Source organism: Globicephala melas, chromosome 8, assembly GCF_963455315.2.
Source record: "Globicephala melas chromosome 8, mGloMel1.2, whole genome shotgun sequence".
In the NCBI taxonomy this organism is placed as follows: Eukaryota; Metazoa; Chordata; class Mammalia; order Artiodactyla; family Delphinidae; genus Globicephala; species Globicephala melas.
Genome location: NC_083321.1, coordinates 87,429,657 through 88,006,372, shown reverse-complemented (window position 1 = coordinate 88,006,372; position 576,716 = coordinate 87,429,657). Strand labels below are relative to the sequence as shown.

The 576,716-nt window shown below is 40.3% G+C and overlaps 17 protein-coding genes and 1 pseudogene across 41 annotated transcripts; 6 read left to right on the top strand and 12 right to left on the bottom strand.

Annotated features, from left to right (window-relative positions):
- Window positions 1-34,248: 34,248 nt before the first annotated feature.
- Window positions 34,249-45,620, bottom strand: SDHD (succinate dehydrogenase complex subunit D). 4 transcript variants are annotated; one of them, XM_030836978.2, is made up of 4 exons: window positions 45,453-45,603; window positions 42,706-42,822; window positions 39,855-39,999; window positions 34,249-35,247 (listed from the first exon to the last, which is right to left on the bottom strand). In XM_030836978.2, the coding sequence occupies exons 1-4, from the start codon at window positions 45,502-45,504 to the stop codon at window positions 35,082-35,084; spliced, it is 480 nt and encodes a 159-aa protein (XP_030692838.1). In that variant the 5' UTR covers window positions 45,505-45,603; the 3' UTR covers window positions 34,249-35,081. The 4 variants fall into 4 exon arrangements, with proteins under 4 accessions (XP_030692838.1, XP_030692849.1, XP_060160021.1 ...); XM_030836989.3 differs by having other exon boundaries at window positions 45,462-45,580; XM_060304038.2 differs by having other exon boundaries at window positions 45,408-45,542.
- TIMM8B (translocase of inner mitochondrial membrane 8 homolog B) lies at window positions 45,618-47,658 on the top strand. The gene is made up of 2 exons (XM_030837013.2): window positions 45,618-45,771; window positions 47,260-47,658. Exons 1-2 carry the CDS (start codon window positions 45,688-45,690, stop codon window positions 47,425-47,427), a joined length of 252 nt encoding a protein of 83 aa, XP_030692873.1. The 5' UTR covers window positions 45,618-45,687; the 3' UTR covers window positions 47,428-47,658.
- On the bottom strand, window positions 45,749-57,265 carry NKAPD1 (NKAP domain containing 1). Of its 3 annotated transcripts, none has more exons than XM_030836948.3 (6): window positions 57,019-57,265; window positions 55,767-55,843; window positions 53,620-53,720; window positions 51,929-52,078; window positions 51,001-51,054; window positions 45,749-50,255 (listed from the first exon to the last, which is right to left on the bottom strand). In XM_030836948.3, exons 2-6 carry the CDS (start codon window positions 55,833-55,835, stop codon window positions 49,748-49,750), a joined length of 882 nt encoding a protein of 293 aa, XP_030692808.1. In that variant the 5' UTR covers window positions 55,836-55,843; window positions 57,019-57,265; the 3' UTR covers window positions 45,749-49,747. The 3 variants fall into 3 exon arrangements, with proteins under 3 accessions (XP_030692808.1, XP_030692801.1, XP_030692818.1); XM_030836941.3 differs by lacking the exon at window positions 57,019-57,265 and adding an exon at window positions 56,472-57,012; XM_030836958.3 differs by lacking the exon at window positions 57,019-57,265 and adding an exon at window positions 56,472-57,012 and having other exon boundaries at window positions 45,749-50,252.
- Window positions 57,203-63,960, top strand: PIH1D2 (PIH1 domain containing 2). Its single transcript, XM_030836920.2, has 6 exons — window positions 57,203-57,390; window positions 58,165-58,367; window positions 58,991-59,114; window positions 59,492-59,737; window positions 60,739-61,004; window positions 62,843-63,960. Exons 2-6 carry the CDS (start codon window positions 58,191-58,193, stop codon window positions 62,972-62,974), a joined length of 945 nt encoding a protein of 314 aa, XP_030692780.1. The 5' UTR covers window positions 57,203-57,390; window positions 58,165-58,190; the 3' UTR covers window positions 62,975-63,960.
- A 1,080-nt stretch (window positions 63,961-65,040) lies between these two features.
- Window positions 65,041-89,867, bottom strand: DLAT (dihydrolipoamide S-acetyltransferase). Its single transcript, XM_030836907.3, has 14 exons — window positions 89,504-89,867; window positions 88,966-89,067; window positions 88,139-88,263; window positions 87,840-87,993; window positions 85,021-85,147; window positions 82,775-82,962; window positions 81,515-81,668; window positions 75,636-75,703; window positions 74,131-74,223; window positions 73,661-73,768; window positions 72,981-73,096; window positions 68,634-68,796; window positions 67,503-67,639; window positions 65,041-66,940 (listed from the first exon to the last, which is right to left on the bottom strand). Exons 1-14 carry the CDS (start codon window positions 89,780-89,782, stop codon window positions 66,811-66,813), a joined length of 1,944 nt encoding a protein of 647 aa, XP_030692767.1. The 5' UTR covers window positions 89,783-89,867; the 3' UTR covers window positions 65,041-66,810.
- A 3,609-nt stretch (window positions 89,868-93,476) lies between these two features.
- On the bottom strand, window positions 93,477-166,719 carry DIXDC1 (DIX domain containing 1). Of its 5 annotated transcripts, XM_060304036.1 has the most exons (22): window positions 166,614-166,719; window positions 165,786-165,915; window positions 164,910-165,000; window positions 136,636-136,765; window positions 130,891-131,016; window positions 128,729-128,960; window positions 127,734-127,841; window positions 122,256-122,368; window positions 120,717-120,865; window positions 117,955-118,044; window positions 116,159-116,212; window positions 114,436-114,486; window positions 112,215-112,319; window positions 111,791-111,844; window positions 111,222-111,314; window positions 111,082-111,141; window positions 110,353-110,442; window positions 109,845-110,006; window positions 109,280-109,346; window positions 98,262-98,367; window positions 97,218-97,326; window positions 93,477-95,684 (listed from the first exon to the last, which is right to left on the bottom strand). In XM_060304036.1, the coding sequence occupies exons 3-22, from the start codon at window positions 164,964-164,966 to the stop codon at window positions 95,604-95,606; spliced, it is 2,037 nt and encodes a 678-aa protein (XP_060160019.1). In that variant the 5' UTR covers window positions 164,967-165,000; window positions 165,786-165,915; window positions 166,614-166,719; the 3' UTR covers window positions 93,477-95,603. The 5 variants fall into 5 exon arrangements, with proteins under 5 accessions (XP_060160019.1, XP_060160020.1, XP_030692711.1 ...); XM_060304037.1 differs by lacking the exon at window positions 164,910-165,000; XM_030836851.3 differs by lacking the exons at window positions 164,910-165,000; window positions 165,786-165,915; window positions 166,614-166,719 and adding an exon at window positions 156,651-156,892.
- Window positions 132,968-134,116, bottom strand: LOC115842202 (Krueppel-like factor 17; annotated as a pseudogene).
- Window positions 166,720-167,901: 1,182 nt separating the features above from the next.
- On the bottom strand, window positions 167,902-174,260 carry C8H11orf52 (chromosome 8 C11orf52 homolog). The gene is made up of 4 exons (XM_030836845.2): window positions 174,229-174,260; window positions 169,456-169,493; window positions 168,383-168,435; window positions 167,902-168,150 (listed from the first exon to the last, which is right to left on the bottom strand). Exons 1-4 carry the CDS (start codon window positions 174,258-174,260, stop codon window positions 167,902-167,904), a joined length of 372 nt encoding a protein of 123 aa, XP_030692705.1.
- Window positions 174,261-176,592: 2,332 nt separating this feature from the next.
- On the bottom strand, window positions 176,593-179,370 carry HSPB2 (heat shock protein family B (small) member 2). Its single transcript, XM_030835114.2, has 2 exons — window positions 178,714-179,370; window positions 176,593-178,222 (listed from the first exon to the last, which is right to left on the bottom strand). Exons 1-2 carry the CDS (start codon window positions 178,805-178,807, stop codon window positions 177,771-177,773), a joined length of 546 nt encoding a protein of 181 aa, XP_030690974.1. The 5' UTR covers window positions 178,808-179,370; the 3' UTR covers window positions 176,593-177,770.
- Window positions 179,371-179,584: 214 nt separating this feature from the next.
- Window positions 179,585-183,210, top strand: CRYAB (crystallin alpha B). The gene is made up of 3 exons (XM_030836837.3): window positions 179,585-180,076; window positions 181,210-181,332; window positions 182,864-183,210. The coding sequence occupies exons 1-3, from the start codon at window positions 179,876-179,878 to the stop codon at window positions 183,065-183,067; spliced, it is 528 nt and encodes a 175-aa protein (XP_030692697.1). The 5' UTR covers window positions 179,585-179,875; the 3' UTR covers window positions 183,068-183,210.
- Window positions 183,211-192,888: 9,678 nt separating this feature from the next.
- Window positions 192,889-198,217, bottom strand: CFAP68 (cilia and flagella associated protein 68). 2 transcript variants are annotated; one of them, XM_030836817.2, is made up of 4 exons: window positions 197,647-198,217; window positions 195,371-195,601; window positions 194,765-194,831; window positions 192,889-194,335 (listed from the first exon to the last, which is right to left on the bottom strand). In XM_030836817.2, the coding sequence occupies exons 1-4, from the start codon at window positions 197,686-197,688 to the stop codon at window positions 194,166-194,168; spliced, it is 510 nt and encodes a 169-aa protein (XP_030692677.1). In that variant the 5' UTR covers window positions 197,689-198,217; the 3' UTR covers window positions 192,889-194,165. The 2 variants fall into 2 exon arrangements, with proteins under 2 accessions (XP_030692677.1, XP_030692686.1); XM_030836826.2 differs by lacking the exon at window positions 194,765-194,831.
- Window positions 198,218-198,317: 100 nt separating this feature from the next.
- FDXACB1 (ferredoxin-fold anticodon binding domain containing 1) lies at window positions 198,318-203,088 on the top strand. Its single transcript, XM_030836746.3, has 5 exons — window positions 198,318-198,517; window positions 198,753-198,909; window positions 199,770-199,973; window positions 200,135-200,293; window positions 201,041-203,088. The coding sequence occupies exons 1-5, from the start codon at window positions 198,346-198,348 to the stop codon at window positions 202,221-202,223; spliced, it is 1,875 nt and encodes a 624-aa protein (XP_030692606.1). The 5' UTR covers window positions 198,318-198,345; the 3' UTR covers window positions 202,224-203,088.
- A 2,533-nt stretch (window positions 203,089-205,621) lies between these two features.
- On the top strand, window positions 205,622-313,267 carry ALG9 (ALG9 alpha-1,2-mannosyltransferase). 7 transcript variants are annotated; one of them, XM_030836760.2, is made up of 16 exons: window positions 205,622-205,873; window positions 206,764-206,902; window positions 207,735-207,869; window positions 212,662-212,732; window positions 218,349-218,437; window positions 220,606-220,741; window positions 228,900-228,987; window positions 229,171-229,276; window positions 236,640-236,762; window positions 239,468-239,622; window positions 241,991-242,120; window positions 243,107-243,254; window positions 244,412-244,541; window positions 287,999-288,129; window positions 309,348-309,466; window positions 309,756-313,267. In XM_030836760.2, exons 1-16 carry the CDS (start codon window positions 205,743-205,745, stop codon window positions 309,791-309,793), a joined length of 1,869 nt encoding a protein of 622 aa, XP_030692620.1. In that variant the 5' UTR covers window positions 205,622-205,742; the 3' UTR covers window positions 309,794-313,267. The 7 variants fall into 7 exon arrangements, with proteins under 7 accessions (XP_030692620.1, XP_030692630.1, XP_030692664.1 ...); XM_030836770.2 differs by having other exon boundaries at window positions 309,348-309,513; XM_030836804.3 differs by having other exon boundaries at window positions 205,799-205,877.
- Window positions 313,268-325,052: 11,785 nt separating this feature from the next.
- Window positions 325,053-361,187, top strand: PPP2R1B (protein phosphatase 2 scaffold subunit Abeta). 2 transcript variants are annotated; one of them, XM_060304031.1, is made up of 16 exons: window positions 325,053-325,214; window positions 326,381-326,471; window positions 326,874-326,974; window positions 330,347-330,579; window positions 330,869-331,016; window positions 334,995-335,150; window positions 335,811-335,925; window positions 336,361-336,431; window positions 336,791-336,925; window positions 337,692-337,865; window positions 341,501-341,561; window positions 345,423-345,577; window positions 345,945-346,087; window positions 346,483-346,574; window positions 350,843-350,955; window positions 361,043-361,187. In XM_060304031.1, the coding sequence occupies exons 1-16, from the start codon at window positions 325,101-325,103 to the stop codon at window positions 361,133-361,135; spliced, it is 1,995 nt and encodes a 664-aa protein (XP_060160014.1). In that variant the 5' UTR covers window positions 325,053-325,100; the 3' UTR covers window positions 361,136-361,187. The 2 variants fall into 2 exon arrangements, with proteins under 2 accessions (XP_060160014.1, XP_030692596.1); XM_030836736.2 differs by lacking the exons at window positions 350,843-350,955; window positions 361,043-361,187 and adding an exon at window positions 346,980-349,353 and having other exon boundaries at window positions 325,055-325,214.
- Window positions 361,188-363,412: 2,225 nt separating this feature from the next.
- On the bottom strand, window positions 363,413-490,136 carry SIK2 (salt inducible kinase 2). 3 transcript variants are annotated; one of them, XM_030836685.2, is made up of 15 exons: window positions 489,865-490,136; window positions 477,549-477,665; window positions 474,811-474,874; window positions 406,068-406,229; window positions 391,565-391,689; window positions 391,008-391,131; window positions 388,448-388,668; window positions 386,697-386,849; window positions 375,084-375,248; window positions 367,856-368,096; window positions 367,097-367,381; window positions 366,788-366,951; window positions 365,930-366,040; window positions 365,108-365,199; window positions 363,413-364,395 (listed from the first exon to the last, which is right to left on the bottom strand). In XM_030836685.2, the coding sequence occupies exons 1-15, from the start codon at window positions 489,997-489,999 to the stop codon at window positions 363,822-363,824; spliced, it is 2,733 nt and encodes a 910-aa protein (XP_030692545.1). In that variant the 5' UTR covers window positions 490,000-490,136; the 3' UTR covers window positions 363,413-363,821. The 3 variants fall into 3 exon arrangements, with proteins under 3 accessions (XP_030692545.1, XP_030692551.1, XP_030692578.1); XM_030836691.2 differs by having other exon boundaries at window positions 367,868-368,096; XM_030836718.2 differs by having other exon boundaries at window positions 364,255-364,499.
- Window positions 490,137-503,397: 13,261 nt separating this feature from the next.
- LOC115841328 (diphthamide biosynthesis protein 3-like) lies at window positions 503,398-503,646 on the bottom strand. 2 transcript variants are annotated; one of them, XM_060304483.1, is made up of 2 exons: window positions 503,538-503,646; window positions 503,398-503,462 (listed from the first exon to the last, which is right to left on the bottom strand). In XM_060304483.1, exons 1-2 carry the CDS (start codon window positions 503,644-503,646, stop codon window positions 503,398-503,400), a joined length of 174 nt encoding a protein of 57 aa, XP_060160466.1. The 2 variants fall into 2 exon arrangements, with proteins under 2 accessions (XP_060160466.1, XP_069902356.1); XM_070046255.1 differs by having other exon boundaries at window positions 503,398-503,646.
- Window positions 503,647-526,091: 22,445 nt separating this feature from the next.
- LAYN (layilin) lies at window positions 526,092-548,428 on the bottom strand. 5 transcript variants are annotated; one of them, XM_070046192.1, is made up of 8 exons: window positions 548,183-548,428; window positions 547,527-547,550; window positions 544,937-545,234; window positions 537,138-537,295; window positions 532,095-532,127; window positions 531,390-531,473; window positions 529,038-529,134; window positions 526,092-527,252 (listed from the first exon to the last, which is right to left on the bottom strand). In XM_070046192.1, exons 1-8 carry the CDS (start codon window positions 548,265-548,267, stop codon window positions 526,889-526,891), a joined length of 1,143 nt encoding a protein of 380 aa, XP_069902293.1. In that variant the 5' UTR covers window positions 548,268-548,428; the 3' UTR covers window positions 526,092-526,888. The 5 variants fall into 5 exon arrangements, with proteins under 5 accessions (XP_069902293.1, XP_060160011.1, XP_060160012.1 ...); XM_060304028.2 differs by having other exon boundaries at window positions 526,584-527,252; window positions 529,038-529,137; XM_060304029.2 differs by lacking the exon at window positions 532,095-532,127 and having other exon boundaries at window positions 526,584-527,252; window positions 529,038-529,137.
- Window positions 548,429-553,245: 4,817 nt separating this feature from the next.
- Window positions 553,246-576,282, bottom strand: HOATZ (HOATZ cilia and flagella associated protein). Its single transcript, XM_070046233.1, has 5 exons — window positions 576,042-576,282; window positions 574,965-575,035; window positions 556,144-556,203; window positions 555,509-555,561; window positions 553,246-553,303 (listed from the first exon to the last, which is right to left on the bottom strand). Exons 1-5 carry the CDS (start codon window positions 576,265-576,267, stop codon window positions 553,246-553,248), a joined length of 468 nt encoding a protein of 155 aa, XP_069902334.1. The 5' UTR covers window positions 576,268-576,282.
- Between the last annotated feature and the right edge of the window lie 434 nt (window positions 576,283-576,716).

Sequence of the window (576,716 nt, the reverse complement as noted above, 5' to 3'; positions counted from 1 at the left end):
CCCAAAAGGCATTCTCAAAGTGGGTGCAAAGTTCCTACCTTCCCAAGATCCAGAGTCACCCCCAAAGGTAACCAAAAGAAAGAACTGACAACTTGCATGTCCCGAGCAGGCAAGAAAGCCAAGCCAAGCTTTTATTTTTAAAAAAAGTAACTGTTTAATAGTCTCTTCAAAGTGGAAAGGCAATTTACACAGAGGATTACTAAAATGAATACTCAAATACAGGAAGCTAGTGGGGAGAAGTAGGAATTACATCAGTCCTATAGTCTTTTGTTTTGGGTAGCTTTTATATCTATAATTTTTCATTAGTCTTTTGCAGCAAAATTTTCAAAGAAATTATTTTGGAATTTTGAAGCCCTGTGGCAGCTTCTGCATGTCAATTAAAATAGGTATCTCTTCTTTTAAGTGCACTTCTTAAATGATGTTATCTAATTAGAGTGTTCCTCATAATGGCCATTGTAATTCTAGTTTGTAATTTTCAAGTGCTGGCAGCAGTTTGGTAGGATCCTAGTTGTAAATGGAGCTTAATCCTGTCAACAAAAAATTAATCAATCTAAGAAAGAAATGGAAATTTTTATTCAAGCCAAACTTGAGGGTTATATGCCAGGAAGAGCATCTCGGAAAGCTCTGAGAACAGTTCCACCTGTTAGAAGTCAAGGCAGGGATGGGGGGGTGGGGTGGGGGGAAGATGAATTGGGAGACTGGGATTGATATATATACACTAATATGTATAAAATAGATAACTAATAAGAACCTGCTGTATAGCACAGGGAACTAGACTTCACTGTACGGTAGAAACTAACACAACATTGTAAAACAACTATACCCCAATAAATAAATAAATTTTAAAAAAGAAATCAAGGTACAGGGACTTCCCTGGTGGTCCAGTGGCTAAGACTCTGTGCTCCCAATGCAGGGGGCCCGGGTTTGATCCCTGGTGAGAGAACTAGATCCCATATGCCGCAACTAAGAGTTCGCATGCCACACCTAAATATCCCACATGCCGCAACAAAGATCCGGCACGCAGCAACAGAGATCCCGTGTGCCACAACTAAAGACCTGGCATAGTCAAATAAATAAACAAACAAACAAACAAAAGAAGTCAAAGCACAGTTATATAAGTTTTTTGAGACAGGGGACTGTACATCAAATGATGTATTATTGACAGTTTACACAATCCAGATCTAAGTACCATATGACTCCTTACAAGATCAAGAAGGAATGTTATCTTTAAGGAGTTGTCTTGTTGATGCTAGGAGAATGTTTCTCCTCATGAATGAGCAGGTATTTCTGCCAATGGGGGAGATTTGGTGGATGCATAATGCAGGTACACAGTGCACGGAGAGGGGAGAGAGGAGATCAAAGGGGAGAGAAAGATTTTGTTTAAATTTTTCTTGTCTTGCTATAAGATATGAATTTTATTTCACAATCCACATTTATGTCCAGCTATGTTTAGCCACAAATGGGATATAACCCACATTTCTGTCCAGCCATATCTTAGGATCCCCGACCTGGAGGCTACCAGGCCAAGCACTCAGGGCAGATTTTTGTCAATTTTGTAAGTATTCATAACTTTCAGGACCACAGATATTAGACATAAAATTAGCAGATGTGCAGGAAGATGGTATGCTTAACTCTTTGGATTTAAAGAATCCCATATTTTACTTAAAACAAAATTTTATTCACCTAAGACATCATGCACTAGACCCAGTCCACTCAAATCAACAAAGTCTGGGGTTTTGGTTTTTGTTTTGTTTTGTTTTTGTTTTTGTTTTTGCGGTACGCGGGCCTCTCACTGTTGTGGCCTCTCCCGTAGTGGAGCACAGGCTCCGGACGCGCAGGCTCAGCGGCCATGGCTCACGGGCCCAGCCTCTCCGCGGCACATGGGATCTTCCCGGACCGGGGCACGAACCCATGTCCCCTGCATCGGCAGGCGGACTCTCAACCACTGCGCCACCAGGGAAGCCCCAAAGTCTGGTTTTTAAGTAGAATCCAGTCCAACTCCGGCTGGTAACCACCACCAATTCCCATGGAACTCTGGACTGAGGAAAAGGATTGAACCAGTAGACCTCAACAAATGAGGACTGCAAACTGGGGGCTCCACATTGATGGGGAACTGCACACTGACATTAACTATTCCCACATGGATCTTTGGGCAGAATCAAGCACTGGGAATTGCAGTCTAAAAGGCTTGGGACTGGGCTTTTGGCAGAACTACCAGCTCAGTGGGGCTCCTGGCAGAACCGTCTGCCAGCTCAAGCTGACCTACACGGTAAAGAAAAGCCAGTTAGATCAGGAGCTCAATGCAAAGAGAGCAGAACTCATAACTGAGAGGGACTTACACACAGCCCTCAAAAATGGCAAGAAAGTGAACTCAAAGGGTTTGAGGGCTACCATACCTGTGTTTCTCATTGTCCCCAAATGCTGTCAAGTTCGCTTCAGATCCCACCACTGCCACCAAATCTGTTAAATAAAAATTCAACCAGGTAAATTTGAAGATCTAATTGACTTTATTAAATGACTCGTGAATCAGGCAACATCTCACCTAGCAAACAGAAAGAAGCTCCGTCAAGCTGCAGAAAACGAAAGATTTTAAAGGCAGAGAGGGAGCAGCAAAAAGGAAATTATTAGTAAAGAATGCATTCCTTAGGCAAGGTCACCCTCCTAAGGGGAAAAAGAAGGGGTCTATTGGGTGTACTATCTGATTAGTGCTGACTAGGTAATTCCAGATTGACTGGTTAAAGGTTAATTTCCTGGGAGAGGCTGTAACTGCAATTAGTTTAGGTATTAAGTTTGTTTTGCTGACATAGGGCCTTAACACAGTGACTCTATTTGGGGCCTGCTGTTTCTTTTTAATAAAGTGTGCAACATAATGATTCGACATTTATTTATATTGTGAAATGATCACCACAATGTCTAGTTAACATCTATCACCACACATAGTTGCAAAAATTTTTTCTTGTGATGTTAACTTTTAAGATCTAGTCTCTTAGCAACTTTCAAGTATGTCCTTTTGTTTTCTAAGCTCCTTTGGTATAGCTTCCTTATACTTGACTCCTGAAAATATGGATATTTAATGAGGCAGCATGAAGTGATGAAATGAGGAGATTGGGTCTTGGAGACATGAAATCTTGTTTTGAATCTTGTTCCATTATCAAAGTACACAAGAGATGTGTGCTTTGGACACATCTCCCTGAGGCTCAGTTTCCTCACATATAAAATGAGAATGAAAAGAAACACCTACTTCAAAAGGTAGTTTACAGATTAAATGAGATAATATAAAGCTCTCAGTAGTATCTGGCACTGGAACATAATGGCTAATAAATTTTATTTCCCTTCTTACATTTCTTCATGTACTAACCACCCACTTCCACCTGAGCTCACACGCACACACACACACAATCACCTATCAGAGAGAAACAGAGCCTTTCCTTCCTATAAGAAATAAACCCATCCTGCTTTAGGTCACTTATTTTCCTACAGTGTATAAACTCGTTGCTCACTCTGAAGGAATAAAAACATCACTGCCTTTCTTACCATTCTTTCTGGCTCTTAGACATATGTTGCATTTTCCCTATCTTCTTTCAACACATGTACTTTATAATTGAAAGAGAAAATGCCAGGACATGGCAGACTGTTTTTTGCTTGTTTGTCTTCCAAATCTTAAACCCTTGATTTTGTTGCACAAAAGAAATCCGATCTAAACTAGAATACAGAAAATGGCAATGCACAGTTTGGAATTTTGCTAACTCTACTTATGATTGTCTCTGGACACACAAAACCCATATAATAGAACTAAATTTTATATCCACATCTGAAGGCATGCTCAAAATTTTGCCTTTGATTTTTCCTAAAATGGTAATAGGTTTGCTCATGAATGGTCCCCATGAGTGGTCCACATCTTTTGTTTCACAGAGTTATTATATCTCACAGAGCTCAGTTGATGAAATGAGAACATTAAAACAGTCAAAGGTATAGGCATTGAAAATCATAAAATTGGGGGCAAGATGACATGAAACTCTACCTGTCCCAAAAGAGATCCTCAATTGACCTACAAAGGAAGCATTTTCTCTTTCTGGCTCTTAGACTACAAAATGGTCTATAAGATATTTTTAGAGTCATTAACTCACATTTTTTGCAGCCATTTGATAAAAACAAAAATAGCAGGTGGAGATATTTTCAGAAAGCTCTCAGATACTATATTCTGAACACGATGCCTTTTAAGATCAGAGGTACATATCAGGAAGAGCCTTTGGGGCTTCCAAAGATGTCCTGCAACAAAAGGGACAAAAATAAAGTGCAGAGGACGACTTCTGGTTGGCTGGGTGGGGAAGCCTTCACAGAAAAGGTCTCATTTAAGCTAAGCCTTGAAGGACAAGAAGAATCTCAATAGACAATGTGAGGAAGGACTCTTTCATGCCAAACATGTGAACCTGGATTTGTTAGAAGTTGTCTCTGCAGGTCAGAGTGCTAATTGACATAGCAGGTATGAGTCTTAGTCCTTAAACTCTGATGGGTAAGAAATGGAACCTTATTTTCTACTTTTTTTTTTTTTTTTTTTTTTTGGCCACAGCTAATGGCTTGCAGGATCTTAGTTCTCTGACCAGGGATTGAACCCCAGGCCCTGGCAGCGAAAGCACCAAGTCCTAACCACTGGACAGCCAGGGAACTCCCGGAACCTTACTTTCTATATTTTAATTTCTACTCCAAGTTCTCACTATGCTGAGGTAGTAGAGACTTAATTTTAGTAACTGCTGAGAGCCCCTCTTTTTCCATAGTTGTATCTAAGTTCCATAAAGTAAATAGTATTAATACCAAGGCGTTGGGGATAGGATAGGTAAGGAATCTAGTCCTCGGTCATTATCAACAGATTCTGACATCTGCTGAGATGTCCATCATCCCCTTTTTGTCCCCAACCAACTGTCCACAAAGTTGCTACTGAGCAGATCCTTACTACTACCCACAAAGCCCTTTTAGGAGTAAGGCTCTCTCCATCTACATGGTGTACATTTTTGGTTGCTGTTGAAGGATCCATGTGATCCCTCCCCATTATGTAGTAGCCAGGTGAGTGGGGTGGGATTGACATAAGCCACCACCCCTCCCAACAAGTTCCACTGGCAGATCTTGACTGGCTCAGGTATAATCCCATCCTTCTTGCCCTGATGGCAATTCGATAGCCGCAGTGCTTTTTTTTTTCTTTCTTTCTTTCCTTTTTTTTTTTGTTTTTTCTTTGGCAGCGCCCGACAGCTTGTGGGATCTTCGTTCCCCAACCAGATTGAACCCGGGCCCTCGGCAGTGAAAGCACCGAGTCCTAACCGCTGGACCACCAGTGAATTCCCCATAGTGGTTTTTTAGGGATGAGTATGTCACTGAGGTTGGTCCAGGAGTATTTTTCCATGGCTGGGAAAAGTTCTCTTTCTGAACAGGCAGATATGTAAGGCCTGGAACTGATACAGACATTTTGCTGGTAGGAGGGAAGCCAGCCTGAGGACAAAGCCAATACCCATAAGGAACAGAAATGGAGCCAGTGCCTGATCAAATCACCCTGTTTCTGAGCTTTATTACTGAGCTAATAAAACCCATTTATTGTATAAATCAGTTTGACTTGGATTTTTTATTACTTCCATACAGAGGCATTCTAAATACTCCAGTCTACATCAGGGGCACTCCTGGACGCATTGAAAACATTCTGTTTTTTCTGGAGTCACTGGGGCTCGGAGAACTCTGAGAGGCTGTTCAAATCTTATCTATTACATATACCACATAACCATTTCTTTTATACTGTCATGCTGCCTCTGACAGCTATACCCAGAAGAGGGGGTATAGTTCTCCCCTTTTCTTATATCTCACAAAGCTATTTACTGGGGAGGTGGGGTGTCAACTTATACCTCATCCCTAGAACTCAGTCTGGTGGGAAATCAGGTCTCCATGACCTACTTAACAAGAAAGTTCTCATTGGTTCCACTCCCATCTTTACCTCTTTCCCTGCCCTGAGGCTTCCTTTCCTACCTGGGGAGGGAGAGTGTGTAGTAGTGTGTAGCCTGCTCATCCTGTACCTCCAAATCATTTGTCTCTCCTTTGGGTCCTTTTCCTTTCCTTGGCTGAATTGTTGGAGGCATGGGGAAGTAAAGGCCAAAGCATAACATATGACAGTAAAAAACAGAAAGGAAAGGGAGAATCATCACAGGGCAGTGCTCATTGTTCAGAGCAAGGTCTGGATCAGAAATAAATACCATACAAAGGTTGACTCCAAAATTTATATTTGAAGTCCTATCTTTCCCCTGAACTAGGCAATATATTCAACCCTCTACTCAACGTTTCTACTCTGATGCCTAACAGACATCTCACACTTCACCTGCCTAAAATGGAAACCATCCTAGCAGTTTCCTCCGTCCATATGTGCTGCCATAGCCCTGAAGGCCCCCCAGACCATGCTTTGTGGTTAAAGCCCTTGAGAGGCACCTTCTGTGGCATGTCCAAGGAAGGCTCCTCCTAGAAATAGATGTAGTATGGCATCAAACAACAGGCATCTCCGCTGTTCTGTCACCACTAAACCCAGTCCTTTTGCCTAAGCTCTCATTGCATGTCCCAGCCTGTTGTGTCCTAGTGTCTAAGAGTATACCCTAAATCCACCTTCTGCACCCACAGTCATTGACAGTGAACCTGACTGATAAAAGTACAGCCCCTAGCAGAGAAATACAAGCCAATAACGAACCTCTTACTGCACAAGGTCTCCAGTCTGATGTCTGTTTCAACACCACAGGGATAGATGATGGTTTTGGGGAGCCTGAGGCCTACCTAATTAAACAACCACTTTAAGAAAAAAAATACAAATATTATGAACAAAAATCAGGTGCAAAAATGAATACTTCAAATAAGAAATCAAATTATAATTTTTAAAAGCTGAAAAATTCCACAAATATTACTACATACAGATAACTAATATAAATTTCTGAAACACCTACATAATATTTGTAAAAGTTTTAATATTTGTTTGTCTTTAAATTGACATACTATAAAATTAACTTTGCTTTGACGTGCAGCTTATGAACTTTAACAGATATTAATTCATGAAACTACTAACGCAATCAAGATAAAGAACAGTTAATCACAACCAAATTCCCTCACACTGCCTCTTTGTAGTCAAACCAACCCTTCAACCCGAACCACTGGAAAATACTGATTTGTTTGTCTTTCACATAGTTTTATGTTTTCCAGAGTGTCATAAAAATCATACATTATGGAAATTTTTTGGACTAGCTTTTTCCATTCAACAAAATACCTCTGTGATTCATCCAAGTTATTGTGTGTATATATAGTTCAGTCCTATTTACTATTGAATCCACTCCCCCCACCCCACCCCGGAAAAGCCTGCTTTTCCCATCGTTGTTGATGGCAACTTTATCCTTCTAGTTGTTCAAGCCAAAAAGGAAATCAGGTTAGGGACTTCCCTGGTGGGCCAGCGATTAAGAATCCATGCTTCCACTAGAGGGTACAAGGGTTTGATCCCTGGTCGGGGAATTAAGATCACACATGCTGCGTGGCACGGCCAAGAAAAGAAAGAAAGAAAGAAAGAAAGAAAGAAAGAAAGAAAGAAAGAAAGAAAGAAAGAAAGAAAGAAAGAAAGAAAGAAAGAAAGAAAGAAAGAAAGAAAGAAAGAAAGAAAGAAAGAAAGAAAATTTAAATTTAAAAAAAAAAAGAAAGGCAATCAGGTTAGCTTTACCTTTATTTTTTATTTATTTATTTTTATTTTTTTGCTACATCGTGCAGCTTGCAGGATCTTAGTTCCCCTACAAGGGATTGAATGCCAGCCCCAGCGGTGAAAACGCTGAGTCCTAACAACTGGACCGTCAACGAATTCCCTAGTTCTACCTTTAAAGTATATTGAGAATCCAATCATCTCTCAGCACCTCCGCTGCTACCACCCTGATCAGACACACATCATCTCTCACCTGGGATACTAAAACAACTTCCAACCTGCTCCCTGGACTCCTTCCCTTGGCTTCCCTACCGTTTATTCTCAGTATAGCAGCTGCAGTGGTCCTTTTGAAAACATAAGTCAAATCATGAGATGTTTCTGCTCAAAATTCTTCACAGGCTCCCCATTCCATCCGAGTCAAAGTCAAAGTCCATCTAATGGCTTACAAAAGCCCTACACAATCTGGTCCCCTCTTACCTCTCAACTCTGTCTCCTACTTCTCCCCTCCTCATTCATTCTGCTCCAGCCACACTGGCATTCTGCTCCTCAAACACACCAAGAATGATTCCACCATAGAGTCTACCTGTTTTCTCTACCTGGAATTCTCTCCATGCCCCCAAATGTCCACTGTCTAATTATCCACCTCCTTTAAGACTTTGATGAAATCTCCCTTTTTCAATGAGGCTAACCCTGACTACTCTATTTAATACCATAACCTTCCCTATTCCACCTCCAGGTGCTACTGATCCCTCTTAAACTACATTAGTTTTCATCATAGGCCCATTACCTTCTAATATACTATGTAATTAACTTATACACTATGCTACTGTTTACTGTGAGATTCCCCAATAGAATACTGGCTCCATGAGGGCAGGGACTTCTGTCTATTTTATTCACTGATGTATCCCAAGCACCTAGTGCAGAACCTGGAACACAGGAAGCACTCAATATATGAGTGAATTAAGAAGGGAAAATATAAATTCTGGGGCTTAATGGTTTCTTTCAGACAGAGCGAGTCAGTCAATAAAGTGCACAAACTTCCAAGTTCTCTTAAGTCTTGAGGACTCCCGTCAATAGCCTCAGCTCTCTGAGCTGAGAAACAGAGGGCAGCATCTGTGGCTTTTTATTTTGCCCTTCACTTAGCAGTGGCTTGTAGCCTCAGGATCTTGCATGGTTAAATATGTACTAGAGAAGAGAGAACACCAACACCTGCTGAGGGGCCAAGGCCCACTGAGGAAAACAGTACAGGTGGTGCATGACATACAAAACTAACACAGTGGCCCTGGCTGGTCAGTATTCCTTCTCCACCTTGTTGACACCTCACACCCTCACCTTCCAGTATCCAGAAAGGCTCCACCCTTTTCTCCTGGTACCCTGAGAGGGATGGTTATACCCGAGCAATGGGGTAATGAAATTCCCCCTTATTTAATGCCTGTTATGTGCTAGACATTATTTCACTTAACTACACAGGTATGTATGAGCAAATTTAATCTGAGAAGTAAGAAAATGCAGAAACAAAGGAAAGCAGTCAAGCAAGACTAAGTTCCTAATCCAGGGGCTCCAAAGGCTAATGTAGTCTATGACAGGTGCTCACAAATTGTTTAAGGAAGCAATAACAACCTGAAGTGTTAGAGCATAGGGCAGTGTCTCCCTACTCCTTTATGTAGTGATTAAGCCTGGGCTGCCTGCCAAAGTCACAAACTTCATCAGTTGGTGGTTCCATAAATATATGAGCCTGGTTTCCCGGTCCCTTCCCATCTTCTGACTATCTATCTTTGATCTGCCACCTTACCTCCTCACCTCATTGTTCTCCAGCCAGCTCATCAAGGTTGGAAGCTACGTTTTGCATCCCCAAAGCTCACATGTTAGTTTCACCCACATATTGAGGAAGACCAGCTTAAAAATTATTTGAGTAACTTTCATGCATCTAACAAATATTTATTGAGCACCTACTATAAGCCAAGCTCTTCTATAGGTATTAATGATTCAGCAAATAGGAGACACAGATCCCTGTTCCCAAGGAGCTTACATTCTAGTAGAGGAGAAATGAGACTAGACAATTTTTTTAAAGATCAAAAATATTAGGTAGTGAAAAATGCATTGTGGACAGTTAAGAACATCTATGAAGAAGTGACAGTTAAACTAAGATCTGAAGGCCAAGACAGAAGTTCTCATGCCAAGATTATGAGGAAGTACATTCTAGGCAAAGAAAACAGCTAGTGTAAATGTCTTGAGGTTGGAGCAAGCTTGGGGTGTGTGAGGCAGGGAAAAAGGCTATTGTGGCTGAAGGAGAGTTGGCAGAAGGGAGAATGTCCATGGATACAGGAGGGGAGGTGATTGGGGCTTGGTCAGAGCTTATGTGGACTCGAATAAAGAGTGTAGATTTAATCTAAGTGCTAATGAAACCGAGCAGGTCTCAGGCTGTCCCTGGGAGAGATTCCCTCTGACCCCCACCTCTTGTGTATAGAAAAGCTTTAGCCTCCCAGGCCTTCCTAAGGTCCAAAGAGCAAATTGAATCAGAGAAGTAAGAAAATGCAGAAACAAAGGAAAGCAGTCAAGCAAGACAAAATAATAATAGTTTAGCCATAAAACAAAGTCAAGGACTTTTAGTTCCTCCTCAGGGGCTATAGATTAGATCCTGAGCCATATCTTTGAGTTGTTTGGCAGATACTAAAACCTCCACCAGGTGAAAGAAGTTAACTGCATGCTGACCATCAGCACGTAGACCCCAGATCGGTTGGAACCAGAAGGTTAATGAATGAGATTCCAGAATCATCACCCTGTGACCTCAACATCAACTAATCAGAGAACTGTGCACAAGCTGATCAGGCACTCTGCAACACACATCCCTAATGTTACCTTTAAAAACTTTTCCCTAAAGGCCATTGGGGAGTTTGTGTATTTTGAGCACAAATTGCCCATTCTCATTGCTTAGCAACCTACAATAAACTCTGTACTTCCCTCCACCACAACCTGGTGTCAGTACATTGGCTTTGCTGTGCATCAGGCAAACAGGCCCAAGTTCAGTTAGGTAAAACGTTGGGCAACCACGAAGGGACTCCCAACCTAAGTGAGTGTCTGGCCAGTGGCAGCTCTCAGATCCTGTCCAGCAGCTGCCTGAGCACCTTTGTCTCATGGATAACAATGAGCACTTGCTTCTCAATAGGCATTACTGGCTCACAGCACTTTCAATTTTGGGTTGAAGGAAACAAGGTTCTGGTCTTGTTTTGTAAGACATCTCTGGTAAGTGGTGGAACCTCACATGTGATGATACCAGGATATTCTTCTCTCCTGGGTTGCCTTGACTGGAATTTTTCCTTTTGAGGGGGAGAAGGCATAGGACTTGGTCATCTGGTTCTGGTCCCCAGGTGGAGCACCATTTTAATTTGATTTTCCTCTCTGGGCCAAGGAGTTTCTCGGTCATCCAGCACCATCCAGTGAAACTCCCTGTTAGACCTAGGCTTGTCTGCACCCTCATCTGGAATAGTAGGTAGGAAATCCTCCATTCTCATACTAGGTAAATGTGACCCTGAGAAGCTGCTGAGCACTGGGTTGCCTGGTTCTGGTCTGTCTATTTCTTGTAATACAAGCCATATGAAAGAAAAAATGGGAAATTAGATCTCTATTCCATCTTGTAGTCCCCTAGGCTGTAGTTTACAAAATTGGGAAATTTTCAGCTATGCTTCTATGAAAAGAAAGAAGATGATTTCTTTTTAATAGCATGTAGCCACAGTATTCTTTAGACTTCAGAGGAAAATGACTTGATAAAATATTTTTTCAAAACTCTGACCCTGGGCTTCCCTAGTGGTGCAGTGGTTAAGAATCCACCTACTAATGCAGGGGACATGGGTTCAAGCCCTGGTCCAGGAAGATCCCACATGCTGCACAGCAGCTAAGCCCTTTTGCCACAACTACTGAGCCTGTGCTCTAAAACCCGCGAGCCACAACTACTGAGCCTATGTGCCACAACTACTGAAGCCCGTGTACTTAGAGCCCGTGCTCCACAACAAGAGAAGCGACCACAATGAGAAGAAGCCCACGCACTGCAACGAAAAGTAGCCCCTGCTCGCTGCAACTAGAGAAAGCCCACATGCAGCAACAAAGACCCAATGCAGCCAAAAAAACCCAAAAAACAAAAAAACCTCTGACTCCAAGAGCACAAAAGTATTCCTAAGAGAAAGGTTGTAACTGTTATCACGTCCTTGAAATGCAAACACAACCCACGTTGCCTGAGACTATGGCCTTGGGTTAATTAGTAGAATTTAAAACTGAATTTAAAAAAAAAAACAGGAGGGGGAAGAAGCTTTTTAAACTCAAGTGAGTAAATTTAATTTATTCCAACTGTTATTTATAAACTAATAAGTTTTATGTTGAAATAGCTGATTCATAACTAAGTTGCAAAATGAAGTTATGAGGGAGTGGCCTAGTGGTTAAGATTCCGGGCTTTCACTGCCACGACCTGGGTTCCCTGGTCAGGGAACTGAGATCCTGCAAGCCACACAGTGCAGCCAAAAAGAAAAAAAAAAAAGCTATGAGATCTCTAGTTCTGTCTTTATTTAAAAATCAATCTGTAAATGAGCTCTATTTAATTGGCTTAAAGGAAATTAAGCACTTATATAAATTCTCAGAAATATAAAAGAAACTAAGCCAAATGAATTTCAGATTCACATGATCTGGGGAATATTCAGCATTAAATTAATGTCTGGTATTAAAGTTAGTTTAAGCTTGTTGATTTAATTAATATAGACATGTCTTTAGAGTCATCAACATTATGTATAACACTTTTAATATAGCTAGGTTTACTAGAAGTCAAATAAGATCTTATAACAGTTGCAATTTGTCAGCAAGATAAATGACTCAGTATGACGAAAAATTAAATGTAAATGGGATAGAAGCTTTTAGGTGAACTCTAGAAATAATTATGTTTTAGTTTTTCCAGTTTTTTTGTAACCTGAAACTTTACAGTTTTGCTAAATTAAGTTAAATAATGAGAATTCATTGAAGGTATATACCATTTTAAATTAAGATAAAATACTGGAACAGTGATTGCTAGGCAAGTCTAAGTTTACTTACTTTTGTCTTCTTGTTAGGGAAATACTAAAGATGTTTAGGTTTATTAGACACATGTCTTGTACCACACTGAGGGGGAAAAAATGTATGTTTGTAGAAGTTATAGAATATGTTCATAAATTTGTCAATCAGGAAATTCTGTTATAGCAAAGAGTTCATAATTACTTGCTTCTTGGTTTTTGCTAGAGATTAAGGTTTTTAGGAGTTAAAGATTGTAATATATATTCAATTAAAGCTATTTGAAATAATAAGGAAAAAACTTCACTATACAAAGAAAGTAAGATATTTTGCTGGTAAGAGATGGCATGATGAATGGAGATATTTTTGTTAAGGGAAAAGAAAATAATCTTGTCATGAAGCTGGTTGTTTCTAAATGGGAAAGAAAATAAGGGACAAACTAATATGGATACAGAAAGTTGTGGAAGGTTAGTATAGAAAACCTATACCTGAGAAAAGTTTTGTGCATGGTCAAGACTGTTAAGATTTGGGACTTCCATGGTGGTCCAGTGGTTGCGAATCTACCTTCCAGTGCAGGGTACACGGGTTTGATCCCTGGTCGGGGAACTAAGATCTCACATGCTGTGGGGCAACTAAGCCCTTGCAACTAGAGAGAAGCCTGCACACTGCAACTAGACGAGTCTGCACTGCAGCAAAAGATCTCACATGCCACAACGAAGATCCCGCATGCCGCAACGAGGATCCCACATGCCACAACTGAGACCCGACGCAGCCAAATAAATAAATATTAAAACAAAAAAAACTTGATCCTCCTCCTGGATCCCACATATTCCCTTTCCCTCATCCCTCATATTCTGAAAATTATTTTTAAAAAGAGACTGTTAAGATTTGATTAAATTTAATTAAGTAAATGAATTTTATTATTAAAAGTAAGCTTGTGTAAGACTGAAGTTCTCTCTCTGTTAAGAAAACAAAGTTTTTGGGCTTCTCTGGTGGCGCAGTGGTTGAGAGTCCGCCTGCCGATGCAGGGGACATGGGTTCGTGCCCTGCTCCAGGAAGATCCCACATGCCGCGGAGTGGCTGGGCCCGTGAGCCATGGCCGCTAAGCCTGCGCATCCGGAGCCTGCGCATCCGGAGCCTGTGCTCCACAACGGGAGAGGCCACAACAGTGAGAGACCCACATAACGCAAAAAAAAAAGAAAACAAAGTTTTCTTGAAATGTCAAGATGCTTTTGATAAGACACTGTAAGTTTCTTTACTTTTTAAGTGATCTACAGTAATCTATTGTAACTTTCTGTATTTACCTTTAAAATCTTTTACTGTCGCTTTGGTTAAGTGATTAAGTATTGTTTCACAGTGACCTATGTGATCCTATTTGACCAGGTGTTTTGAAATTTTTTGATATGTTTTACAAACTTCCTCAAATCAAATTCTTAAGTTCTTTTGACCTCTAGCTAACTCTGGGATACTTCAGAGGGCCCCTGAAGTATCTGAGAGAGAGAGAAAAATATTAAGCTAATTGGGATTATTTAGTATGTTAAATTACATGAGAAGCATTGTCAAATGAGTGGTGATAAAATTTCTTAGGTCATAGTGTATGGGTAAATGTCATCAATATAAAAGTTCTAGAAATTATATGAAATTTCTAAAATTTGGTTATGTCCTGGTATAATGTTATCAGTCATAATTCTAGTTATCTCAAAATGTTGCATGTCACAACAACGTGGTTAAACTTCTTTGTCAATTGAACTGTAATCAAATCTTTAACCATGCCTTTTAAGTCTTTTGTCATTCATAGCCAGTTTTTGTTTCACTCTGATGATTTGCAAAAAAATGTTTCATCTTCAAGATTCATAGAAAGGACTTTTTGACAAGTATAGGGTTCTGATAACTTTCAAATCATACTACTGAACTGGGTAAGAAATTAAAGAATCCTAAAGGAAACCCTGATGGTTTTATAAAACTGTTAACAAAAGATTAAGATCAGGACTTCATTGGTGGCTAAGTGGTTAAGAATATGCCTGCCAATGCAGGGGACACGGGTTTGATCCCTGGTCTGGGAAGATCCCACATGCTGTGGAGCAAGTAAGCCCATGCACCACAACTACTGAGCCTACACTCTACAGCCCGCAAGCTACAACTACTGAGCCTGCACACCACAACTACTGAATCCTGTGCGCCTAGATCCCATGCTCCCCAACAAGAGAAGCCACTGCAATGAGAGGCCTGCACACTGCAATGAAGAGTAGTCCCCCCACTCACCGCAACTAGAGAAACCCCACACCCAGCAACAAAAACCCAACGTAGCCAAAAAAAAGGTTAACATCAAAGATCAGTTACATAAGACTGAGTGAACTGATTAATATAGTTATAATTTTTACGGTTTTTGTCTGAAATATTATGTTTTTATTGTGTTTTCCAGATATAAGGAAACCTTTTCCCTCAAGCTAATTATGACTTACAGCAACTTGATAAATTATACCTTTGTAAGTAGAATTGAAATATCTATCTTTTCTCTCTACCTGATCCCTCCAGAAATTGGAAACTCTTAGGTTCCCAGAAGCCTTATCAAGCCAAGTTTATTGCAACCAGACTTATTTTGCAAACAAATTAGTCTTAATTTGGCTAGACTTGTTAGAAATGAGGATAATTCAGACAGAAAATTACGTTTCAATAATATACCTTTGTTGATATTTCATATATATTAAGATTTTGTATCTATTACCTATGTCAAAGATGATTCTTTGTTGCTATACTAGATTATTGTAAAGTTTAACTGAATTACTAAAAGGATGTTCTAAGCTTGTTTCTGAAACTGATCACAGTAATCTGTCTTTGGATGAAGATCAGATGGTCCATGATCTGCAACCAGGGGATCATGAATACTAGGGGAAAAAAATAATAATTTTAAAGACTCTCTCTCTAATCTAGATGAAAAGACTCTTATCAGGTACTCTTAAAACTCATGCACAATGAAACTGAAGGAAGTTGACTCTTGAATTCATATTTCCCAATTAAGAAGGGTCTCTAAACCAGATTGGTCTATTGAAAGGACTACTGACCTCAAACAATACCCAAACCAGGACGAGAAGAAGATGACAGCAGTGGTAGGCAACTGACCCAAGAATCCAGACCAGGCCTGTAAGATCTATCTTACTAATTCAATTGAACTGTTTACCAAATGTTTGTCTCCCTATCAAAATGGGAAGTTATTGTATTACTTCTAACCATACTTTTGACCCCGATGTTCAGGATGGAAAGAAACTTCTCTAGTGAAGTTTTCAGAGTATAACTATTCATGACATGTATCACTACTTGCTTTAAGTCTACTGCTAAAATCATATGCACAATGTTTGTGTCATGATTTGGTATAACTGATAAAATATATAGCCTATAAAATGTTTCCCCATTAGCATACCTCTGTGTTCACTGTGTCTGGATTAGTTTTCCCCCAACATAGGTAAGTAGGCAAATATTTATAAATGAAAAAGAGGCTTAACACCAAGGGACATGATGGACCCAGAGCAGGCAACAACCACCCCAGCATTGAGGGACAAATATTTTGATCATTAGTGCTTTCTATCAAAAACTTTCCAATCAAAAGGGGAAACAGTAGAGGAAATTTTCACATATTGAAGCACGGAGAAGTCATTCTGACTAATACATTATTTAACTTAACTTTTATGCTAACCAGAACAGCATGTTTTGTGGCCTATTAAACATGCATTGTACATCTGTTTTAACCACTGAAGAAAATAATGCATTTTAAGAAATCAAAATGGAGTAACTGTGGTTCAGGCATCCAAAATGGAGCTGAGTAGCCATTATGGACGTGATTTGAGACACTGTCCTGTATTACTGAGAACCTGAATTTTCTGAACTATATCAGACTCAAGGACACCACCAGACATTCTCAAACCAATATCTGCTAACAGCTGCCAATTGCATCCTTATGATCTCAAGGTCTTCTCTTATAACTATGAAACCTTTCTCTTAATTTAGGAATAGTAATAACAAATGAGATAGTTCAAGCAGTAGCCTCCAAGCAGAAGGCACTAGATTTTTTTTTTTTTTTTTTTTTTTTTTGCGGTACACGGGGCTCTCACTGCTGTGGCCTCTCCCATTGCGGAGCACAGGCTCCGGACGCGCAGGCTCAGTGGCCATGGCTCACGGGCCCAGCTGCTCTGTGGCATGTGGGATCTTCCCAGACCGGGACACGAACCCGTGTCACCTGCATTGGCAGGTGGACTCCCAACCACTGCGCCACCAGGGAAGCCCCAGGCACTAGATTTTTTAGCCAGAATAATACTAGACAATAAAATTGCTTTAAATTATATTTTAGAAAAACAAACAAACAAACAAAAAGACATATGTATAGTGGCCAATAGCTTCTGTTATTAATATATTAACACCCCTGCAGAAACTCAAATAAATAGAATAATTCAAAAGGCTACTAGGCTACAGAATGTACATAAAGAGGACTCTAGAACTTATTTTCCTGGATGCCATCTGGAATAGGAGAACTCTTTCAGGGAATACTACAGTGGTAAATTTTGATCATTATCCTCATTGTAATATGTCTATTAATTTTCAAATGTTTGTCCAAGTGCTGTGACAAAGCAATCAAAGAGAGAGGTAATGTTTTCATAATACAAAATACTGATGCTAAGTCTGGACTCAAGAATTCTTTAAAATGAAAATCAATGACATTCTCTCCTCTAATCCTAAAAAACTGACTTTGCTCCCATTCAGCAGGAAATAGCCAGAGAGGTCATCACCCCCATTCCCCTTAAGATTGAGGAGTACCAAAGAAAAGGAGGGATTGAAACTGAGCAGGACCCTGTGGAGCCTTCTCAGAGACAGATCCTCCCATGTCCCCACCTCTTGTTTGTAGAAAACCTTTAGCCTCCTAGGCCTTCCCTGAGTTCCAAAAAGCAAATTTAATCAGAGAAGTGAGAAAATGCAGAAACAAAAATAGCAACCAAGCAAGAAAAATAATAATAGTTTAGCAATAAAACAAAGTCAAAGGTTTTAGTTCCTCCTCAAGGGCTATAGATGATACCTTGAGCCATATCCTTGAGTTGTTTTGCAGATACTAAAACCCCCACCAGATGACCAAAATTAAATTGAAGCCCATATTTTTCCAGGTCCTTTAATTGCTTCCATAGAATTCAACAGAATAGGTCTTACTTATAATCACAATACCCCAATTTAAAAAAAAAGTTAGAAGCTCTTCCATTGCACGGAAGAGTAAACTGAGGTGCAGAGAAAATAAAAGATGAAAGCTTAGGAAGTAAACTATTTTGCCCCAAGATCACCTACTAGTCCCTCATAGTGCCAAACTTCCCAGCCCCATAGTCAATCCCATGCTCTTTTCACAATGCCACAAGGTTTTCCCATAAACCACTATACTATTTATTGTACATCCCAGGGCCCCAAGGAGAGAAGAGAAAGAGATTAATTGAGATTAGTAGAGGAATGCTAGCCAACATCCACTGAGTGTGCCAGAGAGACAGCAGGCGAGACCTCTGCCCTCAAGAAATTTAGTCAGGGAGTTAGTCATTTGGCAGATATTAATAAGAACCAACAATGTGCCAGGTGTTGTAGGTGCTTGGTATACAAAGATGAACTAGGCTCAGAACCTGCTTTTAAGAAATATATCTCTAAGAGAACCTATCTCTAATAGAAATATATATATTTGAAAAATGTTAAAAGCAAAGAAATAAGACATTGTAGACTGGATCTATATAAGCCAAAATCATTAATCAATTTAGAACATTTAGTTTTTAAAACTTGTATTTTTGCTTGTTTTAATTAGTCAGGCAGGTTATTTGCCATCTTGAAATTGAAGGAAAGCAATTGTTTCACTTTTTTTTTTACCTTTACCAGTAATCTTAATAAGTGTTGCAGTTATTCATGGCCTTACAGAGCTACAATTATTTATTCTGACAATAAGCATCAGATACAGAAATAGTACATTAAACACACACACATATAAATGTTTACTAATGATGATGGCAATAACAGGGAAGCCACGTTTGGTAAGATTAATCAGTGAACTCTTCCTAGGTTAGATGATTTTTAATCAGACTTAAAGTAAAAGACTTGTTTTGGTAGAGAAAAAGAGGAAACAATTACTACATACTGTCAACTTCTCAAAAGTGTCGTCATGTGTGTTTTGTTTTATTTTCTTACAATGAGAAGAATAAGACCATAGAGAAAAATTTGTGTTCAGTGGAAAACTGCATTGTCTTTTTTTATTGAGGCTTAATTGATATACATTATATTAGTTTCAGATGTACAACACAATGATTCAATACTTGTATATATTGTGAAGTGATCACCACAGTAGAGCTAGTTAACATCTGTCACCACACATAGTTACAGAATTTTTTTCTTGTGGTGAGAACTTTTAAGATCTCTCTTCAACTTTCAAATATGCAATACAGTATTATTAACTATAGTTGCTGTGCTCTCATTACAACCCCCTGACTTATTTAGTTTATAACTGGAAGTTTGTACTTTTTGACTCCCTTCACCCATTTTGCCCACCCCATCCCCATCTCTGGCAGCCACCAATCTGTTCTCTGTATCTATGAGCTTGGATTTTCTTTTTGCTTTTCTTTTAGATTCCACATATAAATGAGATCATACAGTATTTGCCTTCCCCTGTCTGACTTATTTGACTTAGCATAATGCCATCAAGGTACATCCATATTGTCTCAGATGGCAAGATATTCATTCTTTTTATGGCCAAATAATATTCCACTATAATATATACACCACATCTTCTTTATCCATTCATCCATTGATGGACACTTAGGTTGTTTTCATATCAAATTGCATTGTCTTAAGGAGACACCTCCAGTTATCTGGTTCCGATTCTATGGGAGCTATTTTACCACTATGTAAGTTGTACATAACCGATAGCAACACAAAATAATTCTTGTCTTTGAACATGCAAGTTCTGGTTTATCTAGTGGAAGGGCAATTGACTTCCCTTCTCCCTTCAGGAAAACCAGTTTTGCTACAATTTGCACATTTATTTCAATAGTCTTGATCTAAAAACGGCCTGTTCTTTGGATTCTCATTTGAACCTGTTGCTGCCTCTTCCTGGTTCCCTCACTGATTAATGAATAGAATTAAATCTTTAACATGTGTTCAATTTTATATTTGTATGAGTCAAGACTTTACCTTATTTTGACAGTTATCTTTTAACAGGATAAAAGAGAGACAGGCAATATAAGAAAGTGGGAAAAACTGAGGGGAAGAGTAAGAGACAAAGGGAAAAAAGATAAGGCAGCAGCTCTCTTGTAAAGTCAGAGATTAATAAATTAGAAGTCAGGTCTTCTGAAGCAGGGAGTCAATTAGACGTAAATTTTCCTTTCTTCACACCTGTTGTTCTTTTGGGTTGTGGCATTAGTGTGTGTTGGCAAATTATAATTAAAAACAAAATCTTCTCCCAACCCAGAAAATCTCTCCACAAAGGAAGAGAAAGAAAACATTTTTATTATTGAATAAGCATTAAACAAGGATGCAATGCACATCGCAGGCAATCTGTTAAAAGATTACAAAGACAAAAAGAAATCTCACCCACTTATACAACATAAGTACATGTTCTCAAGACAAGCAATAACAAGTTTTTGAGTAAGAAGACATGATAACACCATTTATTACACATAGCTCGTCTTCAGTTCACCTGGTAATTGGGGTGACCATCTGTATTAATTAAATTTCTATCTCTATGACAGGAGGTATTTAGTTCAGGTGCCCACAGAAGTTTGGCTCTTACCGCCCACAGAGAATGAGATAGGGAAACATCTTCCTTGGATGTTTCAAAGGGATGGCCCCCAAGCCCTTGAGAGAGACACTCCTGGGTCATAAATCTAACAAAAGGCTTATTTAACTTTTAAAAGTGTTTACATATATTTCAGAGAGACAGAAAAAACTTACAAGTTTTCTAAAGTAAATGCTCTAAGAAAAGGGAGGGGGGACATCTTCCCTTATTTTTCACATGGAGAATTAAGCCTTATTTAAAATGTTTATTTGTACTTATATGTGTAAACCATTACTTCTTTAACTGTGGTATCCAACTGCACAGCTGGAGTGCACAATGCCCTCCCCCTAAAATGCAATTCTCAGCCTCCCAAGTGCAAGTCTAGTTCAGTCTCCTCAAGGCCTTCTGCTTCCCCTTAAGGGTTCATGAACTCTGTGCAAGGATAGTGCACAAAGAGAGGGAAAGAGAGACTCAAGCTCTCTTGACACTAGTAGCTGAAGGATGCCTCTGTCGCCACCAGATCAGCGTTTCTGGAAGGGTCACTCTGGGAGCTAGTTGCACAGATGCCCTGAGGAAAGTCTTAGGGACTTTCCATTTGCTGCTACAGTCTAGACTGGAGTTCCTCGAGAGAAGTCAAGCTCATGCCTCAGTGTGAAGTTCAGTTAAATGTTCTCAAGATGACAGCTCTTTTGATGCAGCTACTTCCCAGGAGGCAAGTCTGCCCCATAAAAGCTGGATGAGGTCAGTTTCCAGCACTGTGCCCTTCACCTCCTCATGCCACCAGCACCAAGGCCAGCTCACTCGTTCCATCTCCAGCCATCCTGGTTATTTTATAGCAGGGAACTGGAACTCCTGGCATTACCTGTCATGAAGTCTTCAAGTCAGCCATGGAGTTTCCCTCCCACTACACTCCCTAACCTTGAACGTTAGGGCAAAGATTGGACTCTTAGAGATGTATCCTTTCAAGAGGTTCCCTGAGTTCTTCATATAAGTTTTCCACCTCTCACTCAGAGCCATGCACACTAAGGAAACTGGAAGAGGGGAGGGAAGATGTACGCTCTCCCTTGGGCAATGGAGAAAGGAGTCACAATTCCACAGTCAGGAAAAGCCAATCAAGTGATTCCTTTGGGTAATTTCTGCTGTAAGTGATTGACTGCCTCCACTTCAAGTCAAAAAGCAGCATAATCTTAAAGTTCTGCCCCACCAGGCATCAAACTACACTTAGAATCAATTATCTTAGAACTTGAGAAATAAGATTTCTGTATCCCCAGTGTAAAAATTCAGGTTTGGAATTAAAGGTTACTTTTCATTGCAATGAGGAAAAGAAATGAGGTAACTTTCAGATATAGATTTTGAGACCTTGAGATAGGTAATCAGATTACTAACTAGTCCTACCAAAACAGTCACACTGCATCCCACGATGCCCTCCTTTTTTTTTTTGAGAACACAGGACTGCTTCATTCTGAAGCATCCCCAAATTAGAATGAAACAGCATTTAGTTTTTGCTACAGTTCTGAGTCCTTTTCTTAATCATCTTTCCTTATAGTTGGATATTACAATATTCCTAATAATTCATACATTTTAAAGCACATAAAGGAAAGGTCAAATTAAAATGGATTAACTACTGTGATTATTCAAATAGCTACAGCTACCACTGCAGTATTGCCAGAGTACTACTGCCTTAGCTCACCCTTGCAGCTGCCAAATTGAGCAAGAGTTTTGGGGATTTCCACCCAATTTCAAGGGAAATGATCTGAAGAGAAAGTTATATTCAGATTAAGCAGCTCTACTACCCATGTGACTAATCTTGGTTCATCAGTTTCATGTGCTCTGCTGACTCACTTCTCTATTTAAGATGTTTATTGCCCAGGAAATAACACTTACGCCATCAGAATCCATTTCCACTTTGAATGATGCCAGAGTTACAAAGCAGCACGGGAAAAGGCTTAGATCCTTATGTGTGAGTTACAACACAGATGCCAGCAAAGGAGAAAAAAAGTTTTACCTTTTACAGGAATCCTTTGTATATTTGGCATTATTGGCCAATGTTGAGAAGTAAAGCAGGAATAGGGGACTGACCAGACTGGGCTCCCCTGTTTGTGTGAGCCTTGGTGGGATCACCAAGGGTCATGGATTACAGGCTTCAAGTTCAAGGATCAGGTCCTTACATTTGTCCTGTTACCTAGTAGAGGTTAAGTTTTGGCTGTGCTCTTAAGAGACTAATCTATAAGCCAAAATGCTAATTTATTCAGTTTTTATGCACACGCACACACATAATAAAACTGTCAAATGGAAAAAAATGCCAGTGTCCATTAGTCAATATATTCACTTCCCAGTTTTAAAGAGATCTATTTAAAATCCAAACCATGATCAGAAGTTTACTTTTGAGTATAGTATCCTGTCTATTGCCTTATGTGCCTCCCTGTTGAGCCTGTGAGCTCCTGGAGATCAGGAGCTGTGTCTCTTTGGTCTTTATATTCCCAGGGCCCAGCACAGTGCCTGGTATATAGTAGACACTGAAATATTTTTTAATATATGAGTAAATGAATAATAATGATTTGTGTGAAATCTCTTTGCAAATTGTAAGGCACTATATGAACAAAGAATTACGACTATGAATAAAGACTTACATCATTAAGCTACAACAGACTAATGTACCTATCTTCACAGTAGGAGCAATGAAGTGTGAAAGCAAACACTAGGAAGTAAGTGAAGATGCACATGTATAAAAGCAAAATTAATGTCATAATATCAATGTTTTTAGATAACATTGTAAGAGATATAAAGTACAGAAAATGAGGTTTTAAAATCATTTTAGGTGACAAAAATATAAGAATGAATTGATGTGAAGAGAGAGAAGGGGAACCCCAAAACTAAAACTTCAAACCTCTGCATCACATGTCTACCAACTCAGAAAACTTGGTTCTCTGCCTAACAGGAAACTGGGCAATGTCTCCAAAGGAGATTGTTTAAATTTTTCTGTTTGCATTTCTTTTACCTTGAAAACTGGGAATGAGGAAAAACAAAAATACGGGTCAGTCAGTGAGTGTAAAATTTTCAGAGAATATTGTCAGGATCACCTTACCTTAGAAAAAGATAGAGGTCATACTGATTGTGTTTACGTGAGATGTTGAGTATAATTGGGTTAAAATGTACACCTAGTCAGAGATAGTCGCTAGTGGTTAGACCCTGATCTGGTCAGAAGAATACTTTGATTTTTTTAATGTATTAGGTAAGACAAAAAAGCTAAATAAAAAGTTATTGAATTCCCCAAGCCTCTAAGTCACAGGAAGAAATAAATCAATGACAAATAAGCCCCTAATGTGCTGCAACAGCCTTGAGAGAGAAGAATGAGTGATGGTCATAGTTTGGGAATGAGGAGGAGGCGCCCTGGCCATAAACGTGGCAGAGCCACTGCATGGTTGAGTCATGGTTCAGGAAGCGCCATTAATTCAATATCAGCCATCAGTCCCATCCATCTGCTTCGGGGAAGAATATTTAGACCAGAAGCAGGAGGGCTGGTGGACAATAGAAAGTGCTATTTCTTTCTTTATTCACATCTTAGTTTCTTTTTAAGTGTAGGGCTGTTTTTTTCTTTTTTTAATCTTAGTAAAATATTGAGATAGGCCAGGAAAGATTTGGATAAGCTAATCTTAAGTCCTTTCGCAAAAATATCCCTTTCTTTCCACTAGAAGGAGCAGTTTTCTTGCTTCTTGTCCAGTTTCTCTCTCTCAAAAGTCACCACTCTCCACCCCTACCCCCCTTCAAGAAAAGGAAAAAAAATCATATCTGTAGCTGGGATTTTTTGTTTTGTTGTGTGTGATTTAGAGTTAGAGTAGGAAGCAGGGAAAATCTTACTAGGGCAGCATTTTTTAGAAACCACAATTCCTCATATACTAGATTAGCTGGGACTAATAGAGAAGCAGGCAGTAGGAGTAAGGGAGAGATGCAACTTCAACAGAGCTGAAGTATTCTAAGTAAAAAGTTGCTAGAAACTGGGAAAGAGGCTGGGACCCATGCATATCGGTCTGCCCTCCAGTTACAGATTTTAAAGAAAGAATCACTTACCATGCCACTGGACAGAAATCAGAACAAAAGGAAACCTTCACTCACACTGCCTTGTAACAAACACTGAATTTAAATAGCTATCAATATGTTCAAAGTTGAGAACAGAGAAAAAAAATCAGCATGGTAGCTATTAAAAAACAAAACAGGGCTTCCCTGGTGGCGCAGTGGTTGAGAGTCTGCCTGCCGATGCAGGGGACACGGGTTCGTGCCCCGATCCGGGAGGATCCCACATGCCGCGGGGCGGCTGGGCCCGTGAGCCATGGCCGCTGAGCCTGAGCGTCCGGAGCCTGTGCTCCGCAACGGGAGAGGCCGCAGCGGTTAGAGGCCCGCGTACCGCAAAAAAAACCAAAACAAACAGGGCTTCCCTGGTGACGCAGTGGTTGAGAGTCCGCCTGCTGATACGGGGGACACGGGTTCGTGCCCCGGATCCCACATGCCGCGGAGAGGCTGGGCCCGTGAGCCATGGCCACTGAGCCTGCGCGTCCAGAGCCTGTGCTCCACAATGGGAGAGGTCACAGTAGCGAGGGGCCCGCGTACCGCAAAAAAAAAAAAAAAAAAAAAAAAAAAACACACTAAAAACTAAAGATCTACTAGAGATAATAAGTTAAATCGGCAAAATTGCAAGATATTACAATACATAAAGCCACAAAAAATAATTTCATTTCAATATATGAGTGATATGAGTAAGAAAACACGATTTTTAAAATCCCATTTATAATAGTAAGAGAGGCATATTGGGGATAATCTAATTTAGGTAATAAAAGCTACTCAGAGAAAAATGATAAAACTTATTAAGAGAAATAAAGGAACCCTAAAACAGATAGAGAAATACTCAAGTACAAGAAGACTAACTGTAGTGAAGAGGACAATGCTTTTCAAGTTAATATACAGACTTAATACAATACCTAAAGCAATATCACATTAATGGGTATAGGTTAAAATTTCTTATTCATATGCTTCTTTGTCATAACATTTCTTTTGAGCTCTAGGGTCTTATGTATTAACCATATTTTTTATTGTCTATGTTTTATGATGTTTTGACATCTCTGGGGGCCTTGCTGGCTGGGGAAGGGACTGCCCTTCAAGGCTAGCTAATTCCTGAGACAGTTGGCTGATGAGCCCACTTTTCCTATACAAACCAACCAATTCCAAGCCCATACCCCCAACCACCTCCTTTATCTAGAGCTCACACACATAGCCAATATTTCCCCTGTCCTAAATCAACCCAGGGCCAGATACCAGACAACAGAGACAGACCTATCCCCCAAAGCCCACTGGAATTACTCAACCAATCCTAAAATATTTTCCTTTCCCTGCCTTGTCTTTCCCACAGAAAACATAACAAAGGCTGTGGTCTGTGCTTTTCCTTCCCTCCTCTCTGCCTCCGACACTGGTGCATCCCCTGTGGCCCTGAATGGCATGACATGCCTTTCATTTCTAGGGCAACTTTTCTTACAATGGCATTGACCTCTCCGTGTTTTTACTCAGTCATTTTTATAAATTAAGAGCTGGGCACAAATGATCTTACTTTTCTGCATTCTCTGGCCTCATGCCTAGCTTGTTTTTATGTCTAGTTCTTTTTTCAGAAGCAGCTGCTACTGTAAAAAATATTTATTTACAATGTTATGGTATTGTTGAGCATCTGTTGATCATTCACTAACTGCACAATGCATGAGTTCTGTTTATAACCTCCTTCCACACAGGCGTGCACTAATCATTTGCTGATTAAAAAAAAAAAAAAAAAGAGAGAGGCTACAGAAGCCACAGCTTGTTCATACATCCTACAACTTTTTCCTGACTACTTAGCATGTGTTGGACAGGGTGCTGAGTGCAGGAATGGAATACAAAAGTATCTGAGACATGATCCAAGCCCTTAAAATATCAAAATTCAGCTGGGTACGAAAAACATGAACAGAAAATTTCTAAATTATAATAAAATGTAAATTTAACTTAGAGACAGCTCTTTTGCTTTCACATCCTTTTTAAGGTTCTCCCAGAGAGCTGTTTCACAGACATAATGCTGATACTAAAGTCCAAATTATAAAAGTGCTTACTTATTTTTCCAGAGGAAGGAAAGTGGTTAGTAGGTACTTTCTGAGAGTGAATGAGAGAAAACTATACAAGATTCAGAGTCAAATCTCAAGACTTGTGGAGATTGTTCTGTTTTGCTACTGTTGAAGGGGAAATATGGTTCTGCTGCGTTTCACTTGGCTTCTAAGAATAGTTGCATTTTTTTCTTTTTAAACTGGGAAGCATGGCTGGAAACCCAGAGGGAAAATACAACACACACACACACACACACACACACATTTTTGTCAGGAAAGCTTCACATTATATGACAATAGCAAAACTTTTGCCCATCAAGGAAGTATATAAATACAATTAAATTCCTATAGCAACAACTTTAATTTTAAAACTGGGTTAACGTCCTGAGAATAATATGTAACCAAATTAATTCAAAAGGGAATCTAAAACTCTCTAGTCAATTAAACAAATTAGTTGGGGATAGAAAAAGGCAAAAAAAAAAAAAAAGATGAAGAGACACTGATGGAAACCACGTACACACACACAGTTCTGGAGGATGAGAGACATGAATAAAAAATGAGGCAGAGGTGGCACAGAAGATGGGGAAGGTCATTCCAGGCAGAGGGTACAGGAGATGCAAAAGTATGATAACGTTTTTACTTCAGCTTCTGATTGCTTCCACACCTGTGACCAGGCACCCTTGCTCAGTTTTCCTCTTAGGCAGCACCTTAACTTCAGTTCATTATAGCAGATGTTTTATGGTACCCACCAGAAGCCTCTCTTCACTTTCACTACAACTATTAGGGCACCTTTCAATGGGCTGGCCTGGGAGCTTTACTGTTGCTCAATCCTTTCCCACACTGTAATTTTAAAATGCTATGTGGGGAAATTAAAAGCTGTGGGAATCTCATTCTCTATTCTTTCTCCTCGGACTTACCTTGTGAACTTATTCACATTATAGCCCTTTACAGTCTGTATCATAAACTTCCACTTACTCCTCTGTGTCCCCCACTAGACTATGAGCTCCTGGGGTGAAGGAACTCTCTTTTTTTCTGTGAATATTAACATATATGTTGAACAGAACCTGACAGGGCATCGAACGACTCTACCTCCCTCTTTCTCACAAGATCCATCAAGCTGATTTGTTGTCTTCACCTTTTCTGCTTTTCTGCCTGTTTTACTATAATATATAACCTCCCCAATTGTGTTATTAAGCCTTATCATCTTTGGTAACCACATAAGTGCTTTGGTATCTAATTATGGTTTTAGTTATTAAGTAAAGTTATTGCTCCTTTCATGTATTTAAAAGCCACTTGTCTATCTTTAACCATTGCTCAGTTTTCTATAGAGTTGTTTGTCTTTCTCACTGATTTATTCTCTAAAACACCAGTTAATTAATCTGTAAGTCAATCCATTAAAATGATATTTAACCCATTAAAAGGATAGGTTTGGAGTCAGATAAATCTGTGTTCAATCCTTGTCTCTGGGTATATATTGTCATTTCTAAAATGGGAATGAAGATAATACCTCCTGTCTCATAGAGACACTCATAGAAATGTCATGAGTACTAAATGAGAAAATTCACAGTGTACCTGCTATATAATTATAGGTACCATTTAATGTTTACTATCATTGTTATTATTAGAAATAAAAACACTAACACAGTAATGAATGTTTATATTGGTATAGCATTTTTAAATGTTCTAAGTATTTTAACATCTTTTAAAATCTTTAGAACAATCCTGTAAAGTAGGTAGGACTTTGCTGAAATAACGCCTCACTTGTGCTCTCTAGGCTCAAAGAGTGAATAGAGTTGCAGGTAAGGTTTTTTGGTCAGAGAGGAGAGAAGACAAAGTCCAGGTAAGCTAGGTCTAGGAGCTAATTTAAATCACACCTTGTACGTAATGAGAAAATGCAATGCACAAGGCTGATCCTGAGTTTGACAAATATAAAGAAACACTGGACAGGGGTTTTGCATAGTGTAACCTAGATGTCACCTAAAGTTTTCCACATTGCATGGGATATTAGATCCCCACCCCAACCCCCAAGATTTCTGCGAATTCCTAGGAGGCTTACATTCTCATATTCATTTCTGGCTCCAAACTCCTTCTTCCAGTGAATTGGTAGAGTTTGTGGATCATCTTGGCATCTAACATGTGCTCTGTAATAAGGATATTGCTTTGACCCTGATAGAAATTCACTCCTGATATAAAATATCCAAAGTAAAATAAAACAAAAACATTCATACTCTTTCAAGACATAGTAGATATTACCAAAAATATGTGAGGGACAAAAGAATGAATCATGTTGTCAAAACGGAAAAAAAAATTCAAATTGCACACAGACAATCTTGTCCGTCTTTTGGTCACTCCACGACCAGGAATTTTTTTCCCTGGCTACTGTTTCCCCATTGTCCCCCAGATCCCAGCCTCACCCCCTCTTGCCACCTCTTTCCTTATCTGTCCCTCTGATCTCTCCTCTTTCCCAAGTTCCTTCCTGGATTAGTTCTAGGAACTTCAAATTCTCATTCTATTTTGCAAAACAATTTTTCATACCCCTCAATCTTTGCTCTAAAAGTTGGGCTCACATTTGCCTTTCCCAATCATTACATGCTCAGCAGAACAGAAGGGATTTTCATGTAACTAATGTTTTTAGAAGACTTTCTTTGTGTGTTGGCCCCATTCTCTCAGTTATGATTATACAACACATTTTTTTCCTCCATTACCTCATCACTTAAAATTTCATACAGTAGCAACATATTTGTCTCCATGTCTGTCCCCAGTGCTCAAATGCTAACAATAAGTGAACACACTTTCTGGAGAGTAAGGATGAAGGAGGCTCCAGATACCAACATGCTTTAGTCTAAAAACAAAGATTAAGATAACCAGTCTACGTCCGCTCACTACCGAAACCCACCCAGCTAATTTCATCAAAGAATACAGAGCAGGAAGAGGCCAACCCTAGCAGGATGATAAAATACGCACTACCTGTGTGTGCAGTTTTATTTTTTTAATTTATTTTTAAAATAAATTTATTTATTTTATTTATTTATTTTTGGCTGCGCTGGGTCTTCGTTGCTGCGCGTGGGCTTTCTCTAATTGCAGCTAGCAAGGGTTACTCTTCGTTGCGGTACACAGGCTTCTCATTGCGGTGGCTTCTCTTTGTTTCAGAGCACGGGCTCTAGGCGCGCAGGCTTCAGTAGTTGTGGCACGCGGGCTCTAGAGCGCAGTGTTTTATTTTGTTAATCTATTTTTCTAATTGGAATATATATTCATTGCCAAAAAATAAACATTACAAAAAGATATAATTAACCATTGTTAATAGTATATGTATATATATATATATGCACTATATATACACACAAATTTTCAAAACAAAATTGGAATCAAATTATAACTGCCACACTGTTTTTAATTAAAATATAGGAACATAACTTACACATCTTAATTTTAAAGGTTAAATGTTTTTATGATGTGTGCACTTTGGGAGGAAGACAAACTATGAGGAAACTTCTACTAAAATTATTCCTTTAAGTCACATTGCTTGGAATGTTAGATTATATCAAAACAGAACCCGACTATATCATCTTCATCAAGCAATGGACACTTCTTTAATAAGCTATGGTAACCCAAAAAACAATCTGAACCATTAAGGCATGGTAGAAGATCTCAGTGTGTTGCCATCTCTCTGAATGTGTTAAATGGATCACATTTGCTGCAATGAAATAAACTGTTGAGACTAAAATCTGCAATGAAGTGAAATGTGAACCTTATGAAGAAATACTAAGATTAGTAGGCAAAAAAGGCTTATAATTCTTTTTTTTTTTTTTGCGGGGGGGGCGGGTATGCAGGCCTCTCACTGTTGTGGCCTCTCCCGTTGCAGAGCACAGGCTCCGGACACGCAGGCCCAGCGGCCATGGCTCACGGGGCCAGCCGCTCCGCGGCATGTGGGATCATGTGGCATCTTCCCGGACCGGGGCACGAACCCGTGTTCCCTGCATCGGCAGGCGGACTCTCAACCACTGCGCCACCAGGGAAGTCCCAGTCATTTTTAAAGAGAAAATTGGTAGTACAGAATAAGATTGATCTTTAAATATAGTTTTTGTGCCTTTATCATTCTCTTGAATCAGTCTTAGCAAAAGTTCCTCACTTCTGAAAGTTTCCTGTTGTGCATATTGTTACTCTAAAGCAAGATGTTTTATGTATTTTGGTATCTTTGACTTAAGCCTATATTTAATAACCAATATTCTCCGACAGGTTTTTTTTGTTGTTGCTGTTGTTCATTTCCTAAACTCAAGGCTTAAATTCAGAATAATAAAATTGTTAAGAGGACTTTTACATCCAAACTTTCTTTGGGGTGTCCTAGATGACTATAGTATTTTCTTACCTCATGAAAGGAGAGATACTAAAAATATAAGTTACGTTTTGTATTCTTCATACTTTGGTTAGCTAAAACACTATATGAGCTGACTTTATTTTTTTTTAATTAATTATTTTTGCCTGCATTGGGTCTTTATTGCTGTGCACGGGCTTTCTCTAGTTGTGGCGAGCTGGGTTTACTCTTCGTTGCGGTGCAGAGTCTTCTCATTGCGGTGGCTTCTCTTGTTGTGGAGCAAGGGCTCTAGGTGTGCGGGCTTCAGTAGTTGTGGCACTCAGGCTCAGTAGTTGTGGCTCGCGGGCTCTAGAGCATAGGTTTAGTTGTGGTGCATGGGCTTAGTTGCTCCGCGGCATGTGGGATCTTCCCGGACCAGGGATTGAACCCATGTACCCTGCACTGGCAGGCAGATTCTTAACCACTGAGCCACCAGGGAAGTCCCATGAACTGACTTTAAAATATCCAAGAGCTCTGCTATGGGCTACAGATGTTCAACGGAACTTTTCTTTCTTTAATAACCTATATTCCATTAACCTCTTAATTTTGGACATTCCTAACTATGATAAACCATTCTTGTTGACATGAAAGACAGACTTGTGTTTTAGTGATACCTTACTCAAAAGTAGGAACCACATAAGCTACCTTTTATAATATTATTTCATTGTCTGCTTCCTTTATAACTATGGAGTGCCACTCCAATCTAAATCTAGTTGCCATACTTCCCCTTCATGATAAAGAGTAAGTTCAGTATTGTTCAACAGCTGCTAAACTCTAAGCAAGCTCAGCCACGTTTTAAAAGTTATTCTTGTTGTTTAGCATTCTTAGGTGCGTCATAGCAAAGTAATTCCTAAAATTTAGTCTGTCATACTGACAAAAAATGCAAGTCTACAAATTCTCTCTCTTCCTGGATATCTCACAAATCCAAAACTTTTGTAGTGACCTATCCCTCCACTACCATATCTAATTTTCCTTCAAAAATTAATGACATGACTTCCCATTTTTCATTTTTTACAACAAAAAAATTGGGCTAGGCTCGCTCCTCTCTCGATCTTTCATACCCCAGTATAACTTATTGATTCTAAGTTCTAGATAACTCTTGAATTTATTTTCATCCTCACTACTACTACCTTCAGAATTCATAATTGCTTTCTGGATCACTGAATTAACCTGTTTCCTCCTTCAAATCCACACTGTGCACAGCTGCCAGCACAACCTATTTAAAATAAACATCTGGGGCTTCCCTGGTAGCGCAGTGGTTGAGAATCCGCCTGCCAATGCAGGGGACACGGGTTCGAGCCCTAGTCCGGGAAGATCCCATATGCCACGGATCAACTAAGCCCGTGTGCCACAACTACTGAGCCTGTGCTCTAGAGCCTGCAAGCCACAGCTACTGAAGCCCGCGTACCTAGAGCCCGTACTCCACAACAAGAGAAGCCACCGCAACGAGAAGCCCGTGCACCGCAACGAAGAGTAGCCCTCGCTTGCCACAACTAGAGAAAAGCCTGTGTGCAGCAACGAAGACCCAACGCAGCCAAGAATAAATAAATAAATTTATTAAAAAAATATATATACATCTGACCATGTCATTTGCATAATTAACAATCTTCAGTGACTCAGTTCTCTCAATTACTTACCATGGCATAGAAGGTCCTCTACAATCAGTCCCTCTCTACGTTGCAATCGTACCGAATCACGTGCAATCTTCTGCCTGGTCTATCTACCATCCTCTAGCCTCCTCACACCTCACCCCAGCTTCCTTGGCCTCGTATCAGCTCCTTATCTTTCAGAATCCAGGTCAAGACTCTTGTCTCCCATGAAACTTGCAAGCAAATTCTTCCTGTACCCTTTGTTACATCACTGCTCAATGTGCTTAACTATTCTTGCACTTATTACACTGTACTGCAATCATTTATCTGTTGCCCCAATTAGACTATGAATTCTTTCTAAGGGGAGAGAAATTCCTACCTCTTTAGCCACAGTACCTGGCACAGTGCCAATTACACAAGATACTTAATACCTACCAAATGAATGTTGACTTCTACAATATGTTTTGAAATTGACTCCTACTTTCCACTGTCACTGTCTTCTACTTCTATCTTCTTATACATCCTTCTGCCTCTAGTTCATCAACCTTCCTAATGCTGCCTAAATTCCTTCTGAAGCACAATTCTGATCATGTCCTGCCTAACCTCAGAAACGTCTTATTGCTGTTAGACCCTGCCTCATCTTCACTGCCGCTCCAGCAACTCACAGCAACCCACTGATTTTCCAAAGTGACAGCTCAGCTCCAACCTAATTACAAAACTGACCAGGACGTGGGGCAGGTCCACTCTAACCAGCCTCCACTCTAACATTCAATCATGATCTAATGAAGCTTATTAGCATTAGACACCGTTCCAAAGCCAAACTACGATCTGATGGTATTGGTGATAGCTACTCTATGGAAAAATCCATTTCCCCACTCCATTTGACAGCAGTGGTGTACTGGGGGCTGGAGGGATGGGGGAGCAGTGGGGGGGTGGTGAGGAATGACTCTAAGGGGGATCACTATAGAGAATTTTAAAACAATAACAAAACTGACTAAAGGTCAGTCCGCTTTTTTATCATCATAATAAACCACCAATTCTAAATCAAGTCAGTAATAAAATACTCCTCCCTGCCAAGGCGGACTGGCCCACCACCATGACTCCTTGGTGAACTACTGCTACTCAGGCATCACCCCCTTCTGAAACCTTTAACCTGCCCCAAAACAGAATTAACCACCTCTTCCTAAACCCTTAATAAATATCCTACAAGGTTGTAGGCACATTAAGGGGACCTTATCTTTAACCTCCAGCATGAACACTTACCCTTCTAGCCAGCTCCCCTTCGATAGTTTGCCTCAGTTATCCAGTAAGGTCCTCAGTGAGTGAAATGCACCAACTCCCATTTCATCTACATTGCTAGATGAAACCATCATGCATTACACTCATCCCTTAAGACCAGATTAACTGCATACAGTATAAAATTTGAATATAAAGGCTGGCAACCACAGAACACCATAATCTGGACCTAATTCTGATTCCTACTACTTAATCTTATTACTTTCCTCATACCAAACTACTTATACTCAGTATATTTCTGCCTATTACATGTAAGTCTTTTCTGTATTACAGCACTTTGTATCTGATTTACCTAACTGCTAAACTCAGAAGGAAATTTAAACACTCAGTCCTGTTTCCGTGCTATAGATGCAATAGACACTCAGTTCTACTGAATAAAACTATGGACAATTAAGACATAAAAGAGTAGAATAAATTTTTATTATACAGCATTTTTATTTTTAAAAAAACTTTACCTTCATAGAATACATTTTCACATTAGAGATTCCCACGGTGGGAAAACAACAACTTATTACTTACAATTTTATATCTGTGAACAGATTATTTTAGGACCAGTAAAATAAACACATTTGAGGATTAGGTCTCCATTTAGAACCTGTAACAATTTGAAACATCTATAAAGGGACCTCCTCCCTACATGAAACTTCTCTATATTCAGAAACTCTCCAGGTTCTTCTTCCTAGGATCTAGAAATCAGTAATGTGAAATATCAGCATTTCTAATTTTCAAATCTCCCTAGGACACGTAACCATCAGTAACTGGTATCGACTGAAAAGAGGGGGCGGATGTTTACAAAAACAAAACACTGCCTAATTTTCTGCAAAGTCTTTACTTATGAATTAACAGTCGTTCCCTTTCTCCATCATCCTAGGGCAAATATAGAAGTTTGATCAAATATTGAGAGTAATAAAACTGAATTCCCTTTAAATGTCTGATAAATTAACAGGCAAAGGCTCATATATAATGTTTAGTTATACTGTGAGTCTTCTGAGAAGCTGTGAGACACCCCATTAACTCTCCAGAATACAAAACTCAGTCTCACAACTTCTTGGATACAATTTCTCTCAAATCTTTCTTCAAAGATTAAACTCTAAACATAACTGGCTGATTAGGAGAAGAGGTTTACCAGCAGACTAATCTGTTATTTCCTTCTTATTGTGAGTTGAAATGGCATGACATAGCAGAGGCAAGCAGGTGTACAATCAATTCTCAAGGTGTTAAGTCTAAAGGGTCAGAGCTTCCACAGCATAGCCACAGCTTTGCAGATGCCCACATCATGATAGTTGAAATAACAAAGCCCAGCAAAGGTGAACGCCGAGAGCACCAAAAAGCCTGCCTTGGCAGCTTTCTGCAACGCAGCCCCTCGAACATAGTCAGTAACAACTTGTCCAATGCCCCTAAAGAAAAAAAAAATCACAGTACAAATGAAAAACCACAAGTGATGTTAGAAGGCTATTCGGTTAACTTGGCTGCAAAAAAAATAATCAGTCAAGTCAAAATGCAACTCATGGTAACAAAAATCATAAACCAAAATGAAGGAATCAAGTGTACCCTAACAATAAAGACACCTTCCTATCCTTCAGATTCAATTTTCGAGTCGTTTATATCAAAGACAGTAACTAATTCCTACTCTATTTATAAAATTTTGTTTTTTATTTTTAAACCCAAACAAATGGCCTACAGACTTTTTCATTAATTGAAAAAGAATTTATTAAGCAGATATGTGCCAGAATCTGTTACAGATGTTGAGAGTACAGCAAATAAGACAGCATTCCTGCCCTTATGGAACAAACATTTTAGTGAAGAGAAAGAAAAAGTACATACGTGCTATGAAGAAATATTTTAGAAAGGATGGCTTGAATGAAAAGAACACCCCAAACAAAAGTAACAATGACCTTGGCATCTCTGAGGAATCGTAGAAAGGTTATGTGGCTGGAGAAGAGAGAGACCAGAAGGCAGGGGCAGATCGCATAGGGGCTTGAAGGTCATAACAAGGAGTTTGAATTTTACTCGAAATACAACGGGAAACCACAGCTGTGCTTTAAGTAGGCAGTGACCAAAGTAAGCAGTGACCTAATTTTACTTTTTAAGTAACAGTTCTATTGAGATATAATTCATGTACCATAAAATTAACAATTCTGTGGCTTTTAGTGTACTCACACAGAGTTGTGCAACACCATCACTGTTTAATCCCAGAACATTTTCATCAGAAACAAACTCTGTACCCTTTAGCCCATTAAGCAATCACTAATTTGTTTTCTGTCTCTACATATTTGCTAATTCGGGACACTTTTCATAAATGAAATCATACAATATACGGCCTTTTGTGTTGAGTTTCTTTCACTCAGCATTAACATTTTCAAGGTTCAGCCATGTTGCACCACGGATCAGCACTTTAGTCTTTGTATGGCCAAATAATCTTCCTTTGTAAAAACATATCACATTTTGTTTAGCTATTCATCAATTAAGACACATCTGGACTGTTTCGCCTCTTTGGCTATTATATAATAACACTGCTATGAACATTATTGTACAAGTTTTTGTGTGCGTGGGGACATATGTTTTCAATTTTGGTAGGTATACACCTAAAAGCGAAATTGTCAAGTCATATAGCAACTCTCTGTTGTTAACTCATATTATAACTCTGTTATAATAACTTTTGTTAGACCTGCCAAACTGTCTTCCAAGGTAGCCACAACGTTTTACATTCCCAGCAGAGGTATATGAGGACTCCCACTTCTCAACACTCATTATTGTCCATCTTTTTGATTACAGCCATCCTGGTAAAGTGTACAGTGGTGTAAAGTGGTATCTCAATGATGTGTAAAGTCGGTGTAAAGCGTAAAGTGGTATAAAGTGTAAGGTGTGAAGTGGTATCTCAATGAGGTTTTGATTTGCATTTCTCTAATAACAAACAATGTTGAGCATTTTTTCATGTGCTTATTTTCCATTTGCATATCTTCTTTGGATAAATGTAATTTTACCTTTTAAAAAGGTCACTTTGGCTATATGTGGTGAAAGGACAGTGCGGGCAGAAGGGTGGCAAGAACAGAAATAAAAAACTAGTTAGGAAGCAGCCGGAGTAGCCTAGGCAAGGCTGCTGGCTTAACTTGGCTCAGACTACGTTCTGAGGAGAGAACTAACGCAAGCTGATGGACTGGTTGTGGGGTTAAGACAAAAAGTAATACCTAGAATGACTCCCAGGATTTTTGGCTTGAACAACAAGATTTAATTGAATTAGGGAAGAACGGGAGAGAAGGAGGTTTTGAGGGGAAATCAAAAGAGATTTCGGGGGGGGCGGAAAGAGTGATTTTTGGCAATATTAAATTTGGGATGACTATTAGACATCCAAGTGGATAAGTCGGTCAGACAACTGGAAATACAAGTCTGCAGTTCAGGAAAAGAAGTCTGATCTGAGCTCACCTTGGAAAAGTGTGTAAACAGAGAAATTTTAAAAAGCCTAGAATGAGCCTGGAGGTCAGACCTTTATTATTCAGAGGTCAGACAGGAGGAAAAGGAGCTGACAGAGGAGACTGAGAAAGTACAGCTGGTAAGGTAGAAGAAAACAAGGTGAGTATAGCATCTAGGAAGCCAAAGAAAATTTACTTAAGGAGAGAATGGTCGATTAAGTTGAATGCTGCTGAGTTTCAAGTGGAGGACAGAGAATGGACAACTGGATTTGGAAAAAATGAAGGTCTTTAGTGATTTTGATAAGAATGACTTCAGTTACACAGTTGGGATAAAAAGCCCAATTAATGTGGGTTAAAAAAGATGGGATGCTGGGCTTCCCTGGTGGCGCAGTGGTTGAGAGTCCGCCTGCTGACGCAGGGGACACGGGTTTGTGCCCCGGTCCGGGAAGATCCCACATGCTGCGGAGCGGCTGGGCCCGTGAGCCATGGCCACTGAGCCTGCGCGTCCGGAGCCTGTGCTCCACAACGGGAAAGGCCACAACAGTGAGAGGCCTTCGTACCGCCAAAAAAAAACCAGCAGATTGGATGCTAAGGAACTAGTGCACAATTATAGACAATTCTTTCAAGTCTTTTCTGTGTATGTTTGAAAAAGGAAGAGAGAATCAGTAAGGTAATTGGAGAAGTCAATCGTAATTTTTAGAATGTATGACTTTAGGGCTTCCCTGGCGGTCCAGTGGTTAAGACTCCACACTTCCACTTCAGGGGGCACGGGTTCAATCCCTGGTTGGGGAACTAAGATCCCATATGCCACACAGCACGGCCAAAAAAGAAAATGTATGACTTTAGATTTATCTCTTTTTTTTTTTTTTAGATTTATCTCTTATTCTGATTTTTCACCGATTTAGATGGATCTCCTTTCAAGAAACACACATCAGAGAAATCCTACTGTAGCTGTGAGCTAGTATTTCCATATGCAACTGGAATCTTTTATTGTGAGAGGTCTATCTGGTTAAAGGGTAATTCTAACCAACCCTAGAAAACTAGGTAAGCAAAATCACCTTTAATACTAGCTAGAAAATGATTCTGACAAGTTACTTAACTTCCCTGGGGTTTAGTTTCTACAACTGTAAAACAATAGGGTTGGTTAAGATACTCCCCCAAGTGCTTTCAGTTCTAACAATCCAAAAAAAACCTCCCCCACCCATGACAGCATATTGTCCTTGCAAAACAACATAAAAGGGACAACTTAAGGAACCCAATTGTTATTAACAAACTTTCTAGAAGGTTCATTAACTTAGAAAGTCTAACAAACTACACTGGGTAAAATAAATAAAAACTGGAAATTCATCCATTCGACAAATATTTACTTAGTGCTATGTGTGAGATACTGCCCTAGGCACTAAAGATACAACAACAAATAAAAACAGTCAAAACTCCTATTACATTTCTTTTTTTAAAAAGAGCAAAACTGAACTATAGTGTCTAGTGATGCACATTTGGGTAATAAAACTATGATGAAATGTAAGAAAACGATTGCTATAAAAATCAGGATAAAATTTTTTCTGGTGGGGGGATGTTGAACCATTATGACTGAGATACAACACAAGGAAGAGGCTCCTGCAGTAGGTGGCAAAGGTCTATTTCTTGACCTGGGGGGTATTACTGTTATAATAATTCACTAAGTCATAGATTTGATTCTTATGATTTTCTGTATCTGTGCTTTCATTCTCGTGAGGGGAGACAAGAAATATACAAGATAAACAGATTATAAAGTATATTAGAATGAAATAAGTGCTACTGAGACAATAAAGACAGGGGAGAGGGATAAGGAATGTTGGGAGAGACACTGCAATTTTGAGTAAGTCGTTAGAGACGGCTTCATTGAGAAGGTAGCATTTAAGATGTGAAGGAAATGAGGCAACAAGCCAAGTACATAACTAGGAAAAGTTTCAAGTAGAAGGAACTGTAAGAGTAAAGCCCTGAGGCCTGGAGTGACCCAGGTGTGTTCAAGAATTAGCAAGGAAGCCAGTGTGAATGTGACAGAAAATCGTTGCAAATGTGACAGAAAGAAAGAGGGGGCAAGACCATATAGAGTCTGTAGATCACTGTAAGAACTCTGCCTTTTAGTTTAAGTAAGATTAGGAGACAATGAAGGGTTTCAAGGAGTGTCTGGACCTGTCTTAATATTTTAACAGGATCACAGGGGCTGCTGTGTTGAGAACAGACAGGAGACCAGTTAGGAGACTACTTCTGGAATCAAGCATGATGACCAGGTTTGGGGCTTGAACAAACAGAAGAATGGAAACGTCATTAATTCAAATGGGCAAGAATACTGGAGGAAGAGATCTGGGGAAGATCAGGAACTCAGTTTTATGACATGCTGTGTTCAAAATGTGTACAGATATGAAAGCGAAGACATCAAATAGGCATGTGGATACATAAATCTGGGCATATAAATAGTTTACATATGTTTTAAGGTTCTCTTCAGATCTTCAGTATCTCAACCAACTTCTCCCTCATATGCAATAGTGAGACGAGCTCACAGCAAACAAATTGAGCAGACAATGTAATACTGAAAGGACTGCTGTACTTGCCAGTGACTATGAAGAGTGAGGGTTGCAGCCAGAGAGTAGTCCACCGCAGAGCAAGGATTCAAATAAGCAGCTGGAATTAGGCCCAGGAGCAAAACACTGACAACCCTCTCACCAGTCCAGTGGAGAGACGCAGCCTTGGAACCAGCTGTAGAAAGGAAGGACGAGATTCATAAGAGTTGCAGGGGGAAACACACATCTCAGTATTTGCCACAAAATAACCCACTGACATAATGGCAAACAGAATGCATGGAAGACTTAACTCTGAGCATAAACAGGGTAAGATAAAGGTAAGTGAGAGATGCAATCTCCTTTCTTTGAAGTCTTTCAGCACAGGGTGTCTCAACACCTACATATGTTAATCAGAAGACAGATCCACTTTGCTTATAGGCAAGAAGATGGACAAAATATCTTTGCAGAATTACCAATCTTGGACTTCAGTGTAATAGATACCTTATGAATGTAAGTTGGTGACACCTATGGAATTCCTTTAAAACATCACTCTTTTGTTTACACCTAATCAAAAGTAAAGTAATATTAAAGTAAGTAAAGTAATATTAAAAATCCTCCCAAAAGAAAATTAAACCAGCCAACTCAAAGAGAAGCAAAGTTCTCGGGCTTCCCTGGTGGCGCAGTGGTTAAAAATCTGCCTGCCAGGGGCTTCCCTGGTGGTTCAATGGTTGAGAGTCCGCCTGCCGATGCAGGGGACACGGGTTCATGCCCCGGTCCGGGAGGATCCCACATGCTGCGGAGCCGCTGAGCCTGCGCTCCGCAACGGGAGAGGCCACAACAATGAGAGGCCCACGTACCAGGGGGGAAAAAAAAAAAAATCTGCCTGCCAATGCAGGAGACACAGGCTCGAGCCCTGGTCCGGGAAGATCCCACATGCCGAGGAGCAACAAAGCCCATGTGCCACAACTACTGAGCCTTCACTCTAGAGTCCGTGAGCCACAACTACTGAAGCCCGCGTGCCTAGAGCCTGTGCTCCGCAACAAAAGCCACCGTGATGAGAAGCCCGCACACCGCAACGAAGAGTAGCCCCTGCTCGCCGCAACTAGAGAAAGTCCGCCCACAGCAACGAAGACCCAACAGAGCCAAAAATAAATAAATAGATAGATAGAAGCAAAGTTCTACTGTCAACTTTTAGGGTCATGGTTCTTCTTCTGTTCCGTTACTTATAAATAGCCAAAAATAGATATGGAATGTGAAAACTTCTTTTATTTATTTTTTTATACACTTATTTATTTTTATTTATTTATTTTTGGCTACACTGGGTTTTCATTGATGTGCACGGGCCCTCTCATCCAAGCTGCGGTGAGCGGGGACCACTCTTCGTTGCGGTGCGCAGGCTTCACACTGGGGTGGTTTCTCTTCTTGCGGAGCACGGGCTCTAGATGCACAGGCTTCAGCAGTTGTGGCTCACAGGCTCAGCTGTTCCGCGGCATATGGGATCTTCCTGGACCAGGGCTCAAACCTGTATCCCCTGCACTGGCAGGTGGATTGCTAACCACTGGACCACCAGGGAAGTCCCTGAAAACTTCTTTTAAACAAGTGAAAATAAAATGGGCTTTAAACATCTCTTTGAGAGCCTCTACCTTTTTTTGGTTACACACCCCATTGGGAATCTAATAAAAGGATGGAGCTACTTCCTGGAAAAGTGCACATAGATACACACATTAAAAACTGTGTAGGGGGACTTCCCTGGCAGTCCAGTGCTTAAGACTCTGTGCTCCCAATGCAGGGGGCGCAGGTTTGATCCCTGGTCAGGGAAATAAGATCCCACATGTTGCGCAGCATGGCCAAAAAATTTTTAAAAAAAATTTTTTTTTTTTTTGGTGGCGCAGTGGTTAAGAATCTGCCTGCCAATGCAGGGGACACGGGTTTGAGCCCTGGTCCGGGAAGATCCCACATGCCGCAGAGCAACTAAGCCCGGGCATCACAACTACTGAGCATGCGCTCTAGAGCCACGAGCCACAACTACTGAGCCCATGTGCCTAGAGCCCGTGCTCCACAAGAGAAACCACCGCAATGAGAAGACCGCACACCACAATGAAGACTAGCCCCTGCTCGCCACAACTAGAGAAAGCCTGTGTGCAGCAATGAAGACCCAATGCAGCCATAAATAAATAAATAAATAAATAAATTTAAAAAATAAAGACTGTGTATACAACTTTGGGGGAACTTCCTTTAGTCCCATGCACCCCAAGTTAAAACCACTCTGCTAAATCTAACTGAACAAAGTTCAGAAACAAAAACTTTTCAAAGATAACATAATTCTAAAAAGCAGGAAAACTATACTTGCCTAAATACTCATAACTCAGATGCAATTATAACTGGTAGACTTAAGAATCAAAAGAAGTCTTCTCTGTAAAATACTGATCTTTCTAGACTTTAAAAATGAAAATACAGTTAACTTGTTATTCACCTACAGATTTTCTAAGATTTAATACCTAAACAGTATTCATCCAAGAAATGCCATGATTTTAATATCAACCTAAATAAAAATAAGCATGTCAATTACAGCTATAAATATGCATGATTTTTTAAACTGTCTACTATGCCAAATTATTTGGATCTGGCTCCTCTCCATTAGCTACATAAATAAAAGTAACTAAACTATATTGAACAGATTCTTCCCACGGAACTATTTTCTTTTCAAAAAATTAAAAAATTTAAAAAGACTTAGACCAGAAGTTTCTGTATGAGTGTAAATGGCATGATTCAACCATGCTAGCATTGTGTGCCCAGGTGTAGCCTAGGTCTTCATTTGACAGAGTTGGACACAAGAGTTCCTCTCAGAGACAGCAAGTCCTGCCAAAGGCATGATAATCAGCCCAGATGAAGATGGACATACAATGGTGGCTGGGTGACAGGTGAATGTGCTGTATTCCACACCATCCTGGGGTTGATCGGTCCTGGAGAAATGCTGAGACATGAGCCGGTCTGACCACTGGGGTTCGGAGGAAGAGAGCTAAGGAAAGAGACATAAGGGGGATCATAAGCACCTCTCCTTTAACAGGATTGACAGACTTTCTAAATGACCATAGGCAAGCGATTTAACCCCAAACAGGGAATGACCAACTCATCTGTACAATGAGGATGGCGTCTATTTCACTGGGTTGCTATGAGATTAGACTAAGTAGCCATGGAAATATTGAAAAATCAATGAACACTTACATAAAAGGGCTTCACTTTGACTAATTAAAAAAAATAACTTACAGCTCCTTTCTTCTCCCATTTATTCATCTATTCATCCAACAAACATTTAATACATGCAAGATTATGCTCTGCACTATAGCAAGAGAGATAAAAGACAAAGTCTTTGTCTTCAGGGAATTCAGTCTAGTTTGGGAAATACCATCTTCCTTTTCAAGATCAATTTCTCTGCTTGCACTCTTGAACCCATCCCTTTCTGTCCTCTTTTAGATCTTGTCTCTTGGTTTAAAAATAGGCAGACCTAGGTACACCCAACCCTACCAATGCTGCAGACCTAGGTACACCCAACCCTACCAATGCAGACCTAGGTACACCCAACCCTACCAATGCTGACGATGAGCAATTAAGTTAAATAGGCTCTCCAAGAGTCAATGTCCTCTCTTTCGTAAAATGAAAATACTGGTATTTACTTCATAATACTCCGTTGAAAATTTTAAAATATATGTAAAATGTTCAGCATAATTCCCAGAATGTTATAAGCACTCGATAAAACGTAATTTTTCTCCTGTATCTTTAACCTCTCCTTCCTTCCTACTGACCATTTTCCCTCAACTGATGTAATATAATTAACCCTTCCCTTGATCCTATGTCCTCTAATGCCCATGCGCTCTTCCCCTGCTCCCTTTCTTCACTTTCCAAACATGCTTCTTTAAAGTGTTGTCTAAATCACCTCAACTTCCTCATTTCCTTATCATTCTTCAACTCTGAAACTCGTCTTTATCCCCACCAAAGCTGCTTTAGTAAGTCACCAATGGTCTCCTGTAGCCACATCCAATAGACACTGTTTAGTCTTCATCTTATTGGGCTTTCTGCATCACGTGGCACTGGTGGCCTCTCCTCCCTTCTCTTCTCTGAAAGAACTCTCTTCTGCTTCTCCTTTTGATTCTCTCCTCTGCAGCCGCTCTTAAATGTTTGCCCAGGATTCCATCATCTGCCCATTGCTCTCCTTGCTTCCTATGCCCACCCCTAGACATTTTGTCCACTCAACTTCTAGTGCCTTTAAGCTGATGAAACCCAACTCTGTATCCCCAGGCCTGATATCTCCCCAGAGTTTCAGAAGTTTAAGTGCCTGGAAGGCCTCTCCCCTGAGATACCCCACATGGTCCTCAAACTTACCATGGCAAAAACTAAAATCACCCTTCAACTCACTTTCTCATTTAAACTTGCCCCCCATCTACATGCTTACCACTTTATTTAATGACATCCCAGCCACTCTTTCACTTTACCCAGAAATCTGGAAGTCATGTAGGACATTCTCTCTAAATTCAGTCAAATGCCAAATCATACTGATGTATCTCCTAACATTTCCTGAGACAATCTTCTCTTATGTACAACTTTCCAAGTTCAGGACCTCACTATCCTTGCCAACACGGCTACAACAGTGTCTCAACTCGTCTCCCTGACTTATGTCTCAGCCTGCCCCATTTCCCATGATGGCCATCTACCACATTGTTACCAAAGTGGTCAATGTAAACTGCAAATCTGTGTCAAATCTTTCAAGGGCTCCCCTTCACACGAAGTAAAATGCATACTCCAAATCAAGACAAGTTCTTCTGTGATTTGACTTCAGTTCACCTTTCCAGAACCATCTCACTCCTCATCTTGCGCTTCACACTCTAATATCTGATTTGTTTTTTCTCTCATAACAAGCAGTTTCTACACCTTCATCATTCTTTTGCTCATCCCAGTAGCCCTAACTGTAATGCCCTTCTTCCTGTGGCCTTCCTTACCCTCAACACTCAAATCAGGCACACCTCCTTCAAGAACCCAGACAGGGTGATCCTTCCAAAACACACAGCTAATATATTCTTCCTCTGGACTGGCATACAATTTACTTACTGCACAGTTTTCTCTTTATGTTACATTATGCTTATATGTGTTTTCTCTACAAAAACGAAAACTCTTTGAGGGCTGGAACTATGTTTTTTCACATTTGTAACCCAACCATACTACAGTGCCTGGTATAACACACATGCCCACTTCTATAATTATCGAACTCAACTCCAAGGGAAATAGGCAAGACGTGGATTGGGACTTTGACCCTGATACTCTTTTGCGATTCAGGGAGGGAGCACTCTAAAAACAGCCAATGGGGAGAAAAACAGAACTCATGTGAATAGCCTCTGCAAGACTATAACTTTCAAATTACCCCATCACCACGTCAGCCCAGAGCAGGGGAGATATGCTCTCGGGTAAACATCTGGGCCCGCAGGCAACGCTGGTGATGCCGTGGTTTCGGCAGGAGCCAGAGCTGCCAAAGGGAAGGAGGAGGGACACCCCCGCCCCGCCCCACCCCACCCCCGCTCAAAAGGTCTCACCGCCCAGCAGACGAATCCTCACCGCATTCCCTTCCCCCTAAGCACCTCCGGCTGCCAGGACCCTCACCTCGCCCACCTCCGGCACCGAAGAGGACACTCAGCCTCCAGAGAGTCGCCATGTCGCTCGGGAAGGCTCAAGGTCATCCAGCAACCCGGAAGCAGTCATATGACAACATCCACCCGCAACGACGAAAGAAAACGAGGAAACGGAAAACGCCGGGTGAACCGGAAGTCGGTATTGGCTCGGTCCCGCCGCACATGCGCACACAGCTCGTCGGAAGGTCCCGAGCTCGACGCAGGCAATGGCGGAGCTGGGTGAGGCGGATGAAGCGGAGTTGCAGCGCCTGGTGGCGGCGGAACAGCAGAAGGCGCAGTTCACTGCACAGGTGCGGGGACAGGGACCAGTGTGAAGAGAAAAGAGGGTGAAGTACAGGTTCCGGGTACCCGCGGAGCTCTGAACGGTGGCGGGGCGGTGCGGCCGCCCTATGCTCCGTGCCTGCTGCGCCCGGTTCTGCTCACGAAAGAAACGAGTCTCTCCTGCCGCTGGTGATCCGTAGTGCTCAGGTACCCTCTAAGCAAGGCTGTAGTGGGGGGAAAGAGAAGGTGTAAAGCGAAGAAAGGCGCGGGCGACACAAAGGCACGGGAGCCTAGCTTGGCGGTGAGCTCTCTGGGCTGGCATTCGGAAGATTCCGGTTCTAAGCTTGCCTCTGCCCCTTACAGGTCACGTGCCCATAGACAAAACGCCCGTCCACTGTAAGTCTTGGTTTCGCAGTCGCCCGCTGCCTCACTGGATATCGAGGATCATATGCAATAATGTATTGGAAAACGATAGAGCAGTAGAGCATTATTGGATCAAGGTGGGCTCTGAAGTAGTCGGTCTAGACTGTTAGTTTAGAATAAGAGTTTTGGAGCATGGTTCCAACCGCGGCGTTGCCCCTTTCTAGCTGCATGACTAACCCTAAACCTAGTTACTTAACCGTGCCTCTTAAACGGAGGTGATAGTCATCTTTTAGGACCGCAGAAAGGATTGACTGCTTAGTACCCAGCCTCCCAGAGTAGTTAAGCCCTTGGTAAATGGTTATTCCCCCGTGTTGGGAGGAGGGGGGGAGGGGGTGGGAAGGGGAGAGTTCGCTGAATATAAGTAGCAAGAACCCTGGTTAGAAATCTTTGGGTGCTGAACATTATGAAAGTGCACACATTTTCTGTGCCTGTGTGTGCATTTTTCTGTAGATTGGGCCCGTAACCTTCATCGGATTCTCAGATATGTCCATGACCCCGAAAAGGTTAAGAACTACTTAAGAATAGGTTTAGAATGAGATGAGTGCAGTGGTTTGGGGGAATTAATTGGTACCATAGCCTCCCAGCTTACGCTGGTGCTAGTTTGGAAATATAAAAGAAGGTATTAATCCTGCCTGAGATTTTCTATCTGACTAAGGAAGTGACACAATTAGAAAATAATAGGCAGTGCTCTCAAGGAGGTAATAATTTAAACTGTGGAAAAATCTTTAGGGAGGAGTATTGAGAGTCAAGTTGAGTATGCTGTGTGTGGACCTCATTGAAACAGATGGGTTGGGTGTTAAATAAGGGAGTGCCCTCAGTGGCTAACAGAGAAACTGATGCATTAGGGTGACTTGATGGAAAGTACATATTTTTTAATTACTAAGAAAAATAGAAAAGGAGAGAATAAAAGGATTGTTTCAATGTAGGGATGAGGAGTTGGTCCATATTGGTGACAAATTAGAAGTGAGGAGAGAGTCAAAGAATAGTTTAGTCAGGTGACAGAAAATGAGAAAAATGGGAAGGAAATAAGAAAATTCATAGAGTTAGGCCTGTCTGCAGACCCCAAGTTGTTACTATTTTTCTTTTCTTCTTAGGTGCATCACTTCATGGAGTTATGTTGGGATAAATGTGTGGAGAAGCCAGGGAATCGCCTAGACTCTCGCACAGAAAATTGTCTCTCTAGCTGTGTGGACCGCTTCATTGACACTACTCTTGCTATCACCAGTCGGTTTGCCCAGATTGTACAGAAAGGAGGGCAGTAGGCCACCCCGTGGGAGAATGACTGAAGAAGCAAAAGACTTATTATTAAGCAGGTTGAAGGGCCAGCAGGGGAATGTTGTCAACCCATTGTCAGGTTAACTTCAGGCTGTTACCAAGCCTGTTGGTGCTAAAAAGTAAGAGATCAAATGTTCAAAAAGTGAAATTTATTTATTGGGAATTCAGAAATTCCATCTTGTATCACAACAATTATTCAATAAATGTGAATTCTCCAACTCTCTTTTTTTAAATCCCATTTTAGGGTTTAATATATAGATCTCTGATTGGCAGGAACATTAGAAACAACTATGTTCCAAGGCCAATAGTGCAAATGAGAGATCTTAGGTTTTGAAGAGCCACCCTAAGCCATATTTAAGGGGGCTGGAAGAACCATCAAAGCCTTACCCTAAGGCATAGAAGAGAATTTGGGGTTGAGAAAGGTGAAGAACAGAAAACAGCTTTATTGCTTACACAGGACCAAGAAAAGGTAAACATGGCAAAAAACAGAACAGGCAAAATGTGTATTCACTGGGAAGAGGCCTGCTAGTATGAGAGGAAGGGAAGGTCAAGACCCAAACAGAACCAACTTCCTGGAGAAGCCTTGTTCCAATGGCCCATCTTCCTGAGTCTGTGCTTAGAATCAGTACTTTAATAGCACAGAAACTATGCTAAAAAAAAAAAAAAAAACTCCTTCCCACGAAGATTTCACTTGCTCCAAGAACAAAAGAATTGCATTAGGTTAAGAGGTAGTAATTATATAGACTATTCATCCCTGCTTGGGCCACTAATAATCCCAAAGGTAAAAATATGCACCATGGGACATCAACAATTGAGTACCAAAGTATTAATATTTCAAATAAATATCCCAAAAAGTAGCACCTGCTTATAATCAAGGGATAGGGAACCTCTGGCCAACCATGTATTTTATGACTAAGCATTTTATTAGAAATCTGTTCTGTAAAGAGAACAAATTTAATAGTTAAGAACTACAAAATATTATCACCTCATGGAATGTTGTCATAGTCTATTGCTGGTGTCATACAGTCATGCTACCATGAAGTATTTCTGTATTACACATAGGGAAAGTAAGGCCAGGGAGGTTGACTTACCTGCTCCGGACCTCATAACCAATGAATGGCAGACCAAGACCAAAAGTCTGCGCCTTCAAGCTTTACTTCACCCATGAAGTGACGACCAAGAAAAAACAATGTCACTTGATCTGCCGTAATGAAAATAATTCATGTGTTCTGCCAGCCTTCTTCCAGTGATATTTTGGTTTCTTAAGAATTAACATAGTAGGGATCACAGTATATAGCAAAGGGAAATAACAAGGTCTCTGCTTGGTGCTTTAATCCAAAGGCAGACTAGGAAGAAACGGATATGTCCCTGAGAAGCCTATTTCATTTTGGAACTGATTCAATCTAGTTTCAGGAAAAATCTAAAGTTCATTAACAGATTAAGAAATGAACAAGGAAGACAACACTTAAATAGCTGTTGCTGCCCTGAATCCTGTTCAGAGCACCATTAGCACAACTAATGCCTAATTCTTCCTCATTTGGTTGAGGACTTACCTAAGAGAACTGAAGAAATAATTCTGAACACAAGTGCATTTAAGCAATAAACAATGGAACTAGAAAACCTTTTACTATCCAATTACCATGTTTAGGGGTATACTGAGTGTAGCCACAGACCCTGTCCAACAGGGAAATTTGTCAAAAACTCCTAGTCTCCCAATAACAGCTGTCTATGGATGTTATCATGAATGGAAAATGTTTGTTCTTATGTTCATTTCCTCATCAAGTAAACTGGACCACACCTGTGGGGTCAAAAAAGAGAAAGATCAAAGCACCAAGGCTAAAGACAAAGTCAAGTTGTGGCACCTACTATGTAAACAGACAAGAGCAACATGATGTTCCCTTATCATACCATTGTATACAGCACTAGTTCCAATCCATCTCTTGACCCCCAGCCCTTGCTTTCCCCAAATTCAACATTCCAATTGGTATACCCAGGTCATTACTGGATTCAGCTTTCCGGGTCCTTTAATTTGCTGCATATGCACTCTACGCTAAATGTGATTAATCACAAAAAATAATCTCTTCAAGAAACCTTCATAACAAAATAACCGACTCCCTATTAACAATAAGAGGATCAAGTTTAACAGGCCAAAATAGAAGACAAGAAGTCTGTCAGAATGTATATAGATGGCACAGGACAGCTCTGACCTCAGGCCCCCTGTGCTGAGCAATAGAGTCACTGGCAAATCCCCAAGGTGTAAGAGCTGTAAATATCCAGAGTCATGCAGGAAACATGTTTCTTTCTCATTTAGTCATCCTCTGAACTCTCGGCAGACCTTTCATCTGTAGCCACTTTCCAATTTGTGCGTTTGTTTGTCCTCTCCTGTATTTCACTGTTAACTACAGGGATGTGGGCTTTTTTGTCTCTCTTTTTCCTTTTGGTTTTCTTAGTGTCTCTTTCCTCACTTTCCTCAGAACTGCTGGATGCAGAATCATCTGACTGGGAAGTGTTACACTCTGCCTCTAAGAATAAAGCAGATTTCTTGAGAGATTTTTTCCTGGATTTTTTCTTGCACTTATGTGGTTGTTTCCTTTTCCTGGTACTAGAAGCCCCAGTTTCTTCTGAGAACTCACTTGAGGAATCTGCTGTTATATCTGTGGCTTCCTTTTTGCTTTTCTTCTGTTTTTTGTGTGACTTTTTTTTCTGCTTTTTTTTGTGGGATTTCTTTGACTTCTTGTGTTTGTGAGATTCATGGGTAGATGATTTTACCTGGGGAGATGTTTTCTTCCCATTGGTAATATCCTGCTGATCACTACTAATAAAAAAGAAAAATTGCTTTACTATAGAAAATAAGTGTATTTATATAATTTTTATATTCTGCTTTCTAGATGGGAAGTTGGGGTTAACATCTGAATTTTAAATCAAAACTGATATAGTGTTACTATGAGACTTTATCACTGAGTTTTTGTTTTCTCATCTTTAAAATGAAGACAAAAATTCTAATCTGCCATACTGAGTTACTGTATGGAACACTATATATAAAAAAAACCTACATGCTGTAGATAATGCCAAATATCAGGGAAAGGCAAAATACCAGTCATCTCCCAACTAAATCTATTATTTCTCTGGTTACATTTTTAATGGCAAATGTTGTATACTTTATAAAAATTACTAACTCGGGACTTCCCTGGTGGTCCAGTGGGTAAGACTCTGAGCTCCCAATGCAGGGGGACCGGGTTTAATCCCTGGTCGGGGAACTGGATCCCATGTGCATGCTGCAAATAAGAAGTTCGCATGCCGCAACTAAGAAGTTCGCATGCCGCAACTAAGAAGTCCACAAGCTTGCTGCAACTAAACATGCCGCAACGAAGATCCCACCTGCCTCAACTAAGACCCAGTGCAGCCAAAATAAATAAATAAATACTAAAGTAAGTCTGTAAATCATTTATACATATACATATATCCACTCTTTCAAAAAAAAATTAAGAACTCAATTTATAATTCAGACTGTGTACTAATCTTACTTTCTAACTTTTTTTCAGTAAGTGTACTTGCCTTACCTGTCTGTTTCAAATTCTTCAGGGTATAACTCTTTATATCCACTGTGACCCCATCTGTAAAATAACATTTTAGTACATGTATTGTTAAAGCAATACATACATTTCTTAAAAATTAAAGACAAATTAGACTTAGGAGTGTACATTTACAGAGACACACAGAACCAAGAAAAAAGAGATATGGTAGAGCCAACACCACATTTATAGCTCGGTAACTTGGTTACATTTTCTGTACTGAATGCTCATTTCAGACACAAAGAATTCCTTTGTCCATTGGTAAGAGAACTTGACATTTTCTTCCTTAAGAAACACTAAGGGGCTTTTATATTCTACTCTTCAGCTGTGAAGTACTTCTCCAAAAACACTTCATAACATAATGCTGTCTACCTTAGGACAACTTTTTTTAAGTAACAACTTTATTGAGATATAATTCATATACCATAAAATTCACCCTTTTAAAGTGTACATTTCAGTGGCTTTTAGTATTTTCAGAGTTGTGCTACCATCACCACTAATTTCAGAACATTTTCATCACCCCCAAAAGAAACAATCCATTAGCAGTCACTCCATTCCTTCATCTCCCGTAGCCCACGGCAATCACTAATCTACTTTGTATCTCTATAGAATCATCATGAGTGGCCTTTTGTGTCTGCTTTTCTCACCTAGCATAATGTTTTCAAGGTTCATACATGTTGTAGCATGTATCAGTACTTTATTTATACTGCCAAATAACATTCTATTACCATCCCATATACCACATTTTTTAATCCATTTATCAGTTGATAGACATTTGGGTTTCCACTTTTCTGGCCATTATGAATAAATATGCTATGAACATTTCTGTATAAGCTTTTGCAGAGATAATTAATTTTTAAAAGTACACATTCTCAGGCCAAATACCATTAATGGTCACAGGAATTTAGTCACAAACCTGTCTGGCATGTTAGCTTCATAATCATGTAACTTCTTGTTCCAGGATTTAGCCTTAAGAAAATCATCATCCAGTGCCCCAGAAATTTCATTCTTTGGCCTCCAATAGTCTCTTTGACTTTCTTCATCAAAACCATCACTACGCATTCGGCTGTAAGAGAAAACAGAAGAACTTTTAGATAGAGAAGCAATCTGTGAGGTTATTTTATGGAATATCATGAACAAAACTCACTGAACAGGCTAAGGGGAGACAAAAACAACCTGATACTTAATGTTAAAAAAATACTTTTTTTTAACATGATCTGTTCCTCTCTATTAATTTGTACAGTTAGGTGTTCAATGAAAATATGATCATCACTACCCGTCCTATTGCAGAGTATAGCCGAAATGACTTTTCGACTGTGGCATGCTGTACCTCACTCACTGATCCTCAAAGAAGGAAGCAGAGCATAATCACAGCTGGGGACATTTCAAACTGCCCTAGAGATTCTGAAATACACTCCCTTCCCTGAACATCAGCAACCTGCTGTAGTTAAGTCAGAGTAACAGTGGGAGCAAGGTGTAACCCATGAGTAAGTTGGGGTGGATAAACAGTTGAGAACCACTGACTTAGCCTGTACTTACAATATCCACTAACCAGTCACTAAGCCAGTTAATTGGTTATCAAAAATATTTGAGGACCTCCTATGTGCCTGCCAGGCACTGTTCTAGCTGCTGGGACTATAATGGCAAGTGAGACAATCAGAAACCTGCCCCTAAAGAGATTATGTTTTAAAGACTTATTCATTATGACAGGCATTAATAGTCCACTCCAAAAGAACAATATTTTGTTCCTGGAAATGCTGCTTGTAACTGAATAACCAATACAAAACAAATCATCATCTGCACTAAGTACTTCCAAATTCTCAAAGAACCATCTTCAGAGAGAAAACAGACTGACAAGGTATTTATTTTTATGTTGAGGCTCTGCCTTCTTTACCATGGATACCCTGAATACTTTCTTGTCAAAAGCCATTACACACAGCCAATCACACTCCACAAAGTCCACACACTGCACAGGCACACTCTACTTAAATATCTCACTATTAACTATTTCCCTGTGTGGTTTTAGAAATCAGCATTATTACTTTATAATCATTTTTCATACAGATCTATACTAACAGGCATATGAGACCCAGGAGATGTTCCCAATACTCAGATATTCCTATACCTCCACAGGTAAGACAACTAAGCCTGCATGATCCTTCATATCCACACTCAAATTATTAAGAAGGTAATGTGAAAGGTTGTGTGACTAAGATAGTAAGAAGATGGGGCAAAGAAAAGGCTGAGAGAGAATGAAAGACTAATAGGGGAAAGGTGTGAATGATCAGCTAAGTGACCATAAGATACCTATAGAAAATCTTAATTTAAAATCCATCAGGTAAGGTCAGAATCCACAGAATCCTTAACGTTTACAATTGTTCAAGGCAAAATTTTTAAGTTCTCCATTGCAAATAAATGCAAAAAGTGGGGCCACATGCATCATAGCCATTACCTTTATGATTGGGTCTAGATTTATTGAAGAGGAAAGGCTTAAGGACTCACAGAACTGAATTCATCTATCTTTAGCATACCATAATGTTTTTAAACAAAAGTTGATGATTCTGAATGAGATGAGAATTATTTTGGTTCTCAGAGTCGCAACTTCACCTTGAACTGCTGGGTAACATTTTCCTTTTCGCCCCCCGGTACGCATCTTCCATCTGTTTCTCCAGTTCTCTTATTTTCCACATATCTGATTCCTCCTGAATCTGGATTTTTTTTTTAAAGGAAAGAAATAAAAATAAGTTACTAAAAATAACACATTACATCACCAAAAAGTAACTGAAAATACAGTCTGCACTAATTACTGGATTACAAACTGAGTTTTGATGAGGAACCTGGGAAACAAATTCTGGTTTCTCTAGAGTGATTAAACAATCCAATCTAGTAAATCTCAAATATGTAGAATTCTGCAGCAACAAAAGAGCTTTTTCACCCCTGCATAGACAAACTTATCACCTTGTTAACTAAGCAATTATGCTGCAATTAGCAAATGATAATCCCTTATGTTTCTAAAATGCTTTATGATTTTAACTATATCATCTCTCTATTGAACTTTAAGCAATCTTATGAGGAAAGCAAAGCAGGTACCATTATTATATTTTACTGAGAAGAAACAAAAGCTCAGAGATTTTTATCAAAGTCAAAAAGCTAGTAAGGACAGGTCTTGAAACTTTCTAGGCTAAGTCTCTTTTCACAACATAATAATTTTTGTTAAAAACAAAGCAAAACAAAACAAACAGCATGGGAACTGTTAGAGAATTTCCTGAAAGGCAGAGTATAGCTGCACAAAGAACAATAATAAATTTTATTTCTAAGTCCTCCTGTAATATTTTGTTAAATCTGTCCTAGATTTATCTTTTTTAGCCACTGCTTTCAAATCTAAGCTCACCATCCAACTGGGGTGGTTTATGCAATTGCAGAGGCTGCTTAGGTAACAGTTATACCCTCACTCACAATGAGAATATCACGTGATATGATAATAATAACATTTGTGGTCAAACTAGTTGTACGGTTCACCAAAGAAAACCAAACAAGGGTGCTTGACCTTGTTTCATTATATGTGCTTTCGTAGGTGACCTCACCTACACTCATGACTTCTATCATTTCCTATATCAGTAATCCCCAAATCTTTATATCCAGCCTCAACTCTTCTCTAAGACTGAATTGCGAACTATTTGGACATCCTATAAGCATTTCACCATCAAGATGTTCAAAACCAAACTAATTACCTTTCCCATCACACTTGTCTCTTTTCTTTAGTTCCCTAACTCAATTAATGGCACCATCATCATTCACCCAGTCACACAAGGTGGTTATATTTGATTCCGTAATTATCACTATTATCCAATCAATCATCAAGTTCTTTGAACTTTATTGCCTAAATTCCTCATCTTCATCCCTGTCACTGTTTTCAAGTGAACCACTCATCATCTCTCACCTGGAACATTGCAATTGCCTCCTAACTGGTCCCTCTGCTGTTTCAACCCATCTGATCTATCCCCTACCCAGCTAACAAGTCATCTTTCTAAAATACAAATACAATCATGTCAAACCCTGCTTAAAAATATCTGATGGCGGGCTTCCCTGGTGGCGCAGTGGTTGGGAGTCCGCCTGCCGTTGCAGGGGACACAGGTTTGTGCCCCGGTCCGGGAAGATCCTACATGCTGTGGAGCGGCTAGGCCCGTAAGCCATGGCCGCTAAGCCTGCGCATCCAGAGCCTGTGCTCCGCAACGGGAGAGGCCACAACAGTGAGAGGCCCGCATACCACCAAAAAAAAAAAAAAAGTTGATGGTTTCTTTCTTGCCTACAGGAAAAAGTCTAATCTCCAAGCATCACAATCCAACTCAATTTACCATTTGGGCCTCATCCTCTGCCACTACCTCCCACATTCTCTACTTTCTGAATGCATACAATTTCTTGCCCCAAATGCTTCATGTTCCTTGCCATACACTAGTACATGACGTTCCCTCTGTCCTGAATGATCTTTTATACCTGGTAAACTTGATCCTGTTCATCAAGAACTAGTTCAAATAACACCCATTGTGTGAAGCCTTTCCTAATTCCCCAAGGCAGATTTCATTATTCCTTCCTCAGTGCATAAAAGGACTTTGTGTACGTCCGCATTACAATACTTATCAAACTATATTCTAATTATTTTATTGATCTTTGTCTCTTCTAACTGTATCAAAATAATTCCTAGCACACTGTATGCCCTCATTAAGCATGTGGAATAACTAAGTTGTACCTCTCACCTTATTGTGAGCATCTGTGTGCCGGATGACGTTCCTCAGGAGGACTTTCCCCAAGGGAACTCGGGACATTCTTCAATCTGAAATGAATCAATAAGTAACATTTAATAATAATTTATTTTATTACCTTATCTTTTATTACTATGTTATAATGAAGCATGAGATAAAGGAAAGATCACTGAACCAGAAGTCAGAGGTCCTAAGGAATAGTTTTTCCTTCACCATTAAAAGGGGAAAACACCTGACCACACTACTGTGAGGATAAAAGGAGATAATGTTCATTAGAGTTCTTTGAAACTGCACCAAATTAAGTGCTTTCAAGAGACCCATTTTATTTAATCCTCAAAATAACTATGTTTTATGAGGCAAGTATCTTCATTCCTATTTTGTAGATGAAATTCCATTAAAGCCATAACTTGCCCCAGGCCACATAGTCCAAGGCAAACATGGTTCCGACTAGAAATCAACTCCCGAATCCCAAAATTAGTTTGCAATTAAACACCTAGATTTGAGAGTGTCAGGACCACAAATGTCAACAGTAAAAAAAACTGACGCCTAAAAACATTAAATGCAGAGATGCCCTAAATCTCTTCATTCAAGACAATTTTATGTTCTATTTTGTACAGAAGCCTCCAAAAAAATAGATGACAGGGATATTCACGTGTGTAGCCAGCAGGGGCTTTGTGCACCACTCCAACGCTCACTCACCCCTCGATCCTGGGGAAATCAGGCATCTTGCTAGTGTGAGACGAAGAACCACTCCATTACAAGATCTCCTCCGACCCAGAAGCCAAGCAAAGGCAGCTCTGCAGCTTCACCCGAGTCCTTCGTGAAAACGCAGCCTTCCCACCGGTTATTCCGCCCTCACCCGTGGCCCAGGCCACGGCCGCCTTTCCCTCAGCCCAGGCCGACAGGCAAATATCTCTCCGGACTGAGGCCGGAGGCTGCTCCGGCGCGGAATCCGGACGGCCTGGTTGGCTGGGGCATTCCCCGCTCACGCTCCTCTGGGATGGACCCGGGGGTTGGGTTTCGCTCCCCAAAACGGATGGGGGCACTTTGGACGGGTACGACCCTCGACTGGGCCCCAAGATGTATCTAGAGTGGCTGACGGGGGGGTTGGGGCTTCCAAGTGGAAGACAGAGAAAATACCCCCATCTTCGTCACCGGGACCCCTGCCCCCCAGCGGCCACGGAGCTCCCGGTAACCTTCCCTCCAAACGCCCTCCCCACACAAACACACACAAACACACCCATACCGTGCGCCGCAGCCTCGCGTGGCGGGGGTGGGGGAGGAAGCGGTCTGAGAGAAGAGGGTGCCGACTTCCCTTCCAGGCCGGAAGTCGTGCTCTTGAGAAATTCTTCCCACCAACAGGAGTCCCAGAGACTCCCACAGGAGGGTTTCCAGGACACTCTAGAAGTCGACAGGTGTAGAAAGGGAGGCGGGCGCCTTTCTGGAAAAGAAGTGGGTCGGGATCAGCCGAAAAGCAAGCCCAGCACCAGCAGAAGCTTCCGGAACTGGATGTAAAAAGACCTTTCTTCCTGGAGCTTTCCGGACTCAATTAGATGTTGTACCAGTCTGGTTACCCTGGTAACAGGCGTCGCCGTTTGTCAAGAAACCGAGAGAAGAGGTGGGTTCGCCGGCCTCTGGAAAGATGATTAAATTTCCCGTTTAGTCTAACCCTAATGTAGTATTTGGAGAACCCAAACTTCTTTTCCTCACTCTGTGGATGCTGTGGGACACTTCTTCATTGAGGGAGGGAGGTTATTCAAGTGGTAGAATATTATTATTCTCATATAATGTTTACCAAGTGTTCCAGCCTCTCTGTATTACCTTACTTAATCCTCGCGATAACCCTATGAGATAGGTATTATCGTCTTCATTTCGAGGAGAATAAACTGAGGCACATATGTAAATTAATTTCTCAAGATCACACAACTAGTAAGTGATAGAGCTAAGACTGGAATCGAGGCATTCTGGCTGCAGAGTCCATGCTTTTAACTCCTAAACTATGCTGAGGATTGAGGAAGTCTCATGTGGCCCTCGACCCACACAAAATCAGGAACTGGATAGGCCCCAGTCAGCCAATACCCAGGTGTTGGAACAAGAAAATCCCAGGAAATACAGACTTTAAATGACTGTTCTGTCCTCTCAGGGCTTGTGAGGGTCTAGGCAGAGGTAAGGCCTTATTATCTGAGAGAACATCTTGAGAATGTAGGGAAAGGTATTAGATAATTAGAGAATAAGGAAAAGATAAAGTGGTGCTGGTCCACAATCTTTTACACACAGGGGTTAAGGATAGCTGCTAACTCCAACAAAACAGTTCCTGAACTGTTCCTCCTCCCCCAAAAGAAGAAATGAATCAATAGACTTTTTTTCTTCCTTAAGTCATGTCTTTCCACAGACTTAAGAGGCCTATTCATCTCAATCATGGAGTCATCCTCAAAGGGTCTGCTCACCCAAGTTACTCAATTCTGGAACCTCCTAGATGATCTGGCTGAAAGTAACCCTGAGAGCTATGAGAAGTTCATTCAACAGCAGATGAAAGAGGGGAAACAGCTCTGTGCTGCCCCAGAACCACAGCTCTGTCTACAAACCAGGATCCTGGTATGTAGAGTTGGTGCCCAGGGAAAGGGAAGTCCTGAATGAAATGGTCCTGGAATAATGAGAGAATGGCTTACCCTTAGCTATTACTACCTTAACACAAGAACACTTGAGGGAAACTGCCACTCTGAATGGAAAATTGAACATAGTGTGGAAGATTGTGTTGAAGGAGTAAGAATGGGAATTTCATATTTATACATTTTGGAGATCTTGAAATGAGCCATTTTTCTGCTAGGATGAAAATTAAAAGTCACGTAATTATGTAAAGGAGAATAATAGAGTTGGAGATTTTCCAAATAAAGAAAACTGATTTGATTGAGGAGGTAAGGAAGTGGTGAAATAGGGTCAAATTCAAATTCATCTGGAATAGCTTAGATCAATTCCCCCACCCTCCTCCCACTTCCTGTGGGAGCAGCAACTGGATGCTTAATGAAAAGCCAGCAGCTTTAGGGAAATCAGGTAACAGTAATTTCTTACAGTTTTTCAAATGCAGTTTAAATCCATGGAATGACTTATTTGGAGCCTAAAGTTCTCACTCTTCAAATTCTGTGATGAGTTACCTTTAGGATATTATTTTAAAATTTAAAAACTAGGTTTTGAGATATGCAAAATTATTTGCTTTCTAGAAACCAAAAGAAAAAATACTTTTTATCAACCTATGTCAGTGGAAAAGGATCCCAGCTCCCCAGTCAGCCACTCATCCAGTACCTCTACGTGTTGGCAGACCAGAAGATATGTCTGAGACATCAGGTACATAGAATTATGGGAGAGAAAGCACATTTTAAAAATTTGGGGGGAAATAAGCAAGAACCAGATTTTCCTTGGTAAAAGGCATTACATATTTTATTTGGTCATAATATACTTAATGACTAATAAGTATACCTTTTTGAAAATTGAATACTGTTTACTTTTCTAATAATATGAGCTATTTTTAACCCATATAAAATATCAAGAAATGCTCTAATTGGAATTTTATGTATATAGCACCATTGTGATTGTCTCTGAAAATATAGAAATAGAATTTATACTTTTCCAGCTTTATCAGGATATGGCTTAATATATTACCTGATGATATCATTAGTGAAACAAATCGTTTTCATTTCACACCCTCTGAATTACACACACAGATGTTTACACAGTCATTGATGTTGCCTACCATCCTGATGTTCTCCAGGCAGCAGAAAAAGACCAAGTGAAAAAAGATCAACTAATACAGATGGCCATGAAATGCATTGAGGAAAAACTCCAATTCACTCTCTCAAACTCTTACCATGTTACCAAATTTAGAATAAAAGGAAGTGTTCACAGAATGAAACAAAATCTGATGGGAATCCAAACTGATTCCACAGATTTAAGAGAGAAAATGAGAAAGGGTAAGTTAATGAATGTAATGGAAAATTAAACTGATTTAAAATGTTTTTTTGCCTCTGGTGTACATTTTGCAGATTAGAAGTCTCAATTGCAAAAGATGAGAAATTTAAGATAGAAAAATATAAATGTTAGATATTAGAAATATTAACATGTCCTAACATGGATGGACCTAGAGATTATCATACAAGGTGAAGTCAGTCAGAAGGAGAAAGACAAATACCATATGATATCACTTATATATGTAATCTAAAATATAACACAAATGAACTTATCTACGAAACAAAAACAGACTCATAGATATATAAGAACAGACCTGTGGTTGCCAAGGGGGAGGGGGGACAGGGAGAGAGAGATTGGGAGTTTGGGATTAGCAGATGCAAAACTATTATATATAGGATGGATAAACAACAAGGTCCTACTGTATAGCACAGTGAACTATATTCAATATCCTGTAATAAACCATAATGGAAAAGAATATGAAAATAATATATATGTATAACTGAGTCACTGCTGTACAGCAGAAATGAAACTAGACATTGTATATCAACTATACTTCAATAAATTTGTTTTTTAATTAGCATGTCCTTAAAGATGTTTAAATCCTGCAAACTTTTAAACCAGATTCTTTGGTTTAAGAGTCTTTTAAGGGCTTCCCTGGTGGTGCAGTGGTTGAGAGTCTGCCTGCTGATGCAGGGGACACGGGTTCCTGCCCCAGCCCGGGAAGATCCCACATGCTGCAGAGCAGCTAGGCCCGTGAGCCATGGCTGCTGAGCCTGCGCGTCCGGAGCCTGTGCTCCGCAATGGGAGAGGCCACAACAGTGAGAGGCCTGCGTACCACCAAAAAAAAAAAAAAAAAAAAAAAGTCTTTAAAGATTTCCCAAACCGATTTAGCTGCAGCTTTATCTGCCATCTTGGCTAACACTACACCTATTACAGCTCATCGCCTGATAGTACTTCATGTTGTTGATTGATTTTGTGATTTCATCTTTTTTTTTTCATAAAGAACTAACCCTTGAACAGATAAGAAGCAGTACTGTGAGCAATTCAGATCAGTTTCCTCAACTTTTACTGCCAAAAGACGAAGTTTCAAGTAAAACAAGGTGTCTGATAGAAGAGATTTCTAGTACAGAGATTGAAGTGGAGATGAAGAGACCAGCCTATGAATTAAAAATTGTGGCAGATCAGAATGAGAAACCTCTGAAAATTGAATTAAAAGTTGAACTACCTGGTATTAATTCAGTATCTCACTGTGACCTTAGTGTTTCTGAGGTAAGTTGAATGGATAATACTGTAAATTTGTATCAGTCGATAGTCACTATATTATGCTTTAGTAACAAACTCCATAATCTCAGTGGCTTACAATAATTTTCTCAGGTTACATGTCAGCTCAGCCTGCTTTGCTTCATGAGTGTTGCACATTTTAAGATACAGGTGAAGAAACAATTCCTAATTTAGGTAAGTCATTCTCATGGAAGAGGGAAAAATAGAAATAGCCAAACCATGCAATAGATCCTAAAACTTCCTCTCAGATATGGACTATATTACTTTTACTCACACTGTACTGATCAAAGTAAGTCACAAGGCCAAGTCCTACATCAACAGGGCTGGGAAGAACATTCTTCTCACAGGTAGTCACTGGAAGTTACATGGCAAGGATATATAATCCTCTTATATAAGAAGAGTAACAATCCTACAGTCTACCACAGTCCACCCTCTTGGTCACAAATATTTGCTTCTTTCCCCAGAACGACACATCCAATCCCAGTATCAGGCGCCAAAGTACAGGATTTTGCCATCATAATCTGCGTTAGACAAAGTTTGCATAAACTGCAAAGACAAGTTATCTATTCCCGTAACCCCATGCACCATACAATGTGGAATGGGGAGACGATTACCACAATTAACAGTCTCAATTCAGAAATTGGAAAAAATATGAGGCACACAGTAGTTGCTGATGCACGGCAATTCTGAAATCCTGGTAGGCAGATATTGCGAGGGTCCCTTTCCTGGAGGTAGAGGATGTTCTTGCTTAGGTCCCTTGACAAGGTTCCTTGATTACCTAGCCTCCTAGTTCCATTGTTTTCCATGACTTTCAGCTCCATTCTTTGGGATGTTTTTCCTTTTTCATAATCTACCTTAGCCACATCTGAAAAGAGCGTTGAAGAATATGCTGTCATTAGGTGCTGAGCAGCTTACTCAGCCTGTTTGCTGCCCATGGAATGCTGGGGTCAAAAGATTATTTTAAATTAGTTTTAGTCCAGACTGGTAGCACTTTCTTTCTTTGATTCCAGTCAGTGCTACACCTCTCAATTCTTTTTTAGACATGTCCATTTTTCAATAGCCTCTTTTGACTTAATTGCTGTCATCTGGGCCAAATGTAAGGCTTTAATGAGGTCCATCTTAATCCAGTTAGAGGTTTTAGCAAAGGGTATAAAGACTTATGATTTAGTATTTGCCTCTAGGCAGCTTTAATCAGCCTTTGTTGATAAAGAAATAATTTCTCAACTTCATTGTTTACTGGTTGAAAATAAAAATTAGTTCCATTTTTCATTCCTCAAGTCTTAGAATTTCTGGGCTTTGTATATTCCCTTTCAATTCTGTATTTTCCCTTGCAAACTGAGAAATTCTTTTCTAAGCTCATCTTTTTGTAGTACCTTGTTAAATGTGGCCAATAGAACCAATGTATGCAAATAACATTCTATTTTCCCACTTCTGTACCTAAAGCCACAAATTAACCGGGTACATTATGTCTTCCAAATTATTGTGAAAAGGGCTTTGTCACCATAAAACATAGATCACCATCTTTCCAGTCTCCAATAATTTTCCTTGCTGTTTGCTGGTCAGCCCCAAAGTCAATGCTACATAATTTAGGATGGCAACACCCATCTTCTGGTACTGTATCAGTTAACTTTTGATATACTGAGCAGCAATAACCACCTCAAAATCTCAGGGATTTACAACAGCAACTTTATTGCTTTTAAGTGGGATCCTCTTCTTATGCGAAAGGAGTGAATAACTGGGAACAATAAACAAATAACACAAATTTTAACCAGGAAATATTTTTCTATTTTCATCTTTAAAATTTTCTCTTGGTTTATTATTCTTAGGATGACTTATTGATCGAGGTTTCTGAGTACAGATTACATCTGAATCTTCCAGAATCTGTGGATACTGAAATGACTACAGCAAAATTTATCAAAGAGAAAGCTACATTAATTGTCACAATGCCATTGGTGTAAGTTAAGAGCATCGTGTATTTGGAGTTTTTGGAGTTTTCAGTGATAAAGTCATGTGAACTAGAGGGCCTTCACTATGGGTGAAGAGGTTTATCTTAAACACTAGTTTCATTTTCTAAGAGTTCCTTTTGATGGAATGAGATTTTCTCATCAGCCGTTTTTTTTGTTTTGTTTTGTTTTAATTCTTTCTCCTTCTCAAGTAAACTTAGCATCAAGCAGAAACTACTGAAAACAGTACTGCCATGATATACTTGTTTCAAAGATATTTGTAATGGTCTTAAGTAACTTAAATATCATTTGGGAAAAGTCTATTTGTCTCCAAGTATTCAATAATATGTGAGAATTCTTGCTTTACCAGTTGAAAAAAAAATTTTTGTCTCTAGTAAATTTCTGCATCAGGAATAAATCCCACACTGTGAAAGAAGTTTTTTATTACCAAGATGTGCCTTAGCAGTGACAGTTTCCTCCAGCAATAAAGATGTAGGGCCAATGTAATAGTATGCAAACCTTTGCTTCTATTAACCTCTGTACTTCTGTAAAACAGCTCTGGCAGGAGTCCAAGCCTACCTACCTTTTAATATCAGATATGGACTTATCTGTGGATTAGATACAACGATGCAGTAACAGTAATTGGATGTTATTACACATAAGACACAAAATACATCCAACTCTAATTTAAGAAAAAGGAGCTGACTTTGGGACCAGTGCCTTTCTCCTAAGAAAATAATTTTTAAAATACAGAAGTGATGTACTTTTTAAACTCCCATTCATCTGTCAGTTCGTTCAATACAAAAGTATCAACTTTCCAATTTATATCCTAAGTAAGGAACATTCACATCAAACTTTAAACATCTCTTGGTCTTTTCTAGATATAAAACAACTTCCTTGTAATTATTACTTTCTAATTCAACATAAGGTCTTTAAAGTTCTCATTAACTTTAAAACTTTTTAACTTTAGAAACTAATGTATGTGTAATAGAAATAATTGAAATGTGACAATTAAAAACAAATATAATTTTCTTAAACCTGGCCTGGACTTGAATTTTTCTAGCAATAGGATAATTTATTGTCTGAAAGTTTTCTAGAACTATATGATGTCCTAAAATTAACAAACCTATTATATTCTCCTTATCCCTCAAAAATACCTGGAATGCTTTGACCTTATCTTTGCTTCTACAAAATCACTGTGGAAACTTATTTCCTATAAACTCCCATACCTAACTATATTGAACTGGCTGACTCTACTCTTGCACTCTCGCACTTAGGTGTTACTTATGTCAGCAGCTATATAATTGGATACTTACTAATAAAATGAGTACAAGATCTAACATGCTTAATGTTAAAATGGTAAATTTACATCCTAGTTATTTTCCAAAATACTTTCACTTATATTCTAACATCTCCACCTCACCCTCCCTACAAAAAGCAAAACTTTGTCCAGGAAGAGCATTAACTAGTGATGAACTGTGGAGTAGTTTAAATTGGAATCTTACCAAGATTTTTCTTCTTCAAAACTGAAAACTTTGAGATGGACATGAATTAGCCTTGATTTAGATACCAGATTTTTCTGTAAACTTGGTGTTAGAGATCGGTAATCAGCAGTGATTATTTTCCCATGTATTCCAGAGTTCACGCGTTACTGGGGGATGAGTATTCCTTACAGCACATTCCTATTATCTCTTGCACTGGTCAACTCCTCTTGTAGACCATGCCTTGGGATATTTTAACTTCACTCACAAACCTCAGGAATGGAGTAAAGTACCTAACAGAGCCAGACCACACTTCCATCTTGCTATGTGCCACCCCCCAACAAGAGAGCTCCTTAAGCCTAAAGCGTTAGGTTATATGCTCCTAAACTCAGTCCTTATTTTACCAATTCTATAAACTCAAAATGTTTCTGTGTACAGCTTACCATGTACACAGCTGTTCCTGGTCTTAAATAATCTAATGTGAGAAATAATTACCCACAGATCAAAAATATTAGACCAGAAACATTGAAATCATATAGTTTAATTTTTAAACAATCTAATTTGAACCAAAGCACTATTTCTAACTTTTGTTCATTCAGTTCTGGTAAGCAAACTAGACTGAATCCAGATTTAGATTATAGCTCAGATTAATTTTTAACTCAGAACAATTTTTATTAGAATGCAACTTTTTATTTTTCTCTCAAGGGAACAATAGAGCCATAAACATTAGCAAAGAATGAGTTATCTTTGAAGTTTCATGTATTTGAACCAGATATGGCTCATACTGGTGATGGTCCCTTGTCATAAGTTTGTTCCTGCTGCATAATCTTCAGTTCAAGCTAAAATTACTAATTACTGAAAAATCAGATTAATGTATTGAATTGTTTTCATAGTAATACAGCAAGGAAAATATTTCTGGAATATTTGGAGTGTCACTTGTGCACCATAAAATAACGAACATTTAGAAATAGATTCAACATTGAAAGACCTAAATTTCAGGGAACAGCTCCACATATTACAATTCCAAGTATTTATCAAAACACATCAATTCAGTAGAAAGTCTAGAATTGTGATGTTTCTAATTCAATTTTATTATCCTGAATATCAACACCATCCACCCCCCACAAAGAAAGGCAAATCGTAACAAAATGGAAAAAACAAATTCAGGTTGATAAGGTAGCAAACAACCTAAATAATTTTTTTCTCTCCGATAGGATTTTAGGGCTTTCTTATTTTACACGAGACAACACTGGGGTGGAAAAACACAGAACACTTTTTTTGTACACATTTAACATTTTTCACTTTATCCAAGTAGAACTAACCACTTCGTTTTGGTCATCATCTTTTATCACTCCAAACTGTTCACCAGCGTATCTCTCCCCTCTTCTTTTCAGATAGAACCTGGTGATAAATGGACTTTGGCACATATCTCACTAGGAAACATAGTTTACATATGCACACTTAATTCCATAGTTACTTGATACAGCTTTTCAAAGTTATTTAAGTAATAAATCCTGGTAATTAAGTTCACTTGCAAGTAACCACCAGTTAATTTTGGAGGAAAAATTCTACTTTCACAACTTTACTCTGTTAAATTCTATAAGCATATTCTTTTATTTGGAGGTAATTATAGAATTCTGCTCTCAGAATGACACATTTCAATTGTTTAAACAGATACCCACACAAATTCTCACTTATACCAAGTAGCTGGCTCATATTTATATCTTCATCTCAAGAGGGGAAAACAACCATTTCTGAATTCATAGAAAAATAAACAAAGAACAGCTGGTGGAACAGTTCTAAGAAAATGTTGACTTTTAAAATTTCACTTATTTTCCTTGAAGTTCTCTATGCTTCCCATCCATGATAAACTGAGATTATGTAACAGAAAATTTTAAATTAGGTTTATGTTCCAAAATCAAGCTTCAATTCAAACCGTTTCTCCAAGAGAACTAATTTTCCCGACTTCTCCTCTTTTTCTCAAATCTAAACAAAACATTTGAGGTAATTAAATTTCAAAACCTCAAGATCTCATCAAGGTTACTTTTATGTGCCTGTCTCGATAGGGAACCACAATTCTACCTCTACATTTCCCAGTGGAAGTCCTTATGACCAAAGGGCTAAGCCACATGCCCCCTGACTAGGAGTATACAGCTTAAAATTTGGTATTGATTAAATGTGCACAATATTTGGATGTAATTGGCATTTTAAAAAATTCAGTAATGCCCATTACAAATAACTTATCTGGACAGACTCAAAAGTAACTGGTCAACCTTAAAATAAAAAGAGAACCACCGTTTAATAACATATTTATATCTTGGTAAGAATGAACCAGTGTGACCTGGGAAAGTCTAGAAATTCTTGGGTTAATTATAACAACATGGTGATAGGTTTTTCAAGGAACTTTCTAAACTCAGCAAGCCACTGGGCTCCAACTGCTCCATCCACAACCCGATGATCGCAACTGAGTGTAACAGACATCATGCTAGCCACATCAAATCTAGAAAAAGATAAAAACATTATTAGGAATTCTGAAAGCAATCACTAGATTTTAGCTAGTAACCAGCCCAAATGACAACACCTAACTTATAATCCCAACCAGGTAACATTATTTTCCACCTATTCTTCATGGGCTGTACACCTCTAGCTCAAATTAACAGTTTGAAGAAACAGACCAAACAGCCATCTAGAGGATACAGGTCCGCAAACAACAGCCCTCAGACCAAATCCCACAGGTTTACTGGAATACATTTATGTATTGCCTATGCCTGCTTTTACACCACAATGGCAGAGTATTTGCAATAGCCACCGTATGACCCAGAAAGCATAAAATAATTTACTAACTGGCTCTTTAAGAAAAAAGTATGCTGACCCCTGACCTAGAGTAAACAAGACTTCCCATCTCAAACAGTAAAACAAGAAGAGTTGTTGACTGAAGCTACAATATGCCATGGCAATAATTATAAAAACTGAGACTCAAAAACAGGTATATTAAAAAAAAAAAAAACAGGTATATTGTAATGAAAGTGAGTTTACAACTCCCTCTCCATTTTGGCACTTACCCTTTTTCATTATCTGCTGGAACCAGTCTATCCTCTGAAGCACCAATTGCCAAAATACATGCTTGAGGTGGGTTAATAATAGCAGAAAAGTTCTTAATTCCAAACATTCCTAAATTTGAGATCGTAAAAGTGCCACCCTAAAGAAAAAAAGATTAAAAACAGATCATGGTAACTGCTTGTCAACATAAATTAGAAAAAAATGACAACTGTTTTGTGAAAAGACCTTAAGATAATATTTTACTTTAAGGACTCTCAGCAACATGGATTGGACCTAGAGATTATCATACCAAGTGAAGTAAGTTAGAGAAAGACAAATACCATATGATATCACTTACATGCGGAATCTAAAATATGACACAAATGAACTTCTCTACGAAACATAAGCAAGACTCACAGACAGGGAGAACATACTTGTGGTTGTCAAGTGGGGAGAGAGGGTGGGGGAGGGATGGATTGGGAGTTTGGGATTAGTAGATGCAAACTATTATATATAGAATGGATAAACAACAAGGTCCTACTGTATAGCACAGGGAACTATATTCAATATCCTGTGATAAACCATAATGGAAAAGGATATGAAAAAGAATGTATACACATGTATAACTGAATCACTCTGCTGTACAGTAGAAATTCACACAACACTGTAAATCAACTATACTTCAATAAAATGAATTTTAAAAAAGGATTCAACTACCATAAAAAAGAAAAGGAAAATGGTAAATATATGAGGGGATGGATAATTAGCTTGTCATGATCACTTCACAGTGTATACATATATCAAAACATCAAGTTGTACACCTTAACTATTACAATTCCTATTTGCTAATTATACATAAATAAAGCCGAAAGGAAAAAAGGAATGAATGGAATACACTTTACTGAAAACATACAACTATAGCAATATGAACGAAAGTCAGTTGCGTGGCTTTTGCACACTACTTGAAAATGTGTTATTTTCAGCTTTTGATAGGTTACTCAATTTTTCTTTATTTTCAAGACCTTGTGTCAGTGAGACACAAGGCAGAATCAAAAGGCAGAAAATGCAATAGAAACATAATACCAAATTTTAAAATAACATAATTCATTAAAATAACATAATAACATTCAGAAGATAAATAATTATTACCTTACCTGGAACTCATGTGGTTGTAGTTTACCCTCTCGTGCTTTGGTTGCTAAAGAAACAACATCATTAGCAATGGTTTCCAGTCCTTTTATGTGTGCGTTAAATACAATAGGTGTGATGAGTCCTGCAGGGGTACTGACTGCAACACTGATATCAACAACGTGATTTCTATTTAAAAAGAAAAAGAAAAGTAAACCTCAATAATCATCAACAATGTTTAATTAAGAGTTTGTTTTAGGTTACCCAAGAATAGTGGTATTTACTTCAGTTTGTGCTACTTTTCAGCCAGGGAGAGCTCTTTCCTGGTTTTTAAATTTTGCTGTGGCCTCCCTTAGACCTGCACTTTTAAAAAATGAATGAGAGATATGTCAGTAGGTTGGTTTCACACGTACTCACTAACTACCCCTCATCTTCCTTGACTAACACCATGGGTACAGGTGGGGAAAAAAAGGTTCAGCATCGGTGAGAATTAAAAAGAACTCCTTAGATTTTGAAACGAAATGGACTGGCTGGAGCTGAGTCTGCAAGCAGAACTTGAGCAGATGAACGAAAGAGTGAAGGGAGAGGACTCCATGGCGGGAGAAACAGAAGTACTCATGTGGTAGGGTGGTGGTGTTGTCTCAAAACATAAAAGTAGGATTCTTAATCCTTTCTACGCCATGGGGCACATTTGCATTTGGGTCCCTTCTCAGAATATATATATTTTTTAAACACAGAAAACAAAATACACAAATTACCAGAAAAACTTTCCCCAAAACAAACTATATTGAAATTCAGTTATCAAACTATTCAAAAAACAAAATTGTGATATATGCACTTCTGTATTAACTCAATAATCTTGCAGCAGGTCTAATTATGGCTATACTTTTGAAGTAGTGATAAGAAAAAAATATATTTTAAGATATCCGCAATAACTACAATGTGATACGAAAGTAACTTGATTTTTATTTGGTCATCAGCACAAGTACTATTAATACCTCTTTGATTTGTTCTTTATATTTATAATGGGAGGAAATGCTAAATTTCAGTTAAAGGTTAGTAGAAAAGAATGACTTTCCCCCCCCAACCAAGTTCCCAAACTCCTGAATTGTATCAGAGTCTCCTTAGGGGTCGTCTATGTAAGGGCCCCTGCTAAAGTGATCTGCAATAAAGAAAAAGTTAACAAATGCTGGTGAGGATATGGAGAAAAGGGAACCCTTGTATACTGTTGGTGAGAATGTATCAACAAATTGGTGCAACCACTGTGGAAAAAGAGTATGGAAGTTCCTTAGAAAACTAAAAATAGAACTACTATATGATCCAGTAATTCCAATCCTGGGAATATATCTGGAAAAAATGAACATACTAATTAAAGACATGGAAGAAGGGACTTCCCTAGCAGTCCAGTGGTTAAGACTCCAAGCTTCCACTGCAGGGTGCTCAGGGTGGCTCCCTGGTTGGGGAAGATCCTGCATGCATGGCCAAAAAAGAAGACATGGAAGCAACCCAAGTACCCACACACACACATGAATATTACTCATCCATAAAAAAGAAAGAAATTCTGCTATCTGCAGCCATGTGGACAGACTTAGAGAATATTATGCTTAGTGAAATAAATCAAAAAAAGACAAATACTGTGTATCTTTTTTTTTTTTTTTTTGCGTTACGCGGGCCTCTCACTGTTGTGGCCTCTCCCGTTGCAGAGCACAGGCTCCGGACATGCAGGCCCAGCAGCCATGGCTCACGGGTCCAGCCGCTCCGCGGCATGTGGGATCCTCCCAGACCGGGGCACGAACCCATGTCCCCTGCATCGGCAGGCAGACTCTCAACCACTGCGCCACCAGGGAAGCCCAATACTGTGTATCTTATATGCGGAATGTAAAAAATAATACAAATGGATGCACATGCAAAACAGAAACAAACTCACAGATACAATACAGAAAACAAACTAGTGGTTACCAAAGGACAGAGGGAAGGGGGGAGTGACAAATTAGGGGTATGGCATTAACAGATACAAACTACCATGTATAAAATAGACAATCAACAAAGATATATTGTATAGCACAGGGAATTATAGCCATTATCTTGTAATAACTTATAATGGAGTATAATCTGCAAAAATACTGAATCACTATGCCATACACCTAAAACTAATATAATATTGTAAATCAACTATACTTCAATTAAAAAAAAAAAAAAGAAAAAGTTAAAACTTCACATGAAGGAAGAACTCCAGCTCTTTGGAGATTATGGGGACCATACCCCCCAGTGTGCCCAAGCTCGCCAGAGGCAGCAGGCTTTTATCACTTGCAAACACAGGGACCTGCTCTAATAATACAGTGTGTGACACTTAGCAACTACCGTAGCTGGGCTCTGGCCAAGGTATCAGACAGCAAACACTTCTTTCTTAATTAAATTACCTTGTCATTACAATATTATTTTTTCAATAATCTTCCTCCTAAGACAGTAGGGATGGTGTTTCCTATCTTGTTCACCACTAAATCCAGCAAACAGTATATGTTCAATAAATATTTGTTGAATAGCTGGACGAACAAATTGAAGGGCATTTGGTAAGGATTAATAAATAATTTATAGAACTTGCCCTGCAATGTCCATCCTTTCATCTACGTAGTGTTTCCTTCAGATATTCCTAAAAGATTAAACATAAATTTACCCTATGACCCAGTAATTCCACTCCAAGGAGTCTACCCAAGAGAAGTGAAAACATATGTCAACACAAAGAACTGTCCTCAAATGTTCATAACCATGCTCTAAAAGATATGTCTATGTCTTAATCCCAGAATCTACTAATGTGACCTTATTTAGTAAAAAGGTCTTCGCAGATGTAATTAAGTTCTTGAGATGAGACCACCCTAGATTATCTGGGTGGGCCCTAAATCCAATGCCAAGTGTCCTTGTAAGAGACAGAAGAGAAGACATAGACACATGAAGGCCATGTGAAGTTGGAGCTGTGCAGCCACAAGCCAAGGTATGCCTGGAGCCGCCAGAACTGGAGAATGCAAGCAAGAGTCCACCCGAGAGCCTGTGGAGGGAGCACAGTCCTGCCGACACCTTGATTGCACACTTCTGACCTTCAGAACTAGGAGAGAATAAATTTTTGTTAAGCCACAAATTTTGTGGTAATTTGTCATGGCAGCCCCAGAAAGCTAATATAGTCTCTAAAAATATAGTAAGACCCTCAGATGTTCTCTAAGAGTGGGGTGACCAAGGAAAAAATTAGAATCAGTAAACCATTTTTCAGTCCTGTGAAACACGTTTAGAGTTCTCTTGGGGAGTTTCAGAAAGATTTCATGATGAGTAAGTTAAAAATTAGCCCCTCTTAGGCAATCATTAAAATCAGGTCAGTATTCATGGTATACTATACTTCCTTAGTCATAAACAATTTTTCATAGTCATAAAGATATTAACACTGAATACTGATTTGTCCAAAATTTGTGCTACAATCAATTTGGTAGGATGATGGGTTGTGTGTGTGTGTGTGTTTGTAGAGAGGGTAGAACAAAGCTAAATCTTAACCTTCTTTAATAGGACGTCAGTTGATAAAGTAAATGAAATGAAAAATTTATGAAAGGCAACAGAAAAATGTTTAGAAATAGGAAAGTAAATAACAAAAGAAATAACAATTTAAAGGCTGTGTTTGCCTCTTGGGAGTGGACCTCAGATTAAAGGTTGAGCAGGTCACCATAGCCATGAATTAATATTCTAATGTACATACTATTATTGTAAAAAATTTTAAATTAATAATATAAAAGCATCTACATAGTAGAAAAAACCTAGGCTGAGTCAGAATCCTGGTTCCAATCACAGTTCTGCTACCTACTAACATATTAACTCAGCGAGTAACTCAACTTACTGAGCCTCAGTTTCTTCATCTAGAAAATGTGTAAAACCACCTAACTCATAACGTGGTCATAAGGATTAAATGAGACAACATGTGAAAGACACCAAGAGCACCATGCCAGTCACATGCTACCATAATATTAACAAATACTGTTTTTTTGGTTTTGTTTTCAATTTTGCCCCCACTAAAGTTTAGCAGAACTCATTGGTGAACAAAACCATTTCAATCCTGCTTTGTGAGAGTCATTATCAACTTAATTATACATATTTGTACACTTATCTCCCTTTTCTGAACTCAAAGAACCTGTAGTCTTTACTAACTAAATTTGGCATTATCTCAGAAATAGCTTTATGTTGTTTTCAAATTGTCTTGCCTGTGGAAGCCATCTCCCCTCCATCTTCTGCTTCTCCTTACTCCCTATACTCCTAGTTATACGTGAGACAGCCCACAAAACACTGCTGATGGATATATATGAATATATATATACCTTCCCCAGAAGTGTTATACTTACTGTCTTATAACTGTGTCCAGCCAAGAAGAATTTGCTTCAGGAACTTTTAAACATGCCAAAGCTGAAGCTTTTATAATGAAGTCATTGACAGAAACTTTGCTTCTCCCTTCTAACATCTGCAAAGACAAGAAACCATAGTAGTTTCTTAAATTCTCTTCTCAAAGACTGAAACCATATAATCTTGAGAAGGTGGGAGGGGGTGGATATACCTATGTCCTGAGGTGGAAAGGATGAAAAGAAACCAAAAGTTGGTTTTCTTCATCTATTTTAATGTAGACCATTACACCTGTACGTTTCCTGCTAAGCACTGCTTTAGCTGCATCCCATAAGTTACTAAGTAACTAAACACTAAGTAGGTGCTTGGTACTAACTATAAACACAAAGTAAACATACTATTTCCTACCAGAAGAGACTCAAGTAGTCTCATAGGATCATAGTGACTATGTTAGGCTAAAATGGATCCATAGCAAAGTCGACTTTAATCATAAACTTTAATCAAGGGTTAGAAAATGAAAATTCTCCAGGATACTCTCTGTCAGTTAAAATTAAGATGACATCCATTTTTCCATTATCAATTGGCGTTTGTAACAAAATACAATATATGAGCAAAAATGTAAATATTCAGTGAGGGAAAACAAGATTTTTAGAATTTATGAAGGTAGAATTTCCAGACCTTTTACCTTATTAAGTTCTTTCCGTACCAATAAAACTTCTCCCATATTTACATCAACAGAAAGGTAATAATGAGGTATGGTTTGCTTAGATTGCATTAACCGCTGTGCAATAACCTAAAATCAAAGAGATTCAAAAATCAATTATCTAGAGTTGAAATGAGACCTCATCTCATTCAGGGCTCTGTTTGCCCCTTTACCTTGCTCCCTGGTAATGCTTACCTCAAGCATTATTAGAACTGGAAGATGGAGGACTGCACCATAACTTAGCCCCTTCCAATAGTATTTAATCAGAACACAGTGTTTGTGTATCCCAAGAATTCTATTGGCCAAATCAAACACCTATTAAATGAATCATCTAAGGTTCCCAATTTTAAAAAAGTCTCTTCTTAGTGTTTCAAACTGTGGATGCAACTGAACAATCAGAGTAAAGATGTCCCCAACAGCTTTGGGTCGAAAAGTTATGGTAATACTCTTACTCGGCGAATGTTGCTGATTGGGATATCTGTGAAGACACCTGTAGGAACCGGCGCCACTCCTGGACTCGGGGGAGACACAGCAGCTGCTGGAGTCTAGAAGGAGGTAAAAAAGTTCTTAGTCTTAGCATAAGCAACTGTGAACAACTGTTAGTGACTCTTTTACAGATGGCAAAGTGAAAATTAAATGGTTTATAGGAAAACAGCTATTTCTATCCCAAGGGAGCAAAAGGGACTCCGATTTGGACTGTGCTTGTTTAAGAGTTTTGTTTCTAATTTTCATACTTAGAATTGGGTAATCATGTTTTAAATGTTTCTATGACTAGTTTATATCAAAATAATTTTGTTTTCACAAAACTTTCTTCAAGAAAAGCAATCAAAGCATTCCTAAATTGAAAAGATTAAGAGATAAATACAAAGAAAGTAATGTATTTTCCTGAATACTGTTAAGAAAAAACAATGACAGGGGCTTCCCTGGTGGCACAGTGGTTAAGAATCCTCCTGTCAATGCAGGGGACACGGGTTCGAGCCCTGGTCTAGGAAGATCCCACATGCCGTGGAGCAACTAAGCCTGTGCGCCACAACTACTGAGCCTGTGCTCTAGAGCCCGTGAGCCACAAATACTGAGCCCACGAGCCACAGCTACTGAAGCCCGCACGCCTAGAGCCCGTGCTCCACAGCAAGAGAAGCCCATGCACTGCAACGAAGAGTAGTCCCTGCTCACAACAACTAGAGAAACGCCACACGCAGCAACAAAAACCCAACGCAACCAAAAATAAATAAATAAATTTATTTTAAAAAAAGAAAGACAAATCTTTTATTTTAAAGCAAACATCTAAATAACTAAATCATTTTCCTTACTTATAGTTGATTATTTTAGCACCTTTACTGATCAAACGGAGTTGGCTATGTGGATTTAATCCCCCTGTGAACTAATTAACTACATAAAACTCAAACACTAGCCAACCAACTTGCAAGCATGCTTTAAAAAATAGGGCCTGGGGCTTCCCTGGTGGCGCAGTGGTTGAGAGTCCGCCTGCTGATGCGGGGGACACGGGTTCGTGCCCCAGTCTGGGAAGATACCACATGCCGCGGAGCGGCTAGGCTCGTGAGCCATGGCCGCTGAGCCTGCGCGTCCGGATCCTGTGCTCCGCAACGGGAGAGGCCACAACAGTGAGAGGCTCGCGTACCGCCAAAAAAAAAAAAAAAAATTAAAAAATAGGGCCTGAATAAGATGATAAGTTAGGAAAAATTTAGTATCACTACTCAAAAAAGAACAAAAACAACTTGGAGTGGATTTCAATGTGGTATATCATCTTTGCTTTTGTGTATGAATAACAGCACATTCATATGTACTTATTACTAGCCAGTGAAATTAGACAAAAGAAACACAGTTCTGATTAAGCTATTTCACTCATAAATAATGTATGCAAGGGTCTAACAGGCTGGACAAAGCACTCTGCAGGGACAAACTGCAACCAAAATTTAGGAAGCGAAATATAACTCACAGGAGCAGTTTTAGTAGGCACAAAGGAGTCGACGTCCTTCTTGATGATTCTGCCGTCTGGTCCTGTCCCTGGAAGAGACACAGGAATACCACACACATGACAGCGTACCGCTAATTCCTCAAGGAGATCAGCACTGTGATCCTGAAGTGCAAGTTCCTAAAGGTTCTCTAACAAAGACCCTCTAAAGGGGCCACTGCCTTAATCATGCCCCTTAAACTTTTCCCTAAAAATAACACCTTTTGTTGCCCTCCTCTCCGTTAGCTCCAAAACACCCTTTTTGAAATCCTGGAATATATCTCATTTGGGTTCTACATTCATTTGCTCATAAACAATTCCCTTGCTACAGAGTCGACAGATATGATAACAATTATTTTGGACAAATCAGGCAAGTCAACTGTTTTTACCCTGACATAGCATGAATAACTCTCAAATGCAATGATCTCATCTTTAGAACCATTCGTTCTATATGTGGTCTCCATTATTCACAGCTTTCTCACAGTAGCCAAGGCGCTATATTGGCTTGTGTTAGAGATTATGAAGGAAAAAGGTGCCATGTTACACATGAAGAAAGATCTTCAAAGTTCCCTCAACAGGCTTAATTTTACTTTCATTCAATTTCTTTCCTCCTCCCATCCACAACCTCTTAGGTTTAACATTACACCTAAGTAGATAATCCTGAACCTTAATTCTAAGGAGATTCAGAATTTAGTTATTAAAATACCTTTTACACTGGCCCACTTCTAGAAAATATTTGGTCAAATTGATTCATCTTCCCCCAAGGCAGACTTTTAAAAGGATTCTCGTTGTGTGCAGTTCGTCCCAACTCCTTTCCTTCATTATGAAAACTGAGTTGGCTAGGATTGTGTTTATCCTCACCAGGAGCTCTAGAACAGAGGCAGCAGTATGCCTATTAGATTCCCTTCCTTATAAAAGACAGAAACCATAACCTCCCCTTACAATCAAGGCTGATCTGGACACTGCAGCCCCTCAAGATGAGGAAACTGCAGTACCACCTGCCTTATACTAAGCTTCATCCACCTATAAGAATTTCCTATTAGGAGTTAGCTGAAATCTTTGAAATTGTTTTGTCTCTCTCCCTAAGAAGGCACAACAGACCATCATAAAGCAATATGGTATAAAGGGAAGAACACTAGACTAGGAGTGAAAAACGTAGGGTTGTTGTCAAACATAAACTAGACAGATGACTGTGGTCACTTAATCTTATCTGGTCTTTAGTCTCATCTGTAGGACAGATTATCATACCAGCCCCTACTCATGGGAATGCTGTGAGGATAAAATGGGACAGTGATGTGAAAATGCTCTGCATCAAAGAAATATAAACCATAATATGGGTAGCTCTGAGACAAATCAAACTCTGAATATCAGGGTTTAGGCTTTCAGAACAGTTTCTCCCCAAATGATTACATTTTGGTCAAATTTGGTAAGCAATCTGTCCCTGGGGGAAAGGGGTAGGGGTGGGACTGGAGATTGAGTTCAATAACCAATGGCCAATGATACAATCAACGATGCCTATAAAAATAATAATTGACCCCTATAAAAATAAAACTCTTGAACAACAAGATTTGGAGAGCTTCTGGGTTGGTGAACACATTAATGTGCCGGGGGCGGGGGGGTGCTCCCAGAGAGGCACAGAAGCTCAGCACCAACCCCCACTCCCCATACTTTGTCTCATGCATCTCTTCTATTTGACTGTTCTGAGTTGTATCCTTTATAATAAACAGGCAATAGTAAATAATGTGCTTTCCTGAGTTCTGTGAGTCATTCTAGTGAATTATCAAACCCGAAGAGGGGGTCTTGGGAATTCCTGGTTTATAGCCAGTGTGTCAGAAGTATGGGTGATCCTCAGGACTGGCATCTCAAGTGGGGGCAGACTTGTGGGACTGAGCCTTTAAACCTGTGGCGTCTCGGAACTTCCCTGGTGGCGCAGCAGTTAAGAATCCGCCTGCCAATGCAGGGGACACGGGTTCGAGCCCTGGTCCAGGAAGATCCCACATGCCATGGAGCAACTAAGCCTGTGCGCCACAACTACTGAGCCTGCGCTCTACAGCCCGCGAGCCACAACTACTGAAGCCCACGTGCCTAGAGCCTGTGCTCTGCAACAAGAGAAGCCGCCGCAATGAGAAGCCTGCACACCACAACGAAGAGTAACCCCCGCTCACCACAACTAGGGAAAGCCTGTACGCAGCAACGAAGACCCAACGCGGCCAAAAATAAATAATTTAAAACAAAAACAAAAACAAAAACGTGTGGAGTCTGATGCTAACTCTGCAGAGTGTCAGAATAGGATTGAATTGTTGGATGCTCACGTGGTGTAGAGAACTGATTGCTGGTGTGGAAAGAAAATTACATTTAGTATCAGAGGTGGTGTCATAAAACACCAACCACTGATCCTCTCAGCTCACTTATTTCAGGCCACTTACTCCCCCTAATGCAAAATTTCTTCCACTCCACTAATTCCTCTGCTCTCATCATGTTGTCAAGCCTCCTGTCTTCACTTCCTCCTTACCCAGCCTACACTCTATGGATCACTGTTATAATCACTCCCTGGTCAAACTCTAAAACATATGCCTTCTCAGTGCCAGCACCAGAGTAGCTTAATATTGCTGGGGGGAAAAGTACACACCTAAATTCAGAGGCACAAAACTAAAATAGACACACAAAACTATCCAGAAATTAAATTGTTTCCCTTGAATTCACTTTCCCTGTCTCTGAGAACACTATTTCACAATCTCTCTAATCTCAGACCTTCCCACACTAACTCTCCAGCAGATCCCCTCACCTTATACTTTTTTAATTTTTTTGGCTGCGTGTGGGATCTCAGTTCCCTAACCCGGACTGAACCCAGGCCACAGCAGTGAAAGCACCGAATCCTAACCGCCAGACCACCAGGGAACTACCCCCTCCCTTTATATGTTACTGATCAAATAGCAGGAACCAGAGAGGTACTCTCCTCATCTGCTACCAACAAACCTATAAACCTACCCCATATTCTCCTCTCTCCTATAAAGGTAGACAAAGTGTCCTAATTCCTACCCCAAACCAATCCCATCCCCTCTTACATTATCAAAAACTTTGTACCTTGCCAAATTATTCTGCTCTTTCTCCTTTTCTACATCACCAATTTATCCCTTTCTATTAGACCACTGGTTCTCAGCCAGGGCAATTTTGCCCCCAAGGGGGCATCTGGCAATGTTTGAAAATATTTTTGGTTGTCCCAAGTGGGGTATGCTACTACCATGTAGCAGGTAAAAGCCAAGGATGTTGCTAAACATGCTACAATGCACAGGACACCAGCTGTCACCCTGCCAACAAAGAATTACCTGGTCAAAAATGTCAACAGTGCCACAGCTGAGAAACTCTACACTAGACCTGTTCTACTATCACTCATTTTCAAAAGCTCTCTCTTGAGCCCAAATGCTCCCAAAAGCTACATTTCTATTTCTATGCCTTCCTTCACAGCAAATGTTCCTGAATAAGTTGTCCACAATGTTATCTCCACTTCTTCATCCACTTTTCATTTTTCAAGCTGTCCAGACCAGCGTCCACTGCGCATTTCTTTTGAAGTTGCTGTTGTCGAGTCCCCATATCCAATCCCTGACTAAGTTCTGTTGATTCTATGGCAGAAGTGCATGTTGAAGCTGTCCATTTCTTTTCATTTCTACTCTCACCACCCTTGTGTAAGCCACCATCATCAGCTCCAGCAACAGCATCTTAACAGGTGCCTTGGCTTTCATTTAATCCATTTGCACAGAGCAGCCAAAATGATCTTTTAAAAATATAAATCATTTTATGCCACTTCCTCATATTAATCTTTCAATGGCTTCCTACTGTACTTTAAATAAAATTCAAATACTATCATAACCTGTAAAATCCTTTATGTTCTCGCCCCCGAGTTTCTTTCTGACCTCATCTCCTACCACTAGATCATTTGCTCACTATGCTCCATTAACACTGGCCTCCTTTCTGTTCCTCAAACATGCCAAGCTCTTTCCACTTCAAGCTGGTCTTTGCCCAAAATGGTTTTCCTCCAGTTTTTCACATGGTTGGCTCATAGCTGACTCATCTTTCAGGTCAGATCAAATGTCATCTCATCAAAAAGACCTTCTCCAACCACCCCGTCCAAAAGCAGTCATGACTACACCTATATTCACCCTGTTACTCACTAGTATATCACTTGGTTTATTTCTTTCTTAGCATTCAAATCATCTTATTTAATAAGTTATTATCATCATAGCTAATGCTATCATCATAGCTAATGCTTTCTATGTACGGGCACTGTTTATTAACTTATTTAATCCCAACAAGCTATAAGTTATTATTTTTATATACAAATGAAGAAACTGAGACACAAAAGGTAACACACCTAGTGTTCGACAGAGCTGGGTTTTAAATCCAAGCACTCCAGCTCCAAAGCCAATACTCTTAACTACTATGCTATAACTCCCTGTCCATTTAATTCTTTATTGTTGGTAATATGAGCATCTGAAACTGGAATCTTGTCTGTCTTATGAACAAGTGTTGGATACATAAACAATACTCAATGAATATTTGTCTAAATAAATGAATCACTTAACTCTAACTGCATGATAAGAATATTGAGATTTTTCCACTCAAATCTCTCCTAAGGCAGTCAGTATTGCTAAATATCTAATAAATGGTCCTTGTTTACTTGTCTAAATTCTTCAGATATAATAATTAACCTAGTCCCTCCTCCCCTTAAAATGTATTCCAATTTAAATTGCTGTCCCTGATTCTAATCACATGTACATAAAGAATGGCAATACACTAGTGAAATAATATTAAGGTGAAAAAAGGGTCTTCCAATATTACAAGAATCCTCTGAAGTAAAACAGCGATAACATTCTATTCTTGTGCCTTTGGGGATTGGCTTGCTTTCTAACCATAAAAACAACAGATTGCAGACAGATGATAACCACTGATGAGTGCTCATAGCTGGACAATAAAAAAATGGGAAATGATAATTCTTACTTCAATAAATGTTATGCAAATTAAATCTGGTAATTAAAAGACTAGCACATAGTATCAACCATCAAACCATGTTCCAGGAATAGTAATTTCCCCCCTTTTCCAAAGTATATTAATTACCTTACATTAAATTTTAGCTTAAAACATTTAAATGCCAGCCAATAATAGTAATAATGTGAACAAAACTAATATGTACTGAGTACTTATTACATTCTAGATACTGTTCTAAGCACTTCACCTGTTTTAATGTAAACTATTATCTAGTTTTACAGATGGAAAAACAGATGGATTAAAGTAATTCATCAAAAGACATATTACACAGAAAATGATAAAGCCAGGATTAAACCCTAGATGGTCTGATTCAAGACCCCATGCTCTTATCACTAAGCTACACTATCTCTCTGGGGAGGAAAAGATAGGTAAGACATTTTCCTTTGCCCTCAAGGGGCATTAGTTCAGTTTTGTATGAACTTTATTATTTTAAGTCACTTCAAATCACCCCAACTTCATGTTTTGTTCTGTGTATTACTACATTCAATCAGCCTGGCACTAATACATATTTCTTATTATACAATCAAGTACCATAACCCAACTCTGCTGAACAAACACATCATACTTTCACCAACAATTAAGCAGTTCCCGTTAACAGGGAAGGAAAAAAAGATATAAATTATATAGGTAGATCTTAGACAGACTAAACAAAGCACAGTAAATTTTCCTACTCTGTGGTGGCACCAAAGGAGATATTTCCCTCCCTCATCCTTCCCCCGACTATCGCAGATAAGATGACTATATACAGTTGTACCCTCTGGTCCTAAGGAAGAAACTCTACTAAATTTTAGTAAAACCCCACTCCATAGAAACAGACTTACCTTTTACTTGTGTAAGGTCAATCCCTTTCTCTGTTGCCAGCTTCTTTGCAAGAGGGCTAACAAACAACCTTCCCTTTGGTCCAGCAGGAGTAGCTGGGCGGGTGGCTGAAGGTGTAGGGGCTACAGGTTGGGGAGTTGGAGGAACAGGGGCTGCCTTTTGAAAAAAGTTACAGATTGTTAATTCACCACTGCAAAGATTGGTCTGAAAGATTTAAGAGTTTATAGTTTATTTAGTCAAACCTATTTTAATTAAATAACTTTCATCTTTTTTTCCAAATATCAAATGCACATTTTTCCTGCTTAACCAACATAATACAGCAATATGAATAGAATAACATTATTTTATGTCAAAGACAGAACAAAGTCAAATTCTCTAACTCCATGATTAACAAAGAGAGGCATGGAATTTAATTTTGGTAACCAGTATATAACATCCTTATAGCCTTTCTTCACTTTAATCACTTGTCCCTTCTTTATTCTCATTCTCTTATATCACCTACATGGCTTTTGTTTTTACTTAACCTAATTCCAAAATAATAAATTATTCTGGAAGGTTCCATGTTGAAACACATTAAAAAATAAAACACTACAACTACTTGCCAGCTCCCCATATATGTACGGCAGTCAGAAATCAAGTTTTCTCTGACAGAACTGTGTACCTCATCTAAACTCACATGATTCTACACCTGCAGAAGCTTCATTATAGCGTTACTGATGCCTGGAATTCATACAAGTTCATGTTACAGGTATATAGTATACAGTGCATAGAGACAGACTAAATTCTATGCAAAATAAGCCATTTTCGTGAAGGTTCCAATGTATTACAAATATAAGCTTGACCTACTATATGTTAATACCAAGAGGATTGACAATGACAAAAACTACAAATTCTACAGAAAATGGGTGACAAAGCATTACCTTCCATGTATGTATGTATGTATGTGTATATATATATATATATATATGTGTATATATATATCTATCTACACCTAAAGCAGAAAAAGAACATGCCACCTCAGCTTTGTTCTCAGCAGGACTCAAGACACCAGGAAAAAAAAAAGCTATACAAATCAAACTATTGACCATTATGTGAATGGTGCAGTGCCACACCCTGTGTAGGTCTCCACAAATGTTAACTATCTCCTTCCTTATTCATAGAATCTTAGAGCTGGAAGGAACCTAGAATATCATCTACTTTAATCCCTTAATTTAGAGATGAATAAGGTTTAAGTGTTCCCTCAATTCTAGAAGCATACCTACCGGGGATGGGGTAGGTGGTGGTGCTGGTGGTTTTAAATCAGTTACTTCAGTTGGCTGATAGTCAGCAAATGCTGGTATATCTGCCTCTTTTTCTACAATGATACAGAGTGGGGTTCCTAGAGGGACGTCTCTTGTACCTTCAGGGATCAGGATTTTTGCTAGGTAACCTTCTTCCTGTACTTCAAAACCTTAAATAGAAAGAAAAAACCATTATGGAACTTAAAGGACTCCACTATTCTACCAAACTCAAAGCACAGTTTTAAGTAAAAAGTTCTTCTTCAAAGTAGCTATATAACCTTTTGCAAGCTATTTAGCCTCTCTGTGTCTCAGCCTCTTTACCTACAAAATGGGAATGACAATAGTACCTACCTCACGGGGATATTACAAAAATTAAGTGAACATTTTCCAAGTATTTAGAAACAGTACCTGGCACAAAGTAAATACTAAATAAATATCTGTTAAATAAAACTATAAGAGATTACACAGGGGTTAGTTCTGAACGTTTTCTTTAAAACATCCCCAGGGGCAGCCCCTTGCAGACCCACAAGACTCCAAGATGGCATCAGTTGTACTGCTAAAGATCAGAACCACATGGTTAAATTAAAAGACCTACTACAGTTGATAGTGACATGGGATTACACCCCTAAAAGCATCTTTGGAACTTTTTGAGAGGTCATGCTTGGTATTACACCAACTATTTCATTATGAAGAAATACAGCATAACTAGAGATTCTGTGGTGTTGACTTTATTCAGTTACTGCTTTTCTTTTCTTTTTCTGGCCACACGCCTTGCGGGATCTTAGTTCCCCCACCAGGGATTGAACTCAGGCCCTCGGGAGTGAAGCATGGAGTCCTAACCACTGGACCGCCAGGGAATTCCCAGCTATGCTCTTCTTACAAGGAACTCAAATATGAAGAGTTCCGAAAGTAAAACTAAAAGAACCCATTGGAGAGGACAACTTTGCCTTCCAGATCTTGGCTTTCTGTGGCGTTGTGCCTCTCCCTGACAAACACATCTTTGATGAATCCTTCCATATCCCAGTTGAGAATTAATATACAAGACATGTATAAAAAAAAAAGACTCCAAGACCACAATAGAGTTTAAAGAGTTTGACCAAGGTAATACTTCTCTAGTGACCAGAGTCTTTAGAATACTAGTCTCTACAGCAACATTGGTATTCAAGTTAAAATGCAAAGCAGATCTATTTTTGCCAGGGTTTTTTGGTTTGTTTCTCTCTTTTCAACAAACAGAATCCTTTCTTCTAATAAAATCTTATGGGAGGAACCGCAATATGCAGAAAGATAAAAAGGAGGTGTCCTGGTGGAAGTGGGGCAGCGGGCACGGAACAGTAGAGTGCTGCTCCTTAAGTTCTCCTTTGCCTCAACGTGCCATCAAGGGTTTGAATAACAAAATCTGAAAACAACCACTGCAGAGGATGCCCAGAATCTCCTACTGCATCTCTGAGAACTGGACAGGAAATACATTTATCTACAAATATCTAGGGCTTCCCTGGTGTCGCAGTGGTTGAGAGTCCGCCTGCCGATGCAGGGGACGTGGGTTCATGCCCCGGTCTGGGAAGATCCCACATGCCACAGAGCGGCTGGGCCCGTGAGCCATGGCCGCTGAGCCTGCGCGTGCGGAGCCTGTGCTCCGCAACTGGAGAGGCCACAACAGCGAGAGGCCTGCGTACCACAAAAAAAAAAAAAAGAGAATACAAATATCTATACATGGTATGACAAATATGATTATCTATATGGGTTTTGTTCTAAGCATAAAAATAAATCAGAGAGGGAATAAAAGGAAATGTGATATGATATCTGAACAGGTAATACATACATTCCATCACTCATTCTCAAACTATGAAAACAATCTAAGCCCTGCTTTCAAGTCTTCCCTCAAAGTCATCTGAAATTTTTTGGTATTTTCCTGCCTTTGATGTTATTTTCTCCTGTTTCTTCTTTTTCCCCCTTGCCCAGTTTAGACAATGATAAGGCTAATAAATAAGCAAACTCTGGCCTAAAAATAATCTCTAAGCTGACATATCCTTGATCCAATGAGACTACAGTATGGTACTGACAAATCCAACTATGCACACTTTTGTTATGAAATATTCTGTTCCAGGAAATGAATCCCAAGAATTAAAATTTTTCATGTTATCACTCACTCATTATAGGATAGGACGGCAATCCTCTTCCCTCATTGGAAAACTCAGTGCCTCAACCATTAAGAGCTGAAGAAATCTCACCTATAGTGGCCTTGTCAGTCTCTATCTCTGCCAATAAATCTCCTTCACTTAGCTTCTCACCCACTTTTTTTTCCCATCTCTGAACTGTGCCCATGGTCATGGTGGGAGAGAGGGCAGGAAGAAGCACCTGTAGAAACAAACACATTTTATTACTGTGTAATACTAGGAAGCTGTGGACACAGTGGAACTAAGGCCAGCGAACAGTTTTATGGAATGATAGTGACTGTGACCATCCAAATTCCCATGCCCCCACAGCAGTAAAAGCCCACTGCCTCAAGTGTCCCTACACGTGAATCTTTCAAATCTCAAGCTTTTATAGTACCAGCGATACTCTGACCCACCTTCGAAATACTTTTCCACCCTCCGAACGTAAAAACAATGGGCAGATGGGAAGGAGTTCTTACTAAAAATTAATTCCTCAATAAATATCTAAGCACAGAACATCTTTTTGTCTTTCTTAACACTTAGATTAAGCTACAGTTTTTCATTTTCACAGAATGACCTTAGTCCAGACTTTCCACTAAAATTTTACTGTGTGCTGTATTGGCATCTATCTCTTCACTCAGGGGAAACTGAATTTCTCCCAAACTTCCCAGATACTTTTTCAAGATAAAAAAAACTCTTATTAAGAACTGTTTGGGACTTCCCTGGCGGTCCAGTGGTTAAGATCCTGCACTCCCGATGCAGGGGCACGGGTTCGATCCCCTGGTCGGGAAACTAAGATCCCACATGTCACACGGTGCAGCAAAAAAAAAATGAATGAATGAATGAACAAATGAACAAACTGCTCTTACAATAGTCACTTCCACCCCAGTAAAATCTAAACATCAGATTGGCTGATCTAAATTTAAAATTGCTTTCTTATTTATACAGCTTGTATGTCCACTGAATTTGGATGCTTACTCATTATGGGTTTTCTTTGCTATCTTTTAGGTTTTTTTTGTTTTGTTTTGTTTTGTTTTTTTGCGGCACGCAGGCCTCTCACCACTGTGGCCTCTCCCGTTGCGGAGCACAGGCTCCGGATGCGCAGGCTCAGCAGCCATGACTCACAGGCCCAGCCGCTCCGCAGCATGTGGGATCTTCCCAGACCGGGGCACGAACCTGAGTCCCCTGCATCAGCAGGCAGACTCTCAACCACTGCACCACCAGGAAAGCCCTCTAATTAACAACAGGATTATGCTGAGAGAAAAATCATTTCAATTGATGATGTCTCAGGAAGGTGAGGGGGGGAGTAAAACAAAACTTAGAACTCTAATTAGAAAATTTTTAAAATGCTTTTCTTGGTCAGAATCATCTATCTTATCTATCTACCTACCTACCTACCAACACCGGGACTTAGTTGTGGCACTCGGGACCTTCGTAGCTGCGTGCAGGATCTTCATTACAACCTGCAGAATCTTTTTTTAGTTCCCTGACCAGAGATCGAACCCGGGCCCCCTGCATTGGGAGCGTGGAGTCTTAACCACTGGACCACTAGGGAAGTCCCTCATCTTCATCTACTTCTTAAAAATTAGTGGATCCAATAATCTCTATACTGTATCTTAAAGGATAATTAAGACAGAACCCTAAAACGTTCACAAAAAGCCAAAGACATAAATTATAGAGAAATGTACTGTCTTGTGTAGTGAGACAGAATTTGCAGAACAGGATGAGATAAATGCGTGAACTGACCACCAGGCAAAACTTTATAATGAGTGAATGTTAATAAAAGACCATGGAGGACTTCCCTGGTGGCGCAGTGGTTAAGAATCCGCCTGCCAATGCAGGAGACACGGGTTCGAGCCCTGGTCTGGGAAGATCCCACATGCCGCGAAGCAACTAAGCCCGTGAGCCACAACTACTGAGTCTGTGCTCTAGACCCCCGCGAGCCACAACTACTGAGTCCATGTGTCACAACTACTGAAGCCCACGCACTCCAGGGCCCGCAACAAGAGAAGCCAACACAATGAGAAACCTGCACACCTCAACGAAGAGTAGCCTCCCCTCGCCGCAACTAGAGAAAGCCCGTGCACAGCAACAAAGACCCAATGCAGCCATAAATAAATAAATAAATAAATTTATAGAAAAAAAAAAAAGACCATGGAATAGAACATGATGTCCAAAGGAGAAAATTATTCCTATACAAAAATTTCTACAAATAAACTAAGTAAAGGAAAGTTCTAGTCTTAATCCTTTAGAAAAAGTGCAGCTGGCTTTTATCCATTTCCAGTATCTGAAACACAAATATAGATGGGATAATCTTAATATCTAATAAACTAATTAGCTTCTTATAAACTGATTTAGTTAATAGAATCAACAGTGACTATATTTACCACCTTCAGCTTTGTTGCAATGTTATTATATATGTCTATTTGACACTTATTCTTTATTTTAGTTCAGTCTTTTATTAATACTACTGGACTACTTCACTTACTCTTAGAAAATAGAATACCACATGTCAAGGAAAAACACCAATTGGGAACTTTCATTCAACAGACAGTACTTGGGGCCTACTAAAAACTCTTGTTTATACAGGGAGTAGTATAAGTACAAATCATCCTCAAAATCTAACAAGATGTTCTTGAATGAGAAGTACCAAACATTATCCTATCTGCTACACTGAGGCTGTGAAAGGTTAAAAGAACTAGCCAAGTTCACACACCTGGAAATAACCACCAGGAATAAAAGTTGTCAATTTGCATGTTTAAACCTCTATTTACTTTCAAATGACAAAAACTAGCCATATTTAATGCCAGTTCCCAGGATGTGAGAGCCACCTATGAAAAATAATAAATGAATAATAAATTTTCTAGAGCAAACACCCAGAGGCTGAGCCTCACCTGCATGTGAGGAGGATATGAGCTACCAGGAGCCTGAGCGGGAGGCGCAGGTGACGGAGCAGTGGCAGCAGGGGTTGGTGCTGGGGCTGCTTGTGGGGTAGGTGCTGCTGAAGAGTCCAGTGTATAATTTTTAAAGGCCTCAATATCTTCAGGTCTAAGGAAGAGAAAGAATGCATAAGTATAAGGGGGTTATAAAGTGGATTCAGTAGTCTTAGAAGCCTTTAACTAACTTCTCAATTCTGGGTTAAAATACTCCACTTGAGCATCTAAGTTCCACAGATTGCCATGGTACTACTCACTTTTCAACTGTGATACAGATGATTGCTCCAATTGGAACATCTCTGGTACCTTCAGCAACAAGTATCTTTGCCATGTAACACTCCTCCAGGCTCTCAAATCCAACAGTAGCTTTATCAGTTTCAACCTTTTAACACAAAAGCAGGAGCTTAGACTTCTGCTGCCAGTATGAAGTTTATTAGCTTGTGTCTAAAATCATACAGTTCAAAGTGCAGTAAGTCAGAAAGAAAAAGAAAAATACCACACGCTATCACTTATATGTGGAATCTAAAATATGACACAAATGAACTTATCTACAGAACGGAAATGGACTCACAGACACAGAGAACAGACTTGTGGTTATGGGGCGGGAGGGGAATGGAGTGGGAGTTCGGGGTTAGCAGATGCAAACTATTACATAGAATGGATAACAACAAGGTCCAACAAGGGAACTTTATTCAGTTTCCCGTGACAAACCATAATGGAAAAGAATATTTTTTAAAAATGTATATATATGTATAACGGAATCATTTTGCTGTACAGAAGTTAACACAACATTGTAAATCAACTATACTTCAATTTAAAAAAAATCATACAGTTCAACAGTCACAAGAAAATAAAGCCTCTATCACAGGTTTGAAAGAATTACTATTAAAAATATCTTAGCTAAAAATCAGTTTGGCTAGCTGCTGCTAACTTATTTAGCTAACCAACCTTCTCTAATATCAAGTTGTAAAAAACATCTAAAAGTTTCTTAAGCAAAAGGGATAACTACTCACTCAGGAAGTTAATGCTCAGTTTAGCTAAGCCGGTCCCTTCTAACTCATTTCCATATTTTAAAACAACTTACCTCTGCAATTAATTCACCCTCACTGATTTTTTCCCCTTCCTTTTTCTCCCAGCGGGCTATGGTGCCTGCCTGCATTGTGGGGGAAAGAGAGGGCAATGGAACCTGGAGAAGACAAAGGAGAAATACAAAATTTACAAAGAGCTACCTAACTCTCATTCTGGTTTAACGCTTCACTCAAGTCACTACAATTTAACACAAAGAGTTTGAGTCCCAACACACAGTGGGCACTGGGGATATAAAGGGGGTTCCTGCCACCAGAAGCTCTCCACCAGAAGGACAGGCTTCCCGCTCCACAGGCCTGCGTGGGTCTCACAGCTTGTACTCAGCAGACGTTCCACATACCGCCCCAGGCTTGGCGCTCTTCAATGGAATAGGTCAGGAGAAGGAAGCTCAAGAGCTACAGCAAAGCTGGGTAATGGAGAAGGGACACTGACACGCAGTATACTTGGAGGGGGATGGAGGATCACTGACTGAGGCCTCTGAGGAAGGATCCCACGAAGGACAACGGGGTCCCGCGAAGGACAGGTATGGGGCTCACCTTCTGATGCGGGGGGAGGCTATACCAGCGGCGCCCAGGAGGTCCCCAAAGCTGCAGCAAGACGCGATTCCGCGGTGTGGCCCAGGAGCTGGGGCTCCAGCCGCAGAGTGCCCGGAGCCTGCCATACCCTGTGGTCCTGCTGCAGCAACGAGCCGGAGCCGAGCCAGCCTGCGGGGTCACGCACCGAGCTCCCGGCTCCTCCCGCAAGGCCGTCCACCGAGCCCCAAATCCTGCCCTTGGGGCTGCATTCTGGGCCTGTCGCGCACAGACGCGCCACATACTGCCGCTGACCCCCACACCCCAAAGCCAGCGCCGTCTCCGAAGTGACCTCTCCAAGAGCAGCGCGTCGTTGCCGTCAGCCGCACCGCGCGGCCGCAAGTTGTCGTAAAACGGGCTCCAAAGATTCGCCTTACACCCTCCGTGGACCAGAAACGTGTAGAACGTACGGTCTTTCTCCCGGGTGTCGGGAAGAGGGTGGCCCAGGGCGGGTACTGTGGAGCCACGAGTGGCAGGGGCGTTCCAGCGGAGCTTCCGCACGCCGAGTCTGGAAGAATTAGACGTGGAGAGGAGTGGCAGGTGGTGGGCTCGCAGTGGTGGCCGCATCTCAGAGGAGGACTTCACCTAAGCGCTGTGTAGGGCACGGCCGAAAGGGAGGGGCCTAAAAAGGTGGCGAGAGCGGGGCTGATACAGGCAGAGTGGTCAGAGGTGGGCTGAGGGGCGTGGCCCCGTTTTGAGTAAAGAATGGGAAGGGTCTCGAGGACCGGCCGGGCGCGGAGAGCCTGCGGCCGAGGGGCGGGTCTAGGCGCTCCGGCAGAGAACTGCCAGAGGGCGCGTCACTGTGCTCGGCGGATGCGCTCGCAGCCTCAACGGACCCAACCGCCACCAGGTTTGGGGCTTCGCTCCGCGCAGGCTGTACTGGGTTACAAAGATTTAATTTCAGGTTTGTAGCCCAACAGGAAACCGGGGTGAACAGGTTTTCCAGCCAAATGATGTGAAGGGCAGCCGAATGGAAGATATATTCCCACATTCTAGAGTACTGTAGCAGGATTAAGCATATTCTATGTATGAAGCTACAAGTTTACAAAACAGATTTCTGTTTCTAATTTGCCATGTAATCCCGTCTACCTACATTTGTTAGGTACCCTTCTGTGTAGGGTTATCTTATAATTAGAAAATGTCTCATTTCTCAGCTGAGAGTGACATTAAACTAGAAGGAAGCACGTGTTATATTTATATCCCTAAATCCGCAGTGTACATCAAGAACACAAGAAGTAAGAAAAACCAACATTTGAAAACATGTTCACCTTTGCTGGTAATTAAACATTTGGAAAAATAAGGCAGCCAGAAGGCACTATATCATACCTACTTAAATTGGAAACTTTAAAAAGTCTAACATCTCAGTACTAATGAGATTGAAGAGAAGGAGATGCATTCGTCGGGAGGTTGTTTTTAGAGATGGTAGGATAGTAAGGAAAAAGAACCAGGGAAAAAATGTTTGCACATTTCCCCAAAATCCTATTCTAGTATCCTTAAGGCATCCAAAATAAGGTTAAAAAAAAAGTTTTAATATCTTCATGACAGAAAAAGAATTGGAAAAACGTTAACTATCCAAAAATGAGGAAAAGATTAAGCAGGCACGGCTGTCTGGCAGAATAATATGCAGGGAGTACAACTGAGAAACAAAATTCCCAGATTAAATGGAAAGGCACATTTGAAATACTGAGAGTAGAGAGACTTCCCTGGCGGTCCAGTGGTTAAGACTCTGCATTTCCACTGCAGGCGGCACAGGTTCAATCCCTGGTTAGGGAACTAAGATCCTGCATGCCCCACGGTGTGGCCAAAACATTAATAAAATAAAATAAAAATAGGAGTAGAGCAATTATATTGTTACCATAATGTAAAACTACTTATGAGTAACAACTGGAAGAAGCAACGTAAGAATAATTGTGATTAGTGAAAGGGCTTATACTGTAACTAAATTATTATAAAAATGTTAACGATTTTGAATTGGCTAAGATATCTTACTACAGTACTTCCACTGCATTTGAATAACTGGATCTAAATTACTTTAAATTAGTCTTTGTACGAGATGATCTTCAGTTTGCTGTTCAGTTACTTAGGTAGCCTTGCTTAAACCTGTTTTGCATCTTTCAGTGCATAGCGAGTTTGCATTTTGAATATACTTTTTACAGGTGTAGCTAAATCATGAGAGGGCACAGGTCAAACAGTCTAGGAGTGGTAAGTTTACCCCAGAGGTAAGCTAGGAATAATTAGGTTTGTCAAATCAGTCCTGAGACTTGTAGAATGATATTACTGATACAGAATGGGTTAGATGTAAAGAGGAATTAGTTGGTAGTGAAAGTTCTTTACATGTTTAATTTTAACATAATAATGGAATAACCCAGTTAAAATGGCTTGTAATTAATAGTTGAAAATATGTAATTGGAAGGCAAGTGAAAGCACCCAGGGCTAAAGATTTAGCGATATAAAACATTTAAAGTGATAAATGAAGGCTAAGTTTTAGGAAGGCATCTTTCAAATTAATTTGAAAGTTCTGGTTCTTTTAAATACACATTCCTGAAAGCCTCTTGTTAATGTTTCTTGCTTTTGCATTAGAGACTGTTTTGTCATACGGTTTAGAGTCTTGGGTTCTTACTTGTTTGCACATTTATATATAATGTCAAAAGAAGTGCTACGTAAATGAATTTTCTTTGATAATATAACCTATTGATATTTTGCACTTACATTAGAAATACCAATAGTAATATCTGTAGCAATAAAGTAATCCTTATCTCTCCAAGTAATCCTATTACTCCCCAAGTAATGAGTAAACATGCAACCAGGGAGATCACTTGAGGAAATTTACTTTCACTAAATGTAAATGGCTTTCTTGATTAATTTCAGTCAGTAAACACAAGTGAAAATTATTAATGGTATTTAGTTTGCAAACTCCATTTTATTCGTAGTTTGTTTCTGGGTTTTTTTAAAATTAGGTCACAAATCTGGTACAGACAGTTAAAACTGTTTATCACTTTGATAATCAGAAGCCTCTGGTATAACACAATCTTCATGAAAACGTAAAACAGAATACATGGTAATAATCTCTTTGAAAGCAATGGTTGCAAACATCCATGTTTCTAAGAAAATATAACTTTACATATATATTTTAAGCAAGCTGTACCTCTTACATAAATTCAGACAATAGAAGGAGTGTGCAATCATAAAGCTTATTTTATGGAAAAAAATGAAAATTATTATTATTATGACCTAAATGATTTTAAGTAATTAGAGTCCTCTTGGATTGAATACAGAGTATAAAGATATTTTCCTTAATTTACAACCTTCCTGGTCAAAAAGAGCTGGAAAGTTGGTCAGTAAGCAGCATTGATACTACCAAGTAAGTTTAACCTAAATTCTTTAGGTAGAAATTGTAAAGTGTTCCAATTCCAGCTACCTTAGTTAACTGAGTGAGAACAGTCTTCAGTTTTTAAATGAAGACTGTTTAAGGAATTGAGCTTTTTACTTAGTTTTTGTGTGAGGGTCATTTTTTAAATCAGGTTTAGAGATTATTTCATGAACTCTAAACATTCTAGTTCCTTAGTTTTCTCAAAGAAAGAGAACTTCAGCAGTAGCAGGATGGACTGTCCCACACAAATGCCAGTAGGGGGTAATGCTCTGAATAAGTCAAAAGGCCTCCTAGTGTATCAAATAGGAGACAATTCAAACCAGAATGAATCAATGCACACTCCTCCTAGAAGGCTCCTCTGTTTAGAAACTGGAATGAGGATTACCAACACATTTTATACAAACACTCTGGTGTGCCATCCTGTAATGGGGGTGCTTAGTTATCACCCGTGGCATGAGATTAATGAGCTATTAATTCAACTTCAGCTTTCTGTGGAGCCACTAAGGCCATGCAGCTCCTTTTCCAAAAGACATAGAGATAAAAGACAAAGAAGGTAGAGGACTCTGAAAATTTTCTCTGATTTAATTTTCTCTGAAAAGTTAAATTCTACATAATAGTGAGAATGTTTGCTGAAAGAAAACTGACAAGTAAAACTGAGTTAAGCGACAGATGTTCAAGATAAATTGTACTGAAAATACAATAACAAATTTTGGCCTGATAACCCTCATGCTGTCTTATAGCAAAACACTAAAATACATGCAACAGAGAAACTGGTGACATGAGGACTTCTTCTCCAGATTTCCTGGGGGGGCTGGCTGGTGGGGGGAATGGAGAATATACTGTTTTCTTCTGTTTGCTTTCATAATGAATTATTCTTGCTTATAAATGACTTTCCCAAATTTTCCCAGTCATTTCTGATGAGAAATCATTCTTCAGTAGGAGGAGACCAGGTAAACTTACATGAAGGACATCAGGTGTCTTTTGAGTTCCTTCTGTCAGCTAGAGGAGCCATCAAATAGGTTCCGTAAAATTAACTCCATAACTAAAAAGGCTGGTAGAATTGGAACAGGAGTAATCTGTCATTAGTATACTTGTAATAAAATAAAGCTTGTTCCGAAACCACAAGGGCTGGTGAGAAGAGCAGAGCCTGTATAAAAGCAACTGGGTTCTCTAGAAAATGGATCTAGTATACAGAATGTGAGAATATACAGAACTCTCACTCAAGTTATAAAAATAGACATGGTTCTTGGACAAAAAGCAAATGAGTAGAAAAGAATTCTCCAAACATGAACTTAAAGACACATCTATATAAAACAACAAAACGTCATCTCAGAGCTCCGATCAGTCGTCTGTTGAAATGGCTGAAAAGGGGAGATGAACTAGAGACAGACAGGTCAAGAACCCACAGCTGATCTGTCTGACTCTTCTGGTTGGCAGTGTACACTGGTGATCACAGGCAGAGAGACTGATATATCTGATTGGTTGATGGTGCTTGGTGAATGAATGAGAAAACTCAAGATACAAAGTAATCTCTGAAAGTTTAAATCTTAGCTTCTACACTTGACAGTGTTGAACATGAGAAAGGATTCTAGGTGTTATCACCCAGAATCAACCCTGCCATTCACAACTCATGCTCCATGCCCCCATGGTTTCTTTTGTGGCCAAAGGATCAGCCTAGACTAAATATATAATAGAAAATAACTCTGGCCTTGAAATGAAGAGGGGTAGACCAGTAACTCATGCTCAGTACTTATAAATCACAAATACTGAAGCTAATGGTCTGTTTCCTTTTGACTGCAAAGGAGATGCCATGAGCTAAAGAAAGTCATGAGAGAAAGAAAGTCAAGAAGACATGGGTAGCAGCACCTTTCCATACCCGCCTGGATTTGAAAGGAGACTTTCACTCCTTATTCCTTTCAAACACAAAGTTCATCAGCTGGAAGGGGAAAAAATGGCTCTAAAGTTAAAGAGTCCCCAGAGAAAATGAGCAGTACATGAAATATGCCCTCTGTGGGCTAAAGGACAAGTTGCAAAACCAGTTAAGACACAAGAGGCAGCCCAAGGTCTTACTTAATTATGGTTTTAGCGTAGTATATAGCACAATATGGGCAGCCCTTTTTCAATCCATTCAACAATTCAGCACCATCCATGTCCAGTCCAAAAAATTCCTGAAGAGTGGGCTTTCATCTTTGGTACCACCTTACGAGTTATTCTTGGTTTGCAATAGCTGCAAAGAAGCAAAAAAGCTGGTACCTTCACCTTGTCTGTGAGTACAAATGCTGGTACTCTGCTGCAACCACTGAGGCCAATTAAAATAATACTGTAACACACAGGAGTGATACATCCAGTTCCCAGGTTCCAGATAATAGCAGCCATGCCCATAAAGGAGTGGGATCATCCATCCCCATTGGTTAAGGCCTTCGGTTTGTTGTCCTCAGAGTAGAATAAAACACTGTGTTCCCACGGACAAGGAACTCCACAAGAACCCATGGTCTACTTTTGGACAGGGACTTTAAGTACCACACGTGCCAGGCACAGAAATAGGACTGGCCTATAGCTGTCACACTTGGAGAAGCTTCTGTTTTGGCAGCACAAACTAAAAACTTCTTAGTGTATTCTGGTTTTAGTCTTCTCTCCTGAGTGAAGCAGCCAGGGACTGCCAAGTTCCACAAGCCCTCGATCTAATAGTCAGCATTAATTCTCTCCATGGTCTTCTTCCACCCAGGCTACAATTTTCCCTTCCCATCCAGGGATGGCATCGTCATCATGGAAAACCTGGAGAAAGAAAAAAAGCCACCATGAAAAAATTGTAAGACAGGGAGTCTCACTAAACATCTGTGGTTGAAAAAGAAGATCTCAGACATAAAGGATAAAAAAGTATAGAGGAAAGCCTTGAGTTAGAGCCTATGTCCCTTTGGTTTTGTCCCTAAAGTTATAACTGGTTAAAAAATATATATACAGTTGACCCTTGAACAACACAGCGGTTAGAGACACTGCCCACCCCCCTCCCTGCCCTGGCCCTGTGCAGTCAGAAATCCACATATAACTTCACGGTTGGCCCTCCATATCCACAGTTCTGCATCCTCAGATTCAACCAGCTGCTGATTGTGTAATACTGTAGTAGGTATTTATTGAAAAGCATCTGTATATAAGTGGATCCATGCAGTTCAACCTCATACTGTTCAAAGGTCAACACTGTATGTGTGTATATATACATATGCCTTATATATCCTTAGTTCCGCATCTATGAAATGGTAAACGCATCCCTCTAGTACTGCTTTGCTCATAGAGATTTATAAGAATTAATAAATTACTAACCATAGAGCACTCTGGGCTTCTCAAAAGAAAGCAGTACTATAAGCATTTAAAAAATGAGAAAGGGGAAAATTTTGGCCCGAAGCATTGTAAAGAAAGGGTTAGAACGAAGACAAATCTTAACATGTGTGCATGCAGTTCTTTTCACTCATTTGTTCAATTCATTTCCTAAGCCACTAATAAATAGAAAGGGTTATTAAAACATTTCAGTGAGAAAATCTTTTTTTTTTTTTCGGCTGCACCACGCAGCGTGCAGGATTTTAGTTCCCCGACCAGGGATTGAACCTGTGGCCCCTGCAGTGGAAGTGAGGAGTCTTAACAACTGGACCGCCAAGAAAATCCAGGAAATCTTTACAAAACAAAGTATTGGCTTTTCCAACCTTTTTCATTCTGTAACCACTATGAGAGCATTCGTAATACGTCATGACTCAGAACTCTCTTTCAAAAAAAAAAAAAAAGAAAAGGTCTGTTTTTGGCAGATATATTACAAAGAGAAGTATAAGCTAAGAAAATAGCCAAGGAGTTGAGAATAAGCATAGATGACTTTGCAGAATTTCCTCATTTTCATTATATGAGAAACTACCACCACAATATACAGTTTCATATATTCATGCCAGGTTGTTTATTTTGCTCTACATAGGAAGCAGAAAGTTTTCTAAGGTTTGGTTACAGATAGAAAAGAGACTCGAAAGCCAAGCATTTGTTCAATGTAGGTTCTTTATTTTCCCTAACAAAACTTTTTCCTTTTTAAAATAAAAATTCTATCCAAGTTTGATTAGAGTGATTAAGACCTTGAACTAAAGAAGCTATCAGCTTCTTGGGCCATTCCCTGAACCTTCTCAGTCTAGAGTAATCAACTGGTCGGAGGCACTGGGAAACTCCTCTGACCTGGTTAGGGAACTGAGGTACTTCTGGGTACTAGTCCTTGAGTAGAAGTCTTTGAGGTTCAAGAACAACCAGCAATACCACCCAGACTCCCTGTGGATTCTGTACCTCCTCCTTGACAGTGCCAAACTCAGGATCCAGTGCTTTGAAGTGATACCGATGATTTCCCTCCCGGTCAATAGCTGCTTTAAAATCCTTCAGTGTCACCTCCCCCAACCTGCAACAAAAAGAGAGAACACTAAAATAGACTCTTTATCAGTAGGTTGGAAAGATAAGATGTCAGCTTTAAATCCAGGCCCCTGCCAAAGTCTCTGGAGGCAGAAACAATGTGGCCTTGTTAGGTCACCACCCTTGATAACCCAGATGATTCTGAAACAGCAGAAGTTAGGGAGCCAGTCACTATTAGGGAATGAAAATGGCATTACAAATGGGTTGATCTGAGAATTTAAAATAGATTTATTGCTTTGGCAGCAGCCAAATTACTTTTTTTCTGTTTTACTCTGAAAATAAGACACAAAGTCTCTGAAATCTAATTTGTTAAACTATCAATATGTCTAAGTTCTCTTGATTTCCTTATTTGCAACAATTCCATTTCTATAGGCTGGTAGAATTAAATCAAGTATCACCATCTTTACTTCAGAAAACTCCCCTCTAACAAAAACCAAACAGACTCTTTAGGAAAGGGAAATCTTATCACCTCTCTCAGCAGTTGGTTCCAGAGTTTAAAAATCTTTATTTCAAAGCCATTTACCTTAGAAGGGAGTATATTAATTGAGTGTTTAAAGGTTTTTAACATGAATTCTCTATAGGTTAGCTGCAGTCATCAAATAGTAACAAAGATCAATGAGTAATAAGTAGCCCTGGAATGCCAGGCTGTAATCCAAAGCTATCAGCAGAAGCTATTTTGAACACTTAAAAAATTGCTTTCCTAACTTGGAGCATCTTTGCATATCAGGATTGGAAGCACTATTATTGTGTCTGTACCTTGTAATGCCACTGGTTAGTGGTGAAACTAGAACTTGAATCTCTATCTCCTGTGCCCTTCTCACTACACTGCTTCTCAAACACCTTACAGCTGGTTAGATGGGCAGTAACTAATGATTCTGCCTTCCTGTCCTTTTTAAAGGAGAAATAATGATCCCAGAATCTCACCTCTTTGGTATATTGACCATGAAGGGCGTAAGTGACCGGTCAGTGAAATAGAGCACCTTCGTGCAGGCGCTGCTGACAGTTGGAGAGCTCTGTGAGTGAGACAACTCTGCAATCAGAGAGAGACTTTGTGGTCAGAACATTCAATTTGCTTCCAACAACCCATCATTTCTAGTTAGTCAAAATGTCCCAGGAGAATGAAGCTGCCTGAGGTCATAGCACAGTTCACACTCTTGCCAAACACCTTGTCCACAGGGTGTGTGACCCACAGGAAGTCACCACTGGGGCCACTAAGACAAGAGGTGCTTCGGACATGGATGCTATCACAAGGACCATCATTTCTCACCCGTCACAGGTGATTCTAACAGGGGAACAGCAACTGTTCTGACAGGCACTGTTGCCAAGAGTCAAAAGAGGTCAGAGAAGCCAGGCGAGATTTCAGCTAGGGCAGAATAGACACACAGCAGGAGCTGCAGACACTGCCAGCATTTAGACTGCGGAGGTCAGTGGTAGAGAATGCACATGAACTTCATGAAAAGACAAATGATTAGGAACAAGAAACACAGAAGCAAAGTAACCGTAGAAACTCAGATTCCAAGGGGCCTTATATTTCCAGTCTAAAAGGCAAAAAGTCTACTTTTATCCCTTAGCTACATAGGATCTATATGTGTTGGTCCCCGTGGTTTTTTTTTTTTTAATAAATTTATTTATTTTTGGCTGCGTTGGGTCTTCATTGCTGCGTGCAGGCTTTCTCTAGTTGCGGTGAGCGGGGGCTACTCTGTGTTGCCACGCGTAGGCATCTCATTGGAATGGCTTCTCTTGTTGCGGAGCACGGGCTCTAGGCTCGCGGGCTCAGTAGTTGTGGTTCACAGGCTCTAGAGCACAGTCTCAGTAGTTGTGGCGCCCGGGCTTAGTTGCTCTGCAGCATCCGGGATCTTCCCCAACCAGGACTCAAACCCGTGTCCCCTGCACTGGCAGGCGGATTCTTCACCACTGCGCTACCAAGGAAGCCCGGTCCCCGGGGTTTTTAACTTAAATTTCTTAATCCATATCTTGTCTCTATTCTTTGTATAGGTACTTATGGAAAAATTTAATCAATGAGTTATTTGTGATTATGACTTTAAGAGAATAGAAGAAAAGACCAATTAAAAACTTTTATCACAAGGACCAAAAATAATTAAACTTTTATTAAAATAACTCCTGCAATTCCAGCTACACGTTTTCTTCATTTATTCTAGGCATTTATCCCAATCAAACAGGCAGCCACCAGAGAGCAGTTCTAGGAAGGGGTTTTTTGGTTTTTGTTTTTGATTTTTTGGCCGCACAGTGCGGCTTGTGGGATCTTAGTTCCCCAACCAGGGATCAAAACAGGGCCCTCGGCATTGAAAGCATGGAGTCTTAACCACTGGACCACGAGAGAACTCCCTAGGAAGGGGTTTAAAATAAGGAAGTAGGAGGGATGAATAATACACGAGAGAAAGACAAGGGAACATTCTCTCTTTGCACAGCAATCAGTTTTCAGAATTTTTTTCAAAGAATGCCAATTATTGAAACCTACATGCCACGATGTTCCTTTGTCTCCATCACCTAGAACAGGGCCTGGCACACACTGGCTTTTTAATAAAATAAAATATTCACTCTTATCATTAAATTTATGATGGATCCTTTCACTCATTCATTCAACAAACATTTATTGAGCACTTACCATGCACTAGATTTTGAGAATATAAAATTAATTATATGCCTCTGACCTCAAAGATTTCACAGTCCAATATAGATGACAGGTATGATAATAAATAATTACAATACACTAAAATCAGATTGGTACAAACTGCACAAGAAGACTGAAGATGAAGTAGTTAATTCTACCTGGAAGAGGTCAGAAAGGTCCCATAGTTGGAGAATTGTTAAGCAAAGCACCTAAAAAATATATCAGATATAGAAGTTGGAAAGGGCATTCCCAGAATGAAGGATACTTGTAAAGGCATGAAAAGGGATGGATCATGTATTTATAAAACTGAAACTCAACTAGGAAGGCTGGAGTGTAAGTAATACATTGGGAAGTAATGGAAGATGAGGATAATAAAGCGGGGCCCAGATCACAAAGGACTCTGCCAGGCTAAGATGTTTAGATATTAGTCTTAAGCTCTGGGGAGATATTCAAAGGAAGTGATACGATCAGACTGGCATTTTAGAAAGGTCAGTCTAGCAGCAAGTATGGGTCTAGTATGGGTTGGATGGGAGAAATTCTGGAAACAGTGATCCCATTAAGAGGCAATTAAAATAATCTGAAAGATGAGGAAGGGTAAGATATAGCCCTGGAGCTAGAGAAGGGATGGATTTAAGAGAACTTTAGAAGGTAAAAGTCTTAGTACTTTGGATATAGTTGAACATCAAGGATAAAAGGGAAAGGGAAAAATAACTAAGATTTATAATCTAGGAAAACAGATGCATGGTAGTTACCAGTACCTAAGCTAGGGGAACAGAAGTATCATACATTTAAAATGTTTACTGGGTGCCTATTATGTATCAAGTACTAGAGATACAAAGATAAACTAGGTACAATTCCCACCCATTAAGGAGCTCAAAGTCTAGTGGGGTAAAATAGCAAAACAGTTATAATATAATAAAATAAAACATGAAAATAATATTGCTATGGACTCAGTTGTGTCCTCCCCACATTCATATGTTGAAGCCCTAGACTCCCATGTGACTGTATTACAGATAGGGCCTTTAAAGAGGGATTAAAGTTAAATGAGGTTATAAGAGTGGAGCCCTGATCCCATAGAACTGGCGCCCTTGTAAGAAGAGGAAGAGACACCAGAGCACTCTCTCTCCACCACGTGAAGACACAGCAGGTAGGCAGCCATCTGCAAGCCAAGAAGAAAGCCCTCCTTCAGCAGAACCTGACCACACTGGCATCCTGATCTTGGGACTTCCAGCCTCCAGAACTGTGAGAAAATAAATTTCTGTTGTTTAAGTCACTCAGTCTATGGTATTTTGTTATGGCAGCCCAAGCTGACCGATAAAATGTTACGTACACATTTTAGGTGAATTTGAAGGTAAGAGTATGTCAAATGCCACACAGAGGTCTAGTAGATAAAGACAGGTTTGGTAAACATGTCACTGATGACACTAGTGAGAGGAGTTTCAGGTTACTAATGAAGAAGGCTGAGTTGGATTGCACAGGCTTTTCGAGTAAAACAGAAAAAGATTAATGAGGGAAAAATAGTCTTACTCAACATTAACTCATGTGATAAAATGATAATTGCTGTTTCAGGGTGACAATACTATAAAAATCATATACAAAAACCTCAGCGAATAAACAACCCAGAAACATAGCCTTGCGTATACATGTGTGTGTAAATTTAATACATGATTTTAAAAGGCATCACAAATCAGTTTTAGCTTTTAAGTTTAGGTTTATGATCCATTTGGAGTTGATTTTTTATATAGGGTATGAGGTATGGGTCAATGCTCTTTTTCTGAATAATTTGTTGAAAAGCCTATCCTTTTGCCATCAAATAGTTTTTGCACTGTTGTTAAAAATCAACTGGCCAAATGTAAGTAAGTCTATTTCTGAACTTTCTACTCTGTTCCAATGACCTATGTGTCTATCCATTCACCTATACTGCACTGTCTTGATTACTCTAACTTTATAGTTAGTTTTGAAATCAGGTAGTGCAGCACTTCAACTACTTTATTTTTTCTTAACTTTTTTTTTTGAACTATTCTAGTTTCATCCATATAAATTTTAGTATCGGCTTGTTTATATCTACGAAAAGTCTGATAGGATTTTTATTGGAATTGCATGAAGCTATAGATCATTTGGGGAGAATGAACCATCTTCACAATGTTGAGCTATGTTTTCCCCATCAAACAAGGCTGCTTCTCAATTAATATGATGCTGATAAACAATAATTTTGTAAGTGGTAAAAAACTATGTAATAAAAACCAGATTATTTTTAAAATCTATCATCTCCCTTGTTTCTATTTGTTCCATGTTTTTTGTTCCTTTTCTCTTTTATCCTCTTTTTCTCCCCGCTTTTGGAGTGTGTATGTGTGTATGTGTATATATGTATATATATGTATATATGTATGTGTACATGTATATATTTTGGTATTGTCTTCAAAGCCCAGTGTGTTTAGATTCTCAGTTTGAATACACCATTTCAACATGGAAACTATATTTTAAATAGTGAGATATTTTACTTCTTTTGCTATTGGATTGGGTATTTTTACAATTCCTTTTTATCTCCCCTATTAATTTTGTTATTTAATTCTTTAAAAATTTAGTGGTCGCTCTTGGATTTAAATACACATCTTTAATTAGTCAGTCAGCTTTCAAATGATATTTACTGCATCACATGTAATGTAAGAACTACAGAAGTGACAACAGTAGAGTCCTAATTCCTCCGTCCCAATCTCTGTATTATTGTCATACATTTTACTTTTACATATGGCATAAACCAGTAATACATCAATACATTTTTTGCTTTAAACAGCCTGTTATCTCTTAGAGCAATTAAAAATAAGTGGGGGAAGGTCTTTTATATTTACTTTCATTTTAACCACTTTTTTTGCATCTCCCAGTTTCTTTCATATCATACTCTTCCTGTCTGATGAAATTACTTTAACATTTCCTGCCGTGCAAGTCTGCTTGTTATGAATTCTCTTGGTTTTGTGTAAAAATATATATATATACTCTCTACCTACAGAATTCTAGCTTTTTATAGAATTCTAGATTTTTTTCTTTCAGTGCTTTAAAAATATCCCCCCACTATCCTATAACCTGCAAGGTCTAATAAGAAATCTGTAATTCTCATCTTTGTTCTGTATGTAGTAATTTTCCCCCTCTTCAAGGGGGAAAAGATTTTCTCTTTTCTTTGATTTTCAGCAATTTGACTCTTTTGTTGTTTTTGCTATTCATACTTCTTGGAATGCTCAGCACTTCTTGGATCTGTAGTGTGATGTTTTTAAAGCATTTCTGGAAAAATAATTGGCCTTTATCTCTTCAAATACTTCTTCTGCCCTGTTCTATCTCTTCTTGTTCAGGGATTCTAATTACTTGTATCTTAGTCCATTTGATATCGTCCCACAGCTACTGGATGCTCTAGGTTGTTTGTTTTTTCCTCTCTCCTACTCTTTTTCTTTTTGTATTGCAGTTTGGGTAATTTCTATTGACCTATCTTCAAGTTCACTGATTCTTTCCTTAGCTGTGTTGAGTCTTCTGATGACCCTGATGAACTTGCTGAAGGCATACTTTTTTTTTTAAGTTAATTAATTTATTTATTTTTGGCTGCACTGGGTCTTCGTTGCTGCACGCAGGCTTTCTCTAGTTGTGGTGAGCGGGCGCTACTCTTCATTGCAGTGCACAAGCTTCTCATTGTGGCGGCTTCTGTTGTTGCAGAGCACAGGTTCTAGGCGAGTGGGCTTCAATAGTTGTGGCACACGGGCTCAGTTGTTGTGGCTCAGGGGCTCTAGAGCGCAGGCTCAGTAGTTGTGGCACATGGGCTTAGCTCCGCAGCATGCGGGATCTTCCCAGAGCAGGGCTCGAACCCGTGTCCCCTGCATTGGTAGGCATATTCTTAACCACTGCACCACCAGGGAAGTCCCTGAAGGCACTCTTCATCTTCGTAATATTTATTTTTATTTCTAACATTCCATTTGACTCCTTTTCATAATTTCCATATCTTTGCTAAAATTCCTCACCTGTACATGCATTATATTAACATTTTTACTTCAGCCATTAACACAGTTTTTAAAAATTCCTTTTCTGATGGTTTCAACATCCTAGTCATATCTGAGTCTACTCTTGAATAGACGCTTATTGACTCTTGACAGTAGCTTATATTTTTCTTGCTTCTGTGGATGCCTCATAATTTTTTATTGACTATCAGACATCATGTGTAAGACAGTAGAGACTAAGGTAAAAAAGGTTTATGTCTAGAAATGGGCACACTGCTTGTACTTCCCAGCCATTGGTGGGGACAGCTGAGCCAATCTAGTCAGGAATTGAGCTGGGATTGGGATTTTTGTTAAGGTTACTTTCAGCACACCATCACCTTCAAATTTCTCTAGGGTTATGTTTAGGAAGGTAGCTGGATTGCTGGAGGGTTTTTCCTCAATATTCCTGCTCCACCCTCAACTTTAGACTTTACTTGTGTGCCTGTGCATCAGAGTCAGTCTCTTCACACGTGTGCCCCTCCCACAGAGGCAGACTGCTATTGCTTCTTACACGGTACTTGCTCATCTGGTGGTGAGGGATAAGGGGGGCTTCTCTGTTGTCATGATCCAACCTCAGTCTTGAGGGTGGGGCTTTCTCAGTGATCCTACTCTTTCCCCAGTGGTAGGCAACCTCTAGTGATCTGAGCCCAATACAGTTTCCTGCCACTCCCCTGGGATAGAGAGTGCTTTCATCCTTTTTTCTTCCCCCTAGCTGAAATAGGTCTTCACCTTTACCTGGGAAAGTGAGGGAGGGGCAACAGAATTTGCTGCCCTTTCTTAGTGGCTTAAGACTTTTGTTCTTTAAGGGACAAAGGTCCAGATGGGGCTTCACATTTTTCCAGCAGTGACAGGTGCTCCCCTGCTCTGGGCCTCCACCACCAAAACAGGTTTTCTCTAGACTCTCTTCCCACAACAAATCTTTGTCATAAGCACCCAAATGGAAGTCGATGGAAGAGTCAGCAAGGAGGTGCAAACTATTCTTGCATTCATGGCCCCCAGGGTTCCTATAATCTCTGCAAAGCCTTTCACAATTCATTAAAATCTTAGCTGTGTGTATGGTGGTCCCATTTTCCTCCCATGCTCTGCCACAAGTGAACAAGTGCTGTAACCTATCTGTCCACTAAGGGACCTGTTTACATTTCTGGCTAGTTAGCTACCCTCTGATTTCATCTCTCTGATGGATTCAAGAAAGTTATGGTATTTTGGACTATTCAACCTTTTCTTTCTGTTAGCATAGGAACAAGGCTCCTTCCAGGTCTTTTTTAAAATTCACATTTTAAAAATTGAGGTAAAATTCACATAACACAAAACTCACCATTTAAAGTGTACAATTCAGTGGCATTTAGTACATTCACAGTGTGGTGTAATCACCACTATCTAGTTCCAGAACATTTTCATTATCCTTAAAAGAAATCTTGTACCCATTAAACAGTCACTCCCTTCCTAATCCTGACATCTGTCTAATCTACTCTACTTTCTGTCTCTATGGATTTGCCTGTTCTGGACATTTCATATAAAAGGATCCATCCAAATTGTGCCCTTTTGTGTCTGGCATCTTTCACTTAACATTTTCAAGGTTCATCCACGTTGTAGCAGGTATCAGTACTTCACTCCTTTTTATGGCTGAATAGTATTCCATTGTCTGCATATATAAGAAATTGTTTATCCACTCATCAACTGATGGACATTTGGCTTGCTTCCACCTTTTAGCTATTGTGAATAATTCTGCTATGAACATATATGTACAAGTTGTTTTTTTGAACACTTGCTTTTAATTCTTTTGGGTATATACATAGGAATGGAACTGCTAGGTCATATAGTAAATTCTATGTTTAACTCTTTGAAGAGCCACCAAAGTGTTTTCTATAGTGGCTGTACCATTTTACATCCCCACCAGCAATGTATAAGGGCTCCAATTTCTCCACATCCTTACCAACAATTGTTATTTTCCATTTTTTTGGAACCACCTAGTAGGCATGAAATGGTATCTCACTCTAGTTTTGGTTTGCATTTCCCTAATAACTAATGATTTTAAGCATATTTTCATGTGCTTATTGGTCAATTATTTATCTTCTTTAGGGAAATGTCTATTCAAGTCCTTTGCCCATTTGTTATCAGATTTTTCTGTCTTTTGTTATTAAGCTGTAAGAGTTCTTTATACATTGTTCATCCCAGGCCCTTATCAGATATTTGATTTTCAAATATTTTCTCCTATTCTGGTTGTCTTTTCACTTTCTTGTTAATGTCCTTTGATGCAAAATAGTTTTCAGTTTTGATGAAGTCCAATTTTTCTATTTTTTTCATGCTTTTGATGTCTAAGAATCCAAGGTCATGAATATTCCCCCCTGTGTTTTCTTCTGAGACTTTCATAGTTTTAACTCTTGTATTTAGGTCAATAATGCACTTTGAGTTAATTTTTGTACATGGTGTGAGGTAGGGGTCCAGCTCTATTCTTTTGCATGTGGATATCAGTTGTCCTGACACCATTTATTGAAGATACTATTTGCTGGTCAAATGATCATAGATATATGGGTTTTATCTGAACTCTCAATTCTATTCCACTAGTCTACTGTATTACTTTTAAAATAATTATTGTTGTTGTTTTTCCTTAAGAGTAAATGGCAAGACAGGAAGTGGGTTCAGAGAGAAGATTACTCTTTTAGGAGATCTGACTGTAGTGAAAAGGAGAAAGAGCATAGCCTTGCATATCTCACATGCCACACGCAACACCAGATTATTTGCATATAATATTGTACTTAATGCTCATAATCCTTTACGATTATCTCCATTACATAAATGTGAAAACTAAAATACAACATTAATTAATACTCTTGCCCATGATATACTCTGCTGATAGCTACAAGTGCATCGCAGATCTGTTTGATTCTATACTCCATCTTTTTTCCACTCTATTGTTTTGTGTCCAGTTTTGCACATGAGTTTGAAGTGCCTTTCAACCTACAGAGATACCCAGTTGGCATTCAAAAATATAGCCCTGAAGCTCAGAAAAGGTTTGGAGTTAGAGATGAAAGTTTAAGAATAATTGGCACATGAGGTGGATGGACCTAGAGCCTGTCATACAGAGTGAAGTAAGTCAGAAAGAGAAAGACAAATACCGTATGCTAACGCATATATATGGAATTTAAGAAAAAAAATGTCATGAAGAACCTAGGGGTAAGACAGGAATAAAGACACAGACCTACTAGAGAATGGACTTGAGGATATGGGGAGGGGGAAGGGTAAGCTGTGACAAAGCGAGAGAGAGGCATGAACATATATACACTACCAAACGTAAGCTAGATAGCTAGTGGGAAGCACACGCATAGCACAGGGAGATCAGCTCGGTGCTTTGTGACCGCCTGGAGGGGTGGGATAGGGAGGGTGGGAGGGAGGGAGACGCAAGAGGGAAGAGATATGGAAACATATGTATATGTATAACTGATTCACTTTGTTATAAAGCAGAAACTAACACACCATTGTAAAGCAATTATACTACAATAAAGATGTTAAAATAAAAAAAGAATAATTGGCACACAAGAGTAGCTGAAGCCATGGAAGTAGAAGGGATCACCTATAAAGAATATGAGACCTAAGTCTAGACCTTAGTGGAATCTCAGGGCACATTCAAGGGTTAGACAGAGAAGGAGAAGAAGAGGAGGTTGTATCTACTTCATGAGACTACAATCCAGTGAGGGCAAGTACCAAGTCCATCTTGTCCATCTCTATACCTCCAGTGCCTAACAAGGGTGTTACATAATGGATGCTCAGTAAATATCTGTTGAATGAATAACTGTTTGGTAGTGAAGTTAAAGGAGAAAAATGTTTCCAGAAGAAGACTATTCAAGAATAGTAAATGCTTTTGAAAAGTCTATGGAAGATAAGGTAACCACTTTGATTAGGCAACGAGAAAGTCAACAGTGATCCAAAAAAAAGAACACTAAGTGGAGTAACTGAGTCCAACTAGTCCAACTAGTGGTTTAAGAATTGAATGGGAGGTAAGGATGAAAAAAGAGCAATTGCAGACTACTCTTTCAAGAAGTTTGACATAGGGGAATAAGAGAAGTAAGCCAGTAGCTAGAGGGCTAGCAAGTTACACAAGTGTTTGTATTTCTAGATGAGAGACATTTCAGCTTATCTGTAAATATAGATATTAGATTAACACCCTAGTTTATAAGAAGCTCTGAATTTATTTGTAGTATTTTAAATAAGTAATTCATATACACAAGAGAATTATTCCAGGGAGGGAGAAATTTATTATACTTCTTAAAAAGAATTTCCAAATATTTAGCCTATGTACATTGGCAGTTTATACTAACCCAAAGGAAGTACTGAAGAGGATAACAATAAAATAAAAACCCTATCAAGAAAACAGAAATGACTGGGTCAAAACAATGCTAGAAAAAGAAACTGAAACAAATTTTGGTACTCACATAATCTGTTTCATTCCCAGTGTAAAGATCTCATTCAAGAGGAAAAGATACCTGGAGGCTTGAGAATGCTATCTTATCTACTCTACAAAAAATATTTTACCTTTCATATTTGTGCAAATGCTTTAAATGTTTTACTTTAGATTTTGTTTATTAATGTGGTTTTAAAAATTATATATTTAACATATAAATCTGATATGGTCGGCCTTTAACTATTTGGTTTTTATAAATTATTATTTAGATATTTTAAGATTAGGCCTGGGTAAACTATAAAAGGTAAGAAAACGTGAATGCTATTAGACCAAAAGGTAAGATACAAAGTAAAATAGAAATTACTAGGCAGGGTAGATTTCCAACCTGTCAGAATTAACAAGGCAAAAAGATGTAATGAGTGGGCACAGAGCAGGTTCAAACAAACGGAATGACCTATGCACTCAAAGTTTTAATGAAAGTCCACAAAGAAATTAAACTTCTTGCCTCTAGGAAGAACTGGAAATATTCTGTGCTATTTGGAACTTTAGGGTGATTTGTAAGTGTGTTTTTTTTTAATATATATTTTGCTTTGCTTGGTGTAACTATTTTGAGCTTGTACATTTCCAAAGATATTTTATTTAAGATATTTTAGCCTCTCTGAATCAGCAGCACCTTGCACGTGGCCAAATGGTACTCAGGTGGTGGTGATGATGATGTTATGGGTCTTCACAGTCCTAGAAATAACTCAATTCTAGTATTGCTACAGAAACAACATATTACAAGAGTGAAGTACTACAAGAAAAACTCTATCCCCAAAATATCAGTAGCATAATAAATACTAAGTTTCTGATCTAATATGCTAGGAGTCCTTACTAAGCAATAATGAGTACTTACTTGAATTAGGGGGCCAGGACTCCCGGTATTCACTACCTGCTTGAGTTCTGGGTGACTTGCCCCGAACCTGGGGAGCCACACAAAAATCACGAGAGTTATAATTAATGGGAGAATTCAACCAAGAAACTTAAATCCTAAAAGTGTACTTAAAATATATACTTTTCTACCACATCTTTTTCCACAGTATATAAAATTAGACATGTTTATTCTAACAATAAAAATGTACATTTATAAAAAGCTTTTTAGTTTCCAATGTTTTCCCCATATATTTCCCATATATAATGCCAAGTTCATTCGGGGGGAAGAGGACAGAGAATAGGCAGTAAAGGGACACCTGTGGGTCAAGAACCACAGTTCCTTAGACAGTTACACAGTTGCCAAGAGCAAGAGTTACCCGTGAACTCCCTCCCTGGACTGTCATATCATGATGAACAGTCAGCTCCCCAGAGAGGAAAACCAAAGAGAAAAGCAACTGTATATCTTAGCACTGCCTTCATCTACATTAAAATTGATAAGACCAAGCTTCTTTGGGGGAATAAGAGAAACACCACCGAAAGAGGGTTACCCTTCTGTCCTGTTTCCTCTGGGTCTCCATGGCGTGCAGGCGCTCCATGAGGCTGGAGATGCCCTGCTCCAAGCTGTCGATGGTGTGGTGCTGAGGGTCGTGGCCACTGAAGCTATTGCGCAGGCTGCGGAGGGCATCCCGAACAAGCTGCAGGTCACTGCTCTGTGGGCAAAAATGTGATGCTGCTGGCACGGCACGCTGCCATGTTATTAACCACATCCCAACTGCTGGGCTTAAGAAGATACAGGTGAGAGGTTTCCAGAAGAGATCTTTTATTTTTGAGGGAGGAGGTGTAAACTGTAGAAAAATTTCCTCCACAGATACAAGCCCACTGTTTGTCCACTAATTCTTAATTTTGGATAGCAAGTGCCTCACAACTTTACACACCCAACAGATGCAAGAATTGGGGAATGGGGATATGAAAGGCCTACTCCACTGGCGATGGCTAGGCTACTCTTCTGGTTTTGGCTGGAAGTGGCAAGTCTGTACTCAAATCCTAAGCACCTACCCCTCTGTGAGTGACTGAAGCAGCTCCTTTTCCTGCCACTGGAAGGAGAAAACCATTGCTTTGAGGGTTGTGACTGCTGCAGTGGGTCACCTATAGCGGGAAGAAGAAATGATGCTTCTATAATGGAGAATTCCAAAGTAAGATGTCCCACCTTATTTTTCCTCTTTACACTGGTCACCTCCTGACACAGTGCAGAAATTTTTTTCCCTTTTGTTCACTGCTATATCACCAATACTTGACACTCAGAAGGCACCGCTGAATGCAGAGTGAACAAAATGAAAACCTCGCCTGGAGGCCCCAACCTAGCCTCTGCCTGGCCCCTGGAGGGATCTCCTGCCTTTGCTTCAGTAATAGAAAAAAAAAAGAACAATGACTAGTATTTTTTGAGCCTAACTCTGTGCCAGGTGGATCTACCAGGACTGTGTCTAGTAACTTAATGGGTTATCTTATGTACACGTCATAATGTCAGAGAAGGCCACTGTCATTTTCCAGATGAACGTTATTTCTGAGGTTCAAAAGTGAAGCAAATGAAGGTACACAATGGTAAGAAAGTAATAAAGCTGGAATTTGAAACCAGACTTTCTTATCCCAGAACCCGCAGTTGTAAGTGCCTCGCCAAATCGCCTCCTGACAAACTGACCTGTGGTGTTGGTTCAGCCCTGAGTCGATAACAGAATCTCCCTCTCTGCCCTTGTAAACATGGGAGGTAGACCCCGAGTGGTAGGTTACCTCCTCTGCCTCTCTTTTCATACAGTGAGCCAGAAGGACGTCTTTGTGTTCCAGATCCACCTGCAAATCAGACACTCCATCAGAAAAGGACTTGTTCAGGTCAGAGGGGCAGGAAAGTCCGTGGCGGAACGTGTCCCCACCTGCTGGTAACTGGCCTCAGAGAGTTTCCGAAGTGCTTCCTCCAACTTGGCCTGGTACTGCTTCAGGAGGCGGTCCTTCTGCCCCAGTTCTTTCTGCAACAGAGACACAGCCTTCAGATGCACGGCAAAGCCAAGGACGTCCAACACTTCACCTGCTGTGATGCAGTTTCCACCTGAGGAAAGCAGAGCCTCAGAGGGAACAGCCCTTTCCTCAAGCTGCACGGCAAGACGTTATATACCATGGGAGCCTCACATGGAGCAAAGGATTCTGGGAAAGGGAAGGAGGATGGGAACTACCATTAGCAGGAGGACCACTGCATGCCATCCATGCTAGCTAGAGGTAAAGGTTAAGACTGAAGTGAAGTTTCCAGACTCCTAGTTCTGTGTTCTTGCTCCTAGCCATGCTATCTACCTTCAGGGTTAGTGGATCAAAGGAACTCAGAAAAGGATTTCCTTGCAGAAAGCAAGAATGAGAACAGAGTACTTAAGTGCTGTTTGAACAACAGCAACAACAGGCTGTTCACCAAAGGTCAGATGGAAATAATTTCCAAACTGATATACATTCTTACTTTATATTCTCCCAAGAGCCGATTCCTCTCATCTAGCTTCCTCTGCAGATCAACCTGCAAGAAGAATAAGAAAGCATTCTTTGGTGTGGAAGTATTGTCTGCCAATCCAGTAGGAAACCAGCTACTTAGTAACTGGAGTTGATGTTGGCAGTTACAGCATACAGCACAGAGAGGGCATGACTATGGTAAAAAAACACACAGCCGCTCTCCACATCTTCAGTGAGATAATCAGACTATAGAACCACAATGCAGCCTCAGTGTCTCAGTGCCCTCAAAGTTGAAGGGCTCGAGGCCAGTGTGGCAATGGGCTTTCACCTAGGAACAGAGAGGAGTCTGATGGGGAATAGATCTAAACGGACTTTATACTGTATCCTACTTTGCTACCTGGGGCTCAGTGAAGTCCAAGTTCACTCTTTCAACTCACGTTCTGGTTGTGCAGCTCATCTTTGTCCATATTTGCCCTCAGTAGTTCTTGTTTGAGCTGAAGGACAGACGTGTCCTGCTGAGTCAGCCTCTGCTGCAAGGCATCCTGGGGAGAAAGCACACTCACTACTGTGGTCCCAACTCATCAATCGGCCAGTTATCACTAAACTGGGAGACAAAAAGGGTACAGGGTCTTGCCACAAGGAGATGAGCAGAAATTTTTCAGTTCCCTTCCAGGACACTAGAATCTAAAGGAAAATCATGTCCATTGTCCTACCAAGCTGATGGAAACCTGATTTTTTCCTCCATCCATTACTTGCCCCTACTTTCCACTGCATTGCTGACAGCATGATGGCCTAGAGGAAGAATAAGTGGTCTTTGGGATCAGACAGACCTAGTCTCAAATTACACATCTACCACTTGCTTACGTGACAGTGACCTTGGACAATGCACTCTCCCTCCTACCTCCCTGGCTTTCTTCTCTGTATCTTGGGCCTATAAATACTCAATCTAGATGAGCTCTTTTGCCCTAGAGGGCTGGGCCCTATCACTGTCTGACACCCTTTTCATATAGGAGTCCTGGAATCACTGCCACCCTGCCTTCTACAGCCCTGCTGCTGCCCTGCTTCCACTGCCTTCCAGTGCTTAGTGTGGACCAGGACTGGGGTTCTATTTCCATGTCAGAAATGTTCTTAGACTGATGCTTCCTCTTCCCAGTGTCATAGGATCCTACAAGCTTTAGGCTGTCTTTCTCTTAGCTTGGACCATCTTGGTTTCCACCAGGCCTCAGACAAGGTGGGTTGTACATACTTATTTAAAAGGATCAGCTATGACACAATCCTCCAACCGTGGTGACTTCAAATGGAACTAATGGGCTGGAGCTGCATCACAGGGGATTTGCCCTGATTTTTCTCTCTTTACAAACTGCAGAGAAACGGTGTAGGCTCTGGAAAATGTGGGAGCCCACTCTTAAATATGCTGTCTTGCCATGACAGTACAGGGCAAGATGGTCTAAGATGCCCTTGGCACCAGTGGTGCAGAGGAATGTTTCCCAAAGTGTGCTCCATGGGATGTTAATAAGTGTTACATGGGGGAAAAAGCACTTCTGTGGTTAATAGTCTAACTTTTTTTAGGCCGAACTCTTTAGGACAGACCTTCTCTGGTCCTTTAATATGCTATTATTCGTTGTGACTCTTCAAGCCTGTAGAGCACTGCTTCTTATTTGAGCATGAAACATGCTGTTTTCTGGAGTATCTCAAAGGACTAAGGCTACAGAATATACTCTGGAAAACGATGCTGAGTTATACCCTAGTCTAGCCCATGAATGGGAGTATCGGGAAGAGGAGAGGGAAAAGCAGCAGCTTGAGAACATCTTTTTCCACTTCCAGGTATTCATTCAGCACATATACTCCTACTTGGGTGAAATAACATATAAGCAAGATTATTAGCTAGATCACTGTTTGTATTAGCAAAAGACTGGAAATAACCCAGAAGACTATCAGTAGGTACTGATTAAATGAATTATCTGATATACACATACTGGAATACTAAGGTCTTTATGTACTGAAATAGAATGATCTCTAAGATACATTGCTAAGTGAAAAAAGCAACGTATCAAACTGTATTTATAATATGTAATTATTTGGGGAAAAATCACATACATACATATTTGGTGCTAACTGATAAGTTGCCTCCAGGAAAGAGAACTAGGTGACTGGGAGGACAGGGCCGGAAGGATTATCCTTTTGTACCCTTTTAACTTCAAACCATTTGAATGTTAACTATTCAAAACCTAAGTAAATTACAATTTCTAAGAGTATACAAAATGTTAACTATACAAAACCTAAGTAAATTACAATTTCTAAGAGTATATTCTTCTTAGAACTGAAGAAAACTGACAAAAAACTGTAACTGAAGAAAACTGTAATAACTGATTATTTTTACACATAGAAACAATCAAGGTGGCAGAGGGAAGTGACAGCACCATGAGTCATAACCACCAGAAATAAGCCTCAGCAAAAGAGGTATATTCCTCCACCTGTCTCACTTCCCATCCACAGAGCCCTCTCTTTACTAGTAGCACGGAGCCTGTGAAAGGCCCCATCAGATGTACACAAGAAAAGACTATAGGACCCAGCTAGCCCCCAAGTACCCACTCTTATCCACAGACTGCTTTACTTTGTAAAGAGTTTATTTAAAGAGTTATATGTCTTTTTTTTTACCTTTATCCCCTGTAAGTTTCTGCCTTCTTGTTTATACTTCAGCAGCTCCTTCTGCAAACCAAATATAGTTAGATCAGATGGTAGCATCTGGGTTGCTTCAGAAGCATTACCTCATTCCGTCAGTAAGAACACAAAACTCAGATAACCATTCCAAGAAAAATCAACCTTCCACCGAGGCAGAAGGCAGCTCTGCCTTCTAGTAAACAGTAAAGGCTGACCCACAGAAACAAACAGGACCCGTTCCATTCTTCCCTGTGGCACCCAGGCTCAGCTGTCCAGTTGTCCAGGCTCAACTGCCCATGCTCTTTCTTGCCAAGAAATAAGATACCATACATTCCCATAGGCTCTCACTCCTACATTTAGCAATCCTCGCCAACAGGGAAACTTAATCATAAATCATAACATTCTAAATCCCTCTCACTGAAATATACGATCATATCTTAATATGGCTACCCCCAATTTCATGAAATAATTATCTTCATTTTTAATGTTCAGAAAGGATTAGAGTGCTTCTGTTCTCGAAGAGTGTATTGTTCTTTATGGACCAAACAAAAACACATTTAGCCCAATAATAAAATAGTTAACCTTCCCTTACAACAGATTATGATTGTTACTAGGACAGAGATTATAGGAGAGGAACACCCACAACTCAGACTGTACTCTCTTCTTTTCCTATTGCACCCCATCAAGAGTTTGGGATTAACATATCTAAAATGGGGATTCTTGACCTGGACTCCACAGATGGGCTCCAAAGTTACTCCAATCAAAATTCAAGTCAGTGAGTGGGTGCGTGCGCTTTCATGCAAATTTCTGGGGAGAGGGTTAATGGCTGTAGTCATATACTTATGGCCTCAAAAAAGCTAAGACCCACTGAACTAAAAGAATTTTGGAAAGTGTTCATTAAAAAACACCATACTAGGGGTCTTCCCTAGTGGCACAGTGGTTAAGAATCCGCCTGCCAATGCTGGGGAAACAGGTTCGAGCCGTGATCCGGGAAGGTCCCACATTCCACGGAGCAACTAAGCCCGTGTGCCTCAACTACTGAGCCTGCGCTCTAGAGCCCGCAAGGCACAACTACTGAGCCCACACTCCACAACTACTGAAGCCCGCACGCCTAGAGCCCGTGCTCCTCAACAAGAGAAGCCACCGCAATGAGAAGCCCACGCACCGCAACGAAGAGTAGCCCCCGCTCGCCACAACTAGAGAAAAGCCGACGCGCAGCAATGAAGAACCAACACAGCCAAAAATTTAAAATTAATTAATTAATTAATTTAAAAAAGTTCTAATCGCAAGAAAAAAATCTGTAACTATGTATGGTAACAGATGTTAACTAGGCTCATTGTGATTATTTCACAATATATACATATGCTGTATACCTGAAACTAATATAATGTTATGTCAATTATTTAAAAAACGACCATATTGATATTAGATCCACTGTTTATTTTAATTAAAAAGATAAACAATATGAAACATTTCAAATATACAGAAAGGTATAAGCAATAATGACATAGATACCTATTACTAACCACTGAGATTAAAAAGGTATCACCTTTTTGCTATATTTAGGACATATCTCTCTCTCTCAATTAAAGACATAATACAGATACAGCCAAAGTCTTGAGTCTGAATCCTTCCCTGCTCCCCATTACTGTCCTGAAGTTGGTGTGTAATAGTCCCGTAAATTTTTTTTAAAGGGCAAAATGTACATTTCCTGACATACCTTTAGGTCCTGATTCTCCTCCATACTCTGATCCAGACGACTTTGGATTATAATCTGAATGTAAGGCAAAAAGAGATGGTTATGTACCTATGCTGTAAAATTCAGAGGGCATTCATTCAACAACTATTTATTGAGCAGTTACTAGATGCTAGCCCTGTACAGTGGCTGCAAAGAACAGGAAACAGTCCCTGCCCTCCAGTGATGCATATGGCAGGGGTGGTGCGAGTAGATGAATGTGGATAAAGTTTAGAATGAATATGTGTGTGTTGTGTGCAGGGGCTGGGCAAGTGGAAAGAGAAATGACAAGAGATGGGGCTCGAGAGGAAAACGGAGCAGGATGATGAAGGGCAATGGGGAACTGATGAAAAGTTTTAGGCAAAGGGATGACAAAATAAAATCTGCTTTGAAGTCAAATTATTCTTGCTGTCTTATGGAAAATGAATTAGAGGAGGACAGGACAGGAATCAGGAAAAACAGTTAGAAGGCCACCAGAATACTGGATGGAGGCCTGAAATTAAAGTAGTAGCTGTGAGGATGGAGAAAACTGGATGAAGATATTTAAAAAGTATACTGAAAAACTTGGTGGCTAACTGGATATAGAGGGAAGGGCCGCAAAGGATTCTAGGACGAGATTCAGATTTGTTTGGCGTATTTGGGTAGATGGATAGCGATAAAGAACAGAAACCTAAAAGACAAGTAGTTTAGGGGATGGGGAGAGAAGGAAGAGAAAGGTATTTAATTTAGGACTCATTGAAATTGAGATGCTTATGGGGCACATAGTGGAGATAATCAACAGGCAGGTGCATGTTACATTTATAAATGTAGAACTCCATGGAGAGAGCTAGGCTAGAAATAAATATTTGAGAGGCAACATATGAGACAGGTGGGAAGCAAGTGAAGCCATGGCAGCAGGTATTACCTAGGTGAATGGACAAGATAGAAGAGGGCCCAGAGTGGAACCCTGAGGAGCAGCAACATTTAAGGCACAGGCAGAAAAAGAGAAGCTTCAAAGGGGATGTGAACTAAGAATGCCACCTGCCAAGTCAATAAAGACAGCCATCAAGGCACCGCAGGACAACGGCCTGGGCGGTGAGCCCTGAGAGAATTCAGGGTGGACACAAAGAATGCCCGCCTCTAGCAGTCAACTGCTGCAACCACCTCTGAGGAGACTCAGGATGAGAAAGCACAGGATCCTGGCCCCAGATAGCTGAGGTGCACTTCAAAGGAACGACTTCAGTGAGCCCAGACTCTTGCATCTTCCCATACATAGAAAAGCACGAAATTCCTTGAAATACCTGGTTTTCTTTTATTAAGAGTAATCTTTTGATGTTCTGACTACCTGTTTTTGTTGCAAAAACTCCTATATATCCTGGCTTCCCCCCTTCCTTTTCGGAGCAGTCTCTCAGAGTTATCTGAGATGCTGTGTCCTGGGCTTAAGTCCTCAGTTTTGTCCTTAAGTCATCACCGAATGACACATAAGCCTTGACTTTTAGGTTGTGCATTTTTTATCAGTCGACAGGGACCTGAATGTAGACTCCACAAGGAGAGGGCCTGAGGTCTGATCTGTCCTTCAGGTGTCTCTGGCTCTTTGAAACAGTGTCTGGGACATAGTCAGCACACAATAAATATTTGTGGGAGAAAGGAAGTAGTAGTCAAACATATATGAGGAAAACCAGAATAGTGGAAGTCAGGGAAGGGAGCATTTTAAGAGGGCACAGATGAGTGTCCAATGCTAAAAATAAATCAAACACTCAAAGCAGATTATTCAGTGTCCAGTCACAAAAGAAGGAGCTCACCAATTGTTCCTCGGGATTGACTCCTGGTTCACAGAGGGCCAAGGGCCTCTCCTGTTCATCTTCGGGTAAGGATCCACTGAGCAGTAAGGCCTGGACAACCACAAAGGCAGAAAGAAACTTAACTCCCATCAGATGATGGAGTCTAGAGTTGGCCTTGGTAAGCTCAACCCAAAATGAAACTACAACTGGGCTTCCTCTAGAAATCTCCCTGGTAACTGTGGACCCTTAGATACCTCCAACTGCTCATCCTGAATCTGTCTGGAGTGCTTTTGTCCGGCCGGTGCTCCAGGCCTCTTTCACCTCTCTGGATACACCTGAATCCTCTGCTCCAAGGCTCCTTGGCCCCAGAAAAAAATTCTAAAAATAAACTTTCCTTTCAAAAGTGACATTTCAAACCAGAGCTGTTTAAACTGAATTTTACCAGCTGGAAAGTGAACTAGAAACAGTGTAGAATTATCCTGGCATAGAAAAGTTTATTATAAGGAATTATTTGGAATACATTTAGAGCTTGGACTTGGGTTTGTTTGATTCTTGTTTCATTTAAAAATTCTTCATTTTTGCTCCCTAGGGCAACCTGGATAGAATAAGAAGGAAAACGTATTTGCGGAAAGGTGTCCGTATTTATTTCAAGGCTTCACACCAGGCTTTGTTTTCATTAGAATATTGGCTGTGGGGTGTCGGGTGATGCAGATTTACCCTGAGGCTAAGGAAGCTCAAACCTCAGGGCGCCTTCCCAGTCCTGCCCCTCCCAGGGTCCTATAGCTAACATTGTAGTCATAATCTGTAATCTTAATTCTTAAAGAAGCCCCCCCGCAAATGGTATGCTTTAGGACCCCCAAAACTTGGATCTACCCCTGCAGGTAGGTACAAGACCTACGGGCTCAGTGAAAGATTTAAAAATCTAGCACCATTTTGTATCAAGATTTTTTTCTCAATCCAGTCCAAAGAGAAGAGATACAGAGGTTAAACCTTGTTTCAATAAATATAACATAAATTACATCATAAATGTTGGTATATAAAATCATTTTAAGATCCAGCCACTACCAAGTCTACCAAGTACTAATTAATAATACAGTTTTAGCCAAGCAAATGAATTTGGTTATCCCATGGAGTTGTGGCAGGGACCTGGGGAGAACGACACTACAGAAATACGGACTCTAGGGTCAAAGTGTTCACCCAGCTCTAATAACGTACACTAAAAAGTCAGAAATCCTGGACGTGGCTCAGTATGCAACTTGTTCATCACTGAAAGAGTTAAGAAGCCCAGTGGATGCTGTGAGCCCCATTGTATTCTGTAATGGAACTGAATTCTCATTGTGATCCTGCGGCTGTGAATTAAAACTCCTCTGTTTGCAGGGAATATTAGGATGCTGACTTTCTGCCTGTTGATTCTCTTCTTTTTCTGTCTAATCCGCTATGGGATTTCTCCCAGATTGAAAAATGCAAACCAAACTGAAAACCAAATTGATGGATATCTATGTTCATACAATGAAATTATCCTGGGAAAAACCTGGTTGAGTACAATCCCAAAAGTCTCCATGCTTTAATCCTTCCTATTAAAGGACAGCACAAAAAAACCATTCCATTAACTAAACCATTCCTTATTGGAGGGACAGAGAAGGGAACTAAAAGGCAGACATTTAAAAATACAGAGCAAATGAGGGAAGAGCAACAACCTCCTTGGGAATGTTTAGGCAGTAAACGTTCCTCCAACCCCTCTCGGTTCCTGGGGCATACATTATGCAAATTATGTTACCACTGCACGAATCTCCCTTTTTCTTTAGGAACGCTTTGTGTCCCCACCCTGTTGCTGGCTGGCTGGGAGTACGCCCTCCACCGCCTGCAGGCTGCCAGAGCCACTCACATAATGTGGGCTTTGTTTACGTGTCCATAAATATTTGACAATTCAGAAGCAGTGCAGTTCCCAGCACAAACAGAAAGGAATATTCCTAGGCAATTTCAGGGTCATCAGAACACTATAAGGGCTCCCCCAAACACGGACAGACACACAAAGACGGAGGATTGAGGGGGGTCATTCAGGGTAGGAACTAAGTCAAGTGGGTCAGTTGGCCTCTGGGGGAGACTTGCTGGCACAGAAGGTATAGGAAAAACTGAAGGGCTTTGTTGCTCTTCTACCTGATCATTATGCCTTGGCGACCACTTACAAATGCACTAAGAGTGAGCTAAATCCCTTAGCTAGACCAGGCAGAGACCTGCAGCATTACTGGCATTTACAGCCTTCCTGATGGTGAATTCCTAGGAGAAAATCCTGACTCTTCACAATGCCATTCTTCGGTGAAAGCTGCCATTGCAGGTCTGTGGCTGCAGACAGGGGAGAAACCCACCCACAAAGCAGAGAGCCAGAGTAGATGTTTGGTAATGGTGGATATGGCTCCCATGCTTGCAGAACTCCTAACAGCTGTGCTGTCAGCAAGAGTCCGTGAGGCCCATTTAAGCATACTCACTTGTAAGGGATTTTCTGCTCTTCCTGCACTACTCCCTCTATGTAAACTCCCCAATTCTGACCTCATACATAACTGAGTCAGTTTACTTTCAGCTGATCCTAGTGACTTAAAAATAATAAACAATCGGTGTGGGAATTCCCTGGTGGTCCAGCAGTTAGGATTTGGTGCTTTCACTGCCATGGCCGGGGTTCAATTCCTGGTCGGGGAACTAAGATCCCACAAGCCATGCAGCCCCGCCAAGAAAAAAAAAAGGAAAAAATTGGTGCACCAAAGACAAACTACGAGGGAAAGAGCTACCTGTAATCCTGATATCATTTTCTTGGCTTCCTCCATTTCTTTTTCCAAATGTTCTTGTTGTTCCAACAGCTGTTCTTCCCATGAAGTCTCCAGATAGGGCCGGGGGCTGCCTGGTCTCCAGTCCCGGGACAATGGAGAGTCTGTCTCCTCTACAAGAGGAAAGGAGGGAGTACAGTTCATGTTGAAGAAAACTGAGCTGCAGGCAGAAAGCAGTTACAGACCTGCGTGTTCACGGGGCCAGGTCACCTGCCTGCTGAACCTTCTCTCACGGCACAGACTGGACTCTCCACCAGGTGGGGTTGTGAGACAGAAGGAACTGGCCATTGACTGACTCCAGGCTCACGGGAGTGACGCTTATTCTGTTGGGGAGATCCACCCTCTTTCAAACCTTCAGGAAGCAATAAGGCTCCCTGGGAATCTTGGTATGGGACAGATTTTACTCTTAATTCTCTAGAATTGGCATTCCTAGAGCTTGATCCTGCCAGCTACAAAGGGGGAAGCTGTCAGAGGCAATGAAAACAAAATTCCTGTTGGTTGCTCTGGAGCTTCAGAGGGAAGACCTCAACTCAAATTCCTTTGACCGTTCTGTTATGACTGAACCCCTTTCACGTATAACATTGTGTGAGTCACAAAGGAAACAAACCATACTTGTACAAAGTGTTTCATCTCTCTCTCTGGTTTTATTTCCCTATCTTTACAGTCTCTTTGCTCTGATTTCATTCATAAGAATGAATATGATAAGTATAATCCCTCTGGGTTGTTGTGCGACTAAATGAGGTAACCTATGTGCAGGGCCCATGGTAGCTGGTTCAGAGCCAGCACTCTGTAAAGGCCTCCCTCTCCCTCCCCAGGGTGCCAGGAATTTCTGACTCAGGAACAAGACTGACTTTTTAGTACTAACACCAGGGCTAGATGGGAAATGGAATAAGGAAGAATTTAATTCCAGTTTTCCTTCAGAGGGCTTCAGTTTCATTATACTCCTTACAGGCAAATAAAACTCTAAGTCTTGTGCTTTGCTTCTTCCATGCTTTCCTCTCTGTTTAATGTAAGAAAAAGATCGACTGAGACAGAGGAAGAAGTCTACACAAAGGGAACTCTGTGGTCCTTTCTTTAGCCTTTATACCAAACATGATGCAGACCTGCTCTGTGCTGTATGTTCTCACAGATGCCTCACCTCCTACTATATATTCCTGGCCCCAATTTAAGTTAGAGAAGCACTGAAGTTATTTGCATAACTCAGAAATAATAAAAACTGTTAACTTGAGTAGGCTTCTGCCTGTTTCAAAGTCATCTCCTAACTCATAGGCAGCCAGCTAATGAACAGCCTGTCTACACGGCTGCAGGATATTTGACAGCTAGGACATCAGAAGTGACAATCTATGAGAGGATACAACATTCACTGGCTACAAAGCATTAGAGCTCTCTAGAGTGGACCCTGCATGCACAGAATATGGAGGGAGAAGGCCAAGGAGACAGTCAGGACCCCCAGACTCTTGAAGCTGTTCCTTGAGCCAACCCAGGCAGGCTGAGAAATAGTACCTGTTTTGTTCTCTATTCCTTCAGAGGGAATAATCACAAAATCTGCCTTCTCCTCCAACTGGGTTATAATAGAGTCGCTCTTTGCACTGTGGATAGGACTGGGGGAAGTCAGGCTGTGACCAAAGGAAAAGAAAGAGAAACAATTACTGCGAACCGTTGTTTAGAAGCCAGCTTTCCTAATTTATCCCAGAAACGTGTTCTTATTCATCTAACTCCTACTGCCTGACACAGTGCCTGGCCCACAGCAAGAACAAATGTTTGTTGAATGAATGATGAGCTTGTTAAATGAATGAAATGAATATTGAATGAATGAATGACCCAGTCCCAGGAAGTCTTTTCCACAACAAGGCTGCCTTTAAGCCTAGCTCACTGAGAAGAGATTTACCAGAAGGATGGATAATCTAGCATTTTAAAGAACTCTAATTTTGTTTGGTTTGGCTTTTTGTTTTTGTTTTTTACTTAACCACCACCTCCTCCACCATCATCCCTGGGCCCAAGTTCAGGGGCTGATGTAGTATGTGTTTTAGTAGCTTTGGGAGCTGGAAGGAAAATCTATTTCCAATACGTTGATCTTTCACTGACACATGCAATACCAGCAGAGTAATCACGGCAGATCAGCTCTGGGCTGATCCCAAAGTAGGGGATGGTGTGGAGGGTGCCTCAGAGGGGAGAAACTGCTGGAGTGCGGACAGTGCCAGGCTGGGCAAAGGAGCAGTGACATATCAACAAAGCTAGGACATGATACAGAAAAGGATGATACGTCAAAAGGGGAAAAGACCTGCTAGGGGATGGTAAAGGTTTACTTGATTTACTGCCATCAAGGAGTTATTCATATCTCTGCCACACTATTTTCAAATTGTCATCAGAAACCTTGCAACAATTCTTAAATTCTAGTATAACTACTAGCCTTGGAAGGAACTGTTTGCATTTTTAGGGAAGCAGAATTTTAAATCCCCAGAAGCAAATCTACAGGACACGATGGGAATGTGGCTGATGCTTCCATCTGAAGAGCCATCTTTCTTTGCACCACACCTTGAGAACATCAGCACTGAAACAATCTCAGGGGTTGTGGGGTCTGCAGACCCAGCCCCCTCTCAGGAATTCTTTCCAAATCCATCACTCAGACAACAGTGAAAGTGTCTTGGATTCATTGACCCACTTAATGTGCCCCTGAAGTCTCCCAGGCTAATCCTCCCAGCCACGATCAGGAGTTAACATTTCATCTTCCTAGAAACCACTAAAAATAAGAGCCAAGCACACTGGAGTTAGCAAGAAATTTCAAAAATCTCTGAAGCAGCCTGAGGACTAGTGTCTCAACCTCCTCGTTGTCCAGAGTTTTGGGCTTTGGTGGGAATGACCTCAACCAGTAACACACCCTCATCCTTATTAGAACCACAGAAAAAAAATTAGTTTTTTGCTTCTTCAAATTAAAAAAAGTCACTTAATCATATCTATAGATCTACAACCCAAACAGGCAAGATGGGTGGAGAGAGGCAAGAAGTGGTATTCAGAAAAGGTAATTGCTTTACAGAACTCTCTTATCCATCTTTCACCACTTAGGCAATCTGACTTCCAGGCCAACATGCATTAGCTGCTGGAAAAGCATTAGTCTAAGGGTACTATGTCATTCATAAGAAGAACAGATTTATGACACTTCAGGCCTCAGCATCCACCTTCTTATAGAAATGGGGGTCCAAGTGCAGAAAGAGGTCTGCACCAGCTGCTCCTCTTTGAGAGATGATAAGACAACACTTTCTCAGCTGACAAGGTGTTATGGCTGACATGTTCCCTTGCCTGCATTTAGCTGGACCACTAAATGTGGGTATGTGTGAGACGAAGGGGGGCGGGGGCGGGGTGGTGTGAACCTAGGATGCAGGCGGAAAAATGCTTTCCTAAAAGCAGAGACGCATGCTCAGCTCCACTGGCTCCCTCCTAAGTGAGCTGTCTCCCATATAAGGGCAGAAAGAGGCGGATGTCTGCATATCCAACCCCACTGGGGGAGTGGCAGAGCAGCCAAAGGAAAACAACATTTCTCTTTCTTGAATTGGGGCTGCCAGTGTGTGAGGCCACGGAGAGGTAAAACCATTAAACTAACTGGCCAAGTCAAAAGGTAAAGGATCTGAGGAAGAAAAATCCTGAGGCACGTGTCAGAGCAGGCATCTTGCCGCCTCGCCGAGACGAACCTCACGGATGAGGATGGTACACTAAATCCTCTGCCTCAAGTCAGACAAAAGTATTTTAATGCTAATTAATTATATGATGTAGGCTCTCCCTGATTAGCTTTAAAACCCTATTTTATAAACAAGTAATTTCCTACTTGCCATCATAATCCTGTCAAGGAACAAGTGATTACAATATTAATTCCCACAGGTCTAACATCTCTCCAATCTTATCAGACAAACAATCTCCCAGAAAAGCTACCTTCAAATTAGAGTCAAATCAATTTTTTTTAAAAAAACGGGTGCTGGGCAATATGAGTTCTGTTCCGTCCTGAAGTGCTTCCTTCTGTAGAGACCAGACAGGGTCAAGGTCCACTCCTTCCCCTATGCTGGTTGCAGCTTCCTAAATCCACTGTATTTTACAGTGATAATCCCAGGCCAGCAGCCTGTTCTCCCCAATATAGCGCCCCCACCGATCCCCGCCTGTCTCTGGCTAACAGCATCCTCCAGTCCTGGCCCTGCTGCCACCCATGCCCCCCACCTCCAAAGCCAAAGTGGCTTCACCTCACCATTTGACTTGCGTCCCTCCCATGGTCCCCCTCGTGGCTCCGGCTTCAGCAAGTCGGCTTCCCGGGGTGAAGTGGGAGGCTGAAAGTCACAGCGCTCTCCAATTCGGGCATGTCTCCCCGCGCTGAGGCCCGAAGAACGACTCCGCGGGCAGGCCAACTACCAGAGCCGCTCGCCCCGGTCCCGAGAGGGAGGAGGGAGGACAGAGAAGCAGGCGTCTCGGCCCCAGGGACGGGGATGCTCCCGGTTCTGAGGCGCGCTGTCCCAGCAGCTCAGACACTGCAGCAGCCCAGCCTCGGCGGAAGCCGCCTCCCCTCGCAGGCTGCGGGTCCCCGGCAGCGGCATCGTGGTCTCCGCGGCCGCGCGGCTCCGGGCGTGCCCCCGGGCGCAGGCATTTCAACCCATCTCCAACCCACCGGAGAAAGGCTGCCCGCAGCTCCGGCTGCGCGGTCGAGTCCCGGTCGGGCGGCAGGCGGCGATCCCAGCTCCGCACCGCCTCCCCGGTCCCACCCTCCCGACGCCCTCCCCCGCTTCCCAGGCTGTCACTTGCGGGCAGGCAGCGCCGGGCTCGGAACCAGGCTGGCGCTCGGCCGGCCGACTGAGCTCGAGGCAGAGCGGGGCGGGGCTGCGGGGCCCAGCGGGAGCCCCTGGCGAGGCACCGGAGAGGCCGCCGGTCGGCAGAGGGAGGGGTCTGTGGTCCCGCTCTGGAGAAGCCCAGAACTGATAGCGGTGCCTTCTCCTCTCTGAACCCTGCCTTCGTGGGCACGGAGGTCGGGGTGGGTCTAACGCGGCTCCTTGTGGGAGGGGGCTCCCCCGGAAACCCGCCCAACGCCTGTCTCCCGCATCCTCCCCTCGGGCGTTTCATGTGTTCTTTTTTCCCAGCTAAGGATCGTTTTGCTTGGATATGGTGAGAGGCTGGCCCGAGGTCTACAGGTCTACGAAGCAACAGGCGGGCAGTCGGGCAGGGCTTTGCCAGGATGTCTCTCAAGGAGCAGGGGGAGGGGATGGGACATAAGGGCCTGTCTTTCCTACCTTCTGGACCACTCCCCGTTCTGAATCACATACCAGGGACCTCCTGGCCTTCATGGATCACTTAGACATTAGGTGGACTCCCCCTGAGGGGGGGGGTGGCAGGGGGGGAGGGGGGCAGAATGTGCCAGAGCCTTCTGGGTCCCAGCGTGCTGCCTGAGGATCCCAAAGAAGTGAGTGAGAGGTTGGCTTAGAAGAAAACGACCAAATCAGGAAGGAGAGAAAGAGGAAAGCAAACTATTCTTTGACCCCTCGCCTAGAAAACTGTCACTGTCGACCCACTGGAGCCTGATTTCCAATGGCCCCTAATTCACAAGGTCTCATACCCCTGCTCCCAGTCTGAGTTCTGCCAGACAGGAGGAAAGCAGGTGCTCTCAGGAAAAAATCCAGACTCTTTTTTTCTCTAACTCTGGCAAGCACTATCAGGCACAGAAAAGTAAAAGGCCTGAAGCCATGCAGGAAGCAACAGATCTCATTATACAATGAAATATCCTTTGATTCTGTACCAAGTGATAGCCCAAGCAGCAAGCAAGGAAGGAATGGTTTAGATTCTCAGTAAAAGCACATCTATTGCTTAATGGGTACAAGGTTTCCTTTTAGGGTGATGAAAATCTCTTTGGACTGGATAGAAGTGATGGTTGCACAATATTAATGAAGGTACTACATACCACTGAATTGTACACTTTAAAATGATTAATGGCTAATTTAATGTCATGTGAATTTTAAAAATAAAAAAACACAACTATTAAATATGAAAATTAAAGTCGAGCAAGGTTACCAGTATATTAAAATGATGGAAAGAATTCCATGTGACCTCAGCAAATTAGAAAATAGTCCATCAAACTAAGATGGAATTTTATTAGGAAAAGAAATAGGAGGAAGGAAACAAACACATAAAATACATATTAGACAAAGAACAATTAGGCTTAACTATAACAGACTAATCCTGGGTTGAGGTAAGAGAGAAAAGGTTATAAGAGCATAAATTAAATATGATTCAGCAATGAAATGAAGTTAGTAAATAAGCTAACATGACCTGGGGATGTGTTTATAGGAGCATGATTTACATGAGCCAGGAAAATAATCTTTTTCTGCCACTATACTTGGCATTGATCAGGCTTTTATTAGAGCACTGTGTCCTGTTTTGGTCGCTGCATTTGGCTCTAAGGGATATAGACAACATTTTTCAGCTAGAGTCACACACATTGTTAGCCCACTCAAATGTGTACTAATCGGCCACAATTCCCAGCCCTGTAAATGAAAGGTGGGAACATTCTAAAGGCTCTAAGACAACTCTGTTCATTTTCTCTTGCTATGAGCTTTATACAGCCTTCTCAGGCCATAACTTAAGAGTCAGACTCAGGCACAAAGGCAGTGCAATGGAACTGGCTCTCACAAACACTGGCAGCTGATATGCAAATATCAGAACCATCGGGCTGGGCCCTAGCAAGTCCCAGTCATGCCCCCATGTGGACACAGCAAAGCACTGGCACTGATATGTAGGAAATTCACAAGCATCCCAGCCTACCCTCCTGTCAGCACAAAACCACAGACCGTGCTGAGGGCTACCCCTTTAAAGCCAAACATAAACTGAAGGAAAGAGAAAGGGCTTCAGTGCCTTATTGCCTGTTGCATTACTACCTGAAGCTGACAACCCTGAGAATCCCCACAATTCAGCTCTTAGGGAGGACTGTAGTGGTGAAGAATCTGAGGCCACAGTTACCTGGAGCAGCTGGACTCGGATGGGGACCTTTGCTGCCCTTCATACTGCTGCACCAGGGCTCGCACGCTCCAGCATGGATTCCCAATCTCCTCATCCACGCTGCTGTTCCTAAAGGCAGAGGGCACCAGCAAAGGAGAAGGTGTCAGTCCTTCAGGTCAACCCAACAAGTACTGATAGACACCACTTTGGGAGCATTATGGGAAAAAAGATGAATAAGGCAAAGCCCCTGCCTTAAGGACACTTGAAACCTAGTAAGAAAGGTAGATACAAAAAACCAGTAATTTCACCAATCTCTGCAACACCTCAGAGTCGTGTTCCCTCTCAGCAGATGCACACCCACAAAGCATTTCCTGCCATGACTCTCTAGGACAGCCCGCCCTTTAGGATACACTCCAGGGGAAGACTCAGGGATGAATCGGGATGTTGCTGCCACATATATCTCCCAGTGCAGAAAACACACTGTGCCAAAGGCATATATTTAAAACTCTGGGTACTTCCCTGGTGGTCCAGTGGTTAAGAATCCACCTTCCAAGGCAGGGGACATGGGTTCAATCCCTGGTCAGGGAACTAAGATCACACATGCTGCGAGGCAACTAAGTCCATGCGTTCTAGAGCCTGCATGCCACAACTAGGGAGAAGCCTGCGGGCTGCGACCAAGAGTCCGCGTGCCACAACTAAAAGATGCTGCAACTAAGACCAGATGCAGCCAAATAAATAAATACATGAATATTTTAAAAAATAAAATAAAACAAAACTTTGCACACCAAAGCAAAAAATTACATATACGATTCCTTTACTTTCTACTAAAGGCAAAATAAACATCTCTAAAAGAGAGGGCCTTTTTTCTCTTTTGGAGTGCCCTCTCCAACCTCCATTCCATGCTCTTTTCTGCAATGTGGGCTGTGTAGGTGGTATTTCCCTTTACTGCACTATATCATTTAAGGGAAGAAATATCAGAGTGGGTTGAGTTCCCATCCCCAGATTTCCATCCTTACCTCTGTCTGTATCGAAAGACATCCCGCCCTGACCGTGACATGTCGTGACACACATCAGCTAGGGCGGCAGCTGCTCCCTGGGCCACAGCAGTGGCACAGTGTGGCTGGTGACTCTGCAGAGGGGCTCTGGCGTCCTGTCCTTGGTTCACTGTCCTGCTGGAGCCCGGTTTGAAATGAGCTGCCAAGGCCAGGACCAGCCTCATGATAGACTTCAGGTTGCCTTCCACGATATCTGAGGATCGGAACAGACCGAGAGGTCCTAAGAGAGAGGCAGAGAGCTGAGGACTCCTTCAGTTACTACGTATTTGCTAGTGAGCAGGTAAGCAAGGCAATCAAGCTCTCTGTGTTCAACAGGGAGACAGAGTATTTGAAAGCAATTACAATAACGTACAATAACGTATGAGAGGAGAAGTACAGGGTTCTCTGGGAGCTCAGAGAAGAAGCATCTTGTCTAGTCTAGAGGGCTCTGGGAGGGATTCCCTTAGGAAGTGAGTTCTAAACTGAGACGTGACTGACCAATAATGGTTTATCAGATGAGGGAAGGGAAGGAAAAGAGTATTCCAAGAAGAGGGAACAGCAGGCATGAAGGTCTAGAGGTGAGACAGCAAGACCCACCCGAACTGCGCCCTCCAGTATGGGAGCCACTAGCCACATGTGGCTATTGAGCACTTAAAAGGTAGCTGTAGTCTGAGCTGAAACGTGCTAGTACTAACCTAGCACACACACAGAAACACAATGAAAAATCTCATGAGACTTAGTACAAAAAATAGAATGTAAAATGTCTCATTAATAGTGTTTTACATTGATCATATGTTGAGCTGATAATATTTTGGATATGTTGGGTTAAGTAAAATATATTATTAAAATTATTTTCAACCATTTCGTTTTCTTTTTTTTTAACCGTGGCTATTAGACACATTCAAGTCATGTATGAGACTCACGTTATATTTCTATGGCACACGCTGTGGAAGAGGAATAGAAAGCAGCTCAGCATAGCCAGAGCTCAGAGTTCAGGGGGAGAGGGTGAAAGATGGAGGAGGATGAACAGGAGGTGAGGTCAGAAAGGGCATGGTGAGCCAGAGGAAGGACTCTGGATTTTCTCCTAAGGGCCCTCAGATGCAGAGGAATGGCATGAGCATATATACTCTTAGAAAGATCATTCTGGCTGCAGTGTGGAGAGCAGAGGGGAGGGGGACAGAAATGGATGCAGTGGGACTAATTAGGAAGCTGTTGCACTTCTCCAGGTAAATGACAATGATGTCCTGAACGGCAGTGTTCCCTCAAAATAGCCGACTTTAATGGGCCAGATCCCCAAGCCCACTCCTCATGGGGACCAGATCTGAGATATTATGGCATTCTAAATTTTGTCCTAGAAAAAAAAGAGCAATGCAGGCAGAAAAAAATATAATAGGTCTGGTTAACATAAGGAAATAGGTAAAATTCTATGTTTTAGTTTCATAGCCTTTTAAATATGCAAGGCTTCCAAAAGGATTGATTGATACCTTCTACAGGCACTCTCAATGGACAGTATCTGCCCCGCATGAATGAGCCCAACACAGAGAACACTAATAACACACGAAAGGAGGGCTCCCTCCTGCCCCCCATTCTCATTAGAGCCACAGGCAATCAGGCCCAGAAACTGAAGCTGAAACAGAACCAGATTATAATCAGTTCTACAGAAGCAGTGAGAGGACCTGGGAGCCTGTGCCTTCTGAGGACACCTACACCATTTCTTCCCTGAAGCCTGGGCTCAAACTGGAATGAGAGGTGTCCTCTTCTGGCCATGTGGCTCAAAAAACTCAAAAAACATAATCTATCTTCATTTTTGATAGCTTAAACAAGACATTCTAAAATTAATAATCACAATTTTATAATTTCTTTTCTGTTAATCTTCCTACACACACTCAAGCAAAACTTTACTCAGTTAAAATGAATAGAGAACTTCTATCTTCACCGCGGTTTCCAAAGCACTTGGATTTTGATAATCGCTCTGTCCCAAGAGGATAACTTTCTTTATGGAAAAATGATACGAGGTCGTGGGCCTAACCCTACTCGAGTCTACTCGGAACGCTCAGCTACATAACAGGTAGTTCTTCTGAGGGTGACAGTCACCAGGTAAAGATGAGTGTACTCACCCACCACGGACAGGATGAAGCACTGACCTTTAGCTGAAGTCTGGTGCATACGAATCTTTTTGGAGGCTACAAACTGTAACACTTTCTCCACATTATTTTTCATCTCCTGCTGGTTACTGGGACTCAGCTGTACACCACTCAGCTTTTCTCCTGCTGTTAGGATAAAGAAAATATTTGAAGTTATGGGGAGCAGTACTATCACAGTTTCATAGTAGCCAGACACAGAGAAAGAGAATATTTGATGTAAACACTAAGATTATCTATAAATATGCAAGTGAGTTAGGCCTTGGTGTTTGTAATTTGGATGGGGAATAGGAAAATGAAAGTCTTTTGCGGGGCCTTCAAATTTTCAAATTTATTCCCAGGGGCCTGTGAAGTTGCTGTGCATACATTTTTTCATTCAACAAATATTCATGAATATTCATTCCACAAATATTCATGAATATTCATTCCACAAATATTCAGCACAATATGCACTGTGTGCCAGGCCCTATTCTAAGCACCAGAGAAACAGCAATGACCAGGACTTCATCTTTCCTTCCATCGTAGAGTTTATATCTGTAGGGATGACAGATGACCAAGGTAACAAATAAATCTTCAATATAATTTCAGGTAGTGATAAGTACTATGAGGAAAGACAGAGAAGAGTGATCACGGTCTCTCTGATAACACATTTGGGCAGAGGCTTGAATAAAGTAAGAGAGGTTAAGATTTGCGGAGGAAGCATTCCAGGCTGAGAATGCACAGATCCCAACCCCAAGGTGGGAATGAGCTCAGCTTATCTGAGGAACAGCAACAAGACCATAGGGCTGGAGTGGAGAGAGCAAGGAGTCGAGTCCTAGGGTAAGGTGGAGAGGTAAGCAAGGCCAGGCCATGTGGAGCTTTAGGGACCAGAGGAAAAGAGCAAAGACCTTGAATTTTATTCTATGTGTAATGGACAGCCAACAGAGGGTTTGAGGTAAGGGAGTTACATGATCTGATTTATGTTTTTAAAAGTTGACTCTGTGTGGACATAGATTATGTGAAGAGGAAATAGGGAGATTAGCTAAAAGGAAAGTGAAAACAATCAAGCGAGAGATAATGATGGTTTGGGAAGAAGCTGACAGGTGAGAAGTCAGATACTGGGTACATTTTTTTTTAATTTTTAATTAATTAATTTTTTAAAGTACCAATGTTTATATGGGTGATTACAGGGCACTGAGAGTAAGAAAAGGGACTCAACACAAGGAAGAACAGGAGGTAATGCCAGGTGATAGCGGGTGGAGTCTGCTCCATGACAAGCCTCGAAGAGGCACAAAAGCTGTGTCCACTGGCTACTTGGGAGGTCTCCCCAGCGGGAGAAATGGTATCTTGCACCAGTTCAGGGAAGGGAGGGAAGAAGGGGGAATTTATCCCCTGGATTTCTCCCATCTCCCATTAGTCAAATGTTATCCCAGGAGCACTAACTCTTCCACATTCCTGGGTTGCTAGTGGCTACTTGAGATACCAGATCCCATGTCCTGTGGGGTCATTCCATCCAAGTCTGGAAATGATGGGAGGAGACAAACTCTGGGTATGCGGCTGGTGAGTGCCGGAGAGAATCTGGTTTTGTACATAAGATGTGTTCATGACAGTCCAACAGTGTTTTTCTTTTACCAGAAGAGGGAACCTGGCATAATGATCAAAGACCTTTCCCAAGGTCACATAGCTAGTAAGTGGTAAATTCAGGATTTGAACATAGTCTTGGCTCTGGAAACTGGCTCTGGAAACTGTCAAAGACCAAGATAAGGAAGTTGGATTTTATGCAGCAGGCAAAGGAGAGTCGCTAAAGGGTTTCAAGCTGGGAATGATGTAAGATAAAGAGCTTTTTATAAAGCTCCCAATCTCTACTTTGCTCCATCTTCCCATGTGGCTGAACTTGGCACAAAAGTAGGTGGTCCCAGAGATGTGAGGACATCCAAGACAGTTTTTGAGCTCTGACTAGATCCAGAGCTCACATGGGCTTCAACACTGCCTCATAATCTTTCTGTCTTCATCAAAGCCTACACCTACCAAAGAGACTAGCTGGTCAGAGGCAGGCAGGATCTGGGCGGAAAGGTCAAAATGAGGGGAAGAGTAGATTGACCTAAAGACCAGGAGCAGGAGAACCAGCCATACATCCACTGTCAGCCAGTGGGTCTGGGGATGTTGGCACCCGCATATGAGCCCTTTGGTGCTGTCTGAGATGGTCAGATCTCATGAATTGTCAGCTGCACTGGTCACATTTATGGGGTCGGTATTTGGTGTGTATCCGAGTATGTCTTCCAAGTTCATCAGATCGGAAGAAGGACCAAGTACAGGCTTCCCACATGCATTTACAGGGCCTTTCACCTGTGTGTTTGCGTTGGTGACTCACGAGGTGGGAGCCCTTAGCTTTTTCACAGTTCTCTCAGTTGCAGCGGTTAAGGCCTTGAATCTGGGGATCTCCTCCTGGGAGCCCTTTCCTGAGCCCCAGAATACTGCTCTGCTCTCCGTGGAGCAGGTAAAGACTACTTAGGTAGGAAGGGGTCTTCCTGGGAGACTGGCTGGCTCACAAAAGAGCCCTGGGATTCCAAAGCCAGCAATAATGGGATCCAGCTGGGGGCATCCCTAAGTTGTGGGGTTTCTAGACTGAAACATCTGAGCCAAAGAGGGGAGCATTGCCTGGGCCTCAGTGGGAGGCACGGTTGTATACAATAATGTTTTACGTGTTAAAGGGTCTCTGTTAGAAGTTACTGTTGGGAAGCCAGAATAAGGCATTGTTCGCATTCTGATGTGGGACATCATTGGGATTCCACTGGCAGGTGAGACTGGCGGCCCATTGGGGGGCATTCTTAGATTCCCACCAAAGGTCGTGGCCCCTGGAATACTGGGCTCTCCTAAGGGCATTGCTTGGGGCCCCTGGAAAATCATCATTCCTGGCTGGGAAGGAGACATTCCCTGAGTAAATCATCTGGGAAGGAGTGAAAGTCACTTGGGGGCTCACACCGTGGTCAGGCAGCAACATACAGAACTGTGGTCCCATTTCACCAGCATTCTGCCTGGGTGCCTCAGCAGAGACCAAGGGGATCCTATCCAGTTCTGTGCACTGACGGACATGTTGAAAACCTGATGGGCCATGGTTCCGAGAGGTGTGCACTCCACTGCCTCCAGGAGATGAAGACATGTCCAAGATAGACAGTGACTTCTCAGTCTCCTCTGTGAACTGGTGCAGAGCCACATGCCACCGGCTCAGGCCCTTGGCTCCCTGCTCCATCTTAACCTGGGATCGGTTGCACATTGAGACTACACAAGGGTCCAGACCCACACCTGAGCAAAGCTCCTGGGTACATTTTTAATATAAAGCGCACAGCACATGTGAAGGACTGGATATGATATATGAGGAAAAGAGAATAATAAAAGACAACTTCTAAATGTTCTGCTTTAACAGCTGGGTGAATGGTACTGTGATGTGTTAGATGAAGAATCTCGGAGGATAGAGGGATCAGCGGGGAGAAGAAAAAACTCTGATTATGACACATGAAGAGAGCTGCAGTTTTTTCTTTTGGCCCAACCAGAGATTGAACCCAGGCCCTCATCAGTGAAAGCGCCGAGTCCTAACCACTGGACCACCAGGGAATTCCTGAGAGCTGCATTTTAGACATCCAAGCAGAGACGTTACAGGAAGTTGATATTCATGTCTAGAACTCAATGAAAAGCTTAGGGCTAAAGATACAAATTTGGGAAGAGCTCACTTAGGGATAGAGAATATATAAGGACTAAGGTCTAAGCCTCTAAGGAGAACTTCAACATTTAGAGGTCAGGAAGGAGGAGATAGCCAGCAAAGCTAACAGGAGAGGCCAGTGAGGAAGGAGGAAAACTCGAAACCACAGGGTCCTGGCGTCCAAGGGGAGAAGGTGTTTGGAGGAGGAGGGAGTGATCCACTGTCAGGTTCTGCTAAGTTGAATACAGCGAGGACTGAGGCCTGGTCACTGGATTTGACAAGGCAGAGGTTGTGACCTTGAGGAGAGCAGTTTCGGGGGAGTAGTGGGATCAAAAGCCCAGTGAAGGCTGGCTAAAGAAAGAATGGGAAATAAGGCAGTGAATTCTGTGAATTTTTCTATATAGCCAAGTCACAACAGAACGCAGCATTTAAGAACCTGGGTTTGGGGTAAACGAGAATACGTATTCATATTGCTTGTATGTGCATAGAATATCTCTGGGAAAAAAAAAGCAAGAAACTGCTAACACTGGTTGCCTCCAGAAAGAGCAGGTAGCTGGCAGGGGGACAGAGGTGGAAAAATGGCTTTCGACTTTATATCCTCTTGTGTTGTCTGGATTTTCTAACTGATTACATTTCCAGTATAATCTATTCAAATGAATGAAGAATTAAATGAGCTCATTTTAAAATGAGCTTTGGAATTAAAGCAGATCTAGGTTTGTATCTCTGCTTTGCCACTTACAGTTAAGTGACGTTGTAAAGTTGCTTAACCTTTCTAAATCCTATAAAATGGGTGAAATAGTACTTACATCATATCTATATCATAAGCCCATCAAAGTAGCATGCTTAGCACAATGCTTGGTATATACATATACATATATATATAATATATAAAGTACTCAATGAATTTACATATTTTTATAAATTCTCTTTTAAGTTTGTTTCCTGAAAATGGGGCTATTATGTTTCTCAAAGGTTGATGATCAAATGAAATTAAATGAGATGGTGTTCAATAAATAGCAGCTGCTATTACTATTACCATGGTTATTACAACCATAAGTGAATACTCTAATGAATCCATGAGCTGTCTGAATGAGGTATTCATGGACAGGCTGTCTGTTGCAAACCTGACTTCTTACATACCACTTGCAAACCCCACATCCCTCAAAGACTCTAGGCAAGGTAAGCTGACTTACATGACAATGAACGTTTGAGTACCTACTATGTGTCTGGCACTTGGTTAGGGGTTGTAGAAACAGAAAAAAAATTATACTGTACCTGCTCTTAAAGAGCTCAGTCTATACAGGAGAAATAGATAGTAAATAATTACCTTTTGGTGAGAGAAATAATAACAGAGCTACAGACAAATGCTATGGAAATAAGGTTATGATACCATCTAATAAGAATGACCGGCAACAACTCCAGTTTTCAAGAAAACAAGGTCTCTTGGGAAGCATCATGGTAGTGAATACCATAGAGGGGTCCTTTTGCTGCTAACACACCTTCTTTTTGCCTGGCTACCGCTTCCTTTTCCAGCCTCAGTCTAGACATCAAATCTTCTGGCAAGCCATCCCTCAACCCCTAAGACTGGGTTGGGTGTCCCCCATGTGCTCCTATCTGTACTTGCCCCATCAGAATACTAAGTACATTAATGGAAGTGACTTCACTTTCCAGTCTTTCCAAATAGATTGGGAGACTCTTGAGAGCCTAGACTGTGCCCATCATCATACTCCCAAAGCTTAACACGGCACCTGCAACACAGTGCTTATTGACGATAAATAAATAAAGTAACCTTGGGCGAGTATCTTAAGTCTTCTCTACTTCCATTTCCATTTATTTTATTCATTTATTTAAAAAATTTTTTTTGGCCGCAGTATGCGGGATCTTAGTTCCCCGACCAGGGATCGAACCTGTGCCTCGTGCAGTGGAAGCTCAGACTCTTAACCACTGGACCACCAGGGAAGTCCCATTTCCATTTATTTTAAAGAAGGAGCAATCTGCTCTGAAGGGTATATGGAGGATAAAAGAGGTCATGTTCTGGTTTACGCTAACATTGGAGTCCAGGGCCAACTGACCTACAATCTCGATGAGATACGCCAGGATCACCCCATCCCGGAGATCCTGTCGCAGGTCCTGCACAGGCTTCACTGTTGGCCTCTTCTTCAGCTGTGCGTTCACCCAGGCCACATATGCCTGCAGCTGTTGCTGGAAAATGAAAGGTGGAAATAAGGGAATAGTTGCATATTACTCTTATCCTCTACCCTGCACCCTCTAAGGCAGCATTTGAGATTGGGCAGTCTATATCCAGAGGGAGGAGGAGGTTTTAAGGAAAGAAAGAAAGATGGTCAGACATGGAGTATGTTCTAAAATTCTCTAGTTTTATGCTAGTCTCCAGGGATAAGCTAACCTCTGACTTGGGTGGCAGTGTGGACACAGGTACGCAGATGAGTGTTTCAGTGACTATGACTCCTGCTTTCCTTGAGTTTTGCTGTCAACCAGGGATAAAGGCTGGGCCAGAACCACAGCCAGTTTTCAAGTGTAACCACTGCTGCCAGCAACCCATTATGCTTCTCAGGAACAATCACTCATGTCCTGTATGCACAATGAACTGTGACACTCCTAAGAACTGATCTTGGGGAACCAGGAATCAACAGAAACCAAGCTCAGAAATGCCTCTCCCATAGCTGATTTCTTTACAATGAGGCTTAACTGAACCCAATCCAAGGTTTATTCTCCTGAGCCTATAATCCTGGGATTGCTACGGAGCTAGTTTTAATCCATGCTTTATATTGTCAAAGAGGATCTAGTTACCTGAAACCTGCACAAAGAAAGAAAAAGAAAGGCTATGACAAGCAGTGTTCCTGAAGACTGGGGCTGCAGATGGAGGGAGGTTTCATTTTTCAGACAAAGCTATGGTCCAGTACCATCAGAAACCCGTCAGACTCAGGTTGGACACATAACTCATCCCAACACTTAGACAACCTTACATATTCCATTTTAAACACAGCTTGCATTCAGGTGTTTATTCTGATTATCTGGTCTGAAGATGGGCACTAAATATCAAAATAGCACATGAACAATGTCAGTACAGGCAGCAGTCCTGTCTGATTTCTGTAGAAGCCCAAGACCCTGAACCTAAAAATTAAGTTCAAAGGCTAACAGTATTAAACTATAATTTGGTTAAAGTACAGTTGATTTCTAAGCCCCAAGTACTTCCTTAATGAAATGATGTTGGAAATTACTCACTGGCTGCTTCCTGGGCTTAAATGAAATCTTCACTATTTTCTTTCTCTATGTCGATTTGTGGGAATAAATAAAGTCCTTTGGAAGGTAGTGCTAAGGCAATAATCTATCAGCTACGGACAAACTATAGGAAGTGCAATGATCAGCAGGAGGTAGGGGGAGGAATCTGATATTTACTGAGTACCTACCATGAACTAAACACTATTTTTGATGTTTTATATATGTTTTTTAAAATAAATTTACTTATTTACTTATTTTATTTTTGGCTGCGTTGAGCCTTCGTTGCTGCACGTGGGCTTTCTCTAGTTGTGGTGGGCACGGGCTTCTCATTGCGGTGGTTTCTGCTGTTGCAGAGCACGGGCTCTAGGCACTCGGGCTTCAGTAGTTGCAGCACGTGGGCTCAGAAGTCGTGGCTCGCAGGCTCTAGAGCACAGGCTCAGTAGTTGTGGCACACGGGCTTAGCTGCTCCGCGGCATGTGGGATCTTCCCAGACCAGGGCTTGAACCCGTGCCCCCTGCATTGGCAAGTGGATTCTTAACCACTGCTCCACCAGGGAAGCCCCTATATATGTTTTAATGAGTTAATAATGTACCTGGAACACAGCCTGCCACACAGTTGATGCTTACTAAATGGTCATTATTATTTTCATTATCATTATCTAATTCAGTTCTCACAAAAGCACTGAAGGGTCGGTATCATCTCCATTCTATGGATGAGGTTCAGAGAAATTATGCAACTTCTCTAATGTCCCCATAGCTAGGACCTGGCAGACCTGGTAAGGAAACCCAGTAAAGATGGTCCAAGCATTTACCAAGGGCCTCTTGCTATTCAACTCACTCTGCAGAATAGAGGCGGCTGCACCTTCTGCCTTAACATGGGCCAGACTCCTGTCCAGGTCTGCTCCCACTGTACAGCCAAAACACTTGTGAGGCAGGCCAGGCAAAGGGCACTTCCATAGCAAACCACTATGCTCCAGGCCAGAAAGGCATTATGGGTAACAGCTGGGTCAGATTACCAGGCTTATGTACAACTCTCTGTATCAAATCTCACCCCCAACCCACCCTCCACACATTCCTGCTTAAAATCCTTCACTGGCTTCTCATTATCCTCAAGATAAAACCCAATCTGCTTAGCTGCATTTAAGTCTGTCATGTGCTGGCCCTTACCTCTTCTCCAGCTTCACTCACTCCCTTCCCCCACTTTTGCCCCCCATGTTTCAGTTCAGCCAAACCATGTGCAGTCCCCCAAATGCACCATGTTTTCCAGCCACGCTACCTCCCCCTGCTTGCCATCTCCTCTTAAATCTCAGCTCAAGCATCACCTTTTCCAGGAAGCCTTCCCTGACCCTCCCACACACCTCAGACTCCGATCTCCTTGAGGATGTCCTGTGTCAAGCAATCCATTCAACAAGTTGAGTGCAGGCACTGTTCTGCTATGGGGCTACAAAGAGCGTTATGCCTTCGAGAAGTTTGCAGGAAAAATACGAGAAGAGAGGGAGAGGAAGAGAAGCTTGCAGGCTGGTAGAGACAAGCACTATGACAGGTGTGTACAAGGTGCTAAGAGAGTATTAGCCCAACCTGAAGCCCATGCTCGGCGGTGGAGGGGTTCCTGAAGGAGGAGAGGAGGCAGAGGGGACAGTGAGCTCAAAAGGAGCTCAGGTCTGAACTACGCTCTATGCAGGAAGTTGTAAGAGTTCAAGATTGTTGGACTCAGAGTAACAGGTGCTCAACAAATATCTGTTTGAATCAGTGAATCATTTGTCACATTTCATCAGGCCAAGACTTAAAATGATTGTAAAAGTTAATTATGCAAGGGCAGACAAGAACAAGTATTTTTCATCATCAGGCCAAGACGATTTTACTTAAGTAACCATAGCCTTCTTTTGGTCAATGAATAAAAGTAAGTTGTCTCTGATGCAAAACTACTTTGAGGCTCCAAACAGTAATGTTCATGCACATTAATCACAGCTCTGGTCTTCCAGTAAAGAGGATTCTACAGCATAATAACTGTCACCACTTTTCTGAACACCTACGCTGTGTCAAGAGCTATGCTAGGTCCTTAAACACATTTTCTCTAATGCTAATCTGCCAGCGATATTTTACTGTATCTATTTTGCCAACTGGAAACTGAGGCTCAAAAAAGGTGAAATAAATTGTTCAAGGCCACCCAGACTGTAAACCATATGAAATTCACCCTGACTCCCAAGCCAGTGCTCCTTCCACTCTACACTCGACTACACTGCCAGCTAAATTAACGCATCCCGGAGGTTCAAATGACCTCACCAAAACTCTTAGAATGGAAGTCACTTCTTCCACCACATCCAATGTTTGAGTCTCTTGTGTAATAATCTACAGTAAGTAGTTGTCTACTAATAAAAGTGTGCTCCCTGGACCAGCAGCATCAGTATCACCCAGGAGCCTGTTAGAAATGCACTCCCATAAAACATTGTAAATCAACTATACTTCAAAACAACTATACTTCAAACAGAATAGAATAAAATAAAATAAGGGCTTCCCTGGTGGCACAGTGGTTAAGAATCCGCCTGCCAATTCAGGGGACACGGGTTTGAGCCCTGGTCCAGAAAGATCCCACGTGCCATGGAGCAACTAAACCAGTGAGCCACAACTACTGAGCCCACATGCCACAACTACTGAACCCCACGCGCCCAGAGTCCGTGCTTCTCAGCAAGAGAAGCCACCACAATGAGAAGCCCGTGCACTGCAATGAAAAGGAGCCCCCACTCACTGCAACTAGAGAAAGCCCACGCGCAGCAACAAAGTCCCAATACAGCCAAAAATAAATTAAAAATAAAAATAAATAAAAATAAAATAAAATGGAGGGCTTCCCTGGTGGCGCAGTGGTTAAGAATCCGCCTGCCAATGCAGGAGACATGGGTTCGAGCCCTTGTCCAGGAAGATCCCACATGCCGCGGAGCAACTAAGCCCGTGCGCCACAACTACTGAGCCTGTGCTCTAGAGCCCGCAAGCCACAACTACTGAGCCCACATGCCACAGCTACTGAAGCCTGCGTGCCTAGAGCCCGTGCTCTGCAACAAGAAAAGCCACGACAATGAGAAACCCGCGCACCGCAACGAAGAGTAGCCCCCGCTCGCCACAACTAGAGAAAGACTGCGCACAGCAACAAAGAGCCAACACGGCCAATAAATTAATTAATTAATTAATTAAAAAAAAAGAATAGCGGGACCCTTGAATTGGGTCCCCAATTTCTAATAAATAAATAAAATGGAAATGCAGACTCTCAAACAGTGCCCCAGCCCTAATGAATTAGAACCTGGTTTTGTTTTTTGTGTTTTTTTGAACCTGTATTTTTAAAAGAGTCCCCTCATCTTGTATTTTCTCTGTCCCAGCTCTGTAATCAGCTATTTCTCAAAAGAAAACAATTCTGGCTCCTTTTATTGGAGAACAGTTTTTAGAATCCAAACTTTGGGCATGAGGTGTACTCATTCTACTTGGGTAACATTCTGGGCCCTCTCGGTAGCAGAGTAGGAAATATGTGTATGTATACACACATACACACATATCTGTATCTACTTATCTTGACAGACTGATGGAGAGACATACCATGAATTATCCTGATCCCGCCTCCAGCCCAACACCACAGGGTTCACCTCTCTTTTCCCTTTTCCTTATATGTAACTCCTTTCTCCCACAGTGAGAAATCTGACTCTATTCACAGTATATTTACCAACATTTCCGCAGTCCTAGGAAACACATCAAATAGTTTGACTTGCTAATCCATACCTTGTGAAAAACAAATTTACTAACCAGAACATAATATTTGTATATAGTTCTTTTTGTCTTTGGCCTTACAGTGTACACTCAAAATACTGATTCCAAAGTGACTTAGGTTAGTTCTTTTCTTTCCACCACCTTCAGTGTGGTTATGTTACTAACTGCAATAATGGTTAGGTACATTTATTACAATTTACAGTCCATTTTGGGTTCTCCTCACGTCTTGGTGGATTTTAATTATTTATTTTTGGGGTAGGAGAAAGATTACCATGATTCTAAAAGTCAGAGCTATATAAAAACATATATTCAGAAGTATCACTCCTCCATCATTCTTTCTACTCCATTCCCTTTTCTCCATTCTTTCCACCCCATTCCTATCCTCCCCTGTAGGTAACCAATCAGATTCGTCCTATGTTATCTGGGGAAAAAAAAGAGATGTATATTTTCTTATTTCCCTTTCCTTCTTATGTGAAAAACAGCATAGCATTGATATTCTTTTATCATCTGCACTTTTCACTTCAATTAATATTCACTTAATATATTCTGGAAATCACCCCATAATGGTCTAGAGATCTTCCTTATTTTACAGCTACATAGAACTCCATTATGTGGCTATACCATAATTTATTCAACCACTCTTCTACATATGGGCATTCAGGTTTTTTCCAATATTTTGCAATTAGAAACGCTGCAGCAATGAGTAACCTTATGCGTGCGTATTTTCATGTTGATGGAGGTCTACCTTCAGGGTAGATTCAAAGAAGATTGCTAGGTAAAAAGGCACATTAAGTAGATAGCTTTATCATATATTGCCAAAATCCCTGCCAAAAGCATTGTATCCATTTGCATTCCCAACAGCAATGCAAGAGAGTGCATTTTCCCACAGCCTTGCCAACAGAACATGTTGTCATACTTTTAAATTTTTGCCAGTATGACAGATAGGTGAGAAATTGTATCTCAGTGCTGTTTTAATCTTCATTTCTTTAGTTATGAGTTTGAACCTCCTTTGGTAGGTTTAAGAATTCATTTTATATTCTTATCTTTTATATCTTTTTTATATCTACATCAATTATCTGTTCACATCTCTTTCCCATTTTTCTATCAAAGTGTTTGGTCCTTTGTGCCTCCATTTTTAAGGGTTCTTTATATATTAGGAATGTTACCCTTTTGTCTTTGACATATGTTGTAGAGATTTCCCAGTTTGTCAGTCATCTTTTGACTTGGTTTATGGTAGTTTTTTGGCCATGAAAAGGTTTTCATTTTTATATAATCAAATTTACTGATATTTTATTTTATTGCCTCTGAATTTTGAGTCATGGTCAGAAAGCCTTTCCCTACACTTGAGGTGAAAGAATTCACCTCTGCTTTTTTCTAGTTCTCATATGGTTTCAAAATTGTTTACATTTAGATCCCTGATCCATTTGGAATTTATTCGTGTATGATATGAGATATAGATACAATTTATCTTTTTTCAAATGGCTACCCAGTTGTTCCAGCACCATTTACTAAAAAGACACTCTTTACCCCAGGGATTTGAGATGCCACCTTTATCATATACTAAATTTACAGAGTTTAGGTTTATTTCTGGACTTTGTATTCTATATCACTTGTATATTTGTTTATTCATGCACCAGTACCAAAATGTTTTATTTGTAGAGGCTTTATAGTATATTTTAATATCTGGTACTAGTCCCTCCCCCTTGAAATTTTTCTCTTTTTAATGTTTTCTTGTCTATTCTTGCAAATTTATTTCCCCATACGAACTTCCATAAAGCCTGTCAGAATTTTTATTGGGATTATATTACATTTATAAATTGACATAGCCAGAACTGTTACCTTTATGATGTTGAATCACCTATTCAGGAATAGGGGGTGTCTTTCCATTTGTTCAAATGTGTCTTTGAGGAGTGTCTTAAAGTTTTCCTCTTGTAGGTTTTATACATTTCCTGTTAAGTTCACTTCTCAGTATTCAATTCTTCTTTATTGTGATTATAAATGTGGTTTTCTCTACCATTACATTCTGTAATTGGTTACTCTTTGTGTATGTGAAAGCTGTAGGTTAATTTTATATCCTGTTACCTTATCTTCTATTGTTTGTTTTATCAGTAATTCTCAATGCTTTCCAGGATTACTGTCATAACATCTACAAAAAGAAATAGTTTTACTTCTTTACTAAGCCTTGTGCCTCTAATCAATTTCTAAATACCCCTGGTACAATGTTGACCAGTAGTGGAGATAGTGGGCATCCTTACCTGTTTCTGGACTTAGAGAAAATACTTGTAGTGTTTCCCAATTTAGAAAGTGACTGGTTTTTAGGAATAAGGTATGTGTGTGTATATATATATATTTATTTATTTATTTTATCATGTTAAGAAAGAATCCATCAAGTATTCTTTTCTTTTTATTTTTTCGACTTCTTTGGGGTTTTGTTTGTTTGTTTATTTATTTATTTTTGGCTGCGTTGGGTCTTTGCTGCTGCACGTGGGCTTTCTCTAGTTGCTGCAAGCAGGGGCTCCTCTTCATTGTGGTGCACAAGCTTCTCATTGTGGTGCACAAGCTTCTCATTGCGGTGTACGAGCTTCTAGCTTCTTGTTGCGGAGCACAGGCTCTAGGTGCATGGGCTTCAGTTGTTGTGGCATGTGGGCTCAGTAGTTGTGGCATGTGGGCTCAGTAGCTATGGCTTGCAGGCTCTAGAGCACAGGCCCCGTAGTTGTGGTGCAAGGGCTCTAGAGCACATGCTCAGTAGTTGTGGCGCACGGGCTTAGCTGCTTCGCAGCACGTGGGATCTTCCCAGACCAGGGCTGGAACTCACGTCCCCTGCATTGGCAGGCGGATTCTTAACCACTGCGCCACCAGGGAAGTCCCTACTTTTTTGTTTTATTTTTATCACACACTATAAAATACAGGGCATGCTACACAATACACTGCATAACCTTCTAGCAGGGGTAGACGAGCGTAACTGAGTTATTTTTCATCCATCAGGAAAATGCTTCCTTAATCAATGTTCTCCAAACCCTTTAACACATAGTAACGATTAACTCCAGAGATGCGCCTATGTCTTTCCATCAAGTTCCACTGATACGAATAATGGGCAACCATTTTTTCCTTGCCCCTGTTAGTGAACCTGTGGATGCGCGCAGTGGCCTTTCGCAGTTTGAACGCGCATGGTAATGACGGCGATCCCAGAGTGAATCTCGAACCACATCTCGATGCCGTTACCAAGCAAGTCTTATTTTCTTGAGTGGTTTTATAAGGAACGGGTGTTAAATTTTGATGAAAGTTTTGTCAGCATTTATGGAGATAATTCTATGATTATTGTTCCTGAGATCTAGTATATGTGGATTTCCTAATAATGAACCTACCTTGCATTCCTGGAGTTAATCCTATTTGATCATAATAATTACATTTTTAGTGTGGTTTTGAATTTTGTTCGCTAATAAAATATTTACTAGTGCTATATTAGTACTATATTTGTTGTACTTTTTCATGGGTATTCACAAGTAATATTAGTCTGTAGTTTTCTTTTTTGCACTACCATGTAGGTATATTCATAAAATGAAGCAGGAAGTTTCTCCTTATTTTCAATCCTCTGACATCATCTGTAGAGCACTGGGACTGTCTGACGAGTGGAGGTTTGGTAGAATTCCCCTGTGAAATAATCTCTGCCTGGTACATTTTTTGAGGAATAGGAATAGTTCCTTATTAAGGTTCTCTATTTCATCTACAGAAATTGGTCTGTTTAAATATTCCATTTCTATCAATTTTAGTAATCAGAATTTCCCTCAGAAATTATCAATTTCACCAAAGTTTTAAAATTTATTTGTACAGACCTGCAAAGACTGTTACAGTTTTTTCTGTTTCAAGGATTACTTCTCCACTCTCATTTCTTATTTTGTATATTTGTGCTTTCTCCTTTTTTCTTCCTCATTATGTTTATTTTCATCATCTTATTTTGTCTATTTTTACAAATGGTTTCAAGAATTATTGCTATTCTGGACTAAATCCCTCTAAAACCATAATATCTAGAACCAAACCCAATACTCTGGCTATAAAATCAGACAAGATGTTTCACATTCTTTTCTCCTTCTCTTCCCCTTCTTCCTCCTCCTCTTCTTCTCCTTCTTTTTTTGTTACCACCTCACATAGTTGACTCAGTGCTATCAACCAAACCTCTAAAAATTTTTAACACATTCTGCTGTGAAGCCAGTCTCCTCTATTTCCATTCTTGTATAACTGGTCTTCTTGACGCATATTTATCTTTAACAAATTTCAACTGGTTAGATCCCATCTCACAAGATCCTTCCAGACCCTGTCATTTCATGTATTCATTTATTCAAATCAACCAACATTGCCAGGCATTGTGCCAGGCCCACTGATTACAGGCATATAAATAACTCTAATACAAAATGATTACTGCAACAATGGAGAAGTGTTAAAAAACGCTATCTATGCACAGAAGGAGCAACAGGATGGAAGGATGAGGCTATTAGGGAAAGATCAAGAGGAAAGAAGACATTTGTCTGGTTCTTTAAGGATATTTGCCAATTGGAGAAGAGTAGAAGGGTATCCTAGTGAGCAGTAATAAAAAAAAAAGAAAGAAAGAAAGGAAAGAAAAAGAAAGGAAGAGCCTGAAGGCATATGGTATCTTGGAGGAACAGCCAGTTAACAAATCAGTGTGTGGGCAGAGGTGTAAGTGGCAGGCAATGATTTTGGAGAAATAGGTCAGCACAAAACCTACCAGAACTTAGACTTAAAGCCTAAAGAGCTTCAAAAGGAAAGCATGGAGTTTTGGAACAGGAGAGTGAAACGGTGAGACATGTATCTTAGAAAGGTCACTCTGGACACAGCAGAACATGGGACAGAAAGAGCAGCATCCAGGCAATAATTCAAGTGAGAGAAGATGAAGGCCTAAACTGAAGCAGTACAGTCAGAAAAGGACAAATTACAGAATTAAGTCAGCGATGACTGACAGGAGGTAGGCAGTGACGAAAAGAGAGAGTCCAAAACGTCATACGTGTGTGTGTGTATATATGTGTGTGCATATAGATTTATACAGTTGACCCTTGAACAACATGGGTTTGAACAGTGTGCATCCAATTATAAACAGACTACTTTCTTTTTTTTAACCTTTTTATTAATTTATTTTTTTATTGCAGTATAATTGATTTACAATTTTTTTTTTTTTTTTTTGGCTGTGCTGCACAGCTTGTGGGATCCCAGTTCCCCAACCAGGGATCGAAGTCGGGTCCTCAGCAGCAAAAGCACAGAGTCTCAACCACTGGACTGCCAGGGAATTCCCTACACAGATTCTTTTCAAGAGTAAATACGACAGTACTATAATGTCTGTGGTTAGTTAATGCAGATGTGGAGGGACTGTGGGCCTCCAAAGGGCTACCTATAAGTTATATGCAGTTTTCCCACTATGCGGAGGGTTGGCGCCCCAAACCCCCATGTTGTTCAAGAGTCAAATATGTAAATATTTATCCCCCCCTTCACGTTGATTAGAGATGTGGAACTACTATTACCATATTACAGGTGTGGAAACCACGGTTCAGAGCAACAAGCCCAGGGTCACAGGGCTGGTAAGCGGCAGAACAAGGATCTCAACCCAGTGCTGACTCCAAATCCTGGGATCTACAACACCCACAAAAGTAAGGTGAACCATAAGAAGTTATTTTGGCAGGAAAGGGAGTGAAGAGAGAGGGCACTGAGGGAAAGAAGAGAATGAAAATGCACTGAGTGCCCATCCGTGTCAGCCACTGAATGAAGCTCTTTGTATGCATTATCTCCTTTAATCATCATATCCAGTCATTAAAATCGATATTATTAGTCCCATTTTTCATATGGGAAACATTGCTCAAGATCATAGTGCTGATAAGTGGTGAAAATGGAATTTGAACCCACCCCATCTTACTCTAAAGAATGTATTATTTCTACTACAGCAAAGAAAGCATACAATGAGAGAAAAGGAAGGAATGCTCAGGTCAGAGGCTGGGGTATATCAACATCAAAGGGACAAGTGAAGTGAGCAGCAAAAAAAATTCTTTTAGGGAGTCCCCTGGTGGCCTAGTGGTTATGATTCTGGGCTTTCACTGTAGGGGATCGGGTTCGATCCCTGGCTGGGGAACTGAGATCCTGCAAGCCTCGCAGCGTGGCCAAAAAAAAAAAAATTATTTTAGAACATGCAATCAGAGAGACAGGCGAAGAATCAAGAGAAAGTGTTATGTGGGAATCCAAGACCAGAGAATGTTAAGACGGGTGGTCAAGAAGGTCAAATGCTATAGAAAAGTCAGGCTGAGGACTGGAAAACCCATTTCATTTACATTTAAGAGGCTTTGGTGACCTTTGTGAGAACTGATAGCATGCACGGTGGGGTGAAAAGTCAGACGGCAGTGAACTGAGAAGACCTCAGGAAGGAGGAAAACAGAAATGGTGAGAGGAGGAGAGAGGGTATTTGCTGGAGAGGAAGGTGTGAAGGAATGAGGGTTTTTTAGGATGAGAGGATATTTGCAGGCTGAGATGAGGGGTTAGTGAAACAGAAACAGATACAAGGGGAGGAGCATGAATGAGGAGGGAAGAGGGCCACTTCCTCTGATGATGATGAGAGCCAGGAATAGGTACCTCTGTGGGGAGACGGGGAGGTGGGGAAGACGGCAGCTGAAGGAGCTCAAATCCAATTGCCCCTCTATCCATTATAAAGTAGGCACGTCTACCTGTTGAGAGTGAAAGGGACAGGGAGAGTGATGGAGGCTTCAGGAAAGGGACCCTGTGGGAAGCTGGAAAGAGCTAAAGATTTCCTGGCAACATCAAGGACTCAGCTGGGGCTGGAAATCATAATTTTGTAATTGAATCAACCCGCAAGGTTCTGTGTTTCCTCTAGAAGTGCTCAGCAGGCCTGGGCCCTGAGTGGAGGAAAGCAGTAATAGGCTAATGTAGGACCAGAACTGGTCAGAGGAGAGGCAGAGATCGCTAAGGCAAAGGAAGTGAGGATGGTGATGAGAGTGTATTTGAAGGGATTGATCGTGGAATCTGCACCTGGGAGAAGAAACTAAATGAAAGCTGATAAACTGAGAAGATGGAGAAGAGTAAGGAGAAGAGAACTTGATGCGATTGAAAATAAGTTTCATGGGAATGGAGGAGTGTGGAAATTGGGGCTTTGAGCACTGAGTGGAGTTTCAGAGTTCAAGATTTCAGGGGTAGGGCAATTCTGTGGAATAAGATGCAGGATGTGGCCTCAGTACGTGGCCTTAGTGAAGTGGCAAAGAGGGGGAAAAATCATTGCAGTGGGGACGGTCAAGGAATTGCAAGGCTGGAGTATCTTCATCATGGATCCTGAAGTCATTCCAGAAGAGTGGTAGATGGTTAAATCCTGAGGATATTTACTATTCTGCCCAGAGTCATGTGATTTTTAAAACTGATAAGCATGTCTTCAGTGCAATCATTGATAAAAAATTTTAGTTGGGGCTTCCCTGGTGGCACAGTGGTTGGGAGTCCGCCTGCCAATGCAGGGGACACGGGTTCGTGTCCCAGTCTGGGAAGATCCCACATGCCGCGGAGCGGCTGGGCCCGTGAGCCATGGCCACTGAGCCTGCGCGTCCGGAGCCTGTGCTCCACAACGGGAGAGGCCACAACAGTGAGAGGCCCGCATACCGCAAAAAAAAAAAAAAAAAAAAAAAATTTTAGTTGAAGAAAGGCCTTTGTCATGTCACTACTATGTCTGCATGTTGATCTGTTAAGTGGCATCTAACAAAGAGATCAGAGATTCACACGTGAGTGGGACTATTCTTGTCCACAGGTTAAGGGTCACATTGACTTCAGATCTCGGCCTCTCGCTTTAAACCTAACTTGGGAGACAACCACTAAACCAAGCCTCAGTTTGTCTCCTCTTTGACTTGAAGATTCCTGTACTTCTCACCTAGGGGGCAGGCAAGACCTAGTTCTTGCTATAAATGCCTGCTGCTGGCTCTGAAAAAAATTGATTTGAAGGACAAAGTAGATACTTATGAGGACCAACCACACCACCCACTTTCCTTCCCCACAAAGATGTTTATCTTAAAATAGGCCTGGGGTGCAAGCCCAGGCCCTGAGTAGCTCTGCTGCTAGGTTTTACAACTGACTACACCTGCTCCTGCAGCAGATGAAATAACATGTGCTTTTTGTAAGAGGCTGTTACCCTCTGGGCTGTTGGACTAGTAGTTTTATTCTTATTTTCCTCCTCCTCCTTTTTGCTTCATAATCTTTTTACAAATTATAACTTCTATGAACTCCAGATATGTAGAATAGGGAAAAGCAGAGCTTCTCTGTTAGGGCTGGGGTGGGAATCCACAGGTCAGTTCTCTTACTTTCTTTTTCTCTGACTCCACCCACCCCCGACCCAGACCCCCAGACATCTGAAATAACTCCTTAGGGCTTCTTTCAGCAGCCGGGGGAAAAAAGCACTGCATTTTGTTTCCTTCTAGCACTGTCATTTTGTAAGTCTATTATTCAGTGAAGACAAGATGCAACAGGTTCCAAAATATGAAAGTATCTTGGTTATTAAGAAATATATCTTGAAAATGCCCCCCAGTTCTTGATCTGTTTCCAACAGCAGCTGGAGAAGCACAGTAGGACCACAGTCAGATTCAAATCAGGCCCCTGGGGGTGTTGTAGCTCACAGCTCTTGGGGTAGCTGCCCAGCTCACAATAATTCCCTTCTCTAGAAACACGCCCCCTCTGCAAAAACAGTGGTGGGCCCCAGGACCAGCTGGTATCATGTAACCCCATCTACTGGCCACAGGTGACTGGTCTAGCTGAGTTGATTGGTCAAATCCAGCCAATCCCTGGAATTTTTTGATCTGGCATTTAGGAATCGAATCAGTTTTCTCTCTCTGTCTCTGACAAAGTTGTAAGATATAAAAGTTGGATGTTGCCATAAGCCATGTTGCCCACCTGAGAGAAAAGTCATTTGTAGTGAGAAGGAAGCTACCCACAGAAAGAACCAGAGATAAGAGACAGAGAGCAGAGGGAGAGATCCTGCCAGTGTTTTGAGATCTTGATTTTCATTGTTTCTGGGACACAGCCCAATCCTTGCACTTTCCATGGTTTAGTTTTTCAGCCTTTTCCTTGGATTCCATGAGTCAGTAAATTCCACTTTCTATCTCTGCCATTTCAAGATGGGTTCTTGGCACTTTACAACCAAACTAATAAAGGAAACAAGACAATCCAACAGACGATGTCAGCGGCAGCACAGAAGTAATCTCAGTCCAGGATTAACATCTCTCATTTGTTCTGGGGAAGCTAGAAGGATGCCTGTGCAATCCAGAAGTTAAGAAAGACAGAGTTTTTATGACTATCTGAGTCAGGCCTCAGGGGGAGGAAAAGTAGACATAGCAATAGTCAAAACTGTGTGAGCAGGATTTTGCGTTGATGAGACTGGACCGCTAACGCTGTGAGAGCAGTGGTAATACCAGGGAGCGGCTGGAGGTATCTCCATTAGCTTCCTCCAGGTCACTCCAAAACCGAACAAGAATATGAGGTAAAACTCTTCCAGAACAGACAATTCTGTCCACATTCTTCCTTTGTGCAAGGAAGCTTTCTTGTCACCAAATGTAACTTTCTTTCTGTTTTTCTTTGGGACCTGAACTTCCTTCCAAACAAGTCTGTAAACCCAGCCTCTGCTCTCTATCTACTCTAAGCCTCTAGGTCAAAGAGAATTCCTGCAGGGGACTTATGCCATTAGAGTTGCAAAAGCACTGACCGGGCTTCACCAGGGAAATCTGTGATACCTAGTGTTCCCAGTGGAGAAACATCCAAGGAGTTGGCTTTACGGCTCCCTGCTGGCCAGCAAGAAAGACAAACATGAAAAGCAGTGCTGGAGAGAGAGCTCAGGAGGAGGCCTGAATGGCTCAGGAAGGAAATCAGTTCTACAGTGAAACCAGATACCTGTTTAGAACGCTGAGACCCTCCTCCAGCTGCAGAAGATGAGATGGGGGTGGAGACATTGCTGAGAAACTGAGAGGAAGGCAGGAGGTTTGGAAACCTGGAGTTATTACTGGCCTAAATTCTCCCAGTAAAAGAATGCAATATTGTATTTCTTTTCTATTAACTCTTTCAGGCCTTTACTGAACCAGGAAAAGCTATTCATTGAACCTGATGGGTAATCACTTAAAAATAAAGTTAGTAAGTAAAAATATCATTAAATGTCTTCTTCCCTGTATGGGCAGAGCTCTTTGTATTCCTGTTCAGCCCAGTGGTCAAAGAATAATGATATGATGAAATCTGAAAACATACCATCTCCTAACCTTATTTTAACATTTCCATTAACTGTGAGTTCAACAAACACTCTGTTTCTTCATGAGTACATGTTACAAGGTAAGTCCTCAAAAAATGCCTGTGAATGAATGAATGAAGTATCACTGTATGGTCTACGAGTGTCCCTTATAGAAACAGAGCATGGAGCCCACCGTTAGGGCCTTTCGGATTGGTCCCCTACCCCCTTACCATACCTCACCACTGAAGGTTATGTCCATGACCACTCGAAGGGGGCCTGGTTTAGAGATAACAAATTAGGAAATACACTCAGGAAAACGTTAGTTGGAATCTTTGGTTCGCACAGCCTAGACAAGAAGGCCAGTCAAGGCGGCTGAAGCACTTCCAATGCTCCCCAGCCTCTCTGAACTGCCTGGGGGAGTGGCACCTGGCAAACCGCACCCTATCACTGATCCACATGCCTGGCCAGGCCATCACTCACCGCAAGGAACATAAAACTGCCTGACAGCTTGCTGCCAGGGAGCATCTGTTGAGCTGGCATTGACTTCTGTGGGAACAAAGCCAAGGAGCCTGGGTGAGGAGAGCAGAAATCAGCCAGGAGAGAAAAAAGAAGGCTAGGGGGTGTGGTGCTCTGCTACACTGAAGATTTAACAGGCCTTTACTTTCTATAGTAAATCACAGAGGAATGCATTGTGGAAATGACTGAGAGTCTCCGACTGGCCCATGCTGCAAATCCTCCTCCATGGAAGGCATGGGGCACTTAGGAGAGACGTGCCCTGCAGCTGCTCCACCTGCCAATCCCCTTCCTCACTCATTCTGTGTCCCCCTTATGGGCATGACACCACAGAAAGGCCCTTCCTGTATTTCTCAGGGCCTGCAGATGACGCTGAGGCAGATGACTCTCAATGTGGGATTTAAATTTCTATTTTTCTAGTTGGAGGGAAAATTGTAGGGAAAGTCTTCCAAGTCATCTGTTGGAATGGTTAAGGCTCAGAGAACTGATTTCCTGTCAACCAACATTTTAATAAACCATTCCCACAACTTCCAGTCCCTCAGGCCATTACACTGCAGCCGGGCACAAGCTGGCTCTGCCTGACAAGCAAGATTTCTGTATAGTCAGAATTTTCCCAAGTTTCCACTCTGAACACTTGCTCTATTTTCACTGGCCTGTGAGCGCCACTTGGGCACAGATTCTATGTTATTTGCCTTCTATTTCCAGAGCTTGGCACAGTGCCTGGTAAGCACAGTAATTCAGTGACTGTCTATCGACTGAGTGTTTGCATGCATGTTTACCAAATGAGCAGGAAAAAAAAGTCTGGCTTCAGTGATCAGGTAGGTTGGTAAATATTTGGTGCTTTTCATGATATAATTAGCTGGAAGATATCTCTTTCATCTCCCAAAAACACTACCTCTTTTATGACACTTAGCACATTAAGCACCCTTTATGGTTTTTTCAGTACAACTATAAATCTCTCTCCCTATAAATTCATTGGCAGCAGGGACCAGGTGTTTTTCAATTATTTTATCTATCCCCTCACCCAGTAATGAACTAAATAACTAAGTGAATGAATGCTTACTGGCCAAACCATATTGTAGTCTCAGGTTTGTCAAAACCTTTCAACACAAGCACCAAAGTCTTTTTTAAAAGAAAGTTCAGCCCCCAGAAAAAACACTGGCACGTGAATCAAAGACAACATTCAGGGCTTCCCTGGTGGCTCAGTGGTTGAGAGTCCGCCTGCCGATGCAGGGCACGTGGGTTCGTGCCCCGGTCCGGGAAGATCCCACATGCCGCGGAGCGGCTGGGCCCGTGAGCCATGGCCGCTGAGCCTGCGCGTCCGGAGCCTGTGCTCCGCAACGGGAGAGGCCACAACAGTGAGAGGCACGCGTACCGCAAAAAAAAAAAAAAAAAAAAAAAAAAGACAACATTCATATAACATCAATACCAAGAGGCAGAGAAAACAAATAAATAGCTTTGAGGCAGAGGCAGAATGGGGAAATTCTGACCGATAGAAAGCCTGGCCAGGCCCAGAACATAGGAGACAGGGGACGACAGCCAGGGTGAGCTACAGCATGAGGCAGTAGCCAAAACTTGTGGATAATTCACAATGCAGATCTGCTGTATCAATAAAAGCAACTGCACTGACAGCATTGACATGGATCAATCCTGTGAGTAATTTGTTAGGTGTGTGGAGGCCAGGAAGGTGGAAGAAGACAGGTGGTAGAAGAAAGAAAGGAAGGTGGTAGAAGAAACTGATGTGCATAGTCATCCATGAGTGGCAAGTGGACTGAGAACAGAGGCCAACAGTGGGTAGAGGGAAGCCTTGATCCAGAGGGCAGAGTTTCACTGCTGCAGGGTTCGCCTATAATTAACCAATTAGGGCCACAGCTTCATTTCCTGTGGCAGTTTTCTCTGCCATAGAGAATGAGGTCACAGCCCTAACCACATAGACCTATAAAGCATCTGGGTGATAAAGAACAGCTTCAGATATGCCTGGTTCATTCCCAGGAGATGACTGGGTATGTAAGTGGTATTCTTAGCCCCAGTAGGAAGAGTTTCTCAGAGAAATTGAAGTGTATTCTGACATTAGCTTTTAAGTGCCTCTTTACACCCTTATCACATGACTCTAACAGAAGAGACTGAACATTACTGGATCTATTAAGCAACCCTAGAGGCTGGAATAGGTCAAACAGGGCCCCACTGACTCTGAAATGACCAACTGTACCATTATTCAGTAGCACTATGTGTGATCCCATATGAGAAAAGCATTATTTAATATAATTTATTATGTATATGAAATAATTATTTAAACTGTAAGGAATCATTGAGATTAAACATATTACTATTATTTAGACAATGTCAATTTCTCAGAGAAAGCGAAAGTACCTATTGACTATCAGAGTTCAAATCTACTAAGAAAAGGGAGTGGACTGTACATTAGCCTGTGGAGGGCATGGAGGGAAGTTTACAAGATGGGTAGAAAAATCCAATTTCAGAGAGGGAAGAGAGGCATTACTGCATTATTCTAAAGATGAATTAATTATAAAGTTGTCTGTTATTTTTATGAAGACTCTATTACCACCACAAAAAGAAAAGTCTCCCGCTCTCCTTTTCCCTTATATTTTATAAGAATTGGGTGTCAGGAGACATTTATGGAAGCACCAAAGCGTGAAAAAGAAAAAGACAGTCTAGCCCCTTGGTTTACCTGGCTCTTCAGCTGAAAGGTTTGGAGGTGAAATGAGCAGAAGGCAAAGACTAGGACTCACTCTGTGCAGGTTTCCTCTTCCTAATAAGATAGTGGAACCTGGTCCCTGGGGACTGACTGACAAAAATGGGAGACCATAAGATGGCCTAAGGAGCTTCTATGAGGCTCAAGACCAGGGGAGGCCCAAAGGCAGAGAGTGAAAAAAGAATACTGGAAGCACTCAAAAAGGTGGCTTCCTGGCTCGTCTGTGTTTCAACTCTCAGACTGTAGCTCTTTGTTAACAATCCCCTTCCACGTGTTCAAAGGGGAATGACGCAAAGATGAGGACCTGCGCAGTGCAGATGGGACACAAGCTCTACCCTTCAGCGAAGGCTGTGACACCCCTCAGCCAAAGGAAAATTCTGTCTCAGTTGGTTAGGTTGGGACAGCATGTGTGCAGTTTTCCTCTCTGTGTCAGGAAAAAGGCTGGGGCACAGGGGCCAGGAATGGGGAAGGATCTGAGGCAGGTCAGGCTGCAGAGCTTCTTAACTAAAAACAGGAATTAAGGAAAGAGTCTGTAGTGCAGATGTAGAAAGAAAATCTTATACACAAATTCATGAGAATGGTTACCTCCAGGGAAAAGGCCAGGATGGCAGGGTGGCCAAGGCACTCGGTCTTGCCTGCAATGTTCATATTTAAGAAGAGAATGTATTCATATGTTAACTGCTTAACAAAAAAACACACTTTAAAAAAACTTAAACTTAAGAAAGAGCGACATAAAGGGAAGAGAGGGAGAGGGAGAAAGGAAGAAAGACACAACTAACAGTCCAGCTCTCCTCGTAGGGGTCTCCCTGGATGCTGAGATAAGGCAACCCAAGGGGTGGGGTGCAGAAGCAGTGGAAGACATATGGAGCAAATTGCAAGGGGCAAAGGTCCTAAACCAGGATGTCCGGAGTCACAAGAGAAGAAAATGGAATAAATAACAAAATTCTGAGAGAAAACATTGAAGAGAAAAAGACTCCCCGCCAGCCCTAGCCCATACTGCCTGTCAGATTGAGGCCCCAGTTTCCCACTCTCACACAGAAAGGAACAAACACCGCTCCCCTGAACTGGGCCCAGAAACCTCTCTCTCCTCCTAGGTCCTGTCTGCCAATCACACCCGGGGTTGTTGGAGAAATGTACTGCCCTAGATTTAGAAAGAGATGTGAACATGAAGCGGGCACTTCCTGTGGACCACCTACTCACCCTGCCCCCTCTCAAACTTTCTACCAATGCAATGACACCCCACCCTCCCTTGGCTCACCCACTTAGCTCCTGAAACAGAATGAGCACCTCTGCCATATATTCACAGGCTTCCTGGGGATTTCCTTAAGGCAAAGCCTGGGGAGACAGGAGACCACTTCCTTTGGAAGGAGATGACCTCTGAATTTGTGGTCCTGTCTTCTGGGCTCAGGGAAGATCATCGCCCAGCTCAGCTGGAAGTCGGCCCTTCTGATTTCACCAGGCTCTTCTGTACCGTACCCACCACCTTAGCCTCCTTAGGGCTCTGTGGGGGGTTTGTTCTGGGGTCCCGGTGAGGATGGGGGCAGAAGAGGACCCCTCCCAGAGACTAGGCGGGAGGCGCTAGGGCAGGGGAGCTGGGGTGCGGGAGGAGCGGACAGTTACCTCATTGAAGCCCTCCTGCAGGACGTCCAGTAAGTTCCCCCGGGTTAGGCAGGCTAGCATTGTTCCTGCCGGGCCCCCGGGGCGGGGTCTCCGGGCCCGGCGGCCACCGCCTCCTTCTCCTTGTGCACACAAAGACTCTCGGCTCAGCTCATTGGGATGTCTCCGGAGTCCCGCATGCCACTTACTGGAAACCTAGACCCGGGCCAAACTAGCGGCTTCCACTGGGCATGCTCGCACCCGGGCTCCGCAGGAGGGGCCCGGGCGCTGTCGCGGTTCCTATAGAAACTGCTGGGCGCGCACCCAGCGGTGGGGCGCTGGCTGGGGGCCCCCTGCCCGGCGTGCGTCAAGGAGAGCCCCGCGGCGCGCACACACACACACACACTCTCACACACCGGGCCGGGGGATGGGCGTGTGTGCGTACGCTGCACACACACACACACACACACACACCAGGCTGGCCTGCCGGCGTGTGTATGTGCATGTGCTGTGCGCGCGCGCGCACACACACACACACACACACGCACACATACAGACACACACAAGTTATGATGACTTAAGGCCTCAAGTGCCCCACCACAAGGTGGGTAGGAAGGGGAGTGAATCATAAGATTATTTTTTCCCCCAGACTAGCTGAAAATAGCAACCTTTTTCCACATGGGGCCTGGACAGTGAAGTTAGGCTAAAGAAGGGGAAACAGAAAGGAAAGACACAAAAAGAGGATAGAGAGAGCTTTAGTTATTGATGGTATTAGGGTACATTTAATAAAATAGTACTAAACCAATCACAGGATCACAACAGAAACATCAAGGGTGAACCAAGGATGAACAAGGTTTTACCAAAAAACCTGTCTTTCTTTTTCAAATGACTGCTAAAATGTAAAACCCATATTTTAAATGAGTTTTAAATTAATTAAATGGGTTTTAATGAAAATGGGTTTAACTGCAAAATGTCCTGGTACTTTTGAAAGGGTTAGGTAAAAGCTTCCTCAAGTGACACAGAGAGCTATTCCCCTGTTTTTAGTTATTCCAGTCACAGTCATATTTATTTTTAAAAATACTAATCATCTTTTCTCTCAGTGCACACCCTTGTCTCTATAGGAAAACTGGAAGCTGAAAGAACACCCGTATTATGTTACACCTCGTGATCCCAGATGGGCAGAAGGGTTTACACAGTGTTAAGGCGTGCAGAAGGTCAGGCCTCGCCCAAGGACACAGCTGGACAGTGACAGAGGCTATTTGAGGAGCTAGGACTCTACACTGGTGATTTTGCAAAAGGCCCAGATTCCCTCCCCAAATCCCATTAGTACCTTAGGACGAAAAGTCAGTCATGGCTCTTGTTCAACCTAACTGACCTCCTCCTCAGGTCACTAGAAAAGAAGAAAATCCTTATCCAAAGCAGCTGGAACTAACCACATCTGCCTGAATGTCTAAAGCTGCTAAGCACAAAGAGAAAAGACACCCCTCCCTCTGACCACTGCAAAGAGGAAGCAGAAGTCAGCCGAGGTGTTAAGTGGCTGCTGCTGGTTGAATGCTGTGGGTTCAATTCTGGCTAAGGCTGGGGAAAAGCCATGACACCTACTCAGACTGAACCCGAACAGCCCACAAGTCAGAATACCACTGTCCTTCATCCTCTAGATGGGGAATTTGGTTGCCAAGAACTCCCCTCGCGGCCACCACAGTTCATGGTGTAACACCCTCAGTTGAGTCACTAACCCATGTTAATGCAACAAGGCCCCTTTTAAAGAGAATTGTGAAACTCCCAAGAGTATAAAGTTGTATGCAATACATCTACATACTTAGTGATGCAAGTCCAGAACACCCAGTTGGTGGATCCCCGGATAAAGGATTCTGATTGGTTGACAGCCCATCATGCTTTGGATACAGCATAAAATATTGAGACATCAGAGGGAGGTTCTGCTGACAGTTATCTATGCCAAGAGGTCACTGTTTCTCAAACAACAAGCTATTTATCAAAGTAGGACCTGTGAACTCAATATTCCTGGGGAAAGACATTAAATCACTGAATTTTAAAGCTCCAAAAAAAGATCTCATCTGGCCCAACTCTCTCATCTCACAGATGAAGGAACCAAGGCTAGCAGAGGGGCTCACAATCACTTAGCAAGTCAGTACAGGAGCTAAGATCTGAACCAAAGGCCTCTGAGGCCCAGTACTATGCTGTTTGCCCTATGCTGGAGGAATTAGAGAGAATTGTGGTAAATAGATACAAGATCTATTATAGGGCATATGATCCAAGACTACTATTCCTTGGAAGTCTATAATAATACCAACCACATATTCTACAGCAAGAGTATCCAATAGAACTTTGTGTGATGGTGGAAATGTTCCATATCTGTGCTGTCCAATCCAGTGGCCACGAACCACAGGTGGCTAATGAAAACTTGAAATGTGGCAAATGCAAGGTTGGAACTAAAATTGACATGGCATTTAATATTAATTCATTTAAATTTAGGTAGTACAATTCCAAAATATTCTGTTCCATTGTCCCCACACAACTACTGGAATGTTCCAAAAATTATAATATGTTCACATAGAGTCTGCCGCTTAGACTTGGAAAAAGCAAAAAATTCTTGTTGGACCAGATAATCCCAATTATTTTTTTTCCTCAAAACATATGTTCACCATACTTATCATGGTCTGACTTAGAAAGTGACCCAGGTAAAGAATTAAGCTTTAGCTCTAAGCAGAACTAACATTTACTATTCCTTCTATCCTCTCCATCTCACCCTATTGTGATATCAACACAAGAGCTGGGAGAATCAGTGGGTTAGCTAAATTACCTAGGAATAACTAGGACAATGATCTGCATCCTGTAGTGCCCCAGCCAGGGAAAACTGCAAGCCAGTCCAGTAGCTGGAACCACTCCCGCCGCTACAGGCCTCTTGTTCACTCTGCCTGGAGCAGAGGCAAAGAGTCCAAGCAAGCTGCTTTCTGCATATCTCTGTCATACTGCCTGGTTTCTGAAATTATACCAAGCTTCCTCAGTCCTGCATTACTTTAACAATAAAGGCAATGGATAAACAAGATCCTACTGTATGGCACAGGGAACTATATTCAATATCCTGTGATAAACCATAACAGAAAAGAATATGAAAAAGAATGTGTAAATATACGTATAACTGAATCACTGCTGTACAGCAGAAATTAGCACAACATTGTAAATCAACTATACTTCAATAAAATAAAATTTAAAAAAAACAGTAAAGGCAGATACTTTCCTCACCAACTAAAAGCTACCCAAATATCTATCTACAAAAGTAATAATAGCAAAATTGAGCTCTTACTATGTGCCAAGCCCTGTACTCAGCACTTACATACATTAGCTCATGTGATGGTCACAGTTACCACAATCAGTAGGTTATTTTTATTGTCCCCACTTTACATACGCAGAAAGGGAGATCTGGAGGGTAATTTGCCCCAACCCCATAGCTACTAAGCAGTGAAGCCAAAGTCCAGGTTCTCAATCATTATGCAATATTTTTATATGATGTTACAGAATAGAAGAAACTCAGCATATGTTTTTAGTTGAATGAAAGAATGAGCCAATGGAGGAAACACTGGCAAACTGATTCGTCACTTCTATTAATACAGATAATAACATGTTAGCCTAAGTAAGACTTTGAACCTCAAACAAAACTGTCATTTGGTGAAAATATTGACTGTGACTTCTCCCTGCAGAGAACTAAGAAGTGTGAAATTCACACCTATGTAAAATTTAACACATCTATTATGGGCAATCATTAATAACTATCAGGAAGCAGAAAGGCAGTTTGAATAAACAAATAATTAAAATTGTCAATGGAAATATTTTAAATGACTCTCTGAAATAATTTCTCAGTCTTTTTCTGTTTTCTCACATTAGCAAGTTCCTTGGCAGTAACATATGTTTACAATTTCTATTGCATTTATCTTCAGAGACATCACCATAAATACATATACACAAAAGGGTTCACGTCCACCGGCAAAGGTTCCAAACGTGTCCTGGCTCCTAAACTGCTCTCTTTTGTCTCCAGGCTTTTCTGCCAGTCTGCATCCCTTAATCTTCCTTAGGCAACACATTCATCTTGCTGTTCAACTTCTCAAATGTCTTCAAACACTCCCTTTTCCTAGCATGTCAGATATAAATTCCTCATGCCCAGCTCTTAAGGCCTCCCCCCTCACTGCCTATGCTCAGTTCACAGGCTCTTCACCATTTCACAGATGCACAGGGCTCATTTTCACCTCTATACCTTCATGACTATCCCTCTGCCTAGAATGTCCCACACTTCTGCTTCAAATCTATTTACTCAAATCTTCACTATGCCTAGTTTAAGTTCCACTTCCTCATGGAACGCCTCTGACCACTCCTGAGTTTGTTAAAATCAAGACAGATCTGATCGTAATCTGTCTGGAACACCCACCTCTCAGATAACCGATGGTGCATCCCTGCTCTTCTTTCAGGTCTCCGCCCAAATGTGTTTATTCTGTTTGGCCTTCTCTGACCACTCTACTTAAAATGATACCACCTCCTCACCTCAGCACTCCCAAACTTCTTTGCCTGGTTTATTTTTATTTTCCTTCCTAACATTCATCACCATCTTGCATACTCTAATATTTACTTGTTTACTTGTTTATTGTCAGCCTCCCTTCTGCCCAGAATGTAAGCTGCATTAAGGGCAGGGAGTTTTGTATGTTTTGTTACTGATTTATCTCTAGAACCAAGAATATTTCATGGCATATAGTAGATGCTCAATAAATATTGGCTTCTTCTCCTTAAAAGTGATAGCATGCTATATACTGTATCATTTAGCACTTTATAGTTAATTTAGGAATGTGATTTTTTTATCTCTTTTACTGCATTTCCAAGACAAATATAAACAATTTCTGGTATTCTTCTATACTTTCCTCTCCTTCACCAATGCAGTCTTTGATTAAACATATATTAAATGTATACTGAGCACCTATTATATACAGCAGGTCCTATTCTTTTAGCAAAAACTTCAAGAAGTCACAGTTACACATGAATACACACACATACAAACACACAGAAGGGCAAGAAGACTAAAAGAAAGAATAGTAACAGGAAGACTAGTAAAACAGAGAATCCAATATTAGTATGTAGGAACAGAGTGTACAGGGTGATTGTGACAGACTGAGCGGGGAGAAAAAGGAAAAAAGAGACAGAATGGTGTGAGACTAGAGTAGGATGCTGCCAAAGTAGTCACCAGATGCTAGTGCTTAATATAAACTGTACCAAAGCAGATATGCAAATATATTCTACATGATTTTTTAAAATTCACATTTCAAACGTTATCTGTCAACTATCCCGTGGGTAAAAATTAGATTAGGACTAGCACCATCTGGTGGATATTTTGGAAGTGACCCTGAGTTTCTCTAAATAAAAACACCTGTAAATGCCCCCATGTCTCTGGACTGCCATTTATAATGTGTTAAGGTTCCACATGACTAATTATACTACCGTGAAATAATCTTTCTGCAGGACCCTGGGTCTCGTTGCAAGATGTAGCCAGATTTCTACCAAGGACCTTCCTATCTCCCAACTGACGTCGCTCTGCCTTCGGAAGGATGTATACAAAATCTGACACTGCAATTCTTCTTTTAAAAAGTAACATTACTTAAAATGTCCACAGCCTTTGACCTAGCATTCTACTTCTGGAACTCTATCCTGAGGGGAAAAAAGTTCTCTAAATGAGAAATGAGAAAATCAATTAGTTATTCACAAGGCAGGGAGGGGAATCTAAAAGTCCAACAACAAAGGAATGGTCAAGAAATTAACAGCCATAACAAAAAGAATAAAATACCTAGGAATAAATCTACCTAGGGAGACAAAAGACCTGTATGCAGAAAACTATAAGCCACTGTTGAAAGAAATTAAAGATGATACCAACAGATGGAGAGATATACCATGTTCTTGGATTGGAAGAATCAATATTGTGAAAATGACTATACTACCCAAAGCAATCTACAGATTCAATGCAATCCCTATCAAATTACCAATGGCATTTTTACAGAACTAGAACAAAAAATATTAAAATTTGTATGGAGACACAAAAGACCGCAAATAGCCAAAGCAGTCTTGAGGGAAAAAAACGTAGCTGGAGGAATCAGACTCCCTGACTTCAGACTATACTACAAAGCTACAGTAATCAAGACAATGTGGTACTGGCACAAAAACAGACAAATAGATCAACGGAACAGGATAGAAAGTCCAGAGATAAACCCACACACCTATGGTCAACTAATCTATGACAAAGGAGGCAAGGATATACAATGGAGAAACGACAGTCTCTTCAATAAGTGGTGCTGGGAAAACTGGACAGCTACATGTAAAAGAATGAAATTAGAACACTCCCTAACACCATACACAAAAATAAACTCAAAATGGATTAGAGACCTAAATGTAAGACCAGACACCATAAAACTCTTAGAGGAAAACATAGGAAGAACATTCTTTGACATAAATCACAGCAAGATCTTTTTTGATCCACCTCCTAGAGTAATGGAAATAAAAACAAAAATAAACAAATGGGACCTAATGAAACTTAAAAGCTTTTGCAAAGCAAAGGAAACTATAAACAAGATGAAAAGACAACCCTCAGAATGGGAGAAAATATTTGCAAACAAATCAATGGACAAAGGATTAATCTCCAAAATATATAAACAGCTCATGCAGCTTGATATTAAAAAAAAAACAGCCCAATCAAAAAATGGGCAGAAGACCTATATAGACATTTCTCCAAAGAGGACATACAGATGGCCAAGAAGCACAAGAAAAGCTGCTCAACATCACTAATTATTAGAGAAATGCAAATCAAAACTACAATGAGGTATCACCTCACACCAGTTAGAATGGGTATCATCAGAAAATCTACAAACAACAAATGCTGGAGAGGGTGTGGAGGAAAGGGAACGCTCTTGCACTGTTGGTGGGAATGTAAATTGATAGAGCCACTATGGAGAACAGTATGGAGGTTCCTTAAAAAACAAAAAATAGAATTACCATATGACCCAGCAAACCCACTACTGGGTATATACCCAGAAAAAACCACAATTCAAAAAGACACATGCACCCCAACGTTCATTGCAGCACTATTTACAATAGCCAGGTCATGGAAGCAACCTAAATGCCCATCAACAGATGAATGGATAAAGAAGTGTGGTACATATATACAATGGAATATTACTCAGCCATGAAAAGGAAAGAAATTGGGTCATTTGTAGAGATGTGGATGAATCTAGAGACTGTCATACAGAGTGAAGTAAGTCAGAAAGAGAAAAACAAATATCGCATATTAATGCATATATGTGGAACTTAGAAAAATGGTACAGATGAACCAGTTTGCAGGGCAGAAATTGAGACACAGATGTAGAGAACAAATGTATGAACACCAAGGGGGGAAAGCAGCAGTGGGTGGGGTTGGTGGTGTGATTAATGGGGAGATTGGGATTGACGTGTATACACTGATGTGTATAAAATGGATGACTAATAAGAGCCTGCTGTATAAAAAAATAAATAAAATAAAATTCAAAAGAAAAAATAAAACAACAAAAAAAGAAAATTACAGCCATTATAATGTCTACCAAACATTTGTATTCATATGAAAACAAATATTTTAACAATTTCATAAAAACAAATATTAAGCCAGAAAAAGCAAAAGGCAAAAGTATGTGCATAATATGATCTCAAATATGTAAATAATATACATAGAAAAAAGACTAGAAGAAAATATTCTAAATATTAACAGGATTGCTTGTAGTTGGGAAGATTATGTTTTTTAAAAAATCATGGTTTGCACTCTTTCCCAAATGCTCTATAATTCACATACATTATTTCCTTTTTTTTTTTGGCTGCACCATGCAGCACACAGCATCTCAGTTCCCCAACCAGGGATCAAACCCATGCCTCCTGCAGTGGAAGCATGCAGTCCTAACCCCTGGACCACCAGGGAATTCCCATGTACATTATTTCTATAACACATGTTATTGAAATCTTTTAAACAATCCATATGTTCTGATTAATTGCTAGAAATTTTCAACCTCTGCCTGATTTTATTAATTCCAGAAAAAGATAATAAATCAAGTGAGCCAGAATTTCCACAAGAAGGGGAAGCTAGAAAAGAAAGCAAATATATTATAATTTTGTTCCAGGATCTGAGTACTGATGGAGAAATCCCCCAGTTGTCGAGCTGTACTGAAATTCCATTAATGTCATCACACTCCTCTCAATGGTACCAGAACTTACAGAGGGCTCTGCTGGTAGCAGGGGGTTACAGAGTCTCTTAACCACTTGGGTACCCATCTTCAGAGTCCTAGAAGAGCTGGATCAGGGCCACCTTAAAATAGGAAGAGAAAGATCCATGCCAAAATACAGGTCAGGAAAAAAATTCCAAAAGTTAAACCAATTTAGAGGGGTCAGGTTCCTGCCCCAAGCCTACCCATTTAAGTCATCTGGAAGTATGAAAAAATAGGACCCCGGTGAGCAGGAAATCCAGCCCAAGGTAGTATAATTACAACAGGGCTATCACAGTGGCATTTTTAATACTAGTGACTTAGGTTTTAATAGTAATAAGTAAAGACAAGTGCTTCCCTATCAGTCAAGCAAGAATGCATTTTCCTTCCTCCCTAAATGTATCAGTCTGTTGACAGAAATAATCAATAAACAATCTATAATAGAAATAGAAAAGAGTTTTATTTGAACCAACCTGAGGACTATAGTCCAGAGATAGCTTCTCAAATAACTCTAAGGAACTGCTCTGGAGAAGCATGGTTTTCAGCACAGTTTTAAATCTTGTCAGAACAAAGAACATCAAACAAATCAGAGATTCGTTCCTTCAATCTTTCAAACAAACAGATCAGCATGTACACAGCAAGTCAGTATGGCCTTGGCCCCTGGGAAGGGAGTCTTATCATCGAAGGAGTAGCAGCATTGGTGTCCCAGGAAGGGAGGCATTTAATCTTTACTTTTAACATGGCTATTCTTTACTTCTAGTCAATGCACCCTTTTCTATAATGATTAAAGCAGATGTACAATGTATGTTTGATAAGCCACAAACAGGCTGTTATAGTTAGCACAAAATTCAAGTTAAACTATGTATAAGCCATAATGACTTTCCCATACCTCAATATGTGAAAATTTCTTCCGTTAAGTCACAGATCATAGGAAGGATTCTGAAGATGATGAGGAGAAATAACCGGGAGCTCTGCTTCTGGCTCACTCTTCCCTTCATCCTCAGGAATTCAGTTTTAACCTAGAAAGGCAGCACTTACATTCCAAGGCAGAAATTTTTATAAAGCACTTGAAGTTTATAAAGTGCTATCACCTATATCAACTTATTTGACCAGCATAGTAAACAACCCTTGGAAAGCGAGTTCATTTTATTACCCGCAGCTGACAGGAAACAGGCTAGTGTGTTGTTCTGCCAATTAGTAGTGCAGGCAGTGTTCTAGCCACCTCTCCTGAATCCACTTGCACTAAATCTGTGCCAGAGAACAGGCCTAGAATGGTGCCTAGCGGTGGTGGTGATGATCATGGTGACAGGCATCATTTGCGCACATACTATGAACTCTTCCAAGTGCTTTAAATTCTCACAAATACTCTAAGTACTTGATACTATTATTTCCAACTATTTTTTGTGCTGTGATTCCATTTTTCAGTACTCTATCCATCTTAAGGAATCTTCCCTCTCAGGAGCAAACCCAGGGGCCACCGTATTTGGAGAGGATGGTGTGCAGCTTGAGAACGGGAAGTCTTCAAGCTCCGAAAGTCTGAATCAAGAACTGCACACTAAGAACCTGCAAAGCTTGGAGAGGGTTCGGAACCTGAAACTTCCACCTCCTTCTTCCCACCACACTCTCGCCCCTCCGTTTGTCCCCAGTTCTGGTCTGGAAGCTCAACCGGTGGTAATAATACTTTCCTGGTAGGTACCCGCCACCTTTCAGCACCTACCTCTTAAATCGTCGATGTGTGGTTTCGCCTTTCTGTCCCCAGCCCTTCTGAGCACGGCCTCCTCCTGCTATAGCGTCGCCTCTGCGTGCCCGCTGCCATGGTGACGGCGGAGGCCTGCCCGGACCGGTCCCGCCTCCAGCCATCCGGAGCCAGCCCTGGTCCACCCGGGCTCCGCCCCATGCCTGCTCAGACCCCGCCCCCTGCGTGTCCAGCCTCGCCTCCTAATGGCACAGAGCACAACCTCTGCGGGCCTTCACCCCGTCTCTTGCCGGCCCGGACCCCGCCTCCCGACTGCCAGAACCGCGCCCCCTGCCCGTCTAGATCTGCCTCTCGCTGGCTCGGACTCCGCCTCCTGATAGCCAGAACCTTGTCCCTCTGCCCGGACCCCGCCTCCTGCCGGCCCCGACCCCGCCCTGGGAGCTCTGCCTTTTGTAGATGGGAACCTGCCGCCAGTCCGTGCAAACTACTGCCTCCGGCGCTCTACTCCGGCCGCAGCCGGTAGTGCGGCAGAAAGTGGCTGGCCTTCCCTACTACCCTGAGGCTGAGTGAGACCCGCTGTGCTTCGAAGAGCCCGCAGACCTCCACCCAAGAAAACACACCAGGCATGTTCCTTATGCGATTTATTGATCCTAACGGCTCTGCACCCGCGAGAGAAAACAGTCCAGCTAAAGGGAGTTTCTGGGCCTCGCAGTGCTGTCAGCATCTGTGACTTGACGTCCTTGTAATCGATGGTCAGAAGACGCTTGCTCCATGCCTCAGCCCCTGTCCTCATTTGTTTGTATAGGTCTGGGACCCTTGACCCAGCCACTGAGGAAATTGCCCAAGACAGCCGTAGAAGCTGTGTACGAGAGCTCTGAATGCTTTCCAGAGCACCTCTTCTTCTTCAGCTTTGGCGTTTAAGGTGTGTAGAAGGGATACCATCAAATTAACTCCAACAAAATCAGCTCAAGTGCAGATGCTTCAAGGGTAACCTGTTCTCTCTGCACCTTTCTAGAGAGCAGGAGCAAAGGAGGGGGCAAAACCCTACCTTCCCGCACACTCAGCCTAGCCCCCTCATTTTGTAGAACTCCATCCACCCCCAGGTAACCCAAATACAACCCCAAGCTAATGGTGGCAAATAAGAGAGAGGCTTAGGGAGAGCGCAAGACTGGGGCCCTCAATTCCAGGGGCTCTGTAGTTCTAAAACGTGTCCGCCATCCCTGGGCTGCTAGCCAGTCCCCCAAAGCAGTAGATTCTCCCCACAGCCATAGTGATGAAATGATGCAAGCAGGTCCATCCTCCCCAGGGCTCATACTAGGGTCCCGTTCTTGCTGTCATAGCGGGGTGTGGACTGGGGGAAGTAAAGCGTCGCATATTCTGTAGCATTTTCTAGCTGTAGGTGCTTCACCTCCTGGGCAGAGCGTGTCTGGGTTAGGCTGCACAATTGAATGTCTGCATAGTGTAAGCTGCTCTCCTCCGACATGAGGCCTTGACTCATCTCCTGAGACACAGGCTGCTTTAACACCTGCTCATACGTACGTCCCGTTGGGTCATGGCCCTGAGAGGAATGGACAGCATTAAGGGAGATTCTTGACTTGGTTTTGCCCCTCACCTCCAATGCAGGGTCTATTAAATGACACTTTGCTTTGCTGCTTTGGGGGATGGAGGAAGATGGGCAAAACCAGAAACTTCTACAGATGACTGAGACGTTTCTGTCCCAGGATGGAAAAGCTGAGTCCTGGGATCCCATGTCTGAGCAGCCTCCTGGAAGGGACGGAGGTTGTCATTACCTTTGTGCCATTCTGTTGCTGCTGCTGCTTTAATGTCCGTCTTGCTTGGCTCCCTGAGAGGAAGAAATCCGACTTAAATCCACCGACTTAAATCCATTTTCTCTTCCTGTCTCTACTGAGATTGCCTTCTTCAAATCTCTGTGAAATTATTATGGTGGGCTTCTAACTAATCTCCCTGCCTCTGCTCTCATCTCTTACTTCTACCATTCCCACATTCAAACTCCTTAGCAGAGTATACAATCTGGCCCTTTCACAGTCTGCCCGTAATATCTTCCATCCTATTTTTTCACTGGCCCCTAACATAGTTCAACAGGCATATGTTGAGAGCCCACTGTATGCCAGGCTCTGTGCCACATTCTGGGGATAGAAGGATGAGTAGGCTGTTTTCTCCTGTGCAGGGGAGCTTGCAGTCTACTAGGGGAGACAAGTAAACAGACTATTACAGGGCAATATGGTAAGAGCTCAGCTACACCAAACATTTGGTCACTTTCCATAAAGTCACTCTCTTCTCTTGTCTTTCTTTTCTCTGCATGAGATAATTTCCCGGCCTAAAATACCCTCTCCTCCCTGCTCCTCTTCCAACTTGTGAACTTGCTATTATTCCTTCAACATCGGTGTTTTCTCCCCTTCTCTCACAGCATGAATCTGGTGCTGTTGGGAGCAGTAGTATCAATACATGGTATTATGGTTACTTGTTAACGTGTATCTCTTTCTCAAACTTGATTTTCAGTTCCTCTAGGGCCGAGACCATGTGCCCTTCCTCTTGTGCCTCTCTGCCTCCTTGGAATCCTGCCTAGTGCTTCATATACAATATAAGGGTTGAATAAATTTTTGCTAGATGAATGAAGGAATGAGCAACCAACCTTGCCACTCTGAGATAATGGAAAGGACGAGACTCAGAGTTTCAGAGCTGGTCTTGAACACAGTAACCTAACGATTCTCTTTGGTGTACTATCTCCCTTTAGCCGCCCCCCACCCTATGCCCCTTCTAAAGACACTGGTTCTCTTATCTTCTTTTCTCAAATTTGCACTCCCCCTAGCATCCCCCACCCCACCCCCCCAACACCCATTACCCATTTTCTTTTTCCTCTGGAAAGTTGATGGGCAGCTCCTGTGAAAGGAAAAACAGATCACTCATGTGTAAGAGCCTGGCCTCTATCTTCCCTCCTTCATCATTTGCTCTGTGGTCTCCTTAGCATTCTGGTAGGATGACCTTCCCTCACCTCCCTCTAACAAAGATTCACCCTGAGCCAGTCCCAAAGCATTTATCAAGGGTACCATAGCTCTCCCAAAGGGATGGTTCTGGAAGGTGGAGTGGTACAACTGACATAACCAAACCCAAAATACAGCCTCAGGCAACCAGGCGCTACATGCCAGGTATGTAGCTGGGTTGAGGGCTATTCTGGGATTGTCTAACAGGCTAATCCCAGCAGAGGGTAAGGGAAACTGGCCAAATAATGGGATATTCCTGGATTCAGAGACCCTCTTGCTTCTTCTCTGGTGTCTCTCCTTCAGGGTCTCTGCCAACCTGGGGTTCTCATTCTGGGAGTCACAGAAACTGCCACAACAAGGGCTGACTAATTAGAGCCCTGCACAGCCCTTTCCTAACAGGTGACCTCCCGCCCTGCTTTTTTGTCCTTGTTTTTAATTAACAGAGAAAGTGAGAGATGTTTAAGCTTTAACATCCATAGCACAGGAAGTTCTGAATTTGATGAGTGACTCAGCTACATTGCCCTCCCTGCAGGACAGACCTCTTATACTAATTTCTGAGCCCCTGGGGTCCCCGACGGAGCCAGTGTGTCTACGTGATTGTCAACTGTTTGATGGCCAGAGAAACAACACTTGTCTGAGGAAATAGGCTGAATAGTTTGTGGCTTACTCCGGATGCTTTTTCTTGCTAGTACATTTCCAACTGTAACAGAGCCAACCCTATTTATCTGACGTCTGTCTCCCCAAGGAAGTTTCCTTCTTTTGCTAATTAAAAAGAAAGAGGGTGGGGACTTCTAAATCGTGTTCATTTTACTAATATAGAAAAATCAGGATTTTTCCACACATATCTGTCAGAGGTTTGTGTTTTGGTTTGATTTTTGGTTTTACTGCAGCTTGCTGAGCTGAGAATAGTTTGAGTCTCCATTTGAACACTAGAGGTGGTTCAGAAGAAAAGCTTTGAAACTATTTCTGGGTCTTTCTACTTCCTCGTCTTCCACTTTAGCTCTTCCTTTCCTTTACCACTGCCTAGTCATAGCCTAATCCCAGCCTCTAATTCCTTGCCCCTGGTCACTACTGTCTTCCTACTTACTTCTACTTTAACAGATAAAGAGAATATTAATTCTAAAATAACGTAGACTTGGGTGACTCAATTTTAGTGAACAGAGCCTGTTCCCACGTTGGATGTTGTACAATGCCTGGACACGGCCCAAATGGAATATTCAGCTAGACTCGCGGGTGACAGGATTTTATTTTTAGCCCAGAATTAAGGAAACCAAATGGGCACTCTCCTATATTGGTAGTAGGAATAAAAATTGGTGCAGTCTTTCTAGAATGCAATTGGCAATAAGTATAAGAAGCCTTAAACGTCAATGTGTGTACCCTCCGATGTAGCAGTTCTAAGCAATAATCAGACAGGTGCAAATATGGAAGCTCATTGTAGCATTATTTATAATTGCAAAAAATAGGAAATATCCTAAATGTCCAACATTGGGAACTAACTAAATAAATGGCATCTCCAATCAATGGATCATTATACACCAATTTAAGAAAGATGTTATGTTGGAAGAACACCTAATAGCATGGAAAATTTTCCTCTTTATTAAGATAATATAAAGGTAATATGTTTGGGGATAAAAACTATGTATATAGGCATTTAAAAAGGATTACATGGAAATACACTAAAATGTTCCTGTCATCTCTGGGTGCTTATATTTATGGTTGTTTCTTATTTTCTCCTCTTTGGTGCTTTCCGAATACACAGTGAATGTGTATTACATTTGTAATCAGAAAAAAAAGTTTTTTTAATAAAAATCTCAATTGTCACAGTGTCTTTAAGTTTATGAAGTTTATTGAGATAATGAGAAATAGAGAAGAACAATATTTATCCAGTCCTACTAATATTTTAAGAGGAAAAAATATATTTTGGTTAGAATATCTGGTGTAGTGTTTCTAGCCAGGCTCTAGAGTCTGATTGACGGTGTCAGACTAGCTGTATGACCTTTAGCAAGTTTTTTACGTCATTAGGCTTCCATTTTCATTTTATTTATTTAAAAAATTTTGGCCATGCCACATGGCATGCGGAATCTTGGTTCCCTGACCAGGGATCGATCCCAGGCCCTCAGCAGTGAAAGCATTGAGTCCTAACCACTAGACCGCCAAGGAATTCCCTCCATTTTCTTATTAATAAAATGAAGATAATAATAGAACTTAAGACTCATGGGATCATTGTAAAATTTAAATAAAATAATAAATGTAAAATACTCAGCTAGGTGTCTGGCATATAATGAGTGTCAATCAAAGCTGACTACTATGACTACCACCATCTGAGGAAGAAATAACCAAAAATGAAAACTATGAAGACTTGGGAAGAAAGGGAGTGAAAGATGCTTTACACCTCCTTCTCTGGAAGTTTTCATGTTTCTAGATGTCCCATGTCTATAGGACATCTCAGAGTTTAAAAAGTGCTGTTCTCGGGCTTCCCTGGTGGTGCAGTGGTTGAGAGTCCGCCTGCCAATGCGGGGGACACGGGTTCGTGCCCCGATCCGGGAAGATCCCACATGTCGCGGAGCCGCTGGGCCTGTGAGCCATGGCCGCTGAGCCTGTGCTTCCGGAGCCTGTGCTCCGCAACGGGAGAGGCCACAACAGTGAGAGGTCCGCGTATCACAAAAAAAAAAAAAAAGTGCTGTTCTCATTTTATAGATGCCCTAGAACTTTGGTACCTTACTCAAGAAGGCAAGAACCAAATTTTCTATTATTGCTATGTCTTCTGCCTCTATCACTATGCCTGATACATATAGGTGTTCAATAAAATATTTGTTTAATAAATGAATGAGTAGTAGGAACAGGACTTGAATCCAATGTACTGACTCCAAATTATATGTGCTTTTCAATGTACCTCACCTATCTCTCTAAACATAATGATACTTTATTCATAAACAGGACACCCTCAAGACAGATGCAGGCATGGAGTGGTAGAGCTAAGAAGGCAGTGGACAGGATAAAACTAGGCCCACGGGTTTATAGTGTTAAAAAGAAACAACAGGCCGAGACTTCCCTGGCAGTCCAGTGGTTAGGACTCTGCACTTCCACTGCACAGGGCATGGGTTCGATCCCTGGTCGGGGAACTAAGATCCCACATGCCAAGTGCAGTGTGGCCAAAAAATTAAAAGAAAAGAAAAGAAACAACAGGCCTCAAATGGTGTTGCTTGTGCTAATCTCATACCACCAAACCATGGCTTAATACCTAGCCTAACAGGAGTTTCAACCTTCCCCAGGAATGTAGTCTTAAACGTCAGTTTGGAATTTTCTGGTCAGCATCAATGAGATAATCTGCCACACAGACCTTTTCCATCACCCAAAGGAAGATGAGGTCATCTGCTCTTCCCTTGATCCCTTCCCCCTTCTGCCTATAAAAGCCTTTCATTTTGTACAGCTCCTCGGAGCTCCTTTCTACTTGCTAGATGAGATGCTGCCCCATTCATGAACTGTTCAATAAAGCCAATTAAATTTTTAAAATTTACTTGGTTGAATTTTTGTTATTTAACAACAGTGATGACAATCCTGGGAAAGAACAATAAAGACAATATGATTCATTTATGGTGAGGCTTTCACATATAATCTGCTCTTCAAGTCCGTGATCTAAACAACACAGGTTGTGTTATCTACATATTACACGTGAGGAAAAAGAGAAGTTACAGAATTTGCCTAATGTCACACAGCAAACAAGTGTGAAAGTTATATTCAAATATTGTATGGATATTCTCATTTCTGCCCTTTTATTTTTTATTTTATTATTAATTATTTTTACTTCTACCCTTTTTTTTTTTTTTTTTTTTTTTTGCGGTACGCGGGCCTCTCACTGTTGTGGCCTCTCCCGTTGCGGAGCACAGGCTCCGGACGCGCAGGCTCAGCGGCCATGGCTCACGGGCCCAGCCGCGCCGCGGCATGTGGGATCTTCCCGGAACAGGGCACGGACCCGCGTCCCCTGCATCGGCAGGCGGACTCTCAACCACTGCACCACCAGGGAAGCCCACTTCTACCCTTTTAAATAAACATTTCTCCAAAGTTGATTTGCTTGATTCAGGAGGCAGTATTATGGCATGATTATAAGTATGGGCTTTGAAGTCAGATAAACTTGGGTTGGAATCTTGGTTTGTTTGCTTACTAGCCATGTGACCCCAGACAAATTAGCTAACTTCTCTGAATTTCAGCTTCTTAGCTGTAAAATGGGAGGAGTAAGACCACATCCCTCAGAATTGTTGGGAAAATTAAATGAGATTATAAAGTTCCAAATGCTACAATTATTACCATTATCTGGAGGAGAAAGGAAGAGAATAAAGGGAAAGAGGAGGCAGAAGAAGACAAAGAGAAAAAAATGTCAATTTACCATTCCAGCCCTGTCCTAGCCGTTGGACAGACAGCTGGCTTGGCTGTTTTTTGAGGTTTCCTGAAAGGAGGGAGCACAGAAGGGGTGCTGCTCTGGTGTTTGCCCCTGGAGGTGCCACGTGGAGGAGGTGCCATGTGGAGAAGGTGACAGTGGGAAGTTGGCAGAGCACTAGCTGCAGGCTCTCTCTTATTCTTGGGACCTTCATGTCCACCAACAGAGACCTTACCCTCCGACCCTTCCCCCTACTCACCAGCTTCCCCCGCAGCCGAGCCGGTTTCCCATGGTGCTCTGTCTCCCAGGGAGCCCAGCTGTTTTGCTATAGATAGGGGCTTGTGCATTTCCTGGTTCCCGGTTCAGCTTTCAGTAGCAGCTCCCAGGGAGTCTCCGTCAGGGTCAGATTTCAACCTAACAGGTTGGACTTTGGAAGCCACCTGCTGGAAAGATTCCCAGGTGACTGCTCCCAGCCAAAGGGTAGAGGAACACACACGGGCTCCAGGTGAGGGCAATCTCACCTTCGGGATTTGGAGCTGCTTTGATGAAGCGTTAACTTTTGAGCTTCAAGCTTCAGTGAGAAGAAACCTGAGACAGAAAAGGGCTCTGGGTTTCCTTAGGAAATGTTTCTCTACTACTTCACACTGTCATTGAAATGTATCGTCTATAATAAAGAGTCTTACCTATGTTTCCCCAGCAGTAAGCAGGTCTAATTGAGTTTCACTTTCAAGGTAATCGGTGTCAGTCTCTTATTATCCTTGTCCAGAATCTGGGATTGAATACTGGACTCTTTGGGAAACTAAAATTTAGGGAAATGTATTCCTTTTGTATTCTCCCTTGCTATTGGAATTAATGTGGGCAAATCACTTTTTTCGAGGACTGTAAAAATGGAGGGCTGAACTCATTACTTAATCCCCTTTCTGGTCAAAAATCATATGATTCTATGATTGGAATGGTCTCAGCACTTCTTAACCACTCACTTCCCCATCCCCAGTACAGAACTACGGAATCTCCATTTAACCTCAACTCAGCTTCTCCTCCAATGACCTGAAGCTGATTCATTCCACACTCACTGGCAACTAGGATGAAGTTGAGCAAATTCCTCTGTAGAAAATAAGGGCTCTAGAAGAATTTGTGGAACCTGTATGGCTTGTCTTCAGTGTTCCCACCCCCTCTTTAGTGTCTTGTTCAGATGCCCAGTTATTTGTGTGTCCCTTATGGATGTTCAGGACCCAGCACTCAGCCCTGTACTCCACGGAGGGTACCCTGGACGCTTCATTCCTCCCCATCTTCTTTCCTTATGAAAAATGGAGATAATAAGAGTCACAGCCTTGTAGGATTGTGGTGAAGATTAAATGAGATAATGTATATAAAACTCTAGTCCAGGGCCTGGCACATGGGACCCTCTCAGTAAGTCCTACCTATTGTTATTATTATTACTTCTTTTTCTCAACTAATTGTTAGATGGTAAAGCATCTTACTTTATTGTCTGGTGATGGATCATTGCACTAGCCTCTTATTTCATGGCCGTGCTTCTCCCTGGCAATCCATTCTGTACTCTACCATTAACTGTATTCTTTTCATCCTGTTACCCAAACTTCTTAGTTTGGCACTCAAAGCCCTCCACAACCTCGGTCCCTTTCTAGCTACTTTCTCTAATTTAAAGAAAAAATTTAAAGGAAAACATGTGAGATTTTTATATGACCAGAAATTCCAAAGGAACCAACACTGTGTTGTGGTGGCCAGAAAATCTGATATACCCAAAGCACCATTAATAGAAGTCTAGAGTGATAAACAATGGTATTGATTATTCCACTGAAGTCTGTACCAGTCAGTCCATGATTGGAATAATAATTTTAGGTTTACATGTTGAATTTCAAGTTACAGTGTCAAGAGGCAGTGTATTGAAGAGAAAGTTGTCTGAGTTATAAGTGGTATGGAAAGTCCTATAAAATATGTTTAAAAGAATCAGGCATGTTTAGTTGGGAAAGGGAAGCTTTTGGAGGACAGAATGGTTACTTTTAAATATTTGAAGGGACTCTCAAGTGAAAGAAGGATTGTATTTAGTTTCTGGACATAACCTGAACCAATGGGCAGAAGTTACTGAAATGCAGATTTTGGATCAATGGAAGGAAGAATTTATAACAGATGTGTCCAAAAAGAAAATGAAATGGGCTACCTTATGAAGTTCTAAGCCCTCGGTCACTGAAAATGTCCCAGAAGTTGGCTAATAATCTTCAAAGTATTTGAATGGGATGGGGATTTGGACAAAATCAGAGGTTTCAAATTTTTTTCTAGCTAAGGAACCCTTTCTTTTAAATGAAGCTCAGGTAAAAATTCCAACTACGAAACAGATCAAAGTGAAGCTGTTCTGGTTGAAGTCTGAATAGGATCCTTTTACAATTCTTTTTCTTCTCAGCTAGACGTTAAGATGGAGCATAGTTTTAAATTTATATTTACAATGTATAACCTCCACAGTATATTACTTGGGGTTTAATTTGTTGAATGAGTGAACAAAAGAATACATCAATAGTTATTTCTCTAAGGCATGCTTTAATTTTTAATAGATGGCAATCCTTTAACCAAGAATTGTATTCTTCAAGTGAGGGTTCTTATCCTGGGTGTCCACAGATTCCCTAAAAGGGGCATATGAATGGATCTCAAGAGCTGTGTGAACCTATTCAAATTATATGCCAAATTTCGGAGCATGTGTGTTTTTCTGGAAAGAGGATCTATTGCTTTTATTGTCCATAAAAAAAGTTAAGAATCAACCACTTTAATGGAAGAATTTCAGATATCCATCACAACCTAGTAAAAGATATATTTGGGGGCAGGGAGGTCTTCTGGACACTCCTCAAAGCATACACATGCATGTTCTCTTGATTACAGAGAGCAATTAAGAGGTCAACTCCCCCCCCCAGGCTCTCCTGAATACATCATACCCCTAGTATTAAGACTCTACTTCCAAAGGAAGTTTCCCTGGCCATCACCACCATACCAATAACCCTAGCTCCCCTGCATTTAGACTTGGATTGGGTGGAGTGATGCAGCAATTCCTCTCTTTGGGATGTTTCAAGGTTAGAAACAAATGCTTTCTCTCATAGGCAGAGGGTTGGGAGGCTTTGTGATTTAGTGACAATGGCAGAGGCTTCTGTGTCTGTGCCCCTGTGTCTGCATACTCGATCCCTCAGAATCAGAGACCATTTACAGTGGACAGACCTTAGTATGGGAAACCAGGGCTTTAGGCAACTCTGCAGCCAAAAGCTGATTTCCCAACCCCTACCCAAAACAGGCCAGACAGTCTGGAGACCCTTGTTTTTGTGTCTCTAATCACCAGCTCAGACAGTGCCCTCTGGGCTGTTTGGATGGCATATCCCTTTTCCCTCCCAGGATCACTCTCTCTTTTGTTGCATTGTGAGAAAATTATGGCCAGGAATTTGATCTGGAGCCAGTGTCAGCTTCCAGGTGTGGTCTCAGCAACCAAGTGTGAGCTCAGGGTGCTATGACATTGGGTACATCTAACTGAGGACCTTTTTGTCTAGCTGTCCTTTTTGTCTCCCTCCCTGCCCATCCCATCCTCCAGGCCACAGAATAGGGAGCAGCACAAATAAGGCCCTGAGATTTGGGTTTATTCAACTCCACCCAAAACTAAATGAAAACACTATGACACGTCCCAAGGGACCAAACCATACATTGTGACCATGCACTTTTCCCTTCCCCCGAGGATGCTGCTACCTCTGGGGTGGTGAGCAGCTAGTCCTATCACCGCGGGAGCTAGAAAGGGTGCTGGCTCTCTGGCACTCAGGGCTCAACACTGGCTTCCTCCTCTTCCTCTGGATCAGGAGGTGCAGGGAGCAGGGAGATGTAGACCTCATTGACCTCTGTGTCCAAATGTCGGCCACCCCGAGGCGCCTCCAGGTTGAGGATGCCATCATGGGAGAGAGCAGCGCGGACCCGCCAGGGGTCAACATCAGCAGGCAGGACGTAGGTTCGGCAGAACTCTCTGGACACGAAGCCATGGCGGTCCAGGCGCTGGGGGTGCCGGGCAGACACCTCCAGTAGGTTGTCCACAGTCCTCACGGTTACCTCATCGGGGGTAAAGTGGCTCACATCCAGAAACGCCTGGAACTTGCCCTCACTGAGCCGAAGCTCAGAGGCCCCTGCCCTGCTGCCCTCCCCAGCTTGGACAGCCCGGGGCCGGACATAGTAGCCATGGTAGAGGGTGGGGGTCAGGATCTCTTCTGGCAGGAGGCCTGAGGGGCAGAGAGAGAGAGAAGGCAAGAGTTAGAATGAGGGAGGATGGGGTGGGAAGGAGGGCGACATGAGAGCAGATCAGGAGGTGAGGCCTCGGGAGAGCTGGAGGGGAGTCAGGAGAAGCAGGGAAGGGGAAGGAGGGGTCCCAGTGGCTGGAATGAGGCGGCTGGGGAGAGGAGATTGAGAAAGGGAATGAGTTGGGATGAAGAAGAGCAAACCAGACAGGGTCTGGGTGGTTCGCAGGGGAGGCATCCCGAGGGGAGCAGGGGCAGGTATCAGAGCACAGCGGGCAGCAGTCCGCACCGAGGTCAGTAGGAAGGGAAGCGAGCCCTGCCCGGAGGGGGGTGAGGGGGGAGTCTGGGGTGGGAGACGGCTCGCCCCAGGAGTTCAGTTAAGCCCAGAGTGGGGTGGAGGCCAGTATCATTGGGAGGTCAGCCCAGAATTTCAGCAGGTGGGGGTGGGAGGCAAGGGGGTGGCGTCCGTGCCATACCTTCCCCGAAGCGCTGCTCGCCCAGGCGGCTCGGGTTGGCAAACTCGTACTCGGCGGTGGCCGGGTGGGCATGTGGCACCGAGCGGCCCGACATGGCTGCAGACCCGCCGGCGGCCCCGGCTCGAGGTGCGGCCCCAGCAGGCGCAGCAGCACCCCTCCAGCTGCCGCAGAGCCCCAGCGCACTTGGAGGTGGGGGCGGGGTCTACACCACCCAAAATAGTGCCGAGCCCGGTGGGGGAGGGGCGGGCAGCGCCCGCGTCGAGTGTGTGAACTGCGCCGCCTGGACCCCCGTCCCCTCCGCTGCACACCCTTCAGCTGTCACGGGGGGCCCCCCCGGGGAGGACAGCTGGGGGTCCTGGCTGCGGAGCGAGCTGGGGAGGGGAGGCTGGTGCCGGAGGCCCCGGAGAGACCACGCTGAGACCCTCCCAAAGAGTTTGCACGTTTTCCACGCCCCTCTTCCCCTCCTCAGTGGTAGGCAGCCGGCGCTCTGCTTCATCAAGCTCCCCTGGATTTACTGTTCTGCCAGGCCTGTAAAGTGAACGACGCAAACAACTTTCTCCCCTTTCTCTGGGGTGGGGTGAGGGGCCTTCTTGCCTAGGTTAAGGTCAGGGTCCTCTCTGAACCCAGGGCGACCCAGGGCACCACGTGGAAACCTGCCGTTGACATGTTGGTGATCACTACTCTCCTTCAGGGACCCACAAAGAGTTAATATCCTGGGGCCCAGCCTAGGAAGATTCCAGTTCCTGCCCAGGCCCAAGATAGTCTCTGGCCGCATTCCCTTGGCATGCTAGGCTGCAGAGGAGGAGGAGGGGCCCACTGCCCGCCCGCCTGGGATTCCTGCCTCAGTCCCAGCTCCAGAGAAGGGGGGCGGGGGGTGCCATGGGGTGCGGACAGAAAGCGAGTAAAACAAGACCAGGACAAGTCACTGGCCAACTCAGGCGTGTTTGTATTTCTCTTTTCTTAGCTCAGTGAGTACTGGGTATGTGTCACACTGCCAAATCCCCAATCACAAGTCTCCATGAACGGGCAGTGAGCTGGGATAATAAAACCCCTGACATCACCATTCCAGAAGCTTCAGAAGACTGCGTATATAAGGGGCTGGCTGTAGCTGCGGCTGAAGGAGCTGACCAGCCAGCTGAGTCCCCACACTCACCTAGCCACCATGGACATCGCCATCCACCACCCCTGGATCCGCCGCCCCTTCTTTCCTTTTCACTCTCCCAGCCGCCTCTTTGACCAGTTCTTTGGCGAGCACCTGTTGGAGTCTGATCTCTTCCCAGCTTCTACTTCCCTGAGCCCCTTCTACCTTCGGCTGCCTTCATTTCTGCGGGTACCCAGCTGGATTGACACTGGGCTCTCAGAGGTAAGTCTCCCCTCTGCCAGGACAGGTGAGTTCATTCTGGAGCCTCCTGGAAGCGTCTCCATCCACTGTCCTTTTCCTCCTGGCCTAAATCTGACTAGGTCTAAGGGTCCCAAGTGTCTTAGGCTCTTGTGTGTCCTGCAGTGAAGAAAGATGAGGTCCCTAGTTCCTCTCTTCCCCAATCACCTGTTTGTATTCGATGCACCTCTGTATCCTTATTTATTACATTTTTTCCATGTGTTATGAAGATCATTCTCTGTCCCATCTTCTAAGTAGGATGTCCCTTTCTGGTTTAGTTCATAATGATCTACAGGGAAAGAGCTGCCTTTGCTCAGACTCCTTCGCTCACCTCTTCTAATACCTCACACTCCTGACAAATACTATCATCTCAAGTTCCAGAGCCAGGAGGCAGTCCTACCTCATCCTGAGCTTTTCATCCCAGCTGCATGGAGCTGGAGACAGCAGCCACTATTTTCTTCCTTTCTATTCCCTCTTCTATGATTTTCTGGGTTTCTCAGGGCTGTGACAGGGCACTGGCCTGGGTCCAAGCCTAATGAGGATAGAAGGTAGGTCAAGTTTAGGGACCCCCCTCCACTTGTCCTGAGAGGGTAGGAGAATGGGGCAAACAGATAAGATTGATAGAAGATGTCACAGATAACACTCTGGTTTAAAAATATTCAAGAGTGAGTAAACAGGAGCCAAGTGGGCAAGGGCTTTGGAAGGACAATCAGAGCTAGCAGAACATTCCAGATTGAGTGGGTGGGAAACTTGGCAGAGACCTGAGTAAGAAGAAGGGGCCTTTGTCTCACAGACAAATGACAAGGCCAGGCATTGGGTCAGAGAAGCAGCAGAAGCCATGCCCAGACCCATCCTTGTGATTTGTCCCCTGGGTGGTCTGTCTTCTTCCCTGTCCCTGTAAATAAAGTTTGGCCTGATGACCAAATGGTGTGCCTTGGGTACCACTGTGGTGGCACCCCTGAACTAGAGAGTCATGTTTATTCAAAAAGGAATTTTTAGCTAAAACGAGGAGGATAAACTACCTGGAAAGAAAGCAAGTCTGCAGAATGAGACTGTACTAGTGTTGTTCATATTCCTACTATCTTTTGTCTTCCCCTCCCCCACCTTGCTATTTCCAGATGCGGCTGGAGAAGGACAGATTCTCTGTCAACCTGGATGTGAAGCACTTCTCCCCAGAGGAACTCAAGGTCAAGGTGCTGGGAGATGTGATTGAGGTGCATGGAAAACATGAAGAGCGCCAGGTACGTAGCTGACTTTCTCTTCTGCTCATTCATCCAGCGCGTACTATATGCCGGAGACTGCCATCAGCCCCTGAGGCTGGAAGCATTCCAGTCCTAAGCCATAAGAGTCAAGAACAGGGATAAACCTGTTGTTGTTATTGTTGTTGTTGTTTTGGCCAGAGAAGTGATCTTTGTTTGTTTTGATTTGATTGCCTCAGATGGGATAGATGGGATGTTAACTTCCTGTTTAAGCCAGTGGTTCTCAACCTTGGGCACATTAGAATTGCGAGGGGAATTAAAAAAAAAAAAAAAATCCCAGGGCTTCCCTGGTGGCGCAGTGGTTGAGAGTCCACCTGCCAATGCAGGGGACACGGGTTCGTGCCCCGGTCCGGGAGGATCCCACATGCCGCGGAGCAGCTGGGCCCATGAGCCACGGCCACTGAGCCTGCGCGTCCGGAGCCTGTGCTCCGCAACGGGAGAGGCCACGACAGTGAGAGGCCCACGTACAGCTAAAAAAAAAAAAAAAAAATCGCAATGCTCAGGCATATCCCAGGTCAGTTAAATCAGGATTTTTCAAAGCTCCGTAAGGGATTCTAATGTACAGTTAGTCAAGGTTGAAGACCACTGATTTAGGAGTAGTGGTTGTCAGACATCTGATCGCTTTATATAATTACATTAACTGCATGCACTCGGAAGGCCCTTGAATTTGAGACTTTTCTTTCAGATGTTTTGGAATTCATTTCTCGTTAGCCCGTCTTAATGCTGAACTACTTGCTTTGCCTAAGCTTCAGAGCTCTACTCACCTCCTAATACCCTAGACCCATGTGGAAATCAGTTGAGAGCCTGTCTGGATAAATGCTTGAGATTCAGCAGGTGTAAAGGTTAGGGTCAGAATTCTTTAGCCAAATTCTAGAGAATGGAATAGCTTTTCATTACTTTCTGGGAGAGTTTTTCAATGAGTTTGCTTCCTACCAAAGGCAGTGAAAGTGCGGAGTCCTTACCACTGGACGGCCAGGGAATTCCCACCTCAGAAACTTGTGCATCAAACAGTATAGTGTGAGGTCCTCAAGCTGTTTCAGTTTTGCTTGTATGATTCAACTCTAGATCAGAGCCTCCCTGGAGGGAGTCTTTATTGTTGTTGTTGTTATTATTAGGTCTATTGGTCTGGAACCTTCTGGAACATTCCTGAAGAGTCAGGACAATTTCTGGGTTTCCTCAGGGACTCAAATCTTCAAAGCCAGATGATATTCCAAATCGTGTAGGCCCAAAAAACATTGATCTAAACCTCTGGGAAATACCCCTGAACATGTCCATGCCTGAGGGTTTAGAGAGCTATGAAGTTTTGGCTGTTCAGACTTCTCAGACTCTCATTGGTAGGAGTGACCACCTAGGCAATTTCATCTTAGCCCCAAACAGAACAGCTATTTAGCTTTCTCTCATGTTGCCATGCATTTGGCCACACCTAAGGGGAAGGAGGATGTCTGAGTTCTAGGCAAGTGATGCTATTTCCTGTTCTTATCTCTCTACCTCTTTCCTTATTCTCTTGGATTAGGATGAACATGGCTTCGTCTCCCGGGAGTTCCACCGGAAGTACCGGATCCCAGCTGATGTGGACCCTCTCACAATTACTTCATCCCTGTCATCTGATGGCATCCTCACTGTGAATGGACCAAGGAAACAGGTCTCGGGCCCTGAGCGCACCATTCCCATCACCCGTGAAGAGAAACCTGCTGTCACTGCAGCCCCCAAGAAGTAGATGCCCTTTCTCTAACTGCATTTTTTAAAACAAGAAAATTTCCCCACCAGTGAATGAAAATCTTGTGACTAGTGCTGAAGCTTATTAATGCTAAGGGCAGGCCCAAATTATTAAGCTAATAAATATCATTCAGCAACAGATAACTGTCTTGTGTTTGAATATTTTGTAATAATCATCACATATGATTTAGGGGACTCCAGGAATATTAGAGTCAGAATGACTGTTTCCAGCATTTACTCATGGGATAAATTTAGCAAGTCACTTAAGCTTTATGGTCTTTAGGTCTTCCATTTATAACATGGGGTACTGATTTGTACACTAGTTGTAAGGAGTAAATTAATGAGAAAAAGGAGGTAAAGCCCTTAGCAGAGTTCAAGGAATATTAGTTCCTCTCCTCCCTCTTTGATTTTGGCCCTCAGTTCCAATAACAAACCTGAATGAGGTCTGGATGACAATGCATAAAAGGCCCTAGTGCGTCTCTGAAATTAATCATGTCACCAGGGAGGAGATGGTGTCCTCAACTTTGACATTTTGCTACTGATAAGCATTGCCTTCAGCTGATTCACAAGGTGGACAGGTGATTATCACAATAGGACAAGTGATTATCTCCAAACAAGCCTCTCAGGTGTAGTCCCTTAATTAGCCAGTAACACCTATTAAAACTAAGACTGGGGAATATACAATCCATTGACCCACAATTTAAAAAGTTTAACTTTTGTTTTTTATTTATTTTTAAATATTTATTTATTTAAGCCACTCTGGGTCTTAGTTGTGGCATGTGGGGTCTTTAGTTGCAGCATGTGGGCTCTTAGTTGTGGCATGCATGTGGGATCGGGTTCCCCAACCGGAATCGGAACACTGGCCCCTGCATTGGGAGTGTGGATTTTTACCCACTGGACCACCAGGGAAGTCCCTTATTTTTTTTATTTTTTAAATTTTATTGAAGTATAGTTGACTTATTATACAATGTTGTGTTAATTTCTGCTCTTCAGCAAAGTGACTCAGTTATCCACATGTATATATATATTTTCATATTCTTTTCCATTTTGGTTCATCACAGGATATTGAATATAGTTCCCTGTGCTATATGGTAGAAGCTTGTTGTTTATCCATCCTGTATATAGTAGTTTGTATCTGCTAATCCCAAACTCCCAATCCTTGCCTCCCCCATCCCCCACCCACAGGCAACCACAAGTCTGTTTTCTGTGTCTATGTGTCTGTTTCTGTTTCGTAGGTATGTTCATTTTTGTCATATTTTAGTTTAGTTTTTTTTTTTTTGGCCGCACCACGCGGCATGTAGGATCTTAGTTCCCCGACCAGGGATCAAACCTGCACCCCCTGCATTGGAAGCATGGAGTCTTAACCACTGGACAACCAGCAAAGTCTCTTTTCATTATTTATTTATTTATTGGCGTGTCATATTTTAGATTCCACATATAAGTGGTATCATATGATATTTGTCTTTAAAAGGTTTAAGAATTACAGTGAATAACAACAGATCAATAAGTGATCATATTATTTAGCTTAAACAAAGACATACTGCTCTACAAAAACACCTCTATTTCACTTTTGTGAGTCTAGACAAACTTCTGATTCAATTAATGAAAGATAGCCCTGGTATAAATGTTTAGAGACAACTCTTATTTTTCCTGCACCCTCTTCCAGCTGATTTCTGATTTCTCACAAGGACTCTTTCCTTCACAAAACCTACAATTTGGGGATTGGCCATGCTTTTAAAATATGACACATGAAACAACTGTCGAAAGTTTTTATGTTGTAGGGGTGTGGAGCTAGGACAATATACATTGCAAATCTATACAGGTTCAAAATGTTTTATCTTAAAAAACAACTTCCTAATAGTCTGAAATGCTGTGATCTAGCCAGAAGTCAGATGTCTCTAAACTTAGAGCCAATTTTTATGGCTGTGTAGCAGACGTTGTTGGCTGCCTAAGTAACCTATTTACCACCTTCAGTCTTGCCAACAGCACCCCAGATTGGTTTAGGTATCCACCATATTCTTTCTCCCAAGCTCCAGCCAGAGTTGGTCTAAATCAATCACGGAAATTCCCTTCCTTCTGTAGGGATTAGTCTTGAAAGGGCTACAACCCAATTATGATCAATGAGACAGGAAGGAAATTCGCTATAGATGCTTCTTGAAAAGCTTTTTACCTTTAAAAAGACTTGCCAAAAAAGAGACAGGGAGGGAGGGAAGAGGGAGAGGGAGAGAGACAGCGAGAAAGAGAGAGACAGAGACAGAGAGAGAGATTGATTTTTTTTCTTCCTCTGCATGTTGGAGCATGAGAATGTGATACTCAGATTGCTGTAGGCATCTGGAAATCACGAGGGAGCATCCATGATATACTGATGATGGCTGAGCAAGAAGATGGTAAGACTCCGAGACCTTGATGGGTCATTGAACTGCTTAACTGGTCACCTTTAGAGCTTCCTTACTTCACAATGTCTTATTACATCTCGTTTTTGTTTAATCTTTTTTGATGAGGGTTTTATGTTACTGGTATGCAAAATCACCTTAACTGATTGAGGCTGAATTAAGTAGTGTAAAAAACTGAAGAATGCCCTGGAAACCATGTGTCAGCTTTAATCATTTTAGTGAATTACCAGATTTCTCAAGCAGACATAATCTTAATGATTTGATCTTAAATGAATCACACTTTGTCTATTAGAGTATGATATTTATGTTTTTGACAAATTTGTTCAGAATGTGCAGGGTCACCTTTTTTGTTTATTATTACCATCCCCAAGTTAGACTAGTTTTTTGTTGTTATTCTTTTCCAGATCACATGCTTTGCTATAGCTATTTGTTCACTGCTATTAGTATAGGACTTTTCTAGTCTAGCATATTTGAGGGATTTTTCTTTAGCTTTATAGCTAGCTCTTCCATAATTCTACTTCATTCCCTATGTCTGAATTATGCCAGAAGTTTGTTGAGGCAATTTTAATTAGCATTTATTGTTTTTTTAATATGAGCTAACATTTATTAAGCACTTACTATTAAGTATGCACTGTGCTAAGAAGCGCTTTACCTTTTTTAAACTATCTTTTTTTAAAGAAGAAATCTGGGAAATGTGTGTAGAGTACATACATATAATTTCAATAAGATGTAACATTTAGAAACCAAATGGATGTTTTGCCTAATGGTTTGGGAATGATACATATTTTCATGCTTAGAAAAATCCTATTCTATTTAATACCTCACATTTTATTTGAATATTGCACTGGATTTGATCTTTGCTTTGAAGATTTACAATGACTATTTTTTTGATGTATATATATTTTAATTAATTTATTTCTTTTTATTTTTTTGACTGCATTGGGTCTTCATTGCTGTGCATGGGCTTTCTCTAGTTGTGGCGAACGGGGGCTACTCTTCGTTGCGGTGCACGGACTTCTCATTGCAGTGGCTTCTCTTGCTGCGGAGCATGGGCTCTAGGCGCGTGGGCTTCAGCAGTTGTGGCTCGTGGGCTCTAGAGCACGGGCTCAGTAACTGTGGCGCATGGGCTTAGCTGCTCCGCAGCATGTGGGATCTTCCCGGACCAGGGCTCGAACCTGTGTCCCCTGCATTGGCCGGCGGATTCTTAACCACTGCGCCACCAGGGAAGTCCCTTACAATGACTATTCATTCAAGAATTATTTGAGTGCCTACCATGTGCTGGCTACAAAAATAAGACATGCTTTCTTGCCCTAACACAATTAAAAATTGAGCAGAAGAACAGGCAAGTAAAAAGACGTAGATTTCAAGTTTCTACGATGTCCACTCAAAATGTCTGTTATGGGGACCCTTAAGAGGATTACCTACTCTGGACATAGAAGGAATCCTGGAGATGGTTACCCCTGACCAAATTTTTTAACAGCTTTATTGAGATATCATTCATTACTATACTATTTACCCATTGAAAGTGTACAATTTAATGGTTTTATTTATATTCACAGAGTTGTACATCCATCACCAAAGTCAATTTTAGGACATTTCATTAGCCAAGATGCTAACTTATGCCCATTAGTTATCACCCTCCAATGCCCACCCCTCAGCCCTAGGCAACCTCTAGTCTACATTCTGTCTCTATGTATTTGCCTATTTTGGACATTTCATATAAGTGGAATCATACAGTACGTGGCCCTATGTGACTAGCTTCTTTCACATAGCAGAATGTTTTAAAGTATCCGCCATATGGTTGCATGTATCAGTACTTCACTCCTTTCTATTGCCAAATAATATTTCTTTACATTGATCTACTGCCTTTTATTTACCCATTCATCAATTGATGGACATTTGAGTTACTTCCACTTTTTGTCTATTATGAATAATGCTGCTATGAACATTCATGTACTAGTTTTTGTGTGGACATGTTTTCATTTCTCTTGAGTATATATCTAGGAGTGGAATTGCTGGATTATATGGTAACTTTCCATCTAGCCTTTTGAGGTACTGTCTATTTTCCAAGGCAGCTACCCATTTTTAAAAATTAATTTATTTTATTTTTATTTATTTTTGGCTGTGTTGGGTCTTTGTTGCCGTGCACGGGCCTTCTCTAGTTGTGGCCAGCGGGGGCCACTCTTCATTGCAGTGCCCAGACTTCACTGCAGTGGCTTCTCTTGTTGAGGAGCACGGGCTCTAGGTGTGCGGGCTTCAGTAGTTGTGGCTCGCAGGCTCTAGAGTGCAAGCTCAGCAGCTGTGGTGCACGGGCTCAGCTGCTCCGCAGCATGTGGGATCTTCTCGGACCAGGGCTCGAACCCATGTCCCTTGCATTGGCAGGCAGATTCTTAACCACTGCGCCACCAGGGAAGCCCAGCTGCCCATTTAAAATTCTCACCAGCAGTGTATGAGGGTTCCAACCTCTCAATATCTTCACCAACAGTTATAATTATTTATCTTTTTGGTTATAGACATCCTAGTGGGTGTCTGACTGAATTCTTAATGGTTTATAGGACTTAGCAAGGTTAAGAGGGAAGAAAATGCATCTAGAAGGCGGAACAGCATGAAGTGCCCAGGCAGGTATTGATATTTATGTTTGGTTGGAGCACTAGATATATGAGAGGGAATGTGGGAGATGAGGAATAAGAGTCAGAAAGTAGAGAAAACTCTGCTAAGGAGTTTGAAATTTATTTTGAAGGCTATAAAAGCCAGTGAAAGATTTTAACCAAGAGAGTAGCATGATCCACTCTGCATTTTTAGACTTAATCTGGGAGCAATATAGTGATTGATAAATACAGACCAAAATGGAAAATAGAGACATCAACCAAAAGGGTAAGAGCGAGAAATAATGGGAAAGTGGAATATGGCAAAGGCGATAGAGATGTAACAAAGAGGGACATAATCAAGACATAATGTGGAGATAGAATTTCTAGGGCTTGGTATCTGTTTTAATGGGAAGGATGAGAAAGGGGGATTCAAAATAATTCCTTGCTTTCTGTTTTTGACAACTGTGTGAATTTATTATGCAATATGTAATATTAAAAATAAGAAAGAGTGGTTAAGACACATAAAAGAAAACTATGGAATTCACCAAGATATGAAATATATATGATGGACAAATTTGAGACTGAAGATTATGAACTCAGTTGTAGGTATCAGGAAATTACCTCAACCATATATGAAAAACCCACAGCTAACATCATACTCAGTGGTGAAGATTGAAAGCCTTTCCTCTAAGACTAGGATCAAGACAGGGATGTCCACTTTTACCACTTCTATTCAATATATTATTGCAAGTTCTAGCCAGAGCAATTAGGCAAGAAAAAGAAAAGCATCCAAGTTGGAAAGAAACAAGTAAAACTATTTCTATTTATAAAAGACATGATCTTACATATAGAAAACCCTAAAGATTTTGCCAAAAATATAAATTAGAACTAATAAACAAGCTCAGCAACATTGCAGGATATAAAACCAACAAACACACAAAAATTAGTTGCATTTCTAAACATAACAATGAATAATCCAAAAAGGAAATTAAGAAAACAATTCCATTTACAATAGCATCAGGAAGAATAAAATATTCGAGGAATAGTCGAGGAATAACCTCGACTAAGGAGGCAAAAAACTTGTACACTAAAAACTATAAGACATTGCTAAAATAAATTAAAGAAGACATAAATGGAAAGACATCTATGTGCATGGATTGGAAAACTTAATATTGTTAAGATATCAATACTAGCTAAAGTGATCTACAGATTCAAAGCAATTCTTATCAAAATTCCAATAATGTTTTTTGCAGAGATAGAAAATTCCACCCTAAAATTCGCATGGAATCTCAAAGGGGCCTGAATTAGCCAAAACCGTCTTGAAAAAGAGGAAAAAATTTGGAAGATTCACACTTCCTGATTTCAGAACTTATTACAAAAGTACAATAATCAAAAAATATATACAATAATCAAAAAAGTGTGGTACTGGCATAAAGGCAGACATAGACCAAGGAATAGAATAGAGAGCCCAGAAATAATCTCTTGCATATATAGTCAAATGATTATTGACAAAGGCACCAAGACCATTCAATGCGGAAAGGACAGTCTTTTCCCATGGTGCTGGGAAAACTGGATATCCACATGCAAAAGAATGAAATTAGACCCTTACCTTATATAATATACAAAAATTAACTCAAAAAGGATCAAACACCTAATCATAAGAGCTAAAAGAAGAAAACATAGAGACAAAGCTTCACAACATTGATTTTAGCAATGATTATTGGATATGACACCAAAAGTTTAGGCAATAAAAGAAAAAATAGATAAATTGGACTTCATCAAAACTGAAAACTTTTGTTCATCAAAGGACACTATCAAGAGAGTGAAAGGACGACCTACAGAATGAGAGAAAATACTTGCAAATCATAGAGTATCTGATTAGGGATTAGTATCCAGAATATATAAAGATATATAAAGAACATGTACAACTCAACAACAAAAAAGCAAACAGCGCAATTCAAAAAGGAGCAAAGGACTTGAATATACATTTCTCCAAAGACAACATACAAATAACTGATAAGCACATGAAAAGATGCTCAAGATCACTAGCCATTAGGAAAATACAAATCAAAACCACAGCGGGATACCATTTTACACCCACTAAGATGGCTATTATAAAATGAAAACAAACAAACAAAACACCAGAAAATAAGTGTTGGTAAAGATGTGGAGAAATTGGAACCCTTGTGCATTACTGGTAGGAATGTAAAAAAGTGCAGCCACTATGGAAAACTGGCATTTCCAAACTGTTAAACAGAATTACCATATGATCCAGCAATTCCACTTCTGGGTATATACCCAAAAGAATTGAAAGCAGGGATTCAAACAAATATTTGTGCACCAATGTTCAGAGCAGCATTATTCACACTAGCCAAAAGGTGAAAACAACCCAAGTGTCTATTAACAAATGAATAGAGAAGCAAAATGTGGTATTATACATACAATGGAGTATGACTTAGTCTTAAAAAGGATACATGCTGTAACATGGATGAACCTTGAAAAGATGCTGAGCGAAATAAGCTAGAGACAAAAAGAAAAATATTGTATTATTCCACTCATATGAGGTACTTATAATAGGCAAATTCATGGAGACAGAAAATAGAGGTTACCATGGACAAGAGAAGAGGGGAATGAGGAATTATTGCTTAATTGGTACAGAGAATCAGTTTGTGATGATGAAAAAGTTCTGGAAACGGATAGTGGTGATGGTTGCACAACATTATGAATGTATTTAATGCTACTGAATTGTATACTTAAAAACAGTTAAGAGTTTCCCTGGTGGCGCAGTGGTTGAGAGTCCACCTGCCGATGCAGGGGACACAGGTTCGTGCCCCAGTCCGGGAAGATCCCACATGCTGTGGAGCAGCTGGGCCCGTGAGCCACGGCCACTGAGCCTGCGCATCCGGAGCCTGTGCTCCGCAACGGGAGAGGCCACAGCGGTGAGAGTCCTGAGTAACGCAAAAAAAACCCGAAAACAACACAAAACAAAGTTAAAACATTTTTTAAAATTTATTTTTAATTTATTTTTGGCTGCATTGAGTCTTCATTGCTGCAGGTGGGCTTTCTCTAGTTGCAGCGAGCTGGGGCTACCCTTCGTTACGGTGCGTGGGCCTCTCATTGCGGTGGCTTCTCTTGCTGTGGAGAACGGGCTCTAGGTGCTCACCTAGAGCTGTACTGGGCCACAGTTGTGGCACACAGCCTCAGCAGTTGTGGCTCATGGGCTTAGTTGCTCCGTGGCATGTGGGATCCTCCTGGGCCAGAGCTTGAATCCGAGTCCCCTGCATTGGCAGGTGGATTCTTAACCACTGCACCACCAGGGGAGTCCCAAAATGGTACATTTTATGTTATGTATATTTTATCACAATAAAAGATATGCTGAATCAGGCTCCTGGACTTTAGACTATACTACAAAGCTACAGTAATCAAGACAGTATGGTACAGGCACAAAAACAGAAATATAGTTCAATGGAACAGGAGAGAAAGCCCAGAGATAAACCCATGCACATATGGTCACCTTATCTTTGATAAAGGAGGCAAGAATATACAATGGAGTAAAGACAGCCTCTTCACTAAGTGGTGCTGGGAAAACTGGACAGCTACATGTAAAAGAATGAAATTAAAACACTCCCTAACACCATACACAAAAATAAACTCAAAATGGATTAAAGACCTAAATGTAAGGCCAGGCACTATAAAACTCTTAGAGGAAGACATACGCAGAACACTCTCTGACATACATCACAGCAAGATCCTTTTTGACCCACCTCCTAGAGAAATGGAAATTAAAAAAAAAAGGGACCTAACGAAACTTAAAAGCTTTTGCACAGCAAAGGAAACCATAAACAACACGAAAAGACAACCCTAAGAATGGGAGAAAATATTTGCAAATGAAGCAACTGACAAAGGATTAATCTCCAAAATTTACAAGCAGCTCATGCAGCTCAATATCAAAAAAAAAAAAAAAAAACCCAATCCAAAAATGGGTAGAAGACCTAAATAGACATTTCTCCAATGAAGATATACAGATTGCCAACAAACACATGAAAGGATGCTCGACATCACTAATCATTAGAGCAATGCAAATCAAAACTACAATGAGGTATCACCTCACACCAGTCAGAATGGCCATCATCAAAAAATCTAGAAACAATAAATGCTGGAGAGGGTGTGGAGAAAAGGGAACCCTCTTGCACTATTGGTGGGAATGTAAATTGATATAGCCACTATGGAGAACAGTATGGAGGTTCCTTAAAAAACTAAAAATAGAACTACCATATGACACAGCAATCCCACTACTGGGCATATACCCTGAGAAAATCATAATTCAAAAAGAGTCACGTACCAAAATGTTCATTGCAGCTCTATTTACAATAGCCCAGAGATGGAAACAAGCTAAGTGTCCATCATCGGATGAATGGATAAAGAAGATGTGGCATATATATACAATGGAATATTACTCAGCCATAAAAAGAAACGAAATTGAGCTATTTGTAATGAGGTGGATAGACTTAGAGTCATACAGAGTGAAGTAAGTCAGAAAGATAGAGACAAATACCATATGCTAACACATATATATGGAATTTAAGAAAAAAAATGTCATGAAGAGCCTAGGGGTAAGACAGGAATAAAGACCCAGACCTACTAGAGAATGGACTTGAGGATATGGGGAGGGGGAAGGGTAAGCTGTGACAAAGCGAGAGAGAGGCATGGACATATATACCCTACCAAACGTAAGGTAGATAGCTAGTGGGAAGCAGCCGCATAGCACAGGGAGATCAGCTCGGTGCTTTGTGACCGCCTGGAGGGGTGGGATAGGGAGGGTGGGAGGGAGGGAGACGCAAGCGGGAAGAGATATGGGAACATATGTATATATATAACTGATTCATTTTGTTGTGAAGCTGAAACTAACATACCATTGTAAAGCAATTATACTCCAATAAAGATGTTAAAATGAAAAAAAAATGGCTTTGAAGAGCAGTGAAGAAAGTATGGTCTTTTTAATAACTAATATGGGGACAACTGGATAGCCATACAGAAAAAAAATAAAACTTTGTCAGTACCTAACATCATATATAACATAATTCCATATTTATACCCGTAACATAAAATAATGAAGGTTTGGAAGGTAATATATGGGAGATATCTCTCAAATATTATATTGTTATCTTAAACAGGAGAGCAAAAAAATTGGAAAATACTGATGTTTAGCCATGTTAAGACTATTGTCTCCCAGTGTTCACCAACCCTAAACTATTCACAACATTTTCTCAATCGCTGCCAGTTCCCCACAATGCAAGACCCATCTTAAAGCAGCTGAGTCATCCCAAATTCCTAAAAATACCCTACCCTAACATCACCCTTTTCAATCATTATCAAGACTGTGTCAAGTTGAGGTTCTTCCTTGCCAAAGGCTTAATAAATAACTCCGTTTTGTTTGATCAAGTTTTCTTAGGTGACTTTTGTGGGAGAGTAAAAAATGGACAGTCCTTATCTTTTTTAGATATAAACTGAACTATTTATAGATGAAATGATATAATTTCTGAGAAAAATTTAAAAATAGAGAAAGTAGATAGGGATAGATAAGATTGGTTATAACCATTGTTGAAGGTGGGTAATGGTACATGGGAGTTCTTTATACCATTCTGTCTACTTTTGTATGTTTTAAATCTTCTATAATAATAAACAGTTATTTTTCTTTTTCTAGTCCTTAAGAGGGGATATATTCATTAAGGTCACAGTAAATGTAAACTATCTGACCATGACTACCAGGCTCACATCTAGAAAGCATCTAGCCAAATGTATCCTAAGTCATGATGGATTCTGCAGTTCCGCCCCTGATGGAAGGCAGGGAAAAGCAGAGTGGCTGTAGATTTGAGAGAAATAATTCTTTTTAATGCCTTCCTACAACACCCGTAATGTAGACCTAAGAGTAGAAATAATTAACTTAAATTTGACATTTAAATTTTGGTTTAAAAAAAAGGAATAGAGAATATTTTTTTGTGCTTTATTTATTCAGAGAGTAAGATTGTGCTACAGTCAGCTAAATTCTTAGTTGTTCTTAGAATGTGCTCCTTCCTACACTCTACACTGGAAAAATGAACCTTATTCTTTCTTAGCATCATGGACTCTGAAATTGGCAGTTATTAGGATTCCACACACACACAGAGTGATGCTCAATGTGAGGCTCTGAATAGCTACTCATGTAAGTTGACTTTTCTGTGCATTTGTATGGAGGAGGAACCAGCTCAGGTTGATGTCCTGGGAACCAGTGAGGCTCTCGCTTAAACCCTGAGGGAAGAGAAAAGAGGAGTCTTAGTAACCAATCTCATTCTTATTTCTGAGGGAATAGACAGTGAGGGAATAGACAGTGAATCATGTCAAAATTGAGAAAACAGAGAAATCATTCACTCATTCATTCATTTATTCACTCATTCAATTTACTTTTATTTGTGTTCCTTCTATGTTCCAAGCATTTAGTTAGGTCCTGAGAATATAAGAATTAAAAAGAATAGTCTAGGGCTTCCCTGGTGGCGCAGTGGTTGAGAGTCCACCTGCCGATGCAGGGGACACGGGTTCGTGCCCCGGTCCGGGAAGATCCCACATGCCGCGGAGCAGCTAGGCCTGTGAACCATGGCCGCTGAGCCTGTGCTCCGCAACGGGACAGGCCACAACAGTGAGAGGCCCGTGTATTGAAAAAAAAAAAGATAGTCCACCTACTATGGGTTGAAAGTGGTATTTTTTTGTTGTAGCTTGTATCATATGTCGTTTCAAAATAGTGTCCAAACTGCAAAGAAAAAGTAGTAGATTAAAAATACAGAGTCTATAACCAATACTGGGAAATACAGGATACAATGACATGAATTCTAACAGGCTGTGTCATATTTTAGATTGACTATAAGTCTATATGTCATTAGCCTATACCCTACTAATGTTCACATCCTTTGTTGGTTTGTTTGTTTAGGAGATTTAAGGGAAAGATGCAGATAAACAACAAGTCTAGGTAGGCAGGGACCAGGGAAGAAGCTACCCTGAGTCAGAAGACATTATATATATATATATTTCTGTAGATTGATGAAGTCCAAAGAGAAGCAAGAGAAAAAGCATGCTACCCATCCTTTCGTTACCTTACAATAATATAATGGTCAACTTGATAGTAAAGTGGGATAGGCATTCCAGCTGAGGACTGTTGCCCTTTCCCAACCACTCAATGAACAGAAGTCTGAGAGATCTCAGCATTGGAAGTTATCAGATTCCTGACTCTCAAATGGTCATTGGTATTTCCTTTTCTAACAGAAGGAAACAAAGAAGAGAAAGTTCGATTACCTGGGAAGGCAAGGGTTTGGGCTGCACGATATGCTTTAGGTCATCTCTCTCCTGGTTCCAGTTGCCCATGAGGGTACGGTTTGAATAGGCATCTTCATTAGTGGTACATCTCCATCCATACTGGAAAAACTTGGACATATCATTCCAATCTGTCCACACTTCAGCATGGCCATCTGCATTAACGAGGCTGCCACAGTGTGGGTTTGTAAGGAATGAGATGAGGAACTCTCTCTGGGAAAAGGCAGGAATAGAAAAGCTTGTTGCACAAACCAGAGAGGAGAAAAGGCCTCCCTTTCTCTTCCTTCGCCAAGCATAACATAACACCTTCTAAGAATCTAGGCTTTCCTCCCAGTTTAATTGTTGTGGTTCAGTTTCTTTCTCTCCAAGTTCATGAATCCTTTGACCTGCCCTCTCAATCAGCAGTAGTAGGTGACTATATAGATTAAATGTCCCCCCCCCCCCGTAAAAGACAGGAGAACTTCAGTACCCCCAATACTATATGGAGAACTAGAAAATGTTCTGGTAATTTTGAGATGTAGGAATTTAAGGACTAAGAGTATTGCTATCGTCAAAGGGAACAGGAAGAAATGAGAGTTGGATAACTAGATAATACAATAAATGATCAATAAATGACAGTTTCCTTCCCTCTGGGCCCAGATCAAATGTCACTTCTCAGGATGTGCCATTCCCTTTTCATGATGCCTTCCCTCAAGTTAACTTCTCTTTCACTTGTCTCACACAGAACTTTATGTTCACATCTTTATATATTTATAAATTTATACCATATGTTAGAGTTCTTCAAGGAAGTGTGGAATCTCCTACACTGATCCCTTGAGGACAGGATCTGTGTCTTTTTCATTACCGTATCCTCTCCTTCTGTTTACCCTCCTAATCAATAGTACTTGGCACATACCAGATGACCAATGTCTGAATTTCAATTTTTTGTAAGTAATCAGAAGCCTAACCATGTTTACTTTTGGTTAAAAGATGAGTCTGGTCCCTTGGTTTAGGAGCAAGACAATACCTCCCCTGAAGCTGAGTAATTTGAAGTTGAGGAGCTTGTGTTGTCTGAAGATTTTATAGTAGAGTGACAGAAAACCTTACTCTGCCGTTCCATGTTCTTTAAAGGAAGAGATGTTACCAAACCTGGCCCTCCCAGGTTCTCCCAGGCCCTCCCAGTTCTCCAAGCACAGAAAGAATATAGATCACCCAGATCACCAGATGGCCATGATTTGGGAGTCACCACCCACCCACTTTTCCACAGGTAGAGACAAAGCCAACACTGTAGGTTTAAAGGTAACTGCTCTCACACCATGTGCCTTTGTGAAGAAAGATGCACACACTGATGTCAACAAACAGCATGATGACTAAAGAGTACCTGGTCCTACAAAGCCCAACAGACCAAGTACTCAGACTGCAAACCAAGATGACACCGTCCCTGGGGCTGTAAGGACAGACATCACCACCCACTCAGTTGTCCAAGTCTGAAACCTGGGGCTTATCCTAGACTCTGATTTCTCTTTCAACTTCCTACATCCATTCTCAGTCACTAGGTCTTGTTGATTTTTGAATCAGTCCACTACCCTCCATCTCCACTGCCAAGTTCCAGTTCAGATCACTATCAGCCTTAGTTTCCATTACTGCAGTAGCCTTCTCTCTGACCTCCTTGCCATCCGCCTTTTTCTCCTCCTATCATTTCTCCATAAGAAAGCAGAATTTTTGAAAATGAAAATCTAATTGTGTCATCTTCCTATTTAAAATCTTTCACTGGCTGGCCACTGTTTTCAGAGCAAGGTTCAAGGTTGTTAAAATGTCTATATGACCTGGTCCCTGCTTAACTTTTCCGTCTCATCTGTTACCCACTCTCCCTCAAAGTACATTTCAGCCAAACTCAGCTGTTGTGTTTTTCCATCATGCTTGTGCATGTATTGTTCCTTCTGCCTCTTCACTCCTCTTGACTCAGGTAAGGTGTACTTTCCTCCCTTTAGCTTTCAACCCAGGTGCACTTCATCCAGGGAATCTTTCCACTTCACCCCCAAACTTGGTAAGGTTCCCCTCTGTGTGCTCCCACAGCACCCTGAATTACTCCATTCATAGCACTGCATCCCACTAAATCAGAATTGCCTCTTTTGCTGTGCATCCTCCACCAGACTACAAGCTTGGTGAAATCACAGGCCACATCTTGTTCCTCCATATATCTAACTGCTCTCACAGGCCTGGCACATAACAGACACTCAACATTTCTTGAATGAATAAAAGGTAGGAAATAGAAGCACCTGGAGAAATTCCGAACAGCAGTAACAATGGGTTGCAGTCATTTCGGATGAGATGAAGGCTGTTAGAAAATCCTCTGTGTCAGGATGCAGGACACAGCCCAACCTCTTCTTGGCCTCAGCCCGGCCCTGCTTCCTTCACTCAGAACTCGCCTCACCTTCGACCTGTCCCTCGGCACTAGTGACTGCTTGTGACCTCATACAGGTGTGATGAAGTCGCTCAGGGCTCAAAGGCATCTTTTTTTTTTTTTTTTTTTTTTTTCCGGTACGGGAGCCTCTCACTGTTGTGGCCTCTCCCGTGGCGGAGCACAGGCTCCGGACGCGCAGGCTCAGCGTCCATGGCTCTCGGGCCCAGCCGCTCCGCGGCATGTGGGATCTTCCCGGACCGGGGCACGAACCCGTGTCCCCTGCATCGGCAGGCGGACTCTCAACCACTGCGCCACCAGTGAAGCCCAAAGGCATCTATTTTAACACTTCCGATAGGGTGAGGGAGTGAGGGAACGGGGCGGTCGGGGTATCGCTTTTGCACTCAGGGATATTTTCCTCCTCGGATGTTGCTGCACCAGACTGTCAAGACAACCGGGCGCTCTAGAGCGTCATCAACCAGCGACGGGTAAAGAGGTGGGGCCGCAAGAAACCGGCGAAGGAAGTGACGTAAAAAGGAGCGCCTCCGAGAACGCGAGCTGGGAGCACGTTGAGGCCATGGCCCCTCGGCGCCTCCTGTTGGTTGGGGAGGGGAATTTCTCCTTCGCCGCCGCTCTGAGCGAGACCCTGGATCCGAGCACCAGTATAACTGCCACCTGTCTCCAGCGCCCGGCCGACTTGGCCCGGGATCCGCTGGCCCGGGAGAATCTGCAGCGCCTGCGCGAGCGAGGTAGCGAGGCCCACCCCTCCGTGAAGCCCCGCCCAGCTGTGGCACCGCCCAAAGTGGAAAGGGTGGGCACGTGGGGAATTCAAGGAATCTGGGGGTTGCTCTTGGTCTTTACGTGGACATTTACAGAGAGCCTGCTGTGTGCCTAGACCTGGGTTGTTTTGCATGGTTCAGGTTACGGAGGGGTTTTCTCTCGTTCCAGGTCTTAAGACATCTTTCTGTCTATATTTCGTTCCAGGTACCGAGGTACGCTTTGGTGTGGACTGCACCCAGCTGGTAGATGCCTTTGAACTGCAAGACAGAGAGTTTGATCGAATTTATTTTAACTTTCCGCACTGTGGACGCAAAGCTGGAGTAGCTAAGAACAGGGAACTGCTTGCCAAGTTTTTCCAGAGGTGAGCACTCAGAAGTGAAATGTTTAAGAGGTACATTACATAGTTACTGCGCTCAAACATGGTAGTCTGGGAAATATGGCGTACAAGAGAATATAATGCTCCAAAGGAACCCACAATCTAGTTGGAAAGGCAGACATTTAACCTTAATGCTAAATAAAAGTACTCATAATGTACTGTTCGTTCGGCAAAGGGAGGATCATCTATTTTTGATAATGGGAAATGATGGTAGTATAGTCTAATTTAGGAGCCAGACTGCCTGCATTCAAATCCCCGCCCACCACTTAATAGTTTTGTGATTTTGGGGATTAAGTTTACTTGATCCTTACTTGCTTTTGCTTCCTCATCCATAAACTGAAGATATTAACAGTAACTACCTCATAAAATTATTGTGAACGCAAAACAGTGCTTTATACTATTATACAATAACACATGATACTAATGGAGGTCTCTTTGGCTCATAGTTGTCATGAAACTTTTCACAGAGGCAGTATTTTAAGTTAACAGGCAGGAGGGGAGTGAAAAGAACAACTTTCTAAGTGGGGAAGAACAGCCTGATCGCTGAATCACATATAGGAACTTTGCAGACATTGACTTTTCAATGAGATATAGATGTACAATACAAAAACAATGTTGGATAACTGTTGTCAGCCACTAGTATCAGTTATGAGTTGAACATTGAATTTAAATTCTTGTTTACTTCCAGCTACTTTTTTTTGCATGTTTGAAGTCTAATAGACCTTTGCAAATAGATATGATTTGATTTTAACTATTTAACAACCAAACCATATATATACAGCTAACTCCTATGGTAACTTGTACTTGTTTCTGATAAACGGCTGGTGTTTCCCTACCCCCGTTAGCTGTGCAGATGTTCTTGCAGAGGAAGGAGAAGTCCATGTGGCATTGTGTAGAGGACAAGGTGGGACTCCTGCTGATAAGCCCATGAGAGAATGGCACAACAGTTGGCAGGTGGTTGCTATGGCAGCTCTAGGGGGATTCATTTTAAGTGATGTGCATCCCTTCAGCTGTGAGGCTGTGCCAGAGTACAAGTGCACTGGATATAGGTAAGTAATAACAGAGTTCTAAGCCTTTTCCATCTCTCTCACTAATGATAAAAAAAATCTCAGAGACATACTTTTTCCTTGTCTATTTCTTGATTCAGTCTCTAGAAATACTTGCTTTCTTTAATAATGACAGTCTTAATAATTGCTGTCTATTTTGCCAGGAGTCAAGATAAGTCCTTTCATGTAGAAGGTGCTTTGAACCATATCTTTACCCGGAGCTTACCCTATGAAGGTTTGCAACCAAGAATTTCCAGGATCAAACTGGGTGACCAGTGGTTTTCTTTTCTAGAACCAGAAGTACTTGTAGGAAAGCTGAACAGGTAACCTGATTTTACCAGAAATCACTTCTATCTCTAGTTGTATCCTGATTGGCTTGATAATCAGGCAACCATACATTGAATGGATGCCACATTAATTGTTAATGATGTCATGCTGTGAATACTTGTCAGTCTGGCCTGCACAAGTCTCTTTAGAATTAAAAATTGTCATATTTTCTGCAAATATCATATGATATCACTTATATGTGGAATCTAAAAAAAGGGGTGCAAATGAACTTATCTACAAAACAGAAATAGAGTTACAGATGTAGAAAACAAACTTATGGTTACCAGGGGATAAGGTGGGGTGATAAATTGGGAGATTGGGATTGACATATCCACACTACTATATATAAAATAGATAACTAATAAGGACCTACTGTATAGCACAGGGAACTCTACTCAACACTCTGTAATGGCCTATACGGGAAAAGAATCTAAAAAAGAGTGGATATATGTATATGTATAACTGATTCACTTTGCTGTACACCTGAAACTAATACAACATTTTAAATCAACTGTACTCTAATAAATTTTTTTTTAAATTGTCGTATTTTCTGGTTTATTGTAGGCTGTCAGAGTTCTGAAACACATATCTCTCTTTATGGTAGATGATTTCTTTGTTTCCTTTCCAGATCAACTTAAGGATAATTCTTTTCTATACAGCTATTTGTGCTTTTAATTCTAGCTACGTTATAATTATTAATAATTTTAAGTTAAAAAAGTTTATTTTTGTGTGTGTTTAAACAGGGGTTTCCTAGAAGCACCTTCATATCATCCTATCAAAACCATAAATGAGAAACTCATTGCTGAATTGGGGAAAGCTTTCCCTCTAAAAAGGCTGAAGTGTTCTTCCCCTTTGCTGCCACAGGGAGACACCAGTGTTCTCACTTCCTGCCACTGTGACATCCTATCATCTGCCTTTTGGATTAGTCTCCATGAAGATAACTCAAATTTTGAGTCCCTCACTGGTGGGACAACAGAAGACATGGAGGATTTTCTAGTGTCATTTTCAGAACTCAGCCTTCCCAAGAACCCTAGAAGAGACAGTAAGGAAGAAGCTCAGGAAGGAACGTATAGCCAGGCCAAGGTCTGCCTTAGACCTTCTCTTCTAGTTCATGTTCAGGCTCTAATCCAAGCACCAGACTTCCTCCCAGGTTCTCTGTACATCCTCAGTGGACCTGTCTTTCAGAAGTGCCGCATCTCACCTTTCACAATGCCAGCATTTCATGAGACTTTGTTTATCCTTGGATTTAATAAAAATCTGAAGGATGGCTGTCTTCAGTCACTACTGGATCATCTGAAGGGCATTCTAGATAGCCTTCTGACCCAGACATTGCTCAAGGGCTCTAAGCTGGGCAGTTCAGTGGAATTTGTCTTTCAGCCACCTGGGGAAGATTATATGATTACTGTGAAGTCTCAAAATTTTGGCCCAGATTGTGTGAAGGATTTGATTATTGGGTCTGTTACCACATCTGCTACAAGCATCATACACAAAGACCAGTGTTTTGTGTGTGTGTCTATGAACTTGGACCTATTAGCCATGCTTGTCTGGGGTATCTCTGATTGGAGAATGTTGTGGACCTTTGATAATCGTTTCCTGAAGAATTTTGCCCCTGGGAAAATAGAACCCTTTAAAAGCTATTCCCTATATCCTCCATACTATGTGCATGATATTAGTTTTTGGTTAGATACAAAGAAAAGATTTGATGAAGTAGAGTTTCACACTGTGGCCCGAGCAGTGTCACAGGACACTGTCATATCCATACAACTCCTTAGTCGTTTTCAGCATCCAAAGACGGAACAGGTCAGCCTCTGCTATAGATTGACCTACCAGACCTGTGACAAGGCCCTTACCCAGCAGCAGGTAGCATCAATGCAGTCCCAGCTAAGGAAGGAGATTCAACAACGACTACATGTGATACCTAGGTAGTTTAGTAAATTCATCTCTACATAGTGATCCTCACAGGTGTGGATGAAAAAGACCAATTTGTAACCTGTAGTTCTTTCCAGACTTTTTTTTTTTTTAATCTTTTACTTTGTGACTATAGCTACTGATGGTTGACTTTAAACATATCTGTGACTCGATCACTTAAAGTTTACAGACTATAATGTGAGTGGTGACCTTTGGAGTTGTGCAATATTTTGTTTGTGAGTAATGACTAGGAAAACAAACAAAACAGCATCTTATACACTAGATGCTGTAATGCTGAAGCAGTAGAATTTGAGTGTCTCGTCAAATATATTTATAAATATATTTTCCGAATTGTCAATTCCTCTTTCCTTAACTCTATCATATCATCTCTCTAAATCATTGAGAATAGTTTTTAGAGTCAGACAGACCGGCATTTATTACCTTGGGTAAAAGTTGCAAGTGTCCCGTATTATTGGTATCGTCATCATGTTTATTCTGTGGTTGACTGCTGTTAAAGTCATGGAACTAAGTAAGTGTCTCACTTAGAGCTCACACCTAGGTCTGTCTGACTCAAAAGCCCCTGTTCTTTCTGCCACTTTGTTACTTTACTTTTCCTTCCATAGTTTTTTCAACAGTAATCTCTGAACTGTGATTAACTTTACACTTTTCCCCCCTAGGTTTTGGGACTTCTGTTGTAAGCATCTCTAAGGGACTTTGGGAGATTGGCTCAGCCCAGGACTCTGCAGAATGGGGTGCTATAATGTGCATTAATGTATGTTCCTGTTAATTAATAGTTAGGCTCCACCAATTGGAGCTATATTGTAAACTCTGTGAAGGAAATAACTGTCTTATTAATTCCTTTAAAAAATTTTTTTTAATTGAAGTATAGTTGATTTAATATGTTGTCTATTTATTCTTGCATTTGGAGAAGAGCATGTGGAAAGGCAAGAATCGAAGCAAAGAAACAAATTAGGAGGTTATTATAATAATGCAACCAAGATATGATGGTGACCTGGACCAGGGTGGTAAAAAGTGTTTGGACTGGGTAATAATTAGAAGAACTTACTGATGATTTAAATATATGTGCATGCATGAATGTTTTGGAGTTAGAGAAATAGAGGAATCAAACAGAATCCCTAGGTTTTTGACCCAAGCAACTGGGAGAATAGAAGTGTTTTTAATCAGAATAGGAAAACTGGCATGGGAGTAAGTTTGGGGAGTGAAGAATCAAGGGATCTCTTATGGACATATATTGCTTAGCTCTCCACATAGACTTAAAGCTACTCGAGGGCAGGTAATGTGATTTATAGCTTTCTTCCATCCCCAGTAGTGCCTGGTACATGTGAAACCAAGCAGACCCTGCAGGGCCTTCCTGAAGACAGATTCCCCCACCCTCTCCGAGTCTCCTGCCTCTTGTTTGCAGAAAAGCTTTAGCCTCCTAGGCCTCCCCCGAACTCTAAAGAGTAGTTTTTTTGTTTTGTTTTTTTGTTTTGGCCGCGTGGCCTGCGGGATCTTAATTCCCTGACCAGGGATCGAACCTGCGTCTGCTGCAATGGAAGAGCGGAGTCTTAACAACTGTACCATTAGGGAAGTCCACCAAAGAGCAGATTTAACCTGAGAAATGAGAAAATGCAGAAACAAAGGAAAACAGTCATGTAAGACAAAATTATGATAGTTTAGCCATAAAAAAAGTCAAGTACATTTAGTTCCTCCTCAAGGGCCATAGATAATATTCTGAGCCATATCCTTGTATGTTTTATTGATACTAAACCCCTACCAGGTGGAAGAAGTTAATTGCATGCTGATCACCAGCACAAAGACCCCAGGAGGTTGATGCTGTTGACCCCTGAAATACCAACCTGTTACCTCATCACCAACCAGTCAAGGATGTCCATGAGCTGATCATGCACACCTCAACTCTTTCCCTCACCTTGCCTTTAAAAAACCTTCCCTGAAAGCTTCAGGGAGTTTAGGTCTTTTGAGCATAAGCTGCCTCTTCTCCTTGCTATAGACACTGTACTTTGCTTCAGCACAACCTGGTGTCAGTACATTGGCTTTTCTGTGTGTAGGTGAGCAGACCCAATTTTGGTTTGGTATCACTTGGATGAGGTATCATTTGAGCTGGATCTTAAAACAAGGGCAGGGTTGTGATGGAAGGATTGTTAGGCAAGGAGGGCATGCATTCCAGGCAGAGGGCATACATGAGCAGAGGTAGAGATATGGGAGCATTTGGGGTACTTTACAGGCTAGTTGGAACATAAAATGTGTATAGGAAAGTAGTGGGAGATAAGAAAAGTAGGTTAGGGATGTAGTATTTTTGAAAATTAATTGGACAGTATTGCACAGGATCAATTTGAGATGGGAGATCCCTGTAAGGATGCTACTGTAGTAGACTTGGGTAGAGTCAGGGAGGGGCCTGCACTAGAGTGAAATGAAAAGGAGGTGGCTGTATGAGATATAGTTACATTGAGATGTCTGAATTTGGCAACTAGTAATTTCATGTGGGAATTGAGCAATAGGATCAATCTCCATTGTTAATACTCAGGAATTTTTAGTATGAAGTCATAACTTGGGACCCTGTCAAGTTTAGCACTCCCTCTATAACCTTGTTTTACTTACTGGTACGGAGCTTCACAGGGTGGGATAGAGCTCTGTGATTGGGGGAGTAGGCAGAGTATCAGAAACAGATGAATGACCTCTGAGAGTCACAGGCATGATATCATCAAAGTGCCCATGTAAAAATGCCTGTGTGAAATCAAGAGCTTTCTCCTGATCTCCTGGTTGGAAAAGCATGGATTTTGTAGTAAGACCTGGGTTGGAACATGGCTCCATCACTTCCTAGCTATGCAACCTTGGACCTCAGTCTCCTTTTTGATAAAACAAGGTGGTTGTATTATATTTTAAAAGGATAAGGTATATTAAATGCTTACCATAATGCTGTAGTAGCAATGGCAGTGACTGGTGTCTGGTTAAATTTGCTGCACAGAGTTTCTTCAGTCTTTCACTTTTCTCCTTATTCTGTATTCTGCCATTATGGCTTCATCTCTCTGAAGCAGTTAATTAGCTGCAGGCTGTCCCTATCACTTGCCAAAATATAAAGGACAAGGTGCCAGTGATCTTTAAAGAACTTCCTCTTTTGTAGGCGGCTGTGCTATGATTTTTAACTGAATATCTGCGTACTCGGTGGAATTAATTACTCTCTATTTGTGCTTTCTTTTAAACAGGGATGCTGAAGGACAGTATTTGTAGGAGAGTGCAGAATGCTGAGAAGTGAAGGCAGAGAGAGAGGGAGGAAGGCATGCCTAGAGTTACTAGTATGTGGAAGGGATAGCGATAACGGCCAAGTAAAGTCTCAGGTCGCATTTCTTTTCTACCCAGGGATTTGCCCCAATTAGCCCAGAAAACTATAATTTAGTCGTGTCTGCGCATGTCGAGGTCTTTTGTCCCTCGGCGGACACCGTTGCCAGCCAAAGGCTATGTCTCCGCGCTCGTCGCCTTCGTAGGGCGCCGAGTTCTACCTTTTTCCCCACTCTTGCCATGGCCAGCCGAGGAGCCCGGCAGCGCCTGAAGGGAAGCGGGGGCAGCGGCGGGGACACGACCTCGGCCGCCGACAAGCTGCGGGAACTGCTGTGCAGCCGGGAGGCGGGCAGCGCAGAGCCCCGGCCCGAGTAGGTGTGCGGGCGCGGCGGGGGCGTGGCCGGGCGGCGGGCGGCGCGGGGCTGCCGGTAGAGGGTCTCGCCCGCGCTGTGCTGTGCTGCGCCCTGCCCGACTTTCCCGCCGGGAGGGCCCGCAGCCTCTTCACCCTGCTCTTTCTGCTCTTACAGGGCGGGTGGACGCTGGGTCTTCACCCGCCTTAGATTAGATCCCCCAGCTCGGGTCCTGTGTTGCTAGTGAAGAAACCCTGCAGGTCTGTGCGGCTTCCGGCCCAGGCCCAGGGTGGGCTGGCGTCGCTGTGTGTGTGTGTGTGTGTGTGTGTGTGTGTGTGTCCCAGTCCCAGTCCCAGCTTCCTTCAGTCCTCGCAGAGTCCCGACCCTTTACTCTTCTGTGTGGGCCCCACCACCTTGCACACCAGCAACCACCTCTCTTTTCAAGCCGGAGGGCTGCAGGTTAAGCCTGCGCTGGGGAGCTGTCAGCATATGGAATTGGAAAAGGTGATGTCCACTGCACAAGTTAGCTTCTGGGCATTTGAACAGATGGGGAAATGAATAAAGCCATGGAAAGTAATGACCTTGTTAGGAGAATAAGGAAAAGACGAATAAGAGCTTGTGGCCTGTAAGTGAGCGATTTGTTGGCTTGGGGTAAGCGGAGTGTCATAGATGCAAAGAACTAAAGTGCATGAATTAGCTTACACCTTAAAAGCAGGAAGTAATGACTAACGTTGATTAAGGTCTTAATTCGTTCCTTATTTATTCTAGTCAGGACAATTAACGATTCACCCTTTTAGGTGACTAACTCATGTGCTTTGGTGTCTCTTGACCTGTTGTCCTTTCTGTCTAGTTTTAGCCCTTCTAGTTAGCAGGTCCTTTCTGACACATACTTTTTTTTTGCTTCTGAGCAGGTTATCTGGGAACAAAGCAGGACAAGTCTGGGCACCTGAAGGATCTACTGCGTTCAAGTGTCTGCTCTCAGCAAGGTTATGTGCTGCTCTCCTCAGCAACATCTCTGACTGTGATGAAACATTCAACTACTGGGAACCAGTAGGTGATTTCTTTAGTTTTCTTTTTTTGTTCTTGATTTCACTGCTTGGAACCTTGTTATGAATCAAGATACAAATAATATACAAGTGTGACTATTAGTAAAATAACCTTATTTTCATTTCTGTATTCTAAGCTGATGATTTACCTCCTATTGAATGATATAGGAATTGCTGTTATACAAAAAAGGTGTAATTTGTAATTTTCTTAAAAAGTTTTTAAGTCAAAATATTACTTTGAGGTAGTTTAAAAATATTAAACGTAAAAGAAAAGCAGAAACTCCCTGGTGCACTTCTCATGGCCAAATCCTTGTCCCCAGAGGCAACCACTTTCTTTAAACATTTTTGGTTTTTTTCTTCTGATGTTTAGTAAAATAAACAATGTTGCTACATACTATGCTTATATTGCTGTTTCTTGATTTATACTTTTATAAGTTTGTTGGACTCCCTGTTATAGGAAATGCAGAGGTGAAATTTTCTGATCACATTTTGCATAAAAAAATAAGGAATGCTTAGGGTAGGTAGTTTAAGGAAAATACAAGATTTAGAGTTTTCCTGTTTTGGTTAATGAGTATTTTTTAAAAAATAAATAGAGGGTAAAATTCCAGCTTTCAATGTTGGCCAAACAATAATCTTGTAGGATTTATAATGTCTTAATATTTTTCAGTATTGGGTCATTTTGATTCTTATCCATTAGTTGCAAATCTTATTGAGAATTTCAGCTTTTTTGTGTACCTTTGTCTCATTAATACTTTTGCTTAGAAACTTCACCTGCATCCTCTTAACAAGGATTTTTGGCCAATATAACCCTGAATCCATCCGTTTTGTACTTTCAGACACACTACCTCATCTATGGGAAGGGGTTTCAGACTTGGGAGTATTCCCCAGCTTATGCCATTCGCTCCTATGCTTACCTGTTGCTTCACGCCTGGCCAGCTGCATTTCATGCAAGAATTTTACAAACTAATAAGGTAAGGGCGGGCCAACCTGGAAGCAATCACAACTGATCAAGTGGTGGGTGAGTCTCTGGAACAATTTGGGAAAGGGACCAAATATATTCATAGTTAGGAGGGGATTGTTTTTAAGAAGAATCATTTATTCATTCATTATTCAACAAGTATTAATGGAGCAACTTTTATTTGGTAGACACTTTGTTAAGTGCTCTGGGTGTAACAATGACCAAATCCTTGCCCTCATGGAATTTATAGTTTAGTGGAGAAGACGAACATGGAACAAGTAATTATAAATGCAGTGGGTCATGGAGGAAAAGTACAATGTGCAGTGGGTTAGCATATTAGGGAGAGCTTAATTTAAACAGAATACTGAAGGATAATTAGGAGTTAACTGAGACCTAACCTGATTACCTTTCAGAAATTTGACTATGATGTGTCTTAGCATGGATTTCTTTGGGTTTATCCTGTTTGGAGTTTACTCAGCTTCTTGAATCTTTAGACTTATGTCTTTTCACAAATTTGGGAAGATTTTAGCTGTTATTTTTTTAAGTGCTTTTTCAGTCCCGCCCTGTTTCTCCTCTCCTGAGCCTCCAATGATGTGAATGTTAGATATTTTATTACAGTCCCATGGGTCCCTGAAGCTCTCCACTTTTTTTTTTTTTTTTTTTTTGCGGTACACGGGCCTCTCACTGTCGTGGCCTCTCCCGTTGCGGAGCACAGGCTCCAGACGCACAGGCTCAGCGGCCATGGCTCACGGGCCCAGCTGCTCCGCGGCATGTGGGATCTTCCCGGACCGGGGCATGAACCCGTGTCCCCTGCATCGGCAGCCGGACTCTCAACCACTGCGCCACCAGGGAAGCCCTCTCTTCACTTTTTTCCAGTCTGTTTTCTCTGTGTTCAGACTGAACAGTTTCTGTTGTCTTTTTTCCGGTTCATTGATGCTTTCCGCTGTCTCCTTCATTCTGCTGTTGAGCCTACTCATTGAGCTTTTATTTTGGTTACTGTATTTTTTCAGTTCTAAAATTTCCTTTTGGTTTTTCTTTTTCTCTTCTATTTCTTTACTGAGACTTGCTATTTTTTCATTTGTTTCAAGCGTGTTCTTAATTGCTTATTGAAGCATTTTTACAATGGCTCCTTTAAAACTTTGTCAGATAATTCTTATATCTCATCTCAATTTTGGTATCTATTAATTGACTTTTTTCCTTCAGTTTGAGATCTTCCTGGTTGACAAGTAATTTTTAGTTGAAACTTGGACATTTTGGGTATTATAGTATGAGACTCTGGATCTTATTCATGGGCCCAGCCTGCTTCCTCTGCACTATTCTGCTTCTCTTTTAGATGGCTTCTTTTGATACCACTGCAGCTGGAAAAAGGAGAGGGTTCACCACCTTGTGACTGCCAATTGGGGCTAGAAGTCCAGGTTCCCAACTAGGCCTCCACTGATACCACCCTAGTGGTCAGGGTAGAGGTACCTCATTACTGCTAGGTTTGGGGGAGTGGAAGTCCAGGCTCTCCAAGTGGCCTCAGAGGAAAGATATATAGGATGGGGGAGTTAGTAGAGAAATAACAATATGCAGCGCTTAAGGTTTTCATCTACATTTGGATATCCACTGTCACTTCAAATTTGGCATATTCAACCCAGAGTCCTACCTCTTACATCAGTGATACAAACAGCAAGCAAAACAGGAATGAAGATATCTGTTCTCTTGTTCTTTCTTCCAGTTTCCTCCTTTTTAGGTTCTGCCAGTGTGAGCCACAGGGCAAGGGGGAGTTGTAGCTTATAGGGTCCCAGCCCCATCATCATAATTAGAGTAGAAAAGGGTGGATTGTTGCTGAGAGACAATATGGTAATAATTGGCACCCCTAGTGATGGTTACCTTTACAACTTGCTACCCTAAACAAGAACAGCTTTGTTCTCTCTATGGATTGAGGTGTGAAATTCTCTGAATTATACACTCAGGAGTGGCATCCTGTACATAGATCCATGGGCTACTTAATTTCATGGAGCACTGCCAGATTGCTCTCCAGAATGGCTATTCAACTTTATACTCCCTACAATAATGTTTGGGGTTTCAGCTTCCTAATATCTGAGCACTTGATATTTCTGACTTTCTAATTTTTGCCCTTCTCATGTATATGAGATGCTTCTCATTTTAATTACATTTCTCTGACAACTAGTAAGGTGGAGAATTTCTTCATGTATTTATTGGTCATTCATATTTCCTTTTCTGTGAATTACCTATTTGCATCCTTTGCCTGTTTTTCAGTTGGGTTTTCTGGTTTTCTCTTGTGATTTGTAGAAGTTCTCAATAGTAACCCCTTGTAGGTTTTAGATACTGGAAATCCTTTCTCTTAGGCTGTCACCTGTCTACTAACTTTGTCTGTGGTCCTTTGTTGAACAGAAATCTTTAATTTTGATAGAGTCAAACCAATTAGTTTTTCACTTACGGTTGGTGGGTTTTGGGTCTTTCTGAAAGAAATCCTTCACCACAGGTCACAAAGATATTCTTATGTATTTTTCCCTAGTAACTTTATTAGTTTATCTTTCACATACAAGGCTTTAGTCCATTTGAATTTTATTTTTTATAAATTGTGGAAAGATCCAGCTTTATTTTTTCCTATATGGCGAACTGGATTTTCCAGCACCATCTGCTAAATAATTCATCCTTTTCCTTCTGGTTTGTAATACCATCTGTATCATACATCTCATTCCCGTGTATGTTTCTGGCCTTTTTAATTCTGTATCATTGGTCAGTTTGTCAGAGATTACTATATTGCTTCTATTATTATGGCTTTGTAGTATGTGTTAATATTTGGCTGATGAATTTCTCTATCCATTTTAAAAATTGTGTTTTATTTTTAATTTTTTAAATATTTATGTATTTATTTATTTATTTGGCTGCACTGGGTCTTAGTTGCTGCCCACGGGATCTTTAGTTGCGGCATGCGAACTCTTAGTTGCAGCATGTGGGACCTAGTTCCCTGACCAGGGATTGAACCCAGTTACCCTGCATTGGGAACACGGAGTCTTTTAATTGCTGGACTGCCAGGGAAGTCCTTAAAATTGTATTTTAAAAATCATTTTAGAATCAATTTGCCCCTCTCCCAAATTCTGGTGAGTCTTTTAATTGCTGGACTGCCAGGGGAGTCCTTAAAATTGTATTTTAAAAATCATTTTAGAATCAATTTGCCCCTCTCCCAAATTCTGGTAGGTATTGATTGGAGTTGCGTTGAATTTATGTATTAATATGAGAATCAATATTTTTAGAGTGTTGAGTCATTCCATCCCTAAAATGATGTATTTATCCACTTAGTTAGGTTTTCTGTGTCTTTTAATAAAATGTAAACAATGTATCCATTTTAGGCTTATCCATTCTTTGACTAGGATAATGACTAGATTCTTTATACTTTTTGTTACTGTTATGAACGGTATCTTGTTTTCTGTAATTTTTGTAGGAGGTCATTGCAGGTGAGGAACACAATTGTGAGGAACACAGTTGATTTTTGCTTTTTGATCTTGATCAAAATCTCACTGAATTTCCTTATTAGTGTCTGTGGTTTGTCAGGTGAATCTCTGGATCCTCTTTCATCTGTGCATGTAGAGTTTAGTTTCTTCTGTTCCATTCCTTATATCTCATTTCTTTTTTGTGTCTTTTTGCACTAACCCGACATCCAGTTACTATGTTGAATATTAGTTGCTATGGGAGCATCACTGTCCTATTCCCAAATACAGTTCTTATATTAACTTGTGTTAATTTTTAACTTTCTAAGTGTGTTTTTGTACTCTCCTCAACCAGATGAAGAGTCCTTAAGTGTGGATACCTTGTACTAAAATTATCTGTATTCCTAGTAGCATCTAGAGAGTGCTCAATGTATAGTAGGTTTTCAGTATGGTTTTATTGAATTAATGAATGAACTTGGGCATTTGCTGATTACTTGATTGAACATAATGATGAAAACTGAAAGAACTTTTAAGTTATATGTAGTAATATTAATCATAGAATGTATTTAAATAGTGCTTATTTTCAGAGGTATTCATTGCTTTTAAACATACCAGTATACTGTAGTATAAAAGCTATTCGGTACAATTCTTATTATTTTGTTATTTTTATTTGTAAAATTCATGTCAATTCCTACAATTAATAAAAACCACATTACAGACATTTGAAAAATAGGAGGAAAAATATGTACCTAAATCTCACTAGCCTGATATAGCCACTTTTACCATTTTATTATATTTCTTTCCAGTTTTTTCATATACAGTACTTCTGATTTCCATAGCTGTAACTCTGATGTATAAATAATGTTATATCATATATTTTCATTTAGTATTTTATAATATAATTTTATAATAATTATAATCAGTTATTATAATTGTCTAAGAAATGCTTGTTGAATAAATGAGTTTTATATCATAAGAATTTTTCCACTGTCTTTGTAACCATAAACTTTGATATGTGTATAATAATACGTGAATAGATATAATTTAACCATTTCCCTGTAATTGAACATTTTATAGTTTTTAAAATAGTTTTTACTAAGTTAGTAGAGCTGCAATTAACATTTTTATGAATAGAACTCCTCCCCTCCCATATTTTGAGTTACTTCTGTGGGCCGGAATCAGAGAAGTAGATATACTTCTATACTTGAATTTAGGGATATGAAAATTTGCATGGTTCTTGATACATATTGCTTTTCAAAAGGATTATACCAATTTATAGTTATTAGTGACAAATGAGAGTGGTTTCATCTTTAAGAGTTTTTCTAACTTATCTTTAACTTCTGTTTTCTTGTTCTGGGTTTCTTTCAGATTCTTGTCTTTTACTTTTTACGATGTTTGCTGGCTTTTGTGAGCTGTATATGTGAACTTTACTTTTACAAGTGAGTATAAAAGCTTTGCTTCTAAAAGTGCTATGAGGAAGCCCAATATAGCATAGATTATTACTGTGATAGTAGAAGCAGTGTTTAGAAACAGAAAACATTTTCCTTCTAGCTTCTAAAATTATATCTAAAGTGCAATTTCTTGTTTGAAACGAACCATTGGAAGGGAATACTTCTAATTATCACTTTCTTTCCTGAGGTGATAAATGGCATATCTTCATATTATTAACTTTAATTCTGTTAATAAATATCTAACTGGTATTTTATTTGGTAGGATTTAGTAGGGCCCTTTTTTTTTTTTTTTCTTTTTTGGTCCTGAGAGATAGGATCATGATTTCTTTCTTCTCCCTTTGAGCTGAGCTGATAGGAAATTATTCCCAGTGTGGAACTCACTGCTCTTATTTGCGCCCAGTACATTGTCTTTCACCAAGTACCTATTGGTTGAATGAATATTAGTGAAAGTATTAAGCAGTTAAGTGTTCCAGTAATAAAAATAGCTACCTTTTTTAACATGAAACCTAAGAAACATTTTAATAATGCTTTAAAAGGTATCTGGACTTAGTAATCATTATTTAAAGTCTTCCCACTGCAAAACAGCCAAAAATATAAGATAAAAAAGTTCTTTGGCCTTGACTCTGGGTAGAATAGAGGAAAAAAAAAGAAATCCAGGGCTTCCCTGGTGGCGCAGTGGTTGAGAGTCCGCCTGCCAATGCAGGGGAAACGGGTTCGTGCCCCGGTCCGGGAAGATCCCACATGCCGCGGAGCGGCTGGGCCCGTGAGCCATGGCCGCTGAGCCTGTGCGTCCGGAGCCTGTGCTCCGCAATGGGAGAGGCCACAACAGTGAGAGGCCCGCGTACCGCAAAAGAAAAAAAAAAAGAAATCCAGTGCTGCCTTTGAGGATTGTAATCTTAAGTTGGTCTTTATATGAGTTCAGGACTGAATTCAAATCACCCACATGGCCCCCTAAACCCCAAGTTGAGAGTTTACTTTAAATTGTTCTGGGCTGTTAGTGTTTCCAGGCATCTTGCAAAAACAAATGTAAAATTTCTCTAGAGAAGTGGATCCTTAATCCAGGTGTCAAAGCATTACCATAGATAAAATTCTAGTGAACAAGAATTTATAGTAAAAATAAATGACAAATCACAGAAGGGAACAAAACATTATGAGTGAGAGCCAGCAGAGATAACAGATCAATAGAAAGCTGACCTGCAAAACTTCATTTATTAGGAATTACTAAAATAAGAATATAAAATAATTACATTTAATATTTTTAAAGAAATAAAAGAAGGAATTGAAAACATAAAGAAGAAACAAGAGACTAAACAATCAATGGAGTGAAAAAGAACTTGCAGAATGGGAGAAAATATTTGCAAACCATATATCTGATAAGAGATTCATTTCCAAAATGTATAAGGAACTCCTGTAACTCAATAGTAAGAAACCTAATAATCTGGCCAACATACATGAAAAGATGACAGTATCACTAATCATTAGGGAAATGCAAATCAAAACCACAGTGAGATCACTTCATATTTGTTAGAATGGCTCTTGCCTAAGGAGGCAAGAATATACAATGGAGAAAAGACAGTCTCTTTAGCAAATAGTGTTGGGAATCCTGGACAGCCGCATGTAAATCAATAAATTTAGAACCCTCCCTCACACCATACACAAAAATAAACCCAGAATGGCTTAAAGACTTAAATATAAGACATGACACCATAAAACTCCTAGAAGAGAACATAGGCAAAACATTCTTTGACATAAATTGTACTAATGTTTTCTTAGATCAGTCTCCCAAGGCAAGAGAAATAAAAGCAAAGATAAACAAATGGGACCTAATCAAACTTACAAGCTTTTGCACAGCAGAGGAAACCATAAACAAAACAAAAAGACAAACTACAGACTGGGGGAAAATATTTGCAAATGATGTGACCAGCAGGGGCTTAATTTCCAAAACACACAAACAGCTCCTATAACTCAATAACAAAAAAAACAAAAAACCCAATCAAAAAATGGGCAGAAGACCTAAACAGACATTTCTCTAAAGAAGACATACAGATGGCCAGTAAGCACGTGAAAAGATGCTCAACATTGCTAATTATTAGAGAAATGCAAATCAGAACTACAATGAAGTATCACCTCACACTGGTCAAAATGGCTATCATCAAAAAGTCTACAAAAAATAAATGCTGAGAGGGTGTGGAGAAAAGGAAACCCTCCTACACTGTTGGTGGGAATGTTAATTGCTGCAGCCACTATGGAGAACAGTATGGAGGGTCCTTAAAAAACTAAAAATAGAATTGTCATATGATCAGCAATCCCACTCCTGGGCATATATCCACAGAAAACTAATTTGAAAAGATACATGCACCCCAGTGTTCGTTGCAGCACTATTTACAATGGCCGAGACATGGAAGCAACCTAAATGTCCATTGATAGATCAATGGATAAAGAAAATGTGGTGTGTATGCATATATATATATATATATATATATATATATGTATACACACACACAAAATGCAATACTATTCAGCCATAAAACAGAATGAAATAATACCATATGCAACATGGACGGATCTAGAGATTATCATACTAAGTGAAGTAGGTCAGAAAGAGAAAGACAAATACCATATGATATCACTTATATGTGGAATCTAAAATATGATACAAATGAACGTATTTACAAAACAGAAACTCACGTAGAAAACAGACTCACATAGAAAACAGACTTACATAGAAAACAAAGTTACGGTTACTAAAGTGGAAAGGGGGTGGGGGAGGGATAAATTAGGAGTTTGGGATTAGTAGATACAAACTAATATATATAAAATAAACAACAAGGTCCTACTGTATGGCACAGGGAACTATATTCAATATCCTGTAATAAACTGTAATAGAAAAGAATATGAAAAAGAATATATATATGTATATATACTTTGAATCACTTGGCTGTACACCAGAAACTAACAGAACATTGTAAATCAACTATATTTCAGTTAAAAAAAAGAAAAAAGAATGGCTCTTGTCTAAAAACAAAGACAAGTATTGGTGAGGATGTAGAGAAGTTGGAACCCTTGCACGCTGTTGGTGGAAATGCAAAATGGTACTGTCACTGTGGAAAACAGTATGAGGTTCCTCAGAAAATTTAAAAAAATAGAGCCACCATATGATCCAGCAAACCCACTTCTGGGGATTTATATAAAAGAATTGAAATCAGGATCTCAAAGCAGTATTTGCACTCCAATATTGGTTGCAGCATTAGTCACAATAGCCAAGATTGGAAACAACCTAAATACCCAGTGAGAGATGAATGGGGTGGGGGACGTGGTATACAATGGAGTATTATTCAGTCTTAAAAAAGAAGGAAATTCTGCAAATGTGACGTAGTGGATGAACCCTGAGGAAATTGTGCTAAGGGAAATAACTGGTCACAGAAGAGCAAATATTGCATGATTCCACTTTCATGAGTTATCTAAAATAAATGGTTGAACTCATGGAAAAAAGGGATAGAATTGTAGCTGCCCAGTTTGGGGGCAGGTGGAAATGGAAAGTTGCTAATCAATGGGTATAAAGTTTCACTTACGTGACGTGAATTAGCTGTGGAGATCTGCTGAACATTATGCCTATAGATAACAATACTGTATTTTACATTTAAAAATCTGTAGAGAAGGTAGATATTATATTAAGTGTTCTTACCACAATAAAATTAAAAGGATTAAAAACAAAACAAAAACAAATGAGATTACAAAAATGACCGGGCAGATTTGAAAAAGAACCAAACAGAACTTCTAGAAATGAAAACATAATAATTGATATTGAAAATTCAGTAGATCAAATAACTGATTAGACACTTCTAATAAGTAAACTAGAAGATTGATCTGAAGCAATTACTAAGAATGTAGTACAGAGTGACAGAAAAAAGGAAATATGAAAGGCTAAGAAATGTGTGTGGGGGCTTCCCTGGTGGCGCAGCGGTTGAGAGTCCACCTGCCAATGCAGGGGACACGGGTTCATGCCCTGGTCAGGGAAGATCCCACATGCTGCGGAGCGGCTGGGCCCGTGAGCCATGGCCGCTGAGCCTGCGCGTCTGGAGCCTGTGCTCCGCAACAGGAGAGGCCACAACAGTGAGAGGCCCGCGTACTGCAAAAAAAAAAAAAAAAAAAAAAATGTATGTGGTCGAGTTGAAAGATCTGATATATATCTAATCGGATCTAGGAGAGATAGAATAGGGAGAGGCAGGATTCAGGGAAGTAATAGCTAATGAGATTTTTCCAGAATCAAAGGAGAAAATATGCTAATCCACAGATTCAGGAAGCCTAACATGCTGAGCTGGATAAATAAAAAGGAATTGGTAAGACTGTGTAAAACAAAGGACAAAGAAGATCTTACAAGTTGACAGAGGACTAATATAAAACCTACAAAGGAATGTCAGGCAGTTAGACCAACAAAAGCATTCTCAAAAGCCAGAAGACAAAAAATATGTTCAAAGTTCTGTGAGAAAATGACTGTCATCCTAAAATTATGTACTCAGCTAAACCACCTTTTAAGACCAAGAGTTAAATAAAGACTTTTCAGACAAAATATAAAGAAAGATCAAACAAAAGCCAGAATTTACCATTAAGAGATCCTCACTAAAGAACCTTCTAAAGGATATATTTAGGAAGAAACAAAATTATTTCAGAAAGAAGGTCTGAGATGCAATAAGGAACCTGAGCAAGAAAATAGGTAACACATAGTTAAGTCTGAACAGATATTGACTAAATGAAGCAATGATCACCTCTAATAATGTTTTATTTATAGGGTTGAAAAGGCCTGTAAGACAAAAGTAAAAGGAGGTATATAATTGCTTTAGAAACATTGACTTAGATAACTATTTATTAAAACTTTGGGGGCTTCCCTGGTGGCGCAGTGGTTGAGAGTTTGCCTGCCGATGCAGGGGACACGGGTTCGTGCCCTGGTCAGGGAAGATCCCACATGCCGCAGAGTGGCTGGGCCCATGAGCCATGGCCGCTGAGCCTGCGTGTCCGGAGCCTGTGCTCTGCAACGGGAGAGGCCACAGCAGTGAGAGGCCCGCGTACCGCAAAACACAAAAAAAACCTTTGGTGTAACTCCTAGTCTTTTTTTCTAATAACTGCCATCTATTGAGCAGCTCTGTGCCTGGCACTCTCCTGCGCACTTTACCATGCATTGCCCTCACAGAAACCTTATGCAGTAAGTATTATCATTATCTGCATTTAACAGATGAGCAACCTGACAGATTATGTAACTAGATGAGGGTACCACTGCTAGTGAGTGGAAGGGCCAGGATTTTAACTTGTGCCCATCTGAGGCCTGTTATTTTTCCACTATATCAGGCTGTTTTCCTACTGATATTAGAAATAATCTAGCACAGAAAGTGTACATTTCCTCTTAGGTAGAGAGCTTCTCTCCTGCTTAAGGAATAAGAGTGTTTGGGTTTCTTATGCACATGGAATTGCTAACAGACCTGTTGAGACAGTTCTGTATTTGACTTTAGATCTTCAGTGTTCTCTGTGATGCAGACATGTTTTTGTCCTTTAATTTGAAACTTCCATCCCGAAGGTTTGCTATGCTGATAGTCTTTGCCTTTCCTCTAGGGCTGTGTGCAAGAAGTTTGGGCTGCATGTGAGTCGAATGATGCTAGCCTTCTTGGTTCTCAGCACTGGCATGTTTTGCTCATCATCAGGTAAGTAAAAGAGCAGGTGAGGGCATAAAAGTTTCACTGATATTTCACAGTTGCATCAACCAGAAGAACTTGTCCAGATGTAGGTTATATTTGTGTAACATGTCAGTAATTTACAGTCCTGTTATCTACCTGCTCTTGATTGACCTTTACAGCCATCCTGTGGTTGTAAGGTCAGATAAATATTTATAAGTCAGATAAATATTTTCTCATTTTTGCAGGTAAGGACGCTGAAACTTAGAAAGGTGAAGCGACTTACTGAAAGCCAAAGAACTCATAAGTTGTAGAGCTGTTATTTTCATCAGGTTGCTTTCTATTACGTTATTATATTTTTTATCACAGCAGGGCTGAGAAACAGAGGCATCCACTGCCTTTCTTTGCTGTTAGGGGAAGGACAATAATTTTGTTATTTTGCTCAAGGAAGCACTTTATGTCTAAAAGCCCTGGTCTTGATGGTTCTATTTTATGCCAGTTATTTGCAGTGTATTCTATAAAAGTATAAATATATACTATAAAATACAGTATTCTATAAAGTACTGTATTTTATAGAATAAAGTAAGCTTCTGGAAATTTAGAATAAAATTGTTAATGTAGAATGGTGGCTTTCAAACTGTGCTGCCATTGAACATTTGTGTCCTATGAGCTGAGCCAAAGTGGCCTATTGCCGAAAGGTAGCCTGTTTGCAGTTTTCCAGAAAAATTAAGTTACTAGATATAATCATCTCAATTTTAATTTTAATTTTTGCTTGTGTGTACCAGAATCTAGTATACACACTAAATATACACAAAAAATAGTATCTAGCGCAAAAGTATATATTTGCTTTTCACTGACTGTATCAAAATCCATGTTCTGCAGAGATCTCAGGGCCTCACGCCTGAATAACTTTGAGATCCACTGTCCTAAATGAGACTATGCTTTGCCCTCTGAGCTGGCAGAGACCTCATATTCCTCTGCTCCCCTTGGAGCTAGAATCAACAGCTTTGGATGGCATCAATATTATTTAGCATTTATCTGGGAAGGTTGTACTTCACATGTTTTTGTTTTGTTTTGTTTTTTGCCGTACACAGGCCTCTCACCGTTGTGGCCTCTCCCGTTGCGGAGCACAGGCTCCGGATGCGCAGGCTCAGCGGCCATGGCTCACGGGCCCAGCCGCTCTGTGGCATGTGGGATCTTCCCGGACCGGGGCACAAACCCTTGTCCCCTGCATCGGCAGGCGGACTCTCAACCACTGCGCCACCAGGGAAGCCCTTCACATGTTTTTTTAGTTACTTTGCTACTCCTAAAATTGATTCTTATGTGAGGGAGATACCTGAGAGTATTTTTAGTTTTATAATTTCAGCTGAGGATGTTAAGGCACAGATAAGTTAAAGGCATCCTTTGATATGAGCCTCTGAACCCTTTGCTGAGTTTCTCAAATCATACTGCCTGTTCATTGTGGTCCCTGTTGGAGTTGGTATTGATTTTTCTAGTGCTAGGTGAAGCACTTAAACAGCAGGGAGAGGCAGATCTGCATTTTTTGTAGAGTTGTTAGAAACATTTTGATGAAATGTTACTGTTGCAGAGACCCTGAAGGTGGTCAGTCCTCTGCTGTATGCAACAAGAAAGTTACCTTGAGGGAAGTAATTAGGGGGACATCTAAAGGCCAAGCTATCTATGTCAGTGTATGAAGGATGCAAAGCAGTGCTGCCATCGAACGTATTTGTTCCTTGAGAAGGCTTCTGAGAATTCCTACGGGGTACAGGTTGCTAATAGGACAGTCTCAGAAGACTATCAGAGGATAAACTTCTTCAGAAACAGATTGTTAGCAATGGCTCTAAATTTCTTGAAGCATACTTCCTGTCTGGAAATGTAACCTGGAGGTACCTCTGGGGAACCTGGAATCCTGTAAGTTTTAGACTTGGGGTACAGGCCAGGAGATAAATGGCATGGTTGGCATTGTATAATTGGGTGATGTGTTGGTACATAAAAAACAGGAGAGAGAAAATAAAATCATTGAACTTTGTTTTTTAACGAGTATCACTTTACTCCTCATTTCTAATATAGCATTGCTCAAAGTATGTTCCTGGTTATTGACATATTGCAGTGCAGCTATATTTTTAATAACTGATAACTCATAAATCTCAATCTCTTGTCCCTTTCCCCTGTTTTTTTTCATTTCTTTTGTCTTGCAGCATTCCTTCCTAGCAGCTTCTGTATGTACACTACATTGATAGCCATGACTGGCTGGTATATGGACAAAACTTCCTTTGCTGTGCTTGGAGTAGCAGCTGGGGCTATCTTAGGCTGGCCATTCAGTGCAGCTCTTGGGTAAGAAACTAACCTGATTCATCTTCCATGTATCACTGAGTATATAGTCAATCCTAATGTTAGGTTACCTCCATATTCTTTGGGTAGGACCTAAAGTTATAGAAATTAATTATTCAAAGATTCTGGGAATTGGAAGAATATTTCTCTTAGTACTTATTGTTATGATTAATTCTAATAAGAAAGTGACTGTTAAGCATCTGCTGTATCCTGTGCACAGCTAAACCCTTTATGAACTTTATTCCTAAACCTACTCTGCAAGACAAATACAATTATTAGTGCTTTTTTTTTTTTGGTGGGTCTCCATTGCTGCGTGTGGGCTTTCTCTAGTTGCAGCAAGCAGGGGCTACTCTTTGTTGTGGTGCGCAGGCTTCTCATTGCAGTGGCTTTCGTGTTGCAGAGCATGGGCTCTAGGTGCGTGGGCTGCAGTAGTTGTTGCACGCGGGCTCAGTAGTTGTGGTGCGTGGGCTCTAGGGCATGCGAGCTTCAGTAGTTGTGGTGCATGGGCTCAGTAGTTGTGGTGTGTGGGCTCCAGGGCACATGGGCTTCAGTAGTTGTGGTGCATGGGTTCGGTAGTTGTGGCTCGTGGGCTCTAGAGTGCAGGCTCAGTAGTTGTGGTGCACAGGCTTAGTTGCTCCGTGGCATATGAGATCTTCCTGGACCAGGGAACGAACCCGTGTCCCCTGCAATGGCAGGCAGATTCTTAACCACTGTGCCATCAGGGAAGTCTCCAATTATTAGTGCTTTATATAAATGAGAAAGTGGACTTTGAGAGGTTTTGAGTAATTTGCCTTTAAGGTTATGTTTGCTTTGGATCCAGGCCTTCTGACTGTAACAGCTGATGTTTTTTCCACGCTGTACCACCCTGTGCTGTGCATTTTCCCGGTCACCCAGGCTTGTTATCTGAGTTTCCTTTCAGTCCTTCTTCTTTCCTGCCTGCAGCATCTTTTTTTTTCCCAAGTTCCATAGTACCTCTCATTCCTTTTGTACTTTTTGTTTTCACAACTTCTCTAGTTTGTGCTGCCTTAATTTCTTGCCTGTACCACTAGTTATTTAGAAAAATATGTTAGTTTGTGTTAAGGTTATTATCATAGTAGTATATCTTTATTATTTTAAAAAAGTACCAGATTGTATGAGGTAAAAAGAATTCTTAGTTCTTTTCTCCCCTAACCCAGTCTTCACAGTTAGTCACTGCTGATAGTTTTGTACATATCTTTCCAGAAACTATCCTTACATGAATAAATGCACACATACACGTTTATACATACATACTTTAATTCTTAAAACAAACAGAATTATCCTATACATATGTATATCTTCTGTACATAGATTTATATCGTCCTTTGTATCGGTTGCATAACATTCCATTATTATATGGCTGTCCATAATTTATTTAACCATTGTTTTATTGGTAGGCATTTGGTTTTCAGTTTTTTTGCTGTTATACCCAATGCTTCAGTGAACATTTTTGTACATATGTCTATACACTTGTGGAAATTTATCTATGGGATACATTTTTATAAGGGAGTTACTAAATCAGAATAGGCATTTAAAATTTTCTTAAGTGAATTTTAAAGGCTGGTTTCCCCACCTCCAATCTTCTATTCTGCACATCATTCTCAAATTAATTATATTTCTCAAGATTTTGTGTAAGAGCCTCTTCTGTACTTTCTGCTCTCTCCATCATCTTGATGAGTCCCATATCTTTATATAGTCCAGTCATCTCTTAAGCTTCACTCATGTATACCTAGCTGCCTATTGGATATCTCCATTTATATAGCTAAACATTTACAGACTGAACTCATTATCTTCCCTCCAAATCTGTCCTTTACCTTTGTTTCTAGCCCAGAAATGGTACCACCGTCTGTGCTGAGCCAGGACCTGAAAATTATCTGTGACTGTTTTCTCTTTCTCATGTCTTATTAATTTCTTGTACTTCTTGAATATCTTTTTTTTTTTTTTTTTGCGGTACGCGGGCCTCTCACTGCTGCAGCCTCTCCCGTTGTGGAGCACAGGCTCCGGACGCGCAGGCCCAGCGGCCATGGCTCACGGGCCCAGCCGCTCCACGGCATGCAGGGTCCTCCCGGACCGGGGCACGAACCCATGTCCCCTGCATCGGCATGTGGACCCTCAACCACTGCGCCACCAGGGAAGCCCCTGAATATCTTTTTTTTTTTTTTTTTAAACATCTTTATTGGAGCATAATTGCTTTACAATGCTATGTTAGTTTCAGCTTCACAACAAAATGAATCAGTTATATATATACATATGTTCCCATATCTCTTCCCGCTTGCGTCACCCTCCCTCCCACCCTCCCTATCCCACCCCTCCAGGCGGTCACACAGCACCGAGCTGATCTCCCTGTGCTATGCGGCTGCTTCCCACTAGCTATCTACCTTACGTTTGGTAGTGTATACATGTCCATGCCTCTTTATTGCTTTGTCACCGTTTACCCTTCCCCCTCCCCATAGCCTCAAGTCCATTCTCTAGTAAGTCTGTGTCCTTATTCCTGTTTCACCCCTAGGTTTTTCATGACATTTTTTTTTTCTTAAATTCCATATATATGTGTTAGCATACGGTATTTGTCTCTCTCTTTCTGACTTACTTCACTCTGTATGACAGACTCTAGGTCTATCCACCTCATTACAAATAGCTCAATTTCGTCTCTTTTTATGGCTGAGTAATACTCCATTGTATATATGTGCCACATCTTCTTTATCCATTCATCCGATGATGGACACTTAGGTTGTTTCCATCTCTGGGCTATTGTAAATAGAGCTGCAATGAACATTTTGGTACATGACTCTTTTTGAATTATGGTTTTCTCAGGGTATATGCCCAGTAGTGGGATTGCTGGGTCATATGGTAGTTCTATTTGTAGCTTTTTAAGGAACCTCCATACTGTTCTCCACAGTGGCTGTATCAATTTACATTCCCACCAACAGTGTAAGAGGGTTCCCTTTTCTCCACACCCTCTCCAGCATTTATTGTTTCTAGATTTTTTGATGATGGCCATTCTGACTGGTGTGAGATGATATCTCATTGTAGTTTTGATTTGCATTTCTCTAATGATTAGTGATGTTGAGCATTCTTTCATGTGTTTGTTGGCACTCTGTATATCTTCTTTGGAGAAATGTCTATTTAGGTCTTCTGCCCATTTTTGGATTGGGTTGTTTGTTCTTTTGTTATTAAGCTGCATGAGCTGCTTATAAATTTTGGAGATTAATCCTTTGTCAGTTGCTTCATTTGCAAATATTTTCTCCCATTCTGAGGGTTGTCTTTTGGTCTTCTTTATGGTTTCCTTTGCTGCGCAAAAGCTTTTAAGTTTCATTAGGTCCCATTTGTTTACTTTTGTTTTTATTTCCCTTTCTCTAGGAGGTGGGTCAAAAAGGATCTTGCTGTGATTTATGTCATAGAGTGTTCTGCCTATGTTTTCCTCTAAGAGTTTGATAGTTTCTGGCCTTACATTTAGGTCTTTAATCCATTTTGAGCTTATTTTTGTGTATGGTGTTAGGGAGTGATCTAATCTCATACTTTTACATGTAGCTGTCCAGTTTTCCCAGCACCACTTATTGAATAGGCTGTCCTTTCTCCACTGTATATTTCTGCCTCCTTTGTCAAAGATAAGGTGACCATATGTGCGTGGGTTTATCTCTGGGCTTTCTATCCTGTTACATTGATCTATATTTCTGTTTTTGTGCCAGTACCATACTGTCTTGATTACTGTAGCTTTGTAGTATAGTCTGAAGTCAGGAAGCCTGATTCCTCCAGCTCCATTTTTCGTTCTCAAAATTGCTTTGGCTATTCGGGGTCTTTTGTGTTTCCATACAAATTGTGAGATTTTTTGTTCTAGTTCTGTGAAAAATGCCAGTGGTAGTTTGATAGGGATTGCATTGAATCTGTAGATTGCTTTGGGTAGTAGAGTCATTTTCACAATGTTGATTCTTCCAATCCAAGAACATGGTATATCTCTCCATCTATTTGTATCATTTTTAATTTCTTTCATCAGTGTCTTATAATTTTCTGCATACAGGTCTTTTGTCTCCTTAGGTAGGTTTATTCCTAGGTATTTTATTCTTTTTGTTGCAATGGTAAATGGGAGTGTTTTCTTGATTTCACTTTCAGATTTTTCATCCTTAGTGTATAGGAATGCCAGAGATTTCTGTGCATTAATTTTGTATCCTGCTACTTTACCAAATTCATTGATTAGCTCTAGTAGTTTTCTGGTAGCATCTTTAGGGTTCTGTATGTATAGTATCATGTCATCTGCAAACAGTGACAGCTTTACTTCTTCTTTTCCGATTTGGATTCCTTTTATTTCCTTTTCTTCTCTGATTGCTGTGGCTAAAACTTCCAAAACTATGTTGAATAAGAGTGGTGAGAGTGGGCAACCTTGTCTTGTTCCTGATCTTAGTGGAAATGCTTTCAGTTTTTCACCATTGAGGACGATGTTGGCTGTGGGTTTGTCATATATGGCCTTTATTATGTTGAGGAAAGTTCCCTCTATGCCTACTTTCTGCAGGGTTTTTATCATAAATGGGTGTTGAATTTTGTCAAAAGCTTTCTCTGCATCTATTGAGATGATCATATGGTTTTTCTCCTTCAATTTGTTAATATGGTGTATCACGTTGATTGATTTGCGTATATTGAAGAATCCTTGCATTCCTGGAATAAACCCCACTTGATCATGGTGTATGATCCGTTTAATGTGCTGTTGGATTCTGTTTGCTAGTATTTTGTTGAGGATCTTTGCATCTATGTTCATCAGTGATATTGGCCTGTAGTTTTCTTTCTTTGTGACATCCTTGTCTGGTTTTGGTATCAGGGTGATGGTGGCCTCGTAGAATGAGTTGGGGAGTGTTCCTCCCTCTGCTATATTTTGGAAGAGTCTGAGAAGGATAGGTGATAGCTCTTCTCTAAATGTTTGATAGAATTCGCCTGTGAAGCCATCTGGTCCTGGGCTTTTGCTTGTTGGAAGATTTTTAATCACAGTTTCAATTTCAGTGCTTGTGATTGGTCTGTTCATATTTTCTATTTCTTCCTGATTCAGTCTTGGCAGGTTGTGCCTTTCTAAGAATTTGTCCATTTCTTCCAGGTTGTCCATTTTATTGGCATAGAGTTGCTTGTAGTAATCTCTCATGATCTTTTGTATTTCTGCAGTGTCAGTCGTTACTTCTCCTTTTTCATTTCTAATTCTATTGATTTGAGTCTTCTCCCTTTTTTTCTTGATGAGTCTGGCTAATGGTTTATCAATTTTGTTTATCCTTTCAAAGAACCAGCTTTTACTTTTATTGATCTTTGCTATCGTTTCCTTCATTTCTTTTTCATTTATTTCTGATCTGATTTTTATGATTTCTTTCCTCCTGCTAACTTTGGGGTTTTTTTGTTCTTCTTTCTCTAATTGCTTTAGGTGCAAGGTTAGGTTGTTTATTCGAGATGTTTCCTGTTTCTTAAGGTAAGATTGTATTGCTATAAACTTCCCTCTTAGAACTGCTTTTGCTGCATCCCATAGATTTTGAGTCGTCGTGTCTCCATTGTCATTTGTTTCTAGGTATTTTTTGATTTCCCCTTTGATTTCTTCAGTGATCACTTCGTTATTAAGTAGTGTATTGTTTAGCCTCCATGTGTTTGTATTTTTTACAGATTTTCTCCTGTGATTGATATCGAGTCTCATAGCGTTGTGGTCGGAAAAGATACTTGATACAATTTCAATTTTCTTAAATTTACCAAGGCTTGATTTGTGACCCAAGATATGATCTATCCTGGAGAATGTTCCATGAGCACTTGAGAAAAATGTGTATTCTGTTGTTTTTGGATGGAATGTCCTATAAATATCAATTAACTCCATCTCATTTAATGTATCATTTAAAGCTTGTGTTTCCTTATTTATTTTCATTTTGGATGATCTGTCCATTGGTGAAAGTGGGGTGTTAAAGTCCCCTACTATGAATGTGTTACTGTCGATTTCCCCTTTTATGGTTGTCAGTATTTGCCTTATGTATTGAGGTGCACCTATGTTGGGTGCATAAATATTTACAATTGTTATATCTTCCTCTTGGATCGATCCCTTGATCATTATGTAGTGTCCTTCTTTGTCTCTTCTAATAGTCTTTGTTTTAAAGTCTATTTTGTCTGATATGAGAATTGCTACTCCAGCTTTCTTTTGGTTTCCATTTGCATGAAATACCTTTTTCCATCCCCTTACTTTCAGTCTGTATGTGTCTCTAGGTCTGAAGTGGGTCTCTTGTAGACAGCAAATATATGGGTCTTGTTTTTGTATCCATTCAGCCAATCTGTGTCTTTTGGTGGGAGCATCCTGAATATCTTTTGAATCTACTTTTCTTCACCTCTCTCTGTTCTTTTACGTAGGCTCATAAATGATCTTCCCATCTCTAGTCTTGATCCTTATAAATCTGCTCTCCACGCTCAAACTAGAGTTATCTTCCTAAAATGCAAATATGATTTTATCACTCTGTTTTGTCTTTGTAATAGCTTCCCCATTGCTCTGTGTCACAGAGGTTGGCATTCTGTAGCCTGTGGGTCACACATCCAGCTGACCTGTTTTGTATAGCCTAAGAACTAAGAAATTTTTACATTTTTAAAGGGCTGTTAAAAAACAACACACACACACACATGAATATGCAACAGAGACCATATGGGGCCTGCAAAGCCTAAAGTGTTTGCTATTGGATCCTTTAAATAAAAAGTTTGCCAACCCCTGCTCTATGGGGTCCAAACTTTAATGTGACTCACAAAGCCTTGTTCTTCCCTCCTTTTTACTTTTCCATCCTCCTTTTGTCAGTTTCTGCATTCCTTTTACTCTCTACTGGGTTTACATTGAACTTCATGAGTTCCCCAAATACCTCTGAGTTGGCGCATTTTGATTAGTCTGCCTTTAGATAAATGATTTCAGGATCACAGTTAATCAGTCAGTTAGCAATGTACTATCATTTATTGACTTATCAAAGGAGAAATGCAGGTGCTATGGAAATGTAACTAGTTGGGGAGAAAAAAATAAAAACACAGAATGTTAATGCAATATTTAGGTAATAGAATGTGGAATTTCAAATCTTAGAAGAGATGTTCACATGACATTGCCAAAGAGATGATAGAGATGATAGTGCCGTATAAACGTAAAGACTTTATGGAAGAGGCAGGAGCAGAGCCTGTAACTGACATTGGGTAGATTCTGTGTAAGTAAATAGATTGGTGTGGGATGGAATTCTTTGTGACTGGAGCACAGGTAAGGGCTCTGACTAGTGTCCTAGTTTAGGAAGTCATGGATATGAAGGTGATTGTTCATGCAAGAGGAGTTGAAGCACCCGAGAAAATGAGTATATATAGAGAAAAGTACAACCTTGCTTTTGGGAGCTAGGACCATGGTAGGGCACACCATGAGGCAGGGAAAAAGAAGCCTAGAAAGGAGCACTAGGGAAGCCCCCAGAAAAGAACATCTGAGCCAGGGAGTCTAAAGAGGAAGGAGCAGATGCTTTGTGTCAAGTGCAACAGAAAGACAAAGGGAGATGAAGCTTGTGGAAACATACTGGGTTTGGCGGACAGGAGATTCCTGGTACCTTAGATCAGTCTTAATAGCTTGATGTTAGGCCTTAAGGAAGAAATAGTGAAGACAACACACATATGCTGTTGATACTTGCTTGAGGAATTTAAGTGAAAGGAAGAAGAACAAATATTACATATTACATTTTGGAGCAATATTACATATTGGAAAGGGATATATCAGAATTGAAGTGAAAGTTTGTAATATTATTTTATTACTAAAATCTTAATACATCGTGGAAGGGAGAAATCAGTATTTATTTATTTGGCAGGGTGGGAGTAGGGCAATAGGGTACATTTACTTACAATTAATATATTTTAAATGTCCATTACACATAAATACGTGTAAAATGGAGCTCATTCCGAATACGAATATTTATATTTCTTGTGCATTGTGGGATGCATCTCACTCTGATGAGTCCTGTGAAGAGATCACATTTTTTATTTTTGAGAAGACATCCTTTCATGTACCAGCTTTCTTCCCTCACTGTAATTGCTAGAGACATTTTATTCTCAGTTCAGCATGAGGTGTGTGTAAATCTGACCTGTTTCAGTTTCTATTCTAAGTATTTAACTCCCCACTTTCTATCTCTCTGTTAAATAGTTTACCTATTGCCTTTGATTTGCTGGTCATGAAGCACAGATGGAAGAGTTTCTTTCATTGGTCACTGGTTGCCCTAATGATCTTTCTGGTGAGTTTTCTTTTTATCTTGTTTTGTTCTAAAGTTGTAATGAAAGCAACTTCTGATGTGGATGGAAAAGAGAACATTAGGAATTGATTCTGTTTTTCATTCTGAAGTTTATCCTATTAGCATTGTGAGAATGTTTCCAGAGCAAAACTCTGCAATTGCTATGTATTTTCTGCTCTCTTTTAGGTGCCTGTGGTGGTCATTGACAGCTACTATTACGGGAAGTTGGTGATTGCACCACTGAACATTGTTTTGTATAATGTCTTTACTCCTCATGGACCTGATCTTTATGGTAAGGCCTTATGAAATTAAGGAAGAGTTAGGGGATAGCTTAATTTGCCTCAGCTTTGAAATTTTAATTCAGCTGCCACAGTTTATCAAATATAGCCTTTCTTTGCTGGTAATATTTTCTTATTTAAAAATAAATGACATTTGAACATAGCACAGTGATGATATATAGCCACTAAATATTTTTCCTTGATTAATGTGATGTTCAGATCTGGCTTTCTGTTAGTCCTGCTGCCTCTTATTCTCAGTTTCAGAGTAGTGAGGACTCTGTTGGGTATGCCTTGGGTTTTGATGCTACTCGTTTAAAATTAAGTTACTTTTTTCTCTTCTCATTAGAAAATCAATATGATAACAAAAATAAGAAAATTAAAACATTCATAATCCTATCATCTCCAGATAGCTATTGTTAACACCTTGGAAAATATTCCTCCAGAGATTTTCTATACATTTGGTATAATATTTGGAGTTACTTTTTCTTTTTTTAATTTGTTTTACTTTAGTATTATGCATTAGGGGAGAAAGTTTAGAAAATCTGTAGACAAAGTGTAGCAAATGGGGGTGAGGTCAGCATGAGAGGGTGGATAGTTTGGCCAGTTTAGGATTAAGAGGGGAAAAAAGGGAATGCCTTTGGTCTGGGGTTGGTTCTCCAATTTCCATCCATCTCCATCCCTCCCCCTTTTTTTTTTTTTTCCCAGCCAGCCATTGAGCTTGTTTGGGGTTTTTTTGTTTGTTTTTTTGGGTTTTTTGTCCCCTGAGGGCATTTGAGTTAGTGACCACTACCGAGGGATAAGCTAGAGATCTTTCTAATGAGATCAGCCAAGTCAGTAAACATTTTATGAGACAGTTTCTCATTAAATAAGTATAGTTTCTTCTGCCTTAATCTTTTGAAGGTCTTAGAGCATTCTGTATATGTGACTGTCTTGGGCTCTGCTATGAAGCAGGTTAGTATTATTTCTGTGTCTCTTATCAATTTCACCCACGCCCATCATTTTTCTGTGCCACTTTGCCAATAGAACCAACAGATTGACTGAGGAGAATTAAAGTAAGCATATAAATGAGATTTAATTGGGCCTCCTGGGATTTGGGGAATGTTGTCATTTTAGATGGCGGGTAATAGGTTAAAAATAAACAGTGTTTTGTTCAGTGAATTGAATCCACAAACTGCATAGTTAGAGAATAATTGCTAAGTGAAGGAATTTTAAAAGGCTCTTTTATGTGGCTCCAAGATCGCTGAGACTATGAGAAAAAGCCCCAATTTTAAGCTTTTGCCTCTAGATGTCTCCCTTTATCTAGGGAGAGTTGCGTGTTTTTAATTGCCCATTGTTTTAGTTTACTTGTAAAACTTCAGTTGATTCTACAGGACAATAGAAGGGGGACTGTCCTCCTACATCCAGATTGCATATTAGAAATTGATTTACATGGAACCTATTGGAAACATAATATACATTATAGATAGGTGAATAAATTGTGTTAATTTGAGTTAAATTTTGAAAAGTTGGCTTCTCCACCTTTTAAATGGGTTATTACATATTGATATTCTGACTGCTTATTTATAAATAAAACTTTGTGTGAGAGTATATGAAAGTTTCATAATTTTTATAGTCCTCTAGATTGATGAGGATTTTACACCTAGAGATAAGCAGGTTGGTAGGGAGAATAGGAAAGAAAGAGTAAATTCTGACCTAAGTTTATGTTTCTGGTTTAACAGTGGGTAGGTTTTAGGATCCAGCGGAGCAGTGGCCAGTCTTTCTCTGCATGTTGGCATCTGCTGTTCATTTCAGCCAGTGTTTTATGGGGAAGAGTCCTTGGGTCTCTGTTCTGCCAGCTTTAGTGAACCTAGGTTAGCTTCAGTTCAGATTTTGCTATTTTGGATGTGCAGGAGCTGATCACTTTCCTAGTGATAGCAAAAGCTTTGTTGGGACAGAGGGAATTGTTGTACTGGGTATCAACAGGACTGATTGCGGGGCTGTAGTCAGCCAGACTTTAGGGGGTTGTTCTTTGATGGTAGAATTTTTGTGCTTTTCCCTCATCTTTGACAAATTTTCAGGGGTGTCTGATTTCCATGTTAACTCCATTTTGCTTTAGCAGACTTACAGAGAATGTTTCTTCCATTTTAGGAGTAGGTAGTCTTTGTGTATTCTAGGTCTTCAATAAAGATTTCTTATGAATGAATGAATGAACAAATTCTGGAGTACCCATCAGATTACATAAGTGCTCTGATCACTGTTCTATCCTAGAACTAGATACAAATTAAGAACAATAGAGGTGAAAGTAGTACTTTACCATTGTCAGCTAATTTTATTGTAATTGTTGAGTCCATTCAGTAAATATCAAAGACTTATATGCTGTACAGTTGTCAGACAGCCTGTTTTTTGTCATGGAAACTCTTTCACTTGTTTGGCACTTTTGGGCATTATTTTGACTATTTTCTAAGAGTCTCCTGCTTAAAGTGCTTTGTTAGCTATGGTAGGCACATAGTTTTTTGTTTTTTGTTTTTAAAGAAGATGTTGGGGGTAGGAGTTTATTAATTAATTAATTTATTTTTGCTGTGTTGGGTCTTCGTTTCTGTGCGAGGGCTTTCTCTGGTTGTGGCAAGTGGGGGCCACTCTTAATCGCGGTGCGCGGGCCTCTCACTGTTGTGGCCTCTCTCGTTGCGGAGCACAGGCTCCAGACGCGCAGGCTCAGTAGTTGTGGCTCACGGGCCTAGTTGCTCCACGGCATGTGGGATCCTCCCAGACCAGGGCTCGAACCCGTGTCCCCTGCATTAGCAGGCAGATTCTCAACCACTGCGCCACTAGGGAAGCCCAGGCACATAGTTTTTTATCTGAAAATTTAAAATGCGTTGTGCTGATAGTTTTTGCATACATCTAGTGTTGTCTCTTACATATAAGAACATAATAAGCCTATAAATACTTCTTGAATGAATGGATAAATGACTTCAGCTAAAGAAACATTGAATCAATTGCTTTTGAGCATTTATCATGTGTCCTCATAGAATTTACTGTCTAATAAGGCTGCAGACACATGAATAGATAATTACAGTCCAATCTGTTATGTGCTACAGTGGAAAGATAGGGAATCAAAGGAGCAAGTTCATCTGGTAGTATCAGGAAAGACTTCTTAGAGGTAGTGATCTTTGAGCTGAGCCTGGAAGGAAGAGAGGGAGTTTGCCAGGTAGGCACCATGCGGGTACATTGTAGAAAAATAGAATTTCAAGTGTAGGGACTGCTGAGACAAAAAGATTGAATATTGAGTTCTTTTTTAAAAACTTAAAGTAGTTTTACAGCATTAGCTGAATTGTAGGTAGGAACTACACAGGCATGAGCAAGATAATTTCAGTCTCTCCATTGTGATTGTAATAATGGTCCCCAACTTATGATGGTTCAACTTAGAATTTTTTTTGACTTTATGATGGTGCGAAAACAATACATGTTCAGTAGAAACCATACTTCGAATTTTGAACTTGGATCTTTTTCCAATAGGCGGTATGATATCTCTCGTGATGCTGGACAGTGGCAGCAAGCCATACCTCCCAGTCAGTCACTCCATCGTGAGGGTGAACAATGGAAACTCATACAGCCATTCTTTACCAGCAACCATTCTGTTTTCACTTTCAGTACAGTAGTCCATAAATTACATAAGACAGTCAACATTGTGTTATTAAATAGGCTTGGTGTTAGGTGATTTTGCCCAACTGTAGGCTAATGTAAGTGTTCTGAGCATGTTTGAGGTAGGCTAGGCTAAGCTGTCATGTTCGGTAGGTTAGGTGTATTAAATGCATTTTTGACTTACGATATTTTCAGTTTATGATGGGTTTATCAGGACTTAACTCCATCATAAGTCGAGGACGATCTGTACATATTTATTCTCTCCGTTGTTTCTGGTTTTCAAAGGGACCTTTCTATACTTTCTTGGCCAGATAACATATATTAATGACACATTCCAGACCTGGGCTGACTCTTGACTTTTGAAGCCAGGGGAAAGAAATAGTTTTCACAACTATTACTTGGATGAGGTAAAGAATACTTGGCATTTAGGAAATTTAGAGTAGTGTAGACATAAAGTTGCAAAGTTGTAGGGGAAACATCTCTATAGGGTCAGAGATCAAGAGGTGAAATTTAGTGTTGCAAAAAGGAAAGTGACTGGGCTTGGCACTGATTTTGCCTCTTTCCCTTGTAACATTTCAAGTCCTTAGATGTTGAGGTTAAGTATTTTTGTGTGTGAGTGAAGAGCAGTGCTGCTGTCTGATGAGCAGGACACAGGCCCGGAGAAGGTGTGGGAGGACAGGTGTAAGAAATGCTCTCCCCTCAAAAATAACAGTGGGTCTGCTCAAGGATGCCACTTGGTGGCCTAGGATGTGATCCCTGCCTGTTTGTGTGTTTTATCAAATCTGTCAGATCACAGGACAGGAGATTTCAGAAGGTAGGGGCTGGTGTCCTCTATCAAAAGGCCCACAGTTTTCCATTCCTGCAGCGGCAGAGGATGAAGCCCCAGAGGAGTCTTTTGGGGAGTGCTCAGGGTCACCTGCCAGCCACAGCTGTTCCAGAGCCTTCCCTCTTTTGTTAATCATTTCTGTTGAACCTTGGTGGCTTTTTCTTCTTGGTGGTGCAAATTTGACATTTATAAGGATGATTTACTATAATTTAGTTCCTAGAGTTCTATAAAATTGTAGGCCTATAAAAGATTCCAGATTCCATTCAATCTGTGGAACAATAAACATTATCCCCTCTTCTTTTAGCCTCTTGCAAAGCTCCCTTTAGCTCGTTTGAATGAAAGGAATTGAGGCACTTTCCATAAAGAGGGAGATAGGTGAGTCACTCCCTGCAAAGACCCTGCTTCCAGCTTCCTTTCACCTTTCATTTTGCACCAGTTAAATGCTTAGCTTGTCATTCTGACACATTTTTTTCTACATAGTTCAGCTTTGATATTTTCTGAGAGCAGCGCTGAATATCTCCCTGGAAAGAGATAAAAGTTTTTACTCTTTGAAGGCAGATGCCTCATCAAGTAGGGGAGGACACTGGCTAACAGAATTCACTATTTTTGTCCCCTTTTGCTCTTGTTTTTAAGACTGTTGTCAACTTGAACCTTCCCAAATCTTGACTTATCCCCCGATTTTTACCCCATCCTTCAGGGAAGTAACAGTCTTACAAAATGTTCACAGCCTAGCTGTGAACTTGATCTATGAGCTCCTAACACATAAAAATAATTGAGTGTACCAACTTAATGCTTTTGGTTCCACATCTCAGAGTACAGTGTACCTTGGTAAAAAGATACCCCTAACAGGAGGGCATAGTAAGTTGTGGTCAAGACAAAAAGACTAAAGAGCTTTCCTGAAAAAAACGTATATTTGCAAAGATCAAAGAGAAAGAGGCTTTTTTCTTTTGATGTTTAGCATCTGTAGTAGATGATGTGGAAGGTGATCTCCTTTCCTCTAGTCACTCTGATTTTTCTTCTCAGGGTCAGATTTCCAGAATTTTGTAAAGAAAAAGGTGGGTCAAGGTTGATAGCATTGCCACCACACTGGCAGTCAGGAGAGGATTGTGCAAAAACTTACTTCTCTGGAAACTGGATGTCTAAAGAACTCAGTTTAGGAAATGTGTTGTTAAATAGTAATTAAAATCCAGAGAAGACGTGTATTTCTGTTTTGAAAATAAAACCATCCATTAGTTTTCTATAACCCAAAAGGTTATTTGTAGAGAATACAAGATATAAATGTCTCTAATGAGCTTGGCCTGGGACAAAATCTCTGTTCCTAAACAGTCCCTATCATTGTATTTAGACAGGAGGGAGAGAGCTTTCCCAAAAGGTGACCCACGATTGAATTTGAGTCCTTCCTTAGGGTCCCTCTCTTCTTCTTCCTCCTCCTTTAGATGTTTCTAGCATTAAGGGTTTGGTTTCTAATCTTATTTTGCTGTGCAAGCTGCAAAAATGTCAGGCTTTTCTGCCTATTTCTCTGCCTTCTGATTACCCTTTTAAGCAATGCTGATTGCAGTAAATTGCTGTGGTGCAACGCGGGTGTCACAACACACAGTGATTAAAACCCGCATGTGTCATTCACTGCCTGATTGAAGTAATCACATGGAGGGGAAGAGCAGATGAAAAACCTGCTAAATGTGCAGAGGGGGGCTTTTTCTCATCATTTGGGTTTAAGGATTTTGAGTTAAAGAATCAAAACTTGTGTGAGTAAGGCTTGTGTTTTCAGTCATTTTGTTTCATTCTGAATCCCCAAAACTTCCGAGCAGGGTCTGGGTCTCTGAACATGGTTTTCCTAAGGAAAACAAGTTGTTGCTTTTTACGGAACACAGGGGACCTGTATACACACTATCAAATAGTGGTTGAGTGTATCAAGGGGAAGGATGCTAGAATGTAACTAGGAGAAACAGGTAGGAAGGAAATGGGAAAGGCCCTAATAACTCAGCCCTGCAAGACTGCAACCCACCACGCCCACCCTCCCCCAACCCCTGTGCCCCTACTTCACGTGCCAATTCAAAGTCCACGTTGTCACCTGGGCTTCTGACTGACCAACTGTAGATTAGTTGTCCCTGCAACCCCCACCTCAGGTTCAGTCAATTTGCCAGAGTGGCTCCCAGAACTCAGAGAAACATTTACTTGTGTTTACCAGTTTATTATAAAGGATACAAGCCAGGTGGAAGAGATGTGTAGGGCAGGGTGTTTGGGAAGATAACGTGGCACTGCCGTGCTCTCTGGGTGTGCCACAGCCCCGTGGGCTCCTCTGCCTGTTCACCAACCCAGAAGCTCTCTGAACACTGACTGTCCTTTTGGGTTTTTATGGAGGCCTCATTACATAAGTACCATTGCTTGAATCATTGGCCATTGTTGATGAAACCCTGTTGCCAGCCCCTCTCCCCTCGCCAGAGAAGGGGAGGACAGGACTGAAAGTTCCAACCCTCCAGTCACTCGATTGGTTCCCCTAGCAACTAGTCCTCATCCTTAGGTTACCTGGGGCTTTCCTGAAGCTCCCTCATTAACAGAACAAAAGACACCTTTATTCCTCTCACCACTTCGCAAATTACAAGGGTAATTTTAGGAGCTTTATACTAGGAATGGGGGTGAAGACCAAATAAATACTTCTTATTATAAATCATAGTGTCACCACTAAGCTATTTATGTTATTTGGTGGTTCTGAAAAGTATTAGTTCCGTTTGGGCTAGGTTATAGTGGTCATGATAGAAAATACAGCTAAATATTTGAAACCTGATTTCTAAGAGGGGGGCGGCTTGTGGACTCTCATACACATGAGGCACTGGATCATCAACATTACTTGAACAAAAAGCAGTATGAGTCAAGCGTTGTAATAGGTATTGGAGGCATCCACTAATGATTTCTTATCTCGTTATCTCCCTCAGGTACAGAGCCCTGGTATTTCTATTTAATTAATGGATTTCTGAATTTCAATGTAGTCTTTGCTTTGGCTCTCCTGGTCTTACCACTGACTTCTCTTATGGAATACCTACTGCAGAGATTTCATGGTGAGTGGCATAACGGATGATAGACTTGGTGGGGCGTGGGAGGGAAGAGAAGTAACAATGGGTACCAAGAAGTGAAAAAGAATCTCCTTACTTTATTCTCCATTTTCTTCCTATGGAAATGTTTGGTTTATTGCATTTTCCATTTGTGTTCGTAGATTATTTAACTTATGTTGTTAACCTGTGTGAAAGTTTGGTTAATAATTGCAAGTGAGGAGTCTGTATGATTTACAGAACCACCTGGAGAGGCAGAAACATTTATAAAATCTTGGGAGATAAGCCTATCTATACGAGTCTTCTGTTTTTTAAAGAACTGTGTGTTGGCATGCAAGATTGCTTAAGATAATCAATGCTAGAGGCAAACATTCTCTGGGAAATTCAACCAAAAATTTGAGAACTAAACCATATAGAGGTTCCCCCAAATTGGATGCTTGTTCTGATTCTGTATTGCACAGCCAGTGTTTTCTCAGGTTGTCATGGCTCTGGATATGTAGTGCCCATAGTTTCTTTTATGGAAGACAGATCTGAGCAGAAATGCATCTGAGCTTTGGAAGGAGATTTAACTTCAGACTTTTTAGTCTGATTTGGATGCCATATGATCCCTCAGTACCATTCCCCATTCTGCTTTTCTACTATTAATGGTTTATAAAGACTTCACTGTGTTCATAGAACATGAAAGCAGCCTTCAGAGTCACTTTTGTTTTGTTTTAGGACTTCCGTTGTAACATAACCGTGATGCCATTATCCTAACAAAATTAACAGTAATTTCTTAATATCATCTAATACCCAGGTAATGTTTAGATTCCTACATTGTCTGAAAAATAGCTTTTTATAGTTTTTATAGTTCTTTATAGTTTGTTTAAAGCAGGATCTAAACAAGAGTCATATAGTGAACTTGGTGTTATGTTTCATAAGCTTTTTTAGAGGTTCCCCCCTCACCTTTTTCCTCCTGGAGATTTCTAAAGAAACCAGGTCATTCATCTTGCATAGTGTCCCACATTTGGATTCAGCTGTTTGTCCCCTCGAGGTATTAATGTATTCCTCCATTCCTTGTATTTCTTAAGGATCATTTTTTCTTTTTTTTTGAAAAGTAACTTTTTCCCTGACTATAAAAATATTTATGCTTGTGGAAAATTTGGAAATGCTTGTGATGTAAGTATAAAAACAGTAAAAATAAAATAAAAATAGTATATTAAGCTGTTCTCTAAAGTATGAATCCAATTTTGGTTTAAAAGTGTGTAATATATCCACATGTCCACCTAGTAACTAGTCCCCATCCTTAGGTTACCTAGGGGCTTTCCTTTATACTTTTTAAAATACTTTTTTAGTACTTTTCTTCTGTTTTTTTCTTTATTTTTTTTTTGTATTTTATAATGGAAACAATCTTTTTCAAAAGAGGAAACATTAAGAAATAAAAATAATAAAAGAAAAAACGTAGAAAAATATAAAGAGGCAGGAAAGAAATTACCCATTATCTCATCATGTAGTACAACTGGTTATAATTTTGTACATTTTATAGAGGACATTTCAAAATTTTAGGCCATATTTTTAAGATGTATTCGTTAGCTTTTAAGATACAGAAGAGGAAGAGATTGTTTACTTACAGAAGACAGATTTTTTTCTTATGATGAAGAAAATTCCAACCTAAAATACCTCCTGGAAAGGTATAAGTCCTAAATTATAACCTAAAATCTCATGATAAAATCTTAGAGTGAAAAGTTTAAAAGATAAGGTTGTTATTGCAGTTCAAGAATTTTTATTCCTAAAGAGTTTCTGCAAAAGCACGGATAACTACGGAGCACAGTTAAACATTGCTTAGTTGGGCTTTGATGACAACCCTGATCTTTTTATCTAAATTTGCTCAGTGTAGACATAATGGACACCAGGGGGCGCTATCTATCTACCCTAGGCCAGTGATTCCTGCGCACTTCTTGTTGTCACTAGTATAAGCACAGCAGGGGATGCCTTCACTGTAGGTTGCAGGTTTATCACTCAGTGTTCATGTACCTAACCACAGGAACCTTCCAGTAGGTGCTTAGGTCTTAGTTTTCATTAAATTCCTTTAATTCTTTCACATGCTTTTAAGTACACCTTGACTTTAATTTTGTGATACAGAGTGGATGGGTACTGCAGAACAGGAGAGAAAACTTGATCAGTAAACTTCCTTTAAGAGTGTTTTTATATTTGCTTTGAAACAAACTCTGTCATTTGTAGCCTGAGGAAAACCAGTGATGGGTTTGAGAATCCTACTTTTTTCCTTTTCTTTGATCTATAGCCATTTGGTGTATAAGTAAGATTAATGCAGTAAACAGAGCATAGGAATTAAAATACAAGAAATGAATTTATGTTATGCTTTTGGTTGATCTCAGGAACTTTTAGTCTTAGTGGCAGGACTCATTAGGAAGAGAAATCTGTTTTTTCTTCATCCAGTGTAGAAATTATTAAGCTCTATTACGCATTCACCTGTTCTAGCTAAATCCAGTATTGTGCCTTCCTTTAAATGTTGGACCTCTTGGGAGGGCTAAGGAGTATATACCTCTTTCTACTTGACTCCTTTATTATATCAGAGAAAGTGTGAATACAAGAATTGAAACATTTTATTGGGTGCCCTAGGGTATACATCCCAGTTTGAGGTCAAGAGAACATTGAAACTAAACATGCTGTTTTGTTCTAACATGGTGAAAGGTGGATATTTTTCTGTCTTACAGTTCAGAATTTAGGCCACCCATATTGGCTTACCTTGGCTCCAATGTATATTTGGTTTATAATTTTCTTCATCCAGCCTCACAAAGAGGAGAGATTTCTTTTCCCTGTATATCCACTTGTATGTCTCTGTGGTGCTGTGGCCCTTTCTGCACTTCAGGTGAGTTTCAGGGAAATGTATATCTGCTTCATTCTGTTTCACTTTACAAATTACAGAATGCTTCCACCTAAGATATTTTATCTGTACATTACACCTGATACAGATATTATAAAGCTTTATGTATTGATTGCTTAAATGTTGCTTTGACTCTTATTTGCTGATTACGTATTTGCAGTGTTAATTTGTGTGTTAATTTGTCTCTGTTGCCAATAAGAATCCAATTGCTATGAAAGGAATTTTTTTAAGTCACTGAATGGGCCTAGCACAGAACGGTGGAACCACAGCAGAGCTAATGGAATGTGTACTCTTCCACTACAAGACCTGAATGAAACTGGCTCAAGTGTTTGGGATTACATCAGGCAGTTAGCAATGTGGGACACTTTGTAATCCTGGCTTAAAAACCTGTCCAGGTCAATTCCCTGTCAGAACTAATCTTGAATATCTCTGTAATTATGGCTTCAGAAGCGCCAGACTCTTTTTTTTTTTTAACCTCTGCTACCATTTGCAGTTAGCAGAAGAAGAATAATTAGGGTGATAGTTTTTTTCTAGTTTTTTTTCTTAACAGATTTATGTTAAGATATAATTCACAAACCATAGAATTTACCCATTTAAAGTGTATGATACAGTCTTTTTTAGGCTATTCACAGATCTATGTAAGCCTCACTGCAGTCAATTTTAGAACATTTTTATCACCTCAAAAACCCTGTACCCTTTAGCTGTCGTAACCCCCCTTCCATATCTCCTCAGCCATAAGCAACAGCTAATCAATCTACTTTGTATCTCTATAGATTTGCCTATTCTGGACATTTCATATAAATGAAATCATAAAATATGTGGTCTTTTGTGACTTCTTTCATTTAGCATAATGTTTTTATTTTTTAAAATAAATTTATTTTATTTATTTATTTTTGGCTGTGTTGGGTCTTCGTTGCTGTGCGTGGGCTTTCTCTAGCTGTGGCGAGCGGGGGGGCTACTCTCCGTTGCGGTGCCTGGGCTTCTCATTGCGGTGGCTTCTCTTGTTGCAGAGGACCAGCTCTAGGTGCGCGGGCTTCAGTAGTTGTGGCAGGCGAGCTCTAGAGTGCAGGCTCAGTAGTTGTGGTGCACCGGCTTAGTTGCTCTGCGGCATGTGGGATCTTCCTGGACCAGGGCTCGAATCCGTGTCCCCTGCATTGGCAGGCGGATTCTTAACCACTGTGCCACCGGGAAGTCCTAGCATAATATTTTTAAAGTTCATCCATGTTAGGATGATAGTTTTAAAAAATAATTTTAATTATAAAAGTAACTGAACTTTATTGTAGATAATTTTTCTTTTACCACTTTCTAAATCAGTCCTACTACCCTAACAAAATCTCCTTCTAGCATTTTTGCCGATCATATAACAATCTATTTTGATTGTAACCTAAGGTTCATGTAACTTTACATCCCTCTTAATATAATTATAACATTCTCTATATTGCTATATCTGTACCCATCATTTTAATAGCAATATAATATTCTAAGGTGGATATAATATACAACATTATTATGTAATATACTGAATTGGTTATATATAATGATTAGATATAATTTATGTTAAAGTTTAGATTGCTCACTTATTTCAATATTATAAATAATGCTAGGGTAAATATCTTTGTTTAGGTATTTGGATTGTTTGCTTAGGAGAGATTCCAGAAAACATGAAAGGGATCCAAACATATTTATGGCACTTGTTATGTATTGCAAAATTGCTTTCCAAAAGTAGTTTCTAGTCTAGGAGGGAAAGAAGGGAGGACAGAAATCTCATGGGAAGGTGTTCAAAGGCTGCAGAACTCATGCAGGTGTGTATGTTGTTAATGATATTCATCTAGTTTGTGAAGTAGTTTAGCAGATAATTAACAGAATTTTCCTAATATTCTATGTGAGGAATTCTTTTTTCTTTTTGTTTGGTCATGAGACATTTTGTTGTTGCTAAAAACTTAGATGAAAACTTGTTAGTAAGGAAAGTGAAGGTTAATAACTAGTTATATCAGAATAGATTGAGATACTTCATATATCAAAAAAACCTAGGAAAAGCATTTTTGTTTAAATATTTTTAAAAAATAAATTATTAGGACTTTAAGCATTAGGGAAGTATCCAAATGATTTTCCTATGAAGCTAGTGAGATTTCATTCTTGGCAAGCCCTCTGGCTAGGCTGATCTACAGACAATTGAGCAGAATTTGCTTTAATGTGAGAATTTGGAGTGGGTACTTCACTGTTTGCTACTGCTCAGACCCTTGGTAGAACCTCTTTTTCTGCTTTCTTCCTCTCAGTTATGATGATGTCTTGTGATTGTGTATATTTTGCAAGGTGTATCTTCTTTTTTCAATAACGTTTTCTTTCCTTCTAGAAATGTTACCACTTCGTGTTTCAGCGATACCGCCTGGAGCATTATACTGTGACATCGAATTGGCTGGCGTTGGGAACACTCTTCCTGTTTGGGCTCTTATCTTTTTCTCGCTCTGTGGCACTGTTCAGAGGTAGATGTACTGAGAATATCTTAACCTGTACTCACAAGGCACTATTCCTTGGTTTTGCTTGACCCATGATTGTTCGGGTTTTTTTGCTTTTTTTTTTTGTTTTTTTGCGGTACGCGGGCCTCTCACTGTTGTGGCCTCTCCCGTTGCGGAGCACAGGCTCCGGACACGCAGGCTCAGCGGCCATGGCTCACGGGCCCAGCCGCTCCGCAGCATGTGGGATCTTCCCGGACTGGGGCACGAACCTGCATCCCCTGCATCGGCAGGCGGACTCTCAACCACTGCGCCACCAGGGAAGTCCCCCATAATTGTTTAATACAATTCAGCTTAAGCTGCAGGGGGAGGACTTTTCTACAGGGAGAACCTATGGACTTCATATTAAGATTGGGGGCTTGGCCCCAATTGAGCCATGGCTGCTGAGCCTGTGCGTCCGGAGCCTGTGCTCCACAACGGGAGAGGCCACAACAGTGAGAGGCCCGCATACCACAAAAAATAATAATAATAATAATAAGATTGGGATGTGACCTCTGTACCTTAGGATTGAAGAGAAGATTGAGAATGCCTTTTAGTGTGATTAACTATAAACGTCTTCTCTATTCCTACTAATTTTTTTTTTCCTTTTAAAGGATGAATTAAGGAAGCCTTAAACTTAGGATGCAAATTTGGGGCTCAAGTCCCATGATTATATTCTTTCTTATAATCATTATTTGGATCCAGAATATTGAAATGTGCTCAAAGAACGTGAAATTAAAAAGGTGGAAGGGTATAGAGAAGGGCAAGAAAGCAAATTATTTCTGGCAAAAATAGGGCCTCTGCTTTAATCATCTTCCTGACTGTAGAAGTGTTTTACACCCGTAGAGTGGGCTTCCTGCTGGGGTTGCGGTGTACCTTTCACATGGATCACAGTGGGACATTAACACGCATTATAATTAAATGTCAGAATCTCATCTCCCTCATCTTTGGCTTTCACAAACCTTTCTCCCTTCCAGGGTATCATGGGCCCCTTGATTTGTATCCAGAATTTCACCGAATTGCCACAGACCCAACCATCCACACTGTCCCAGAAGGCCGACCTGTTAATGTCTGTGTAGGAAAAGAGTGGTATCGATTTCCCAGCAGCTTCCTTCTGCCCGATAAGTAAGTTGCCCTTTAATTCTCAGAGTTTTAAATCAAGGTGTAAAAATAGCAATCCTGTAGCAATGTCTTCTTAATTTTTCCTTCATTTTAGATTTTTCACAAGTTTTTGAATGATTTTCCATCTCAGAGAGCTGTGGGAACTGTGCTGGGCACCCATGGCCTGTGTTTGGTAGAATGAGTGCTGTGTCTGGTAATGCACCCTGCACTGCCCTTAACCACAGAGGTCTGGGGACGTCTGAAGACATTTTGGGCTCTGGGCTTCTGCTAGTGGCTCTTCCTAAGGATCCATATTTAAATTTTTATAATGAACTGATATCCACTTTTAAAAGTGGTTTAGAGACTCTAGGTTTCTAGAGTGTTTTTAGAGAAGACATGTTTGTCGTCCGACAGCAGTGGACATTCTCTACCAATGTATGGACACTGGGAAAGCTGTGGCTAAGACCTTGGTACCACTTTCCTCGATGCTGTCTGTTGTTGGATGTGATAGCATAGGCTCTGAGTTCCCTTGTATTTGCTTCATTTGGACAGAGAAGAGCCCTATTTAGGGAAAAGGGAAGTCAGGTTAAGATGAGTCATGTTGCTCCATTTGGGGACTGGCTTCAGCAGCTTAGCTGGTGGTAGTATCTTTTGATTGATAAAGATCCTGTATCAGTCATTAATGATTAATTAAAACTTGTTTTTTAAGCGTTAACTTTAGCATTTGCCTTTTACATTTGAAATAGTTTCACAACCAAAGATACTTTTGAGGATTACTCAGGAACAAAGTACTTTTCCCACAGTGAGTTCTTACATTTCACTCTTTTCTCTACACACCTGATGAATTTGCTTTACTTTTGATAAGTCCCTCTGATTACAGATAATTGGCAATAAACTTTGATGTTTCTCTTTTGATGGTATGATCACTATTGCAGATTTCACTGCTAAGAGTTGGTGAAATGGGTTGAGAGACCTCTAGTTGAAAATTTCTCAACGATTTTGGACTGAATTGTGACCTCTGTCTCTATTCTCTCTGGTTGAGGTTTTAACAGAAACATTTTGTCTCCAAGTGAAATGTTTTTCACATGAAATTTTTTTTTTTTTGCTTGTGTATTTCAAGTACATTTGGCAATGTGAGCCCCCTGTGTTTTTCTTATTTTCCTTATTTGTGTTTCTGACAGTTGGCAGCTTCAGTTCATTCCATCAGAGTTCAGAGGCCAGTTACCAAAACCATTCGCAGAGGGACCACTGGCCACCCGGATTGTTCCTACTGACATGAATGACCAGAACCTAGAGGAGCCATCCAGATATGTAAGGGCATTATTCTCCTTTTACTACTTTGAAAAGAGTTCTACCCTTAAAATCTGTTGGCATACATAATAGAGCATTGATGAAATGGGACTTTTTTAGAAAGTGATTTCTTTAGGGTGAGGGATGTAACGACTTTTGTTGAGAAAGGATGAACAGTATCATTTTTATTTTCAAATGACCTCCTTAATTTTCTATGTAAAATATACAATTCAACATATTTTCTAAACTGGGCTGGAAAATTTCCTATGTTTAATTCAAATCATCATCTTGAAACACATTCTGCAGCTCTTATCACTCCTTGGTCCATTAAAATGCTTCATGGGGAACTTTCAAGTTATAGGTGGACCTTTGACCTAATTATTAGTATACTCTGGTTTTAGCAAGTGGACAGTCAGTGAAAGCTGTTCTCACACTGAGTCCATGAAGCAATATCTGCCAGGGCCGTGCTCTTCTACCCACTCATCTTTACGCACTCGGAGATCCCATGTGGATTTTATTTCAGTTCCTTCGAAAGATGACACTTTTGTCATTTGATACCTGTAAAATCTTTGATTGTGGAAAAGGTGAGAGCAATAAAGATAATGTTCCTGGTTCCCAGAGACAGTAAAGGACTATTTTGTAGAATTATTAGAAAACACATTTTTTGGCAACCTATCTGTTAAGAAACATTTAACAATTTAAATGTCAAATACATTTCATTTAGATTTTCTTATGTCATATACTTAAAGTGAAATATCAGGACGTTCAGTTCTCTTCCAAAGTAAACCTGCAGCCACAGCTGGCTTTTTGTGTCCCGGATTGGGGCAGGTTATACTTCCATGGAGACCCTCAGGGTTTATGAGTGAGATTCTTACTGTGTGAACTTTCGCTTATAAGCTATGAAAATGGACATGATAAAATACAAACTTGAGTTGGCTCCCTGAGAAGGTGACACATGTATTCCACTAAGTGACTTATCCTGTAGCTTCCTTCTAACTTAAGCCTCTGATTCCTGTAACAGTGACAATACCCCTGGGCAATATGTTCTGTTGCTAGTCATTTTTATTTTAGCTGCAGATATTCTCCTGAGAGCAGGCTTTGATGTACAGGGGATCACTATGGGGACACTGGATAGTCAGAAGGGTAGGAGAATACACTGTGATAGGGGGAGGATATAATAAATTCAGAGTGTTGTTGTCACAGCTGTAATTTGGGAAGAGATAGTATAGGGTAGTAAAAAAAAAAAAGAGCATGGACTTTGGAGTCAAGTAGGCTTGAATTCTAGTCCCAACTCTGTTGCCTACTTTGATGACATTGGGCAAATTAGTTAACATCTGTGTTTAATTAATTTCAGTTTTTGTCTGTGAAGTGGGAATAACCATACCTACTTTTGGAAGAAATAATAGGAGATTGGATATCATATCTCTCTGTCATATATAGCATAGTGTTTGGTACATAGTTTTTCCCACATATGTTCTTAATTTGATAATGGTGTATTTGATGGATTAATTTTATTGCTCCCCAACTTGATTTTTATTACAGTCTGTCCAGATTCAGTGTTGCTTTTTCAATCCCAGTGACTTTGCTTATCTTGGTGACAGTGCCTGGACTTCCCTTGTCTACCTTCTTATACTATCAAAAGTCTTTCTCTCTGAAGCCTTTCCCAACTATTAAAGTCCACAGTGGGCAGTGTCCTTCTTTAAATGCCTTAAATATTTATCTGTATAACTCATTTAGCCATTTAATTTTGTTGTCTTACGCTATTTAAATATTTCTGACGTGTATGTCATATTTTTCACTATCAGATTGTGAGTGCTATGGAGAGAATGACTGCACCTTATTTCTTTTGTATTCACCATAGTGGCTAGGATAGTGCTGTGTATCTAGTAGTTAGCCTATACATGCTTTCTGACTTGAGAGATGAATATTTGTCATTGTTGAGATAGTGATATTGAGAGAAAGCTGGCTATAAAATCTTCAGTGGCTTACAGGCACATGGAAAGATGCTCAGCATCACTAATTATTAGACAAATGCAAATCAAAACCACAGTGAGGTATCACCTCACACCAGTCAGAATGGCCATCATCAAAAAGTCTACAAATGGGACTTCCCTGGTGGTGCAGTAGTTAAGAATCTGCCTGCCAATGCAGGGGACACAGGTTCGAGTGCTGGCCCGGGAAGATCCCACATGCCGCGGAGCAACTAAGCCCGTGCACCACAACTACTGAGCCTGTGCTCTAGAGCCCGCAAGCCACAACTACTGAGCCTGCATGCCACAACTACTGAAGCCTGCACGCCTAGCGCCCATGCTCCGCAACAAGAGAAGCTACTGCAGTGAGAAGCCTGAGCACCTCAAGGAAGAGTAGCCACCACGTGCAGCAACGAAGACCTATGCAGTCTGAAAAAAAAAGTCTACAAATAATAAATGCTGGAGAGAGTGTGGAGAAAAGGGAACCCTCCTACACTGTTAGTGGGAATGTAAATTGGTGCAGCCACTATGGAAAACAGTATAAAGCTTCCTTAAAAAATTAAAAATAGACTTACCATATGATCCAGCAATCCCATTCCTGGGTATATATCCAGAAAACACAAAAACTCTAATATGAAAAGATACATGCACCCCAGTGTTCATAGCTGCACTATTTACAAATAGCCAAGATATGGAAACAAACCAGGTGCCCATCAACAGACAGTTGGCTTAAGGAAATGTGGTACACACACACACACACACACACACACACACACACATCCAAATATTGCCATTTGCAGCAACATGGATGCTTAGTGAAGTAAATCAGACAAATACTATATATCACTTATATGTAGAACCTTAAAAATAATACAGATGAATACAAAAACAGAAATAGACTCACAGACATAGAAAACAAACTTATAGTTACCAAAGAGGAAAGTGGGGGTGGGGAGGGACAAATTAGGAGTATGGGATTAACAGATACAAACTACTATATATAAATAAGCAACAAGGATTTACTGTGTAGCACAGAGAATTATATCCAATACCTGTAATAAACTACAATAGAATATAATCTACAAAGAAAAAATGGAATTACTGTGCTGTACACCTGAAACTAATAAAATATTGTAAATCACCTATACTTCAATTAAAAAAAAACTACAGTGGCCTGTTGTACATTTCTTAAGGTTTGGTCACAGGTTGTCTCTGGTTAGATCATATTTCCATGTTCTCCACTACCAGATACTGTTAAATTTAAGTGACTATATTAGCTTTACCCAAAAGGAGAAGATTTTCTAGAATACCTATAGGAGTCACCAAAATGCTGGCTGGTAAAATCAGGGACAAACAGGTCCTCTATGTGTTCTGAGTGTGTAGTGTCTGTCACTGTGCTCATACACCTTTCTCTCTTTGGATTTTCCTGCATGGTGGGGGAAGTGCCCTTCAAATCCAGTCCACTCACCTTTGACACTTTGGAAAGAGACACTTGATGGCTTACTGTGAATTCCACACAAACTATGATCAGGGATTAATTTCTTGCAGTTAACTGTTTAAAAAGGTATTTGTTTTTCTTTGATGATAAAAGTAATAAACACTTGTGTAAAATAATGAAAGCTATCAATAAAAAAAATCAGCTATAATCAAATTACCCCAATATTAAATCACTGTTACCATTTTGATGGTTTTTTCTTTCACTTTTTTCTCTTGCATTCATATATGTATACGTATGTAAATAAAAATCTCAATTATTTTGAAAAATAACGTAGTTCTTTAAGAAACGGTGCCAGGATCAAGACTAGTGACCAAATAATTTTGGTCTCACATTTGGCCAAAATGTGAGAGCACACGTTGTAGTACGTTTATGTTTGTTACTTCTGGTATCAGCCCTGGTTTTAAGTATGGGTTCATTCAAAAAGGCAAAATAATTATGTTCTCTGTCTTTCCTGAGCATGCTAAATAGCAGCATTATTTTTATTTGCCCTTTGGCTCTGAGTGACAGGTTTTAACCAACTCTTGGCTTCAATGCTAAATGATGTGGTCTGTCTCCTATTCCTAGTCTGAGTGGAAACTAAGAAACATGCATGACCTCCTGTATTTCCCTATGCTCTTTTACCTCTGAGTTTATCAAGAATTAGGAGTGAGTGTTTGTAAAGGCTCTTGGTTTCTACTGTATTGTTATAACTATACTGCAGCAATAATATTTTTTCGCTGTAATATTTTTTCGCTGCATATTCTTTCATGATAGATACTGAGTAGCTATTGAACAGGTGGTATTATTCAATGGTACCTGCCAAGATTTTCTGCCAGAATCAAGGTCTGAATTTAGAAGGTACATTCAGTGTCTCCTCTTTACTTCTTGACAAATCCAAATATTTGTTCACTGTTTCAAGGTGAATGATAACCTTCTGTTTCCAAATCTGGTGTCTGATGTGGGAGCTGCTTAGTCAGTGGATGGAGTTTGGGGTAAAAAACACACGTTCAGGAGGGATCTTACAGATAAAGACTTTTCCCTGACTTTGACTTAATGCTTAAGCAGATTTTCAGGAAGCTTTTCCATCTGTTACCTTTGAAAAAATAAAACTGGTCATTGATTAATTTTTTTCCCAAATAGTAATATAGTCAGTTCTGCTATAACGTGATATACAATTGCCAAAGATAATTGTGTGGAAAACCACAAGACTTGTGGGAAAAATGGAGTTAGGGACACAATACTCAAAAACTTTGTCAGTGACACATAAAAAAGATAGGAACCTAATAAAAACCGTGGCATAGTTTTATATATGTTAAATGGCGAAAAGTACATAAATGCTACAATAATATGGCAGTTTACCTTGAAGAAGACCTCAGGTTGCTTCTTGAAGTGGCATTGGGATGGCTGCAGCTTGTGAAATAAGGGTTATTTGAAACATGACAGAAAGCTGTAATACCAAATATGGATGATATGAATGGGTGTGGCTCGTAACAGGCAGTGAACAGAAGAAGCTGGGAGATAATTTGAGTGTGGGCTTGTATGCACTTTGTTTATTTCTGGGCTGATTGGTTCAACTGGGTGTAATTTTCTGGATTCATCTAGGTTTTCTTGTGGATTAAATGACACATAAGCAAACACAGAAATTGAATTGTGCTCACATTGTTCCCTAATATATCAATTGCGTTGGAACAAATTTGCATTTTCAAAACAAGTGTTACAATAGAACTGACTGTATATTCTTTTTCTTCTTTATCCCTGCCTTTACCATTTAACCAATGGGAAGAATTATGGTTTTGGAAGGGAACTTAAGGTATCATAAAGTTTATGATCTCTTCTTTTTATGGGTGAAAAAAATTGAGGCTCAGAGGGGTGGTAACCTGACAAAGTTTAGTCCTAGGATAAGAAACTTGGTTTCAGGATTCTTCAATATTCTTTTCACGCCTCCTCTTACTTCCAAGTTTATACCATATGGTGTATCACTTGAATATATGTTTTCATGCAATGGTTAATTGTTCTTTCATGTAACAGAGCTGAATAGACATCAAGTGGTTGAGCATTACTTTTTTTTTTGGCTGCGCTGGGTCTTCGTTGCTGCACGCGGGCTTTCTCTAGTTGTGGTGAGCAGGGGCTACTCCTCGTGGTGCGCAGGCTTTTCGTTGCGATGCGCAGGCTTCTCATTGCGGTGGCTTCTTGTTGCGGAGCACGGGCTGTAGGCACGCGGGCTTCAGTAGTTGTGGCACGCGGGCTCTAGAGCGTAGGCTCAGTAGTTGTGGCACACGGGCTTAGTTGCTCCGCAGCATGTGGTATCTTCCCGGACCAGGGCTTGAAACTGTGTCCACTGCATTGGCACTTGGATTCTTAACCACTGCACCACCAGGGAAGTCTGAGCATTACTTTTTTAAGAAGTTACTTTCCATTTCTAGAGCTCTATTACATGTATGCCAGGTACTTTATGTAGTAATCAAAAGGAATGATTGGGGTCTTCTCCCTTTTCTTTTTTCTCTCTTTCTTCTTTTTCTCTCTTTTAATCATTTCTCCTACCCTTACTGGAAGTCCTTATTTGAGGAGAAAATTAATTGCCCTGTAGATAGCCTTACTAATTTTTATTAGCCTTGAGTAGCAGAGCAAGCAGATTAAAATTGCTGTAATATGTGCAGTAGAATAAGATTGGAATCCACTCTGAATTTAAGTTAAGGCTGTTCACAATTCTTCTTTCAGATTAATTCACTAGTATCCATTGTGTTGGCATTTAGAAATGAAGTGATGTTTTCATGATCTTTAGTGATTGAATGACCCAAAATTTTTACCTGTGAGTTTACATTTTTATAGTGCAGTAAATTTTTACTTGTGAATTTAAAGATTCATTCAATAAATATGTATTTAGCAAGGCTTTATGGGAGACAATAAAACTATACGACAGCCTATGCCTCTGGGTGACAACTACTTTTTAAAATTTAATTTTAGGATATATCAAAGAAATGAAAATCCCAAAAAATACTTGGAACCTTTCCCTATCAGATGTTTCCTCCTAGGCCCCAGTGTTCCTATTTCAAAAAAAAGGGACTATCATAGGATAATATTGATGCCTGGCACAATGATGTAGTGGCAAGAGCACTGGGCTGGGAGTTAGGAGAGCCTATGATGCTTTTCTAGAATTCAGTGAAGTATATTTTATTCTTATATGATTTTATGAGTTTCTAAGACCCTTGAAATAGGTTTGCATCTCTCTCATTTTCTGTAACTACGTCTGAAATCCAGTTGCAGTGTTTAGATTTCAGCTGGTCCTGTTTTGTAATCAAATATTTCATGGTAGCAAATCTTATCTTGAAACATGATTTCTGGGCCACATGACCTCATGACCAGAGATGGAAGTCTGTCTGCTGTTTCTGTCCCAGAGGAGATGAGTATCTGTGTCATGCTACCTGAGTGTGATGTTTGAGAGTTGAGAAGACATGGCTGCAGACTCTATCCCTGGCAGAATCTCTGCAACAGCTGATGAGGAAAAGCTGTGAGAATATTTATTATTGCCCAATCCCCTTGGCCCACTCCTGCCCCAACAAAACGCACACCTTTTATTATTGATGTCTTGATCTCTGTCTCAGGCCTTTTATTTTCTTCTTAGATTCTATATTTTTGTTTACATCTGAGGTGGCATTAAATTGTCATCCTTAATATGTAACATCCTTACATCTTCCTGATAAGATGTAAACAATGTGATATCGATTATCAGTAAATTCGTTTGAATTCCCCTCCCACCACCTTTCTTTTTCTTTTGGTTTAGAGGTGCCGATATTTTCTTCTTCAAAGCTTCTAGTGGATTGTTAGAAACTGAAAGAAGTCACATTTCCTTCGGAGTGATTCTTAAATGCTTGTATTTTACAAAGTTTTATACTAAGACATATTTTTAGCTTCGACAGCTGGTTGATATGTAGCCTGTGACTAATGAAATGAAACACATTTTTGTTTCACGATCATGTGTTAATGTCACCCTACAATTTTGTTATTTTTGATGCAAGAAAGAATGATTAAATCTGAAGAAACAAAAAAATGAGCTATTTGGTTACAATTTAAGTTAAATTTAAATCCAGCTTTTTGATTTTTGAATTGTATATTATGTGGTTATGGAGTGTGGTCTCAGATTTTGCACTGAGACATTGATAAAATTGAGAGAAGAAACTATTCTTTCTGATTCTCTTAGAACTAAGGGGCAGTAGTCACTTGGTTTTACCAGGGATTCAAACTGAGAAATCTCAAACTATAAATAGTCACAGTAAAATAGAATATATAGCATGATCCAGATTCTATGAAGAAAAATCTTTATCTCCAAAGAGAAAAGCCTGGAACATAAACTAACAGGTTGATGTTGATTTTCTTTGGGTGATAGGATTATAGGTGATTTTTAAAATGCATTTTAAAAATATTTTATAATAAATCATATTTTACTTTCATAAGTTAAAAAATTACCATAGATATCTATAGATTACTATAGATATCAAATCTTTGAAACTACTAAGATCTCTGGTAGGCTTTACAAACAGTACTCGGCATGCAGTCAACTGACCTCAGGTTTTTGTCTTTGAGCACAAGAACTGCCGACTCAAAATTGAGAGAGAGATTTTCTATTAAGTAATTTTTGCCTCTTAGCCTTCTGGCCTCTTAAGTCATTTCAGTCATTATATCTACGACTACTTTTGCTGCTCTTTCTGCAAACTAGATCTAGATTGCTTCAAAGAAATAAATTTGCTTACCTATTGCAAGCTATGAGGAAAAAAAATTTTTTTAAATCTAAAACTAAAAGAAGATGTTGCTGTGGCAAAGAAACTATATAAAGTAATATGTTCAATTCTTCCAGACAGGAGGGGAGTTAAAGAATTATATAAAAATGTAAATAAAATTAAATAATTTGCCTACTGTTGAGGTTTGGACAAAAGGCCTTGTCCATCCAGTGAGTGCCGGAGACCACCTGTTGGCAGGTGCATCCCCAAGCAGTCCTAGAGCACTGGCTAAAAAGACAGTGACCTGTAAAGCTTATCAGCACAATAACAGTGATCTCCAATCCTTTGTCATCTTTTTATTCTTAATTATTTTAAAATGTTTCTTATTTTGTTCCTTCTTTGTTTATTCATCCACTCATTATTTAACTTTTTATTGTTCTAGACTATGTGCTGAAGATGCAAAGTGACAAAAAACATAGTCTCCTGTCATTTAAGAAAAGTCCCTAACAAGTAAAAAAGGAAAGAAAAAATTTATGGGGATAGAAAGGAATTTGGAAAACAATGTAAGAACCAAAAAAAAATTTTAACTTCTATAATTAGTGTTCCCTGATAGGTTAAAAGAAAAGTTTGGGGACCATAAAACAAAAACATGTTTTGAGAAGGGAACAATCAGAGAATAAGAGTTCCTAGAAATGAAAAACAAGATAATAGAGATTTAAAAAATCAATAGCATGATTAGAGGACAAAGTTGAAGAAATCTTCCATACAGTAACAATACAAAAACAGAACAAAAAAACAAAGAGATAGAAAATAGGAAAAGGAAAAAAGACCAGAGAATCCAGCATCTAGCTAATAGGAGTTCCAGAAAGAGAGACCAAGTGAAATGGAGAAAAGAAAATTGCCCAAGAAATAATGTGAGAAAATTCCCCAAGAACTGAAGGACATTGCTTTTCAGATTGAAAGACCCCACAAAGTGTACCTAAAATGATGAATGAGAAATGATTCATACCAAGATGTACTAAGTACCAAAAGAAGTCAACATGTATTATTATTTGATAATTGAAACATCAAGAACTACCAGAAGAAAACATTGGAAGAGTTGTGAGTTGTTGCCTCTGGGAAGTGGGACCAGGGAATAAGAGTGTACTGCTGTTTTTCATAATAAGCTTCTTGTACTACTTAAATTTTGAACTATGCACATACATTATTTTGATAGACCTAAAGATGAATTTAGAAAAAACCATAAATCTTTCCCTCAGAGTTTAGTAGGAGAGGCAATTCTAAAATATTATTCAGTAGTATAATGAATATCATAGTATGCTGTGGGAGCACAGAGGAAGTAGGAAGCACTCTTCCTACTTCTCTATTTGGGGGCAGCTTCACATAAGAGGTGGCAGGGGAGCTGGGTCTTAGAGGAAGATCGAGAGTTCTCTGGCAGAGGAAGGAAAGTGTACATTTCCGTCAAAGGGAACAGCACATGCAAAACCTTGAAATATGAAAAAACATCGAGTGTTCAGGGGAAAAGAAATGGTTTGAAGTTTCGAGGTTTTAAGTAATTGGGCAGAACATTTTTAATTTCTTACTTCCCTGTTTCATTTATTCTCATTATCTATGTGTGTGACTGTGTTCTCTTATAAATTATACATTTATTTAAGGACAAGAGTTCACGTACCTCCACAGTACCTCACTCACATAGGGCTTATATACAGCAGATCATTTAAAAAATTTAACTAAAATACTCTAGCCTTTCATTTAGTCTTGAACTGAAGAGAGGCCTCCGCAGACCCTGATGATAGTAGAAATTTAGACTAACTAGGATTTGAGCACTGTCATTCTTCAAGGTCTGGGTATATAGTCCAGTTAGTGTACTAGGTTACAAGCCCCTGGAGGGCAGAGATCATGTCCTTTCCATCACTGCATCACCCACGTGGCCCAGCACTGACAGATACTAATTGAATGAACCTTTTCAGTATTCATTAACAGATGCCAGACTGAAAGAAATAAATGCTTCTGCTTCCTCTTGTTTTAATAGTGAGATCCTTAAATTACCAAAACCCCGGATTTCTATAGCTGTCTCTGCCTGCCTTTAGTAAGGAATAGAACTAAATAGGTTTGTTACCTACTAAAATGCCAAACCACTAAAAAGATTCGTATTATTGCCTTAATATCGTAGCATTTACTACAAGACTGTTTAGTTTATTTTTTAGAAAACAAGGTTGATATTTTGTTTTGATTAATATTGTTTCTATTATTTCTTCTTCAAGTCTCATCAACATGTTCAGTCTTCTCCATTTCTACTGTCATGTTGAAGGATTTTTATGAGTTTTGGCCATTCAGTTTATATTATTTGAGTTTGTTTTGAGAAAGATATACCCTTCTCATAGATAGAAGTTAAAGAGTTCAGTCACATATACCATCCCCCCAGATCTTGAGGCTCCTTGCTGCTTTATTTTCATTTTTAAAAACTTTTTATTTTGAAATAATTACAGATTCACAGGAAGTTACAAAGACAGTACAGAGAAGGGTACATGTACCCTTCATGCAGTTTCCCCCAGTGTACCTCTAATATAATTCCAAAACCAGGAAGTTGGCATTAGTATAGTTCTGTGCCGTTTTATCACATGTATAGATTCATGGAACCACCACTGCAGTCAAGGTACAGAACTCTTCCAGCACCACAAAGATCATCTTTGTACTACTTCTTCCTAGGTACAGCGCACCTTCACCATCCCTAACCCCTGGCAACTGCTAATTTGTTCTCCATCTCTGTAATTTTGTTATTTTGAGAATTTTATATAACTGGAATTATGTAGTGTGTTACCTTACCTTTGAAATTACCTTTTCCCCCTCAACATAATGCTCTTGAAATCCATCCATACTGTATCAGTAGTTTGTTCCTCTGTATTTCTGAGTGGTGTTTGGTGGTATCAATATACTAGAGTTTGTTTAACCATTTACCTATTGAAAGACATTTTTGTTTTCAGTTTTTGGCTCCTACAAATAAAGCTGTTATAAATCTCTGTGTACAGGTTTTTGTGTGGATATACATTTTAATTTCTCTGGGATAGATGCCCCAGAATGTGATTGCTGGCTCATATGGTAGGTATGTGTTTAGTTTTTTCAGGAACTGCCAAGCTGTTTTCCAGATTGGCTGTACCAGTTCAAGTGATGTGTAGAGATCTTACCTCCTTTTGCATTCCTTTACCCTCCCCTGTTTATAATATAATTGTCTTAAATATTTCCTCTATGTATATTGAGAACCACTTTGGAACATGTTATAATATTTGCTTCAACCTCTAAACATAATTTAGAAAACTCAAGAGAAGGAAAATCTATTATTTTCATCCATATCCTTACTCTTTCTGTTCTTTCTTCCTTCCTTATGTGATTTCTCCTTTTATCATCTCCATTTTGTTTCACGAATTCCTGTAGCCATTCTTTCAGAGTAGGTTTGCTAACAACATATTTTCTTGGTTTTCCTTCATCTGGGAATGTCTTTTTTTTTTAATTGCAGTATAATTAATTTACAATGTTTTGTTAGTTTCAGGTGTACAGCAGAGTGATTCAGTTATACATATATATTTTTCATATTCTTTTCCATTATAGATTATTACAAGATGTTGAATATAGTTTCCTGTGCTACACAATAGGTCCTGGTGGTTTATCTATTTTATATATAGTATGCGTATCTGTTAATCCCAAACTCCTAATTTATCCCTCCCCACCCTTTTTCCCTTTGGTAACCGTAAGTTTGTTTTCAATGTCTGTGAGTCTATTTCTGTTTTGTAAATAAGTTCATTTGTATCATTTTTTTAGATTCCACCTGTAAGTGATATAATATGATATTTGTCTTTCTCTGTCTGACTTACTGCAGGTAGTATGATAATCTTTAGTTCCATCCATGTTGCTACAAATGGCATTACTTCATTCTTTTTTATGGCTGAGTAATAGTCCATTGAATGAATATATATGCCACATCTTCTTTATCCATTCAGCTGTCAATGGGCATTTAGGTTGTTTCCATGTCTTGGCTATTGTAGATGGGTGCTACTGTGAACACTGGGGTGCATGTATCTTTTTGAATTAGAGTTTTCATCTTTTCCAGATATATGCCCAGGAGTGGAATTGCTGGATCCTATGGTATTCTATTTTTAGTTTTTTAAGGAACCTCCATACTGTTCTCCATAGTGGCTGCACCAATTTACATTCCCACCAACAGCACAGGAGGGTTCCCTTTTCTTCACACCCTCTCCAGCATTTATTATTTGTAGACTTTTTGATGATGACCATTCTGACCAGTGTGCATCTGGAAATGTTTTGCTTTCCCCTCGATATGGAATTCTGGTTGACAATTTTTTTTCATTTAACACTTGAAAAATATTATGCCCCTTCCTCTGACTTCCATGGTTTCTGATGAGCAATCTGTTTTCACCCTACTTGTTTCTCCCCTGTAGGTTAGGTGCCATTTTTCTCTGGCTGCTTTCAAGAGTTTTTCTTTGTTTTTAGTTTTTAGAAGTTGAATTATGATATGTCTTAGAGTGTATTTCTTTGAGTTTAGTCTGTTTGGGGTTCACTCAGCTTCTTGATTCCATAAGTTTAAGTCTTTTGCCAAATTTGGGAAGCTTTCAGCCATTATTTTAGTACTTTTTCAGCCCTGCCCTCTTTCTTCTCTCCTTCTGGGACTCAGTGACATTAGTGTTAGATCTTTCGTTACAGTTCCACAGCTCCTGAAGCTCTCTTCTCCTTGTTTTTTCTCTAGTCCTTTTTCTTTCTGTTATTCAGATTATATAATTTTATTATTCTGTTTTCTACTTCACTGATCTTTCCTCTGATTCATCTGTTCTGCTGTTTAGCACATGTACTGAGCTTTTAATTTCAGTTCTTGTCCTTTTTATTTCTAAAATTTCCATTTGGTTCTTCTTTACTTCCTCTGTTTCTTTGCTGAGACGTTCTATTTCTTTGCTGTGACTTTTTTTTTAACTTTTTATTTTATATTGGAATATAGCCGACCAACAACATTGTGATAGTTTCAGGTGCACTGCTGTGACTTTCTATTCTTTTGTTTCAAGCATGTTTGTGATTGCTCGTTGAAGCATTTTTATCATGGTGGCTTTAAAATCTTTATTAGATAATTTTAACATCTCTGTCATTTCTATGTTGGAGTTTGTTTGTTGTCATTTGTCATGTCTTGAGATCTTCCTTTCTTTGAAACCTGGACATTTTGAGTATTATGAAACTCTGGATCTTATTTAAAGCTTCTGTTTTAGCCAGCTTCCTCTGACCCTACAATGATGGGAGAAAGGCTGTGTTGCCTTGTTACTGCCAGATGGGGAATGGAAGTCCAGGTTCCCCACTTGGCCTCCGTTGACACCTGGAGCTGGACAGCAGTGTTTGTTACTGCTGGATGGCAGCAAGAGTTCATGCTCTCTACTAGGCTTATACTGATATCGCCTTGCTGAGCGGGGCAGGGGTGCCTTGTCACTGCTCTCCACATAGCCTTGATTGATGTCATTGGAGGGGGCTGGCCTCATTACTGTTGGACAGTAGTGAAAGTCCTGACTCTCCAATAGGCCCTCTCTGAGACCACCTCAGCATGTAAGAGGAGGGGTGCCTCATTACTGCCAGGTAGCTGGGAGTCCAGGCTGCCTGCATGCTTTCCACTGTTGCCACAGGGTGGTGAGGGAGAGGGGAAGCTTGTTACTGCCCAGATCCCTACTTGGTCTTTTCTGACACCATCCACGCTGGGAGAAGGGGTCCCTCTTACAGCCTGATGAAGGTGAAAAGCTGGGCTCTCCACTGGACATTTACTGTCAGAGGTATGGGTGGAATGACATGTTTTTGATGGTGTGTTGGCTAGTATGTTAGGTTTCTGAAGAGAAACAGAGATCAATAGAATGTGTGTATATGTATGCATGCATGTACGTATGTGTGTGTGTTTGTGTGTATTAGAGAGATTGATTTAAGGAATTGACTCACAACTGTGGGAGCTGGTAAGTCTGAAATCGGCAGGGTTGATTGGTGGACTGAAGACCCAGGGAAGAATTGATGTTGCTGCTCCAGTCGGAAGGCAGTCTGGAGACAGAATTTTCTCTTCCGAGAGGGGTGAGAGAATACTTATTTTTCTCTTAAGGTCTTCAGCTGATTGGATGAGGCCCACCCGCATTATGAAGGGTAATCTGCTTTATTCAAAGTCTACTGATTTAAATGTTAATCTAATCTTAAAAATACCTTCATAGCAACATCTAGAATGATGTTTGGCCAGATATCTAGGTATTGTGGCCTAGCTAAGTTGACACATAAAATTAATTATCACTGTTGGAGTAGAGTGGTACTGTCTAAAAATATTGTTCCTGGGGTCCTGAGGTTCCTAGCCAGTCTGCCTTCTTTCATCTACTCTTTCTAGTTGTCTTATATTTGTTTCATTCATAATGTCCAGGGTTTTCAGCTGGACTCAGCTGAAGTAATATGGAAAAGTACCTACTCTGGTTTTTTATTTGTCATCTTCTTTTAACATGTTAGATTAAATGCTTCATTGATGTTTGAGGCCATAGGTTTCTATTTCTAATTCTCTTCTCTATTTTCTCCTGAAACTTAAGTTCTTCCTTCTGTCTCTGTGTGTGTGTGTGTGTGTGTGTGTGTGTGTGTGTTTTAATACCACATCGTTTGGACTAGAGTGTCTGATTTTATGATTTTCTCTGGGTGTTTTTTTCCTCCTTCAGATTTTAGTTTAAAATTTTCTTTATTTAGTTGTAAGTTTTTCTAAGCACATTCACTCTGGTCTTGGTGATATGTATCCTGACCCTTGCCTAGAACTCACTAGTCTATAAGCCATAATTCAGAAATACAGTCCTGTAATTTGATTCCATTGTTTATATCCTGCTGTTCACTTCCCTTATCTTTCTCTTCCAAAATCCCAACCTTTAGCTTGGACAGAAATTGAAAATATCATCTCTTGGTTACAAAGACCTTCAGTATACTATCTGTGACCTCAGAGTCACTTAGGGTACAGTGTCGCTTTCTTCTGTTGTTTGTTTCTGATGTGAGTTGGCAGAGCTTAGTGTTTGGCAGATTTGTGTCCTAGCTGGTTCCCTATCAAGTTTGATGTATTGCAGGAAGATAGAATACTTTTCTACTTTTCTTTTAGCTATGTTAGGTCTGTTTTCACATGGATGCTTCTGAACTCCCTAGTCAGGGTCATGTACAGAAACACTAATTCAAAGCCTGGGAGCCACAGCTGCTTCACATAAGTTAGTCTCTTTCACCTGGCCTGTCTGGCTCGCTTACACCTGTGAGTCTTTTTTTTTTTTAACATCTTTATTGGGGTATAATTACTTTACAATGGTGTGTTAGTTTCTGCTTTATAACAAAGTGAATCAGTTATACATATACATATGTTCCCATATCTCTTCCCTCTTGCGTCTCCCTCCCTCCCACCCTCCCTATCCCACCCCTCCAGGCTGTCACAAAGCACCGAGCCAATATCCCTGTGCCATGCGGCTGCTTCCCACTAGCTATCTACCTTACTACGTTTGTTAGTGTGTATATGTCCATGACTCTCTCTCGCCCCGTCACAGCTCACCCTTCCCCCTCCCCATAACCTCAAGTCCGTTCTCTAGGAGGTCTGTGTCTTTATTCCTGCCTTACCCCTAGGTTCTTTATGACATTTTTTTTTTTCTTAAATTCTATATATATGTGTTAGCATACTGTATTTGTCTTTTTCTTTCTGACTTACTTCACTGTGTATGACAGACTCTAGGTCTATCCACCTCATTACAAATAGCTCAATTTCGTTTCTTTTTATGGCTGAGTAATATTCCGTTGTATATATGTGCCACATCTTCTTTATCCATTCATCCGATGATGGGCACTTAGGTTGTTTCCATCTCCGGGCTATTGTAAATAGAGCTGCGATGAACATTTTGGTACATGACTCTTTTTGAATTTCGGTTTTCTCAGGGTATATGCCCAGTAGTGGGATTGCTGGGTCATATGGTAGTTCTATTTGTAGTTTTTTAAGGAACCTCCATACTGTTCTCCATAGTGGCTGAACCAATTCACATTCCCACCAGCAGTGCAAGAGGGTTCCCTTTTCTCCACACCCTCTCCAGCATTTATTGTTTCTAGATTTTTTGATGATGGCCATTCTGACTGGTGTGAGATGATATCTCATTGTAGTTTTGATTTGCATTTCTCTAATGATTAATGATGTTGAGCATTCTTTCATGTGTTTGTTGGCAGTCTGTATATCTTCTTTGGAGAAATGTCTATTTAGGTCTTCTGCCCATTTTTGGATTGGGTTGTTTGTTTTTTTGTTATTGAGCTGCATGAGCTGCTTGTAAATTTTGGAGATTAATCCTTTGTCGGTTGCTTCATTTGCAAATATTTTCTCCCATTCTGAGGGTTGTCTTTTGGTCTTGTTTATGGTTTCCTTTGCTGTGCAAAAGCTTTGAAGTTTCATTAGGTCCCATTTGTTTGTTTTTATTTCCATTACTCTAGGGGGTGGGTCAGAAAGAATCTTGCTGTGATTTATGTCATAGAGTGTTCTGCCTATGTTTTCCTCTAAGAGTTTGATAGTTTCTGGCCTTATATTTAGCTCTTTAATCCATTTTGAGCTTATTTTTGTGTATGGTGTTAGGGAGTGTTCTAATTTCATTCTTTTACGTGTACCTGTCCAGTTTTCTTAGCACCACTTATTGAAGAGGCTGTCCTTTCTCCACTGTACATTCCTGCCACCTTTATCAAAGATAAGGTGTCCATATGTGCATGGGTTTATCTCTGGGCTTTCTATCCTGTTCCATTGATCTATCTTTCTGTTTTTGTGCCAGTACCATACCGTCTTGATAACTGTAGCTTTGTAGTATAGTCTGAAGTCAGGGAGCCTGATTCTTCCAGTTCCTTTTTTTGTTCTTAAGATTGCTTTGGCTATTCGGGGTCTTTTGTGTTTCCATACAAATTGTGAAAGTTTTTGTTCTCGTTCTGTGAAAAATGCCAGTGGTAGTTTGATAGGGATTGCATTGAATCTATAGATTGCTTTGGGTAGTAGAGTCATTTTCACAATGTTGATTCTTCCAATCCAAGAACATGGTATATGTCTCCATCTATTTGTATCATCTTTAATTTCTTTCATCAGTGTCTTATAGTTTTCTGCATACAAGTCTTTTGTCTCCTTAGGTAGGTTTATTCCTAAATATTTTATTCTTTTTGTTGCAATGGTAAATGGGAGTGTTTTCTTGATTTCACTTTCAGATTTTTCATCATTAGTATATAGGAATGCCAGAGATTTCTGTGCATTAATTTTGTATCCTGCTACTTTACCAAATTCATTGATTAGCTCTAGTAGTTTTCTGGTAGCATCTTTAGGATTCTCTATGTATAGGATCATGTCATCTGCAAACAGTGACAGCTTTACTTCTTCTTTTCCGATTTGGATTCCTTTTATTTCCTTCTCTTCTCTGATTGCTGTGGCTAAAACTTCCAAAACTATGTTGAATAAGAGTGGTGAGAGTGGGCACCCTTGTCTTGTTCCTGATCTTAGTGGAAATGCTTTCAGTTTTTCACCATTGAGGATGATGTTTGCTGTGGGCTTGTCGTATATGGCCTTTATTATGTTGAGGAAAGTTCCCTCTATGCCTACTTTCTGCAGGGTTTTTATCATAAATGGGTGTTGAATTTTGTCAAAAGCTTTCTCTGCATCTATTGAGATGATCATATGGTTTTTCTCCTTCAATTTGTTAATATGGTGTATCACATTGATAGATTTGCGTATATTGAAGAATCCTTGCATTCCTGGAATAAACCCCACTTGATCATGGTGTATGATCCTTTTAATGTGCTGTTGGATTCTGTTTGCTAGTATTTTGTTGAGGATTTTTGCATCTATGTTCATCAGTGATATTGGTCTGTAGTTTTCTTTCTTTGTGACATCCTTGCCTGGTTTTGGTATCAAGGTGATGGTGGCCTCGTAGAATGAGTTTGGGAGTGTTCCTCCCTCTGCTATATTTTGGAAGAGTTTGAGAAGGATAGGTGTTAGCTCTTCTCTAAATGTTTGATAGAATTCACCTGTGAAGCCATCTGGTCCTGGGCTTTTGTTTGTTGGAAGATTTTTAATCACAGTTTCAATGTCAGTGCTTGTGATTGGTCTGTTCATATTTTCTATTTCTTCCTGATTCAGTCTTCGCAGGTTGTGCATTTCTAAGAATTTGTCCATTTCTTCCAGGTTGTCCATTTTATTGGCATAGAGTTGCCTGTAGTAATCTCTCATGATCTCTTTTATTTCTGCAGTGTCAGTTGTTACCTCTCCTTTTTCATTTCTAATTCTATTGATTTGAGTCTTCTCCCTTTTTTTCTTGATGAGTCTGGCTAGTGGTTTATCTATTTTGTTTATCCTTTCAAAGAACCAGCTTTTACTTTTATTGATCTTTGCTATTGTTTCCTTCATTTCTTTTTCATTTATTTCTGATCTGATTTTTATGAGTTCTTTCCTTCTGCTAGCTTTGGGGTTTTTTTGTTCTTCTTTCTCTAATTGCTTGAGGTGCAAGGTTAGGTTGTTTATTCTAGATGTTTCCTGCTTCTTAAGGTGGGCTTGTATTGCTATAAACTTCCCCCTTAGAACTGCTTTTGCTGCATCCCACAGGTTTTGGGTCGTTGTGTCTCCATTGTCATTTGTTTCTAGGTATTTTTTGATTTCCTCTTTGATTTCTTCAGTGATCACTTCATTATTAAGTAGTGTATTGTTTAGCCTCCATGTGTTTGTATTTTTTACAGATCTTTTCCTGTAATTGATATCTAGTCTCATGGCGTTGTGGTCAGAAAAGATACTTGATACAATTTCAATTTTCTTAAATTTTCCAAGGCTTGATTTGTGACCCAAGATATGATCTATCCTGGAGAATGTTCCATGAGCACTTGAGAAAAATGTGTATTCTGTTGTTTTTGGATGGAGTGTCCTATAAATATCAATTAAGTCCATCTTGTTTAATGTATCATTTAAAGCTTGTGTTTCCTTATTTATTTTCATTTTGGATGATCTGTCCTTGGGTGAAAGTGGGGTGTTTAAGTCCCCTACTATGAATGTGTTACTGTCGATTTCCCCTTTTATGGCTGTTAGTATTTGCCTTATGTATTGAGGTGCTCCTATGTTGGGTGCATAAATATTTACAATTGTTATATCTTCTTCTTGGATCGATCCCTTGATCATTATGTAGTGTCCTTCTTTGTCTCTTTTAATAGTCCTTATTTTAAAGTCTATTTTGTCTGATATGAGAATTGCTACTCCAGCTTTCTTTTGGTTTCCATTTGCATGGAATATCTTTTTCCATCCCCTTACTTTTAGTCTGTATGTGTCTCTAGGTCTGAAGTGGGTCTCTTGTAGACAGCATATATAAGGGTCTTGTTTTTGTTTCCATTCAGCTAATCTGTGTCTTTTGATGGGAGCATTTAGTCCATTTACATTTAAGGTAATTATCGATATGTATGTTCCTATTCCCATTTTCTATATTGTTTTGGGTTCGTTATTATAGGTCTTTTCCTTCTCTTGTGTTTCTTGCCTAGAGAAGATCCTTTAGCATTTGTTGTAAAGCTGGTTTGGTGGTGCTGAACTCTCTCAGCTTTTGCTTGTCTGTAAAGGTTTTAATTTCTCCATCAAATCTGGATGAGATCCTTGCTGGGTAGAGTAGTCTTGGCTGCAGGTTTTTCTCCTTCATCACTTTCAGTATGTCCTGCCACTCCCTTCTGGCTTGTAGGGTTTCTGCTGAGAGATCAGCTGTTAACCTTATGGGGATTCCCTTATGTGTTATTTGTTGTTTTTCCCTTGCTGCTTTTAATATGCTTTCTTTGTATTTAATTTTTGACAGTTTGATTAATATGTGTCTTGGCGTATTTCTCCTTGTATTTATCCTGTATGGGACTCTCTGTGCTTCCTGGACTTGATTAACTATTTCCTTTCCCATATTAGGGAAGTTTTCAACTATAATCTCTTCAAATATTTTCTCAGTCCCTTTCTTTTTCTCTTCTTCTTCTGGAACCCCTATAATTCGAATGTTGGTGCGTTTAATGTTGTCCCAGAGGTCTCTGAGACTGTCCTCAGTTCTTTTCATTCTTTTTTCTTTATTCTGCTCTGCAGTAGTTATTTCCACTATTTTATCTTCCAGGTCACTTATCCATTCTTCTGCTTCAGTTATTCTGCTATTGATCCCATCTAGAGTATTTTTAATTTCATTTATTGTGTTGTTCATTGTTGCTTGTTTCATCTTTAGTTCTTCTAGGTCCTTGTTAACTGATTCTTGCATTTTGTCCATTCTATTGTCCATTCTATCTCCAAGATTTCGGATCAACCTTACTATCATTATTCTGAATTCTTTTTCAGGTAGACTGCCTATTTCCTCTTCATTTGTTAGGTCTGGTGCATTTTTATCTTGCTCCTTTATCTGCTGTGTGTTTTTCTGTTTTCTCATTTTGCTTATCTTACTGTGTTTGAGGTCTCCTTTTTGCAGGCTGCAGGTTCGTAGTTCCTCCTGTTTTTTATGTCTGTCTCCAGTGGCTAAGGTTGGTTCAGTGGGTTGTGTAGGCTTCCTGGTGGAGGGGACTAGTGCCTGTGTTGTGGTGGATGAGGCTGGATCTTGTCTGTCTAATGGGCAGGTTCACGTCTGGTGGTGTGTTTTGGGGTGTCTGTGGCCTTATTATGATTTTAGGCAGCCTCTCTGCTAATGGGTGGGGTTGTGTTCCTGTTTTTCTAGTTGTTTGGCACAGGTTGTCCAGCACTGTGGCTTGCTGGTCGTTGAGTGAAGCTGGGTGCTGGTGTTAAGATGGAGGTCTCTGGGAGATTTTCGCCGTTTGATATTATGTGGAGCTGGGAGGTCTCTTGTGGACCAGTGTCCTGAAGTTGGCTCCCCTACCTCAGAGGCAGAGCCCTGACTCCTGGCTGGAGCACCGAGAGCCTTTCATCCACACGGCTCAGAATAAAAGGGAGAAAAAGTAGAGGGAATTAGTAGAAGTATGAGGAAAGAAAGAAGGAAAGGACGGAAGGAAGGAGGGAAGGAAGGAAGGAAGGAAGAAAGAAAGAAGCAAAGAAGGAAAGAAGGCAAGAAGGAACGAAAGGAGGGAGGGAGGAAGGAAGGAAGGAGGGAAAGAAGGAAAAACAGAAAGAAAGAAGTTACAGTAAAAATAAAATAAAGTATAATAAAGTTATTGAATTAAAAAATTCTTAATTAGAAAAAAAAAAAAAGGGACGGATAGAACCTTAGGACAAATGTTGGAAGCAAAGCTATACAGACAAAGTCTTACACAGAAGCGTACACATACACCCTCACAAAAAGAGGTAAAGGGGGAAAAATCATAAATCTTGCTGTCAGAGACCACCTCCTCAATTTGGGATGATTCGTTGTCTAAAGGAGGGAAGGAAGGAAGGAAAGAAAGAAAGAAAGAAAGAAAGAAAGGACGAAGGTAAAGTATAATAACGTTCTTAAAATTAAAATTGATTATTAAGAAAAAAATTTTAAGAAAAAACCATGGACGGATAGAACCCTAGGACAAATGGTGGAAGCAAGACTATACAGACAAGATCTCACACAGAAGCATACACATACACATTCACAAAAAGAGGAATAGGGAAAAAAATCATAGATCTTGCTCCCAAAGTCCACTTCCTTAATTTGGGACGATTGGCTGTCTATTCATGTATTCCACAGATGCAGGGTACATCAAGTTGATTGTGGAGCTCCAATCCGCTGCTTCCGAGGCTGCCGGGAGAGACCTCCCCCTCTCCTTTGTTCTCACAGCTCACAGGGGCTCAGCTTTGGATTTGGCCCTGCCTCTGCGTGTAGGTCGCTGGAGGGCGTCTGTTTTTTGCTCAGACAGGACGGGGTTAAAGGAGCCGCTGATTCGGGGGTTCTGGCGTACTGAGGCCGGCGGGGAGGGAGGGGCACGGAATGCGGGGCGGGCCTGCGGCGGCAAAGTCCGGCGTGACCCTGCACCAGCCCGAGGCCCGCCATGCGCTCTCCCGGGGAAGTCGTCCCCGGATCCCGGGAACCCGGCAGTGGCGGGCTGCACAGGCTCCGCGGAAGAGGGGCGTGGAGAGCGACCTGCGCTCGCACACAGGCCCCTTGGTGGCGGCAGCAGCAGCCCCAACGTCTCCCGCCCGCCTCTGGGGTCCGCGCCCTCAGCCGCGGCTCGCGCCCGTCTCTGGGGTCCGCGCCCTCAGCCGCGGCTCACGCCCGTCTCTGGGGTCCGCGCCTTCAGCCGCGGCTCGCGCCCGTCTCTGGGGTCCGCGCTTTCAGCCGCGGCTCGCGCCCGTCTCTGGGGTCCGTGCTTTCAGCCGCGGCTCGCGCCCGTCTCTGGGGTTCGCGCTTTTAGCCGCGGCTCGCGCCCCGTCTCTGGAGTTCCTTTAAGCAGCGTTCTTAAACCCCTCTCCTCACGCACCAGGAAACAAAGAGGGAAGAAAAAGTCTCTTGCCTCTTCGGCAGGTGCAGGCTTTTCCCCGGACTCCCTCCCGGCTAGCTGTGGTGCACTAACCCCTTCAGGCTATGTTCAAGCCGCCAACCCCAGTGCTCTCCCTGCGCTCCGTCCGAAACCGAAACCCGAGCCTCAGAGCCTCAGCTCGCAGCCCCGCCCGTCCCGGCGGGTGAGCAGACAAGCCTCTCGGGCTGGTGAGTGCCGGTCGGCACCGATCTTCTGTGCGGGAATCTCCCCGCTTTGCCCTCCGCACCCGTTGCTATGCACTCCTCCGCGGCTTCGAAGCTCCCCCCTCCGCCTCCCGCAGTCTCCGCCCGCGAAGGGGCTTCCTAGTGTGTGGAAACTTTTCCTCCTTCACAGCTCCCTCCCACTGGTGCAGATGCCGTCCCTATTCTTTTGTCTCTGTTTATTCTTTTTTCCTTTTGCCCTACCCAGGTACGTGGGGGAGTTTCTTGCCTTTTGGGAGGTCTGAGGTCTTCTGCCAGCCTTCAGTAGGTGTTCTGTAGGAGTTGTTCCACGTGTAGATGTATTTCTGGTGTATCTGTGGAGAGGAAGGTGATCTCCGCGTCTTACTCTTCCGCCATCTTCCTCTGTATCCCACCTGTGAGTCTTTACAAAGGTAGTTTGCTATTTCTGTAATGCCACTCTTTTCTGCTGCCTTTCCTCCAGATAGTCTGCCAAACCACTTTTCAAACTACAGATCTTGTTTTCTACGGGAGTTCTTGCAGATTTAGCAAAGGAGAGCATCTTATATTTCTTTTTATTTTCTTATTGTGACATGATTTTCCCATGGCTCTTTACCCTCTCCAATCCCCTATTAATTATGCACCATCCATTTCCCTTTAAAAAAATCTAAAAATCTTAATCTTTCAAAAAATCCATTTATAGCCACCCTTCAATTATCTATGTTACTAGAAACAACAGTACATAAATAACGGCTACTCCTGAATATATTTTGCTCTTAATATTTTGAGAATTCACAGAATTTCAAATAAACTAACAAAGTTACCCATTGAAACCCAGCATAAGAATCACTAGAAAATTATCACCTTTCCCAGTCTGTTTCCCCTACCTCTCTTTTCCCAGCATTCATGTACAGAACAAATTATACAGTTTCATAGGTTGATGCAAATATTAACCTAGGCAGAGCTTCATTTATTGAATTTATATCCTTTTGAATGGGTAATGAAAACAACTGTGAAAGGTTTGAATTTAAAAACCTTCTTTTCTTCTTGGAACGCAAAATATATACCAGGAACTGATAATAATGTCAATCAACTGATTAAGCAGAGAAAATTATAATAGAAAAAATTGTGAGCATGTTTTGCCAACTCTGGATGATTAAAAATTAACTTTCTGTTACTTTTTATTTCTACTTTGGCATAATTGCTTTATTCTCTTGGCTGAATGCCATTTGAAGTTTATTCATCTTGTATTGTCCATCTTAGGTAGTGAGCTCCTAAAGGGTAGGTATCTATCTATATGTTTGTCTTCCTCTGGTCTTCTTTTAAATAACCGTGACAGTATAAAAACCTTAAAGAAAAAAAGGAAAATTTTGACAAAAATGGTGTATAGCTTTTTGTATATATGACTCAACTTAAGTAGAAGTTTTCTGAAAGTTGTGTGATTTATTTTTCTTTCTTTCCCTAATTTGGCATTTAATAGAATTTTCTTAAAGACGGTAGTGATAGTGACTTCAGTCATAAAAACTGATGAATTTCATTCTATATTATAGATGTAGTCTTAAAATATTTTATATCAACTGATATTTTTTAAAATCAAATATACAGGGAATTCCCTGGTGGTCCAGTGGTTAGGACTCGGCACTTTCACTGCTGAGGGCCTGGGATTGATCGATCCCTTGTAGGTGAACTAAAATCCCACAAGCCGCATGGCGGGCAAAAGAAAAAAAAAATCAAATTTACAGAAGAAACCCTGAATTTGCTGTTGTAAAACAAAAGAAATGAAACAGTCTCCCATGATTTCTCAGTTTTCTGAAAATGCATTTTGTACAAAATAGTAGATTTGTTTATATTGAGATGTGTTCTTGAGAACTAAGAGATACGTAGATTGGGCTTCATTGAGTGGCACTACCACTATCCTGGGTATTCACCCGCCTGTACATTGATTAAAGCCCTTGGAATTGAAGAAGCTCTGTAAAAATTTAACAGTTTTTCAAGCACACAAGCCCACAAAATTTCCCTAACCCTTTACATATTTAACAATGTCAGAATAACAATGATAATGTTTTGGCTTTAAATAGCTCCTTGACTATTTAAGGAGTTCAGAGAACTGAATGATCTCATTTTGCCTTTGCCATTCCTGACAAATATGTATCTTCAACTATGTTCAGTGCTAGTAGTAACATAGACCTTCTAATTGCCCATGTCTTGGCAATATGAAAAGCAGACCCTGTGTACTTGTTACCTCTAGTATAGGGATGTCTTTCAATATGAAAATACATCTAATGATGAACAGCAGTAGTTTGAGAAGAGTAGAATCAGCAATGTGGAGTATATTTACAATTATAATGAAATTATTTTCTCTACAGTGATCCTTAGAGTTGAGAGGGATTTTAGTGGTTTGTAGTCTAAACCCTTTGAAGAGATGGTAACACCTCCGAGGCTAGGTTAAGAACTTCCCTAAATCACAGAGCTAGAGCTAGAGGTGGAGTATTTAGAGGTCCCATTTCTTGACATGCATGGTAATATTAGACATGTTTAAGTAAGAAGAGCTCTTAGCTGGGGTCAAGGGGTTCAGAGCATTATTCTGCTTTGCTATTGGTGTCATTTCAGAGAGTTAGCTGTTTCAAATACTTGTTTGTATTATGATTCCTTGCTGGCAGAATCCACATCTAATTATAATAGGATTATATACAGTAGGATTTCTTTATACATTTATATTCTTTATAATGAAACGTTGTGGCTAAAACGGAATCAAAAGGTATCTTCTCAGAGAAATTCTTTACATGCAGAAAGTTCTGCAAGCTTGTAGAACTGGACTTAGTTGTCTCTAACATCTTGTCTGTGAATTGAGAATAAGCAAGGAATATCCATGTGGAGTTTTGCTTTACTCTTTTTTTTTTTTTGGCTGCGTCGGGTCTTAGTTGCGGCACGCGGGATCTTTGTTGAGGCGTGGGGGATCTTTTATTGCGGTGCACGGGCTTCTCTCTAGCTGTGGCATGCGGGTTTTCTCTTCTCTAGTTGTGGCGCGCAGGCTCCAGGGCATGCGAGCTCAGTAGTTGTGGCACACGGGCTTAGTTGCCCTGCGGCATGTGGGATCTTAGTTCCCTGACCAGGGATTGAACCCGTGTCCCCCGCATGGTAAGGTGGATTCTGTACCACTGGACCACCAGGTAAGTCCCTGGTTTACTCTTTTTTTTTTTTAATTTATTTATTTATTTATGGGCTGCGTCAGGTCTTAGTTGCAGCTCACGGGATTTTTCGTTGCAGCTCGCAGGCTTAGTTGCCCTGCAGTATGTGGGATCTTCGTTCCCCGACCAGGAATCAAACCAGCGCCCTCTGCATTGCAAGACGGGTTCTCAACCACTGGACCACCAGGGAAGTCCCTGGTTTACTCTTAAATGTGATTCTTCTGTTCATTTTCTGTGTTCTTTGTGTTCTCTAATCCCCTTCCCAAGAGCAGGAATGCACTCATAGATCTGAAGGGAGTTACATATTCTATTCACAGTAGTGGGATCCCAGAATAATTGTTTAAATTGATTTTTCTAGGCAACTCCCATACTTTAATTTTTTTATTCTATAAAATATCTAAGTAAATCAAATCTTGTTATGATAAATTGTCTAGCCTTACTCAAAATTAGTAGCCAGTTTACTAGAACTTGAACTCATTTTGATAGCTAGAGACTTTTTAGTAGATTTATCACAATGTGATTTGATCTTTATTGTATATTTTGGAGGAAATAGGTTGTCCTCCTGGGGCTTAGAAGCTAAGGGAAGAAATTCTTGGCACTTACAGATAGTTGGTCTCAGTTTTGATGTTTGAAGTTACCCAGCATCCTGATGCAGCTGGTGACCATTCTTTCCTTCAGCAAATACTTTGTGACTGCCTGCTGTGTGCCAGGTACTGTATCAGGCACCAGGGAGACAGTGTTGATCAAGAGGGACTCAGTCCCTGCCTTCACAGAGCTTAGAATGCTCAGCTATAAGGAGTCCTGGGCCTCACTACAGTTGCTCACAGAGGGACATGAAGACATGTAGTGAATCAAAATGTATTACATGTTTTGGAAAGAAAGAGGACATCCTGAGTACTGCTTAAAAGTTAAGTATTAAATTCATAGTGTATGTCAGCCATTGTTGCTGTTTGGTAGCTTCAGTTAGAACCAAATTTTACTTAGCTCTGGGCAAAGCGTCTAAACAGTTTTTTCAGCTTCAGTCCTCCCACTTGCCTTGGAGGTTACAGGACGATTGATTTCGATTGATCTTTCACATCATCACCTTAAACTCAGAGGATTCTTTATTGCATTTGTTTACCAGAGAATTTTCAGTGACATTTGAGAAATAAGATGTTTTCTACATGGAGATGGTTTCTCTGTGATGTTCCCTGAACTTCACGTTGGCCCTTGCCAGAGATCTCTATTTTTACAGCTATGTGCGTCATTGTTGTTTCCAACTGATAGATGCATGAATGCAAGTTCACATCCTTCCTGCCTTAGGACTTGTGGGGGCTTGGCTCAGGCGGCTGGATAGACAGCGGGGAAGGTCACTGAGAAAAGGAGGTTAGACTATTAGTTCTTTCTTTGTCCCCACACGACATTCTAAGCTGTAATAAATTTATTGTTTGGTACAACTGTTAAACCCATTCCTGTTGTTATTTTTTCTCAGTCTTCAGCCTCCTCCACAGCCTTTCTGTGGCTTTTGAAGTCCACTCTCCCCGAGTTTCAAAACAGTGTACTTCTTTGATCCTTCTCCTACGACCTCTCTAAGGGGTCTTTTCATACCCTACTTCTGCCACTTTCTTCTGCCCAGTACTTTAGGTATCTCCCCAAACTTTTTCTGGGGTCTTCTGCTCCTCTCTCTTCTTTCTTCTCTTTTCCTACCCTTTCACCTTTTCCTCCCTCATCTTTCACTTTTTTATTCATGCACTCTTGGGTACATTTGTTAAATATATATTTACTTAGCACCTACTGTGTGCTTTGTACTATGCTAGGTACTAGGTTTTTGGAATGCATGCATGAATGAGATAGATACAGCTCCAGCTTCCATAGAATTTACTATTTTCCCAATTGATTCATAAATTATAATTATGCAGTGTTTTAATGGAGAAGTATTGGTTGATATGAGAGCATGTAATTTAGGGACCTGTCCTAGTTTAAGTGGACAGTGAAGTCTTCCCTAGGAAATCATTTTTAGCTAAAATCTAAAGGGTGAGTAGGAATTTCTGAGGTAGAAGCAGGGAGTGTTCCAGGCAGTTGCAACAGAAGACTCTAACTCAGCAGATTTTCCTGGTGGTGCAGCGGTTAAGACTCCGTGCTCCCAATGCAGGGGGCCCGGGTTTGATCCCTGGTCAGGGAACTAGATCCCGCATGCCGCCACTAAAAGATTTCTCTGCTGCAACTAAAGATCCCACATGCTGCAACTAAAAGACCCCTCGTGCCACAGCTAAAGATCCCACATGCCGCAACTAAAAGGTTCCTCGTGCCACAACTAAAGATCCCGCGTGCTGCAACTAAAAGATCCCGTGTGCCGCGACTAAGACCTGGTGCAGCCAGATAGATAGATATCTAGATAGGTAGATAAATAAATATTAAAAAAAAAATTCTTAACTCAGTATTCTAGTCACATGGGCCTTCTTTCAGTTCCTTGAATACACCATGTTTCTTCCCACCTCAGGTGATGAAACACAAGTTATCACCTTTTCTCAATCTTACCTAAACTGATTCTTCACTGCAATTCCTTCTTTTCCCCAGTTCACTGCATTAGAAGTCTTGGTGTCATTGATTTCCTTTGAAATAGACCTGAGGTCTACCCTTTCTGCTTCCTTCATTTGCTCTGCCTGCCATAGGGCTTCAAGGTATGGTCGCTTCACAGCTGGATACTGTGATAGTGACTAGAGTCCTTCCAGCCTTCTCCTCCAACATTTCCTTGCCCCACCCTCCCCAGCATACCAATACGGACCTCTCGTTCTGAGACCCGTTTTTAATTATATTACTCCTTGGTTAAAAAACCTAGAGTAGATTCCTGGTGCACAAAATCCAGATTCCCCTAATTTGGGTCCTCGGTTATCAGTCCTCAGACTGCCTCTCTAGTTTTGTTTCTCAACACACACCTCCTGGGACAAGCAGATATTCCACCTCTTTCCCCTGTAAACCATGCTCCTTTCTGCCTTTGTTCTCTGTTCTAACATTTGCCACCGTCTCCAGGAAAGCTTTTCAACTAGTGTAGCCCCCAGTGATTTCTTCATCTCTGAACTCTACTTATAATACTTTCTGTATTTCATATGTGCTAATATTATTTCCTGACCTAAATTTTAAGTTTAAAAACAGAGACATGTCTTACAGGAATTTTATATACCCTGCTTTAGGATTCACCTAAGTATAGATACTTAATAAAGGCTTTGATGATGCCCAGAAGACTGACTTTTCCAGTTTTTTTAAATTGAAGTATAGTTGATTTATAATATTGCATCAGTTTCAGGTGTACAGCATAGTGATTCAGGGTTTCTGCAGATTATATTCCATTATAGGTTATACAAGATAATGGGTATAATTCCCTGTGCTATACAGTAAAGCCTTGTTGCTTATCTATTTTATGTGTAGTAGTTTCTATCTGTTAATCCCATACTCCTAATTTGTCCCTCCCCTCTCCCTCTTCCCTTTGGTAACAATAAGTTTCTTTTCTATTTCTTTGAGTCCAGAAGATTCATTTCGATATTATTTAGTGGAGGTTGCTAATCAAGGATTATGAGTCGTTAATATTGTAACTGTTGTGTCCTACACATTGGGCATAACTTGAATTGACAGTAAACACCAATCTAGGTTGACAACAGGAATAATTCATTGTAACGGGCTCTAATGCTCCACGGTTCTTTTATATTAGTCAAGTTCTCACATTTCACAGAAGTAATTAGTATTCCTTCTAATATTACAGCTATTTGCATACTAGTCCTTTATAGTTTGCAAGTATTATTTAAACGAATCATCTCATTTAATCCTCATTACAACCCTTTGAGGTAAATGGTATTATCCTTATTTTTTACTGAAGAAGAAGTTGAGATATAAAAAACTTAAATCAGTGTGAGTCACCCAGCTAGTTTATTTTGGAGCCCAGACCAGAACCTAGGCCTCTGACTTAGAGTTCCTCTTCTAATTTAAAAAAAAATTATTTATTTATTTTTATGTAGTTTTTTTTATTGGAGTAAAATTGCTTTACAACGTTGTGTTAGTTTCTGCTGTACAATGAAGTGAGTCAGCTATACGTATACATATATCCCCATATCCCCTCCCTCTTGAACCTCGCTCCCACCCCCCACCCCATCTGACGCAGCTAGGTCATCACAGAGCACTGAGCTGAGCTCCCTGTGCTATACAGCAGGTTCCCACTAGCTATCTGTTTTACACATGGTAGTGTACTTATGTCAAACCTAATCTCCCAATTCATCCCACCCTCCCCTTCCCCCTCTGTGTCCACATGTCCATTCTCTACATCTGCGTCTCTGTTCGTGCCCTACAAATAGGTTCATCTGTACCGTTTTTCTAGATTCCACATATATGCGTTAATATACAGTATTTGTTTTCCTCTTTCTGGCTTATTTCACTCTGTATGACAGACTCTAGGTCCATCCACATCTCTACAAATGACCCAATTTTGTTCCTTTTTATGGCTGAGTAATATTCCATTGTATATATGTACCACATCTTTATCCATTCATCTGTCGTTGGACATTTAGGTTGTTTCCATGTCCTGGGTATTGTAAATAGTGTTGCAGTGAACATTTGGGTACGTGTGTCCTTTTGAATTATGGTTTTCTCAGCAAACCCAGTGGGATTTCTGGGTCATATGGTAGTTCTGTTTTTAGTTTTTTAAGGAATCTCTATACTGTTCTCCATAGTGGCTGTATTAATTTACATTCCCACCAGCAATGCAAGAGGATTCCCTTTTCTCCACACCCTCTCCAGCATTTATTGTCTGTAGATTTTTTGATGATGGCCATTCTGACTAGTGTGAGGTGATACCTCATTGTAGTTTTGATTTACATTTCTCTAATAATTAGTGATCTTGAGCATCTTTTCATGTGCCTCTTGGCCATCTATATGTCTTCTTTGGTGAAATGTCTATTTAGGTCTTCCACCCATTTTTTAATTGGGTTATTTGTTTTTTTGATATTGAGCTGCATGAGCTGTTTGTATATTTTGGGGATTAATTCTTTGTCCGTTCTTCATTTGCAAATATTTTCTCCCATTCTGAAGGTTGTCTTTTTGTCTTGTTTATGGTTTCCTTTGCTGTAGAAAAGCTTTTAAGTTTAATTAGGTCCTATTTGTTTATTTTTTAATTTTCATTACTCTAGGAGGCGGGTCAAAAAAGATCTTTCTGTGGTTTATGTCAAAGAGCATTTTTCCTGTTTTCCTCTACGAGTTTTATAGGATCTGGCCTTACATTTAGGTCTCTAATCCATTTTGAGTTTATTTTTGTGTATGGTGTTAGGTAGTATTCTAATTTCATTCTTTTACATGTAGCTGTCCAGTTTTCCCAGCACCACTTATTGAAAAGGCTATCTTTTCTCCATTGTATGTTCTTGTCTCTTTTGTCATAAATTAGGTGACCATATGTGCGTGGGTCTATCTCTGGGCTTTCTGTCCTCTACCATTGATCTGTATTTCTGTTTTTGTGCCAGTACCATACTGTCTTGATTACTGTAGCTTTGTAGTATAGTTTGAAGTCACAGAGCCTGATTCCTCCAGCTCTGCTTTTCTTTCTCAAGATTGCTTTGGCTGTTTGGGGTCTTTTGTTTTCCATACGAATTGTAAAATTTTTTGTTCTAATTTTGTGAAGCATGACATTGGTAGTTTGATAGGGATTGCACTGAATCTGTAGATTGCTTTGGGTAGTATAGTCATTTTCACAATATTGATTCTTCCAATCCAAGAACATGGTGTATTTCTCCATCTGTTTATGTCATCTTTAATTTCTTTCATCAGTGTTTTATAGTTTTCTGAGTACAAGTCTTTTGCCTCTTTAGGTAGGTTTATTCCTAGGTATTATATTCTTTTTGTTGCGATGGTAAATGGGATTGTTTCCTTAATTTCTCTTTCTGATTTTTTGTTGTTAGTGTATAGGAATGCCAGAGATTTCTTAATTTTGTATTCTGAAACCTTACCAAATTCGTTGATTAGTTTTCTGGTGACATCTTTAGGATTTTCTATGTATAGTATCATGTCATCTGCAAACAATGACAGTTTTTCTTCTTTTCCAATTTGTATTCCTTTTGTTTCTTTTTCTTCTCTGATAGCTGTGGCTAGGACTTGCAAAACTATATTGAATAAGAGTGGCGAGAGTGGACATCCTTGTCTTGTTCCTGATCTTAGTGGAAGTGCTTTCAGTTTTTCACCATTGAGTATGATGTTTGCTGTCGGTTTGTCATATATGAGCTTTATTATCTTGAGGTAGTTTCCCTCTATGCCCACTTTCTGGGGAGTTTTTATCATAAATGGGTGTTGAATTTTTGTCAAAAGCTTTTTCTGCATCTATTGAGATTATCATATGGTTTTTATTCCTTAATTTGTTAATATGGTGTATCAACATTGGTTGATTTGCGTATATTGAAGAATACTTTCATTCCTTGGATAAATCCCACTTGATCATGGTGTATGATCCTTTTAATGTGTTGTTGGATTCTGTTTGCTAGTATTTTGTTTGGGATTTTTGCCTCTGTGTTCATTAGTGATATTGGCCTGTAATTTTCTTTTTTTGTGATTCCTTTGTCTGGTTTTGGTATCAGGGTGTTGGTGGCTTCATAGAACAAATTTGGGAGTGTTCCTCCCTCTGCAGTTTTTGGAAGAGTTTGAGAAGGATTGGTCTTAGCTTTTCTCTAAATGTTTGGTAGAATTCGTCTGTGAAGCCATCTGGTCCTGGACTTTTGTTTGTTGGAAGAGCTTAATTACAGTTTCAATTTCATTACTTGTGATAGATCTGTTTATATTTTCTAATTCTTCCTGGTTCAGTCTTGGAAAGTGTACCTTTCCAAGGATTTGTCCATTTCTTTGTGGTTGTCCATTTTATGGGCATATAGTTGTTTGTAGTAGTCTCTTATAAACCTTTGTATTTCTGTGGTGTCAGTTGTGATTTCTCCTTTTTCATTTCTAATTTTATTGATTTGCATCCTGTCCCTTTTTTTCTTGATGTGTCTGGCTAAAGGTTTATCAATTTTGTTTATCTTCTCAGAGAACCAACTCTTAGTTTTATTGATCTTTGCTATTGTTTTCTTCATTTCTATTTCATTTATTTCTGCTCTCATCTTTATGATTTCTTTCTTTCTACTGACTTTGACTTTTCTTCGTTCTTTCTCTGGTTGCTTTAGTTGTAAGGTTAGATTGTTTATTTGAGATTTTTCTTGTTTCTTGAGGTGAGATTAAATTGCTATAAAATTCCCTCTTAGAACTGATTTTGCTGAGTCCTATACGTTTTGGGTCGTCGTGTTTTCATTGTCATTTGTTTCTATGTATTTTTTTATTTCTTCTTTGACTTCTTCAGTGATGTCTTGGTTATTTAGTAGCACACTGTTTAGCCTCCATATATTTGTGGTTTTTACAGTTTTTTTTCCTGTAATTGATTTTGAATCTCATAGCGTTGTGGTCAGAAAAGATGCTTGATATGATTTCAGTTTTCTTAAATTTTCCGAGGCTTGATTTTTGACTCAAGATGTGATAGATCCTGGGGAATGTTCCGTGTGCACTTGAGAAGAAAATGTATTCTGCCACTTTTGGTGGAATGTCCTGTAAATATCAGTTAAATCTATCTGGCTTACTGTGCCATTTAAAACTTGTGTTTCCCTGTTTATTTTCTGTTTGGATGATCTGTCCATTGGTGTAAGTTGCGTGTTAAAGTCCCCTACTATTATTATGTTACTGTCAATTTCCCCTTTTATGGTTGTTAGCATTTGCCTTATGTATTGAAGTGCTCCTTTGTTGGGTGCATAAATATTTATAATTGTTATAGCTTCTTCTTGGGTTGATCCCTTTATCATTACATAGTGTCCTTCCTTATCTCTTGTAACAGTCTTTATTTTAAAGTCTATTTTATCTGATATGAATATTGCTACTCCAGCTTTCTTTTGATTTCCATTTGCATGGAATATCTTTTTCTATCACTTCACTTTCAGTCTGTATGTGTCCCTAGGTCTGATGTGGGTCTCTCGTAGACAGCATATATATGGGTCTTGTTTTTGTATCCATTCAGCCAGCCTGTGTCTTTTGGTTGGAGCATTGAATCCATTTACATTTAAGGTAATTATTGATTTGTATTCTCCTATTACCATTTTCTTAATTGTTTGGGTTTGTTTTTGTGGGTCTTTTTCTTCTCTTGTGTTTCCCACCTAGAGAAGTTCCTTTAGCATTTGTTGTAAAGCTGGTTTGGTGGTGCTGAATTCTCTTAGCTTTTGATTGTCTGTAAAGCTTTTGATTTCTCAGTCAAATCTGAATGAGTTACTTGCTGGGTAGAGTAATCTTGCTTGTAGATTTTTCTCTTTCATCACTTTAAGTATATCCTGCCACTCCCTTCTGGCCTGCAGAGTTTCTGCTGAGAAATCAGCTGATAACCTTATGGGGATTCCTTTGTATGTTATTTTCTGCTTTTCCCTTGCTGCTTTTAATATTTTTTCTTTGAATTTAATTTTTGTTAGTTTGATTAATATGTCTTGGTGTGTTTCTCTTAGGGTTTATCCTGTATGAGACTCTCTGCACTTCCTGGGCTTGGGTGACTATTTCCTTTCCCATGTGAGGGAAGTTTTCCACTATAATCTCTTCAGATATTTTCTCAGACCCTTTCTTTTTCTCTTCTTCTTCTGGGACCCCTATAATTTGAATGTTGGTGCGTTTAGTGTTGTCCCAGAGGTCTCTTAGATTGTCTTCAGTTCTTTTCATTCTTTTCTCTTTATTCTGCTCCTTGGCAGTTATTTCCACCATTCCGTCTTCCAGCTCAGTTATTCGTTCTTCTACCTCAGTTATTCTGTTCTTGATTCCTTCTAGTGTATTTTTCATTTCAGTTATTGTGTTGTTCATCTCTGTTTTTTTGTTCTTTAGTTCTTCTAGATCTTTGTAAACATTTCTTGTATTTTCTCAATTCATGCCTCCATTCTATTTTTGAGATTCTGGATCATCTTTACTATCATTACTCTGAATTCTTTTTCAGGTAGGTTGCCTATTTCCTCTTCATTTATTTGGTCTCGTAGGTTTTTACCTTGCTCTTTCATCTGTGATATATATATATATATATATATATATTTTTTTTTTTTTTTTTTTAATGGGTGAGATTGTGTTCCTGTCTTACTGGTTGTTTGGCCTGAGGCTTCCATCACTGGAGTTTGTAGGCTGTTGGGTAGAGGTGGGTCTGGTGCCAAGAATGAGGAACTCCAGGAGACCTCATTCCTATGAATATTCCCTGGTGTCTGAGATTCTCTGTTAATCCAGTGGTTTGGACTCAGAGCTCCCACCACAGGAGCTCAGGCCTGATCCCTGTCTCATGCACCAAGATCCCACAAGCCATGCAGGGTGGCAAAAAAAAAAAAAAAAAGGAAAAATAGCAGAACAATAACAAAGAGTAAAAAATAAAATAAGATTAGAAAACTAACAGATATGTTACAAAGAATAAAAAAATAAAAATATAGATGAAACAAGAACTGGAAGGTAAAACAGAAGCATAATAGTAAAAAAGAGGAGAAAAGGAAAAAAAGCCTTGGCTGTGGAGGGTGAGGCTTAGGCAGGGGCGGGGTTTAGGCAGTGGGCAGGGCCTTTGCTTAGGACCACAGGGCCGGAAAAGGCCCTGGGGGGTTGGGGGTGGGGCTTAGGCTCATCTCAGCCGGAGGGGCCCAGGAGTGCCTCTGGCCTTCGAGGGCAGAGGGCCAGGGCCAGGACGCCAGCAGGATCACTGGGCCCAAGTGGGTGGGGGAAACGCCAGCCAGCTGTGTTTCCCCCTGATCCTCCCATCCCAGAGGGCCCCTCCCTGTTGGCCTCTCTTCTTCTTTGCCCATCCCTCCCTCCTATGCCCCTAGGATCCACATGGCGGAGGGGGCCCCAGAAAGCAGGGGAGCAGACCTGGAATCCTAGTAGGCTTCCCAGGGCCAAGTGGGCAGGGGAGATGCCCGCTGGGCCTCCCCTGATCCTCTGGTCCTGGAGGATTCCCCCCATCATCTGCCTCCCCTCCTCTTCCCCCCCACCCCGCTCCCTCCCTCCCATGCCCCTAGGAACCATGAGGCTGGAGAGGACCCCGGGGAATGGAGAGCCAGACCTGGGAGCCCAGCAGTCTTCCCAGGCCTGGGTGAGTGGGGGAAATGCCCTCTGCACCTCCCTGGATCCTCCAGTCCTTGAGGGCCCCCCCTGCCAGCTTCTCCTCTTCTCCCCCCACCTCCCTCCTACACCCCTAGGACCAACGTGGCCCAGAGGGGGCCTCGGATGGTGGAGGACCCTTCCTGGGAGCCCCACAGGCTTCCCGGGCCCGACTGGGCAGGGAAATGTCTCGGAGGATCAGGGTTCCTCCAGGCGTGAGAACCCCTCCCCACTCCCAGCCACCCCTCAGAGGCTCCAGTCCTGTCTAGCCTCCACTTTGCCTCCCCTCTCACTCCCCCTATGTCCTACCTGGTCGCTGAGGGGTTCTTCCTGTCTCCTTAGGCGGTCAGGTCCCCCACTAGCGTCTGGCAGGCGCCCTAGTTGTGGGGAGACACGAACTCCACGTCCACCCCCACTGCCATCTTGACCGGAAGCCTCTAATTTTTTAAATAAAATTTTTTTTCGGCTTTATTGAGGTATAATTGACAAATAACATTGTGTAAGTTTAAGGTATACAATGTGATGATTTGGTATATGTATATATTGTGAAATGATTACCACAATAAGTTAGTTAAGGCATCCATCATCTCATGTAGTTACCATTTTTTTGTGGTGAGAACATTTAAGGTCTACTCTCTTAGGTGATTTCAAGTATGCAACACTGTATTGTTAACTGTAGTCACCATGCTGTACATTAGGTCCCTAAAACTTCATCATCTATAACTGAAATTTGACCAACATCTCTCCATTTCCCCCAGTCCCTCGCAACCACCATTCCACTTTGTTTCTATGAGTTCAACATCAGGGGCGCAGATATTGCTTCAAGGTAGTGATTTCATTTCTTTCAGATACATACCAAAAGTGGGATTGCTGGATGATATGGTAGTTCTATTTTTGATTTTTTTGAGGAACCTCCATACTGTTTTCCATCATGGCTATGCGAGTTCCCGTTCCTACCAACAGTACAAGGGTTCTCTTTTCTCCACATATTCGCCATTGCTTGTTATCTCTTGTCTTTTTGATGATAGCCATTCTGTCAGATATGAGGTGATAATCTCATAGTGGTTTTGTTTTGCATTTCCCTGATGATTGGTGATATTGAGCACCTTTTTGTGTACCTGTTGGCCATTTGTATGTCTTCTTTGGAAAAGGGTCTATTCAGGTCCTTTGCCCATTTTAAATCATATTATTTGGCTTTTTGCTGTTGAGTTGTATGAGTGCCTTATAAATTTTGGGTATTAACCCCTTATCAGATATATGGTTTCCAAATACTTTTTCTCTTTCCATAGGTTGCCTTTTTATTTTGGGCTCCTTTTTTAACCACTGTATTTCTTCTCTATTAGAGAATCTGCCCTTGATCATACTTAACCATTTTCTGCCAGAGACCTTTGTCCTTGTGTATTTTAGTTGTTCAGTAACTGATTCCTAGAAAAAAAGAATGTTCAGCAGCTGCTTCTCAGGAAGCATGAAAAGAGGTTACATTTTTTTAAATGGATTAGTATTTCAATTAATATGATTTTGCCTTAGTATCTTTCTAAAAACTTTAAATGAAATTTGCATATGGATGGTGTGATGAGTGAAGCCTAAAGCTAACTGGTGTAGTTGGGTATTAATTAGTTACTACCCACATCTCTGGTAGACCATGTATCCAGCACCAAAACTAGATAATCAGACCTGTAGTATGCCTAGCCAGAAAAGGCCAGGCTGAGGTCAAGTATTGAAATGTCATACTCAGAGCTCCCTCACCAAAGGAGGTCTAGGCATGAGACCATGAATCTTTACCCCTTGCTGGTTCTATTTGATTACAGAGACATGGTGCTGGCAGAGCTTTTAAAAACTTGTTTCATGTTTTTAAAATCCTTGGGAGCTACAGAGTGGGTGTTCAGACCAAAAAGGCTGCTTCCTGGAGTGTTTATGCAAAGGGTCATTTTTAGAGAGTTATGAGGAATGGAATTGGGTCTGACGTCAATTCTCAGTGTGCTTTCTCTCCCCGGAGGAATAGCCCATATGTAGAGACAGATGTGAGACTGAAGTCTCTTTTACATATAAATAATGCTGGGAGAGAATGAGAACATTACTGTGAGTTAGAGGTTGGGGAAGAACCAAGTTTACTGTAAGCCAGAGATGACCAAGTTGTTTTTATACGCACTTTTTCAAACATTCAATTGTGTATAACCCATAAGCCTAAATGTGCACAAAACATAAATGTACAGTAAATTAATAATAATTAATAATAATAGAACAAATACCTGTGTAATCATCCCAGGTCAAATACTAGAACATTACCAGCACCCAGAAGCTCCCCCAACAATTCCTTTTGATCACTACCCAGTTCCCCCTTCAGGAGTCTCCTGACTTTCATGGTGATAATCTCCTTGCTTTTCTCTTTAGATTTACCGCTTTTATATGCATTCCTAAACAACATAAATTCATTTTGCCTATTTTTGAGCTTCATATACATGGAATCATATTGCATTTTTATGGGTCTTGATCCTTTTACTTAATGTTTTGTTTGTAATTACACATTGTTGAATATAGCTGTAGTTTGTTCTCTTTTATTAGAGTATTTCATTGTATGACTATATTATTTTACTTTTGATAGTTGTTTGGTTCTTTCCAGTCTGGGCCAGCTGTAAATAATGCCACTTTGAACATTCTTTTTTTTAAAACAAATTTATTTATTTATTTATTTATGGCTGCATTTGGTCTTCGTTGCTGCACGTGGGCTTTTTCTAGTTGTGGTGAGCAGGGGCTACTCTTCGTTGTGGTGTGCAGGCTTCTCATTGCGTTGACTTCTCTTGTTGAGGAGTATGGGCTCTAAGTGTGCAGGCTTCAGTAGCTGTGGCATGTGGGCTCAGCAGTTGTGGCTCGCGGGCTCTAGAGTGTAGGCTTAGTAGTTGTGGCTCACGGACTTAGCTGCTCCACGGCATGTGGGATCTTCTCAGACCAGGGATCAAACCCATGTCCTCTGCATTGGCAGGCGGATTGTTAACCACTGCACCACCAGGGAAGTCCCCACTTTGAACATTCTTGAACTTGTCTTTTGGTTCATGAATTCCCGTTGGATATACATTACCTTGAACCATGTGAAATTACCTTATTTTTTTTCCTGTGTCGTGCAGCTTGCAAATTCTTAGTTCCCTGCCCAGGGATCGAACCTGTGCCTCCCTGCAGTGGAAGCGCAGAGTCCTAACCACTGGACTGCCAGGGAAGTCCCTGAAAGTATCATTTTTGTGGACCAGTCACATATTAATGATTCCATATGGTTCATTGTAATACCTAGGAGTAGAATTGTTGGATCATAAGAATTGCGTATGTTCAATTTTAGTAGATTCTGCCAAATAGTTTTCTAAAAATCTTGTACCAACTTAATCTCCCTCCAGCAACGTATAAGAATTGTTCCACATTCTGGCCTACATTTGGTATTGTAATTTTTCGTTGTAATTTTGATTTGTATTTCCTTGGTTACTCATGAGGTTGAGTACTGTTTCATTTGTTTTTGGCTGTTTAGATTTCTTCTTATGAAGTACCTATTCAAGTCATTTGCCTATTTTTCTGTTGAATGGTCCATTTTTGTCTTACTGATCAGCAGGTGTTCTTTATATATTCTAGATATGAATACTTGATTGTTAATGTGTCACATGTATCTTCTTCCATTCTGTGTCTCATCTCTTTACTCTCTTATTCGTGTCTTTGATGAACGGATATTCCCAATTTTAAGGTAGCCAAATTTATTCATCATTTTTTTTATAGTTAATACTTTTTGTGTTTGTCTAAAATGACTTTTGCCATACGTAAGATTTTGATGATAGTCTGCCATATTATCTTCCAAGAGCTTTGTTTTTCACATTTAGTTCTGTAATCCATCTGAAGTTGATTTTTTTTACATTATCAATTTTTTTATTGATGTATAGTTGATTTACAGCGTTGTATTAATTTCTGCTATACAGCAAAGTGATTCAGTTATATATAGATATAGATATATACACACATATTCTTTTTTATATTCTTTCCCACTATGGTTTACCACGGGATATTGAATATAGTTCTTTGTGCTATACAGTAGGACCTTGTTGTTTATTCATTGTGTACAGAGGTCCAATTTCATTTTTCCCCCAATGGATATCCAGTTGTCCCAGCACCAATTAGTGAAGAGAGATACTTTCACCACTGCTCTGAGGTGTCACTTCTGTCATAGATCAGGGTCCATATGTGCCTGTATCTGTTCCAGGCTCTGTTCTATTCAGTGGTCTGTTATATTCCTGCACTAATACCTCATTGTCTTAATTACTATAACTTTATAGTAAATAAGTCCCCACCTTGTTCTTTTCTAAGAGTGCCTTGGCTATCCTTGTCCTTTTGCATTTCCATATACATTTTAGACTCAGCTTGTCAAGTTTCATCAAAAAAGTCTGTTGGCATTTTTATTGAGATTGCATTTAATCTATCAATTTATTTAGAATTTACATCTTTATAATAGTGAGTCTTAAATCTAGAAATAAGGTTTATCTCTCCATGTAATAAGGTCTACTTTATTGTTTATCAAAAAATTTTTTGAGGTAAAGTTCATATTTCAACAATATTTTATCATCAAATTTACCATTTTAATCATTTTTAGGTATACACTTCAGCTGCATTAAGAACAGTCACACGGTTGTGCAACCATCACCACTCTCTACCTCCAGAACTTTTTCAGTGGCTTTCAGTACATTCATAATGTTATACGACCACCAGCACTATCTAATTTCAGAGCATTTCATCATCTCCTCCCCCCCCCAAAAAAACCCCCATGTGCATTAAGTTGTCACTCCTCCAATCCTTAGCAACCACTAATCTGCCTTCTGTCTTCATGGATTTGCCTCTACTGGACATTTCATGTTAAGCGGAGTCACACAAAATATGGTCTTTTGTGTCTCATTTCTTTCACTCAGCACAATGTTTTCAAGGCTCATCTTTGTTGTAGTATGTACCCTTTTTAAGACTGAATAATATTCCATTGCATGTATATACCACATTTTGATTATATGAATATACCATATTATAAATTCATCAGTTGATAGACTAGTCAATAAAATTCTGTAATTCTTTACAGAGGACTTGCCCATATCTCGTTAGATTTATTCCAAGACACATGTTTTCAAATCCTTTTGAATGATATTTTTATAATGTAATTTGAAAATACATAATTTTTTAAAATGTAATTTAATATGTTGTTTACCACTGTTATATAGGAACATATGATGTTAATTTTACATTCTATAAATAGTTTAAAGTTTGATAAACTCTCTTAATCCCCAAAATTTATGTTGATTCTTTTGGATTTTATATATATCAATCATTGTGATAAATGAAGGACTTTTGTTTGTTTCTTTTCATTTCTTCTGCCATTTGTTTCTTCCTTGTATCTTACCCTGCTGACTAGAACCTCTAGTACAGTGTTGAATAGAGTAATGATAATAAGCAGCCTTGACGTTTTCCTGATTCCAAAGGAAAAGCTTTCAACCCTTCACTGTTAAATATGAGATTTGCTATGTTTCTATTCATATTTCAAATGATTTTTATCTTGGCTGAAACCTGGATTTCTAGGACAAATCATTTTTGGTTTTAATTTTTAAGAAACATTTAAATGAGCTCCTGAGGGTACTTCCCCTCTGATTCGGTCATTTTTGGCAGTCTTGATGTATGACTTTGGAAGTCACACTGACCTGAGTCCAAATATGGCTCTACTATAAACTCATGTGATTTTGGTTAGGATTATAAATCCTTTTAGGGCAAGAACTGCATGCTATTTATTTAATTCTGTATCATTAGCTTTAACTTACTAATGCCTCGTACATTGTAGGGGCTTAATATAGATCTTGAAAAAAATGAAGTTACATAATTTGTCTCTGAGTCTTGGCTTCCTCATTTATAAAATAGGAATTAATAATCCCCTATAGGCCTTTATATAATGATTTAAAAAATAGTATGTGTAACATAGTTGCATGTAAAAAATGCAACTTTCCTTTGAGATTTACTTTTCTTTAGCTGACTACATTAGTAATTAAGAGGGTTCTGGGATCCACTTTCTAATATTGAGTGTTGGGGGGGTTCTCCACAGTAACAGCAATTCTCAGACACCATCTGGGTGTCTTACAACTCAACACAATTCTTACACTGTCTACTCAGAGATACCATCAGATTCCACAGATTGTGGGCTCAGTCCTACAAGACTGCCCCCTTCTCCTGCCTACTTCAGACGCCAATCTTAAGCCCAGGTTGTTACCTGTTTCTGACTGCCTGGCTACAGATTGGAGCTGTGACCCCCTCCTTGAACTTTAGGTGCTGGTTGTAAGTCCAGGTTGTTCCCTATACTTCTGACTGAATATAAAGCAGAGGTTCACATGACCCTCTCCTTGTGTTTGATTAATTTGCTAGAGTGGCAAAAACAGAGAAATATTTTACTTACTAGATTATTGGTTTATTATAAAAGGATATAATTCAGGAACAGCCAGATGGAAGAGATGAATAGGGCAAGGTATAGGGGAAGATTGGGGATCTTCATGCCCTTTCCAGGTGCAGCACTCTTCCCGAATCTCCACGTGTTCACCAACCTGGAAGCTTTCCGAACTTGTCCTTTTAGGGTTTTATGGAGGCTTCATTACACAGGCATGATTGATTAAATCATTGGCCAATCTCCAGCCCCTCCCCCTCCCCCAGTGGCTGAAAGGTCCAACCTTCTTTTCACATGGTTAGTTCAACTGGTGACCAGCACCTCCTCCCATCTTTACAGGATTTTCAAAATTCACCTCATTAACATAAGCTCAGTTGCGGTTGAAAGGGGCTTGTTATGAATAACAAGACACCCCTTTCACCATTATGGCTTTGAAGGGATTTCAGGAACTGAGGACAAGAGACTGAATATTATAACAAAAGATGCTCCCATTGCTCTCATGGCTTAGGAAATTACAAGGGTTTGGGGTGCTCTGAACCAGAAACATTGGAAGAAGACCAAAAAAAAATTTGATTATAAATCACAATATCACAGTAATGATTTCCATCTTTGGGTTTTTATTTAATCTCATAGAAACTTGTGTACTGTATTTTTTGGGACTATCATTGATTTACAATATTGTGCTAGTTTCAGGTGCACAGTAAAGTGAACTTTGGCTGGGTGAGTGCATATCTCACCCCTGCCCTCAGGAGCCTAAATAACACCCCCACACCCAGCACTCTTAGCTGAGTGAAGAGAGCACTGGTAACATTTTCTGAGGACTTAGATGTTTGTGCTTCTAAAACCCTGTGGGAATTCTTAGGATTATAGTTGATGTTTCTTACCCTGAAAGAACCTTTGCAATTACTGATGAAGAGTTGGCCTTTCTCTGTTGCAGATTGACATCAATAAATGCCATTATTTAGTGGATTTGGACACCATGAGAGAAACACCCCGGGAGCCAAAATATTCATCCAATAGAGAAGAATGGATCAACTTGGCCTACAGACCATTCCTTGATGCATCTAGGTATGTGGCTTTAGTCCTAAGAAATGTACTGGGATTAGTAAGGGCAAAAATTGGAATCTGGGATTGAATAACTTCCAGTCCTGGGCTAACTCTAGTAGCCATTTAATTTTATTTTTATTTGGGCCCAAACATCTTCTATTCTTGTCCAGTTCCCTGAGAAATCTAAAAGAGTGCTCTTCTTTTCTAGGCATCAGAGTACAAAGTATATTCTGGTATCATTCAAATAACAGAATCTAAACAGATAGATCCACTGAAGAAAACACAAATAAGTGTTTGATTATTTTTGGCAATCAACTTCAACTTTCTTAACCAAGAGTTTTCTAATACTGTTAGGAAGATTGACTGTGTTCTTTAAGGAGCTAGAAGTTCATATCCGCATTATTTTTGGGCTCAAGGCTCAGTCAGAGATGGGGCCAGGCCTTACTAGATCTTAAGTAGTGAGACCAAATAGACCAGGGCTTGGCTGGCTCTTCAGAAAAGCCTCAGAATTCATGATAAGAGGTTGAGTCAGGATATCCAGGTGAAGGAGTGGGGGAGAGTTAGAAAGGTGTAGGTTGTCTGTGGGCAGAGGTCCAGGTAGACAGACAGTTGAAGTTAAGGAGGTCCAGGGAGGCCTGCTGGGCAGAGCCAGGATCCAAGAAATCAGGCAGAAACAAAAAGGTAGAGGACCAGGTCTTGAGAGGCAGGTTTGGGACTCAGAAACAGGGAAGAAAATATTTTCAGGAAGAGGGAGTGATTAGAACCTACTGATAAATCAAGTCCGTTTGATTAATATAACAATTGTTCATTGGATTTGGCAGCTGATAAAAGCCATTTTAGTGGAATGGTGGGGGCATAGGGACTTGAGAGATTGGAGGGGTCAAAGCAAAACTAGCAGGGGAGGAAGGAGGCAAGATGGCGGAGTAGAAGGACGTGAGCTTACGCCTTCTTATGGAAACACCAAAATCACAACTAACTGCTGAACAAACACTGACAAAAAAACACTGGAACCTACCAAAAAGGATAGCCTATCTCCAAAGACACAGAAGAAGCCACAGCGAGATGGTAGGAGGGGTGCAATCGCAATAAAATCAAATCCCATACATGCCAAGTGGGCAACCCACAAACTGGAAAATAATTACACCACAGAAGTTCTCCCACAGGAGTGAAAGTTCTGAGCCCCCCACTGGGCTCCCCAGTCTCGGGGTCTGGCAACAGGAGGAGGAGCCCCCAGGTCTGACTTTGAAGGCCACTGGTGTTTGACCACAGGAATTCCACAGGACTGGTGGAAACAAACTTCACTCTTGGAGGGCACACACTGGGTGTCATGCACACCAGGACCCAGGGAAAAAAGTGGTGACCTCATAAGAGACTGGGCCGGGCTTACCTGTTGGGGTTGGATGGTCACCTGCAGAGGCAGGGGGCGGCTGTGGCTCACTGTGGGGACAGGGACAGTGGCTGCAGTGGCTCTGACAAGTGCTCATTGACATGGGCCTTCTAGGAGGCTGCCATTTTCTCACCAAGACCTGACCCCACCCAACAGCCTGTAGGCTCCTGAGTGCTAGGATGCCTCAGGCCAAACAACCAACAGGGTGGGAACATAGCTTCACCCATTAGCAGACAGGCTGCTTAAAGTCTTTTTTTTTTTAAAGATTTTTTTTTTTTTTTGATGTGGACCATTTTTAAAGTCTTTATTGAATTTGTTACAGTATTGCTTCTGCTTTATGTTTTTTGGTGTTTTGCCCCCGAGGCATGTGGGATCTTAGCTCCCTGGCCAGGGATTGAACCTGCACCCCCTGCATTGGAAAGCGGAGTCTTAACCACTGGACCGCCAGGGAAGTCCCTTAAAGTCTTCCTGAATAAACAGCTGCCCAATAATAAACACACCTCCCAGATATGGCCCTGCCCACCAGAGGGACAAGACCCAGCACTATGCACCCAGTCCCTCCCACCAGGAAAACTGCACAAGCCTCTTAGACAGCCTCATCCACCAGGGGGCAGCCAGCAGAAGCAAGAAGAAATACAGTGCTGCAGCCTGTGGAACAGAAACCACAAGCACAGCAAGTTAGACAAAATGAGATGGCAGAGGAATATGTCCCAGATGAAGGAACAAGATAAAACCCTAGAAGAACAACTAAGTAAAGTGGAGATAGGCAATCTACCTGAAAAAGGATTCAGAGTAATGATAGTAAAGATGATCCAAGATCTTGGGAAAAGAATGGAGGCACAGATTGAGAAGGTATAAGAAATATTTAACAAAGACCTAGAAGAACTAAAGAACAAACAAACAGAGAGGAACAATACAATAATTGACATGAAAAATACACTAGAAGGAATCAGTGGCAGAGTAGCTGAGGCAGAAGAACGGATAAGTGACCTGGAAGACAGAATGGTGGAAATCACTGCCATGGAACAGAATAAAGAAAAAAGACTGAAAAGAAATGAAGACAGCCTAAGAGACCTCTGGGACAACATTAAATGCACCAGCATTCGCATTATAGGGGTCCCAGAAGGAGAAGAGAAAAAGAAAGGGTCTGAGAAAATATTTAAAGAGATAATAGCTGAAAACTTTCTTAACATGGGAAACAATCATCCAAGTCCAGGAAGTGCAGAGAGCCCCAGGCAGAATAAACACAAGGAGGAACACGCTGAGACACATATTAATCAAACTGACAAAAATTAAAGACAAAGAAAAAATATTAAAAGCAACAAGGGAAAAGCAACAAATAACGCACAAGGGAACTCCCATAAGGTTATCAGCTGATTTCTCAGCAGAAACTCTGCAGGCCAGAAGGGAGTGGCATGGTATGTTTAAAGTGATGAAAAGGAAGAACCTACAATCAAGAATACTCTTCCCAGCAAGGCTCTCATTCAGATTCAGTGGAGAAATCAAAAGGTTTATAGACAAGCAAAAGCTAAGAGAATTCAGCACCATCAGACCAGCTTTACAACAAATGCTGGAGGAACTTCTCTAGGCAGAAAACAAAGGCCACAACTAGAAACAAGAAAATTACAAATGGAAAAGCTTACCGGTAAAGGCAAACATACAGTAAAGTTAAGAAATCATCTGCACACAAATATATCAAACCCAGCAGTTGTGAGGAGAGCACAAATGCAAGGTATTGGAAATGCGTTTGATATTAAAAGACCAGCAACTTAAAACATTACACTGTTATATCAAAACCTCATGGTAACCACAAACCAAAAATGTACAATGGATACACACACAAAAAAGAAAAAGGAATCTAAACACAACAATAAAGAAGAGAACAAAAGAGGAAGGGAAGAAACAAAGACCTACAAAAACAAATCCAAAACAATTAACAAAATGGCAATAAGAACATACATATCAATAATTACCTTAAACGTGAATGGATTAAATGCTCCAACCAAAAGACACAGACTGGCTGAATTGATACAAAAACAAGACCTGTATGTATGCTGTCTACAGGAGACCCACTTCAAATCAAGGGACACATACCAAAAGTGAGAGGATGGAAAAATGTATTCCATGCAAATGGAAATCAAAGGAAAGCTGGAGTAACAATATTCATATCAAAGCTGGAGACCCACTTCAAATCAGGGGACACATACTGAACGTGAGAGGATGGAAAAATGTATTCCATGAAAATGGAAATCAAAGGAAAGCTGGAGTAACAATATTCATATCAGAAAAGGAACACTACATAATGATCAAGGGATCAGTCCAAAAAGAAGATATAACAACTGTAACTATATATGCTCCCAACATAGGAGCACCTCAATATATAAGGCAAATGCTAACAACATTAAAGGGAGAAATCAACAGTAACACAATAATAGTGGGGGACTTTAACACCCTACTTTCATCAATGGACCAGATGGATTTAATTGATATTTCTAGAGCATCCATCCAAAAGCAGCAGAATACATATTCTTTTCAAGTGCACATGGAACATTCTCCAGGATTGATCACATGCTGGGCCACAAAGCGAGCCTTGGTAAATTTAAGAAAATTAAAATCGTATCAAGCATCTTTTCTGACCAAACGCTATGAGATTAGAAATCAATGACAAGAAAAAAACTGTAAAAAAACATGAACACTTGGAAGCTTAACAATATACAGCCAATCCAGCAGCCAGTGGATCACTGAAGAAATCAAAGAGGAAATCAGAAAATACCTAGATAGGGCTTCCCTGGTGGTGCAGTGGTTGAGAGTCCGCCTGCCGATGCCGGGGACACGGGTTCGTGCCCCGGTCCGGGAAGATCCCACATGCCGCGGGGCGGCTGTGCCCGTGAGCCATGACCGCTGAGCCTGTGCGTCTGGAACCTGTACTTCACAATGGGAGAGGCCACAACAGTGAGAGGCCCGCATACCGCAAAAAAAAAAAAAAGAAAAGAAAAACCTAGATACAAATGAAAATGAAAGCACGACGATCGAAAAACCTATGGCATGTAGCAAAAGCAGTTCTAACAGGGAGGTTTATAGCAATACAGTTTTACCTCAGGAAACAAGAAAAATCTCAAACAACGAAACCTTACAACCTAGAGCAACTAGAGAAAGAAGAACAAACAAAACCCAAAGTTAGTAGAAGGAAAGAAATCATAAAGGTAAGAGCAGAGATAAATGAAATAGACACAAAGAAAACAATAGAAAAGGTCAGTGATTGATCATGGCCTTAAGTGGGTAGGGAGGGAGCGGGGAGGGCACTGAGGGAGTGGAAGACCATGACAGGTGGTAGGATCATGGCCTGATATTCAAAAAATTGTCAGAATCAGGGCAGTAGTAGGAGAGAGTTTGAAATTCTCTTTCAAGCAGCAGTGAAGGTATGAAGTTCTCTGCATCACACATATTCTTTGGTGCCTGACTTGTTTGATATAGTATTTAGGGGGCAGGTCGCTATTGTGCCTTCATTTTTGAGTTAAGAAAACTATGATGATGTGAGATCTGGGCCTGAAAATATCTCCAGCCCTGGAGGCTCAGTAGATCCCAAACAACCTTCCTGTTAACAAAGGGAAACTTAGTGGTTCACAAATACTGACCAGCAGTACCTTGGTCACAGAATAAACTCTGTTTATAGCAAATGGGGCAAGGGAGTATTTTTGAGGCAAATTTGTTTTCCTTTTGGTTTTGAAGGATTGAAGTGAGGTTCCTCATCTTCCCATTTCCCCTTTTGGTAGCACACAGGCACCACAGCTGGTAGACATGAACTGAGAGCCCATTCAAGGCAAAGAAGCCTGCTGCTTGTATGCTTCTCACTGGAGAACTGGAAATCTTTTGAGGGAAGAGCAGAAGGTGTTGGTCACCTTCCCATCTGCCTTGTGGTGAGCAGAGAGTGACCAGAGGTGACCACACAGTCACACAGTGATGTGCTTGAGCATCACTCCTCCAGGGCCCTCTGTGTTCAGCAGTCTCCTCAGCCAGAGGGAGCAGTGGACACAGTGGGAGACCATGAAATATGAGGGCCTTTCCCAGGGGTGCTACTCACTGCTCCTCACTGAACATCCTGCTTCCCTAACAAGCTAGATTTTAAGGGCAGAAATAGAGCATGACTGGCTCAGTTTGATAAACGTTTGTTGAAAATCTTCTACATGTAAGACTATGTAGACTGTGTGCAGGCGAGATGGCTGCCCTGGGAGTTTATAGTTTACTTGGGGAGGTACACCGTAGTTCAGAGAGGTGCTGTTGGGGCATCAGAGGGAGGGGTTAGTTCCAGGAGGCTATGGTGAGAGGGACTAAGGAAGACTCCAAGAGGAGGTGACATCTGAAGGTCACACTGGTGCTAAGTATGGGAGGTGGATGAAGGGAGAGAACGTTGGAGGCATACAGCCAAGTTGGGAGGCTATTCTGCTTGACTAGATGAGAGGTGACGAGAGAGTGAACTCAGCTGCAAAGGATGGATGGACTCAGGAGGCACATTTTTGCAGAGAAAGATCAGGCCAAAGTTTAGATCCCAGAAGCCTGCAACTTTCCCCAGTGAACTGTATCAAGCTTTTAAATTTTTTCCTTTGCTCTGTTAGCAGTGAAGTACTAATCATTTTATTGTTTGCTTTCTGTGGCTGGGTTGGTCCCTAACCAGAAGCTTTCACAAGTTGAGCAGCACTTGCTAGAGGGATGAGACCCTAAGCTTATCTCCTTGTACGTCCTGTTCTCCTGTGGGTCCCTGGTGCAGCTTCATTTCCCATTTGCCCACTGAGCACACCTCTATTGTAGGTGGAGGGAAGGAGAAGGCTATTGGGGAATGCCTTCACAGATTTTCAATTTCCCATAAATTGTACTAATTTCTCCTAAACTGGAATTCTTTTCATGACCAAATGCTGAGAAAAGAAAGAAATCAGTTGGTTTAAGAACTGCAAAGGTACAGTTACTTGAAGGTATGCAAAGTATAGTGAAAAAAGCATGGGGTCAGAAGACATGTGCATTTAATCCTGGTTACTTGCTGGTTGCTCTTCTCTATTCCCAAATTTCCATGTGAGTAAAACAGAGATAATATTTTACATGCTTCATGGGAAAACAGAGATAATAATATTTTACATACTTTATGGGAATGTTGTAAGGATTAAATGAGAGCTGAAATATGAAAGTGTTTTTAAATTCTAAACTATTATATAAATGTCAGGCCTTCCAGTTAATTAGCAGGCTGCCTGAAGTTCCAAAGTTATGCTGATTTTCTTTACATTTCTCTTCCTCAGCATTTCCTAGTATATACTGACCTAACTGCAAAAACAGCAGGATCCTACAGCCCCATCTGCCACAGCAATTTGTAACTGTCAGCACTGTGACATCTCCTGTTGCTGACTTAGGACCAGTCGAGCTGGACTGTACTGTCAGAGGCTGTGGGCCTCAGGGATACCACTCTGAGGTGGTGCATATGAAAGGCTCTTGGGAGATTGACCCTGGAATGCCTTTGAGCCTATTGAATGGGGCTGTTAATGTTTCCTCTGTCTTCTTGAAACAATGGTTTTTGTACTTTAGCTATTTATATAACAAGGAGAGAGAATGGTACTATCCACATGTAATAGTCACTCATGTCTTAGACCCTAGATCAGATGGGGCTGCAGGCCTACCTATTTATTATTTAGCTCTTCCTGAGGAAAGGTTTTCATAAGCCTGTGACATACCACCACATGATCTTTTTAGAAATGTAAGCAGGTTAGTTTCTCAAATGTTGAAGCCCCTAAAATTTTTTTCCAGGTTTTTTTTTTCATTTTATTGTGTTAATTAAATTAAATTAATTTTTATTGGAGTATAGTTGATTTACAATGTTTTGTTACTTTCTGCTGTACAGCAAAGTGAATCAGTTATATCCACTCTTTTTTAGATTCTATTCCCATACAGGTCATTACAGAGAGTATTGAGTAGAGTTACCTGTGCTGTACAGTAGGTTCTTTTTTTTTTTTTAAACATCTTTATTGGAGTATAATTGCTTTACAATGTTGTGTTAGTTTCTGCTGTATAACAAAGTGAATCAGCTATACGTATACATATTTCCCCATATCTCCTCCCTCTTGAGCCTCCCTCCCACCTTGCCTATCCCACCCCTCTAAGGTGGTCACAAAGCACCGAGCTCATCTCCCTGTGCTATGCAGCTGCTTCCCACTAGCACCCTGAGGAAACCATAATCCAAAAACAGATATATACCACACTGTTCATTGCAGCACTGTTTACAGTAGCCAGGACATGGGAGCAACCCTAAGTGTCCATCGACAGATGAATGGATAAAGAAGATGTGGCACATATATACAATGGAATTCTACTCAGCCATAAAAAGAAACGAAATTCACTTATTTGTAGTTAGGTGGATGGACCTCAAGTCTGTCATACAGAGTGAAGTAAGTCAGAAAGAGAAAAACAAATACCATATGCTAACACATATATATGGAATCAAAAAAAATGGTTCTGATGAACCTAGGGCCCAGACAGGAATAAAGATGCAGACATGGAGAATGGACTTGAGGACACGGGGCAGGGTAAGGGTAAGCTGGGACGAAGTGAGAGTAGCATTGACATATATACAGTGCCAAATGTAAAGTAGGTCCTTATTAGTTATCTATTTTATATATAGTAGTGTATATATGTCAATCCTAAATCTCCCAATCCATCTCTCCACTACCCCCTTTCTCCCTTGGTAACCATAAGTTTGTTTTCTACATCTGTGTAAGTCCCTAAAATTTAAATCTGCTTTCTTTAGAGTTCACTTTGAGTTCATTTTTTCTTTCTTCCTTTATCCATCTATCCGTCTGTCTATCTAAATGACATCCATCTAATCAGCAGATATTTTTTGAACACTGTCAGGAACTGTGATGGAGCTTAAGTATATGGTGGTGAACAGAACACACAAATTCCCTGTCCTCTTGGACCATACAGTATAACGGGGAGGCTGGCATTAAACAAATAACCGTACAGATCAATCTGGAATTACAACCCATATTAAGTACTTTAAGAGAAGAGTACAGGGTGCTGGGAGAGAAGGAGTCAGCAGCAGGACGTCCCTGGAGTCTTCTTTTATGTCCAGCTGGTTAAGCAGGTTTGGAAATCAGAAAATATTTATTGAATAGCTATTATGTCCTTGTCACAGGGCTAGATTATTTAAGGGGTATAAAAGAAGCAATTAGACACAGATTTTTACCCTTGAATAATTTACAGCTTTTGTAGTTACATATACAAAAACACCTTGAAAGACCATAGATGGTGCCAGATTGTGTGCTAGAACTGTGGAGGTTAAGAGTGTACTAACCTCCTGTAGCCTGTGAAGGTTTCCTGAAGGAGGTGGTGCTTGAGCTGAGGCTTAAAGGAAAAAGAGGATTTGTACCAGTGATAAAGAGGGTAGAATCACGTCTATAATTCAAGGAGAAGAAAGCATGAGCACAGGTATAAAAATAAAAAGAAGCCTGTTGGATGAGGGGGCTGAGGGTCCATAAAGAAAAGTTTAGAGAATTCCCTGGTGGTCCAGTGGTTAGGACTCGGCACTTTCACTGCCATGGCCCAGGTTCGATCCCAGTTGGGGAACTAAGATCCTGCAAGCTACGAGGCACGGCCCAAAAAAAAAAAGAAAAGTTTAATTTAATTCTTTGATTTAAATTTGCTTTTAGTTAAAGTGATCCGCAATATATCATCCAAATCAGAACACTTTTAAAAGTGAAAGGGGCCCTGCCCTGGGTGAATTGAGATAGGTGGTCATCCTGTTGTAATGTGGCCAGGATACAAGAGCTTATTCCAAAAAGCAGGATGGGAGAATGGAGCACATAGATGTAGTTCCTTTGTCCATATTCACCATGTGGATTTGCCCATAGCTTACTTATTTGATAATCTGTGGACCTTTCTTGGTGCTGTAGCGTGGATTGGGTCTTAGCTCTCTGAAAGGGAAGCGATGAGTCTAGTTTGAAGACAGTACCAGCACATAAAAAAATTGTACTCTGAGTGTATGCCAATGGAGACTCAACCCCAGGGGGAAGCAACCTAAACTTATTAGGACAATATTGTGACTGGTGCAAATTTAGGAATTCTATATACCTATGAATATGTGAAGAGGCGTGTTTTCTGTTGAACTTGTTGGAGATAAGCAAGGCCCTTACCGTTGGACTATTGGAGAAGGACTCACAAATAGGGCTGAATGTTGTTAGCCTGTCTGGGAGAATAGCAGCCCAGATGCCCATCCATTCTTTTCCTGTTAGGCTTCTTCTCTGCTTTATCAAAGGACTGGAGACCCCAGATCCCATTAGTTTGAGAGAAGATCCGGGCATAAGATCTTGATAACCGTCTTCTTGTCTCCCCTTGCACATAGCTGGTACCAGAGCTGCAGCTTCCTCTCCCTAAGTTTGCTATGTCTGTGTCTGGCTAATATTAGAAAGGTTTATCAAACTTCCAAGATATGGGGGCTAAACTAGGGGAAATACCACTTTTTAAACCAGACACATTCGTTTCTCTGTGGACATCTCATATAACAAAGTTTCTAAAATGAGAGGATTTTTTTTTCTTTCTTTGAAGTATGGTATAATGGCTACTTGTGTAAAATAGCTGGACAAGTGGGTGGATGTAATGCTTACTTTGAGATTCCCCAGAGAGGAGTGAAGGGAGACTGTTGCAATAACTTGCCAGCTCAACGGTGGGTTCCTTTCTAAGTGTGGTGAGAATATTTGGCTGAGGGAGTCTGGTGGGAAATGCCTCTCCAGGATGTTGGAGTTGGCCTCCTGAGCAACAGAGCCTGTTTGTAGCTTTAGAAACAAATTGGGAGGCCCTGCCAGTGCTTCGCACAGCCACTTGCCACCCACTCTTTCCTCCTTCATTATAGGTCCCTTTTGTTTTGCTTGCTTTGCTTTCGCCTTTGGTTTTTGGATTGTGATATTTTCTTCTTCCCCATTTTGGAGCATATTAGCCTCATCCAGCTGGATTTTAGGCTTTGCCTGACTAAGGATGTGAGATAATTTGGGGAGACTTAAATAGGACAGGATTTCAAAGCCCTGCCAAGTTTATGATTACAGGTAGATGCAAGCAAAGAGTTAGAACTTCACATCTTCAGCTAGTGTGGTAGGAGAGGGGCCTTTTCTAGTCAGAGGATTTCTATAGAGCCAGGTGGGGATTGTGGTGATAGCATCTGCAGCTTGTGTTCATTCACTGCCCAGCACAGGATTCTCATGTAGGTTTTTCTTACTGAGACTATTACTCTCCTTTTAACATCCAAGAAGAAGTGAATCAATCCAGCAGCTGTGAGGCCTAAAGAGTACATGGCACCTGTATCCATTTTGGTTCTGTGTCGTAGTCTAGTTCATGGCAGCCATTGTGTCCCCAGCCCTAACCCCAGCATAAGCAGAACAGTTTATTTCTGGAAGATAAGAAGACCACTGGAAAACCACTGTAAAGTGAAAATTAATTGGGAACTCTTGTTCCAGTTATTGCTGTGTAACAAGTCATCCCGAACTTAATGTTATAAAAGGACAACAGTTATTTATTATTGTTTTCTCTCATGGGTCTGTGGACTGACTGGGCTCAGCTAGGCAGTTCTTCAGCTACTCTGGATTCTTATACATTGGCCATCAGATGGTGGTGGGGACTGGAGGCATCTCAAAGGCTTTCCCACATGTCTAGCCATTGATGCTGGATATTGGTTAGCTCTCAGCTGGGGCTGTTGGCCAAAACACCTACAAGTGGCTTCTCCATGTGGCCTGTGCTTCCTCTCAGGGTGGTGGCTGGCTCTCAGGAGCTAGGATCTCAAGAGCTGTATAGTTTTTTATGACCTAGCCTTGGAATTCACACAGTATCACTCCCACATCATTCTGTTCATTGAAAGCAAGGCATTCCAATAGCCCATGTTCAAGGGGGAAAGGAATTACACTTCCCGTATTGATGGGGAGGGTGTAAGAATTTATGGACATGCTTTAAAAACATCACAGCTCTTGATGCATTTCTTCATCCAAATTAGATAATTGTTGAAAAAGAATTTGTTTTGAAGGAGATTTCTTGCAGAAGAGACCTATGGCGCCCAAAATAGTCCAGCAGGCTGTTTCCATCTGCAGCTTCTTGCTATCCAGGTAGAAAGGGAGACTACACTCCCTGGCAGAATCTGGCTTTAGGCCAACAGTTTGACATGCTTCCGATGGCATTCAGATCCTTTGGGTGGAATTAGTTCTCCCTCCCAAGCAGCGATTGAAGTGCTCTTGTCTTTTCCCTGAGCGTCAACCACAGTGGTGCCCTCAGCTCCTTCACCTCTGCCAAGAGTGCTGAGAAACTGTGAGGAAGAAGCGATCAGAGTTTCTGTACTTTTGTAATTCTTTATCACCTTATTATTCTCTTATACTTTCTGTTTCTTTACCAGTTTGGGGGCTGCCCTTTTTTTCTTCTCCCCAGATGCTCTCCTGAGACCCTTTGTCTGGCAGGACTACTACCTCAGGCTAGATTTGGCTTCGGAACACACTGGTGTTTTGCTCATTGTATTCTTCAACTGCTTAATCATTATCATTTTGTTGTTCTTAAGTTCAGAGAGTCTGCTTTCCATTGTTGTCAAGTTAGTTCTCCAGAAAGAGACTGTCTGTTCTCCAAGTCCATGCTATAGAGTCTCTCAGGCTTGAAGAGTATACAGTGTCTTAGAACTGCCACCACGTTTAGCTAGCTTAGACCAAGCAGCTGGTTTCTCGTGTGTTAGAACAACATCTCTTGTTGAATCTCACAACTCCTAGCACATATTAGGGTCTCAGAAAATATTTATCAATTATTTGATGTATTTCATGCTCTTAAAACTGGATTTATGTCAAAGCAAGAAGGGAAAAAAAAAGGTGAAATAAGAATTTCTTCAGAAGTTTCTCATGCTCTTATTTGATAAAATAAAGATTGTGGAGTAGCTGATTGGCTTCTATTTCCTGTCTCCTGGAGTGCTCCTTCTTTGGACCCAGGTACCACCCCTTAAGGAAATCCAAAGGCTGTGTGGAGAGAGGAGCCCCCATAAAGGAGGACTGAAGGCCTGTAGATCTAGCTGAACTTGCAGCCCATGGCTGGCCATGAACATTCCAGCCAAAGCCCAGTGAAACAGAAAACCCATCAGTCAGCCACAGATTTGGGAGAAATAACAAATTGTTTTTTTAAGCTAAAAAAGAAAAGATTGTTGAGTTATTTTAAAGTATACTCATTATCTCCTCTCTCTAAAACTTGCCGGAATCATCTACCTGTTGTGACCTCCAGTGCTACTTACTGTCTGTCACAGAGAAGTAGCTCAAATTAGGGTCCAAAGAGTAGGGACAGAAACTTTCTTGAACACCGTTTAGTGTCTTCTCCACAGGAATGGTGAATGGAGCATGTAATACCTTCACATCTAAGTAGCTATCAGATGCAAAAAGGCTGGTCAAGAGCATTTCTCCATCAACCTTGGTGGGACTGAAGGTCAGACAATGACCGCTTGCTTAATACCAATTCTTTCTCAATTCCCCCATTCTGAATATTGGTGAAAGGTGACTTGGTCAAGAGCTTATGCTGTTACGTCAGATGATTGGCCAAGGCCACAAAGCAGTGAAATGATTCACTCTGTACACCAGTCTTGCGGTGATGTGATTCGTTTGTTCCTCAGCAAACTTCCAAGTCATCCACAGTGTGGATCTCTGGAGTTGTGGATCAAACAGTCCAAACTGTGAATGTATTCATTGAATGCTCAGGGTCTGTGGACATGCCCACTGAAAACAGTGTCATTCTGGTCACATGGGTAATGATGATTTAGTAAATTTTGTGGAAACTGAAACCTGGAGAGCGAGCTTCCTTCCTTCCTTCCTTCCTTCCTTCCTTCCTTCCTTCCTTCCTTCCTTCCTTCCTTCCTCCCTCCCTCCCTCCCTCCCCCCCCTTCCTTCCTTCCTTCCTTCCTTCCTCTCTCTTTCTCCCCCCTCCCTCCCTTCCTTCCTTCCTTCCTTTCTGCCACGTTCGGTCTTCATTGCTGTGCGTGGGCTTCTCATTGCGGTGGCTCCTCTTGTTGCGGAGCACAGGCTCTAGGCACCTGGGCTTCAGTAGTTGCAGCACGTGGGCCCTACGGTGCACAGACTTCAGTATTTGCAGCGTGTGGGCTTAGTTGTGGCAGATGGGCTCTAGGGCACACGGGCTTCAGTAGTTGTGGCGCACAGGCTCAGTAGTTGTGGTGCGTGGGCTCTAGAGCACAGGCTCAGTAGTTGTGGCACACGGGCCCAGCCGCTCCGCGGCATGTGGGATCTTCCCGGACCAGAGCTCGAACCCGTGTCCCCTGCATTGGCAGGCGGATTCTCAACCACTGTGCCACCAGGGAAGTCCCTGGAGAGGTTTCTTGACCTTTTGCATTAATGTTCTCTTTGCTAGGTAAGAAATGGGAGGGTGCAAGTAGTTCTGTGTTGCTGGGTCATAAAGTGAGAGGCTGGAGGGGAGGAAAACGAGACAATAAAGGAAATAGGAACCAGAAGATGATACGAAACATGGAGTGTGAGAGTAATCTGATCAGCTCCATGAAGCCCTAGCAAAGACTGAGAAATGCAGGTCTGCAGAAATGATTTGTACGGCCAGCACAATGCTTTAAAATGGATTTGAATACTTTTTTCCACTTTGTCAGAGTCTTCAGTATTCTCTGTGGTTTTGTCTCTTGTCTCTCCTCTTCCTGTTCCTTCAGTCACTGTCGGTTCCCCTGGCTCCTGTTTTACTGACATTTAGGCCATTTGTGTTGTACAGGTGTGTCCTACAGGTGTTTCTCATCTACTTTTACCAGATTTTGTTTTTTAAACCCTTGATGTGTGAAGCCTCCCTCCCCACCAAAAAAAAGATTAAAACTTTTTTGGGGAAAAAATATATTCTTGGGCTTCCCTGGTGGCGCAGTGGTTGAGAGTCCGCCTGCCGATGCAGGGGACACGGGTTCGTGCCCCGGTCCGGGAGGATCCCACATGCCATGGAGTGGCTGGGCCCATGAGCCATGGCCGCTGGGCCTGCGCATCCGGCGCCTGTGCTCTGCAACGGGAGAGGCCACAACGGTGAGAGGCCCGCGTACCGCAAAAAAAAAAAAAAATATATATATATATATATATATTCTCTTTGCTGTGATATGGATGCCCTCTGCATCTCACTTGTGCTCTAAGATCCCAATGGCCACTGCAGCTTCCCCCTCCCCATGCGCACACTGAAGACTCCTACTTTGCTCTGCCCCATCTGATGACTTTAGGACTGAATTGGTTGAGAAGAGATGAGAAAGAAGAGATTCATATTTTTGATATTTCACTTTCCTTGTAGATGATGAATATTGCCAGAAGCGAGGGAGATAAACTAGATGCTCTGATTTAAGAGTCAGGGTGTAGTCATTCATTCATTCACAGGATATTTATTGAGCACTTTCTGTGGCACTGTTCTAAACGCTGGAGTACAGCAGTTAGACTGCTGTAAAGTTCTGTAAAGTGCTGTAAAGTTCTGTAAAGTGCTGTAAAGTTCTGTCTTCAAGGGACTGATATTCTAGGGGAGAATTAACATATAGCATGTAACTCCTGTGTCCATTTCTTTATTTTGGAGAAGTGATAAATGTCACGTCTGTCTTACTTACCATGAGAGTAGTCTCTCACCCCATTTCCTATTAGAGAATATTAAAGACCAGCCACATTTTTGCTGCATATCAGCTTTTTGAGCAGTTCTTAAACGGCTTGATATGAGACTAAAGACTGACTGTGACTAAGATTAAGTCTTGAGGGAATTCTGAGATTCTCTTCAGAACTGATGATTTCTCTGAAAGGCCAGTTCTGTTCTGAGGGTTGTGGAAGTCTGTCACTGAACTGTGAACTAAGTGCAAGAGAGAACGAGAGACAAAGACAAAAAGAGAGGGAACTAGCTTTAAAAAGAAAGAGAACTGGCAGTGAGCTCAGACTACAGGTTTACATGGATAGTAATGTTTGGATGGATGGATGGATGGATGGATGGAGAGATAGATAGATAAAAATAAAAGAAAACCTGAGTACTAGGACGTTTTCTTTTTAAAACGAAAAATTGACCCAGCATTTCCATTGTGTCTGTTGAACTGGTGACATCAGGGACCAGCAAGCAGCCAGTCTTCCACTGACGTCAGCAAGAGCAGATTGAAATCTCCACAGCAGAGTGCTCCCCAGCCCTGATAAGTAGGGCTGGTAATTGAATTAGAAAACATTCTGAGCTATCAGCTAATTACGCTATTCAGGCAATTGCTTTGTTCACGTCTGTTTCATCCTTGAATTGCCTGAGTGACTTTCTCACTGGGAGGGGAAGTACTTCAATGTCCACGATAGAGGCACATATTTTGCGTCTCCCTCAATTATGCTACCTGTGCTTCCCTAGGGCAATACTTCGGCATTTCACATTATTACGGACGTTGTATGAGTTTTGATCAGCATTAGTTTTGTTCTAATTTGTGATTCAGTCTGATCTTTGTTTCCACGTGTCTGAATGTGTGCACATGCATGTTATTCCAATGCTCTTTTCTTTCACAAAGGCAAATAACCAATTTGATTTCCCTTCTTCCAGCAATCATACAATATAACAATTTGAAAGGCCTTAGTCATGCTTAACATATTAAAGCTACTGATGGGAAAGAAATTAATCTAGAACAGCAGCTATAGTATTAGAAATGAAGGATTCATGTCAACTTCGTCTTTTGGTTTTAAAAAAAAATCACAGAATCTTCCCTTCGCAGCTCCGAAGTGTATGTGTTGATTGTTTATTCACTTCATCCACTGGAAGAAATTAGTGGCTTTAGGTGTTAAAGACAGACAATGCTATTAAAAATCATAAGCAAAATCTGCAAGAGAAAAGAAGGTTCATCTTCTAGTACGGATTTTTCCAGTACGAAGCACTGATGATAAATTTTACTTAACTTCTCCTTACATTTAGTTCCCACTTCTTATATGGTTTTGTGTTCAGGCTTAATTAGAAATGCCTCCTTGCTTCCTGAACACATTATCTAGAATTTGATGCCGAATTTCTTATGCTTATACACTGAGGAAGCATGGGAGAATCCCAGTGCTTCTTGGGTCTCTTGGGACAAACACATGCTTGTCCTTAGCAAGATGGTTATTGCAAACCACACATTCAGTGGGACTTTGAAATCCTCATTGAGAGTAGGAAAGAACTTGTAATTTTGAGGAACTTGAAAGGAGGCTGGTATGGTGAGAGTGTAGTGGGCAAGGAAGAAAATGGCACAAGGTGAGGTGAGACAGGTAAGTGAGGGCTAGATCTCCTATGGCTTTGTAGATCATTAGAGTTTGGATTTTATTCAAGCCATTCTCCAGTTGTTGCTGAGTGGACAGAGCATTTAACCTGAGTTGCCTATAGATTTGGTTATGGATGGGCAAGTTGCTTTTTTTTGCCTAGTGTACCTTGGAATGTTGGATGGACAAAATGGAATAATGTATAGTAAATGCTTCTTCCACACCTGTGCAACCCTCAGTGTTTGTTCTCTCTTCTGAATATGTGTATTATCACTTTGAACTTCTGTATCAGCTATTTAATATTTAGTGTATGCTACATTATGGTTATGTCGTTCATATTCTGTTTCTTCCAACGATAGATTATTAGCTCTTTGAGAACAGAGGCTTCAGGGCTAGCACACAAAGCTCTACACACAGTAAGCACATAGGGGTTTTTTTTGTTTGTTCATTTTAAGGATTTGAGGTTTCCTTTATTTAACTTTGTCTACTGGTTTTTAAAAATTATTACAAGTAATATATTTCATGTACTTTTGTATATATTCGAAATTTTCTATGTAACAAATGGAAAACAAAGTAGGTTGTTAAAAAAAAGTAATATGGTGCAAAGTACAAAATAAAAATCATCTGCTATATCATAGGGACTGCATAATTTTTGTTTTAATTGGTATTGTTAAAATTGCCTTTCCAAATGGCTCTTGCAGGTTTCCACTTTTACTGGCAATATCAATTTCCTAATTTCTCGCCAGTGTTTGATACTGTCAGACTTCTAAACTTTTGCAAACCTGATTATTGAAAAATTGTATCTAGATTTACATTTCCCCAATTACTAGTAAAATTGGACATTATTTCATATGGTTATTGGCCATTTACATTTCTTTTCTCTGTTTATGTCCTTTGTCATTTTTTTCCTTTTGAGTTGTTTGTCTTAGTGAATGCAGGAATACTTTATATATTCTAGGTACTCTTCCTCTGTTAATGTATGGTAAATATTTTGTCCCAATCTCTTTTATTTTTTTACCTTTGTTTCAGCTTGCCTTTTGCATTCAACGGTAAAACATAGTGGCCCTTCTTCCATTTTAGGGAGGTCAGTATTTTTGATGACGATTATGTCCCATGTATAGCCCAAGATAGTTTTCTGAAATGATCTTTTAGAATGAACTCCTTGGCATGACCTATCAGCCTAAAAATAATCATCACCATTTGCTGTCTTGGCCCAATAGACCCTGTTTGTTTTCATATATTTTAGTTATTTTAAAAATAACTTATAAGAATAATGAAAGGATAGTTAAAAAAACTTCATTTGAAATTTTAATAATAATATAAATATAGCAACCCCAATCTTTATTCCATATTCTCCTGGTTTTGAATATACATACCTGAAATGGGTACCTCTGAACTCAACTAACTACTCATCAACTGTCATGCATGAACCTGGAATATATACATCTTGAAAATACTGGCTCCAGACTTCAGATACATCTCTAATAGGTTCTAGCTTGTTACTTCTGGTTCTTCCTGCATTTGTATTATCAAAATGCAAAACTTGAAGAATTTTTTGAAACCTTAAATGGCTCGTAATTTTGTTGAAGAGAAGACAGCTATCTTCTTTGCTCCATAATTTAAACACTTTCATCTTTAGATTTATAAACATCAATCAAAATGATCAATGTTTTGGATTTTTTATTTCTTTATTATCTGTATCCTTCTAGCCACTTTCATATATTAACCTGCCCTCAGCATTTGTCCACTCATGAACTGTATCAAATAGAATTTGGCACACAGACCCCATAAAAGATAAAAGAATGTAGTCATATGCCCTTTTAGCATAACAGGATAGTCCAAGTTCTTGTTGCAAAATATTGCATGATGAAGTCGTAGGGGAGCAAAACTTTTCCTTCTACCCTTCTAGGTTCTTTTGGTTGGCCTAATAACCAAATTGATGTAAGATAGATTTACAAGAGAAAAGCCAATTTAATTTCATATGTACAGGAGCCCCATAAAAATGAGAGACCCAAAGACAAGCCTCAGGCCGTTGAGGCTTATATGCCATCCTGAGCTAAGGAACAGGATAGAGGCCTGGGGCTTTGGAGGGGAGGAGGGTCATTCACAGGACAGTAAGAAGGGCAGATGTTTTCCCTGCCACACAGATATGTCATTCAGATAAAAAATTATCTCTGGTAATACCTCCCTCTCTGAGCCAGCTTCCCTACCTAGATTCTTTTAGGTAGTTAAGGGGGAGGTAGAAAGTTCTTCCTGTGTATCTTGGGCCTTATCTTCAACTCAAAATAATCTGCATGCTAGCTGTATGCTTTGGGGAGGCTCATTCTGAATCCCTCCAAAGTCCTTCCTGTTGAATGACTAACTGAATGAGAACACCTATTTCCTTTTTGTTCTTAGAAATACACTTTTCACTCATCATTTCTTGAGTTAGAAAATTTGTCTAGTATGTGGTCATCTAAAGACTCATAGTGTGAAATTTTGCCTTTATGATAAATGTTACCATCATCATTAGAGTCTTAATTGCTGCTATTTGTCTCTTTGCATTCATCTTCTGATTTGTCTAATTGTGAAATGTCTTCCTCTGTCAGTTTTCTTCTCATTGGCATTATGGACAGAAAATTTTAAAATTCTGAACTCTCAGCAGTGCTTAATTAAAGCTAAGTGCAGACTACAAAGATAGTGTCTCAAGTCTTTTGCACCTTATTGAAAGATGATGCATACTTTGGACAGTGCAGTGAGAAAATTGAAGGATAATATAATTGAATCACTTTTGCATCATCCTTTTTGGGGATTTCATCACTCTTCCTTTCTCTTATCATTTGTCTTTTTTTTAAAGCACAATTGTAAATAATCCAAGATGTAGGGGGAAAAAAAGACCACTAAGATTCAATAATATAGCTTAAATTTATAAAAGCTTGTGCTGGACCCATATGGTAGTTACAAGATAGAATGAGTTTTACTCTATTTTTGATAGTAAGTATAATTTCCCTTTGTTGTTTGGAAGACTCTAAGAAGAATAAAATTATGAAATAACAATCCTTCCAAATAGTAAGGAATAGTTCCAAAAAGAAAGTAAAATTGGGCCCAATGGACCTAATGTTATACCAAGGACTGAGTTGACCGGAAATATATACTGACTGTATTAGTGAAGCTTTTAGTGTGGAGTCAACTGGAATGGAAATAACGTTTAATTCGGTTTAGCCTTTCTTTACTACACTGAAGCCTGCAGGAGTTTGCTCCAGCTTACAACTTTCTGTTCTGACCTTCCCCTTATCTGTACAGCACGGACAGAAAGAATAAATTAACTTCTTTTTGACTGAGGTAGGTGCTTCCTCCTCCTGTTCATTTTGTTTGCAGGAGCCCTGCTTTATCTCGTGTGTCTCTCTTCTAAGCCTCTTTTCTCTATCAAAGCCCTTGAGCTGTTAGCTGTTGAAGTGAAGTGCATCTCTGTAGAGCATAGAGCACTGCCAGCATCCCAGTTGGGGAGAATCTCTAAGAGGTGTGTATGCCAAGCACGATATCATTGTGTGCAGGCATTGCAGGAGTCTGCCAAACTCAGGGGTAGGCTGCCAGTACAAATGCCACGTTGACATGACATTTACAAGTTGAGAGTCTGGAAAAGGACTGGCAGTGGAACACCCTTCAGCTACCTCATTTAGGTTGGCAGTTTCAGGGCCAACTTTTGGTTTTTAGACTCAGAAACCATAGTCAAGAAGTAATACTTTGTATAGAATTTAAAACTATCACTGCCGCTTTTTCTAGTAAGTGATGAATCCTGTTAGCCTGTTCCTGGGATGCAGGATAAACCAGAGTGGTAAGAGTGCAGAACCTGGAATCAAATCTGGATTTGAATGAGGGCTTTATCACTTACTGTGTAACCCTGGTCAAGTTACTTAATCTATGTAAGTCTCATTTTCCTATATATAAAATAAGGATAATATCACTTTCCTCATAGTGTTATCAGATGGATTAAATAATATCCTTAAAAGTATAAGCACCAGTGCCTGTTCAATACTAGGTATTCAATAAATGTGAGGTATTTTTCAGATTCTTTAGAAACTTGTGAGAAATTCAGGTTTTTAGCTGTTCCTATCTATATTTTAGTAAAAAGTAAAAAGATTCTCTCTTTGACTTAAGAATTGCCAGAACAGTACGCACAGGAAGCCCAGAACACAGTTTTCTCCAGCTCTCCAGGAAAACTTAGAGCCAGAGTCAGGATCATTTGAGCATTTTGGCATCTCCACATTAGTTTCTTAGGTACAGAAACCTTTGAGGTATTAAGAATTTATTTCTGTAATAGCAGTCCTTTGATTGAATTGGAATTTTTCTATGGCAAATTCTAATGCAAAGTGCAGACCTAGAGCTATTCTGAAGGATATCCTGTGGCTTAATAGAGAGGCTATCATTTGGGTGCAGGTAAGAAGGTACTTGGTCTTGAGTAAGTCTTTTATCAAGATCTAGTAGCTAAATAACAGACTTTTCTGTGCTGCTGGTATAAAATATCCTCACCATAGCACTTTGTTTATTTCCTTTAATCATTTTCAATACATTAGTAAATTCTCTCAAATGATAAAATTCTGTCTTTTCTTTTTTCTCTTGTTTTTCAGATCTTCAAAGTTGTTGCGGGCATTCTATGTTCCCTTCCTGTCAGATCAGTATACAGTGTATGCAAACTACACCATCCTCAAACCCCGGAAAGGAAAGCAAATCAGGAAGAAAAGTGGAGGTTAGCACCATGCCTGTGGCCCCAAAGGACAACCATCCTGTTAACTGGTAATTCCACTGACAGGACTCCCTCCAAGTCATCGTTTGTAACATTTGTAATAAAAGCCGTCTGACAAGAATACTGGAATCTGGGCTCTTTGGGCTTGTCAGAGTCAATCACATTCACTTCTTAATGTGTGTCTCTGTTCTGCATGTACACTTTGTGCAGCTAGGTGGAGAAAGGCCCTAAAGTCCGGGTAGATACATTGCTCCACATCTCATTGTTTTTCTTCTGTTCAATTATTTACTAGACCGGAGAAGAGTAGAACCAACTTTCAGGAAGAATTGAAAATCCCGAGACTGGATGGCTGTGTTGAGCTGTTCTACACACTCTGGCTTGGCATCCAAGAACTAGCCTCCCTTGGGCCGTATGAGCTTCTCCACCAAAGCTCTTTGGTAGCTCCTAGCAGACGACCTCGTTCCAATCCTAGTGCTGAAAATGACCACAGCCTAATTGCCAACCTACATGTCCTTTTCACCTCCGGCAAGACTAAGCTTTTCTAAAGCATGTCACAGGACCAGGACCCTACCCTGGAGGTATCTCAGGAAAAATGCAATCAGTTGAGGAACTGTGGCTTAATTTCATTACATAGGATGCCTCTTGCTTTCATCTTATTTCCTTTACAACAAACTATAACTATATGGGTGTGGGTTTTTGTTTGTTTGTTTTTTAAGCTTTAGCATGCTGTTTCTTGAATTCAAGACTTCCCTGTATAAAGGTATCAACAGACCAGACTATAACTGTACAGGACATACGTGGAGAAAATTAACTCTATCAGTTGGTAGATTTGGATGACATCACATTTTAAAGTAATTTATTCTGAGGCCGTTTCTGAGGAAATTAAGAATCTCCCTTTTTAAACAACCCTAGTGAGAAAGACCAGTGTATATTCATGGCACCTGTTTTTGAGTATGTCTGTTGCAAAGCACATCCTGCATGGGGCACCTCTAGTCAAGTAGGCAATGATAAGGACTTAATTAAAACATAAGTATATACCTTACTTTGCTTTTACACACAGTATTTCATAGTTTACAAAGCACTTTCACATTATCTCATTTGATCCTCACAGTCATGACGTGAGGTAGACAAAGGAAGTGGTTTTATCCCCATTTTACAGATGAAGAAACTGAGACTATGGGGCAGGGGGCAGGGGGAGGTAAGGTGACTTGCCCAAGGCCACACAGCCAATAAGTAGTAGCGCTAGGACCAGAACCTGGGTTGCCTAACTTCTCATCCAGTGCTCGTCCGTACTCCTCACTTGACTATGAGAACATTACTTGAAAGAATGATGAGGTTGGCCAGAGACCTAATTGATAACGTAACTTTCTATTTTAAGGAAGAATTTTATCTGTGTTTCTGTGAGTTCTTTGGAGCCTCCAGTCTGACTATTGGTTAGACCATCATAGCGGTACTCCGGGATGCAGCCTGGCCTGTGGCAGGAAAGTAGTGCTCATGTTTGGAAGTCAAGCCTTTGCAGCCACACAGGATCCAATACAAGTTCCATTCCTATAGTCAATCTGGGGTCACGTTATAGTGCCTTATTTCCCTAAGGGTGATTGTGTCTAGTATCTGCAAATAGGATGCATTCATTTTTCAGAGTTTCCATCTTTCATTTTTCAAAGAGAAGGGATTTTCAGTAGGAACTGATCCCAAGAGAGGAGAAGTGACAAGGGAAGAAATGGCTAGTTACCATATGAAGAGTCCTCATTCGGATCCCCTCTAAATGAATATCTGGGGAGGGGTTGAAGAATTGTGAGTCAGTAGGTCTAGATAGCATGAACAATGATAACTGGAGAGTGAAGATAAACTGGGGTCCCACTCGCTGCTTTAAGGATTTTTGTATTTAATTTTCAATACTTGATTACTGTTTCCCAAGGCAGATATTGGCACATGTGGTCTGACTATGGGACAGAGAATTTCTAGTGAAAGATCTTGCCATACCTGCAGTAATAGTGCACTGTCCTTCACAGTGGCTAGAGCTCTTTTTTTTGCCAAGGTAAATGAGAAGGTACAGTAATGGAGGTCCATGGTGAGTGGTTTTTTTCTAATCAAAGTGGTACAGTACTGATCCATTTTATCATGTTGCATGTTAAAAAAAAAAAAGCCTTCTAAGCAAGAACTTACTGTAATATAACACAAAAAAGGTCATGATCAATCTAGGTATTCCTTGGGAATATCAGTTGCTATCCCTTTTAAAACCTGATTTCAGTTTGCTCTGTTCTATGAATATCTTTAGTGAGAGCACAGTAAATTGCAGAACACTCTGCCAAATTCGATAGGTAAGGGATATAAAAATGAATGTTTTTTGTTGTGAAGGTGTTTTTCACATGATATATAAACGCGTTAAAACATCTCCACCTGGGCTTCCCTGGTGGCGCAGTGGTTGAGAGTCCGCCTGCCAATGCAGGGGACGTGGGTGTGTGCCCCGGTCCAGGAGATCCCACATGCCGCGGAACGGCTGGGCCAGTGGGCTGTGGCTGCTGAGCCTGCGTGTCCGGAGCCTGTGCTCCGCAACGGGAGAGGCCACAACAGTGAGAGGCCCGCGTACCACAAAAAACAAAACAAAAACATCTCCACCTCAGCAATACAGGGAGGTTAGCTTTGCCTGGGAAGAGAGTTTCAAAACACTTGGTGAGAGTAGCATTTCTCCTCCAGAGAATCAGTGTTCAGCATGAGCTGACCGCTCTGCTCACTGTAAGGATAAATTATCTCAGGTACGTTTTTCTCCACAGATTGTTGACTATCAAGGAATGAATGAAGGTCTACAGCTTATTGGTAATAAGCTTTGATTGTAGAGCTGAGCGAGGGAGTTGGGTGTATTGGCAGTCCCAGGGCTCTCTGATCTCTGGATCTTAAGCAGCCTTGTCTGAACCCCAGATCTCACAACACTGAGTCCTATTACTGAACCAGCCTGTGTAGTAGCATCTGCTATCGAAGTATACCTGTCAACTGGTAGGTGTCATCTGATAAGAAAGACCACTCATTTTAATCTCTTGAGATTATAACATTAAAGGGAAGCCCACACTCTTTGTTACTGAATTCAAGTTTAGAAACTGATTCTCTGTTTTAAATCAAGGTGGTTCTTGATCCCAACAATTTATTTGGGTCATTTTTTCTAGTTTGGAGTTCTGGGAAAGAACCTTCCAAACCCCATGTAATTCTGCAGCAGTAGATCCAGATTGACCATTTGGGCAAAGCACAAATGGAAATCCTTTATTGTGTTTTGCATTTTGTAGGATTTATTGAAATAAGAATTCACTGTGATTGTGCTGTCTTCTGGCCAGTGTTGGGCAGCTCTGCTTTAAATTTGGTTAATTTTATTTTCTCTGAAGAGCGAAAAGAGGCACAGTTTAATCTTTGCCTCCACAGGCATATTAAGCTCATGTATTAATTCATTCTTAGGCTCCTACATTAAATGCCTTGGGTAAACAGATAAATGGACATGTGCTCAGCTGTAATTTTTTTGCAAAAGAAAGATCTGACTTCCATATGGCATTGTTGGATTTCAGAGGCTCTCTGGTGTTTTGATAAATCTAAATGAATGTTGCCTTTAATTTTTCCAGTATATAATCTATTTAACCGTGAGATTCATCCTGCAAGTGAAATCAGGAAGCACTGCAGTGTTGAAGCAAGAGTATTGTTCAATTCATTTGTCTTCCTGATCCTTGTACTTTATTTCACATGTCAGTGTTTACATTACATACTTGTATTTTCTGTGAAAGAAAAAGTTAAATAAATCTTGGCAGTGTGATTTTCCTTTTATTAAGTTGATATTTTCTCTTTTGCTTTTAGCTTTTAAATCTTTGGTGGAGATTGGAACCTGAAGGAGCTCAACTCCTTCCATCACCCCCACTTTCCTCCTTCAGTGTATAGACCTGCCCTCTGTAGACCAAATAGCCCAGAATGTTTATTCTGAAAACTCTGGGAAGAAGCCATTGGAAAACCCAGTGAGGGTTAGTTTAATTTTGTGGAAAAACCAAGCACAGTGGGAACTACTCAGTGTGTCAACATTGTGCCTAAAAGAGAGTTTCTGGGTCCATGTTACGTTTTTGGATTAAGAATCTCTGGGCGGGCTTCCCTGGTGGCACAGTGGTTGAGAGTCCGCCTGCCGATGCAGGGGACACGGGTTCGTGCCCCGGTCCGGGAAGATCCCACATGCCGCGGAGCGGCTGGGCCCGTGAGCCATGGCTGTTGAGCCTGCGCGTCCGGAGCTTGTGCTCTGCAATGGGAGAGGCCACGACAGTGAGAGGCCCGCGTACCGCAAAAAAAAAAAAAAAGAATCTCTGGGTTTCGAGAGTCTTAATATTCATAGAAATGTGATCTAGTAATATCTAACATTTAGGTAATTTTCCACTTTGTCAGGGGTTGTCAGGAGCAATAAAACTTTTTTTGTGAATGAATTTCTAACGTCATTCCTGTATCTTGCACCTTATAGCCAATAACTTCTAGTAGCCATCTGGTTTAGTACCATTGGTTACCAGTTTTCTTTCCATAGGACCCAAAATGCCCAGGAAACTTGGTTTGATTATTTCTTCCAAGTTGTTTTAGAGAAGGATATTTTATTAATATAATTCCAGAAGGGAGAAGTCCACAGCCCTAATGAATTTCTTTTCCCCTCCTAGAAGGCCATCCTTCTCCCTGTTTATTTTTCTTACTTTTAGGGCCAGCTCGAGTCTCCCTCTCTTTTATGAAGTCTTTGTAGACTTCAGACCCCTGTGATTACTTCCTGAACCCTCTTGAGTACCCAGTGTCTTTACTAATGACATAGAACCTTAACATGCAACCCTTGCAAGCCTGTCTCTCAAGAACATTGTTGGCACGTCTGGGGGCAAAGACCATGTCACACTTCAAGAAACCTGCAACAAAAATACAGCTGTTGCTTTCAGTTTGGTCGATTTTAGGCCACAGAAAATAGAGCAAGTCATGAGCCCTATAGTAACTCAAAGGGCAATTTGAAAGATGTGAATGAGGCTAAATGCTATGTATATTTTAGGACACATGCTTTCACACAAAGGAGGATTCCTCAGAATACCTTCGAAAAAGAGAGATTGTGTACCTTCATTGAATATTTTTATTATTACTTGGTTTTGGAGAGTCAGACAGCCCACAACACCTTCTGAATGAATTTGGAGCAGAAAGCCTCTCCTCCAGGTGTGAGGAGATGCTCGGTTCCTACCAGATACGTGCCCTGCTAGGAAAAGGAAGTCTATAACTGCAAGATGACTTCGTAGTGATACGTTCAAATTCAATAATATCAAGTAGTAAGTGTTTCTTTTGCAGCTGAAAGCTGTTTTGGCTCTCTTCAGCCCTGGAGTTCACCACAGACCTGGCATTGAAACAAATTATAACCAACAGATTTGATAAATGAAATGAGAGACATTCAGATAAGGGATGTGAGAATACAGAATTGTAGTGAGACGACAGGCAGACTGGGAACTCCTATTGTAGCTCCTTAGAATAAACAGCTCGTGATTAACAATTGGGTTAAATAGCATACCTAAGTATGAGCATCTCTTTAAAATATTTAAGGAAATCTTAAGGTATCTTTATAAAACACTTGAAGGTAGTAGGGGTTTTTGGTTTGTTTTTGCTTCTCGTTTCTGGGCTGCATGTTCTGCCTTGACATGCCTAGAGATAAGAGTGTAAATTGGGTGATTCTTGATGGTCCCATCAGCCAAAAGATTGTGTGAGATAAAAGTAACTTCTTCTGACAAGGGTTTTTTGCAGACCACAGCCATGGATGCCAGCCATTTACTGCCTTAGGAGATTATCTTTGACTTTTATTTGCCTGCAGGTATTTGGCAACTGGTGCCATTGGACTGTAATTTGCCATTTTAACCCTCGGATTCCAACTTGCCAAATGAGAAGGGTATGGTTTCTGGTCTGTTTGCTAGGCTGCTTCAGCAGCATTATACTCAATGCTGGAGAAGATGTGACCCACAGAGCAGTGATTCTCAACTGGAACTCCACGAAACAATCACCTGGGGACCCTTTGAAAATTGCCACTGTCTGCTTGGACCCACCCCCTTCCTCCCAGGGAATTCTGAGTTAGTGGCCCAAGATGGGCCTAGTCATCGTTACTTTTTTTTTTTTTTAAACAACTTAGGTGATTTTTCTAACTACCCACTTACTGATATTAGAGACTGGAAAGCAAACAATCACATGAAAGATCAAAGATAAATTAAGTCAGCAAAATGTTTGGCGTCTTTTTCCAATTACAACCCCTGTTAACCCAGCCCTCTTCCCCTCCCCAGACCCTTTTCTCTGCTTTTTCTGCCCTATCAAACCTTACCTGTCCCATCTCTCATTCTTTCTGGGCCCCGCTTTCTGGGAAACAATTAACTAATGTGGTACTGAAGTACACTAATGGATGTTAATAATTTACTCCAGTTCCCTTCTCATTGATCCTCTCATCTCAGTACATTTGAATGATAACAATCTGGAAAAAAGGAATGACTAATTTTGGCAATTTCAGACCCATTCAAGTGCCATTTAATTTATTTGTTATATGGGAGGAGAGAGTTTGAGCTGGCAGATCCAACCTTCAGGAAGAACTGCCTGGCCTTTTTCAAACCCTGTTGGCCTCCTCAGATAAGGACCTGTGGCTGTCTTGAATAGGAGAATGAAAAAAAAAATGTGTGTGGGTATTAAGCCCTCCTGCTCTGGGCACACTGAGGGAGGCTGCTTTGTCGATCTTATATGTTTGTTTGAGACAAGTACAGTGAAGACTTCCCCTTTGTTATTGTGCCACTGGTCTTCGGAGCTTCTCTGGAGCTGCTGCTACTTCCCCCTCCTCACTCCCGCAGACATGAGAGCAAAGGTTAATCTCATTTTGAGAGAAATGACCTGATATGTGTTCACCCAACCAGCAAGAAAACACCATGTATCACTCAGGAATTGGTCTTGCTCCTTGTCTCCCTATTAACAATATGTCTCTAAGCCTCCTTGGTATTTCCTATAATATGTTCCCATTTTTTCTTGCCTGTGAAATATTTGTGGAGTTATGTAGAAAAGGAGGCTGGCTTTGCAGTGCTACATTTATAAAAGAATCTTGTGAATTTTTAAAAAAAAACTCAGCCCCTTCCCCTTTCCTTGGGCTTTTTTCTATAATTGTGTTCCCAGAGTCTGTGATATTCTAAAAAATAGAACTCAGAGTTTAAATTTGTTGCCATGCTTTTTGGGTTTTGTTTTTGTTTTACTCCCAAGTATCACAGTTTCTGAAAACTCGAGGCAGCCTTGTCTGCAGTGCCCTAGTGTCCAGCAGAGGGCAGCCTATTCTCAATAAAAATTTCAGCTCTCCTTTTCCTCCAGGAATCTAATTAGTTCCACTAATTGCTTGGTGTCAAAACTCCAGTGTAAATTGAAATATCTGAGTTGCATTTCTTGAGAATCTGTATACTTTAGAATTACACTCCTATATTTCTATAATTACAAAATTTTCCTGGAGAAAACCGTGACCATAATTTGTGACAGCTGGATCATCACCGCTAACAGTGATTCCCTGGTTGGTAAATGATCCACAGGTCAATTCTTCCCAGTTAATTTTACCTCTGTTGACATGACCTTGATGGTCTTCATAGGTAGTAAAAGATATGTGTTTGGTGGAGAGGGGGAAGCAGCTACTTTTAGGGGTAATTACCAGCCATTTACTCATTTTCAAGTTTCCAGACATGAGCAACGCAGTCTTAACTTTTCCTCTGCTAACTTATTATCAAAGGCAACTCAAAGGCTATATGAATGTTCAGGGTTCTCCCCTCCATCAGGTGCCAACACATTATCTACAGCACAGTAGCTCAACTTAAGGTAGAAAGGGCTGAGCCCCTAGAAAGTAAACGGTCTGAGAGTACCTTTGATTTCTCCTCATGTGTAGGTCATGGGGTGAAAAGCAAACATTTGCAGAAGGAAGTAGAATTTGCATTTAAACGTATAGGGTATCCACTTAGGCAGATTTAGGCCTTTAGGGACAGACAAGTTCAGCTCTTTGATAAAGAAGGAAGATTTCCCTTCTTTATCCCATTTCTGAACTCAACCTTAGAACTATCTGGGGAATAGATTGAAGTTTGGGGTTTTTGTCATTTGGGGGGTTTCTTGTTTTCCTTTTATGTTTTTTTTACCCTCTAGATCATCAGATTTGCTCTGTGCAGAAATAATACGAGTAACAGCTAACACTTACTAAGCATTTACTATATGTCAAGAAGGTTTCAAGTTGCTTTTTTACCTCACATAATCCTCACAACAACCTTGTGAGCTCGGTAACTATTAATCCTCTTTTTAAAGATGGGGAAACTGATACTCAGAGATATTAAATGTCTTGCCCAAGATCACCTGGGTAAAAAGTTGCAGACCTGGGATTCAAACGCAAACAGTCTGTCTGACTCCAGACCCTCTCTCGTAACCATGATGGTACACTCCCTATTTCATGACCTCTTGTTTGGGTATTGTGCTCAGGTGTCTGGAATGGCTAGATGGGCAGAGATAAGAACAGGGTCTAGTCATAGTCATGTCATTTTTTCAACGACCTTCTTATTCTACCTTCCATAATCAGAGCCCAGAGCTTGTCCTAGTAAGACAGAGTGTTCAGTCTTTGTAGGGGCTTTTCTTTTCTTTCTTTTTTAAAAATATTTTTTATTTTATATTGGCGTATAGTTGATTTACAATGCTGTGTTAGTTTCAGGTGTACAGCAAAATGAATCAGTTATACATACACATCCATTCTTTTTCAGATTCTTTTCCAATAGAGGTTATTACAGAGTATGGAGTAGAGCTCCCTGTGCTATACAGTAGGTCCTTGTTGATTATCTGTTTTATATAGAGGAGTGTGTATCTGTTAATCCCAAATTCCCAAATTCCTAATGTATCCCTCCCCCCACCTTTCCACTTTGGTAACCATAAGTTTGTTTCCGAAGTCTGTGAGTCTGTTTCTGTGTTGTATGTCTATTGCCATACCACCCTGAATGTGCCCGCTCTCATCTGTAGGGGATTTTCTAGAACACTGTGAGCCCTCAGCTAATTTTAATTTCACACTAGAAAGGGAGCTGATTTCCTGAAGTCCTAGAAGTCAGTGGAAATTCTGGTTTCTAATTACAGTTCCAGCTGAATCTCTGCTGAGATGTGAATGGTGTGTCCAGGGGTCTTGGCACTGCTTCTTTCTTACTCCTGTGACCTTTTTCCTAACAGTTCTGTTGGGCAGGTCAGAGAAAAAAAAGGGGGGGCTTCCCTGGTGGTCCAGTGGTTAAGAATCTGCCTTCCAGTGCAGGGGACGCAGGTTCGATCCCTGGTCAAGGAACTAAGATCCCACATGCTGCAGGGCAACTAAGCCTGTGTGCCACTGCTACTGAGCCTGCATGCTCTAGAGCCTGTGCGCCACAACGAGAGAGAAGCCCGTGTGCCGCAACAAAGATCCCACATACCGCAACTAAGACCCGACGCAGCCAAATAAATATTTTTTAATGGGAAAGAATACCATCTTCAGGGGACACCACAGGGAAGAGCTTTTAGGGGACCTGGAATATTTAAGTAATCCCTGCTTTTGCTAAATCAAACCTCTGTCTCATTGGGATCTGGGGACAGTATGCCCTGATGCTGGAAGCTACTTATGTTGGCTGGGCGTAGTACAATACATGGTGATGAGGGCTTACAAAAATAAGGGAGAAGGGAATCTGGACTCTACCCCGTGGACATAGCAGGGCTAGTTAGGGAATAGCTGGCAGGAGGGCACTATTAATGCACATCTATGGATGTCACAGGGGAAACCAACCAGGGGGAGGCAGAGTGCAGTCTACAGTGTGGTAACCAAGAGCCAGAAGGTGTGTTTGTTTGAATATGTAATAATTTTTATGGTTCAGTATTCAAAAAGCTTAAATGCAATGTGGTATTCCGGATTGGGTTCTGAAACAGAAAAAAAGACATTAGTGGAAAAATGGATGAAATTTGAGTAAAATCTGGAGTTTAGTAAATAGTAAAAACCAAACAAACAAAAGGATAAATGGAAAAATTGAAAAATCTCCATTTCCGTTTCCCAGAGACCCATAATCAGCCAATGTGATTAGTCATGTGCGTTCTTCTAGAGATTGCTTCAGTGCTTACACAAGCACATGCATGTGCATTCTATTGTATACAAATAGTAAATACTATATACATTGTTCTGGCACTTGCTTTTTTTTTTTAAATCTTAAGATATTTTGATATTAACTATTTAGGAGTAATCTATTAATTCTGAACATTTTCAGTTTAAATTACACTGTGTACCACAATTTCAATAACACTGTGTACCTTGCTTTTTCACTTAACACTGTAACAAAGGTTTTTTTGTTGGGCTGTGTATAGCATCTGGCAAGATAACCAGGGGTCTGTCCTAAGAATGTTAGGGCCTATAATAGGACTCAGGGGCCTAAGACTTTTGAGAAAGGTCACCATGTCTGCTTGATCTCCAGATTGGTTGTATCGTAAATCTACCCTTGTGGTCAGGGGAAGTACTAATTCTGACTGCTGTTCTTCGGGAATTGGGGGCCGACAGACCTTGAACTTAGGTCTCCAGGTGTTCTCTTTATGTGTTTGGTGTGGGCACCAGATTCAGCGATTCAGTGAGCCCCTGGAAATCAAAAACATAACTGCTAACAATTGTGTCGTGCCTGCCATTTACAAGGTACTTTACAGTATGGATCTTATTCCTCACAACAACCCCAAGAGAGAAGTAAGGTAAGATTTGTCCCTATCTTACCAATGAGAGAGCCTTCTGGAAGGCCTTGAGTCAGGTCTTCTGACTCTAAATCATGTAGATTTCATCATCCTTTCACATTGGTCCTCTCTGTTGCCAAAGCTCAGTTGATTGGAATGTTTTCTTTCCTGCTTCTGTTTCCTCAGTAGATGATACCTATTAATGGCTAATATCTGAGGGCTTACTCTTGTCAGGTACTAATCTAAGCACTCTATGTGAATTATTTAACCTTAACCACATGCGGTAAGCTTTACAGCCCCACTCTACAGATGAAGAAACCAAGATTCAGAGAGGATAAGTTATTTGCCCAAAGTCACACATTAGTAACTGGTAGAGCTGGGATGTCAATCTAGGTCTTCCTGATTCCACTGTATACTCTCGTAACCACTGTATAGACTGCCCTGAATCAGAACTGTCTCATTTCTTTGATTTGTTCTTCCCAAGAATTCAAACAAAGTTTTGCTCTGGAAATCCAATTTTACCTACGGTGATAAGCTGTGGCACGGAGGGAGAGGATAAAGCAAGGGACAGTGAGAATCCCTGATTATGAGTTCTGTAGCTTCTTCTGAGTCACTGTGTGGGTCCAGGTAAAGTCTCTTTCTCTTTGTCAAGTATTCCCAGCCATAATATTGGGATTAAAATTTTGCCACAAAGTGGAAAAGAGAAAAAAGGAGAAAATATTGAGGTAAAGTTGAGGGGAAAATATTTGAGTCCCACAGAATGAAGACATTCTTTGTATAAATATAAATTGGAAATATCGTTAATGCTACGGTGATAATTACTACTCTGCAGTGAATTAAGTACAGACCTGGGAATCAGTTTCCCAGGGTCGTCTTGCTAAATGAAGAGAGTTGGAACATGCCTGTATGTGCCTCAGGTTTTCTGTTCATGAACTGGGCCACCCACCGCTTCCTTGACGGCCTTCTCAATGGGATGACACTTCTGGGTCTGCCCTGAGAGAACCACCTACACATAGTTCTCTCCCCTGGCTCAGCCTTCTCCCAGTAGGGTGACTGTGGAGCAGATCAGCCCTTGAATGAGTGCTTATTTGCAAAGCTCTGTGAGGAAGAGGCAACCTTAATACATGTGAGGCAAGAGGCAGGAGGATATGCCAATGTCATCCAAGCTTCCTCAGGACTGACCCTTTTCTGTTGTGACACTGAGAGCTGTTGATCCCATCTGCCTGTGCTTCTCTGTATTCTCCATGCTTCATCTGACAGGAACTGGCAAGTCTAACCTTGTCTTCCTTTGATTCATTTGATGAGTGAACTGTATGTGGGTGTCAGAACTCAGTGCTTTCGTGCTGAGCGTGTCACGTTGTTTCCCAAGGGTTGCCTTAAATCCTCAGCCTAATCTCAGCGGCTGCCTCTGATGCTCCCTGGCCACTAGCTTCTTGTGGTGTGTGTGGGATGTGGAAAGGAGAACCAGAGGGAGCAACAGAGGGGGGAGGGGGATATAGAAACAGCTCAGTGCCGCAGGACTGTATTTGCAGTGCTTTGCTAGCTTCCAGGAACCACGCGAAAGAGGGATCATTATAATCTGGCAAAAACCACAACCAAAAGGGACAGAATTGTTCAGTGATAAGCAGCTGTAGCTGTCATTTGCTTTTCCTGGACAGAGGTGGCCTCCACAGTCTACCTGAGCAGACCTTTCAGACTCTCCATGAGCAGATGCTTCTTTGTTGACATGGAAATTATTTTTCCAGATGAATTTTTAAAATCAGTGACTTTCAAACATCAGTGAACATTAAAATCACCAGGGGTGAATGGCAAGATGTGCCCCATTCTCAGGGATTCTGATTCAGTAGATCTGGGATGGAGGCCAGGAATCTGCATTTTTAACAAGCATATTAGGTGATTCAGATAGTCAGTGGACTACATTCCCCAAAAGACAGTCTCAGATTTAGTTCCAGTTTCCATTCAGCCCAGTGTTTGAAATAGCCTCTTTCTGCTGCAGTCTGTTTGTTTTAATCACTTTATTGAAGGATTTACTAGCATCTCCACGTGTACTACCTGTTTCATCCTCACATCATCGCAGTAACTAGAGAGGGAATCAGAGGTGGTTAGCTCTATTTTATTGGGAGTGAGGGGGTGGGAGGTGGGACTGAGGCATAGGGAGAGGTAAGTCACGATAAGTCAGAGACAGAGGTGGGAACGGAAGTCCAGAATTGATGACTCTCAAACCGGGCAATTTTCTGGGGCCTATTTTCTCAGCTTGTGTTATTCCATAGGTGTCCAATTCATTGTGCTTGGGTAAGCAAAGCATATTTGAGTTTTAAACAAAATAGCTTAGCATCCATCAGTTTGCTAGTTTAGCATACCGAAGCTCGTCTAAGCCTGAGCTAATATCTAGAGATGATATGTGTGGAACTGACTTAATGTGCTTCTTTCTGCACTTGCTTCCTTCATCATTTCTGAAGCCTTTTCACATAAACTATAAGGGAACCGATTTCTCCTCCTCATGCCAATAGGAACCCCCTCTGATCTAACTGGTAAAGTACTAAATCAAAAAAACTATTAACTTCCCGCTTCTCAAGTAGTACTTGGATCCATTTCTAAGGAAAAAAATCTTGAAAACCCTAAGTTTACTTCAATTATTTTTATTACCATGCTACTTAAATTTACAAATATAAAGTAGGAATATAATGTTCTTTTATTTATGGTTCTTATACAACTAAAAAAACCAAAATAGATTTATAAGTTAAATACAAATGAAACCACAAAACTAATACTACTCATATTAATATTATAGTAATTTAACATGGCAAAGGATGTATTTTGCTGAGACTAAATTATCCCTTGTATTGTGACTGTTATTGCCTGTGAAAGCTCAGCTTCTTTTGAGTTCAACATGCTTATGCCACCAAGTGACCTATATTATCTCAATTTTCTCACCACTTTTCTGTTAGAACTACTGTGACAGTGCAGTCCTATGATGTGATTTGGCTTTCATTTTGTGCTTGAAAACACCATTTTCATTTTAAATCCACCTCTGTTCTTTTCTCATGATCCCAGAACAATAAAAGCAGCAATGAACACACATGCAATGTAGGTATTGAGATCACGTGGCAATACCAGGTTATAAAGTAGTCATCCAAATAATCCAGAATATGCTTATGCAAATCTAAAAAATAATTATCAAAATGAAAACAAAACTAGGGACTTCCCTGGTGGTCCAGTGGTTAAGAATCTACCTTCCAATGCAGGGGACGTGGGTTTGATCCCTGGTCAAGGAACTGAGATCCCACATGCCGCGGAACCACTAAGCCCGCGTGCTGCAACTACTGAGCCCATGCACAACAACTAGAGAGAAGCCCAGGCGCCTCAAAGAAAGTTCCCGCATGCTGCAAGGAAGATCCCGTGTGCCACAACTAAGACCAGATGCAGCCAAATAAATAAATAAATATTAAAAAAAAAAAGACAAAACCCTAGAGAACACATGCACAAACCTAAATTGAGAATTACTGTTCAGATCCATTGATTCTCAAACTTTCACTATGATCAAAAGCCTTATCTACTGTGTTTACTTCCAAGAACCCCATATGTTTTTTTGGTTTTTTTTTTTTTTTTTTTTTTGCGGTACGCGGGCCTCTCACTGTTGTGGCCTCTCCCATTGCGGAGCACAGGCTCTGGACGCGCAGGCTCAGCGGCCATGGCTCATGGGCCTAGCCGCTCCGCGGCATGTGGGATCTTCCCGGACCGGGCCACGAACCCGTGTCCCCTGCATCGGCAGGCGGACTCTCAACCACTGCGCCACCAGGGAAGCCCGAACCCCATGTTTTTTTTTAAAAGTCTCCTAAATTAGATTTATTAATAATTTTACTTTTCTTATTAATCAAACACATAGAATTACCATTTCAGAGCTTGTGATCACCATAGGTAGCTATCAATCCAAGCTGCTTATAGTTCAAAACAAACAAACAAAAAGGGACATTCTAGTTATTCCATGCTGCCCTAACAAGGGTAAATGGAAACTTCCCACTAAATTTTGTCAGAAGCACTCCCATACCCTCACCTCCTGCCACTGCTGCCTTTGAGGACTCCTGGAGTTCTAGAGAGGTCAGTTTAGCCTTTCTTGTACAAGCAAAGTAGCCATGCCACCCAATTTGGAAGGATTAAAGTTTGCCCTAGTTTTGCTTGATTGTTGTACTTCTAGCATGCTAAAGACCTAAAAAATGGGAGGAAGAAAATACAACAGAAGGCACCATTCCAGTACCAAACTGAAAAGAAACAAAAACAAGAGAGCAACATGTTTTTAACAGCTTGCATGGAGAAAGCGGAAAAAATATTGACTGGGGAGTTTGGATAGCGCTGTTCATTTTCTCTCACCGCCCGCGTTATTTGTCTTACGGGGCAGGAGCCAGATACAATTCTGGCGCACAGGCCGGAGGAAGAGGTGGAGGGGTTTTGTGGAAGCTTGAGGATAGCGGGGAAATTAGGACTGGAGACCCAAATGGCTCAGGGCCAGGAGGAAGTCAGGAGAGGCGCTAAATCTTTTTTCCTCCTGTCCTTGGGCATCCTCGTTGGTCCGCCTGAGTCCTAAGAGGGCACAGCCTGGTTCACTCAGGTAAGTCCCCGACGCCTTCAGATCATCATGAGCAGGACGAATCCCCGCCCCTATTTCTTTTGCCTGGGGAAAGGACACGCGGTCTCCTTTCGCTTTCTCAGCCCACGTGTCCTTTGGAGTTCAGACGTGCACCGCCGGCAACGGGGTCCGGGATGGGGCCTCCACCGGCCGGCCAGGCACTTGGTTCCCCGACCTCAGCACTAGCCGAGCCTGGGTCTTAGCCCCGCCTCTCCGGGCGTGGGGCGGGGCCTGGGCACGGGGCGGGGCCTGGGCGCGAAGCGGGCGGTGGCGACCAAGCGGAGGAGAAAGAACATGGCGGGCGTGGCGGGGCCTCGCATGGGCCAGGGGGCAGCGGGCGGAGATGGAGACGATTCGCTCTACCCAATCGCGGTATTAATCGACGAGCTGCGCAATGAGGACGTGCAGGTACTGGAGTCGGGCCGGGGAGCGGAGGCGGGCTCGGCCGGGCGCGTGGTAGGGAAGGGGGAAGGCCCGCCCCGGGGTAGGGGAGGCCCGGGGATTAAAAGCTGGGACTCGGAGCAGAAACTTGACAGGGAGGAGGGGAGAGATCCGTGAGGGATTCTGGTGGCTCGACCCGACGGGCCGGGAACCTCTCCAGCACCCCTTGTCCCGGCCGGCTGAGGCTTTGGCCCGGCGTCGCACCGGGTCCGGGGCGGTTGTGGGAGAACCGGCTTCCCTCCTGGGCCCTCCTTCCGGGCCGGGCGGTGGGAACGCCGCGTCCAGCCTTGGGCGGGTCATCCCTGTAGCTGAGCGAGCGGGAGGAGGGCGGAGCGGAACCGCGAGGGCCTGGAGCGGGCTGCAAGGATGCCAAGGCGCCCAGTGAAGTGCAGGTGAATGACTGCCTTCCGCTGGGCTTGTGGGGTAGAAATTAGGTTGGATGGCTAACTAACCTAGAGGAGGCGGTGTATCACCTCTGATGGAACTTTTCTTTGAAAAGGCAGGGGTTGTACTCAACCGTTTCACCTGCTTCACCACTGCCAAAGTTCTCTCTTTTTAAAATTGTCTCACTTTTCTGAATATTGTATTTTCTTTCATTTGTTTAATGGGCCCGTCAACGTGTTTCTCCTAAGAAATCTTCCTTTAGCTAATGAAGGCGTGTTCCACTGTTCTTGAGGTTCCTCATAGAATGAAATCTAAATTAAAGGTTTTCTTCATTCTTACCTGTATGTTATTATCTCACCTGTTTGCAACTGCTGTCTTTTTTTTATTAATTTTTTTTAAATGATTCACATTTTTAAAAAATTTATTTTATTTATTTTTGGCTGCGTTGGGTCTTCATTGCTGCCCACGGGCTTCATCGCGGGCTTCTCATGTTGCGGAGCACGGGCTCTAGGCACGGGGACTTCAGTAGTTGTGGCTCAAGGGCTCTAGAGTGCAGGCTCAGTAGTTGTGGCGCACGGGCTTAGTTGTTCCGCGGCATGTGGGATCTTCCCTGACCAGGGCTCGAACCCGTGTCCCCTACATTGGCAGGCAGATTCTTAACCACTGCGCCACCAAGGAAGCATGCAACTACTGTCTTTTGGTCTAAATCACAACTGTTTCTTGACTTCGTTCTTTCTACTTTTTTAAAGCTCCGTCTCAATAGTATTAAGAAATTATCAACAATTGCTCTAGCACTTGGAGTAGAAAGGACGCGAACTGAACTGCTGCCTTTCCTTACAGGTATGTGACTCTTGGAGGAAAGGCATGGGCATTTCTGTTTTCCAGTGGCTTTCAAAACTTTGGCTATTTTTTTTCGAATTTGTTACCCACAGTATTAGTAAGTACTAAACTGAGCCTGCTGTTTCCCATGAAGAAACAGGACAGCATATACTGTAATTTTGTGGCCAGACATATTCAGACCTTAACTATTTAGCTAATAGGAAAGTAATTGATATGGATTATGAATTTCTAACTCATTCTGTAAAACAGATCCATAGACTCTTGATTGAGAAGGAGGAAAAGGCTGTTAGGACTGTGACAGACCATCTAGTTATATATTGAGTCTATTCCTAGTTTTGTGTGAGTGTCCAGCTCTGGGCCAGATATCCTTGTTGATGAGTACTGGGTTGTTGTCATTTCCAGATACAATTTATGATGAAGATGAGGTACTGTTAGCTCTTGCTGAGCAGCTGGGAAATTTCACTGGCCTGGTGGGAGGTCCTGACTTTGCCCACTGTTTGTTGGTGAGTATATGCTGCCTACTCTCCTACAACTTTTGCAGTATAAATGATACATTGTTTGGTGATAGGCACACTGCAGCATTTTTTATACAGATCTTTTTATGGATAGTCACAGTGTTAGCTACTGAGAGGACAAATAACTAGGCCCTTTGGACTCAATTAACCCTTTCTTATTTTTTCTGACTATGAATTAAAGAACTTCTCCCTCTTTTTTGCCTCTGTAGATTTGTTAATTTAGAGGTCGGGAGAAAAAGGATTTGATGGGTTTTGTTCATGGCTTTTTCCCCCTTACAGTGGAAATCTTAATGCTCATCTAGCAATGTTATGGCTTTGGGAATGTTTATTAGTTTTGTCTTTAATTGTAACTTTTGCTTCTGACTTACTTTGCGAATTTGATGAATTCAGTTTAATTTAGTTGACATTTATTGAGAACCTATTATATCAGGCACTGAAGTTACAATGTTAATGTTAGAGAAGAGCATTATGAATGGAATGAGGCCTCTGTCCTTATGTGTCAACAAATAATTACTGTGCGGTGTTAGATGGAAAAATTTGAAGCACATAAAAGGCATTCAAGTAATAGAGAAGGGCAAGGGATTAACCCAGGGTGATCAGGGAAAATGTCTGAACTAGGTTTTGAAGGATGACTAGGAATTTGCCAGTTAGACAAGATAGGGCTGAATGCTTCCGGGCTTAAATATTGTCTGTATTATGTTGCTGACTCTTGTGACTTCTGTCTTTACCTCTTACCTTTCCATGGAACTCCAGTTATAGATATATGTAGAAAGATAGATATAAATATCTATGTTTGTCTTTCTCTATATATCTGCCTGTGATTTTTCTACTTGGATGTCAAACAGGCATTTCAACTTTAATATCTAAAACAACATCAATTTTCTTCCCCAAATATGCCTCCTAATTAGTTGCCCCATTGCAGTAAATGGCATCACCGTCTACCCAGTTGCACAAACCAAAACCTAGAAGACATTCTTGAATTCGCTTTCCCTCATTTCCCACATCTAATCCATTAGTAACTCCTATAGATTCTATATATATTCCAAATCAGTTCACTCTCCTTCATCCCTACTACCATCTAGCTCTTCATTCCTCTAATCTTTCTAGACGACATGATCTTTCCTCTAGATTACTACAGTAACTTTCTAACTAGTTGCCTTCCACTCATGCCTCCCGCCCCACCACTACAGTTCACTCTTCACCCAGCGGGTGGATCACTCACTACCTGCCACGACTCTTAGAAAATCCCAGATTTCTACCTTAGCTTGTACCTTAGTTTACAAAACTTGCCCCTATGAGCTTATCTCATGTGTTCCCTCATAATAACCTCATTCCATTCACAATGGTCTTCTTTCTGTTCTTTGAATAAACCAGGTTTATTGCCTTAAGACTTTTGCCCTAGGTATTCCCTATAATAAAATGTTTCTTTTTTGAGCTTCCTGGGGCTGTCTCTTTGTCATTCACATACCAACTTTAATGCATCTCAGAGACCTTCGCTGACCACTCAACCTGAAATTGCTTCCCCACTCACCCCTTATCACATTATCCTATTCTTTTTTTTTTTTTAGCCGCACCACTTGGCTTGTGGGATCTTAGTTCCCCGACCAGGGATTGAACCTGGGCCCCTGGCAGTGAAAGTGTGGAGTCCTAACCATTGGGCGGCCAGGGAATTCCCCTTATTCTAGTTCTTTACAGAACACTCAACACCATCTAGTTGGTTTCATGACTAGTTGTTATCGTCCTCCATTAGAATGTAAACTATATTCAATATCCTGTGATAAACCATAATGGAAAAGAATGTATGTATATGTATAACTGAATCACTTTGCTGAAATTAACACAACATTGTGCATCAACTATACATGAATAAAATAAATTAAAAAAAATAAAATCAAAAGACCTAAAAAAGAAAAAAAAATGTGAACTCCACTAGAGCAAGGAAATTGTGGCCTTGTTTCTTCCGTATCCTCAGTGCTAGAATATAACAATAATTATCATTTTAAAAGAAAGAGTTTAAGAGCCTTGGAAGCATGGAACCGGTTGGACTGCAGGAGTATACAGTGTTGGTGCTAGACTTGGAAGAAGTGGTGGTCCGGGGGCATAGGAAAAGAGCATGGAGAGATAGGCAGAGTTCACATCAAGAGACAGGAGCTTGCCTTACCCTGTAGTAGTGATAGAGATTATCCAGTGATACTGCATGAGAGGAGGTCAGAGATGGCAGTGGACAGATCATGAAAGGCCTTTACAAGTCAGAAAGCAGTATCTTTTCAAAGGGCTTCTGAAATACCTCTTAGAAAAGCTGAATACTTTCTACCTCTGTGTATCAAATAATTTTTGAAATGTATTATTGGATAGACACACATCTCTCCTTTGACTCACAATTGTGTTTAACTCTCCTGGTCAGTTCTACATGTGGGTTTTGTCTTTAACATTTGCACCTCATGGTATATGCTGCATTTGCCTGGACTGAGTGTAAACCCAGAAAGGCAGAGGTTCAGAGAACCCGCCCTCTGTCACTTTTTACTGGGCTGTGTTATATTCACTCACTGATCCTAGTCCAGACCAGCCCCTTTGGTCTCTTCTGTTTCTAAAGCTGCAGGCAAGGTTTGCTACCACCTCTGCACTCTTCACTTAATTGTTCTTTTGGAAACTCCCACTGTGTGTGACTCTTGGGAAGACTCTGGATGTATTCTGAAAAAAGGATTTTGTTCTCAGCCTTTTATAGGTTGGTGTGGAGACAGTGGACACAGGTAGCGTCCACCTCCAGGAATGGTAGAATAATAACCCAAAGGCTGTGGACTCAGTGTCCTGATGAGATGTCCTCATGTAATTATGGTGCCCAGCGTTGGTCATGTTTTTGCACTTACTCGAGGAAGTGTACATTATCCTGTCTGAATCTGGCTACAAAGCTTTCATTTATTTATTTTTTTGGCTGCACCGTGCGGCTTGTGGGATCTTAGTTCCCCAATCAGGGATCAAACCCACGCCCCCTGCAGTAGGAGCACGGAGTTTTAACCACTGGACTGCCAGGGAAGTCCTGCTACATAGCTTTTAAATCTAGTGATTCAGCTCACAATAATATTAATATTGTGTCAAGTCTCTTCCACTGTGTCATTTGTAGACACCATCTGGGAATTGCCATCTGGGACGTGAGATCTTGGCTGTCCTACAGAAGTCGTGTCTTCAGGTTGGACACACCATATGTTATCACCATGTGAACTGAAAGTAACCATTTGGTGTGATGTAGCTAACATTCTGGTTACATGTACCACCTCCCTTCAGTCACTTTAAAAGGTGATAATCTGTATCTAACCTGATTGAGTAAGTTTTCTCTCTCGTTTTCCATTTTGGTCTATTTAGCCTCCTCTGGAAAGTCTGGCGACCGTGGAAGAGACTGTGGTTCGAGACAAGGCTGTGGAGTCCCTGAGGCAGATCTCCCAGGAGCACACTCCTGTGGCTCTGGAGGCTCACTTTGTCCCTCTGGTGAAACGCCTAGCGAGTGGGGATTGGTTTACCTCTCGCACATCTGCATGTGGTTTGTTCAGCGTTTGCTATCCCAGGGCTTCAAATGCTGTCAAAGCAGAAATTAGACAGTAAGATATGGTATTTTTTAGTTATTTGGGGTTATTGGGAGTTCACAGCTGACAAGTTACACAGTACCCTGTTACCAGTGAGTGACTGGTATCAGGGTAGTCGGATTAATGACACCACTTTTTATTGTCCAGTTGAATATACCCGTGGGTTTTCCCTTGTTACTTCTATGAGTAGAAGTCTAATCGCTGATGGTTGTAAGAGAAAACCTCTAAAGTTTCTGTGTGCGTTGGGGGATGCTTCATCAATGGCATTTGACAGGAAATACCTTCATTATTTTATTTGCTGCAGGCACTTCCGTTCCTTGTGCTCAGATGACACACCAATGGTACGACGTGCTGCTGCTTCCAAATTGGGTGAATTTGCAAAAGTTCTGGAATTAGACAGTGTGAAAAGTGAAATTGTTCCATTGTTCACTAATCTAGCTTCCGATGAACAGGTAGGTTAACTCTTAGTAATTAAAGTACACAGATATGCTCCTCTTAAAATTTTAAGAATTTCTTTGGGTGTTTTGGTTCTCATGGTAGGATCCTTTTTGCAGAATTAATACTTAATTCTGGCCTGGATAAAGTTTAATATGACCCATCTCAGTGTCCTTATAATTCTTTCTTAGCCAGACCACAGTTTTCTTTTACATTAGCAGCTGTTAAAAGGAAGGGGGTGTCAAAGAGGAAATGAGAGCCATAATTAGAAAGGAAGACCAAAGCTGCATTAAAGGGTAACATACCTTTGGGCACTGCAGGCTGGATTGTCATGGGAGAGTAATGTTTCCTGGAATTTTTGACTTTCAGATAAACAAGCATAGCATGTATTGGGAAAGCTGTTTGACCCTCTGCATCCTCTATGTGAGTGTATAGGATGACTTCACTTGATAGCAGTTATAAATCCAAGGATCTGGATCTCATTGGTGTAGAAATAGCAATAATAATACACTAGCAAGCACCTAAATAAATCTTTCTCAGCCTGTTTTAAGTGGTTTACATACGGGAAGTAATTCAGTCCTCACGACAGCCCCATTAGGTAGATACCCCATTTTACATAATTGGAAACAGGCACAGGAAATTGAAGTGACTTGCTCAAGGTTGCATAGTTAGCAGTGTTGGACTGGGGATTTGAGTCTAGGCAGTTTAGCTCCAGAGTTCATGGCCTTCACTGCTAAGCTGCACTGCCTCTCTGTATGGTGCTTTGGAGGATCAGCCCCCAGAGTTCCTGGACTCCAGAAGAAGAGGCCTTCAGGTTTTACCTAGTTGCTGCCCTAGAATCACTTTATGTGTACAGGATCACGAGCAGCAGATACATACCCATGAGTCTTATTTTCAGCTTCTAGATCTAAAGATGGTAAATCTTTTGAAATAATTTTTTTAATTTATTAAAATAATATATAGAAAACAGCACAAAGTGAATATGCATCTTAATGAATCATTACAAGTTAATGTCATCTTGTGACTTTCATCCATGAAAGGAGATAGAACTTCGACAGCCACTACCCCGGAAGCCCAGCATGGGCTCCCTCCCAAACACAACCCTGCTCCCCAGTTCCCACTCCTCACTTTCCACCCCCTTAAGACTAACACTTCATCTTGACTTTCGTGGTAACCACCTCCTTACTTCTCTTTGCATTTTTATTACTCATACAGTATAGTTTAAAACAGCAGTATCCAACAGAAATACAATGTAAGCCGCTGTTACTTTTAAGTTTTGTAGTAGCCACGTTTTAAAAAGTAAAAAACAGGTGAAGTTGATTTTAATAATATATTTTATTTAACCCAATATATCCAAAATAACTATCCTTTAAACATGTGGCACTAGTTACATTCCAGGCACACAGAAGTAGGTAGTGAGTGGGTAGTGGTTGTCGCATTGGACAGTACAGGTTTAGAATCCTCATTTGAGATCTCATTGATTACATTTCCAGTGGTATAATTTAACATTTTCTTTTGTCCTGCAAAATTGGTAGTTGAATCTAGAGTGGAGATTTGTGAAAGGGCCAGATAGTAAATATTTTAGGCTTTATGGACCAGACAGTCTCTGTTGTCACTACAAAGCTCTGCTGTTGTATGTAGCACTCTATAATATGTAAACTAATGGGCATGGTGCCGTTCCAGTAAAATTTTATTTACAGAAACTTGCTGCTTTTCAGATTTGGCCAGCACTTGCCCCAGCTCTGATCTAAAGGCTTAAGGAGAGTTAGGTTTGATATTTGGGGGGCAATAAGATCACTTCGTAGATGGAGGTTACTTTTCATCAAGAGTTATGTCTAGTTGTGGTATTAGCAGCAATGGATGCTCAAAAAAATATTGTGCTTAGTTGTAAAATACATGTGTGTATATTCACTCTGACTACTGATAGAATTGCTGCTCCTGCCTTAGTCATTCATTGAGAAAGTATTTATGAAGCACCTTCTACATATCAGGCACTGTTCTAGTGCTGGTTTACAGTGTTAAACAGGGTGTACAGGGACCATGCTGTCATGGAGTTTACAATTTAATGAAGGAAAACAGATAATAAACAAACAAAACATTGGGGATAAATACTATGAAGAAAATAGAGTCGGGTAACACAGTGGTGGGGAGTGATTGTAGGGCATCCTCTAGACTGGTTAGTCAGAGAAGGACTGAAGAGGTGACATAAACTGAGACATGAAAGAAAAATGCCAGCCATGCCCTTTCCTAGGGTGTCAGAGCTCCAGGAAAAGAGAATTCCAGGAAGAGAGGACACTTAGTGTAAAGGCCCTGAGGTTAGAACATAGTGGGTGAAAAGGACTCTGATCAGAGATGAGTTTGGAGAAGATAAGCAGGGGCCAGATTGTGGGGGACCTTTAAACCACAAGGGTGTAGAGCTTGGATTTTCTTTTCTAGGTGGAATGAGAATACACCGAGATTTTAAGCAGCGGTGTGATTTGATGTAATCTACATTTTTAAAAGATCCTTCTGGCTTCCGGGTGGAAACTAAATTGTAAGGTGGGATTGAGAGTAGAAACAGCAAGACAAGTTAGGAGACTTTTGTAATAATCCAGGCAGGAGACAGTGGTGAACTAGGGTGGTATAGTGAAGATGGAGAGAAACTGGAGATAGTTTTGGAGGTAGTCAGTAGAACTATTATTGAATTGGATGAAGGGAAGAGGAATCAAGATCTCTTTGATTTTTGGCTTGAGCAACTGGGTGGATGCTGGTGTCACTGCTGAGTGGAGAAGATTCTGGGAGGAGTAGCAGGTATAGGGAAGAAAATCAGGAGTTCTGGAAGAGAAGCAGTTGATTAATTGAACAAATATTGATGGGTATATATTTCCATAGATGATGGTAATCCCTTGATTCATCATAATTTTTGGAATCTGAAAATAGCTGTATAGCTACTACCAAGAACCTAGTTCTGCCTTTTTTAGCCTGTTCCTTTAGATAGAGTAGTGAGTATCTTGGACGTAGGGTAAGTTATTGTTGATCTGTAAACGTGTAGTGTCTCGGAAAGTTGGAGTTGCTGTTATCCCTTGTGTGTTTGCACATGCCTAGATATACGCATACAGGAATGTTACATATATAAAATATTTATATATGTATATATACACACACATACTCTTAAAATTTTTGTTTTGTTTCTTCTGGGTGCTCAGATGTTTATGTATTTTCAGTTCCTGCTAATATATTTATGATTCCCGAATCTGTAGCTCAATTCCCTATTTTTCATTGATTTGTCTAATTATATACTTCCACTTGTGCAAAGGTCATACAGGTACTACGTTGATACTTGGTGGTTTACATTTGGGAAGCTGAGTTCATTAATCCCATACCTAATTTTTTCTGCTGGGTTTTTTATGCTTGGCTACCTCAAAGTTATTCTGTCCTTGATCATCAACATTTAAATTGAATGTTTTTTTTAATTACTTAAAAAATTTGTTTTTCTATATTTTTTTCCAAGTCATTATCTCATGCCTAAACTCCTATTACTGCCATCCTACAATGAGTATTTTGAAAACTGAGCTTCCTAAGTCATTCCCTTACCCTTATTCCCTATTCTCTTTCTCTGTTTTGATCTGTTGTAAACAACTTGTATAAGCATTGTTTTCATTTTTATCCCTCAACTTCTTATAGTGAGGATTTAGAGACATCATTAAAACGTTTTCTTTTTTCACTTAATCTTCACATTTTATTTTCATTCTCCTTAATAAAAATCCTGAACTCTAACTAACGTCATTACTTTGCTGTTCGCTCAGAGAACAGTCATTTCTGCCTTTATGGCTTTGACATGCCTGCCATTCCAGGCAAAGGGAGCAGCTATTTCAAGACATAAAGACATGAGCTGCATATAGTGTGGTTGGTTTTTTTAAATTAAATGATACCCACGGCACTACCACACACCACACACTGCCGCGTAGCTCTCAGTAAATATTATCTGACTAACGGAAAGGAATTTTGTTCATTAGGATTCAGTGCGCCTCCTAGCTGTGGAAGCTTGTGTCAATATTGCTCAGTTACTTTCTGAGGATGACCTTGAGGCTTTGGTGATGCCTACACTTGGACAAGCAGCAGAAGATAAATCTTGGCGAGTTCGCTATATGGTAGCTGACAAATTTTCAGAGGTAAAATTGTTGCACTGACATTTTTTGAGTACTAAAGAAAAAAAACAGAAACCCACAGATTTGCTGTTGTACCAAAAATTTCTGAATTAGAAGTGCTCGTGGCAAAAACATATATAGATCTTCCTGGACTCAGGATGGGGTTATGTCCCGATAAACCCATTGCAAGTTGAAAGTGCATTTAATACCTGCTGGACATCATAACTTAGCCTCGCCTACTTTAAATGTGCTCAGAACACTTACATTAGCCTACAGTTAGGCAGAATCATCTAACACAAAACCTATTTTATAATAAAGTGTTGAATATCTCATGTAATTTATTCAATGCTGTACTAAAAGTGAAAAACAGAATGGTTTTACACGTATCGGTTGTTTCCCCTCGTGATTGCATGGCCGACCGGGAGCTGGGGCTTCCTCTCTCTGCCCAGCATCACGGGAGGATTGTACTGCATATCGCTAGCCTGGGAAAAGATCAAGATTCAAAATCTGCAGTTTGGTTTCTACTGAACGTGTATTGCTTTCACACTATCCTAAAGTTGAAAAATCTTAAGTCAAACGATCATAAGTTGGGGACTGTCTATACTTGAAGATTGCGCTGTTTTGTGTGTTCATGTTACTTATTTTGTTTAGAATACATTAAAACCTGTACAAATTCTTTTATAGCTCCAAAAAGCTGTGGGTCCCAAAATCACCCTAAATGACCTCATCCCCGCCTTTCAGAACCTACTCAAAGACTGTGAAGCTGAAGTCCGGGCAGCTGCTGCCCACAAAGTAAAAGGTTAAGGCATCAGTTTATGTTGTAGTTATGTCATTCACTTTGGTGCATTCTTTATGTCAGTGAATTTTGTATTTTTTTTGTTCTAGATTATGTTTTCAAGTAAATAGATGATTTTAATGTGTTGAAATGTTACATTTGTCACATAAAGCTACTCCCTTTATATTTAAAACCAAACAGCTGTGTTACCCTGTTTCTGTTTTTAGGAAAAAAAAAAAAAAAGGCATTTCCAGGTTGGATTGGTGTGGTACACAGTGGCATATAGATTGACCAAAAAGTGCATTTAAAATAAGCCAGTTTTCCTCCTTGGAGCTTACTTGCTTAAACATATGATTTGATTTAACTTGAAACTGTTGATAAACCCGGTTAAATTTCTTCATTTGGCTCCTTGTAATGGCTCTATGTAAGTATTTTTTTTTTTCTATTTATCTCTTTTAGAACTTTGTGAGAACTTGCCCATGGAAGGTAGAGAGACCATAATTATGAATCAGATTCTGCCCTATATAAAGGTAAACCTAACTTTAGTTTATTTTTTGTTTCACTTTGCCCTATATGAAGGTAAACCTTACCTCAGTTTTTGTTTGTATCAATATTCCCTTAAAGCTCTTTGAGTTTAAACTTGGACCAGGGATGAATGGGACAGATATGTTAACATGTGACATTGTTATTTATTACTTATTAGTGCTTTATAAGTGTAAAGTGCTCTTTGGTGCATAGGTTTATATTAGTTGACAGATGGTCTGAGGAAACTTTATCAACTAATCAATACTGAAATAGTGCTGTCTTTTAAAATTCCTTGTGCAATGGTATGGAAGTTTCTATTGTCTTGCAAAAAAAAGAAAGGCTTTTAATTTTGATTTTGTTTTAGGAATTAGTATCTGATACAAATCAACATGTCAAGTCGGCTCTAGCTTCTGTAATTATGGGATTGTCTACGATTTTGGGCAAAGGGAATACCATTGAACATCTTCTACCTCTTTTTTTAGCTCAGTTAAAGGATGAGGTAAGTCTGGCTATAAATTTTGTTATCCTTTGATAGTCAGTGATTTGGTTTGGTTTTTGTTTGGGGTCTCACTGAGATAGAACCCAACAAAGTAACTTATTTTAAACCATTGACAATGTTTGGGCATGGGGTTATAAGTTCCCCAGAAAATGGGCCATTTGATACAGACTTAAAAATGTCTTTCCATCTTCTCTGCCTATTTCCTGCTTATATTCGCTGCTTTTTTTTTTTCTCTTTAAACTTAATGGATCTTTGTTTGATAAGTTTCTTTCATTTAAATATAAATATAATAATATCAAAATTATAACATTAGCTAATATTTATTAACACTATGTGCCAGGCATGATCATAAATGCTTTGCATGTATTATTATTACATGTAATTCTCACAACAGTCTTATGAGGGTGGGTCTTATTATTATTCCCATTTTACGGATGAAGAAGGTGAAGCACAGAGGTAAAATAACTTACCCAGGGTCTCAGCAGTGGTAGATCTGGGATTTGAATGCATGTAATTTGATTTCATAGCCTATGCCCTTTACCTTTCTATAGATTTTTCATTGAAAGTTCTGGTTAAGATCAGTTAAATTATGTGCTTTGAATTATTTGTGTACTCAGTGTTAAGTATTTCTTCCAAGACAATACTTTTTTCACCTGAGTCAGTACTTTCTTATTTTAAATTTTATTTACTCATTGTGTTGGTAGGAGAATATTGGGCAGAGAACTTGATCTTTACATGTGGTCTTTTGGGGCTTGTGTACTTGCAGTGTCCTGAAGTTCGTTTGAACATCATCTCCAATTTGGATTGTGTAAATGAAGTGATTGGAATCCGGCAGCTCTCTCAATCACTCCTTCCTGCCATAGTGGAGCTGGCTGAAGATGCCAAATGGAGGGTCCGGCTGGCCATCATTGAGTATATGCCACTGCTGGCAGGCCAGCTGGTGAGTATGGGTGCTCTGTGAACTGAAGGATAGCATCAGATAGTAGAGCAGATTTACCATGGCAAGTAGGAGGCCCAGGTAGCTCCTATGGTTATGTTCATTTAGACTCATGAAAGTATGGTCTCTCTTAGTTGCCTGTAGAGTGGTTTGCATTTTCATCAGTGCATTAACTTCTTTTTTTTTTAACTTTATGTATCGTTTTTTTTTAATTTAAATTAATTTATTTATTATTTTTGGCTGCATTGGGTCTTTGTTGCTGTGCGCGGGCTTTCTCTAGTTGCGGCGAGCAAGGGCTACTCTTCGTTGCAGTGCGTGGGCTTCTTATGGCAGTGGCTTCTCTTGTTGTGGAGCACGGGCTCTAGGCGCGTGGGCTTCAGTAGTTGTGGCATGTGGGCTCAGTAGTTGTGGCTCGCGGGCTCTAGAGTGCAGGGTCAGTAGTTGTGGTGCATGAGCTTAGCTGCTCTGTGGCATGTGGGATCTTCCCCAACCAGGGCTGGAACCCATGTCCCCTGCATTGGCAGGTGGATTCCCAACCACTGCGCCACCAGGGAAGCCCTGCATTAACTTCTAATAAAAAAGTATTATAGAAACACATTTCACCTCCCCACTATCTGAAAGCAAAGCCATAGAAGAATATAATTAATTTCTTGGTTTATGTCACATAGATTTTGTGCTACTAAATGTCTCTGTGATTTAAGGAATATTTATCTCAGAAGAAAGGGAAGTATGGTTTTGAGATAAATCAGTTTTGACTTTTGCTCAGGGAGGCTTCCCTGTTTGCCTATATTCTGTGCAAAATGTCTCTGGTTACCACTTTTCCTACATTCTGGTTAAAGGGAGTTGAGGGCTCTCCATACAAAAAAGGAGTGTTGAAGTTTGTAATGCTAGTATTTTGGCCAAAGTCTACATTATCACATTACTGTTTGAGATTCATGGATAGTTGTACTGATCTTAAATTAATTAAAATTTCAGTGCTGGGTTTTTTTGTTTTTTTTTTTTTTGCGGTACGCGGGCCTCTCACTGTTGTGGCCTCTCCCCCTGTGGAGCACAGGGTCCAGACGCGCAGGCTCAACGGCCATGGCTCATGGGCCCAGCCGCTCCACGGCATGTGGGATCTTCCTGGACCGGGGCACGAACCCGTGTCCACTGCATCGGCAGGCGGACTCTCAACCTCTGCGCCACCAGGGAAGCCCTCAGTGCTGGGTTTTATAGCCACATCCTTCCCTTTCTTTTTTAGTAGATAGCCTCATCAGTTCTAAATTTGATGTGCCCTCACCATGTTGGTTGCACTTACTATAGTATATTATAACTGTCTGTTAAAATCTAGTTGAGGAGATAGACAACTGATGTCTTTTAGGGCAGGGACTGTGTTCAGTGTTTTATTTCCAGTGCTTACCATAGTGCAGTGCCTGGTATTAATCAGGCACTTAACATTTGTTGACTGTTAAGAAAGTGAATACCTGAAAATTTTTTGAGAAAGCTCGTAATATGTCAGTTTATAGCCAACATTAATACAGTTTGTTTCCCCTCTTTCAACCCCACTTCTGTTCCTTTCATATCATAGCATATGGGATTTCTTTTTTCTTTTCTTGGATCACTGAATTTGTATTGTTATTTTGGTATACTTAGTTTATGAAATGTGTCTGTGCATGTGTGTGACGTCATATGTTTTATCAAATTTGAAGTGTCCCATTCTTCAAAATGGATGCCAAAGATTATCAGTGTACAGGTTTCCCCCACTGTTTGAAAGTAGAGCATTCCTAAGAAAGCTTTTGTAAGCTGAAATGGCACAAAGCGAAGAAGCAATTACCATAGGACACATCTTGCTAACAGATACAGGAAGTAAATCAAGATAAAGCACAGATGCTCACAGGCACAGTTCAAAGCAATGGCGGCCTGAGGCTGAGATGCTGAGTGTAGTTCTAGGGGAAGGAGCTTGGCGGGGCCACTCTTGCTGCTGTGGTGCACACTGCCTGTCGAAGGGCTTGTTGACTCACTGCAAGACAAATGCTGAATGCTGTTTTCACCTTTTTTTGTTAAAAAAATCCCCTTCAGATTTCTTTTGGTTAGTGAAGACACGTATTGTTTTACAGCTCTTTTGTAAAAGTGAAGTGATATAAAGTGAACTTTCGAAAAGTGGAGGATACCTATATAGCTGATGGGGTCAGGCAAAGTCATCCTGTCAGTTTTTTTCCCCTCTGCCATTCCCGAGTACTGAGAGTCATCTTCTGTTCTTCACTGGTGACTGTCATGAATCACCTCTCCGGAGTCGAAAGCAGCAGTGCTTAACTGGTTTGCTAAAGATTGAAATAACTGTCCAGAAGGGAGGGTGAATTTTAGTACCATTTCTTGAACCTCTGTCCCTCCCAGACCTGGGAAGCCTGCAAAGGTTGATAGCTCTCCGGAGGAGTATGGAAACAGGCACCTGGTGACTTTGGCTGCCTCATGCTTGTCTAGCAGAGGTGACATGCAACAGTCAGAAACGTTTTGTTATACAACTCCAACTTCTTGTTATTATTATATATTTTATCCTTAAAAAAAAAAATCTGTAAAAGACTTTTATTTCAGGTAGTCAACTTATAAAATTCTTTCAAGACTTTATGTATGGCCTGGCTTATGGACCATGGTGAGTGAAAGTAAGGCTAAACCACAAGAATCAGGAAATAAAAGTTAATTAAGACTCAAGAAAAATCCATGATCTGAAACGAAAAATAAGTCTTTGAGAGCGGACATGGTAATAATCTAAGGGTGTGCTAAAATAAAGCCTGTTCATAATCTAGTATTATGAAGCCATTTTATCATATATTCAAAGCACTTTAATTACATTTCTTTATTGAAAATACATAATCACTGGTCAGAAACTTCTTAGGATCCAAAGAAGCTAAAGACTGTGAACGCGTAGACCTCAAGAGGAGGGTGCTGGGAAAGCACAGTTCACAGCGATCGCCCACATGATGTGACGTCCCACGGTGCTGGGTCCGTGCAAATCAGCTCGAGGAGCTTGTCTGCAGCCTGTGCTGGTGCGGCCACCGTTGTGGGGGAGAGCAGTGGTGGAGAGAAGTAGGATGGTTCCACTGTGACTGTGCTGGGACCACTTCACTGTACTCTTGTGCCTGCTTTATTCTCTCTCTGCTTTCTCCCATGGATCCCAGAGTACTCTCTTTAGCTGGAGATAAGTCTGTCTCTTGATGTCACGTTCTTTATCCTTAAGGATTTATTATGATATTAACCAAAAGGGGGAAAATTTGAGAATTATTAATATTACTGACTGGTATTTTCCTGGTGATTCATTTTTACAAATATTCTAGGGATTGTTTGGCAGCCTGTGCATGCTACACTCTTCCTGCTCATCTGCAGTGTTGCATCTGGCTCCAGGCCACTCTGTTCCCTCCCACTCAGCAGTGCCTGGGCCGACTCACTTCTGCTCTTCTTTATGACTTCTATCCAGTAAAAATAGGTTTACAGTTTGTAAATCAAATCTCATGGTATTCTTTTTCTGGCTGGTCCATGAATTCAGCTTATTTGGAAATAAGTCGTTTTTTTTAGCTTTCAGGTCACACTGGTGTAATATAAATAGTACATCTTGATTTCTAAACTTTGGAGACGTTTGTTAATGGAATCTTCTGTATCCATAGGGTGTGGAATTCTTTGATGAGAAGCTGAATTCTTTATGTATGGCCTGGCTTGTGGACCATGGTAAGTAAATAAGTTAATGGAAGGCCCATGTTTTTGCATATATCCCATTTTGTTCATATATTTTCTTTTTAGAAAGGAATCCTAATCTGACCATATTTTGTTTTACCAGTACAGGGATGAAGACAGGCTTTCATTAAAATCCAGTTAGCTTTTTCTGAGCACAAGTTTGACATTTCAATTTTCTACCAGTTTTTTTCTATCTTAAATTTTATTTTCTTCATTGAAAAATCTGTTTGCCCTATTTCTCATTCTATTACATTATTTTCAGGCTGTCTCTTCTACACACATATTCATTCCTTTCTTATCTCAAGGTCTTCTACTCGGCCATGCCATCTTTGTGTCTTCAGCCACTGTAGACTGGATTGGACAGGGATTGGAATCAGAAGAAAGGCCTAGGGGGAAGAAATGGCTACTTGTCTTCTTTGAGGTGACATAGAGAAGGAGGTATACAGTGGTGCAATAAAGGTGTCTAGGAGTGAAAGACGTCAGCTGTGACCTAGGATAGAGAGGTCCCAGATTTCTGGTTGCGTGAAGGGCATGCTTACTTCCCGTACCCTGGCTGCTGCTGCCATGATACTAAGAGAGGGAGAGCTGAGAACTCAGGGCAGGGTCAGATAGGACAGCATTTACAAAATAGATTTTTTTAGTATTTTACCTTTTCTTTGCATTTATAGCATAATTCAACAGTCACAGAATCTTTTTCCTCTAGTGCCACATACTGTGTTACAAATAAAAGCTGGAACTGCTGCTTATCAAAATATACAGGCAATTCATGTTTTATATAAAGACACTTCATGTTAACTTGTTAGCAGTTGACTTTTTGACAAGGTCTCAGGTCTGGGTATCTCCTCTTGTCTGCTGGGCAGAAGTGGGTAGGAGGGGTTCCCTCTGTACCAGTGAGGTCCAGTGCCAGCCCCATGTCTAGACCTGGCAGCTTCGGTGTGGTCTGAGATCTGTTCAGATGAGGGCCCTGAGGACTTACAGTGTCCTGTGAGCTTTGGTTCAATATTTTGGTGGATAAGATGGGTATCCTGCTTCAGTTCCAGAGCTTCTTATATATACTTTATGTACTGAACGTATCTCTGTGGGTGCTTATGGGTGACTCTTTGGGCGGAGTGGGGATGTTGTGTCTGCTTGTACATGTAGGTGGTTTTGCTGAGGGCATAGTTGGATCATATGGGAGATCACATGGTTAAGGAAGTGAAGAGGATGGGTGTGAACAAAATGCAAATCTCATAAAGGCGTATATATGTAGATAATTTCATTGTTTTCAAACTAGATTGTGAAGATTTTATTTCTATTTTTCTTGTCCTCCAAAGTTACCTTTTTATGGCTTAATTTTTTTCTTCTTAAATGAAACAGAGGTTTGGCAAATCATAGGAAAGGCAGTCTTCTCTTTTTAGAAATAAAGTGTTTATATTATTTCTGATAAATATTTAATGTTAGTGAGTCCCAGAAGATCAGTTCATACTTTCTTGGAAAGTTAGTGTTATAGATTTATTTTGAGGAACTTTTAAAATCCTCCTGTTCCACGAAGAATTGAATTCCTGACACCTTTTCCATGTAGGATTGTTCTGTCGATGCAGGTTAATTAATACTTCCTTTTTTTCTGATTTTTTTTTTTCCAATTTGGGAGCAACAGAGACCCTTGTGTCTTTTTCTGCAGTAGCATACTTAAGTGGGCATTGCAAATTTGAACCAATGAAATTCTTTGAACCAATGAAATGTCAGCTCTGAAATTGTTCTATACTTAATCACATGGGGTTTTGTTTTCACATTTTAGATAACTGCCGTGTAGTGATCAATGATCAATTAAATTTTTGGAAACTTTTTTCCGCTTATTAAACTACTAAAAGGATATTGTGAAAAATCCAGAGAACCATAAGGAAGAAAGCGTCACTTACTTCTCTTCCCACGGTTGAGTGGATAGTATTGGCGAGAGGGAGGAATTTAGAAGGGGAATTTATTTTTTATAGGAGGAGGGAAAAGTACCAAAGTTAGTGAGCATATAGAGTGTGTTAGAAATTCAGAGGAACGTTGCAAGTCAGCCAGACCTTGAGGGGAGAGGGAAGAAGAGGGAGGGAGAGAGACAAAACAAGCAGAGAGGAGAGGCAGAACCGTGGAATGGTTTGCATTCTTTTCACAGCAAAATTGAGAGAAGCCAAGAACATAGTAGGCATCTGGCCAAGTAGAGTTGAGTGCAGTTAAGGTCTGGGTCAAGGCCGAGCGCTCTGTCTCTGGTTACTCTGGCAGTGAGATCCCTTCCCTGTGGTAATGGCATTAGGATGAGAAAAATCTCAGGCAAATAAAAAAAACAATGAGAGGAGAAGACGCAGATGGGAAGAGGTTGGTTGGGGGGCGGGGGTGGGGGGGACGGTGTGCCCAAGACAAAGAATGTGAGTGTGAAGGGAGGGAATTTGTGTTAGGGGTAGAACAGTTCACTTGAGCTGCTCCTTAGCGAGTGCTTCTAGATATTCCTGGCAGGTTGCTGATCCCACAGGCTTTGGTCAGGTTGCATGTTGGTAATAAATTATATAGTTCCTTGGCTAAGCTGCCTTGCCTGTTCTCATCAGTGGCGTTACCTAAAAGGATCTATGGGCTGGGAAGAGCTGGGTATTTCCTGTCCGAAAGCCTTGTAGAAATTGTCCAGGATCAGAGCTGTGGCTTGGATAGCTGTTAAGCCACAGCTGTCACCCAGGAGGGTTGGGCCCATCTGGAGAGAGAAGTAGAATAAGGAGTCAGTACCCACCACTCTAGATTTGTTATCCAAACCCAAATTTTGAGTCGTATCGGACACGTAAAGTGAAGCATTGCCACACCGGTCTTTGCTGAGTGCTGTATGTAGCAACTAGTTGTTGAGAAGATCGTAGCTCAGGCCTTTATGATCTAGATTTATGACATCTTTGCTAAATGACCTCATAGGGAATTATGAGGTTAAAGCAGGCACATATATTCATAGAAGACATTTGACATGTTGTCTCAACAAACAGTTTTAAGGGAAAAAAAAGCAAGTCAGTCTTAAGTTTTTATTTGCTGTTGTATAGATGACAGCAGAGGCCTCTAAATAGCCCCTCTCTGTCATTCTCTCAGCTGTTCTTGCTGCTGCTGGAATAATCTTGCTAAAATACCACATTGGTCATAGGGTCACAACTTTGCTTTAAAAACCCATCATTGGTTTTCTTACAAAGTCTAAATTTAGCTTTCATGATGCTCTGTGTTCTGGCTCCACCCTAACTGTTCAACCTTACAGTCTCCCAGATTCCAGTTTTTTCCTTTGTGCCCTGGGTAAATTTTTTTGGCCTTTCCAGGAATTCCTCCCCTCTTCTCTCCATTTACACAAATCCTCCCTAATCTTTAAGGCCCAGTGCAAGGCCTCTCTTTCCCGAAGCCTTCCCAGATCTCCCTGTTCTCTGTCCTCTAAACTCCTACAGCCCTCAGGGTCTTTAGTATACAATTTCATGCTTCATTATAATCAGGCTTAGATCACATGACTTCTTGGAACGCATTAGCTTTCATTTTTCTGCTAAAGTGTGTGATCTTTGAGGGCAGTATCTTATGCATTCTTTCTGTAACACATAGCACATAGTTGGCACTCATATTTGCCAATTAATTAGTGATGTGTATAATGAGCTCCTTACCTCCCTTTTCCTTGGACATTCTATACATTTTGAAACTGTAATAAGACCAAATCAGCATACTAGGAGTCATGGCTGAGCATGCTTGCCACTGCAGTCTGACTAAATTGGAGTGTTTACAGAGTTTTATTTTTGGTCCACCTTTGATGATGATGTAAGTAGAAGTAAACTAGGTTGTGCTCACGCTCTGAGCAGCACCACAACTTGACCTTCACCCCTTCTGCAGTGTACGCCATCCGTGAAGCTGCCACCAACGGCCTCGTGAAACTAGTGCAGAAGTTTGGTAAAGAGTGGGCCCAAAATACCATCGTTCCCAAAGTGTTAGTAATGGCAAATGATCCTAATTACCTGCACAGAATGACCACTCTGTTCTGCATTAATGTAAGTATTACATAGCTGTTATTGCTAAGCTCAGATGTTAAACCAGTTGTTCAGTACTGTATTATGAATTCTGAATATGTTGCCTTCTATTTGGACTATATTTCTTATACTGATTAATTTGGACAGTTAGGAGATGAGAGAAAAATGTCAATTTTTCAATTTGTGTTAAAATCTGTAGTCAAGTCAGTTGTGAATGCTGGTCTAATTCTGGGATTCTTTGCTACCTTGTGTCCTTCATTCACATGCTCACACTAGAAACATTTTCCTGTTGGCCAGTTACTTTCTTATTAAATATTGTCTCTTTAGATTTGGGGATATTTAGAAAAATAAAAGTGTTTTTAATGTGCTGTCTTATTTCTTTTTCTAGGCACTATCTGAAGCCTGTGGTCAGGAAATAACCACTAAGCAGATGCTGCCTGTTGTATTGAAAATGGCAAGAGACCAAGTAGCAAATGTCCGATTCAATGTGGCCAAATCACTGCAGAAAATTGGACCAATTCTAGATACCGAGTAAGATTTTAGTATTATTCTTTTTTTTAAATACTTTTAAAATTTCACCCCATATAGGCAGAAATAGCCAAAATTAAATTCGGTGATTTTCACTTCACCTAAGTTGTGGGATTGGTTAAAGAAAATAATAGAGTAATTTAACAACCAGTTTTGAGTGTGTGTACTCTGACTTTAAGCTGTGTACGTATGTGGCTAATTGTTCGAAGCTAATTCTACAGAGAACCTGAGAAATTATTTAATACTTGTCAAGTTTATATTGTAGGTGTTTTAAGATTTTTTTAAAAATTTTAAACTTTAAAAATTACCATAGAGCAAATATATATATACACACACACCATAAAGCATTTCTCTGGCTCAGAAGACTGCCTCTCACAGATGATACCATTGCATTTTAGTGCTTTGCAGGAGGAAGTTAAGCCGGTGCTACAGAAGCTAGGCCAAGATGAAGACGTGGATGTCAAGTACTTTGCACAGGAAGCTATAAGTGGTATGTCTGTTTTCTGCCTTCCAGCTTTTGCTTCGGCTAATGGGGTATGAGTGGTGTTAAGTGGGCCAGGCGATGAGCATCTGGACCTGGGAGGTGGTAAGCTCCCGGAATGCTCGTCTTCTCTTTGGGTAGAAGCTTCTTGGCCCACCACTGAGCTGGCCATTTTCCCAATTCCTAGGGCTGGGTAGGGATGTGATTCTTACTGGTAAGAACAGTTTTTTGTTTGGATTTTAATTAGTTTTTAAAGTTTAACTTTTGATTAGCCTGACAGTAAAGAAACTGACCACAGTGAGAAGCTCATACATAGTCTTATGCTTTTGGGTCATTTTTGTTGTGCTTAATGTTCGCATAGATAGTTCATGAACTTTCTGTACCACTAACTTGCTTTTGTTTGGAATTTTCTAGTGCTTGCATTGGCATAACGAAGAAGAGGAGGGGAAAGACTTTACTAAATTCTTATCACAGGTTTCTAGTCCATGTGTTCTTGAACTGGGTGGAGAGAAAAAATGGAAAACCTTCAAGACCTCATCTGAACAAATGGCAACAACTAAGAAGAAATCAAATTTCAGTGACTCGATTCTTTCTAAAGATTGTTTTTTACTTGTCTTCCTTGTTGGGATAATTATATTTTAACTGTTCTTATTGGTTGTGACCAATTCCTGACACTTGCACAGTCATTTCTTGGTTGTCTCCTAATGATTTATTTAGCACCATCTGATCTCCTGCATCCTCATTGTTTAACCAGGCCCCGGCCACTTAATATTCCACCAAGCCTGGACAGGTTTGGACCCAGATGTGGAACAGAGTGATCCTTTTGATGTTTATATGTATCTGTGTGTCTCCATCATTCCAAAGTGAAATATACATGGTTTAGAATAACTTATTTGATAAGCACTCCGCTTGGGAGACACATTGAGGTTTAACTGTAGTGAGAGCCATATTTTCCTGGGTAGTGATGGTCTGCCTCAGTGTCTCACCTGAAAGGGGAATGTGGAAGCTCAGGGTTCATGTATTGGTTGTTTTGGTTCTTCTTTGCTCGATTTTGACTGTAATCATGTCATTCATAAACCTGAAGTGCAGATGCATCTTGCTGCTAATGTGTCATGTTGAAACCTAACTCATTTTCCACAGCTCCCCACTGTGACTGCGTTCAAAAATACTCTTTCCCGCTGAGAAACTTAAAATCTAGTGCCTCCTAGTAAGCAGTGGTTCTACTGTTTGACTGTAAGATTGCAGTTGTATTTCTAATGAGTAAAGGAACCACTGGTATAATCCACTGTGAGGATTTCCTGCTCTTTGCCTGGTTCTCCTTCCGGCTGTGTGAACATTTGGTCCTTGCTACATTGTACAGTAGTAGCTTTCCAAACTGAAGTTTCATTACTAATTTTTTGGTATAGGTGATGCTGGAATCTTATCATTTGAAATGTTTGTTTTTCTACTTTTACAGTAAAACCTCATTAGTTCCTCCTGGAATTGAAGATAATGAGTTAAGCTGAAGGGTTTGCTGAAGCAAATTGATAGTACGTGAGGAAGCCTGTTGGGTCTGAACTACTTAAACAATTTTAACGCTCCTTAAAAAGCACCCGTTTACCACTTGATATGCTAGTTACTAATCACTCTTTTCAATTATATTAAAATACCTTCCGTGAGGATCTTTGTGAGGCCACACCTTTATTTAGATGCATTCAATTTACTCTTTATCTCTGATATATATACATATGTATTTAATGGATAATTTAAATATTTTTTCTTTAAAATTTATGAACATTTTTCACCTGATCAAACTCAACTTGTCCCTAATGCATTTTTAATTAATGAGGTTTTATTGTAGCTTTTTTTTCTCTCAGTGCATCTCGCTATGTAGTTTGCTTGTTTCCGTTTTGGTTTTCAGACTGTTTTCTTTCATTCACAGTCTCTTAAACCCAGCGAGCCCTGTTCTGTTTTGTGAAGGTCCAAAGACTCCTAGAAAACTTTGTACATTAAACCATTTCATAAAACCAAGTTTGACCAAATACTTTCAAGTTTGTCTTACCTTGGAAAAACAGAACTTTTAAAATCAGAATTACCTGCCTGCATTTAAAACTGCCAAGCTAGTTTATAGTATGTTTCTATTTTATTACTTTTGGGCTAAGGATTAAATACTTTCCTAGGCAATAATCTCTTCTACATTCTCATTTTAACATCTTAAACTATTATGCTGTAAACAATTTTAGTTTCATGGTTCTTTTTGTTTTTTTATTATCTGCAGATTTTGTTTGTCTTCATTGAATTTCATATTTGAGAGACTGTTGTCTTGATTGAAACAAATTTGCACAACCCTTGCTTTCCTCTGGTTGGAAATGCCATTGGTTTGGGGATAGACTTTTAAATGGCCTAGTGGACCCCCTGGGGAGCTCTGTGCATTGACCTCTACCCTAAAACTGTGGTAAAGGGTAGACAGCAAGCCCTTGCTTTCTCAGGCTGGGTCAGGGAGCTCAGCAGGGCCCTATCTTTTTGGGTGACCCCAAAGGGACTTCATTGTTTCTTTCTGACTTAAACAATAGGGAATCCCTTTTGTTAGTCCTCAGAAGAATTGTTCTTTGGCTCATAACTTTGTCATTTTCTCCATGGATTAGTTTTCTTGTCTTGATTTCACTGGAATGTAAGCTCCAGGAGCTCTGCAAGGGCTGGGATTTTTGTCTATTTTGTCTTCTGCTGTATCTGTAGCACCAGCACCTAGATCAGTGTCTGGTGTACATAGTAGGTGCTCAATAAAAATATGTTCAGTTAATTTCTAAAACGTGCTCTGGTGTGTTTTGTGTGTTGAACAAGTCATCCAAACTGCTTCTCATTACCCTGTCGACACAATGAAGGAATTTCACTGCTTTTAAGAAACGAGCTTTTTGTGGCCCTTCTCCAGTCCCCGTTCCACTTGGATTGTACAATGCCTGGACTAAGCACTGCCATACTTATCCATCCTAGGCAGTTTACAGCAGTTGTTTGATTGACTAGGAAAGTGAAGCAGAGATATATACAACATATGTCAATGAAAGTCTCATCAGTAGTGGAATTCACCTTAGTGTTTCTTTCTACAATATTTATGGGGTTTAGCCCTCACAGGCTTAAGAGACCAGATCTTGTTTGTCTGCCTGTGCTGCCATGAAGATAGGAACCTGAAGTGCTTTCTGTTTCATAAGAAGAAACAGGTTAATATATGGTTTCTAACGAGACTTTGTTGATATAATAGCCCTCAGCTCACAGAAATATCACAGCTTGGCCACGGTGATCCTAGGCCCTGGGGGTCTTTGCTGGACAGCTTGTCTTGACTCAACAGAGATGGCAGCCTGACCTTTGAGCTGTCTTATCCAAGCATCCAAGATACTTGCGTGGACCTCCAGGGGAATCAGATGTGTCATTCCTGACCCAATGGTTAGGCTGTGGTAATGCCGGCTTGTTGCAATTTTATTAATCACTGTGTTGTTATGGAGTTAAAAATCTTTCCTGTAGAAATCACATTGGTCCCATCCCCCTGGGGATGGCAGGGCAGGGTGGCCAAACAAGTCGGGTGCTCATTTCTTGCCTTTCACTTAAATTCCTCTGACCCTTTTTTTTTTCCTCCTGGCATTCTTGTCTTAAAGCCTCCTTTCTGCACTGCCTGGATGTAAACTGGAGGGAGAAGGAGCTGTCACCTTGTTCTCCTTGGTTGAACAATGAAGCGCTTGTGCTCTGATGTTATGTAATTGTTTCTCTCTGATTCTCTCATATTCCTGTTTCCATCCAGTTCCTTGCTCCTCTCTCCTGTTCACTCACATGTCTCCAGTCTTTTTTTTTGTACCTAGAATAGTCTCACTATTCCCCGTTTGCCTCCACGAGCCTGCTGTTTCCAGGAAATTATATAATGTTCAGTTGAGATGGAAATCTTCTGGAGGATGAAGAGAGTTTAATTACTCATTGGGTAGAGAAGCCAAGTCATTTCTTTATTCAGAGTTGTTGTCTCAAACTGATGTCAGTTCTGAAAGGAGTCCGAACTGTTTGTCTGGGGCTCTGTAGGCTGTCAGTGATCCAGACCTGAGGGATCACCCAGCCGGTACCAGTGGCCCTGCGGGGTAGCACTTTCCATGGCTCTCGAGGAAAAGGCGCCTTCAGTGAGGTCCTGGGGTGAACCAGCTCTCTGCACAGAGACCCACGTGCTTCCCCACTGCAGGGTTGGAACACCTGAGGCATCGCAGGTGGGCTTAGGGGGATGTGGCCTGGTTGGGACAGTTACAGTCCGCTGTCTGTGTCTCTAGTGGTGGCCCAAAGGCTGAGGAAGCTAGATTTTCCTGTGAAGGACAGTGGAGAGCCCAGCACCCCTGGGGCTGACAAGAACCACTTCCTGAGACCCAGAGAGGACACTGGGAAGGTAAGTGCTGCAGACACTCCTGGCCTGAGTCCTTCCCTTCCTTGCCTGGGCCGAGGTGTGGGTAGAGGGCAGCCAGCGAGGCAGCGAAGCCAGATCTTTACCTCGCTCCCTGAGGGGACGGTCACGTTTTGAGGGCCACGGGAGTGTATTTTTAAAGCCTGTTGCCCTGCTTCTTGTCCTTCCTTCTGGGAATGCTTTCTGAGGGGTGGGGTGGGCTTGCCAGCGCTCTGTCACTCGTGTGGCTCTGCCGCCATGCAGAGGACAGAGGTGGTTGGCTGAAGAGTTGCTGTTCCCACTCACCTCACAGAATAGACAGTTCTCATTTGCTACAGTTCCTCTCAGGTGGTCACTTCCATTCAAGGAAAAAACCACTTCTGTCAATTTTACTGGGTAAGAGTCCGAACGTTTTACAGGCCCACTTGACGCCCCTCTGGAGGAGGTATGCCAAAGTTCAAGTTCGGCAAAGTTGGTGCTGGCCACTGCCCTGGGGCTGTTTGTTAGGAGGGTGATTTATGACCTACAGATATGTTCAGAAGAACAGCACAGAGGGTCTGGCTGCCCTGTGCTGATGTCAGGCTGCATTTAGTTTATTTGGAAGATAATGGTATTTTCGCACCCACTCCAGTGGGTTTGCTTGGTGAAGCTTCTAACGATGGGAATAAAGATGCAGACCTACTAGAGAATGGAGTTGAGGATATGGGGAGGGGGAAGGGTAAGCTGGGACAAAGTGAGAGAGTGGCATGGACATATATACACTACCAAACATAAAATAGATAGCTAGTGGGAAGCAGCCGCATAGCGCAGGGAGATCAGCTAGGTGGTTTGTGACCGCCCAGAGGGGTGGGGTAGGGAGGGTGGGAGGGAGGGAGACGCAAGAGGGAGGAGATATGGGAACATATGTATATGTATAACTGATTCACTTTGTTATGAAGCAGAAACTAACACACCATTGTAAAGCAATTATACTCCAATAAAGATGTTTAAAAAAAAAGTTTGTCTTATAAATCTTTATGGCTTTTCCTTCATTTTCTGTGAACTGGGGCCATGCGAACCTTGTGCTATTGTCCAGGCCCTGAACTGTAGTCTTTCATCTCAGAACGTTCTCCCCTCCCTGCCGCGCTGTGCACTGTTCTCCCAGGGCCGGCAGCTCCCGGCTGTTCCTGCAGTGGCTGCCCCGCGGGAGGAAGTGCCGAGGTGACAGTGCTGCTTACAGCCTCAGCAGCCCTGGGCCCTTTCGTCCGTACCTCTGTTTCACTGAACTTGGCCTCAGAGAAGAGACTGTGGCCGAAAGAGTAGGCATGATAGTCACAACTTTTTAGACCTAAGCCACAGACTTCCTTGGGAAGAAAGGAGTTATGTTTTCCTACACACTCAGGGTCAACTGGCCATACCATTAAATGCACGGTTTGCCTTTGATCTGCAAGTGGAATAGTTGAGGCGACCCCTCTGTGGCAGACTTGCCAGGTCTCTAGGCGGCCCCTGATGGCCACAAACTGGGGAAACAGTATTAGCTGCTGTTCCTCGAGCCTCGAGCCTTGGTAACTGTGCAGGCATCTTGTCAGGCACCTGGCAAAACCTCACTGAATCCTCGCAGCAGTGTGGTAGGTGCTGGCAGCTCTGTTTCTCAGCTGGTCAAGAAACTCCCCCCAACCCTGTCATGTCTACTTGGACGTCTTTTCCAGCAACGGAGGCAAGAGGCACTGCTAGGCCTCTGAGGTTGCAGATCACTTAACCCAGAAAAATCCCCTTCCCCATGACTCAGGGAGCCTTCCCCGCGTTTGTTTCACTTAAGGAAAAGGACTCGAGGGTGAGATGAAAGGGAGTTGACTGTTGCCAGGCAGAGCCCTGCGTGTCAGGGGCCAGCAGCCAAGTGAGTGATCCAGGAAGTCATCCAACTGCAAACCAGAAATCGTTCTTAACCCCTCACTCACTCACTGTCCGTGGCCCATAGCAAATCCACCCATCTGCCCCGATGGGGTCAGAGGGTCCCGAGAGCCCTGGGAACTGCCTCCAAAGTCCACTGGCCTCTGGGCCCCGCGGGAGCCATTTGACATCCCAGGGCTCTGGCCTGCCCCTTAGTCCAAGAGGGAATGACCCCAAGGGGTGAGAGCCAGTTCCTTTGACGAAGGGTGTCTACTTGGTTCCTCCCAGACTGGTCCTTGTTGTCTGCGGAGCCGTCTGTGCTCTGGATGTCGCCTGTGGCCCCCGCCTCGTGCAGGGAGCAGTGCGGCAGCCTCGTGCTCCCTGCCCACCCTGGGTCAGCTCGGCAGCTCCTTCCTGGCGGCGGACGGTGGCCTTCCCTCCGAGCCAGCGGGACTGCCCTCGTGGACGGTCCGAGGGCTGCTCTCTGATGACAGAGCTGCTGACGGGCCTCTGTCAGGCGAGGGTTAACAGAGGATTTGTTTATTGAATCACGAAGTAGCTGTCACATGATTTTAATCAAAACACCATTTCCCTGACAACAGTGATGTCAGTCTTGTTATTGCAGGAAGGAGCAGCTGCGAGGGACAGTCAGGCTCCATGCTGAGCCCGGGTTCGGAGACTCAGATCGAGGGAAGCATCATAAATGACGCTTGCAGGCACCGATGTGCCAATCTGCCCTCCTCTTCCTCTTCTCTCTGTCCTGACAGCCTGTCCCGCACAGACACTGGCTGGAGCCCGGCCCCCGTGCCCCCAGTCTCCGCTGAGATTGCACCTTCTGCACTCCTTGCTCCTTTTACCCTTGTTTCTACTTCTGGTTTTTCCAGTTTTCCTTATTTTCCCGGAACTCAGTCATTTGGGCCCCTAGGATCTCTGGCCTCTGACTCCTGGCACCTGGCTCTCCTCTGTGTTCTAAACCAGAACTGGTGAACCAGAAGTCCTGCTAGCCCGAGGTGGGGGACTGTCCTGCAGCACAGGAGTCTCGCCTTCGGAGCCAGCTTCCCGTGGGCGGAGGGGATGCTGTCCTGTCCTTTCTCTCCCGAGGGCAGGTTAGGGGAGCCTAGGGCTGCCTGAGGGTCTCCAGGGCGGTTCGAAGGAGCTTGGCTGTGGGTGCCTAAAGGCTAAGAGCTCCTTAAGGAAGGGCAACCTCAGGGTTGCAGGATTAGTTCTCTTAAGCCCAGAAAGACTACAGGAGGCCTGCGTCCAATCCAGCTGAGGACTGATCACAGAGATCAGTGTCAGGGAGGTCGGCAGCGGACCGCTCCCAGGGCCAGTGGAGCAGTGTCCTCAGGCTCTGCCTTCTCTTGGCACCTTCTCCTCTCTGGCGGCTGGGGAGCAAGCAGCTGTCTCTGCAGAGAAAGATACCCAGGCTCTCCAGCCCTTCTCTCTCCAGGAGCTTGGCCTTAAAAGTTGGGAGATGGATGAAAACGGCCTCCTAGGTGGGACATGGATTCTCCTGGATGTTCCTTCATCTGTGGTACCCACGGCTGGTGCTGCTCAGACTCATCACTGAAAACGAAGAGTTTTCAGTGGGCAAAGTTCTTGGTTCTTAACCTGGAGCAGGTGCTCAGAATAGGGCATCCACCCTTAAGTCTGTGACGGGATTTTGCAGGCTTCAAGCGACCATTTTCTGTGTCCAGTGCTGGGATGCTCGAGTTAAAGGAGAACAAGACAGGGAGAGGTGCGATACCGTGACAAGTCATTAAAGGGAGCTGGGGGTCTGCTGAGTGCTTTCTTGTTGGAGGCCGTGCTAGGCCAGGCTGCGTCCGAACCTTGCAGTAGAGCTGTGGTTAACTCAGCTAGTCTATGTTCCCAAGTTACCGCTGGGATAACGGGCTTTTGCAATGATTTGCCCAGGTTAGCGGCAGGGCTGGGAGTGGTGCCAGGGGCCGAGGACTCAGCCAGAGGTTCCCCGCTGCCTCCCGGGCTGTCCCTGGCAGAGAATGGGTAGCCTCCACCCTACCTGGAGGGCCTTTCTGGCCAGAGTGGTGCTCCAGGGGGTGGGCCGGGGAAGCTAGGCTCTGTTCTCCCAAACTTGCTCCTGGCCAGGCCCTCCTTGCCCAGCCCTTTCGTCCCCGGGGCCTGCTCCAACTGCCTGGCTGCCCTTTGACCCTCTCTTGGCTGGCACAGGGACCCTACTAAACATTTGGGCTTCTCTAGTGACCAGAGGGCAGTTCTAGTGGGCCCCAGACTGGAGTTGTTTCGGCTGTGAACTCGGGATCCCGCAGCGTGGCGCGCTCCTAGGAAAGGCCTTGGGGGCTTTCCCTCAGTTCAGTTGTGTTCCGCCCCCCATCTCTGTGGGTGGCCCTGGCGTGGTGGTGATGCACTCACTCCTGAGGGTCAGGGTTCCCAGTCAGGCCCCCTTTTCATATCTCAGGTCCCATTCAGGGAGTGAAGAGAGCGATGGAGTCAGAAGCTCTCAAAGCCTGCCTGACAGGGAGAGCGACGGCTTCTCCCTCCGAGAGGCCAGATCCCCGATACCTCTTTCTTCTGGGCCCAGATTTTCTGAGCTCTCTGCCCAGCCAGCTCTTGGGGGCTCAGCTGCAGGGGGAGTCCACTTCCCATGGGCAGTGTCCTTTCTCATCCGGGGTCCTCACCTGGGGGCTCAGCCCCGCACCTGCTTCACCTCGGCTTCAGACCAGCTCTGAGTCAATGCGCTTGGGAAAGTCCCTTAGAAATTTATACAAAGGCAGCTATCAATGCTCCCTATCAACGTATTTGCAACTATGGGTCCAGAGGAATTCAGCTGCACCAGCAGATTGGGACATCTATAGCAGGAAGGCTCCTTAGTCGAACGGCTGGAGGCACAGAGCAAGCTCCGCACTCTGCCTGACCGGGCTTTTGGGTTTGGCCTCAGTGATTTGCCAGTGATGGCTAGTGTCTGAGGTGAGGGTCCAACCCCTTCACTTCAGTCAAGACCCACATCTGTCTCCCAAGGGGACACTGTAAAGTATGGGCCATGGGCAATATTCCATCCCTCCAGAGCTCCTCCGCCTTGTCATTTCTTTTCTTTTTTAAAATTAAAAAAATTTTTATTGGAGTATAGTTGATTTACAATGTTGTGTTAGTTTCAGGTGTACTGCCTTATCATGTATTTGAAGTGACATCACTGGGGCCAAAATGAGGGCAGAGCGGCTGTACCCTGTGCAGGTGACATTTATTTTGTAGCTATGTGGCACCCAGGATTTAGTAGTGCACAAAGCCCAGAACTTCCTCCCATGGTGCCCTGGGGCTGCAGGCAGAGCAGGGGGCTCTCTTCCTACCTGGATCCACCCAGGGAGGGATGGGAACGCTCAGCAGGGAGGGCCCTACCAGAACGGTAACTCTGAAGAGCGCGAGGGGTTGCAGACCGAGTTGCTAATCTTGAGTCAGGGGTTAGAAACCCCTCTAACCCCGTGAATGGACCTTAGGGGGTCCAGGAACCAACTCCTCCCCTGAAATTATCTGTCTAAAGTTGTATGTCTGTGTACATATGTTTCCTAGGAAGAGGATCCAAAGCTTTCATCAGCATGTCGAAGGGATCTGTGAAACATCAACTTAAGAACTAGTGGGGTGGAAAGGAGCAGACGGCCAACAACAGAACCTTGGGTGGGGCCCTGACTGGCGGCGATGGAGGTGGGCTCTGGTGACTGCAGACACGGCATCACCTTGGAGGTGTGGGCACAGCTGACAAGCTCTAGACCCCAGCCCAGCTGGGCCGAGGCCCTGGATCTGGAGCTCAGGTCGCCCTGGTCCCTTGCACTGAGCCTTTGGCTCACGAAGGCCACAGACCGAAAGATGTTCTGCACAACGTGAAGGTCAAGGGCTTGACCGGCTGCTAAAGTTCTGGCCGGTCTCTGCAGGCAGGTCTGTTATTTTTGCCTGTACCCTGGACACGGGGGGGTTGTTTTTGGCAACACAAAATCAAAATGATGGAGAAACTTGGTGGGAAAGGGGAAAGTTTGTAAAACATCCTTACTGAAAGTGTTTTCCTTTAAAGAAAGGAAAAAGCAATTGAAACGCAGTGTTACTGAAGTCTCGGTTGCAAACACAGACGACAGCCGTTTGGGGCAGGACTGAGCGCCTGAGGCAAGCGGAGCCGAGGCAGCAGGGCAAGTCAGTGGGGAGGGCTCCGCTCTCTTCCTGCCCTTGGCCGTCTCCCTCGGGTCTTCCACTCCCACCAGGGCCAGTGGATGGTCCCTCAGTTTGGACGCTGTCTCAGTTCTATAGCACGGGCTCAACTGGAATGGTCTGAGTGAAACCAAAGCCTGAACTTGCTGCCACAAAGTAGGATTTTTTTTTTTTTTTGGCCGCACCACTCGGACTGCAGGATCTTAGTTCCCCGACCAAGGATGGAACCTGTGCCCCCTGCAGTGGAGGCGTGGAGTCTTAAGCACTGGACCGCCAGGGAAGTCCCCAGAAAGTAGGACTTAATAGTGCCCTTTCACTCAGGGTCTGGCACTAAAACAAGTCTCGAATGTATGAGAGTGCCCCAAATGCCTCAGCAAACGGATTCTCCAGCACCCGAGGGCACTGAGCTGGCTCCTGTCTCTCGGAGGGGGACCGCAGTGTGTGCATGTGTGCGCGCGTGTGTGTGCACACGCAGCGTTGAACCCTTTTGCACGGAAGATGTGCCATTGTAAGTGCCAGCGTCTGGCTGGGCCCCCATTCCCTCCCCTCGCCCTGCAGCTTGTCATAGGTGAGCCCGAGGCGCCTGCCCCCCTCCTGCTGCTTCAGAGGTCCTTGTCCGGCTCCGTCTCTGAAAGTCCAGGAGCGCCAGGCAGCCCGGGCCTTGTCCGTGTGCAGAGTGCGGTTAGCCGTGCTTCCGTCAGCGTTCTCAGCAGCTACCGTGTACTCCGGCGATTTCAGAGCAAGGTATTATTTACCCTGCTGACGTCAATGAGAACATATTATCCACTGTCCTTTTCTGCAGCCTGAAATGAGCACCAGAGCTCAGGGAACACAGCCACCTTCCATACTTTTCAAAATTCCACCCCAGGCCTGATGAGGGAAAGGCCCTATCTTATCCACCTGACATTCATATCATCCAGGCTCTTAGAAAACAAGTTGTTTTTATTTTAATTCAAGAGGGTTGGAAACGTAAAAACAGTACATTTTCCTTGCAGAAAAGTACCCCATTTAAATTATGTTTGATACAAAGATCATTTATTAAACTGCATTTTAAAGCAATTTTCTAACATTGAGTGACAGGTTACATTTTGATTTTTTTCACATTGGAGCTATTATGATTTGCACTCAAAATACCAAAGCTATTGAACTCACCATTTTCTTAGTAATTAAAAAAAAAAAAGCACACAGAAAAAAATAACTACAATTAGATTAATTTAATCAAAAGTAACTCTTTCACAAACCAAACATCCAGCAAAGACCACCCTCCTCCCTTCAGAAATAAGCAAATAATCTTGCCCTTTCTACAAAGTGCAAATATCTCTGTATCAATTTTACTTCCTAAATTGCAATCCCCAAAGAGAAGCAAACCTCCTTTTCACTCTGGTTCTTTTTCCTTCAGAGATTTTGGTGGAGGCAGATTTCTCTCGCCATCAGTAGTGGGACAGCATCACCACGTGTATTTCCTTGATTGAGCAAATCTTGCACAGATAGGCATCACACAGCCAGTGGCAAGTCCCTGTTATCTGTATTTGCTAATATAACATTATTCCAATCTGGGGTCATATTTTTCCAGGATGTTATTTTGTACTTCTATTTTTAAAGCTCCTCCCTAACCCACCCACTTTGCCTCTGAAGACAAAAGTATTCAAAGTATGTTATTTTTTTAACCCTAAAAGTACTTGATCAGCACTTCTGCTTGACGGGTCTTAACTGTAAAGATGATACTTTATCCCCCTCCTCAGGACTGGGCTGAGTTCCTGATTCTTTTCTGAGCGACACCCTTTCCTGGGGTTGAGTCTGTTGGTCTGCGATGGTGAGTCAAAGCAGTGCAATTTGGCCCCTTGGCGATCAAGAAAGGGTGTGTCCCGTCATATACTTTTTCAGGAGGTTACTGTATTGTGTGAGGTGGAGAAATGAGACATCTGTGATGTGAACCTGAACTTCTGTAGTTAATGGGATGCTGGAAAGATGGCGATCTGCGGGGCCTGTGTCTCCCTTGGCCTTGTTCATGCAGGGCCACCTGGACAACTACAGTTGTTACCTGGAGGGCAACACTTCCCCCAAAGCCAGGCGGCTGTCAAGTGGGAGTAAGGTTTCGGGGACAATGTCACATTCACCCAGTGCTTAACCAAGGTGGGGGCTTTGTTTATACAGCTGTTTGCTCATGAGAAGAGTCAGCTGCTACCCAGGAGGGAAGAGCGTGGATTGAGAAGCCAGAGCACCCAAAAGCCCGTCCCGCCTCCTCCGCTCACGAGCTCTGTGGCTTGGACAAGTCACATAGCCTTCCCAGAGCTTTGGTTTACCCAGCCGTAAAAAATGAGGCCTATTTGCTCAACTAACTTCATAGTACTGTTGTGAGCATTAGAAAAGATTACTCGTGAAAGTGCCTGGTAAATTGATGTACAGACAGAAGCTACTGCTCCTTTTGGACAGACAAGCTGAGCGCTTGGGCAGGAACCATCAAACCTATCACTGGCTGCGGGTTGTGCTGCTGCCTATTTCTCAATCTCTACAACAGTAGGTGCCCCATTCTGCCAAATGTGTTGAAATCTGCCCAGATGTGGACAAGATGGTGGTATAGCTAGGGCGGCTGCGAGTCTTCTGTAATCAGCCAGGCTACCTTCACGGGGAAAAATGGTGAAACAAAGATGTGAGGGGCACTGTGAGACCAGGGACTCGGGGTCCAAGAGGGGCTGTGGAAGGCCAGCCTGAGGTCATCTCGTGCCTTCCGGGGGCTGCAGGCTGACAGACACAAAGAGCTCTGTAATTAGTCTCTTCCCTGGGACCACACGCCAGGGAGGACCAAACCAGCGAACCTGTCAGAAGGGATACATAAATTTGTTATCATTTGTTTTGTCCAGCTTAGAAAGAGAGGCAGATGATACTGCTCTTGTCTTCCACACACCACTCTGAAGATAAGTTCTGGAAAAATTTCCAGAAGCAACAAAACGATCAAAGCTCCCTGCCTATACGATGACTCCAACTTACTACCTGTTCTCCAGTTTTTACCTTTGATGTCTAGGCACAAAGAGACTGAGCGGCTCGGTGGCTTCCAAGGAGGCAGTTGAGGCAGTCCAGTTTAGGGGTACACATGCAGCCAAGGTGAGCCCCGGCACAGGGGTTCTGCAACTGTTCACTGGGACCAGTGTCGTCCAAGGACCCCACGAATTGTCTCAAAGGAGGACGAACGTGAAAAATTATCTAGAGTGAGATTTTCCTTAAGCCAACAGGGAGCTTAAGTGTAACTGCTGACACAGGCTTTTAAATGTAATCCAGGGCTAGAAATCCTGAGCCCAACACAGAAGCCAGTATTTACCTGGGGCCTGACCAAGCTGGGAGGACCCTGCAAAGGAAACCATTCATTTCCTCAGGTCCACGTGTGTGAACCGCCCGCACCTGAGCAGGGGCTGTGCTGACCACCGTGTACCTGGACCCCCGACCAGTCAGAGGGGAGGCTGCCGCTTCTCACCTTTAATTTCTGGTTGGCCAGCCAGTCACTCTTGGGCTGTGAACACACCCTTCTTCGCAACTCTAACAATTAGGTAGAACTCATTTCTCTGAGAAGCCCCCTTTCGGGCAGAGAGGAAGAGGCCAGTGCCACCGCGAGTCCCTTCTGCAGAGGCCTGTCGTCGGCTGGGGGCGACACTCACACCAGGCGGTCCCCTCCCTCCCCATAAGGGCACAGGCCCCCCACTACTCTGAGGTGAGGGCTGCCTTTGGTCCCGATCGCGGGCTCCTGCAGTCCTGCCTGACTGACTCGGGACACCGCTTCAACGCTCTGAGGAAAAAGCGACTCTGACTTTCTCTTTCCTCGGAGGCAAAGTTGGATGCAGAAAGGCAGGAGTCCTAGAGTGCCATCTCCCAGTCCTCCTTGATGGGCCCCAGATGCTTCCCCTTACGTGCAGATTGGAGGGTCCTCCTCTGTGTTCCCAGGGCAGCAAGAGGGCGGGGCAGGCCTGGGCGGGGCAGAGGCGGCAGGGGACAGTCAGCGCAGCTCACCAGTTTCAAGTGGAACATCCACCCTCTCTGCTGCGCTGACGTGCTGTTTGCCTTACAGGGACCAGCATATCAGCGGCATGTAAATACTAGAGACACACTCGCCCAACTGGAAATTGCAGAGCTAGTGCATTTTCCCCAAAGCAGAGACTAATACCCCTGGATTTAAAAAAAAAAAAAAAAAGGCATAAACAAAAAATAGAGTACCACACATATTGCACTTTTTGCTGAATGAAATTTTTACCTCACGTTCATCTCACCAAAGTCTCTTCAGAGGAGCCTGGTTTACAAGCTAATAAAGCTAATGGTTATTATACAGTAGTGTACACACTGCTAATGTGAAACAGACTGGAAAGAAAGTCATGATTTCAAAGTACCTCTAGTACTAAGCCTTCGTAGTGTTACTTTAGTATCTGTGAAGAGAAAACTGCTTGGAGGCTCACAGAGGTCGCTCACTAGTCGGGGGACAGAGCAACGGCGATGGTCAGACGGGGCTGGGAAAACACCTGACTGACGGATGGCACCAGTCTCCTCTCGCCAGCTTACGTTTCAGCAAATACAGATTGTTATGGAATTTATTGATTTCTGCTTGAAATAAATGAGAAAAGCAAACAGGAGCTTACAACATAGTCCAGCAGGATGGGTCACGCTATTCACCCTGCTGTCGTCGGTCTGAACAGACCCGCCACGGCTGGGTGCTCCCCAGTGTCTACCTCTGGGGCCTCTCCCGCCTCATCTGTCAGCCCAGTCGTCCTGCCGTAGCTCCCGGCTTTCCTGGGCTCAGTGGCTCATGGCCCTGTGGGGGGCAGGCATCTATGCCGATCTGTGACTCTGCCATTCCGGGGACTCTGAAATGAGCGGCCCCCGTTTTCAATCTGGAAGGCATTTTAATTTCATAAATATTATAGCGCTTCTGTAGAACATTTTGGGAAAACATCCTTCTGTCTAAACAAATCAAGCCCTGTTTTATAACTGCCTTATTTTGCAAAGACTTAAAACAGGTTAGAGATCTTAATGAAAGGATCTCTTAAATGAAATGATGGTGTCTATTTCACGAAATCATCAATCTTAAGCATGAGGAGGAACAAACAATCCGTAGAAGGAACCTAATTCCTTCTTCCTGGGTTTTCACTGCGTGTTGTCAGATCACAAAAATGCGTCCTCCACACCACCCTCCCTTGCTCACACCCAGAGGCCAACCCCAAGCAGAGGGCCTCTGTGGAGCGTCCTGGCACCAAGAGGAGCCAGGACAGAACTCCCAGACCTTCCATGTTTCTCCCCACCTGCGTGGACACGTACTACAAAGAGGAAAGGCAACTTAAAGGTGTTTTCTAGATGCAGCATCAGTGTAGTATCTCTCTTCTTTGTGCTTTAAGGAAGATGCTTTGTGCTTAACGCATTCATCTGCTGATAGGACAAGCCATTCTAAAGGACAGAAACATAGTCTTTGTAAATAACACTGAATTTGTAACACTTGGATGTTACTGTCCAAATGACAGATTACTCCTTACTTCTAAGTACACAGTCAACTAGCCGTAGCATCTTTGTTACTTATTCTGATGACTGGATCGTAAGGGTTAATAGTATACACTGTGGTTGGCAGATGATCTGCTTCAATGGTTAACACCTCTGTGGTCTTTTGAATATTGCTGTAATACTTGAACATTTCATTGCAAGTCAAAACTCTAAGGAAATTAAGGATGTGATTCCCACATGGTGGAAAACAAACTCTGAAGTGACTTTGGATTTAGCATCGACATAAATGGAAAACTGTTGGTTTCTACAGAAAAGAAATCATTAAAGCATGATCTGGGGGGAAAAAGGCACAGCACTACCACTTCACATGGGAGATAAAAGTTCATTTTTCTCATCCTTAAAATTTCTAAGCCCTATATGAAACTGTCCAAATATACAAAGCTCAATAAATGACTAGCAACATCTAGTGTAAAGTCAAAGTAGTTATTACATTTTAAAAGAGACGCTAATTCCTCTAAAGACCAACTGCCCCAAACCAGAAGTCTCCACAGAAGACTGTGCAGGAAGCGCCCGTCTTCCCCGGCCCAGGGCTGCTGTTCTTGACGGTTTCTTGAGTTTCCTGCCCCTGGTCTCCACTGCGGTGCATCTCTTGGTTCCACAGGCGACATCTTTGGAGCTCTGAGGACACTGTGACCCAGGGCACCTTCTGAAGAGGTGTGTCACCTATTCTCAGATGGAGGTGACTGCCAGTCTCAGGGGTCAGTTCCCCCTGTTACTCAGTGGGCCCTGAAACAAAGCTCACGCTCTTACCGCTTGGCAGTGATCTCGGGGACAACTTGCATCAGCAGCTTAGAACTTATGATTCACTGACAAAGTACAACTTTCTTTTATTTCCTGTGCATCAAATTTCATCGTGTATTCTTGATTTGCCTTTAAGGAACATGCTGTTGCTTGGTTTCTTGCCTTTTTTTTTTGCCTATACGTAACGGCACACATTTTTTCCTGCTTTCACCAAGGTTTCCCTCGATAATGAACTGATGTAGTTCTGTGTAAAACCTAGGTCTGGATGTCTTCTTCTTATAAGACTTTTGTTGGTGGCTCTGATGAGAGCTTGCTCCACTTGACCTAAGGGCATGAGCTGCAGCCTACAACTATGTTCCAGCACTTGCCACAGAAACCCATGGTGGGACGGAGCCATGAGGAGGCAACATCCACCCGGCCAGGCCCTCTGATTCCAGTTGGGTGACTTGACTTTTTCCCCATCAGGGAGAGGGGGGGAAAATAAGTTTTAAATTGAAAAGGCTGGAATAAAAATAGAAATACACACTCTCTTCACCTGACCCGCCTCACTTCCCACGCTGAGGTTAATTTACCAGGACGTAGCCACTGTGCTGTGGGTCCACGGCTTCCAGCATTTCACAATCAAAGAGTCCAGGGAACTCCGAGAGCGCTAGAGGGTCATAGCTGGAGGGGGCCTCCTGCAGTCCTGAGCTCCTGGGACAGCCCGGCGCCGCCAGGCCGCTCTGCTGGGCTCCATCCAGGGAGTACTGACAGGGACCGGGGCGGTCTGGCTCGGGGGAGGCCGCGCCTGGCAGCTCGCAAGTCTGATAGGAGAACTGTAAGGGTGCCCGGGCGGCCCCTGAGTGCTGCGGGGGCGGTGGCGGGGGAGCAGCCCGGGGACCTGGCGAGGCGGACAGCGGCTGCAGCCCCATCTCCCGGTACTGGCTGAGGAAAGGGCTGTACTGCATTTGCTCCGAGGCAGGCTCCAGGACGGGGCTCAGGGGCTGGGTCAGGCTGAAGGGCGGCGGCTGCTGGGATGGCGGCGGTGTCTCCTGGTGGGGAAGGGGCTGTGGGTACGAGCTCTCTGCTATCTGCATCTGATTAAAATATGCCTGCAGCTGAGACTGTTTCTGGAGGAAGAGCCGCTTCTGTTGGAGTCTAAGTTGGCAATACCAAAAGAAAGAATTTTAAATCTTCTTCAGTGACGGCAATTTTAATGTAAATCCAGTATCAGTCATTAGTGTCCGTCCTCCCACTTCTCTCTTTCCCACGGCAGGAGAAAAAAAAAAAAAAAGTGGGGGTAGGAACCAGTCATGTTTGGTTTCTTAAACCCAATCTTATTTTTTGTCCCCCAATTCTGGCTGATCCCTCAGTGCTCAAGTGAACACGAATTCCTTTTCTCTAAGACTCTTTTATCCTCCCTATGAAACAAGAGGCTGATTTCCCATCTGGAGTGTTTTGAAGCGGGGTTGACACCTTGGTCTCTGTGGGTGTCTGTAGGTTGATGGATTAGGGTAGTTCTACCTTGGCCAAGGTGTTTCTACTAGTGAGGCCTGGGGGCACGGGATTACTACAAGGGAGGATGGAGGCCTTCTCTCCAGTATAACCCACTTAAACTGCAGTAGCTCACGGATCCTGAAAGCTTAGGTCTATTCATAGCCCAAAGGGGAAACACTAGGAGAAAAAGAAAACAAAGCATGCTTAAGGCTGCTACTCCCTGACAGGCTTATAGTCCATGGACAGTGGAATATCCATGTTAGCGTACTGAAACCTGTTTTCCTGGTAGAGGCAAATACTAGGGGAAAGGACAACATACCCAGCTTGTCTGCCACAAAGAAAGTGATTTCTTTGGCCGACCACCATCTCTCACCTGTGTTCTTGCAGCTGCTGTTCAAGGCTCCGTGGTGGTTCTTTACAATAAAGCTGACAGGTGTTCTGGGCTTTTGACAGAAGGCTGGGCTTCTGGAAGAGCAGAAAAATACAAGCGTGACATGTTGTCATCTAGGACGCAGTCATTAGACTGTACTTCTGCCTGGAGGACGAAGCCAAGTGAGTCCTCCAGAATCTGCGCAGGATGCAGGGACTGACACTTGCTCGTTGAGACCCTGGGAGAACCTGTGGCCCAGCAGCATTGGGTCAGCAGGCCTGGGCTGTCTCAGCTCTAACCTGCTTCACTTTTCTGTCTCTAAAAGTTCTCTAGGACCGGGAGGTTCATGGAGACTAAAAACAATGAGAAAAGTGGAGTTAGATCTATAGCAAAGGCCACGGCACCTGCTGAATGAACAAATGATTCATTCTTTATGGGATCTATGTTGTATCATTTTTAAAGATTTTTGGGCACCAATAGAGAGCTGATAGTACATTTTTTGCTGACTCGAGATTTCCATTTTATTTATTATTCACTAAGAGGCATAATATAGAAGTAAAGAAACCAGGGTTCCCTTTCCTGCTGCTCAGTGGCAGTACCCTTTCCTGGAGTCTGAGGACAGACCTTTTCTGCTGCCAAGACAGAGCATAAGGCTAAGTCTGAACATGTTTCTAGAAACTGCAAGTGCAGAGTCAGACCCACCTGCCTATAAAGGAATTAAGCAGCTGCCCTAAAAAAATACCAAGCAAAACAGGTTCCTGATTTGCAGAAAGGCAGATTCAGGACGAACAAAGTGAGCTGGAGCAACAAGGGGGAGGATCCCACCTGGAGTCTGTGCTGCAGGTACTGGGCTTCTAGGCTGTGCCGCTGGGAGAGCTGAGGGTGCGCGCTGCCGGGGAGCGCAGACACGCTCTTCTGCTGAGGAGGAGCTTCCCCCTGAGGAGCAAGGGGTGGAAACACTTTCAATTTCCCACGTGGGAGAAAGTTTCAAATCTCAGTTTAAGCACCTTGGCAAATGTCCAAGGGGAACTCCAACTCTGTTAAGACATGACCCTCAGTGCTTTTACAGTAACTAGTAGGCTGAGGGTTAATCACTTTGCAGAAAGTGTATACATGCATTACCTGTAGTAAACGATTACCTAGTCAGTACTGGAGCAAAGGCCCCTGATGTCAACAGAAGCATCAAATGCTATAATATCCCTGATGTACTGAAAATGGGCTCAAATAAAATGTATTAAATAAACAGCAATAGTTTTTGTATTTTTAGCATAAATAATTCACTTATAATATTTAGTGAAGTGATATCACATCAAAAATAGTGGCAACAAGCTTCTCATTTGTACTGTTATTTGTTTTCTGTGTGTGTGCGCATGAAGGGAGGGGCGTTCAAGGGAGACTCTTAAGGGGTATAATTCATATAAAATCTGCCCTATGAACCGAGCATCGCTTGGCAGCATCCAAGCCTCCATGTGGTACTGATCACCTGGGCCAGCGTGGAAGGGTCTAACCCAACCTGTCAGGCAGATGGCAGCAACAAGGAAGGCCTTCAGGCTGTGGTCTTTCCAAAAGAACCCTGTTTGCTCCAGGACTGGAGTAAATCCTCTAAATGAAATGACACACCATCAGGACGAACTGATGCCTTATTCTCACCTAGCCACTGTGGGCAGGGCCCAGAGCACGCACCTGAGGGCAACTGCTGCCCAGGTCTTGGAGCTGAGGAGCAGGCGATGCCAGGTTAGGGTCTGCCTCTGATCCTAGCTGCTCGTAGAGCAACTGCACTTTGTTCAACTCTAGGATTCCTTTGGTTCTAGCCAGATTCTGAAGATGCTGTCTAAATGCTACAATTCCTGAAAGAAAGAACAACGACCAAACAGTTTAAATAAAACACAAGGCCTTTCAGTGACCAGAGGTATGAAACCAACATGGCAACAAACCCCACCCAGTCCTACAACACAAGAGCTGTAGGAGCCAGCAGAGAAGGCAGGCAGTCACCTTGGGTGAGGGAAGTGTCTGACGCCCGGCGGCCCTCTCTGAAGCTCACTGGAGACCTGTTGTGGGCCTCTCGTTTCTGGGAGCTCAGAGCCTGCATGGTGGGGTTGGCAGGTCTCAGGCTCACGAAGGGAGACGTCATGCGGGGTGAGGGCTGATTGGCTAACATGATGTCCTTAAGGGAAGGGTTGTCCTCAAGAAAGTGCAGGTCCCTCTGAACAGACCCCATATCATACTCAGAGTCCACACTGTCAAGGGAGGGGTTGTCACTCATGGAGAAAATTTTCCCTTCAAGAGAAAAGACAAAAACAAAACACAACACCAATATGACCACCAATCAATTGCAACTTCTTGGAACATGGGATACAAAGCATAACTAGCTTGAGTTTCCACAGCAACAGTGTCCTTAATTTCTAACCAAAACATCTTTTCAGAACTTTTTTACATGTCAATTTAATCAGCTTCGAATTCTGTGGTGAAGACACTCCAGAACCTGTACCCACAAGATCTTGGCCACTCCAAAAGAGCCAGAGGCCTCGATGAGTCACATCGCACTCGGATGAATCCTGGGCGTCAGGGGAGGCCACTCAGAGACGTTTCATTTTAATCTCTTGAGAGCTGCTGAGCAGGCCTAATCTTAACTCCTGCTGCATGTGGTCCACAAAGAAACAAGACATAGACAACATTCCAGCGGCTGGTTGGTATCATTCCTGTTTCTTGGAGAAGACTCAAGATGCCGGGAAGACCCAGGCCGGCACTTACTGGAAAGCGTACCTGAACCAGGCATCACGGCCAGCTGATTGGTCACTTCCGACAGAGTGTGCCGCCTCTGCCCGCCGCGTGTGGACTGGAAGGCGCCCAGGGCCCGCCCGGGGTCTTCCTCGGCCTCTCCTTCTGTCTCCAGCCCTTCATCAATGGAGGTCTCCATCACGTCGCTGGGCAGTGACTGGCACCCCTTCCTCGCCAGGACAGGAGGCACAGGGTCCAGGAGACAGCCATTTACCTAAATGTCAGTGTGACAGGGATGTGAGAGGAGCTATCAGGCGCTGCTCTGCTGAGACACTTGAAGAATCCACAAAGGCAAAAATGTCAGGACCTCTGGCCAATTACAAATTAAGTAAAATATTAAAAATGTACATATTGGTTACTAATGACAACCATGTAGATTAGAAGTTAAGGCAAGTCAACCAACAGCAGCACTTAAGACAGAAGCCCATTATGACCCAAACTGGCACTGCCTCCCAGGTTTCTCTGAGTCATCATGATTACAATGAACACTTTTTTTTAGTGGTTTCCAGATGAATAGGGTCTATTAGCTTGAGGCCTACCAATTATTATTATTTTTTTTAAATAAGGGAAATGAAGAGGGGGAAGATGAGATTTAGTAAAAAGAAAACAAAACCAACTGCACTGCTGATAGATAAGAAAAGAGTAGTCACCAGCATTCTTCTAACGTTCAACCACGAAACATACTGGAAGGCTCTACACATACTTCTATATGCATAATTTAAGTACCTGCACATTGGATTTAGTCTTTAGTTGGTTCTATGTGCCTAAGGAATGGAAGAAAGAATTCTTTAAAGACGGACATACCACAAAAAGGAGTGAAAACAAAATTCAAATGGCAAACAGCCAAAGCCTTCCATTATAGAATAACAAATGACTCACAGGCCCCAAATTCCAGCAGAGGTTAACGAGCGGCAGCGCTCTGAATTCTCTCCGCTCCAGCAACACACACAGTATCTGCGCTTCCTATCCCACGGGATGAGCTCAGCACAGCTCCTGAGTGAGAGCGTCGCCTTCCTCTGCAGTTGCCAAGCAAACCACCTTGGGGGGGCAGACACAGCCCACAAAGGGGAGCTGTGGTTGCGAGTTCTTCTGGCTGGTAAAAGCCCCAACGAGGAGGCAATTATTTACCTCATTACCTTATCTATCCCCCCATGGAAATCAATCCAGTTTTCTCCTATGAATAGCTGCTCAGGAACAGCCAGGCAAAAGACTGAGCTCCCAGCAGTACTTTCACCTGGAATACACCGGGTAGCGCTATTGTTTCTTTTGGAAGCAGGAGAGGCTCATGTATGTGAGAGGTGACGTGGGACATCGCTATGCCAGACACAGGAAACTTTCCTCTTATGGCAACCAATCTGAAGGCGCTGTGAGGCCCTTTATTTGGAGAGGGAGACTTGGGTGACTCAGATCGTTGTTTGCTTGGGGGAGGGGATGGTTATTCCATAAAATCTGTTCTGGGGCTGTAGCCATTACTTGGATAAGGCAGCTAATGCACTACAGGGTTTTAAAGTGACAAGTGGCCACTTAAAAGGAAGGGTAGAAAATGCTTTCTTCCTAGACTAAGACCAATCTTCTCCATGGCACCAGAAAACAAAAACTCTGAAATCTGGCCAGGAACAATTATGCTCCCCTTCAACCATCCCCAGATAAGTGTTCCCTTTTTAACTAAACTTGAAAGTTTTCTTGTAGGAAAGAATGGTGGCTTGGGGACTTAACATTCATAACTCTACGCTACGTTCCTTGACTGTCTACTAGCATAATTTTCTAAGACTAGCCAAGGATGATTTGGAAATGAATAAAAAACAACAGAGAAAAGACTGTTATCAAGTAAATATCTACTGAGCATCTTTACATTTTATAGCATATGTCAAAATTTTGTCAGATGTTTCTTGCAAGAAATATTTTGCAAGTACCGCCTTACAACCATGCCTTTCTTTCCTTAGTAGAGAAAGGCCACTTTTTTCTGAGTACTCAAAAAACCTTGCAGTCCCCCCAAATTTACGATTTTTCTTAAATTGTCTGCTTATAAATTTATTTCCTCATCTAGACTACAAGAAGGATTTTTATCATTCATTTAACAATGTTTGCTGAATTCAGTTTCACCCTGGGACAGGTAGATGACAATGATTGGTTTTTCAGATGATGCTTGGTGATGACTGAAGCAGAAAATGCTGTGGTGACTCTTTCACAGTTAAGAGGTATGAACAGAAAGCTGCCCTAGAGCTCATTCAGTTTACAGGTGTGAACACTTCCATCTCTAAGATCAGTTCCTGAAACAGGTGATAATCATGCCACCTTTGCCTGCCAGTTTACCCAGGGACTTGATATAACAAATTAAACTCTAGGATTTTATGACTGTAACATGGGCTGATCTATCTCAGTGACCTAAGCTGCTAGAAATGAGATCTTTTGCTCTAGGAAACAATCCAGGCTAACTGTAAACTCTAAGACTGCAAAATACAATATGGATGGGTAAAACGTACATTTTCCAACACAGTGTTTTTGCCTTTCCTTAAAGTTCAGTAGATCACTTCCCTTCTGATAAGAGATCTCAGATGCAGTAGATAGCATACATGTAGGAGTCAGCCTCTCAGAAACCCCACCACTAATTGATAATACCCCTGAGCTTACCACATACACAAGATTCTAGCACAGGAGATTGCTAGACTGTTATGGACTGAATGTTTGTATCTCCCCTTAGATTCATATATTGAAGCCCTAACATCAGTGTGGCTATATTGGAGATGGAGCCTCTAAAGAGCTGACTAACACGGTAGACCAACGTATAGTACTAGCCAGTGAGCTTGGAGGCTGGGAATGTGCCTTATTTAATTTGTATCCTAAGTGCCTGGCAAGTTTGGCATATATTGAAGAGGCTCAAACCTCAGCTCCGTCACTTATTAAGGCAAGTTGTTAACTTCTATAAAGCTCTTTTTTTTTTCCTTCACTTGTAAAATGGGAGTAAAGTTGTTTGGGAGGATTAACTAAAACACTGTGTATATTAACATTATTTCTGGACCAAAGAGAATGCTATTTTATAACAAAAAATTTTTAAAGCATGAGAATAAAACAACAACATTTTCTTTTAAAGCATTTTTACCATCTTGAGGCAAATTAAACAAACAACCAGGTGAGGAAGAAAAGCACTAGATAACCCAGTTCCAGAAATTTATCCTAGGGAAATAATAAAAGGTATAGTCAAAAATTTAGACACAGGGATATTCACCTGAAGCATATGTAAGGAAGCAAAAAATATTCAAGTACCTGATGTCCAAAAATAGAAGAGTAGTTAAATAAGGGTGCATCTAATACAATATATTAGGCAGTTGTTAAATATAACTCATGCTTTCAAAGAAGATTTCATGGTATGGGAAAAATGCTCATGATGTTATATTACATAAAAGCAAGGTACAAAATTACATATAATAGAATAAAATTTTGTTTTAACAAGTCTACCTACGTACTGAGTCACCCTATACTCATCCACCCACCCATCCATCTATCCATCCATCTATAACCTACTCTAAGGAAACGTGTCAAAATGGGCTTACCTTTGGGTAGGGGGACTATGGATAAATTAATTTTTTTCCTTTATCCCTCTTTGAATTTTCCATGTGTGATTCTGACTGGTTTGATGTCTTTTAATTAGAAATTTAAAAATCCAAAGTCAGAAGTAAAAGTGTAATTTCTCCCCTTTACAAAGTCTTAGAGGTTAACACGATTAAGAGTTTTTGATGAATATCCTTCTTAGATCTTTTGTCATGTGTACTACCTTTATAATTTAAAAAAGGTATTAAAAACGTCAATAGACATGAACAGCTCTACTACACTTGCACTTTCATAGTTTAGTTTCACAGTTCCCTTCCACTATCCGGACATGGAGACGGTAACTTGGAAAATCCTTTTCTCATAGAACTTTAATAAAATGTTAAAACTGACTGAAGTGTCCGTATGTGTGTGTATGTATAAAGTCCATTATTCCAAAGAAACTCTCAAAAGTGAGAGACTGACCCTACAGGGCTTGCATCTGCTCCTGTATGGGCTCTGTACCACCTGGGGGCTCGGTTACTGCTCAGAGTTAGGTGACTGTCTCAGAAAGGTGCTATTTTGGGAGCAACCCCAAACCCATGTTTCAGTGCAGACTTCCTGAGGGATTTTACTGATAAGTTTAAGTTGAAGACTTCTGGGAGAGAAGGAGAAGCGAAACCTCCAAGGCGCACAACATCTGCCACCAATCGCGAGCAGAAATGACTGAGCAACACATGCAGTTACGCGGCATCCTTTAGACGACAACAAATAGGTGTTAGAGGAAATGCATATGAAGCAAGACCAACAACAAAGGGCTAGTATCTCTGTCTGACGGTTTTGTGTGTGTGCGTTTATTTATGGGCCCCAGAGAAAGAGGTGCTAGGGAGGGAAGAGGCACAAAGAGTACTGCTGACATAAATGAAATGGTACGCAAATAAGACCAGCGGATGTCTACAGCCTGGCTGAGTGCCAAGGTGGCCCTGCCAGTGTGGGTGGCCAGTTCCAGCATGGCATTGCTCTTCCTACAAATGCAAATATGCCATCTAGCTTCTGTCTATATCTTTCACAGAATCATTCATTTCCTGTCTGTTTCCTAGTTACGGTAACAATCACAAGCTTTAAAAATAGCTTGCCCTATATAATACGGCAGACAGTGCCCAATCTGTGTTTTGGGCCTGAGGCCCTCATAGCCAAGCTTTAAGCAGACTGCATTTTAATTTTTTCAAGGGGATTAGATTTTAAAAATAAATGAGTGATGTTGCCTCAATTTATGTCTAAATTTCTGGGTGAGAATGTAATAGCAGTTTATGAGGATTTGAACATGCTAGGCAACCACAGGCAGAGGAACAGACTGTCCACAGGAAGTGGCCTCGTCCTCAGGGACAGGGACACTAACTCCTCAGGGTCAGGAACCCGGCTTAACACCTGCTTATGGCAGCCCAGCATCAAGGTGCCTTGACTACGCTCTAGTCATTACTCATTACTTAACTTCTGAATCAGCTCTACCTCCAGAGCTCCCTATTTCTGAAAATGCTATTCACCTTCCTGATCATCAAGGCTCAAAATACTGTTATCGGTCTGGACTTCTTTTCTCTGGACCCTAACAGTCTATCAGTTTTATCTGTGCAATCTCATTTATACCATCCCCTCCTCTCCAGTTTCACGGGCACCATCCTAGCTCAAGCCCTTGTCACCTCCCCTGACACACACTCTAACCTTCTACTGTGCTTGTCACCAGTCTCTCTCCTATCCAATGCAGGCTACGGACCCTTCCAGGTTCATTTCTGAAGCACAATATGGATCATGGTGTTTCCTTATCAAAAAATCTCCGATTGTTTCCTACTACCTTGGAGAAGGTCCATTTGGAAAAAACTCTTTTTTTTTACAATTTAATTTTATTTATTTGGTCGCGCCGGGTCTTAGTTGTGGCAGGTGGGCTCCTTAGTTGCAGCTCATCAGCTCCTTGGTTGTGGCACGTGGATTCCTTAGTCGTGGCCCGAGGGCTCCTTAGTTGTGGCTCGCCAGCTCCTTAGTTGCGGCATGTGAACTCTTAGTTGCGGCATGCATGTGGGATCTAGTTTCCTGACCAGGGATTGAACCCAGGCCCCCTGCATTGGAGGCAGGGAGTCCCAACCACTGTGCCACCAGGGCAGTCCCAAAAACTCTCTCTTTATTAAAAAAAATATTTATTTATTTATTTGGCTGCACCAGGTCTTAGTTGTGGCATGTGGGATCTAGTTCTGTGACCAGGGATCGAACCTGAGCCCCCTCCATTGAGAGCACGGAGTCTTAACCGCTGGACCACCAGGGAAGTCCCAGAAAAAACTCTCTTGATAATACTGAAACATGTTCCCCTGTTGAGAGCCCCAACCTAGAGAAAGAGTCTATCCCTTGGCTTGCCATTCAAAGCAAGGCTATTTGTCTTTATTTTGTACAACTTCCCTTCACACGCCCTCTCCCTCAGCCACACTGAGCTCCTGCTCTGACTTAGAGGGACCCAGGCTTTCCTGACGTTTGCTTGTTGCTCAGGCCTTTCCCTCCACCGAGATATCACACCCTAGTTTCTATCCACCCTGATTCTGCCCTCCTCTCAATTCCCAGCTCTGACAGTTAAACCAAAGACATTCCTGATCAAATGAACTAAAAGCAACTCCCCCGTCTCCTTCTAGTTTTGCAGCACTTTGATTTTTTTATCTCTTTAAGGGACCAATTATGTTTTATCAATTTATTCAGTACCTGGCACATTACCTTTAGTTAAGCTTCATGTCTCTTCTGCTAGACTACAAACTTTGAGGCAGAACTAATGTCTGAGTCATCTTTTTATTACCTAACGAGCCTAAAAAGACAGGAAACCAATATTTGCTGAGTATCTACAATTTGCCCAAAACCTCACACACATTCTTTCAATTAATCCTCACAACAGTCTCATAAAGTTGGTATCCTTGTTTTACACAAGAGAAATGGAGGTTCAAAGAAGTTAGCCACTTTATCCAAGTTCACACAGCTAGTGAAGAACAGAGTCTATTTTAAACATACTCTAAGACCTGCTCATTAATATGATCCTCTGTATATCACTGGATGCTAAGTATATAAAACACAAATTAGAAGTTAAATAAATATTCATTAAATGAGGGAAGCTGTCATGTTCCATATACTAAAAGCCAACTTTATGCAGCACACCAGAATAAACTTATCTCCTTTAAGTATGTTCAAACCGGACACAAAAAGATGTTTAACTGACCAAAAAAGATGGCTCATCATTTTGTAGCTGCAGCACAGGCAGCAGAAGAGAGGCCATAATAACATAGGCAAAGCTCAATTTAGCACAATAGTTATACTTTTGTTTTCAGAATTACAATTGGTTTAAAAAAAATCCAAAACCTATGAGGGATCTAGAACTTGAGAGAAGGAATTGGTTAAGGAAAGAGAATGAAGAAGGATTCTGAAAAGTACACGAGATCTGACATGTTACATAACCGTCGTAATGACAAGATGGAGAGAGAGCGAGGTTAGGCCTGGATACTTTTCTCAGGTCTTCTGCACAAAAACAACTCCTCCCAAGTGACTTGAGGAAATGACAAAGTTCAGCTAAGCCGAAGTACAACATTTGTGTGGACAGAGTTGAAATCTCCAGCCAACCAACAAGCTTGGAGTCTCTCAAACACATCTGTACCTTTGGAGTGTCGACACACTCTTCCTCCATGAATGCTGCTTCCGCCTGACAGCCGGATGCTGGAAACGTGAAGGTGTCCACATTGGATGCCTGTCGGAGGAGGGCAGATCGCATCACTCGCACGTTTGGTGAATGCACCGTCACTGGGAGTCCCACAGTTTGTGTCTGTAAATATGGCAAGAACAGAAAGTTTGGGAACATTAATACTTTCTATATAAATATACAAAATTCTTGAAATAAAACAATTCTTCCTGATGTAATTAAAGGGTAAATAGTGATTTGTTGGAAACTCCAGAAAAGATGTGATGAAGTACGTACATGGTACAGGTATCGATCTGAAGCAGTCTAGCAATCAATTATTCTGAGATAGGTTGTACAGAATTTCGTTCCTGTTCCATGATGAGGTGCATAACTTTCACAGATGACAGGAAAGCTAGCCTTTGTAAGGAATCTAAGACACTTTTTTTCAATTCAATGAACATATATTGGCTATATCCTTAAATATATTACCTTGGAAAGATACAAAGAAGAATAGAGAAGTCCCAGTCTCTAAGAGTAGGAGATCAAAACTGAACCAGAGATAAGATACACACACAACTAACTGTAATACAAAGTACACTGCAATAAGGGCTATCTACCTGCATCTCTTTTTTTTTTTTTTTGGTGGGGTACGAAGTGAGATGGTATATATTTCTTGGCAAGGGAGTGAGTGTAGAGGAAGAAGAGAGAAGCAGCAGCTACTCGGAGGGGACAGGAATGTTGAAAGAGACGCACAGACTGAACACACACAGCCTGCTTGCCCAGTGGAAACAGAGATGCTTATTGCTGAGCAAGTTATGTTCCTGAAGTCAACCTACTCTAGAAAGTCCATTCTCCATGTCTGCTCTGTTAAAAATTCTAAGTAAACAAGTATTACAAAGTCTTCATTTAAAAGAGAATTTTCCTTTATGACAATTGGCAAGAATTGATTTTGAAGATGAAACCGCTGGATACTCCTTTCCTCCCCATTTCTTCAAAACTAGCAGAATAATTTATTAGATGCCTTTTGAACATAACAGACATTGCAAAATATCTGAGGGAACAAACATCATACCAGTTTCTAAAAGGCAGAGGAATGGCCTGTATTTTTTCTGCCATTGTCACTTTAAGGGATATAGGATGGTGAGCTTTAAATTCAAACAAGTGAAAAGGAACAAAATGGTATGATTCTAGCTTTTCCCTTCCCAAGACCTGGTTTTGATTCTGGGCTCCATCACTTACTAATTGTGTGAACTTAATCAGTTACCTAAACTCTTTGCATCTTATTTTCTTTGCCTCTGAAAAATGTCATAATATCTACTTCACAGTGAAGTTAGGACTATAAAAGGCAACATGTAAAGTCCTTCGCTCAGTAATGTTAATTCCTCCTTTCTAAAGTCTTAAAATGATGACAATAATTTAATACAGGAATTAGTAAAATGAATACACAGTTTTGTTCTCAGATACTAGCTAATGGTTCCCAGTTAAAATTTCAGGTTGATGGTTTTCAATAATGGGGGAATATGTTATAAATACACTTTATACTTGACTATGACTATATTTAGAATATACTTTATATTCCAACATTAACATCATTAGATATACTGCATGAGATAAAGAACAAAACAGCAATAGCAAAGTGTTGGTATTATATGGATGGTAAAAAGAGACAGAAAATACACTGTATATTATTCTGAGCATGATAAAGAAATAGCTTTTCTTATATCATCATTCCTCAGGCCTATATCCTCGTCACTTTTGAGATGAAACATTTTTTTTTTCCTTTCAAGCATTAGTCATTTAAATTAATTTTTTTAGCCACAATGTAAAATTTAAACTTCCAAATAAAGCATATTTGATACATTCCTCTTACCCTTATCATTGGTTTTTCAATCAAAGGATAAAGCTGAACTTTGATTTCTGTTTCCCAAATTTATTAGACTGCTCCTTATCAGGGCAAAGCACTACCTGTAGACACTGCCCTGGAAATGAGATACCAACATGATAACTATGATATGTTCTTCTCACTCCCTGCCTCTTGTTAGCTATGACTTTTTAAATGGCAGGATTGTGCTGGGCCAGACCAAGCATAACACATTTTCCTTTCACATCCAACCTGGACTACAACAACTTACTGTGAACTTGGTAAGGACAGAGAAATAACACATTTTATTATGACAGCCGCTTCACAGGAAATACAATGACAGATTCAGGGGCCTGCTTTTTAGGATTCTTGCAATCACTGACGGGATTAAGGAAGTCTTTTTGGCACAAGTTAGAGTATAAATATTCAAATAGCATGCCCAGCACTAAAGATCTGATTAAAGAATATGTTATTATAATAAATAGATGGTTGATTAATATCCCAAGCAAGCAGATATTACCAGTTTCTCCAAGAGTGGCCATAAACACAATAGGCACATGGAAAGATGCTCAACATTGCTAATTATTAGAGAAATACAAATCAAAACTAAACTGAGATATCACCACACACCGGTCAGAATGGCCATCATTAAAAAGTCTACAAATAACAAATTCCGGAGAGCATGTGGAGAAAAGGGAACCCTCTTACACTGGTTGGAATGTAAGTTGGTGCAGCCACTATGGAAAACAGTATGGAGGTTCCTCAGAAAGCTAAAAATAGAATTACCATATGATCCAGCAATTCCACTTCTGGGTATATATCCAGACAAAACTATAATTCAAAAAGATACATGCACCCCTATGTTCATAGCAGCACTATTTACAATCGCCAGACACAGAAACAACCTAAATGTAAATTGACAGAGGAATGGATAAAGAAGATGTGGTACTCCAAATGTTCACTGCAGCTCTATTTATAATAGCCCAGAGATGGAAACAACCTAAGTGTTCAGCATCGGATGAATGGATAAAGAAGATGTGGCACATATATACAATGGAATATTACTCAGCCATAAAAAGAAACGAAATTGAGCTATTTGTAATGAGGTGGGTGGACCTAGAGTCTGTCATACAGAGTGAAGTAAGTCAGAAAGAGAAAGACAAATACCGTATGCTAACACATATATATGGAATTTAAGAAAAAAAAAATGTCATGAAGAACCTAGGGGTAAAACAGGAATAAAGACACAGACTTACTAGAGAATGGACTTGAGGATATGGGGAGGGGGAAGGGTAAGCTGTGACAAAGTGAGAGAGTGGCATGGACATATATACACTACCAAACATAAAATAGCTAGTTAGTGGGAAGCAGCTGCATAGCACAGGGAGATCAGCTTGGTGCTTTGTGACCACCTAGAGAGGTGGGATAGGGAGGGTGGGAGGGAGGGAGACGCAAGAGGGAAGAGATATGGGAACATATGTATATGTATAACTGATTCACTTTGTTATAAAGCAGAAACTAACACACCATTGTAAAGCAATGATACTCCAATAAAGATGTAAAAAAAAAAAAAAAGATGTGGTACAATGGAATACTACTCAGCCATAAAAAAGAACGAAATAATGCCATTTGCAGCAACATGGATGCAACTAGAGATTATCATACCAAATGAAGAAAGTAAGAAAGAGAAAGACAAATACCATATGATATCACTTATATGTAGAATCTAAAATATGGCACAAATGAACCTATCTACAAAACAGAAAGGGACTCACAGGCATAGAGCACAGACTTGTGGTTACCAAAGTGGAGGGGAGGTAGGGGAGGGATGGACTGGGAGTCTGGGGATAGTAGATGCGAACTATTACGTATAGAATGGATAAAGAGCAAGGGAACTATATTCAGTATCCTGGGATAAATCATAATGAAAAAGAATATAAAAAAGAGTGTATATATGTGTATAACTGAGTCACTTTTCTGTACAGCAGAAATTAACACAACATTGTAAATCAACTATACTTCAATAAAAAAATAAAAAAAAAGAGTGGCCATAAACAATGACCATGTCCACTAACTGTAATGACTTTTTAGATCATATGTTTATTGTCTTGAATCTCTTCTTCTGATTTTATGCTTTCCAGCACCATTAAAATGAAAATAACATTTTCTCCTACATGAAAAATCTTTACTGGTCCTATAGGAGTATGCTTATTATGGACAGAATTGTGCCCCCTGCCCCTGCCCCCATCTATATGTTGAAGCCCTAACACCCAATGTGACTATATCTGTAGACAGGACCTTTAAGGAGGTAATCAAGGTTAAATGAGGTCATAAGGGTGGGGACCTAATGCAAAAGGACTGGTGTCCCTCTAAGAAGAGGATGAGATACCAGAGATCTCTCTTCCTGTATGTGCAGAGAAGAGGATGTGCAAGGACATAGTGAGAAGGTGGCCATCTACACGCCAGGAAGAGTCCTCAGAACCCTGATGGCCCCTTGATCTTGGACTTCCAGCCTCTAAAACTGCAAGAACATAAACTTTGTTGTTGAAGCTGCCCAGTCTGTGGTGCTTTGTTAACAGCAGCCCTAGTTGACTTTTTCTTACAGTTGTGGAGGGCAGCCTCTAATCAGTAATTAAAGAAGAACTGGGATGAGTGTTTCATTCTAGTCTACTTACAGTTGATGGAAAGTTGGAGTGAAGGACTATTAAAAACTAGCAGATAGAATTCACAAGAAAAAGGCATATTTTAAAAAAACAGTCACCTGCAGCCAATTAGATGTAACATTTCCTGTATATTATGTGGCAAATATAAGTACTCTAAATCCATCTAAAGTGGGAATCTCAATGTTTTCTAAGTAGTAATCATGGGTTGTTCATCACTATACCATAAATTCCTTAAGGGCAGGGACTGTTTCCTGGGTACCTATGAAACCATGATGGCTGGGACTGTGCCTGGCACATAAGTGCTCTATCTGAACGGAACTGCTGGTATCAATTAATCAATTTTATCTTTGTAGCAAACTTATGAAGTAGGTATTGCTATTTCCATTTTATAGTTAAGGACCCTGGAGCTCAGAGATGCTGATTTGTTGAAGTCACTCAGCTCAGTATGGAACCCAAGTATTGGGAACTCAGTATTGCACAAGTCATGTGATCTCTGCAAAGGATCTTGTGATTTCCCCAGTTCCTTATCACTCTATCAAGCAACAAGCGATTTGCCACTTCTTTAAACAGATAGTAGAACACCAAAGAATTCAAAGGGAGAAGGCTCTACTAAAGCTTTAAGCACATTTATAGTCATAAAAACAGAGAAATCTATTTTTTAACAAGTTCAATACTAAACATTAGAATGTGAAGTCTCGTAGGGAAGGGAGATCTTCTTCAACCCCAGTGCCTGTTTCTTAGCATCCAGATGGCACTCAAGACACGTTTCTGAATGAGCACTGAAGATTGCTATTTGAATTAGATACATTTTAAGTCACAATAAATAGCTTTCTATGATAACTTGGATCAATGCATAAAATGAGAAGAACTCACGGGGTGCTTGGTAATAAAAAAAATGATCAAACATAAGAAGCCCCAAGCCAAATGAAATATAACTTGAGATCTAAGGAATCTGCTTCAAGTTTAGATATGAAAGGAAATCATGTACAATAACATATGCGTGTGCTCAGGAGCAATCGTTTATGTAACCCTCACTTGTGTAATGTTTCAGAAGAATAAAGAGACTCGGGAGGGAAGCTACTCAGCATGGGGGCTTTCCTGCTTCCTATCCTTCTGCCTGGCAGCATTTTCCAGAGGGAAGGGGCACCCTCCATCTCACTATTACTACTCCAACTTAGGAATTCTCATTTTATCTCCCTCCTCTCTATCTTGAAAGCCATACCACTAGACTTTGAAGGATTCCAAGTGCTCAGAGATACTTCAACCCAAATATCTGGAATTTTACTGATATATTATTTTACTCACATTAGTATCAATACTCACATTATTTTAGATATTAAAATATGTATAACAAGGTACACCATTTACCTATTAAAATCAAGACGATTTTAATTTCCTGGGGTTTCTTTTTCACATATTCTGTAGAAGCCAATGCAAAATTCTACTATAATTCTATAAATTTTGTAAAATTGCCAAACAAAAAATACAAAGTGAAAACTCTTTTGCTCTTACTTGCACTTTATTTTATTTTTATTTATCTAATTTTATTTATTTATTTATTTAACATTTTTATTGGAGTACAATTGCTCTACAATGGTGTGTTAGTTTCTGCTTTATAACAAAGTGAATCAGCTATACATATACATATATCCCCATATCTCCTCCCTCTTGCGTCTCCCTCCCATCCTCCCTATCTCACCCCTCTAGGTGGACACAAAGCACCAATCTGATCTCCCTGTGCCACGCGGCTGCTTCCCACTAGCTTTCGATTTTACATTTGGTAGTGTATATATGTCCATGTCACTCTCTCAATTCCTCCCAGCTTACCCTTCCCACTCTCCATGTGCTCAAGTCCATTCTCTACGTCTGTGTCTGTATTCCGGTCTTGCCCCTAGGTTCTTCAGAACCATTCTTTTTCTTTTAGATTCTATATATATGTGTTAGCATATGGTATTCGCTTTTCTCTTTCTAACTTACTTCACTCTGTATGACAGACTCTAGGTCCATCCACCTCACTACAAATAACTCAATTTCGTTTTGTTTTTAAGGCAGAGTAATATTCCATTGTATATATGTGCCACATCTTCTTTATCCATTCATCTGTCGATGGACACTTAGGTTGCTTCCATATCCTGGCTATTGTAAATAGAGCTGCAATGAACATTGTGGTACAGGACTCTTTTTGAATTATGGTTTTCTCAGGGTATATGCCCAGTAGTGGGACTGCTGAGTCGTATGGCAGTCCTAGTTTTTGTTTTTTAAGGAAACTCCATACTGTTCTCCATAGTGGCTGTATCAATTTACATTCCCACCAACAGTGCAAGAGGGTTCCCTTTTCTCCACACCCTCTCCAGCATTTATTGTTTGTAGGTTTTTTGATGATGGCCATTCTGAACGGTGTGAGGTGACACCTCATTGTAGTTTTGATTTGCATTTCTCTAATGATTAGTAATGTTGAGCATCCTTTCACATGTTTGTTGGTGACCTGTATATCTTCTTTGGAGAAATGTCTATTTAGGTCTTATGCCCATTTTTGGATTGGGTTGTTTGTTTTGCTGATATTGAGCTGCATGAGCTGCTTGTAAATTTTGGAGATTAATCCTCTGTCAGTTGCTTCGTTTGCAAATATTTTCTCCCATTCTGAGGGTTGTCTTTTCGTCTTGTTTATGGTTTCCTTTGCTGTGCAAAAGCTTTTAAGTTGCATTAGGTCCCATTTATTTATTTTTGTTTTTATTTCCATTTCTCTAGGAGGTGGGTCAAAAAGGATCTTGCTGTGATTTATGTCATAGTGTTCTGCCTATGTTTTCCTCTAAGAGTTTGATAGTGTCTGGCCTTATATTTAGGTCTTTAATCCATTTTGAGTTTATTTTTGTGTATGGTGTTAGGGAGTGTTCTAATTTCATTCTTTTACATGTAGCTGTCCAGTTTTCCCAGCACTTATTGAAGAGGCTGTCTTTTCTCCATTGTATATTCTTGAATCCTTTATCAAAAATAAGGTGACCATAATGTGTGTGGTTTACCTCTGGGCTTTCTATCCTTTTCCATTGGTCTATATTTCTGTTTTTGTGCCAGTACCATACTGTCTTGATTACTGTAGCTTTGTAGTATAGTCCGAAGTCCGGGAGTCTGATTCCTCCAGCTCCGTTTTTCTTTCTCAAGATCCTTTGGCTGTTCAGGGTCTTTTGTGTTTCCATACAAATTGTGAAATTTTTTGTTCTAGTTCTGTGATACATGCCATTGGTAGTTTGATAGGGATTGCACTGAATCTGTAGATTGGTTTGGGTAGTATAGTCATTTTCACAATGTTGATTCTTCCAATCCAAGAACATGGTAAATCTCTCCATTTGTTTGTATCATCTTTAATTTCTTTCATCAGTGTCTTATAGTTTTCTGCATACAGGTCTTTTGTCTCCTTAGGTAGGTTTATTCCTAGGTATTTTATTCTTTTTGTTGTAATGGTAAATGGGAGTGTTTCCTTAATTTCTCTTTCAGATTTTTCATCATTGGTGTATAGGAATGCAAGAGATTTCTGTGCATTAACTTTGTATCCTGCAACTTTACCAAATTCATTTATTAGCTCTAGTAGTTTTCGGGTAGCATCTTTAGGATTCTCTCATGTCATCTGCAAACAGTGACAGTTTTACTTTTCTTTTCCGATTTGGATTCCTTTTATTTCTTTTTCTTCTCTGATTCCTGTGGCTAAAACTTCCAAAACTATGTTGAAGAATGGTGGTGAGTGTGGCCAACCTTGTCTTGTCCCTGATATTAGTGGAAATGGTTTCAATTTGTCACCATTGAGAACGATGTTGGCTGTGGGTTTGTCATATATGGCCTTTATTATGTTGAGGTAAGTTCTCTCTATGCCTACTTTCTGGAGGGTTTTTTATAATAAATGGGTGTTGAATTTTGTCAAAATCTTTTTCTGCATCTATTGAGATGATCATATGGTTTTTACCCTTCAATGTGTTAATATGGTGTATCACATTGATTGATTTGCATATACTGAAGAAGCCTTGCATTCCTGGGATAAACCCCACTTGATCATGGTGTATGATCCTTTTAATGTGCTGTTGGATTCTATTTGCTAGTATTTTGTTGAGGATTTTTGCATCTATGTTCATCACTGATATTGGCCTGTAGCTTTCTTTCTTTGTGACATCTTTGTCTGGTTTTGGTATCAGGGTGATGGTGGCCTCATAGAATGAGTTTGGGAGTGTTCCTCCCTCTGCTACATTTTGGAAGAGTTTGAGAAGGATAGGTGTTAGCTCTTCTCTAAATGTCTGATAGAATTCACCTGTGAAGCCATCTGGTCCTGGGCTTTTGTTTGTTGGAAAAATTTTTTTTTTTTTCCTGTACTCGGGCCTCTCACCATTGTGGCCTCTCCCGTTGTGGAGCCCAGGCTCCGGATGTGCAGGCTCAGTGGCCATGGTTCACGGGCCCAGCCGCTCTGTGGCATGTGGGATCTTCCCAGACCAGGGCACGAACCCACGTCCCCTGCATTGGCAGGCGGCTTCTCAACCACTGCGCCACCAGGGAAGCCCCCTGCTGGAAGATTTTTAATCACAGTTTCAATTTCAGTGCTTGTGATTGGTCTGTTCATATTTTCTATTTCTTCCTGGTTCAGTCTCGGGAGGCTGTTCATTTCTAAGAATTTGTCCATTTCTTCCAGGTTGTCCATTTTATTGGCATATAGTTGCTTGCAGTAATCTCTCATGATCCTTTGTATTTCTGCAGTGTCAGTTGTTACTTCTCCTTTTTCATTTCTAATTCTATTAATTTGAGTCCTGTCTGTTTTTTTCTTGATGAGTCTAGCTAATGGTTTATCAATTTTGTTTATCTTCTCGAAGAACCAGCTTTTAGTTTTATTGATCTTTGCTATCATTTCCTTCATTTCTTTTTCATTTATTTCTGATCTGATCTTTATGATTTCTTTCCTTCTGCTAATTTTGGGGTTTTTTTGTTCTTCTTTCCCTAATTGCTTTAGGTGTAAGGTTAGGTTTTTTATTTGAGATATTTCTTGTTTCTTGAGGTAGGATTGTATTGCTATAAACTTCCCTGTTAGAACTGCTTTTGCTGCATCCCATAGGTTTTGCATCATCATGTTTTCATTGTCATTTGCTTCTAGGTATTTTTTGATTTCCTGTTTGATTTATTCAGTGATCTCTTGGTTATTAAGTAGTGTATTGTTTACCCTCCATGTATTTGCATTTTTTCCAGGTTTTTTCCTGTAATTGATATCTAGTCTCATAGCATTGTGGTTGGAAAAGATACTTGATCCGATTTCAATTTTCTTAAATTTACCAAGCCTTGATTTGTGACCCAAGATATGATCTATCCTGGAGAATGTTCCATAAGCACTTGAGAAGAAAATGTATTCTGTTGTTTTTAGATGGAATGTCCTATAAATGTCAATTAAGTCCTTCCTGTTTAATGTATCATTTAAAGCTTGTGTTTCCTTATGTATTTTCATTTTGGATGATCGGTCCATTGGTGAAAGTGGGGTGTTAAAGTCCCCTACTATGATTCTTACTTGCACTTTAAATAAAGTAAGTACTCACGTAAGTAGATGGAAATCCTAATAGATCATGTGAACGAACCACTCCTCTTCTCTACCTCTATGCAGGTGATCTCCCAATTCTCCTAAGCCCTAGCCTCTCTCCAGGGACTCAGATCCATTGTTCCTCATAAGCAGCTGAGTCTCTGCCACCACAACTCCCTCAGCCTTGGGCTCAACAATGGAGTCATCTGTAATTTGTCATCCCTTCCTCCCCAACATTGATTTATTACTTTATATAACAAACACTTATATAGCACTGTTTTAAGTGCTGAACAATTATTACCTAACTTAAACGTCTTAACATCCTATAATTACTCCCACTTTAAAGCTTGGGAAACCGAGGCAGAGAAAGACCTTAAGTAACTTTTTTAAGGTCCACAGCAGGAAACGGCAGAATCTGGGATGTGCTTGAGTCCCTACTTTAAACCATCACATTGAGCTGCCTCTCCAGAGCAGTGCTAAGTTCATCCAGAGTCTACCTCTGAAATGTTCCTTACACTTCTCCCTTCCTGTTTCCTTCCACTGGCACAGTATTAGCTCAAGTCTTCAGTGTTTCTCATCTCAACTACTACAATCATCTCCTAAACAGCTCTCTCCAATTTTCTTCTCTTCCGCAGCCAATCTATCCTTCCCAATGTTACCAGATTGCTAGCTTGAAGTATGGATATAATTTTACCGCTTTTTTGCTTAACAGGCTTCAGTAGTTCTTCATTTCTTCCTGAATTATTAGTAAACTCTTTACCTTGGCATTCAAAGCCCTTCACAACATGGCTTCAACTTAGCACTCTAACTCTTTCATTTCCCTATTCTTTAATTCAAGTGAATTAATTTGAACAAGTCCTATGCTTGCTCACTTTAGTACTTCTGCTCACACTGCTTCTGCCTACGTATAATGCCTTTAACCACTGCCTCTCCCTAACAAAGTCCTACACAGCTGTGAAGCTCTACCTTGAACGCCGCCTCTCCCACAAAGCCTTCCCAATCAGATGCATCTCTCTCCCCTTTGCCCTTTTTTAAAAAAAGGTTTTCTCTATCAGAATGATATCCACAGTATCTTCTAAATTTTGCCCTTTCTCTATTTTGAATGATGGTTATTCATGATGTTGTCTTATTTTGCTTCTATAATGTAATGACTCTGAGGGCAATGACTCTTTTATACATCCTCTTCCCTGTAGTGTCTAATAAAAGAAGTTTACATAGTAAACCTGCAATAAAAATTTGTTAAATGAAACTGAATGTACAGGCTAGTTACAATAATTCTTAACATAAGTGAATGATAAAAAAAATGAGAAATCCCTTAAAGAAAAAACTGTTTGAAATAAACTTAATCCTTAAAAATAGGAAGATGATAAAACATTTGAGGATCTAGTGAACGATGACAGAAAAAAACTTTACAGAAAAACAAGGTGTAGAGGATGAAATCCTAACCCTTTGTACTACATGATGAAAAATGTGTCAAACATGTGAACAGGCACATGCACAGATAAGACTATTTGCTAATGGGGTGTTACCTTGGCAACTGTTTGTTCGGCGATGGTGCTAGGCCGACGCTGGCGGGCATCAAGTCTCTGCTCCACAGGAAAACTGCTCCTATGTGATTTCAGGCGCTCCACCAACAAGTAATAGATGGCAGCAAAGTGGTTATAGCTCTTGTTCTGCAAAGCCTGGAAGAGAAAACAAGTGCCAAAGGCAGAGAACCATAAAAACCAATTCAATGATTTAAACCTTTCTAAAAAATGAGGGAAAAACACAACATTGTAAATCAACTATACTTCAATAAAATCTGAAAAATAAATTTAAAAAGGAGGGAAGATACCATGTGTTCTTAAAAACAAGCAAAGTAACAAACGAAGTATGCCTCAAAACGAAAGCTATTCCAGAATTTAGAATAGAAGACAGATAACTTCATTAATTGTATAAAGGATGATACCTCTGAATGACTTGACTGGCTCTTTTACATTAATAGGATCCATTTATTTTTCTGCATTCAGAGAAAATGCCACCATTGTCTCATGCAGACATTCCCCAATGCCGGTATATGGTGCCATCTCATAGCTGCAACTAGGCTGTAAGGTTGTTTAGTAACCTGAGCCCAGAGGCTCTAATTCCACAGCCTCGACACAAGTCCAAACCATTGCAAACCCTGAAGTCAATGATTAAAGTCTCTGGGGAAATTTCTGGTGATTATTTTGGGCTGGAGAATGACATCTGGATGCGGGGTTGAGAGACGCTGGGTCTCCATTCTTAGGTAATTTTTTCCTCTTGTTTTTGCGGTCCAACCCTCTTGAAACCTTGAAAATAAAGTCGCTTCGTAATTTTTCACATCCCTAGCTGGCCAGCTCTCCCAGGATACTAACGGAACAGCAAAACAACGGCTCCTTTGGCATCTAATTCCACATGACAGGCTGCATGAGTGCTGTGCAGTGCAGCTCAGATGCAGAGCACTGGCAGCAAACATCACAGGCCGGGGAACTGCACTCACAGCTGCCTTCAAGGGCAAGTACAAAAAAACCTCTCTAAGCACGTGATGAGCAAAGCAGGAAAGCAGTCTGGTTTCATTTATGGCTGCAATGAAGGAAAAGGCAGCACAGTTTGGAGCACTTTATCTTCACAGGGGGGCGTTTTATAGTCTTTCTTGTCATGCTTCATCCTGAAAAGCACTGTTTGTTCTTTGCCTGTTGCGGGGGTATTAAACATATGCATATCCTATGCACATGCCAGCTGTTAAAGGACAGAAACAAAGCTGCCAAGGAATTTCCTAGGTTCATGACCTTCTCAGTTCTATGACCCATAAAACTTCCAAATCAGGAATCCACCTGTTTTTGCCTTCTGAGTTTCTTCAGTTCACAACCTAAACCCGATGCCTACCCTTCTTGTTTCCTGCTCAGCCCTCAGCCTTGTTCCATATCTGCACATTTATGTTTCATATAAACTAGCTTATTACCTGTATAGAACTTCATGTTTCATCTTAGAAGAAGCTTTCTACTTTGTATTTGCTAAGCTTCCATCTTTGTCTTTTCTCAATCCTATATAAACACTTCCTTTTAAATATTTTTGGCAGTTGGGGCAAAGGGAGGAATTTTTATATTGATTGAAAGCAAACATAAATATAGTGTGATGAAATCTTCAGGGAACACTGAACAGTAGGCCTAGGTACTGGGATGGCTAAAAGACCAGGATGACAGGTATGAGCATGAAATTTCAAGTTACTAAGTACAACAGAGTCCTAAAATTTCTTTAGTCGAATCTCTGACCACTTTACCTCAATGGTTTTCTGTTGATCTATTCCAAGGCCGTGCATCAATCGCAGAACCTGTTCATTAAACTCCCCAATGGATGGCTCATTTTCTTGCCCTTGTGGATAGAGAACAGGTCTCTGTACAGGAACTTCTACGAGCATCCACTTATGCTCCTTGATTTGAGCTATGGTTAGCCGTTTGGACGGGTCTAGGACCAACATCCTTCGAATAAGGTGCTCACAATCTACAGAAAACACAATGTTACAAAAGTCACGTAAATCACCTTGCACTTTGGGGTATTGACTTGACTCATGTGACTTTGTACAATGGTGTTAATCTTTGTACCCTCCACAGTGCCCACTGGAAAGCAGAAGGTCAAATGAATAAACGAATACCTGAAGGCTACTTGTATTTGTCAAGTTCACATGATGAATGCTGGCGCACAAAATTAACCATCACTGTGAATGAATACTTAAGAAAAAACAGGAGGGTGTAGATCTATCCAATTCTGTACTTAATGAACCTTTTTACTGAATTTCTCAACTTACAATATCTAGACACAGACTTAGATTTCCACTAAAGAAAAAAACAAGCCTTCTTCCTAGAAAAAGCAAATAATAAACGGTTCCTTACAGTCACTTCTGAGGCTGATACACTAAGGCTATTAAGTGAGGCTGGAGCTCTCCAAGGGACTGTTGCTATTCTCCGTATCAGTGCAACTGAGAAAAATGTACATGAAACACTAGTCACTTCTGATGACACTAAGTAAACTGCACTGCTGCAACCCTGGGCACTAGCTTATTCTCTGAGCTGACATCATATTCTTTACTACCCCCACATAAACTAGCCTTTTATCACTTGTTATGTTCTAGGCACCATGCTAAGAGCTTTACAGAGCTTAATTTAATTAATCCCCACAATACCCCTTTTAGAAACTATTGTTATTTCCATTTATAGACTGAGGAAACTGAAGCACAGAGATATAACTTGCCAAGGCCAGACTGTCAGTAAGTGGTGGACTCAGGATGAAAACCAGGTGGTCTGGCTCCAAAATCTATCCTCTTAACTACTAGAACATTACTTCTGTTACCAGGAACAAGCAAATTAAGGATAAAAACCAAAATCTAAACTGAGTAAATTTAACTGCTGCCCATGCAGCAAAAACCAATACAAGACTGGAAGGGACTATGGCACTTCATCTGAATTCAACAGTTTTGCTAGTTGGTTTTAAATTTAATTAAAAAATTTAATTTTGTAACTTCCCACCAAAAGATGTGGGAAAATCCATTTCATACTTAGAGTGAAATGGTTGTGAATCTGTATCTACAAAATGCTTCCCTAAGTCTAAAATAAACCTGGTTGTTTAGTAGTGTATTGTTTAGCCTCCATGTGTTTGTATTTTTTACAGTTTTTTTCCCTGTAATTGATATCTAGTCTCCTAGCGTTGTGGTTGGAAAAGATGAGGTATCACCTCACACCGGTCAGAATGGCCATCATCAAAAAATCTACAAACAATAAATGCTAGAGAGTGTGTGGAGAAAAGGGAACTCTCCTGCACCGCTGGTGGGAATGTAAATTGATACAGCCACTATGCAGAACAGTATGGAGGTTCCTTAAAAAACTGAAAATAGAACTACCATATCACCCAGCAATTCCACTACTAGGCATATACGCTGAGAAAACCGTAATTCAAAAAGATACATATACCACAAATGTTCACTGCAGCACTATTTACATAGCCAGGACATGGAAGCAACCTAAATGTCCGTTGACAGATGAATGGATAAAGAAGATGTGGTACATATATACAATGGAATATTACTCAGCCATAAAAGGGAATGAAATTGAGTCATTTGTAATGAGGTGGATGGACCTAGAGTCTGTCATACAGAGTGAAGTAAGTCAGAAAGAGAAAAACAAATACCGTATGCTAATACACATATATGGAATCTAAAAAAACGGTACTGATGAACCTAGTGGCAGGGCAGGAATGAAGATGCAGACCTACTAGAGAATGGAATTGAGGACACCAGGGGGGAAGGGGAAGCTGGGACGAAGTGAAAGAGTAGCACTGACATATATACACTACCAAATGTAAAACAGCTAGCTAGTGGGAAGCAGCTGCATAGCACAGGGAGATCAGCTGGGTGCTTTGTGATGACCTAGAGGGGTGGGATAGGGAGGGTGGGAGGGAGGGAAACGCAAGAGGAAAGAGATATGGGAACATATGTATATGTATAACTGAGTCACTTTGTCGTACAGAAGAAACTAACACAACATTGTAAAGCATTTATACTCCAATAAATATATATAAAAATATAAATAAACCTGGGACATTTATAGACAAGGGTAAATGGGAAGACTTGCTGTTCTTAATCTGGGAAATTTTCTGTTTCCAGTTATGAGTAGGAAGGTTAGAATTTCTCTCACCTACATGGAAGGGGTTGCTTATTTCTACGGCTTTTAAAGTGACTCGGTCACTTTATTAGGCACCCAAACTTAGAAAAAGAGAAGCCTTTGTTTAGGCACTCATTTTCAGAACAAATTTTGTAAAACATAATTTTAAGATAAACAGGTTGTTACCTTCTGACATGAAATACGGAATCCGGAATCTTCCTTCTAACACTCTCTGCCTCAAAATTGGAAGAGTCGGTCCATCAAAAGGTAGAGCTCCACAGACAAGGACGTAAAGAACAACTCCCATGCTCTAGGGAAGAAAACAATGCAGTCTCTTTTCTACTGAGAACTTCAAACACTCTTTGTTTTCCTAAATATCCTCAGGGCTCTTAAAATCATATGGACTGAAAAATTCCTGTTTGAATTTACTATTTTCTCAGAATTAAAAAAAAAAATCTGAAATGCTGACCAGTGCAATAAAGCATCCTATAATAAATACCAAAAGAATTAAATTAAATCATTTTGATTACTAAACTTTAAATCATTGCTGATATTAGTATGATAACATCTTTCCCTAGAAATTCTTTCCTAGAATCTAATTCAAGATGCTCTAATTTTAGTCCAGTGGACAGGGAAAGTATGAACTATTGACTACGTGTTAGGTACCGAGAGATTCCGAGATGGGCCAGAGTACCAAGTATTATCATTATAGATGCATTTAACACAGCAAAGCAAAGAAATACCCAAATATCCAGCTGTGGTCCTTCATACTGCTGCCCTTCAAAGACTTCTGGGGCTGCATAAGGGGGGCTGCCACACCATGTTGCCAGCAGTTCACCACTTTTAAAGAAATTTCCAAAACCGAAATCTATTGGGATGGAAATAAATGTTACTTTCATCTGTGCTCTAAAACTATACTGAATTTCTCATAATAATTTTATAATATGCTACATTAACAATATCACCACTATTCACTCTGTGAGAATGCGATGGCATGTATCTTATGATGTTTCCTTAGCACTTAGCACAATGAATAGCAAATATTAAGTACTCAGTAAATATTTGTTGAATGAATGTGTTAATGAATTAAGTTTTCTTCTCAAAGAGAATGAGCGAGAGGCTGGAAAAAGACTTTATCTCTTGTATTTTTAAGGCTGAAAGAAAAATCCACTGATATGGACAATCAACTTGAATTTGATAATCTTAGAATTTCAATTACTCCATGATTAAGAGCTCTTGAGCTTGTATGGTTTATAAAAAAAGAAACAAATGAGTAAAACTCTAAGATATTTACCTAAACACAACCAAGGGACCGGCTGCTCTCACAGCCCCAGGCTAGCAAGATAAATATAACATTTTAAGGCAACTGAGGACAGTGTTTCCTAAGTAACAGCTCTCTAAGTGTTGGCCCGCACATCCTGAATTAGGCAGATACTTATCTGAATAGCTCATTAACATGCAATGGCCATGTGACCCAGCCACAGGCCACCTATCACCAATATCACTTGTTTACTCATTTATGGAACGCGGTGGCATTATACTTCAAAATCGTTAATGGCCTTCTCCTTACGATATTAGTCACACTGAATCTGCAGCTTTGATAAACAGCATGCCCTCTGGAAACACTGTACTCAGATGCCTTCAATATGCATGAAAGTTACAGCAGAAGACAAATGCAGTGAGATTTGGTATAAATGCAAGCTTGTGCTCTTTTGCTAAGCCTTCACATAGTCACATGGTCTTAGTGAAGGAACAAATTCCTGTTGTTTTGTAAGTTAGAGCCAAAATGTCTCATGCTGCAACAGACTCCTGGCTGAAGGATACACCTCAGTGATGGGAACTGGCTCTACTCTGGCTGGTATACGCAGTGCATGGAGAGTGAGCTTTCGGTGGTGCCCCAAGGGGACTGGAACAAGTCTCCGGCGCCAGACTGACTGGCTGCGTGACATGTGTTCAGTCTTTGTGAGCCTCAGTCTCCCCAGCTGTAACACTGAAACATCGTAGTCAGCAGGTTGTTATGGGGATCCAATGAGTTAACAGAAACTCACACTCCACTCACACCCTGAGACTATGGTGCGCTTCTGTACCTTAGGGGAGGCATTCTCTAAGCTCCCTGACATAAGCAGTAGTAACAGACACAGTCATGATCCCCAACACCACAGCCTCATGGCAGAGTACGACCTATGAAGTTAGGGAGACCTACAGCTGATTTCCAGTTTTGCCACTTTCTAGCCTCAAGGCCCCTACGTAAATTATTTAATTTTCCTGAACCTTATTTTCTGTATCTATAAGTGAGGGGATAATCCACCTACCCAGATAGGATGCTGTGAGGATTAAATGAGACTAAGAATGTAGAATGCCTGGAGCACAGCAGATGTGAAGTGTCAGCTACCAAAGCCATCATTACCAATTACTGCCTTTCAGAGAAAAGGGTCCTGAGAAAATACACAGGAAGGGTAAAGACAGTGTGGAGAAGCTTAAGCGTTCATGAGAGAAAAGATGGTGCATGTGGGGAAAGAGATGGTGCATCTAAACCTGGTGGAACACAGCTGTGGCCTGCCCTTGGCATCCAGGAGTACGAGGCACCTCCCTCCACAACGTAACTGCAGTTCAGTCCTATGCTCGGCTTTCCAAAACGACTGTCAGAGAGGTCTTATCTTCTCAATTCCACCTGTAGGACTAACCACTCACATCACATCACAACCCATGTGTCCATATTGATAGGTGTTTCTAATTTTCTAGAAAAACTATACTCTCAAACGATCCAAGGACTAGATGTTCAAATAACATTTAAAGAGGAAAATGTTACTTTCACTCACAGAAAAGCCCAAGAAGCTCTGGGAAGTGTGTTTGGAGATCATGAAATAGGTCCAATAATTGCTGTACTTTAAACCGTAATCACAGGATGAGTTTTAGCACATGTAAGTTGAGAATACTCTCTAAATAGCACTGGAACGTTTTAACGTCTCACAGAGCCATTCCAGAACTCCTTCATTCTGAACCTCCCCCGACTCTTGTAGAACGAACTCAAAGAGTGACTGGGACAGAGGTCTGTCAGGAAGGTGGCCTGGACTCTTTACTCCCCTAGGCTCTCTCACTGGACACTTCATAGGCAGGAAGAGAGCAAAAACTAGGAAAGCACCATGGTGCCTGTAGTAGCCTAGTCTCAACCTTGGCTGTACACATCTGGGACAAAGAAAGCGTCCTGTTACCTTAGAAGAAAAAAGGTACTAAACAGATGTTACTTCTATTTCCTGTAGGTAACTGAAGAAAACAGGAACTTGAGTCTGTAGGAACATTAAGAGAAGCACCGAAAGAAGATCAGGTTCATTAAAATTATTATAATAGCATTTATGTAGATGTCTTCTATAACCCTGTCAAAGCACTTAAATATTTTATTTGTAATCATCTGATGTATGGGTTAAGGAAAGCTTTGGAGTCAGGCAAATCTTGGGTTTTCCTCTTAGCTGTGTGATCTCGGGCAAATTACTAATTTCTCAGAGCCTTGGTTTCCTCATTTGCAAAATGCGGACAATGTCTACACTTCACAAAGTTATTATGAGTAACATATACTCACAATAAGTGAGTATATGTAGATAAGTACACTTACATCATAAGTAGATAACATAATAATGCTTTAGGCATACTATTGAAACAAAGCAGGTGCTCAATAAACAGTAGCCACTGAGTAAGCTACTCAACAGAAGAGAAGAATAGCAATTCTTCTTCTTGTTTTACTTATCTGTCTTCTCTATCAGACTAAACTCCTTGAGAGTAGAGAAGGGGGAAATGATATATGTCTGTTCCCCTAGGACTTAGTACGCTGTCAGCACACAGCAGCTGTTCAACAAAGGTTTGCTGAATGAATATGCTGTCATCGTGTCTTTTAAAAGTGTCAGAAGCTGACCTAAGCTCTCCTAAGATAATTTCTTCTTAGTAACCCCATGAGGTATCCTTATTTTAGGAAAGAGTGAGGGTAGAAAGTTAAGTACCTTGCTAGAGGTTACACTAAATTGCAGACTTACCAAGTCTGGCTACAGAGCTCTCACTGTTAACCACCTTTATGTCTTTCTCTGGTACAGTGATATGTAGCTATTTTTGAGCAGGTTAATAATTGTCAGGTTTAAGAAGTGGCAATGGGAAAACACTTAAAAATAAAAGCCTTTTCATTTCTTCACAGGAATCTGGACAATTTGCTTCATTCACAGTCTGCAGCTTTCTGCCTAAAAGCATATAGTGAAATGAGGGGCGAGCAAGAGGGATGAAATACGAGAACGGCAGAGCTATGCAGGATTTTTTTCTTTAATGTTTCTTTAAAAATTTATTTATTATTTATTTGGCTGCTCCAGGTCTTTGTTGCCACGTGTGGGATCTTTAGTTGTGGTATGCGAACTCTTAGTTGCAGCATGTGGGATCTAGTTCCCTGACCAGGGATCAAACCCGGGCTCCCTGCATTGGGAGTGTGGAGTCTTAGCCACTGGACTACCAGGGAAGTCCCAGGATTTCTTTCTTATCGCTATTTATTCATGTGGAATGGTTATTTAATGTTTCATCACACCAACCAAATTCATTGCTTCCTTCATTAAACATTTGAGTGCATACATGTGTCAACCACTGTGCAAACACAGAAGATAGTCTCATAACAACAGAGAATAATCAAAGACCCCACATTATCACCTGACTTTTGAAAAGCATTATGAAAACAGTCACATGGGCATTCCTCTCTATGCTAGACCCAGACCCAGCCTGGCTTTGCTGGAAAGGAAAGTTTAATGTCTAGTTTAATGTCTTCTCAAATGTTCTGATCTACAAGTTAATACCTCAAATGATGGCTGCTATGTCCCTCAGACACTTTTTTGCTTCCTGTTTCTCTGTCATAGAATGTATGCCATGCTATGTTGGATTCACTTTGATAGTTTTAATTTCCAAATAGTTTTACAGAAGAGTTGCAACAATAAAGTGAGAATTCCCTATGCCCTTTATCCAGCTTCCTCCCCTAATGTTAACATTTTACATAACTCTATTAGTAAAATTATCAAAACTAAGAAAGTAACACTGGGCTTCCTTGGTGGCGCAGTGGTTAAGAATCCGCCTGACAGTGCAGGGGACATGGGTTCAAGCCCTGGTCCGGGAAGATCCCACATGCCTCGGAGCAACTAAGCCTGTGCACCACAACTACTGAGCCCGTGCTCTAGAGCCCATAAGCCAAGCTACTGAGCCTGCGCACCACAACTACTGAAGCCCGCACGCACCTACAGCCCTTGCTCTGCAACAAGATAAGCCACCGCAATGAGAAGCCCGTGCACCGCAACGAAGAGTAGCCCCCGCTCGCCGCAACTAGAGAAAGCCTGCGCGCAGCAACGAAGACCCAACACAGTCAAAAAAAAAAAAAAAAATTAATTAATTAAAAAAAAAGTAACACTGATTCAGTACTATTAATTAAACCATGGACTTCATTAAGAGTTCTCCAGTGTTCTCTCTAACGTCCTCTCTCACTGCAGGGTTCCACAATGCACTTAGTTGTCATGACTCCTTAGTCTTCTCTAATTTCTAATAGTTCCTCAGTCTCTCCTTGTCTTTCTTGACCATGACCAGTGCTGGTCAGGTATTTTGTAGACTGTCTCTCAGTTTGGGTTTGCTGGATGTTTTCTCATGATTAGATTAAAATGATTGCTTTTTGGGAAGAACATCACACAGGTGAAGTGCTCTTCTCAGGGCATCATATGATGGGGTGCAGGTATTATGGCTTAATTACTGGTGGAGTTAACCTTGATCTGTGGATTAAGGTGGTGTCTTTTGGGTTACCCCATTATAAAGTTACTATTTTTCCCCTTGAGATTAATAAATAAATATTTTAAAGATATATTGAGTCTATATATACCCTGTTTCTCCTTAAACTTTCACCCATTAATTTAGCATTCGTAGGCAGATCTTGATTGCAGCAACGATTACTGTGATGTTCTAACGGTGAGCTTTCATTTCCCTCATTCCTTCTACAGTTATTAATTACAACTCTTCAAGAGTTGTCCCTTCTTCCTCTCTTATTTATTTACTCATTAAACTATTTGTTTATTTTTTACAATACTGTCATATTATATTCATCATAAGTATTTATTTTATTCTTTGGGTTATAATTCAATACTATTGTTATTTATTTTGATGCTTAAATAGTTCCAGCTTTGGCCACTAGGAGCTAATTCAGGTTGGCTCCTGTATCCTTTCAACATGCCCCCATCCTTATAAAATTTCATTTTAAGTATTTCCTTATCTCTTGGTACCAGATGTTCCAGGCTCATCTTGTACTTTCCTGCCCCATCCCATGAATCAACTGCTTTTCCAAGGAGCCCTGATTCCTTTTTTTTTTTTTTTGTTTTTGCGGTACACGGGCCTCTCACTGTTGTGGCCTCTCCCGTTGCGGAGCACAGGCTCCGGACGCGCAGGCTCAGCGGCCATGGCTCACGGGCCCAGCCGCTCCGCGGCACGTGGGATCCTCCCGGACCGGGGCACGAACCTGCGTCCCCTACATCGGCAGGCGGACTCCCAACCACTGCACCACCAGGGAAGCCCGCCCTGATTCCTTTTACAGAGGAATGGTATTTAGAAACCAAGACTAAGACCTAGATGTACTCACTGCAACTGGGCTGTCACTGAGTCTAGGCCCTGTCATCAAACAGAGGAAATATACATATGAATGCTTATCAGTGTACACACACACACACACACACACACACACACACACACTCCTACATTTGTTTTTGTGCCTGTCTATATGTATATGTATTAAGAAAAAACAATAACCCATGAATTCATACTGATACTTCTCACTCCAATTCAGGGTTCAGACTAGCATTATTTTGATACTATTTTTATTCATACATGATTGACTAAACAACTCTGACAAAATTTTGAAGGTATAAAGAAGTTTTTTTCCTCTGCGGTAATTTGTCATTTGTATGGGAGTAATTGGTGGGAGTAATTGCTTGAACTCTCACTCATAACATACCTTGAATTTGTCAGATCAATCAAGATTTTCAACATTTCTTGAGCACAGTAGGGAAAAGACAAATCTTTCTCAAAGAACCTCTTAGCTTCACAATTTTAAGATACGAAATCATAAGAAGTTTTTGAAACAAAATGACAACTAGTCCTTCAACATGGTGTATGAATTATAATCAAATCCAAAAACCATTTATGTCTTGCCAACTTTGGACTAGGCATTACACACTTGGTATTTTTGTATATATTATCTCATTTAATCATGATGACAGCCCTGTGAGGTATGAATGTCCTTACCTTACAAAGGGGGAAACTGAAAGTAGTTAACCGAATTGCCCAAATATCTACAGCTGCAAGTAGCTTAGCCAGTATTCAAATACAGGGCCTTTGAACTCCAAGCCAGGTGTTCTTTTTTTTTTACTATACCACAGATGTTCTAAGAACGTCACTAGTCAGAGAAGTTGTTTTTATTTTTTTTGTTGTAAGGCCTCATAGTCAGAGAAGTTTAATCCAACTTAAAATTGGAGATAAGGCTGTTATAAACCCAGGAAAAATTCTTTACATTATATAGAGATGAGAGATTTTCTAATTTATCCCTCTGCTAGCAGAAGTCGACAAGTGAGGGCTTTCTCATCTCTACAATATTGAATGCTATGTTAAAAGCATCCTTAATAAATGAATGGGAATAATTAAGATGTTTGCAAAGTAAATGTCAAATATACACTTACATTCATTTTAGAAATCTATATTGATTTTAAGAATGTGTTAAAATAGACACATCTTGTCCTTTTCATGTGAAGATGATTTATGTTCCTATCCCTACAACGCTAAGGCATGTACTCCAAGTTTTTACTTTAACGTTAGTTTTGAGATTTCCTGATATATCCATATTTTCTCACCTGGTTTCTGTGTGGCCTAAAATGTTGATAGAAGAGAGTGTTTGGGGTAGAGTCTCTAACCACATTAATTAGTGTTGACTGACTCATGGAAATCAACTTGGCCTTAAAAGCTGAGTCTTCTAATTACCTCTTATCTAACTAGTAACAGACCATGGATATATTTGAAAACAGTATTAGAACTACTATTATTGTTTTCTGCTTTATATTTTGAAAGTGACTGACCTGAATCTTCATGATAACAAAAATCAATTATTATTACTGTCGTCACTAAATCACATAAATTATCAGTGCCCAATCGTCATTAGCAAAGGGCTAACGTTTTAGGAATAACAGGGCCTTCCTTACACAGAGTAAATAAGCTGATTACTGTCTGATGGGAACAAAGCACATTAGTGAATACTGTCGGAGTGAAATAGATCAAACATTAGCATGCATACAAATCATCTGGGGAACCTGCTAAAATGCAGATTCTGATTCAGTAGGCCGAGGGGTGGGCTTGAGAGTCTGCACTTCTAACAGACATCCCAAGTGATGCTCATGCTGGTCCCCAGACCACTCTTCCAGTAGCCGGGAAATAAAGAATGAAACGGAGGTTTTGAAAAAGATACAGGTGTTAAACAGTTTGTCGCTGTTTATTGTTGCAAAATAATTATAATTACTAAATACTTTCAAGATTTAATATTTAAATAACAAAGACTAAATAGAAGTCGTTAGGTAAACAATTTAAATCATTATTTTAAAAAGGAAAAAAGCAACCAAAACATTGAAAACCAGTCTTCAAGCTAAGAGAAAGTAAATGATTTCTAGGAATCAACACAACCAAGGCAATTTTTAATCTCCAGCAGTGTGTTATAATGTCTAATTTATAATTTTAAAAATCCTCCTACAGAGAAGCAGATGGTTTTAGGGTTAAATTTATCCTTGTTTCTAAAATTACCAGCAGAATTCAGATATCCAGTCTTGCTGAAGAGTTACACATCTTTTGTAGTTATTATAATAGGAACGAAGAAGACAATTATGAGGAAATGAAAGCGGACAAATGAAAGGTAGTAGAGTGTGGAGACGGAGCTGACCCACTGCACAAACTGAATACCGATCAGCCAACGCTGACGTCACTGCATACCTTGTTGCCCACCAGCAAGAGGCCAGCTGCACAGTTTACTTCCAAACACCAGTCACTCCCTCCCTACCTGACAAGAGGACACAAGAACAATCATCACAGTTGAGATGAAATGTGATTCTGCTGACCACTGTGAGACATCTATTTGTTCAATGAGAGAGTTCAGTGAGCTAAGAAGCAAGTAAACGCTCTTCCTCAGCCCAAAATGGAGTGGGGGAGGCGGAGGGAGGTGAAGAGGGGAAACACAAAACAAAAGGAAACAAAACCCTTTGAGCTGTCTTCCATATTCCAGGCTTAATGTGCGGCTAGTGCTAAGTAGGCTTGAAGGATAAAGACAAGGTCTCATTGTGTTTGCTGATGCAAAAGCTCTTTGCACATTTTACATAATACTAGTGGCAGGAGGATAACAAATGGAAGACTTTTAATAAATATTTCACTAACAAAACCTGCTTCAGCCTCTCCCACCCTTTTTCGGTTCCAGGGCACAAAACTAGAATTATATATACAGAAACCCTGTCTCAAGGTCTTCTAATAAGCAGGAAGGTTGTTAGAAGCAGTCATGAGAGATGATGGGCTACTCAGAGATCATAGGTCAATTCAGAAAGGAAGCATTCCTCTTGGGCTAAAGACAAGTGACTTGTGATGCACAGGTCAGATTAATCAGGCTTATATCACATTACTAATTACACTGAAGGTTCCTCCAAGGGGAAAAAAAATTAATTTACATCAAGCAGAGACAATTTAGAATATAAATGATAAACTTTCCTTGTACCTCTGAGATTTGTATTAATAAGGCTTTAAACCTTGGTAATTAAAAAAAAAAGACACGGTGGGGGGGTTATATGGCTATCAAACTTTTCAGAATTTGTTTTCACATGGAATCAATTATACACTGAATACAAATAATAGCTACCTTTTATGAGTGTTTACATGGTGCCAGGAACCTTAATTAACAATTTATTTGGGACTTCCCTGGTGGTCCCTGGTGGGTAAGACTCCATGTTCCCAATGCAGGGGGCCTGGGTTCAATCCCTGGTCGGGGAACTAGATCCCGCATGTATGCCACAACTAAGAGTTCACATGCCACAACTAAGGAGCCCTCATGTCGCAACTAAGAGTCTGCATCCCGCAACTGAGAAGTCCACATGCTGCAACTGAGAAGTCTGCATGCCGAAACTAAGACCCAGCACAGCCAAAATAGATAAGTAAATAAATAAATATATTAAAAAGCAAAACAAAAGCCCCCAATTTATTTAACAAAATCTTAGCTAGCACTAACTATGTACCAGGCACTGTTCTAAGAACTTTGCAAATATTAACTAATAACCACTATGAGATATGAACTTCTGTCATTCCCTCTTAACTGATAAGGAAACTGAGGACAGAGAGGTTAGGTAATGTGTCCAAGGTCATGCAGCTAGTAAGTGCAGTGCCAGGGTTCAAATCCAGGTAGCCTGGCTCTAGAGCCCATAATCTTACCTATGACCTCTCTGTGTCTAACATTATCACTAATCCCTACAATGTTCCTGAGAAATGGATTAATCTCTGTTTAACAGATTTGGAAACCTAGGCTCAGTGAGGTTAATTAATCAGCCCAAGGTCACACAGCTACTAATGGCACAGCCAGAATTTGTACCAGTACTGTCTGATATCAAACTCCACATTCTTTATGAGAAGCCTTGTTTGAATTGTGATATTTTCTGAAAACCTCCTCCGAGTAATTCATACATATTAATTCTTATCTAAGTATTCATTATAAACATTTCAGATTAGGAAAGTTGAAGAATAAAACTAAATGTCCTTCATCTATTTACTCTCAAGTTAATGCCTAAATAGTCATAGTCAAAATAGCGTGGAGGAAACAGTACTGCAATTATCAAAATCAATGAAAGGGACTTCCCTGGTGGTGCAGTGGTTAAGAATCTGCCTGCCAATGCAGGGGACATGGGTTCGAGCCTTGGTCCGGGAAGATCCCACATGCCACAGAGTAACTAAGCCTGTGTGCCACAACTACTGAAGCCCGCGCGCCTAGAGCCCGTGCTCCGCAACAAGAGAAGCTACCACAGTGAGAAGCCCGTGCACCGCAATGAACAGCAGCTCCCGCTTCACTGCAACTAGAGAAAGCCTGCACACAGCAACGAAGACCCAATGCAGCCAAAAATAAATAAATACATTTATATATAAAAAAAAAACTAATGAAAGCCAAAATTTCTTTGCATTCTGCCTCTTACTCTGAATATCCTAACACTCGTATTTTGCGATGGCTGTAGGTCTCATAATTGAGGCGATGAGCACACACAGGTGTGGATGAATTCATGGCCCACCAGTGTCTGACGTTTTTACCCGCTGGAGGAGCATAAACGAGAAGCTGATTGCAAAACCAAGTTTCTGTATTTATTAAAATGAACCACGTCTGATACTTCTATTCCATTTTCTGTCTTATAAAGAGACAAATGTTTTAATTTAAATCTAGTTTTGGTTTGCACTTCTCTTCAACTTCAACATACAAGATGGTTAAAACAGTTCATTTATTCAGCCCATTTAGCAATTAAAGAGATCTTCATAAGCAGAATAAACAGAGATAGTATAATTTGAGAGAATAATTCTGTATTTTATTCTGAGGTTTTGTAATTTTTCCATGGAGCCCCATCTTTCCTACATGTATTAGATTTCTTTAAATTCAAGAAGAATCCTCAGAGATCAGAAGATGATATTTTTAAAGGGAAGCAGGGCCATAAAAAAGTTATAAAAATCTATGGATTAAAACAAATACCCTGGAGAAGTTCTTTTACAGCATTGGAACACATCTAAACTTCTGATGACATGTGGAATCCTCCATGATCTGGCTCTGCCTACCTGTCCAGGCTCTTTTCCTATCATTCCTCACTGGCACTTATGCTCCACTAGCCCTGGTCTGTAGTTTCCCTACACACTTTGAGTTCTCTGGGCTGCCTGCCTTTGCATGTGCTGATCCATTTGCCTAGAGCTGCCATCCCTACCTCACCCCCTCAACAAACTCTCCTCCTTTCTCCTTCTCTCCCCCAATCCCACCACAAATGCCTCCTTCTTAATCAAGTCTTAGCTAATAATTTCCCTGATTCTTCCAGGCAAGTTAGTCGTCCTCCCAGCCTCATAGCCTGTATGACAGTTATCTTTTTATGTTATATTTACTTAAAGGTCTGGTTCTGGATTAACTCCTTAAGGTAAGAGCAGAGTTGAGTGTTTTTGTATTGCTGTTGTTTTTGTCTTGAAATATTTGAATCTCCAGGATTTAGCCCAGGAGCATAGTAGATACTTAATAAACATTTGCTAAAATTTGGGGTAAATGGTGGTGAGGATGACAGTGAAAAAAATGTGGGCAATAAGAAATTTGAACACTTAGCTATACTGCGTGTACATGTATGTGTGTGTGTGTGTGTATCTACTTGTGAGATATGGAATTAAGGACACTAAATGTATAAATATAGAATGATGGAACCCAAAATTCAGTTAGTGAGTACTCCTTGAGGAATAACTGAAAAACAATGTTTAGAAAATACAACATGGTGCAGTGGAAGAAGCCAGATACTGTGGTCAGAGAGATCTAGGCTTGAATTCCAGGTCTGCTACTTGTTATCTGAACTGCCTTAGGAAGTTATTTAATCTCTTTGTGTTTCAGTTTTTTCATCTGAAAACAGAGTACCTGCAAATAATGAAGGCTCAATAAATGTTAGCTGTGATACTAGCTTAACCAGAGAGAACAACTTTAGGTCTCTGAGATTTTATCTGTCTTCTAGATAAAAATTAGAAGGCCTTGAATTTCAGATATTCAAAAATAAAAATAGCAAAAACAAACAAATAATTAGATTTCACATAATGACAGAAATACTGGGTTTATCTACCTATACTATAGGCTAGAATTATAGAAGACATTATTACAGCCAGGCAAAACTTGGTTATAACCTTAATGGAATGTTCTGCATATTTTGTTTGCAAGGTTTTTTGATGTTCTATTTTGACACTGTAATTCCTATAGCATATGACTCCCACCTCTAACCTTTCTTTCTCTGCCTGAAATGACTCCCAGAACTCCTTTAAGGTATTGTTTTTGGTGCAAGTTTTGTTTTGGCAATAAAGGAATGTAAAGGTGAAGCAGGGGTTTCCCCTTCTTTCTACAGAGTAAAGAACTTCAAAAAAACAAGAGTCCTCTCTGAGAAGGACAATTTTAGGGCAGCTGATGCTTTCAAGGAGAAGTAAACAAAAAATTACAGTGAAGTGCACTACAGAAAGTTTGCAAAAAGGAGTGAAATGAATGAGACCAATGGAAGGGCCAAAAGAAGAAGGAAAACTGGGAGAAATGAACACACATTATAAATTACAGAAACACTAATACTGTATTTTTAAAACAAAAAAGATAAATCAGTATAAATCTTCATATATAATGGGAATGTAGCAAATTAACTTAAAAAACAGTCTTATTCAGGCAATTCCATTAGGAAAAAAAAAAAAATCACAGACTACAGAATGAAAAATCCATTACTTCCCTGAAACAAATGTGACATTGGCGTTTAAAATTAATTATTAAAATTAAAGTAAGTAAAAGTTAAAGTAAGTAAAAATTATTTGCCTTCTCTAAAATGCCCAAGTTGAAAATGAATGATAAATGGCATAGAAATAAACCAGTTAAATGTACAAATCAGAGGCTTTTCACTTATATTTTATACCACAGTGCAGCAAACTAAGGCAGTTGTTTTCTCCCTAAACTTAGTGAGTCCAGTGAGTATCCAACCTAGCTAGTCAACCACTTCTTGGTCAGCTTCTCTCATGTGGATGCCTCTGTCCCTCTTTAATACCCTAAGACAAAACACCACCGCTTACAACTTTGCTAAGCTTTTGCTCTGTGCCCCTTATTTTCTTCCAAACCCTAACCAGAATAAATCTCTCTCTCTCCTTCCCACACCTACAACCTCTACTGCTGTACTCTAGCACACACCCACATTTTCTTAATTGGAATACTGCATTAGGTTCCTGATTAGTCTTCCTGTCTTCAGTCTCACCCCCATCTCCCACCTATCTTCACTCTGTGGACAGAGAGACATCTTTCTAACATGCAAATCTAATCATCTTGTCCCAGTCCCACTTCATCTCCATCCCCGCCTTAAAATTTCCAATAGGCTATGCTCCCTATTACCTACAGACTAAACTCTAAAATCTTTTTCATGGCCTTCAAGACCTTCATATTCTGATCTTCGCCTACCTGCTCTTCCTGTATCAATCCCCCATAACTACAGATCTTACATTTAACTAATATTGAGCAATGGTTCCCCACCATTACAATTTCAATCTCTTTCTCTCTCTTGTACCTGTGGTTATTTACATAGTTCACCTGTCCTACTTCTGTTTACCTCCCTGGCAAGCTTCTAACTCATCTCTCAAGCCTAGTTCAAAGAGTTCCTTCTTTGTGCAGCTTCCTGACTTCTCAGATAGACTGATGTTCCTACATCTATATTCCTATTGCACTCTGTACATATATTTTTTGGCAACTATTATATTGTATTTTCATTATTCTTATTTCCGCACCAGACTTTTAAGATCACAGGAAATGACTTTTTGATTTGTATCCTTAGTACCTAGCATAGCACAGTACCTGACACATAAATATTTATTGACTGAATGAGAGTTTTGACCATGTGAAAAAGGAAACTTGGAATATAAAATATTTATAAAAGATTTTGCGAATTGTGAAAAGGGTAGGAGGAAAACTAGCAAAATAATCCTTAGTCACCATGTTATAAATCAAAACCCTATTGTATCAGAAGAAGGCAAGGTGCTTCTCATTCTACTGCCGTTACCTCCTTTGTCATTCTTCTGTCTACAATCTCTTTGCAGCCACCAGTCATAATTAAGAGAGCAGGGTAGAGCACCAGCAACCTATGCTACTCCTCCAGCCCTATCAGCCCCTCCAATCATCACACACTCAGTGGAGTGCCACAAAGGGGCCTGAACACAAATCAGACTGAGGATACAAATCAGACCCCAGTCGTAGTCCTGCCACAGTGTGCGTTGATAAGGAACTTATTTCCCTTACTTTTCATTATTACACATAGGACTAAGGAAATGAATAAAATACATTCTGAGAGAGCTTGATGTCATGGGTGGAGGCTCCTGAATCTCTGCCTGAAGGTCTGTTTCTGCACCCTGAGTGCCACGGCTCATATCTGATCACGTTAGAGCCAGCTGTGTCCCAGTTACCTGCTATTTTGATATTCATGTTGTTATCCAGCAGAAGATTTTCAGCCTTGAGGTCACGGTGCACAATCTTCCGACCATGACAGTAATCAACAGCAGACAGGATTTGCCAGAATTTGCGCCTCGCCTCAGACTCATTTAACCGGCCGTGGTTAGCAAGGTAGTCTGTAAAAGAAGAAAGAATTGAGAATTATTCACACACACCAAAAAACCCCACTATTAGTATTCAGGATTCTTTTTTTTCCTCTCAAAAAGTGCTTTTTAGCATCTCAAAATTAGTTAATAACAATAACAATAAAAGAATGAATGAAAGGAAATACAGCACACAGAGACTCAAGTTCAAGGTCTTGGCTAAGTGCCTTTTCCTCTCTGTGCCTCAACTTCCTCAATCATAAAATGAGAGGGTTGGTCCTTTTTTTTTTAATTGATGTATAGTAGATGTACAATATCATGTAAGTTACAGGTGTACAATATAGTAATCCACAATTTCTAAAGGTTATACTCCATTTATAGTTAGCCTATAAAATATAGGCTATATTCCCCGTGTTGTACAATATATCCTGGTAGATTGTTTTATACCTAATAGTCTGTATCTCTTAATCCTGTTACCCCTATATTGCCCCTCCCTCCTTCCCTCTCCCCACTGGTAATCACTACTTTGTTCCCTATATCTGAGTCTGCTTCTTTTTTGTTATATTCACTAGTTTCTTGTATTTTTTAGATTCCACATATAAGTGATATCATACAGTAAACAAACAACAAAAAGAGTTCTTTTAATAATGAGAGTTAGTGTTCAAGTAAAACGCTGTTTTCCAAGTTCCTTGCCCTGAGAAAAGTAATTCTAATCATATTTTCACTGGAGCCCAGATACGTGGAGAGAGCCCAAGACCAGACAATAGCAACTGGCATAATATCCACAGTACAATTCAAAATGCTTTTTTAGGTTAAGAGATACAAACTATCATGTATAAAATAAACAAGCAACCAGGATATATTGTACAGCACAGGGAAATATAGTCAATATTTTGTAATAACTTTAAATGGGGTAAATCTGTAAAAATACTGAATCAATATGTTGTAAACCTGCAATAATCATATTATAAATCAACTATACTTCAATTAAAAAAATGTCTTTTAAAGCCCAAACACTCTCTCTGTTCTTTGTTGAAAAATTTATTGAATATTTTTCCTAACCACATTTTAAAAATAAAATTTATTTAAAACAAAGAACATGAATAAATTCTGACATCTCATCAGAAGAGGGATATCTTTCCTTTAAACAACCATTCATGAAGTTATTGTACAAACCACCTGTAAAAGGAGATACGATGGTCCCTGAAAGTAACTTAAATAATTCTCACCCTGTTCTCCTAATCAGTGGAGCAATTCTGATATACCCCAAAACATGCAGACTTGTTCTCAAAACCATGTTCTTTAAAGAAATATACTGTGCAAGATACATTAGCTATTTTTGTGCTATGTTATAATATCTATTAAAGCAGTTTATTTGAAAATTAATTCTGTATGAATTAATTCTGTATGAATTCAATAAAACTAAAAACAATTTATTCAAGTTTTACCTGAAGATCTAAAAGCCCTCTGAAATGGTCTTTTGAGGGAAAGGGGGTCAACATAAACCTTGAAACGCTTTCCTATTTAAGATTATTTTATGAAGTTAGGAACTGTATGAATGAATGAATATTTATAGTCACCTTCACATATTTTCTGCTCCAGGCTTTGGTTTTACTAGTTTTTAAATTCCATGCCTTGGCTCATGCCATCCTCAATATTTATTATAAAATTTACTAACATTTGTAAAGTACTTTACAGTTTATAAAGCATGTTCATGTCACAGTATCTCACTTAATCTTCCTAAAAGCCCTCTATGATAACTACTACTCTAATTCCCATTTTGTAGATGAGGAAACTGAAGATCAGAGTCATTAAGTAATCTGGCTGAATTCAGACAACTGGTAAGTGAATGGCTGATCTGGAACTAGAAACTTTGAAAAAAACTGTTTTAAAACTGTAACAAGCTTCTTTACTAGACTCCTACTGAAATCCTAACTATCCTTCCAAAACCCTGCTCAAATGCCACTTTGCCCTAAAACAGTCCCTCATCACTCAGGTAGTAATCTCTTTCCTCTGAACTCCTTATCACTTATACCACACTGCCTCACACTTTAATTATCTGTATATGTATCATAATATCTCAATGTGCGTGCACATCTGGGTGCACATGCAGACACAAACAGCCCTAATTCTAACACTCTGTGTATAAGAAAATAAAAGATACCATCATTTAAGCTTCCTGAGGATAGGGGCCATGTCATTCTCTTCTGCACTCCCCACACTGCTTAGCACTATGCACAAAACAGCACAAGTGAAGTACTTACTAAATACTTGTCTGACTAGTGTCTTAATATGGATGGTATCATGAAACGCTCCAAAAACAGTATTATAAAAGTGTGGAGTAGGAGTGCTATACTCTACATGTTATAGGCTTTAAATGTAACTGAACATTTTGTATATTTTTCTATATCTGCTAGTATCACAAACCAAGATGATCAGCTCGTCACAACTCCCCATTGCCTTTACAGAGCACACACAGTAGCCATTCATACTTGTGAAGGGGAAAAAAGGATCACTTAAGAACTAATATGTAGACTTTTCAGCCAAAATGTCCAAACTGTTATCAGAGCGACTATGTCTAAGTAAACTGGCAAGTAAACAGTGTGCTTTCTATTCAAAAGAGTAAACCAGAGCCTCATTTCTATACTGGATGAGCTGGGAAATCTAATAAAGGATTGGATCCTTGGGCAAACAGAAATTCCCAAGGGGAATGCAATACGTTTTCTGTAAGGGATTATATTTTGGCTAGCTAGTAATATCTTTCCTAATATTCCACACAAATGCTACTTAAACTGTATCTATCATTAAATGAGACAATTTTTTCACAAATGATTGACTTCTCCAAATAGACAAAATTTCTTCCTGTTGAAAATTCTGCATCAATGGGTCAATGGGAAAGATTTTTGAGATTTCGACAACACAGAGAAACCTAACAGATCCAATGTGAACAAGTACAAGTTAATACATGTGGAAAAATAACCTGAACTATTGCCTACAAAATGAGTCTTGGGAAGCACAGTAGAATCTACAGTAATTGTTTTTTGAAGCGATCAGTCCAAACTGGAACCGCTACAGCCAAGGGGGTGAAAAAGCTTTGAAGCCTGGCAGGAAGGGGACTGTCTGAAAAACAAAGGTGTGGTATATCTGAACCTAAAATTACCGTTTGAAGCTACAGTCATCACATGTCAATAAGCCTGTAACACACAGTGAGAAAAATGACAACATCCATGTTCCAGAGATTAAGAGACCAACTATTTAAAGAGATGGTATTTTCACTTCTTAAGTGAAAATCTCAGCAAGTATTTAAGCATATCTATGATCTTCCCCACTCTTTGATTTCTGCAGTGTAAACATCCTCCAAAACTATACTATTTGCTGAGAGATGAGAAAGTAACTGAGGCAAAAACCTGTGGCTGCAAATTACATCAGTTTAGGTTTAGTATATCATCCCCATTGAGGGGCACTGTTATCAATCCAAGCTCAAATTAATGCACAAGGTCTAAAGAGAACATGCAAAAAGCACACATTTCACATTAAAAAACTACTTAATTATGGTAACAGAAAAAACTTATATACTATACATAGAGAATCTGAAAGATGTTACCAGAAAACTACTAGAGCTAATCAATGAATTTGGTAAAGTTGCAGGATACAAAATTCATGCACAGAAATCTCTTGCATTCCTATACACTAATGATGAAAAATCTGAAAGAGAAATTAAGGAAACACTTTCATTTACCATTACAACAAAAAGAATAAAATACCTAGGAATAAACCTACCTAAGGAGACAAAAGACCTGTATGCAGAAAACTATAAGACATTGATGAAAGAAATTAAAGTTGATACAAACAGATGGAGAGATATACCATGTTCTTGAATTGGAAGAATAAACATTGTGAAAATGACTATACTACCCAAACCAATCTACAGATTCAATGCAATCCCTATCAAACTACCAATGGCATTTTTCACAGAACTAGAACAAAAAATTTCACAATTTGTATGGAAACACAAAAGACCCTGAACAGCCAAAGGATCTTGAGAAAGAAAAACGGAGCTGGAGGAATCAGGCTCCCAGACTTCTGATGATATTACAAAGCTACAGTAATCAAGACAATATGGTACTGGCACAAAAACAGAAATACCGATCAATGGAACAGGATAGAATGCCCAGAGATAAACCCACACACATATGGTCACCTTATCTTTGATAAAGGAGGCAAGAATATACAGTGGAGAAAAGACAGCCTCTTCAATAAGTGGTGCTGGGAAAACTGGACAGCTACATGTAAAAGAATGAAATTAGAACACTTCCTAACACCATACACAAAAATAAACTCAAAATGGATTAAAGACCTAAATGTAAGGCCAGACACTATAAAAACTCTTAGAGGAAAACATAGGCAGAACACTCTATGACATAAATCACAGCAAGATCCTTTTTGACCCACCTCCTCCTAGAGAAATGGAAATAAAAATAAACAAATGGGACCTAATGAAACTTAAAAGCTTTTGCACAGCAAAGGAAACCATAAACAAGATGAAAAGACAACCCTCAGAATGGGAGAAAATATTTGCAAATGAAGCAACTGACAAAGGATTAATCTCCAAAATTTACAAGCAGCTCATGCAGCTCAATATCAGCAAAACAAACAACCCAATCCAAAAATGCGCAGAAGACCTAAACAGACATTTCTCCAAAGAAGATATACAGATTGCCAACAAACACATAAAGGATGTTCAACATCACTAGTCATTAGAGAAATGCAAATCAAAACTACAAGATATCACCTCACATCGGTCAGAAGGGCCATCATCAAAAAATCTACAAACAATAAATGCTGGAGAGGGTGTGGAGAAAAGGGAACCCTCTTGTACTGTTGGTGAGAATGTAAATTGATATAGCCACTGTGGAGAACAGTATGGAGGTTCCTTAAAAAACTAAAAATAGAACTACCATATGACCCAGCAATCCCACTACTGGGCATACACCCCGAGAAAACCATAATTCAAAAAGAGTCATGTACCACAATGTTCACTGCAGCACTATTTACAATAGCCAGGTCATGGAAGCAACCCAAATGCCCATTGACTGGACGACTGGATAAAGAAGATGTGGCACATATATACAATGGAATATTACTCAGCCATAAAAAGAAATGAAATTGAGTTATTTGCAGTGAGGTGGATGGACCTAGAGACTGTCATACAGAGTGAAGTAAGTCAGAAAGAGAAAAACCAATACTGTACGCTAACACATATATATGGAATCTAAAGAAAAAAAAAGTTCTGAAGAATCTCGGGGCAGGACAGGAATAAAGACACAGATGTAGAGAATGGACTTGAGGACATGGGGCGGTGGAAGCGTAAGCTGGGACGAAGTGAGAGAGTGGCAATGGACATATATACACTACCAAATGTAAAACAGATAGCTAGTGGGAAGCAGCTGCGTGGCACAGGGAGATCAGCTCGGTGCTTTATGTCCACCTAGAGGGGTGGTATAGGGAGGGTGGGAGGGAGATGCAAGAGGGAGGAGAAATGGGGATAAATGTATATGTATAGCTAATTCACTTTGTTATACAGAAGAAACTAACACCATTGTAAAGCAATTATACTCCAATAAAGATGTTAAAAAAAAAAACCTTATGAGTGTAATAGCAATTCTCTATAATAATTGCCTATGTGTGTATTTTTGATGACTGGATACAGTTTAAAAAATTCTTCTTTCCTATGTTTACATTTGTTCTGATTGTTAAGTGAAATTTAATTTTATGTTTGTTGGTTTTAATAAGAAAACTCTTTAAGGCTATATTTTGTATGTCCTCCCCCACCCCCCAATTTTGCTCTTACGGTAACTGATTTTTATTGTATTTTTACAAAAACCATGGTCTGTGACAGACAGGCCAATCAAAAAAATTGGTGTTTCAATACTGATAATTTGAGAAATACTGATAATTTGAGAAATACTGGGATAGACAAGTAAACAGGCAATTATAATAAACTGTGATAAAGGCTAGCACAGGAATAAATATATCCTAATAAGTATTTCTGCATTTTAAATTTAAAATTTTTTATTATAGAAGTTTCAAACATAAATGAAAGTAGAGAAAATATTGGGTCGGCCAAAAAGTGTCTTCGGTTTTTAAGTAAAAATAAAAGAGACATTTTTCATTTTTACCAAGAAGTTTATTGAACAATGTATTCACCCTTCTGTTCTACTACCTTCTGCCGTTTTTCAGACAAGTTCATAATTCTATCTTCCCAAAACTTTTTATCTCTTTGAGCAAAGAACTGTTCCAGGTGCCTTTTACAGTCTTCCAGGGAATTGAAATTTTTTCCATTAAGAGAATTTTGTAAAGACCTAAATAAATGGAAATCCAAGGTGCAACATCTGGTGAATATGGCGGATGAATCAGAACTTCCCAGCCAAGCTGTAAGTTTTTGCCAAAGAAACACGTGGTCTTGCATTATCCTGATGGAAGATTATGCATTTTCTGTTGACTAATTCCGGACGCTTTTCGTTGAGTGCTGCCTTCGGTTGGTCTAATTGGGAGCAGTACTTGTTGGAATTAATCATTTGGTTTTCCGGAAGGAGCTCATAATAGAGGACTCCCTTCCAATCCCACCATATACACATCACCTTCTTTGGACGAAGACTGGCCTTTGGTATGGTTGGTGGTGGTTCATTTCGTTTGCCCCATGATCTCTTCCATTTCACATTATTATTATTTTTTAATTATTATTTTTTTTTGTGGTACGCGGGCCTCTCACTGCTGTGGCCTCTCCCGTTGCGGAGCACAGGCTCCGGACGCGCAGGCTCTGCGGCCATGGCTCACGGGCCCAGCCGCTCCGCTGCACGTGGGATCTTCCCGGACCGGGGCACGAACCCGTGTCCCCTGCATCGGCAGGCAGACTCTCAACCACTGTGCCACCAGGGAAGCCCCCCATTTCACATTATTGTAGTGTCCACTTTTCATAGCCCGTCACAATTTGTTTTAAAAAAGGAACGTTTTCATTACGTTTAAGTAGAGAATTGCATGTGGATATACGGTCCAGAAGGTTTTTTTGCTTAACTTATGTGGAACCCAAATATCAAAGTGATTAACATAACCAAGCTGGTGAAAATGATTTTTAGAGCTTGATTTGGATCTTTTGAGTACGTCAGCTATCTCCCGCGTGGTACAATATTGATTGTTCCCAATTAATGTCTCAATTTGTTCACTATCAACTTCAACTGGTCTACCTGACTGTGGAGCATCGTCCAGTGAGAAATCTCTAGCACGAGACTTCGCAAACCACTTTTGACACGTTCGATCAGTCACAGCACCTCCTCTGTACACTGCACAAATCTTTTTTTGCATTTCGGCTGCGTTTTTACCTTTCTTGAAATAATAAAGCATATGCTGAAAATGTTGCTTTTTTTCTTCCATCTTTAATATTAAAATGGCTACACAAAAATTCGCCAATTTTGATAAGTCTTTTTAAAATGCACGCTGATGTGACAACTGTCACATACAATCTAACAAAATTGTTTTGAATGAAGTTAAGGACAACTAAGTGCTTCCAGAGCCATCTTACGGAAAAAACCAAATGAACCTTTTGGCCAACCCAATAATATAATGAATCCTCCAGATTTAAAAGTTATCAACATTTTGCCATGCTTGCTTCATTTATCCTTTTTTCCTTCCTTTTCTTCCTTCTTCCCTCTCTCCTTTCCTTCCTTCTTCTTTTTTGTTGTAGTAACCTAAGGCAAATCATTTTGTTTCACCCTAAATACTTTTTACGTATCTCTAAAATAAATGGCATTTTCTTACACAACCACAGTACCATTATCACACCTAACAAAATGAACAACTCTTTTAATACCATCTAATATGCAGTTTGAATTCAAATCTCCCCAGCTGGTTTATTTGAGTCAGGATCCAAATAAGATGTATATTTTGTATTTGCTTATTTTGTCTTTGCAATCCTTTTATTCTGGAACAGCCCCCCACTGACACCCCCACCTTCCTTTTTTTTTCCCCATGCTACTGACTTCTTAAAGAAACTGGGTCAGCTGTCCTATAGAATTTCTGGATTTGTCCTTTGCTTCCTCATGATATTATTTAACATATTCTTCTATCTTCCGTATTTCCTATAATTTGGAATTCAAGTATAAAGTATAGAATAGATTCAGGTTTAATTTTTTTTGGAGGGTGGCGAGAATATGTCATAGGCGCATCTACTTGGATAAATATAATGTGGTTCTCCTGCTTTTAGGAATGCTAAGATTGATCAGTGAGTTCGGGGGTGGGGGAGTGGTAATACCTTGATCCTTCAATTAAAGATTCTCGTCACTTTTCCTTGTAATATGGCCCTCAAGCTCCAGTGTACATCAGAACCCTTAGTGGGTTTGTTACAACAAATTACTGGGACCTACCTTCAGAGTTCCTGATAAAGTAGGTGTTGGAAAGGGCCCAGAAATTCATATATTTTTAAGAGGTGCACAGGGGAAGCTTAAGATATTGGAACAGGGGCCACACTGAGACCACAGCACTAATATTAATATTTATTGGTACCTTAATCAATTATTTCATTGGGGTTACGAAATTGTGAGTTTCTAATTTTGTTTTATTCCTGCTACATTTATTAGATGAAATTCTTCTGCTGTCAGTAAGGGCTATTTAGTTATCCTGAAATACAACTAAAACAGATCAAGAAGTATGAATGCTTAATTCTTCCTCATTAAGTAACAATTTTCAGAGTAAGAGGATGGCACACTAGCTACTTCCAATGATAACTAGTAAGATTTGTGTTTATTTTTTAGCTTGCTTTTTTTTCTCTCTCTCTTATGATTCTCTAAAGTATCATAATGACTGCATGGATTTTTACATGTTCTACTATTTCAATCAACTACAGTCATCGCTCGTTTTGATGCTCAAATTTTCCCATCTTTGACCAGTGGGAACCCCTTTATACTGTTTTTTTTTTTTAAAACATGACCACAGAAATAATGCCTTTGTTGCCTTCTGGCATAATAAAAATGTCTGACGCTTATCTTGAATACTTCCTGCCCCCAACCAGGAATCAGTAATTTTTTTCAAGAAGCCTTGGTTGTTTTTACTGGGGAATGGTATCTGGGTGCTCAAGGCACTTTCTACTACTGGGTTGGTACTGTTTCTAAGCCTTTTCAGGGACAGACTAGGAAATAAGTGAGAAAAAAAAAATAAATGAATTCATTCCCTTTCAAATTTGGCATTATAGGAATTAGTTTTCTTTGATTTTTATATTTGTATTTCTTTTTCTCTTACATAAAAGATCCTGGTTCTTAACATTAACATAAATTACTTGCTTTATCCTACAATACATGAAATAGTTTCAAAATAGCTATACTAATACTACTACTAACAAGAAAATTACTGATGAAGTTGAAAAGCTAACATTTCTTTGCAGCTCTTTTTATCTTGACATTATATTGTCCTAAGAATATACTGTTTTATCTAAATACTACCTTTTAAAGTTACTTAAAAGCTAGTTCTGTGTGTTGTGTTGCTAACATGATATAAAGATAGTATATTTATGTGTTTGTTTACAAATATTAGGGGTTATCTTTCTTTCTCCTGTTTGATTTAACCTTATTTTTTGATCATGTAAAATACTTACCTGTTGTTTAATATGATGCTGAAGTTAAAACTATGTAATAAGGGACTTCCCTGATGGCACAGTGGTTAAGAATCCGCCTGCCAATGCAGGGGACACGGGTTCAAGTCCTGGCCCGGGGAAGATCCCACATGCCACGGAGCAACTAAGCCCGTGAGCCACAACTACTGAGCCTGCATGCCACAACTACTGAGCCTGTGTGCAACAACTAGTGACGCCCGCGCACCTAGAGCTCATGCTCCACAACAAGAGAAGCCACTGCAACGAGAAGCCCGCACACTGCAAGGAAGAGTAGCCCCCCGCTCACTGCAACTAGAGAAAGCCCGTGCGCAGCAACCAAGACCCAATACAGCCAAAAATAAATAACAAACAATGTAATAAGATATAGTCTGAGAAGACTTGCTTCCATCCCTGTTTCCTTCCTCTGCCTATAGGTAACTGTTTTTATTAGTGTTTGGTTTACCCTTTCTGTGTTTCATTTTATATGTGAAAATATGTACATATATCTCACACAAAAACGTTTATCCCTTCTTTTCTCCACTTCGTAGCATTATATAGAAATCTTCCACATTCCTTTTACAGCATTGCAGATACTTTTAGTATTTAATAGTACGGTGTTAAGATTGAAGGCTCAGGAGTCAGGCTGCCTGGGTTCAAATTCTGTCTTTACGAACTTGCTAACTATGTGAACTTAAGCAAATTACTTAACCTCCCAAAACCTTCATTTGGTAATCCAAAAAGGGGAATAATAATAGAATCCACCTCACGTAAAGATTAAATGAAAAAAAAGCAATTAAAAAAGAAAAAAACCTTTTCATGGTGCCTTGACACACACAAGTGCTCAAAACATTAGCTGCTATTATTTCAACTATGATTATTACTATTGTTGTTGTTATTATATTTTCAGGGGTTGACTCAGGCTACCTTCCTTTTCTAACTACTATCTACCCATTAGCCCCTTATGATATGTTTCACACTCCACCAACATTGCTCTAAAGTTCCTGGCAACTTCCCTAGGCTAAAGCCAATTACCTTTCCTCAGTTCTCATCTTTTATGACCTTTCAATTATATTTTATACTTAACTGGTTTCCAAAATAAACATCTCTCCCTGTTCGATTCCGTGTCTGTCTGGTTTTCCTCCATCTCTTTCACTAACTGGCTCTTCTTTCTCTTCTAACAACATAAAACTATCATAGTATAGTTCTGGCTTTTTGCTTTTCTTTTCCTATACTCCTTCCCTCTTAGAATTAACTCTCACCTTCCTGTGGGTAATCTTTGATCTGCTTTATTCTTAGCTGGATGATTTTAGTTTTCTTTCATACTCTTCTCATTCATTGCCTGTCTCAGGGATACCTCTTCAGTCACTCCAGTCAAAATATGTCTTAACATCTGGCCTGGAACTTTCTGGTCACAGACTCTATTGAGAATCTAATGAAAATTATACTTACATACAAACACACACATAAAATTTTATTTGCAATTTCAAGGGGGTCTATAAAATCTTAAGTTTAATCAAGGTTAGGAAATTCTTCCTTGGAGGATTTCATTCCCTGATTAGAAATTTTATAAAAATAACCTCCAGATCCGCCAAGCACATCTGACCTTTCAGCAGCTACTCTATTGTGTATTTAAACAGATTTTTCTTTCTGCTACTGCAGTGCTATCAAGACTGAGCTCATCCTTCTTTTTATAAACTTCATTACCACCTTCTAAGTCACTATAACTATCATCTTACAGTCACTCAACCTCAAAAATTCAAGAGTCATCTTCTACCAACCCCTGAATTAAGTATAGCTGAAGCCCCAATAAGTAGGTTTCAAGATTTAAATGGTATAATTAATCAGTGTTTTCATATTGCTTTTATAGATTGTAAGTCTAGATTTCAGAGCACAGTGTGTGACATAATAAATGCTCAGTAAATCTTAGTTGCTCTCAATATCATCAACATCAACATCATCATCATCATTATCACCACCACCACCACCACCACATGGCATCCCTTATCTTTCCCCAGGGATAAGGAGCAGTTTTCCCAGCCTCTTATCAAAGTGGAGAAACCCAGCCAGCTGACTCTTCTCAAATTTCAGGAATGTCAGAATCTTTGAATGACTACCTTTAAGCTTAATGCTCTTCGGCCAGAAATTATTAGCATCCCTTCAAGCTGGAGCTGAGTAACAGTCCAAAAGATTAATACTTTATGCAATTAAATATTTAATGTTATGTTAAAAAGATTTAATTTGTAATTTCATCAATCTAATCTGGGAGTAAAGTAAAAAGGCTGATGCCAATTTAATATTTTATGCTTAAATAGCCTGAAAAAAACACCCCACCTCAGATAATTAAATCCCAGTCAGAGGTTCCTAACCCACAAATTTACAAAGACTTCACATTTCTAACTACTAAATTTGAAGAGAGATCGTGTTTTCAGGAATGTGACCATTATGAATCCTGAAGCTCCAGTAAGGTAATCAAAATTGGTTCATTTGTTCTCTTCAAAATACTTGGAAGATCCATAGTTTTCCATCCCAAAATTCAAATCTCTATTCATCTTTTTCTCTAACATTTCTTTCCTCTAATCAGTACAAAATATTACTATAAAATAAAACTCTATCTCACTGTAGATCAAGACTCTAGTCTTTGTCAATTTAGCCTGTGCTGGTTCTAACCAACTACTCTTGGAAAAAATATAATTAAGAAAGTAAAGGTCCATTAAATAAAAACCTGAAAAACAGTCTTTAGCACATTAATATATGTACCACTTTACACTGTAAACACTAATAGAAAATGGATTAGGTGTATGGTCCATATTGAATTAGGATAACATGGGTTATCCTAATTTTAAATATTAGATTATAATATTACTTATACTATTAAATCACATTAAACTTTTAACCTTGAGATACATTTATGAATATGAAACTATAGATTTTAAAACATTTTGCTTTTTTCTGTTTGTTTTTGTAAGTATATAATCATTTCAAATTGGGTGTTTGTCAAAAATTAAAGGAAATTGTTGCTTGTGGTATATACTCTGGCAATTTAATTGTGCTTTCAGCAATTTCCCTACATTAGACTGTTCGCATCTGTTAGACTCTGAATCAGTTCTTCAAGCTATGTGGAACTACTGAAACAAACCACAATCTTCTGAGAAGATGAGTTTTTAGTTACAGACTTTAAAGTTTTAAAGATTATTTACAATCAACTCCTGTGACTCTACTTTTAAGTTTTCAGCAACAATTAAAAGCAAATATGGTCAAACTTTTCTAACATTACATATAAACCACACATAGAAGCCAACAGACTGCAATATCTGATGATAGTAATGGATGCAAACAAACTGATGACTTCAAAAAATTGTTGTATCTTTAAAAAACAAATAAGTAAAATAAATCTCTGATTTCCTTGTACCTAGGAAGATATCAAAATATAGCAGAAAAAGTTATGAAGTCAGACAAGCCTGATTATGCATGCTGTTTCTACTTCTCACTGCTAAGTGACCTAGGAAAAGTTATTTAGACCCCTGACTACCTGGATTTTTCAGTAAAAAAACCCAAAATTTTGTTCTTTGTGGGAGGGTCCTACCTTAACTGCTCCACACATGAATTCTAACTTTATGGCAGAGAATATTTTTAGAGTGTTTTATTTTCATATCTATCCTATTGACTTCCATCTATACACAGCAATTTCTTTATCCTGTTGCATGAAAATATGCTGTCTGCAGTGTCTAGTAAGAGTCTAGTAGTTATAACACAAAATATGCATTAGAAAAAAATATATTTCCAATTTCAAATACAGCAAATCAAGCAAGACTTGTAAAGATAAACAAGTAAAAGAACATGATTTTTGGCCCAGTTTCTATATATGTGTACAGATCTTAAAAAAAACACACAGACACATCTCAGTTATGAATCAGAATAAATTCAATTGCAAAAGAATAATGAGCACAGTAGCATATGAAGACTTGGGCCCTCAATTGTACTGATTCTTTTCAGGTCAATCTTGAAGCACAACGCTTTCTCTCTCATGGAATCAAATTAAGGCAAAAGTCAAATTTTATTGTGAGTTTATTTTTTATAAATTAATTAATTTACATTTTGGCTGTGTTGGGTCTTCGTTGCTGTGTGAGGGCTTTCTCTAGTTGTGGCGAGTGGGGGCTACTCTTTGTTGTGGTGCACGGGTTTCTCATTGCAGTGGCTTCTCTTCCTGTGAATCATGGGCTCTAGGCACATGGGCTTCAGTAGTTGCAGCACGTGGGCTCAGTAGTTGTGGTGCACGGGCTTAGTTGCTCCGCTGCATGTGGGATCTTCCCGGACCAGGGCTTGAACCCGTGTCCCCTGCATTGGCAGGAGGATTCTTAACCACTGTGCCACCAGGGAAGTCCCTATTGTGAGTTTACAGTACAAGAGTCATCTGTTTATTCATTCATTCAACAAATACCTAGAGGGGTGGGATAGGGAGGGTGGGGGGGAGATGCAAGAGGGAGGAGATATGGGGATATATGTATATGTATAGCTGATTCACTTTGTTATAAAGCAGAAACTAACATACCATTGTAAGGCAATTATACTCCAATAAAAATGTTAAAAAAAAATAAAGAAAAAAAAACCAAAAACAAATACTTTAGTGACCTCTTTGTGTCAGCCACTACGCTCAGCACTTTGGCCTCATGAAACTTGTATTTGGTTGGAGGAAACAAAAATAAATAAGTAGATAAATACAAAATTGTAATTTTAAAGTATAATAAATGCCAGAGAAATAGGGTGATCCTCTGGAAAGTACCTGGGGGAGCTACTTTATATAGGGTGATCATGAGAGGCCTTTATGAGAAGGTACTATTTCAACTGGGGAGAAAAGCATTCAAGGAACAGATGTGGCACACTCATGAAACCCAGAAGAAACCAATGAGGCTAAAGCATAAAGATCAAGGAAAAGGGGAAGGCATATGATGAAACTGAAGAAGCAAGGTCAAACTCAGCAAGAATTTAGAAGCCTGAGGAGGGAGTCTGTATTTTAAAATATTGGGACATTAGTTAATGGTTTTAAGTAGGTGAGAGACCTTATCTAACTTACATTTTAAAATTACTTAAAAATAATCTGAAACTGTGAACTCTATATTAATAAGCAATACAGTTCCATAAAGCAAGAATTTAAACAGAAGATTTAAGCACCCCTGTGGGAACAGTCCTGATGGCTGATGTGAGAGCCAGAAGGAAATAAAATTCAGTCCCTAATAATGCAAACAAATTTATAATACATATGAGAAAAGAAGGCTAAATAATAAAAACTTTAGCTCTTCAAGACAATAGAAGAGATGTCGGGCTTACAGACATAAGATGAGATACTGTCTGAAACATCATAAACTCTCTCAATATAATTCCAGAGCAAGAGCTGGGTTCTCTTACTGATTTCAATATATGTAGTAACATTTCATTAACTGTACCAGAACTGCTTTTAAGGCAATAATTAAAAAAAAAGAAGTCAACTGAATAGCCTAGGAAAGTACCCAGTCATATTTAATACTACCAGATGATGATGTCATCTCAATGGCATTAAACATTCCAGACAATTCCTTAAATAGGTATTTTCATCTCACCTATTTTTATCATCTCTATAGGACCTCAAAGTCTGTTGTGAATTATTTCCGAGTAATGAATATGACTGGACTGATAAATGACTCACTCTAAACTGAACTACTGATGTTGTGTGCTATTTACTCAACTTATGATAGTGTTATAATAATATTTATAAACGCAATCTGGTCACACTTCGAACACATTCTTTACACAGATAAATACATCCAGATAGCAATTTTGATTTTGATATGCAATTATTTCTTAAGAATGAAAGAAGTACAGTCTAAAGAACAGGCTGTGGTTTACCAAACCATGCAATTTTTAGGAATTAGGATTCAAATGCCAAGCTTACAGAATAAGATGCTGATGAAGGAGGAAGAAAACTTGTTAATTTTAATATTTTGTCTTCTGTATATATACTCTAAAGATACAGTGTTAGCAAATACTTGAGATCTAAGACATTGTTGTCATTCACTCATAACTCAAAGGACAAATATATTTCTTTTATTTTTTCATTGAGTTCTTCAGGTGAATTGAGAGTGGAAAACAATGAAGCCAGGCTATATTGCTTCATTCAGAAATGTGCACAGAGAACTCAAGACTGTAGCTTAAGCTGGTCTGGGCAAGTACAATTTTTCAATGAAGCTCTTGCAACAAAATTAGTTAAAGAGCAAATCACGTTTCTTGGCCAAACAAATTCAGGAAAAGTCAAGCCCCTTAGTTTATCATCCAGTGGCTTGACTATAATGTATTTTTCCTGGGGTCCTACACAGGTAAGTAATAATGACATTGTGAAGTCACTTGTCAGAGAGGAGAAAGGAGAACAGTGAAAGGAAAGGACTAGCTGGAAAAAACAAGTCCCTAGCTACTCGCTCAATTATTTAGAAATCAAAGACGACAGTTAATTCAGTAACAAACTGACATTACAAGGTTGAAATGTGTCTGTGGTAGAATTTTGTTCCCATTTCTTTACTCTGTTCCTGTAAAAGGATTATACATATCTATACTCTCTGTTGTGTAACTCTGCAATGCTTCCCAGTAGAATAGATGGTATATATCCCCGCCCTATTGCCTTTGGTCTTGGTCATGGGGCATATGTGTGGTTTGACTTGATCCCTTGTGTTTCTACCAAGCGCTGTGAGAAGAGCATGCTTCAGAATGAGAAACATGTGGAGCACATCTGAACCCAACATATAGCCTGAAATAAAGCGACCCCAGCTGACCCACAGACAAAAAATTTGTTGATGTAAATCACTGAATTGTGAAGTTATGTAACATTATCACAGCAGAAATATGACTGATAAAATTTTCAATATTAGAAAAGAGAGGACTGCTCAGCTATATAATGAACTACAATTGTACCAAGAAATCTTTTGGCCATTTTTGTCACACAATTTATGTAATATTTTGTGTTCCCTATTATACGTACACTTGTATTATTTTTACACACCTGGATGACTTTTAGATATCAAAACCAATTTGATTGGCCTTGAAGAACAAACTGGTTGGGAACTGCTCATGTAGACTACATTAATTTTTATCTCTGTTACATACGATGATACAAAAAGGATTAGTCTGGTTTCCTCGCAGAAGGAGGTCAATTGATCACTTTTTCCAAGCCAGTTTGCCCACTATTAGCACCTAGACTTACCCACTGCCTCCTATTTCCAGGTTCAGTGCTGATTAGACATGGTTCTGAAGAACCAACTATGATTCAATTCCAAAGAAAGATAAAATAGGCGGAGGGGTTAGTTATGGCTACTCCTAAGTCAAGGAAGTAAGTAAAGAAGATAGCTCCGAAACAACATGGGCTAATGTTGAAAACGCTCTATTATCAGCTCTTACGCAAATCACTTAACCTTTCTAGGTCTCAGTTTCTAAATATACTTAATACAATTTCTAAGGCTGCTTTTTAATTCAATATTAATACTTCAGTGGATATCAGCTTTGTGTAAAAATGTGACTTCAAATTTCCCTTGGTTTATTTATGAAAATTTTTTTATTGTGGTAAAATATACATAACAAAATTTGTCATCTTAACCATTTTTAACTGTACAGTTCCCCCCTGGTTTATTTTTATCGCATCTCTTCTCTCTGTAATTTATGGTACAAAAATCCCTAGGGCACTTAGTTTAGGGCTGGAGAGAAGTTAGATGTATTGGGGTGGCAGTTCTAAAGCTACTACTCAATCAGCAGTGACGCGGAAAGGACAGAATCCTAGGTGGAAATGACTACTAGAAAACAGATCAAATCCAGGAAGCTCACAGGAAAGATAAAAGGTAAATGGTTTTAGTTTGGGCAGTATTCAGGGGTCTAACACAGGCAGGAAAGCCTGGATCCCTACCTCTGATAGTTTTAGATAACAAGAGCTAACATTTCATAAAGCTACTATTAGTGTGCCAAAACAAGAGTTCTCAGAGTGACAGAAATACAATTAAGGCCTCTGAATTGTATCACATAGCTAATTAATAAATGTTTCTTTTTAACATGAGAAAAGCTGTAAATGCTTATGACCCCTACTGGTTCTAAGAATTTAGTGGTGATGATCCTGAATAACAGAGGAACAGGTATAGTCTTGAGCAAAGTTTTCTCCTGTGGTCCTTGAAACATTAATATTCGACACAGGACATGACTTCATAGAGTCGGGTTTGCAGATTCAACTCTTACATTTAATGATGTCTCCAGGTGGTTTAACTGGCTAGCCTTGTGTTACAGGTGTGGTTAACCAGAAAAGAGATTAGCATGGGTTTCTAATCATTACTATCAGGAAAACCAAATGCTATTACCACATACTCCTGACACTCAAAAGTTTAAAATAAAGCACTCTAAGACACAGGTTGATACCTTTCTCACTAACCTGAAAATTTTATTAAAGCCAGAGTTTAAACTAATAGTGGCCATCACAACTAACTGCTGAACAATCATCAACAGGAAGACACTGGAACTCACCAAAAAAGATACCCCACATCCAAAGACAAAGGAGAAGCCACAATGAGACGGTAGGAGGGGCACAATCACAGTAAAATCAAATCCCATAACTGCTAGGTGGGTGACTCACAAATGGGAGAACACATACCACAGAAGTCCACCCACTGGAAGGAAGGTTCTGAGTCCCATGTCAGGCTTCCCAATCTGGGGGTCCGGAAACAGGAGGAGGAATTCCTGGAGAATCAGACTTTGAAGGCTAGCAGGATTTGATTGCAGGACTTCGACAGGACTGGGGGAGACAGAGACTCCACTCTTGGAGGGAATACACAAAGTAGTGTGTGCATCGGGACGCAGGGGAAGGAGCAGTGACCCCATAAGAGACTGAACCAGACCTACCTGCTAGTGTTGGAGGGTCTCCTGCAGAGGCAGGGGGTGGCTGTGTGTCACTGTGAGGACAAGGACACTGGCAGCAGAAGTTCTGGGAAGTACTCCTTGGAGTGAGCCCTCCCAGAGTCTGCCATTAGCCCCACCAAAGAACCCGGGTGGGCTGGCTCCGATGTTGGATTGCCTCAGGCCAAACAACCAAGAGGAAGGGAACCCAGCCCCACCCATCAGCAGACAAGTGGATTAAAGTTTTACTGAGCTCTGCCCACCAAAGCAACAGCCAGCTCTACCCACCACCAGTCCCTCCCATCAGGAAACTTGCACAAGCCTCTTAGATAGCCTCATCCACCAGAGGGCAGACAGCAGAAGAAGAACTACAATCCTGCAGCCTGTGGGAAAAAAACCACATTCACAGAAAGAGAGACAAGATGAAAAGGCAGAGGGCTATGTACCAGATGAAGGAACAAGATAAAACCCCAGAAAAACAACTAAATGAAGTGGAGATAGGCAACCTTCCAGAAAAATAATTCAGAATAATGATAGTGAAGATGATCCAGCAAGAAGAATGGAGGCAAAGATGGAGAAGATGCAAGAAATGTTTAACAAAGACCTAGAAGAATTAAAGAACAAACAGAGGTGAACAACACAAAAACTGAAATGAAAACTACACTAGAAGGAATCAATAGCAGAATAACTGAGGCAGAAGAACGGATAAGTGACCTGGAAGAATGGTGGAATTCACTGCTGTGGAACAGAATAAAGAAAAAACAATGAAAAGAAATGAAGACAGCCTAAGAGACTTCTGGGACAACAGTAAATGCAACAACATTTGCATTATAGGGGTCTCAGAAGGAGAAGAGAGAGAGAAAGGGCCAGAGAAAATATTTGAAGAGACTATAGTCGAAGACTTCCCTAACGAGGGAAAGGAAATAGCCACCCAAGCCCAGGAAGTGTAGAGCGTCCCACACAGGATAAACCCAAGGAGAAACATGCTGAGACACATAGCAATCAAACTGGCAAAACTTAAAGACAAAGAAAAATTACTGAAAGCAGCAAGGGAAAAACGACAAATAACATATAAGGGAACTGCCATAAGGTTAACAGCTGATTTCTCAGCAGAAACTCTACAAGCCAGAAGGGAGTGGCATGATATACTTAAAGTGATGAAAGGGAAGAACATACAACTAAGATTACTCTACCCTGCAAAGATCTCATTCAGATTCGATGGAGAAATCAAAAGCTTTTCAGACAAGCAAAAGCTAAGAGAATTCAGCACCACCAAACCAGTTCTACAACAAATGCTAAAGGAACTTCTCTAAGTGGGAAACACAAGAGAAGAAAAGGACCTACAAAAACAAACCCAAAACAATTAAGAAAATGGTCATAGGAACATACATATCGATAATTACCTTAAACGTGAATGGATTAAATGCTCCAACCAAAAGACACAGGCTTGCTGAATGGATACAAAAACAAGACCCATATATATGCGGTCTACAAGAGACCCACTTCAGACCTAGGGACACACTCAGAATGAAAGTGAGGGGATGGAAAAAGATATTCCATGCAAATGGAAATCAAAAGAAAGCTGGAGTAGCAATACTCATATCAGATAAAACAGATTTTAAAATAAAGAATGTTACAAGAGACAAGGAAGGACACTACACAATGATCAAGGGATCAATCCAAGAAGAAGATATAACAATTATAAATATATATGCACCCAGCATAGGAGCACCTCAATACATAAAGCAACTGCTAACAGCTCTAAAAGAGGAAATCAACAGTAACACAATAATAATGGGGGACTTTAACACCTCACTTACAGCAATGGACAGATCATCCAAACAGAAAATTAATAAGGAAACACAAGCTTTAAATGACACAATAGACCACATAGATTTACTTGATATTTATAGGACATTCCATCCAAAAACCACAGATTACACTTTCTTCTCAAGTGCGCACGGAATATTCTCCAGGATAGATCACATCTTGGGTCACAAATCAAGCCTCAGTAAATTTAGGAAAATTGAAACCATATCAAGCATATTTTCTAACCACAATGCTATGAGATTAGAAATGAATTACAGGGAAATAAAAGTAAAAAGCACAAACACATGGAGGCTAAACAATACGTTACTAAATAACAAAGAGATCACTGAAGAAATCAAAGAGGAAATCAAAAAATACCTAGAGACAAATGACAATGAAAACACGACGATCCAAAACCTATGGGATGCAGCAAAAGCAGTTCTAAGAGGGAAGTTTAAAGCTATACAAGCCTACCTCAAGAAACAAGAAAAACCTCAAATAAACAATCTAATGTTACACTTAAAGGAACTAGAGAAAGAACAAACAAAACCCAAAGTTATCAGAAGGAAAGAAATCATAAAGATCAGAGCAGAAATAAATGAAAATAGAAATAAATGAAATAGAAGCAAAGAAAACAATAGCAAAGATGAATAAAACTAAAAGCTGGTTCTTTGAGAAGATAAACAAAATTGATAAACCATTAGCCAGACTCATCAAGAAAAAGAGAGAGAAGACTCAAATCAATAAAATTAGAAATGGAAAAGGAGAAATCACAACTGACATTGCAGAAATACAAAGGATTATGAGAGATTACTACAAACAACTATATGACAATAAAATGGACAACCTGGAAGAAATGGACAAATTCTTAGAAAGGTATAACATTCCAAGACCGAACCATGAAGAAATAGAAAATACAAACAGACCAATCACAAGTAATGAAATTGAAACTGTGATTAAAAGTCTTCCAACAAACAGAACTCCAGGACCAGATGGCTTCACGGGTGAATTCTATCAAACATTTAGAGAAGAGCTAACACCCATCCTTCTCAAAGTCTTCCAAAAAACTGCAGAGGAAGGAAAACTCCCAAATTCATTCTATGAGGCCACCATCTCCCTGATACCAAAACCAGAAAAAGATATTACAAAAAAAGAAAATTACAGAGTAATATCACTGATGAATATAGATGCAAACATCCTCAACAAAATACTAGCAAACAGAATCCAACAACACATTAAAAGGATCATACACCATGATCAAGTGGGATTTATCCCAGGGATGCAAAGGTTCTTCAATATATGCAAATCAATCAATGTGATACACCACATTAACAAATTGAAGAGGAAAAGCCATATGATCATCTCAGTAGCTGCAGAAAAAGCTTTTGACAAAATTCAACACCCATTTCTGATAAAAACTCTCCACAAAGTGGGCATAGAGGGAACCTCCCTCAAAATAATAAAGGCCATATATGACAAACCCACAGCAAACATCATTCTCAATGGTGAAAAACTGAAAGCATCTCCTCTAAGATCAGGAACAAGACAAGAATGTCCACTCCAGCCACTATTATTCAACATAGTTTTGGAAGTCCTAGCCATGGCAATCAGAGAAGAAAAAGAAATAAAAGGAATACAAATTGGAAAAGAAGAAGTAAAACGTCACTGTTAGCAGATGACATGATATTATACATAGAAAATCCTAAAGATGCCACCAGGAAACCACTAGAGCTAATCAATGAATTTGGTAAAGTTACAGGATACAAAATTAATGCACAGAAATCTCTTGCATTCCTATATACTAATGATGAAAAATCTGAGAGAGATATTAAGGAAACACTCCTATTTACCACTGCAACAAAAAGAATAAAATACCTAGGAATAAACCTACCTACAGAGACAAAAGACCTGTATGCAGAAAACTATAAGATGCTGTTGAAAGAAATCAAAGATGATACCAACAGATGGAGAGATATACCATGTTCTTGGATTGGAAGAATCAATATTGTGAAAATGTTTATACTACCCAAAGCAATCTACAGATTCAATGTAATCCCTATCAAATTATCAATGGCATTTTTTACAGAACTAGAATAAAAAATCTTAAAATTTGTATGGAGACACAAAAGACTCCGAATAGCCAAAGCAGTCTTGAGGGAAAAAAACGGAGCTGGAGGAATCAGACTCCCTGACCTCAGACTATACTACAAAGCTACAGTAATCAAGACAATATGGTACTGGCACAAAAATAGAAATACAGATCAATGGAACAGGATAGAAAGCCCAGAGATAAACCCATGCACTTATGGTCAACTAATCTATGACAGAGGAGGCAAGGATATACAATGCAGAAAAGACAGTCTCTTCAATAAGTGGTGCTGGGAAAACTGGACAGCTACATGTAAAAGAATGAAATTAGAACACTCCGTAACACCATACACAAAAATAAACTCAAAATAGATTCGAGACCTAAATGTAAGCCCGGACACCATAAAATTCTTAGAGGAAAACATAGGAAGAACACTCTTTGACATAAATTACAGCAAGATCTTTTTTGATCCACCTCCTAAAGTAATGGAAATAAAAACAAAAATAAACAAATGGGACCTAATGAAACTTCAAAGCTTTTGCAAAGCAAAGGAAACTACAAACAAGACGAAAAGACAACCCTCAGAATGGAAAAAATATTTCCAAATTAATCAACAGACAAAGGATTAATCTCCAAAATATATAAACTGCTCATGCAGCTCAATATTAAAAAAACAAACAATCCAATCAAAAAATGGGCAGAAGACCTAAACAGACATTTCTCCAAAGAGGACACACAGATGGCCAAGAAGCACATGAAAAGCTGCTCAACATCATTACTTATTAGAGAAATGAAAATCAAAACTACAATGAGGTATCACCTTACACCGGTTAAAATAGGCATTATCAGAAAATCTACAAACAACAAATGCTGGAGAGGGTGTGGAGAAAAGGGAACCCTCTTGCACTGTTGGTGGGAATGTAAATTGATACAGCCACTATGGAGAACAGTATGGAGGTTCCTTAAAAAACTAAAAATAGAATTACCATATGACCCAGCAACCCCACTACTGGGCATATACCCACAGAAAACCATAATTCAAAAAGACACATGCACCCCAATGTTCACTGCTGTGCTATTTACAATAGCCAGGTCATGGAAGCAACCTAAAAGCCCAACGAGAGATGAATGGATAAAGAAGATGTGGTACATATATACAATGGAATATTATTCAGCCATATAAAGGAACGAAATTGGGTCATTTGTTGAGACGTGGATGGATCTAGAGACTGTCATACAGAGTGAAGTAAGTCAGAAAGAGAAAAACAAATATCGTATATTAACACATATATGTGGAGCCTAGAAAAATGGTACAGATGAACTGGTTTGCAGGGCAGAAACTGAGAAACAGATGTAGAGAACAAACGTATGGACACCAAGCGGGGAAAGTGGAGGGGTGGTGGTGGTGGTGGTGTGATGAATTGGGCGATTGGGATTGACATGTATACACTGATGTGTATAAAATGTATGACTAATAAGATCCTGCTGTATAAAAAAATAAATAAAATAAAATTCAAAAAAACCCAAACAAACAGGGAGATCTGATGAACTTCAGAATTGGCAAACACATCCATGTGCTGGGAGGGTGGCACACCCAAGTCTATGAGGACAGAAGCTCCTGTAGGTTGGGACTCTTCCAGATCTCACCCTATGTACCTCTTCATCAGATGTTCATTTGTATCCTTTATAATAAACCAGTAAGGTTAGGTAGAGTTAAAAAACAAAAACAAAAACTAATAGTGTCCAGATCTACAGAGTTTAGAAAATGCACCCTTCTCAAAGCTCCATTTCCAAGTTAGAACATGGCTCCACGACTGGAAAAGCATTAAAAGTCCTCGTATCCTCTCATAGGTGGTGTTGTATATAGATTTCAGAGCAAGAGTTTTCTGACTACCTTGTTGCTGTTGTTTAGTTAGCAGTTTCTCAACAGTCTCTGACCTATCCTTCTAATCAATCTTTTCTATCCTCTTGTTCCTTCCTCTTTGAACAAAGGAAAAAAAGATTAATGGTAAGTCCATTTTACTTTCCGGGAATTTGTTAAGACATGCTAAATCCAATCACTATTCAACTAGCCAATTATTACGAGAATGTTAACAATAAAAAATAAATGGATTCCTTCATTAATTCTGATTGTGCACTTAAAAAATTGCTGCTCTAAGGTTAACTAAACATTCTAGGCATAATCAAAGAATATTCTGCGGCAGTTTAACATGTCTCATAATACTATGGACTTTTAGAGCTGTGTAACTCTAGGAGGAGCTGAAGCTAAAGCCTTGGGGAAATTCTGAGCTTGCCCTATTTTTAAAGCCCATCATGTGCTAGTATTACCAACAGTTCAAATAGAATACCTTATGTACTACTCAAATATTTGTGAACCATTAAGTTTTGCATAAATAAAGATGTCTATTAACCAAATTGGAAAAAAACAGTGAGATCTGTCAACGACCTTGGATTCGATCCTTTGAAATCTACAGGATTAAGCTATCAGTGCCAGCATGGATTTATCATTCAGATGCAGTGAGTTTACTAAAGAAAATTTCATCACGCGGATAAATGACAGACTTAACTGGCAGCCTTCTGAATTACTATAATTAGGTTGCAGTTTGTGCCATGAAGAGAATGAGGCTTTATCAAATATGGGTATCCTCATAACATACAGATAAAAGGTAGAAAAGATACTTTGGGAACTGAGAATGTGGAGTAGGGTTTGGAAATGTAGTCTATAGTCAGTAAGAAAGGGATAGCCAAGATCAAAGAGGATGCTAGGAAGTTAAGGAAATGATGCATTCAAAAGGCAAAGCAAAGTTGAGGTCTAATGACCATAAAGTCATTACGGCTGGGTAAATTACCATAACCAGTATACCACAAAGTGATTAATATCTTAATTGCTAAGAGGTTTTCCAACTCAGCTTATTAGGGATTTTTGTGGGAAAACATTTCTAATTTAATATGCAAGTCAAATGAAAAGAGGTTTTCTTTATAATCATTTTGATGAAACAGCAATTCCATAAAGATAGAATATCTCTGTACAAAATGATTAACAGCAACTATTTTTCTGAGGACTGTCATTCTTAGATACAGGTAGATTCTGAGAGAAATAAATATATACAGACAAATGCATTCTCCCCTTCCCACCTCTCCAAACTCTTACCAGTTTAATTCTATTCGAGTCAAAATGAGACCTATCTGGAAACAGAGAGAAAAGGACCATGTATGTGAGTCATAATAAAGGAGTTAACTGTAATTCTTGTTCTCTTTCAAACTTTGCTTATACATTTCCTTCCTGATTTACCTATCAATGCTTCATTCATTTATTAACAAAATATTGGCCATGCTGATCTCTAGCCTCACCTATTAACTGCCTACTCACCAACTCCACGTGGATAACTAATATGCATTTCATACTTAACATACCCCAAATAGAACACTTGATCATTTCTCCTAAGCCTGTACCGCTCCCTATCTTCTCAACTCAGGAAAAGGCCTAGAACTTTCATCTGAGAGTTAATATTTCTCTTCACATACAATCCATTAGCAAATCATGTCAACTCTAACTTCGACATATGTCTGGAATCCTACCATTTTTCTTTATCATTTCTCCTCTAGTCCAAGTCACCATTATCTCCCGCCTGAACAATTACAGTAGCTTCTTAACTGGTTTTCCTACTTCTGTCCTTGCCTCTCTGTCTTCTATTCTTGACACAATAGCTAGAGTGATCTTTAGAGACATTTTTAAATATCACATCAGTCCTCTGCCCAAAATCCACCCATGGCTTCCCATATAAAATGGCTTTTACTCAGAGTAAAAGCCAAAGTCCTTACCATGGCCGAAAAAGGCCCTAAATGACCTGAAATTGAAAACACCTTTGATTTAATCAAAACAACTGACTCAAAAATTATACAATACAATGAAGTGTGATTGGTCATGACTCAAATCTGTCAATGCTATCAAAACCAAGGCCTAACCTTTGACAGAATTACATCCACAAGTTTGCAAGGACACGTGTACAAGTATGTTCAGTGCAATATTATTTGAAATAGCCCAAACCAAGCAACAATTTAAACATCCACTGATAGAGGAATGGTTAAATAATTTATGGCATATAATCATACTCTGAAATACTAAGAAGCTGTTAAGAACTGTGATGAATCTTTATGTGTTTACATGGAAGGATTTTTCTCCCTCTCTCTGACACACACCCCTCCCTTTAGTAATTCCAAACTGAGTGCAGTTCCCCACATCTATTTGCCCTTGCACAGGCTGCTGCCTCTGAATATCTCCACCCTCCTCACTGTACTAATTCTTACGCATCCTTCAAGACTCATCTCAGAGTATCACCTCCTTAAGGAAACATTTCCTGACTCCCCTGGCTGTGTAGGACAGGTGCTCAATGTTTGTTGACGAGATTAAAGGAAAAATATCTACATTTTCTACTCTAAAAACTAGCTTGAAACTTCATTCTAAAAACTAAGTGGTATCTACTCTCTCTTTCTCTCAAATACAATGTAATTTATTTGTATGTCACAAATTCTACCACTGATATGGAACTATGGTCTTTCCCTAGTGATCTTAAACCACATCTACTCAGAAAGGTGTGCAGTGAGGAATAATTTTTTTAACAGCTTTATTGAGATATAATTATCACAATCATGTAATTTAATCATTCAGATCACACAATTCAATGTTTCCTAATACATTTACAGCGAGATTTTTTTTTTAACAACACTAAAAACAGTCTGAATTTGGAAGCCATCAATTTGTGATTATCATAAGGTGTAACACAGAGGTGGGGGAAAAAAAGTAATTATTATATCTTATATAAATGGCTTAAAATATTTCCTTAAGACAATCTACCTAGGGACCACATTATTGGGATTATAGGAGTAGGAAAGAAACCCGTATTACTCTCAATCTCATCAAATGTTAAAAAAAAGAGATATTTCTAGGGCTCGATAAATATTTGTTAAATGAATAAAATTTCCAACTATCTAGTAAATATATCATCCCAATCCTTCATACTTAACATATTCCAAATGGAACTCATTGCCTACTGGTTTTCTTTGTAACTTCCTCATTCCTACTAATGGCGCCAGTAGTTCCCTCATAGTCATCTTTGACATCTGGCCCTCCTTCATTCTGTCATAGTCTGTAGTTTTCACTTGTAATTTCACAGCTGCAAATTCATACTCAGGACACAATTCCCCTCCTCTACTCAGCCCATCTGAAAAGTTTCCTGCAGTTAGCCTCTTGATGTTTTGATGTGTATGATGTGAACCACACATTAAGTCTCAGTCCAAATTCAGTTCACAACCACAAACTGGGTCTTCTGCATCATATAACAAAATAATACTCTTTAATTAAAATAACCAGTAATAGCCATTAATAAGTATTTTTAAAGATGCCTCTTGAAAGAGACACAGATCTCTGGTATAATCTTGTATCTTTCTCCCTAATATGTATTAGTGTTATCCATAACTAAATCTAACCTTTTTTTAATCTCTAAAATCTGATCAGAATGCTCATGCAATCCTGGAGACTCTTTTAATCACACACCTTTTAGAGACTGTACTTATTTCTGGCACTGCAAATCGGTTAGCTACTCAGGAATTTGCTCTAACTCTCCTGTTCTCTCAGGTAGTATAAAAAGATAATGAATACATCTTCGAACTGTAACAGAGGATAAATATGTCATAGTTATTCTCTGCAGTAAGTTCTATTTTCATAAGACTTTCTGCCCTTTACTATTGTTAGCACCAGGAGTTACTAGTTAGCTGTTTCCTAAAATGTACATTCAAGTTCCTATTTTTAGCTAAATATGGCATCATAAATGTAGACTGGTTAAAAAAAAGATTTTTAATCTTTTAAAAAATTTTTAAGCTTTAATTGAAGCATTAGAAATGTATCAATCTGATGTGAAAACCATGAACATGCCCTAAAACTGAGGAGAAAGAGAACAACAATGAAAATAGAAATGTTTGGATAATGTTAGTACCCTAAAAACAAATAAACAAACCAGATTACTGATATTAGAGGAGGCTAGTCAGCCTGCAATTTATATTGCAAAAGTCTGTTGTTGCTGCTAATAGTCTGAATTACTTCAGCTTTTATAAATCAACTCTAATACACAGAATATCTTTTTTTATCTTTCAGTTCCAAACATAAGTGTTTACCAGAAAGCAACTTTTAGGCAAATCTACCCTCCCAGCCCCAAAAAGGATTTTGATTAATTTCAAAATAGAAGTAAATAACACAGAGAAGCAATATGATACCTTAGGATAGTCCTTAGGAGAAAGCACAGGTGTCTGAAAGCCCCATGTCCCTCTTGTAACATCAGCATTTAATGAAAATCCTATTGTAACTGTGATGGCTTTGTGCGTGTTCCACAAGATAGACTGAAATCTCTAGCTCCACCAAGATCTCCATGAGGCTGTAGGGAGGCAGAGGTACCAGCCTTTTAAATCTTGGAGATACCAAGAGAAAGCAAACAAGAGTGTTGCTTCAGCATCAGTTGTAAGAGTCTTTATCCTGTCTACTACATGCCAGTGCAATAGAACGTATTTCTCCTGCCCTGCTCAGTTTGGAACTCTCCAAGGTTCTGACCCTCAATGGTGGTCAGTAACCTACTGAGCAACACTTGGAAAACGAAAGTCCATGCAAAACAAAACTGTAGGCTCAGTGGTCCTCTGCATTTCTAAATTTTGATTCTAATATCTCACAACTACTTTGGCCTTACCCTCATCATTTCATCCCATCCCTGGTCGATACCTGCCTCACAGCACCCTTGATACATCACCAAATCCTATGAAATTCCTACAGCATCTGGATCTACTCCCTTCTTCCTTGTTTCATACATTCTCTCAAGTCCAGTATTTTAGGAACAGGGTTCAATGGATTGTGGAGGAAGGGTCAGATTTAACTTAACATTCATTTGTTTGGTTAGATTACAGCCAATGCAACTGGAGAAAAGTATTTCTTTCAACACTTTAAATGTTTTACTCTACTCACTTCTTGCTTGCTTGGAGAAGCTGGATGTAGTTCTCATCTTCTTTCCTTTATAGGTAAGTCCATCCCAGCCTCCTTTCAAGATTTATTTCTTTATCTTTGATTTTCTGCAGTTTGAATTACAACAGGCCTAGGTATAGTTTTTCTGGCATTTATGCTGCTTGGTGTCCTCTGAGCTTCCTGGATCTGTGGTTTGGTGTCTGACATTAATTTGGAGCAAATTCTCAGTTATTATTGCTTCAAATACTGCTTCTGCTCCTTTCTCTCTTCTCCTCCTCCTTTCCCATTACTCATGTTATACCTTTTGTAGTTTTCCCACAGATTTTGGATATTCTGTTCCATTTAAAAATAATTTTTTTCTCTTTGCTTTTGGAAGTTTCTACTGATATATTCTTTTTTTTTTTTTTTTTTTGCAGTACGCAGGCCTCTCACTGTTGTGGCCTCTCCTGTTGCAGAGCACAGGCTCCGGACGCACAGGCTCAGCGGCCATGGCCCACAGGCCCAGCCACTCCGTGGCATGTGGGATCTTCCCGGACCGGGGCATGAACCCATGTCCCCTGCATCGGCAGGCGGACTCTCAACCACGGCGCCACCAGGGAAGCCCATCTACTGATATATTCTTAAGCTCAGAGAGTCTTTCCTCAACTGTGTCTAGTCTACTAATAAGTCCATCAAAGGTATTCTTCATTTTTGTTACAGTGTTTTTGATCACTACCATTTATTTTTGATTCTTTCTCAGAATTTCCATCTCTCTGCTTATATTATTCATCTGTTTTTGCATGTTGTCTACTTTTCCACTAGAGTCCTTAGCATATTAATTATAGTTGTTAAAAATTCCCAGTTTGATAATCCCAACATCCCTGTCTCATTTGAGTCTGGTCTGATGTTTGCTCTATTTCTTCAAACTGTGGTTTTTGCCTTTTAATATGTCTTGTAATTTTTTTGTTGAAAGCTGGACATGATGACTGGGTAAAAGGAACTCCAGTAAGTAGGCTTCAGTGGTATGGTGGTGGGATGTGGGGGAAAGGGAAGCATTCTACAGTTCTAAAACAAAAGCGTGGACCACACCCACCCACCCTGCGCCCTGGAGTTTTTAACTCTCAGACTTGTCCACACTGAGCTTCCAAGAATTCATCATTCAGATTTTCTTACCCCAGTACTGGTTCCTTCAGAGGTTTCTCCTGTGGACTTCTACTCTGGTAAGATGTGGATCTCTGCATCTGCCTGTCTGCTTTAATTTGGGGCGGTGGGCAGTGGTTTGCTCTGTGCTGATTTTTCAGTTTGTTCAGATTTTTACTTGTGGTTAGGATGGAGTGATGACTTCCAAGCTCCTCAGATTCCAGATCAGAAACCAGAAAAAAATATTTCAAATGTGTAAATTCCTAAGATTGCTTCCTCCCTCCCAGAAGTTCCTCAGAAGCCCTCAAACCAAGGAGAAAAAGGAGAAGATAAGAGTAAGGTAATGAGCAACAGTAAGCGTTCTCCTGCTTCAACCATCAGAATCACTCAAAGTAGTTTGGCCACCAGGAGTTGGGAAACAAAAGGCAATTTATAACATCCTGACTACTATCCCATCTCTCTCACAGAAGTTGTGTGTGGGGAGGGAATGTTTCAAAGAACTGTCAGAATTAACCCCAAAAGAACACCTGGAATCTTATCTCACTCTCTCCAGTCTGCCCAGCACCAGTTTATGCTGCCCCAACGTTTTCCTGTGGTAAAGTCAGAAAACATGATTTCCCCTGAGACGCTTTCAAAGTCTTTCAAAAATAGAAAAACAGGGCTTCCCTGGTGGCGCCGTGGTTGAGAGTCCGCCTGCCGATGCAGGGGACACGGGTTCGTGCCCCAGTCCGGGAAGATCCCACATGCCGCAGAGCAGCTGGGCCCGTGAGCCATGGCCACTGAGCCTGCGCGTCCGGAGCCTGTGCTCCGCAACGGGAGAGGCCACAACAGTGAGAGGCCCGCGTACCACCAAAAAAAAAAAAAAAAAAAAAAAGAAAAACAAGGAAAAGGACAAGGTTATGTGGAATGTAGCTCAAATGTTTTATAAGCAGATTAAAGAAGAAAAACTTTGATTTTATTTCTTGTGAATTTTGCATATATCGGATGGATGGAAGAAGGCAGAAGGCATTATATAGTGTTTGCTTGGTACTGGCCCAAGGTTTTCCTGTAATTCCTCCCTAGAGAGGGTAGGGGCCAGGATGACAGAATGACATAATAGAGCACAGGTTCTGGAGTTGTGATGCCTGGGTGCAAAATCCAGTGCCACCACTTATTAGCTGTATGACCCTGGGCAAGCTACTTTTCTGTGCCGTGGTCCTCTCAATTGTAAAACAGAGATAACAACGGTACTTACCTCACAAGTTTTTTATGAAGATTAAATAATTAGTGTTAAACACTTAAAATAAAACCTGGCACATGGTATCACTGACAGAAATTCTTGTCAACTCTTAGCTTTAAAATTCATCTTTAAGCAAATTGCTTACTACCACCTGTACCACTACCCCATGAGACCAAGCCACTGTCATCTCTTGTCTAGACCTTGACAATAGTCCTAACCAGTCTCCTTGTCTCCACTGCAATTCTACTCCAGTCTGTTCTCCAAGCAGAAGTCAAGAGTGATCACCTAAAAACTAAGTCACACTATGTCACTCCTCTGCTCAAAACTCTCCAATGGCTTCCGGCCTCACTCAGTATAAAATCCGAAGTCCTTACCATGGTTTATTAGATGTTTAAGGCCTTCCGTGATCTTACTCATTTCCTGTCCCTTCCCATGCTCCTTTTCCCCTTCTCCTACCATCCTCCACTTCAGTCTGCTCTAGCCACACTGGGCTCCTATCTCAAAGTTTTTGCATTGCTGTTCCCTCTGCCTAGGTATCCACATTGCTCTCTTTCTAACCTAATTCAGGTCTTTGCTTATGTGTTCACTCATCAGAAAGGTCTCCCTCTAACCACTGCCCAAGGACTCTACCTTTACTCTGCTTTATTTCTCTTTTTAGCACTCTTCACCGCTTCACATTTTACGTATTTGTTTGTTTATTGTTTTTTCGTCTCTTAGGACACAAATAAACTTCACAAGGACAAAGATTTTGAATTTTTTTTTCTGTATCCCCTGGATCGAGAACAATATTTGGCATACGGTTTGGGCTTGATAAATATTTGAATTAAGGAATAGAAAACATTCACTATTATTATCCCATCTGTGACATCTTCTTCATACCAAATTATTCCAACAGCTTCCAAACAGGACTTTAGGCTTTCGATCTCTTCTGTCTCCAATTCATCTTACATATCATTAGGTCGTTCTTACTAAAACTCTGCTTTCATAATGTTATTCCTCTGCTCAAGAACACTCCTCTCTGACCTCAACAGTTTCTCAGTATGCTCTGCAAGATGTTAATAGATGTTATATGACAAGAGAGACTTGGTAATTAAGAAAGTGTGGAAAATACAGGGTTAGAGAAATTTGTGTTACTTCTCAGAGTCTTTAATTTACTAATGTGCATTATAAATCTCCTGGAGAAGAATTTGTTATTTCCCACTATTTGTGACTGCAGAATGAATCCTTTTCAAGGAGCAGGTCAAGGATCAGCTTTTGCGAAACATGCTGTAAAAAATACTGGCCTGTGGAAGTACCTAAGACCATTTTCAGAAGTGACCATCAGGGCTCTCGGTAAAAAAGTAAAAAATATAGTTGTCTTAGGTGCCCTTCCTGCTTCCTTTCCCCATCCCTATTCTACATTCTATGGTTTCTTACTAACAAAGCTTATTAAGAAAAAAAAACAGCTCGGAACTTCCCTAGTGGTCCAGTGGGTAAGAGTTGGCACTCCCAATGCAGGGGGCGGGGGTTCCATCCCTGGTCGGGGAACTAGATCCCGCATGCACGCCGCAACTAAGAAGTCTGTACGCAGCAACTATGAGTCCGCATGCCGCAACTAAGAAGCCGCCAGTGTGAATCAACACCTGGAACGCCCTGATTGCTCTGTTCACCTCCGGCGGCCGCACGCCCACCCAGCCCAGCACCCAGGACACAGCCAAAACCCCCAGCAAGGTGACAGTCCAACCCCCTCAGCACCCACTATGCCGGCGCTCAAGCCACCTCAAAACCTGATAGAGGGAGCGCCCCACAGCCGCCACGTCTGGGCCCAGATCTGCTACGCTTTCTAGGAGTCTTTTTAGGAGTTTTTTTTTGTTGGTGGTGGTGGTGGTCAGAAGGTGCTTTATTGAAGGGCGGGGGTTCCAATATCCCGTGGCAGCTACCAACGGATCTCGCGGAACGCCCGCTTCTCCACCAGCTTCACTTTGTACTTGCGCTTGAACTTGGCTCGCTCCCGAGGTTCCATCATGTTTCTCCTCTGGAAGCTGAAAGATTCCGCACCTGAAAGATCCCGCAAGCTGCAACGGAGATCCCATGTGCCAGAACTAAGACCCGGAGCAGCCAAAACAAACAAATAAATAAATAAATATAAAAGAAAAGAAAAACCCATCTCAAACTGCAGATATGTGTATTGGCATATATATTTGAAAAGAAGAGGCTTTCTGGGCTTCTGACCTACTTTAGTTTTCCTTTTGATCCATAAATAATCTTGTTCTTCAATGAACATATGTTATATTTTGAATCTTTTGCTTGCATACTGTATCAAGAAGAGATTCTCATAGTAGATACTCAGTATTTTTAGATTCATTAGTATGCACAAATTCAGTAAGATGCAGGCCATGCAAAGTGTGACACTCCTTACTAAAAATTAATTCTGAAAATCGTATTAGATAACACAGCTTGGATAGTAAATCTATTAGGTTCAGGTTTTGGCAAGAATATCTCTACTGGTACTATACTATTATACGGAATCCTCATTGTGAATAAGTGACCTTCTTTAAATTATATTCCACACTTTGCAAAAATTTTATGTGACTGAATACTCAATGTTTTTTCATGACAACAGTAAGAAGCACGGTTTCACTGAAATGAATGTATTCATTACTGAAAATCTCTGAGGAAGGATTGTGTCTATAAGAATTCAGAAAATGGATCCCAGAGAGGTATAGACCATATATATTTCATAGTACCTATCTGCCATGCCCTGTTGGGAGAGCCCTCATTTATAGTATAAAGTGGTTTTGTTTTATATTATGTATATTCTATACACTGTACCTCTCCCTCCAGGCCATAGCTAACTGGGAAAGGGGCACATACCTCACCCAAAGATAATTGTAGTAAACTATCTTTCATCCTGATAGAACTTCAATTTTCTTCAGGTAAAATTCCCACAATAATTTCCATTTTAAAGAAGAGCTTATATACCAGTGTACATGGACATATACCTTTGAACAGAAGGACTTTTTTGGGTCCCCATCAATAGACCACCATTCCTTTTCACTCTCCAAATATAAGGCTTCATTTACCACAGGGGGAAATGACTTCCATTCCAACTCCAGGGATGGGCCTGATTTAATCACGTTCCCCTTGCCAGTGATAGGACAGGAATTATATATTCTGGTGGCTTCTCTTTTCTACCAACAGAGTTTATTAACCCAAACAAATCTTTAACTGCAAATTTCGTCAATGAGACACGACGGAAAATCTGCTCACTTCCAGGGCAGATTTTAGGAAAAATTTCCTCACTCCTAAGAAAAGACCATAGGAAGAAATGGCCACTTCTTTTTCTGAATGTCGTTGTATCTGGATGTGATGCCTGGAATGGCTGTAGCTATTTTACTAAGGGTAAAGCCAATCCCAAGGATGGCAGAGTGAGGGGATGCAGGGAACTCAGCGTTCCTGATAACACTGCTGAGTCTCCAATCAACCAACTCTAAAGGCTGCCCTTCCTCTGAACTTCCTGTTATAGGAGATAATACATTTCCTCTTTGTCCAGCCAATCTGAGTCAGGTTTTTATTACCTGTAGCTGAATGACTGCTGGATCAGAAAGGATATTAGGACTTGGATTGAGTGAGTTGGGTAAATCAGATTCCTTCTCTTGGGAAATACTAGGACTAAGAGACAAAGAGGGAAGCTGCCCGTTAGTTGTGAGAAACTGAACTGAAAGAGTATATAAAAACTCAAACTCGACTGAGCCATTATAAAAGGAATAAGAAGGCAGAGGAAGTCAGCTAGGAGAGAGAGAGAAGAGGAATACGGAGCTGTGTAGCAAGAAGCAGAGAAGCCATTAGGAAGAATGAGACTACTCCTTCGAGAAAAAGACATTCTTTCAGCTTTCTAGCTCCTATGATGCCCAGCTAATCTTTCCATAGTCGTGAATTACCATAAGACATCTCTGTAACCTGTCACTGCATTCTCCTTCATGACAGTTAGGTTGAGTGTGTTCTCTGCTACTTAACAAGCCCTGTCTTAGGACACATGAGGGTTGATGGAGAGAGGAAAGTCAAATTAGACTAAAGCTGCTAAATAAAAGGGGCCAAAAATAATGGATGAAGGACAAAAAAAATGGATGCAGTGATAGTAAAAACTTAACAAATGAGATTATAAAAGAAAATAAAAAGTGAACAAAATGATCACATGATCAGTATCAAACAAATTGGCCACCAAAAGAGAACAGATCATGTGTCAAAGATGTTCTAAAAGGTATCCCAGGTCCGGCATTAGATTTTCAAACCCTTTCCTGACACATTTTTACCTTTCACTTATTCTTATGCTTTTGGAAAAGAATGCCAGGGCTTGACATTTTCTCTCTGCCACCTTTCTCCCATGTGGTGCTTCTTTCTTCCACTCCCCCACCAACTGAGTTCCGCTGACATTACCCCATATTAGTCCTGACTACATTTCACTTGGGTTATTGTAATACTTGTCAAGGTGATCACCATAGCTCTGGGATCTCCCAGTTCCAATCCAAAGTAATCTTTCTAAAGCAAAACTATCATGTCATCCTTCTATTTAAAAATTCTCAACAGCTCTTCCATGTTTATAGCATTAATTAAGCCCATATTACTTCTTAGTCTACTAAATATACAGAACTCCATAATATATATAGTTTTAACCCATCTTTTACACCCTTACTATCTCTTCCCATTACTATATTCTCCTACTATCCACCTTTCCTCCCCCATTTGCTCCAGTCAACCTGAACTGCTTTGTTCTCTATATAAACCTCAAAATTTTCAAACTCTGTACCTTAGTTCATGCTGTTACCTTCATCTGAAACTTACCTCCCCCCACTCTAAATTCTCTTCCACCCTTGAAGGCAGCATAAAGGAGTAACAGATTTTTAGGAATAGCAGCATATTCTAATTAATAAAATCAGCATATGAATGGATCAGAGTAGATATATGCAAAATCAATTTAAGGATTACCAATTCAGTAATACTTTACTTAAATAGAAAGATAGACTGTAGCCAAAATGGGAGTTTACCAGCAAGGGCAGCAGCAATCTAAGAGTTATCCAAAGGTATCAATCAGAGAAACTAGATCCTTTGAATAGTCCTTCAAGTTCCAACTCAAATGCCATCTTATTTAAAAAAAGCCTGCCTTGCTCTTTAAGCTTTGTCATTGTTATAAGAATATGTCTCATTTATTCCAATTGACTAGAAAGCAGAAAACACATCTTATTCAATTTGTAGTCCACAGCACTAAGAACAATGACTTATCATAGATGTCCAGTAAATATTTGCATAAATTTAGTCTTAGGCTGTTGGAGAACAAAAGGGACATTGAGGTTTTCTTTTCTATCTTCAGGTTAATATAATAAAAGAAAGACTTTAAAGGGTTCCTACTTCTCTCTCAAGGAGAATTTGAGTTAGCTAAACATCTTGTTTAAAGTATAAAAACAATGAACATGTGTGATGATATTATAATGAAGGAGGAACAGAAGTTTTTAAGAAAAGTTAAGTAAGAAAACTGAATGGGAATTGAATTGGGCAACTAGCTTACTAAGCAACTCAGGTCAGAGTTTCATAGCATAATTATTTTACTTGGAATGCCAATGATTAACAGTAAAGATCATATATTACTTGTAAGAAACAACGCAAAACAAAATTTCAGATCGGACACTTAAAAAATGTTAACATGCATTTCAGAACCAAACTGAATTGGTTATTTTGCATTATGAATAACATGTCCCTGTTTCTTTCCATTAATGGATTTCTCTAAAGAGAGATAAAAGTGGCGATAACTAGTATGTCAGTTATCCTCATAGAGTAGTAAAGTAGAAATTGGTGAGTTATACATAAGGAGAATGGGTAATAAACTTGCTTGAAGTCATATAATAACCAGGACAAAGTATCCTTATGTTAAGGCTTATGTATAGCATTTGACTATACTGAATCAAATTATACAGACCCAAATTTGGAATACAAATTTGGTTCTGTAATGAGAATACACTGAGGATGTTAAACTTTCTTGGTAAATTGAAAAATAACACATTCTCTATTAAGTAAACAACTTAACTATTAATAACAGAGAAATGGTTAAAAGCAATATAAGTATGTTTTGGGCTATCTTGGTCCACCGAAGTGCAATCTTAGTTCAAAACAGCAATCCGTCAACGTTAGAGAGTCAATACTCTCAATTCCTCAATAAACGTTTACATAATATTTACAATATGCTGTGGGCTAAGCACTCTGCCAGGTACTGAAAATACAAACATAAATAAGAAACATTTGTGCCCCCAAGGAGTTCGGTTTAGTAGGGGAGACAGATCTAGAAGCATATAATTATAAAATGGCAAGTACAGCACTGAGAGCTATGCATAGGCCATTATGGGACCACAGAGAAGGGACCTCTGCCTAACCTACCTAGCATAAGGGAGTCAGGAGAGGCTTTTCATGCCATTGTTCTTTCAATAACATCTATCACCACTGTCATAATCATCATCAAAAGTCCCTGTAGGGACTTCCCTGGTGGCACAGCAGTTAAGAGTCCGCCTGCCAATGCAGGGGACATGGGTTCGAGCCTTGGTCCGGGAATATCCCACATGCCACAGAGCAACTAAGCCTGTGTGCCATAACTACTGAGCCTGCGCTCTAGAGCCCGCAAGCCACAACTACTGAGCCTGCGTGCTGCAACTACTGAAGCCCATGTGCCTAGAGCCCGAGCTCCACAACGAGAAGCTACAGCAATGAGAAGCCAGTGCACTGCAACAAATAGTAGCCCCTGCTCTCCGCAACTAGAGAGAGACTGTGCGCAGCAACGAAGACCCAATGCAGCCAAAAAAAAAAAAAAAGTCTCTGTATGCACAGCCAAAAAAGTAAGCAGTAGATTCCCCACACAGATTTTAAGCAATAATTAATATAAAAAACAGAAAAAAAATTACTGATATCTATTGACCTATATATAGAAGTTTGGGATGTCAGATTTTACTGGTAGATAAGGTGACCAAAGGAACAAGAAAAAAATTTAATTTAAATATTTAAATTTAATTCAAAAAATCTTTAAAAATCCTCCATCCCCGCCCCCCCCCAAAAAAATCCTCCATCTCTCATATAGTATTTATTATATATGATAAATATATATGTTTATATATGAAGGATCTGCTGATAAATCTAATAAATTGTTTGCTACACTGCAGAATAATGTTTTAAATATTCTGATTAACTTTTCTCTCAAAGGAATTTGTATTCTTTTTTTAAAAAATACTTATTTATTTATTTGGCTGCACCAGGTCTTAGCTGCGGCATGCGGGATCTTTAGTTGCGGCATGCGGGATCTAGTTCCCTGAGCAGGGAACGAACCTGGGCCCCCTGCATTGGGAGCGTGGAGTCTTAACCACTGGACCACCAGAGAAGTCCCAGGAATTTGTATTCTGAAATCAGATTTCATACTCATAATTATCTTCTAAAGCAGCAGCCCCCAACCTTTTTGGCACCTGGGACCGGTTTCATGGACGACAATTTTTCCACGGCTGGGGTGGGGGAGGGGGGATGGTTCTGGCGGTAATGTGAGTGATGGGGAGTGATGGGGAGAAGCAGATGAAGCTTTGCTTGCTCGCCGCTCACCTCCTGCAGTGTGGCCTGGTTCTTAACAGGCTGAGGACCACTACTGGCCCGCGGCCCAGGGGGTGGGGACCCCTGTTCTAAAGGATCTGCATCTACAGTGAAAAATAAAACCAATCCTTACCTGGGAAAAGAAATTTCACCTCACATAAAACATAAAGCCATATTCTCCGTGAAGCTTTTATACTATACTCCTCTAAAAGAGTGAAGCTGATGGGTGTACAGATTCTTAATAAGACATAACAGATGGACATGGTTAGTGAAACATGGTTAAGACTGAGGAGAAGAAGCAGTTGATGACAAGCAGGAAAATGTACAATTCTCACTTGCATTTAGGTGTGGGGAACTAATTTAAAAGCTACTTGAGATGCCTGTCTTAGACTTGTAAAACAGCACATTAAAAAGTTATACTGATTAAACACAGCACAATATTAAAGAATTTACATTTCATTTCAATTAGGTTTTTATACAGATAGAATTATAAACAGAGTACCAAATAACAAAATCATACAACTAAGTCAAGAAATAAGTAGAAAGAGGTAAGAAAATAGTATCTATTTTGGCTAAACAATCTGACAATGGCCAAATACTGTTTGAATAATAATGACTAAAATCTTGGAGCATTCTATATTGCAAAGAGTACAAACCTGCAGAGAGGAGATCATACAATAATCAGAGATTTCAACAAGCAAATGAAATGTTTAGCAGAGAAAAGTAAATCAGCTACTCTAACCCTGACATCTATGTTTCTTTTTCCCATCAGGATTCACTCCATTATTGGAGCTTCTCTAAGACTTTTCTCTCTCCTTTAAATGTGTTTAATTTGCACTGAAAAACGCTGAAGTAACACAGCAGAAATTCCTTTAAGAGGAAATAATAAGATCATTGTTACAGACCAAGAAATATTTACTAACATATACTTTATCACAATCATGTTTTACCTAAACAATTTCTATTTTTGCTTTCCTCACAGTTTTTTGTTTCAAATTCTTAACAGCGGATCACATCTTATAATTGACTGTAGAATTCTAATATACACTTGCAGGTGCCAAAGAATGACTAATCAATAAAATGGAATAAAGCAAACTGAAATCAGAAGGGCGTTCAATCTACATAGATAGGTAACCTATAAATTGCAAATAACAAGGAAGGGGAAGAAAGAACTGAAAAGAGAAAAAGACAACTTGCATTACAGAAACCTCCCAGCTTGCCCCACACAGACCCTAAAATTACTAGTGGAACATTTTGGTATTGGCTCTGAAATTGGATCGAATCTACTTTCTGATACCAGTCTTTGGCACAAATCTGCATCCTGTTCCTACAACTGATGATTCCTCATTGTTTTAAGTTCTTAGAAAGCTTCTGTGCAAGGCAATATGTACAATCATTATCTGTATGTAATCTGAAATCCAACCCGCGAGGAAACAAGCCTTCATTAAACCAGTGTTAGAAGCCCCTCTCTGAACATGTCAAGTCCCTTTCCCACTGCCTTTCTATTTGGATTGTCTCTTCTCTCTCCTGCTGTTGGAAGAATTCTTCTAGTGCAGAGGAAGGATGGAACAAGGGCTGAGGATCAAGTTACTGAGCATTTCTGAGCTAAGGAGGAAGAATGAGAGGCTGCTTTCCTCATTTTGTGGTTCCCAGGATGATTCCAGAAATGATAACATTCAAATTCAAGTCTAAAGTTATTTTTATAATGTATGCTCTGACTGAAGGATCTCCAACTAAATTGTCTTTTCAGAATTGAAGTATCAATGTCTTTTCCTATTACCTCTACTGTTGGATGGTCTCCTGTCTGTCCTGCTCTTGGGGTGATCCTTCTGGTGGAGGGGAAAGGTAGCTGGTCCCATGGCTGAGGGTCAAGTTACTAAGCCCTGTATCAGTTCTGCTGAGCAGGAAGACAGACTACTGTGTCTTCCTGGAAATTTTCTTCTTGGGGCATCTGGAAAGGCTCAGGATTCAAGGTTGGGTTAAACTTCAATTGTTGATTCATGGAAGCCAAGTCACAGCTTGAAGCTCTTCCTTGGATCTGTGGGTTTAGATAGGGAGGTGACGCTAAAGGCTCTCAAATTTCTAAAAGTTAACCCAGAAAGGACTCCGTCCCAGTTTGGGCCTTCCAAAAGTTCTAAAAGAAAAAAAACTGAGACAATCTGACATTTATTAGGGATCTGTATGTACTAGGAACTAGGCTAAGAGATGGGGACACAACAGCAAATAAAACATAATATCTAGTCTCAAGAACAGTTTAATGAAGGAAAGAGCTGAAATAGAATGTTTCAGCATTACGATACAGGTGTGAGTGAGCAAGGTGTTAATGGAGCAGAAGAAGTTGGCATCCAACTCTGTTCAATCTACTGGGAATTTCCTTCTTTTCTAAAGCACTGTGTTAATCTTTAAATTAGACTTCAACATCCTCCAAGTCCTCTATATCACAACCTATGTTTTCCAATATTACAAATATTGCCAGTCCATATGGAAGTTATTCACTCTTCCATTACTTCATATGTATCATTCATAATGTCAGAAATATCCTTCATCCTCCTACCCATCAGTCCTTATTATTTGCGTACTCAAACTACATAGCAGGGCTTCCCTGGTGGCGCAGTGGTTGAGAGTCTGCCTGCCGATGCAGGGAACACAGGTTCGTGCCCCAGTCCGGGAAGATCCCACATGCCGTGGAGCGGCTGGGCCCGTGAGCCATGGCCACTGAGCCTGCACGCCCGGAGCCTGTGCTCCGCAACGGGAGAGGCCACAACAGTGAGAGGGCCGCGTACCGCAAAACAAACAAACAAACAAAAAAAACCAAACTACATAGCAATATAGTATAGTACAGTTGTTCTCACACATTAGTGTTCATAAGAATCACATTGGGAAGCTTGTTAAAAATGCAGAGCCCTGGATCCCATATCCAAGAAATCTGATTCAGCAGGTCTAGTACGGGACCTAGAAATCTTTTTATATAGTTAGCCAGTATAATCTTTATATATTGTATATAAATTATACATAATATTAAAATTATATATAATTTTGATACCTGTTGTCTACAAAACATACTTTGAGAAACACTGTTATAACGGTTAAAAACATGAGTTTTTTTAGTCAAGACACATCTGGGTTTGAATTCTACCTTTTTCGCTTATTCACTATAGTACCATGGGCAAATTTTATTTTACCACTGAGTCTCCCTTTCTTCACCTATATGAGGATAATGATAACACATTCACCTTTGTGAAGTTTAAATGAGACAAGAGGTACGAAGCAGTTGGCAGAGTGCCTGGCACATGGTAATGACTCAATAAATGCCAATTATTGTTATCAGCTTTACTAACAATAATTTAAAAATTAGCTTTTCTAATCAAGACCATCTGAATCTGGTTGGTTCTGTCTCTCTAAGCATTTACTTAGTTAGATGCCCTCTTACGCGAATTCAAGTTACTCTCATTCATATCTAAGCGGTCCATGTTTTTCATGACAATTTGTTTAAAACTGAAGTGGTGAGCCAAAGGCAGCCCACAGCCCCAAGATGATATTAATGACATACTGTCTATCACAAGATTCTTGGCAAAACTGCAAACTAGGTGATTTGATTTTGGTGTTCTATCAATTTCTGTCATTTTTTCCCTCCCTCCATCCTCATCCCCACCCCACATATGTGTGACCCGTTTGATTATAAAGGTGTTTAAGGGACTTCTCTGGTGGTCCACTGGTTAAGGATCCACCTTCCAATGCAGGGGACCCAGGTTTGATCCCTGGTCGGGGAACTAAGATCCCACATGCCGCAGGACAACTGAGCCCGCACACCGCAACTACTGAGCCCGTGCGCTCTGGAGCCTGTGCGCCACAACTAGAGAGAAGCCTGCGCACTGCAATGAAAGACCCAACGCAGCCAAATAAATAAATAAATAGATAAATAAATAAATATTAAAAAAATAAAGGTGTTTAAAAGTCAGAAGTGATGAATTTTACTCATAGTTCCCTAGCCACCAATTTCCCATAGATTTAGTGTAGCCAATGGCAAGATTTAAAGTTACATGTGTGTTCTGTGTGAACTTAGGATTTGACTGCATTGTTTTCACATATATAAAACAATGTCATATATTTATACACATATTGTTTATATATACATATACATATATATATACACTTACATACATTTATATATATAAATAATATTTATCTGTTTTATTACTGTATGTTTTTCAGTGTATACTCAATAAATCTGACAGATTTTTAAAGAAATGGTATGTCTAGATGAGATCTTACAAACACCCATGCATCATCTTCAATCACAGTTATATGGGATACATATTTGTATAAAGAGCTGATATTGGCTCCTTGGTACAGTTAATAATTACTCTTATGTAGTATTTATGTAATGCTCTTGCAGTAGCAAATTACTTCCATTAAAATTATCAGCCCACCAGACACTACCGAGCCTGCAGTTATGCTGGCCAGAGTAATATATTTGCCATTGACAAAGCCAAAATCACAACTTATTATACTGAAGCAAATTAATCAAACTGAAGTGTCTGCCATATTGTAGGTGTTTTCTGTATACCTGTTGAATGAATGAATGAATGAATGTACAAACAATGTTACCTTTATACACATCTACTGGACCAAAAAGAAGTAAGCACATTATTTTATCTTAAAAAAACGCAAAACACTAAAACTAAAAACAAGCAAGTTTTCCATTAGATCTCAGTTAAAACCTATCTAATTCCTACAGATCACTACATTAACTCAAATTTAAATTACGATTATTTAATTTTACTTTAGTGAATTAAAAACCAATCTTTCTTGCATATGATATGTGAAATATTAAGCATTTCAGCAAAGAATATGTAGCTTGAAGCAACTTAACAATATTATAAATCTAGAACTCAGAAGTGCTCTTAACAAGACTTAAAAGACATCCAATAAAAGCAAAAATCTATTTCATTTTTATATATAATATATATATTAATATATAATATTGAAGGTAGAAAACACAACTTTTCCTCTATGCTGAAACTCATAACGAACGAGTACTATTTCTAGAAAATACATGCCTACTGAGACCAACCATATTATTAGGTAAACATAAAAGTAGAGCTCACTTTGGTTTTAGCTCTATTGAATACAACCTTTCTTTAAGCTTATTATTTTTACTTTCACTAACTTTATATGATTTTATGAAAAGTATTTTCCCAATTTTAAACATAAAATAACTTAGGGAAAAACAAGCAACATGGTCAATTCAAAGAATGCATATTTTGCCATTTGAATTACTGGAGGTCTGAATAGGAAAAATAGAAGAGGTTGAGAATGATTATTTAAGAAGATCAACAAAATGCTTATAATATTTTTAGATGCTGATGCCTAGCCTTTACTTTCCCCAAACTGATAATTATGCCAAAGATTTTATATCTCTACTAGAGCATTACATCATTACAATTTCTGTAACAGGTGCAAATAAGTATTTTAAAGATAATAAGCAAGAAGCATTTCTGCTTTTCAGGGGAATGCTATTTTCATAAGAGTTTTTTCTTATTGACTTTCAATACAGAAGTCAAAATTCTTGTTTCGAAGTCTTAAAGAATAGCAGGCAGAATATATAACTACTGATAATTAAAGTCATGTGTTTCTATAAAGGTCAGAGATTTTTCTTCTACTTGTTCAGAAAGTTCAGAACAGAGATAGTTGAACTAATTCATGAGTTGAAATTTAGTCGCTCAGAAAAGCCAAAGAAAAGGATAATTAATTGCTACGGCTAAGATTTAAAATATATGTAAATTAAGGATATTAAGCAATATTTTAGCTGGTTAGCATATTGACATAAAGTGTATACATCCACTAATCCAATGTTTTATGAGCGAAGAATCTATAGACTCACAGTCAAGTAATAAAGCTTTCAGGGCTAACGAACTATTTATAGTCAATGTTGAGAAGGTACTACTGCATTTGTATGTGCCTTGAATATGTGTATATTAGTTAAAGACTATGATATTTTCTGCCTCTTTTCATTCCCTAATCCACTTCTGGATGTACAAAGACTTACGAGTGCTCCTAGAACAGTTAAAAATTGTTTTAAAAATCAAGGACCTATTCTGGAGAAAAGATCTTGTCAGCCACAAAAAAGTGATGTTGAAAAAGTACTAGCAATATCTACCTTCTGCGTTCCCAGCACCACCACCCCCTGTGACGTTACAGGGACTCCCACACAATAGCGAAAGTAGATGTAAGTGTCAGAACTTCATCTGCATTGTTCTTATCATTTATAAAATACTCTCACTTATATTATATTGCTTAATCCTCATGAGTGATTCTTCCTTGTTAGGTTACCTCAACAAGCAAGTATTACCAGCCCCAAGTAGATGATGTAGCTCCTTAAGTACATAATAGAGCTAGGATAATTATATGGGTCTCCTGGTATCTAGTTAAGTGACTTTGCCACTGTAGTATTATAAACTTTAAGTATTCAAATACCTTCACTTGGTTACCCGTGGTTATCTTGGTAGACAAGATGTTACCTGATCTGGGGGGAAAATTTGCTACGTACTTGCAATAAGAATATATTATTTTAGAACACAGTGGTCACCAGCTAAAGTGTATACTATATGATTAAGAGATTCAAAGTCGGAGTATAGACAGATACATGGAATATGTGCAAGGCTCAACAAAATACTGTACTCACAGATGGAGAGACAAATGCGCAGAAAAAAAAACGAAACTATGTGACACTCCCCTAACCAGCTGCAGCATGCTGAATTATAATAGGCGCTCGAACACTGGAACTGACAAGCTACATAACATATCAATTAAAAAATATGTGTAGCCTGACAGAATTTAGGGAAGAGTAAAAAGTATATATTTTGCTGAGTAACAATTCAAGAATACAAATACTGACTGGGAGACCATAATTGATAAATAAGACATATATTCCAGTAATAGGATATACTTGTCACAGCTTTCCATCTAGTTGGACCTTCTCCAAAAGATCTACACTCTAAAATGTCTTCTGAGGTTAATTGCAGAGCTGTCTCATATTTTTCCAAACAAAAATATACTTTTTTTGCCCGACAGTAAAAGCTGTGCATACTCATTGTGAAAAGACTTCAAACACAGAAACACACAAAGTACAAATGAAAGCTCCCCAAAATCCCACACTTTACAGCTCAATTCAAATTTTCTAAACTTTGCCCTATGTCTTGAAAATATGTATGTATAATGAATTATATGCATTACATATAAATATATTTGTTATATAAATATTTCATATCAACATGAAACATATTATTAAACCTCTTTAAATAGTGTTAGATAGTAATATATTTGAAAACCTAAATGCAAGCATACCATACATACTATTCTGCAATTTATACTTTTAATCTCTTAACAATTTATCCCTTAACTTCACAGATTACCTAATTCCAAGGGTAATTCTTTCATAGCCACAGTTGATTCAGAAAGAGAAATTCACTAAATGATACAAACAGAATAAACCATTTTTAAGATTCTAAACTTATTTTCACCTATAAATCCTAAAGAAAGTAAAGAAAGTGTTTCATTACACAAAAGGAATATTTTGACTAACTGTGTCTAAAATATAGTTTTGACTAACTATATCTGACATAATTTAGTATTCAAATGAAAAAATCTGACTGATGAAGATTCAATTTGTCATGTCTAGAAGGCAATCTGTAACAAAAGCTCGAATGTTTGGCTAAGCAATTTCATTTCTAGGCATTTATCTTAAAGAAATAATTAAGAATACATTCAAAGATTTAGTCTGAAGGACATTTATGGTAATGTTTTTTTTATGATAGTAGAAAAAATCTAAATGTCCACCTACAAAGAATTGGTTAAATACACTATATCATGTTTAATTGATGGACTACTACAAAGTGACTTAAAATAATTTTATAGGAATATATTTATTGAACTGAAAATATTTTCACAAGATATTAGGGGGCTACATAGGTATACTTATATTTCTTAGGAAGTTAAATACACACCTATCATATTAGCTAGCCATTCCATTCATTGGTATTTAACCAAGAGAAAAGTAAGTATATATCTATACACAGATTTGTACATGGATACCTATAACAATTTTATTTGCAATAGCTAGAAATTGGAAACAACCCAAATATCCATCAACAGGTGAATGGATAAACAAATTGTGTTATATCCAGAGAGAAGGGAATACAACTCAGCATTAAAAGGAATGAACTACTGATACATGCAACAATATGGATGAATCTCAAAATAATTATGCTGAGTGAAAGAAGCCAGACAACAATGAGAGTGTGTGTGTGTGTATACATGATTCCATTTATATCAGATTCTAGAAGGCTAATCTATAATGACAGAAAGCAAATCAGTGGTTGCCTGGGGGTAGGGGGTTAGGAGGGGGAACAGGTGAGAGGGAAGGATTACAAAGGGATATGACGAAGCGCTGAGGGGGTGGGGGACCCGTTCATTATCTTGATTGTGGTGATGGTTTCATGGGTTAATACATATGCCCAGATTTTTCCAGTTGAATAGTTTAAATGTACAATTTACTGTATGTCAATTATACCTTAACAAAGCTGTCAAATCACAGAAACACACACACAAACTATACTTATGCTATCATCCCATTGCTTTGCTTGAAATCTAAAACACAAATGGAAAAGCGCTTAAAACATAAACATGTAGTTTAATGATTATAAATACCTATATGAGCACCACTAAGGTCAAGCAACAGAACATTTCCAGCACGCCAGAAGCACCTCCCCGACACGTTCCCCTTCCTAGTCACAACTTCCTCCTTCTCCCCAGAGCTAACCCTATTCTGACTTTTACGGCAATCACTTCTTTTTTAAAAAATAATGTTCTTTTACTATCTCAGTATATATCCTCAAACAATATAGCTTGGTTTTTACATATTTTGGGGTTTTATATAAATAGAATGTGTTCTTCTGTGTCTGTTTTTTTTCCTACAATAACATGTTTTTAAGACTCATTCACAGAGTGTAGTACATTGGTTTTTATTGCTGTATAGTATTCTGTTGTATAAATATACTACAATGTATTTATCCATCCTACTGTTGGTAGACATTTTGGTGCTTCCAGTTTGGGACTATTAAAACAATACTGTTATGAACATTCTTTTAGGTGCATTCTTATCTATATATACATGAAACAGAATGAAATTTCTGCCCCAATGTTCAGAGCAGCACTATTTACAACAGCCAAGACATGAAAGCAACCCAAGCACCCATCAACAGACAACTGGATTAAGAGGATGTGGCATTCGCGCATGTGCGTGCGCATGCGCACACACACACACACACACACACACAGATACACACACACACACATATACACAAAATGGAATATTACTCAGCCATAAAAAGAGCAAAATACTGCCATCTGCAGCAATGTGGATGGACCAAGAGAATATTACGTTTAGTAAATAAGTCAGACAAAGATAAATACTATATGATATCACTTATATGTGGAATCTAAAAAAAAAATACAAATGAATGTATACGTAAATAGAAACAGACTCACAGATATAGAAAATGAACTTGTGGTTACCCAAGGGGAGAGGACAGGGGTGAAGGACAAGTTAGGGGTATGGGATTAACAGATACAAACTATTATATATAAAACAGATAAGCAACGAGGATCTATTGTACAGCACAGGGTATTATACCCATTATCTTATAATAATCTATAATGAAATATAATCTGCGAAAATACTGAATCACAGTGCTGTACACCTGAAACTAACACAATTTTGTAAATCAACTATACTTCAATTAAAAAAAAAAAGAACATCCCCCCAAAATTTCTGGGTCACAAGGTATATTTATATTTTAGTTTACTTAATAATTTACATACTACCAAGAGTATATGAGAGTTCCTGTAGCTTCATATCTATGTGTTATCTTCATAGCACTTATTGCTACCTGAAAATTTCTTGTTTACTTTTACTTGTTTAATATTCATCTTCCCCTAGTGTAGAGTGTAACCTCCAGAAGAGCAGGGACTTGGCCTGTCTTGTCCACTGCTCTACTCCTAGTACCTGGAACGGTGACTGGAACAGCACTCAACAAAAAACAGAGGCTGAACAAATATGTGTTGAATTACTAAATGAGTAAGTGAAAATTCTAGCCTATTAGTAATTTCAGCCTGGGCTAAACAGAAGGACAACTGGCTTTGCTCAGAGTCTTATATGTTATGCAATAAAAATATTTATATGTTATGTAATAAAAAATGGATACATAATAACTTAAATAACATGATTCTAACTACTGAAAACTATGTGCATATACAGAGAATAAAAGTTGAAGGAAATAAACCAAAATTTAGTAATACTTGTCTTGGGTCTTCTTCTCTCTTCTCCCCACTTCTACCCCTACCTTTTACATATTTTCCAAAATTTCTTCAAAAAATGTATTATTCTTGTGAAAAAGGTAAACTTAAAAGAATGAACTACTGATACATACAATAACATGGATGAATCTCACAGACATAGGTTCAATAAAAGAAGTAGACATAAAAGAGTATTCCATTTATCTGAAATGCAAAAACAGGCAAAACTAATCTATGGTGACACAGATCAGGCTAATGGTTACTTTGTGAGGATACAGACTGGGAGGGAACATGAGGGAGCTTTCTAGGGTAGTGGAAATGTTCTCTGTCCTGTCCTAGGAGATGTGTACCTAAGAGGAATCATAAGTAGAAAATTCATCAAGCTATAAACTTAAGATATGTGTACTTTATTGTACATAAATTATAATTCAATTTTTATTTATATTTTTTTTGGCTGCACCCCGCGGCTTGCAGGATCTTAGTTCCCTGACCAGTGATCAAACCCAGGCCCCGGCAGTGAGAACACCAAGTTCTAACCACTGGACCTCCAGGGAATTCCCAGTATACTTCAATTTAAAGAAAAGGAAAACATGTAAATGAAGAATGACTGGATAGGAACAAAAAATGGAAATGGCTTTTATGGTTTTCTGATTTTTTGTAACCACATATTCCAATTGAAATAAATAATAGAGGTCCAGAAAGCTTTTAAGTATGTTAGTCAAGAACGTATTGACAGTATTAGATTTGTAAATCAAATTCCTCAAACCACGGAGAAGCAAAACCTTCCCACAACAGTTTGTGAGTCTTTTAGTTTTCCTTTTCTTCAGATTCCTTTACTTTACGCAGCATGAGACATATTGTACATTTAGAATATAAGTTTGCAAATAAACTAACAGGTGAAACTAACAGGTAGCAGAGCTTTTCTCATTTCAAGCAAATCTAAATTTTCCAAAATCAATGATAATAATACTGCTCTCAACAGTAGAAGTCCTGAGAGCAGTCACCTAAAGTGTGAGATATATGCCATGTGGCTAATATGTTAGGAAAAATGCTTCCCTTTTTCTCAGTTCCTTGTGGGAAAATAGGATTTTCTACATTTCTTTGACACTGGTAGGTGTTAAATATGTTGTCTTACTATAATGCCAATTGGTTATTTTTATTATTATTTTTGGCTCTCAAGGTACTGCCTACTTTTCATGAATCAGTAAAATCAATATTCAAAGATTTTTTGCTATTATCAAAAGGTTGTTATTGAAAAATAAAATCTATTCATACATTTGTAATGATTGCCTGACTACTCTATACCTCAAAACGTTAATATACCTTAAAATCGAAACAAGCCCTACCTCATTCATTCAACTACTGAGTGCCTATTATGTGTAAGGCACTTTACTAGGTGCTGAGGATACAGAAAATGAATAGATATTGATCCTGCCCTCAAGAAACTCAGAGTGGAGTAGAAGATACATAAACTGATAATGGTACTTTACAACAGACAAAACCATGAGAATGTGAATGAATTTGTTTTAGATTAAACTGGCAACTGTGCATAGGATAGATTGGTAAGGGACTACTAGAGGCGAGAGAGCACTTAGAATGCTAATCATGAGCTGGAGGTGAATTAATGAGAGATGAAATGAGGGTTAAGGTAATAGAAATACAAAGAGCAGAAATGAAAAACATTTTAAAGAAAAAAATTATAAGACTAGGCAACTAAGGAGATAATAACATAAAGAAGACGACTGAGTCAAAGACATTCAGTGGTGATAAGAACTGTCAAACTGGTGACAGACTTTTGGATATAGGTAGAGCTTATTTAGAAGAGAATATGCTCAGTTTTATAATTTATTCTCCAGATATCAAGGTAGAAAGTAAGGATCTGGAGGTCAGGCTAATGCAAAGGCTCAGGTCAAAAATTTGAGAATCATCTTCCTAGAGGCACTGAAGCCTTCAGAATAGAGGAGCTCACAGTGAGAGAATGTACAGAATTCCTTCTCTTAGGGGACGGAAAAATGAGACAGGTAGACAAGTCTTAAGCAGGAAAAGAAACCTGTCATAGAAAAGAATTTCCAAGAAAAAGAGAGTGCTTACTGTGTGTCAGATTGCTGCAGTGAAGACAAAGAATGAGGACTAAAAATAAGCAAGTAGACTTGGCCATGTGGTTGGTCACTGATAAACCTTTCCCAGATGCTATATTGTCACTGAGTTTGTTAACTCTTCACCCTGCAAATTATCTCTGCTTGTTATGATTGTCTGTTTTTTCCTGACTTTCTTCAGAACTTCTCTCATACTTTCTAATAGCATTTATCACATACCATATTCTTGCATAGCTGTATCTTTAATTCTCTCTTTAGACAGTACCCTCCCCCTCAAATACCTAGGTAAGAAACCTGATAACTATTTCTTGAATCAAGAGCCAAATAAATGGCCCATAGTGGGATAATGAAGCAAAGAGAAGATGTTGTAATACTTATCGTTTACTTTGCCAGTAGTGAAGCTAGATATTTTTTAAAAATTCTGATATTTAATGAAAAGCAAATCTATTAAAAATGACTGAACACAGGACCAAAAGAGATTAGTTTGCGTGCTTCACTAGCAAAACTAAAACTGAGAACTAGCCAGTTTTCCCCTCCTACATCGAATCCTGGAAATGACTGAAAATTAATTAGTCGTCAACTGAGAACATAAGGAATTGAAGAGCTAGAAGCTGGGGATATTCTGTGATTTACAACAGACTACATCAAACTAAAGAGAAAAATCAAGGGTAAGATCAATATGGATCTTCAAAGGTAATACAGATACAAAATGGCCACAGAACTATCAGTGCTCCATGCCCAAAGGCGGAATATAGGAACAGAAGAGGACCAAGGGGTAATCAACAGCATTATTAGTTGGAATACCACAGTGGGTGCAGCCAACTCAAATCAGCCTGTATTCATCCCCTGCATAACACTCCTGGCAGTGACAGAGGGTATATGACCCCAGGAGGGAGTACTGTGTATAAGATCTTAGAGAGACAGGGCGGTGTCCTAGGAGACTGGTGATACCTAGAAAGAAAAGGAAACATTCATTCCCAATAGATCAGCCACCAGGATATCTAGCCCAGAAATACTTCTACTAGCTCCTTTACTCTCACTGAAAATTGAGGCAGGTTTTAGCCCTCTTCCCAAGCAAGCTGCATAAACAGAGGCAGAGAAGAGTCTAACAAGGAATTTCAATTATAAAAATACATATGTAATCAAAGGATGAGCAAATGCATGAGGAATATAAATCTCATTTAAGACAGAAAACAAGCTCAATCAACAAACACACCTAAAGAAAGAGTTAAAAATATAATTGGGATAGGATTTTAAAATAAGTATGTTGACTTCCACTTCTAGCCATAATATAGAACAGGAACCAGATGTACCCTTTATTTAAAACAACTAGAAAACTGGCCAAAATATATAAAACAACTTTTAAGAAAAGATGACAAAATCCAAAGACTTGACAATGTAAAGTTCACAATGTCTGGCATCCAATAAAAAACAGTGTTTAGGCACTGGACAAAAGGCAACACAGACCTATGATTCCTAAGAGAGGGGAAACAAACAAGGTGAGGCCTACGATCTCCTGACTTTCTGTGTGGAGGCACACTCTGAACTTCAGAGCAGGGTCAGAGATCGAGATCCCAAGCAGAGCACGGGTGTCTTGCGGAGTAGAGGAGGCAGAAATGAGAATTCAAGAAGTCTCAGGTTTCTGGAAGATGTGGGGCTAAGTTCTGGAGAGGAGGGAGTGACGCAGAAAAAAAAAAAAAGTTCACAAATCTGCATGGGATGCCATTAGGTCTTTGCTAAATTCTAAGATATGTGTGTACAAGATCAAATTCTACAAGGTTGGGCAAGGAATGACTGGGGTGCTGTGAGCTACATAGTTCCCAGAGCTCACATAGGGCTGAGATCATTCAAATTTCCACCAGCCAAAGTGGAGAGTTCTCACTGATCATTCAAGGCACTCAAGTAGAGACCTTAGTAGTGAGGCTAAATTGTTTCTAGTGTAAAGGTTATACTTTAACATCCACCCTAACAAAACCTGAAAGGATCAAAAAGAACTATAAGTAACTTAACTGCCTACCAAATCTCAACACTCTTTAAGAAAAGATGACAAAATCCAAAGACTTGACAATGTAAAGTTCACAATGTCTGGCATCCAATAAAAAAAAGCACTAGACATAACAAAAAGCAGGAAAATGTAACCTATAGCCAGGAGAAAAACAGACCATAGAAACAGACCCAGATATGATATAAATGATGGAATTATCAAAAACTAACAATAAAAGGGTTATTTTAATTATGTTCAAGTATTTAAAGGAAAACACAGTGATGAGAAAAAAAGGAACATCTAGAGATAAGTATATATGTTTACTATCTTCCCAGACATAAGGGAATAAATCACATCTAAGAAAAAAAAATAGGAAATGGGAAAAAGAACCAATTGTAGAACTTGGAAACAAAAAGCTTCAGTGTTGTAATACAAACCTCAATTGACTTGAGAAACCTGAAGCCTCAGCAATGGAAAATACCTTGAATCAGTATAACTGACCCAGAAGAATTCCCCCAAAACTCAGGAACTGATGGCACAAGGAACTCTGAAAGTTGGTATGAGTGAAGTTAAACTAAGGGTGATCAGCTGAAGACGTTTTAAGAAGCAATTCAATCCCCAAATCTCAACCCTCATTCTACGTAACTGGGTGTGTGCCCTGACTTCTACTCCAGTAGAAATCTGGAGGCTTAGTCTCTTGAGAGACTAAAACAGAGGGTTCCTAAACTAGGGATCCTAGGCACAGCTGAGGACAGGGATACCACTGAAAACAAGAGGATTACATAAACATATGCATACTGGATACTGACATGCCTCAGTCTTCCTTACCCATGAGGTAACCAAGCTTTTACCCTCTTGGTAGAAGACTGGAAGAATCTTCTTGTCCACTCAAGAGTGAATATACAAACACTGGGTATCTCTAATAAAAGAACACAGTCAGATCACTCCTATAGTTAAACTCATAGCTGACAAATCCCATCCACTGGCTTAGTTTCTAGTCAGCTTCTTAGTTCCTCGTTCTTGCCAGGAATTGACAACCAAATACGTCTAGTAATCATCTAAAAAGGCCTCCTAACATAAAATACATAAACCACAACAACAGAAAAAAATCAAACTGGAGGAAAAAAGGAGAAGAAAATGCAGCAAAATTATTGTTCTCAGAGAGCTAAGAAATTGTAAAATCATCAAATAAGAAACAGGTGTTCCTTTCAAAGGAACAATCAGGGAAAGAAATAAACTTACAGATATCAAAAATATGATAGCCAAAGAAAAGTTGGAAGAAAACTTTTATAAAATCCCCAGAAAGCAGAACAGAAAGACAAAAACATGGATAACAGGAGAATAAAAAAGAAAAGAAAATTCAAGGGCCAGTCCAGGACGGTCAATATCTGAATAATAGGCATTCGTGAGAGAGAAGAAAAAGAAAATTAGGGAAGGAAACCATCAACTAAGTAATTCAAGGCAATTTTCTAGAACCAAAGTATATGAGTTTCCAGATTAAAAGGGCTCACCAATAGCTCAACACTCTGAAGCAAAACAGACCTACACTAAGTTGTATCATTGTGGAATTTCAGAAGACTGGGGACAAAGAGAAGATCGTAGGAACTCACAGACAAAAACCAATAATTCTCAACAAAGCATCAGGAACTGGATCACTCAAAGCTTTTCAAAAGCAATCCTGGAAACTACAAAATAATGGGACAATGTCCTCATTACTCTGAAGGGAAAGTATTTCCAACTTAAAATTCGATTCCAAGACAAACTATTAAATATTATGGATGACATGCAAGATCTCAAGGCATGTAAGGTTTCAAATATTTACTCCTATACAACCTTTCTTCAGGTTTCTGCTCAAATATGTATCAGAGAGGCTTTCCTTGACCACCTTTTATAAAGGAACAAATCTTCATCCCCATCCTCGTTTTCCTACCCTTCTTACCTTCTCTGAAACAGTGACATAGTACATTTTCTTTTAATCCACCCAACCTAAAACACTCTCACTAAAATATAAGGTCTAAGACGGAAAGGACTATATGTTTATTGATGTGTTCTGAGCACCTAGAACTGTATCTGATATACAACAGACCCTCTCTAAAGAATGTATTCCTGTGACAGAAATAAAAAAAAAAAATTTCAAAAGTAGACATGGAGCAATAGCACAGACTATCTATTCATGTATGAGGATAAAATGCAGGCATTTTCAGATGTATAAGGTCTCAGTGGTCTCTTTCAGAGACCTTTTTCTGAAAGAAGAATATTCTCCAAAAGGGGAAGAAAAGATCATTCCCTATGTGGACTATGGTTTCCCCATTTACTCTAAGTAGGAAATCTCTCTCTCTTACCACCTTAATCAGCAGATAAATTCTACCTCTGGTTCTCCCCTTTCACAAACAAAGAAATAGCTTCCTCTGAATTAATTCAACCTTACTGAAATTCCTAAATACAATGGTTCACTTAATAGAAATTCATGTTTAAAGACACAGAAAACACAGACTGCCAAAGCCTCACATTAACAGAATTCGGCTGGGTATGGTTATGGCCAAGAGCAGAAGAGCTGATGCTTCTCCCTCTCCCTTCACTGTAGCCTAGCTGCAGCTACAGCTGCCAGACATGGGAGAAGCTCACTGCTCACAGAACAGAATGTCAGCTTTGAACCATAACTAAAGGCAAGCTGCCAATAATCAGCAGGAGATAGCTGAAATTAATACAGAAGTTAACAGGAAAACTGGACTGCTTTTCAGAAACTAGTCTATTCAATTAAGGCCTGTTATGCTTATATTTCCAAACATGTGAAGCTTAAAAACAATTTATTTAATCATTTCTGACAAATCCATTTCATTCATCAAATGTTCAGAAAACTGTTACCTAAGATTTGTAGACATCAGCTCTTTAGACCTAGAAAACTGACCATGAACTCTTCTAGTACAGTAGTCAAGTCACTTATTTTTTTCTTTTCAATCCCCCACACTAGGCATAGTATCAAACACACAGTACTTAATAAACAATTCCCTCATTTCTAGAAGACACTGAGGTTCAGAAATGTTATATGGCTCACCCCACGATGTTTGTATTAGAAGTCAGATCTAGGACTAGCACACAGACCTCACTTGGGATTTTTCTTTTAATGTCTGACCGAATTTTAAAAAGATGAGGGGAGACCAACAGCAACTTTTTGGATCATGAATCATGGCGGCTCTTTCATGCAGTTAGCAGTCCCTAAAAGTTAACTAGAAAAATTTATAAGTAATCCAATTAGATAAAGTAACTGTTACAAGTGTCTAATAAAAATTCAAAAGGAAATATCCTAAATTTTATGTCCAAGGACAGGCTAATTTTATCTGTGTGAACTCAATATTTACATATCCCTTCTGAAGTACACACCAATTTAATATCTTTCTACATTGACATCTATCCTCAGGCACGTGAAAGCAACATTTGCCGATACATCTGCACAATAGATTATGTTCAGTTAATTAAGCTCATAAAACATGTGAGGGGGATGTCATTGGGAAGGTAGATAGGGGCTACATTATTACATTAATTCTATATGAAATCCTGATTTTATACACTAAAGGCAATGAGGAACAATAGAAATATTTTAAGCAGAAAACTGACAAGGATCAGATCTGCATTTTAGAACGACCATTTTGACAGCAACATGGAAGACGGATTAGAAGAGGTACAGATCTGGAGCCAAAGAGACCTTAGGCTGCTGAAGTAATTAAAGTGAGAAATGATGAAGGTCAAAAGTAAAGCACTGATGGAAGAAATTGGAGAAGTGAGGACAGATTTAAGCACTACCGCACCTGGAACCCTGGTTAATAATTTCAAAACCCAAAGAATTAAAACTTAAGTTAGAGTCATACTGGTGCTATAAAGTGAGTAGAACCTTCAAAGTTTATTTAAACGTATAATGAAAGGCAAATGAACAACTCTTCTAACATTACCTTTATGCTGTTAAGATAGTAACTAAAGGCCGCAAAAATTGTCACTTAGTTTCTCTGAGTAACCAAGTGTCTAAAGGTATTTTGGCTAAAACAAAGCCCTTTTTCAGTCACCAGAGCCAGCATCCTAATACGTTACCACTGAAAGGGAAAGACAGGAAATGAATCAATAAACCTCAGGCACATGCTTGGCCTGGAAAGACACAGAATATCAAGGAGCAGAAATCTGAAAACAAAGGCCTTGGGTAATTTAATTACCAGGCCGGAATCTGCTGACTGCCGGTTTAATTGTTTGAACAGTGCTGAAACGGTCTGACAAGGTGACCACCCTAAGATTTTGCACCATTTTCTGTGTGTAACCACATGGACAAACATGAGAAAGAGCTCTAAAGAATGTAGGAATCCAGAATAACTTTCATTAATCACACCTTTGATTCCAAAGGAAAATTTGAGTCAAAACCTTATATTTATAACTAACTCTAGGCTCTTTTTAGCAAATTCATTTGCCATTACATACTCCATGCTGCTAGATTAAGAAAATAATATCCTTCAGAGATGAGCACCAACTGCTATATAAGAAATGGGAAACAAAAATTACTCAGATTAAATGTATATGCTCTTATTTATCATTATACTCCAAAAAGCTTATTTTAGGGAGGCGTGGGAGTTGGAAGAAAGAATATAACTGTAGGGTGGTAACTACCAGTAAGTACTCAAAAACTGCTCAGTACACTAGAGGAAGCCAATTTTCTCCCTTGATTCAGTTAGTATTTCCTCATTCATGTTTATCTCCTGTAGAGTAGTCCGACAGAAAACTCCTTTCAAAATCTGAACAAAGAAGTACCTTCAGACTACTTCATCTGGCAGTGTTCACCTGTTGTCTTCACCGAGTAAACAAGGTGTATAAGGCCAAAGTAGACTATTACACCATTCATTCAACAAGTGTTTATAAAATGCTGTGTATTGTGCTAAGTCCTCAGCAGAAGCTTACAATCTAGTAGAGATAAAGAGATACACAAGAAGACCTTAAATAACAATGAAAGGCAGTATGTAAACAAATTCTAAAGTGAGTTGTGCAGGAAAGAGACTTAGATGCTTTCAAAAGAGGAAATTAATGTGGATAGAATTCATTGAGAAAGACTTTACTGAAGAGATGGAACTTCAACTAGGCCTTCAAAAAAGGCAAGACTTGAATATGTAGAGTGCAAAGAGCGCTCTAGGGCTCCAGATCAACAGGAGCACAGATTTGGAATCAGAATTTCATGCATTCTATTTTGAGAATCAAAATGAAGATCTGAATAGTTATGGGTTTTGTGGTCATTAGATTAGATTTGGTCATTAGATTTGGTAAGTCCACTAGCCAGTTTCCAAAGTACTGAAGACAGGGGGCTTAAATGCTTCCTACTTCCATTAAAGATGAGGAAGGAATATGGGACCAAAGCAACTCAAGAAGCTCTATCAAGAACAGTTATATACGCCATCGTGGACAAAACTGTTACATGCTTTGCCTGTCTTTAGTTTTAATGATAATTTAATTAATTATGATTAAATCAATTATATCCTTCAAGATTCAATTAACTGACATGCTTAAGGGGATAGGGGAGGGCAGAGAATCCTTCCCGCAGAAGAAAGAGTAATGTGTGATGTCACTGACAGAAGAAGCTTGTTAAGTTCAAAAAACTTTAAGAAGGCATATAACCAGTTAGTATAGTAGAGTCATTCACAGCTTAGGCTCTGAAGACAGACTACGGCTTCAGGCCTTGGTTAAGTCGCTTATTTGCTTGAGTGCTCTGCGACCTGGCAAATGGTTTAACCTGTTCCTCAGTTTCCACTATTGTAATATGGAGATATTACTAGTCCCTACCTTAAAAGATTTTTGAGAGGACGAAGTGGCACAGTAAATGTATAGGACTTAGCACAATGCCTAGCACTTGAAAAATGTTCAAGGAATGACAGTCTTTACTGTTACTGTTTTTAAGGCTCAGATGTGTACAGTGTAATCATCCTTGTTGGCCTTGTTAAGATTCCTGGACTTTATTCCAAAACCAATGAAGCCTCTGAAAAGTTTTAACAGTTTTAACTGGATTTTTGTTTTAAAAATATGGCTTACTTAGTACCTCTCATAAGTAACCCCAAAGGAAAAATTTATTCTAGAATTTACTACCAAGAAAAGTTTTCCTTTCTTTGAAGAATAGGTACCTTTCTTTCTTTTAGATAAAATTCTGTAAATGACTATATCTTCTTTTCATTCTGACAGCCAGAAAGCTTACAGCCAAACCTGAAGCTCTTAGGCCCTTACTGCCTGCATATTTGTGTTCACTTCCCCCACCTCCCGTGGTTGTTTTCTACTCTTACATGTGTTTTCTGATTCAGTTCTTTATTCTTGTTTATATTTTACAATTATTGTTTTTGTATTATTTTCACTTAAAGCTACCTCAGCCATTTATGGAATGAGGTGCAATCTAATTAACGAAACAAAAATAAAGGGCATAAACACCGTAGCCTCATAATGCATGAATCATGCACTGTAGATGCATTCTCAGCACGCCACCAAAATCACTTTTTTGGCCTAAACCTAGTCAGATGAAGCAAGAAAACCAGATGGCACAGGAAACCTCTCTCTATGCAAAGAAGGAACAGATGAGGAGAGTGCAAAGACCTACGGCCTTTCCTGAATTAGCAGGGCGCAGTTAGGGCAATCAGTGCCAGGAGCAGAAGAGAACTTGAAAGTGGCAAGCTGCTGGGAAGTTATGTACAGACTCAAGGTTAGAGTTTTTATTTTTTTGTATATGAATGTTTTCTCCAAAAGTACTTCACCCTCTTCTTAACCTTCAGTCGCTCCACTGTTCTGTTCTCAGCTCATGAGACCCCTTTGCTGTTTCACTTATCTCCCTCCTCAACTTGGATCTCATGGTCAGCCACTTCAACACTGCTCAAGTCCTACATGCATTTGTCCTGTACCATTCCATTCTCCAACGTGGGCCATTCATACTGTCTACTCTTTCCCCTCCTGGGTTGGAAAGCACTGCTGACTATGAGTCTACCATGAACTCCCTCCCACAAAGCTAATCACTGACGCTTTTATTCATCCCTTGACTGTCATATGAACACCGCCAGCTGCTCTAAACCTTATGTCTAATGTATTGCTCTTTCCCTGATGTCTCATCTGCTACATTACAGAATGAATTAAATCTATTCTATATTAACAAATTCATCTTCCTTCTATTTCCTCCGAAGTACCTCTGTAGCCATATCCTTAGCACAAGCTCTAATTCTCACTGTAACTGCACCCATGCACACTTTCTCAAAGAAGGAATTCCTCTCCTCTAAGCTAACCATGCCCTCTGTGCTCTTGATCCCACTGTCTCTTGTTTACCCTTGTTTCACCAACTGTGTCTTCTTTCCTGCCTATATTCTTTTCTTTTTTAGCTTCTTCAAACACCAAGACCAACACCACAAAAAAAGCATGATATAATACTGAATTCTATAGACCCCAATTATCCCTCAATTCTTTCCTTCTCTCCTTCTTTCTACCTTAAAAACCTCAAAATAATTTTATAATACTTTCTCCCTTTTCTCACCATCCATATGTACATAACTTCTTGAAATTTGGCTTTACCTCCCAATTTATTGAAAAGTACTCTCTTCAAAGCATTGATGATCTCTTAATGACCAAACATACCCCTCTTCGTTCTAAACCCTCGCTTGTCTAATCAGGCCAGAAACTATCCTTACTTCCCAAGATATTCTTCTACTTTACCAATTCCACTTTACCCACCTGCCTCCTAAATGAAGGCATAAACAAAACTCACTTCTTAGCTGCCTTCTCTCTGAGGTCTCATTATTAATTATAGCTTCACTCATACTTCTACACAGATAATTGTCAAATCTATACCTCTATTACTAAACTCCCCTTTTTTGACAGAAAAGGATTTACTGAGGTATAAATTACATACAATAAAATGCAAATTCTTAGGTGGTTACTTAGATGAGTTCTGATAATGGCATACTCTATATAACCACCACTCAAAACAAAAATAAACAGTTCCATCACTCAAGACAGTTCCCTCTTATCCCTTTGCAGTCAATTTTCCCCTCTCCTCAGAAAGAGTGAAAAGAGACAACCACTTTTCAGCTTCTTGTAACATTATTATTATTATTACTTATTTATTTATTTTTATTTTTGGCTGCGTTGGGTCTTTGTTGCTGCGTGCGGGCTTTCTCTAGTTGTGGCGAATGGGGGCTACTCTTCGCTGTGGTGCGTGGGCTTCTCATTGCGGTGGCTTCTCTTGTTGCGGAGCACAGGTTCTAGGTGCACAGGCTTCAGTAGTGTGGCATGCGGGCTCAGTAGTTGTGGTTCACGGGCTCAGTAGTTGTGGCTCGTGGGCTCTAAAGTGCAGGCTCAGTAGTTGTGGTGCACGGGCTTAGTTGCTCCGTGGCATGTGGGATCTTCCCGGACCAGGGCTTGAACCCCTGTGCCCTGCATTGGTAGGCGGATTCTCAACCACTGAGCCACCAGGAAAGCCCCTTGTAATATTATTATTGTTGCCTGTTTTAGCAGCTTGTTTATGTTGCTGCATGTATAAGTAGTTTATTCCTTTTTATTGCTGTGTCATCTTCCTGTACTGCTGTATTGCTATACCACAATTTGTGCTATACCACAATTTGTTTTGGATACATTTTCCTGCAGATGGACATTTGGGTTGTTCCTGCTTGTGAAAAAGGTTGCTATATGAATATTCTTGTACAAGTCACTTTATGAATATTTGTTTTCATTTTTCTTGAGTAAATACCTAGGAACTGAATTGCTCAGTAACAGGATAGATATAAGCTTAACTTTGTAAAAAACTGAAAAATAGCTCTCCCAAGTGGCTGCACCATGTTACACTCCCACCAGCAATGAATGAGAATACTAGCTGCTTTATATCCTCCTAACATTTCATATAATCTTTTAAATTTTAACCATTCTAGTTGATATGTAATGTTATCTCATTGTAGCTTTTAATTTGCATTTCTCTGATGACTAATAACATTTAGTAATTTTTCATGTGCTTATTGGCCATTTATATATCTTCTTTTGTGAAGTGTTTGGTTCCAGTCTTTTGCACGTTTGTTAAATTGGGTTGTTTGTCTTTTTAGTGTTGAATTTAAGTTCTCTTTTGAAGGTTACCTGTTTCTATCTTCAACTGCCAACAGCTCACATCAAACTAAATGTCCTGATGTTATTTCCAACAGTACATCTAAAATCTAATTTGTAATTTTTTAGTTGGGAACGAGGCCTCTCTATTGCTGTCAACCACATCACAAATATTCTTCAGTCACATTTGCTTTAAATCCTAACTCTCGATGTTTTCCTCTTGACAGTCAATAAGAACTCTTGAGAGATGGCAGATAGTAATTATTAATGTACAGCCTCTGGAATTGCATGGTTCAAATTCAAACTCTCCCACTTATTTGCTGTGTGACTTTGGACAAATTATTGAATCTTTCAGTGCCTATCTTACAAGGTTTTTGTGAGGTTTCAATAAATAAATTATGTAAAGTATTTTAAATAGTACCCAACAAAGAGGGAGTACTCAATAAATATGGCTTGTTGCTACTGTGGAAATGCCTTTTGCCTAAAATCTTTTCTCATGAATCTAACAACTAACATCTTAATCTAGGCATTCAGCCTCTTACCTCTAGACAATAAAAACAGTCCCCTAAATAGCCTCCTTCCTCTCCTCTAATTCAGACTACACACACCTGCTGGACTTATCTTCCTAAAAGTCCTTACACATATCATCACCTTTTGGCTCTTCACCACCTTCTGGCTCACAAATGCCCACTCTGACAAATAAGCCTAACCCTTTATCCAAACACTCAAGGTCTTCCACAACTGCTCCTAACACCTCTCTAACATATGCTTCTTACTTATAGCAGTAGGGAAAGAATTCAAAAACTATCAAAAGATTGTGCCTTAAACAGAAAAAGTCAGAAGCTGCAATATAAGCATATTACTTAGGAAAATGGAGGTAAATCTAAATTAATCAGCTGAAAGAAGTACAAGTGGTTGCCTCTGAGAAAGGGAAATGGGGGTGGGGAAGAGGATGGGAAACAGGTATTTTTTGGTAACGAATCTTGCAGAATTATTTGACTTCTTACTTTAGTACATGTTTAACTTTTGTAAAAATAAAAACTTGTAAGATAGAAAGATACAGACCAAGAAAAATGGAAAGGAAGAAAGAAACAAACAGAGAGAGGGAAGAAGGGAGGGAGGGAGGGAGGAAGGAAGGAAGAAAGGAAGGAAGAGAGAAAGGAAGGAAGGAAGGAAGGAAGGAAGGGAGGGAGACTGATTATTAATTGAGGCAATTTGGTTGTCCTTACCTAAGGATAATCTGTAGACCTATGTAAGGAATAGCTGGGCACATCCATTTACTTAGTTGAGTTATCTATTTGCAGATTGAAGATTCTGAATTTTATCCAATAAATAATAGGAAGGTAAGTAAAGGTTAATGAACACAGTAGTAATATAACAAAAATAATAGTTGGGGAAGATTAAACAGGAAATATATCAGAAATGTACTTGACTGGAAAAGAAATAGGGCGTGGTAAAACATGAGGTCTTCATAATTGAGACATGAGGGGATGAAAGCCTAGATAAAGGTGATGACTGTGGAAACACAAGGGTTTAATTTCAAGTTATTTTTCAAGAACACAGAGTATGACTTGCTGGCCACCTAAATACAAAACTAAGGGAAAAAAAAGGAACACAATGCCCTCCCGCACAGAGGAGGCACTAAAGGTATATTTGTAAAGAGTAATTCCAACATTATAAACATGAACATTAAATCTTAATATATAGTGCTTAATACATAGTTGAATATTGTTTCTGTGGTTCTGTTTCATCTAAAACAGACTGAAAACATTTTGGCTCAGAATTCACTTAAAACATTATACATATTTTTCATTACTTGATTAATGTTCCATGGACTGCATCTTCCCACTTCTATTTTACTGTCTTCATGGGCTCCACCTTAGAAACTCGCTGGCTTTGCCTGTAATTACTTGAAACTACAGTTTACTCTGTCTTATCTTCCATATTTACTCTAGCTATTTTACATGAAAAATCCCCAAATTATGCTTCAATTTATATAAAACAATGTGATCCAAACCTTCATCATCAATGGTCTTAGCAAGAAGTAGCAACTTAGAATATTCTATTTTCATAGAAATGACACCTAACATATAATAGCCATTTCTATCTAGTTTACTCATAAAACTACAGCCCGGAGCTTTAAAAAATATTCCAATGGGGCTTCCCTGGTGGCGCAGTGGTTGAGAGTCCGCCTGCCGATGCAGGGGACACGGATTCGTGCCCCAGTCCGGGAAGATCCCACATGCTGCGGAGTGGCTGGGCCCGTGAGCCATGGCCGCTGGGCCTGCGCGTCCGGAGCCTGTGCTCCGCAATGGGAGAGGCCACAACAGTGAGAGGCCCACGTACCGCAAAAAACAAACAAAATCCTTCCCTTGACCTCAACTACCTTCTCATTTCTTTTTCTCCCTTTTTGAAGTGGAAATCCTTTTAAGAGTTTTCTGTTTGGCTCTCTCCATTTTCCTCTCTCATCTGCTCTTCAGTGTAGCTTTGGCTCACTCACTCCACCAAAACAGATACAATGGTCAATTGTCATTCTTTATGTCTCTTGACTATCAGCAGCATCTGACAGAGATGTTCACTCTATCCTCCTGAGAACACTTTCTTCATTTGGTTTCCAAGACATTGCATTCTCTTGGTTTTCTTCTCTGTCTTCTTTGCTAGTTCTTTCTATTTTCCTGAGGTTTTAATGTTTGAGTGCCTTGGGGATCAGACATTGGTCTCTTTCCTAATCATATTCTCTACTTGGGTGGTCTCCATCTCTCAAGAAATCCTACTGATTCTACTCATTCAAAACATACCGTGAGTGACCACCTGGCACCATGTACACTACTGCTACCCTGGCCTGAGCCATAATCATCTCTCACTTGGGACTACTGGTCTCCTACCTGGTCTCCCTGTTTCCATCCTTGCTCACTACAATCTATTCTCAACACAGCAGCCAGTGATGCTTTTAAAATGTTAGCTTAGATACAATCACTTCTTTGTTCAAACACCTCTCTAATGGTTCCCTAATTTTATTCAAGGTAAGAGCCAAAGTCCTTACATGGTCTACAAAGCCCCCAAATCTGCCCCACTCCTGCCTCCCATTTACTTTTCTGACCTCGTCTGACCTTTCTAATATTCCTCCTTGCTAGCTCTTGCTCTTCCCTCTTGCTTGCTTCTCTCCACCTACACTGGACTTCCTGCTATTCCTTGAACACACCAAGCACACTGCTGCCTCAGGGGCTTTGCATTTATTCTTCCCTCTCCTTGGGCCACCCTCTCTTCCCCATATCTATATGGCTGTACTTTCTAGTCTGTTCAAATGTCAGCGAGGCCTTCCCTGACCACTCTATTTCATATTGCAATCAACTCTCCCACTCCACATGCCCCCTTCCTTGCTTTATTGCTATAGCATGTACCACCATCTAGTACACTATACAGTTTACTTATTTTGCATATTGTCTCTCTCCCCACACTGAAAGGCAAGGTTCCTGAGAAAAGGAATCTTTGTCTGTTTTCTTCATTGTGGTACTCTTCCCACACAGAACAGTGTGGGACATATAGTCAGCTTTCAATAAAGATTTCTTGAAAGACAATTAATATGGTATAGCCAGCATTGCAGACCAGATCTTTTTGGCTTCAAAGCCCACACCACTTCAGCTAAGAAGCTTCTAGTTGAAACAAATAGCTAAAGAATTTAAATAACTTGAAGACATAGAAATAGCAACTATCCAAAATGAAATACAGACAGAAAGAGGAATTTTCAAAATTGGAATCAGTGAGCAGTGGGAGGATTTCAAACAGCCTAATCTATGTGCAACTGGAGTCTTTGACAAAGAGGCCAGCAAAATAATAGCTGAAAATTTTCTGAATCTGATGGAAACTTAACATTCACAGATTCAAGGAGCTCAATGAACACCAACCATAAGAATCATGAAGAAAACCACACAAAGGCACATCATAATCAAACTGTTAAAACCAGTGGTAAACAGAAAATCCTGAAAGCAGCCAGAGGGAAAAAAAGGCACATTATATACAGAAGAATAAAGGAAAAGGATGACAGCAGATTTCTTGTCAGGAATAATGCAAATGAGAAGACAGTGGAGCAATATCTTTAAAGCACTGAAAGGAAAAAAGTCAACCTAGAATTACATACCCAGTACGAATATCATTTAAAAATAGACAAAATAAGGATTATTTTAGACATACAAGAGCTGAAAGATTTCATCTCCAACAGACCTCCACTGCAAGAAATGCTAAATAAAGTCCTTCAGGCAGAAGAAAAATGATGCCAGATAAAAATATGTATCCATATAAAGGAATGAAGATGAAAACATGCATCTACATACAGAGATGTGGCAATGGTAACTCCACTAGTAAATGTATAAGATTTTTTAAAATATTGAAATCTCTTTAAAACATGATTGACTTTTTAAACAAAATTAATGACACTGTATTTTGTGTTTTATAAAATAGGTATAAATAAAATGTATGACAAAGAAATAACGGTGAGGAAGGGTTAAACAGAAGTATATTATTGCCAGGTTCTTACACTCTATGTGAAGTGGTGAATATTACTTGAGGGTAGACTGTAAGTTAAAGACTTGTACATGAATGTTCATAGCAATTCATGTGTAACAGCCCCAAACTGAAACCAATTCAAATGTCTATCCATACATGAATTGATAAGCAACTTGGGGTATATTTACAAAATTGGATACTACTTACAATAAAATGAAACGATATGTTATTACATGCAACAAAATGGATGAATCATAAAATAATTAAACTGAGAAAAAGAAGCCAGACAAAGAAAGGGTACAGACTATATAAGCACCTTTATATAATAAAACTGTAGAAGACATAAACTAATCTATAGTGACAGAAAACAAATCAGTGCTTGCCTGGTGGTGAGGTGGGGCAAGAACGATTACAAAGGGTCACAAAGAAACTTCTGTGGTGGTGGTCTGTTTCATACATCTGTGTGTGAAAACTTATTAAATTGTACACATTATATGTGCGCAATTTACTGTATGTGAATTCTTCAATAAAGCTGTTTAAAAAACAATTTCGGACTAAATTTAGGTTAAAAAACAAAACATTTAGACTACCTACAGTGTTCTTGCTCCATAAAGTAAAAATAAAATAGATGAAAGCTAAAACCAATAAAATAGTTATAATTTTTTAAGGGTTAGAGTGGATCATAGAAACCAATTAATCAAATATTTTTTTATTAGAGACAAAGGAACTGAGTCCCAGAGAAGTTTAGTGACTTCCCAGAGGTCTTATAGCTAAAGTTAACAGCTTACTAAACTATAAGATCCACAATAGCAGGGACTGTGTTATTTAGGTCACCACTGTATCCCCTACACCTAGTACAATGTCTGAGACATAGTACAAGCTCAATAAATATCTGACTATCTTTACCCTGGAAAGAAAGGTAAAAAGGAAGATAAATGAAAGAAAATCTCCTTTGCAATATGACTGAAAGTTTCCCCCTATCTTTGATTCTCCAATCTCTCTAACACAGATGAAAGAATTAAGCAATAGCTTTAATATCATAAATACAAGAGACTAAATTATATTCCATATCTTTAGCTTACTGGATATTTTCTTATGTTCTAATGCTTAAAAATTTCTAATTCATGTTAGCAACTTTTAAATAAGCAGGAGAATTAATAGAAGATACTCTATTCATAAAGCTTACTGACATTTTCAAATTTAAAAAAAAATGGAAAGAAATGTGCTTACCAAAAATTTCTCCATTTTTGGCATATTCTGTCACAAGGTACAACATGCTTTTGGTCTCCATTACCTATTGATAAATAATTCCACATTAGTCTCACAGGAAAAGATTGCAACATTCTACGGAGTTACCTAAATTAAAACTACTAATAAAAGTATCAAGTTATGAATAATTCAGAAGCTGGTGAGGTTTACAAGACTGACAATATCCTTATGCTAATATTTTTGTGAAAAATCTAGACCCTTCATCTTCCAAATGTGGTCCACAGACCAGCAGCAGGAGCAGCGGCACTGCCCAGGCTTCTGTTAGAAATGCAAAATCTCAGATCCCATGCCAGACCTACTGACAAAGAATTATCATTTTAACAAAATCTTCAGGTGACTACAATGCACATTCATGTTTGAAAAATACTAATATAGGTAACAGGAATTTTGAAGATCAACTTTTTACCTCCTCACTGACTTTTCTAGCTGTGTTTATATGGTAGAGCTTATAAAATAGAGCTCAGGTAATCTGGCCTGTAACCTAGCTAATCTGGCACAAAGTAACCTAGCTACTATACTTTCATATTTTTACAAAGTACTGTTATTTTAAAACATTGTTCAAAAGCTTCTTCATAGCTCCACTGCTATACACTTTTATTTAAATTAGTTTTTCTAAATTCAGAAAGGAACATACATACTGGCACATGCTAACAATGTAATATTTAAGTGCTATCTACTGAAAGGCTAAAAACTAATTTTGCTCTAACATTTAAGTTTAGGACTATTCCTAAAACAGGTCTGAAAACTAAGAGCTACCTACAATTTGGGTCTAAACAACTCCAACAGTAAGTTAATGTAACTGATTATTGGAGTTCATATAAAGACAGAATTATCATGTGAATCGTGGTAGTTTTTTGGTTTGTTTGTTTTGTTTTTTAATTGAAGTATAGTTGAAGAATCATGGTAGTTTTAACCTCAGTTTGAGTTATGGGTCATCAGACTTCTAAGGATGTGATTAGTTTCTTATAAGTATCCTCTTTAGGGAAAAAAAGAAGAAGCCTAAGGGGAGAAACACTCTGACATAACTTTGCTCTAAGAGGCCCTCTGCAGTTTTAGGAATTGTTTTGAGTGGCACACCATAGTCTCTCATTCTCAACTAGCAGTAATGCTCTCCAATGGTCTCCACATGGTTTACATTATAAATCTCTATTGATAAAGTCATTTAGTCAAATATATACATGTATGTATGTATAGAGGTAAATGTATATATACACATATATGTATATATATTTATGAGTATATACACATAGAGACACAAATTACATACTTGTGCCATTTTATAAATATATTATATACATTATAAGAGGCACACAAGAAGATAAATATAAAAGATTAACAGAATTAGAAGTTCTAATATTTTCTTATTATACCCCAAGGGATACTTGTGCTAACCAATTTGAGTGCACAGAGTAGCGTGCTAGCACTAGCTCTCTGAGGAAAAAAAAAAGAGCCTGACTTGTAAACCAATTTCTGTGGTGTAAAAATACTCCTACCATCGCTGATTTTGAGCTATTGACACTAACATGGTGTTAACTGGCTCACAAAAGTTCTGAAAATTTAACAATCAGCTCTCACAAGCAAGTACAGGCTGAGCCCAGCACACCACTAGGTACACACATCATACTTAGAGATCAAAGTCATAGACTAGCATACTGTAACATTTTAGCTTAAAAACAGTTTTCCAATATAAAAATTCTAAATATTAAGGAATAGAAATATAAAAAAGGGTTTTATATTACATTATCATTCTTAAATATAAATTACTCTTCAAAAATCTGAGAAAAATCTTCCTTTTACAAAAACATGGCTTGGGCTTCCCTGGTGGTGCAGTGGTTAAGAATCCACCTGCCAATGCAGGGGACATGGGTTCGAGCCCTGGTCCGGGAAGATCCCACATGCTGTGGAGCAACTAAAGCCGTGTGCCACAACTACTGAGCCTGCGCTCTAGAGCCCGCAAGGCACAACTACTGAGCCCGTGTGCTACAACTACTGAAGCCTGTGCACCTAGAGCCCATGCTCCGCAACAAGAGAAGCCACCACAATGAGAAGCCTGCGAACCGCAATGAAGAGTTGTCCCCGCTCACCACAGCTAGAGAAAGCCCACGCACAGCAGTGAAGACCCAACACAGCCAAAAATAAAATAAATTTTAAAAAACAACAACAAAAAAAACATGGCTTTACACTTGAAAGAGGTGCAGCTTACTTTAACAAAACTGTATCTTAATAAAGTTAATTAAAAAAAAGTAACTTATTTACTTTATCTGATAAAAGAACCCCCTCCAAAATAAACATTTGGCTCTAGGTATTATAAAGTATGCCACTAAGTAATATACTATTTTAGCCTTTGTATTTCATAAAACATAAACAATATATTTTTTAAGTAAGCAAAACTGCCATATCCTCATTAATGTTACCACCACCAAAACCCAGTAGGTTTAAGCATGTTATCATAAACGCACAACTACAAACTTGGCAATCAAATAACTTACAGTCTGAGAGACAACTTAAAATTAAGCTGCTAGCAGTTTTTTATTTCTTAATTTTTAATTTAAATATAGAAAAATGGATGTATTCAGATGAATAAAAGCATATAGTTATCTTTTTATAGACTAAAAAAACTAACATAAAAGAGAAAAATGATGATGTAAAATAGAGTATTGAATGTAAAAAGCATGGAGAGGTGTAAAGCTAAGTCATACCTGATAAAGTTTGATTATGTGAGGGTGGTCTAACATTTTCATTATTTGTACTTCTCGGTAGATTTTCTCAAGGTTCACTGCATCCAGCTGAGACTTATCTATTATTTTTATCGCCACCTGCATCCCAGACACAAATAAATACAATTAGTATACAATGGTTAACATTTCCAGTTAAGAATCTTTTAAAAAAATGACATCTAAGACTTCGCCTGTAGGTCCCTGTGACGATGATAACTAGCTTAAATTCAATGCTCATTCATTCATCATTCAACAAGTATTTCTTAAACATCTACCATGTATAAGGCACTGTGGCAGATTGTTTGGGAGTGTCTCTAATGTGCTATGAAGAATAACCCTGCAAAGATACTTGAATAAAACATATTTCTCTTTCAGTACAACTGTAACTCCTTATTCCACTTAAAAACCGAAAAAATAAAATCTCAGCAGTTTCAATTAGTTATCATCCCACTGCAAAGTACCTATAAACAAATGATCAGCCAAGTAAAAGACAGTTTCTTTTATACTGAAATACAATTGTTCTAGAAAAGCAAGTGATAGGTTCCAAAGCATAGAGATACACCTTTCTGGAAAAAAACTAAGTGTAAATAATTAAAACTCATCTACATGAAAAGATACCAATTGGATTAAATTTTGTTTTAAAAATCAAGTGCAAAAACTCAAATGTTAGTAATCACACTAAATTTTTACTTCCTTAAAGGAATTTGATTTCAAAAAATGTGGCCTCTTCCTGTCATAACTAGATAGGAACCCAAACCACTCAAAAGTTAACAATTTGAAGGAAATGCATCTGAAGGTGAATAACTAGGTAGTCAGAAATCAACAATCGCGTACTTTCTTCATGGAACCAAAAAGAACTAATTTTTTTAAATTAGTATTTGGCATTTGGTTAGGAAATAAGCTATTCTGACTCAGATAAAACTTTCAGAAAATTGGGAACTACCCAAACTTTAACAAGTTCTGAAAAAACTCTGAAATGTACTTCACATTCTACCCAAAAGCATTCTGAACATAATTCGGTCTTATGTTGTTGTTTCAGGGTAATTTTTTTTTTTGCGGTACGCGGGCCTCTCACTGTTGTGGCCTCTCCCGTTGCGGAACACAGGCTCTGGACGTGCAGGCTCAGCGGCCATGGCTCACGGGCCCAGCCGCTCCGCGGCATGTGGGATCTTCCCGGATCGGGGCACGAACCCGTGTCCCCTGCATCGGCAGGCGGACTCTCAACCACTGCGCCACCAGGGAAGCCCCAGGGTAATTTTTTATATCAATTATTGTATGTGGTATAATAGTTCAATACTCCTAAAAGGTAATCAAGAAAATAGGACTCAACCTGTCAACTCAATTCCCTTAGGCTCCTGTTAATACATTTTTTCTTCTTTCATTACAGTTGCCCTGTCCTTTCCTGTTATCTCTTAAAGTTCTACAGTAAAGTTTACTTCTTACCTTTCTCTATTTCTATTTTGCTGTCCATAGCTTGTTTCCTAATTTGAATTAATTGTAACTCATAGAAGAACTCAAGCTTCCCAAGGGAAATAAGATTACTAAACATGACAAGTAAAATTAAATTTATTGCCTAAGAAGAAAGGGGGTAGCTCCTTCTCTAGGCAGTAAAGTTTGCAGGTTTTGTGATAGCTATTTTCATTATGTTTGGTGGTATTTATTCCCATATCAAAATATTCTAGAAAGTAAAAAGTGCTAAACTTTGACTGCTAGAGGAGTGACTGATTAATATTGTACTTGCTAGTAGGAACATTATTGAACCACCTCAAACCAATACATGTAAGATGACCGCCCTGCCCAACTACAGTATGATAGAATACAGGATTATCAGTTATTTTGGGTAACTTTGGGTAAAAGCTGCCAGATAAAAAGATAAGTGTATATTTTAATTTCCTCAACATTCCTTAGGAAGGTAACATGGAGTTTCATAGACATGCATATTTTGAAGAAAATTTCTTGCCCTACAATTTCTGGAGTGCATCTACATACCAGTAGTCCCTCCCTAACAAAAAGCTTTTATAATGAAGTGGGTCACAATTATCTAATAAACAGAAAAAATAAATAAATAGAAAGGAATCATGGTTTTAAAAATCTCAGCATGGTTATTGTCATTAAGAAAATTTTTTATTATATATATCTTGAGCATCATATTTAATGTTAAAGAAAAAGTTTAAATACTAAATACCAATTAAAGTGAGGTATTACCAAGAGATTTCTCCTCTTTGATACTCTTTTGGAATCTGGGCCTCAAATAATGAAAAAGTGAAAAATATATGTTACCTAATTAAATTTTATTAAGTTATAAACTCATTATTTAACTGTTCTCAGCCAAAAAATTCTCTAATGACAAAATATAATTCTCTCCTCAATTTTATCTCGGGTCACAGACTGTATGTATGTGGACCACAAGGCTATATATTTATATCTTCACACTGTTACCCCTTGTTTGTAAGGCTGCTTTCAGAGGATTATGAAAAAGTAGATTGTGTGTTAGCATGCTCCTTGTAATAGTCAGGGCTAGTCTAACTGCTATAACAAGTAGACCCCAAAACGTACACTGATTTGAACACAACGGAAGTTTATTTTTCATGCAGCAAAACTGGACGGATAAAGAAGTTAGCAGGTAGCCCTCTTCCATGCAGTCATACGATGTATACAAGGAGTCTTTATTACCTTTAAAGGGTTAAATAAAGGTGGTAAAGGGTAAAGGATAGACAGTCCTGGGAATTCCCAGGTGGTCCAGTGGCTAGGACTCTGTGCTTTCACTTCAGGGGGCCCGGGTTCAATCCCTGGTCGGGGAACTAAGATCCCACAAGCCACGCAGCTCATGGCCAAAGAAAAAAAAGGACAGACAACCCTGAAGGTTGTCCCCATTCCAGTCAGACAGAAGGAGAAAAAAGCTTGGAGGAGCCCTCCTGAGAGGTTTTTATGGGCCAGTCCTGGAAGTGACACACAATAGTTAAAACTTAGTCATATGACCATACCTAAATGTAAGGGAGGCCAAGAAACATTTGAGCTGTAGGTCCAGGAAGAAGAGGAAAGAGTGGAGTTTTGGTGATCAGGTAGTCATCTCTGCTATACTCTTCCAGGTAATTTCTTAACAATGGGACTCTTTACCAAGTACTTCCCAGAAATATGATGATGACTTTCACAATTGTACAGCACTTTTTAATTTAACATGATACTTTCATATATTTTATCTCATTTATATCTCAATTTTTTGAAGTAAATGGAACAAGCAGTACACTCATGAGTTGATGAAACTGAGGTTCAAAAGATGTTACATAATCTACAAAGGTTCTAAAGCTCAAGTGAATTAATGGGAAATAACCCACAGGCCTTCTAACTTCAAGTTCCATCTTTTCACTCTTCAATGAGCCTATTATTCACACATTTACTGAGCACCTGTTGTATGCCCGGAATTATGTCCAGAATACAAAAATGAACAATATATGATTCCTACCTTCAAGGAACTTAATAGGTCTGTGAGAACAAAGAGAACACATTTTGGAAAACAAATTTAATGAACAACAAACATCTGCATTGGAGGATTTCCCCAATGTTGTATGAAATTCTGAATTTACAAAAGAGCTGTGCTCCACTAGTTCATTTTAAAGATAACTATGGGGCTTACCCTGGTGGCGCAGTGCTTGAGAGTCCGCCTGCCGATGCAGGGGACACGGGTTCGTGCCCCAGTCTGGGAAGATCCCACATGCTGCGCAGCGGCTGGGCCCATAAGCCATGGCCGCTGAGCCTGCGCATCCGGAGCCTGTGCTCCGCAGCGGGAGAGGCCACAACAGTGAAAAAGGTCCGCGTACCGCAAAACACACACACACACACACACACAAAAGATAACTATGAACTTAGATTTCTGGGAACTTCCTCTCTGCATCCCTTCTCTACTTAGTTCTGAACATAGTACCAAGGACAAAATCTCATGGTTACAACAAAGTCAAGCAAGGGACTCCAAATCAAAGGATCCATTTTTGGTGTTGCTCATCTAAATTATTCAACTAATTCCCAATTATGCATACAATATCTTAAAAAAACCTTCAATGAATTTATATGGTGATAAAAAATTAATATTTCTTCTGCTAGGACACAAAAGGAAGGTTTCCTATACAACTTTGGAGAGCGTATTGGATAAACTAGAATAATTACTATCAAACTAAATCCCATGTAAAGTAGCAACACTGGATATTCAACCTCATAAATAGGAAAATGTATATATACTTAATATAATGTTATATGTCAATTATATCTCAAAAATACTTTTTCAAATTATATTCATAAAGATGAAAAAACACCCTTGTGAGCTAAAATTCAATGAGATGGCCATTTTTATATACTGTTAGTAGGAATATAAAATAGGTTATAATTTTTCTGGAAGGTGATTTGACAATCTTTTGCAAGAACCTTAAAAATCATCCATCCCATTTAGCCTAAGGCTTCTATTTCTGAGCATTTATTTGTAGAAAATAATCTGAAATGATGATGAAGATTTGTGTGTAAATATATTCAAGAGTATTGCTTATAATATAAAAAATAGAAACAATAATTGGGAAATAAGTACATGATTTATGGTAGGTTTATATTATGACCGTTATACAGCTATTAAAATAGTTCCTTTTAATAATATGGAGAAATGACGAGACTAAAATATTAAATTAAAAAATGAGGATATCATTGCAGTCTCAACACAAGGTATATATAGAAAAAGACCAATAAAAACTAGATATAAATATGACAAAAATGTTATTGGTGGGTGAAAAAAAAATCATGAATTATTTTATTTTCCTGATTTACTTTTCAGTGCAATTTTTCTTCAATGAGCATGAACTACTTTTTTAATAAGAAAAAAAAAGAAAAGTGAAATGAAGTTATATTTATTATATATGCTAACTTCTCCATCTGTGAAACATTAGTCATTTTCATTTTATTATTTCTCTAAGTTCTCTATAAAATGGTTATATTATTTAATAAGATTTAAATATTAATTATGAAGACTATATACATAGAAATGTTTCCAACAATGTTAAGCAAAAAAAAAAAGTAAAAGTAACAACTATGTAAAACACAAATTTGCAAAGAAGACAAAGAATTAAATGTAAGAGCAGAAATGAAATAGTGTTAAGCTGATGGATAAAAGGGATTTTTTCAAGTTTCAAAATGTAATTTAATGGTAATGGTACACTTTTTGATACTTTTAGAAACAATTATTTCACTTCTCATAAAAGAAATATTAATCTCATGCACTTAAAGAAACCACACACAAAACTGGCTTTGGGGGACTTTATAAGGAGTTACACAATAAGAGCTATCCTTCTAGTAAAAAATCAGAAGGGATTAACATATGTTTGCTGTCTCAGGTAATATGTGGTTCAGTGCTATTTACTACTAATACACTAATTCTACACTGTCCTTCTGAAGTACCAAGGAGCAAAATCCTTACCATATAATTAGACCTCTGAAATTAAAAAAGTGAACGCACTTTTCAAGCTTATACATTAAATCACAGGTAGAATCAGAACATACCAGCCTATTGTTTGATTGAATAGTGATTGTGATTGAGTGGTCTACAATGAAAGGGTTTCTGAAAGCAGTAATAAAACTGACATGGAGTTCTCCAGTTATCCTTTAAGAATAAATAAACTTTTTTTCCAGTTTAAAATTTGACTTTTAAAATGTAAGAATTTACACAATAAAATAAATCCTCATTAAAATTTAATCTGACTTTTATAATGGTGTGTAAGGAAAAGAGATTGGAGGAAAGGTAAATGTCACTACACTTTTAGATCCATAAAAATTGAACAGAGAATTTTTAAGACTATAAAACGAAGTGATTAAAAATAATCTATCTTAGGGCTTCCCTGGTGGCGCAGTGGTTGAGAGTCTGCCTGCCGATGCAGGGGACACGGGTTCATGCCCTGGTCCAGGAAGATCCCACATGCCACGGAGCGGCTGGGCCCGTGAGCCATGGCCGCTGAGCCTGCGCTCCACAACGGGAGAGGCCACAACAGTGAGGGGCCCGCGTACCACAAAAACAAACAAACAAACAAACAAAAAATAATCTATCTTAAAAAGTACTTAAATAAATCAACAAAAAGAAAACTCAATTAAAAAAACTGGCCCAAAGACAAAAAGCAATTCACAAAAGAAATGTAAACAGTCATCTTATAAAACTGTAATCAAAGTAAATCAAAGAAATGCAAATTCAAATAAAAATATTGTTTTTCCCTATCAAACTGGGAAAGATTTAAAAATTATGTATTCTTCCTGACAAAAATTACTAGGTACTCCTATTTTGCAGGTAATTTGGCATCTCATGCCATCAGATATGGATGTAAGGACATACTCCCTGACCCAAGAATTCCACTGCTATGGGATTACCCTGAGGAAATAATCAGATAAATGCACAAAGATGTATATACAGGAATGTGCTCTGAAATATTATTTTAGAAAGAGAAACAGCAAGAGAGAGAAATAATCTAAATGTTCAATAACAGGAAATTGATTAAATGAAATACAGAGAGTCAAATGCAAGGATATTATTTAACCATGCTTTTAGACATTATTTTTTTAAATGGGAAAATGTTAATAACAGATTTAGTAAAAAACACAGATTATATGTATAGATGACATCAATTTTATTTTATATATATATATATATAAAATATATGTGAATAGCTAAGAGTATATGAACCAAATATTAACAGTGGTTGTCTCTTGGTCTGGATGGTGGAATTAAAATAGGAATGTTTATTTTCTTCTTCAAGTTTTTCAACAATGTCTACAAAGAACATACATATCTTTTGTAATTGGGGGAAAAACACATAAATACTATGTTTACTTTAAAGAAGAAAAAACAAATTTTCAGTTTAATTCATCCAAGATTCCCATGTTAACCTGTTTAAAGTATTTTTTAAATGTTTTTTAAAATGAAAAGTTTCTGATGAAATTCCCAAATGTAACCATCTTTCACGCTTCCAATAAACTCAAACTGGATATATGGGCTGCTTCTCTTTGAAGGGTGAGAAGGCATTCTCCACAAATGTCCTGTATAAAGGAACTTTTACATAAATGACATATTTTAAAAATATGGAGGTGGAAAGTAGAAGAGGTATTAGGTACACTAAAGAGGAAAGAAAGATATCTTAATGAATTTCTGGAATCCATTTGGCTCCAAGGAAATGAATCTGCCATCAGTAGTGGGCCATAAATCAAATAACATCATGTGAATCCAGGAATCGAGGCCAGTTTCAGTTATTTCCAAATAAATGGTTTCTTAATTGCCTGATGACTGGGACAGAATTTCCCAGTGGAATTAAAAGCAGAATGCATGAAACCCTGTTAAGCATTTCTACAGAATATAAAAATTTATACAACTCGTATTTTGCATGTTTGTCTCCCCCTCCTCCCAAAGAACAGATCATTCTGAACAATATGTAGCAGAATAAACTTGACAAATTTTACTTGTCTGGAGTGCCAAGAAACTAAAGAACAATTTCTAGTAAAGCATATATGTTCCATGAAAAATCTAATTTTTATTTCAACACACAGTTAAAGATCATACATAGGCCTAGATACAAACATTACTGGTTAACTTATTTGGTAACAATTCCTCCTGTTGCACATAGTACAGCTGCTTCTTGACATCTGGAATATTTTATAGAACAAGATTAACACCAAGACTACAGAGAGGAGTCTTAAAATTTTAAAGCAAAATATAAAATTCAAATGTATTAAAAAATTGAGTTCTCTTCCTCAAGAAATACCATAATCAGGGTGTAATATGCCCTTCTTTTGTTTCTACCTTTGCTCTAAAAATGCAATTTTGTACTTAACTATTTGGAAAGCTTTAAAAATGCTTACGTTTTAAGGTAGTAGTTAGTTTACGAATTATGCCTAAATATAAAAGTGCCCAAATGCACACAGAATGATTTTCAGTGAAAAAAGCAGTTTTTGAAAGTCCCTTGCTATGCTTTATATTCCAGATTTTCTTAATTATAAGTAATACCTACATGCCATTTTAATAAAATAATTTTCAGAATCTGTGTGAAATATCTTTAAGATTCCATGGACCACACATTCATATGCTCTTTAGCCAAGCAACACAAGAGGTATGGTATTGAGGAAAACTCAATTATCACAGAAAAGGTGTGAAAATAACTAATGATGGTTATCTCTGGGTGGTGATATTATAGTTAATTCTTTTCATTTATCTTCACTTTTAAAAATGTTCAATAATAAACATGATAGATTTGATAATAAAAATACACTATTTCTTTAATGTAAAAACAATACCTTCTTACTTGGTATTTCCCTTCTAGGAATTTACCTCCAATCTCTCCCCCTTAAAATAACTGAAAATGCAGATACAGAGTTATATACATAAAAATTATTCACTGCAAATTATTTATTGTAAGTGAAAACTTGAAACTGCATAATGTTAAATAAGAAAACTGTTAAGTAAAATAGGATTCATCTACAAGGTAGAACATTATGCAGCTATTAAAAATGTTTAATAAAGTTATATATAATAAGCAAAATGTTTAGGCTATAATGATAAGTGGAAAAAGAAGATACAATTTATATAAGTATATCTACCATGTGATCTCATCTATGGGGAAAAAAAAGCATTAAAAAAAAAAGAAAGACTGGAGGGAAATATACCATAATGTTAAGAATGATTTATTTCCACTGAGGGAGGAATTACACATGTACTTTTTTGTGCACTATATTCTTCTTGATATTTTCTACAGCAAGATTATGTTTCTTTTATAGAGACAAAAAAGTTTAAGGGCACAAATGACTTTTCTGAAATTTTATTTAACAGACAAAAAAACAACAACAAAAAACTAGTCATATGCTTAGTTAGAGGGAAAAAGTTCTTTACTAGTGCAGTATTAATAAAATACACTTCTCAAGGACACTCACAGCATAGCAAACTAGCAACCACTACTGCCTAAAATAGTTTAACAGTCTAAATGCTACTATTCTTTTTCCATTATGTTAATTTTATAAAATTAGCTACTCTAATTCATAAATCACAAACCAATACTACAAAGCTTTTATGAAGTATTATATTAAGAAGCTGGATTCTACCATCACCTGCCTTCCCTTTTGTGTGTAAAATTTACATAGAGATCTAACATTAGAACACTGCTTCAGATGATGATGTAATTATATTTCTTAAACAATGTTAAGCTATTTGATAGATTAGACCAAAATGAAGATCTCTTTTGTCTACTGATTTTTTTTTTCCACCTAAAAGGCAGTATTGGATCTCCCAAGCTCTGTGAAAATACATCATTTTTCAGTGATACAGAACAAGAGACGGAGAACCAATTAAAAATAAAAGGGTCCAACTGTTCATCACTTAGCTGTTCAAACTGAACCCTAAAATTTGCCTGGAGTTCAAACTTGGGAAAAAAGACCCTTACATTTTATTTTATTTATTTTTTGCGGTACGCGGGCCTTTCACCGCTGTGGCCTCTCCCGTTGCGGAGCACAGGCTCCGGACGCGCAGGCCCAGCGGCCGTGGCTCACGGGCCCAGCCGCTCCGTGGCATGTGTGATCTTCCCGGACCGGGGCACGAACCTGTGTCCCCTGCATCGGCAGGCGGACTCTCAACCACTGCGCCACCAGGGAAGCTCAAGACCGTTACATTTTAAAACACACAAACTAATACTGATGTCAGTGCATACTATATTGAAGAAATCTTTCTAAGCAGTAAGTATAATCATATTTTATTGATATTGTTCTTTATGCCATATTAATTGTTCTCACTATAATTACTGTATGTTCAGCAATGAGAACCTCAAATAATGTTAAACAACACTTTAAAGTTTCCACTATCCATCTTACTTATAGTATTTGAGGTAGTTGTTGTATTTATTAAAGATACAAATATTTACCCAGTGAATAAAGATAAAAAATACTGCTTTAAATCCTCATTAACAAATAGCAAACTACAGTAAGAAACAATTGCATCTGTGCTAAACAATTCTTAACGAAAATTACCACAAAAGTTCACAGAGCAACTTTATAAAACTTGACATGTACAGGAACTTTTCTCTTCATCAATGCCTTGCTATCTCCCTCACCCCTCTCATCTTTAATATCTCCAGTTACAATAAATTACCACAACACTCATACCCACCCATCTTAAATTCACACTATTTCTTTTTAAATGTTAAGAACACTTTCTTAGAAAAGCAACGATAGATGGGTTCTACAGACTAGAAATTTAGCTTTTACTTTAAATCATTTTACACAAATATACTATGCACACAATTCAGGATCTGAGTGCTCTTTCATGATCTGACCTGTGCCTTCAATTACAAATGCGTTGATCTCACTGATAGCCAAACCATGATACTACTCCACACTGCCCCCTAGCCCTACAAAATATATCAGTTTAAAAGTTACGGTTTGAAAGGACAACCTCAAGAAAAAGTGTCAGTCACTTATCAGCTCCCCTTAAGCAGTTCTTAAATAGATACTATATTACCTAAATTTGACCTAATAAGTAACAGCTGACAATTAAATCTTTCAATTAATACTTATAAGAGCTGATGAGAAAAAAATGTTATGTGCTGATGGGTTTGGAATTCAACCACCTAACAATCTAGTTCAAAAGTTCTGTAGAAGTCCTTTGTGAAATTTGTTTGATTTTTAGAGTCATTAAGCAAGGACCCATATAAAAATACCCATTACAAATGCCTTCTTTTCACGTAATTAAAGGGCAAATAGCATGGCATTGGGCCATCGTTCTTTGGAGGAATGGAATTAACTTCTTTCTTCGTTTTTAAAAATGCTGGGATCAGATTAAGTAATCTCACTATAGTCACATTATTTATCAATACAAACTTAACCTAAATTTCTAACTCTGGTAAATTTGTGAGAGGAAAATTTGTGATTTTGGTCCTGATGCTAAAAACATAAGCCGGATTTCGGCTGCCTCCGGATAAGCAGGGGAGGGCAAAAAGTGAGGATGACACAATGACATATGCCCCTTCTTTTTGGAAATGGAATTCTTCACATTCAGCAAAACTTCTAAGAACAACAGCTACAAAAATCCCTCTAGTTTTCAAATGTCCTTTACCTTACACAGCCATTCTGAAAAAGAATTCTACGTTCATATCCGAACTCTGGTACATTTCGCACTAATAAGGGGAAACACTGAATAGGATGAAAACTGGAAGAAAGAAAAAAACTGAAAAAGGGTGAAACTCCAGAACAACTACAATGAGGCACAGTAGAGTACGTCAAAAACACAAGGTTTTATTCTAAAGAACGGTTTTGTTTCTACCGTTTTTCTAAAGTATTTAATTTGCACGTCTTAAAATAGAGACCCTGAGGAGAGCAGCTCGAAGCGGTGAAAGGAAGGGGGGGCGGGTTAGGTAAGAACAGAGACTTGCGAGAAAATATGTGCGGTGCATTAGAATGTGCAATGGAGGGGGGGATGCTAGCTTCACCGTCAGGAAGCAGTCGAGGGCTTTATGAGTAGAGAGGCAGAATATGCTGCGGCTTAAGGAACGCGTACTCACAGCCAGAATGCACACCTGGTAAAGGGATAACCTAGGATAAGAAAGACCAACCCACCAACTGTGCAAATGCAGAGATGACCATTTTAACCAGCTCTATTGTCTGGAGTAATAGGTGGAAATGCCTCAGGCACGAGATCAAACTAGCCTGACACTAAGTCAGAGATACTGTCTGGCAAAAAGAGAAAGAGAAGATGGACAGTGGCGGCCCGGGCATTCCCGGCCAGTGGCCCCTTCCTCGTGCGGGGGAGGGGCGCCGGGATCCCGGGAGCCGCGCGAAGCCCAGTCCGGGGAGTCCGAGCACAGGCGGTCCCCTCCTCGGGGCTGGCAACGTCTCTCACCGCGCAGCCCAGGAGCACGGAGACTTCCCCTCCCACCCCACCCCCAGCTGAAAGCAGGGAAGACGCGGAACTTGGGCTCCAGAGCGGAGGCCACAGACCAGGTCACGGCTCGGGTGGGAGGCTCTGGGTGAAATTCCGTGTGGCCACGGTGGTGGCCTAGGAAAGGCAAAGCCCCTGCTGGTCGGGCTTCCAATCGGACGACACTGGGGTCCGGGTGACGCGGCCCCGGTCGCTGCGGCGCTCACCGACCCCTGGACCTCCTGGGTCCTCATACTCCCAGGCCCTCTCGCCTCAGCTAGTGACCCGGCCTCTCGGATCTCCCCAGGCCCCCGCTGCGGCTGCCCCTCTCGGTCAAGCTCCTCTCCAGAACCCTCGCCTCGGACGCTCCCGCCGAGCCCCGGGCCGCACCTCCGTCCTGGTGATCCGGTGTCGCCCCAGCTTCACCACGGCGAAGTTGCCTTTCCCCAGCGTGCCCTCGATTTCGTAGAACCCCACCCGGACCGGCCCGCGCTGCAAGTGCCTCGGGCCATCCGCCATGACCATGCTGGGCCCCGCTGCTAGACACTGCGGACTGGAGCGCGGGCTGGAGGGCGGCGGGCAGGCTGGCTGGCTGCTCAGCTCCGCTCGGGCGACGGCCGCTCCGCTCACTCCTTCGCTCAGTCCCTCCCGCTCCGCAGGGCCCAGCCAGGCGCGCGCCGCCGCTGACGTGCGCCGACGTCAGGGGGCCGGGGAAGAGGGGCGGGGGCGGGACTGGGCCTCGATTGGTCACCATGGCGACCGGAGCACCGCGGACGTCCGCGGGCGGGCGGGTGTGAGGGAGGGCAGATGGGCGGGGCCTGGACGGCGCGTTTCTTCCGGGCTCCGGCGCCCTCCATGCTCCCCGTTGCCTCGCCGCTGCCAGGGGCGGGATAGTAGCCCGGCCCGCCCAGATCCTCGGCCACCCAGCCGAAGGGCAAGAGCGAGCCCTGGTGGGCGGAGCGGAGGGCTGCAGAAACCTGGGTCTGGCTCGGGTCTCCTTACCCCACCCCGGCGTTCCCCGCCCACCCGGGGACCTTCCCGCCAAAACCTCTCACCTATGACTACTGTGCGTCCTGAATTTGGAAAGGGCAAAGAACTGTGGCTGAGCAATGCATTGCTCACAGGCTCCTTTCTTTGTATCCTTTTTCATCTGTTTCTATATAAATCCCTCCAAATTTGATGTCTCTTAAGAATCATTCTGACAGCATCGCGGGCGCTTGTAGACTCACAATGTCAGCGTTGATGAGACCTTGGAGATCACCTAATCCAGGGATTTGAAGCCTCAAATGGGCTTTGGAGACCGAACCCCCTAAAATGTGTGCAATTTTTTGCCTCTTTGAGCTTGCCTCTGGGGAGATGGGACTATAGTTTTATCAGATTCTCAAACATGTTGGTGACCGGGAAAAGGTTAAGAAATACTTATTTAATCCAATTTCTTTTCAGATGAGGAGTCAACCCCAGGGAATGCAGGGAATTGCCGAAGTCACACAGGTAATGCTAGAATCAGGATTGCATATCGCCGCACCAATCTTCCATATGGTGACCCAAGGAAACAGATAGTGTTATTTTAATATTTTGAAACATATTATGTGTCCTTAGACCTTGGTTTCTAAATGCCAGTCTCCAATAAAAAGAACCAGACTCTGGAGAAATGGCTGATTCCCAGACAGAGGGAGGGAAAGTATAAAATGCCCTTGAAAATCTTGTCCCATAAAGCAAGATTTTCAAAGAATGATGAGGATGTGTCAAAAGGAAACAGGAGGGCTTCCTTGGTGGCGCAGTGGTTGAGAGTCCGCCTGCCGATGCAGGGGACACGGGTTCGTGCCCTGGTCTGGGAAGATCCCACATGCCGCGGAGCGGCTAGGCCCGTGGGCCATGGCCGCTGAGTCTGCGCGTCCGGAGCCTGTGCTCCGCAACGGGAGAGGCCACAACAGTAAGAGGCCCGCGTACCGCAAAAAAAAAAAAAAAAAAGGAAACAGAAGCCAGTTTGAAGGTAACTCTACTTACCCATCTGGGACAATTTGAGCATCACGAATGAATAATGATGGAAATGGATTATAACAATGAATTTAAAAAAAAAGAATCCATGGGAGCTTACTTGTTCTTACAATGTTAAATAAGTATGGGGGGGGAAGAAATGACAATTCTTGATAGTGGAATGTCAACTAATATACATACAAGAAATGATGAAATTAGGAAATCACCATTTTTCAACCATATAGTAGTAATTGACTCAGATAGAATTATCAATAGATGTTAAAAATCATTGGGTGAAATTTTGCTGGGGAAAAGGATGTTTACACAATCTCAAAGTATCCTTAGATTTCTTATTCATTACAAAGGGATAAAAACAGTACTTTCAGGGTGGAGAAATCTCACACACCACCATAACTAAATGGTCAAAGTTAATGTCACCAATTATGGGACAAAATGACATGATGTACCTCCTGATGTAAGGTACTGAGAAGTATACAGTATCTCTTTTGTAGTATTCCTGTCAAAAATACATCTTCTGAATCTAATCACAAAGAAACAATCAGAAAAAAATGCAACTTGAGAAACATTCTATCCAGCCATTGGTCTGGATCAGTGTCCTGAAAGACTGTGGAACTGTTCTAGATTTAAGAGATTAAAGAGACATGTCACCAAAGGCAATATGTGACGCTGGATTGGGAGAAAAGCGCTAGAAAGGAATATTTTCTATTAAATTTGCCTATGGATTGCATATTGGATATTATTTATTTATATAAATTTATTTATTTATTTTTGGCTGCATTGAGTCTTCATTGCTGCTCGTGGGCTTTCTTTAGTTGCAGTGAGCAGGGGGTGAGGGGGCTACTCTTCCTTGTGATGCGCAGACTTTCCATTGTGGTGGCTTCTCTTGTTGCGGAGCACGGGCTCTAGGTGCACGGGCTTCAGTAGTTGTGGCTCGCAGGCTCTAGAACACAGGCTCAGTAGTTGTGGTGCACAGTCTTAGTTGCTCCACCACATGTGGGATCTTCCTGGACCAAGGCTCGAACTCGTGTCCCCTGAATTGGCAGGCGGATTCTTAACCACTGTGCCACGAAGGAAGTCCCAATAGTATCATTTAAATGTTAAGCTTTTTCAATTTTATGCTTGTGCTGTTGTTTTGAAAAAGAGTACCCTTATTAAGAGATACACACTGAAGTATTTAGGGATAAAAGTTTTGTTATATGTGACCTGCTCTCAAATAGTTTAGGAAAGATAGATAAGGCAAATGTGGCAAAATGTTAAATTGATAAATCTAGGTAAAGGGTATATGGTAATTCATGGTATTGTTCTTGCAACGCTTCTGTAGTTTAAAATTTTTAAATTAAAATTAATATATATTTGTATACATTTTATTTCATTAATCTTATGTTATTATTTTAGTTTATTTTATATTCTTTGTGTAAGATCGTCTGGCTCTTGGGACCTCCACCTGCTCACTGTGCTTCTGCCCTTCACTGTTCTTTTTTATTATTTTATTTTTATTTATTTTTGGCTGTGTTGGGTCTTCATTTCTGTGCGAGGGCCTTCTCCAATTGCGGCGAGAGGGGGCCACTCTTCATCGCGGTGCGTAGGCCTCTCACTATCGCGGCCTCTCTTGTTGCGGAGCATAGGCTCCAGACGTGCAGGCTCCGTAGTTGTGGCTCACGGGCCTAGTTGCTCCGCGGCATGTGGGATCTTCCCAGACCAGGGCTCGAACCTGTGTCCCCTGCATTGGCAGGCAGATTCTCAACCACTGTGCCACCAGGGAAGCCCTTGCTCTTCACTCTTCCTAAGCAATACCTTATTCTACTGTGAGTTATGTTGTTTGTAAAAGTGAGAAGGAAATTGGGGCCGGAGTTGAGGAGAGGTGGTTATAAGACTGATGATCGCTGGCAGTAGTATATGAGGATTCATCTAAGTAGACCAGGAGCCCACATATGTACCCCAGTCAAAAATAGTTCCTGTATACCCTTTTTCCAATTAGATTAATGTGTTTTAATTGCTCTGTGAATGGGTTCCTTTAGGAATCTGATGAAAAGCTACTTACTTAACCAAAAAATACACATAGAGACCCACTAGAGCTAACAATCTCCTTCTTTTGAACAGAAATTAAGTATGTCTTTTGGACAGAAATTAAGATTCATTTCTATCTGATTATTTTAATCAGATAATCAGGCCAACTACCTCCTTGTGCAATCTGGGAATAAGACTTGATTTGGGGCTGGAAAGAAGAGAAAGGATTGGCAGTGAATACCAAAAGGTTTCTGGCAAACCAGAGTTCAGTGTGAGGGTGCTAAGTGTCTAGAAGTTAGAGAAAGAGAGGCCAGAGGTGGGGGAGAGGTAGGAGGGGCTGGGCCAAAAAATAAATCTTGACCACCTGGAAATGCAGTGGGGTGGCCACTGAAAATTACTGGTAGGTTGTCAATGTAACCCTGAAGAAGTACATGTGGACTGTTAGAATATTGCAACCTTGGAATACATGATTCAGCTCTGTTTCCTAGGTCCCAAAGATCTTCTCCCTCTCCAGTTTCAACCCCGTATGTCTCTTATGTGCTTTTGCTTCCATTAATTGATAATTGTATACAGTTTAGCAATTATTAATATTATCCAAGTTTTGCTTTCCTCTTGCCTTTTTCTCTCTTTCTTTTTTCTCTTCTTTCTTCTTTCTCTCTCCCTACTCCACCCTCCCCCCCACCCCCACGCACACACACCACCACCACCCTGCCCCTTGGGAAAAAGAATAAGGAAAAAGGGAGAAAAGGGAAAATAAGAGAGGCTTCATACAATTCCCACCTTTTTCATCTCCAGTTTTTGTATCGGTGAGGTAGAGTGCTCTAGTCATCAAATTTCCTATTTGCTTGGCCTTTAAAATGCAACATTCCCAGCTAAGGCTGTGAGTCCACTATATTTGCCATTGAGTTGCTAAAAAAAAATGTTAAGATTACACTTTAAAAAGCAAAAGTATGTACTCATAGAACGAATTAAGAAAATGGTGAAAGTCTGAGATAAGAATTAATTCTATAACATACTTAGAATAAAATGGACTTAGAATAAAAATGTGGAATGGGAGAGGAGTTAGCAAAGAGGTAATGAAAGAATAATTTGAAATATGAGGAAAGAAAACTTCGTGGCTCATAGTGTTGTGCATACTTTGCTGAAGCAGATCCCATGAACTTGAAAAACAAAATAGGTATCGTATGTTTCCTTGATCATGAACAACATCTGCATTTTTACTGTTTGATCATTTCAGGACCGAAGAAAAGTCAATACACTGGTAGGCTCAGGCCTGAATTTAGAGTTAGTTCAAATCAAAAATTGGTGAAGGCTTTATTAAATAACTTTGCTTAGAAAAAAATAGATTACAAAGCTAGAATGAATACTTTGTTTTTTATATTACAGAAGGCAGAAAGTACATCAGAAAAATCCAAATCACTGACCTGTGCCAATTATAAGTACTTGTTATTATTATAAAATACAGGTATTCCTGAAATATGCATAAATCTGTCAGGTTAATGAACATGTGGGTGCCACTATGTTTAAGGTACCATTATGGAAATAAACTAGAGGACTGACATTATTTAAGGAAAGCTTTCTTTGGCTCTTTTAAGGGATGGGTAACCATGCCCTGGTTTTAACTTTTTCAGTGTGGTTTTAGCTGTGATGAAGCTTCTCTAAATGAAAAAATGTATGGTTCTCTCTAAACTTTTGAAATAATTTCAAAAATTTTGTGTCTCCTCCCAGATGACAGATTTCCTTAGGATCTTAAATTTTAAAGGGATCTTAGAATCATATGAGTTCATCTTCCCATCTGATACAGAAATCCCTAGACACTTGACAGATGGCATCAAGCCTTGGTTTACTGTTTCATACTTCATGCTTCACTACATGTCTCACATGTAATCTATGTGGGACAGTTCATATCAGTAGAAAATATTCTTTCTTCAGTTCTCCAAGCAAAACATTCCTAAATTCGCTAGCTAGTTGACTATGTTTCTAGCCCACTACTCTTTCTTCTTGTGCTTCACTGGACTCTGGTTTGTCAAAGTCTCTCTTAAAGTATCATTCCCAAAACTGAATGTGGTAACCCAGGCACAGTCTAAGCTGTATCGAATACTGGCCATTGACTAGTCCCTTCTTTGATCCAGACACTCTGCTGGTACGAGTGCAGCCAAAGATTGTGCTAGTTTTCTTTTTTAGCAGCCACAGCCTACAGTTAAGATTAAAGCCAACTTAAACCTCTGGGTCTTTCAAAATAACAATTATTGTTACCATTTTCTTGGGTAATTGCTTTTTTAAAAATGTAAATGGAAATTCTGATAGTTAAAATGTCATCTTGTTGATTTTGCTTACTGTTCCAGATAATAAAATTATTTTGATTCTTCACTCTGCCATCTATCATGTTACCTAATCTTAGTTCTCTGAGTCATTTACAAATTCTACCATCATTTTCTATGTCATTATTGCAGTCATTATTCTTTGTATCACCACTCCTAGTACAAGTGTATGGCTCATAGTAGGTTCATAACTGGATTGGTAAACTAGTGAATAGGGCAAAGCCTGGGCCCGACTTTTAGAGCTTGTCACTAGACATCTTCTAATTTGACTTCCAACAATTTATGCGTCAACATTCACTTGATTTGAATTTTCATATAACCATGAGTTCCAGGAAGATCCTATGTCTAGTACTGCTGGGGTAAGATTTTAAAGAGGGTCCTCAACATTCTAATACCAGTGTTTCAATATATAAACTACCCCACTCTCAGTTAATTTCCCTTTAGTTCATTCTTTTCTATTATTGCAGTATTTTACTAATCTTCCTTAACCCCACTAAGTTGTGCACTTCTTTGAGGGTAAGGATCATATCTTAAGTCATTTTTTAAATTCCTTTAACTTTTCAGCAGAATTCAACAAATGCTGTTTAGTTTGACATTTATTGCGTTTATGTGCTATGCACCATGGTAGACACTGGGGATGCAAACATGAATAAGGTGCAGTCTCTCTCCTTGAGAATTTATGGTTTAGAATGGGAACTCTGAAATCTGATAGCCGAGGTATAACTTGTAGGTCTACTACTTACTAGCTGGTGACCTTGGGAAAGTTGCTTAGCCTTTTTCTGCCTCAACTTCTCATCTGTTAAACAGTCCACCTGCCTCAAAGGATTACTATGAGGAGGGTGGATACATAAACAAATACTTAAAGAGGTGAGAGTTAAGAGGTTTGCACAGGGAGCTCAGAGGAGAGTTGATTAAGTTTAAAGGTTCGCAGGAGAGGCTTCTAAAAGATGAAACTTGAGTTGTAAATCCTACTAAGAGTTAGCCAGCTGAAAAAAGATCGGACGAGCATTTGAAGACAAAACAGCATGAGCAATGGTCCCGAAGGTATGAAGAAACAAGATGTGCTCAGGTACCTACCATCAGTTGTGAATGTCGAGACTCGATGAGAGTGTCCACAGATAGAATGGGAAGATACGTGGGACCAGGTCATGGAGGGCTCCTTCTTCCCCTTCTAGACAGACTGCTGCAAAGTTGCAGCTGGGCAGGAAACTGCTGGAGCGATGGATTCCAACTGTGGCAGCGATGAGATGTAAGGATCGGGAGAGGGATGCTGAAGATTGCTACCAGGTTTTTAACAGGAGTGAACAGATGTAATCAGTTACTGAGAGCTTACCATGTGCCATTCACTCTGCTGGGCACTAAGGTGGGTGAAATAAGGACCCAGCCCTCAAAGAGCACATAATCAATTTCATTCAGACATTCAGTCCTTATTTCTCTAATACATATAAAGATACTCTGAAAGCCTGTTAAATCATTGTAGAAATCAGTATATATTATGTCTGTCTACTGAAGCAAAATGAGTTGTGCTAGGAGTCAGATATTCTGCCCTGCCATTTACAAGTTCTGGATACATAATTCTGGAGCTTGGCGAGGAGATCTAGGCTGAAAATTTAGAGACTTGAGGGCACTGATAGTTGAAGTCAAGGATGTGGATGGTATCATGCAATGGGAATATCAAGATTGAAGGAAAAGATTTTGCAGCTACTTATTGCCTTCTGCTAGTCTAGTCTCGGAGCCTATTACTTACAGCTCAAGGAGATAAGCCCACAGATTCATGGGGGCCAGGTTTTGAGTTTTTGCCATTGTGACTCATCTCTTAAGGGAATAAACCTTACAAGTAAGTAAAGAGTCATTCTTTTCTAATCTTCAGTCTTGGAAAGTGTGTTATATTATGAAAACTGGCACTATATTAGCCTCTAACTTACTAGTTCTTTTTGGACCTGTTCTTTTTGGTTTCGTAGGTATATTTTAGGAGCTGTGAATATGTAAGTTTCAGTTTTTAAATATAATCATATCCAAATTTGGTGACTATTAATTTTAACCTAACCTTAGCAGATACTTTTAGATTAAGTGTTTGTTGAATTTAAATTTCTTATATTTGTATCTACAAAAGTTATTTTAAAATTTGCATTTATTTTTGGTCTTCAAGACTGAGGAATATATTCATTTGCTTAGTTCCTGGTCTAAAGATAATAAAATACAAAAACAAGCCAATTAAAAACTACCCCCCTACCTCCCCCTCAAAAAGAGTTAAGGAGAAGACAGAATCCTACAGCATTTGTTTAGCACTCACAGGAGTGGGCAAGGAGGAGAGGCCAGAGAAATAAAAGGAGAATGGATCAAGATGGGAAAACATTTTTTAAAAGTCTAGGGAAAAGAGAGTTTAAAGGAGGAGAATTTCAAGAAGAAGGGAGTACTTTCAATCTCTGAAAAGATGTCAAGCAAGATAAAGATGAATTCATTGGATTTAGTCATGAAGAGATAATTGATGATCTTTGCAGAGGATTTCAGAGTACTGAGGGCGGAAGCCAAACTGGTGTGAGTGGGAAGAGGTGAAGAAGAGTGAATGTAGACTGTTCTTTCAAGAAATTTATCTGTGGAGGAACGAAGATAGAAGAGGATGCACAGTCAAGAGAAGTTTTGTGTTTTGTTTTATTTTTAAATGGTAGAAGTTGAGCATTTTTGGAAAGAGTAAGAAGAGAGAAAAATTGAAATAAAGGTGATTAGAGATCATCTATGGAAGGCAATGAAATCTTGAATCCAAGAGTCAGGAGGTGAGATGCCTCCTTTACTCTGATGTGGGTGGGGGAAGGAAGCAAGGGCAATTTTGACTGCAGGTAAGTAGGTAGTTTGCAGTCCAGGAAGTTTACTCTTGGCATCGGTTTCCTCTGTGAAGTAAGAAGCAGATTATCCGCAGTGTTAGAGTGGGGCATTGGAGCATATAGATGAGTTGTGAAAGTTTGAAAAAGCTGCTATGAGAATGGGAGAGGAAATTGATCAGAACACATAGAAAACTTCCTGAGCAATAAGAATCTCCAGCTGAAGTGAGAAAAACATGAATTGGTAGAAATACCAATCCACATGGTCATGGGACTTTTTGTAACCATGTTTGGTCGCCTGGCTGTCAGATTGCTACAGGGCTTAAGCTTGCTGAGTGGATCCTACAGAATGTCAAGGGAGTTGAGGATTTGGCAAGAAAAAACACTGAAAACAAGTATCATGTAGTCGGGATAGAGAAAAAAGTGAAGATAAGAAAAGGAAGGGAGACTGATGGGCAAATGGAGGGCTCAAGCGTCTAGAGCATAAATGAGATGAGAGTAAGGACATGAAATTTCTTGAGAAGGAGTTATGTCTATGCTAGTATATTTGAATGAGATATTATTTTAGGTGATCCTAATATCCAGGGGATATCCTCAAGAATGGATGATTAAAGTGAAGAGGAATGGTCTACCTCTTTCCCCACTGTATTCCCAGTTACTTAACACAATGCCTGGAACACAGTAAGTTTTCAGTATATATGTGTTCAAAAAAATGAATAAAAATTCTTTATTTTCTACTTCGCAGTATATTATACCAATTCTCCTCTTCTTCACATATTTCATTAGTTAACTATAATTATGATAAATTCTCTAAAGGAAAACTACTGCTTGCTATGAGTTTGTGTAACATGGGATCCTGATTCAGTCTCGGGGGTTGGGGGTCAAGAAGTTTTCCTAAGGAAGTGACATTTAAGGTGAGAGCTGAAGAATCAGTAGGAGTAAGCCAGGGGATGACAGGTGGGGAGAGACTTACCAGTGTAAGTAAAAGATTTCTGAATATCTTGAGGTGGGAAGAAGCTGAAAACATTCCAACTGAATAGAAGAATAGAGATAGAGGCATGGGGCTGAAAGGGTAGGTTAGGACCATATTACATAAGGTCCTATAAATCATGAAGTACATTTTGATCCATTAGACTTAAAATGGGAAAAGTTGACATGCTATTGTTGTTGTTAGCTTATAAGCATGAATAAGAATTATAATGTTATATGGATGTGTGATTATACGCAGTGAAATTTGAAAGCTGAAAGATTATATTTGTCTAAAAAGTCTCCTCCAGCAGCCTACTCCTTCTTTCTACACAACCTTATTCTTTTGGATTAAACAAAGTAAATGAATAGCCTTCCAAAAACCACTATAGAAATGCACTTTTGTTACCTGGAGAGAAAGTCTCTAGGCCTCCTTCTACTCTGCTATTCTTATTTTTTTCCATTAGCTTCATGATTGGGTTAATTCGGTGTTTGCATAGGGAAAAGATAAGCATCATTAATGGAATATGAAGACCATTAGGAATAGCAGAGACCTTTGGCTGATGATGGGAAAGGGAGGCTCAGGTAGGCAAGCGTTGTAATGGAGATTTTGAATATTGGGCTGTCCCGTTGCACCTAAAGTTCCAGAGTATACTTGTTTCACAATTTTGTCTAATATAAACCTATGTAAAACCTCCAATTTTGCCAAGGTAGAGAATTACCACAGGCTGGCTGCTGACGCCAAGATCAATCTCAGAGGAACTGTAGGAAATACTGGGGAAAAACTCCAGAGAAATCCCCAGGGACAAGGAAGCCTGTTTTGAACTGGTGTGTGTGTGTGTGTGTGTGTGTGTGTGTGTGTGTACATCTGAAGCCTAGGGCAGGAGAGTTGTGTGGAAATTAGCGATAGAGGCTCAGACTGCTGGTCTAAGTGTCCTCAAGAATAACAATCAGGGCAGAACAGAAGCCAGAGTGTGGAAAACTGGTGGGGATTGATGGACCTTGAATGTTTACTCACACCTCCCTCTACCCTCAACTCCCTCTAGCACCTAGGAGTACTTCCTTTTAAGGCTGCTTCTCCTTGAGGGGTGGAGGGTGGGATGGGTTCTAAAAATAGTGCCTTGATCTTAAGAGTTATTTGGTGGCATGATACACAGCCTGAGCAATTAATTATGTAGTCTGGTGCTTGGAGTTCTCCACTTTAATGCTATCCCTTCCCCTCTCCTTGATCTCACTGGATGTTGACACAGACTGGGATATGCCCTTTGGTCTTTTCCCGTACCAAATGCTAAGACAGAACAGCTGATAGCATCAGAGAAATATATGCTCAAAGGCCAAGGTAATGAGATATCTCAGGAGAAAAACTACTTGAAAAGAAAGCAACAACCTGGATTACAGATGCCACCAGAAAGCAAATATTGTTAAATATTAATGGTTAACAAATATAAAATAAGCATAATAAATAACTGATAAGGAAATCATAAAAGTCAAGAGGAAATACTAGGCATGAAAATTATGTTCATAATAGTAGAAAGAACAGAGATGGATGCTAGAATAGATGTAGCTGAAAAACAAATTAGTGAGCTAGAAGATCAGATTAAAGAGCTCTCCTGGAAGGAAGAAAGGAAGAATAAAGAAAAAGAATATATGAAATAAGGCTTCCCTGGTGGCACAGTGGTTGAGAGTCCACCTGCCGATGCAGGGGACACGGGTTCGTGCCCTGGTCTGGGAAGATCCCACATGCCGCGGAGTGGCTGGGCCCGTGAGCCATGGCTGCTGAGCCTGCGCGTCCAGAGCCTGTGCTCCGCAACGGGAGAGGCCACAACAGTGAGAGGCCTGAGTAGCCCCCACACCAAAAAAAAAAAAAAAGAATATATGAAATAAAAGCTAAGAGATAAAGAAGATTGAATTGGAATGTGAACTTCAACTCACAGAAAATAGGAGTGTCAGGAGAAGAGGAAAATAAAAAGGAAGAAGAGGAAATACTTGAAGAAATGGAAATAAATTGCCTAGAATTAAAGAAAGATGAATGATGATATATTTATGCAGTTCCAAACAAGAGCAATAAGAAGAAACTAACCCTGGCAATATTATAATGAAATGGAAGTTTTACAGGCAAAAATAAAATTCTAAAATTTTCTAGAGAGATAGAGCAGATCAATCACCAAGGAATAAGAATCACCAGGATCTCAGACTTTTCATAAGCAAAAAGAAGATAATGGTAATATTTTTAAAATATTGAAAAGACAAAAGAACATTGAGCCTAAATTTATATCCAGCCAAATTGTCATTTAAATGTGAGGGTATAATAAAAATATTTTCAGGCACATAAGGTCTCAAAAGGTTTGTCACACAAAGACCCATATAGAAAAGAGTATTGGAAAAGGTCCTCAAATAAGAAAAGAAGCAAATCCAGGAGATGCTACTAGAGGTGTATGACATAAAGATAATTAAATACTTGGATAAAGTTTGGTGTTGTCTTTCAAAAACTACCAAAGACCAAAGAAAAGAAAATGAGAAATTATGTCTACCATAACCTAGAGTTAAGTTCTACACAATATCAAAAGGTGGTGTCTTTAAGTTAGACACTTTTTTAAGATAGAAAAAAAAACCAGAATAAATTTAAAGAAAGTAGAAGGAAGGATGAGTAAAATAATAGCAAAATTAATGAAATGGAAACAAAAATAACAATACAGAAGATCAACAGAGCCAAAAGTTGATTCTTTGAAAAAACTAATAAAATAGGCAAGCCTGTGGCAAGAGTGATCAAGGAAAAAAAAGAAAAGTAATTTAAAAACTAGTATTTTCTTATCATCTTTTAATCTCAACTTTAAAACCTCAGGAGTCTGGAGCATGAATGAGATAAGAGCAAAATATGTCAATGTTATTGTTTGTAATATCATCTCCACACTATAGAAATGCATTTGAAGAAAATGAAATGGACAACTTCCTAGAAAAATATAATCTACCAAATGAATTAAGAAGAAATAGAAGGCCTTAATAGTGCCATAACTTTAAGAAATTAAAGTAATTTAAAAAATCATCTCACAAATAAAACTTTAGGCCAAGTGATTTTGCAGGCAATTCTACTAAACTTTCAAGGAACATACCATATTAAACTTAGTACAAACTGTAATAAAGACTAGAAAAGGAGGGAATACTCCCAACTTATTTAAGAGGCCATATAATCTTTTTTTTTAACCAAATAAAAAATAAGATCTCTCTCTTTTTTTTTTTTTTTTTGTGTGGTATGCAGGCCTGTCACTGTTGTGGCCTCTCCCGTTGCGGAGCACAGGCTCCAGACGTGCAGGCTCAGTGACCATGGCTCACGGGCCTAGTCGCTCTGCGGCATGTGGGATCTTCCCGGACCGGGGCACGAACCCATGTCCCCTGCATCGGCAGGCGGACTCTCAACCACTGCGCCACCAGGGAAACCCTAAAATCTCTTTTTAAATTAAAGAATCCTAATGACTTTGAGGTAGATGAAGCTGTTATCAGATAATGAAGTAATTAGGTGTAAGATATAAAAATAACAAAACTGAGAGAAAGAAAGCACTGATTTGAAATTACCTTCTTTAAGTTTGGATGGAAAATTAAGAGCACGTCCAATTCAAAGTTCTAGGCATAAAATCCAGGTATGTCATGTGGTGGACTTACTTCTTCAACTTGGCAGCCAATGGGAAGAATCCACACTCTATGGACCAGCAAACTAAAAAATGACTGTCACCATGAAGAAGTCAGTGACTTTGCATTTGAGTTTTCCATCTTGGCTCATTCCCCAAAGTTCAGGCTTTGGAGTCCTAAAGTCTTCTTCAACATTTAACTAGTTCTTCGTTGGTGGAAGGGGCTGGGACTGTCTCTCCACATGTAAACTGATTTTTGTCATAAGTCACTTTTATAATGAGAGAGCAGCTAGGGCACGTTACCACGTCTTCCCTATTCTCCAGATCTTCCTTGGTGATGCAGAAGTTACTCCCACATGGGCAGGGGTAGAAGTACTTCTCCGAGTCCTCGTCATGTTGGAAGTCCTCAGTCTCCACCTCGTCGTGAAACATCGCCATCATTACTGGGGCCAGCAGAGGTCTGTCACCTCTGCTGTCCGACCCAGGCCAGGGTATGTCCAACTTGCCCATATAATCTTGATTTTCAAAGGAAAAGATAATATGAGAAAAGAAAATTACAGATAATTTCCTGAGGATTTTAAGTGTAGAAATCCTAAATAAAATATTTGCAAACTAAGTCCAACAGAGTATAAAAGTAAAATATACCATGTAGTTCACAACATTAACAGCTTTAAGGACAAAATAACATGATTATCTTAAAAGGTTTTGAGAAATATTTCATAGAAATCGAGCATAAATTCATGATAAAAATTCTTAGCAAATCAAGAATTTGCTTAACCTAATGAAGGACAATTATGTTATGGCAAACATGGGGAAACAGTAGGAGCATTCCATTTAACATCGGGAATGATTAAGGGTGCCCAGTATCATCATTTCTATTCAACCTTGTATTGACATTTTTAGCTAGTGCAATAAGGCAAGAAAAAGAAAGTAGAGGCATAAGGATCGGAAAAGAAGAAATAGAATTGCCAATTATTTGCTGATGACATGATAGCCTCGTAGAAAATCAAAGACACCTGGGGCAAAGTATTATATTATTAGAAATAATAGGAGAATTTAGCAAAGTCAGTTCATTTCTATACACCAGTAACAAATAACCATAAAATGTAATTTAAAAGAAGATATCACTTATGATATATTTAAAAAATCAGATATATAGGAATAAAAATTTTTAAAAAGATGTGCAGGACCTCCTTGGAGAAAATTTAAAACTATTGAGATTCATTAAAGAAGTCCTAAATAAATAAAGAGAAATACTATGATACATATTTCTTATTTCTTAAATGGAAAAAAACTTTAATATTATAAATATTTCAATTCTCCTCATATTGGCTCATAGACTTAATGCAATTCCAACAAAAATTTCAGTAGGATTTTAATGGAATGTGATAGTTTATTCTAAAATTTATGTGAGGACTTCCCTGGTGGCACAGAGGTTAAGAATCCGCCTGCCATTGCAGGGGACACGGGTTCAAGCCCTGGTCTGGGAAGATCCCACATGCCGTGGAGCAACTAAACCTCTGTGCCACAACTACTGAGCCCATATGCCACAACTACTGAAGCCTGAGCACCTACAGCCTGTGCTCGGCAACAAGAGAAGCCAGCACAATGAAAAGCCCGTGCAACACAACGAAGAGTAGCCCCCACTAGCCACAACTAGAGAAAGCCCACACACCGCAAAGGTGACCCAATGCAGCCAAAAATAAATAAATAAATAAAAAAACAACTATGTGAAAGAATAAAGGACCAAGAAGTCAAACATTTCTATAGAGGAGTAGGGAGGGGAGATTTGCTTTATTAGCCAACAGGGTTTATTTTGAAGCTGTAGTATATAAAGCATGATATTTGTTCAGAAATAGAAAAATAAACTTCGGGCAGGTAGAAAACTCAGAACCAAACCCATGTATATATGGAATTTTGGTATATGACAGATGTGACCTGGCAGATCAATGGAGAATGGAGGGACTATTCAATAAATGTATCTGTAAAAACTGGTGATCTATAATGGAAAAAATGATATTGATTCCTTCCTTAAGTCGTTTGTAAAAATGAACTCCAGATAAATTAAGGACTTAAATGTTAAAAGTAAAATTTTGTAAATTTTATTAGAAAATATAGGTAAATACATTTCTGACTTTGAGGTAGGGAAGAATTTATTAAAGACACATAAAAAACCCTCTAACCATAAAAGAGAAATCTGATGACATTAAAATTAAGATCGGAACACCAAAAGCTATCTTATGAAAGAAAAGAGAGAAGGTACCAACTGGAAGAGGATATTTGCAACCCAACTAACCAACAAAGGATTACTAGCAAGAATATATAGAGGTTTCCTCAAATTAATAAGGAAATAGCAAACAATCCAATAGACAATGGGCAAGAAATACAAACAAGAATTTCACAGAGGAGAAAACACAGATGATCAATAAAATCATTATGAGAAGGTCAACTTCATTATTTATTGGGAAGGCATATTAAAACCACAACGAGATACCAACTTATACCCATTCAATGGGCAAAAATTAAGAAGTGGACAATGCCACATATTGGAGAGAATATGAATTAGCTGGGTACGACCACTTTGCAAAGTTTGTTGTTATCTGATGTTGAACATTTCCATATTAACTCAACAATGCTACTTTTAGGTATATACCCAAGAAAAACTCTATGTACAATAGGAGACATAAACAAGAATGTTCCCAGCAGCACTTATTGCACTCTTAGCAAGATAAATACCTGAAACGACCCAAATACTTATCAATAGAAAACAGATAAATTGTGGTAATTTCACACAACGGCATATTATATAGCAAAATAAATAGCTAGAAGCAAAAATATGAATAACCTGAGCAATAAAATTTTTTTAAAAAGGAAATTCCCTCATATTTTATAGAGCCTGAAGCTCTTTTATAATGTTGAAAACAAAGAAAATTGAACAATAGAATTATTAGGAATACAAATGTGATAAAGCTATAATTTCAAAAACAAGTTATAATAATAACTGCAAGATTCAAGGAAGGGGAAGTAGAGGAATAGACTGGGGAGAAGCCCATAGGTGGGTGTAAATGATTGTTAATGTTCTAATTCTTGTATTGGGTGGTTGGTTCACATGTATTTAAATTATTAATAATAATAAGCAAATTCATATATAAGTACATAGTTTATATAAATAAAAACAAAAGAGGACCATGCTTAGACCCGTGATGAGGGAGTGTTACAAATCAAAGATAATCCAATTCTGTGCTCTTGAGTGGAAAACCAAGAACAATATCAACTCCCTCACATGTTTTGCTTTTATTATTAGTTATCATTAATCCACCCAACAATCCTATTTTTCGTTACTACTATGATTTTTTTTTTTTGAGGCTAAACCACAAAAAGAATTTATTTAAGTGTCCTGAGAGGACAGGAAGGTGGGAGCTGGGAGAGCTGAGACCAGGATGTCTGATACTTGCTTCCCATATCCTGTAGAAAATGTTTTCTATTCCAAGACCTAGTCCTTCACATTTTTTTTGTTTTCCATTAGTGTTCTGTTTGCTCATCTGTATGTATAGCATTTCAATGTACATTTACATACAATTTACATACAACTTAATGTAAAAATGCCTTTTACTACAATAACCATTGTGTCAAACCACAGACTAAAAAGTTAATGTGCTGTAATATTAGCATGTCAGTGCCTAGTCCACCTTTAACTGCTGGCTCAATCAATAAATATTGGATGGCCATTTCTTTAATCATTTGAATTTTCATAAAATACATATCCAGTTATTCTTCCCCTCCTTCACCTGACTCGCTGTTAAACTTCCTTTCTTCCTTTTACTCCATCTCATATTCTGCAGTCAAGACTTTTCAGTACCTACTCTTCTGAGAGATTGGCTCAAAGAGACACAGATGTAGAGAACAAACGTATGGACACCAAGGGGGGAAAGGGGGTGGTGGGATGAATTGGGAGATTGGAACTAACATATATACACTAATATGTATAAAATAGACAAATAATGAGAACATGCTGTAATGCACAGGGAACTCTGTTTAACTTAGCTGTACAGTAGAAACTAACACAACATTGTAAAACAACTATACCCCAATTTAAAAATAAAGAAAATTTTATGTATTATGATTTCCTTTTTACAGATGAATCAAATCTTAGTGAGTTAACATAACTTGCTTGAGTCCACAAAGCTGGCATGTGGCAGATTCCAGAATGTGAAGTTTCATCTGTTTGACTCTAGGGCCTAGCCCTTACAACTGGGCTAGGCTCCTGGTCATTAAGATTGTTTTAACCACTAGTATACCAACCTAGAGTAATTGTTGTGCTGAGGATAACAATCTCTAGATATGTGAAGGTAAGAGTTCACCAAAGAGTTCATTTAAGCGTTTTGTCAAAGTGTGCCATGGCAAGTTGAGGAATTTGCCCATGTGTGTCATAATGGAAAAACTGTGTAAAAATGAAGAATCATTGAGTAATAAGAATTTGAATGCAAGAGAGCTCAAGTAAGAAATGTCATGCACTGTTGGATCAGGAGTGATTCATTCCTTTAGTCTGCATAATGTTCCTTTTCCATATGCCCACGCAGGAATGTATAGATATAGAGACAATGTTCACAAAACCTTTTGAGTGGTTGTAAACGTGTTCTACACCTGATTTATTCTGCTTTGTGACCTCACCCAGACACCCTTCTTTCTGGTTTCTTGTGTCTTTAAAGCACATCAAATGTGAAGCCCAGGCCCCCTCTACTGGTTAGCCACATTTTGTCATAAGTGTCTTCCTAAATAGGCATCCATCCATCCCTGTGAGTAAAGATAAGTTGATGCTTATTTCTAGTGCCCTGATTTTTTTGGGAATGCAGAATTGACAGTGAGAAAGAGAGAGGAGTATGTATTTTTTGTGAAGAAGACAGAATGTCACCAAGAACCTGGTTTGTGGGCAGATGCCGTACAATGACTTGTATGGAAACTTTGGGGGAAGAAGATTGGAGGTGTGGAGATCGGCTTTAGAGGCAGCATTTGTAGCCTTTGCTTTATAGCTTAAAAGTCTATTAACTTTCTTTAACTCATCATCCAAATTAAATTTATTAGGTAATCCCACAGACAGGTGTCTTTTTGGGTGTACCTCTACCCCATTTCCCTTGAAGTTGGGATTCTCTTCTTCCTGTGTTTACTTGCCAAATCTATTCATCAGAGTAAAATGAGGACCCCTGAGGCAGAAATCACGTTTAATTTTCTGTCAGGTTCAGCCCCCAACTCCCAAATAGTGCATACCACGTGGTAAATATCAATTATGCTACTTAGCTACCCTTTCTCAAATTGCCATGTAAGGACGGAAAACATCCCCATCCAGTAGTCCAAGGAAATTCAAATCAAAAGGATGAAAGAAGATGCTGACCACTCCCCAGAAGACCAAATACAGTAATTTTATTGTTGTGCACATAATCACTATTTGACGGGAAACATTTCAGTGTATGTTAGTTCCAAGATGTTGAAGTTCAATAAGTTCAGAAAATATCTGTTAAAATGACTTCCCTGGGCTTCCCTGGTGGCACAGTGGTTGAGAATCTGCCTGCTAATGCAGGGGACACGGGTTCGAGCCCTGGTCTGGGAGGATCCCACATGCCGCGGAGCAACTAGGCCCGTGAGCCACAACTACTGAGCCTGCGCGTCTGGAGCCTGTGCTCCTCAACAAGAGAGGCTGCGATAGTGAGAGGCCTGCGCACTGCAATGAAGAGTGGTCCCCGCTTGCCACAACTAGAGAAAGCCCTCACACAGAAACGAAGACCCAACACAGCAAAAATAAATAAATAAATAAACTCCTACCCCCAACATCTTTAAAAAAAAAAAAAAGTGACTTCCCTTTTCCTCTACCCCTGAACCTCCAAATCCTTAAACACTGAAGAGGGCAAAACAACATGGTTCTTTTATTCTTTTCAACTAACAAAACCCTGACAGAAATATAGAAGAAACTCTGAGCATCAGGAAGCAGACAGGAGCAGCAGGTTCCGTGGGCAGGGAGCCAGGAGCCCTGGGTTCTGATCTCAGCTCCACCAAGTGGTGGCTAGGTTACCATTGGAGAATCACGTCAATTTAGTTTGTGCCTCAGTTTCCTTATTTGTAAAATAGTAATAATCATGTCTGCTCTATATACTAACCTCACTGGGTAGGTAGATAATGCATGAGAAAGTGGAACAGGGAAGAGCCAAATCTGACTACATGTTGGATCTGTTTCTTTTACTTTAACCTTTGCTTCCTGTTGCTTTTGTTCACTAAAAGGATACTGTCTATACATACTGGCCTGCCTTAGGGAACCCCGCCCCTCTGCCTGAATGTCAAACCAAAGTGCCTTTGTTCAGGGAAACATCCGGACCCTGTCCACCTGTGGATGGCTGCAAGACAGCGGAAATTAACACGTCCCCTCCCTGAAGCTGGCCATTCCAGGGTATATTTGCAAAACTTATGGCTTTTTTACTTTACTTCCCCACCTCCTCCCCCTCTCTGTGCTATAAAAGAAACTGGCATCCAAACCCCTATAGAGTGGTTAATTTGAGATATTAGTCTGCCATCTTCTCGGTCTGCCGGAATAAAGTCGTATTCCTTGCCTCAGCACCTCATCCCCGCTTTATTGGCCTGTTGTGCAGCGAGCAGAGAGAGCTTGGACTCGGTAACAAAAGCACTTTGTAAACTCTTTGTTTCTAGGTCCTCTTCTCACTCTGTATTCTCTCTGGAGCAGAGTACAGGGCCGTCACGTCACACCTACTCTTTCTACTCCATCATGTTTATGTACTGGAGGCTTCTGACGGCTCTCAGACTGGGGCGAGCAGGTCTGCCCTGGCTTTAGAGGGCCTTGCATGTCAGAACTCCCCCACCCCACCACAGAGTATTAAAGAGCACCCGGGCCCTCCTTCACTTGGGCATTCAGCATTTACATAGCACGGCCGTAAGCCTAAATATCCACTTTAATAACCAACACTGTTTAACCCCCAGGTAAACGTTTTCCCACATCTCTTGCTGCCTGCCTCGGAATGCTGGGGAGGTTTGTGGGTCGAGCTGTTTGCAAAGACAGGGTCCCACAGTGCTGGGAAATCTGGGGAGCATTGGGTGATGGAAGTGCTTGGATAAGAGGAAAGACAAATTAATCAATTCTTCAAACTTCTCTTTCAGTAAGAATGACTACATTTTCCCATATCCCAATTATTGGTCTCCAATACCGCTGAGTGTACACTTGTCTTGCTTCTTTTGTGTTCACAAATTTAGGGTGATTTCACAACTATTGCACATGGTGGCTGAAGAATATTTTGCAACATAAAGTAATTCACATCCCTCTTAAACTGTACATATGGAGTTTAATTAAAATGTTTATGAAGCGTGATGCCAATTGTTTGCATTGGCAGCTAGAAGGACAGTAAATTCTGAATGAAGAATCATTTTATTTTTATAAACCTATTAGTAACAGTTAATTAAATTTTCAAAAATTAAATTTAAAATATTTAATTTAAAATGTTGACATTTGTTAATTTTAATTTATGCTTTCCCCTTTAATTTTTTTTTTTTTTTTTTTTTAGATTTTTTTTTTTTTTGCAGTACGCGGGCCTCTCACTGTTGTGGCCTCTCCCGTTGGGGAGCACAGGCTCCGGACGCGCAGGCTCAGCGGCCATGGCTCTCGGGCCCAGCCGCTCCGCGGTATGTGGGATCTTCCCGGACCGGGGCACGAACCCGTGTCCCCTGCATCAGCAGGCGGACTCTCAACCACTGCGCCACCAGGGAAGCCCCCCCTTTAATTTTTATAGATGCCTTTGAATATTTTAGAAGAGACATAACTTTGACATTATATGAAAAATAATTTTACATTGTTTTTACATTTAGTTTACCTTTATGATGAAAATATAGTAACATTTTGTACAGTTTGAGTACACTTACTTTTATATCATTTTTGTCAAGAAAGCACAAATCATGTGAGTGTCTTCATTATAACACTTTAATTAGTGATTTTACTAAAATAAGAGCAAGAAAAATAGTAGATACTCTATAAATATTGGTTGAGTGAGCAGAAAAATACAAATTAAAAAAATATTAAATTACCTTTAAGAGTATGAATTCTACCTCAGAGCAATAAAAATTTATTATATAAGTTTCTCAAGTAGGGGTTTTTCAAATGGGAATGTAAGACATGTGCCATGATTGAGGAGGGGGAGGGATTTCTTAAAGCGTTTCTTAAATATACTGCATCTTCTGGAATATAAATTTTCCCTTTTAAGTTTTAATTAATTAATTAATTTATTATTATTATTTTTTTGCGGTACGCGGGCCTCTCACTGTCGTGGCCTCTCCCGTTGCGGAGCACAGGCTCCGGACGCGCAGGCTCAGGGGCCATGGCTCACAGGCCCAGCCGCTCCGCGGCATGTGGGATCTTCCCGGACCGGGGCACGAACCCACGTCCCCTGCATCGGCAGGCGGACTCTCAACCACTGCGCCACCAGGGAAGGCCCTTTATTTATTTTTTAAAGTTTTCATTTATATATGAAAAACAGAGTAGGTGTGAGATTTAAACAAATAAGATAGACATAGTGCTTTGGAGAATGTTTATTTCCCAAAGGTTGTGTTGGGTCACTTTCCCAGGGCTGCGCATTTACACAGACGAGTGCCCCTGTGTGCGTGCGTGCGTGCGTGCGTGTGCGCGTGTGTGTGTGTGTGTGTGTTGTGCTGTGTGCAGCTGATACTCTTCTCTCTCAGTTCTTCAGTGGAAAGGTTTAAGAAGCACTGAAAGAGGTAACAAGCAGTTGACAGCTGGACAAGATTAGTATGCCTGGGGAGGGACTGACAAAATCCTTTTCTTTTTCTGTTATTTTATTTTATTTATTTTTATTTAAGAATACAGCAGGTTCTTATTAGTTCTCCATTTTATACATATTAGTGTATACATGTCAATCCCAATCTCCCAGTTCATCCCACCACCACCCCCACCACTTTCCCCCCTTGGTGTCCATACGTTTGTTTGTTCTCTACATCTGTGTCTCTATTTCTGCCTTGCAAACTGGTAAATCCTTTTAAAATCCTTCATTTGAAGAGGAGTGAGGCATTACACCAAGTCGCCAGCTTGATGGATTCTTTTTGTGTGTGGCACTAATGAGACCATGTCATTAATTCTGTTCCTGAGTGGGCTGGCTAAAACTCTTCTACTCTGCTGAGATGGCCCTACCTTGGCCAACCTAGTATGAGGCTGCTTGGCTATTGCCAAAAGGGAAGGAGAGAGGACACAGCGCAACCTAATAGTGCTTTGGAAGAACAACCAAACGAACATTTTCTGCCGAAGGTGGGTAAGTAGTGCTTCCTTCGTGCAGGTCTGTGCTCTGAGTTCTCGGTTCCTCCATCGGTTCCTCCAAGGCATTATGAAATCCTAATTGAGCTCCATATTCCTTTCTGTTCTGCTCTGCTCTATTTTTCAGTTCTGCAACATGAGAGTGGTAACCCTAGGGATAAGAGTCAGAAAAAAACAATAATATTAGGAGTTAGGTGGCCTGGTCCTAGTTCTGCCTTGTCACGAAGTAGTTCTGAAACTTGGCACAAGTTCATTGAACTTTGCTAGGCCCCCCTTTCCTCATTTATAAATGAGAGTTTTTTGGTTATTAGGTGATCCCTAAGTTTCCTTCTCATTTGAATGTTTTGGATATTTTTGAACACTTTCCTGCAAAGTTTTCCCTTTATTTTTTGTAACCCCCCCCAAAGTGTAAACTTAATGAAATTTAAAAAAGTCTTAATCAGATAGCTTTCAGGAACTCTGATAGGGTCCACGAGTTTCCAAACTTCTACAAAAATAGAAGGATTATCCGTGTACTTCTAATTTTGAATTGGAAGTATCAGTATGAATGAATGATATGTATGAAAAAAATTTTCCTAGCTCTGTCCACTGAAAAGGCCTAGAAACAGACCCAGTGCTCAGAGCAATGAGCACTCCTAGCACCCAGACTGGTTAAAGATGGCCAGATTATGAGTATCAATAACGATAATCACTCAATGAATTGATGCTTACATTCGTGACATAAAGACATGAAAAATCCAAGTCATTGACACTTTGGATGGAAGATGCAAGGAACTACCTCATTGATTTGAAAACTGATGAAGAAAATAAGTATTTTTCCTGTTATTCCTATATAATATATATCAGATATCTATAGGTAGCTATAGATATCTATATCTATCTTTATATGATTTAGATAGATGATGAGGGGAAAACGAATACAGAGATGATAGAAATAAAACATCACCATTTGGCAGTCCCTGAAGATTTAATGGCATTAAGCCATGGTCATCAATGGCTGACCACTCTGTAGTGGTCTTGTGGGAAGTTTAGGGGGCAGTCCTTAAGACAATTCTCACCTCTAACATCAATTGCAAGTTGGGAATTTCCAAAAGCACCCTTAGTTTTGATAATTCTCTATAAGAACTCACTGAAAGCTGTTATACTAATCATTATGGTTTACTATATCAAAAGGATACAGATTAAAAGTAATCAAGGAAAAAAGTGCATAGGACAGAGGCCAGGAAAATTCCAAATATGAATGTTCCAGTTGTCTTCTCCTCACAGAGCTGTGGACACCGTAACTTTCCCAGAATCGATGTGTGACAATATGCCCAGATTATTGCTAATAGGGGAAGCTCACCTGAACCTTCCTCTGCAGAGTTTTGACTGGCCATATGACTTCTCAGTCTCCAGGCCCTCCAAAGTTGAGCCAATTATGTGTGACCCAAGGCCCCCAGGCAAACAAAAACATTTTTTTTTTTTTTTTTTGGCGGTACGCGGGGCTCTCACTGTTGTGGCCTCTCCCGTTGCGGAGCACAGGCTCCGGACGCGCAGGCTCAGCGGCCATGGCTCACGGGCCCAGCTGCTGCGTGGCATGTGGGATCTTCCTGGACCGGGGCACGAACCTGTGTCCCCTGCATCGGCAGGAGGACTCTCAACCACTGCACCACCAGGGAAGCCCTAAACAAAAACCTTTTTTATCAGGGATGATATTGCAAGAGCTTAGAGATTACCTTTCAGGAACCAAAAGCTGGATTCCTTTGGGACAAGATTAAGTTCTTTACTACACATCTTGTAAAACCAAAACCCAAAACCACCTACATTGAACTGGAATCTGATTAAAACTTTAGATGCAACTAACAATTTACAGGAAACATAAGGGATAGAAAACAAGTTAAATGACACCATAGGGATGCAGTCAGCAAACTCAGTTTATGGGAAATTCTACAGACAATTAACCTGCTATCTTTAAAAAAAAAATTGCAAGGGAAAAAAAAAGTATGGCAGAGAAACCTATAGATTAAAGTTGATTTAAAAGACATATCGCTCAGTTGCAATGTGTCTTATTTGGATCCCAAGTCAAATAAAGAAGCTGAAAATATTTACAAGATAATTGGGGAAATGTGGATGCTGATCGGATATTTGATGGATATTTGGATGTTGGATATTTGATGATATTAAGGAATTATTGGTAATTTTTCCATTTGATAATTGTGTTATGGTCATGTTTACAGCCTAAAAAGAGTCTTTATTTTTTAAAGATCCACACAGAAATATTTAGAGGTGAAATGATATGCCTGGGATTTGCTTCAAAGTAACCTGGTGTGAGGTGGAAGTGGGTGGAGTTTTGGATGGAACAAGACTGACTAAGAAAGCAAAAATCTGGGCTGTGTTAGGTCATGTATTCATTTTTGCCACTTTAAAACATGCAAAATGGATATGTAATACGGCTTGTGGGGCACAAAATCACCTTCCCTGGGCCTTGCTTTTCTGCTAAGGTGCTTGTGTATAATAGATCCTTCTTAGTTACCCATCACCTAGTTTCCCCTGGGCCTTTGAGAGAGCAGAAGCTGGTAACTTTGGTTGAAGTTGGAACTAATATGCATAGCAGTTGTGGCTGTACAGTCATGGAAAGAGATACAGGTGTGGGTACAAGATAATGGATATATTTCATTTATTCTTCAAGAAGAATGTTACAGTTTTATTAAGACGATAAATTTAATGTGGATAAACATTATGTCATATTATTCTGTTAAGATCAATAGGTTTTAAAGTTAAAATTAAAAGCTTCATATTTGCCATTTAACTGTATATTTATTTATTTTTTAAAGAATTTTAAAAAATTTATTTTTGTCTGCGTTGGGTCTTCGTTGCTGCACGTGGGCTTTCTTTAGTTGCTGTTAGGGGGCTACTCTTCGTTGTGGTGTGCAGGCTTCTCATTGCAGTGGCTTCTCTTGTTGCAGAGCTGGGGCTCTAGGTGTGCAGGCTTCAGTAGTTGTGGCACATGGGCTCAGTAGTTGTGGTGCATGGGCTTAGTTGCTCTGCGGCATGTGGGATCTTCCCAGACCAGGGATTGAACCCATGTCCCCTGCATTAGCAGGCGGATTCTTAACCACTGTGCCACCAGGGAAGTCCCTGTATATTTATTTTTATATGTCTAAATGTATGCCATGTTGGAATATTAAAATTATTAAGTGAAGGGAGTTTACAGATGATGAAGAGAAAGTTAGGTATTTCACAAGAACATTGAGCTTCTTGTATTCATTCTGCTTTGAAAAAGAAACAGCAAAAAGTTATTCTAAAAGTTAGCAGAAATTCCAGGGGTCACTAAAATATACTTACGGGAGAGCCTGTTAACATTTTGCGCATTTTTTTGGTCATGCAACTTAATAACTTTTTAACAAAAATCTACTTCTGAAAAGGCTACAGTTCGTAGGACTTACTGTTATTTGCTGGTGTGTATTTTCACTATAACCAAGACTATAACAGTTTCTTGGTTAGGCACATGTGATTTATGTGCCCATCTTGTCTATCTGACAAATTTTTATACTGACTTCTACAAATTCAGGCCCCAAATTTCAAACAAGAAAACTGCTCAGACGTCTTTGAGAATCAAACTGTCTTTGAGGTTTCTCAGAGAGCTGCTGGACAGCACCAAAGATTTACTTTCTCATTTTGTAAAAGGAGGGGTGCTAGAAATCATCAGGAGCCCTTGGTATTCTCTGTATTGTTATTACCAACCAGGGTTCCTGGCCTTCCCCAATCAATAGAAATTGATCAGAGGACTGACAAGAAATTCAGGCAAGGCTTTACTGCGGCCCCTGCTGCAGCAGGGGGAAGAGAGAACAAACAACAGTTCTTTTGTTTGCTCGCTCCCCAAGGTGGAGCAAGCTTGTTCCTTATATGGGGTGAAGGTAGGGGTGTGTCCAGGTGTCCGGCCAGAGAGGTGACTTAGGTGGTCTGCTGGTCTCTGGTGGTGTTGTGTGCAGGAAGCAGCTCAGTACCGTGCTTTTGTTCCCAACACCCTGTTTTTGCTCCAGGCTCTTCAAAAGTGGCAGTTGGGCTTTTTGGTCTCTTTGTATCTTTTGGGTCCAGAATTTGCCCCATATGCAGGCAGTTATTTTTAGTCAGTTTCTTTGTATTTTGTTGCTTGAGGAGAGGTGTGTCCAGGTGCAAGCATTGCAGCACGGCAGCAAAGGGTCCCAGGTCCCAGCAAAGGGTTCCAGGTCCCAGCCTGTCTCATTGTGAGAGCTGTTTGTCAAGTCCATAGTGTGGGAAGAGCTGGCAAATCAACCTCCATAGGTCAATTGTATACAAAGCATACAAGTAAGATGTTATTAAATTTGTTATGTTATATTAAATATGTTATATGTTATACTACATGTTGTATGTTATATTACATATGTTATAATGTTATGTTATATTAAAATGAACATGTTTCAGCAATTGTGTGGCTTCAGGATGAATAGAGCATACTCATGCTCATGTGCAAACCCCAACATGATAACTGTCAACAAAATTTATTCACAGCTTTGTATTTTAAAATTCCTGTGTCTCATGCACACCGATGGTCATTGCAGCACTATTTACAATAGGCAGGACATGGAAGCAACCTAAATTGTCCATCAAAAGAAGAATGGATAAAGGTATGGTACATGTATACAATGGAATATTACTCAGCCATAAAAAGGAAAGAAATTAGGTCCTTTGTAGAGACGTGGATGGGCCTAGAGAGTGTCATACAGAGTGAAGTAAGTCAGAAAGAGAAAAACAAATATTGTATATTAACACATATATGTGGAATCTAGAAAAATGGTATAGATGATCTTATCTGCAAAGCAGAAATAGAGACACAGATGTAGAGAACAAATGTATGGCTACCAAGGGGGAAGGAGGGGTGGGAGGAATTGGGAGATTGGGATTGACACATATACACTATTGATACTATGTATAAAATAGATAACTAATGAGAACATACTGTATAGCAGGGGTCCCCAAACCCCAGTCCGCGGACCAGTACTAGTCCATGGCCCGTGAGGAACTGGGCTGCACAGCAGGAGGTGAGCAGTGGGCGAGCGAGTGAAGCTTCATCTGCCGCTCCCCATTGCTCCCCATTGCTCGCATTACCACCTGAACAAACCCTACCCCACCCCGCAGCCAGGTCCGTGGAAAAATTGTCTTCCACGAAACCAGTACCTGGTGCCAAAAAGGTTGGGGACTGCTGGTGTATAGCACAGGGAACTCTGTTTAACGCACTGTGGTGACTTAATGGGAAGGAAATCTGAAAAAGAGGGGATATATGTATATGTATAGCTGATTCATTTTGCTGTATAGTAGAAACTAACACAACATTGTAAAGCAACTATACTCCAATAAAAATTAATTAAAAAAAAACACCTGTGTCAATTAGTTACAATAAAATACACACTTAATGGAATAAACTAAAAGACCCTGGAGATCTGTCAATGCCCTATTTGTCCATATTATTACTACTCTCAGGGTAATTATTGATTAAACCCTTATAAAATATTTATGCATTATGTCTCACTTGTCTTCTTGTAGATACTGTTAGTTATTATAGTACATTAACCCAAGCCATTCAGTCCTGTCATCAAGAGGTGGTTTCTTCTTTCCTTAACACTTGCCGAAACGCACCTGTTATTACACTATAGACCAGTAATGGAGTCTTCTGGAAGAAACGTTAAAAGAATCATAACCTCAGGAAAGGCCTGAAGCCTGTACTCTTTACTATTGATACCAACTGGAATAGATTCACAGGTACAGTTTTTCCACTCTAAGCTGATGTCACCAAGTGCATGGTTGAATGATGACTGAGGATTTCCAGGACCTTTTTTTTTTTAGTTCAAAAGCAGATGATTTTGTGATAGTGGATGCCCAATTATATACCAAGATTACAAGATAAGAAATTAATTATCTAGGATGGAAGGAAATTAAGATGAAATACTTGTTTATGACTAATATTCTATTGATATATTCTATTGGGCAAAAAAGAACACCCCTTTCTTCCTGATTCAGCACTAATTTTTGATTTAACAAGCTAACTATGTACAAAGTGGAACAAAACACTTTTAAATGGTGTCTTATTGCAATTGGTCTCCCAGAGTTCAGGAAAAAAAATCTATAAAATATCTTAGAAAATGATAAGGTAATAAATCAAGAGGGAAACCTAAGAAAAATGATTTTTTTAAACTTACAACATTTTATTTTAAAAATTGAAATATAATTGACATATAACATTATGTTAGTTTCGGATGTACAACAGTGATTTCATACTTGTATATATTGCAAGATGATCACTAAGAAAAATGATTCTGAGGAAAATAGTAACACATACTGATTGGCTTTGTCTGTAAAACTACACAGAACAATTATTGGTACACAAAGTGCCATGTTTTGCTTCCCTTTACTTTTTCATGACCATGTCATTATTTACATAGGTTCAGAACAAATCTGTCTTTTTTCTATTGGGATTGAATAAAAATTTGTTAACAGAAATGTCACAATCAAAAACAAATCTCATTTAATTAGGTATGCTAAGCTCACTATTAAGGAACAAGGACTGCAGTTGAATATTTGGAAATGATGCCTACAAAATCCTTCCAGAAAACTTACCTGTACGTGTTCTATGGCTAGTGGAATCTTGGCCTTACAGTTAATAAAGAATGCTACTTCCTGACAGACAAGGAACATTGGCTGACTTGGGGATCTCAGAGAAGGAACAGCACCCCAGTTATACACTTACTGCAGGTAAATCTTGGTAGAGGCAAACTGGATGCCTTTTTTTCCCAGACATAGAAAGGACAAGTGGATAACATCGATTCAAACACAGTACTTCTGTAATGCTGATGGGATCAAAGTATGACTAGGAGCTTTATGAAACCTCTAGACAGATGTTAATTCATCACAAGACTTTAGTTCTTTTAAACCATACCGTAAGGAAATCTTTGCATATGAATCAATACCTCTTGTGATTGCTATATAAATCAAACTGGCCAAATAGGAAAAACCCACCAAGTTAATGACATGAATCAGAAAGTTGCTGAACAAACCTATATGCCTATGCTTCAGGGACAGGAACTCACCAAGCAAGCAGGAGTGATACTTGTTCTGCTGCCCTCTTGACTTAGGTCATCATGTACCACAGTCAAAACCCACCCCACTGCAGCAAACAAAGAAAGAAAGAAACTTCGAACATTTGGCATTTTTAAATAAACTAAAAAAAGTCAGAAACATCCTAACACTAGCCTCTGAATGAAGACCTGAACCCTCCTTGTAAGCTGCTAACAACCTAATACAAACAACTTTATTCCTGATTTTTGCAATATTGATATCTGACTGTAATCCTGGCAACTTCTCATTTTTTCTCTAAATACCTGCTATGTTCTTGGTTTGGAGAACACAGTTGTTCTGAAGTATCGTCTCCCTTGCAAAATAGTGAAAGTAAAAAGTCTTTTCTTAATGGTTCTGTGTCTTGAGTTCTCCTTTCACAATTGGTAATTGTTGAAGCTGGGTGAACAGCTTCTCTCTAATTTTGTATATGCTCTTAAATTTCCATAATAAAAAATTAAAATAATATAGAAGGACTACACACAGTATTAAAGATATTGTTACTGCTTTCATGCAGAGACACAGGGCTTAGTCTAATTTTAGCTAGTTTCCAAACCTGAAGGCTACTTGGAAGCTGTGTACAATTTTACAGCACATACTGCTGGTAGAAATGACAAATCATCACAATGATGGTACTGGGGTTGGCAGCCTGGACCCAAGGAACGTTATCTTTGTAGTTGTGAAGCTGGTGTTTTCTGGCCTCCCTAGTGAGGTTGGGTTCCTTAATGTCAAACAGAGATGAAAGGGGCCAGAGTTTACATATCATTTGTTGTGTTCAGTGTGCATGTCAAAAATATATCCCAAAGCTATGGCAACTGAAAAATATTTGTTTTAGTCAGTGTTTGGGAAACAAATGCTGGTATTTGGCTTTAGGGATGGCTTCTTCAGCATTGGTATTGGCACATTCAATTCACAATAAAGTCCAACAGCACTGTGTTGTTTTTTAAAATCCCATATGGACTTACTCGGTAAAACCTCTTGGCACACTTGCACATTTTTGTTTCTGGAGGTTCCTTTGGATTTGTTTGGCTCCGGTATCATGATTATTTATTATATTTTCCCTTGAAATATAGAATGAAAGAACTCGCTTGTTACATTTTGTCCTTTGTATATTTAACAAGTATTTATTGATCTCCTACTGTGTATGAAGCTTTATTCTTGGCACTCTGGAAAGATATGAAAATCAATCAGATAAATATTTTGATCTCAAGGTGCTTTCAGCCCAATCAGGAAGACAAGTTTCGGGCCAGGCATTGAACTAGATGCTGAGGATGCAGAGGTGAACATACAAAGTTCCTGACACTGTGCTGCTCCATGTAATTAAGACAGATAAGTACAGAAATCAGAGAAGGCCTTATGGAAAAAAGTAAGCTTGAAGATGGAGTCATAAAGGACAAATTAGAGTTAGCTAGACAAAACAGAGTGGGACGGAAGGTGTCTTTTTCAGTTGTCTCAAGATGTCTTTTCTGGTTGGTTGGTTCATTTCACAACCAAACAAAGTCCCCACATCCATAATTCCTTTTAGTTAAAATTCCAATCCAGCCCATTACCTCGTAGGTAATGTTTCCTATGTTCTCTTTATCATACATGCAAAAGAGACAGCTCCAAATTCCCCTAACTGCTGACAGCCCTCCAGCCCACCCAGTGGGCCCAAGTCCCTTCTTTGAGCCTGAGGAAGGGATGATTTGGGGTGAGTTATCTGCCAAGTATGACAACTTGAAGCGCTTCCTATTCCAGATTAATTTATTCAAGACTCTTATATTCATTGTCTGTGGGGTAGGGCTCAGGGTAAAATGTTGAGGACACGTGCGGCATAGGATTGGGAGTGGGGCTTAGGGGCAGAGTTCCTCAGCCTTAATACTACCTAACTGATCTCAGTCTTTAATAAAACTGGCTGTTAGAGATTCTAGATCTTGGTAGAGGAAAAAAAAAACCTACCACCAAGCTTCTTTGCCCCCTTTCCTTTCCCAGCTTTTCTAGGGTCAAAGGAAAATGACTGAAATTCATGCCCTGAGATGAAGAGTGATGCTACAGTTATTAAATTCAACTCTCCAACCAACAGGAGGCCCCCTCTGCTAAGAAGAACTAACAGTTTTATAGGGTGTGGCTGGGAAGCTCAAAACCACAGGGCTCCAAATCCTACCCCCTCTCGGGGGTCATGTGGCCTCTGTGTGAGCTTCCTCAGAGAATGAAGACCTTATAATTCTCATTGTTAGCAGGTATCTTCCTGTGTTTCACTGAAATCCCCCTCCCTGTGTTGGGAGTTTTGCTCTCTCTTGCTCCATAGTATGTCATGATTTGGTGGTGTGTGTGTGTGTGTGTGTGTGTGTGTGTGTGTGTGTGTGTGTGTGTGTGTGTGTGTAGGATATAAATCCCTGACAGCTGGAAAATGCACTTTAATTTACAGTAGAAATGTTTTTGTTGCCTTGGTACAGTTATATTAAAAGTGTTCAGGGCTAATAATAGCTAATATGAATTAGTACTTTTCACGTGCTGTTTGTTTCCCAAGGCTGCTGTAACAAAGTACCACAGACTGGGAGGCTTAAACAACAGAAGAGTATTGTCTCACAGTTTTGGAGGCTGGAAGTCTGAGATCAAGGTGTTGGTAGGGTTGGTTTCTTCCAAGGGTTCTGAGGCAGAATCTGTTCCATGCTTCTCCCCTAGCTTCTGGTGGTTGCTGGCCATCTCTGGTGGTCCTTGGCTTGTAGAATCATCACCCCAAGTCTGCCCTCATCTTCACATGATGCTCTCCCTCTGTGAGTGTCTGTGTCCAAGTTTTCCCTTTTTAAGAGGACACTGACCATATTGGATTAGAGTCCACCTGAATAACTTCATTCTTGTGAACTAATTATGTCTGCAGTGACCCTATCTCCAGAGAGGGTCACAGTTTGATGTACTGGAGATTAGGACTTCAACGTATGAATTTTGGTGGACGCAATTCAACACATTAACATGTGTCAATGCTTTGAATATATTCGTGATTTTATTCTCACAACACTTTTAGGTAGGTAATGTTACCCTCATTTTAAAGATGAGGAAAATGAGGCTTAAGTAATTTAGTAGTTTGTTCAAGATTGCACAGCCAGTAAGTGGCAGAAGCAGGATTTAGAACCTAGACACTCTGCTTCTAGAATCCAGGATTTTAACTACTTCATTGTACTGTCTTATTTCTCCTTATATCATTTTTACTTCCCTTTCCCTTATAGTTGCAGAAAGTCACTTGTCAGAAACCAATAAACATCAGTACAGTAGTAAGTAAAATTTCTATGGTACCCTAACACTGCCACCTGGTGGTGGAAACAATTAAAGCAGCTTCTAACTTCCTAGCAAAAGTTGCCTTACATGAAATGTTCACTGGCATTTTCCTCTAATTACAACAGTTCAGCCAAACAAGTATGGACTCTGCTTGATATTGCCTTGCACCAAACACAAGCCATAAGAGAAAAAATAAGAATGGAATAGCACAAATTTTGAGCCCTTGATGGGCTCTAAATTTTGCTAAAGTATATAACTCATTATATTGATAGAAAACTCTTTAGTGTCTATTCTGTGATAATACATATTTAATAACTTTGTATTTTTGAAACCTATACTTGGTCTTTTCTTTTGGCTGTGCCGCCCGTGGGATCTTAGTTCCCCGACCAGGGATTGAACTCTTACCCCCTGCAGTGGAAGCATGGAGTCTTAACCACTGGACCACCAGGAAAGCCCTACCTGTTCTTATTCTATTTTGAAAAACTGGTTTCTCCTGATGCCCTTGCTCCGGTGACTCAGTATAGACATTATTTCATTCTGCTGTTCAAACTCAGAATTCAAAAATAAAGAGATTAGTTAGCAATTACTAACCACTTACTATTCTTTAAAGGAAAAAAAAGGAGGGGGTGTACAGAATTGGCTTTGTTGCTTTTCCATCTCTGGGCATGCTATTTCCTAGGCCTTCATCTGGTAACTCTTTCTACAGTTTGCAATCCACTATTAGGTTATTCATTTATTATTTTATGTCAGCAAGGTTTCCTGTTTATCCAGTGGTTTATAATCTATCACTATAATTATTTATTTTGATGCTGAAATTATCCCACATTTGGCCAATGCTGCCCACTGTAAGCTGGCTCCTGTGATCTGCTGACACATATCCATCATTCTTGGATACTTCCTTGCTTTCCTGCACAAAAAAATTTTCCAAGCTAATCTAGTATTTTCCCTACTCTGGCCACGGAATCAGCAATTTTTTCAAGGAGCTCTTTTGTAATTCAGCTATACTTCAATTAAAAAAGGAGCCCTTTGATAAAAACAAAGAAAACAAACAAAACAAAAAACCAAAACCATGAAGGAACTGGAGTATTGAATAAAAAAAAAAGGAGCCCTGGTTTATTTTACTGAAAAATGTTATTTAGAAGCCAAGATCTGAGTGCCAGCTAGAGGATATATGTATATATATACATGGTATATTGAAAATCATGAGATCACACCGATATTTCTAATTTCAATCTAATATCACGGAGCCCACTCCAGTTTTCTCTTTTTTCATATCTGCAACTCCCTTCTCCGATGGTGAGAAGCCTGGCACTTCTTACCCTTAGCATGCTTACTTGTTTCATCAACGCCACTGTGCAGCCCATCTCCCATTGTAGCTGCTGCTCCTCGGCCTGTGTGGATGGCCTCCTCACTCACTTGGGCCACACCCGAACCAGACTTCTGCTCTGCATGGACATCTTCCTCATCCTGCTCCACCGTGACACTCTGATCTAAGTCACCAAGTCCCCCCATGTCCCCGGACATGGACGCTACCTTCCTCTGACTTGCCTAATGGCTTCAGGACCGAAGGGTTAAAGAACAGGAAAGAAGGGAAGGGAAGGGAAAGGGGAGGGAGACTAGAAAGAGCTGCACACAATTTAAAAAAAAACAAAAACTGATTACAGCAAATTCTCTTTCACTCACTTGTGTTCTGATGTGGCTTCATTCCCTACTAGAATGTAAGCTCCATGGATGGAGCCTGTGTCTGTCTTATTTACCATTATATGCCTAGATCTTAGCATATTTCCTGACACAAAGTACGTATGTGAAAACTTTTTGAATGAATGAACGAATGTATAACAGGAGAAAAAAAAAGAGCTTTATAAATACCATGTTGGGAAATGTACATAACCTACAATCCCACTTGTCTAAGCCTTAGCCTGACATCCGGCTGTGTCACATCTGGCACAGTGTGTGGCAGGCACATAGTAGGTATTCAAGAAATTATTTTTAAATGGATAGATCCAAGGAATTATCTGATACATTCATTTCATCTATTGTGTGTCACAGTGAAAAAAAAAAAAGCTGGAAACTATGGTTTTAAATGATGAATGAGGTTAACTAAATTTTCAAACGATACCAGGACGGGCAAGCTCAATGTTCAGTTTGGACATATTGCGTCACATTTAACAGCTGCTTGTTGAACTGGTGAAGTGTAATTAATCAGAGATAGAAATGGAGTTGGCTAAATTCAAGCTAAGAAATCTGAGGAGGAAAAAAGAAACTGAATAATGTAAATACAGGGTATGACTGGCTGTGTGCAAACACAGAATAAGAGATCTGTGGTTCCCAGCGGAGACAAGACACTAATGACAAAAGGAAGATGCAGAGGGTTAGCTCTGATTATAGCCTTAAGAATGGGTCCTCATTTTAAGTTTTAGTGACATAATTAAGTTGTTAACTAGCTTCTGTTTACTTGTTACTAATGCTTCCTTCTTCCCAGGCAGTAGGAGTGCTTTTCAAACTAAAATAACTCAATATCCTCCCCCCATCCAGGTAGAGTGTGAAAATCGGGTCCTACAAACTTTTAAGCTGAAATATGCGGGTAATTTTACATCACTCTGAAAGAGGAACTGTTCATCCGTCCAACGAGTATTGATGGTTTACTCTACGCAAGGCACTGTCTTGGGTGCAGGAGGTATATGGCTGGCAGGGCAGATTGGATCCCTGCTTTCATGGTGCTTGCAGCCTAGGAGGGGCCAGAGCATAGGGGAACCGAGGCGGATAAAGACACAGATCACAGAGCCAGGAAGTCTGATGCAAAGTGGGAACTTCAGTGTTTTGGACAATGAATCAGTCCTTCAGACTATATGGTCACTCTTTTTGCTTGCAATATTGTTAACGCCACAGAACACACTTCCCTGAAGCAGGCATAAATGATGTTTTTGTTTTCCCCCCTGCTCCCTGCCTTGGTAAGGCAGGTAATTGGCATTGCTTAGAATCCACTACATTTGATACTGCTCCGACCCAGACGAGCTTACTCTGTCTAGATTGGGGCTCCATGTGTCAGGCAAAGTTACAAACTATTCAAAAACAAGACATACGAGGAATGGTTAAAATACTAAGATTATTAAGCTGATAGAGGGATGTTGTTGGTGATTTAAATAATGACCTTCAGAACTTCGTCTGGTAAATGACTGATGTTAGGTGACTTTTCTCTGCATTTGAGTCCAAAAGTTTTTGAAATAGTCAGATCCCGAAAACAAAAAGGTAAAATAATTAGCATTATTACTAATGCTATGTTGATGCTGCAGTAAAACAAACACACAAACAGAACAACGTGCGGTAACAGGGCTGGGAACACAAATAAGCCGAGAAGCCTAGATTCAAACTTCATTTTCAGTTTCTAAAGTGTTTCCAAGTCAGATATTTCCAAGTTTGGATGTCAGGAAAAAGAAAAAACGGTCCCCAGAGGCCACATGCAGAAGAAGGGCTGTAGACACAGACTGACTAACATTCTGTTTCCTGCTTTTTATTTGATTTGATTCTTTGAAAAAAATAGATATAAGAATTGCTGTTGCGCAGCCCAGCTCAAGGCTGGCATAGGTGGGCTTTGAAAAGATTCTGTACTTTCTGTCTCTTTGTGATGATGTTTGCTGCTGTACAGAGCAAGAGAAACAGAACCTAGAGGCTGGTTTCCCAAGCTCCACAGCAACTACCCCACCCCCACCCCACCCGCCAGTGAAAGCACTGTCCCTTGAAAGTCAGTTGTAACAATCAGTTGTTTATTTTCTATTATGTGCCAGACGCTGGACAAGGTGTTTTCTCAGAAGTTCCAGCCAGGTGAGGGACTGGGATAAGGGATATAGCCCAAACTGCGGCTCCAACAGGGGATCTCATGCTCACCCCCAGGACCTGATCTGAGCACTTTCACAGACCTTCTGAGTGTTTTCCTTATAGAAAATAGACTTTTGCTTCTCTCTTCTTTCCCATTCTTGTCAGTTCAGGGTTCGTTTGTGCATCCTAATAACCATATATTTCATTTTCCACCCACTCGGCCTCCTTGCTCCTTCCCACTCGGTCTGGGGAGAACTCATAAACGTCGTTGGTCACGAAGCCACTCTCCATGCTCACCAGCGTCACGAACCCGCTTTCGGATGGGTTCATGGCCACGTTGTCATAGTCACAGGACACAGTGTCGGGAGTGGCCTCTCGCGAGCACGCTCGGAATGAGATGTTCTTCAGGTCCGGCCGGGTCTCGGCTAGATCAGCTTCGCTCTGCTTTCGTATGACATTGTAAACCTCTAGGTCCGGGCTGTTCCCCGGCTGAGGAGCGGGCCAGGTGGGGCGCTGCTCCTTCGTGCTGGGGCCTGGCTGCCCCCGTTTCCTAGGAGTAAAGAGAACCAGGGCTCAGTGGACAAGGGGACTGAGAACATCCCGGTGCCCCTGTGCAGGCAGGAGGGGGTCATTCTGGGCAGTCACTACACTGCACTTCTCACCTGCCTCAACCTACAGGTCAAGGTTTCGGGTGGGGTGGGAATAAAAGAGGAAAGTGTTGTTATGTATCTATCACTCACTGCTGCCAGAGCACAGAACGGAGGTGATGACTCTGGGATCCCCAGAGCCTCCAGAGGGTCCATGGATAGAATTGCATGGGGGAAAATATCACATTTAAAAAAATCCATCTCTAAGTGAAATTGAGCTTGTCCTTCAGTTTTGAATGTGGGCAGTTAACCTGAGTCGTAATAGCTTTTTTTGTTTTTGTTTCTGTTTTTTTCTTTTTGGCTGCACCACTCGGCTTGTGGGATCTTAGCTCCCCTCGGCAGTGAAAGCACGGAGTCCTAACCACTGGGCCATCAGGGAATTCCCACTAGTAATGTCTTGACTTGTTCACCAACGGAAATCATAGATATTTTCATATCACATCACAGTTATGACTTAAGATGTCTTAAAATATTTTATGCTCATCTCTACTTCAGTATTATGATACTTATACTCACCACTAAATAAAGAAGCATTAATAAAGGAGCACGTGTATTACCGTTTCACATTAGTTGTTGGAGATATTTTGCTAAACTATATAACAGCATTATTCCTTCCCTTGTAATCCAGTGTGATTTATTTTATGCATTTAAAAATATTGTTCTGGGAAGTGATCCGTAGGCTTCACCAGACTGCTACAGGGGTCTGTGGCACAAAAATGGTTAAAAGCCCGAGACAGACTCCAGCTTCAAAGCCACAATCCCACATTGTGGTGAGGTGCTAAATAGATAGGTAAGGGAGGGAAATCAAGACCCAACCACAGAGTAAGCAGTTAGAAAATATATTTGCAAGTTTTTGAACTGAACTCTATTTTTAGGTTAAAAGGAATTAACTAATGAAAATGATCATAGGAAGAGATAACAGTTTTGAGTGCTTACTATATACTCATTCTGCATATATTAACTGCTTTAATTCTTCTAATAATCCTATAAGGAAGTTATTATTAAATGAAGCAGGATCTTCATTGGAATCTTACTAGTTTATCTCAAATTGGTCATCAAAGGGAGTCAAGTCTTAAACTGCACCTTTGCTTTCCTTCTTCTATGTAGACCATGATGATGGGGAATAAAAAGGTAGCTGAGAAGACCTCTGGTTACCTCAACAATGGTGGCACATGATCCACTAACAGAGGTGCTTTAGGCTACTTAGTGCAGCTATTTTGTAGCAATCTACACTTGTGAATTCAATTAAAAGTCAATTAAAAGGATTTGGCTATTTCATTTTGAATTAAGTGGTTTAGTTTCAGTGGTTTGCCAGGCTTTGGAACAGTCGTTTTCAAAGGGCTCACTATTCATTCCTTCACTCACCCAACAAGCATTCCTGGAGTGAGCGCATACATGCATGAGAGCACTTTGCTGAGTGATGTGTGGATGCACAGATGAATAACACAGTCTCACCCCTCAAGTCGTTTAAAATCTTCCACACACACAAAAATTAAAGAATGTAAGATCACTCTCTTAATCATAGCTAAGCACAATGCTTAGTACTTCTGAGTGCCTTGAGCCCATCAGAAAATTTACTCTCAAATCTGTAGAAGTGATTGTCTTGGAGCTGCCGTGGCTGTTAATGAAGTCCAAATCTTGAAGAGTTCAGAAAACACAAAGGTTTACATGATGAAGGTTTTACTTGCCTCCTTCTACAGATCCAAACCCAACATACACCTGTGGTGACCACAAAGAAGAGAAGGGGGACGCTGGGGATTAGGATGTAGGCAAGATTCAAGGCAGCTTCTGAAAAGAAAAGCACACTTTATCAGCACTGGTGGTGTTTCTGTGTGCTTCAAAACAGACTTAAAAAAGCATAATCAACACAGAGCATTCCAAGGAGCGCATTCTGGAAGGAAACAGATATGGTTACCCAGACAGCAAAGTCTTCCAGTTTCAATAAATGAGGCTTTTCTGCCTGTCCTATTATCTGAAGTAACAGAGAGAAAAGAAGTTTACATTTTTGGGTTTCTTGCAAATATAAGATGGGCAGTTTTGTTAATTAAGAATTTTTTTCAGACGAAAGAGGTTATCTCTTTTCTCATTCTTCCTCTTTGTTAACAAAGATGAGGCTGCTTGGGGGTGCTGGTGTCTTTGACTCTAAGGACAGAAACAGTAGTTTCCAAGGTGGGATCGGGGAGAGGGAGGAAAAAAGAAACAAGCCAGAAGTCTCGGTGTTATTGCCAGGAATGAGAAGGTCATGTGTAACACATGAATCAGACTGTAGAGCCTTACTGACGTTTCTGACCGCTAACTGGATCCAGCTGGGCCCATGAGCAGCGACTGCGGAGGGCACTTAGAGATCTACCATCCTTACCTTTCCTAAGACTTAAGTCTTAGAACCAGAGAATTTTCCCTCAAGGGGCTTTGGGAGGAATCAATGATTGGGGACTGATCCCTTTCCTACTCCTACTGGTTAAGATTCTCAACCATCCAGAGGCCGTGGCTTTGTTTTTCTGTGAGGCTACAAACCTGACAACCACCAAAAAAACCCTCCAAACAAAACCTACTTTAAATACCACCGTAGTAACAATGAGCAATAAAAATGCCACCCACTGCTGCACAGCACTTTGGATTTTTTAAAAAGCATTTTCACACATTACATCTGTTGTATAATAAAGAATTTGACTGGGCTTTGTCCCTGGTACCTGGGCGGGAGGCTCTAAATCTTTGGAATTTCTCGGAAATAGGAGTAACTTCCTTATTCATGAGCCCTTCAGACCAGATCAGAGTTTATACTGACGGAGATGTCTCAGGATGGGGGCTGTTGGGGCTTAGGGGGTGAGTTCAATTACACGGCCAACGATCAAATCAACTGTGCTACGTAATGAGACCTTAAGAAAATCTCTGCACGCCAAAGCGCGGTGGAGCCTTCCGGCTGGTGAACACGTTGATTTGCCAGGAAGGTGATTACCCATCCTGGTTCCACAGGGAGAGGACACAGAGAGTCCCCATTCGAGACCCTCCCAGACCTTACTGTATGTGTTTCACCTGGCTGCTTCTGATTTGTAACCTTTATAATAAAACATAGTCATAGGTATGGTGTTTTCCTGAGTTCTGTAAGTTGTTCTAGTGAATTATTGAACGCGATGGGGCACTCCCTGGAATTGTAGCCAGTTGATTAGAAGTGTGGGTGGACTGGGGACCCCTGAACTTGTGGCTGATATCTGAAGTGAGGGCAGTCTTGATGGGGACTGAGCCCTTAACCTGTAGGGTCTGTGGTAACATGGGGTGGCTAGTGTCACAACTGAATTGCAGTACTGCACTATCCTGTTTCATTTTATGGACACAGAAATGCTCTCACGTAGGTGAGAAAAATGTTATTACTTCTATTATGCAAATAACTAAACTGAAAAATTAAGTGTTTTTTAAAAATTTGCCCAGTGACAAAACTCAGATCTTTCTTTTTTGTCTTAATTGAAATATAGTTGACATATAATATTATGTTAGTTTCAGATGTATTCTATACTGATTTGACATTTGCATACATTACGAAATGATCACCATGATAAGTCTAGTAACCAGCCCTGATCTCCCTCTTGAAACTCGAGGTGAGAGTTGAGGTTAGCACTCCAATTAGCACTCCAATTTATCACTCCATTTTCTTTTATCTTTTATGTCCATTTCCTCTGTTTGTCTCGTAAAGAAATATTAATCATGGCCTGGGTCTTTCTGCTCTTATTTCTCTACATCCATTCTCTAGTTCCCCTCCCCCCAAACAACTTCTGGGAGGTTCTCAAGCCTCATCTGTCTTCATGCAGATCTTTTTTTACCTCCTGTCTTGTCTAATCGCCCCAATTGTCTTAGGATAGCTCCATTTGTGTATTTCACTGACAAAATCTAACATATAATGCAGTTTTTACAAAGTCATAAGTGCTCTGTCTGGTTCTATTTTTAAGTTGCTGTGGGAAAGAACCAAGTAGGGTATATAATCATGGGGAATTCGTGATCAGGAGAGTCCTATTATCTATTTTTCTCTGGGAGAGTTCTGTACATACCTTTGCTTTCTTTCAGTGTTTCTGTGGCATCTTCTTTCTCTGTGTCTTCTGGAAGTATGGGCATTGCTGTCTCTGTTCCTTCACCTGGAGAGAGACACATGGACTTGAGAACCTGGAGAAAGGCATCAAAATCCAGATATTCTCTGAGGTCCTACCAGCTTCAGGGTGGGATGCCAAAAAGCACCAGCATTGTGACCAGTGCCATTTATAAACCCAGGGAAGTAAAAGAATTGAATTTGCTGACCTAGAGTTTACTTGTCTTTATCTTTCTGGTGAGACTTGCTGCGAAGAATCATGTACGGACACAACCAGCAGGCAGCTGACATCAAGGCCCATAACGTACTGAAGTGCCAAGGGGAAGGGCCAACAACTCACTTCTAGGACCATAAATTATCAGTTTGACTTGCTTCTTGGATCATTAGACTGGATTATTCCTTTCATATTGTCAGTAATGACAAGTAACATCCCAAACTGAATTTGCAACTATTACTTTTCAGATATTTGAGAGAAAGACAATGCTAGTGAGATTAATGAACTACTGGCCATGTCCAGTGTGGCATATACCTGTCCAAAGGGTCAGGGTTAACACCAGTGGTCTTTCTGCTGAATAATCTGGTTTAAAGAACACGTGGTTCTAAACCTGTGAAAAGCTTCGAAAGCTGTGAAACAGCCCAAATTAACTCAAATCTCAATTGACAGTCTTACCTCCAGGCCTTGTAGAAGGAGCTGTTGGTTTCTCTATAGCAGAAAGAAACAATAATGAGAGCAATAAGTAAATTTCCATGCCATCTGAATGAAGATGGCCAGAGCATGGCATCCATTTATTTGTTCATTCAGTTGTCCAATAAATTTCATTTAGTATTATCAGACACTAGAAACCAGGTTAGTAAGTCCAAAGAATCTCTTCTGCACAAAGACTAGCCTTTCCCCAGTTTTACTTGGGCACTTTTTCTTTTTTAAAAAGTAAACTTTTTAGTTTTAAAACTAAGAGTTTTAAATATGAGAATTTCCAAATATACGCAAAAGTGGAAAGATCAGTATAATGAACCCCTATGTACCATCACGCAGCTTTAACTCTTAGGAACATATGGCTAATCTGGTTTCAACAATAATCCCCACTCCTCCCCGGCTACACCCAGGCCTGCGCTGTTGTAAAGCAATCCAAGACACTTGATCAATTCCTATTGGGGATATTTTAGAGCAACAAGTACTGATCTCCAAGCAGTGGAAGTGGCCCGGGACCAAGGAGACCATGGCCAGCCCCAAGGCAGAGCCTGGTGATCTAGAACACGGGTCATTTAAAATATTTCTAAGAGCCTCAGGAGAGTCGGGCTGCACAGACCACCTACATCAATGTTTTTACTTTTGGCTGAAAGTGTGTCAGCCTTTTGTACTGGCGGTGACTCTACACTGATCAGATGCTCTGGGTTCAGAGCGTCAGGGTCCATAAGGTCAAAATTTTAGAATTCACAGTCCTAAGGCCAGGATGTCAAAGCTATTCTGAAGTTTTATGCAGAAAGGAAACTTTTAATCGTGTGTGTGTGTACAGATGATGCAAATCCATTCATTTATTAAAAATGTCTGCTATATGATAGAAACAGCATCATGCTCTAAATGTTTTATTAAAAACAAACACAATTTATCCTGATAAGAGCCTGATGAGGTGAGTGCGGTTCTGAATTTGCACGCAAGGAGACTCACGTACAGGGAGATTAAACACCTTGCTCAAATCTCACAGCTAATAAGTAACTGAACTGGGATTTTAATTTAAAAAATTCAAATGAAAAATTAAAATCACAGGGAGACAAACTCTGTGCTAGGTATTAGAGATACAATAGCAAGTGAAAAGTAGTCCCAGCCCTCTAAGGAACTTATATTATACAGGATGGGGAAGTACAGGAGAATATTAACACGTTAATTTTGTGATATATTGCAATACATCATATATTCAAAGACATTACACGATGTAGTCATTTTCTTGTCCCTCCATAGTTCAATCCACTGGGCAAAACTGCAGTGAACATGGCAAATTAACGCAGCACTTCCATCGATTGCTGCAATGGTCTGTGACACATGGCCTCAGATGATTTGTCTCTGATTTCCACTGAATGCATCTATGCCTTTAGCACACCCCAGGTGGAAGCAAGTGATCAGATCTGGCTAGCATACCACCTACTCTATGTGGTCATGTTGTCAAATCTAGTTTTAGATGCTATCTTTCAACCTGTCCCTTGCCCTCTGGTATAGTGGGATGTTGTGCCATCCTGTTGCAACCATACTGGGTGACCTTCCCCTAGCCCATCAAGCGCAGGGATTAACTGGTCAAACATGTATATTTCCAGACCTCATGCCAAACATATAGTGAAGGGGACAAACTTGTAAACAGGCAGTTAAAGTACTGTGTGTATTATGATCCTCATGGGAGGAACACTTAACCTAGTTTTGAGGGGCCCTGGATGCTTCCCAGAGGAAGTGATTTTTTAAAACTTCTTATTTGGAAATAATTTCAGATTTATGGAAATTTGCAAGACTAGTACAAAGAATTCCCATGTATCCTTCACCAAAATGTTACCATTTTATCACGTTTCATTTATATGATTATTCTCTCTCTGTTTATATATATCCTATATATTTATATCTACAAGTCTATATCCAAATCTGTACACACACACACACATACACATATATATTCACATACAGACGCATCCATAACTTTTTTCCTGAGAATAAGTTGCAGTCATAGTTACCCTTTACTCCCTAAATACTTCAGTGTGTATTTAAGATGGGAGAGGGGCAATACTCCAACATAACCATAGTACAATTATCAAAACCAAGAAATCAACATTGATATATATATTAACCAATCGACAGATCTTATTCAAATTCTGCAGATTGTCCTAATAACGCCCCTTATAGAAAATCACCATTGTCATCATCATCATTATCATCAAGGATCACCTACTGCACTTGGTTGTGACGAGAGAAGGTGATGTTGAACCTGAACCTGAAGGCTGAGAATGAGCTGACCAGGAAAGAGGGAAGGGTGTTCCAAGCACTGGAAGCAGCAGTTAAGAGCTCTTGGGGAACTTCACAGGGGGCAGAGGGGAATGGGATCGGGGAGGAATAAGAGTGGTAAGAACTGGGGCTGGAGACAGGCAAGGGTCTGATCAAGCCAATTTTTTATGGCGTGCTGAGGTGTGTGAACTTATCCTGAGGAGGGGGGCCACGTAAAGGCAATGTGTTAGTCTTTCTCTGTGTGCCCACTTCTCTCTGCTGGATCTATTCTTGGTCCTTCTCTGTGTCCTGGAGGCTGAACTCTATGGACTGTGTCTTGAGGCTCCCTTGTCCTTTTGCTCTTTTTTGGCTGCGTTGGGTCTTCGCTGCTGCACGTGGGCTTTCTCTAGTTGCAGAGAGGGGGAGAGCGGGGGCTAATCTTCATTGCAATGCGTGGGCTTCTCACTGCAGTGGCTTCTCTTGTTGTGGAGTATGGGCTCTAGGTGTGCAGGCTTCAGTAGTTGCAGCACGCAGGCTCAGTAGTTGCGGCGTGCGGGCTTAGTTGCTCCACAGCATGTGGGATCATCCTGGACCAGGAAAGACCTTCCTGGACCTTCTCAAACCCATGTCCCCTGCATTGGCAGGTGGATTCTTAACCACTGCTCCACCAGGGAAGTCCTGTCCTTTGGTTCTTGATTGGACTTAACCAGTAGGAGGCAGAAGCAGGAGATTAGAGAGTAGGAGAAGAGAGGGGTCCTGGCAGTTATCCCCCAGGCCCCCTTCGCACGTCACTGTGGTTTGACAGTAGCTGCGTTCTCTGGTTACAGCTCCTATTGGGCGGCTCCTCTTCCATGACTCCAAGCTTTCTCTGGAGTCCCTCCCCTTTGCTCCTTGAAACCTGGGGGTAGTAACAACTTCCCATTGTAGCTAATTCCTGGGCACTTCACCATCTCATGCTCTGTGCCCACACCTTGGCAAACATCATTTTATTATACTCTTCTCATTAAACCCTTTGAGTGTGCCACCTTTTTCCTGCCAGGACTCAGTCTAAATCAGGCAGTAGCAAAATTAATAAGGATTATGATTAAAAACAAAACCTAACTAGGTTCAAAGTACAAAAATAAAAGGCTATGAAAACAAATGTCAAAATCTCACATTTCAGAAAATATTTAAGAAGTACAACATTTTAAATCACGGAGATAATAGGATATGAGGAACAAAAGTGATGGGCAGCCAGTTTGTAACAAGCGCCTTGCTTTAATTGCTCTAAAAATGTGCCCTGCTAAGCCAGCCTCAGTCCTTGCAACCTCCCTGCCTGAGACAACTCTGTATGGTGGGGAAGGCCAGGTCTTTGGAGAGAATTCATCTGAAGGGGTGAAGAGGGAGGAAAAACAACTTCAGCAGCAAAAGCACAGCCAAATTCAGACAATTTAAAAATGACAGGATTGTTTAGTCCCTCAATAGATGTAACTAACAAGTCATTCTACTTCTGTCAGGAAAGGATGCAGAATTGGGGTCAAGCAGTTGGCTTCAGGGAGGTGAGAAACTTCCATAACAGATCAAAAATCACTTCACGTTTAGATCAAAGTCCAACATAATGGAGGAGTTTGGGAAACCTCAGCACAGTGAGACTACAGGCTTGTAGCCAATTCAAAACCCTTCACAGATTTAGAAGCAAACGTCAGTTAAATTTGTAAGGCATGTATTTAGAGGGTGCCCTACGGAGCAGGATGATGCCCTGCTCATCAAAGTGACTTCTATCTGCCCAGTGTCAGTAAAATTGGTGTATTTTATCATCTACCTCCTCTGGTCATTATTCTGTTTCCCTAAAGCCCCAGAAAATAATGTCACGTGGCTGGTAGAAGACTTGCAGGAACAATGGCCAGCTTCCTTTCATATTTCTTCTTTACAGTAAGTCCACTACATACGAACGAGTTCCGTTCGGAGAGCACATTTGTAAGTCCAACGACGTTAGCCTAGGTATCCAACTAACACAATCGGCTATATAGTACTGTACTGTAATAGGCTTATAATACTTTTCGGACAAATAATACATAAAAAACAAACAGAAAACATAAAGAAAACATTTTAAATCTTACAGTACAGTACATTTTAAATCTTATGGTAAAGTACAGTACCAGCTGCATCGCCACTGCTTTTACACTTGCTTCAGGACATCCTGGGCTTGAAATAAAGATACTGTACTACTATACTCTATACAGTACTGTACAGTAAAGTACACAAAAGCACAACCACTTGTAGAGGATGTGCGTATGTGACAACGTACGCCAGACACGTGAACTAACTTACAGGACTGGACATGCAAACGTAGGTTCGCATCTTTGAAAGTTCACAACTTGAAGAAGGTTCGTATGTAGGGACTTACTGTATTCCAAGGTCTTACAGCATACAATCTCATATCTCGAAGGAATAAGAATTATAATTGTCCACTTGGAGGGCTTTTTGTTTCTTGAAGTTCTCATAATTCTTGCCTTATCATACATAAATTAGACCCTTTCATTTCTTCATCCTTTCTCTTAGCATCTAATACCCCTCTCCTGTGCTAGAATTATTCCTCAGTGAGGAAGTGTCACTACATCTCCCTTCACAAGAACTCCCAATGTTTAACACTGCTGGCATTTGCAACAAGCTTTCGCAGAGACCACGTGACAAATTCCTGGAACCAGCAGCTGCTTATGAAATGAGAGAGGAGGTTGAGAATTCAGCCATATAACTTGAGAGAGGATTCATTACCAGCGGAATATTTGCAGATGAAATTGTTCTTCATGGTGCATCGGTCGTCGTTCCACTGGAACATGTAGGGGCCCCCGATTCCGGCGGGTGCTGATGGCTGATGGTACATGACCACGCAGACCTCGCTGCCGCATGAAGGCTCATCCACATACCAGTTCCTGTAGGAAAGGGGTCAACAGTGGAGGCAACTGGAGAAGGATACCACAAGACTTCAAAGCCTTTGTTTTCCTATCAAGTTCCACTAAGCCAGGAACTTAAGAGACAGGGAGGAACTGAAGTGCTTCCAGTAAGTAGAACCACGCTTTCTAATAGGGACATCATAATCAATCATCTGACATTTGCCTTTGCAGGGAGGGATATATTACCATATAATGTCTGCAAAGGAATTATGAGAAAAAGCAGCCAGCAGGGCAAGTCTGGATGATCTTATTTCTTTTTTGCTTTCGGCTCACTGGGTTTTGTTTCTCTTTTTTTTAGAAATCAGATGCATTGAGAGAGGCATGGCTTATCTCATCCAGAGCTTGCCTTGCTTCCATCTCCCCATGCTTTTCAACAGCCATAGCTGCCTTCCTAGCTCTGAGGAGCGGATAGAAAATTCAAGCATCTGAGCGAGACTTTCCGACATGTAGAGGCTTCAAAGCAAGAGATGGGGTGGGGGCAAAAGCGGGAGGCCCAAGTAGTCTTCTTCAGGTTTTAAGTTGTTTCTACTTCATCAGGCCGATGAGCCCTTCTGTCAGCCTCTGCCGCCTGATTTCTTGTCTCTGTTTCCCTAGCTCCTGGACAGGGTGCACTAGCAGCCCCAATGGTACTTGAAATTAAATGATGCTGCCACCCAGTTGGATATGTGGGCGCCAGATTAAAGCCTTAGATTCCATAGATAGTTTAAATGCTGCGAGCACCCACCTCATGTGCTGACTCAGGGCTGGGCTTTGTAGTTCGCCTGTTACTCACCTAAGCAGTTTCCTTCCGGGGCCCAGATCTCCCCTGATGCTCAGGCTATTGAGATGAGCCCTGCTGCCCTGCCTAGCTCTTGTCAGAGCCTCTCCTTAGGAGACAGCTAAGAGACAGCTCTCTGTGTAGCACCCTCATATGGCTCTGCTTGAGTCTTGTGCTGCAGTTCACCAAAAGGAAAATCCTCTGCTGAATCCACTGGGTTGAATTCGCCTGGATGGTAGCTGAGCTTGCAAGTCTGCTTGGACACTGTCTGGAGAGCTGGAGATCCTGACTGGGGCTGGGCTCTGCACCTCATTAGTCACCTCCAGGCAATTTTCCAACCCTGTTGGTAGACCTCCTGCTTGTCTGTTCTCCTCTCCACTGGCCCTATGGCTTTATGTTATTTTATTTCACAGGTGATGGAATGGTTGGAATATTATGCCTGGCATCTAGTTACTGGACTTGAGCCAGGTTTCAGGCTTGGAACTCACTGCTAGAAGGAGGAAGACCCTGTAACACCACAGTAGGTGCACATGGTAATTTCCTCTATTCTCCCAAAGGGACCTATGGCCATTTACTCAAGTAACCATATGCTGGAGAAAGAGGAATACCCAAATATTACAAAGACTGCTGGACACAGAGTGCAAGTCAACACTGATACCCAAAGACTTGAAGTGTCATTAAAACTACCCTTTTGAGTGGGAGCATATTGAGGCTAAGTAGTAAATGGAGTTCTGGCCCAGGACTGAAATGGGAGATAGATGGGCCCCTGGGCCGGACAGCTGGTGTTTGTCAAGTGGAATAAAATTGAAGCTTTGTTCTCACCCAGACACTCCAAGGACAAGGCTAGTGGCAGAAGCTGAGCTCTGCAGGAATAAAGAGATAAGATGACCATTCCTGAGGTCAAGGAAAACTTCTTTGTCTGCACATGCACAGAAAGGCTCCTTGAGGGTCAAAAAGGGAGGGGGCGCCACCCCATAATAAGTGTGGACATATCCCCACAGGCCTCTGTGATGGAATCCATCTTAGCAAAAAGTCGCACATGCATATAAGGGAGGGTCCTAGGACTGGTCAGGTGTGAAAGAAGTAGAGAATTGGCCAAAGGTAAACAAAGACCCAGAAGGACTATCCTATATAAGGGATTTAAATCACCTCTTTACCGCGCTCCTCATTAGAGAGCATGCCCGAACCCTTTCTCTCTAGGTGTGTATTTCTGCCTTGCTTCTGTCTTAAATAAACGAACTGCTTCTCTGTGTGCTCTCCCACATGTTATGCTGTGTCTCTAATAATAAACTTTGTACCTGCTTTTATAGTTTTTGCCTCCTTGAGAAACACATTTTCCAGTGGGGGTAACAGCTAGGGGAACTTTGCTTCTAGCCTCTAGCCCCTGGTGGACTAGTGGCTAGGATTCCTGGTTTTCATCCAGGCTGCCCAGGTTCAATTCCTGGGCAGGGAACTAAGATCTCTCTTCAGGACCACTCACTGCTGTCTCTCTGAGATCAGGACCAGCTCACAGTGGACCCATCCAGTGGTCATTCCCCAGTCCTAAAATATATGAATTGAAAACTTATGGGGTAAGAGCTATAATAGTGGAGAAGGTCAAGTGGAAGCCTCTGAAACTGCATTCTTCCCTATTCTCTCCAAGATAGTAAATAGAAAACAATATCTTATCCAGGCGAAGATGACAGAAAGTAGTGCCACTCCTAGAGACCTAGAGGATGCAAGGATGGTATTCCCTGTCATATCTCTATATAATTCACTAGTCTGGCTCCTGCAAAAACCGGGCAGATCCTGAAGGATGACACTGGAGTAGCACAAATTCAACCAACTAGAAGTCTCAATTGTACCTACTATGCCATTTGTGGTATCTTTGCTAGAGCTGCTTAACACGTCCTTGGGTACCTAATATGCAGATTTGGTGAGTACATTCTTTTTCACCTGTATCAGAAAGAGAATCAGAAAACAGTCTGCATTTATTTGGAATGGACATCAGTATACCTTTATGGTCTTTCCTCAGGACTATACTAATTTTCCTACCCTCGGTCATAATATGATGTGAAAAGAGACTGCCTGGATATCTTGCAAAAAATCACACTGGTCCACCATGTTGCTGACATCACGCTAACTGAACCAGATGAGCAAGGACTGGAGGCCTTAGTAAGACTCAAGTGCTCCAAGGGTTGGAGGTAAACATTTGAAGATTCAGGGGCCTGTTACTTCATGAAACTGGGTAGGTGTCTAGTGATATAGAGAATGTCAGAACACCCCTTTCAAATTAAAGGTCAAATTACTTCATCTCACAATAATTTGAAGTGTCTTGCAATAATTTTAAGAAGGAAGCATAACCTGGGGAAGGTCTCTTTGGGTTCTAGAGGTGGCATATTTCACACCTGGGAATACTGCTCTGGCCTATATACCAGTTGACATGAAAGACAGGTGTCTCTGAGTGCGGTCCAGAGCAGAAAAGGATTCTGAAGCAGTTCTAGGCTGTGATGGAAGCAGACTTCCCACTTGGGCCATACGATCCATCAGACCCTATTATTAGAGGTATCAGTGGTGAGAAAAATAATGCCATATAGAATCTGTACAAGCTCCAATGAGAGAATCACAATGCAAACTCTTAAGATTCTACAGCAAGGCCATATCATCTATAGATGAGAAAAAAATCACCTTTTGCAAAGCAACTCCTGGCTTGATACTAGGCAAGGAGCACCAAGAGAACATGCAATCCACTTGCTCAATGTAAGAGAGACACTGTCAGACGTACCTAGTCAAAAGATTAGGCAGGCCTGGAATCAATTCATTACAAGTTGGAAGAGGTATATTTAGGACCAGATGGCACTGTATGAACAAGTAGAGCAGACTGCCATGACATCTACCACTGTTGTACCAGAGCCTGTCCCTCAGCTTACACCTATAGCTGCATAGAGGAATCCCTTATGACTAGCTGATAAAGGCAGCCTAAGCTTGGTTCATGGATAGGTCAGCCAAGCATGGGGGTACAACTCCAAATGGGCAGCAGCTGTACTACAGTCCCACTCAGAGGTGGTTCTGAAAGGTCAAGTGTTAAGGAAACATCCTCCCAATGGCCAGAGCTTAGCTGATATACCTAGTTAACCACTTAGTATAGAAAGAGAAGTTATTAGAGATTAGACTATATAAAAACTCAGGGGTAAAGGCAAAGAGCTTAGCCAGTTGATTAGAAGTCTAAAAGGATAAAGAGTGGAAGACTGCGGACAAGGAGCTCTTGGATAGAGTGATGTGAATAGACATATGGGAGTAGGGGTAAAGTATGAAAATCTATCATATGTTAAAGCCCACCAAAAAGCCTCTAGCATGGAAGAGGCACTAAACAACCAGGGAGACAAAATGACTTAGCCAGTTGATGTCAGCCAGCCTGTTATCAGCTGCCCCAGCTCTGGTATAATAGATACATACTAGGGTAGCCATGGTGGCAGGGATGGAGGCCATGCATGGGCTCAACAGTAGCCGTTCCCACTCACCAAGGCTGATCTAGCTACTGCCCAACAACCAGTCTGCTGGGAACAGAGACAAGCCTAGAACCTGGTAGCAAGTTGACTACATTGGACTCCTTCCATCCTGAAAGGGGCAATGATTCATGTTGATAGGAATAGACATACAATCTGGGTATGGGTTTGCCTTTCTAGCCTCAAGGCCTTAGCACCACTATCCAAATGCTTACATAGTCTTTGATCTACCAGCACAGAATTCCAAATAAGATCTCATCAGACCAAAAAACCTAGTTTATAGCAAAGGAGATGTGGGCGTAGGCAGGGGATTTACTAGTCACATCACATATTCACCCATCCTGAAGCTGCCAGTTTGACAGAGTGATGGATGAACTTGTTGAAAACACAGCTGAAGCACTAGCTTAGAGGCAATACTTTGTGAGGATGAGCCAACATCCTCCAAGACACAGTGCACATTTTGAATCACTGACCTTTGTATCATCCTGTGTCATCCAAGAGTATTCTGGGGTCTGGGAGCCAAGGGATGTAGAAGAAAAGTTTGAAGCTAACAGAGGTTGGTTCATGAGGTTAAGGAAAAAAGGCCTCTCTATAACAGAAAAATGCAAGGTGAAGCAGTAAATGCTGATGTAGAAGCTGCAGCAAGTTATCCAGAAGACCTAGCTAAGATAATTCATGAAGGTGGCGAAACTAAACAGCAGATTTTCAGTGTAGACAAAACAACCTTATAATAGAAGATACCATCTAGGACTTTCATAGCTAGAGAGGAGAAGTCAATGCTTGGCTTCAAAGAGCGGAATGACTCGTGTTAGAAACTAATGCAGCTGGTGACTTTAAGTTGAAACCAGTTCTCAGTGATCATTCCAAAAATCCTAGGACCCTTAAGAATTATGCTAAATCTACTCTGCCTTTGCTCTATAAATGGAACAACAAAGCCTGGATGGCTGCACAACTGTTTACAATATGATTTACTGAACATTTTAAGCCCACTGTTGAGACTTACTGTCAGAAGAAAAGATTCGTTTCCAAGTATTACTGCTCCTTGACAATGCACCTGGTCACCCAAGAGCTCTGATGGAGATGTACAAGGAGATTAGTGTCGTCTTCATGCCTGGTACCACAACATCCATTCTGCAGCCCGTGGATAAAGAAGTAATTTTGACTTTCAGGTCTTATTCTTTAAGAAATACATTTCGTAAAGCTATAGCTTATGAAAGGAGGAGTAGCCCTGCTTACCTTCACTGGTAGTACTTACTTGGGGAATTTGTGTTTCTTGTCTCTGCAATGCTGAGCTCTGTGGGTTTAGAGGTCCTGGTATATTCTGGGGGAATCCTTCTACCAGAAGATACAGCAAGAGTGTTATTGAACTATGAACAATGGCTGCCACTTGGACATTTGGGGATTCTTGTGTCCAGGAACCAGCAGGCAAGAAGAGGAGTCATTCTCTTTGCAGGACCCTAATCATGAGGCGAAGGTGTCTCGGCTGTTACAAGCAGGGAGAGATACGTTTGACAGCCAGGTTATCTACTTGGGTACCTGTTGGTACTCATGTGCCCCATTTTGATGGTAAGCAGAAAAATGAAATCACTCCAGCATAAGCAATGCAAGTTGACTAGGCCTCACACTCTTCAGGGACGAGGGTCTGGGTCCTGCCACAAGGTAAGAGAGCCATTGAGGCTCCCCGAACAGAGGGTGAGGGGAATCTAGACTGCACAGAGCAGGAGGGGGGTCAATAAATATCAGTCGTGGCGCTGGGACCAGCTGCAGTGGTGGGGAGTGTAGTTCCTCCTAAGCTTCCTTTCTAAAGTTTCTCCCAGGAGAGAGGCCCACGAGAATCTTGGAGGAATGACTCCTGGAACTTAGATGAAGGTGTGGATCTGAATAGCACAATGGGTGAACTTCATGCTGTCTTGAATGGAATAGGTAATAAAGATATATTCTAATCTTCATTCTTTTGATTGAAAATGAGTTTAAATGTTTTCCCCATATGACTGTTTACCAGTTAGATTTTCTATTTTGTGAACTGTTTGCTCAGGTCTTTTGCCCCTTTATCTTTTGGGGTTTTACTGACTTAATATAAACTTTTAGTGCTTTTTGACTTATATTAACTCTTTATTGTAAAAAGATCATAACTGTTAAATTTCTTACAACATTTTTCCAGTCTTATGCCTGCCTTTTAATTTTGATATTTTTTGACTTTCTTCCACGTCACTGCTTTTCTTAGGGAGGGACGATGGCAATGCCATGGTGCTGGGGGGCAGGTGTGTGAAGTGAGTCCAGTGCTGTGGGTTTAGAAGGGCTCTACAAACTGCAGGCTTCCTTAAGTCCCCTCTTGGTCAATCCAGAGAATTAGATCTTGGCTCTAATTTCTTGCCTGTCATCATAATTTCCTGCAGTCTGGGGCCCTTCAGCCCCACAGGCCTTCAATCTCTCACTGGGTCAGCAATCCCACTCCTGGGCATACATCCAGAGAAAACCATAATTCGAAAAGACACATGCACCCCAATGTTCACTGCAGTACTGTTTACAATAGCCAAGACATGGGAGCAACCTAAATGTCCATCAACAGAGGAAGGGATAAAAGATGTGGTACATATATACAATGGAATATTACTCAGCCATAAAAAAGAGCAAAATAATGCCATTTGAAGCAACATGGATGGACCTAGAGATTGTCATACTGAGTGAAGTAAGTCAGACAGAGAAAGACAAATATATGATATCACTTATATGTGGAATCTAAAAAAAGGGTACAAATGAACTTATTTACAAAACAGAAATAGAGTCACAGATGTAGAAAACAAATGTATGGTTACCAGGGTGTAAGTGGGTAGGGGGAGGGATAAGGAGATTGGGATTGACATATCCACACTAGTATATATAAAATAAATAACTGATAAAGACCTACTGTATAGCACAGGGAACTCTACTCAATACTCTGTAATGGCCTATATGGGAAAAGAATCTAAAAAAGAGTGGATATATGTGTACGTATAACTGATTCACTTTGCTGTACACCTGAAACTAACACAACATAGTAAATCAACTATACTCCAATAAAAATTAAAAAAAAAAATCTCTCACTGGGGTTCTAGTCCAAAAGGCCGGGCAGCCAGAACGACTGACTTCAAGCATTGTATGCCACTGAAGCTGTGCTTCTGGGCCACCCTCCTGGACAGAGTTCTCTGGGCCTAGGTTAAGGCTGATTTACCACCTTCGCCCCACTGCTTTGGTCAGTGGCCCTGCCAGTACTGCTATCCCTTCAGGGCTCTGCCTGGCTGGGACTTCTCTTCCACACTGACTGGCACTGTGGATCCAGCCTGCCTCTTTTTGCAGCTACATCAAGTGAGTTAGCTGCTGTGAGTTCCACACACTTACCTAAATGTTGCTGTGCTGCCATCGATCCAGGCATAAAGGTCCTGGCAGGCTGTGCCATTGCTTTGTTTCTCTTCACGCCTCCTAAGCCCAATCCAGAAATCACCATCAGAAGCCAGGAGGTTTTCAATGAACTTTTCTATCAGTCTCTGTTCATCTTCAGACTCGATGCTGACTAGCTGGCCCCCATCTCTCCTGCAGGCTGCTCTGGCTTCCTCAAAGTTCAGTCTTCGAGAAGCATCGTGGAAGTAGATGACTTCATAACAAGGCTTCTGTGTTCCTCCCCGGCAGACTGGCTGACCTAGAGAAAAAAAGAAGCCTACCTATTTTAGTGCCCCCAACATATACCAGAGCAGGGACGCTTGGAGGCATCTGAATGAAGCTTCAGGAATTCTGATTACTCATCAGTGGCTTGTTTTAGTGTCATTAAGCTCTCAGAGCAAATTAATACCCCTTCCAGTGTGGAGACACAGTGATTTAGACTCCATGTTTTCTTTGTTCCATTACAGATTATTGAAAAGCAGACATTTAAAATTAATCTTTAAAAGAGAGGTAGATGAAGATTTATGGTTTCACTTAAAGGCAAACAAATAACACTTCCATGCCATTAGGGAGTCGCAGGAGACTAAGTGTGGCTTAAAGTGAGTTATCTCTGTTTGGGGGTTCCTTCAGGTAAGAGAGGCATTCTGAAGTCAGGCGTGGGCTCCTCTACCCTGGAACCCTCTGCGTATGTATCAATAGCAGGACTGAATATTCACCCAGTCTACGGTATAAGCAGAAGATAAAAGCATCAGATCCACGGGGTTTTCTGCTACTGGTCTTGCCTAAAGTCAACAGCTAAAGTTCAGTGAACTCTTACTGTGTGTCATGTACTATGCTAAGGGCTTTTGCATTTACATACATACCTTATCTCATTGAACACTCATAGTAATCCACTGTTGTAGATATTGTTTATGCCCCATTTTACAGATGAGAAAACTGAGGCTCAGAGAAATTAGTCTGGCTAAGGCCACATAAGCTATCCATAGCATGACTTGAGTCAGAACCCAGATCTGATTACAAAGTCACAGCCATAACTACTGAACTCTGCTCCCCACGCCACCACAGGCTCAGGTTGCACTGGGAGCCCATGTAATATGTCTCATCTGACCGACACCCGAAGGGCTGAAGACCATCAAGGACAAATGGATGAGATTCTACTGAGGACGGATAAAAAATCGTTCACCAGTACACACCACCCTGGCTTGTGTCTGGGTGTCTAAAGCCGTGCTGCACCCAAAACATTAGCCTCATCGCTCCTTCGTTAAGTCAGTATGTATTGCATGTACGCTCATGCCTGGCACTGTGCTAGGTGCTGGGAATACAGAAACACTTGCCGCTTCCTAACCCACAGGAACACACAGCATGTTTCTGGATCCAGATGTACAGTGAAAACCAGATTTCAACAAGGGGAATCCCTTGCAATGCAGAGCCAGTCTGTGGGCTGTGGGCGTGAATTACTGCCATAGAGCGAGGAATAAAGGATTTTGGTTTGGGAAACTCTTCCCAGCTCTCATAGAATGTTCTCATTTTCCTAATTTGTTTTGCAACTGTGCACAGAGCCAGATAGCATTAGTTATTCCCCAAATTGTCCAGAATACAGAGTAAAAGGCCACAGGCAGTTAACTGCATTTTCAGTGCTTAAATGGGAACAGAGCACATACAGATAATCTGGAAAGCCCCTGTGAATTCTTATTTTCAGTTTCTTCTTTCATCGCCTTTGTAAAGAAATTTTCAATAAACAAGTTGTAAAAGTTTCGCTTCTTCTCCCTTTCTCTGTCACTTTTCTCCTTTTGCTGAATAGAGAAATTCTAACAGGACTGCTCCATCAGCAAATTAGGAGGCCTCAAAAGTGGGACATTCTCGCTAAGGAGGTGTTCCAGAGAGACTAGGGACCACTGGCCAGAGAAGCTGTGGCTGAGATGCTCCCTGGGGAGAAGGCTGGGTCAGCTCAGCTTTATGAGTCCTTAAAGGTGGCTCCAAATGAGGCAGCAGAGGAAAAACAAATGAGCCCCAGGCACCCCCAAGGTGGAGTTGAATTTACTGGCAGTCCCCACTTTTCCATCGTTGGATTATCAAGGGAAAACATAACACCTTAAACGAGTTTCCTGTATGGCCCAGCCTGGCCACACATCCCAAGTCAGCCAGTGAGTGCCAGAGGGAGCCAGAGCTGGAAGAAGGCCCAGGGTGCATCTGGTCCCCCTGCCTTCAGGAAGTGTTTCTCTCCTCTCATTTGCAGGAAGGGGAAGGGCGGCCACCGAGGACAGAGCCCGTGCAGCCGTCACCCAAACAGCTGAATTCGGTTACCCTCCCATTTTGCCACCCTGCACCCCACCCCATCCTGAAACCAACTTTAGATTCCTTCAATCAGCTTCGGAAGCACCGATAACGGAGCGGAGGTTTTCATTCCCCTCCATCCCTCTTGGCCAATCTGTTGCCTGCGAAGGAAACCTGAGACAGGGGAACGGACATCCCCTCCGCCGCCCCCCACCCCGCACCGCCCCGTCTCGACATGCAGAACAAATGGAAGAGGCAAGGAGCCAGAGCACTGTACCTCCTCTGAGGTCCAAGTCCGAGGCTGCAGTGACACGACAGGAGGAAGGAAGCAGAGAGAGTCATTCCCCTGAGTCAGGCGGGGCTTGCCCCGCGCTAACTAGGCTTCTTTCCCGATCTCTAAGCGCTCTTATTCCAGGCGCTGGATCCTTTCCCCCCAGAAGAGACCAGGAGTAACGGGCTGGGGTTCCCACGGCACAGCCGATCCAGAATCCCTACTGTACGCACCGTCTCCCGGGACAGGAGACCTCCCTGGTGGGCAGGACAAGCCCTGCGTGGGGGTCCCGGGGACTACTGCGCCGCTCTCAGTGGAGCGGACCGAGGGGGCGCCTACTGGGGCAGTTTGCTCACTGCCCCATCTAGCCTACGTCTCTCGGTATTATGGCAGCCCTGGGCGGGGAACGGACTTCGCGCGGTCCAGGACACGCAGGGAACCGGCGCTAGGCTCAGCAGCCGGGCGATTGCCCCTCTAGAAGTAGGGACCGCCGCAGGGCTAAGTCCATTGGTGGGGCGGGGGCGCCACCCCTCCACCCACTCCGCGGAGGGCCAGAGAAGAGGCACCGTGGCCCTAAGGACGGTCAGCCTTAGGTGGGGTGCAGTGGGTGCCGCAGCCCAGCGCCCGGGAACCAGCCCCCGCCCCAGCGCGCGCGCACTCACCGCTTAGCAGGCGACCCGTCGCGCCCCGGAGCCCTGCCAGCAGCACTGCCAGCAGCACGGCCTGCAGCGCCGCTCCCGGCTGCATGGCCCGGCTCGGGTGCGCCTTCGGACGCCGGGGCGCTAAGGCGGTGGAGCGGGAAGACCGGCAGCGGCGTGCCCCGCAACTTCAACGGCGGGCGGCAGCAGCATCTCCAGAGGACCGACGGACCCGGCGCCCAGAGGAGGCGGGGAGGGCGCGGAGCCAGTCCGTCGCCCCTCCGCCCTCTGGGACGTCACTGCGGAGAGGGCAGCCCCGCCGGCTGGCCCGCCCCCTCCAGGGCCTCCTCCAGCGCGCTCGGCGCCAGACACCCCGCCCGCCCGAGGGGAGCGAGCAGAGGAGGGGAGCCAGCTCCCCACCCCAATTCGAGCTTCCCATGGAAATGCTGCGTTTGCCCAGGCAGCGGGGACGAGGAAATCCAAGACTGGCTTCTCCGAAATCCGATGAAGACCGCACTGTGGCTGAAAACACGACCGCATCTTGCCCCCACTCCTCAGGGGCACAGCCAGTTTCCCAGCGTCCTAGGCTCCGCAGTTGGGAGAGGCAAACTCTGAGACCTGCCAGGGCTCGGTAGGCCGCTGTCCAGGCACTCAGGGCTACACCTGAGAAAGGAATGGCGGATGAAGAGAACAGATGCTCAGGTAGGCAGGGTGACCACTGGCCCGGCAAATTTTGGGAGAGCGTGGATAGCGTCCAGAGGGGCTAAGTTGGAGTTCTGGGCGAGAGGAGAGTGGACTTCCCAGAAGCCAAAGGGTGTTCTTGAGCCCAGCAAGGAAATAATAGTACTTTTTGCAGGGCACATGGGTGTAGGTGATTGTTCAGCCTTGTGGTAGAAAGGAGATGACCCCCTCACTTTTCCCCCAGGAAAGAGTGACCTCATTTCCTTTGGAAAAGCTTTCCTCACCAACCCAGCCCTCAATGTGTGCTCCTTTTTCTAAACTCCTACAATAGTCGTGTTTTACATTTACTTCTTGTTGTAAACAAAATGTTTTCAAATACATTCAAATAATAAAGTGAGCCTCCTGTCCAAAAACTAAAGTACTAAGTGCTGGGAGGTGGGTCTGATTTGCCTTTTCCCCTGTACCATGCTCTTGTGAAGCATGGCAGAAGCCCCATCTGGGCCACTGACTTCTGAGTTTTGGTCTCAGATTGAGCCCTTGCAATTTTAGACAAACAGGCCTGATTGAGCACAGGCTGGGGGATCTGTTTCAGTATCAGCTGGTAATACTGGGAAGCTCTGCTACTGCAGAAAGCAGCAGCATTGGCAGGAAGAGGGCTGATGTTTATGGCAAGTTCATTTACAGCCCATCTTTATGTCTGAATTAGAACATTTCACATCCAAAATACATTCTTTTTAGAAATTCCTGATAATCAAAACAACCAAAGGGGAGCTGATATGGTGAATAGAAGCACCTGAGTTGGCATCAGATATTCTGTTTCCAGTCCTGCTTTTCTTCACTTAATGTCTGTGTGGATTTCAGCAAGTTTCTTTGCCTAAATCAGTTAACTCTTGGCAACAATAAAAGTTACCTTAACTTGTGAAGGTTTGATAAGGCAACTAGATATGTAAGTGTGCAGATAGCTGAGCACTTAATGTAAATTGCAAAGGATTTATTTCCAATATTATAACATCTGCTATAACTTGGAGAAGCTGTTACCTTGGCCCAAATAATTAAATTGTGCCCTGAGTTCTCCCTCTGATACCCTGGCCCTTGGTCCAGATAGACTTGGTTAAGATATGCAGTTAACCTAATGCAGATTACAACAGTGACCCCAATTCTTCACCCCACCCTGTAACCACACCCTTTACTGTGTGACTTTGAAATTCTTCTTACTAAAGGGGCAGAGTATACTTCCCCATCCTTTGTCCTTGTGTTTGACTGTGTGACTTGTTTGGCCAACAGAATGAGCCAGAAATTTCTGAGCCTAGACTGGTAATGGCCTCACGTGTTTTTGTTGTTCTCTTGCTTCTCTGCCACTCTCTGAGAGGAACATAGCTCAGATATGCCACTGGTCCAGGTATATCCCGAAGAAGATATGTGGGGCAGAGCTGCCTCTGTCAATCAACGGACATGTAGCAAGAAGCAGACCTGCCCCTGCAGCCTGAAGCGGAGCTATCTGGCCAAACTTAGATCAGCCAAATCCTCCGTTGACCTACAGATATGTGAGCAATAATAAATGTTTATGATCACTTTGTTATTCAGTACTGTTGCAGCAATACCTGACCATTACACTTGGTAATGCAGAGAGGTGTCACTGGGGGAACACTGGTTGCTGAGAAGGCTCATAATGTAGAATTTTTCTTGGTAAAATTGTCTTGGTCCAGGGTCCAACCCTTAGTTTGACAAGCTCAAACCCAGTCTAAGTGACTAATATATTTACCTGTTGAGAAGTAGAATCATCAGGTAAACCGATGTTTGCCTTGGCCTGTTGAGCACATACTCTCCCTCTGGGCGAAAGAAGATTTCTCAGTGAGCATGGAATCAGAGCAAAGGGAATTAGCTATATGGATTGAAAGTTTAGGCTTTGATAGCCTGCTATGTCCATCTTCACAAGAGAGAGCTATCTGTCTGGCAGTGAAAAACATCACCCTGACAGGGTAACTTTTATTCTTGATAATGCTGAGATGAGATTACTAATTTTGTAACTTTCTAAATTTCCCTTCTCTAAGCCTGATTACCTTCCTTCTGTTCAAAACATTTTTTCTCCAAATAGTGTTGTGGCAGAAACATTTCTTTTAGTGATAGAGTCCTTGAATTCGAACTAGGCAGGTGTCCCTGCATCCACTCCCATTAAAGACTATTTCCCAGCCTCCCTTGCAGTTTGGTATGTCCCTAATGATTAAGTTCTGACCAGTGGATCACTGGCTCCGCTGCTGGCACTGTGAATGGGAGATGCATCGTACTGAGGTTACGTCCAGGACTTGCAGGTGGAGGCCAGGAGTGAAGTGCACGGTGGTCCTAAATAGAGCTGGAGCCCTGGAGCTGCATGTACATCCCTGAGTAGGTCTGCCAGTTGGACAATGCAGAAGGGACAAAGTCTTAACCTTCTCTTTTCCAATATATACCAAAGGGAATGATCTTTGAAAGTGAGGGAGATTGGCACTGGGATTATGTCCATGTGTATAAGACAAAGGAATGTTGAACCTCAAGATCTTTTTTGATCCACCTCCTAGAGTAATGGAAATAAAAACAAAAATAAACAAATGGGACCTAATGAAACTTCAAAGCTTTTGCACAGCAAAGGAAACCATAAACAAGACGAAAAGACAGCCCTCAGAATGGGAGAAAATATTTGCAAACGAATCAACGGACAAAGGATTAACCTCCAAAATATATAAACAGCTCATGCAGCTCGATATTAAAAAAAAAAAAACCCAATCAAAAAATGGGCAGAAGACCTAAATAGACATTTCTCCAAAGAAGACATACAGATGGCCAAGAAGCACATGAAAAGCTGCTCAACATCACTAATTATTAGAGAACCACAAATCAAAACTACAATGAGGGGCTTCCCTGGTGGCGCAGTGCTTGAGAATCTGCCTGCCAATGCAGGGGACATGGGTTCGAGCCCTGGTCTGGGGGGATCCCACATGCCACAGAGCAACTAGGCCTGTGAGCCACAACTACTGAGCCTGTGCATCTGGAGCTTGTGCTCCGCAACAAGAGAGGCCCGCACACTGCGATGAAGAATGGCCCCCGCTCACTGCAACTAGAGAAAGCCCTCGCACAGAAACGAAGACCCAACACAGCCAAAAATAAATAAATAAATATTAAAAACAAACAAACAAAATAAAACTACAATGAGGTATCACCTCACACCAGTTAGAATGGGAATCATCAGAAAATCTACAAACAACAAATGCTGGAGAGGGTGTGGAGAAAAGGGAACCCTCTTGCACTGTTGGTGGGAATGTAAATTGATACAGCCACTATGGAGGTTCCTTAAAAAACTAAAAATAGAATTATCATATGACCCAGCAATCCCACTACTGGGCATATACCCAGAGAAAACCATAATTCAAAAAGACACATGCACCCCAATGTTCACTGCCGCACTATTTACAATAGCCAGGACATGGAAGCAACCTAAATGCCCATTGACAGACGAATGGATAAAGAAGATGTGGTACATATATACAATGGAATATTACTCGGCCAGAAAAAGGAATGAAATTGGGTCATTTGTTGAGACGTGGATGGATCTAGAGACTGTCATACAGAGTGAAGTAAGTTAGAAAGAGAAAAACAAATATCGTATATTAACACATATATGTGGAACCTAGAAAAATGGTACAGATGAACTGGTTTGCAGGGCAGAAACTGAGACACAGATGTAGAGAACAAATGTATGGACACCAAGCGGGGAAAGTGGAGGGGTGGTGGTGGTGTGATGAATTGGGCGATTGGGATTGACATGTATACACTGATGTGTATAAAATTGATGACTAATAAGAACCTGCTGTATAAAAAAAAGTATAAATAAATAAGACAAAGGAATGTTGAGCCAGCTAGTCACAGAACTAGAAGCAATTCACTTCTGACTTTAGACATGTTCCAGAAACTGAGTAAACCAAATTTTGGGAAATGGATTTTTTTTTTTTTTACTGCAAGAAGACTTTAAAGTTTTCAGGACTGACCTTTCATCTCTATTTCCTTATTAACTGTTTTTACTGGTGGTCTGCAAGTTGAAGCACATAAAGCCCCTGTTTCTTGTTTATCTGATATTCATAACATAGACCAAATATAGCAATTTTGGAAATACACTTCAAATGAAAACAAGATAAAGAGGAGTTTGTGAATGTATAAGATGAGAGAGACGATTACTGTGTGGTACCAAATACAGTGATATTCACTAAGTAAAATAGACACAAGTATTCAATAACTGGTAAAATTCCTAGAAGTGCTACATATTTAACTTTTATTTCTTTGTCTAATTTAACTGATTCCAATGATCCTGATGTAAGAGCAGGTTGTTTCAAAAGTGAAGATCTAAGTGAGCCATCCTCTCCCATGTGTCAATCAAATTAGTCCAAGGCTTTGACTTCTTCCTGGTCTTCTTTATCTGACTCTGAAATCACTTTCCTGTTGGCAGTAACATGAATCAGTTCCAATACACAGAACTCTGTAGTTGTGAACACAACGTGGCATGAAAAAAACTTTTGAAAGTTTCTCCAATAAAGATTTACTGTCTTGCATTCTGACTATGCCTTAGATTTTGCAATCAAGTGTAAACATCTGTATGGGAGGAGTGGTCATTCCACTGTCAAGTGTGACCTGAAGGGCACAGGAGCAGACTTCCTAAACTTAAATATATTGTGCTCACCTGAGTCAAACCTCTGAGATTTCATCATTGGTGATTGATTTCTTTGGATGACCCATTGTTCCTTCTTGTCAGCCCTCTTTTACGATGCAAATATTGGATAAAAAAACATAGTGCCACTGAAACTTTACTATGTACACACTTTCTAGTTCTTTCTTTCTGACAGAAGGGAACCTGGAGTATCCTAAGATCTGATGAAGGAGTGATGGTAAGGGCATATCTGTATATGTGGGGAAAGTTTGGGTAGATAGGAAAGGATGGAGGGAGGAAAAAGAGGGCAAAATTAAAATTGTGTTTAAGATATTTCACAAATTAAAAAATGTTTACAAATTACTGTACAGTATAGAAACACCACTTTCTAAATTAGCTAATGCTGAACTACATGACATGTTTTAGCTAAAATTTTTTGTTACAGGGAATTCCCTGGTAGTCCAGTGGTTAGGACTTGGCGCCTTCGCCGTCGGGCCCAGGTTCAATCCCTGTTGGGGAGCTAAGATCCTGGAAGCCACTTGGCATGGCCAAAAAAAAAAATTTGATGGGGGGTAACAAATATTTTCTGAATTCCTACATGGAGGCAGTGTGCTAGGCACTTTGGGTGACCCAGTTTCTCACGGAACTTACAATATAGTCATAGACGAGTAAAAAATATGTGAAAAGTTAAATAACAACTTAAGAGATAATAAGAGTTGAATAATTATAAAATATGGGCACAAAGTAGTGCATGACTAACTGCCAAAAGAATGGTGCAGACAGTGTGTAAGAAGCTCAGGGGAAGAAGATGTCACAGTGAAATGGAATAGAATTCAAGGCTTCAGGACACAGGAGGGAGGCCAACCTGGTACACAAAAGGAATTAGGTAAGCACTTAAATCATTAAGAGAATTATCCGTTCAAGTTGTGAAATACTGTTTTACTCTTAGGTGAATCTACATGGATAGTAACAGGACTGTTCTGATCACTCCTATAAAAATATGCACAGAAATCTAAGGTACCCAGACAGATCTGTTGATACAATTCAAGTAGCAATCTTCATTATCTGAATCAGATAAGTAAACTTTTGACTGGACTAGTTTTGCTTCACCCTTAGAAGCTAAGTCAAATCATCTAGCTGAAAAGCAAGAAATTAAGTTGTTGAACATTGTATAGACAATATAGCCAGGTGATTAAGTGATCCTTCCATTTTTTCAGAAGTTTTAAAAATCAGCATAGACATATTAATTTTTCACTAATAACATCTGATAACATTCAAGGAAGTCAGCCTCAATACCAATTAGATAAGAATAAAAATTCTATTACTTTTTGTTTTTCCCTGAATGTAGTATGCAAATAAATATTTGTCAAATTAATGTTGAGTTAGCCACATTGGGTTTCAATCAGAATACAATAATGAAGACATTTACATTTTTTATTAGGGATTCTTTCGTGATTAACCAGTGATAGCCGGTTTCCTTTAAACTCTTCTGGACCATGTTCCTGGTGCTGCTCTAACATTATTCCGGTGACGTAACATTATTCCGGTGATAAGGCTATTAACCCATCACTGTGAAGCTAGAGCCCTTGCTACATAAACTTAGATTTAGCAAGCTTAGGTATGCCTTTGGTGGTATCAGAGTTGATAATCTAGAAGACCTGCTGATCTGCCAAAGATGGCAGGGCTAGGTGTGGGTAGGTGTTAGGGGTACTGAAGGGGAGTGATGGCAGGTGAATACAATTACCCAGGATGAGAAAGGAGGGGAAGAGAATGTGTACAGACTCGAGGTTGATCTACTCTCCTGTTTGCACCAGTTTATACTTGCATGTTGCACAGACATGTAAGTGGGCACAGGCTTTAATGTAGATGAGCAGAAGAAAGTTTTCTCAAGGCAAGAAATCTCTAAAACAGTGGGTGGGTTTTTAGAAGATTTGAAGGTAGGGAGCAAACTGATTGAAAAAAAAAAAGAAGCACTTCTTTGACAGAAGTAAACTTACTTTGCTTTGTGTACTTTGGCTTTTGGTTTATAAGGAAGGGAAACCAGTTCTTTCTAAAACAAAACAAAATAAAAATAAAAAAGGAAAATTTTTAGTTCTTGCACTGACTGAAATTTACTTACTTGAAAAAAATCTGAGGTAAAATTATCACAGAGTTTATAATGACCAGCTTCTTAAACCTGGAGACTGTGGGGTTAGAAATGGTCCAGATTAGGGGGTTCATTCAGGAGAGTGTGTTTGTACATCCGGAAGTGTATGCGGTGCTATTGCTTTTATTGTTTTTTCCTCTTCATTTAGCATTTGTTTTTGTAGGATCTAAGCAAGATCAATCATTGTAAAACAAATACTAGCAATGAAGTAGCCCATGTTAATATCCTACGGCTTTACAACATGTGACAATAAGCCCAGAGACAAGAGCACCATTTCTGTGCCAGCAGAGTTGCACACTGTGGAGATATCTTTGGTTTATCAAGGACTGTCAGGTTATCTGATGTCTATGCCCTGCCCCCTCCAGCATACCTAGATTTAGGGAGTAAAGCTATAAAACCTCTCAGAATTTGCCATAGTTCATATCACCACCACCACCACCCCGCCCTGCCCCAAGGTTTATCTGAATGTCTCACTATCAGTCTCACCGAGATCCTTTCTTCTCTTTGTTTTTTTAAGAGTTGGATAATCTCATCTCTCTTTTTAGCCTGTTTAAAGGAAAAGAAAAAAAAGAGCAGATGAGTCTTTTGACTCAATAATAAAGCTATGTGTCCATGGTGGGGGTAGGATTTTTTCCATTTTCCTTCTTGTATTTTGGGGCAGAATTAAAAATTTTTTCCATGATAGTTTTATACTTTTCATTTATAACACAATTCAGTTTTTATTCCAGAGGATGCTGCTTTACAAAATAATTTGAATTTGATTCTAAATGGAGAGAATTTTTCTTGCCCATATAATAACTTTTATTGACTTTACTACATGAACCATACTAAGAACTTGATATGTTTTATCATTATTTTCTTATAGTAACTCAGAATTTTGACATCACTATCATCCCATTTTATATATGAGGAATGTGAAGAATACTAAGGTTAAATACCTTACTCAAGGTTTTAAGTGGCAGAACTGGATTTGATACCAGCTCTACTTGAAAACAAAGCCCAAGCTATTGGCCACCACACTAAATTGCCACTAAATGGTAGCAAGACACAAAATCAGCCAGCTCAAACAGCATGCCACCATGGACATCCATGGCAAGAGGGCTCTTCTAAGTAGCTTACATACAGAACAGAATCTGACACTCCATTGCTCCTCTGTCTTAAGATATTGAGACATGCGCATCCTCAGGTTAGTTTTCTTAAGAGTAAAAAACAAAACAAAACAAAAAACCCCACTATTTTAGTGCAGACACAAAGATTTATCAAGATATAGACTGTATACAAAGAGGCAAATATGGGTACAAAATTTTTTTCATAGAATACAGTTATGTTCAGTATTGGAGATGGCGAGGCAGAAAATCGCATCTGGAGTGTTTGTGAACAAGAGGAGAAAGAAATCTGAGAATCTGACAAATCAAACTTGTAGGTTCAAATGGCCAAATAAAATGAAAGAAGCTCTGCTTAGATCAAGGCTAGAAGGAAGATATAACTGAGAATGGACAAAGATTTGTCATATCTCGGTAAAAATTCTGTCATCTATCCATCCATTCAAATTTATTAAGCACTGCATTATTTTCCTAGGGCTGCAGTAACGAAGTATCAAAATCTAGATGGCTTAAAACAACAGATATTTATTGTCACATGGTTCTGGAGGCTAGAAGTCCAAAACAAGGTGTCAGCAGGGCCATGCTCCCTCTGAAACCTGTAGGGGCATCCTTCCTTGCCTCTTCCTAGCTTCTGGTCATTTACTGGCAACCTGGGGCTTTCTTTGGCTGGCAGCTCTAATCTCTGCTTTCGGTGGCATGTTGCTTTCTCCCTGTCTTCACATGGTTGTCCTATGAGGACACCAGTCATATTGAATTAGGGGCCCACCCTACTCTAGTATTAACTTCTTAACTAATTTTAAACACAATGATTCTATTTCCAAATGAGGTCACTTTTCATGGTACTGGGGGTTAGGACTTCAACATGTCTCCTTTTTTGGTGGGAAACATTTCAATCTGTAATGAGCACCTATGATGCAACATTACTGTGCTAGGGGCTGAACAAAATACCATTCTTGCCTGCCAGGTGATGGCAGACTTGTGGAGAAAAAGACAATAGTCTCACCTCACATATACTACAACGGGATTAGAATAGGATGAAATAAGAGAACCGAGGAGGCACTCTCAGTTCAGATGAAGGTGTGTATGTATCTGTGGGGAAAACTCAGAGAAGATATCCCAGTGGAGGTGATGTCCAAGATTAGGCCTGAAAGCGTAGTCACCAGATAACAGTACAGATGGGATGGGGAAGAAAGCTTTCGAGGCAGAGGAAACAGGGTGTGCAAAGCCCTGGAGGCTGCATATTACTAAGTAATTCCTCAGGATGAGTCTTTAGTCCTCATGGCTGCAAGAGAAGCTTCAAAGCTCAGGCACGCTCCACCGAGACGTGGGAGGAGGGGCTGTGCTGCTGCACGGGTAATCGGCAGAGTACACGGCTGCTTTGGCTTTGCTTCATTCCGCTCAAGTCATAGTAACCTTGCCTTTTAAGAGCCTACAGAGTTTTAATTTTACTTATTTTGGGACAAGAGTTCTTCTTTTTACTTGAATTTAAGGCATCATGTATCACAGAGATTGAAAGGAAAAAAATTCAGGGTCTTTTAAAAACTAAGCTTATTATTTTTCCAGTTATACATATACAGGTATCTATTCTTTTTCAAATTCTTTTCCCATTTAGGTTATTACAGAATATTGAGCAGAGTTCCCTGTGCTATAAAATACGTTCTTGTTGGTTATCTATTTTAAAAGTATAGTAGTGTGTATGTGTCATTCCCAAACTCCCAGTTTATCCCTCCCCCGCACCTTTCCCCTTTGGTAACCATAAGTTAGTTTTCTGTGAGTCTGTTTCTGAAAAACTAAGCTAATTTAAAAATACCTGTCAATTTGCTATGGATTGAATAAAATAATGTCTGTAGAAAAAGACCTGGGATATTTTCAGTGTAGATATTCAATGTTAGTTTCTTTTCCCCCATTACACATGTACTCAGTGGGAATTAAATGCTCCCATACTGTGATTACATAGCACTTTATACCCTTATTACAGTATTGATCTTACTTTCCCTGCTTTATCTCATAGTTGCTACCATGTCTCTTTCAGAGTGTTACTCATCCTTTCATCCTGCCTTAGAGCTTAACAGTGCCTTGTAAATGATACTCAATGAATTTTTGTTGAATTGATTTGTCATTATATATGAATGAACCCATTACACTGTCTAATGCACAATCATTAGTCTAAGCAAAAAAAAAAAGTTTTAGAAAGTGAAATTAAACAGTGGGTAAGTTTAGTTCTTAAAATCCCCTATGAACAAAACTATATGATTATTTTCTGTGTAACTATTGGGTAGTCACAGGCAAGTTATATTGTCATAATGCTTCTAATATAAATGAACAAATATTTAGTTATAAGACTCTAAATAATAGTAGGGTAAAAAAGTCATTCATTTAAATTTTGATTTCAGGTACTTTTTTATTATAATGGATTATATTATATTACAAAATTTAATCCATTTTTTAATATAATATAATGCACCAGAAACAAAGTTTTCAAATATGATTTGATTTCTGCTTCCTGGACATGTTTCCTGGGAATGCATAACAAAACTACTGTAGGCAACTGTGTCATCAGAACAAAAACAGTGCCAACTATTCTAAGAAATCTCTGCCAGGATAACTAAATACATTCAGTGGTAAGAGAAAATTCTTACAATTTACCTTATTAGTAGGGATAAATAATTTACTTGTTAATTTCACAACGACAAAAGAATTCTCATTTCTAACCATGGTGTTTCGGTTGTGTTCATTAATGGAATTTATAAGACATTTAAATCATTTATTAATTCTTAAAATAATAGCATAAGGGGGTCAGAATTTATAATTTTTTTTTCAGTTTTTGTTGTGATATAACTGACATACAACACTGTGTAAGTTCAAGGTGTACAGCGTAATGACTTGACGTGTATATATATTGTGAAATGATTAGTACTTGAGTTTAGTTACCATCCATCATCTCAGATAACTACAAAATTTTTTTTACTTTTTTTTTTTTTTTTTGCGGTACGCGGGCCTCTCACTGCTGTGGCCTCTCCCGTTGCGGAGCACAGGCTTCAGACGCGCAGGCTCAGCGCCCATGGCTCATGGGCCCAGCCGCTCCGCGGCATGTGGGATCCTCCCGGACCGGGGCACGAACCCGTGTCCCCTGCATCGGCAGGCGGACTCTCAACCACTGCGCCACCAGGGAAGCCCTTTTTCAACTTTTGATGAAAACTTTTAGGATCTATTCTCTTAGCAACTTTCAAATATACCAGTACAGTATTTTTTTATTATAGTCATAATGTTGTATATTATATCCCCAAGACTTATGTATCATAATATATTTATAATATTTTAATGCTGGATATTTTCTTATATTATACATTTTAGTCATATTACTTATAGTTATATCCTACTCCCGAAAAAATAAATTACAGAATAAAAAGTGATTTTAGTAAGTTAGGATATGATCATTTATACATTTAATATCTCATAGAAGGTTAATGAATTTTAGTGCCACTTCAAGGATTAAGCTGCTGAGTTCTCTATTTTTGGCTTTTCAGAGCCAAAGAATTTGGGTGGCAACATAGATTAGTGGAGTCAAATACATTTGGGTCTGAACCCCAATTCTGCTGTGTGATTAATGGCAAGTAATATCTTAACTATTCCTCCTGGTTCCTCCTTTCCTCCTTCCAATGTAATCACTATCCCATTGGTTAGAGGTTTGTGACCTTGGGTAAATCAAAGAACCACTTCTCTGAGTATTGATTTCTCATCTATAAGGAAGGTTGTGAAAATTGGAGATAATACAAACATTGCTTAACAATGCATGGCATACAGTGGATATTCAAAAAATGGTAGCTATTATTATTATATAAAAATTTTTTTTCAATGCTTTCAAAATGTGAAAGAGTGGGAAAAAGGAGGAAAGGATGGATTACCCACCTTCTGTGTACAGGCATGGAGGATTTTTGATGATTCAACCTCTTACCTACAGGTGAGTTAGTGACTAGAGCTGGAAGGAAGAAAGGAGAAACAAGGAGGGATATCTAAGATATTACTTGCCCTTTATGCAGTAGAAATTCCTCTACAAATTCTCCAGTGTATTATAATCATTTTCCTCAGTTAAATTTCAGTTATAAAAAAGCTCTTAATAAGCACTAGACTCTAAAAGAAAGGTCCTTTCTTCTCAAGACCTGGTTCTCATATGAAAAATGCGTTTCTTCCTTGTATTATGATTAAAAATTTTTGACTGAAACATTCATCAAAGATAGCATATGGTAGTGTTTATTTCTCTGATTACCTATCTGCATTACCAAAAGAAAATTTCTCTTGACCACCACAGTATAGGAGACTAATTACTGAATTTAATCTTAAGAATATCTTAGAAGAGTATTGAACTGGTTCCAATTCAATAAGCTCTTTGCTTAGTTACCTGGCAACCAACCCGATACCTAGAGAATCTAGAAACTCTTGAAACCAGTGTGGTATAGTAGTTAAGCACATTGGCTCCATTGTCAGATGGACCCAGGTTCAAACTGTCTTTACTATATTTTAGCGGTGTGACCTTGAAAAAGTCACTTACATGTTTCTGCTTCAGCTTCCTCATCAGTAATTATAAAGCTTCCCAGACAAAGCTGTTCTGATGATTAAATAATATGAGTAAAGGACTTAGAGTATATATGCTGTGTAGTTAGTTCTCAAAAATATTACTATTCTCTGGTGAGAGGAGCAGATGGTTGGAAAAGGAAAAACACTTGAAGAAAATAGACTAGGAAGCACTGGGGGAAATATATTAACTCAAGTAGAAATTAAAAAAATATTTATTCTTTCCATTGGCTATCAATGCAATACATGCTCATGACACAACCATTAAAACATGTGAAAAAAAGCACATAAAGGAAAATAATATTTACACAAATTCATTGCTGAATCTAAAATCTTAATATAAGTTTAAGATTTTAAAACATGTAAAAATTTTAGAAGAACCCTAAAGGACCTCTAAAATAAATAATCTAAGGATTTAAAGATAATACATCAAAGGGAGAAAGGCAGCTAGGGGAGCAGCTTAATGATCATGATACAAAAAGCATGCTCAGTGATGAAAAGCAGATAGCAGTTCATCCAATTAAAAATAAATGGAGATGTAGAGGCAGGAACAAACTTAAAGTTGCTGAAAGATGGCGATAAGCCTCGCTTGACTGGGACAAGATGTTTGTTTTGGGGAATAGAGGTATATAGGATAGGATAGTTGAATGGCATCATGTTGAGGACATTGACATAAAGATAGCTCTGTTTATACTTGATTTAGTAGAAGATAGGAACTATATTTCTGACCTCAATATTAATAAGTTAGAAATAAAAAAGAGATAAGACTTCACAGATTTGGAAATTAAAAAGCATACTTCTAAATACTTTATGGGACAAACTATAAATCAAAATAAAAATTTAAAAATACTTAAAGTGCAATAATAATGAAAACATTATATAGCTTGTGAGTTGCAGCTAAAATAGTACTTTGAGGGCTAGTTATAACTATAAATACTTATATTAGAAAAGAGATAAAGTGGAAAATTAAGAAACAAAGTGAGAAGGGAAGGAAGTTAGAATGAAAATAAGAACTAACCCAAAATTGAAGGGAGAAGTAATAAAAATCAAGAACTGATAACATAGGAAACAAAAATAATGACAGAGGATAATAAAAACAAATGTTGGTTTTTTGAAAAGACTATTAAAATAGATAATCCTTTGATATAATTACTTAAGAAAAAAGGATGCAAATGATTAGAAATGAAAAGGGGTAATAACTAGAGCTCAGCAGAGAGTACAAAGATGATTAAAAACACCATGAATCCTTCACACAAATAAATTTGAAAATGTAGATGAAATGGACGATTTCCTAGTAACTTACCAAACTATTGCAAGGGAAAAAAAGACCTATTTACTCAAACACGAAAACAAAATAAACAAACAAACCAAACCTATAGTACTTATGCAGATTAGCGCCATATTTTTCATTTCAACTAATTTTAGTCAATATTTAGCTCATTGGTTGGGCTTGCCTTGGATTGAGTTGGGTCTACTTGCTGTACTATCCACTACTTCTAATAACCTTGGCTTCTAAGTTAGCTTCTATACCAGAGTCTTTTTCTAGGTTTCCAAGAACTGTTGCAAAGGGTATGTATATAGTGGAATATAGTAATATTCTTTTCTCCCTTGATTTTTGACAGGGTTCTAATTGAGAACCCTGACCTGCACTGATCTAGAGCTGCAGAATTATCATGACATTTACCTCTTAATCTATATTTGTAGAGAGAGGCATTATGATAAAATTTAATTATATTTTATTTACGTGCAATGGTTAAATTAACTTTGCCCACACATTTTGCTCCATAGTTGAAATTTCAAAATATACCTTCAGTGGTAATTTTTCTTTTTGCAGATGATGAAGATAGGGTTAAGAAAAATATGTGAGAGTCTCTTTACAGTATGAGCAAGCCAGTCCTGATTGTGTCGTTTAATCAGGATGTGGATACCTGGGTGACCATGTCTTTCATAATCTACTCATCAACCTTTGAGATTTACCACTTTGGTCAAACCATTTCATTTAATGCTAAAGCTTATTTTGTACTTCTTAAAATTTTATTTTTCAATTATGGTTTAAAAAAAGAGGGAAAGCAGAGAAGATAAAAACAAACTTTCATTGGGTACTTGCTGGATGTCAGGCTTTGTGTAATTCCTTTAATCCTGAGGTAGATGATATTATTGTCTCCTTACAAATAGAAGGAACTCAACCAACATAAAAATTAACAACTTTTCTCAGGGTCACATAACATTAATTAGGTACCTAGTAACTGCCAGAGCCAAGGATTCAAACTCATTCTCAGTTCTGTTTGACTCCATGCTTCTTTTGCTATACTACTTAAAACACATAGTAGAGATTGTGGCACACTTACACACACATACACACACAGTAACAGAATGGTTTCTTTATTCAATCTTGATTCTGGAAATGAAGAATTAATTAGGATTAACCATGGTGAAGAAGACAGTCTCTGCTCTCACAGAAAAATTTATATTCTAGTGGAAAATGTGTGCTATGGGAATACACAGCAGGGGGAGCTAATCCAGAGTGAAGTCTGCTTGATCAAAGTTAATTTATTTTATGGAATCATGTAGCACTTTGCAAAAAGTGGTTAAAGGGTAAAGAATAGTTAAACTATAGTGGTACCTATAAACTGATGAACTTTCTAAGATCTTATTTAATGTACGCTAAATATTCATGATGACTTTTGATTATAAGTATAAAATGAGAATTACAGTACATTCCAATTTTAGAATATTACCTAAGCAGAACCAAGTTCTGTGGTTTTACAGAGATTAGAGAACATTATCTGATGTTTTTCTTGGGGCTCCAGAATTTAATTTTTATCTCTATGCCAATAATTGCAAGTTAAATGCCCGATGGAATCACAAGGAAGTCTTAGTTCTTATTCTACACAGTCAATCTTCAGTAGCTTCTATTCCTGTTCTGTTACAAAATGCAGTTGGGGAAGGTTAGCATTACTATTGGCTTAAGGTAAAACTATGTCTCACATTTGGGCTTGATTCCAAAAGGCAGTATGTGCCTCTTGGCCTGTTGATTTTGATAGCAGAATGCTTCAACTGTGAATTTACTCTATGAATTTACTACCATTCCCTGTGTCTATTAATTGAAATCTGCTATGTAGATTCTACAACTTCCATATAGTAAATTTATATCTACTATAATAATAAGATACAGAACTGTTGGCCCGCAAATGATCTACCATGTACTTTAAAAGATAGCCTGACTAATCAGAGAAAAGGCTTTCTCCAGCTCTAATCTGATATTTAGAAGGTAGATCTAAAGGCAGTCATCTATGGGAGTGGATGTTAGAGGATTATTAATCGGAGGGAGGAAGAATGCTGACTTGCAGAAAAAAATGCACGTCTAAGCACATTTTCATACCTCCTGAAAATTGCCTGATCCTGGCTCAATTCCCAGCTTGGGCATATATAATTTTCATTTGAAAAATAGTGGCTTACTAAAATGAGAGAAACATATCAGTCATTACATAAAAGGGAGTCAACAATTTTTCTTAAATGTAGGTTTTGATAAAATATGAATTTATCTGTTTTGAAAAAGAAAAAAATGTGTATTTTCTTGGTTCTGTTACATATTTTTTCTTAATTCTGTTACATATATTTTAATGGAAAACCAATAGTAATTACTTGAAGAGCATAGCTCTTATTTTATTTTTTAAAATACTTTTCCTTTTTTAAATATTTATTTATTTATGTTTAGCTGCGTCGGCTCTTCACTGTGGCATGCCGGCTTGTCTCCAGTCGTGGCGCACGGGCTTCAGAACGTGCAGGCTCAGTAGTTGTGGTGCATGAGCTCTGTAGTTGTGGCGTATGGGCTCCACAGCGCATGGACTCTGTAGTTGTGGCACACAGGCTTAGTTGCCCCGTGGCATGTGGAATCTTAGTTCCCTGACCAGGGATGGAACCCACGTCCCCTGCATTGGAAGGTGGATTCTTAACCACTGGACCACCAGGGAAGTCCTGCATAGCTCTTTTTAAAAACTGCTTTACTTATTTATTTTTTAAATTTCCCCAGCTTGTTTTTAATTTTTTAAATTTATATTGGAGTATAGTTGATTTACAATGTTGTGTTAGTTTCAGGCGTACAGCAAAGTGAAAAACTACTTTAATGTTGCTTTAAAAGGCACTTATTTTTTAAAAAAAGCAATAAGTGAGATTTGAACTTTCATGTTGAGAACAGTATGAGCATAAAATGAATTATTACACCTTTAAATTCAATAAAGTATAGATATATTAAAGATACTTCTATATGTGATTGAATTATATACTATTGATGATTCGGTCTACGATAATTACCAAGACTTGTCCTTAGCAAACAAGTAACTGCTGAGTCTTTAATGTTTTCATCATGTTGATGGTTACACAGATATGATGAATGGGTGAATGGGACTGACCTCATCTTTCAGGTATGTCTCTCCTGTCCTGCCCATTAGGTTGTACGAAGGAGAGGGTGGGAGATTCTCCATCCAGATGACTCTATCTCATCTCTGGCCCATACTTCTCTAGCCCATATATTTAGCCCACAGGTCTATTTGACAGCTCGAATAGGCTTATCATTGCTTATCTCAAAGGCACACTCCATGAGTCTAAAACTGAACTTCTAACCCCTTCCGCCTTCCCCCAAAGCCCCTAACACCTGACCTTTATTTAACGTTCCTTGTTTCAGAGAATGGCACCATCCATCCTGTTGTGCAAGCCAGAAAACTATGTTATCTTTGATACCTTGCTATGCCTCACCATCCATATCCAATACACAACTGAAGTCCTACTTATTTTACTTCCTGAATATCTCTTAAATCTATCTACTCTTTCCTAATCCAAGCTACCATCACCTCCCAACTGGATGATTGCAATGGCCTTCACTCTGGTTTCCCCACTTCTGCTCCAGCCACTTTTAATTCATTCTCTTGAATTTTTTCAAACAAATCTGATATTATCATCCCCCAACTTAAAACCTTTCAATGGTTTCTTATTGTTTATGTACTATGGCCTAACCTTCCCATCACCACACTGGCCATTCAGCTTCGGACATGCGCTATGCTGTTTCTACGGTCCGGAATGCTCCCGTAGTGCTCCCTCCATCGCTCCTTCTGGCCTAATTAATGCCCACTCTTCCTTCGAATCTCAGCTTAACCTTCACAGAAATTCTCCCTGACACTTTTGGTTGGCTCAATACTGCCCTATTAAATGTTCCTCTAATATCATGTAAAATTCTTCATAAGTATCTCTCTCCTTAATTAAATTGCAAGTTTCAGATAAGGACAGAGTTTGTATCTTGTTTTTTGTTGCTGTTCATCATTGTTCTCCAGTGCCCAGCACAATGCCAGGTGTACAGCAAAGTGAAAAGCTGCTTTAATGCTTGCTTTAAAAGGCACTTATTCTTTAAAAAAGCAATAAGTGAGATTTGAATTTTAATGTTCACTCAATAAATATTTGTTGAGTGAATCTTGCACAATTTTTCCAAATCAGATTCTCCTAACTTTTGGCTTGGGGTCTTATCCTACTGTTGATGTCTTTGCTTGGCTCTTCTTGCCTGAGCTTGACATTGTCTCTTCAGCTTTGGCCCTTTCCTTGCCTATGTCTCTTCTTTTTTTAAGGCTACAAACTTTTCAACTGCTTTGGGCAAACATTCTGTAAAGTTCAGTTTGGCCTTCTGACCCTACACTTCAGTGCAGGGCCCTCACCTGTATGCATTGAGACCCATACAATGTCCAATTCAACTTCACACATAGAGACTAATGTCTACACCTACTCCAACATCTACATTATATCTATTGGGAACATTTATGGCCATAAACCCCAGAGAATGCAAAGGTAATATATAAAACTTTATAACCACAATTAAGAACTATCTTTTTTCTTTCTGTTTTTACTTATTCAGTGCTCTAAAAATTTATTCTTTAAAATAAAAGTTTCAAAGTTTAGATAAAATATCTTAAATAACTTCTAAGTTTTTTCAAATAAATTACCAAATTAGTGTTACAATGAAAATATGCCTTTTTCTTCCTTAAATAGTTAAGAGTTTATCTCAACAATAGAATCAATTATTGGTAAATTGATTTTTGATCAGTATCTTTTGGCTTGGCCAAGAAAAAATTACTATAGTTAGGTGAATTGTCTCATATATTGATGGCTCTAAAGTAGTTTTCTGGGTATGGCAGTAGGGAATGACACAAAAGTTTAGGGATGTGATTGGAGTTTGGGGGAAAGGTACATGCTTCTAGGAATTTGCTTTTTTTTTTTAAATTTTAAAACCAAGCCTATCTCTGCACCAAATTTCTACTATATAGAATATTGTCTTGTCCCATGTGTTCAAGTCCTTGTCTTGTTTCTTTGTCTAGTATCCCCGACAGTCTGGGACAGTGGCCTTGACTTATTTTCTACTCCTGATGCTGAATTCTAATTCCCACGTCAAGATTTCTTTTACATGCTGTTGAACCTTGGCACCATGATCTTAAATTTCCATTTATTGCCTTTTCCTGGTATCGTTTCCTTCAGAGAACTGTTAATGCTCATTGACTGTGACTTTCTTCTGTGGCCTACAGATTATTTCCACTCTTGTCTGTTGCTTGCACAACCTTTTCACAAGTGACTACGTGTCTGTTCATTACCTCTGAGTCTGTGAGGCCTCTGAGTCTTGGTGAATCCTATTTTGGACCGTCCTCCTATTAATGAGTACCTCATATGCCAGCCAGCTCAAGGAACTGGACTATCATGCAGGATTCTGGTCCAGACAAGTTAATTCATCTATTTATTCACTCATAAGCATTTATTTGGTAGGTTAGGAGATCATCTGATATTTGTCAGGTCCTGTGATTATAAAGTCGAAGAAGTCATGATCCTTTTCCTTAAGAAACTTAGAGCCTGCAGGAGAAATACCTCAACTACACCACAGTACATACCTCAAGTACACCACAGTACTATATGTCAGTGATTATGACTGGGGAATGCACAGGGTACTAGGGAAGCGCAAAAGAAGGGGCATTTGTTATCAGCCTGGGGAATATATAAGGATGAGGAAAGACTTGAATGTGACTATTTTTGAATTGTTTTTAAATACAAGTAGGCATTAGCTAAAGGGAGAAACGGGAGAAAAGCATTTCCAAGCGGAAGAAACTGTAGACTCATTGTCGCCAAGCTGATCATGTCTCCTAGGTTCCTGCCTGTCTTTGATCACAACATTTCACCAATGGATCAATGTATAGCCTTGTTTTATGTGTATTTCTCTTTATAGACACCTTATTTAAAATACCTTGTTGATTCATCAACATTGAACTCATAGCCAGCAGCACTTATAACTCATGTCTGAATAAAGCTTATCTAATGCATGTATTTTCTCCATAAGGCATATCCCAACCTGCTTGTACTTAAGAACACTAGACAGTACTTCAGCACTTGGAGGCTATTTAAAACAGTGAAATCATCAAAAAAAAAAAAAAAGCAAAAAACGTGGCATTTAATAACTGCAAAAAGGATACTGTTCACAGTATGAGCTGAAACAAGAAGGCAGAACATTGCCTTGTTCAACCTCAGCTAGGAACATATGTGTTGGGCAACTCAAATTTTCTCTGCTCTGTGAATGTCCTCCAATGACCATGAAAGTGCTACAGGTATTGATTTTGGGGTTACAAATAAACTGTTGCTAGTGAGCTAGTAAGTGAATTTGCAAATATGGAATTGTGAATAATGAGGATTGACTATATTACCAACACAGTGGCTTGGGGAACTGCACAATCTCAGGAGCCAAATAGACAAACGGCTGTATCACCTCAGGCTCCGAGGGTATGCTTGACCACACCTATGGTGACTAAAATACCTTAGCATAGAAAGTGATTAAATGGTGAAGTAAATATAGATACATAAAATTTTAAATTTTCTTATCTGGCTCCAATATAACTTACCTACATATCTTTTCATCTTGATAGAGGCAAAGGGAAAAGGCAGATTATGGATTTGATTTCAGGTATGTTGTATTTTCTGAGTTACCTGATCCACAGAATTACCCAGTTCTTCAATAAATTCTATTTGATTCACCCTACTGCTTATAAGGTGTTTACAAATTTGAACAATAAGGCTTCCTGTAGCTGGAATCAAATTGATAGTTCTGCCTTTATTTTAAAAAATACACCATCATTTTTTGCTTCATTCTGTGTTCAGTAGTTTAATCATGTTTTACCAGGAGATAGATAGTATGGGTCCTTGCCTAATTGTACTGCAGGGCTTAAAATGCTTTTATTTTGTTCTTAGGGTGAATGTATACAGAAGAGAAAGTATACAGATCTTTGGAAAAAAGAGGATGCAATGCATTTGGGGCATGACCCTAACCAACTCTGGGGCTGGGTCTGCCTGGGGCAATGAATTCAGCTATTTGATCTCAAATCTCATTTCTTACCCTGAGTATCTTTTCATAGATGTTGCTAAAGAAGATTAAGAGGGGAACCTCACCTGTCAACTGAAAATGTTTCCCAAGATTGAATAACGTTTCAAAACAAAGTGGTACAATAGAGGATTTAAAAGAGTGATTCATATTTATGCAATCTTTTAATTATCATTTACTACCACAACATTTGCTCGTTACTGTGAATGCACAGTCTGTTTTTATGATTCTTCCTCTTGAATTCTTTGACAAATTAGGAACAACAAGAATTTAAATAAGTATCTTTTGTTGGTGAAGGAGAAATCCACCACTTCCTAATGGTATTTATTTTATGGAGGAAAAGGAACTTTGTTATTATTACATGAGGGCAGGAAAGCAAAATTAAAACAAAGCCAGATAACACTGTGACTGAGAAAAATTTGGTTTGTCTGGGAAGCCATTCCTGGGCAATTTGACAACAAAGAGGATTTTCTTTTATCTGAGCATCCTGGGCAATGACACTGAGGAAGTTTATTGTATCTTTGGTTTGGCTCTACAAAACTGACTTATAATGATTCTGAGCATCCCTTTGAAAGTGTAAGATAATGGAGGATAATGTTAAAGTTTTCCACTTTCATGATTCGGTGTCTAAAAATACACCTTTGTGAAACTTCTTAGACTCTTTTTCTAAGAATGTTCTCATCATAGCATGATTTGCTTCTGGTTCACTGAAGCACCATATAGCAAATTGACTTTTGAGGAAGACTTACACTATGGTCAGTATTGGTTGTACAGGTTGTGTGACTGAACAGATTAAAACCCCATTCCCAATAAAGAGTATATATTTATTGTTGTTCTGCAGATTGCATATTTTCCTTGTGAAAATCTTTAGTTTATATTCACTCACGTTAAAACTCTGATTCTAGATGGACATTTCTAAATACGTCATCTATATACATGCCTTAAAGTACTGCTCTGATCTTTTCTTCCTCCTCCCAGCAAATGAATCATTTATAATTCTTTTCATAAAGAGATAATCAGCTAAAGAGCTTTCTTAAAGGTGGCAAAACTAAAAAGCAAATTAGTTTTATGATTTCAAAGAATTAGCTGACTATTCATTTCTTATAATGTTTTCAGACTACTTTAGAACTCTCAAAGGAAGAATAATGGTCCAGTAGAGTGCTATAAGGTTTCCTTTATGGACATGGTAAGCCATTTAATCTTGACAGACTCAAATTGTTCTTGATTTTCTGCCATGGATATCCATCGCAGAAATAGTACTTGTGATTAATAGCATTTTGTCCACTAACCAAAAGCATTTATAAGGTATACCTGGAAAATATTCCAAAATGGAGGATAACATTAAAGTTTTAAAAGTTTAGTAACTGAAAAATCAGTATCAGTTGGGGAGAAAAAGCTATAAAAGTACTTTTAGGAGAGACAGAGATAAATTTTTAGATTTTCATTAATTTTAAGGAGAAAGTGGAAGAAAAAACCTTTAAGAGACTTGATGGGAAATATTTTTTCGCTTTTTATAATGAAAATTATACCAGGCATTTTACTTATACAAATGTATATGTTCAAAATATGTAGAAGATTCTCAAATTGAATAGATCATTGTAAATGTTTTATTAGTTACCTAGAACCTCCCACCTCCCCATTTATGTTCTGCCATTAAGGTAAGAATTCTAGGATGGTGGTGGCAGCAATGCAGAGAGAGTACTACGGACTTAGAAAAACAGCAGTGTCCAAAAATAGATTCTATGTCTTAGTGATTACAGGGAGTCACATTTCCTCCCATCATATATAGACCCACGAGGTAAAAGCAAAACCGAGATGTGAGGGGATATGCTAAATTGGTCCTAAAGCAGACTTGCAAACAGACTAGCTTTGGGGAACATTCTTGCAAAAATTGCCAGCCTAGAAAAATTTGCCAGATGTGTATATGTACAAAAGGCTAACCCAAGTGGTGTTATCACTGTGTACAGCATATGTTCACTGATTAATTCAGTTATGCATTTATTTATTCAATCAACAAATATCGATATTTACTGAGTTTCAATAGCCGGAAAAGCACGAGAGTTAAGTAAATAAGAAATGACCTCTGCCCTCATGGAGGAAAAGAGAGTTAACATTTGTTGAGAGAAAACAACAGCCCAGCGCTTTACATATCTTTTACCAACTCAATGAGGGGGATATTTTTATCATTCCTCCTTCTCTACCTGAGGAAAGCTGAGTCTCACAGGGGTTAATTAAATAGGCTGCTCAAGGTCACTCATATAGTAAGTGGCCGAGTCAGACTTCCAAACCCTATGGTGCCTGGAATTTAGCAGGAAGGACAGAAACATACCTATAACACAATACCTATAACGCAATTACCTATAACACAGATCGTGACTTGCTCTGAGAGCACAGAGAAGGGAGCTATTCATTCTGTTGTCTCTAAATCCCCTCTGGGAAAGCTTCACAGAGAAGTTGCATTTGAGCTGGGCCTTGAAGGTAAATGGGGGACAGCATTTTAGGTAGAGACACGAAAGTGCATTGTAGGTTGAAGAAAGAGCGTATAGTCACCGTTTCTCATACTTGTATTCATACCACAGTTTTGAATTTTAGAATATTTGGCAGCATAGCTGAACAACGCCGTGGCCAGCAATCATTACAACACAATGAGTCTCACAGGCTTTGGAGTTAGGAGACAGGCTTTGAATCTAGGCTCGGCCACTTACCAGTTGTGGGAACTTTGGAAAATCATTTAAGCCTTGTTTGATTAAATGGGAATAATCATCATGAGGCTATTTTAAGGAGAATATGAGTTGATGCATATACAGTGCTTACTTTAATATATATAGCACATGGTATATACTCACTAAATTGGGTGTTATGAGTACCACATCACAACAGTATCTGCGGATAGCTGTAAGAGCCTTCAGTTATTACACAATTCTCTTGCTTTTTTCACCATGGCATTGTTTGACTAGAACTGTATCGTACCAAACTGATTCAGCTCTCCTATATACTCGCAAGGCACAGTTTCAGTAATATTCTCTTTCTATACTGCTGGCTTGCTGCTTGGTTAGGTCTCTTATCTTGTACTCTCAACATAATAGAATCTTCTTTATACTGCATTGCAGGACCCACTTGACTTAATGTACAATTTGGCAGATATCACAGTATAATGTGCATATTTAGGTTTAGAAAAAATATATTTTACCCATTTACCACTTCGGTAGCACATGTGGGAGGGGTACATAATATGCCCAAGCCTAGTGGTGAGAACCAACAGTACCGAGTAGCCTGCATTGGGGGTAGGGTGGGGTATAGGGGAAGGAGGAAGGAGAGTGGTAGAAGCCAGTCAGGTTATAGTCAGACTGGAAAAGAACTTGAATACCATGCTGGAGAGTCTGGTCTCCATCCTGCAGAAATGGAGAGCCAGGGGAAAAAGAACAAAAGTAGGTGTATGGACTGAATTGTGTCATTTCCACCCCCACTCCTGCAATTCCTATGTTGAAGCCCTAACCCTCAGTGTAACTCTATTTGGAAACAGATCCTTTAGGGAGGTAAAGTTAAATGAGGTCATTAGGGCCCTAATACAATAGGACTGGTGTCCTTACAAGATGGGGAAGAGACACTAAAGCTTTCTCCCTCTGCCATGTGAGGATGCAGTGAGAAGGTGGCCATCTAGAAGCCCGGAAGGGAGGCTTCATCAGAAACCAACTCTGGAGGCACCTTGATCTCAGACTTCCAGCCTCCAGAACTGTGAGAGAATAAAATTCTGTTATTTAAGCCACCTGGTGTGTAGTATTTTGTTATGGCAGCCCTAGCAGACTAATACAGCAATACAGCACAATAGGATTTGGGTTTTAGGAAGGTAACTAGTGCAGCATGGAGGATATTCTTTGTTTGCTCAACTCTATACATTCTTTGAGACTCAGTTCCTTTGGGAAGATTTCTTGACTCCTTAAGCTTGACTTTGATGTCCTTCAATATGTTCCCATAGTATTAACTGCATACATCTATCATAAAAATGTATCATAATTCCTGCCTTTAATTGGCATTCTCCCCCACCAGATTATAAACTCCTTGAGATCAGGGAACACATCTTGTCTTTGTATTCCCAGCATCTAGTATGGTACTTGGCACATGGCAGGATCTCAATAGATATCTGGGAATTAATTAAGTAATTAATAATAGAAGAACCTGAGGCAAGGAAATCAGTTCTAAGACTACCATTAGCAGAACATCTACTTGTAACTCATCACATTGTCTTAATTGTTTGACAAAAGATGAAAGAAGTTGATAATAGTTTGTCTTTAATCTTTTATTTCTAATCCCTTCCAAAAATGAAATTAAAATGTGCTGAAGAAGTCAACTTTTAATGATTTTTGCTTCACTGAGAATTAGGTTCCCTTCCCATTATTAAGTGCTGGTATAAATATACATTATCTAATATCCTCAAGAGAGAATAAAATGCTGACTATTTCTGATCACTTAATTTTTTTGGAGGAATCACCAAGAGTCCACAAAGGAAACTAATGTGATCAGCAAACTCAAATGCATTGTTCTGTAATTTATGTAGAATTCCCAATAAGTCTTTTGGACTTTGCCAATACATCTGTTGATTAAAGACATTAGGCCAGACGAATCCTCTATCTGCTTTTATAGTACAGGAACAGTTAGAGGAATAGAATTTATCCATTAACCAAACAAAATGTTTCTATAAATCACTGTACTAATTGTTGAGTTAGGGGCTGTGCCTGCAAAATAAAAGCAAACAAGGGATGTTGCCAAGAAGAGACACGTTCAGTTGATTTGACAACACCAATGTGTTTGATTGCAGCCTTTAGGCAAACTGGCTCTAGATGATGGACTCATTCCTCTGATCATTTATTTTTGACCTATTAAGTCAATTCTATTCAGTTTTTCCTGTTCTTACAATATTTCTGTTCTTACAACACTGTATATGGTTTGGGGCCTTATTGGGTGGAAAGTGTGTGAATCCATCTTTCCCCACTTCCCTCTGATTTCATTGTTCTTACACATCCTTGGGCTTTTGCAGAGACTGAGAATAGCCAAAGTTTAATAGAATTTCTTAAACTTTAATTAAAATTCTAATAAAGGTTTTCCTATTGCTCAAGCTGACATACTAGAAGCAGAAAATTTTTATATACATACATTAAAAAAAGAATAATTGGGATGATTTGGAAAATAATAATGAAATTTTAATGAAAATCAGATGACTTTCTGTAATATTGGCCTACCTTTTGGAGATACTTTTTTTTCTCCTCAGATTCCTGAATCTTTAGGGTTTCAGCAGTGACATCTCTTTTCTCTAAAGAAAACAGAATCAAATACAATCTAAAATAATTTTATCATGATTTTACAATAATGTTGATAAAAAATTAAAGTTTAAAAGGCAATACATAAAGTTGGAAGGTAAACACAAATACGTACTGTCTTGAAACTTTATGAACCAGATTCATAAATAACTGGAGATTGAATTAATTAGCTCTGGCTGCAGGGAACCTCTAATCTCTTTAGAAGAGGAGTATCCCGAGTCCAGAGACAAGAAAAGGTCTCTAAACAGAACTTACTTGAAGTATCGTAGATTACAATTTCTACATTCCTACTCAATATGTTATAGGAATTTAGGCATTTTCCTCTGGATAAATGGGGTGGTCTCTGAGGCAGGGTCTTGGTATGCAATTCAGAAAGTTATGCCAAAGGAAGAAGTTGTATCTTTACACTTATTACCTATTTTTTTTTAAGAGTCTAGGAATCAGGATATTGAAAGGTGTAAAACTTGGTACTTAACTGCTTTTCTCAAGGAAAAAAGGCTGGAAGTAAATTTTCTCTAAAAAAATACAAAAGGGAAGTAGTCATTGGAAAAACCACAGCATTAAAGGTATTTAATTTTTCCATACCTGTAAAAATTGCATAACAGTTTCCCATCTTAGGCCTTACAGGTTAGGGAACTTGGTTCCTAATGTTGACTCTGCCTTCAACCTTCTCTAGGGCTTTCACTTTGGAACTCTATTATGTGAAAAATCATCCTTCATATCCTTTCAGCCAACATATAACAGTTGCCCAGATTATTCTATACTGTTTAGACAAATAGATGTCATAACCAAGGGATATTTTCAGATGGACTTTTAGATGTAACAAAGATACCACCGATCATTTTGGGGTGGAAGGATTGCTGGGAAGATTTTAGAACTGTTTGTACAGGGTTTTAGACATTTAGAATTAGGTTCTGCAGTTTCCCCTGGGAGGGGCTCTGGTGTCTGCCCTGTGGTTAGGGAGGAGGCAGAAATCGCTGACAGGAGGCAGCTACTCACCAAGCACACTGCCCCTTGAGGGCCGCGCCACCCGCAGACGCTGACTGCTACCTCTGGACAGCACCAGCTGAGATTCGTTAGGGGGATACATTGATGCCCCGATCCAGAACTGCTTGGCCAAGTTGGCATCGCGATCCGAAGAGCCGGTGAACACCAGTAATCCCTGCGGGTGAGTTTCACAGGACTCCTTTCGGCTGCTAAGACCGTTGCTGGGCCTCGTTTCCATGGCAACTCAGGATGCTTCTCCAAGCTCCCTTGCCCTTCTCCCAGCCCCACCCCGCCCACCCCACCCCCAAGCCTCCGCCGGAAACTCGCTAAGTTGGCCACAACCACGGCCGGAAGCCCTTAGTTTCCTCGATAGAAGCTGGGGTCTAGCGTGCGCCCTTGTGCGCCACCTGAATCCCACTTCTGCAGTGATCGCCGACTTCGGGACCAGTCCAAGCCTTGGAGTCGAGATAGGAGAGTCAAAACATCAACTTTGAGGCGTCTTGTCCTGTTGGAGTCAGTGGGGGAGCACTTCAGCTCTCTTTTACTCTGAGTTAGCCTCCTACACCCCACCCCCCCCCGCCCCGCGACCAGCTTCCTTTCCCCCCCCCCCAACTATGTCTAAATAAAGCTTCCCTTAGCTCCACCGTCCCAATCCCCTTTCCACACCAGGTTGCTGTAGCTCAGCAC

Bases quoted from the DNA above. Each gene is read 5' to 3' on its own strand.
- FDXACB1 (XM_030836746.3), top strand. From the start codon at position 198,346: ATGGCCCCTCGGCGCCTCCTGTTGGTTGGGGAGGGGAATTTCTCCTTC. The intron at 198,910-199,769 runs GTGAGCACTCAG...TACCCCCGTTAG, and splicing joins CTTGCCAAGTTTTTCCAGAG to CTGTGCAGATGTTCTTGCAG. The intron at 199,974-200,134 runs GTAAGTAATAAC...CTATTTTGCCAG, and splicing joins TACAAGTGCACTGGATATAG to GAGTCAAGATAAGTCCTTTC.
- C8H11orf52 (XM_030836845.2), bottom strand. From the start codon at position 174,260: ATGGGAAACCGGCTCGGCTGCGGGGGAAGCTG. The intron at 169,494-174,228 runs GTGAGTAGGGGG...TTCCTTTCACAG, and splicing joins CTCGGCTGCGGGGGAAGCTG to GAGCTGCCCATCAACTTTCC. The intron at 168,436-169,455 runs GTAATGGGTGTT...TCTTCCTCTCAG, and splicing joins CCAGAGGAAAAAGAAAATGG to GGAGCCAAGCAAGACGGACA.
- SIK2 (XM_030836685.2), bottom strand. From the start codon at position 489,999: ATGGTCATGGCGGATGGCCCGAGGCACTTGCAGCGCGGGCCGGTCCGG. The intron at 367,382-367,855 runs GTAAGTGCCGGC...TTTCTCTTGAAG, and splicing joins TGGTTCAGGTACGCTTTCCA to GGAAAATTTTCTCCATGAGT. The intron at 366,041-366,787 runs GTGCGTGCTCTG...CTTGCTCCTCAG, and splicing joins TGGGCAGCAGTTGCCCTCAG to GGGGAAGCTCCTCCTCAGCA.
- DLAT (XM_030836907.3), bottom strand. From the start codon at position 89,782: ATGTGGCGCGTCTGTGCGCGACAGGCCCAGAATGCAGCCCCAAGGGCA. The intron at 89,068-89,503 runs GTGAGCCCCATA...TGTCTTCTCCAG, and splicing joins GCCTCCCCCCGCATCAGAAG to GTTCCATTGCCCTCTCTTTC. The intron at 73,769-74,130 runs GTAAGAGTATTA...CTTTGATTTTAG, and splicing joins CAATCAGCAACATTCGCCGA to GTTATTGCACAGCGGTTAAT.
- CRYAB (XM_030836837.3), top strand. From the start codon at position 179,876: ATGGACATCGCCATCCACCACCCCTGGATCCGCCGCCCCTTCTTTCCT. The intron at 180,077-181,209 runs GTAAGTCTCCCC...TGCTATTTCCAG, and splicing joins TTGACACTGGGCTCTCAGAG to ATGCGGCTGGAGAAGGACAG. The intron at 181,333-182,863 runs GTACGTAGCTGA...CTCTTGGATTAG, and splicing joins GAAAACATGAAGAGCGCCAG to GATGAACATGGCTTCGTCTC.
- LAYN (XM_060304028.2), bottom strand. From the start codon at position 548,267: ATGCAGCCGGGAGCGGCGCTGCAGGCCGTGCTGCTGGCAGTGCTGCTG. The intron at 547,551-548,182 runs GTGAGTGCGCGC...GTGTCACTGCAG, and splicing joins GACGGGTCGCCTGCTAAGCG to CCTCGGACTTGGACCTCAGA. The intron at 545,235-547,526 runs GTACAGTGCTCT...TTTTTTCTCTAG, and splicing joins GGACTTGGACCTCAGAGGAG to GTCAGCCAGTCTGCCGGGGA.
- LOC115841328 (XM_070046255.1), bottom strand. From the start codon at position 503,646: ATGGCGATGTTTCACGACGAGGTGGAGACTGAGGACTTCCAACATGAC.
- PPP2R1B (XM_060304031.1), top strand. From the start codon at position 325,101: ATGGCGGGCGTGGCGGGGCCTCGCATGGGCCAGGGGGCAGCGGGCGGA. The intron at 331,017-334,994 runs GTAGGTTAACTC...TTTGTTCATTAG, and splicing joins ATCTAGCTTCCGATGAACAG to GATTCAGTGCGCCTCCTAGC. The intron at 346,088-346,482 runs GTAAGATTTTAG...ATTGCATTTTAG, and splicing joins GGACCAATTCTAGATACCGA to TGCTTTGCAGGAGGAAGTTA.
- DIXDC1 (XM_030836851.3), bottom strand. From the start codon at position 156,710: ATGCTAGCCTGCCTAACCCGGGGGAACTTACTGGACGTCCTGCAGGAG. The intron at 127,842-128,728 runs GTAAGGATGGAA...CTCTGCCTTTAG, and splicing joins GTCTTTCGATACAGACAGAG to GAACAGCAGCGTGGATGAGG. The intron at 118,045-120,716 runs GTAGCTCTTTCC...GTGGTTGTCCAG, and splicing joins AAATGATATCAGGATTACAG to GCCTTACTGCTCAGTGGATC.
- CFAP68 (XM_030836817.2), bottom strand. From the start codon at position 197,688: ATGACTGCAACCCATTGTTACTGCTGTTCGGAATTTCTCCAG. The intron at 194,832-195,370 runs GTAATCGAACTT...TTTTCTTTGCAG, and splicing joins CCAAACCCTTGCCTTCCCAG to TTTGGACACTATTTTGAAAC. The intron at 194,336-194,764 runs GTAGGTGGACTA...CTCTTCCCTCAG, and splicing joins AATACCACTTTCAACCCATA to GGTTTAAGCGAGAGCCTCAC.
- PIH1D2 (XM_030836920.2), top strand. From the start codon at position 58,191: ATGGAGTCATCCTCAAAGGGTCTGCTCACCCAAGTTACTCAATTCTGG. The intron at 58,368-58,990 runs GTATGTAGAGTT...TTTGCTTTCTAG, and splicing joins GTCTACAAACCAGGATCCTG to AAACCAAAAGAAAAAATACT. The intron at 59,738-60,738 runs GTAAGTTAATGA...TTTTTCATAAAG, and splicing joins AAGAGAGAAAATGAGAAAGG to AACTAACCCTTGAACAGATA.
- SDHD (XM_060304038.2), bottom strand. From the start codon at position 45,504: ATGGCGACTCTCTGGAGGCTGAGTGTCCTCTTCGGTGCCGGAGGTGGG. The intron at 42,823-45,407 runs GTGAGGATTCGT...CTCTTTCCTTAG, and splicing joins CTTAGGGGGAAGGGAATGCG to CTCTCTTCCTCCGAACCCCA. The intron at 40,000-42,705 runs GTATGTCCATCT...TCCTTTCTACAG, and splicing joins CCTGTCACCCAGCCACCATT to CTGGTTCCAAGGCTGCGTCT.
- HSPB2 (XM_030835114.2), bottom strand. From the start codon at position 178,807: ATGTCGGGCCGCTCGGTGCCACATGCCCACCCGGCCACCGCCGAGTAC. The intron at 178,223-178,713 runs GTATGGCACGGA...TCTGCCCCTCAG, and splicing joins CGAGCAGCGCTTCGGGGAAG to GCCTCCTGCCAGAAGAGATC.
- NKAPD1 (XM_030836948.3), bottom strand. From the start codon at position 55,835: ATGTCCCGAGTTCCCTTGGGGAAAGTCCTCCTGAGGAACGTCATCCGG. The intron at 51,055-51,928 runs GTTTGTGACTAA...GTTATTTTACAG, and splicing joins GAAGCTAACATGCCAGACAG to ATGGGGTCACAGTGGATATA. The intron at 50,256-51,000 runs GTAAGGCAAGTA...CTTTTTTATTAG, and splicing joins GAAGAATTTGAAACAGACAG to TAGTGATCAGCAGGATATTA.
- HOATZ (XM_070046233.1), bottom strand. From the start codon at position 576,267: ATGGAAACGAGGCCCAGCAACGGTCTTAGCAGCCGAAAGGAGTCCTGT. The intron at 556,204-574,964 runs GTAGGCCAATAT...TCCTTTAAACAG, and splicing joins AAAAAAAGTATCTCCAAAAG to GCTAAAAAGAGAGATGAGAT. The intron at 553,304-555,508 runs GTAAGTTTACTT...TACTGCCAACAG, and splicing joins GCCAAAGTACACAAAGCAAA to GAAAGTGATTTCAGAGTCAG.
- TIMM8B (XM_030837013.2), top strand. From the start codon at position 45,688: ATGGCGGAGCTGGGTGAGGCGGATGAAGCGGAGTTGCAGCGCCTGGTG. The intron at 45,772-47,259 runs GTGCGGGGACAG...TTTTCTTCTTAG, and splicing joins AGGCGCAGTTCACTGCACAG to GTGCATCACTTCATGGAGTT.
- ALG9 (XM_030836760.2), top strand. From the start codon at position 205,743: ATGGCCAGCCGAGGAGCCCGGCAGCGCCTGAAGGGAAGCGGGGGCAGC. The intron at 236,763-239,467 runs GTGAGTGGCATA...TCTGTCTTACAG, and splicing joins CCTACTGCAGAGATTTCATG to TTCAGAATTTAGGCCACCCA. The intron at 309,467-309,755 runs GTTAGCACCATG...ATTATTTACTAG, and splicing joins AATCAGGAAGAAAAGTGGAG to ACCGGAGAAGAGTAGAACCA.